Source organism: Pinus tabuliformis, chromosome 4_2, assembly GCF_031772625.1.
Source record: "Pinus tabuliformis cultivar Carrire ecotype Pingquan chromosome 4_2, CPIR1, whole genome shotgun sequence".
Taxonomy (NCBI): Eukaryota; Viridiplantae; Streptophyta; class Pinopsida; order Pinales; family Pinaceae; genus Pinus; species Pinus tabuliformis.
The window spans coordinates 82,895,094-83,471,809 of record NC_142304.1 but is presented as its reverse complement, the minus strand read 5'-3'; the positions used below and the strand labels follow the sequence as shown (position 1 = coordinate 83,471,809).

Here is a 576,716-nt window from a genome sequence, read left to right as displayed (position 1 = left end):
TTGAAACCAGCCATAAAAATGAATGAACTCCAATCCCTGTCTATCTTTTGAAGCTCATCTAAAACCAGTAGTTTAATTAAACCATGATGAAACAAAGAGGTTTCAGAATCCTCTTTCCTCAGCTGTACCTTATCACACATCTTACTCAAACTACGGAAAAGATAAAACGGTAAGTCTATGGAGACCTTCCCGGTGAAATGCAAAAGTAGTTTGAAATGGTAAGAATAAACCTTGTTATACCTTCCTTCACAAGTCAAATATTTCTGTATGCAGGTGAGTAAGAGAGCATAATGTTCTTTGACATAATTCCTGGGCACTCCCCTACTTAAATCTTCATTTACATAATCATCCTTCAAAAACTCCTTGCAAGGATTCATGTCAAATTTGAAATTTTTGAACCATTCCTCTTGTCCTCTTGGGATCTCTGTCACAGCAGATATCACTTCTGGAGAAACCTGCACTTCTAACATGGCTACCTTTGAATTCAAACCAGTGAAGTTAAGTGCAAATTCCTTAGTTACCTGCGCATGTCCTCCTTGTAACTTTTTGCAAAAGTTCCAACACCCAACCTTTTTAAACGCTTTCTTCACCTCTTCATTTCTCAGCGTTATATCCAGGCCTTCGGGCTCAGTCCTTAGAGGTTTGCCGGATCTTTGCTCCTTTTTCTCCATCGATTCTTCCAAATTCTCGCAAGCAATAACTACCAGCTCCGGTTGGAATTGTATTACAGCTTCTCTCTGAATTCAGCCTCGCTTGATTATCAGCCTCGCTTGATTATCAGCCTCACTTGAATTTTAAACTCTTCCATTTAAAACCTTTCAATATACAATCTTGCAGATTTGTCATTCATACAGGACTTACGGCCATCATTACGGTTTATGCACGGTAAAATTTCTTGGGAATAATAACTTGTGCATATTAACAGATCTAGTGGTGGTGATAGTGGCAATGAGTGGTAAAGAGAGGTACATGAGCTGACATGAGAGGACATGGCCTATGACTCACTTAACGGATTTGATATTTCGGGAAAGATTCGCTATGAAAAGTACGAATCCATGATTTCGCAGCGCGGTCAGTTTAAATTTTGATGATGCACTACGAAACTGCCTAATCATGAAGCGCTGTGAAACTGCCTAGTTATGATTGCGCTACGAAATTGGCGAATTGGAATAGCGCTGCGAAATCACGAAAAGGCACGGTGACTCACATAAGACAAGAGGTGACTATAGAATAATGATGGGTAGAGGGGAACCAATGGGAGTTGAGAACAACTTGAGTTAAAAACTCTTTTAAAAACTCCAAATCCTACGGGAATAAAATTAAAAATGAAAATTTGAAATTAAACTAACACAGACCTTTGTCATCGGGCTAGGATAGAAAATTACATGTATCAATTTTTAGTTCTAAGTGATAACAGTGGCTCCACTTGGGATAGTGTGCTCCTGTAGTACACTAAGAACTCGTAGGTCCAGTGCTTTGTCCAATTTATGAAAACATAGATAGAGTTGACAAGCATTCCTTTCTAGCTTTGTGAGCCTTCACCTCGGGCTTGAGCTTCCTGTTCAGCTTGTCATTTATTTGCAACAAAGAAAGACTAATAAAACGGTTATATACAATGCTTGTGAGAAACTTGGCAGAGATTCAATCAATTGTAATGCTTTAGGAACCTGCCATTAACAGGTCCTCCAGCATATGGTGTTCCATCAATCTCTTGTAGAACGTAGGTGTTATTCCCATGGAAAGCAGAAATTTGATATGGCCCTTTCCACAAATTTTCAAATTTACCATGTTTACCTTTCTCTTCAATTCTGGCTTCCCATTTCAAGACTTTATCATGAATCTGGAATGTAACTTCTTTGATCTTTTTGTCAAATGCTCTCTTGATCCTGTTCTGGTTTTGTTGATGACTGTCAAACACCTCATTTCTTTTCTCTTGTAAAGCTATTAGCTGGTTGATCCTTCGTTGTATAGCATTTGGTTCCTCTTCTAGTCCTTGAATCAACTTCATTATTGGTACCCCGAGGGATGTGGGAAATATAGCCTCTGCCCCATATACTAGCTCATATGGTGATGTTCCAATGGACCTCTTTGTGCAAATCCGGTCAGCCCACAAAGCATATTTCAGTTTCAAATGCCAAGCTTTTTTATTTTCTTGCAGCAACTTCTTAATGATTCTCACAAGACTCTTGTTTGATGACTCTGCCAAACCATTTCCCTGTGGATAATAAGCAGTAGAATGTCCAAGGGAGATGTGATACTGATGACAAAAATTAATTAACTTTTTGGACTTGAAAGCTTGAGCATTATCTGTAATGATCTTGATTGGGCAACCAAATCTTGATAATATATTGTTTTCTAAGAAAGAAATAATCACTGAATCATTTGCTTGCCTTGTGGGTATTGCTTCTATCCATTTTGTAAAGTAATCGGTGGCTGTGAGAATCCAGCGATGCTGTCCTGATGAAGGAGGATGGATTTCCCCTATAAAGTCTAGTCCCCACTGCTGGAAAGGCGCTTCAACATAAATAGGAACCAAGGGCATTGGCATAAGCTTTCTCTTTCCCTCAAACACTTGACATTCATGGCATGTGGCTATCCTTTTATAGATATCTCTAAACATAGTTGGCCAAAAATTGCCAGCTCTCAAGACCTTGTTTGCAATGGCCTTCCAATAGTGATGTCCTCCACAATCCCCTTTATGAAACTCATCAATTACCTTATCAGCTTCTTCTTCAATGAGGCAGTTTAACAATATTCCTCCTACATCCTTCCAAAATAAATTTTGGTCATACACAAAATATCTGAGAGATTTCAATTTGGTAAACCGAGCTTTGGATTTTGAAAGATTATCAGGAGCTCTATTATGCTGCAAAACAAATGCTATATCCTTGTACCATTCTGAGATCAAGAATTTTTCATTTATCTGGACCAATTCCTCTTCATTTTCAGAAATTTCTGATATTTCTGTGCTTAAATTAATATCAATACAGTCCAGATTTGACTGGGTCAACAATTTGGCTAGGCCTTGACCCTTTACCAACTTGGTGGGTTTGATCTCAATATCATACTCCAACAGTTTTGCTATCCATTTTCCCCTTTTTCCATCTGGATCAGCTTGTGTAAGAATATCTTTAATAACAGCATTTGGGACGTATGCAACAATGTGAGAGTGCAAAACATAGATTCTGAAATCTTTAATTGCTTTCACCAATGCATAGGCTTGTTTCTCTAAAATATTATATTTCAATTCAGCATTGGCTAATGTCTTGCTAAAGAAAGAAATGGGTTGTTCAGTACCTTGACTTCCTTTTTGCAATAAAACTCCAGCAATTGTGTCTTCAGAAGCGAATGTAAAGATAAGGAACACCTTGGTAAAATCCGGGATGATGAGTACTGGCGCTCGAGTAAGTGCCTTCTTGATTTATTCAAATGATTTCTTTGCTTCAACTATCCATTTAAAATCTGCTCCTTTCTTTAACATCTTTGTTATGTTCTTGACAACTTCAGCAAAATTAGGAATAAATCTTCTAACAAAGTTAACTTTCCCAAGAAAGGATTGAACCTCCTTCTTACTCCTTGGTAAATCCAATTTTTGAATTGCACTAACTCTATTAGGATCAATCCTAATTCCTTCTTCAGAGATAATATGACCAAGCAGTTTGCCAGAAGTTAGAGCAAAAATACTTTTGGTTGGGTTTAGAGAAATACCAAACCTCCTACACTTCAGTAGGACCCTTTCAAGGTGCTTTAAGTGGTCTTCTTCCTTTTTTGAAAAAATTGTGATATCATCAAGATAAACCACCACTGATTTGTCCTTTTCTTCAGCAAAAGCAATATCCATTGCTCTCTGGAAAGTGGCTCCTACGTTCATGAGGCCAAAGGGCATCTTTGCATACATGAATGTTCCCCATGGTGTAGTGAAATCCGTTTTCTCCTGATCATCTGGGTGAACAAGAATCTGATTGTACCCTGAGAAACCATCAAGCATAGACATCCTTTGTGAACCAACAACGTTTTGCAGAATGAAATCCATTTTGGGAAGGGGGTAATTATCTTTCAATGAAGCCTTATTTAAGTTCATGAAGTCTATACAAATTCTGATCTCTCCATTCTTTTTTCTGACTGGTACCAAGTTAGCAAGCCAATTTGAAAATCTGATTGGGACAATAATTTTAGCATCAAAGAGCTTTTTCACTTCTTTTTCAATCAGTGGCATTAGAAGAGGATTAATCCTTCTTAGCTTCTGCTTAAAAGGCTTTTCATTCTGCTTAATAGGAATAGTATGTTGTATGATTGAAGAGTCATATTGTTTCAAGTCAGCATAGCTCCATGCAAAAACATCAATGAATCTTTTCATCATCTCAACATATTTAGTCTTCATATCAGCTGAAAGGAATTTGGAAATCTTGATTATTTTAGGCACAACCGAGTCACCTAAATTGCAGTTTTCTACTTCCTCTTCATTAGCTTGTAGTCTTGGTGCTTTGAACACATCATTTTGATCAAATAATTTTTCAAGGGGAATGAGGCCTTTAGGGATTAAGTTGTTTTGTAACTGTAAGACTTCAGAACTTTCCTTTGACTCTATTAACATATTCTGCTGATCTATCTGATTGTGCTCAAACTCTTCTTTTAATTCAATGAAGTTCCTTACCTGCTAATCATCCTCAAAAACTTGCCAATTTGTGATATTATCCGGTATGACTGGTCTATGGCGAACCTCCACTTCATAGCTTTCAGAAGAATGCTTAGGAATAATAAAGAGACTGGCTGAAACAGCAAGAGAATCTGCAATAGAATTTTGATCTCTAGTTTTGATGCTGAAGGAATAGGATTGAAATTTTTCCAACATTTCCAACACTAAATTTCTGTATGCTCTCATCCTTGCATCCTTAGTTTGATATGTACCTTCTACTTGTTTAATTACCAATTCAGAATCTCCACAAACAGCAATGTTTTTAGCTTTCAACTTTATCAAGGTTTCCAAACCTAAAACCAGAGATTCGTACTCAGCCATGTTGTTGGTACAATCAAAGTTTAATTTGTATGAGAGAAACTTACTTTCTTCAGTTGGACTAGTGATCCAAATCCCAGCTCCTGCCCCTTCTTTTCCTGCTGATCCATCAAAGTATAATGACCAGCAACCCATGATATCTCTTTCATCTTCTTGCTGCCCTTCTTGACACTGATTTTCTGCAGGTTCATCTTGTGATTCCTTTCCAACTGTTTCATTGAAAAGGATAGCTGAAGGCCAGTATCACATGAGTAAATAGGAAAATTCTGAGGCTTGTCTTTGCTGCTTACCATGTAGGCCATCCTTGTTTTACGATATAACCTCCTTTGTTCACCAAACACTGGGATGGTAGCATATGTAAGATCCATCTGCATTGTACCCTTGATTTTTGCTGCCCATGACCTTGAAAGAAGCATCCCAAACTTTGGTGGAATGTCTGCAACAACAATGTCCATAACAGTTGTTTTTGCTGGAATTTGTGTGAGCCCCACAACAACATCTTTTATCAAACCAATGCAATGGACTCTTTTTGAATCAAAGGAAAATAAATCCTTATATGGCCTAGTTACCTCTAACCCCAGCCTTTCCATGATTACCTTAGGCATGAGATTATGTGATGCCCCCGAGTCTAACATGGCATTATGTAGAGTCATATCATGAATGCTAATGCTTATGTAGAAAGGGGGAAACTCATCATTTTGTTCATCCTCTAGTCTTGGACCCAAACAGATAATAGGATTATCTTCTTGTACATTTAGGATATCGTCCACTCCTGGTTGTGAATTAAGCATTTCCACAATTTTGCTTCTGTATTTGTCTACCTTGAGAATTTCATTAAAAGGGACTGATATCTTAATTTTTGCAATCTCATTCTCAAGATTAAAAACAGAAGTAGTCTTTTCAATTTCTTTAGGAGGAGAAGGAATTTGAATATCCTTCTTATCAAGAGGAGAATCATCTTTACCTTCAACCACCTTTGATTTTTCCTTTTTATCTTCAGCTGTCTTTGAGATATTCTTCTTGGGCTGTGCTTTATTTTCTGTAATAGGAACATCTTTGTTTCTAAGATTGTACTGCTTTTGCATCTCAAAGATAGCGTGCTAATAGCCCTTTAAAAAATCTGAAGGCTCTTCTCCTGATTTCATCATGTTGGACTCATCATGTTCCTCCTTAGTCAAGAAAATTCCTGACACTTCTTCATCAAAACAATGAATTGATTCCTCAGGGACTTCAGGTTCATCTTCTTCCTCTTCATCTACCAAATTTTGTTGGAAGGGAGGTCTCACTGGAGGATCTGCCTGCTGATTTATGTTGTCTCTTGGCCTTTACTAATTCTGAGGTCTTCTGAACTGAGGGTTCCTGAATTGAGGTCCCTGTTGTGCTGGAGGGGCAGAAGCATTCCCAAGAGCTAGTCGGTCCATCAATTTCTCCATGGTTTTCATCATTGTTTCAAACTTGTCTTCTTGAGCAGAGGTAGAAGGTTTCTCTTCTTCCTTTAGCTTAGTCTTTGCCATCTTTGATTTCTTAGCAGCAAGCATATTTACCTCCACCTTAATTGCATCATTTTGCATGTCAGCAAGAGAAGCAGACTCCCTTTCTCTGAGTAAAAGAGAGAAATCTGAATCAAATGATTCAGCATATCTCAACTGTGCCAAAGCTCCAGGAGGTTTCAAATGAGCTGGAATTGAATTTTATATTTTATTAAACCTCTTAGAAAAGTTTTGGACAGCTTCCTCTGGAGCTCTCCTAAGATTGTTGTATTCAGTAAGGGCTTGGACAGGGTTGGTTCTGTTTCCCCATTTCCTTAGAAAGCTGTCTTCAAATTCAGCCCAACTATGAATGCTTCCGGCTCTAAGGGCTTTAAACCATTTTCTGACTTCCCCAATGAAATTTTGAGCAAACAACCTTAGTTTTACATCTTCATCATCCACTTCTTCCCTGTCAACAAAATAATTGAACCTATCTACGTGTTCCTCTGCTGTAATATCTTCATCTCCTCCCCATGTTGGAATTCTGGCAGCATATTTGCTAGGAAGATCATGTAAAACAGCAAGGAGAGCTAAAGGAGCATACCTAGCAGGTATAGCCATAATGAATGGAGGAGCAGTAACAACAGGTATTGTATGACCGGTGGAACCAGAACTAGTATGAGATAGCGTCTGAGGACTATTAGGACTAGCAGAGGCAGAAGATAAAGTATTGGTCCGAAAAGGACTATTTGGACTTTGCAAACCACTGACAAAGGAACTCCAATTTGGGAGAGGTAAACCAGTTTTGGACTTGAGCAAAACCTCAAAAGGATCAAGTTCTTTGAGTTGATTCAAATCTTCTTCCTCTAATAATAATTCTGAAGTAACAACCTCCCAAAACTCTTCCTTATCCTTTTGTGACACTAAAGATGAAGTATCAATGCCTCTTTTTTGTAAATCTAAAATAATTCCAATAAGCTCTTCTTCGTTTTCAGACCTCAACAATACCTCATGAATTTTATCATCAACAATTTTATCTTCAGGACTTCTAGAAAATTCAGGGAACAGAGATTTTGATACAGATGAAGTACCTGGTATATCAGGAAATCTTTGCCTGCTCCTTGAGATGGTGTTCGGATTATCCACAGGAGTAGGTGGATTTGGGTCAGGATTACTCCTTGTATATCTTCCTCTCGAAGCCACCTTTTTAACTTTAAGATTGTATGGAGTCACCAAGGTAGAATGCAGCCTCGAAAATCTTCTGAGCTCCTACTACCTTCAGAAGTTCAGCTTCATAATTTCGGGAATGATTAATCTTCAGGCTCCCAGCAGACGCACCAAAATGTTATCTCAAAATCAGACCCTGATAGGCTGCTGGTCAGGTTGACTCTAAGTAACTATTTCAAACCTACTTTAGGCTGAGGCTTAGCCTCCTCAACCTGAGAGGGCTCTCTCTAGATGGGTTAATGATTTTGATTAAGATAAGATGGCTAACTCTTGTGAAACAACTGTAACAAATATGAATGCTGGAAACATATTAAACAACTATCCATTGGGCTTATGGAGTCAACAACACCTCAATATAACAGTGAACTCAACCTTACATAAAAGTCAGGGCACTCAGCATTTAGACATTCAGAACATAACTCATATGGGACCACAGTTTATAAATGCATACAGGAAATCAGAGCACATTCAGTGAGTTCTGAGTGATTATAAATCTATACCACTGTAAAAATTATGGAAAGAACAAGATCACATATTCTGAACAATAGAAATCCCTCATGAATCCTGAGAAGTAAAGTCAAAATTATATTACTGAAATGAGTCTTTACATAAGCCAAATACAAGTTGTATCATAAAATTTTCCAACCTTGATTACCTTGTTGTTTCAGCTATATATAGAACTCTTATTCTAACTGATCGAGATTCCTCCTCCAGCATGAGGGGAACTACGAAAACTACTTCTAATGACACCTATCAACCATTTAACTAACTAATAAATACAACAAAGTGTTGACTGGAGTTTTTTAAGAGTTCTAAATTAACTATGACTCTAACTCCATATTACATGCATGATGGCTTTAATTACAATGATCTTCGTTCTTTGACATCTGCTTCCCTTTAGTTTGGCTGTAACGGATGTTCAAAGCTCCATGTTTGATCTTTAATGACATATCCTTTCCAATACCCTGAAATATATGAAATTGTCCCTGTGTATCGGTCTTTAGTCTGCCTTAATATGTCCGGATCCAATGAAGTATATCCTTTATCTTTAATTACCCCAAAATGGAGCAAACTGCCACGTCTTTGATGTGTTATCCACCGTTTGAATACGTGAAAGCCAAAATTTTTGCAAACTGTAACTGTTTCACATATCTTGAAGTGTGATAAATATGAAATACGCTTCCTTTATAACAAAATCCAAAGTTGGATTCGAATGCATATTATCTCCATGTGTCTTGACCTGATTAACTGTTAGATAGCTTCAGATGATGTCTTGCATACCCTTTATACGTTTCCTTTCAAAATTCCTGCTTATGATTCAAACTACTTGAATTGCGCAAAAATCATCACCTACAGCAGTTTCGTAGCGCGCTACGAAACTGCTGAATTATTTAAACAGCTTGCTTTTTGACCCGAGACCTTTATTAACCGAGTATTTAATTGCCAAAAACTCCCTTAAACTTTCCACATGTCGAACAGGGATTTATATTTCCTCAGGAAGATTAAATCAAGCGAATTTGTCAAAATTTTAAAACAAAATCTTACTTGACATGAAAATTCATTTAGCAGATAGCTGACTTAGCTGTGCCTTCAGATCTTCAATTTGTTTCCTCATAGCCTTATTCCCAACTCTCAGTTGCATATTGAACTTTCTGATGTACTTGGCTTCTTTGATTGCTGGTATTGTCCATGTATGAAACTGTGAGTGGCCATCTACCACTGAATTCAACTGAGCTTCTACAGCTACATTCCCTTCCCATAGGGTTTTATAATATTTTGTATGTATGGCTGCATGTTTTCTAGCGGCTTTCCTCAATTTAGCAATTTCATACTTAGCTGATTCCAACTGTCTCTGTATGGCTGCTATATTATCTTCTTGAGATGCAATGACTGTTTTGCCCGTATCGTTTTGTATCTCTTCCCATGTTTCCTCTGTTCTTGGCAGTGCTTCCTGTACTTGCTAGAATCTCCTTGTCATAGGTCTTCTAGGTTTGAAAACGAACTCTTCAGCTGGCACATCAAATCTAAGCCTTTTTGAGGCCTTGGATTTCTTGGTTCTTTCCTGTTCTGACTGCATCAATTCGATTTGAACTGGTAGAGACTGCTCAATTTCAATAGCCTGCAATAAATCATTTAAACTTGCCTTGGACATTGGACTTTCTTCAACTGCTATAGCTTTACCTTTTTCCTTATTTATTTGACTTCTTGTTCTTACCCTTGAAACTGCTTCAGATGTGCTTGTTTCAGGTACATTATTTTTACCCTGAGCCTTTTCCTTAGTTGATTGCTGAGCTTGATCTTGGATGATGAGTGGCTTCACTGGTTTTCTTACTTGTGATCTTACTTGTGACTTTGTAATTCTTTTAGCTCTTGCTTCTGTTTGAAGCTCAGCTATTGTAAAATCCCTGGCAGGTTGGGGAGTGAGGCCAGTCTGGCTTTTGAAACCAGCCATAAAAATGAATGAACTCCAATCCTTGTCTTTCTTTTGAAGCTCATCTAAAACTAGTAGTTTAATTAAACCATGATGAAACAAAGAGGTTTCAGAATCCTCTTTCCTCAGCTGTACCTTATCACACATCTTACTCAAACTACGGAAAAGATAAAACGGTAAGTCTATGGAGACCTTCCCGGTGAAATGCAAAAGTAGTTTGAAATGGTAAGAATAAACCTTGTTATACCTTCCTTCACAAGTCAAATATTTCTGTATGCAGGTGAGTAAGAGAGCATAATGTTCTTTGACATAATTCCTGGGCACTCCCCTACTTAAATCTTCATTTACATAATCATCCTTCAAAAACTCCTTGCAAGGATTCATGTCAAATTTGAAATTTTTGAACCATTCCTCTTGTCCTCTTGGGATCTCTGTCACAGCAGATATCACTTCTGGAGAAACCTGCACTTCTAACATGGCTACCTTTGAATTCAAACCAGTGAAGTTAAGTGCAAATTCCTTAGTTACCTGCGCATGTCCTCCTTGTAACTTTTTGCAAAAGTTCCAGCACCCAGCCTTTTTAAACACTTTCTTCACCTCTTCATTTCTCAGCGTTATATCCAAGCCTTCAGGCTCAGTCCTTAGAGGTTTGTCGGATCTGTGCTCCTTTTTCTCCATTGATTCTTCCAAATTCTCGCAAGCAATAACTACCAGCTCCGGTTGGAATTGTATTCCATCTTCTCTCTGAATTCAGCCTCGCTTGATTATCAGCCTCACTTGAATTTTAAACATTCGCTTGAATTTTAAACTCTTCCATTTAAAACCTTTCAAGATACAATCTTGCAGATTTGTCATTCATGCAGGACTTACGGCCATCATTATGGTTTATGCACGGTAAAATTTCTTGGGAATAATAACTTGTGCATATTAACAGATCTAGTGGTGGTGATAGTGGCAATGAGTGGTAAAGAGAGGTACATGAGCTGACATGAGAGGACATGGCCTATGACTCACTTAACGGATTTGATATTTCGGGAAAGATTCGCTGTGAAAAGTACGAATCCATGATTTCCCAGCGCGGTCAGTTTAAATTTTGATGATGCGCTGCGAAACTGCCTAATCATGAAGCGCTGCGAAACTGCCTAGTTATGATTGCGCTACGAAATTGGCGAATTGGAATAGCGCTGCGAAATCACGAAAAGGCACGGTGACTCACATAAGACAAGAGGTGACTATAGAATAATGATGGGTAGAGGGGAACCAATGGGAGTTGAGAACAACTTGAGTTAAAAACTCTTTTAAAAACTCCAAATCCTACGGGAATAAAATTAAAAATGGAAATTTGAAATTAAACTAACACAGACCTTTGTCATCGGGCTAGGATAGAAAATTACATGTATCAATTTTTAGTTCTAAGTGATAACATATGCCATACCCATATACTCACTCTCTAAAACACAAAACTTCATAAAAGAAACCCAAACTATTCTTGATCTCTTTGAAGACATCCCTAGACCATAAATGGAGGGGAAGGCATAGGATTTAGACCCAGATTGCAACCGCCTCCAATTTTTCTTAATGAACATCAAAATAAACCTTCTTTTGTTTAAAAAACAGCATTTGGGGTGCCCAAAACTAGCATTGTTGGAGAAGCCTTTGAGCATCAGATCCTAAAGAAGTGATCCATCATTAACCAACCCTTGGTCAAGATTAGACATCATGGAGAATAACCTAGAATGGAGAAAAAGTTCCTAATGGCCCAACTTTTGAGAACTCGCATTGACATTATATAATGTGAAATTACCAACAATGGTGGCTTCCTCCAAATGAAGAAATTTGTTTAACTTCACTTCCTCGCCTAGGATAAATTTGGGTCCTCCATCATTCAATTTACACATTTTGTATGTAATCATGCTAGGCCCATACCAAGTGATGACTTTTGGATATGTTGTAGATAAATAGACTAATATTTATTGAGATTTCCACTAAATAATTCCAAGGATGTGAGCCTTCCAATAAAGCATTTAGATTATGGATATTTTATCCAAGCCAATGAGGGTATGAAAGTAGGTGGGAGGCTAGGATTGGAAATAGAAGGATAAAGAAATTGAATTGTTGAATTACATGGGTGAAAAGGCATAGGCTAAGAGATGGAGGGAGGCTATGAGAGAAAATTGATAGGAGAGGTGGCTTTCATGAAGAAATAAGTGAAATCAAGGTAATTTTCCAGATAGGTTAGAGATCCCATGGTTGGAGATAGGACATAAGACTTTTTAGAGGAATGAATTTTTTGTAGGTCATAGATCACATGAGTCGGGATAGGGCATGGTTGGTTGAAGGGTCAAATGTTTAGATTGGAATCACATCCCATAGATATCATGAGTAATACACTAATTTTTCATCACCCATAGCCACAGGTGTCCATAATAGGGGAGAGGAAGGTTTTGTCACTTTGATATGTAACAATACCTCATATATTACTTGTTGTGTTTATTGCATGTTATTGATAATATATAATATTATCATGAGAATGTGCATCGGTTATTTGATACTCCATTCATAATTTCCATAATAATGCATAATTCTCGATATATCAGAGGTAAAGTACTCGATGATGGTAGGAAACTATCACCTAAAGGTATACAACATTACAAAATAAATATGTATACTAGATATTTGGTAGTATTGCATGCTTTATTATTTGGATTAATAATTTTTTGTGAGTTTTTGTAGCACCCAACTAAACCATAGCTTTGAATCTAATTTTTCTAATGGCCTCAAGTTTTGGGGGGGCTACTCCTCTACCATCACCCCCTACTCCTAATATTTCTTCCTGAAATACTTTGGTTCAAGAGGTTTGTGAGCCCCAAAAGCTAAGCCCACTCGTTTGTCAAGAAACTAGAGGAAATCCAAAAGATCATTGTAACACCCTCCTCCCACATCTACCCAAGTCACCATGCCAACCGGGATAAACATGAGATGAGAGGTTGTTATGATCAGATTCGACCTCCTATGTGACCTTAAGGAAGTTGAATTGATGGAACATCACAAACAGACATCCAACATCATCAACAGCACCCTCAAAATACAAGTCAGCCACTCACACAGCCTATCCTTGGGTCCCACTATTTTCTTGGACCTATTAGGCCATAGTCGCTCTCAAGCTATGGGCAAGGGAGCGGCCAGAGACCTAAAGTCGCTCTCATAAGCCTATCTGCCAGTGAATGTGGACTAAAGTTTCTAGTTCTGTGCTAGCGAAGCCGGGATTTAAGCCATTTTTTCAGGCCCAGAGCCCAAGGCACTGCCCAGAATGGAATGAAAGCTCAGAATCAAGTAAATTACAGGGAAACAATGATATAAAAGCAATAACCTCAACAAGACCTTAACCATACCCCTACTAGCCATGACAAGAATTTTTTCAAACACATCATCGACGTGTAACCTACATGTGTAAACAATAGAATTAAGTGTATGGATCTCATAATTATTTGACAATCGTTATGAACCATTGTTCCCTCATGCCATTTGCTGCATTATCCTCTATTAGGTCATATACACATTATCCATTCATGTACAAGTAAAAACATGTTGAGATTCGTACATAGTTGATGTCATAAATTGTAAATATAACCAACATAATAGGAACATAAATACCATGAACATATCAACCATCAAAATCCATATATACATCAGTACATTTTCACATGAAAATCAAGGGGATGAATTTCTCATTCATTCCACATTCCACCCTACCATAGAATGGTTGAGCCAAATCTCTCTTCAGCCATTCACCCTCGTGCCATATTCCAAGCATGAATGTGGGACTCAAACCAAAATAACTCAACCAAGGCATACCAAGGCTAAACCATCTCACCTTCATAAATAGAAAACAGGCTTTACCGTAATCCATCCCATATCACTAGGCAAACACAATGAACACATCATAATCGGATTTACCCTGATCTCCACTCGATCACTAGGTCAAACAAGCATGTATGCCACCGGATTTCTCCACCTATACTATGAGGAATTTTCCTGTCTCCTATTTTCCCGGGATCTACCACAATCCAAACCTAAATCACTAGGCCCTAAACCAAGACCCACTCTATAGGATTTACCGCATATCCAAAACCCAGGATTAATAGGCCCAACGGAGAGCAAACCACCTTAGACCCCTTAGACCCCTATATATAGAAGGGAGGCCTTGTCATTTGTATCACCCAAGAATTGTTCATTTATGTAATGAAAAGGAGGTTTCCCCCTCGAAGAGGTTGACTCTGAAGTCGTTGATCTATCTTTTCTTCTATTTTGTGAGCTGGTTGCATAACATTTGGTATCAGAGGTTTGGATTCTAGGATTTCGCTGCTCCAAATAGGTCATCATGAAATTTTCATTCTACGAAGTTTCAGAAGCTGGAAAAAAAACCCATTTGAGCTGAAATGTTTCTGAAATTCAACGCCTAATTTCAGATCTTGTCTCTGTATATTGTCAGAGATATGATCCAAGGAAGTTAGTGTTTTTGCAGGATCCTGAATTACATCCCAAACCAATCAGACCTTGGGAAAATCGTCATAACTTTCTCTCTGAGTATCATATTGAAATTTTTTAAGAAGTTACAAAAAGAGTACAGACTTTAGTTTTCTGTATCATTTTCAGGTCCTAAAGTTGAAACAAAGACACATCACACTTCGTACAAGTTCGCTCTACTGAACCAGTCTATAATCAAGTCATCGTGGGAGATTTTTCCTAACTCTTTTTGGAAGACTCCAATCTTCATCAGACCTATGGGGTTGGAAATATGACTCAGAGGACTACCATAGGAAAAAATTTCAAACCTTGGAGATTCAAATGTACAGAGATACAACAGATTCAATATCGAGCTCCTATGAAGCAAAAAAAAGTGTGTAGTCCTTTTAAAAATTTGCATAAGTTTGGTTTGCAAAATTAGTTTGAAGTGATTCAAAGGGCATAGTGAAGCATAATTATTATTAATTGATGCCTTGAAGAAAGAAAATGTAAACACCTAGTAAGCAACCCACAAGCTCCACTATGACACATGAAGAATAGAAAGAAATGCAACATGATATATCAAAATTGCAAGACCAAATGCAACAAATTTCACTCTCGCAAAATTAACAAAAAATGAACTGGAAGCCATGATGAATATTAAGATAGATGGTATAAAAAGGGACATGGTAGTTTTGAATTATGGTTTAAAATCAGACATGGACGCAATGATGAATGTCAAGATAGAAGGATTGAAAGAAGGTTTGGAAAAGTTGCTCGAAGAAAGGTGTCCCAGTGGTGACAAGGCAATCCATGAAAATCATGATGAAGGCAAATGAAATATCAATCATTATTTTAGAGACTCCCATGTGGGGTTTAAGAAGCACCACATTCCAAAAATATATATGAGGAAGTTTGATGGCAAGGATCTGGTAACTTGGATAATACAGATGGAGCAATATTTTGATCTACATGAGGTGCAGCCCTCATAGAAGGTACGCAATGCATCTTTATATTTAAAACCCAATCAGTTTGTATGGTATAGATATATTTGTTCTCGTAAACCACTTGTCACTTGGTCAATTTTTACGAAGGAAATGATATCACATTATGAAGATACAAAGAGAAACACCTTATTCACCCAATTGATAAATCTCAAACAAAAGGGTTCAATGGAGGAGCATGTTGAAGACTTCCAAAAATTGAATATTAGGGTAGTTGATATTCCAGAGGAGCATAGGATCGATGTATTCATAAGGAATTTAAAAGATAACATCCAACATGAGGTTCGCCTTAGGGAACCTAATTCATTGGAGGAGGCATTCAGGGTGGCAAGAAAAGTTGAAAGAAAAATTATGGCAACAAGGAAGTCTACCACTCACAACTATAAAGATGGAAGTGGTTTTGTTCCTAGTCCTCCACAACCTACAAGGTTGACACCACAAAAATTGGAGGAAAAAATATCAAAAGCGATTTGTTAGAATTATGATAGCAAATACACTAAAGGTCATAAGTGTGCTGAGAATAAATTATTCTACATAGATTGTGAAGAAGAAGAAAAGAAACAAGAAACATCAAAGGAGGAGGATATATGATAGGAACCAACCTCAAAGAAAGAAGAAATGAATCTAACCATATATTGTAATGCATTGGCAAGAATTACCACTCCTCAAACTCTCATGATAGATTTTATATCAAGAAGAAAAAGGCCATAGTTTTGATTCATTCAGGTAGTACCCATAATTTTATTTATTGTAATATATCCAAGGAATTGAATTGCTTCCTATATCCAGCACCAGAGTGTCAAGTGATGATTGCAAATGGAGGAACCACAATTTTTTCTCGAAAGTGCCATAATATCAAGCTATCCATAGGAGAATATGTATTGAATAGTTCAATGCTTTCCATTCCAATGGGAGTGCTAATGTTGTACTAGGATTCCAATGGTTACAATCTTTGCATACAATAGCTTTTAATTTTCAAGAACTTTTCTTGAATTCTTTTTGGGAATGAAATGATGTTGAATCAAGAGGTATCACAGGGAAACCAGGAAATATAATCAGCTCTAATAGCATGACCAAGCTTCTAAAGAAAGAACAACGGGGCATAATTTCATAATTATGTTCACTAGAGGTTCAAACAATGAAATCATCTATTTATCCAGATCTCCAAAAAGTCTTGGACAATCATTTCAAGGTATTTGAGACTCCCAAAGGTCTCCCACCTATTCGCGATTATGATCATGCTATTCATTTGATTCGAGGAAGTGTTCCTCCAAACATCAAGCCTTACAAATATCCCTATGCCCAAAAGAGTGAAATTGAACATATGGTTGCAGAAATGCTAGAGGTTGGTATAATTCAACCTAGTCAAAGTTCTTTCTTTGCTCTAGTAGTATTGGTACACAAGAAGAATGGATCATGGTGCATGTTTTAGGATTATAGGGAGCTCAACAAGCTCACTATTAAAGATAAATTTCTCATTCATGTCATTTATGAATTATTGGTTGAATTACATGGAGCAATTTACTTCACCAAGTTGGATCATCGTTCAGGATATCAGACTGAAGAAATTCCGAAAACAACATTTAAAACTCGTGAAGGTCATTATGAATTGTTAGTCATGCCTTTTGGCCTTACCAATGCACCTTCTACATTTCAAGGTTTGATGATTTCCATTTTCAAACCCTTCCTTAAAAATTTGTGTTAGTATTTTTTGATGATATACTAATCTACAGCAAGCCTTGGAAGGATCATGTTCAACATGTTGATAGGGTGCTCAAAATATTAGAGGAAAAACAATTATATGCAAAAACATCCAAATGTTTCTTTGGAGTACATGAGGTGGAATATGTGGGTCATATTGTATCTCATGATGGTGTTAAGGTAGACCCTAACAAAATTAAAGCCATTAAGGAATGGAAAATCCCCACATCCATAAAGTATCTGCGAGGATATCTCGGGTTGACATGGTATTATCGCAAGTTTGTTAATAATTATGGGAGAATAGTTGCACCTCTAACGACATTATTGAAGAAATATGCATTTTCTTGGACTCCGGAAGCAACCAAGGCCTTTGAACATCTTAAAGAGGCAATGTGCCAAGCACCAGTCTTAGCTATGCCAGACTTCACAAAACATTTATTGTGGAGTGTGATGCCTCAAGAAATGGAATTGATGTTGTCTTAATGCAATAAGGAAGACCCATTGCTTTTGAAAGTCGTCCAATTGAAGGAAAATATTCACACAAAGCTATTTATGAGAAGGAAATGTTGGAAATACTACATGCACTTAAGAAATGACGGCCTTAGCTAATAGGAAGACACTTCAAGGTAAAAACAAATCATGATAGTCTTAAATTCTTTTTAGAACAAATAGTATCTTCTTAAGAGCAGCAAAAATGGGTCACAAATATGTTGGGTTATGACTTTGAAATCATCTACGAAAAAGGGAAGCAAAATGTTGTTGCAGATGCACTCTCAAGAAAGGATGAGAATTTTATGCAGAAGCATCCAAAACCACTCAAGCATTGAGGACAACACTTTTTTGAAGGAGAGGGACATGTTAGGTCCCTATAATACTAGTGTGTTCCCTCATTTTTATTATCATTATACCCCCTTATTGTATTTTTGCGCCCCATGTAGTCCCCATATTGTTATTATTGTGCCCCATATTTTTATTTTTGTACCCTTACATTATTATTTTTATGTCAACTCTGATTATATTGTGACCCCTTATAAGCCTATATATAGAAAGGAGGTCTTATCATTTGTATCGTCCAAGAATTGTTCATTTGTGTAATGAAAATGAGGTTTCCCCCTCGAAGAGGTTGATTCTGAAGTCGTTGATCTATCTTTTCTTCTATTTTATCAGTTGGTTGCATAACAGAGAACCCCATCACACCATGGCTATCTGGAAATGCAAGGCTAGGCTAAAAAACATTGTTACGCTTGGAAAAACCCAAGTCGTGATAGAAAATAACCACATGCAATTTCATGCATGCCAAATCTAGCAAGGAAAATACACATGCAAGTCAATACCTACAATGAATTGTGTTGTAGCTGCTTGATCCTGCCTTTCCTCGCTTGATCTTTGCTTCCTCTTGCCTTCTTTGCCTTTCTTGCTCCAATGCCAAAGTGCTCCAAGAAAAACTCTAAGTATCCAAGAGTATGAGAGAGAGAATAATGAAAGAGCTCCAAAGCTAAACTGACCAAAGGTTACCAACTGATCCTTAGAAGCCTTTTAATAAATGAGGCCTCTATTTTCTTCATTTTCCATTATTTTCCTTCATTTCCCTCCTCACATGAAACCTGTGACCTTTCACCTCCTTTTCTCCTAATTTCCATTATTTTCATAAATGATTGTGCCAAAAAAATCCATTTTTCCTTTCCAAAGCCTTAGTAATTGCCTTTTCGAATTTCCTTAGCCATAAACAACCAAATGAACACCCCCTAGGATGTCCTATCCAACATTCAGCTTGGAATAAGTGTCCCATTAATCAGTGGTGGTTGTTTTTAACTTTTATTACATGGAATTTTCACCAAGGTTGTTACAGAATCCTCCCCCTTAGGGGACACCATCCTCGGTGTTCAATAACACATATACCTCAGCAAACCGCTGAAAGAAGACATACTATTCATGGAGATTTATAACATAGCTCGATGCAGTATTTACAATGAAATATTTTCTCAAGAGAAGAACATCATGATAACATACCACATAGTGGAGCTTTATAACACAGCTCATTACGATATTAACAATGATCATATTGTTGAGTACCAACTCATATAACATCATAACATCATGATAACATAACCCAATGATAGCATAATATCATGAAATCCATACTGCATAATGGAGCTTTATTACATATCTTGTTATGGTATTTACATCCATACTCAGGTGTACATATAGCAACATCATCAAAAATATAGATACCATATCCAAATCATATACCAAAACATATGCCAAATCATATGCCAAATCATATACCAAAACATATATCAAAACATATACTAAACACCATGTCTGAGAATATATCAAACCATCATAAACCATATGTCAACCACCATAAAGAAAATACCAAACCATCATAAAGCACATACCAAACCACCACAAAGCAAATACCAAACCACCATGTCAAGCTGCTTTGCCTCAATCGGAAAACAGGGAAGGATACATGGCCCACATCTGATCCTCCATCTCCCATGTAGCTTCATTGAGCCCAAAGTGCTTCCATTGCATTTTAACTTGCTCTATTGCTTGATTCTGGAGCATGAGCACCTTTTTTTGCAATATACATTGGGCTCTGGCTAGAATTCTCCATCTGGTTCCACCTGCAATACAGACCATAGAATCACATGATCAACATCCTTAACATACTTCTTAAGAAAAGATACATGGAAAACATTGTGGACTTTCACTGTCGGAGGTAGTGCAAGTCGATAGGCTACTATCCCAATGCTCTTAATGATACTGAAGGGTCCACAAAACCGTGGTTCCATCTTGGCACATGAGTCAATCCACAATGAGATTTTCTTCAGTTCGATGTGCAAGTACACACGTTCCACAACCTGTAACCCCTTGAACAACCTATTCCTATATGCATAACTCTTTTTCCTATCCTGTGTTGCCTTTAGATTCTTCTTGATCACCTGCATATCTTGTTCCATGTTCGCTAACATATATGGTCCAATCAATACTCTGCTAAACTGATCACTCTAACTAATGGGAGTGTTACAACTCCACCCATACAATGCCTCAAAAAGGACTCATCATCAGTTACTCCTGATAATCATTGTTGTATGTGAACTCTACCAAAGGGAGTTACTCTTCCCACTTCCTTTGTTGGTGCATCACATACATCCTCAACATTTCCTCTAATATCATGTTGACCCTCTTTGTTTGTCCATCTGTCTATAGATGATCAGTTGTGTTGAAGGCCAACTTTGTGCCCAAACATGCAAATAACTCCTTCCAAAACTTGGAAGTGAACTTCGCATCCCTGTCAGATACAATCTTCTTCAGAACACCATGTAGTCTACCCACATCTCTGATGAACACTTGTGCCACATCACTAGTTAAGTATGTAGACTTCACCAGAATGAAGTGTGTAACCTTTGTTAACTTGTCCACAATGACCATTATGGAATCATGTTGCTTAACTGTCTTCAACAAACCTGTGATGAAATCCATGGAAATGACCTCCCATTTCTATTCTAGAATCGCAATCGGCTATAGCAGTTCACCTAGAGTTTAACACTTTGCTTTCATTCACTCACAAACAAAGTATCTAGCCACAAACTCTGCTACATCCCTCTTCAAAATCAACCAATAGTAATATCTCTTTACTGTTGTCAGTGTCTTCTGGTAACCTAGGTGACTTGAATATGGTTTCGCATGAAACTCCCTCAAGATCACCTTCTTGAGGTCACTGTCACCTGTCATATATATTCTATCTCAGAACCTGACCAATCCATTTGTTGCAAGACAATAGTCCAAGTCCTGTGCACCTGCACATGTGCTTGTACCTGTACTATCACCCTGCTGAAACCTGTGCACAATCTCCATATACCTGATGTTAGTGTCAGTCTTTCCAGCCTTCCTCCAGTGATCAAATATGCTCTTACAAAGTGGTCTTAGAGTTTCCAAGTCAAATTTTGTCATTTCAAAGAGTTTTCAAGCAAAATTTGGTCACTAGGCATTAGGTCTAGGGTTTGCCCAAATGTCAGTCCATGTCATCATTCAGCTGAGTCTATCATCATTCATAGGGTTGTCATTATCATGTCAGTGTCTAATGAGTCATTCCACACCTTGTCCATGCTTCAGTTGCCACCCAGGCAAGGTCATTTCCCTCTCCTAGGGTTTTGAAGGCAATTTCTCTTGGATGGTCAAATCACCGGCAAAACTTGTTTCCTGATGTTTATACACCTTCCCCTATCCTTAAAGTACCTTATCAAACACTTCCCATCCCTTAGATCCGCCAAATTCCTCATTTTTCCACAAACCCTAGTTTCTAGCTACAATCTGGCAATTTTCTAGGTTTGGCCTGTGTTTTGCCCTTTTCGACCCCTTCCCCTCACTCAATCTCTGAGATTCCACTTTCCCCTGCTTCCTAACATCCTTCCCCACTCCCAAAAATTTCCCCAAGAATTTAGAAGCCCCCTATCCCCTTCATCTCGCTCCATTTCGACAAAATTCCTTGCTTCACACATCGGGACAAGTCGCACTCAAATGATGTTTCAGAGCAATCAAAGATGAATTTTGTAAAACTGAAAGAGGTTTTTGTCCATAACATGCCAAAGAAGAAAAACCTCCTTCACTTTTTACACAGGTGTCATGGTTTGAGATAAATGTCAAAAATACCGGCGAGAACGAAGGTGTTCCAAGGATGGTTGGCCAAAGTACAAAAACAAAGGAAAACGCCCGATTCACTCCAAATTTTGGTCAAAGCCTCTTTGACTGAGCATGGTACTTGATTGGGGTCTCCCAGCCCAAATTTCAAGAAATTTGGAGAAAATTTTGTCATTTGTGAATTTTTTGTGAAAATTACAGGTTTTTCCCAAGAACTGGTCTCACCCCGGGTGAGACCAGTTTGAAGGGCTGCTCGGAATTTTGCAAACTTGGCATTTTTTGAAAGGGCATTCAAAAAGAAAAATTACCAATACTTGGGAGAAGCCTGATTTTGAGTTTTGAGCCTCCAAAAGCTCAAAATACATCAAAAAAATGACTTTCTGCCCACTTTTTGAGTTGCAGAAAGTGACCTTGGGAGAAATGGTTTTTGAGGGGTCAAATCAACACCAAATTCAGAAATTCCACTTGGGATAGAAATTAGACAGGCCAAGCTTTCCAATGAGCCATCTTGCACCTGATTTGGACCAGTGGAACCCACTCAAAAACAGCTGTGAAGGGGCGCGACCAAAACTTCCAGGGGCGCGACCAGAACTTCCAGATTTGCCAGAATTCACATTTTCGGTCAAAAAACATTGTTTTGACTATGGTTGACTATTTTTACTTGTAGATGAAGGATAAATGTAATATTTTCATGGCACTTTGGTAGATTTTATCTTTCTTTACCCTTCTAGAAGCTTCCATGATGTAAAAAGTGAAAAATTAATGCATGGATGAGTTAGCTAAGTAATAGAGGCAAGTTGTTGGGCTGCCTATTTTCTAGTTCTTAGTTTAGAATTAGTTCAAACTGCTCCTAGGAAGCTGAGCTCGACCCCTAGAGGTGGGGAAAGGAGTTAGATGGTCTAGATGGTCTATATTATGCTCTCTCCTTCTCATTTTCATGGTTGGACTCTTGTGTAAGGAAGCTTTATTGTATATTGTGCATCTATTTCTGCAATTGAAGGCAAGGAAAGCCAGGGTTTTACAGACATCTTTGAGGATTCTTGTGGATCTGATTGTTGATGGTGTGTTCTCTACATGTTCTTGTAAGTTTGTTTATGTGTTTCACATCTCTCTTATGCTTCTAAATTGGACAGATGAAGTGGTAAAGTTTGAACTCATGTTTTGACATGCTCAGCTTTTTAGTTTGTTCAATTTTAATGTTTTCTACTGTCTAGAGAGGATTCGAATTGTGTGTTTGCCCTCTTTAGCTTCTCCTCTATCATCTCTGATCATCCATCTCAAATTAAGGCATCAGCACTCATTCCTACCTTGCCCCTTAGATCCCCCTGTGAAAACTGTGCTCAATCCCCGCACCTTGAATTGCACTTCCACCAATTGCCACCAAAAACCCAAAAAAATCATTAAATCAACCCCCTTATCAATTTACTGGCCTAAAATCTTTATTATTAATTGGTCAGCTTATCATATTGAAAGATCTATCGAATCTAACCCGAGAGAGCCTTCTCATACCTCGTAGGGCTAGCTACGAGGTGAAATGGTTTGATGTTGCCTTGAAGGTTTACCTTCCTCAGCCTAGGGTGAAATCTCAAGCGCTAACACCTGACATACTTCTGACCTACCTACAAGATCCTATCGTGTAATTCTCTCCCATGGGAGCTCATAGTTTCCAAGTGATGTACCTATATTCATCTATTGAGAGCATCTACCACCTTCTTCTCTTTACCTTTGGTGTACCTAATCTCGAAATAAAACTCGTTGATCATGGCTAACCATCTAGCCTGCCTGTCATTCAGATTCGGCTGGTCAAACAAATACCTCAACCCAATGAGATCAGTCATAAGCATAAACCTCCTACCAAGAATATAGTGCCTCCACATCTTCAATGCATGTATAATCGTTGCTAACTCAAGATCATGTGTAAGGTAGTTCTTCTAGTGCTCGTTTAGTTGTCGAGACTTATAACATGCCACCTATCCAGCATGGATAAGAACTCCACCAAGCCCTCTCTTGCAAGCATCTGTGAATACCCAAACTCTTTTTCTGGATCTACAATTTGTAGTACTAGTGCATGCGTCAACAACTGCTTAAGCTGCTCAAAGCTAGCCTCACACTCGTCAATCCATTCAAAATTCTTACCTTTGCTCTGTAAGGATGTAATGGGATAAGAAATATTTGAGAAGTTCTTGATGAAGCTCCTATAATAGCCTGCCATACCCATGAAAGATCTCACCTCATCCACATTCTTAGGAGCTACCCACTCCATGATGGCCCTTATCTTCTCTGGATTTACTGCAATTCCTTCCTTGGAGAAAACATGTCCCAAGTAATGCGCCTTAGTCTAAAAGAAATTACACTTGTTGAGCTTAGCATACAACTGATGCACCCTCAACAACCTCAACATTGTAGCTAAATTCTTGACATGATTTTCCTCATTTTTATAATATACCAGTATATCATTAATGAACATAATAACAAACTTATCAAAATATGGACGCAACACATTATTCATCAAACACATGAATGTAGTTGGAGCATTAGTTAATCCAAATGGAACAACAACAAACTCATAATGCCCATACCTAGTCTTGCACGCAGTCTTGTAAATCTCCTCCTCTTTGATGTGTACCTGATGGTATCTGGATCTCAAGTCAATCTTTGAGAACATTGCAACTCCTTAAGCTGATCGAACAAGTCATCAATCCTCGGCAAAGGGTACCTATTTTTTATGGTAACCTTGTTTACTACCTATAGTCAATGCATAATCTAAGAGTACCATCTCAATCACGATGGCATCGTGGTTTTTACCTTTACAGTCGTGATGATCACAGTTTTTACCTTTACATTCATGATTAAAATAAAAATCTTCATTTTTTGGTCATGCTAAAATCATCACTACTTTTTCTATACAAAGTAGTGATGCCATCGCGGGTTTGCCTATAAAAATTAGTGATAATCGTAGGTTTGGGTATGCAAAGTAGCGATGATCCTTGAATATGAGAATTTTTGAGGTTTCTTCCTAAGAATCCAGTGTGTCTTGGCCCCTAAGGTATTTTCCTATCCTGTATGCTTGGATTTGTCAATGTTTTTATTGATTTTCTTGATTAATTTTCAAAATTTGTCTCATTGGCTTCAAATGAAATCTAACTGAGTTCTAGGGTTTCTGGTCAATTGGTAATCATTTTTGCTTGTTGGTGTCATTGAGATGTTTGTTTTATTGATTGATTGAGTGTTATTTTCTATAGAAATCATTGAAAACATTGTTTTTCATCTATTTTAGCTTATATTTCGAAATTTACTTGTCGTGAAAATGCATTGGATTAGTTGCATTGAGAAGTTATTTTTGACATTCATCATTGAGAATTGATCGCATTTTTCAATGATTGAAAGCTAAAAATTGTATTAGGTGCATCAAATCGTTCAAAGCGAAAATAAAATCATAATTCATATAAATGCATCTTAGTAAAGTCAAAATCATTTTGCTTTCAAAAAGTTGCATTTAGCATAGTGAAAAGTGGATATCATTTTTGCTTTTGGCATTGCATTTGGTGAAATGAAAGATTAGATTTCGTTTTCACATTTTTGCATTTGGAAGACGAAAATGAAAGTTAGTGGAAGGCATTTTGCATGATGCATTTTGTTTGATGCATTTTTTTATTGAAATTTATTCCCTTGATTAGTCTAGCTTTCATAGAAACGAAAGTTTTCCTTTTCTCATATAGTTGCATCATAGGTGTTCAGGTGACATCGTTTTGAGCCTCAAAACCGAAACATAATTGAAGATTAACTTAAAAAATATCTAAATTAATTTAAGGAGTATTTCAAACTTAACATTCATACTTAGTGGTCTAGGCTAGGGACGTGTTCTAACGTCTTTAAATCTTAGCAGTTGTCATTCGCTTCGGCATTAGACAAAGCTAGCATGGACTTTTGCTCCCCGTATCCTCACATATATAAAGGGAGACCCCCATACGTTGCAAACCTTTATCCAAAGGAAGCCGAGCCTTTTTCCCTGTAAACTTGATACATCGAGAACAACATTTGGGGATATTGGCTGCACATACATCAAGTCCTTGGTAAATTTATTTGTTGAGGTGTATATTGCATTTCATGGTTACTTGGTAATCCTTTTTGCCTAGAATTACCTGAGTAGTAATTTCGATCTTTTCTGACTCCTTAAATTTGAAAAGATCGTCGAGAACTTGTCCTCTCAAGCTCGCTAAACCTACGAAAGCGACTAGATTTACCTTTTCATCCTTTTCTTGACTCTTAAAAGATGAAAAGGCAAAATTTTTGTTTCAAATTCTAAAATTAACTGACCGTGGAACAATTTCCTTCCTGTGGAAATACTCCTTAGTATATCTTAGGTTGATACCAATGGAAACATTTCCTGAGTATACGAGTCAAGGTAACCCCTCTGATGGGAATCCTAGTCATTTCCCTTCTTTCAAAAATACTGGTGCTCCCTATATGGCGATGTTGTCCCTTCCTAGATTAACCATTGGTCTGGTAGTTTGGTTATTTTCGACCTCGTTGGTTTCGAGTGTCCAAAGTGCTTTTCAACCAAGTTCTCCACCTGAACAACATCAACCTCATGTTGATCCTAAATTTGGCCCCTTCCCTTCTTCGCCTATTTCTTCACCTTGTTCTTCCTCTTCGCCTGAAGAAAGTATAGATTCTAGTAACCAGGACACTAAGAAGAAGAAGAAGAGGCCAAAGACGAAGAAGCGAAATAAGAAAGGGGGCAACCAAGTAGTCATTGCTACGGATGCAACTGATGTAGAAAAATCTTCCAATCAGCCTCAGAAAGTAAAATTCCCTTGCATGTTATGTAAGGGTGCCACCTTCTTCGGACTTGTCATAGTATTCCCAAGGTCTTAGAAGTGTGGTCCACAGGTTCACATCGACCTTTGTCATCAGCCTCTAGCAATCATGTTGGTGATAAACCTTCAACTAGTAACCATAAAGCTCATGGGAAAAAGGAAAAAGTGAAATTTCCCTATAAGTTGTGTGAAGGTAATCATCCCATTCACCTTTGCTAGTTGATCAAGTGATTGATCAAAAGCCTTCTTTGGTCAACCCCGCTCTCTTTGAAAGTGTATCATGAGTCCGTTCTCGACCAACCATTGGTTGAGAAAACGGTAGACTTGACTCAACCTTCTGTTAACCGTACCTTTCTGGTAGAGAGTGAACCCCATACTGCTCTGGTTCTTCTGGTCTCTTCAGTTTCGAATGAATTGGAGGTAAATCCTCTTGTTCCTGAGGTGCATGAGAGCATCTCCCCTAATCCCATCGAGCAAGAAGTCAAATATTATGTTCCTACGAGTATTTTAGTCACTTCTTTTGATTGGAGTCGACTGATAGGATATCGTCTTCCATCTTATGTGCCTTTCTAGATTGCAGTGCAGGCTTACCATATGGTCACCTAACATAGTCATAGATGAGGGCACATTTGTTATCATCTTGTCCTCAACTTCTTGGCAAGCTTTGGGTTCTCCTCAGCTTGTCCCCGTCACCCCAAATCTGTTAGCTTTTAACAGAGGAACCGATCAATCGTTAGGGATCCTTCCTAAATTACCGATTACTTTGGGAAGAAATATTGTCTATATAGACATGATGGTTGTCCAATTCCCTTTAGATTTTAATCTACTCCTTGGTCGTGACTATGTTTATGTCATGCGAGCTCTTGTTTCTTCCCTCTTTCGAGTGATGTGTTTCCCGCAGAAAGGAAACATTGTGATCATTGATCAACTTACATTCGTTGGTACTGAATCAACTCCCACTCAACCATCATCCCTAAATGTTTCTTATGTGTAAGCAATATCAACTCTGTCGCCGGTTAATTATGTGGCTACCTGTTTCATGCCCACATCTACTAATGATCTAGTAGGTGATGTAGTACACCATGTACTCGGGGCATTGGAACCCGAATTTTCCATTGGATCCCTGGACATGTATCCCTTCCAGAGTATTGTTCTCCCATCTAATAGGAAACTCATGGAAGCCATGGCCTCTTTTGATATGTGAACAAGGGTTGGAGCAGAGTTCCTTGTCTTGTGTCAAGCTCCTTAGAAAGTGAAACAAGGGGTATGGAGAAGATTTCTTGTCTGTTATGACTCAGGCTGCATGGAGTTATATATTATTCATGATTTTACACATTTCTGTACTATATGGATGATTGTGACCATACCGTGGGACTTTATATTTATGATGATCCTTGTTATATGGATGGTTGCGCCCATATCATAGATATTTGCATATAGTCTTCATCATCTGAATGGTTACATCCATGTCATGGATTCATGTCTTGGTCTCAGATATGTATATGTATATGTATATGTGTCCTTGATTTGCAGGTCTCCTGACAGTGCATGTCCTCGTCCTTGCAAGAACTCGTAAAGCATCTCAGCCATCACTCCTTGTTCTGCCTTCATGCTTTAGGGGACATCTGTTACACGGTATTTTTTCACGCCTCCTTCACTTCCTTGTGACATACCCTGAAGTTCCTAAAACATGATCATTATACAGTATACTCATCCATGTATACAGTTTGAATCCATCCTTTAACTTTGCTTGGAAAATGTTTTGAGCTTTCCCTGAAGAAATAGCTCTTAAAACCCTAAAATGAGGGTCATCGCTCTTATGAAGCTCAAAACCACGATGATCACATGTTGCACCGTGTTTGACCCATGATGGCATCACTTTGTTCCCTTGCATACCCACGATGATCCCAAAAAGGTAATTTTCCCAAAGAGGATGAGAAGCTTCGTGATCTAGAAGCTTCCAGAGCGGCGAGCTGGAGGTGGTTTCACATACATGAGGTCGAATCCTCCTAACTTGACCTCTTTGTCTTATCCCTGTGAGCTACCTCCTTGAGATGTGGGACTAATCCTATCTTTGGAGGAGTCCTAACTCCCTCTACTAGCCTATAAATTCCTCCTCTCCCATTCCCAAATGGTTGGTCTATGTGTATTTGCACCCTTAAGCTGATATTGTGCCTAAGGCTATTCATTTGACTTGGATAAGGAGTGCTTGGAGAGTTTCTTGGCTTGGACTTGGATTACTACTCAAGGAGATCCTTTCAACATCAAGTTCCCGGTATTATTTAAATAATATACAACTATTGGTTCATCTTCCTAAAATATATATGTTCATGTATGTATTAGCTTGCCATTCCTTGATCAGCTAAGTAGGTTATTATTGGATTTTCTATTGGTTTTGTCATGCTTTGTTGTCTCTTGATTACTTGTGCAGGTACATAAGCACTGAGAGAAGCAGGAACAAGTCTATGACACATGCAGTTCAAGGATCTCAATAAAGGAAAACAGAATAGCATTAGAAGGAGTTAGGTCATCTCTCTTGTTCTACTTTTCAATTATAATCTAGGAATATGTCTTGTTGATTGTCACTTCAACTGCTAGACCCACTCATTGGGCTAGAGGGATCGTCTCTGTCCGCGGAGAGGATTAACCTTGTCAACAAAATGGTGACTCCATTGGGTACCCTAGGACCCTTTCCTTCCAATCCTTCACCCTAATCTTTTGACTAGTTTGACCAACCGTCGATTTTTCGACTTGTCTGCATCAATCTAGGTGTATACCATCACTAGTTATTGTCTTAGAGTGCTAAGTATAAATTTTTTCTTGGAATATTTTTAGTTTTTTCCCATATACCTCCTGTTAGAGTCGGTCTAGTAGCCCTCCACCAGAGATCAAAACTCTTTGCATTTCATAATTAGGTGTCTCATCAGTGTGATCATGTTGCATCTCGTTAGGCATGCCATAACCCTCGTGGAGAAGCTTATGTCTTTTATTCCCCTCTTGTTTGGCACTGTTGGATCATGTTTTCTTGAGTAAATAAAATCTTCACAAGGTCATTTCCCTGTTTTAAATGTCAAGGTCTTAGGTCTAGGGTTGAGTCAAGCTTTGTCTTGAGATGTCATAAAGGACCAACAGGCCAGAGGGATGTCCTTCATAAAGCATCATTTTAATAACTCTTATCATTGTACAGCTAATTTTTACCTTGTTTTCAAAAACCCTGTTTTTGAAGACAAAGGTCATTATCTCATTTTTGTAAAAAGTTCAAATTATCCGAAAGTTGGCATGCAGCCTTGGTCTTCTTTGCCAAGACATCTCAGAAGCTATCCCTGCAAAATTTTCAAGAGAAATCATCATTTCAACCAATTTATTTTGAAAAAAGGAAACCAGAAGTCAGCAGCAATTAATTCAAAAAAGTGTTATTTCAAAAACATTATAAAGTGGGTTTTGGGCAAATTAAATTCAAAAGTGAGCCTATAAAAGCCCCTCCCTCCTCATCGGTAACTCATTTGCCTCTCAACACTTCAAGAGAATACTTGTCAAGTCAATTTCAAAGTTCATTGGGCGAATTGGGAAATTACAGCGGCGCGCTACGCATCAGAGGAGGCGCGCTACGCATCAGCGCGCATTTTCCAGTGCAAATAAACTTAGGCGCTACGCGTTGGAGGCGCGCTACGCATCAGGCTAGGCGCGCTACGCGTAGGGTTTCTTGCTCAGGAAATCGCCAGCAAGCCACCAAAACTACTTCTCTCTCAAAATCTTTTCAGGTAGGCCTCTAATCCATGGTGATTTTGGTTTGGCTAAGATGAATGAGCAATGAACATGCAAAAAATGCCATGCTAATATGGAGTAAAAACCCTACCTTGCTGTGTCAAAATTTAAAAATGTAAATGTGCTAGGGTTTCATTGAAATTTGCTGCCCAAGGTTACCCATTTTCCATTCCTCTTTCCCCATATTTTCATCACCATTTTCCTTGACATTTTTCCATGCAATCATATAATTTCCCTATTAAAAATCATTAAAATCCCTAAACCCTACTAATTCCTAAAACCCTATGTAAATTTCCTAAACCCTACTTCCCATTAAAATCCCACAAATTATGATTGTATATGTTCCATGTTCCTTTCCTAAAATTTCCTTTCACATTTGTTTTCCCTAATCCCCTCAATGTTCCCTTTTCCCTAACATTTCCCATGTGTGTTTGTCCCCTTGGTAACAGCATTTAAACAAGTCAAAAAAACAGTTCATTGGGTGCACAGTCAGCATTATTTTTCAGTCACTTGCCTCCAAAACCATGTCAGAAACCGAAACAGATTATGAGCAAAGTGATGACCGTGAATCAACACCAGAGGTAGAGGTGCCAAGGAGGCATCACAGGGGTGGTAAAGGTGGTCAGCATGTCAGGGAGGAGCCCACCTCTTTGGCTTATCTACAAGCTTGTCCACTTGCAGTGACATGATTCCGATACCAATCATGTTATGAATATTGCGAGAGAATCTCCCAAAGTCAACACCACAGGGAATTGGTCCGCTTGTTTGTCCTACATTTTCACAATGGGCATGTGAATCTTGCAGGAGTGGACTTCACATTGTCACCCGAGATTGTTGCTCAAGCAACAGGGATACCCAATATTGGAGAAGAGTGGAACAAGCGCCAGCAGTTGGACAGATTTCATTATGATCCATATATCAAACCTGTATATATGAGGCACCTAACTGCTGTTTTTCCCTTCAGATTCTTAAGAGACGAGTATGCACCTTTGATGAGGATCATCATTTGCTATTTCACTTGCGAGGGCAGATTTTCACGTTTATATTCGTACCATATCTGTTTGTTGATGCATTTCACACGGGTACGAATGATGAACATTCCATTCTTCATGTGCCGAAATATAGAGAGGATGGTGCCCTTGGTGCAAAGAAAGAGCCCTATACAGCAACACAAGAGCATCTATCATTATGCACTGATCAAGATTGTGGTCATGCATCAGTTGGCACAACAGGGTATTCCATGGGAGGATTTCATTTCTCATGACTAATTCACAGTGCCACAGCGACCTCCTGAGGTTTTCCGTGATGAGGGAGGGCCTTCACATCAGTTTGACATTCCAGAGCCTGAGCATGTCAGCTCCCCTCCATTTGTTACATATCAGAGAGGCCACAGGGCCTTATTTGCATCTGCACGGCGAGTATTATCTTCACACCAGGTGAAAGGGGTCTCGCCTTCTTCATCAACACAATGAGTGTTATCTCCACCTCATGTGGAAGGGGCCTCGCTTTCGACAGCAGCACAGGTACCGGAGAGAGGCAAGCAGCCCATGATTGAGGAGGGACTGTCAGGTGATCCAGACATTGACATTATTGACCTTGACATCAGTTCTCTTAGCTCGGAGCTAAAGGAGATCATTCAGCAACAAAAGGCTGAAAATCACTTGTTGCAGTAGAAGTTGGAAATGGTAAATTGGACAATCACCTACTTAGAGCAGCACAACAAGCAACTAGAGGATGAGCACACTCTTGATGAGTTGCGGAGGATCCATGAAGAATGCAACTTGGCTCGCAAGAGACCCGGTGATTTGACACCCATTGAGCGAGAGGCTATGCTCATCCAGGTCAATACTCATTTGGAGAAGTTGTTGGCCAAGGAAAACAGGGAAAAGGAAATGCTCCGACACATGAAGAATCACTATTGGGCTCGAATGCATGTGTGTAAAGCAAGAATGAAGGTACTCAAAGGACGATTGGCCAAGGCACTAAAACGGAGAAAAAGGCCTGATCCCCTTCATATTTTGGCTGAGGCTTCCTTGAAGGAGCATGGCACTAAATGACACACCTTCAGCTCAAATTTCAGAGAATTTGGAGCAATTTTGGTCCTTTTTGAATTTTTTTGGTCAAAAAACAGGTTTTTGCCCTCAACGCGTAGCGCGCCGCGCGCTACCCTGAAGATGGGCAAGTCCATTTCTCAAAAACTCAGCATTTTTGGATTTTTCATGAAAAATTACACTTGCTCAGCAATTTCCAAGACATTTCATCAGGTTTTTAGCCCTCAGAAGGTCAAAAAAATGCAAAAAATGACTTTCTGCCACTTTTTGGACACACAGGAAGCAGTCTTGGGAGATTGCAAATTTGGAGGGGAAAATGGACACCAAATTGCGAAATTCCACTTGGGTTGGAAATTAGACATCTAGACCTTTCCAAAAAGCCTACTTTTGCCTCATTTGGATGTCGGGAAGTGCCAAAAAAGTTGGCTCAAAGGCGCGCTACAAGTAGAGAATTGGGGCGCTACGCATCAGGGAAATTTGCCAGATTTTCACCTACAGCTCAGCAAAACGCAGATTTGACTAGTTTTGAATTTTTGGAGTGATTTTTCATCCTCCTTGATGTAATTTATGTAATTTTATGTTGGCATGACACTTTATAACCTATTCTAGAAGATTCATTCATAAAATGGCAAAAAATTAATGAATGAATTGGTTTCCTAGCTTATAGAGGCAAGTTGTTTTGACTGCCTAGATTGTAGTGCTCTGTTTAGAATTGGTTGAAACAGCTCCTAGGATGATGATCTCGACCCCTAGAGGCAAGGAAGTGTGTTAGCTTGCCTATATTATGTACTTTCTTAGTCATTTTCATGGTTGGACTCTTGAGGGATAAGCTTCTATTGTATTACACTTTGTATCTCTGCAATTTTGGTAAAGGAAAGACCAGGGTTTTGCAGCCCTCTTTGGGATTCCTGTGGTTACTTGTGTTGATGGTGTGCTTCTCTTATGTACTTGTAAGTTTTATTATGTGTATCATTTTCTCACTTTTCCTTCTGCAAATTAGGCAAATGAAGTGATAAGGTAGAATTCATGATTGCTATGCTCTGCCTTTAAGTTTGCTTAATATCAATGTTTTCATCTGTTTAAGGAGAACTCATGGTGATTTCTTGCTCTCCTTAGCTCCTCACCAGTCATTCCTATCCACCCAAATCTTTCAAAGGCATCAATATTGTCTCCTACCTTGCCCCAAAAACACCTTTGCAAAAGTTGTGTCCCATCCCCGCACCCAAAATTGCTTTCCCCCTGTTTTCCACCAAAACCCTAAAAATCTAAAATCAAACCTTCTCTATTAGTTTACTAGCCTAAAATCAGTGTTCTTTATTGGTTATCTCTGCCCTTTGAAGATTTTTTCCGAGATAGACCCGGAGAGATCCCTCTCTTGTCCTCGTAGGGCTAGCTACGAGGCTAAGTGGTTTAATGTTGCCTTGGATTTTGCCTTCTTCAGCCTGAGGCCAGATTCGAGCGCTAACACCTCCCAATTGCGGGTTTACCCTTAACAGTCGCGATGGAATCATGGTTTTTACCTTTACAGTTGTGATGATCACGGTTTTTACCTTTAGAGTCGTGATGAAAAAAAAACTTCATTTTTTTGTCGTGCTGAAATCATCACTACTTTTGCTATACAAAGTTGTGATGCCATCGCGGGTTTGCCTATGCAAAGTAGCGACAATCGCGGGTTTGGGTATGTAAATTAGCGATGATTCTTGAATATGAGAATTTTTTAGGCTTCTTCCTAAGAATCCAGTGTGTCTTGGCCCCTAAGGTCTTTTCCTATCCTGTATGATTGGATTTGTCACTATTTTGATTGATTGCCTTGATTAATTTGCAATATTTGTCTCATTGACTTCGAAGTGAAATCTGACTTAGTTCTAGGGTTTCTGGTCAATTGTTCATCGTTTTTGCTTGTTGTTGTCGTTGAGATGTCTGTTTTGTTTATTTATTGAGTGTTATTTTCTGTAGAAATCATTGAAAACATCGTTCTGCATCTGTTTTAGCTTGTATTTCAAAATTTACTTGTCGTGAAAATGCATTAGATTAGTTGCATTAAGAAGTTATTTTTTGAGATTCATCATTGAGAATAGATCGCATTTTTAAATTATTGAAAGCTAAAAATTGTTTTAGGTGCATCAAATCGTTCAAAACTAAAAGAAAATCATAATTCATATAAATGCATCTTAGTAAAGTCAAAATCATTTTGCTTTCGAAAAGTTGCATTTAGGATAGTGAAAAGTGGAAATCATTTTTACTCTTGGAATTGCATTTGGTGAAATGAAAGATTAGATTTAGTTTTTGCATTTTTGCATTTGGAAGACGAAAATGAAAGTTAATGGAAGGCATTTTGCGTGATGCATTTTTTTATTGAAATTTCTTCCCTTGATTAGTCTAGCTTTCATAGAAATGAAAGTTTTCCTTTTCTCATATAGTTTCATCATAGGTGTTCAGGTGACATCATATTGAGCCTAAAAACCGAAACATAATTGAAGATTAACTTAAAATATATCTCAATTAATCTAAGGATCATATGAAACATTCACGCTCATACTTAGTGGTCTAGGCTAGAGATTGTTCCAGTGCCTTTAAAACTTACCACATGTTGTTCACTTCGACATTATACAACGCTAGCACGAACTTGTGCTCCCGTACTGTCACATATATAAAGGGAGACCCCCATAGGTTGCTAAAATTTATCCATAGGAAGCCGAGTCTTCCGCCCTGTAAACGTGATACACCGAACACAACATTTGGGGATATTGCCTGCACATATCTCAAGTCCTTGGTAAATTTATTTGTTGAGGTGTATATTGTAGTTCACGGTTACTTTGTGATCCTTTTTTCCTAGATTTACTTGATTAGCCATTTCGATCTTTTCTGACTCCTTAAATTTGAAAATATAATCGATCACTTGTCCTTCAAGCTTGCTAAACCTACGAAAGTGACTAGAGTCACCTTTTCGTCCTTTTCTCGACTCTTAAAAGATGAGAAGGCAAAGTTTTTGTTTCAAATTCTAAAATTAATTGACCGCAGAACAATGTACTTCCAGTGGAAATACTCCTTAGTAGATCTTAGGTTGAAACCAATGGCAATATTTCCTGAGTATACCAGTGAAGGAAACCCCTTTGATGGGAATCCTAGTCCTTTTCCTTCTTTCGAAAATACCGGTGCTCCCTATATGGAAACTTTGTCCCTTCTTGGATTGACCATTCGTCTGCCAATTTGGTTATTTTAGACCTCGGTGGTTCCGAGTGTCCAAACTGCTTTTCAACCAAGTTCTCCTCCACCTGAACAAAATCAACCTCATGTTGATCCTAAAGTTGACCCCTTCCCTTCTTCTCCTATTCCTTCACCTCGTTCTTCCTCTTCGCTGGGTGAATGTCTAGATTCTAGTAACGAGGATGCTAAGAAGAAGAAGAAGAGTCTGAAGAAGAAGAAGCAAAATAAGCAAGAGGGCAACCAAGTAGTCATTTCTACGGATGAAACTGATGTAGAAAAATCTTCCAATCAGCCTCAAAAAGTAAAATTCCCTTGCATGTTATGTAAGGGTGACCACCTTCTTCAGAATTGTCCTGGTATTCCAAAGGTCTTAGAAGTGTGTTCTACGGGTTCACATCGACCTTTGTCATCAGCCTTTGGCGATCATGTTGGTAATAAACCTTCAACTAGTAACCATAAAGCTCATGGGAAAAAGGGAAAAGTGAAATTTCCATGTAAATTATGTGAAGTAAATCATCCCATTCACCTTTGTCCTCTTCTGGATGAATTTTCCGAAGAGTTGGAAAACCTTACTGCTTCCCAACATCATCTTCCGACTGTGTGTCAAAAGCTTTCCCCTGATCCGTTGCTAGTTGATCAAGTGATTGATCAAAAGCCTTCTTTGCTCAACCCCACTCTCTCTGAAAGTGAGTCTCGTGAGTTCATTCTTGACCAAACATTGGTTGAGAAAACAGTAGAATTGACTGAACCTTCAATTAAACGTACCTTTCTGGTAGAGAGTGAACCCCATAATGCTCAGGTTCTTCTGGTCTCTTCAGTTTCGAATGAACTGAAGGGAAATCCTCCTATTCCCGAGGTGCATGAGAGCATCTCTCCTGTTCCCATCGAGCAAGAAGTCAAACCTCATGTTCCTACGAGTAGTTTAGTCACTTCTTTTGATTGGAGTCGACTGACAAGATATCGTCCTCCATCTTATTTTCCCTTCTATATTGCAGTGCAGGATTATTATATGGCCATACCTAGCACACTCATAGACGAGCGTGCATATGTTAGCATCCTATCCTCAATTGCTCGGAAAGCTTTGGGTTCTCCTCAGCTTGTCCCCGTCACCCAAAATTTGTTATCTTTTAACAGAGGAACCAGTCAACCATTAGGGATCCTTCCTAAGTTACCTTTTTCTTTGGGTGGAAAGACTGTCTATATAGACGTGATGTTTGTCCAAGTCCCTTTAGGTTTTAATCTACTCCTTGGTCGTGACTATGTTTATGTCATGGGAGCTCTTATTTCTTCCCTCTTTCGAGTGATGTGTTTCCCGCATGAAGGAAACATTGTGATCGTTGATCAACTTGCATTCATTGATCTTGAATCATCTCCCACTCAACCATCATCCCTAAATGTTTCTTATGTGCACGTAGTATCACCTTCGTCATAGGTTAATTATGTGGCTACCTGTTCCATGCCCACATCTAGTGATGATCTAGTAGGTGATGTAGTACACCATGTACTGGGGGCATTGGAGCCCGAATTTTCCATTGGATCCCTGGACATGTATCCCTTCCAAAGTGTTGTCCTTCCATCTAATGGGAAACTCTTGGAAGCCATGGCCTCTTTTGATCTGTGAATGAGGGCTAGAGTAGAGTTCCTTGTCTTGTGTCAAGCTCCTTAAATAATGAAACAAGTGGTATGGAGTAGAGTTCCTTGTCTTGTGTCAAGCTCTTTAAAAAATGAAACAAGGGAATGCAGCAGAGTTCCTTGTCTTGTGTCAAGCTCCTTAAAAAATGAAACAAGGGTATGGAGCAAAGTTCCTTGTCTTGTGTCATGCTCTTAAAAAAATGAAACAAGGGTTGTGGAGCAAAGTTCCTTGTCTTGTGTCAATCTCCTTAAAAAATGAAACATGGACCATGGAGCAAAGTTCCTTGTCTTGTGTCAAGATTGTTAAAAAATGAAACAAAGGATTATGAGGATATTTTCTTTTACTATGTCAACCTTTTTAATAAATGCAATAGGTCTCCATGAGAAGAGTTCTTTTACTTATGTCAATCTCGTTAAAAAAATGAAACAAGGTGCCATGAACATGGTTCTTTTCCTGTGTCAAGCTCGTTAAAAAATGAAACAAATCCCCTTCCCATTTCAAGCCTTTGATTAGATCCTGTAAAATCCCAGTCGAGTCTTTCACTTGATCTCATAAGTGAACCTTCTTTCCATCCACTTAGGTGAATGAAATGAAGCTTGCGTAAAAGTGAAACCAAATTCAAGCACAATTTGTTTCCATTTCAATATTGGGTAAAAATGAAGCCAAATCCAAGCATAGTTTGTATCCGTTTCAAGCTAGTGTAAAAATGAAACCATTCCCACTTTACATCTCAAGATTTCCATTTTTATCAGTCGATTTTTTTGCAAGATGAGCCTTGGTTTTTTCCATTCCATCGTCACCATCTCTTTGGTCGATCATATGCTTTCACTTGGTTGTTTTACCCTTGCCTCGAAACATCTGCAATGAGTGGTCTTATTAGCCAGCCTCTTAACCTTATGAGTTTTGAGCATTTCCATCATTACTGGAACCAATTTCTTTCCTTTTATACCACTCGTTCCTCCAGGAGGAGTCCTCTTTCAGCTCTTTTCAAACTCCAAAAATATGAAAATATTGTCGATTACTTGTCTTTTCGAACTCGTTAAATTAAATAAATTGACGTCACCTCAGTATACGTCTACCCCTTTTTCGGGCTGAGATTGACTATTTACGAAAAAGGTACACCTTGATGGACATGGTCAAGAGGTTCTCTCGAATATTGTTTTATACCTTTTCGGATTCGAGGGACAAATTACAAATGGGACATGATGGAGTTTTATTTTTCGTCTCTTTTTCAAACTCTCTAAATATGAAAGATATATCGAGTTATTCTTACATCAGACTCATTAAAACTTAACAACGAAATACTTGTCACCATGACGAGCCCAAGTTTCTTCTTCCCAGGACTCGGAAAACTTACTAGGATGGATTCATCCGAAGGGTGAACTTATATGAAAAGCATATGGTATCCTGTTCAATCTTGTGTAAAAATAAAGAGGTACTTGCTAAAAATAGTGGGGGGAAATGAAGATGAGACATCCTTTGTATAGGCAGCATGTCGCTCTTGAACATGACACTCCTCTGCTCTCGTTTCGGGTTTGGTATATCCTCACTCAAACACTTGTTCTCTCAGGTTTGGGTGATCCATTTTGCCTCTCATTTTGACTATTCCATTTGGTCATCATGACCTTTAGTTCTATGTCGAGTAAAATTCTCCCACACTCGGGAGTTGTATCGCCAATATGTTCAAAAGAAGTCCAATCTATAGTTATTTACCTATACGCTGTTTGAGTCATTATTACAGTCTTGAAAATTATTCCACTTTATTCCTTGTTTAGTGTCGATGATGAGGGAATCATTATAACCCTCCTTCGACGATTCACTTCCTGTCGACTTCAGCTCATTATCCAAGAAGATTACTTAGAAACTCCCTTTCAGTACCTTAGAGCTTGCATGTCTTAATGGAAAGTTCTTCATATCCAATGACAGGTTTTCACTATTGGCCTTCAATCTGGTGATTCCACGAGTGTTCGACTTCAACTTCGTTATCACATTCACGGATTGTATTGTTGTACCTTGAGAGCCATTGTCATTATTGGTGGTTTCTCTCATACCTGTTAGCAGTCCACATCATTGGCCGATAATCAGGTGGTTTTCTAGCATGTTCGACTTCAACACATTTATTCACATGTTAGGATTCATACATTGATTAGGTCGGGATGGAGTGCAAGAGCCTTAGTCTTGTCTATTATGACTCAAGATGCATGGAGTTATATGTTATTCATGATTGCACACATGTTTCTACTATACGGATGGATGTGACCATATCGTGGGACTTTATGATGATCCTTATTATCTGGATGGTTGAGCCCATACCATGGATCTTTTCATATAGTCTTCATCATCTAGATGGCTGCATCCATGCCGTGGATTCATTTCTTGGTCTCAGATATGTATATGTATATGCATCCTTGATTTGCAGGTCTCCTAACAGTGTATATCCTCGTCCTTGCAAGATCTCATAAAGCATCTCAGCCATCACTCCTCGTTGTGCCTTCATGCTTTAGGGGGCATCTGTTACACAATATTTTGTCACGCCTCTTGCACTTCCCTGTGACATACCCTGAAGTTTGTGAAACATGATTATTATACAATATAGTCATCCATGTATACAGTTCAGATCCCTCCTTTAACTTTGCTTGGAAAATTTCTTGAGCTTTCCCTAAAGAAATAGCTCTTAAAACCCTAAAAATGAGGGTCATCACTCTTATGAAGCTCATAACCGTGATGGTCACCTATTGCACTGTGTTTGACCCATGATGGCATCACTTTTTTCCCTTGCATACCTATGATGATCCCAAAAACGTAATTTTCCCAAAGAGGATGAGAAGCTTTGTGTTCTATAAGCTTCCAAAGCGGCGAGCTCGATGTGGTTTCGCATAGATGAGGTCAAATCCTCCTAAATTGACCTCTTTGTCTTATCCCTATGAGCTACCTCCTTGATATGTGGGCCTAATCCTATCTTTGGAGGAGTCCTAACTCCCTCTCCTAGCCTATAAATTCATCCTCTTCCATTCCCAAATGGTTATTCTATGTGCATTTGCACCCTTATGCTGAGATTGTGCATAAGGTTATTCATTTGACTCTGAGAAGGAGTGCTTGGAGAGTTTCTTGGCTTGGAATTGGATTACTACTCAAGGAGAACCTTTCAACACCAAGGCTATGGTTGTAAGCTTCCCTTTATTCTTTAAATAATATACAACTCTTGGTTCATCTTCCCAAAATATATATGTTCATGTATGTATTAGCTCGATATTCCTTGATCATCTAAGTAGGTTATTATTGGATTTGCTATTGGTTTTTGCATGCTTTGTTGTCTCTTGATTATTTGTGCGGGTACATAAGTGTCGAGAGAAGCAGCAAAAGTCCGTGACACAAGCAATTTGAGGATCTCAACGAAGGAAATCGGAATAGCATTAGAAGGAGGTAGGTCATCTCTCTTGTTCTACTTTTCAATTATAATCTAGGATGATGTATAGTTGATTGTCACTTCAGTTGCTAAACCCACTCATTGGGCTAGAGGGATCATCTCTGTCCGCAAAGAGGGTTAACCTTGTCAAAAATTCCTCCTGTAAGGATGACAGCGGTGATGATCATGATGTCTATCAGAACCAGAACTAGACTAATACATGTACCCATCGGCCCTCCTTTCTAAAGTGTCCAACAACTTATCATCTTTCACTGTATCAGATCTATCTGACCCGTGTCTACCAGGAGATCTACTGCCATACCCCATTAGTTTCATCCTCGTGTCCATGGCTGATCTAAAGCGACCCTTGTCGTTGCAAGTCCAACGAACTCTAAAGAAGTATATCATTCACCTCTACATGCTTCTCTTGTGCCTGTATGATCCGATCATCATCCGTCTTACAACTCCTTATCTATTCCTTCAAACTTCTCAATGTAATTTTCGAATCTGAAGAGTTCCCAACACCATACTACTCTTCAGATTCATAGGGAGAGTCTATTTAGTCAACCATATTGCTAGCCATTTGATATTTCTCTTCCTACCATGCATAATATGTCAAATAAATCAAATCACACTAAATAAATGTACCTCAATATAGCTGGGGGAGGATACCTTGTCTGCAAGATCACCAAATCAACGTGATACATGTATAACATAATCATAACAACATATTGACAAACACAAGTAAATGTATCAACACATAGACATCATTCTAACTATGGTTCAGTCATTAATGCAAGGCCATACCAACAATGCATATTATGACCTCATGAATGACAACAACCATTACTCCACTATACACACTTCTACATGCAATGAAAAATATGCATAAGCAATGCCTAGCCAACTACAAATACGCATAAACGCATGTAGTCGAACATAATCGATCAATTCTAGCAATCAACCTACAAGACTGATACATGTAATCAAAATATCCAAAAGGTAACGTAAAATACAAGGATGTAAGTAGGCGACTTAAAATCAACATGTAAGTGAAAAATAACCATATGAAATCAGTCACGTACTTATGAAAAATACGTTCCAAAGATCAACATCAAATTCTCGATGATAACCATACTCCTACCCTAATCCAACACCAAACAATTGCAACAAGTATATAAGTGTAAGAGACACACATGCAACTGACATGCATGCATGACTAACACATTCAACCCATCTAGTTTGAGAGTTGAAGCATGCTCTGATACCACATCTACCCAAGTAACCATGCCAACTGGGGTAAACATGAGACGAGAGGCTACTGCGATCATATTCAACCTCCTAGGTGACCTTAAGAAAGTGGAATCGGTGGAACATCACACATAATCATCCAATATCATCAACAGGACCCTTAGAAGACAAGTCAACCACTCAGATAGCCTGTCCCTGGGTCCCATTGTTGTTCTGGATCTCTTAGGCCATAGTCACTTTCATGCTATGGGCGAGGGAGTGACCAGTGACCTAAAATCTCTCTCATAGACATGTTTGCCAGTGACTGTGGACTAAAGTTGCCAATTTTGTGCCAGTAACCTAGGGATTTAATCCACTTTTTCAGGCCCAGAGTCCAGGCCACTTCCCATAATGTAATAAAAGCTCAGAGTCAAGTAAAGTACAGGGAAACAATGAAGCAAAATAAATAAACTCAACAAGACCTTAATCAAGCCCCTACTAGCCATGACAGGCATTTCGTCAAACATATCATCGACATATAACCTACATGTGTAAACAACATAATCAAGTATAGGGATCTCATACTTATTTGAGAATCACTATGAATCATTTTTCCCTCATGCCATTTTCTGCATTATTCTCTATTAGGTCATAAATACATTATCCATTCATGTACAAGTAAAAACATGTTGAGAGTCGTACATAACTTATGTCATAAAATGTACATATAACCAACATAATAGGAACATAAATACCATGAACATATCAAGCATCAAAATCCATATATACATCAGTAAATTTTCACATGAAAATCAAGGGAATGAATTTCTCATTATTGAAGGAAATAAACCAACCAAAGATGGGACTAGCATGTTCCACCTGACCATAGAATGGCTGAGCCAAACTCTCTTCAGTCATTCACACCCGTTCCATATTCCAAGCATGAATGTGGGACTCAAACCAAAAGAAATCAACCAGGGAATACTAAGGCTAAACCACCTCACCCTCATCAATAGAAACCAAGCTTTACCTTAATCCAACCTGGATCACTAGGCCAACACAATGAACACATCATAATCGACTTTACCGTGATCTCCACTCAATCACTAGGCCAATCAAGCATGGATGCAACTGGATTTATCCACCTACACTGTGAGAAATTTTCCTATCTCCTAGCCTCTCAGGCTTTACCACAATCTAAACCCGGATCACTTGGCCCTAAACTGAGACCCACTTTCCAGGATTTACCGAATGTCACAAACCCGATATTACTAGGCCAAACGTAGAGCAAACCAACTCTAGGCTTTACCACATATCCTACCATTCATCAACAAGGATTCCTAAGCCATCTGAGGTAACACAAAATATGGCTTTACCACAACCCACGGTCTGGTTCAGGGGTTACTAGGCCATGTGTTCTATCATTTTGGAGATCCACCTCACTCATCTTCAAATCCATCTGGCAATCCAGCTCAACCAAACATGAGAACCCCATCACACCATGGCTATCCGGAAATGGAAAGGCTAGGATGAAAAACATTGTCACACCTGGAAAAACCCATGCCATGATAGAAAAGAACCACATGCAATGTCATGAATGCCAAATCTAACAAGGAAAATAACATGCAAGTCAATACCTGCAATGATCTTGTTGTACCTGCTTGATTATGCCTTTCCCCACTTGATCTTTGCTTCCTCTTGCCTTCTTTGCCTTTCTTTCTCCAATGCCAAAGTGATCCAAGAAAAACTCTAAGTATCCAAGAGTATGAGAGAGAGAATAATGAAAGAGCTCCAAACTTAAACTTACAAAAGGTTACCAACTAATCCTCAGAAGACTTTTTTTAAATGATGCCTCTATTTTCTTCATTTTCCATTAGTTTCCTTCATTTTCCTCCTCACATGCAACCTACAACCTTTCACCTCCTTTTCTCCTAATTTCCATTGTTTTCATAAATAATTATGCCAAAAAATGCCATTTTTCCTTTCCAAAGCCTTAGCCATTGCCTTCGCCATTTTTAGCCATAGTAGGATATCCATCAGCTTTCATTCATCCATGGTGGTTATTGTTACAATAACAGCTCATGCCTCTTGTCCTATCTCCAAATCATGGCTTAATAAGGTCTGAATCCTTGGATTCCCTTACAGAATGATCGTTCTTCACCTTAGGTGGATCATGATTTGATCTTCCATAGTGAACCATATTTCAATGGTGGTTATGGTTTGTATCTCCATCAATAAGGTCTTGATTTAACCCTAAGAATGATGTTCCTTAGTTGTCCTATTTTGGGTTATGTTTTCTCGTTTCCTCCTCTATTGTTGGAAAGAAAAAAAAATTTAGAATATAGGAATGCACTTGGAAAATACATTGATTAGGTTGAACCATGTGAATGAATACTTGCATTTGAACAAATATATGTGGAACTAGACTTGGATAAAAGATTTATTGCAACTAATCAACTCTCCTTATATAAATGGTCCTTCATCCATAAGGTGGACAATGATTAACTACCCTTTGAATGGAAATTGTGTAACAAATATGGGAATTTCATTAGGAGTAGGAAGAAGTACAAGGAGTAGAAAAATATGGTTTAAGAAGGAAACTAATGGCAACAATAAAAAGGAAAAATAGGCCCAACTCACCAAAGTCCAACCATAAAAAGGCCAGTAAATAAATGGTTGGGGTTTGAAAGCTCCCCCTTTCCCTAAAAAAATTGCTTCCCTTAAAGAGGCCCAAACCTCCTCCTCAAGCAAAAATAAGGAACCAATCTCATGTATGAAGCTACAGAATAGATGGAAGAAAAGGGGGAAATGCAAGTTTACGTTCAGCAAGAGAGCCCAATGGAAACCCCTCTTATAATCAAGGAAAGAAAAATGAGGATATGTCATTGTTATATGAAAAAGAGCAAGAGATGGAGTTGGAAGAAGAGGAAGTCTTTCTCTACCCTAAAATTCCTAGAACAAATGAGGGACCTTTCTTAATGGGCTCCATATATGAAATGTCTAGAAAAAGAATGATAGAAGGAGCAAGGTCATAACATATCTTAAAAAATAGTTGGAAGGAAAGAAAACATAGATATAATGAGGAACAAGTTGACAAAGATAAAGAATTGGGAGTACAACAAAGAATTGATGTTTTCTTTTTCAAAGGTACGAGGACAACTTGCAAAGGAAGTGGTATCCTCCTTATTCAAGGGGGGCCAAAATCCATTAGTAAATGTTGAAAAAAACTCCTTGAAATGTAGGGGATTAGGTTTAGAGAATAAATTTTAAGAAGTAAAAAGTTTGATAAAAAAGCAAAAGCTCGTTATCCTCCTTCTCCAGGAGACAAAAATGGGGGAACAATAAGTTCCACCGAAATGTAGATCCTTGTGGGGAGATTGTGGGGCAATAACAATTAGTTTGTGGGGTGCCTCTGGGGGTCTTTATAATCTTTGGTTGTCTTCAACCTTCCATCTACTTTCAGCAAATAGTTATCCCCATTGGCTTGTCATTCACTTGTTGCATATGTTGTCCTCTGAGATAATTCTAGATTAAGTAATTATGCCAAAGCATTTAAAATGTTTTGTTGTTTTAAATTTTTTTTTGGATGACCAATGTTATGAGCAGATTAAGGCAGGTTCTTAAACCTTATTAATACTAAATATTTAGAAAGGGTTGATTGTTTACCTCTAAACAATAATTTGATTTAAAAGTGTGTGGAAAGGAAGAGATGTAAGAGGCTATGTTTTCCTAAATATTCAAACTGAATTTTTAGTTAATCATAAGAAACAATGCAAGTAAACAATTTTTACAGCCCAACAAAATATATTTAATCTTATGAACATGATTGACAATTTATAAATGTAGAGGAGGTTATAAAGAGAAATAATCCAATAAACCAATCTCTAAAATATATTATAACTTCAGAGCGGATTCAAGATAGAATGATATTCAGTTTTCTCTTACCCAATCTTCTTCATAAAAACTTCAATACATGTAGAACAACAAAATGAAGTGAAAACATAAGAAACACTCACAAAGTGACAAGTTGTTTGAAGTAAATCCAGAATCCTTTCATTAATGTGAAGCAATTTCAGTTTGATATAATTCTACTTTAGAAAACTCATCCAAGGGTTCAACCCTTAATACATCAAATTGCTACTTATTTATACAAAATATTTGGATTCTAGAAACATCTAACTGATTTACAAAAATAGTACAAAAATGTAGGAATGCTTAAACTGTTGAGGTTGTTGGCACTATATTCAAGGAAATTGTTGATGACTTGGCCCCAAAATGTGTTGTCTTGTTGTATGTCTGTTGGAGATAAAGAAAAAATTACTCGATAGTATCACACAACTTATCCCACCTTTCATCATTGGGTATAGAAAGATTTATTAGCTTTCTATAAACTTCATCTACTTCAGTATATTTCTCGAAAGTTGGCTTGTTGATGAAAATGTGCTTGATTTCATGTTTGATAGTTAAATCAAACTCCAAGGCTTCTATGAAAGCTTTACCTGTGACATGTCCTTTGATACCTACAAACTTGGATTTATATGTTGCAATAGTGTAAATTTTCTCACAATAATCTTCCAAGTTGATTAATGTCATTGGGTGCTACTAACCCTCGCAATCCTCTTTGATTCAACAAATTAAATTTAGTATGAAACCTTTGGACAACATTTTCCAAAGTTTGACACTTAGTCTCCAACTGAGTCATTAAATTCATTTTCTGCAATACCTTCTTGATTTCTAGGATGGTCTCTGTCCTATCTGCAATCTGGATCTGCTCTAACTCTGATCTAGTCTTTGAGTTCAACACTTTGATCATGGATGTAGCCTCAACTGGTTTTTGTCCCAATGTTGTTCTGACTTGTTCAATGGTTGTTTTTTCACATGTCAATTAACTCTTCTTGTTCAAAAATAATCTGAATGGATGGCCACATCTCAATTATGGCATGATCTATATCTAGCCAAATTCTTTCCTTGGCTTGGGCCAAGGTGTGAGCCATTTGTTGTATATGTGAGATGATAATGGTCAATTGATCATGCCAGAGCATCTAAGATATTTTTTTTGGGGTTTTGGGTTTTGGTTTTTATGGAAGACCAATAAATAAAACAAATTAGAAGAATGATGTATTTAACCCTTTTAGATAGTACTAATAAATAACCAAAGGGATGCTATTTAACTTCACACAGTGATTTAAATTGATAAGATGTGCAGAAAGAATAGTAAGGAGATATGATTACTTTAAATTTCAGATAGAAAGATAAATCATCATAAGTGGGAAAACCTTTAACCAATGTTCAAAAGTTAAACAAAATATGCTTAAAATTACATAAGATACTAACAATTTTATGATTTAGAGGGAGCATTTCAGACAGAGAGTCCAATATCTCAACCTCTTTATAATAATAACTTCAAAAGGAATTTTAAGAATAATTGTAACACATTTATTCTCACCTGATATCTCTGTAAAACTTAAACATATGCAGAATTAATAGAATGAATGTAACAAATGAAAGACTTACAGAAGAAAATGATATTGTATGATATCAAATTCGGAATCCTTTGCTTTATTATCAGTGATCTAGAAAAAACTTGTACATCAATGCTTTACAAAATTGCTTATGGAAAGGTACCACCGTTAATAACTCGTAGAAGAGAGTTATTTATACTAGTTTGGATAGTAAACAAAATATCCTAAACTGATTACAAAAAATAGCCTGAAAGAAAATAGGAAAAGAAAATTGATGAATGATGTGTCTCTATTAGATAGGAAGTTGTTGATGAATGTTCCTTCAAAACCTGTTGTGTTGTCTTCTTGTTGGGATAGAAAGTTAATCAATTGTTTTTCACAATTGATCCCACCTCTTCTCACTTGGTATCTCCATATTTACCATACTTCTAAATATCTCATCAACTTTGATATATCTTTCAAAATTGGTTTGGTGAGAAAAAGATGTCCAACTTCATATTTGATTGTGAGGTCAAGACTCAAAGCTTCCAAAAACACTTTGCCAGTAATCTGTCTTTTTATCCATGCAAATTGACTGATGTCTGCTACAATAGTATATAATCTTTCACAATAATCATCCAACTTTACTAGCTGATCATTTGATGACACTAACTCTCGTAAACCTTTCTTATTCAATATGCTGAATTTAGAATGAAACCTTCTAACTGCAATGTTCAAAGCTTCACACATTGTTTTCAGCTGAGTGAGTAGTTTCTTCTTCAATAGGACTTTCTTAATTTCCAAAATATTAGTTGTCCTCTCTAGAATATTTATCTCTTGTAACTGTTGCCTAGTCTTAGAGTTTATTACTGTGATCATCCCTTCTGCTTCTTTGGGTTTTGTGCCCAATGATGCCCTCTAATTATCTATTGATGTCCTGCATCTAGTAATCACTTCTTGCTGCTCAAAAGTAATTTGTATGGATGGCTATACTTCTGTTATGGAGTGTCTAATATCTAACTAGATGTCCTCTTTGGCCTGGGCCAAAGTGTCTACCATTAGAGTCTTACTCTCTAATTGTTTAACCTTGAGTTCTAACCTGTGTGACTTTCACATTTCCTCCACATACAAGGTATCATTCTTTACCTTTTGTAACTCCAGGGTTTGGAACTTCTGGAGTACGTTTTCATTTTATTATTTTTGTGCCTATAAATCTTGTGATAACCTTGTTTTTCAACTGTTGCTGAAGATGAAGCAATGTAAATAGGTGATGAGCTCGGCTCTGTAATTGCTATGGGAATTTTTGTTATTGAGGTCACAGCAAGTTGTGCTGCCCTTTTTTCCTTGAGCAGTTGTTCAATTTGCTCTTCCATTTTCTTGATCTATACGTTTTGCTCAATAATGAGCTTCAACATCTCCTACCTCTGTTGTTCATTTTCTGTCATCTCTTTGGTTTGTGGATCTTCAGTTGAAGGCAGTTTCAACTGTTTCTTCAAAGTTATTATCTCTATATCCTTCTTCTTGAGTATTTCTTCAATTTCTTTATAATCTTGTGGATCACATCCAATTTTAACAATAATATCTTCAAAAAACTTTAACTTGTTATCTTTAGCAAAGGATGACATTTTTTCAATCTTAAGCTGTGACTGCACATTTGACAAGGCAGTTATGAGCTTGGAAAGAGACATGGCAATTGTAGTCATTGTTGAAAATAACATTTCACCTGATTGCCTACGCAAATCCATTTGATCAATAGGATGTATCTAGTTTACATCAAATGAAATTCTGGTCTTCTTGTAATCTGTTATGGATTTGGGAAATGGAATTTGAGCTTGCAAAAATTCCATTTGCATTCTTAATCTTCCATTGTCAAAGGTAGAGATAAGTTTGTGCTAAGAGGTGGATGTTTGTTTCCAAAACTAACTATACATTTGTGACTTCACATTTTCATTCTTTTGTTTAATTTCCAGAAATGTTGACAAGATACTAGTATGTTCTGCTGAGCTGATCTCGGTTGACTGAATAATCTCCATGGGTTCAGTTGAAGGAGGAGTTGAAGAAGCAAAAGGAGGTTTGGGATCAATGATACCTGCTGATGAAACATCTTCTAAATCTCCAAGATAAATTATTTCTGGTGTCTTGCTCCCTGATGATATTTACAATCCAGTGTTAAATTTATTTTGTAGTATAGAATACTCTTTAATTGATTCTGTAGCCAATTGAGTTTCCTCTCTGGCTCTTTTGTGTTGAGTACTCTGAGTGACTGGAGTATTTTCCTGTGGAGTTATTATAATCTGTTCATCTGCTTCTAGAATCCCTTCATACCATTGCTCCCGGTTTATAAACTTCTCCAATTCTGGCCTAGGAGTATGGTTGTAAGGTGTTGCCTTCAACTGAACTCTCAGGGCTGAAATGATACCAAAAGGATCATAAGACTAGGTGAATCTTGGCTGGAGATTCATGCTCTTCAATAATTTGTCTACCTCTGTACCTGCAGACCTAGTATTACAAATGAACATCCCTACCTTAGCTCTGAGTTTGAACTGTGACTTTTTCTTACTTGAAACAAAATGGACTTCATCCATATTTATCATCTGCCTGATGTATTCCAGTGATAATATCCTCTTTGGCACATACTTAGGCAGTTTTTATGGAGCTAACTCACTGCCATATATCCTAATTTTAGTGTAGCTTCGGTACAAATACCAGTCACCAGTCTTGGTCCGTTCAGATAGGTGTAATGTTTTCTTAATTTCTTCTCTAATTCTGGGCTCTACCTAGCTATTGAGTAATTGAAGAACTGGATGTACAAAAGAATCTATAAACTAAGAGAATGTAGACTTTGATGATGTTGTTTTAACTAACTATGTCCAGTGAATCACTGATTGATTCACTCCTTGCTCATCTTGCCTGTTAAGCTGAATGTGCAATGAATCTCCCTGCTGAAACAAAATCAAATGGATTATGACTAAGCTATATCTGAACACTCCTTGTGTGGTAAAATTCATAAATTGTTCATGTATATTATCAGCCAAGAACTCGATATAATTATACACGAAACAGGTTGATATTCCTTACTGAATATGGAAAAGAATCCAAGGATGGATTCATCAACAAGTTGATCATTTTCATAACCTAGGAGGTATGATAGCAGGGAGATGATATGTCTAGTGGCTTAAGGGAACATAGAAGATGAATAAGGTGGGTTTCTCTTGGGTAATTCAACATCTTCTAGCAGAAAAAGTTCAAAAACAAGGGCTCTCTGTGGGAAGGTGAGTTTATTGTAAAGGTCCATGAGAGTTGCTGGTGAGAAATAGTTGAGGGAGTGAGATGAAGGTATCTGTCAACCGGATGAGTCGTTCTTGCGGACAAGACCGACCTCCCTAGTATCTAATGATATCTAGCGACAAACAAACCAATCAACTTCTATCTTTCTCTAAATATGAAGTTTATAAATAAAGGCAAACAAGTGTTTTAGGCCTACCTTAGGTCCAGTGCAAGTTTGTGGAAGCCACGCTCCGTTGATCCAAATGAGCTCCCTTGTAAAGAATCTACAAACACAAAGAAACACAAATTAAATAGCACCTGAAAAGCCATTATAATAAAGCATACTTATCATGATGATCAAGGAATTCATGAAACAAATCACATAAGACAATTTGTTGAGAAAAATGAGTCTGATTGTATTAACTTTAATCAAAGAAGAACTTTACAACCTTCGTGACTTGATGCTGTACAAGCTCCTCCCAGGGTCCAGCAAGAAGTCTCCTCTACATTGACAAGTTTCACTCTCTTCCCAATGAAGCCAAAAGGTATGTGATCTCTCCTCTCAAGCTTAACTAGGAAGTCTCAATTCCAACAGCATTTACCCTAAAAAATGTTCAGCTTCTAACCTCCCTAGCAACCAACCCAATGCCTTAATTTATAGTGCAATGGAGGGAAGTTACTAGGTCCTCCTTCAAAGGGATAAAGCCCTCCTTCAAAGGGATAAGCTCCTCTCATCAAGGGATTAGCTCCTTTAGTTTTGGGATGCATGAACCACCTAGGAGTGAACCATCCACGTCAAGATTCCTTCTAGAATCATCTAGAATTAACCACATGTGAGTTTTAAGAATAAACTTGTGCCTTTTTGCCTTCCACAGGGGTCCGCACCCACTCCTTTAGAGACAGAGCGGGAAGGTCCACAGGTAACATGACCAAGGGGTGCGGGACCGCAGGTAATGGTAAGAGAAAGTGCAAAACCAGAGCTTATTGATTTTCAAGGACTTTATCTCATTTTTAAAGCTTGACATGAAGAGCTGAGGTTTGAGACTTGCAAAGGAGGACAGTATGAGTGATGATAGACCCACACTGACTGCAAATAGTCATGGTGACAATATTTTGTGTAACAGATTGCCCCCTAAAGTGCGAAGTCTATAGTAGATGAGGATTTCATTTATCATCTTAGAAGAGTGAAGTACTTTATCATTTCGAGGATCATCTTGTGGAGAGCCCGGTTGGAACCTGTAAAAAATTCAATGCAAAATATATATATGAGATCATATCATCGCTAAGGTAGGCATTCCCATACTCAGATCAAAACTGACTAGAAAACTAACTACTGCTCTGATATAGGAATGATATTGTAATACATCACAAGTATAGACACATGTAGACACAGTATGGACGCATCCATCTGTTTATGAATAGTCCACTGTATAATGAATACAAAATTCCTCGCAGCCTGGATGGTGGAAACTAGATCCAGGGTCTTGATTTCTACTTCCCGAAATAGTACGATTCTATCCCATGTGAATGAATGTGTCGAAGTCGAACATGGTAGAAACCACTTGATTACGAGTCAATGATGTAAACTATTAAAAAGTGTGAGAGAAACCACCATTAATGTCAATGGCTCTCAAAGTACTCAGTACAATCCATGAGATGTGAATAGATGTGTTGATGTCAAACATGTCACGGAATCCTTTGATCGAAGGTCAATGATGCAACCTGTCGTCGAAGGCGAGAAACCTACCATTGAGGCATGCAGATCCCAAAGTACTGACGATTTCTAGACCATCTTTCTAGATAATGAGCTGAAGTCGATAGAAAGCGATCCGTCGTAGGCAAGCCCACAACACGAAATCATAGATCAAGTTTGAAGAAATTTAGTTGCAAGGACTGACTCAGGGATGGTCAAGATGGATGAAAGATATTTTGTAGATGAATGGTTTATTTGCACCGACCTCTTGAACACATAACGACACAACAGATGGTTTGGTGACAATTGACCCAAAGTTAATACCTAGAAACCGGCTGAAGACTTTCAATATGGTTTAATCAACTGTTAGGCAAAGGATTTCCCAACCCAGGTGAATAAAAAGTGTCGTGTTCAAGAGTGGTTGCAAAGTATGACAAACAGGCTCATTTTTCTCTCTTTTCCCCCACCATTTCTAGCAAGTACCTCTTTATTTTTGACAAGCTTGAGGAGGATAACATTTGCTTGATTATAATCTCATCCTTCGGATGAGTCCAACTTAGTTTAAATTCGAACCCTAAGAAGGAGTGGTCCGTTCCTGTTTATAATTGAACCAGTCCTTTACTGTTAAATTTTAACGAGTCCACTATAGGAGAAACTCGACGTTTTTCAATTTTAGAGAGTCTGAAAAAACTTAAGAAAACTCCATGGTTGTCCTTTTTCGTAAATTTGTGTCTCCCAAGCCCGAAAAAGTATAAAATAATACTTGAGAGAACCGCTTGATCATTGCGACCAAGGAGTAATTTTCATAATTAGTGCCTTTGATCTGAAAAAGTAAAAAAAGCGGCCAATGACACGTCGTTTTATAACCAATATCGAACTTGAAACGACGAAAGTCCAGCAATATTTTCATGTTTATACAGTCAGAAAAGAGCTATAAGTGGACCGTCTTTTTAATTCCATTTTAACGAGTTTAAAAAGAAAAACTCAGCAATCTTTTCATGTTTTAGGAGTCAGAAAAGAGCTTAAAGTGACTCTAAGGTTTCACTTTTTCGTAACTTTAAACGAGTTCGAAAAAATGATAAAAATGTACTCATGGTTTTCATTTTTTCGTAAGTTTTAATGAGTTCGAAAAAATGATAAAAATGTACTCATATGGCCGACTTTCAATTTAATTTACGAGTAGGAAAAGACAGAAAGAACTCGGCATTTTCATTTGCTTTACGAGAATGAAAGATAGCAAAATAATCTCGGGATTTTCATGAGTTTAACGAGTCTTGAAAATAACTGAAATTGACTCGAGATAGGTTTCATTTTTACAAAAGCTTGAAACAGAGAAAAACTATGCTTCAAAGTAGTTTCATTTTTACACAAGCTTGAAACAGAGAGAAAACTGTGCTTGATGACCCCTAAGCGTAACTACTAGAGCGCATGCCCCCCATTGATCATTTTCATAACCTAGGAGTATGATAGCAGGGAGATGATATGTATAGTGGCTTAAGGGAACATAGAAGAGAATAAGGTGGGTTTCTCTTGGGTAATTTAGCATCTTCTAGCAGAAAAAGTTCAAAAGTAAGGGCTCTCTGTGGGAAGGTGAGTTTATTGTAAAGGTCCATGAGGGTTGCTGGTGAGAAATAGTTGAGGGAGTGAGATGAAGGTATCTATCAACCGGATTAGTCGTTCTTGCGGACAAGACCGACCTCCCTAGTATCTAATAATATCTAGCGACAAACAAACCAATCAACTTCTATCTTTCTCTAAATATGTAGTTTATAAATAAAGGCAAACAAGTGTTTTAGGCCTACCTTAGGTCCAGTGCAAGTTTGTGGAAGCCACGCTCCGTTGATCCAAATGAGCTCCCTTGTAAAGAATCTGAAAACAAAAAGAAGCACACAAATTAAATAGCACTTGAAAAGCCATTATAATAAAGCATACTTATCATGATGATCAAGGAATTCAGGAAACAAATCACATAAGACAATTTGTTGAGAAAAATGAATCTGATTGTATTAACTTTAATCAAAGAAGAACTTTACAACCTTGGTGCCTTGATGTTGTACAAGCTCCTCCCAGTTTCTAGCAAGAAGTCTCCTCTACTTTGAAAAGTTTCACTCTCTTCCCAATGAAGCCAAAAGGTATGTGATCTCTCCTCTCAAGATTAACTAGGAAGTCTCAATTCCAACAGCATTTACCCTAAAAATGTTTAGCTTCTAACCTCCCTAGAAACCAACCCAATGCCTTAATTTATAGTGCAATGGAGGGAAGTTACTAGGTCCTCCTTCAAAGGGATAAGCTCCTCTCATCAAGGGATTAGCTCCTTTAGTTTTGGGATGCATGAACCACCTAGGAGCGAACCATCCACGTCAAGATTTCTTCTAGAGTCATCTAGAATTAACCACATGTGAGTTTTTAAGAATAAACTTGCGCCTTTTTTACTTTCACAGGGGTCCGCACCCACTCCTTTAGAGACAGAGCGGGCAGGTCCGCAGGTAACATGACCAAGGGGTGCGGGACCGCAGGTAATGGTAAGAGAAAGTGCGGAACCAGAGATTTATTGATTTTCAAGGACTTCCTCTCATTTTTAAATCTTGACATGAAGAGCTAAGGTTTGAGACATGCAAAGGAGGACAGTATGAGTGATGATAGACCCACACTGACTGCAAATAGGCATGGTGACAATATTTTGTGTAACAGATTGCCCCCTAAAGTGTGAAGTCTGTAGTACATGAGGATTTCATTTATCATCTTAGAAGAGTGAAGTACTTTATCATTTCGAGGATCATCTTGTGGAGAGCCCTATTGGAACCTGTAAAAACATTCAATGAAAAATATATATATGAGATCATATCATCGCTGAGGTAGGCATTCACATACTCAGATCAAAACTGACTAGAAAACTAACTATTGCTCTGATATAGGAATGATCTTGTAAACATCACAAGTATAGAGACATGTAGACACAGTATGGACGCAGCCATCTATTTATGAATAGCCCACTGTAAAATGAATACAAAATTCCTCGCAGCCTGGATGGTGGAAACTAGATCCAGGGTCTTGATTTCTACTTCCCGAAATAGTACGATTCTATCCATGTGAATGAATGTGTCGAAGTCAAACATGGTAGAAACCACTTGATTACCAGTCAATGATGTAAACTGTTAACAAGTGTGAGAGAAACCACCATTAATGTCAATGGCTCTCAAAGTACTCAGTACAATCCATGAGATGTGAATAGATGTTTTGATGTCGAACATGTCACGGAACCCTTTAATTGAAGGTCAATGATGCAACTTGTCGTCGAAGGCGAGAAACCTGCCATTGAGGCATGCAGATCCCAAGGTATTGACGATTTTTAGATCATCTTTCTAGATAATGAGATGAAGTCGATAGAAAGCGATCCGTCGTAGGCAAGCCCACAACACGAAATCATAGATCAAGTTTGAAGAAATTTAGTTGCAAGGACTGACTCATGGATGGTCAAGATGGATGACAAATATTTTGCAGATGAATGGTTTATTTGCACTGACCTCTTGAACACATAACGACACAACAAATGGTTTGGTGACAATTGACCCAAAGTTAATAACCAGAAACCGGCTGAAGACTTTCAATATGGTTTCATCAACTGTTAGGCAAAGGATTTCTCAACCCAGGTGAATAAAAAGTGTCATGTTCAAGAGTGGTTACAAAGTATGACAAACAGACTCATTTTTCTCTCTTTTCCCCCACCATTTCTCGCAAGTACCTCTTTATTTTTGACAAGCTTGAGGAGGATAACATTTGCTTGATTATAAGCTCATCCTTCGGATGAGTCCAACTTAGTTTAAATTCGAACCCTAAGAAGGAGTGGTCTGTTCCTGTTTGTAATTGAACAGGTCCTTTACTGTTAAATTTTAACGAGTCCAGTATAGGAGAAACTCGGCGTTTTTCAATTTTAGAGAGTCTGAAAAAACTTAAGAAAACTCCATGGTTGTCCTTTTTCGTAAATTTGTGTCTCCCAAGCCCGAAAAAGTATAAAATAATACTTGAGAGAACCGCTTGAATATTACAACCAAGGAGTACTTTTCATAATTAGTGCCTCTGATCTAAAAAAGTAAAAAAAGCGGCCAATGACACGTCGTTTTATAACCAATATCGAACTTGAAACGACAAAAGTTCGGCAATATTTTCATGTTTATATGGTAAGAAAAGAGCTATAAGTGGACCGTCTTTTTAATTCCATTTTAACGAGTTTGAAAAGAAAAACTCAGCAATATTTTCATGTTTTAGGAGTCAGAAAAGAGCTTAAAGTGACTCTAAGGTTTCACTTTTTTCGTAACTTTTAACGAGTTCGAAAAAATGATAAAAATGTACTCATGGTTTTCATTTTTTCGTAAGTTTTAATGAGTTCGAAAAATGATAAAAATGTACTCATATGGCCGACTTTCAATTTAATTTACGAGCAGGAAAAGACAGAAAGAACTCGGAATTTTCATTTGTTTTACGAGAATGAAAGATAGCAAAATAATCTCTGGATTTTCATGAGTTTAACGAGTCTTGAAAATAACTGAAATTGACTCGAGATAGGTTTCATTTTTACAAAAGCTTGAAACAGAGAAAAACTATGCTTCAAAGTAGTTTCATTTTTACACAAGCTTGAAACAGAGAGAAAACTGTGCTTGATGCCCCCTAAGCGTAACTGCTAGAGCGCATGCCCCCCATTAATCATTTTCATAACCTATGAGGTATGATAGCAGGGATATGATATGTATAGTGGCTTAAGGTAACATAGAAGATGAATAAGGTGGGTTTCTCTTGGGTAATTCAGCATCTTCTAGCAGAAAAATTTCAAAAATAAGGGCTCTCTGTGGGAAGGTGAGTTTATTGTAAAGGTCCATGAGAGTTGCTGGTGAGAAATAGTTGAGGGAGTGAGATGAAGGTATCTGTCAACCGGATGAGTCGTTCTTGCAAACAAGACCGACCTCCCAAGTATCTAATGATATATAGCGACAAACAAACCAATCAACTTCTATCTTTCTCTAAATATGCAGTTTATAAATAAAGGAAAACAAGTGTTTTAGGCCTACCTTAGGTCCAGTGTAAGTTTGTGGAAGCCATGCTCCGTTGATCCAAATGAGCTCCCTTGTAAAGAATCTACAAACACAAAGAAGCACACAAATTAAATAGCACCTGAAAAGCCATTATAATAAAGCATACTTATCATGATGATCAAGGAATTCATGAAACAAATCACATAAGACAATTTGTTGAGAAAAATGAATCTGACCGTATTAACTTTAATCAAAGAAGAACTTTACAACCTTCGTGCCTTGATGTTGTACAAGCTCCTCCCAGGGTCCAGCAAGAAGTCTCCTCTGCTTTGACAAGTTTCACTCTCTTCCCAATGAAGCCAAAATGTATGTGATCTCTCCTCTCAAGCTTAACTAGGAAGTCTCAATTCCAACAACATTTACCCTAAAAAATGTTCAGCTTCTAACCTCCCTAGCAATCAGCCCAATGCCTTAATTTATAGTGCAATGGAGGGAAGTTACTAGGTCCTCCTTCAAAGGGATAAAGCCCTCCTTCAAAGGGATAAGCTCCTCTCATCAAGGGATTAGATCCTTTAGTTTTGGGATGCATGGACCACCTAGGAGCAAACCATCCACGTCAAGATTCCTTCTAGAATCATCTAGAATTAACCACAAGTGAGTTTTTAAGAAAAAACTTGCGCCTTTTTTACTTTCACAGGGGTCCGCTCCCACTCCTTTAGAGACAGAGTGGGCAGGTCCGCAGGTAACATGACCAAGAGGTGCGGGACTGCAGGTAATGGTAAGAGAAAGTGCGGAACCAAAGCTTTATTGATTTTCAAGGACTTTCTCTCATTTTCAAAGCTTGACATGAAGAGCTGAGGTTTGAGTCTTGCAAAGGAGGACAGTATTAGTGATGATAGACCCACACTGACTGCAAATAGTCATGGTGACAATATTTTGTGTAACAGTATCATTAGCATTTGGTTTATACTATGAGCAGTAATGGTGATCAAGATTATTCCATCCTGAGTCATCATTGTTCTTTGCACATGATCATACTTGGATTGACACCAAGTGATCAAATCGGGGAAATGATGAGTTTTGGGAAAGGAGAACAAGGAAAAAAGTGTCTCCGAGAAACGAATGGGATCTTCTTTATCAGTATATTTATGCCTTAGCCACAAATGCAATTCATGGAAATCGAATTCGCATTCGTAGTCTGTGACTTTGAACAGGGAATCTACAAGGGGAAGGTGATCCAAGTAAAGTAACATTGTAGATGGATTCCCTTGTTCGACAGTTTTCTTTGTTTTAGCTTTGGGAGCCATCTTTCTACAGGGGGAATTGGAAATTGTTTTAACTGAAAGACGGATGACAGGGGAAAATATACGCAGAGCGAATAAGGCTTTCGGTGATAGGATGGAAGGAGAAAAGTGGTAAAGAGTAGAGCCATAGGATATTTATAAGTGAAATTATGCTTAATTTTTCGTTTAAAATCTAACCATAGGAAATTTATTACAGAGGAGCAGGATTAATGTCTAACGGGAGGGTAAACAGTTAAATGACGCTGGAAACGGGATAGGATCATATGGCACAACATCTTTATGACATGGCGGTTTATGAGTGAGTGAGAGATAACAGATTTATGACGTGGCGGCTTCCGTATGGAGAAGGGGATAACGGGTTTGTGATATGGCGCGGGAGCGAGGTCAACGGTTGTAAAGGAGGAAACTGTCGGCGGGATTTCGGGGGGTGCGGGGGGGTGGTGAGGTAGTTTTCGATTTTGCTCTTTGGGGGCCCGAAACACTACGGGAGTGACACGTAGAAAAAGAGGGTGGCCATTACAACTACTTTTCGGATCCCCCCTTGTCGCATTAACGAGAAACGTTTGAAGGGGGGCCGAAATGCTTCCTCCGCCGTTGATCTGAGCGGAGTGAATTGTATCCATTGAAAAGTGACCAGCGGTTGTTTGACACTGATTTGACGTTTTTTCGCTTCCATCCATATGACATAATCATGCGTTATTGACCTTTAACAAGGTGATCAAGTTTATCACAATAATTAAACCATCATTAAGGAGTTTAAGCATTATTTATACTGAACAACAATTTTCAAAGGCGTGTTTGAACTAGCAGCCTTAATTTTTATTTTCTAAAGCAAATATCCTTCTTTTTATTGCTTATCTAACATTTTGTCATTTGCCTTCCTTTTTTAGAGAAACTACCCTATCATTTTTATGATATGGACCTGAAATGATAATAAATTCTAAAAAAAATTATTTTCAATTTTGTTTTTGGTCCATATCCTAACTTATCATTTTTCAATGGCATTTTGATTTTTTGTTAACTAATGACTAACTTATCAAAAACAAAAATGTTACAACATCGACTCCAACTAGGGACTACTTTCTCTTGTAGAATGCAGAGAACTTGCAGATCCATGTGCCTTCTCCTTGGGCTCTAGAGTCTTTGTAGTAAAAAATCATACTAACAGTTGGAAAGGTAAATAAAAACCAGACTTATTACAATGATGGTAGTAAAATCTATTTCAAACTTCTCAATATTGAATATAATGTTTTAGAAATCTTCCATTAATAGGAAATGTGGAATATTGTCCCTCTAGATTTTGCAACACAAAAGTGTTGTTTCCTTTTACTTCAGCAATACTTAGAGGTCCAAACCATAGGTTGTCAAACTTTCCATGTTTTCCTTTGTCTTCTCTTCTGGAATCCCATCTTAGAACTAAATCTCCCTCCTTGAAATCCCTTTCCCTGGCTCTTCTATCAAACAGGCTCTTCATTTTATTTTGATATTTTTTCAATTTATATTGGACTTCATCTCTATTCTCATTTAGTTCAATGATTTGATTTATCCTCCTAGAAAAATCATCAGGCTCTTCAATTGATTCCTACATAAACTTTAAAATAGGGAAAGCCAAGTTGTTAGGGAAAAATGCATCTTTCCCATAAACAAACTGAAAAGTATATTTTCCGGTAGATCTCTTTGGAGTAATCTTGTTTGCCCAGACTGCATAAATTAGATGATTGTCCCGGCTCTTTTTATGATCTGCTAAAGTGTTCTTGATAAAATTTACCATAATTTTATTAGATGATTCTGCGAGACCATTGCCTTGAGGATAATAAGGAGTTGAATGGTGTAGAAAAATGTGATATTTCTGGCAAAACTTAATCATTTTTACACTGGAAAATGATGTGGCATTGTTAGTAACAATCTGTTGTGGGGAACCAAACCTAGATAAAATGTTTTCTTTCAATGAATTTTATCACTACTACATTAGTAAAATTTCTTACTAGAATTGCTTCCAACCATTTAGTAAATTAGTCTGTTGCAGTGAGGATCCATCTATGCGGATTGCTTGAAGTAGGATGAATCTCTCCAATATAATCTAATCCCCATTGGAGAAAAGGTGTTGAGACCAATGTTGGGATGAGTGGAAGAGCTGCTAGTTTTTGCCTACCAACAAACATCTGACAAGGGATACAACTTATGACCTTTGCTCCTACTTGTAAGAACAATGTTGGCCAATAAAATCCTGCCCTTAATGTCTTATGTGTTGTTGCTCTCCAAGCATAATGTCCTCCATAAAATCCTACATGAAACTATTCAATGATCCCTTCAGTCTCTGATTCTGTTAAACATAATAATAAGATATTGAGTGGGTCTTTCCAGTACAGATTTGCATTTATGATATAGTATTTCACTGCTTTCAGTTTGACAGTTTTACATTGACTTTTGGAAAATTGTGCAGGACATTCAAAATGAATCAATAAATTTACAATATCTTGATACCAATTTGATAACAGAAATTTCTCATCAATATGTACATAAATGGTCTGACCTGAAGGTAAAGGTTCTTGTGGATTCTCCCCTTCTGCATAGACAAAAGGTTCTTGTGGATTCTTCTCTTCAGGATGTTGGGAAGGTTCTTGTGGATTCTCCCCTTCTGCATAGGCAGAAGGTTCTTGTGGATTCTTCTCTTCAGGATGTTGGGAAGGTTCTTGTGGATTCTCCCCTTCTGCATAGACAGAAGGTTCTTTTGGATTCTTCTCTTCAGGATGTTGGGAAGGTTCTTATGGATTCTCCCTTGGTATTTCCAAAACAGAGTTGGTTCCTAGAACTTTATAGTTGGACTCAACTAGAAGCTTAGCTAATCCTTGACCCTTTACTAGCTTTGTGGTTTTGATAGTTAGATCATACTCCAAAATTTGGGTGATCCATCTACCTCTCCTCCCATCAATATCTGGTTGAGTGAGAATAGTTTTAACATCATTGTTGGGGACATAAGCTATAATGGTTGAATGTAAAACATACATCCTAAAAGATTTCAAAGACTGGACTAGGGCATAAGCATGCTTCTCAATTATGTCATATTTGAGATTAGCATCTCTCATGACTTTGTTGAAAAAGGTTATAGGTTGGTCATAGGAATCTTCTTTCTTTTGTAGTAAAACAGCAGCAAGGGTTATTTCAGAGGCAAAGGAAAAGATACTAAATGGTTTGGTATAATCATTACTTGCCAAGGTCGAGGCTTCAGAAATAGCTTTCTTGATTTGATCAAATGCATGTCTAGAAGAGACAATCCATTTAACCTCATGACCCTTTTTAAGCATATCAGTTATATCTTTGACAATTTCAGCATAACTGGGTATGAATCTTCTTAAAAGGTTGATTTTACCGAGGAAATCTTGAACTTCCTTTTTATTTATAGGTAATGATAATGTATGAATGGTGATACTCTGTTTTGATTAATGACTACTCCATTTTTAGAAATTATATGGTCGAGCAATTTCCCTTCTATGATAGCAAATAGAGACTTCTTTGGATTCAACGATATTCTGAATTTCCTACATCTTTCAAAAACCTTCATCAAGTGCTTTAAATGTTTTTTATCAGAATTAGAAAAGACTGTAAGATCATCAAGATAAATAACAAGAAATTTATTTACCTAGCCTACAAAATCTATATCCATAGCTCTCTGGAATGTAGCTCCTACATTTGTCAAACCAAAAGGCATCCTAGCATACATAAAAGTACCCCAAGGTGTTGTGAAGGCAGTCTTTTCCCTATCCTCCTTGTCGACCATAATCTGATTATAACCAGAAAAACCATCTAACATAGAAAGTCTGTTAGCTCCATAAACTTGTTGAAGTAATTGATCCATCTTAGGTAATGGATAGTTATCCTTTAATGATGCTTTATTTAAGTTTCTAAAATCAACACAGAGTCTAGTTTCACCATTCTTTTTCCTGACATGTACTAGGCTGGAAATCCAATTAGAATATCTTAGTGGAAGAATAATATGTGCATCTAACATTTTCTTAAGCTCTTTCTCAATAGTTGGTAGAAGAACTGGGTTAATTCTTCTAAGTTTTTGCTGGTATGGTTTAGCTTAGTTTTTAATGAGATCTTATGTTAAATGAGGGATGTGTCATAGGTTTTTAGATCAACATAAGACCAAGCAAAAACATCTTTGTATTTTTTAAGTAACTTAAGATATTCATTTTTAACTTGTGGGGCTAAATATGTAGAGATTTTTATATTTTGCACTTGTTCTTGGGTTCCAATATTGATTTCTTCGATTTCATCTTCAGGAGATATGGATGGAGCGTTTCGAGGGACATCATTATAATCGAATAATTTCTCTAAAGGAATTAACCCTTTAGGAATGAAGTTGTTTGATAGTTGTATGATGTCTTGATCTATAACCTTGGAATTTAATTCTGGATCATCATTAGCTTGAGGATTAATCAGGTCAAGATTATCTTCATCAAATTGCAGAAGAGAAAATTCACCTACAACTTGAAGGAAAGATTTTAGTTGTTCATCGTCCTCAAACACCTGCCAATGCTTTTGGTTATCTAGTATGGATGGCTTGTATTTGACTTGGATTTGGTATAACACTTGTGTTTGATTAGGAATTTTAAATGAGCTTGCAGATACAGCCAAAGAATCTACATGTATGTTTTCATTTATAGGGACATAAGTTATGTTGAAGGAATTAAAGGAATTTTCAATGGAATCCCAAATCTCATTTCGATAGGACCTAAGCCTAGGATGCTTTGTTTGGAAAATATTCCTAACTTGTCTCACAATGAGTTCGGAGTGAGTGAAAACACTCAGGTTGTGTACCTTTAAACTCTTGGCTAACTGTAGTCCTAGAAGGAAAGCCTCGTATTCTGCTACATTGTTGGTTACTTAAAAATCAATTTTACATGATTGTGTAATGTTTTCTTTTTTCTGGTGAGATTAATACTACCCCAGCCCCTGCTCCATCCTTTGTACAAGAGCCATCAAAGAATAGCTTCCACACATTAGTTTGATTTGATATAGGGTTTTCAACTACATCTTCAATTTTTACTTGAGATTCATGTATTTGATTTGAAGAGAGTTGAAAGCAGCTAAAATCTTGATCAATAGCATAGATGGGGTGGTTCTTTGGTTGATCTATTTTGCATACAGTGTGCACAAATCTAACTTCTCTATACAACCTAAGTTGTTCTCCCCCATAAACCAGAATAGTGGCATAAGACATGTCCATCTGAAGAGTTCCCCCTAATTTGGCACAGCAAGACCTTGAAAGGAGCATTCCAAATTTGGGAGGGATATCAGTGACAACTATATCTAATACTATGCTTTTTATTGGGATTTGGGCAAGAGTGACTACTAAATCCTTAATCAATCCTAGACAAGGTACCCTCTTGGAATCAAAGGTGTACAAATCATGATAGGATCTAGTTATATCAAGATTTAAATGATCCATGATGGTTTTTGGCATGAGATTATGTGATGCTCCAGAATCAAGCATACAATTATATAACATGGTGTTATTTGTCTTTAGTGTCACATAGAAAGGGCCTACTATTTCATCTACCATATCTAAGCTAGGACCAAAGATAATTGTTGGTTTTTCATCCTGGAGGCTAATAACATCGCTTTCAGCATCAATAGAGGTGTTTTGAATCCATTTGGAAATTTTATTTTTATATCCATGGTTTTTTGAAAGTTCTGAAAGTGGTATAGGGATCTTAACTCTCTCTAACTCCTTTTCAACATTAAATGTAGTTAAGACATTTTTTTCAATTTGAGTTGTATCAGTTGATTGATTTAATGGACGACTAATAGTTGTCTGAGTTTCAACTGCTTTGGTATGAGGTCCAATTGTTGGAGGTTCCTTAAGACATCTTCTGGGGCTAGGTCTAGGTCTGAGATCATCTCTTTTTTTTAGCTCTGCAGTTATAAAATTAGAGAAGGCATGGTATTTGGAAACCTCTTAAGATTCCTGATCTTCTTGAATTTGTTTATTCTATGAAAGGGGAACATTAGTGGTCTAACCAGAAGAGGTATCCATGTTGTTAATGTCTTCGGCAATAGTCATGGTATTGTCATCAGGTTGTTGATCATCGATCAACAAAGGAGTTGGAACCTGTTGAACATTATTAAGTCTTTGAAGAATTTGTAATTGAGGAGCTCTTTTGTATTGAACTTGATTTTGATTTTGAGGTCGAGTGAAAGTCTGTTGAACTGTTCTGGGTTGAGTTTCAATCTTAGAAATTCCATTAGATAGGTTTCTAAGAAGTGAAGTGATCTCTTCAATTTTGGAATCTTCAGTTTTAGTTTTTGAAGAAGTAGAGGCCTCTTGACTATATTTAAGCTTTTTTTGGGCCTTTTCCTCTTTAGCTTTCAGGGTGGCTGAGGCAGCCCTATTTACTTCCACCTCTATAGCATGGGTCTACATGTCTTCTAGAGTCCTAGAAGTTCTTTCTCTTAACATTACAACAAAATCATCTTCAAAGGCTTTTGAAAACCTAGATTTGGATGTTGCTACAGGGGGTTTGCAATCAGGAGGCATCTTATGGTAAAGTTTGTTGAACCTTTTAATAAAATCAGCTACGGGTTCACCAAATTTTCATTTTAGTTCTTCAAACTTGGTCAAAAAGTAAATAGGGTCTTTCTTCACAGCCCATTGGTTTTTGAATAAATTTTTTAACTCCTCCCATGACCTAATGGAATTTGCAGGTAACTGCCTAAACCAAGTTCTAACATTTCCCTCAAGAGATTGGACAAACAACCTCAGATAAACATTTTCTTGTTCTATGTTCATATTATCTGCAAAATCTAGAAATGATTGAAGATGGCCCTTAGTTGAGGAACCAATTTCTCCATTATACCTACGAGGGTGTTTTAAATATCCAGGAGGGAAAGAATTGAGGTTTTGAGGCAAAACTAAAGCTACATATCTAGCCTGTACAATGGGTTGGAATGCCATAATAGAAGATGGTGTATGAGGTGTTTGGGTAGACGATGAAAAAGAAGAGGAATATGGTGATAGAGAAGGTGTATATCTGTGTGGAGGTGAAGGAGGAGGAGATAAAGAAGGAGGAGATCTCCTAAATGAATTTAAGGGAGTCCTAATAACTAACTTCTGAACCTATGAGTGAATGTCCTCTTTTGTTTCAAAGAGTGGGTTTGAGTATACAAAGAAGGTTTCTTCAAGTTGTTTAGAAGTAGAAGGGAATGAATAAGTAGTGGGGGATATGAAGTCTGTAGGTTTGAATTCAGGTAAATGAACATCCAATTCAGCCTCAGATTTAGGTGATTCTAATGGTAGTGAGGGTACTTGATATGTTTCAAGTGAGTGAATAAGGAAAGTTGATTTAAAATCAACTCCCTTACCTAAAAGTTCTGAAACCCTAGGTGATAAGTGTGTCCAATCTGGATTGGATGGAATGTTCCTAAAGGGATCTGATGATAATATATCTTTAGACTGCAAGGCTGAAGAAGAAGAAGATGGTTGAAGTCTTCTTTTGGAATGGGCCCTTCTCACAAGTTTTTTTGGATCTGGCAGAGGGTTAATTGTGTCAGATTCAGAATGGGATCTAGTGTGCTTAAAAGGTGCCAGTTTTGTACAATGGAGTGGCGAGGTGAAGAATTTTGACCTATCTAGACCTTTAGTCACATTTAAAGGAATAGAATTTATATCGTTGTCTCAGGAAGACTAATCAAATTCGAGTCCCTCGCAACGGCGCCAGATTGATGTTGTACCTTTGAGATGATAATGGTCAATTAATCATGCCAGAGCGTCTAAGATATTTGTTTTGGAGTTTTGGGTTTTGGTTTTTATGGACGACCAATACATAAAACAAATTATAAGAATGATGTATTTAACCCTTTTAGATAGTACTAATAAATAACCAAATGGTTGCTATTTAACTTCACACAGTGATTTAAATGGATAAGATGTGTAGAAAGAATTGTAAGGAGATATGATTACTTTAAATTTCAAATAGAAAGATAAATCATCATAATTGGGAAAACCTTTAACCAATGTTCAAAAGTTAAACAAAATATGCTTAAAATTACATAAGACCCTGACAATTTTATGATTTAGAGGGAGCATTTCAGAGAGACAGTCCAATATCTCAATATCTTTATAATAATAACTTCATAAGGAATTTTAAGAATAAATGTAACACATTTATTCTCACCTGATATCTCTGTAAAACTTAAACATATGCAGAATTAACAGAATGAATGGAACACATGAAAGACTTACAGAAGAAAACGAGACTGTATGATATCAAATTCAGAATCCTTTGCTTTATTATCAGTGATCTAGAAAAAGCTTGTACATCAATGCTTTACAAAATTTCTTATGGAAAGGTACCACCCTTAATAACTCGTAGAAGAGATTTATTTATACTAGTTTGGATAGTAAACAAAATATCCTAAACTGATTACAAAAAATAGCCTAAAAGAAAATAGGAAAAGAAAATTGTTGAATGATGTGTCTCTATTAGATAGGATGTTGTTGATGATTGTTCCTTCAAAACTTGTTGTGTTGTCTTCTTGTTGGGATGGAAAGTTAATCAATTGTTTCACACAATTGATCCCACCTCTTCTCACTTGGTATCTCCAGATTTACCATTCTTCTAAATATCTCATCAACTTTGGTATATCTTTCAAAATTGGGTTTGGTGAGAAAAACATGTCCAGCTTCATATTTGATTGTGAGGTCGGGGCTCAAAGCTTCCAAAAACTCTTTGCCAATAATTTTCCTTTTTATCCCTATAAATTGATTGATGTTTGTTGCAGTAGTATATAATCTTTCACAGTAATCATCCAACTTTACTAGTTGATCATTTGATGACACTAACTCTGGTAAACCTTTCTTATTCAATATGATGAATTTAGAATGAAACATTCTGAATGCAATTTTCAAAGCTTCACGCTTTGTTTTCAGTTGAGTGAGTAGATTCTTCTTCATTAGGAGTTTCTTAATTTCCAAAATAGTAGATGTCCTATCTGGAATATTTATGTTGGTTTGTGTTATATTCTTTCCACGTAGTTAACAGGGGGTTTGAGGGGTACCCGTAACCCCACTTTATGGGGTCCGGGGCAGCGCCCCAGAAAATTTTGATTTTGGACCCTATGTTAGGTTGGGCGGACCCACCTATGGTTTTGTGCATGATTTTTGCACATGTTTTTTGGACACGATGGTTTTTCGGTCCATGGTATTGGACGCGATGGTTTCGTTCTATGGTATTGGATGCGATGGTTTTTAGTCCATGGTATTGGATGCTTCGGCATGTATAAATATGTATTGTAACATTGAAAGGAACATAATGAAAAATCAAGCTTGTAGTCCCAGTTTTGGGATCCAGTGGGAAAATCTTTGTGTATATGTGTTTTATGTGTTATGCTCTCGCATTGTTTATTTTTATGTGTTTTAGAATTCGTATGCAGGTAATTTTTGTACAGGGTTAAAACCTACATTTGGTATCAGAGTAGTTTTTAGCTTCAAGGGGACGCCTTTGTTGCTGAGGGGTTTTGCTCGAACCTGTGGTAGACCTTGTTCAGTGGGAGATCTGCGAGATCGATTCTGGTGGTGAAAGAAGATGGTGAGCGGTCGAAAGATAGAGACGAGAAATTTAAAGGTCAGAGTTTTGAGTTGTGGAAACTCAAGATGGAGGATCTGTTGGTGGATAAAGATCAGTGGATCGCGGTAGATCCAGGTACTAAACCAACGGGAGTGACCGATGATGAATCGAAGACATTGGATCGGAAGTCAAAGAGCACAATACGATTATGTGTCTCAGATTCAGTATTGCTGAATGTATCAGGGGAAGCTACGGCAAAGGCTTTGTGGGACAAGTTAGGGACTTTGTACCAATCTAAGTCTCTAGTGAATAAACTGTTCCTGCGGAAAAAGTTGTATAACCTGAGGATGAAAGATGGAGACTCGATGACAGAGCATTTAATGTGTTTAATACTATGGTAAGTTAGTTAGCATCTGTTGATATTAAAAATTTATATGAAGATAAGTGCATCAGTTTGTTGTGTCCTCTAACAGATTCGTGGGATAGTCTGGTTATTGCAATAGGTAGCAAAGCAACTGCCTTGCATTTTGATGAAATAGTCTCATCCTTGTTGACGGAGGATATGAGATGGAAAGATATGGAGAGCCACAATGGTGATGCCTTGTCTGTACGATGATGGTCCCAGAACAGAAACAAAAATAAGTCATTGAGTGGGAGATCTAAGTCTCCAGGAAAACCTGTAAAGGTGGTGTGCTGGAAATGTGGAAAGGAAGGGCTCTTCAAAAGGGACTGTAAATCTAAAGCTCCTAATAAAGGAAAGGGATCTGATGATGCTCCTTATACAGAGGCGAAAACCACCTCCGATGAAGGTGGGGATGTGTACTTGGCTTCTTCGAGTACACATGTAGAGCATGAGGCATGGTTGATTGACTCAGGTGCATCCTTTCACTTCACTCCCCATAGAGAGTGGTTATGCGAGTATGAGAAATATGATGGTGGTGATGTCTTCATGGGGGATGATAGGAAGGCTAGAATCATTGGTCGTGGAAAAGTAAAGTTGAAGTTGCAAGGTGGAAGGGTTAGAACACTTCCGGGTGATCTACATATTCCTGCATTGGATAGAAATCTTATTTCTGTAAGCAAGTTGGATGATGCAGGTGTAAAAACAGTGTTTGAGAAGGATACCTGCAAGATGGTTCGGGGAGCATTGGTATTGATGCGGGGAGTTTGGACTGGAACTCTGTACAAGCTGCAAGGTAGCACTGTTGTTGATGGGTGCAACAGTTCTGTGGTTCCTGAAAGTGGAGCAGAAAATCTAGTGGTCTCTGGAGAGAAAATCATGTTGTGGCATCAAAGGCTTGGACATATTGGAGAGAAGGGCCTTCGAATACTTCATGGTAAAGGTATGGTAGAAGGCATGAGTAATAGCTCTCTGGATTTTGATTTCTATGAAAATTGTGTATATGGGAAGCAGAATCGGGTGAGTTTCCCCTCTGGAAGTAAGAGGGTGAAACAGATATTAAAGCTTGTGCATAGTGACGTGTTTGGACCTGTGAAGGTTCCATCACTGGGTAAGTCTATGTACTATGTATCATTTATAGATGACTTATCAAGGAATACATGGATAGATTTCCTTAAGAAGAAATCTGAAGTCTTTGACAGGTTTAAAGAATTCAAGGCTCTCGTGGAAAACCAGACAGAGAAGAAGATAAAGGTGCTGAGGACAGATAATGGTGGAGAGTTTTGCAATAATGAATTTGAAGAATTCTGTAAGAAGTGTGGTATATCACGATAGAAGACTACTCCATATACACCTCAGCAAAATGGAGTTGCAGAAAGAATGAACAAGACGTTGATGGAAAGGGCAAGAAGCATGCTCAGTGGTGTTGGGTTAGGAGAAGAATTCTGGGCAGAGGCGATGGAGACCGCATGTTACCTGGTCAACAGATCACCTTCATAAGCGTTGGAGGATAAAACTCCACAACAGGTATGCACTGGAAAGAAACCCTCTCTTTCACATCTGAGGGTATTTGGATGTGATGCATATGTACATGTTCCAAAGGAGAAACGAACCAAGTTGGATAGTAAATCTGAAAAATGCATCTTTATTGGGTATAAGGAAGGTTTGAAGGGTTATAAGCTTTGGAATCCAGTAACAAGGAAGGTTGTGTACAGCCAAGATGTGGGGTTCAGAGAGGTGAAAGATGTTATTAAACATGAAGTCCAACCAAAGGAACCTGAGAATATAGAGTTTGAGCTAAAGGAGGAAGAATCAGACTCTACAGAAAAGGAGGAATCAGAAGATGAAGAGCCACAAACTCTGGGTGTAAGAAGATCAGTTCGAGAAAGAAGGCAACCATAAAGGTATAGTCCATCTACTTTTTGTTCAAATTTTGCTTTATCTATCACTAATGATGATCCCAAAACTGTGAAGGAAGCAGTGGATTCAGAGGATGGAAAACTCTGGAAATAGGCCATGGTTGATGAAATGGCATTTTGCACAAAAATGAGGCTTGGGATCTGGTGGAGTTGTCGGCTGGAAGGAAACCCATTGGCAGCAAATGGGTGTTCAAAAAGAAGACAAATGTAGAAGGAAAAGTGGAGAAATACAAAGCTCGGTTGGTAACAAAAGGTTATTCCCAGGTGCCAGGAATTGATTTTGGTGATATTTTTTCTCCTGTTGCCAAGGTAACTTCTATTAGATTACTTTTATCTGTTGTTGCTACTTTTGATTTTGAGGTAGAACAGATGGATGTGAAGACAACATTTCTTCACAGGGATCTGGAAGAGGAGATATACATGAAACAAACTGAAGGATTTGCGGTGAAGGGTAAGAAAGAACTGGTATGCAAGTTAAAGAAGTCTCTGTAAGGGGTAAAACAGTCACCAAGGATGTGGTATCAGAAATTTGATACATTTATACGGGGACTTGGCTTCACCAGAAGCAAAGCAGATCATTATGTGTATTTTAAATTAATTGGTGATCGTGTTATTTATTTGGTCTTGTATGTGGATGATATGTTGCTGGTTGGAAATGACAAAGAAATTATCCAGGATTTGAAGACCCAATTGTCCTCCAAATTCGGCATGAAAGATCTTGAGCTGCAAACTATATTTTGGGCATGGAAATTAAAAGAGATCAAGAAAAGAGGAAACTCTGGTTAAACCAGAGGAAGTATGTCGAGACAATATTGCAGAGGTTTAATATGCAGGATAGTAAACCGGTGAAGGTTCCTATTCCTGTAGGTGTAAAGTTATCTGTTGAACAGTGTCACAAGACACAAGAAGAGGAAGAGGATATATCCCATGTTCCATATGCAAGTTCATTCGGTAGCCTGATGTATGCAATGGTCTATACTAGACCAGACATTGCACATGCAGTGGCAGTATTGAGAAGGTTTATGTCAAAACCAGGAAAGGAGCATTGGACAGCAGTGAAGCGAGTTTTCAGGTATTTGTGTGGCACTAGTGATTATGGTTTGTGCTACCAAGGAAGACCAGGATTGGACAGAGTGTTGGATATTCGTGGCTTTGTTGATGCAGACTGGGCTGGAGATCTGGATAAAAGAAGATCTACAAGTGGGTATGTGTTTAACCTATTTGGAGGTGCAATCAGTTGGATGAGTAAGAAACAATCTATAGTGGCACTATCAAAAACAGAGGCAGAATACATGGCAGCCACTCATGCAAGCAAGGAAGCAGTTTGGTTGCAGAGATTGTGTTCAAGTATGGGGTTAGTATAGGGAGCTATAAGGATAGACTTTGACAGCCAAAGTGCAATTTTCTTGGCAAAGAACCCTGCTTATCATTCAAAGACAAAGCACATTGATGTTCAGTATCACTTTGTGAGGGATATGATAGAAGACAAAAAGGTGTTGCTGGTAAAGGTGGACACTTTGAAGAATACTACAGATGCATTGAAAAAATTTGTGAGCTTTAAGAAGTTCTCTTGGTGTAGAGAAACAATGGGTGTTTCAGGGCTGGAAAAATGACTAAGCTCTCCTGTGGCCCCCTGTGGAAAGAAAACAACAAGTGGGAGAATGTTCGGTTGTGTTATATTCTTTCCACGTAGTTAACAGGGGGTTTAGGGATACCCATAACCCCACTTTATGGGGTCCGGGTCAGCGCCCCATAAAGTTTTGATTTTGGACCCTATGTTAGGTTGGGCGGACCCACCTGTGGTTTTGTGCATGATTTTTGCACATGTTTTTTGGACACAATGGTTTTTCGGTCCATGGTATTAGACGCGATGGTTTTCGGTCCATGGTATTGGATGCGATGGTTTTCGGTCCATGGTATTGGATGCTTCGACATGTATAAATATGTATTGTAACATTGAAAGGAACATAATGAAAAATTAAGCTAGTAGTCACGGTTTTGGGATCCAGTGGGAAAATCTCTGTGTATATGTGTTTTATGTGTTATCCTCTCGCATTGTTTATTTTTCTGTGTTTTAGAATTCGTATGCAGGTAATTTCTATACGGGGTTAAAACCTACAATTTATCTCTTGTAATTGTTGCATAGTCTTAGAGTTTAGTACTTTGATCATCTCTACTGCTTCTTTGGGTTTTGTGCTCAATGTTGCCCTCTGGTTATCTATTTATGTCCTGCGTCTAGTAATCAATTCTTTTTGCTAAAAAATAATTTGTATGGATGACCATACTTCTGTTATGGAGTGGCTAATATCTAACTAGATGTCCTCTTTGGCCTAGGTGAAAGTGTCTGCCATTAGAGTCTTACTCTCTAATTTTTTAACCTTGAGTTCTAACCTATGTGACCTTTGCATTTCCTCTACATACAAGGTATCATTATTTACCTTTTGTGACTTCGGGGTTTGGAACTTCTGGAGTAACTTTTCATTTTGTTGTTTTCGTGCCTGTAACTCCTATGATAACCTTGTTGTTTCAACTGTTGTTGAAGATGAAGAAATGTTAGTAGGAGAGGAGCTCGGCTCTGTACTTGCTATGGGACTTGTTGTTACTGAGGTCACAACAAGATATGCTGCCTCTTTATCCTTGCGAAGTTGTTCAATTTTCTCTTCCATTTTCTTGATCTGTATGTTTTTCTCAATAATGAGCTTCAACATCTCCTCCCTCTATTGTTCATTTTCTGCCATCTCTTTGGTTTGTGGATCTTCAATTGAAGGCAGTTTCAACTGTTTCTTCAAAGTTGTTATCTCTATATTCTTCTTCTTGAGTATTTCTTCAATTGCTTTATAGTCTTGGGGATCATATCCAATTTTAACAATAATATCTTCAAAAGACTTTAACTTGTTATATTTAGCTAAAGATGATATTTTTCAATCTTAAGTTGTGACTGCAAATTTGACAAGGCAGTTTTGAGCTTGGAAAGAGACATGGCAGTTGTATTCATTGTTGAAAATAACATTTCACCTGATTGCTTATGCAAATCCATTTGATCAATAGGATGCATCCGGTTTACATCAAATGAAAATATGGTATTCTTGTAATTTGTTGTGGATTTGGGAAATGGAATTCAAGCTTACAAAAATGCCATTTGCATTCTTCCTCTTTCATTGTCAAAGGCAGAGAGAAGCCTGCACTGAGAGGTGGATGTCTGTTTCCAAAACTAACTATACATTTGTGACTTAAGATTTTCATTCTTCTGTTTAATTTCCAAAAATGTTGAGAAGATATTAGTATCTTTTGCTGAGATGATCTCAGTTGACTGAATAATCTCCATAGGTTCAGTTGAAGGAGGAGTTGAAGAAGTAGAAGGAGGTTTGGGACCAGTGATCCCTGCTGATGAAATAACTTCTAAATTTCCAAGATCAATTATTTCTGGTGGCTTACTCCCTGATGATATTGACAATCCAGTGTTCAATTTATTTTGTAGTATAGAATACTCTTTAATTGATTCCGTAGCTGACTAATTTTCCTCTCTGGCTCTTTTGTGTTGAGTACTCTGAGTGACTGGAGTATTTTCCTGTGGAGTTTTTATAACCTGTTCATCTAATTCTGAGAGAGTCCCTTCAGACCACTGCTCCTAGTTCATAAACTTCTCTAATTCTGGCCTGGGAGTATGGTTGTAAGTTGTTGCCTTTGTTAGGTCCCTATACTACTAGTGTAACCCCTTATTGTTATTAGTACAACCCCCTTATTATATTGTTGTGCCCATGTAGTCCCCATATTCTTATTATTGTGCCCCATAGAAGCCCACTATTGTTATTATTGTGCCCTTACATTATTATTGTTATGTCAGCTATGATTATATTATGACCCCTTAGACTCCTATGTATAGAAAGGAGGTATTGTCATTTGTATCATCCAAGAATTGTTCATTTGTGTAATGTAAAGGAGGTTGCCCCCTCGAAGAGGCTGAATTATAAGGTGTTGATCTATCTTTTCTATCTTTTTGTGAGCTGGTTTCATAACATTTGCTATCAGAGCTTTGGATTCTAGGGTTTTGATGCTCCAAATAGGTCATCGTGGAATTTTCGCTATAACTTTTTCACTACAAAGTTTAAGAAGCTAAAAAAAAAAACCATTTGAGAAGATATCGGTTTGAACCTCGGATCTGAATTTTAGATCTTGTCTCGCTATATTTTCAGAGATATGATTTGAGGAAGTTAGGGTTTTTGCAAGCTCCATAATTTCATTTCTAACAGGTCATCGTGGAATTTTTGCTATAATATTTTTTCTACAAAGGCTCAGACCCTGAAATTAAAGCCCATTTGAGTCAAAATCTTGGTGAAGCTCAGGTCTGAATCTCATATCTTTTCTCTCTATATTTTAAGAGATGTAATCTAAGTAAGTTAGGGTTTTTGCAAATTCCCAATTACATTCTAAACAAGTGACCTTGGGAAAATCGTCATAACTTTCTCTTTGAGAAACAAATTGAAATTTAATTAGAAGTTACAGAAAGAGGACAGACTGTAGTTTTCTGTGTATATTTTTCAGATCTGAAGGTTGAAACAGTGAGACGTGGCATGTTGTACAAGTTCGCTCTACTGAAACATTATATAATCAGGTCATCTTAGGAGATTGGGCATAACTCTTTCTTGGAGAATCAAATTTTGATCAAACTTGCACGATTAGAAAGAGGACTCAGAGTGCTACTGCAAGACGCAATTTCAAAAATTGGAGATCTGAAATTACCAAGTTACAGTCATTTCAAAATCAAGCTCCTAAAATCAAGAAAAGGCGATATGAGGAAGTTTTATGGCAAGGATCCGATAAATTGGGTACTACAAATGGAGCATTATTTTGATCTACATGAGGTTCAACAATTACAAAAGGTACAATTTGCATCTTTATATTTAGAACCAAATCAATTTTTATGGTATAAATGGCTTTTTTCTCGTAAAGCACCTGTCACTTGGTCAATTTTCATGGAAGAAATGATAGCACATTATGAGGATACAAAGAGTAACACCTTCTTTAGCGAATTGATAAATCTCGAACAAAAGGGTTCAATGGCAGAGCACATTGAGGACTTTTAAAAATTGAATTAGGGGTAAATGATGTTCGAAAGAAGCAAAGGATTGATGTCTTCATAGGGACTTTAAAGGATAACATTCAACATGAGGTTCGTCTTTGGGAACCTAATTCATTGGAGAAGGCATTCAGGTTGGCAAGAAAAATTGAAAGCGAAATTATGGAAACAAGGAATCCCACCACTCACGACTATAATTATGGAAATGTTTTTTCTCCTAGCCTTCCACAACCTACAAGGTTTACATGGTAACAATTGGAAGAAAAAAGAGAAAAAGGACTTTGTTACAATTGTGATAGCAAATACACTAAAGGTCATAAGTGTGTTGAGAAAAAATTATTTTACATAGATTATGAAGAGGAGGAAGAAAATGATCAAGTAACATCAAAGGAAGAGGATATACACCAGGAACCAACCCCAGAGAAAGAAGAAATGAATCCGACCATACCTTGTAAAGCATTGGCAAGAATTACCACTCCTCAAACTCACAAGATAGAAGGACATATCAAGAAGAAAAAGGTTCAAGAAGTGAAAGATCACATCGAGAAAGAAGAAATGAATCCGACCATATCTTGTAATGCATTGGCCGAAATTACTACTCCTCAAACTATCAAGATAGAAGGACATATCAAGAAGTGAAATATCACATCGAGCATCAAGAAATGAATCCAACCATATCTTGTAATGCATTGGAAGAAATTACAACTCCTCAAAATCTCAAGGTAGAAGGACATATCAAGAAGAAAAATATTCAAGCAGTGAAAGATCACATCGAGCATCAACAACATGTTCTCCAACTTTTAAAGGATAACGCCACTTTGGTGCAAAATCGAATGAAACAATGGGCAGATCAACATCGTAGTGAAAGAAGTTTTGATGTAGGAGATTGGGTACTTTTCCGGCTACATCTCAAGCAAGCTATTTGTGAGAAGGAAATGTTGGCAATACTACATGCACTTAAGAAATGGCAACCTTACCTAATGGGGAGACACTTCAAGGTAAAAATGGATCATGATAGTCTTAAATACTTTTTAGAACAAAGATTAGCTTTAGAAGAACAGAAAAAATGGGTCACAAATATGTTGGGTTATGACTTTGAAATCATCTACAAAAAAGGGAAGAAAAATGTTGTTGCAGATGCACTCTCAAGAAAGGATGAGGATGTGGAAGAATTGTTTTGTGTTATTTTTATTATCCAACCAGACTGGATAAATGAAGCAAGGGATGAATGGAAAAATGATGAAGAAGTGTGTCCACTCATTCAAAAGTTGGAGAAGATCCCAATGCAAACAATATTTCCAGAACTTAATGAGGAAGGAAAAATCATATTGGAGCCTGGAGCAGTTACAGAAACAAGAACCCGACAGCGACGAAATCGATCAATTTCAGAGTATCTCATCAAGTGGAAGAACTTACCCGTTGAAGATTCCACATGGGAGGACAAAAATTTTATACAGAAGCATCAAGAACTACTCAAGCGTTGAGGACAACACTTTTGGAAGGAGAGGGGCATGTCAGGTCCCTATACTACTAGTGTAACCCCTTATTGTTATTAGTATAACCCCATTATTATATCGGTGTGCCCATGTAGTCCCCATATTGTTATTATTGTGCCCCATATAAGCCCACTATTATTATTATTGTGCCCTTACATTATTATTGTTATGTCGACTCTGATTATATTATGACCCCTTAGACTCCTATATATAGAAAGGAGGTCTTGTCATTTGTATCATCCAAGAATTGTTCATTTGTGTAATGTAAAGGAGGTTTCCCCCTCGAAGAGGCTAAATTTTAAGGCGTTGATCTATCTTTATTATCTGTTTGTGAGTTGGTTTCCTAACAGCCTTCAACTGAACTCTCAGGGTTGAAATGATACCAAAAGGATCATAAGACCAGGTGAAGCTTGGCCGGAGATTCATGCTCTTCAATAATTTTTCTGCATCTGTACATGTAGACCTAGTATTACACATGAATGTCCTTACCTTGGCTTTCAGTTTGAACTGTGACTTTTTCTTACTTGAGACAAAATGGACTTCATCCATATTTATCATCTGCTTGATGTATTCCAGTGAGAATATCCTCATTGGCACATACTTAGGCAGTTTTTATGGAGCTAAATCAATGCCATATATCCTAATTCCAGTGTAGTTTTGGTACAGATACCAGTCACCAGTCTTGGTATGTTCAGATAGATGCAATGTTTTCTTATTTTCTTCTCCAATTCTAGGCTCTGCCTGGCTATTGAGTAATTGAAGAACTGGATGTACAAAAGAATTTATAAACTGAGAGAATGTAGACTTTGATTATGTTGCTTTAACTAATTATCTCCAGTGAATCACTAATTGATTCACTCCTTTCTCATCTTGCCTATTACGTTGAATGTGCAATGGATCTCCCTGCTGAAAAAAAATCAAATGGATTATCACTGAATTATATCTGAACATTCCTTGTGTGGTAAAATTCATAAATTGTTCATGTATATTATCAGCCAAGAACTAGCTATAATTATACATGAAAGCAAGTTGATATTCCTTATTGAAAATGGAAAAGAATCCATGGATGGATTCATCAACAATTTTATTATTTTCACAACCTAGGAGGTATGATAGCAGGGAGATGATATGTCTAGTGGCTTCAGGGAACATAGCAGATGAATAAGGTGGGTTTATCTTGGGTAATTTAGCATCTTCTGGAAAAAAAGTTCAAAGATAAGGGCTCTTTGTGGGAAGGTGAGTTTATTGTAAAGGTCCATGAGAGCTGCTGGTGAGAAATAACTAAGGGAGTCAGATGAAGGTATCATTAGCATTTGGTTTATACTCTGAGCAGTAATGGTGATCAAGATTTTTCCATCCTGAGTCATCACTGTTCTTTGCATAGGATCATACCTGGCTTGACACCAAGTGATCAAATCAGGGAAATGATGAGTTTTGGGAAAGGAGAACAAGGGAAAAAGTGTCTCCCAGAAATGAATGGGATCTTCTTTATCAGTATATTTTTGCTTTAGCCACAAATGCAATTCATGGAAATCAAATTCGCATTCGTTGTCTGTGAATTTGAACAGGGAGTCTAAAAGGGGAAGGTGATCCAAGTCAAGTAAGGTTGGAGATGGATTCCCTTCTTCGATATTTTTCTGTGTTTTAGCTTTGGGAGCCATCTTTCTGCAAGGGGGGAATTGGAAAGTGTTTTAACTGAAAGACGGATGACAGAGGAAAATATACATAGAGTGAATAAGGCTTTCATTGATAGGATGGAAGGAGAAAGGTGGTAAAGAATAGAGCTATGGGATATTTATAAGTGAAATTAGGCTTAATTGGTCGTTTAAAATATAATCGTAGGCAATTTATTACAGAGGAGTGGGATTAATGTCTAACAGGAGGGTAAATGGTTAAATGAGGCTGGCAATGGGATAGGAGCATATCGCACAACAACTTTGTGATGTGGCAGTTTATGAGTGGGTGAGAGATAATGGATTTATGACTTGGCGGCTTTCGTATGGTGAAGGGGATAACGGGTTGGTGATATGGCACGGGAGCGAGGTCAACTGTTGGAAAGGAGGAAACCACCAGCGGGATTTCGTGGGGGGTGGTAAGGTAGTTTCTGATTTTGCGCTTTGGGGGCCCGAAACTCTACAGGAGTGACACGTAGAAAAAGAGGGCGGCCATTAAAACTAATTTTCGGACCCCCCCCCCCCTCGTCGCGTTAACGGGAAACGGTTGAAGGGGGGCCGAAATGATTCCTCCGTCGTTGATCCGGGTGGAGTTAATTGTATCTGTTGAAAATTTCCCGATGGTTATTTGGTGTTTTGTCGCTTCCATCCATATGACAAAATCATGCATTATTGACTTTTAACGTGGTGATCAAGTTTATCACAATAAGTAAACCCTGATTAAGTATTTTAAGCACTATTTAAACTAAACAACTATTTTCAAAGGCGCCTTTGAATTAGCAGCCTTAATTTTTATTTTCTAAAGCAAATATTATTCTTTTTATTGCTTATCTAACATTTTGTCATTTTCCTTCCTTTTTTAGAGAAACTACCCTATCAATTTTATGACATGGACCTGAAATGATAATAAATCCTAACATTTTTTATTTTCAATTTTGTTTTTGGTCCATATCCTAACTTACCATTTTTCAATGGCATTTTGATTTTTTTTAACTAATGACTAACTTATCAAAAACAAAAATGTTACAACACCATCAATGATTGATTTTTTAATTGATAAATCTTCTTGGCAAGTTGGCAAGATTTCTGCATCTCTTCCACCAAGAGGGTACCATTTTTATCTTTTGTGCTTCTAGACTCTTTAGTTTTTGTTGGAACTTGTCATTTTATTATCTTTGAAGAGACAGGTTCTACATAACTTTGTTCAAATCATCTGGTACTGACGTCGAATCCCCTATTGTCCCTGCAATTGTAATTGGTATGGCTGTTACTGGAGCTATCCTTTATCTGTATATTTTGGTCAATGATCAATTTGAAAATGTCTTCTTTATCACTTTATTCTATCTCTTTTTTTTTTTCGATCCTCTATAGAAAGTAACTTCAATTGTTTCAAGAGCGTTGCTATGTTTGCATTCTTTTTCTTGTGGATCTCCTCTATTGCTTTTACATCAATGGGATCATAACCCAGCTTGATCACCAAATCTTCCAATGTTTTGATTTTAGTGTCCTTTGCTAATGAAGAAATTTTCTCCAATTTTAATTGTTACTTGACACTGGTGAGAGATGTCCTTAACTTTTAAAGTTTTATAGCAGTATTTGTCATGGTGGGGAAAATCATTTCTCCAGACTATCTGTGCATATCGATTTGATCAATGGGATGTATTTTCTTTGCATCAAATGAGAAGATAGTCTTCTTATAGTCTGAAGGAGTTTTTGGAGATGGTACTTGAGTCTGTAAGAATGTCATTTGCATCCTTATTTTCTCACCATGAAATGATGTTAACAACCTATGTTGGGAGGTATAAGTATGCTTCCAAAACTGAGCATAGGTGTCGGCTTCGATTGTTTCATTTTTCTACTTAATTTCCAAAATCTTACTGAAGATGTTGGGATCATCATGTTCACCCAATTTTGTTGACTGTGATTTTTCCAAAGGATTATGTGAAGCTAAGGAGGATGGGGTATCAAGGAAGAGCTCCTCTGACCCTGTGGGAACCTGTAAACCAATCATAACAATAGTTTCTTGTTCTTCCTCATTCTGAATGGTGACATCTTTGAGATGTTTCCTCTGCTTTTTATGTTGAATGATGAATTCTTGGGCACTTAATTTTGTACATGCTGAAGATGAAGGTTCTTCCCTTTTCCTTTTTCCCTGTTTATCTTGAGGTACTGTAGTGTGGAGTGTGGTTGTAGATAGAATATTCTCTTTTACTTCTTGTAGTGTATTTTCCTCCCACAATCTTGATTCATGAACTTGTCGATCTCTAGTCTGGGGCTATGATTATAAGGTGTGGTTTTAAGTTCCACCCTTAAATTAGAAATTATCCTAAATGGATCATATGACTAGGTGAAATTGGGCTAAAAATGGAATTGCTTGAGGATTGAGTCTGCCTAATCTCTTGTTGTTCTAGTATTACATATGAATGGTCCCACTTGGGTCTTGATCTTAAATTGTGGTTTTCATTTACCTGAGACAAAATGGATTTCATCCATATTGATCATATTCCTTATGTATTCCAAAGAGAAAATACTCATTAAACATATTTAGGTAGCTTGTAAGGACCCAGCTCACATCCATATACCCTTATCTCTGTATAATTCTAGTATAGATACCATTCTCCAGTTTTTTTCTGCTCACTCAGGTGCAAAACCCTTTTAATCTCTGAACTGATCCTTGTCTCACTGTGACTGCTAAGAAGCTCTGCAACTGTATGAACAAAATTGTTTATGAAGTTATCCTTGGTTGATGCCTTGATCATTTGTTTGTGTAAAGTTATTGGAAACTTATCTTCTTTCTTAAAAAGAAACATATAAACTAATACAAATGCATATTTAAACATGCCTTTTGTAGTAATATTCATCATTTGTTCATGCATATTATCAGCCAGAAATTGACTAAAATTAAACATGACTATTGGCCTATGTTCATTAGAGAAACTAGATAGGAAGCCTAAAATAGGCTCATTTATCCAATGGTATTATTGATACCCTAAAAGGCAAGAAACTAAAGTAATGATCTGTTTGGCTTTCTTTGGGAACATAGAAGCTGGATAAGGGAGATTTTTCTTGGGAAGCTGAGAATCTTCTGGAAGGAAAATCTCAAAAATTTGGGCTCTGTAAGGAAAGGTGAGTGTAGATACAAATCCATAAGCACAACTACAAAAAAATGGTTGAGGGGGTCATTTTCAGGAATTAACAACTTATGGTTTATGGTTTCAGGTGCAATTGAGATCAGAATGTCTCCATTTTGGGCCACAATGATTCTTTGTAGTGAATTCTATACGGCTTGACACCACATGAAAAGATCAGGGAAATAGTGTGTCTGTGGGACATAAGCATGGGTAACAAGGATTCCCAAAGGTTAATGTCATCTTGCTAGTCTAGGTAGTTTTGCTTCAACCAATGGTGTAATTCGAACAGGTCGAATTCACACTCGGTATCGACAATCTTGTAATACTGGTCTGCCAATGGCATATGGTCAAGGTCCAAGGTAGCAGAGGTTTTAGGGTTATCCTCACTCTTTGATTTGCTACTAGAGGATTGGGCCTTTCCCTTTGGTGCCATGTGAAAAAGGAAAAGATAAAAGAGATCTGGTGTGAACAAGTACTTGGATAAGCGATGAATATCTGTCAATGGTAGTGGACTCTGGATTTGTTGGGATTGATAGGTGCTAGTAATAGTAGGGGTTGCGAGAACTGAAAATCATACCTGCAATTTAAAATAGTAAGAGCGCAGCTAGGAGAATCACATGGGATGAGGCAAGGTGGATTTTATAAGACTTAGGTAAATTATTGTTGCAGTTAGAACCATTACGAAACAAGATGTAGATGATTTAATGGGCAACGGGAAATTTGCAATAGATAAATGTATAACGTGTAGATGACAACGGAAATAGATGGTGAGCAAATGGAGGAATGACAAGTGGAGTGGACTAATTAGTGATAGGTAACTACGGGATGTGACGTGGTGACCGTTGGTGGGAGGACGTGGCGACCGTTGGTAGGTGCGGAGGAGAGATAGGCGGATTTCAAAGGGGGCGGAGTAGTGGTATATGGTTTTCAGTGAGGGGGATGCAAATTTGTGATGAAGCGCCACGTTATGTGGGGTATGGGAAAAGCAATACTGCTTTTCAGACCCCCCGTCCCCCCTGTCATTAACGAGAAATGGGATGAGGGGGTGTGAAGTTGTTTCCCTGTCGTTGATCCGGGTGTGGAAAATCATGGCCGTTGAAAGGTGCCTTTGCAATATCACAAGCCAACAAAAAATCTTGTCGTCTCCCGACCTTATAATCAAACCCCATGCTTAATGCTTATTACAAATTGCTAATCATGTTTAAATGACATGATTAATTCATTATTTAATCGAGATTAATTTATCCAAAGCATGATTAATATATCCTAAGGGCGCATTTGATCTAGCAAACACTCTCTTTTTATCCTAAGGTTACTTCTAACCCTATTCTAGTGCATATAATGCAATTGACCAAGTTTAAATTCTTTGGTTACTTTTTCTCTAATCTATCCTATCTACTAATTTCAACCTAGATTAGACAATTCGGTTGAATTATTTCCTAATCTAAAAACATAAATTTAAATATGTTTGATCATGATTATACTATATGATTCAAACAATAATTATTTATAGTGGCATTTGAGATTGCTCACTTGTACACTTTTTTTCTTTTCGTGGGGTTATTTTCATTATTTTTTTTCATCTTTTCATTCTTCTATTCTATTTTTTTTTATACCCTCTTTTATAAATATCTAACTTATCAAAACCATTTATGTTACAACATCGGCTACAACTACGGACTACTTCCTCCAGCAGGATGCAGAGAACTTGCAGATCGATGTGCCTTCCCCTCGGGCTAATGGGGTCTCTGTAGAAAACAATGATACATTGCTTAAAATAAAAACAATATGTTGATGTACAAATGGTGAATGAATGAAGGAATCTCAATATTGGATATAATGCTTCAAATATTTCCCATTGACAGACAATGTGGAATATTGTCCTTCCAAGTTTTGCAAGGCAAAAGTATTATTGCCTTTAACCTTTGCAATTATAAAAGGTCCAAACCAGAGATATGTTATCAAACTTTCCATGTTTTCCTTTATCTTCCCTTCTTGCATCCTATCTTAATACTAAATCTCCTTCTTTAAAATCTCTTTCTCTAGCCTTTCTGTCAAACAGACTTTTCATTTTGTTCTGATATTTTTGAAGCTTATAATGAACTTCATCTTTGTTTTCATTAAGTTCTATAATATGATTGATTCTCCTAAAAAAATCACCAGGTTCTTCATTTTCTTCTTGTAAAAATCTCATGACATGAAAAGCTAGATGTGAAGCAAAAATGGCTTCTTTACAATAAACAAGTTGAAATGGAGATTTACCTGTTGACCTCTTTGGAGATATTATGTTTTCCCAAACTGCATTTATCTGATGGTTGTCACAAATCATTTTGTGGTCTTCTAGTGTTTTCTTAATGACTTTAACCAGGCTCTTGTTTGAAGACTTTGCCGGTCCATTTCCCTATGGATAGTAGGGGGTAGAATGATGCAACAAAATTTGGTATTTCTGACAAAATTCAATCATTTTGACATTGTTGAATGTTGTTGCATTATCTGTAACTATCTATTGGGGCCCTTGTTGGCTTGAGGGGGCCTAACCCTGGTTCAACGTTAATTAGCCAAACAAATCCCTACACTATTGTCCCTTTCAGCATCAACCCGCAGAGCACGAACCGAAGTCTCACCCGAAGCAGTATGGGGGGATGCTGGAACCAAGTTTCTGCACCCTGATATGGTTGTGATGTCATTTGATTCCCTCTATCCCTGCCTTCACATAGGTTGCTTCACTCTAGGTCTTGCAAGACAAAGCCTGCGTTCCGTTCTTCAATACCTCCGCGAAAGGATACGATCATCCTTCGTGCATCCTGAGCCCGCTGCTCAGGTACATTTGCGCTGCTATGGTAGCGTGCCTTACAAATTCCCCAATTAATCTAAGTGCCTTGCTTACCTTATCAAACAATTATAGTTATCCCCACGTAAACATATATTCGTATATGTGTTCAGTTATTCAATGTAATTGCATTCATTCGCACACCATATAAGCATAATAAAGAAAATCATACATAACATACCAAGATGTATCAACAAAACAAAGACACAGAAATTGTAGAATATCTCTCTTTATTAATATCTTTCACGTGGTTACAACCTCTGTCCACCCTGGGCACACAGTTGCAGGGGTCCGCGCACTCAGCTGCAGACTTCTATCCTAAGCCTCTGCACACTCAGTTGCAAAGCCTTTACCTACACTACAACCCAAGATTTAGACTTCTCACTCTAAAGTTATGATTCCATTACATCATGCATCATTGCCTGTATTTTTTAAATTACTTAGAGCTTAGCTCTTTTTATACAATCCCATGGTCCACGGACCATGGGTAGTTATCTTACAACCGAATTTACTTTTACAGAAACTAATGGTGGACTACCCTTTATGACACATAACACCTTCACGCTTCGCAACCACAAATTTCGGAGTCTTTAAAATAATATTACAAAATTGACTTAAGCCTGGGCTTTTAGCCCAAAACTGCCCTTGGGGGATCCCGCTCCCAACAAGACCCCAACACAAACATCGTGACTCACCCTCGTGCCACTCAGTTGGCACAGAGATATTTGCGCGAAGGTCATCCAGCTTGACCCTGACGACTGCAACTTCGGTTGTGCACTGAGTTGTTGCCTACTTCGCATCGTCAACTGTTTTCTCGGTTATTGCCCTTGCGCTGTCAGCCTGAAGTTGTTGTTGCATCGCTTGTAGAGTCGCAAGCTTGCCTTCAATGTTTCCTGTGACTATGTAAGCTTCCTCCAGCTAGGGCCTAAGTCGCACCTTCAACACTGCTTCTTTATGCAGCGCTGCGTCCACCTATTCCTTTAGTTGCTTAGCTTCCTGCAACTTAGCTAACCTCTGTATCAGCGCGACTGTTCGCGTTGTGCCCTTAACTTCATCATAGCGTTGTTGGAGTTCGTGTGCTTTTGTTTCTAGCCTCTTGATGTTTGTGTCCTCCTACGAGCTAGTCAGGACCTCAAACGATTGTTCGAACAACTGTGTGCAGTCCGCTACTGCACTTTCCACCGCCGCAACTGCTTTAGTGGCAGTGGCCGCCCATTGTTCCTTTACCTTTGGCAATGTCGAAGGTTGGGCCCTCAAATAGAGCTCTGTAATCTGTAGGTTCAACTCCAACTGAACCCACACCATCTCTATTCGAGTGTCGCACACCCCTGTGGCCAATTTGTGGATGCGGACCTCAACTAGATCCTCCTCCGGAATGGCCAACTCTGGAACCATTATCCATGCCTCCTCCACAACCTGTATGATCCTCTTGCTCTAGCTGGTCACTGTAGCCTCAGCGGCGATGGTATCATTCCTCTGTAGGGCCATCTGCTCGTTGTTTATCTTCTGTTCACTGATCACCTGGAGGGCGTGATGCTCACGGGCCCTAAACTCTGCAATTACTCCATCGTACAAGAGGTGGAGTGCTTTGCGTGGAAGCGCTGCCAGGTTCAGTCCCACTCCTTCAAAGCACTGATAGTGGGCCTATCAGCCTTATTTTCCATAGTCAGTGCTCCATTTGGTAGCATTATCGCACTAGAAGCCTTCATGTGCAGCATATCGGCAACCTTTGTCATGCCGATAACCAAGATGGTGGATAGCGAACCAGCTTGCGTCGTGCCGGTCTACAACTCCTACAGTCTGGTTTGGATGGCCCCTAGGATGATCTGTTGTTGCTTCTCAAATTGCTGCAAGGCCTCCGCGGTAACATCTCTGATTATGTCACCGATGTCATATAAGTCACCCTCCGTTAGTGTGATAGGGTCCAATGAGATCTTGGTCGCCTTGGATTTCTTTCTGGACCCTCCCTTTTCCAGCTCTCTCGGGCATTTAATGCGAGCGGACGTCTCCTGAGGGTCCGCATCGTGCTGATCTATGTCTGCTTCTTCGGTCTCAGGTGGAGGCGACCACACACCTTTGTCAGACTCCCGCTCTGTGCCACTTGTCTATTTTCCTGCCTGTTCCGCATGGGTCTTCTCAACGGCCTCCTTTTTCCTCTTTTCGACCAGTTGCGCCATCTTCAGCTTGGCCTCTTCCTTCTTCTTCTGTGTGGCAGACTTGCTTCCACCCACCGCCAAGTCCGTGGTGGTGCGCCACTTCGCTAGCCATTTATCCAACACCGCATCGATGGCATCATCTGTGGCTAGGTACGGCAAATTGTACCACTTCTGCGCAGGGTCCTTTCGCGCCCTGATTGATATCCGATGGAAATCAACTTTAAATTTGGCATAGCTCTGTAGGTTAGCATATACCATGGGCGAAAATCGTGGCTTGCGATTGATGGCCATCTTAATATTCATTTCCATCAAGATCCAGAAGATCTTGCTGTCCCGAACGTGCTCCGCGTCCTTGGTCGCCCACAATGAAGCGTACTTCACTGCTTCAGGAAGGTCTAGTGTGACCGAGGGGAATTGGCTCTCTTCTGGTAACTCCCATGCTATGAGCACGATCGATAGTAAGAGCCACGCATAGTGGAAGGTCTTGCTCTGCTCTTTCACTTCGCGACAGTTTGCCAAGAACTCTCTACGAAGGTAGTCTGACCAGTTAGACTAGACTCCTTCCATGCGCTGTTGTGTGAGCGCGACGACAGGTGCTGGCACCTCATCGGCATGGCACCTCCACATCACCTTCCCTACAAGGATCTGTGTTGCCACCTTCGTAGCGAGGTAGCAGATGTTGAAGATAGCGTACCCACGCAACTTCTTTACCAGTTTGAACTTCTCCTTCATTTATTCTGCAAGCACCTACTCGCCACCCTTGCCGCCAAAGATCATAGCGGGATTTTCACCTGTATACGGCAGATGCGTTATGCGGTGAATCAACATATCAGTGATGGGTATCGACTCCTCCAACCACAAACACCCATCATGCACCAAGCACAACAGCTGCTTGATGACCAACACTATCATGGGGGTGCGGTTATAGTGCAGCACCCAGAGCAAGTTGAGTAAGCCTACCTTCTCTACTCCTTTCAGCCACTTTCGCGGCTCCAATGTAGTCATCCTCATATTTGTATCTATGATGCAGCGCATTAGCTGTTCAGTCGCCAAGTGCAGGAACTTCTCGTGGTCCACCAAGTCTTCGTCTTCAAGCTTCAATGTGGGCACCCATGCCAAACACAGACTGTCAAAAGCGATTTCATCCGGTAGCAGAGGGGTTTACAGGGGAGTCTTACTTTCATCAATGTCCTTTGGGACCTTGGACTTAGGCTTGCACGGAGGGACATACTCTGACAACCGTGTAATAAGGTCCGCACCCTAGGCTTCAACCTCCTCTATTTCCACTCCCACATCCTCGTCGTCCATGGGGATGTCTTCAATATCCTCCTCCTTAGCTTCTAGGTTTATAGTCTTGCCTTCCTCCTAGGCAGTGAGCTTTGGTGGGTTTCGTCTTGGTGATGCACGCACCAGTATGGCTGGCTGCTTGCCCTTCTTGTCTTTCATAGTCTCCTTGGTTGGGGTTGGCTTCGGTCTTGGCATTCTTGGAGATTTAGGTACCTCCGCCAGTACTTCATCCACTTCTAGGGCAACTAATCCGACGCCCATATCAATCACTTGCACATTCTCCTTGGTGGGCACTCATTCGGTGTCCATAGCTCTTGCACGTGTCGACATGACGTTATTCACTAGTGCTTGTGTCTCCTTTGACAATTGTTCAAATGCTGGAATCGCTACTAGATCTTGAAATAATTCACAGTTCATGTGCACTTGAAAGCGCAACAACTCAATTCTCAAAATGCCAAGTGTTTTTCATTGGACAACCAATTGTAATTTATAGGGAATTTTGAATTCAAATCCGATCGTTCCCCCCAAAATCGATTCATTAATGCTAGATTGGCGACATATTTTCAAGGATCTAAGCCATAAATTTCGTCTTAAATGTCGGTCGCCCACTCCCTTTGGCCTCAATTATGTCATCTTTTCATGAACAATGACTTTAATGGTCACTTTCCAATAGACCTGCGTGATTTCTCCTTGGGTAGTGCATCTCCCTCCGCGTTGCCGCAGACCTAGTGGCACATCCTTGCTTCGCGCCATCGTCCAATCGCGCAACTCCCCAACTCAGGTAGTGTAGTTTATAGTCCCGCACCTCCTTTCAGCTGCCTGGAGCGCTAAGACTGTGCTTCTTTCATTTAGTCACATGGCTGGACCATCGGTGTATGGCTTCAAGCGACTGCCATTCACCTTTCCTGGGAAGGGTTCTTCATTTAATTTGACCAACTATACCACTCCTCTGTTGGTAATCTCCTTAATAACTTAAGGCCCTAACCAGTGCATCTTGAATTTCCTTGGAAATTTATAAAACTTACTATCATATAACAAAACCAGGTCACTTACCTTAAATGTGCGTTACTTGATGTGTCAATCATGCCATGCCTTTTTGCGCTGCTTTTGGACCTACTGGTGAAATCCAACCAAAAACCTTTCTTCTTCGAGCTCATCCAGCTACGCGAGCCTCTCCTCCAGGGCTCCGGGATCCGTCATACCTGTGAGCGCTGCTATGCGTAGACTAGGTATGATGTATTCCATAGGCATTACCGTTTCCACGGCAATCACTTCACTGAGTATTGAAAACCTTGGTTAGCACACTGTTGAGAACTTTGTTGAACACCTCCACTATTCTGTTAGCTTGTGAGTGATAAGGTGTGCTCTTCTGGTGATATACCTGAAATTCATCTTTCAGCGCGCTAATCATCTCATTCAGGAATTGTGTACCACTATCACTCATCAAGATCTTCAACCATCCAAATCGTGTGAGTACATGCTCAAATAGGAACTTCATAGTAGTCGCGCCCATGCAATCCTTCACCAGTTGCACTTCTGCCCAATGAGTCAAATACTCCGTCGCAGTGATAATGTATCTTGCTCCTATCTTTCCTTGTGGTTGAATGGGTCCTACAAAATGGATCACCCACTTCTCGAAGGGTTGCAATGTCATTTCTGGATTCAAAGGCATTTCATCCCTCCGCGATGGTATGCCCGTTCTTTGACATACATCACACGCCTTGCAATATGCTTTAGAATCCTGATGAAGGGTTGGCCACCACAACCTTGCGCGTAGAATCTTCTTCGCGGTTGCTCTCCTTGCATAATGTCCTCCTGCGACACCCCCATGAGCGTCCGTGAGGATGCTACTTCTTTCGAACTCAGGTACATATCGTCACAATATCTCATCAGTCCCCATTTTTTACAAGTGCCCGCAATGACAGAGAAATCTGCCGCACGCACCACTAATTCCTTCTTTTGCTAGATAGTGTATCCTTCCGGTGTAGTTCCTGTTGTTAGGAAGTGTATTATATCCTCGAAGTGACCATCCGCAACACGCACTGCAAATAGTTGCACGTCAAGCAATCCTTCTTCCAAGTTAGTAGGTTCCTCCCCCGTTTCGATGCACGACAGATGGTCGGGTCCTGCGTTCAATCGTCCAGGCTTCCTAAAAACTTCAAAATCGTACTCCTTGAACAATAAGATCCATCTGCAGATTCTCCCCCCCCCCCAAACACAGGCTTATTGACCAGGTACTTCAGTGCAGAGTGATCCATATACATCTTAAAATGGCCTCCTAGCAAGTAGTGTCGATACTTCTGGAGCGCATACACCATAGCTAGCCCTTCGCGCTCAGTGGTGGAATAGTTCTTCTATGCTTTGGATAACCTGCGGCTTGCGAACATGATAGGATGGTCCAAGCCTTCTCCACCAGCCTGTGTTAGTACTGCTCCCAGTGATATACATGACGTGTCGACATGTACAATAAACTCTTTCTTCCAGTCCGGGAAGACTAGAATTGGTGCGGTAACCATCTTTTGTTTCAATATGTCCAATCTCTTCTTACAGTCATCATTCCAGCAGAATGTGACATCCTTTTTTAATAATTTCTCCATAGGCACGGTGATTTGGGCATAGTTTTTGATAAACTTTTGGTAATATCCCATATGTCCCAGAGTAGTGCGCGGCTGTTTCACACTCCTTGACGCTTCCAAGTTCAGTATCACCGTGATCTTCGCGGGGTCTACCATCAGTCATTGTCTATAAACCACATGCCCAAATAAGTTTCCAAAAGGAATGCAAAACAGACACTTTTTTAGATTGAGAGCGATCTAGTATCTTCGACAGGAATCCAACATCAAGCGCAAGCTTGCTACATGGTGCTTAACTAGCCTAAATACAGTCCAGTCACCAAAATATACCTCTAGGAACTTATGAATAAATTCCTTGAATGTCGCAACAACCACGTGCGAAAAGATTGTAGGCACATTCTTCAATCCAAACGGCATTATAGCGTACTAAAAACAACCCCACTCAATTGCGAAGGTTGTCTTGCTCCTATCCTCCGACGCAATTTTGATTTGGTGGTATTCATAGAACCCATCAGTGAAGGAATATGCTTCCTGGCCGCCTACATTGTCCAACACTTCATCTATGAACGGAGTTGGGAAAGGATCATGCACATAAGCATCACTAAATTTTCTGAGATCCATTGGGCTTACCAAATCCAATTCTTCCACAGGCTCAATGATGCCTACTGTGAGCATCTTGTCTAGCTCTAAGCGGACCTTCTCCTTATATTTTGGATTGAGACGGTAAGGCCATTGCTTAACTGGATTCGTGTCGGGCTTTAACGTGATCTTCATCATTCCTAGGTACCCTATTATTCCTTTTACATCCGTAAACTTGGTAAGGAATAAGTCCTGGTATTTGTGGAGCAATTCAACGAACTTATCCACCGTTGCGTCATCCCAGTAGTCTCCAATCTTCACGAATTTGGGTTCTGCCTCCATACCAATGTTTACTTGTTTCATTTTCGCGGCGCGGTTATATCAATATTCTCAATCTGCGGCCCTTGAACCTCACGGTGACCTTTTGTTTCTAGAATGTTAATCTTTCGTGGATCCTCGTCCTCTTCTTTAGTAGTTACATTATAGAATTCTAGCATGCGGCTCATCTGAGCAACCCATTCAAATTGAGCCAGATCTAAAGGATCCTGCGGTATCTTAAAGATAACTGCTTTCACCACATGTCGCGCTTCATCAATGCTGTCAAACCCATCCTCAAAACTAAAGGTCATTATGAATCCTTCGTGCAGTACATCCCATTCACTTGTCCCATGGCAGATCTCTGCTTCTATATTCCAATTCATTGATATAGCACCCAGGGTATGACAAAACAGGTGAACCCACTCAGGTTGGGGCTTTTCTCCATAAGCCTGGGTCCACTTGGCCAGATGTGCATGCGGATCATTTTTCCCATCATACTTGTCTGTTAGTCATAACTTAGGCTTCCCAAATTGTGTTCTCATCATCCTCCTACATTCGTGCCAATAATCAAAGCTTCCCTTATGTGTACCCCATCATCTTGTGAGCATAGCGCGCAGTGCCTAGTCTAAGGCCTGGAAGCATTGCTTATCTGGTACCTCCCTTTCAAATGCATCCAAAAGATATCTACCTCATTCAGACAATTGTAAGTAGGAAGATTTCTTATCTCTGATGACACACAGCGTAGTGACTGCATCATCATGTTGCAATTTAGCGTAGTTACTTCATGTAACTAATTTTGCCAACGTTCTATTTCTTCTTCGGAGTCCAAAGTGCAGGAACTCTCGTGATCCCATGTAATCCGTCCATCCACGGTGGGATTCATCAATCTTGGTCTCACACTGTTATCTTATAGATACAGTCCACTTCGTCATCACTCTCATAATCGCAGACAGGTTCAGTGTAGTGCGATCCTTTAGTAGGATCGAGGGGCACTATTACGTGCAGTGATTTCTTCTCAAAGATCATCTTTCACTTCTTCATATTGACTACCCCGTTCATCGCAGTAGCTCAGTTAATTCCCAAGAGCACAGGATAGGGATTGTTGTCATCCACTGTCTCTATTACTTCAAAGACAGCCAGTGCGGTCACTCCCTCAATATCCACGATCACCCCCTATAGCCGCCCCATGGGGATGATCTTCTGTTGATTCGCCATCCTTAGCTGAATTGGAGACCATTGCAATGCAGGTCTCCCCATCCGTTCTCAAGTCTGTTTTGGTAGGACATTCGCATATGACCCGAGGTCCAAAATGACCCGATCCATTTCATACTCTCCTATCTGTGCATATAGTCTCATCTCCTGTCTCGTCCTTGTTTTATGCTTGCCAATCTTTCATACTACGCGAGGCTCACCTGGCGCGGTTCCAACGCATCTATTGATGAGTTGTTGTAATCCTTTTATAGCCTTACTATCGCACATCAACTTCATACAAGTTTCCAAGAAAGTTGTGAGCATATAGGGCTCCATCTCCTCCTCAGGCTTATCCTTGCTTCCTGAGGTGGAGGCCTCAATGAAGCTCTTATTAGCTTCAATGAAGGTTTCATGTGCGCGCTCCAAATCGAACTCAGCCTCCTTCGCCAGAGCTTTGCGAACCCACGCACTGTCTTCTAGATGTTTCCCTTTGTCATCTCCCGTCACAATTCCACTTCTGAGCACTATATTTATGTTTGGATCTTCTTCGTGCGGCTCAGACCTCATCATCTGCGGGTTCTGAGTCGATGGAGGTGGTAGCACCCCTTTGTCATGTATCCTATGTTGGAAATAATACTGAGAGGGGGGGGGGGGTGAATCAGTATTATCACATTAATAAAACTTTTTCATTTCCATAATCAGATTCATATATGCTACTTCCACAACTTCTTATGATTAAGTTAATTGATATTCAATGAGTGCATTAGAACATTATCAACCATATTATCAGTTAACAAATGCAGTAACATAGAATAGATCATCACACATAAGGCACACACATGAACACCATGATATAAGGTGGAAACCCAATGCGGGAGAAAACCACCTGCTGCAAGTCATCTCAATCTTCTTCTTAATAAGAAAATCCTTTTACAATATTTTGTACTGGTGCAGTCTTATACCAGTACGGGAGCTACAACCCCCTTTGCTCTTGTACTAGCCGATCCATTTACTAGTACGCAGGCTACTACCTGCTACAATGCTCCAAAGATTTCCTTTAGCTCTTGTACTAGCTTAGATACTAGTACGTAGGTGCTGACCTACAGTCTTCTCTCCTCCAGGTACCACGTTTCATCAATTTTTAGACTGGATATACTGAATCACAACACATAATCTGAAAGGCCACATTTCATCCAATTTTCATACTGGACCCAACAACAACATTGAAGCTCATAATCAAACAACCTTCTGAATCACCCAATCACCAGTTCAATACATATACAATGAGAGTTATCAATCAGATCTAGTCCACCAGATATTATGAACCTGATCCATTCATCTATCAATACTGAAGCTAATCATAATCATTTAATCAATCACTGTTGTTACCAGAACATAATACCAGAAACCAGACATCACTTCAAAACCCAGAACACAACAATAATCAACAGAGGCGGCTAAATAGATTTCATTAGAAGTACGCAGCTTCACCCATATAACACCTGCGTAGAAGTACGCACTGTTTCCAACTGCGTTCCTGCATACCCACGCACTGTGCCTCACAGACTTCCTACGTACCTGCACTCTGTGTCCAATGAACTGCCTGCGCACCTCCGCATCTGCAGCGCTTTTGGGCCTGCGTATCTGCGCACCTGCAGCGCTTCTACTCCTGCTTATCTCCGCACTTTTCTTTCACTGTACTTGCGTACCTGCAGGTATAGATAATTTCAAGACTTCAAGAATAACCCAAATTGTCAGATCTACAGATCTGAACATGCGCCGAGGAGATATCAACCCATTAGTAGATCCGACTTGTAGTTCTCATGTTTCTCCTTGATTTAGATCTAGCTATCTCTCACAAACCCATCACTAGAATTTCAGATCTAGCTTCTCTCAAGATCTTCTTCTTTCACAAGTGTCTAGCCAAATGATCTCCTTTGCTTTATATAGGCAAGCTCTTCCTAAAATCATGGATTAATACCATAGATAACCAAAGCATGGGGCTCAATAATAATAATAATATAAAACAATACCACGGGCCAAACATAAGAAACCCCACGTGAGCGCGCTTCTCTGCCTTGAAGTGAGTGAACTGGGGGTACGCACCTCATGAACGGGATAACTGCGGGTATGTACGCACTTTATGTAAGACAGGCCTGCGTGTACGCACCTTTTGTACGGTGTACCTGCGTACCCCTTATTTTCTTCAATATTTGAGAGCTGATCATCAATCTCTGCTACTGACCTGAAGTACTGTGATCTATCACCTGTATGGGTTGCCATCAAGGACAATACTTTAGCCATAATGCCAACAATCTCCCCCTTTGGACTTGATGGCAAAGCTTACTAAGAACTTGCCATTTGATTCCTTTGAGTTGTCCTGCATCTATGTATTATGTCACATCTTATATCTATTATGTGGATTCATCTGAATGTATACAAGTGAGATAATATTTTATGAGAGGGTTGCCATCAAGTACAACACATGCATCATAATGCCAACAATCTCCCCCTTTGGACTTGATGGCAACAACACCAAATCACTCTCCCCCTTTGACATCAAGGGCAAAGGGTTTTTCTCCCCCTAAGAACATGCTCCCCTTGACTATAAACCAAATCTGCTGAAGTCTCTGAATGAGCTCCCCCTTTGTATATGCCATGGTGCATCAATCTGATAATGCTCTTTCTGAGAACAAGCTGAAATATCTGCTCTGCTATATAGTGTTGTTCATGCTCAAGCTCCCCCTGACTGTAAGCAAGGTCTACAAAAGAAAGATGTACTATAAGAAGAACATGACTCTATATATCATAAATGACCTTCCTATCACCAAAAGACTCAATACATACATCCATCACCCAACCAAGTGGGGATACATCAGGAACTAAATACATTACATCTTCATCCCAGGCATAGTGGGGAAACCAACATAGGTCGTTACATGACCTGAAGAGATGACTACAATAGATATAGACATACTATTACATCATGAGATGTGATATGACATTTATAACAGAGACCAATCACCTATGATAAACATAAGCAACAACACTGTATGATCTGCTCCATAGTATCTGTCAACAGCAACTAGATCGGCAACTTGCATTAGTGCGTGAATCATCAAGGTATGTCTGCATCAATTCATTCATAGCCATTATGAACCAAGTATCATCAATCTGCATCAATGCAACTTTGAATATTCAACCATGAACCTAGTCAACGATCCTCATCCATATATGTGCCAAGAACAATAAAGACTCCATGCAAGCACCATTAGAGAATCAACCACAAATCTGATCCAAGAACCATGTGAACAACTCATAACCATAGCAAGATGAATCATAAGCATCGTCACCAAGGACCATAATGCCAACAATGCATTAAGAACATATGCTCCCCCTAAACTGGTGCCATCTGTCAGATCTTATCAACAAGAAAAGTCAGCCAATAAATGCCTTAAGACAGATACGCAGTTTCTCATTATATGACCTGCGTGGCTCCGCACTTCATCTTTCTCTCCTCTGCGTATCCCCGCACCTGACTTTCTGTGTTTCTGTGTATTCACGCAGACAGCCTTCTACTACAGTGCGTACCCACGCACATGTGCCATCAATTACGCCGCGTACCTCACGCATCCTTTGCTTCTATCGCGCCGCGTACTTCTATGTACCTCCGCAAGTTATCCTTCTATCGCGCCGCGTACCTCCGATCTTGATCCGCACCTCTTCTTCTGTCTCGCCGCGTCCGTCCGCATGTGCCCTTTTGTTACGCCGTGTACTTACGCACCAGGACCATTGCTGGTGTTATGAAGCCAGCTCGAGAAAAGATAGAAAAGAAAGATCAACGCCTTAGAATTCAGCCTCTTCGAGTGGGCAACCTCCTTTACATTACATAAATGAACAATTCTTGGATGATACAAATGACAAACCTCCTTTCTATATATAGGAGTCTAAGGAGTCACAATATAATCCAGCCGACCTAACAATAATAATATAAAGCCACAAAAATAATAATAGAGGGATTCTATGGGGCACAGAAATAACAATATGTGGGTAATAGGGGCACAACAATATAAATAAGGGGTATAACTACAATAGTAATGGGGTAATCACTAGTATTATAGGGACCCAACATGCCCCTCTCCTTCAAAAAAGTGTTGTCCTCAACGCTTGAGCAGTTCTGGATACTTCTGCATAAAATTCTCATCCTCCCATGTGGAATCTTCAACGGATAAGTTCTTCCACTTGATAAGATACTCTGAAATTGATCGATTTCGTAGCTATCGAGTTCTTGTTTCTATGACTGCTTCCGGTTCCAATATAATTTTTCCTTCCTCGTCAAGTTCTGGCAATATTGTTTGAACTGGGAGCTTGTCGCCTATAACCTTCTTTAAACATGAAACATGGAAAACTGGGTGCAATCGAGAAGCTGCAGGAAGCTCCAATTTGTATGCCATAGTACCAATCTTTTCCAACACCTTGTACGGACCATAATACTTTGGTGATAATTTATTATCCTTCTTAGCTTGCTTTAGGGACATTTGCTTATATGGTTGTAGCCGTAGGAATACCCAATCACCTACATCAAAACTTCTTTCACTGCGATGTTGATCTGCCTGTTGTTTCATTCTAGTTTGTGCCAACACGAGGTTATCCTTTAAGAGTTGGAGGACTTGTTGTTGATGTTCGATGTGATGTTCCACTGCCTGAACCTTAGAATTTTCTCTTAAATATGATTTGATTCATGGTGGTTGGTACCCATAAAGTGCCATAAATGGGGTCATTTTTGTTGTTGTATGGAAGGAAGTGTTATACCACCATTCAGCCAGAGGCAACCATTTGACCCATTGTGTCTGTTTATCAGATACAAAGCAACGAAGATATCCTTCCAAACATTTGTTTACTATCTCAGTTTGCCCATCAGATTGAGGATGATAAGATGAGCTATGAGCTAACTGAGTACCAAGACAAGAAAATAATTCTGTCCAAAAATTTCCAGTGAAAATGGGATCTCTGTCACTTACAATAATCTTTGGGTTTCCATGTAGCTTTTGAACTGTTTCCATAAATGCAGTAGAAACTGTACTGGCTTTAAATGGATGTGATAATGCACAAAAGTGTGCATACTTGGTAAGTCTGTCAACTACCACCATGATGACACTCTTTCCCTCAGACTTGGGTAAACCTGTGATAAAATCCATTGAAACCTCCTCCCAACGTTGGCTTGGAATGGATAAAGGTTGTAATAGACCCGGTGTCTTAATTGTTTCAACTTTATTTTGTTGGCAAACCAAACATTCTGCCACAAACTTTTGAATATCTGATTTAAGGCCATCCCAAAAAAATTCCTTCTTAACCCTGTGGTAAGTTTTTAAAAATCCTGAGTGCCCTCCTAAGGGAGAAGTGTGCAATTCCATAAGAATCTTTTGTTTTAGCTGGGAATTCTTACAGAGGTATAAGCGATCTTTGTACCATAACGAATCATTTTTCCAGCTAAATGTATCAGAAGTACTGGAATCTTGTTGTAGCTTTCGAATAAGTGCCCACACTTCTTCGTCATTCTTCCATTCCTCCTTTGCTTCATTTATCCAATCTGGTTGGATAATAGAAATGGCACACAACAATGCTTCCATATCCTCATCCTTTCTTGAGAGTGCATCTGCCACCACATTTTGCTTCCCTTTTTTGTAGATGATTTCAAAGTCATAACCCAACATCTTTGTGACCCACTTTTGTTGCTCTTCAGAGGATAATCTTTGTTCTAAAAAGTATTTAAGGCTATCATGATCCGTTTTTACCTTGAAGTGTCTTCCCATTAGGTAGGGTCGCCATTTCTTAAGTGCATGGAGTATTGCCAACATTTCCTTCTCATAAATAGCTTTGCTTAAAAACTTTCCCTTGATTGGACGACTTTCAAAAGCAATGGGTCTTTCATCTTGCATTAGAACAGCACCAATTCCATTTCCTGAAGCATCACATTCCACAATAAAGGTTTTTGTGAAGTCCGGTGTAGCTAAGACTGGTGCTTGGCACATTGCCTCTTTAAGATGTTTAAAGGCCTTTGTTGCTTCCGGAGTCCATGAAAATGAATCTTTCTTCAATAATGTTGTTAGAGGTGCTGCTATTCTCCCATAATTCTTAACAAACTTGCGATAATACCCTGTCAACCCAAGAAATCCTCGCAGATGCTTTATGGATGTGGGGATTTTCCATTCCTTAATGGCTTTAATTTTGCTAGGGTCTACCTTAACTCCTTCATGAGATACAATATGACCCAAATATTCCACCTCCTGGACTCCAAAGAAACATTTGGATCTTTTTGCATATAATTGTTTCTCCTCCAATAGTTGTAGCACCTTGTCAACATGTTCAACATGATCCTTCCAAGACTTGTTGTAGATTAGTATATCATCAAAAAATACTAACACAAATTTTCTAAGGAATGGTTTGAAAATTGAATTCATCAAACCTTGAAATGTTGAAGGTGCATTGGTAAGGCCAAAAGGCATGACCAAAAATTCATAATGACCCTCATGAGTTCTAAATGCCGTTTTCGGAATGTCTTCAATCTTCATTCTGATTTGATGATATCCCGAACGAAGATCCAACTTGGTGAAGTAAATTGATCCATGCAATTCATCCAGTAATTCATCAATGACAGGAATGGGGAACTTATCTTTAATAGTGAGCTTGTTGAGCTCCCTATAATCTGGACACATGCGCCATGATCCATCCTTCTTGTGCACCAATACTACTGGAGCTGAGAAAGAACTTTGACTCGGTTGAATTATACCAGCCTCTAGCATTTCTGCAACCATACGTTCAATTTCACTTTTTTGGACATATGGATATCTGTACGGCCTGATGTTTGGAGGAACACTTCCTGGAATCAGATGAATAGCATGATCATGATCACGCATAGGTGGGAGACCTTTGGGAGTCTCAAATACCTTGGAATGATTGTCCAGGACTTTTTGGAGATCTGGAGAAATAGATGATTCCAATGTGGAAACATCTAGCGAACATAATTGTGCAATTACACCTCTTTGCTCCTTTTTTAGAAGCTTTGTCATGCCATTAGAGCTGATTATCTTTCCTGGTTTCCCTGCAATACCCCTTAATTCAACTTCCTTTCCTTCCACAGAAAATTTCATGAAAATTTCTTGAAAATTAAAAGCTATTGTACCCAAGGATTGTAGCCATTGGACTCCTAGTACAACATCAGCACCTCCCATTGGAATGGAAAGCATTGGGCTAGTCAATACATATTCTCCCATGGATAGCTTGATATTATGGCACTTTCCAGAACAATTTATTGTTCCTCCATTTGCAATCATCACTTGACACTCTGGTGCTGGATATAGGAAGCAATTCAATTCTTTTGCTACCCTACAATGAATAAAATTGTGGGTGCTTCCTGAATCAATCAACACTATTACCTTTTTCTTCTTGATTTGTCCTTCTATCTTGATGGTTTGAGGAGTGGTAATTCCCGCCAATGCATTACAAGATATGGTCGGATTTATTTGTTCTTCATCTAGGCTTTGTTCCTGGAATATATCATCTTCTTTTGACCTTTCTTGCTCCTTTTCTTCTTCCTCTTCACAATCTATGTAGAATAATTTCTTCTCAGCACACTTATGACCTTTTGTGTATTTGCTATCACAATTGTAACAAAGCCCTTTTGCTCTTTTTTCTTCCAATTGTTGTGGTGTCAACCTTGTAGGTTGTGGAAGACTATGGGCAACAACACTTCCGTCTTTATAGTTGTGAATGGTATGCTTCCTAGTTGCCATAATTTTGCTTTCCATTTTTCTTGCTAACCTGAATGCCTTTTCTAATGAATCAGGTTCCCAAAGGCGCACATCATGTTGGATATTATCCTTTAAAGACCCTATGAACACATCAATCCTATGCTCCTCTGGAATATCTTTTACCCTTATGTTCAATTTTTGGAACTCCTCAATGTGCTCCATTATTGAACCCTTTTGTTTGAGACTTATCAATTGGCTAAAAAAAGTGTTGCTTTTTGTATCCTCATAATGTGCTATCAATTCTTCCGTAAAAATTGCCCAAGTGATAAATTGTTTACGAGAACAAAGCCATTGATACCATACAAACTGATTTGGTTCCAAATATAAAGTTGCCATACGTACCTTTTGTGTGTTTTGCACATTTTTGAGATCGAAGAATTGCTCCATCTGTAATATCCATGTGGCGGGATCCTTGCCATCAAACTTCCTCATATCGATTTTTGGAACATGGTGAGTCTTCGATCCAACATTAGAGTCTATGGAATCATGATTAACATTTCTTTTGTTCTCATCATGAGTTTCCTTTAGTACTCTTTCACCCTTAGTGACTATTTCTTGTAGCAACTTATCCATCTTATCATCCATGCCATCAATTTTAGCGTCCATGCCATTCACCTTAGCTTCCATGCCATCCATCTTAGCTTCTACACCTTTCTTTAAACCATCCATCTTAGCTTCTACATCTTTCCTTAAACCATCCATTTTAGATTATGTTGCTTTTTGTGCAAGTGACACTCGTTGCACTTGTTCTTGTAATTTTGATATATCATATAGCATTTCTTCTTCTTCTTCATGAGTCATGCTAGAGCTTTCAGGCTCCTTACTAGGTGTTTGCATTTTCTTTCCTTAGGGCATCAGTTACCGATAATAATTCTCTAATATTCCCTTTGAATTCCTTCAAAATAAATTTTCAAACCAAGCTTAAGCAAAAATTAAAGAAAATCTACACACCTTTTTTCACTTTGTAGGAGCTCGATATTTCCTCCGATGTATCTCTGTACTTTCTGATTATCTAGTTCTGAATTTGTGACCTGTAGTAGCCCTCTGTGTCCTCTTTCCAATGCCACAAGTCTGACCCAAATTGGATTCTCCAAGGAAGAGTTATGTGAAATCTCCCACAGTGACTTGATTATAGACTAGTTCAGTAGAGTGAACTTGTACGACATGCCACGTGTCACTGTTTCAACATTTGACTCTGAAAAATATATAAAATAAAACTACAATCCGTCCTCTTTCTATACCTTCTTACGAAATTTCAATCTGATGCTCAGAAAGAAAGTTATGACGATTTTCCCCAGGTCACCTGTTTTGAGTGTAATTCAGGAGTCTGCAAAAAGACCAACTTCCTCAGATCATATCTCCGAAAATATTGCGCGAAAAAAACTCTGAAATTCAGACCCAAGGTTCAGCACGATTTCTTCTCAAATGGGTTTTTTTTTCGACTTCTGAAACGTCACAGAAAAAGTTATAGCGAAAATGCCACGATGACCTGTTTGGAGCAGCGAAACCCTAGAATCCAAAGCTCTGATACCAAATGTTATGAAACCAGCTCGAGAAAAGATAGAAAAGAAAGATCAACGCCTTAGAATTCAGCCTCTTCGAGGGGGAAACCTCCTTTACATTACATAAATGAACAATTCTTGGATGATACAAATGACAAAACCTCCTTTCTATATATAGGAGTCTAAGGAGTCACAATATAATCCAGCCGACCTAACAATAATAATATAAAGCCACAAAAATAATAATAGAGGGATTCTATGGGGCACAAAAATAACAATATGTGGGTAATAGGGGCACAACAATATAAATAAGGGGTCTAACTACAATAGTAATGGAGTAATCACTAGTATTATAGGGACCCAACAGCTGGGCTGCGTACCCTCGCACTTTCACTGTGTATCACCTGCGTACCTCTGATTAGAACCCAATTAACAGTCCTCCTCTGTGCCACTGACAGTCAGATTCTTAGATCTGATCTTGTGCTTGAGAGATCATACTTCATAGCTTCACTTCCAACTTCACTTTCCCTACTGCCTTTCTTCAAACAATCATATACGTGATTGTGCAGTATCCAACTCGCGTATATACGTGACTTCCCTTTATGGAGTTTGCATATGAGATTTAGGGCACTGATGTTTTGTACTTTCAGCTCCCTCTGATTCTAGTATGTCTGTATGTTGTGCTGTGCCACCACTTTTTGACTGAACTTCCTTTTTCTTCCATATCTTCAAGCGTGATGATGTTTTCTCCTTTTGGTGTGATGTATGTGCTTTGTTCTTGCATTCCTTTGCTATATGTCCAAGCTTGTTACATGCATAACATCTTACATGTTTCATATTCTTTTTGTAACAATCAGCAGCTTTGTGACCATACATATTGCAAGCAAAGCAATATCCATTAAAGTACCTTGAATGTGATGATCTTTCTGCATAATGGTCTTGAACCCTTCTTCTTCTACATCTAGCTGCAACATGTCCAAGATTATGACATACATAACATTCAACATTATTCATAGGAGGAGTAAAGAATTTTCTTTGAGGAGTCTCTTTCCTTGGTTGATGATGAGATTTATCTTTCATTTCTTCGTTGATCACTTTAGATTTCTCTTTAGAGTTCCTTGCCTCACCTTGTGAACTAGATTCACCTTCAACAGATTCATGGAAACCAAGACCAGTCTTTATAGCAGGAGAACTTTGACTACTAAGAATATCATCCAAGACTTTAGAACTATCTTGAAATCGTAAAAGCTTATCCTTTTCTTCTAATTTACCTTTCAAGATATTTACCTCAACCTGAAGTTGTTCTTCCTTTTCAATACATTGCTTTTTCAAATCTTCTTCAGCTTTCCTTCCTTCTTCCATTTGTTCCCTTAGTTTGAGAATCTCCTTTTCTTGTTCTTCATTCATATCCTGCTGTATTTGACGAACTCTGAAGGAACATTCCAGCTGGGATTTTAAGTTGATGACTTCGTTGTCTTGTTTTTCAATTGCTTGGTGTAGATCTTCATTCTGCTTCTTTGATTCTTCAAGTTCTTCCTTTAGTGAGAGGATCGTGGCTTCAAGACTTTCATAATAACTGGATCGATCTCTGAGCTCCTTGATTGTTGTGTTCTTTTCAATGACTTCATTTCTTAGAGATGTTGCTTCAGCCTGCAACTTTTGATACTTTTCCTTAAATAGGTTCCTTACCTTGCTTCCTCTCTCTTGATGAGCTTTTAGATCGGCAGTTACCCTTTCAAAAGCACAGTTCCTTTTGTCCAACAGATCTTGCTGAGTTCTAATTTTGTCTGTAAGACTTTTAAATTCTGCCTCAATTTGATATCTTTCTTGCTCACCCATAAGGGCAAATTCAGTAGTCTCACTATCACTTTCATCTTTTCCAAAAGGAAAGATAGCTGGAACATCAGAGGATAGCAAATTCATACCTGATAGTTCATCTTCATTCTGAAATGATTCTGAATCTGAAGAGCTTCTTATACCTAATCCCCAATCGATTCTCCCACTGTCATAGTTCTTCTGAGATGTCTTCTTCTTCTTATGAGCTTTCTTCTTAAGCTTCTTTCCCATTGTTCCACGGATCTCCTTCAAGCGATCAAGCTTCTACCAAAGAACCTGCTCTGATACCAATTGTTGGAAATAATACTGAGAGGGGGGGGGGGTGAATCAGTATTATCACATTAATAAAACTTTTTCATTTCCATAATCAGATTCATATATGCTACTTCCACAACTTCTTATGATTAAGTTAATTGATCTTCAATGAGTGCATTAGAACATTATCAACCATATTATCAGTTAACAAATGCAATAACATAGAATAGATCATCACACATAAGGCACACACATGAACACCATGATATAAGGTGGAAACCCAATGCGGGAGAAAACCACCTGCTGCAAGTCATCTCAATCTTCTTCTTAATAAGAAAATCCTTTTACAATATTTTGTACTGGTGCAGTCTTATACCAGTACGGGAGCTACAACCCCCTTTGCTCTTGTACTAGCCGATCCATTTACTAGTACGCATGCTACTACCTGCTACAATGCTCCAAAGATTTCCTTTAGCTCTTGTACTAGCTTAGATACTAGTACGTAGGTGCTGACCTATAGTCTTCTCTCCTCCAGGTACCACGTTTCATCAATTTTCAGACTGGATATACTGAAGCACAACACAATCTGAAAGGCCACATTTCATCCAATTTTCATACTGGACCCAAAAACAACATTGAAGCTCATAATCAAACAACCTTCTGAATCACCCAATCACCAGTTCAATACATATACAATGAGAGTTATCAATCAGATCTAGTCCACCAAATATTATGAACCTGATCCATTCATCTATCAATACTGAAGCTAATCATAAACATTCAATCAATCACTGTTGTTATCAGAACATAATACCAGAAACCAGACATCACTTCAAAACCCAGAACACAACAATAATCAACAGAGGCAACTAAATAGATTTCATGAGAAGTACGCAGCTTCACCCATATAACACCTGCGTATAAGTACGCATTGTTTCCAACTTCGTTCCTGCGTACCCATGCACTGTGCCTCACAGACTTCCTGCGTACCTGCGCTCTGTGTCCAATGAACTGCCTGCTCACCTCCGCATCTGCAGCGCTTCTGGGCCTACGTATCTGCGCACCTGCAGTGCTTCTGCTCCTGTGTATCTCCGCACTTTTCTTTCACTGTACTTGCGTACCTGCAGGTATAGATAATTTCAAGACTTCAAGAATAACCCAGACTTTTAGATCTACAAATCTGAACATGCACTAAGGAGATATCAACCCATTAGTAGATCTGACTTGTAGTTCTCATGTTTCTCCTTGATTTAGATCTAGCTATCTCTCACAAACCCATCACTAGAATTTCAGATCTAGCTTCTCTTAAGATCTTCTTCTTTCACAAGTGTCTAGCCAAATGATCTCCTTTGCTTTATATAGGCAAGCTCTTCCTAAAATCATGGATCAATACCATAGATAACCAAAACATGGGGCTCAATAATAATAATAATATAAAACAATACCATGGGACAAAACCATAGAATCAAGAACGGCGGGCTAAATACCACGGGACAAACATAAGAAACCCCACGTGAGCGCGCTTCTCTGCCTTGAAGTGAGTGAACTAGGGGTACGCACCTCATGAACGGGATAACTACGGGTATGTACGCACTTTATGTAAGACAGGCCTGTGTGTATGCACCTTCTGTACGGTGTACCTGCGTACCCCTTATTTTCTTCAATATTTGAGAGCTGATCATCAATCTCTGCTACTGACCTAAAGTACTGTGATCTATCACCTATATGGGTTTCCATCAAGGACAATACTTTAGCCATAATGCCAACAATCTCCCCCTTTGGACTTGATGGCAAAGCTTACTAAGAACTTGCCATTTGATTCCTTTGAGCTGTCCTGCATTTATGTATTATGTCACATCTGATATCTCTTCTGTGGATTCATCTGAATGTATACAAGTGAGATAATATTTTATGAAGCGAAGCGCAGACTGAAGTCTCACTTGAAGCAGTATGGGGGGATGTTGGAACCAAGTTTCCGCACCCTGAGATGGTTGTGATGTCGTTTGATTCCCTCTATCCCTGCCTTTGCACAGGTTGCTTCGCTCCAGGTCTTGCAAGACAAACCCTGCGTACTGTTCTTTAATACCTTCGTGAAAGGATACGATAGTCCTTCGTGCAGCCCGAGCCTACCGCTCAGGTACTTTCGCTTTGCTATGACAATGTGTCATACAAATTCCCTAATTAATCTAAGTGCCTTGCTTACCTTATCAAACAGTTATAGCTATCCCCGCGTAAACAAACATTCGTATATGTGTTTAGTTATTCAATGTAATTGCATTCATTCACGCACCATATAAGCATAATAAAGAAAATTCATACATAACATATCAAGATGTATCAACAAAACAAAGACACAGAAATTTCAGAATGTATCTCTTTATTAATATCTTTCAAGTGGTTACAACCTCTGTTCGCCCTGCGCACACAGTTGCAGGGGTCCACGCACTCAGCTACAGACTTCTACCCTAGGCCTCTGCGCACTCAGCTACAGAGCCTTTACCTACGCTATAACCCAAGATTTAGACTTCTCGCTCTAAAGCTATGATTCCATTACATCATTCATCATTGTCTGTCTTTTTTAAATTACTTAGAGCTTAACTCTTTTTATACAATCCCATGGTCCGCAGACCATGGGTAGTTCTCTTACAGCCGACTTTACTTTTACAAAAATATGGGCGGACTACCCTTTATGATAGATAACACCTTCGTGCTCCGCGACCACAAATTGCCGAGTATTTACAATAATATTACAAAAATTCATTTAATCCTGGGGTTTTAGCCCCAAAACTGCCCTTGGGGGATCCCGTTCCCAACAACCATCCAAACCTAGATTATTTTCTTCAATAAACTTAATAACTACAATGTCAATTGCATTCCTAACTAGAATTGCCTCTACCCATTTATGTTGGCTACTTGATGTTGGATGAATTTCTCCAATGAAATTCAATCCCCACTATAGGAAAGGTGCTTGAACTAGTACTGGAACTAAATGAAGTGTTGCTAATCTTTGCTTCCCAACAAACATTTGGCATTGAGTGCAACTTCTAACCTTTGCTCCTACTTGTGCAAACAATGTTGGCCAATAAAATCCTACTCTCAAAATTTTATATGTTGTAGCTCTCCAAGCATAGTGTCCTCCACAAATACGTGCATGAAATTGATCAATAATTCCTTCTGTCTCACTTTCTGTCAAGCAAAGCAAAAGGATATTGAGTGGATCTTTCCAATACAGATTTGCATTGATGATACAATAATTTGTGGCCTTCAACTTGAGTGTCTTGCATTGATTCTTTGTAAATTCATATGGACACTCAAAATCTCTAAGAAAATGTACAATATCAGTGTATCATTCAGATAACAAGAATTTCTCATCAATATGAATAAGATTTAATTGAATTGAAGATGAAGGTTCTTGTGGATTCTTCTCTACTGAAGTTTGAGAAGGTTCTTGTGGATTCTTCTTTGTTGAAATTTCCAAAACATAATTTATCCCCAAAACTTTACAATTTGACTCAACTAAGAGTTTAGCCAAACCCTGACCTTTCACCAACTTTGTAGTTTTGATAATGAGATCAAATTCTAATATCTTAGTAATCCATCTTCCTCTTCTTCCATCGGTATCAAGTTGAGTTAATACAGTTTTAACAACACTATTGGGAACATAGGCAATAATGGAAGAATGAAGGACATAGACTCTAAAAGCTTTTAAGGCTTGAACTAAGGAATAGGCCTGTTTTTCAATAATATCATATTTGAGTTCAACATCTCTCATAACTTTACTAAAAAAGGAAATAGGTTGGTCATCTCCATCCTCATTCTTTTGTAAAAGAACAACAGCTAAGGTGGTTTCAGAGGCAAAGGAAAAAATGCTAAATGGTTCATAATAGTTTGGACTGGCCAATATTGGGGCTTCAGATCTTTTTTGATCTGGTCAAAAGCAAATCTTGTTGGAATTGTCCATTTGACTTCATGATCTTTCCTCAACATATCAATAATATCCTTAACTATTTCAACATAATTAGGTATAAATCTCCTTAAAAAGTTGATTTTTCCAAGAAAAGCCTAAATTCCTTTTTATTCCTTGGTAATGAAAGTGCTTGGATAGCTGAAACTCTTTTGGGATCAATGAACACTCCTTCCTTAGAAATAATATGGCCAAGTAATTTTCCTTCTTTGATTGCAAACAGGGACTTTTTGGGATTGAGTGATATCCCAAACCTCCTACACCTATCAAAGACTTTCCTCAAGTGCTTTAAATTTTTTTTATCGGAATTAGAAAATACAGTCAAATCATCAAGATAAATGACAACAAATTTATTTGTCTTACCCACAAATTCTAAATTCGCAGCTCTTTGAAAGGTATCTCCAGCGTTAGTTAATCTAAAAGGCATCCTTGCATACATAAATGTACCCCAAGGAGTTGCGAATGTTGTATTTTCTCTATCTTCTCAACTCACCATAATCTGATTGTATCCAGAAAAACCATCTAACATAGAAATTCTATTAGCACCTGAAACTTTTTGAAGCAATTGGTCCATCTTGGGTAATGGATAATTATCTTTCAAAGATGATTTATTTAAGTTTCTGAAATATACACAGTCTGATTTCACCATTTTTCTTTCTTAGTGGAGCTAAATTTGCTACCCAATCAGAATACCTCAATGGAACTATGATCTTGGCATCGAGTAGTTTTTTAAGTTCTTTCTCAATGGTAGGAAGAAGGACTCGATTAATTCTCCTTAACTTTTGCTTAAAAGGTTTAGCTTCTGGTTTTAAAGGGATTTTATGTTCAATGAGTGTTGTATCATATGTCTTCAACTCATTATAGGACCAAGAAAAAACATCTTTATAAGCTTTAAGGAGATCTAAATATTTATCTTTCACTTCCATTGGTAAAGATGCAAAGATTTTAATATTTCTGTTTTCTTTTGAAGTTCCAATATTACATTCTTCTGTATCTTCTTCTGATGAATTTGATAATGGATTTGTAGGAACATCTTTGTGGTCAAACAATTTTTCAAGGGGAACTAAGCCCTTAGGAATGAAATTGTTAGATAACTCAATGATGTGATGATCACCAATTCTTGAGTCTAATTATGAAGTTTGATTTTCCTTATTCAACTCATTACTATCCAGTTGTTCTTCTTCAATTTGTAAGGCTGAAATTTCATCAATTACTTTCAAAAAGGATTTCAACTGTTCATCATCGTCAAATATTTGCCAATGTTTAAGATTATCAGGAATTGAAGGCCTGTATTTAACTTGAATTTGATATTGCATGAGCATTTGATCAGGAATTTTAAAAGAACTAGCAGAAATAGCTAAAGGGTTTCCATGAATATTCTCATTCCTTGGAATAATAGTGATGTTAAATGCTTGAAAGAAATTATCCATTGAGTCCCATACCTCATTTCTATAAGATCTAAGTCTAGGATGTTTTGTTTGACAAATATTCCTTACTTGTTTAACAATGAGTTCCGAGTCACTGAATACACTTAGATTTTTCACTTAAAGACTTTCGACTAATTCCAATCCTAAAAGCAAGGCTTCATATTCTGCTACATTATTTGTAACATCAAATTCAAGCTTATAGGATTGAATTATATTCCCTTTGTGTGGTGAAACTAGTACAACACCAACGTTAGTTCCTTCCTTTGAACAAGAACCATCGAAATATAACTTCCAAATATCAGTCTTAATATCCTTTAGTTTGTCTACAATGTTTTCAATGCTAAGCTGAGTGTTTTGTAAGTTATTTGATGATAATTCAAAACATCCAAAATCTTGATCTACTGCATAAATTGGATGATTTCTTGCTTGATCTGATTTGCAAACAGTATTAATGAATCTTACCTCTCTGTATAACCTAAGATGTTCACCCCCATATACATGAATAGTAGCATAAGACATGTCCATTTGAAGACTTCCTCCTAATTTGGCACAACATGATCTCGATAATAGCATGCCAAATTTAGGGGGAATATCAATAACTAGAATGTCTAATGCCACACTCTTAATAGGTATTTGAGCTAAAGTGACCACTACATCCTTTATAAGTCCAAGTCAATGTACTTTCTTAGAATCAAAAGTATATAGATCATGATAATATAGGGTGACCTCTAATCGAAGTTGATCCATAATTACCTTTGGCATCAAATTATGGGAGGCTCCAAAATCTAACATGCAATTGTATAATAAAAAATCATGAACTTTTAAAGTAACATAGAAGGGTGGTACATTTTCATCAATCATATGTGAGTTGGGACCAAAGACTCATGAAGGCTTTTCATCTTATAAGCTTATTACATCTCCTTCAGCATGAACACTTAAAGGTTGGATCAATTTGGAAACTTGATTATTACAACCTTGATTCTTGAAAGTTTAGACAAACGAATAGGTATTTTGACTCCTTTTAATTCCTTTCCAACATTTGAAAGTGGCTAGAACAATTTATCAATTGAAGTTGTTTCATTTGGTTGATTCAATCGTTGGATTGTTGTTGTTTGAGATTCGGTAGATTTGATTTGTGATTCATTTACAATGGGATTTTTGGGAGGTCTACCAGGCCCTGACCTTGGTCTTAAATCATATCTTCTATTCAATTCTGCAATTGAAAAATCAGAAAAGGCTTTATATTTTGAAACTTGTGAGTTTTCTTGATCTTTTTTAGAATATTGATTTAGAGGAAGAGAGACAATAACATTTTGAACAGATGAATGATCAAGATTATTGATATCCTCAGTAATCAAAGGGCTAGTGTCTTCAAGTTGTTGATCATCAATCATTAATGGAGGTTGAATTTGTTGATCAACATTTGGTCTTTGTAAGATTTGGGGTTGGGGAGGTCTCCTATATTGAGTTTGAGGTCTAGCAGCAATTTGTTGAATTGTTCTAGGCTGAGCTTCTATTTTTGAAATCCTATTTGAAAGGTTTCTAAGCAATGAAGTGATTTCATCTATCTTTTGATCTTCATTTTTAGTTTTTGAGGAAGAACCCTCTTCCTTGGCTTTCATTTTCCTTTCAGCTTTTTCTGCCTTAGCTTTAAGTTTAGTTGATGCTGACCTATTGGCTTCAACTTCTATGGAATTTGTTTGCATGTCTTCTAAGGTATGAGATGTTCTTTCCCTAAGCATAACTGCAAAATCATCTTCAAATGCTCTGGAAAATCTGACTTTGGTTGCTGCTACTGGTGGTTTGCAGTCAGGTATCATTTTATGATAAATTTTATTAAATCTCTTTATGAAATGAGCGACTGGCTCACTAGGGTTTCTTTTCAGTTCTTAAAATTCCGTAAGAAAATAGATAGTATCCTTTTTAACCCCCCATTGATTCTTAAATATGGTAGTTAATTCGTTCCAAGATCGAATAGAATTTTGTCTTAGTTGTCTAAACCAAATTCTAACATTCCCTTCAAGTAATTGAAAAAACAATCTCACACACATTTTCAAGTTCAATATTCATGTTATCAGCAAATTCCAAGAAGGAAGCTGAATGGTCTTCAGCAGACAAACCAATTTCTCCATTAAACCTAGGTAGGTGTTAAATACCCATCACGAAAATTATTGAGTATATTAGGAAGTTGTAAAGCAACATACTTGGCTTGAACAATAGGTTGAAAATCCTCCATACTTGAAGATGAAGATGAATCAGTTGAAGATGTGGTAGAGGATGGTGAAGTTGTAGGTGAAGATCGAGGTGTAAAAGTAGGTGGAGGAGAAGAACAAGGTGGAGGATTTTTTGAAGCTTTTAAAGGTGTTCGAATGACTAACTTCTAGACCATTGTTTCAACTTATTCTTTAGTTTCAAACAAAGGATTTGAATATACAGAAAAATTTTCCTCATGTTGGGTAGAAGTAGATGGAAAAGTATAAACAGTCAGAGAGATAGAATCAGTAGGTTTTAATTCAAGTAAATGTGCATCAATTCTTCTTCTGACTTAGGTGATTTTGAAGGTACTTCAGGAATTTGATATGATTCCAGTGAATGGACTAAAAGAGCTTATTGCAGATCAACTCCTTTGGATAGTAGTTCTAATACCCTAGGGGTTAAGTTAGCCAAATCTAAAGGAGATGGAACAAACCTAAAGGGATTAGAGGTTGAAATATCTTCAGGTTGTAGTGGTACAGAAAAAGAGGAATAAGCTTCAAGTCTTCTTCTTAAAGAGGCTTCTCTTACCAATCTCTTTGGATTGGATAATGGAGAAACAATTTCAAAAACATAATGAGATATGGTGTGTCTTGAAGGAGCCAGTTTGGGTTTGTGAAGTCACCGGGTGAAAGATTTAACCTACTGGTCCTTTATTCACCTTAAAGGAAAAAAATTATCGTTTGCCCAAGGAAAACAATTCAATTTTTATTCCCCCACAACGGCGCCAATCTGATGTTGTCCTTTGAGATAATTCTAGGTTAAGTAATTATGCCAAAGCATCTAGAATATTCTGTTGTTTTAAAAAAAAAATTGGATGACCAATGTTATGAGCAGATTAAGGCAGACGCTTAAACCTTATTAATACTAAATATTTAGAAAGGGTTGATTCTTTACCTCTGAACAGTAATTTGATTCAAAAGTGTGTGGAAAGGCAAAGATGTAAGAGGCTATGATTTCCTTCATATTAAAACTGAATTTTTAGTTAATCATAAGAAAGAATGCAAGTACATAATGTTTACATCCCAACAAAATATATTTAATCTTATAAAGATGATTGAAAATTTATAAATGTAGAGGAGCTTATAAAGACAAACAGTCCAATAAACGAATCTCTAAAATAGATTATAAATTCACAGGGGATTTAAGATAGAATGATATTCAGCTTTCTCTTACCTAGTTTTCTTCATAAAAACTTAAATACATGTAGAACAATAAAATGAAGTTAAAACATAACAAAAACTCACAAAGTGACAAGTTGTTTGAAGCAAATCCAGAATCCTTTCATTAATGTGAAGCAATTTCAGTTTGATACAATTCTGCTTTAGAAAACTCATCCAAGGGTTCAACCCTTAATACATCAAATTGTTACTTATTTATACGAAATACTTAGATTCTAGAAACATCTAACTGATTTACAAAAATAGTACAAAAATGTAGGAATGCTTAAATTGTTGAAGTTGTTGGCACTATCTTCGAGGAAATTATTGATGACTTGGCCCCAAAATGTGGTTCTTGTTGTTTGTTTATTGGAGATAAATAAAAAATAAAAAAAATTACTCGATAATATCACACAACTGATCCCACCTTTCATCATTGGGTATAGAAATATTTATTAGCTTTTTATAAATTTCATCTACTTCAGTATATTTCTCGAAAGTTAGCTTCTTGATGAAAATGTGCTTGATTTCATGTTTGATAGTTAAATCAAACTCCAAGGCTTCTATGAAAGCTTTACCTGTGACATGTCCTTTGATACCTGCAAACTTAGTTTTATCTATTGCAATAGTATAAAGTTTCTCACAGTAACCATCCAAGTTGATTAATCTATCATTTGGTGCTATTAACCCTCACAATCCTCTCTGATTCAACAAATTAAATTTGGTATGAAATCTCTAGACAACATTTTTGAGAGTTTGACACTTAGTCTCTAACTGAGTCATTAAATTCCTTTTCTACAATACCTTCTTGATTTTTGGGATGGTCTCTATCCTATCTGCAATCTAGATCTGTTCTAACTCTGATCTAGTCTTCGAGTTCAACACTTTGATCATGGATGTAGCCTCAACTGGTTTTTGTCCCAGTGTTGTTCTGACTTGTTCAATGGTTGTTTCACACCTGTAAATTAACTCTTCTTGTTAAAAAATAATCTGAATGGATGGCCAAATCTCAGTTATGACATGATTTATATCCATCCAAATTCTTTCCTTGGCTTGGGCCAAGGTGTGAGCCATCAGCGATTGATTTTCTAATTGATCAATCTTCTTTGCAAGTTAGTAGATTTCAGCATCTCTTCCACCAAGACGGTATTGTTACACTAAAATTTGTCACCATGACTATTTTCAGTTAGTATGGCTCCATCAACTGTCATACTATCCTCCTTGGCGAGTCGCATACCTCTGCTCTTCATGTCAAACTCCAAAAAAGAGAGAAAGTCTTTAAAAATCTATATAACTCTGGGTACGCAGTTTCTCTTAGCCTTACCTGCGTGTACGCACCCCAAGTTCACAATACCTGCGTACTTGTACGCTTTGTCTTTAAAGGGGTGGGTGCGTACCCCTGTAAAGGTCAAAAGGCGCAAGTTTCACTTCAAAAAAGTTACTTGTGGTCATTTCTAGAGCATTCTAGAAGCTTGTTTGACGTGTATCGAGCGCCTCCAGATGGTTCATGTATCCCTATGAAAGAGGAACTTATCCCATCAAGAGGGGAGCTATCCCATTCAAAGAGGGGCTTATCCCATTGATGGTGGACCTGATTAACTTCCTCTAAAGCACTATTAATACGGGCATTGGGCCAGAGGGAGGGGAGGTTGAAAGCTGAACATTCCTAAGGGTAGATGCTGCTGGAATTAGGACTCCCTTATAGAGCTTGAGAGGAGAGATTCCCATCCTTTCCTAGCCTTATTTGGAAGTGGGTGAGCTGATCAAAGTAAAGGAGAACTCTTGCTGGACCCTAGGAGGGACCTGCACAACACCAAGGCTCAGGTTTTAATGGTTTCTTTTGTTTCCACTTAATACAATTAAGCTCACTTTTCTCAACAGATTGTTATACATGATTTGTTTCATATACTCCTTGGTCTGTATGATGAATATGTTTTATTTTATAATTTATTCAGGTGCTATGTAATCTTTTGGCTTGTTAGTGAATGCAGGTTTCGAAGAGAAGGAGGATCTCATCCGGATCGGCGAGGCTGGACTACTACAAAGCGTTGGACTAAAGGTATGTTACAAACACCTGATTACTTGTATTCTAAATGCATATTTAGAGAAAGGTAGTGTTTACTTGTCTTGTTTGTCACTAGAAAGCCTTAGCTTCTAGGGAGGTCGGTTTTGTCCGCAAAATTGACTCTTTCCGCCGCAGTCCCAGGAACTTTTAGGAGGTTCTTGTGTAGGGTGGCGCGTGCAGTGGTGTCGTATAGAGAGCATCACCAGTGATTGGGTGGTCGCTTTTGTAGACACATGTGACATTTTGGTTTTTTGTACTTATCATTTTAAGACGATATAAAAAACAAAAAAATAGATAATTTAAAGACTTGTGAAAAATGAAGTACCTGTGTCATCCCACTGTTCTCCCGGTGGAAGAATCATGTCCGGATCTCCACGAAAATCAACTCCGGCATAAGGAAAATCCTGTATCGAGAAGATCTGGTTCTCCAACCAGTGAAAATACTCCGGTCTAAATCGGACAACCTCCGTGCCCTCATCAGGATGACGGGCCATCACCGCAACCCATCGCGTCAGCTTAGGCTCTCGGGGAGGCCCAACCTCAACAGTGAGCTGCTGTGGGATCAGCATCGGAACCCTCTCTAGGGCAAAACTCACAACTAAAGGCCCATAACCAAAAGTCTTCAGTTGTCCGTTTTTGGTCCTAGTCAATTGGCCCTTTAAGTTGGCCAACACAGCATCGCACCAGTTGAAAATGGTGCCCCAATAGCAGTCAATCGCCATCCGCATCTGGGATCCAGTGGCAATGTGCAAAGCGGCAGCCCCGCAAAGTCTGGTAACTGTAAAGGCAATTACCATAAGTTCAGGTCGGGATATCTTTTTAATCTCTATCCCCTTATCCTGGTTCTGATTATTGCACCACTCTAGTCGGAGACTAACAATGGACTGGCCACCCGGCCTAGTCCCGGACAGAGTCAATTGTTCGCCCCTCTTGGGAAAACCAGTGAGAAAGTAAATATCTGAGGGCTCTATCTCGAGTTGGTGCTCTCCAATGTAAAAGCATTGATTCTGAACGTTCCACCTTTCAACCAACCACTCTAGAAAGCGCACCTGGGCCCTCATGCCAGGTATGGCCCAGTATTTGTAAAGACCGCATGCCTTCAAAGCATCAATGGAAGGTTGGTGATTAATGGCGGCCAAATCAACATCTTCGTGTTCTCTCTCGCGCCAATCAAGCATGGTGGGCAATCTACACACCATAAAACATCTGTTAGAGTCCATAAAATTAATTTTTTTTTGTTCATTTTGGAGAAATGGGGGTTTAAAAATCCTTTCCGCAGTGTACGCAGCCCGCCTTTAGAGACAGAGCGTGTGTACGCAGGCTCTCTTAAGGCAAGCTGCGTACGCCCGGCATTTTCCCAACTGAGAAAATGTCGGGGTACGCAGGTCACCAATGGAGCACCTGCGTACCCCGAAAAGCGGACCTTGAAACCCCAAGGCCTCCAAAAAATGAAACTAAAGCTTAAAAACAAATTCTAAACGGATGGAAATGAAGAGGAGGATGTTGTAGAATACCTGATGAGACGGCGTTCGGTTTCGACAGTCGGATTCTCCGCAATGTCCACGGGAAGTTTCTTGCCAAAAGCCCTTTTTCTCTCCTCAACAGTAAAATGGTAAAAATGAAATGGTAAAAGCCCTTTTTATAGGTTTTTTGAGTAAATAAATGTTAAATTTGTTTATTTTCCACCATGAAAAGGTATTTTTCAAAGTATTTTTATCTATCTTTAAACAGGTATGAGTAATGTGTTGGTTTTTGTGCAGGATAAAAGGATTTTCAGGGAAAATTGTCATTTTTCACAAACAAAAACATCAGAGTCATCTTTTAAGCCCTTTTCTGACTCCTAAAACATGAAAAGATTGCCGAGCGTTTCTTTTACACTCGTTAAAACGGAATTAAAAGACGGTCCCCTTATAGCTCTTTTATGACCGTAAAAAACAGGAAAAGATTGTCGGATTTTTGTCGTTTCAAATTCGATACTGGAAATAAAACGACGTGTCCTTGATCCCTTTTTACTTTTCAGGTCAAAGACACTAATCATGAAAGTACTCCTTGGTCGCAAGATCAAGCGATTCTCTCAAGTATTATTTTATACTTTTTCGGGCTTGGGAGACACAAATTTACGAAAAAGTTCAACCCTGGAGTCTTCTTAAGTTTTTTCAGACTCTCTAAAATTGAAAAACGCTGAGTTTCTCCTATACTGAACTCGTTAAAATTTCACAGTAAAGGACCTGTTCGATTACAAACAGGAACGGACCACTCCTTCTTAGGGTTCGAATCTAAACTAAGTTGGACTCATCCGAAGGATGAGCTTATAATCAAGCATATGTTATCCTCCTCAAGCTTGTAAAAAATAAAGAGGTACTTGCTAGAAATGGTGGGGGAAAAGAGAGAAAAATGAGCCTATTTGTTATCCTTTGTCTCAGAAGAAGCCTTATCACCACTCTTGAACACGACACTTTTCATTCACCTGGGTTGGGAAATCCTTTGCCTAACAGTTGATCAAACCACATTGAAAGTCTTCAGCCGGGTATTAACTTTGGGTCAAATGTCACCAAGCCATCTGTTGTGTCGTTATGTGTTCAAGAGGTCACTGCAAATAAACCATTCATCTGCAAAATACCCGTCATCCATCTCGACCATCCCTGAGTCAGTCCTTACAGCTATGTTTCTTCAACTTGATCTATGATTTCATGTTGTGGGCTTGCCTGCAACGGGTCGCTTTCTATCGACATCAGCACATTATCTAGAAAGATGACCTAGAAATCGTCAGTACCTTGAAATCTGCATGCATCAATGGTAGGTTTCTCGCCTTTGACGACGGTTTACATCATTGAATTTCGATCGAAGGACTCCGTGAAATGTTCGACATCAACTCATTCATTCACATCTCATGGATTGTACTGGGTAATTTGAGAACCATTGACATCACTGGTGGTCTCTCTCACACTTGTTAACAGTTTACATCATCGACTGGTAATCAAGTGGTTTCTACCATGTTCGACATCAACTCATTTATTCGCATGGATAGAATCGTACCTTTTCGGGAAGTAGAAATGAAGACCCTGGATCTAGTTTCCACCATCCAGGCTGCAAAGAGTTTTGTATTCATTATACAGTAGACTAATCATAAACAGATGGCTGCGTCCATACTATGTCTACAAGAGTCTATGATTATGATGTATTGCGAAATCATTCCTATATCAGAGCAGTAGTTAGTTTGTTAGTTAAAATTTTCAATCTGAGTATGGGAATGCCTATCTCAGCGATGATATGATCTTATATATGTATTTTGTGTTGAATATTTGCAGGTTCCGACTAGGCTCTCCACAAGATAATCCTTGAAATGATAAAGTACTTCACCCTTCCTAGATAATATGAAACCCTAATCTACTACAGGCTTCGCACTTTAGGGGGCAATCTGTTACACTAAAATTTGTCACCATGACTATTTTCAGTTAGTATGGCTCCATCAAATGTCATACTATCCTCCTTGGCAAGTCTCATACCTCTGCTCTTCATGACAAACTCCAAAAAAGAGAGAAAGTCTTTAAAAATATATATAACTCTGGGTACGCAGTTTCTCTTAGCCTTACCTGCGTGTACGCACCCCAATTTCACAATACCTGCGTACTTGTATGCTTTGTCTGTAAAGGGGTGGGTGCGTACTCCTGTAAAGGTCAAAAGGCGCAAGTTTCACTTCAAAAAAGTTACTTGTGGTCATTTCTAGAGCATTCTAGAAGCTTGTTTGACGTGTATTGAGCGCCTCCAAATGGTTCATGTATCCCTATGAAAGAGGAACTTATCCCATCAAGAGGGGAGCTATCCCATTCAAAGAGGGGCTTATCCCATTGATGGTGGACCTGATTAACTTCCTCTAAAGCACTATAAATACAGGCATTGGGCCAGAGGGAGGGGAGGTTGAAAGCTGAACATTCCTAAGGGTAGATGCTGCTGGAATTAGGACTCCCTTATAGAGCTTGAGAGGAGAGATTCCCATCCTTTCCTAGCATTATTTGGAAGTGGGTGCGCTGATCAAAGTAAAGGAGAACTCTTGCTGGACCCTAGGAGGGACCTGCACAACACCAAGGCTCAGGTTGTAATGGTTTCTTTTGTTTCCACTTAATACAATTAAGCTCACTTTTCTCAACAGATTGTTATACATGATTTGTTTCATATACTCCTTGGTCTGTATGATGAATATGTTTTATTTTATAAGTTATTCAGGTGCTATGTAATCTTTTGGCTTGTTAGTGAATGCAGGTTTCGAAGAGAAGGAGGAGCTCATCCGGATCGGCGAGGCTGGACTACTACAAAGCGTTGGACTAAAGGTATGTTATAAACACCTGATTACTTGTATTCTAAATGCATATTTAGAGAAAGGTAGTGTTTACTTGTCTTGTTTGTCACTAGAAAGCCTTAGCTTCTAGGGAGATCGGTTTTGTCCGCAAAATTGACTCTTTTCGCATGACAGGTATCATTTTTTTTATTATCTTTCGTGCTTCTAGATTCTTTAGGTTTTGCTGGATCTTATCATTTTCTTATCTATGAAGAGATAGGTTCTGCATAACTTTGTTCAAATCATCTGGTACTAATGTCGAATCCCTTGTTGTCCCTGCAACTGTAATTGGTATGGTTGTTACTGGAGCTATAGTCAATTGTGAAACCTCTTCTTTTTCCTTAAGTAGCTTCTCTATATGTTCCTCCATTTCCTTTACTTGTATATTTCGCTCAATGATGAATTTGAGCATGTCTTCTTTATGCTGCTCACTTTCTTCTATCTCTTTTGTTCGTGGATCCTCTGTAGAAGGTAACTTCAGTTGTTTCCTGAGTGCTTCTATGTCTACATTATTTTTCTTGAGGGTCTCCTCCACTGCTTTGACATCACTCGGATCATAACCTAACTTGATCACCAAATCTCACAATGTTTTTATTTTAGTATCCTTTGCTAATGAAGAAAATTTCTCCAATTTTAATTGTGATTGGACATTGGTGAGAGATGTCCTTAACTTTGAAAGTGTTATAGCAGTATTTGTTATGGTGGAGAAAATCATTTCTCCAAACTTTCTATTCATTTCCATTTGATCAATGGGATTTATTTTCTTTGCATCAAATGAGAAGATAGTCTTCTTATAGTCTGAAGGGGTTTGCTTCCAAAACTGAGCATAGGTGTTGACTTTGAGTGTTTCATTTTTCTGCTTAATTTTCAAAAAATTACTTAAGATGTTGGGATCATCATGTTCACCCAATTCTGTTGACTGTGATTTTTCTAAAGGATTCTGTGAGGTCGAGGAGGATGGGGTATCAATAAAGAGCTCCTCTAACCCTATGGGAACCTGTAAACCAATCATAACAATAGTTTCTTTTTCTTCCTCATTCATAATGGTGACATCTTTGAGATGTGTCCTCTGATTTTTCTATTGAATGATGAATTATTAGGCACTTACTTTTGTACATGTTGAAGATGAAGGTTCTTCCCTTTGCCTTTTTCCCTGTTTATCTCGAGGTACTGGAATGTGGAGGGTGGCTGTAGATATAATCTGCTCTTATGCTTCTTGTAGTGTATTTTCCTCCCACTGGTCTTGATTCATGAACTTCTCGATCTCTGGTCTGGGGGTATGATTATAAGGTGTGGTTTTGAGTTCCACCCTTAAATTAGAAATTATGTTGAATGGATCATATGACCAGGTGAAACTGGGTTGAAAATTGAATTGCTTGAGGATTGAGTCTGCCTCATCTCCTGTTGTTCTGGTATTACATATGAATGGTCCCACTTGGGTCTTGATCTTAAATTGTGATTTTCTTTTACCTGAGACAAAATGGATTTCATCCATATTGATCATTTGCCTTATGTATTCTAGAGAGAAAATCCTCATTGGAACATATTTAGGTAGCTTGTAGGGAGCCAACTCACATCCATATACCCTTATCTCTGTATAATTCTGGTATAGATACCAGTCTCCAGTTTTTGTCTGCTCACTCAGGTGCAAAACCCTTTTAATCTCTGAACTGATCCTTGGCTCACTCTGACTGCTAAGAAGCCCTACAACTATATGAACAAAATTGTCTATGAAGTCTGCAAATTTAAACTCTATTGAGTTTTTCCTGACTAATGAAGTCCATTGTATCACTGATTGGTTGATGCCTTGATCATCTTGTTTATGTAAAGTTATTGGAAACTTATCTTCTTGCTGAAAAAGAAACATATAGACTAATACAGATGCATATTTAAACATGCCTTTTGTAGTAATCTTCATCATTTTTTCATGCATATTATCAACCAAAAATTGACTAAAATTAAACATGAATGTTGGCTTATGTTCATTAGAGAAAATAGATAGAAAGCCTAGAATAGGCTCATCTACCCACTGGTCTGATTGATACCCTAAAAGGCAAGAAACTAAAGCAATGATCTGTTTGGCTTTCTCTGGGAACATAGAAGCTGGATAAGGGGGATTTTTCTTGGGAAGCTGAGAATCTTCTAGAAGGAAAATCTCAAAAATCTGGGCTCTCTAAGGAAAGGTGAGCTTATGATACAAATCCATAAGGACAACTATAGAAAAATGGTTGAGGGAGTCATTTTCAGGAATTAGCAACATCTGGTTTATGGTTTCAGGTGCAATTGAGATCAGAATGTCTCCATTCTGGGCCACAATGGTTCTTTGCAGTGGATTGTATCTGGCTTGACACCACATGACAAGATCAGGGAAATAGTGTGTTTGTGGGAACATGAACATGGGTAACAAGGATTCCCAAAGGTTAATTTCATCTTGCTGGTCTAGGTAGTTTTTCTTCAACTAGTGGTGTAATTCAAACAGGTCGAATTCACACTCGGTATCGGCAATCTTGTAATATTGGTCTGCCAATGGCATATGGTTGAGGTCAAGGGTAGTAGAGTTTTTAGGGTTATTCTCACTCTTTGATTTATTACTAGAGGATTAGCCCTTTCCTTTGGTGCCATGTCTGAGGAATTTGAAAAAGGAAAAGATAACAGAGATTCGGCGTGAACAGGTACCTGGATAAGCGATGAATATCTGCCAATGGTAGTGGGCTCTAAATTGGTTGGGATTGATAGGTGCTGGCAATAGTAGGGGTTACGAGAACTGAAAATTGTACCTGCAATTAAAAATAGTAAGAGCGCAGCTAGGAGAGTCGTGCAAGATGAGACCAAGTGGATTTTATAAGACTTAGGTCAATTACTGTTGCAATTAGAACCGTTACAAAACGAGATTTAGATGAATTAATGGGCAACGAGAAATTTGCAATGGATAAATGTATAATGGGTAGATGGCAACTGAAATAGGCGGTGAGTAAATGGAGGAATGACAAGTGGCGCGGAGAAATTAGCGATAGGTAAATACGGGATGTGACGTGGTGACCATTGGCAGGAGTAGAGGAGATATAGGCAGATTTCAGGGGGGAGTAGTGGTATATGGTTTTCAGCAAGGGGGATGTGAAGTATTGAGTAAGCGCCACGTTGCATGGGGCCCGAGAAAAGAAATATTGCTTTTCAGAAACCCCCCCACCCTCCTACCCCCCCTATCGTTAATGTGAAATGGGATGAGGGGGTGTGAAGTTGTTTCCCCATCATTGATCCAGATGGGGAAAATCATGGCCATTGAAAGGTGCCTTTGCAATACCACAAGTTGAAAAAACATCTTGTCCTCTCCCGACTTTATAATAAAACCCCATGCTTAATGCTTATTACAGATTGCTAATCATGTTTAAATGATTAATTCAATATTTAACCAAGATTAATCTATCTAAAGCATGATTAATATATCCTAAGGGCGCATTTGATATAGCAAACCCTCTTTTTATTTCCTAAGGTTACTTCTAACCCTATTCTAGTGCATATAATGCAATTGACCAAGTTGAAATGCTTTGTTCACTTTTTCTCTAATCTATCCTATCTACTAATTTCAACCAAGATTAGACAGTTCGGTTGAACTATTTCCTAATCTAAAAGATAAATTTAAATATGTTTGATCATGATTATACTATATGATTCAAACATGAACTATTTATAGTGGCATTTGCGTTTGCTCACTTGTTTTTCTTTTCATGGAGTTCTTTTCATTTTTTTTTTCAATTTTTTTTATATTTTCGTTCTTTTATTCTAGTTTTTTTTAACCTCTTTTATAAATATCTAACTTATCAAAACCATCTATGTTACAAAAATATATACCCAACCAAAAGTTATGCTCAATTATGAATGTTTATATTCATATGGTTTATCATGGAAAAAATTCTTGTTGGTCTTCTTTTCTCAACCTAAAAGATTTAAATTTCAATCATTGTTGATTTTTTGGGGGTGATTTTAATACCACCCTCCAACCCTAGGAAAAAAAGGGAGGATCCCTTGTGAGAGATCCTTTTAGAGAATTGACAGAGGAGTTTATCTCCTCGAATGAATTAATTGGTATTAAGTTTATATATAGAAAATATACAACATAGTTACAGATCAAACGAGAATTTACCGAGTACCCATTTTTTTGAGGTAGTAAAAAATCACTTGATTTTGAAAAGTGGTGATTTAGAATACACTTTTTTTTTGGAGCATATTTTTGGCACTTTAAATATCTTATATATAAAATATGAACATTTTTATTTTAAATGTTAGTGATTTTCATTCCGATTTTAAAAAGTGTTGATGCACCATCAACACATTTTTTTAGAGGGCTTATTTTTGACACTTAAATTTTTTTATGTATCAAATATGAACATTTTTTTTTGTTAGTGATTTTCATCTTGATTTTGAAAAGTGCGGATGCAACATCAACTTTTTTTGTTTAGAGGGTTTATTTTTTACACTTTAAATTTTCTAATGTATTAATTGTGGATTTTTTTTTTAAATGTTGGTGATTTTCATGTTGGTAAAAAACAAAAAACAAAAAAACAAAACAAAAACACAAACAAACAAAACAAAACTTGTAAAAATAACAAATTAAAAAAATAAAAATAAATAATAATAAAAAAGAAAAATATTTAAAAAAAAACATATAATTTTAAGGAAAAATAATAATTAAAAAAAATCTAAAACAATTTTTTTTTAAGTTAAAAATAAAATAAAAACTTCATGATAAAAATAAATAAAATAATTACCAAAAAATTATAATTATAATTATAATTATATATATATATATATATATATAATCTTAAAAAAAAAAAAACAAAAACCCTCCCAAAAAAAATTAAACAAATAAAAAAAACAAAAAACAAAAAATTGCGGGTCAACAGTATGGGGGTGGCCAGGGGTCAATTCTGGGAATCGGCTCCTCGCTACTCCGGGCCAATTGGGCCGCGGGGTGGGCAGGGTGGCAGCGGCGTGCAACTCCTTTCCCGCCCCCCCACGGCCCAACCTCCCGTGGTGGCTAGATGCAGCTCCCTCCCCGTGGCCCAACTAGTCTGTGGTGGCGAGGGGTCGATTCCGGGAATCAGCCCCTGGCCAACCCGGGTCGTTGGGCCCCGGGGTGGGCGAGGATGGATATGTGTGAAACTGCCTCCTCGCCCACCCCGTGGCCTAAACAACCTGGGGTGGCCAAGGGCCCGTTGACCTGCGTTTTTTTTTTTAGGTTTTTTTTTTCTTAATTTAATTTTTATTTTTTCTTTTTAACTTAATTTTTTTCGTCTTTTTTTTTGTTAATTTTTAACTCTTTTTTTTCTTCTTAAATTTTGTGCTTTTTAAAATACTTTACCTTTTTTTTTTTTTTTTTTAATTTTACAAGTTAATTTTGATTTTTTTTTACATTTTTTTAAATAGTTTTTTTGTCATGTTTTTTTTTTTTACTTGTTATTATTTTTTGTGTTATTTTTTTCAATATTAAAATTTTTGTTTTCTTTTGTATCTTTCATTTTTATATATTTGTTTATTATTATTATTATATTTTTTTTAAAGGTCTGTGTCGATGCTCATCTAGCAACCCCAATCCCATTATGTGCAATTTGATATTTGATTTTAAAATTTTCGTTATAATGAATCAAATCTACCCCCAGAATGTGTCAATTTTATGGTTGGTTTTTAAGTTTTCATTACAATGGATTGAGTTCACCTATAGTGCGTATCAATTTGATGGTTGATTTTTGATTTTTTGTTGCAATGTATCAAGTTGTCTTAGCCTAAGATTTTAAAACCGTTATACATTTAGCATTTAAAAATAAATTTCTCTTGCTATAATAACTTTTTCATTCATGTGTTCATTTTTTAAGTTTTTTCAGTCATAAATTTTTTCCATAATGTCATGCTTGAAATATTTTGAAAACTTAAGATTTTTTTGTTGTCATAATCTTTGGTTTTAATTCCATGGTTGAAAAATTGTCGAGATTTTAATGTTTTTCTAAGTCATGATATTTTATTTTTAATGCTATGGTTGAAAACAGTGATAAGTATTTGTTCTTAGCAACATGCCCGAAAATTGTTGGAATTTTAAGGTTTTTCAAAGACGTGATATTTTAAATATAATGTCATGCCTAAAAATTGTTGGAATTTTAAGGCTTTTCAAAGACGTGATAATTTATCTTTAATGTCATGCTTGAAAATCTTGGAAATTTAAATTTTTCAAAGTCATGATATATTATTTTTAACGTCATTATTAAACAATGTTGAAAATTTACCCTAAAAAAAGGGTTATTCCAACATTAAAACTTTTCATTTTCAGGGTGTTTTTTGCACATTTTTTTTGGTTTTTACTATCATTTTTAAAAAATGTTGAAAATGTACCTCTAAAAGGAAAAAAATGTTATTCCAACATCAAACAAATTTCATTTTCAACCTGTTTTTTCAAACACTTCATTTTTCAGTTTTTTTTTGGATTTTGGGCTAGAGTACCCGTTTTGAGGTAATAATTCTCATTTGATCGATAACTATGTTATACTTGAAGTAATAAAAGAGTGTGCAGAGGTCATATTGCTACTCACCTAGATAGATTCTTAGTTAGCAACACCTTCATTGATCAACAGGTTTCCATCTCTTCTCAAATCCTTACCTGGGGTGGTTCAAATCACCATGTTATCTCTTTGTCCATGTGCATATATGTGCATTATGGCTCTCTTTCCTTTTGATTTAATCCATATTGACTTCATAGCAAGAGGTTATGGAGGTGATCTCCCAAGCCTAGACTAAATGGGTCAATTTTTCACCAGACATTATATGGGAACATAAAATTAAAGAACTAAAGGCAACCTAAAGCTTTGGGGTTAAAAACCATCACTTTGATCAGGGCAAAGCAACTAGTTTTCATCAATCTAAATTGGAAGGTGTTCATAAGAAAATAGAAAATGACAACATTTCATTGGAAATTTTGCAAGAGGAAAAGAAGAAGTTTTATCTGTTTCACAAAGCTTTGAAGGTAGAAGAAGAGATGTGGCATTTAAAATTGCAAAGTTTGTGGCTCTAGGTAGGAGATAGGAACATAATTTTTTCCATGATCAAGCTAGAATGAGGTAATGGAGGAATGTTATTAAATCCATCACAGTTAGTGAGGAAAATATCTTAGAGTATTCCAAAATCAAGGAAGTTGTAGCTTAACATTTTCAATCTTTATATAATAATTCTAGGAACTATGACAACCAAGCAACTTGATACATGTTGGAACATATTCCTCGCCAAGTAACTCCAAGGATAATGTTGTTATGATTTAAGCTATTGTAGAAGAGGAAGTGTGGAAAGTTTTGATTACTTTTGGTTTGTATAAAGTTGTTGGGTTGGATGGATTCTCTACACATTTTTCTCAAAAATGTCAGGGAATTATTAAGACTTATATTTGTCGAATGATTGATTATGTTTATAAGCATTCCTATGTGGGAGGGGGAATTAATTCATCTTTTTAGCTCCAACTCCTAAGGAAGTAAACCCCTCATCATTTGATTGTTTCCATCCCATTTACCTTTACAATGTGTCTTATAAGTTGATCTCTAAAATCATAATCCTCAGAATCAAACCTTTCTGCCAGAGTTGATCTTTGAAAATCAAGGTAGATTTATTAGTTACAAACAAATTATGATTATTATCATTCTAGTACAACAAGCAATCCATTCGAATAAATCAAAAGGCGAAAAAGAGATGATTATCAAATTGGATATGGCCAGTGCCTTTGATCGGGTTAATCATTGATTTCTCTTTGGAGCCTTACAAAAGTTTTGCATTAATGAAAAAATGATCAACTGGATTTTTGCTTGTATTAAGAGGGCCTGTATTCCTTCGTTTGTAAATGGCATACTAGCTAGTTTTTTTAAATCCTTTAGATATTTGCAGCAAGGATGCCCCTTGTCTCCAATTCTTTATCTTTTAATTATTGATTCTCTAAACAGGGGATTTGACTTTGAAAGAAGAACTAATTTGCTTCCTCGCCTATGTCATGTTAGAGATACTAAAACATCAATCATTTGAAAATTGTGGAAGATACTTTGTTATTCAGATGAGCCTCCATTATTATAGTGGCCCGCTTCAAGCATGTTTTAGAAGAAAAAAATGTTTCGAACTTAGGAGGTATGGTTAATAAATAAAAGATTCAAATTTATACTTAGAATGTTGGCAAAATAACTCAAGGATATTTGATTTAAACCCTAGGATTTTTGGGTTCTAGATGCTCGAAAAGAATTCAAATACTTGGGCATACCTCTTTGTTTAAAACCCCATCCCCATTTGTCTTGGACTTCCATTTTGTCCAAATCTAATAAGAAATTCGATCAATGGGGCGCTCTTTGATTGAACCCAGTTGAAAGGGTGATTTTAACTAAATATATTTTATGTGTCCTCCCTCTTTTTCAATTCTTTACTTTATTAGCCCCATCAAGAATTTTATCAAGAATATCTTAGGCAATAAAAAAAAATGGCGAAGGAGTAAGTCCAATACAAAAAATTTCATCTAGTCAAGTGGGCATCTATCCATTTTCCCAAATGTTGTGGAGGTTTGGTTATTAGGGATTCTTCCCTCGTGAACATAGCCATATGAGCTAAGTTGGTTTGGAGGCTAATAACTCAAAAAGAGGAATGGTGGAAATATTTGATATATCATAAGTATTTTGCTGGGGATTAGATGACTTGTCTCAACATATCTTTATGTGTCAGAGGAGGCTTTTCCATTTGGAAACTTTTAATAATTGCTTCTCCCTTGATAAGGAACCACCTCACTTAGATAATGAATAATGGAGGACACATTAATATTTGGGGTTGAAGAATCATGGGTCCCCATGGGGGGAAATCGTGCCACTTCTTCCATTATGGGAAGGTTTTGCGAGACATATGCATTTCTCCTTGGAAACCATCTCTCATTAGGTTGTATATTGGAGGTGGATTAGTTGGTATTTTTAGGGAGTCCCTGATCAATTATTGGAAGCAATTCACATCCTAAAGGGACATTTTTGATGATGTGCTCCAAATAATCAAGATGAAGAAGACTCAAGGGGTTAGAAAATGTCTAACTACACTATTAAAGAAGGTTATCATACCTTTCTTTTCAGCCAAGGCTATCCTCCCAAATATCATATTTGGCTGAACATATGATATTTGGATGGATTTTGGGATCTTTTGCTCTCATCTCTTGCATATCACAAAATCCTTATTGCAAAAGATCTCATGAAGTGAGGCATTTGTGAGCCTTATAGGTTCTCACTTTTCTTTCCTTTTAGGGAACCTATTTCTCATTTATTTATTTATTGTCAATTTGTGAAAGAAGTTTGGGACTTTGCCATGTAATCATTTCTATGTGATTAGATTGGCCAAATACTATTCAAAAGTTCTTTGATTATTGGCACAAGTATTATCTTGGATCCTTTAAGGATAATCCTCATTTAAATGAGTTTGGATAATACTCCCTAAATACATTTGTTGAAAGATATGGATTGCAAGCAATAAAGTCATTTTTTAGGGCCAAAATTCTCAGCCTCATGAACTGGCCTCAAGAGCTCTTTAATTGCGAGTAGCACATTAACAACCTAGATCCTCCTCCTCCCTCTTCTTTTAAGGTTTTGATGTTAGAGAAAAGTTTTAGATGTATTATTTTCTTTGTCGCATTCATGACCTCCACCTCTCTCATTTGGAGTTTATTCGATGGATCAATACTCATTCCTATTGTATTGTTTTTTTTAATGGTGCATCAAAGAATAATCTAGGGGTCGCAACAGTGGGGACAGAGGGAAGGGGTATTATGCTTGCCCCGTTGGATCGACATAATTGACTTAATCATGGGGTTTAGGATTGAGATCCAGTAATAAATATGAGGCATATGCTCTCCCCTAGGGTCTATTGTTGGTACATGCTCAAAATCTATCATGCCTCTTAATCATCAAGGATTCAAGAATTATCATACAACACCTGGCCACAAACTCTCTACCAAAGGGTCAACACCTAAAAAATATTATCAAGAGAATATTAAGGAATTTATAGACATGTAAGTTTCATTATATATTAAGATAAAACAATTAGGTTGCAAATATTTTGGCTAATAAAGGTTTCTCTTTGGCAATAGTGACTTTATGGATCAATGATAAAGAATCCTTTTGCTCTATCCCATAATTCATATGACTAAAGTCTTTAAGGTTTACTATATCAAATCATTATGGTGCCAAATGGAAATTTGGTGGAATCGACAACATGCATTGCAGGTTATAAGTGTATAGCGTAATCATGGGGAGGAGTGGTCCATGTTCATGTTTGAGGTACAAAGATCATTGGGTTGTGGTGTGCCTCCTACTATTCCATCCTTTTGTGAAAGTTTAATTATGATCCATCGTATCCATCCCTAATAATTTGAGGTTAGCTTTTCCTTTGTTTTGTTATGGAGGGCTTGTCCTCAGGTTTCTTCGCCTAATCAAAGCATGCAACTCTTAGTTTTCAGTTACTAGAAGCAGGGTGAATTTGGTATGGCGACATGCTTAAGTATCATGTCGTGGATTCGTGAGAATGATCACAATTTTTTTTAATGATGAGTCTTTCATTATGGGCTATGAAACACTCTTTCCCCTGATTTTGCGCAACACTATATTTATAAAAGCTTGGGTGGTGAGGAAATGGCCTGTAGTTGGTCCTCTTAAGCTCGTGCATTGGAAACTTTAGCATGTAGGTATGTTTTAGTTCTCCTGTTTGGTTTATTTTGGTAATTCTCCTCCTCTCCTTTTGGAATTTATGTCTCCCATGCTTTGTGGAAATCGTTGAATATGGCTTGGAATTATTGTATGGGTGTTTTAACCTTTTGGGATATTTTTATCTTATAGGAAGATGGAATTTCCACCCATGTCTAGGGTATAAGAGGTTGGGAAGGTAGGCCACGTGTCACCATCATGGTCTCGTCTTGTGTAGGTAGTTTTTGGTGAATTCATTAGTTTAAAAATAATTGCTAATGGTTGTTGCAATTAGGAATTATGTTTTGGTAACCTTGTTCTCTCTTCAATTTTTATCTAGGTAGATTGATTTTGGAAGCCTCCTTGGTTAGTTGCCATATTTCGAGGCACTGAGTGGAAGTTGATTCTCTCCATTAACATGTTTAGTGATAGTTAGCACATAGCCCTAGGTTATAATAATATTCGATGTTTCATATTTCCTAGCAATATTAGTGTTGACCAGAAGCAACTAATTGAGCATATTAAACTTCTCCAATAAGACATCATCACCTTGCAGATGAAATACAACTAGTTGGTATCAAGTGTGACTTGAAGCATGGAAATGTTGAGAACAACAATCCCCGATGCAAAAAAAACGTGTATGAATCATTGAGCCCGCACCAATAGATTGAAGACTTACAACTTTCACTCAACCAATGTTTTATGGAGCCATCTATATCCAATAATGATGTAAGTGATCCAAAGAATGATCTGCCTGATGTTAATGTCCCAACTCCATCTATGTCAAAGGATTTGATGCAAGGAGATGTAATTCCGCCTTATTTTAATAGTTAGTATACAAAATAAGTTTTGCAGAATTTTGAATGTATTTTGGTGAATTTATACATAAAGACATAATAGTATAGATCTGAGGAAAGATTGGATTTTTACTATGTTGGGAAATCTCATCATCTTATTATGCATTATAATCATTTTGGGAGTTTCTATACTTTGATGTAATTGTTGCACCTATAACACATATTTAGCGAATATAATTTATTGTTCTGATTAAAAAAATGCATATTGCATGCTTTATACAATGACCACTAAAAATAGAAGAAACTTATTCATATAGAAAAAAATAGCATTGCATACCTATGAGGCAAGTGATTGACACACCATCAATACCTTCAATTTCATCAATAACAAATAGTAGAGGAAGACTCTTATTCAAGACTTCATATAGGAGTTTCCATCCATTTTCAATAAGAGGTGCATAATGAGCATCATCAAAGTTATCATCCACAGGTGCATTCTCATCTATTCGAACAAATATGTCCCGGAACAATCATTTTATCCCATCCTTCACACTTATATCAACATCATTTTTCTTCCTTAAGATCAACTTCATCTCCATCCACTCCATTTCCTTCAACTTGATCATCGATATTCTCACTACAATTTGTAGCCTTCGGTAATCCAAGCCTAGGAAATATTATCCTTAAAATTACAAATGATAAAATATTTTAAGCATTTATGAAGACCAATATTTATACTATTAACTTAGATCTATCTTAACTCCAAATCTATCAAATTTGAAACTAATTAAACCCCTCAAGGTTCAAACCTTTTTTAGAGTGTAATTTGAAAAAAAGGTTTGCACTTAAAGGGATTTAATCCCTTTTAGCACTTGATAGGTCTAGAGTTAAGGTGGATCTAGGTTGGATTGTACCAATTCAAAGGCTTTATATTTTGATGACATTATTCTTGATGAACTCCTACATAATTAATAAGGTGGTTTAGGACAACAAATAACATATGAGGTGGTTTTAACACTCTATCCATGCACAATTTATAATCCTATAAATCATCACAACAAAATGGTATTGAGTCCAATTCTTAGGACCTTATTAGATAATTATTGGGTGAAAAATACAATGGTCCTTATGATGTCTCTACCTTTCTAAGGGAATTTCTCCTCATCATAAAAAAAATGTGAAAAAATATTGTACTCTTCCACTATTGAACATGAGTTATTACTATATTGGTATATTTAATAACTAGCCATCATATTTAAAGGGATTATATTTTTCCACCAACCCATGTATTACTAGTTAGAATGCATTATTTTAATAGAAAATTTCGTTGAACTATGAATTCTTAATCCAGATGGAATGAAACTACAAAAATATTAAACAATATTAATCCAATTGGTGCAATCTTATGTGCTTACCTATGTGCATCTTCTATCCATATATTTATTATCAAATAAATGCATCTTTTTAGTGGTTCACCTTTGTAGATTTGTTGAATGGAAATAGGCTAATGAAAATGGTATCACTTGTGGTGAAACGATGTTTGATGCTTTCAACATATAGTAGTCCAATTGTTCTTTGAGGAGGATGTACATTATAAAGACTTATTCTCATTTATATATTGTCTTTTTATTCAATAGTTTGTTTATAAATATTGAAGTCATTTTATTGAATCACTTACAATACAAACTATTGTAGTCATATCTTTGGCTATCATATTTGACAGGCTTAGAACAATAATGATATCAAATGAACCTTGATCTTATTTTCTTATATAGTAATAGCATGGATCCATCTCCATTGATTTTCCAGCTAATGATTCATTTGCTTGGTTGGGATCTTCTTATTCTATTCTAACAACCATCGTATATGAGAATTTGGGATGCCTAATGATCTGATAATCACCTTATGAGTGCCATCAATTAAGAATTATTAAAGAAAAGGTATTACAGACTCATGTGGTGGTGTGTGTTCTGTGTTATTTAAGCAACGGATCGATCAGATTGCCAATACACAGACATTTAAATGGAAAGACAGTAGAGAAATACAGTAAGCGACATAAAGACACAAACAATTTTAATAAGAAGTTCACCCTATGCTCCAGGGCTACGTCTCCGGTCCAGCTTCAGTGGTGGCCTTGTTTTATTGAGTCTTTCAGCAGAGAAATTACAATACAAGGACTGAATATGAGTTCTCCTGAAGCATATGTGCTTGACAGGGTGGTTCTTGGATTCCCCAAGCCACTCGGAGCACACAGACTCTTGTTCTTCCTACCAGCTCTGTGACCCTCAGTCTACAGTGGAAAGAGCCAATTGTGATGCTCAATCTGGACAGATTCCTCTATGGGAAGGCTTGAATCTTCAAGCTCTCTGATGCTCTATGCTGCCTGCGGTCACCTCGGCCCTCTGTCTCCTCTGCTTGGCTTTACTACTCTCTGTGCTCAGTCCTCCTCACAGGGTTTTTTTTTTTTTTGCCTGTATCCCCATTCAACTGTCTCTGTTCATGGCTTTAGCCATTCGATCTCCATGTCCGTTCGGTTCCTCTCCCGCCTACATCGATTCGCATACCGCATGTGTGTTGGAGTTCGTGTTCAGCGTCAACATGAATGCTCGAGAAGTATCCACACGTCCCCATCGGAACAGCGCCAACCTGTTCGTCAATTCATTTCTTTCTCCACCGTGGCGGTCAACGGATTCCAAATCCCCTTAAATCGCGGCTTAATTCTTTGTCGATTCTGCTTCGATCCCTCGAGCGCAATCTCAACCGTCCGATCTGGGCTCCTCAAGATCCGACGTCATTCGCACGCCGAGCGTTGTTGACTTGCTCGACCGATAATGCGTGATCATGACGGTTTTTCTCTCACCTCCGCTGCCGCGCATCAATCGCTGAGTGTGATCGCTTCACTTCCTCCAAAACGTCTTACCATTCAAGGGCGTCCCGAGGAAACTGCTGGTTTTCCAGAGCGCGGGTCCTGCCTTTGTACTTTAGCACCTTTACCTTTTTCCGCTCGCGGTCCTTCGGTCCCTCCATGCGACCGGGTGCTTGGCTTTTCCATTTTAGCCCTTTTCGCCCAGCGATGCGCGATTAGCGCATCGAAAATCAACTCCTTTTCCCATTCCGTGGCTACATCGACCTCCTGCGCAGTCTCCATGGGCCTTGGTTAGCGCGCTTTGACCGAGGTCCTCGTTGTTCCACACCGGCTGCCATGGCCACTAGTTCAGGGTGTTTTCAATTGTTGTTTTGGATTTCATTAGAGATTTGTTCGATCTGATTTAGTCATGGTTCTTTGACAGTCGTTTGTGGATCCGATTCAGATCACGACCTCCCTACTGAAAAGCTTTTGTACCACCAAAAGTTGGTTTTCTTTAAGCATCGATTAAGTGAGGAAACTATTGTCTCACTTGTCCAATCTCAATCCATTTCGCACTGCTCGGATTCGAACCTTTAAGCCCAATCCTGAGGTACTCCACTTGTCCACTGCGTGTCGTCCTTACCTTCCTATCCAGTATTGTATCTTCCTGTAACTCGTTAAGATATTCGGGTAGCAGGTCGTCAATAGAAGGTAATTGACTCTGCTCTTCAGGGTCCTCAACCATTGAAGGTTCAAACAACCTCAAACAATCTGCATTTACGACTGAGTAGATGTGCATGTAAGCTGGTAGATCAAGGCGAAAAACATTTTCACCAATCTTCTCAAGTATCCTGAAGGGTCCATACCTGATAGGTTTTAGCTTCTTACCTTCACCTTGCATCCTGTCCTTGCTGATATACAACCATACTTGGTCTCCAACTTGAAAACTATGCTCCATTTGATGCTTATCATGCCTAGCCTTGTACTTGGCCTGGCTCTTTTCCAACTGTTCCTGTATTGCCTGATGGATCTCCTCGATCTGTTCAATGAACCTAGTTTCCTTGTCCACACCATTGTGTCTATCAACCATGGTATCTTTACCAAAGACAAAATCCAAAGGAGACCTTGGTATGAAACCAAAACAGGTCTCAAAAGGAGATCTCTGTGTAGAGGAGTGTTTGGCTCTATTGTAAGCATGTTGTGTTGGCATTATGATTCAAGTGTTGTCCTTGATGGCAACTCACTCAGAGGTTGGTACAGATGCTCAGAAGTTGGTACAGGAGATGGCAACTTAATCAGAAGACAGATCCTAGTACAGCTTGCCAAGGAAGTTCATACACGCAGGTTTGTTAAGCCCAAGTCGCGTGTACACGCAGGTTGGCTTCAGAAAAAGCGCGTGTATGTGGAAAAGTACCTTTGGTCCATGGCGGTTAGTCCTTGGAAGTTGTGCCTATGGTTTCGGACCATTGTGTCTCGACGGGCGTGTCGATCCCTAGTTTTGAAGTTGATGGTATTGTGTTTCTATGGTTTTGGCTCTTGGTATTGAACAAGGCCTAAGGCTATATAAGGAGAAGATCACTAGGCAAAGTGGTGTGGATGGTGTGTCTGACGCAGTGAGAAGATCTGGTAGTACTGGTTATCTGTTCGGGACGCTTGGCAAGGGTCGGATCTGACAGCGAAGGCAGAAGTAATCATTTCTAGATCTGCACGCGGGTTTCCTTTGGAGAAAGCGCGTATACACGCGGTTTTGGTACAGTGAAGTAGCGTATGCATGATAAGGGTTGATATTTCAGGTTGCTGCTGATTCTGGTGGTTGTTGCAGAGTTCTAGATTCTGGTTTGGGTTCTGTGTTCTTGATGACAGGGTTTCAGTGATTCGGTATTGGGTTGTTTAATGAATTATGATGCAAGTATAAGTTGATGATTGTATTGCGGTAATGTTTTCTTTGTACTCTTGGATCCAGTATGAAAATGTATGAAACGTGGTCCCTGAAGGTTGTAGGGTCAGCACCTACGTACTAGTAAATGGATCAGCTAGTACAAGAGCTGAGGGGGTTGTAGCTCCCTTCCAAAAGTAGTTGGAAAACGAGAGAGGGTTGTAGCCCTCTGCAGGTTGTAGCCTGCGTGCTGGTAAAGGACTGCACCAGTACATTGTAAAAGAAGTTTCTCATTAAAGAAGAAAGAGACAAATTGCAGCAGGTGGTTTTCACCCACATTGGGTTTCCACCTTATATCATGGTGTTCATGTGTGTGGCTTTTGTGTGATGATCTATTCTGTTATACTGCACCTGTTTACTGTTAATATGCTTAATAATATCCTGATGCATTTACTGAAGATAAGATTAACTGAATCATAAGATCTCTGCATATACGCTAGTTTCTTTAGACACAGTCGCGTGTACACGCGGGTTCACTTAACTGAAGTCGCGTATATATTTCTGAGTATGAAATTGAAAAGTTTTATCTGATCTGATAATACTGATTCACCCCCCCCTCTCAGTATTATTTCCAACAGTTGGTATCGGAGCAGGTCCTTCAGAGAAAGCTTGATCGCTTGAAGGAAAAGATCCATCAAATGGCTAATCCAGAAAGAGAGGCACACATCAGGCCACCAGTCTTTGACGGGAACAATTTTACTCACTGGAAGATAAGAACCACTGCATATCTACAGTCGCTTGGAGCAGAATTTTGGGGAATCGTAGAAGGAGGATACAAATTCCCATCAGCAACTCCTACAGATCCAGCAGAGAAAAAGCAATATGAGCTCAATGCCAAAGTAGTTACTGTCCTATTGAGTACTTTGACTCAATCAGAATTTATGAAGATCATGCATCTCAAATCAGCTAAGGAAATATGGGACAAAATCGTTACAAGCTACGAAGGAGATGATCAGGTAAAAATAGCAAAGCTTCAAACTCTCAGAATCCGATATGAAACTCTTAAGATGCGAAGTAATGAAAGCGTAGCTAATTATTTCCTGCGTATGGATGAGATTGTGAATTGTATGAGGGATCTGGGTGAAGAATTTGAGGAAGTTGTCTTAGTTCAAAAGGTTTTGAGATCTCTGTCTACTAAATTTGATTCTAAAGTATCTGCCATAGAAGAAAAGGAGAATGTGCGGAAAATTACCATGTCACAGCTTCACGGGATCTTAACTGCTTTTGAAATGCGACAAGAGGTACCACCAGAGGCCGCATTCGAAGTGTCAGAGGAAGAAGATGAGGTAAATTTTGTCAAGAATCTTGAACGGGGATCTGGACGGTTCAAAGATAAGCTACCTTTCAAATGTTTTCTATGTGGTAGAGTTGGTCACTATGCTGCTAGATGTCCTCATAACAAAGAAAAGATATATGAAGAAGATGGTAGAAGCTATTATACCCATATTAAAAGTTCATTAAATGATAGTGAGGATATTAAAAGTCTCATGGCACATGAAGAGAAGAATGCAGAAACTGAAGAAGTTGCCAAACTAAAAGAACTATTGGAGACAGAAACCAGGGTAAGGGAGAAATTGCAGGATATAGCAAAAGATCAGAGCACAACTATTCAGAGACTTGAATCAAAGATCCTCTCTCTAAAAGAAGATCTTGAAGATCAAGAACATGAAGTGATCAAACTAAAGCGACAAGTGGAAGAAGGGAGAAAAGTTGAAGAAGACCTAAGGAAGCAGTATCTGAAAAAGGAAGAACAACATCAAGTTGAGGTAAATATCTTGAAAGGTAAACTAGAAGAAAAGGATAAGCTTTTACGATTTCAAGATAGTTCTAAAGTCTTGGATGATATTCTTAATAGTCAAAGATCTCCTGCTATCAAGACTGGTCTTGGTTTTCATGAATATGTTGAAGGTGAATCTAGTTCACAAGGTGAGACAAGAAACTCTAATGAGAAATCTGAAATGCTCAAGGAACAACCAAGGAAAGAAATTCCTCAAGGAAGATCCTTTACTCCTAACTATGGACGTGATAGACGATTATTTCCTCCGCTGAATAATGTTGAATGTTATGTATGTCATAAGTCTTGGTCTAGATATTTCATCAGTATGTCATGTATCTCTTTTATGATGTCAAGGTCATGTAACGGCCTATGTTGGTTTCCCCACTATGCCTGGGATGAATGATGAAATGCTCATGTATTATCATGTATCTTCACATGGTTAGGTGGATGAGTCAATATTGGTATATCCCCACTAGGTTGGGTGATGAATGTATGTTGAGTCTTTTGGTGATAGGAAGGTCTTCTATGATGTATAAGTCTTTGTTCTTCTTGAAGAACATCTTTTGCAGATCTTGCCTACAGTCAAGGGGAGCATGAACAGCACAATTCAGCAAGAGCAGGATGGATAGATTGGTACACTTTGGCATACACAAAGGGGGAGCACATTTGGAGATTTCAGCATGTACTCAGGGGGAGTATGGACAGCAGTATGGACAGGAGAGGGTATAATATCTTGGTCCACCCTTTGCCCTTGATGTCAAAGGGGGAGAGTGACTTGGTGTGGTGGTTGCCATCAAGTCCAAAGGGGGAGATTGTTGGCATTATGATTCAAGTGTTGTCCTTGATGGCAACTCACTCAGAGGTTGGTACAGATGCTCAGAAGTTGGTACAGGAGATGGCAACTTAATCAGAAGACAGATCCTAGTACAGCTTGCCAAGGAAGTTCATACACGCAGGTTTGTTAAGACCAAGTCGCGTGTACACGCAGGTTGGCTTCAGAAAAAGCGCGTGTATGTGGAAAAGTACCTTTGGTCCATGGCGGTTAGTCCTTGGAAGTTGTGCCTATGGTTTCGGACCATTGTGTCTCGACGGGCGTGTCGATCCCTAGTTTTGAAGTTGATGGTATTGTGTTTCTATGGTTTTGGCTCTTGGTATTGAACAAGGCCTAAGGCTATATAAGGAGAAGATCACTAGGCAAAGAAGTGGTGTGGGTGTCTGACGCAGTGAGAGGATCTGGTATTGCTGGTTATCTGTTCGGGACGCTTGGCAAGGGTCGGATCTGACAGCAAAGGCAGAAGTAATCATTTCTAGATCTGCACGCGGGTTTCCTTTGGAGAAAGCGCGTATACACGCGGTTTTGGTACAGTGAAGTAGCGTATGCATGATAAGTGTTGATATTTCAGGTTGCTGCTGATTCTGGTGGTTGTTGCAGAGTTCTAGATTCTGGTTTGGGTTCTGTGTTCTTGATGACAGGGTTTCAGTGATTCGGTATTGGGTTGTTTAATGAATTATGATGCAAGTATAAGTTGATGATTGTATTGCGGTAATGTTTGCTTTGTACTCTTGGATCCAGTATGAAAATGTATGAAACGTGGTCCCTGAAGGTTGTAGGGTCAGCACCTACGTACTAGTAAATGGATCAGCTAGTACAAGAGCTGAGGGGGTTGTAGCTCCCTTCCAAAAGTAGTTGGAAAACGAGAGAGGGTTGTAGCCCTCTGCAGGTTGTAGCCTGCGTGCTGGTAAAGGACTGCACCAGTACATTGTAAAAGAAGTTTCTCATTAAAGAAGAAAGAGACAAATTGCAGCAGGTGGTTTTCACCCACATTGGGTTTCCACCTTATATCATGGTGTTCATGTGTGTGGCTTTTGTGTGATGATCTATTCTGTTATACTGCACCTGTTTACTGTTAATATGCTTAATAATATCCTGATGCATTTACTGAAGATAAGATTAACTGAATCATAAGATCTCTGCATACACGCTAGTTTCTTTAGACACAGTCGCGTGTACACGCGGGTTCACTTAACTGAAGTCGCGTATATATTTCTGAGTATGAAATTGAAAAGTTTTATCTGATCTGATAATACTGATTCACCCCCCCCCCCCTCTCAGTATTATTTCCAACATGTTGCACATAGCACAAGTGCTCATCCCAAAGCTTAGGATGTTTGTTGCAATATCCTCTCAGTAACTGGATCACCGTCCTGTTAACTACTTCTGTCTAGCCATCTGTTTGTGGATGAAAAGCTGTGCTTTTCTTCAATTTGGTGTCCATTAGTTCCCACAGACTGGACCAAAACTTCCCCACAAATCGGGTGTCTCGATCAGATACAATAGAAGGGGGTAATCCAAAATGAACCCATACATGTTCAAAGAATAATTTTGCAGTTTGTTCAGCTGTAATCTATTTACTACAAGGTATTAAAATACACAATTTGCTAAACCTATGCACAACAACATATAGATAGTCATGACCTTTCCTAGATTTAGGCAGTACCCCAACAAAATCCATGGAAATGCTTTCCCAAGGGTGAGAAGGAACTGGTAATGGAGTGTACAAGCCTAGTTTTCTGTTACTGGGCTTGCTTTTAGCACACATAGCACATCCCTTTACATATCTAGCAACTGTCTCATTCATTTTCGGCCAATAGCAGAACCTTTGCAGCTGTGCAACCGTTTCACTTACCCCAAAATGACCTGATATAAGAGAAGTGTGTGCTTCCCTAATTATCTTTACTCTCTCAGTTTGTGGAATGCAGAGTTTCCCACAATGATATAAGAGTCGGTCCTTCACATGATAGTCCAATTCTTCTACTCTTTTGCCTTGACTCAAAGTTGCATATACATCTTTAAAGTCCATGTCGTGAGCATACTGTTCTATGTAGCTTTCATGCAACACAAAATTATGCTTAAGTATGGTAGATGCATTTATAATAGGTCTAGATAACATATCTACAACCTTGTTATGTATGCCCTTTTTGTATCTGATGACTAAATGAAACTGTTGTAGAAAACCCATCCATCTGTAATGTCTTGATTGTTGCAACTTAGTTTGGGAGTGTAGATATTGAAGTGGTTGATGATCAATATGTATTACTGTTTCTTTGCCCATTAAGTAATGTTTCCACTTTTTCACACTCTTAACTAATGCATACAATTCTTTATCATATGTAGGATAGTTAACTACTGCAGGATTAAAAGTCTCAGAATGATAACATATGGGTTTACTGTGCTGTGTCAACACTGCTCCCATGGCATAGTCACTGGCATCAGTTTGGATCTCAAATGGTCTTTGTAGATTTGGCAGTGCTAGTATAGGTGCTACACTAATCTTTTCTTTCAAGGTGTCGAAGGCTTTCAGTTGTTTGCCTCCCCACTGAAACACCTTGTTCAATCCTGTCAAAGCATGTAAGGGAGCTGCAATTGAGGAAAAATTTGAAATGAACTTCCTCCAATGTTGTGCTGCTCCTAAGAAGCTTCTCATTTCTGTAGCAGACTTGGGTTTAGGCCAGTTTACAATGGCTGCCACTTTAGAGGGATCTATTTTCAATTCACCTCCCCCTACTATATGACCCAAATAATTTAGAGAGGTTTTGCCAAATTCACATTTGGAGAGTTTAACAGAAAGTTTTTCTCCTTTCAAAACATCTAATGTCTTCTTAACATGCTTTAAATTTTCTTCCCACGTTTTACTAAAAATCAGAATGTCATCCAGATACACAATAACAAAATCATCAAAAAAAGGTCTGAGTACATCATTCATTAATCTCATGAAAGTAGCAGGGGCCTTAGTTAGGCCAAAAGGCATAACTAGCCATTCATACAATCCCTGCTTTGTTTTGAAAGCAGCCTTCCATGCATCTTGTTCTGCAACTCTGACCAGATGGTATCCACTGTGCAAATCCAGCTTGGTGAAATAAACAACTTCCTTCAACTGATCTAAAAGATCATCTATGCGAGGAAGAGGATAACGATTTTTGATTGTTATCTTATTCAGTGCTCGGTAATCAATGCACATTCTCCACGAGCCATCTTTCTTTCTCACCAAAATGATTGGTGACCCACATGGTGATGTGCTAGGCCTGATGAACCCTTTCTCGAGCAACTCCTGCACCTGCTTCTTGATTTCAACATTCTCTAAATCAGACAACCTGTACATCCTAATGTTAGGCAAAGGAACATCTTGCTGCAAAATAATATCAGTGCTATTCCCTTTTTGGGTGGCAGACCTTGTGGTTCTTGAAATAAGACATCATACTCTGAAACAATCTTTTCTATATCAACTTGCTGATCAGCATTACAACCCTCAAATACATTGATTTTATCAGATTTCTTTTCCTTTATAACCATTAGTAAGAACTGTTTGCATGAATTTATCATTCTTTTTGTCTGTCCTGAGTTTATGAGAGTATAATTATTCTTGAGCTTATGAGCTCTTACAAAGTATTTGATTCTATCTTTAACAAGTAGATACTTGTTCTTAGCTCTATAGAAAATAGCTTTCCTATCATACAAGTAGGGACTTCCTAAAGCAATTCCACATATATCTAAAGGAATTACATCTAACTCAACCTCATCTACAAATGTTGACCCAAAAGAAAACTTGAGTTTGCACTGTATAGTCACTTGTAGTTGTGCTTTATCATTCAACCATCCTAATGGGTATGGTTTCTTATGAGGTGTAGTTGTTATCCCAATTTCTTTACAATTGCTTCGGAAATCAGATTTACTTGTGAGCCACTATCAAACAAAGTATCAATCTTTTGATTTTTGGAAATAACTCGAATATGGAAAAGCTCACGTCTTTTTCTCTCATGTTCTTCATCAATAACAGATTGAGCAGAATTACTAGTAGATGCTTAAGAATTCTTACCTTTTATACCTGTGGTTGCAACGATTGTTTCATCTCCCGAGTCTGACCCCAAATTTTTCTGAATAGCTGCAGCAACTTTCTTCTTCTTGCCCTCAGACTTCTTAGGTCTCAACTCTAGATGCAGAATCCAACAATGCTCGTCATCATGCCCCTCCTTTTTACAGTGAGTGCATGAAGCTTTGCCTTTTTGTGTAGTGTTAGCCTTCCTTGCTTTCCACTTCTGCTTTCTTTTCTCCTTGCTCTTGCTTACAGTGGGTTGGGATGGTCCCCCAACTTCTGGATTTCCATTCTTTCCTCTAGCTTCTAGATGAGTAGCTTGTACAGATACCTCATCTATACTAGTGGGATTAAACATGAGGATGGTATGCCTCATGTAGCTATGTAGACCACCAATGTACTTCAAAAGAGTCTTTGGTGAGTCTAATGAGATACCCAACATCAATGCTCTTTTTCTGAACTCTTGAGTATACCCTTGTACACTTTGCCCCTTCAACTGCGAAGAGTTTGCCAACTCATCATGGCTTGTTGCATGTAGGCCAATGGATAGAACCGCTTTTGGATTGCAGTAACAAGTTCAGTCCAAACAGAGATGGTCTTGCCATGCATTTTCATATCAGCTTGGGTTCTGCCTTCCCACCAAACCAAGGCAGTGCCTCATAGGCGTAGGCTTGCCAGTTGAATCTTACTCTTGTCTGAGTCTATGTTCTGTACTCTGCAATACACGTCAATTTGTCTAATCCAATTGTCAAAATTTTCAGCATTTAGCTCTCCATCATATATAGGCAAATCAAATTTAACATCTAGTTTAATCAAAGATGCTTTTTTATTACGCACAAGGCTATTAGGAGGTGTGAGAAAGTTTTCTTCTTTCCCCTTTCCTTTGGAGTGGTCATGGGAATGAGGTTCATCTTCTTCTTTATCTTGTTTAGAGCTTGATGAATCTTCATCCTTATGCTTTCTAAAGTCCCTATACATTTCTTCTACCATAGACTTTATAGCTAGGAAACTTTCTATAAATTGAGGGTCTGGCCCTATAGAACCTTCCCCTGACATTGTCTTTCGAGAATAGACTCTCCCAATTTCAGGATTAGTTTCCACCAACTCTCCTTCTCCTAGTTTGAGCTTTGATCTAGTGAGCATTCACAACTAAACCAACACAAGCTTGTCTAACCTTAGAACCTAGAGCTCTGATATCACTTGATCTGATAATCACCCTATGAGTGCCATCAGTTAAGAATTATTTAAGCAACAGATCGATCAAATTGCCAATACACAGACATTTAAATGGAAAGACAACAGAGAAATACAGTAAGCGACACAAAGACACAAACAATTTTAATAAGGAGTTCACCCTATGCTCTAGGGCCACGTCTTCGGTCCAGCTTCAGTGGTGGCCTTGTTTTATTGTGTCTTTCAGCAGAGAAATTACAATACAGGGACTCAATATGAGTTCTCCTAAAGTAGATGTGCTTGGCAGGGTGGTTCTTGGATTCCCCAAGCCACTCGGAGTACACAGACTCTTGTTCTTCCTACCAGCTCTGTGACCCTCGGTCTACAGTGGAAAGAGCCAACTGTGATGCTCAATCCGGACAGATTCCTCTATGGGAAGGCTTGAATCTTCAAGCTCTCTGGTGCTCGATGCTGCCTATGGTCAGCTCGGCCCTCTGTCTCCTCTGCTTGGCTTTACTGCTCTTTGTGTTCAGTCCTCCTCTCAGGGTTCACTGTTCACTATCTCTCTTCGTTTTTTTTTTTTTGTATCCCCGTTCAACTGTCTCTATTCATGGCTTTAGCCATTCGATCTCCATGCCCATTCAGTTCCTCTCCCACCTACGTCGATTCGCCTATCGCCTGTGTGCTTGGAGTTCCTGTTCGACGTCAGCATGAATGCTCGAGAAGTAGCCACGCGTCCCCATCGGAACAACGCCAGCCTATTCATCGATTCGTTTCTTTCTCGACCATGGCGGTCAACAGATTCCAAATCCCCTTAAATCGCGGTTTAATTCTCTATCGATTCTGCTTCGATCTCTCGGGCGCAATCTCAGCTGTTCGATCTAGGCTCCTCAAGATCCGACGTCATTCGCACACCGAGCGCGGTTGACTTGCTCAACCGATAACGGGAGATCACTTGGTTCTTCTCTCACCTCCACTGCCACGCGTCGATTGCTGAGTGTGATCGCTCCGCTTCCTCCAAAACCTCTTATCGTTCAAGGGCGTCCCGAGGAAACCGTCGGTTTTCTAGAGCGCGGGTCCTGCCTTTGTACTTTAGTGCCTTTACCTTTTTCCGCCCGTGGTCCTTCGGTCCCTCCATGCGACCGGGTGCTCGGATTTTCCATTTTAGCCCTTTTCGCCCAACGATGCACAATTAGCGCTAACCGCGCATCGAAAATCAACTCCTTTTCTCGTTCTGGGGCTCCCAGGGGCTACATCGACCTCCTGCACAGTCTCCATGGGCCTCGGTCAGCGCGCTTTGACAGAGTTCCTCGTCGTTCCACGCCGACTGCCATGGCCACTGGTTCAGGGTGTTTTTGATTGTTGTTTTGGATTTCATTAGAGATTTGTTCGACCTGATTTAGTCATGGTTCTTTGATAGTCGTTTATGGATCCGATTCGGATCACCTAAAGAGTCTTTTCCTCGCTCCACATTTTGTAACTATGTAGCATCGTTTCCAGCATTTGGGCTGGAAGCAAAATGGAATATTCAATGTCGCTCTTATGGTTTACTTGAAATTTGGTGTTGATTGAAATCTATTTCAATCAATTTAATATATCCTTTTTATTTTAAATATGAGAGGGCAACATATTTTTTTTTTAACTCTGTTTTTTTAGGCTAACATATATAAGTGTTACTTATGTATGCATGTATCTGACAATATCTACGTCATATTGGGGCTATAATGTGCCTCGTGATGCAACAATTTGTAGCCTTAAAAAGTTTTAAAATAAGAATGAGACATGTAATGATTATCTTATCAATGAATGATATTAGTTTGCCCCCCTTCAAAGTTACCAAACCCTACATAACTATTTCTAGATGTCAAACCGAAAACTCTTCTATGATTACACCCTTGCAATTCTTACAATGGAAATGACATTTACCATCACGATATTGCTCTAATAATATGGTAGGGTCATTGAAACTATCAACAAGTTCAACCTATGCATTAGTACAACAAGGATATATCAAAAAAATACACATAGAATTCAAAATCTATTTATATATTTTACTTATAAGAATTTGGATTACGTAGAGAATATTTACTAGTAAAAGTAGACCCGCTTAGTAGTACTCTTAATATGTCATCAAATCCAAAATATATAGAGAAAATATGGTCGTTTTCACATGACTACGTTTTAACACACACAAATCTATTACATATATTGAAAGTATAACATAATGATCACAACCTATCATATAATTTAATTATTTTTACAGACACATTTTGACCATTTTTAATCATTTCAACTCTAAAAAACATCACTTGTTCATTAATGTTCTAGTGCTGATATATATGGGTCAAAAGTGAAAAGAAAAGAGTGAATTTAAAATTTTTACCGATGCCAAAATTGATTATTATTATTATTATTAATATTGTACTTTGCACCAAGTGTAGTAATGTTAATATGTAACAACATAAGGATGATTTCATGATGAGTTCCAAATTCTAACAACATAGTTTCTTTCTTCCTTTGAAAGTAGTTTTTTATAATCATTATTCAAATAATATAAACTTCAACACTATGATGATGACAATCATAAATGAATGACACTGGAAACAAAAAGATAAATGATGATGATTAGATGACTCGTTATCCTCTCACCCCAGCATGGTGAAAGCAAAAGACAATAGCACTTACTATTCATCACATCAATGTAACCACTAGAGAGGCAATAAACCCTAATGTTGTACCAATTATCTTGCATCTTGATAGAATGAATTTGTATGCTTTAACCTTTTACTACTTTATGCTTAAAGTTTGATCATATTGAATTTGAGAGCTATGAGATATGATATGATATCAATTTTTGAATGGGAGAAAATGTCATGACAAATTTGATTAGTGGCAATGGAATTCTACCCCTCTCTAAAATAGAGACAAAATAATATAAGAGTTACATGTGTAGTAATTATGTCAATATCACTAATGACGTGAAAGCTAAATATATAAGAAAATGAAAAAACCCTTTAGTAAATTGATCGACCGATTAAGGTGAAAAAATAAGACATTTTAATGGTAAACAATATTATTTTAATTCCAAATAAAATTTGAAGAATCCTTCCTCTTCCCTGAAATATGTGTATAAAAATAAAGAGTATTGAATCATCACCCATCACATTACATTAGCCACTAATGACCCCAAAAGACTATCTCTAATTTAAATATATGAAATGTAACCTCTCCACAACAACTAACTTTAAATGAATAATAATAATATTATTAAAATTACAAATCGTGACCATTATTCCAGTTGTAAAGCTCATTGTTTAAATTTGGTTACTATCAAGAATTTTGTGTGTAATGGTAACCGTCCCTGGAATCTCGTTACTTTTAAACAATGTTATTATTAATAATTAATATTAAATGTTTAAATTTATTTGAAACGACCTCCAAGAGCCCTACTTCTATAGTGAGGCGTAATAATAAGAACTGATGTAAGAATCGAATAGAGGATAACTACTTCGCACGTAGATGGAGTTTCTTAACGAAAACCAAAACGAGCCGGATTCCAATACCCAGGAAGGAAGCAAGGCCGGACGATGAATAACCTTAAAATTTAATGCGTTTAATGGTTTGCATGTAGATGGTGAACATCTGAACTGTTACAACTGCCGCTGCTGATGAGATAAAGATCCAACCTTCCCTCTTTTAATCCATTCTGTTTTGATTGATACGCCATTGCAGGGCGTTTACCCTCGCCCCAGCTGCAGGCAGGATCCATATGCTAATTGTGCAAAAAGCTGAAGTGTAGAACCCTAGGATCATTGTCGTTTCTACTCAAGGATGCGATGAAGTTATTATTTATTTTTGCCAACTGCTCTGTAGCAAGTCCAGGTAGATGAAGTTATTATTTATTTTTTCCAACTCCTCTATAGCAAGTCCAGGTAGATGAAGTTATTATTTATTTGTTCCAACTCCTCTATAGCAAGTCCAGGCGCTACCCCTCTCCCTCCGTATTTTATCCTCCTCCTGTCGTGAACGTGAAAGTGAAGGCGAAGGCTTTCTCAGCTGTGGAGAACAATGTATCGGGAGAGAGGCAGGGGACATGCAGGTGGTGGTATGTTGGCTCTTTTTTCTCTTTTAAATTTGAGTTTTCTGCTTTTGTATTTAGTGTCGTACCACAAATTCAGTACCCGCGGGGTTTAGTAAAAGTGTCTGTGAAAATATGGTGGCGACTGCCTCTCATGCACATTTTGCTTTCTGTGTTCTTACTGAGTTGAAAATGAATTCGACTCTTTTTAAACAGAATAATAGGCAGGGGTGATTGATTTTGAATTTTGGTTTTAGGGTTTAGTAACTAGGGTTATTGAGATTGATGAATATATGTGGAGAAATGGGCTCCCTTTGTTACATTTGTCCTGTAATCCTAAACTTGAGAGAAAACCTTTATGTGTCTATTTATATAACTTTGGGTTTGCTGGAATTGGGAATAATTTTGGGTTTGAAGCGAACAAAATTGGGAATAATTTTGGGTTTGCAGAGAAGGGTATAATTTAACATTGGCATTGAAGGGAGCATAAATGATATAAATTTAATCTCTTTTATGTTGAAATATTTTTTTAAGTTCAGCAAGTATTTTGCTGAAAAATATAATTAAATTATAATTATAAATTTTTGTGTTTTATGAAATTTCTATTTTAAAATGATCCATAGAGTCTAAATAAAAAAAATAAAAAAAATTAAAGTGGAATTTGTCACCGGGCCTCTGTAGCACGTTGCCACCCCCAATACAACACCCACCCTTTCAGGTCTGAAGCCCACAAAAATGAACAACTCCTTGTCTCTCAACAATAGAGTAATTGTTAATTTTAGGATAACAATGATATGTTCTATGCTTAGAGAAATTTAACTTCAATTTTCTTTATTAGCCCAATATCATATCCATTATAGCAATCACATCAACATGATAGTAAGATAGTAAAATGCAGATAGAACATAAATAATCACATCAACATGATAGTGCAGATAGAAACAGTAGAAGACGAGCCAACACAAGAGGGTGAGACCCCCAATACAACACCCTTTTAGGCCCGACGCCCACAAAAACGACCCCTGGTCTCTCAACAATAGGGCAACGATTAATTTTAGGATAACAATGATATGTTCTATGCTTAGAGAAATTTTACTTCAATTTTCTTTATTAGCCCAATATCATATCCAGTATAGCAATCACATCAACATGATAAAATGCAGATAGAACATAAACAATCACATCAACATGATAGTAAAATGCAGATAGAACATAAATAATAACAGTAGAAGACGAGCCAACATAAGAGGACACAAGATATGGCACCAGCGCGGGACAAACCCCAATGTATGGCACCAGCGAGGGACAAACCCCATGTGGAGAAACAATCAATTCTTCTTATAATTGTTCAAAAGTGTAGAGAGAGAGTACAATTTACAATATTCACTTTCAAAACAACAGAAACATAAAGCCCTAACGAGAAAGTCAATGTTGGTCAATAGGGATGAAATTGACCTCCAAAACAGCTTGGTCAACTTGGTCTCCAACAACAAGATAATGCAGCCCCTCCAACAACAAGATAATGCAGCCCAAAATAGTTTGAAAATAACCAGTCAAATCTAGTCAACAAAAGTCAACGCAACAACTTGATTTAGGGCAGTCAACCCTGGTCAACGCAAGGGTCAAACTGCCTCGGTTTTTGTGCCCAGAACAATGGCCTGCCCACACAAAAGTCTCCCTCACAAAACCAAAGTCAAGCAAGGTCAACGTTGGTCAAAGTCATCCTCCTGAAATTTTGGTCAAATCTGGTCAACACAATAGCTAGAAAATACAATCAAATCTGGTCAACGTAGCAACTAGAAAAGACAGTCTTCCTTTTGCATGTGTGGAGAGAGAGAAGGCCAGAAATCTGTACCCAATCAAGATGAGAGAGAGAAAAATGAATGAGATGAGATGCCAAAATGAGGAGGTACCTTGTATTTATATGCAACATTGAAGGCTGGAGGAGGCTAATTTTGATGGATGGCTGACCTTGACAATTTGTCAATAATCAAAATAAATTCATAACTTCATTTGTACATGGTAGAATGGGATGATCTTTAGATCAATTCTACGCCTCTCGGAAAGAGGAATCCAAGAAAAATATCAGCTGCCTCATAAAAGTTGTCCAAAGTGATGTTTGGCCCTAGTTTCCAAATTTAACATTCCCTCTCAACTAGGGAGAACATCACCGGCCAAACTGTCTGACAATCTGTACCATCGCTGTCACTGCACTGCTCTGCTGAACCATGAAGAAAGAAGAAATGATCGAGAATTAATCATACCATTCTCCACTGACCCGAAGTAGTCTCCAACAATAGAGAGTGTGCCATACCACTCTTAACTGGCCCGTAGTCAGTTTCCATTGATCTTAGATCAATATCAACATCCTAACACAGGGAGTACAGTAGTACACGATACATCCATCTGTAATACTATGGTCCCTATCCTCATTTCCTTACTCATTGGCCATATGAGAGGTACTTCCCATGAGTCTTAGACTGCATGGGTAGGATCTGCCTGCAGGAGAAGGTGAACCATTCATCCTGCTCATATGCCATAGGGGAGGGTGAACCACTCAGCCTATGCATATGCCACCATGGGGTATCATAGGGGAAGGTGAACCATTCACCCTGTACACAACACACCACTAGGGGAGGGTGAGTCACCCTATGGTTGCTCATCGCTCCAAGAAGTACCCCAAGCCCCCCGGAGCTCCCAGAGCTCACTATCCATCTCATACAAGACCCTCATAAGAGGGTCTCTCCACAACTCTAAGTCGTTCACGGAAGGTTAAGAATTTGACCTTCCTGAGGGGCTTCGTAAGAATATCGACGACCTGCTCATCGGTCCCAATATGATGGAGCCTTATTGCTCCCCGCTGTACCATATCCAGAATAAAGTGGTACCTGATATCAATATGCTTGGAGCAATCGTGAAACACAAGATTCTAAGAAAGACGAATCCCATTCTGGTTGTCACAGAAGATCACGTGGTATCTAACACATGTCCAAACAACTCACTAAAGAGCTTTCTCAACCAGACAACTTCACAAGAGGCCAAACTAGTAGCAATGTATTCAGCCTCAGTGGTGCTTAAAGCAATCGACTTCTGCTTCCTGCTCATCCATGACATTGAAGCGAAACCTAGAGAGAAGTAACATCCTGATGTGCTTTTGCGATCCACCATACTGCCAGCCCAGTCTGCATCAAGTAACCATGGAGCCTCTCATTCTCGGCAGTGTATTTCAGTCCATAAGTGATTGTGCCCCAGAGATATCTCAAGAGATTCTTGGCAGCAATCCAATGTATATGATGAAGCCCGACCATAAAATGACTCAATGTGTTCACTGCAAAACACATGTCTGGACGGGAGTTCACCAAGAACATCAGGGCCCCTACGAGTTGACGATACTTAGAAGGATTTCCCAAATCGGGTTCGACAACACTTCCGCATAACTTCTTGAAGTTAAGTTCCATCGGAGTAGTCACGGACTTGCAGTCCACCATCCCAAATCTTTCAAGTAGCTTCACAACATATTTTCCTTGAGAAAGGAAAATCTCTCCTGGCTTTTGCCAGACCTCCAACCCTAGGAAGTAATGCATTAGTCCTAGGTCCTTCATATCAAATTCGGAAGCCAACTCTCTCTTACATTGATGAATAAGAGGGTTTGCACCTGTCAGAAAGAGATTGTCCACATAGAGTACCGAGATGAGAGGTTTATCATTCTCAACCTTAAAGTAAAGGTTCAGACCAATTTCACTTCTTGTAAATCCCAACTTCATTAGATAGCTATCAATCCTCTCATACCAAGCCCAGGGTGCTTGCTTCAACCCATAGAGGGCTTTCTTCAACTTGCATACATGTGTTTGACAATCTTGAACTTCAAACCCCTCAGGTTGTTCCACATAGACTTCCTCCTTAAGTGAACCATGCAAGAAGGCAACCTTGACATCCATTTGGTGTAGATTCCATCCTTGCGAGGCAGCAAGGGCTATAATCGAACAGATGGTGGTGTAGCGAGCATCAGTGTTAGGAAACCAACTCACAAAATGATAGAAAAAATAGATCAACGCTTTAGAAATAAACCTCTTCGAGGGGGCAACCTCCTTTACACTACACAAATGAACAATTCTTGGATGATACAAATGACAAGACCTGCTTTCTATATATAGGAGTCTAAGGGGTCATAATATGATCAGAGTCGACATCATAATAATAATGTAAGGGCACACTAATAACAATAGTGGGTTTCTATGGGGCACAATTATAACAATATGGGGACTACATGGGCAGAATAATATAATAAGGGGGTTGTATTAATAACAATAAGGGTTTACACTAGTAGTATAGGGACCTAACATGCCCCTCTCCTTCAAAAGTGTTGTCCTCAATGTTTGAGTAGTTCTTGATGCTTCTGTATAAAATTCTTGTCCTCCCATGTGGAATCTTCAGCGGGTAAGTTCTTCCACTTGATGAGATACTCTGAAATTGATCAATTTTGTAGTTGTTGGGTTCTTGTTTCTGTGACTGCTCCAGGTTGCAATATGATTTTTCCTTCCTTGTCAAATTCTGGCAATATTGTTTGAACTGGGATCTTCTTCAACTTTTCAATGAGTGGCCACACTTCTTTGTCCTTCTTCCATTCATCCCCTGCTTCGTTTATCCAATCTGGTTGTATAATAAAAATAACACAAAACAATTCTTCCACATCCTCATCCTTTCTTGAGAGTGCATCTGCAACAACATTTTTTTTTCCCTTTTTTGTAGATGATTTCAAAGTCATAACCCAACATATTTGTGATCCATTTTTTCTGTTCTTTTAAAGATAATCTTTGTTCTAAAAAGTCTTTAAGACTATCATGATCCATTTTTACCTTGAAGTGTCTTCCCATTAGGTAAGGTCGCCATTTCTTAAGTGCATGTAGTATTGCCAACAATTCCTTCTCATAAATAGCTTGCTTGAGATGTAGCCGTAAAAATACCCAATCGCCTACATTAAAATTTCTTTCACTGCGATGTTGATCTGCCTATTGTTTCATTCGATTTTGCACCAAAGTGGCGTTATCCTTTAAAAGTTGGAGAACTTGTTGTTGATGCTCGATGTGATCTTTCACTGCTCGAATCTTTTTCTTCTTGATATGTCCTTCTATCTTGAGAGTTTGAGGAGTGGTAATTTCTTCCAATGCATTACAAGATATGGTCAGATTCATTTCTTGATGCTCGATGTGATCTTTCACTTCTTGAACATTTTTCTTCTTGATATGTCCTTCTATATTGATAGTTTGAGGAGTGGTAATTCCAGCCAATGCATTACAAGATACGGTCGGATTCATTTCTTTTTTCTCGATGTGATCTTTCACTTCTTGAACCTTTTTCTTCTTGATATGTCCTTCTATCTTGAGATTTTGAGGAATGGTAATTCTTGCCAATGTTTTACAAGACATGGTCGAATTCATTTCTTTCTTTCTCTGGGGTTGGTTCCTGGTGTATATCTTCTTCTTTTGATGTTTCTTGATCCTTGTCTTCTTCCTCTTCATAATCAATGTAAAATAATTTCTTCTCAGCACACTTATGACCTTTAATGTATTTGTTATCATAATTGTAACAAAGTCCTTTTGCTCTTTTTTCTTCCAATTATTGTGGTGTCAACCTTGTAGGTTGTGGAAGGCTAGGAGAAACAACACTTCTATCTTTATAGTTGTGAGGGGTAGACTTCCTTGTTGCCATAATTTTGCTTTCCACTTTTCTTGCCAACTTGAATGCCTTCTCCAATGAATGTTGAATGTTATCCTTTAAAGTCCCCATGGAGGCATCAATCCTTTGCTTTCCATGGAATATCATTTTCCCTTATATTCAATTTTTGAAAGTCCTCAATGTGTTCTTCCATTGAACACTTTTGTTTGAGATTTATCAATTGGCTAAAGAAGGTTTTTCTCTTTGTATCCTCATAATGTGCTATCATTTCCTTTGTGAAAATTGACCACGTAACAAGTGGTTTAGGAGAACAAAGCCCTTTATACCATAAAAATTGATCTGGTTCTAAATATGAAGATGGAATACATACCTTTTGTAACAATTGTACCTCATGTCGATCAAAATGTTGCTCCATCTGTAGTATCCAATTTACCGGATCCTTGCCATCAAACTTCCTCATATCACCTTTTCTTGATTTTAGAAGCTAGATATTGAAACCACTGTAACTCTGTAATTTCGGATCTTCCAGTTCTGAAATCGCGACCTACAGCAGCCCTCTGCGTCCTCTTTCCAATGCCATCAGTCTGATTGAAATTCAATTCTCCAAGAAAGAGTTATGCACAATCTCCCAAGATGACGTGATTATATACCTTTTCAGAAGAGCGAACTTGTATGAAGTGTCATGTGCCACTGTTTTGACCTTCGGATCTGAAAAATATACATAGAAAACTACATTCTGTCCTCTTTTTGTAATTTCTTACGAAATTTCAATTTGATGCTCAGAGAGACAGTTATGACGACTTTCCCCAGGTCCCCTGTTTGGGATGTTATTCGTGAGTCTGCAAAAACCCTAACTTCCTTAGATCATATATCCGAAAATATAGCAATCCAAGATTTGAAATTTGGACCCGACGTTCAGACCGATTTTGTCTCAAATGGGTTTTTTTTTAGCGTCTGAAACTTCGTAGCGAAAACGTTATAACGAACATTCCATGATGACTTGTTTTAGATGAAATTTTGGAGCTTGCAAAAACCCTAACTTCTTTAGATCATATCTTTGAAAATATAGCAAGACAAGATCTGAAATTCGGGCCCTAGATCAACGCGATTTTGTTTCAAATGGGTTTTTTTGTTTCTCTTCTGAAACGTCGCAGAAAAAAGTTATAGCGAAAATGCCACGATGACCTGTTTAAAGCAGCGAAACCCTAGAATCCAAAGCTCTGATACCAAATGTTAGGAAACTAGCTCACAAAAAGATAGAAAAGATATTTCAATGCCTTAGAAATAAGCCTCTTCGAGGGGAGAACCTCCTTTACATTACACAAATGAACAATTCTTGGATGATACAAATGACAAGACCTCCTTTCTATATATAGGAGTCTAAGGGGTCATAATATATTAAGAGCTGACATAATAATAATGTAAGGGCACAATAATAACAATAGTGGACTTCTATGGGGCACAATAATAACAATATGGGGACTACATGGGCACAACAATATATTAAGGGGGTTGTACTAATAACAATAAGGGGTTACACAAGTAGTATAGGGACCTAACAAACGGGTGCAAATATCTCATCATAATCTACACCTTCCTTTTGAGAGAAGCCTCGAGCAACAAGTAGGGCTGTAACACCCCTCCCTTGTATGAAAAACTTTGCTAACCTAAGCTGAGAAATGCTAGGTCTGATGTGTAACAAGAAAAGTAAATATTCATGAAAGAGATAAAATAATTAATCACTTGGAAAAGCGAGACACCGAGAGATGAGAATCTTGCTAAATCCCATTGGTGAATGGGAAGGGATAATTCTTTCATAATAAAACTTCTAGATAAAATTCTACATAAAGCTTAATGGATTGGGAGATAAATATCCATTAGCTTTCTTAGCTGTAAAAGGATGCTAAGTTAACATAAAATCCTTGCAGGAGAGAAAGACAAGCTTTTATGAGGAAAAGCCTCGCGGGAGAGAAAGACAAGCTTTTCTGGTAAAAGCCTAGGCAAATGGATAAAAAAGATCCATAAAAGCGAGACACTACTAATGGAAACCTTATCATGAAAGAGGGTATTAAATGCCCATTGCAGAGATCAATAGGAGGCAGTTGATCCATGGCAAGAACCTTGGCTCAGGGGTGAACTGAAAGAAGATAGTTCTAGGTTGGGTGGCAATGCTTGATATTCCAAGTCACAGTCTTTCTAATTGCTCTTGTCTGAATCACTTGCATGGGATGTATTTTATGTTCCTCCTTACCTTTTATGTGGAATCGCTCAGCACAGGTGTTTAGTTGTATGTGTTTTCTTTATTTATGAGGATGATTGAATTCTTATGAATTTGACCATTAATGGATCCAACCATAGATTTGGTGATGGGAGTATAGTAGGTGATTATTAATACTTGGGTCAAGGAGCTATATGACACATGTGACAAATGATAAAATCTGCATATGCATGAGTAGATCTGCCTACGTTAACTTTATTTATGAGAGGATTTTATACATATGCATGGGATAACTATTGATTCTAAATTTAATCACAATTAAATTCAATGAAGGAACATAGTATGTCTCTAAACTGATGTGATATCTTTGCTTTTTATTGTGGTGAACATTTATGCATAAGACATCGATGCATGCAGAACAATTATGGTTTAAGGGTTCAAATTGTATGGCCTATGGTTCACTACTTTTGATATTGTCAAAATTTTAAGAGTATGTGTATAGTTGCAGGATTAGTATTGTTCAAGAAATGATGAAATAACTATGCATGTGAAGGCTATTGGATCTAATCTTAATTGGTGGAAAGGAAACCTGGTAGGCAATTGCGAAATTAGGGCCAGGGGGTATGTGACAAATGGTATCAGAGCTTAAGTTCAAACGTTTCGGCCTATGGGCCAATTCGCCTTTGTAAGATATGAATAAGTTTCATGTCCTAAATTTGGCCTTACACTACTAAGAAGTTTAATGGAGGGTTCAGGTTATAAGTTCCAAATATGCAAGAATCCATAACGGTGGAAATCAAACCCTAAAATGAGTATGGAAGGGGCATATTGTCGGAATAGCAATATAACATAATGTGCTATATATATTATATTGATTAAGGTCTTGACCAATATTCGACATTTATAACCCTCCATTCAAATAAAGTAAAATATATTAAAACATTGCAAAGGGCATACTTAACAACGTACGGGTTATATGGCCATGACCACATTTATAAAAAAATCCGAGAGCGTTCGATAATTGCCAAATTCTTGGCATTAATTTAGCAACTATTTTAGTCTCATAAATGCATCGAATTATGTAGAGTTAGTCAAAGCAGTCATGAACATAAGGTCTTAAAATTCTAATGGCTGACTATTGCAAAGGCGAAGTCACGTTTATGACGCGCAGGGTTTAAGAGGAGTGATCGAGTGATGATGGTTGGTTCTACAATTATGCTGATGGGGATGATTCTAGTTGGTTTGACGTTGGTGGTTGTGGAAAGTGTTGTAACGTCCATCTACATCTGCTATGCAAAAGATCCTTCGTTGATCAACGATGAATGAGGAATTTTACAACCAGATATTTGAAGCACTGCGTGAACGACTGCAACATAGAGGCTTGCGAGGTAGAGATGTCCTGGCCATCGTTGGAATTCAACGTCAGATATATGTACCCAATTGTGTGTAGTTGATTGACGACGTCAAGACATTCATGCTAATAATTTACATTATTGCAGAAGGTCTTTGCCCTGTTGATTCTTTAGGAACTCTATTTTTAGGATATTGATTTTATTGAGCTTATCAATGAAATTTTATAACAAAGCATCTAGTGTTAGCAGATTTATGTAGATACTCAACTTGTTAGAATATGAAAATCGCGAAGGATAGGATAAAGGATAACCATTGATGAGCAACGTGGGGTTTAAAGTACCCATCATGTGTTAATATTGAATTTCATCCCGAGAAAAAAGAAGAAGCTCCGCTTAATTCATCAAGGCACTGCATGGCAAATCCATCAACACTGCACGGTCATAACGCAGGAGTGACATGTCATGAATTAGTTTCTTGTTTTTTGTTTTTAGTCCGAGCCATTGAGCTTTAAAGCATCCCGTGGATCGAGTCATTCGATCAGGTTCGGTTGGATTGAGCCATACTGCTGCATGGCATAATAAAACGTGACACGTGAATGGATAGGGAATGGATGGTCGTGAAAGACCAAACGTGTTTTTTTTTGCAAAATTAAAACACAACACCTTTAAAAGCAACAACAACACCTTCAATCCACAATGCCACTTTTTCTATTTTCCTTGTTACAGTGATCTGGAGGTGGGTTGGGTGCGGTGAGTTGTCATTTCCAAAACAACTTATGGATGCCAAATTCTCTAGGGACGCATGCAGTGGAATAATGCTTATCCCTACATTTCCGTGGGTAGTGTTTATCCTTGGCATCAAACACTTATCTTATCATGGGTAGTTCTCAATATATAACTAGACAATGTGTCAAGTGAGAAGCAGCACGATCACACTGATAGGCTGGCTTGATTGACTTCAAGCGAAGATCGGTGAAAGTGAGTTGCATGAGGAGGTGGCAAGATCGTTTAAATAACGACGATAGCCATTTTTTGAGAAGGTCCGAGTTATCGATGTTGGCTTTTACCTCCTTTGGTAAGGAAACCATAGAGGATATCTGCTTGTTTAAACAATCGTTCGAATCCTATGCAACAGTAATTGCGTTCCATTGAGACAATGAGAGGGATAGAATGCGCGGATTTGGGTAAGCAAACTTTTCTACTGAAAACTGTGTTATATTTTTAGTGAAAACTCTCCATCTTAATCACGAAATGAAGTTATCTGATTCTGTTAAGAGTTTCCTGCAGGCTACAACATAACAATAGAGGTATGTGAATTGACGATCCCAATTCCCAGTGCTTCAAAAGAATTTCTAATCAATGACAAAAGTACAATTATCGAGACTGCTATTTTTCTGCATTTGGAGGAACCATGTCAAATATTTTGAATATTCGAAATTCTGCGTAAAATATTATACATCGATATCGTTAAAGGCATAGTCGATATGATTTTTGCTTGAGCCTCTCAAAGATGGCTAAGAAACACCAGTTGTTTTGAATTCAATTTATTTTTGCAAGTGTTTTCTCTAAGCTCAAAAAGAAGTTAGCTTGAAGAGGTAATGCATCACAAGCGACACAATTGTGTTGGTAAAATGACCCTCCAAGGGTGAATAACTAAACATGGACACTTCCATTTGACGAAGCCTCTTTCCTTAACTCAAAGATAACCATGACAATTGGTTTATAGAGTTTGGGAACCACAAGTAGCATTCTTACTTTACAAGCTTGCTTTCTTGTAATAAGTATTTAAGATTAAGAGGTGAATCTTTTTAGTTATTATTGCCTTTTACTTTTATGGAATGTTTTGGTAATTCCACATGTTTCCGCCGAACGAGATAGATTTTTTTGAAAAAAATAGGCAATTTTGTTTCCGAAAACTGCCCTCGTGCCTTAGTCACTCCTCGGTGGGTTATTGGAATGAAACCTTGTGGACTCTCATTTATCCTATAAAATGCACTTCTTAGAACCAGACCATCATACCAAAGTGTTCTAAGCTTCTAGTAAGCGACCAACCCACTAGAAAAGACGTCGAACCTTAGACGAAGAGATGATCATCGAGCCGTAAGATGGTGAGGCACTCAACGACATGTTCCATCCATTTGAAGGAAACGATGTGGGAGCAACAGACATGGTATGACTTGGAGGTAGTGGAGTCGGTAAAATCCTTGAGTACCCAAGCATGTGCCTTAATTATCTTTTAAGGGATGTTATGGTCAAATACATATGATTATTAGTCTTTGTTATTGATGCTTCTAAATATGATCTAAACAACTTAAGAATTAATTACTGGTTAATATTTCCATTATAAATAGGTTTGTTGAAATGTTGAATTGGAAGGGATCTATCTTTGTAGGGATAGGTAATATCCTACTTAATAGGGGACAAATTTTTTGTAAATGATTTTACAATAGTCTCTCAAATAAGGCTAAGAAACACCAATTATTTTACTTTCAATTTATTTTTGAAAGTGTTTTCGCTAAGCTCAAATTTTTTTTGGCTTGAAGAGGCGAGGGCATCACAAATGTGTTGGTGAAATAACCTTCCAAGGGTGAACAATTATAACATTTACACTTCTGTTTGACCAAACCTCTTTTTATTTTTTATTTTTAATTTATAACTTAGAGATGACAATTGGTTTGAAGCTAAGTCACTTGACATGAAAATACGAGTATTCGACATGTGACATGACACCCCCCCCGAAACATGACATGGAAGACACATTATATATTATATATTAAAAAAATAATAGATGTTACAAAATATTATAAATTAGTCAATTACATGAAATATGAAAATATATAAATCATTTACATGATGTTAATACGAGTTCAATCATACAACTAATGCATCTAACCAAAATATCACTTAGTGAAATCTATCTTTGAACCAACAAAGAGGCCCTAAGTGGCTGGTAAATTCCAGAAATATTCATGCTACAACAAATAACTAGTACTACATATCATCCAAAATCATTGCCTATATTGGGATCCTCATCATCAATATGACCCTCTAAGCATTCAAATAAGATAGGAAAAGTGTAACATGTCCAATTGAGATTTTGTTTAAGTGATGGGTACATTTTTACTAGGGTTATGTCAGAGGAGTTCAACAATCAATGCCACCAACATCGAGGTACATAGAGGTCTTGGTCCTCTTAATTAAATGCTAGTTCCATACCCTCATACATGACATATTCCAATGGAAATTTTGCAACCCTCCCAATCCTGAAATCATGAATACTATTAAATCTGCTTGGATTTTGTGTGGGATCTAAAATTTTACTTTCTACATGTGAAATCCAATGAGGTTGGAACCACTCTCAAACATCTTGGGTCAACTAATGTTAATGTTAAAATTTTTAGTAAAAGGTGTCACTTTTACTTTAAGAATTAACATTACCATTAATTTCATGTCATTATTAGGGCCTAGACAAATCCACTTACCAACACTTGGAATACCTTCTAACATTGCTTAATCACCCTTAGGTGCATTCCAAAACCTTTGAGAGCTCCAACCCTATGACTGAACTGCATTGAATGAGGCAATAAATTGATTTTAAGATGCTTTTTCATGGGATACATGTCCAAATTTCGGGACACTAGTAGGGCTTGTGTTTGACACGTGTCAAACTTGTGTTTGATACATACCACACACTTGCCATGTCTGACACGTGAAATATGTGACATTGGGGGAAGGGGGTGGAGGACATGTCATGTTATTTAGGTTTGAAGTAGTTGGAAACCACAAATAGCGTGCTTACACAAGTGAAATGAACCTTTAGGGGTAAACAAGTTAACAAGTGCTTTCTTTCACTAAGTTGTTGTGATAAGGGGCTATTGTTTTGTCAAAACTTACACCTGGAGCTAACTGCTTATTCATTCTCTCATAAAGTAATTGAAACTTGGTGGTTATACTAACATGTTATCATCCCCACACTAAATCATGACCAAATGTATTCAATTAAGTGTTATTGGGTTTCTAACTGCTTATTCATTCTCTCATAAAGTAATTGAAACTTGGTGGTTATACTAACATGTTATCATCCCCACACTAAATCATGACCAAATGTATTCAATTAAGTGTTATTGGGTTTCTAATTGGAGTCATCTAGCATTTACCATACAAGGTTTATCATTTGTTATTTCTCCCATATCTTTTTTGCATGTCGTCATTATAATTTTGATTGTTTTCAAATTTGATAACTAATATTTTGGTCTCTTCATTAACAAATAGAATAAAATAATTGATGGGAAGTATTTATTTGCTGTGTCATTCTCACTAAAGTTGGTTGATCTACATTGTTGTGCAAGTTTACCTATAATTGTAACTTAAGTAGTTTGAGTTTTATGGTGTTAACATAAGGGTACACTCTATTTAGAGATCGATCCTTCTTGATCTAAATCATGTGTTTTGCATGTAGCACTTTCCCCATTCCCATACGCTTAATTATTTCAAAGGCTTACATCTATTATAAGTTCTTGTACTAATTATTTGTTGCAGTGTGAATTTTAGTTTCAATTTCCTATGCAGGATAATATATTGTTCTGGAAAGTAGGACAAATACATACCAAGTTAAATAAACAAATTATTTAGGTGGAAAAGTTATTGATGATTACCCTTATGTCTTATTAACACAGATAGAAGTGAAGATCCTAATTTGCATGAGCAATTGAAGATGGAACGTGAAAACATATCCGAATTGAAGCAACATGCTTACAAGAGTGCATTATGGGCATTGAGAATGGATCATCAAAAAATTAATTGGGTATTTATACATTTTTAATATATTTTTTTCTACTTCAAATTCATATAATGTTACTATCATCTAAGATCCATGGTATTTTGTTTTGATTTGATCTTGTAGTCAAATGCATATGTTTGAGGCAAATGTTATTATATAAACATGTGAATTTGTTTCTTGGTTTTTTATTGAAATATGTTCCTACTAAGAGTGCCTTATTTCTTTAGGATGTACACGGTCGTGAACTCTAGGACAAGTGATGTGTCTATATAGAACATGTCAATTGTTGTTAAAAAATATTCATACCAATCTCTCCATTAAGGTCACTTTTATGACAACTTTTAAAAAGTTAGTGTTTGATTTCCATGCCTTTATTTAAAAGCAAATCAAACCAATTATGGTCAGTTGTTAATTTGGGCAGCTAGTTGGTTGAAAATTAGTGATATGTTTGTTTATCAAGTAGAAATAATGATTAGGAAGGTTGAGGGAATTCAGTTCTCTTTGTAAATCGGTTCCTTGGGTTTTCAGGCAATAAACTATAATGCAATGAATGGACGTAATTTCTATTTGTGTATGTCCTCTATCCTAAGTAACCGGATTCGTTCTATAGGGTCCACGAATCTGAATTCGTCGTGTCCGACACGATTCACTCAAAAATTGTGTCCAAAAAACATAACACGTCGTGTCCTATTTTGACACGTCGAATCCCCCAGTGTGTCACAATTTTGGAAATCGTATCCTGTTTTCCAGGACTTGTTAGGCGGAAAAGTGACCTGCGCGGGTATGAAAAGGCCGCATTTGGTCATTACAGCCATGCATATTATCATTTGGCAAGCGTTTTTTGAGCTGTTGGCAAGTGGAGAAGGGTTTGGAGCAAGGAGTTAAGGGAGTAGAGCGTTCGACAAGGAGATTCAAGCACCAACTAAGTGCATTTCAACTCCATTTTTTTGCATTTCTTACAACAGTTTGTATATGATTTTTTGTTTACAAATTTGTGCATGTTTGAGGATTTATGCCTTGAGGCTTGTATACCTATAGTTGTTTTATATTTTCTATTTTTATTTGCCATTGGCATTGCACCAGCACTACCTATGTAACACATTTTGATTTGATGACTTAATGAGAAAACTACAGTTGTCAGTGTGTTTATCTTACTATCTTGTAGTTGTAAGTTGTCTTTCAGTTATGAATTATGAATCATGATTTATGTGACCAATACCACTGACATGTATTTGAATTTTGTATGTACTATGCATGCTATAGATGAACATTGAAGATCTATGTTTGAAATCAATAAATTTGTATCATTAATTAAAATTTGTGTAAGAAATATCTAATTTTTAATATATATATATATATATATATATTTAATAAAATAATATATAACCAATCCTACGTGTCTTGTTCCGGGGGGTCAACGTGTCCGAATCTCACACCACGAATCCCGAATCCTACGAATCCCGGATCACCGTGTCAGGTGACTTAGCCTATCTAATTGTGCAAGTATTCTTTTCCCGAGGAAAAATCATAATTCAATAAAATTGAAAATTACGTGTCGTAGATGCTCAAAGGCATATTAGAAATGACTGTGTTACATACTATAGACGCTTGAAAGCATATCACAAAACTAGAGCCCAAATAGATGTTCAAAAACTAACTAAAAATATATATTTAGGAAAAGAGAATCTTTTGCCTAACCCTTTCTTCCTTTCTTCTTTTCAACTTTTCGCCAGACTCCTTGTGAGGGAGTGACACTGACAATTGCTATTTGATTTATTCTGCCTTCAAAGAAGCTTCTTTTTCTGAATCCGAGCTCTGTGAGGCATGGGATTGTTTCACTCCACCCATCTCCAAATGAGGCGGTGCATCCATCGGCTGTTGCATTGCATTCCCTTCTTTGTTATAAGTTTTCTGGATCTAGATCATTGATCCGCTTACTCTTCCTTGCTGATTTTTGGTGTGCCTTGTTATACCTAGACCTCCCCACTAATTTGATTCACCACAACTTCCTCATTCTCTTCTTCGGAAATCTGCGGAAGTGGAACTTGCCATCCCTTTTGCTTTTTGGGCTATTTCTTTTTTCTATTTGGAAACTTCTTTTGCCTACGGACATGTAGTTTGTAAATGACCAGTCTGAAGGCAAATGCGACTCATGTCCCCATTTTTATTCTTCTTCATAGTACAACCAGGGTGGATTTCCAAGACAGGGGATGTCCAAGTCAATGGAGCAGGTTTATGTCATTAGGGGTCCCGATGGAGTTTTGAGGAGTTTTTATGGGATTTGATGGCATTCGCTTGGCATATTCCATCATCAACACAATTTGCCTTTCGTTCCGTTGCATTCCAACAAATTTAAAAAATCAGCATTATTATTGGGCATAACTTAATTAATTATGCTCGAGGTGGCATTCTGGGGAGATTAATTGATGGAACACCTCAGTGTAATAGCTTGTTGGAATCCGAACGAGAAGATTTACATCATGGGACTTTTCGATGGGAGTTTTAGTGACCTGAGGAGACATGGTGGCCAATTCACCATTTTCCTGCATTAAAAGGCGTATTTTAATTAAAATAAAACATGAGAAAGTGCTCCATGATTAAAATAATAATAAAATAGAAGATTCTAGAGGGGTCCATCAAATCTATAAAAGAGGAGGTGGAGGCCATTGGAGGACATCTTGGATTGAGTATTGTTCCTTGTATGAGAGGTTGAGAACGTGATTCTCTACTCCATTGGTAGCCCCAGGACCAAAACCCTCTGGTGATTTAGAGAGATTGGGCGAGCACCCATCTCCCCTTGGTGGATTTATTTAGAATCCACAGGTGTAGTGATTGTTTTTCTATTTCAGTTTGGAGACCAGAGAGTCATTCCTCGCTATTGTATTGACATCTTTCCATATATAATAAAGTTGGATTTTGGTTGTTGCATTTCTCATTGTTCCTCATGTTGTAATTTTAATGAGATTTTATGCAATTTGTGAGGTTATGGTTTCAGTCAAATTTCTGGTGTTTGGGTTTTACATGGTAATCTTTTGTTAAATGAATAGAAAATTTATATTGGAGTTTGTTCCAAATTTTCTTTGTTTGGGACATTACAGTGGTATCAGAGCCTTGATATTGGCTCAGTCGTGGGTTACTTTGAAAGGCCAAGTCGAGGTTTTTTTTTAATATGCCAAATTCTATTATTGGAGCCAATTTTTGTTGCAACGAAGATCGAGTTTGGGGAGCTTGTGCTGTGAAGGTATATATTTTGCTGAAGGCCGAATTATTAAATTGCATTTTGTGAAGGTGCGAGAATTAATTCATTTTGAAAAGCCATCAATCAAAATTATGAAGGGGCCAATGGGAATTGACATATATTCTCTTTTTAGAAGGCAACCGTCAAAATATTGAAGTAGGGTCGTAAAATATTTGAAGGGGCCGACTATTTAAAAAGGGGATTAATTTTTTATGAAGCCAAAGGTCTTGGCATGGAATATCATTAAAAGACAACGTGAGGGATTTCATTTAAGTTTAAATGATTTGAGGTTGTAGCCAATGATTATCAAAAGGGCCGCATTAAAAATTTCAAGTGCCGAGATTAAAGATTGCACAAAATCGAGAGCATTGTCCAAGCTAGTTCGGGAGAACGAAATTTCATCTGAGAACCGATTCGAGTTTGCTATTAGCTAAGAGCGAAATTTTTTGAATTGGGCGTATATTTTTTCTGTGCGCAATTTTTTTTGGAGGCCGAGATTTGGCAGAAGAGTTTCTTTAATCAAGTTGTGAATGTTGCAATTCTTGGGTAGGTTGTTATTTATATCCATGAGCGTGATCTTCATTGTCTAGAATTGGCAAGCTAAGATTCATCAAAATTGAAATTTTCTCCCAACAACTAGATCGAATATCTAGTTATGTTTTTGGAGGAAATCTCATTGTTAGCCGAGTTTCCCCTTCTTCCTGAGCTGCATGTGACTTGAAAACTGGAGCTTATGGACTGTAACAGGTGAAGTATTATCGCAGGCAGGCCACACTATGTATTTGGGGCATGAAACTAACCCTCGAGAGGCTGTGAACCATTCCTCGGAAGCTATAGGCTAAAGAACAATTGGCCAAAGTCGAAATACACCAATTTTTTTTTGTCCTTAGTCGTATACAGGAGGACGACTTTTGGGTGCAATGCATACTTGTGCGTGGTATGAGGGCTTCTATGTAGCCACTTGCAACTTGGACCATTGTACGAAGTTCTGGGCAATACGATTAGGGATGTACATGCCAACACGAAGGAATCGAGGGGCCGAATTTATTAAGTTGATGGACGTGCCGCATTCTATGATAACCAAGTACTGCTGCTAACAGAAATAAAGATCGAAGGGAAATCACATGAATTGAATATATTTGAAGACGAACATCGTTTAATTCATCTTTGAGCTGCAGACATCTGCTAAGGATAAACTGCTTAGCGGGAGCCTGAACTGTCTTTAGAGGTGATGTATTTCAGAACATTATATCGGTCGCAAAAGTGGTGTTTCAACATGGATGTGGCAACGATCAACAAGCTGTTGCGACTGTGGTAGCACAAATATTAGAATTGGCAAATCAGTGGTCTGCAACGATCTGGCAGAGATTTTCCCAGTAAGTATATCTCTTTTAGCTATGTAGTGTGCGCATGCACTCGTGCGTTGACTGGAGGCCAGGAAGAGTGCTTTGTTGAATACACTGCATGCACTCGTGCGTTGACTGGAGGCCAGGAAGAGTGCTTTGTTGAATACACTGCATGCACTCGTGCATTGACTGGAGGCCAGGAAGAGTGCTTTGTTGAATATGTATTACTGACAAATACGGGGATGTTGGATCAAAAGCAATCAAGGACAGGATTGGTCATGTAGTTGGAACAAAACTTGAAGATGAAGAAGAATTCAACTAATACAAACTTTCGCAGATATGGGTGAAAAATTTCATTCATGGTTGCTTGGAAGGTGGCTGGCGCATTTGTTAATCCAAATGGCATGACCTTGAACTCATAATGCCCTTCATGAGTCCTGAATCCTGTCTTTTCGACGTCTTCTAATCTTACTCGTATTTGGTAGTAGCCTGATCTTAGATCTAATTTGGAAAAGTATTCTGCACCATGTAGTTCATCTAGCATTTCATCAATGAACAAAATCAGAAACTTATGTTTAATAGTGATTTTGTTTAAACCTCTGTAATCTATACATAATCGGAAGGATCCATCCTTCTTCCTAACCAATATTACGGGTGCAGCGTATGGACTTCTACTCTTCGTAATGATTCCATGCTTTAGCAGGTCTTGTATTAAGCGTTCTATTTCTGTCTTGTGGTGATGGGGATAACGATATGGCTTAACATTTACTGGTGTTGAGTCTGGTTTGACTTCGATAATGTGTTCAATTTGCCTCTCAGGGGGTAACTTCATTGGTAGATCTTGGAAAACCTTTTCATATTTCTGAATCAAGGATGAAATCTCTGATGGTTGATGAGTCCCTTCTGTCGATAATAACTCCAACTGTTGACATTGTGCGACAAATGTTGGTGCCCCCTTGTGAATAAGTTTCTTCATCTATTGAGCAAAGATGACTTGAGTTGGTGGTCCATCCCATTTGAATTTAATGAATTGCTTTATGTGATTTGCTGAATATGTGCCTAGTGTTCTTAACCATTGTACACCCAAAACAACATCTACTCCTCCTAGGGGAACCGTATAAAAACTGGACTCCATTGCATAGTCGCTTAATTGCAACTTAACCTTATGGCACTTGCCTACTCCATCTATATGTTTTCCATCTACTACCATAACTTTTAAATCTGCTACCGGGTAAGCAAAGATGTTCAGTCTTTTTGCAACATTGACATCTACAAAGTTGTGCGTACTTCCTGAGTCTACTAGAACGATAACGCTTTGCTTCTTGATGTGACCTTTAAGCTTCAGTGTCTGTGGTTGAGCTATCCTTGTGATGGCTGCTAAGGAAATTCGTGGCATATCTTCTTCTGATTTTGGACTAGGGTTTGCATTTTCTTCATTGTCCTCTTCGTCAAAGCTGTCTTCTGAAGATTCCTCTTCTTGTTCGGCTTCACAGTTGTACAATTTTTGTGTTGCGCACTTGTGTCTTGCGTAATACTTGTCTCCGCACTTCCAGCATTTGCCATCCTTTTTCCTTTCGACATTAGATTGTTGTTTCCCTTCATTTCGCAATGGTGGTGGAATGTACTTGCTAGTATTCTCTGACGAGGGTTTACCTACCTTCCCCTTGGAATAGCTGTTAGTTCTGTCGTTACTGGCATATGGTGCTTTGTGAAGTTTATATTTCCACTCGATAATTATGGTTGCGTGTCTGGCCTCCTCAATGGTTTTGGGTTTATGCAATTTTAATTCTTTGCGAATGTAATCTTTAAGGCCACAACGATACATTTTTAGCAGCTCCTCATCTGAGAACCCTCTCTGCCTTACTGCTAATACTTCCCACTCGTGAGTGTATTCACTCATTGATCCTTTTTGTTTTAGGTGAACGAATCTCTCATAGACGTCATCCTCCAGTTTTCCCAATTGAACGAACAACTCGTACATTTAGACGACCACCACAAAAACCAATCGTATGCTTCTGCTTCTAAGTAGTTGGATGCAGTCATGACTCTTTCTTGCTCGCCGAGTGGAGGGTTTGCTAAAAAAATGGCGTCCATCTTATTTACCCATACGACAACGCCCTTATAGTTCTTACCATCATACTTAGGTAATTCATTTTTGATTTTAAGATGGTTCCTTTCGAAAGATTTAGTATAATATTGGCTTCCTTCAAAGTGAATTTGTGGTATTCGCTGCTTCTCATGCCTCAGGAACTCATGCTTTGGAGAAGTCTCACCTTCCGGAGTCTTGGGACTCTGTGTAGCTGAAGGTGGATCAGTCTCTCCGAAATGTCGGCTCATCAAGTTTTTTAAGTAAGAGATATCGTTGGCCATCTGGTCCTGCTTACTAACTGACTTCTCGATGTTATCTAAGCGTTTATTTAACTTGCTAATGTCCTCTTGAATTTTTTTCATATCGTCATTATTGTTGCTCACAATTTTATTTTGTTTTTTTTCTTGAAGACCATTTTTTTAAATAATTTAATTAATTAAAATGTATGAATTAATTAAATTATAAATACATAATATATACGTTATATAATTATATATATATTATATATATATATATATAACTATAATCCATATATTAAATAAATTAAATTAAATTAAATTAAGGTAATGTCGGTTCGAACAACTACGCTGACCGTTATGCGGAGTCGGAGAGGTGGTTGGACGGTTTTGATAGTCGGGTTGACCAATCGTCTTTTGGTGCCCGATGTGACTGGAGTCGAACACAGGTGGACGGGGATTAGGCAGTGGATGCTGGCAGCAACAGGACATCGACTACTAAGGAGCCATGGAGATGCTGTCTGTTCGCAGAAGGTTGTTCTCCACGGTGGTCGACGGTGCGCTGTCCACAATGCAAACGCTCTGGGGAATTAATCTCGCTCTAGATAAATGACTCCATAGCCGTCGTGGTTCTCCTGTGCCTTTCGTAACCCCAAATATCGCACGTACAGAATGCAGTTGCGGTGTGGACTTGGTCGATGGATACGATGGAGATGTGGAGGGATTGAGTGCGGAAGAACTGGTAGATGTGAGGCCGCCGGGCCTAACGACCAACGGTGAGACGTGGGGGTGTCACCAAAAGCTGGCTTGGCTTTGATACCATTGTTAGAAATAAAATTTCTAATTTCTATTGACTGTTAAAAATTGACCAGATGAGTTCTGAATGTAATATATATATATATTTGATACCACTGTTAGAAATAAAATTTCTAATTTCTATTGATTGTTAAAAATTGACCAGATGAGTTCTGAATGTAATATATATATATATATATATATTTGATACCACTGTTAGAAATAAAATTTCTAATTTCTATTGACTGTTAAAAATTGACCAGATGAGTTCTGAATGTAATATATATATATATATATATATATATGATACCACTGTTAGAAATAAATTTTCTAATTTCTATTGACTGTTAAAAATTGACTAGATGAGTTCTGAATGTAATATATATATATATATATATATATATATATATATATATATATATTGATAAAATTCGAATGATGATTACAAGGCTGAGGCGGTGTTCCTTAAATAGGAGTTGACTGGCCATGCCTAATCAGAGAGACATGTCCCTTGGTGACTAATATCTCTTCATTTAGCTAATTACTTGTTAATTAATTGATTATAATTAATAATTTACTTATTTAAATAATATTTTAATATTTTAATTAATTTTTATGAGTTTAAGTTCATAACACTATTATTTTGAATTGATATTTTGATAGAGGGGCTGCAAATTATACTTTGATCATAAAGATTGTTTAACTATTATATGTTGTAGTTGGGGATCAACCTTTGGAAATATCAATCCTCTTAAACCATTATTTGGGAAACTAAGACTACTAAGGAAAAACCTACAATAGTATATCCATGACATGTTTGACAGAATACCACACAGAAAAATGCATTGAACTCAGGAAAACAGTGGCCCCATTATCCCATATATTCTTATCATCATTGAACTAAACCATGGAGAGGCTCACAACAATCATGAATGACTTGAGAAGATTGAATAACACAGAAATTTGTTCCTTGAACCACCATGCACCCAAGCAAGACAACAGAGCTTTCTTAAGAGGGTTCTATACCATTTTTCATAGAGAACATCCAAAGGATGGGCAGAAGGGGTAGGAAATAGGACACAAGATTTTTGCTCTTGGGACCGATTTGAAGCACATGAAGGTCACATGGAAAATTCTTTTCAAACTTGATGAACTAGATACACTCATTTCCAAAGTGAGCGAGTTAGAAGGAAAGAAACTATTTTGGGCTCTAAAACCAGCGATGCTTGCTCTCGTTCAACATAAGTTCTTGGAGGAACCTTGTGAAGGGGTCAAACTTCCAGTTGCATCATGTCTCAGTAACATTGTGAGGTTGACCGCACCCATACCTCCTTATAATGATGATGTTATGAGGAGAATTTTCAGGTTGATAGTAGAGACTTTTCAGGACTTGGACAACAGTGCGGGTCCTACATTTGGGAAGAAGCTTGAGATTTTAGAAGTTATGGCTGTAACTAGGACTTATGAAGTCATGTTTGATCTAGAGTGTGATGGTTTGATCTTGCAGATGTTCCAATGCTTCTTCAGCATTAGGAAACATCATCCTGACAAAGTCATAACACACATGCAGTCCATCTTGTCCTCATGTATGAGAGGCCGTGATGCCATCTGTTGGGAGTTGCAGTCTCGATTGTTGTCTATTTGGAGGAGAGAGCAGTTGGTCTCACCTGTTGCTTATGGTCTAGCTGAGAGGTTGGTTGAGCAGAACATTGGGCTATTCAGGAGATAGTTGACTAGGGAGGAGCAGCTCAGGTTTGGGGGCTCATGCAGCAAGAATGAGATGAGGAGGAAGGGACTTTGCTTCATCTGCAAAGGACCTTGGGGACTGGACCACTCATGCTTGGGTGACACTGAGGAGGACAACGGTAGAGCAGAGAGATATTATTTATGTCTATCAGGATGAGGACTCAAGGAGCATATGAGTGCCTGATGATTCAACATAAAGAGCACATAAAGGAGCATGAGTCATGGTGAGTCATTGACACAGGCCAAATTCATATGATGAGCAGTCTGTGGGTCCTAGGAGAGACATTCAGGATAATGTGTCACTAGTGATGAGTTAGCATGAGCAGCATTTGATGGAGCGTGAGTCAACTAAGAAGGATGGGATGCATAGTATGCATGATGAGCCTTTTTGGGAGAGCTAGTTGGAGGTTCATATTGAACTCGTGATGATGGAGGATGAGACGCATAGTATGCATGATGAGCCTTTTTGAGAGAGCTAGTTGGAGGTTCATATTGAACTTGTGATGATGGAGGATGAGCAACCACCCTTGGGGTCAGTGGTTGATGACGAGCAGATAGATGTACAGACAACTGGCAGGGCAACGATGTTCACTAACACTTGTCCTTAGGAGATGTTGGAGTATGATAGGAGAGTTTGGCAGGAGATTGGTGGATTGGAAGGGCGTGGAGTTTCCTATCAAGCGAGGGAGATGACAGTGCATCCATCTTTGGGTCTACCCATTGGTGAGGTGCAAACATGTCTAGTGGCAGCTAGCCGAGCTCAACATTTTCAGGCAACAAGCCTCTCTAGGAGTACACAGTTTGGCTACTTGTACCCATTACAGGGAGATAAGCATGAATTTCTCGATGGATATTGCTGACCAACTAGATAGGGCAGCATGAGTTGAGCATGGACCAACATCAACATAGTAGACTTGTTCCTTACACAGGAGTCCATGACTTAGATTGGCGGGAGATCATGAGTTGGTATCCTATTGATGGAGTATCATTCTTAGTCGGGAGTAGTGTACTGCAGGAGCCCTTAGAGGTGGGGGATATTACATGCTCTAGTCGGCAGCAAAATGTGGGTTGGCCACTCATCAGTATCTCAGCGCAGCATCAATATGGTGAGACTGACCTTGGGGTATGCCAAGGATTGGATTGGAGAGAGGTGATGAGCTGGTACACAGTTGGTAGGGCAACATTCACAGCCGGAGCTACAACACAGCAAGAGCCATGTAGCATTAACGCTCCTTCTTGGTGGCATTGGGATCCAAGTGGATTTGCTGGTAGCAGCTTGAGTCAGAGATGGACATGGGATCCAGGCAATGTTTTAAAACTCCGACTCCGACTCCTACTTGGTCGAGGGTTGACTCCGACTCCGACTCCGACTGGGTATTGACTCGGTCGTTGTAAAAAATGCATTATATATATATATATATATATATATAATTTTAAAGATTTTCATTCATGTTTCCAAACACACAACATTAGAATATAGATAGAAGACAACATATGGTCAAAGTAGGCTCATGAATATATCCATTATATCAAAATGGCACCCAATGCACTGTCTAATACATACATGATGATGATATAGAGATCAAAACAAAAACACATAACTAAGTAGGCTAGAAATGGCCTCTACAACAAAAGTAAACTGTGACCAGTACTACTGGCTACTGCTAGAGGAGCCAAGATCATTTGGCTCAACCTCTGGATCAGAGTCAGACAGGCCAGCCCATGGCTCCTCCTCCTCATCATCTCCAACTGCAACTGTAGAAGTGGTAGCTCTAGCAGGTTGTGCAGTAGCTGCAAGCTGAGATAGACAGGATATGCGCTTCTGTCGTGGCTGAGCTGATGAAGCGCCTGCAATTGGAGGACTTGGGGATGGCCTTGAGGCTGGTACAAGTGGATTAGGATCTGCATTCAATTGAACATTATGTTCGAGTGATGCCTCCACCTGTAAATCCAAATCAAGATCCTCATCAGAATCAAACTCTGCTGGATGACTCTCCACTACCCAATCTGATGTTGGATCAATGTCTTCCAACACAATGGGATCTGAATAAGGTCTTTTGTTCAACAATTAGTTGCACTGAGCCAGAGGTTGTATTGGACATAGATTAGATCATTTAACCGTTTTTGATCCAAATGGTTTTTCTTCTTCATGTGAATCCTCTCAAAGACAGATCAATTGCACTCACACCCAGTAGCACTGCAAGTTTGACTCAAAATATGAATTGCAAACTTTTGCAATTCAGGACAATGGCTACCAAAAGCCTCCCACCATTGTGATGAAAAAAACATAGGAGTGTAATGAGTTAGCTCAACAAAATTACAAATTATATCCAACTTTCAAATTATAAACGATTTAACAAAATAAGTATTAAGAATTTGAAATTTGAAATTTTTGTTTACCTCGCTCATCTGCTTCCCTTGCAATCTTTGCTAGGTTCTTCCCAAAGGTCCCTGTGGCTTTGCTGAAGGTTGTGACCTGTCGGTGTATCTCCAACTGATCACACTCCAATGGGAACATGCGATCAATGCAGTCAATCAATCCATCTCTTACCTCCCCCTTCAAAGCTCTTGTCGCCAAAGCTTTATAATGATACCGTGGGTTCAAAAAATACCCAGCTGCATGTATAGGGCGATGGAGTTGATTGTTCCATCTTTCATAAATGATTGCCCAAATGGGCCCATACTTAGCCACTTTATCCTTGTATGCCCTCTTTATTTGCTCCTTTGCTTGATCCATGGCCTCATAAATGAAGCCCATAGCCAATCTTTCCCCATCCACCAACCGCAACACCTTAACCAGTGGCTCAACAAACTTCACAATCACTGTTGCCTTCCTCCAAAATATTTTTTCATTAACTTTCTTTTTCAATTCTCTGCCATCTGTTTGTGAGACCACTGGCTTTGATTCCATTCTTCACTGAAAAATATCTTTTGCAAGTTTCTATGTTGTGAAAGCATATATTGCAATGTCAAAAAATGAGTAGCAAATCTAGTGATGGCAGGCCTAATAATATCCCTGCCCCCTGTGGCTCAAAATCCATGAATGATTGTAGATAAATTTTGTTATGCTTTTGGCATGATCTACAGTGTTTTTTACCCAATCTAATTTGCCAATATCCTCAAGCATGAGGTCTATGCAATGTGCAGCACATGGGGTCCAAAAGATGGTTATGTGTTTTTTCTCTAACAGTTTACCAACAAGAACATAGTTAGAGGCATTATCTGTGATGACTTGAACAACATTAGCCACCCCCACCTCCTCAACAACCTCATCCAATAGCTGAAACAACAATTGTCCATATTTTACCTAATCAGATGCATCAACTGATTTTAGAAACATGGTTCCCTGTGGGCAAAAGATAAGAAAGTTTATGATGGTACAGTTCCTTTGATCAGTCCATCCATCTGACATGATGGTTCATCCTGTTCTTGCCCATGAGTCCTTGAAATCTTTAAAATACTCATTAATGGAGGCAATTTCTTTCTGCAAACGATACCCCCTTAGCTCATGCATAGTAAGGCCTTTGAAGCCTTTTCCAGGAGCATGTATGGCATCAAACATAGGCTCATAATATGGTGAGTGGGAAGCATTGAAGAGGATATCAACATCATACCACCATTTACATATGTAATCACAAGCAGTCTCCCTCAATTCTTTCTTCCAATGGTCATCTAAAGTGGGATTTAAAGTTCTACTAGCTTGAGGACCATGTGCATCTGATGGAGAGGAGGGCATGACAGTGAAATAACTTTTGATATTCATATCAACCTTTTTTTTCATTTTACCCTTACACTTTTCTTAAATAGACTCCAAAGAGAGAGGAACATGTCGGAAGGGGTTGGATGCATCAGTACATGGGATAGAGGAAGAACCCTCAAAATCAAAATGGGGGTTGGTAGCCAACATTTTTTGTATATTCCTCTTCCTCCCAATTTCAGTCTCTAATTCTTTTTGCCTAGCCTTTTCTTCTTTAAACTTCTCAAAGTTGGCTAACAAATCCTTCCTAATCTCCCCAATTTCTGGTGATTCACATGGAATAATTTGGCCTCTAATCCCTGCCAAGTGTTGTTTCAGCCTATTAATGCCCCTAGGACCTTCCTTAATTTTTCTATGGCAAAATTTGCAATGCATTTGACTATCAACCATTTCAACATATGCCCAAGCAACATCTTTCACTCTAGGTGCCATTTTTTCACTTGGAAATCAAAGGAAAAAATCTGAAAATGAAAACAAAAAAATTAACATTGCTTCAATGTTCATTTCTTTCACAAAAAGCACTCTTTTCAATTTCCAGATTTGCATAAAAAAATAAATAAGCAAAAACAGATTTTTACAAGTGAAAAAAAATACCTTTAGGCACAAACTGCCTCCTCAAGGTTGCTCCAACAAAGCAACTCCTCAATGTTGCTCCAATGGCTGCACAAGAAGCTCCTCACTCCTGCTACAATGCTTGCCCAAGACTCCTCACTGCTGCTCCAAAAACAAACTCCACAACTCCTCACAAATTCTCACTCAAATTCTCATTCAAATGCAATGAGATGGCTGTGAGGAAATGAGAAAGGTTGGGTGGGTTTTATAGTGTTTAGGAGAGGGGAATGGACCCCAAAGAACTTAAAGGCAGATTAGAAATGGGTTTGGGGTCCCCAAAAAACAAATTAAAAAAAAAACTGCGCTGTTCTGCTTTTTTCGGGCCAATGTCATCGCGTCGTCCGGGTTATTACCGAGCCAGTCGAGTCGTTAGACAACTCGGCCGGCTCGGTAATAACCTGACTGACCGTTTTGGTTCGAAGGCCGAGTTGACCCAGTGGGGGTATGACTCGGACCGGCTGAGTCGGTTTCGAACCGGCCGTTTTTCAAAACAGAGGATCTAGGTATTGGAGGATCCAGTCATGTTTCAATAGCTTGGAGACGTGACATTGTCTAGTGGTTTGTATGGGATCCGGGCATTAGGTCTCAGTGGCGTTGGGCCACTAGATTGGTCCATAGATTTGGATTGCTTGAGGGCAAGCAATCTTGGGGTGGGAGGACTGTCATGTCCCCATTTTTATTCTTCTTCATAGTACAACCAGGGTGGATTTCTAGGACAAGGGATGGCCAGGTCAGTGGAGCAGGTTTATGTCATCAGGGGTCCCGATGGAGTTTTGAGGAGTTTTTATGGGATTTGATGGCATTCGCTTGGCATATTCCATCATCAGCACAATTTGCCTTTTGTTCCATTGCATTCTGACAACTTTCAAAAATCAACATTATTATTGGGCATAACTTAATTAATTATGCTTGAGGTGGCATTGCGGGGAGATTAATTGATGGACCACCTCAGTGTAATAGCTCGTTGGAACCGGAACGAGAAGATCTACATGATGGGACTTTTGGATGGGAGTTTTAGTGACCTGAGCAGATATGGTGGCAAATTCACCCTTTTCCCGCATTAAAAAGGAATATTTTAATTAAAATAAAACAGGGAAACGTGCTCCATGATTAAAATAATAATAAAATAGAAGATTCTAGAGGGGTCCATTATATCTATAAAAGAGTAGGAGGCCATTGGAGTACATCTTGGATTGAGTATTGTTTCTTGTATGAGAGGTTGAGAATGTGGTTCTTTACTCCATTGGTAGCCCCAGGACGAAAACCCTTGGGTGATTTAGAGAGATTGGGCGAGCACCCATCTCCCCTTGGTGGATTTATTTAGAATCCACATGTGTAGTGATTGTTTTTCTGTTTCAGTTTGGAGACCGGAGAGTCATTCCCAACTATTGTATTGGCATCTTTCCATATATAATAAAGCTGGATTTTGGTTGCTGCATTTCTCATTGTTCCTCATGTTGTGATTTTTAATGAGATTTTATGCAATTTGTGAGTTTATGGTTTCAGTCAAATTTCCGGTGTTTGGGTTTTACATTAGGTCTCAGTGGCGTTGGGCCACTAGATTGGTCCATAGATTTGGATTGCTTGAGGGCAAGCAATCTTGGGGTGGGAGGACTGTCATGTCGCCATTTTTATTCTTCTTCATAGTACAACCAGGGTGGATTTCTAGGACAAAGGATGGCCAGGTCAGTGGAGCAGGTTTATGTCATCAGGGGTCCCGGTGGAGTTTTGAGGAGTTTTTATGGGATTTGATGGCATTCGCTTGGCATATTCCATCATCAGCACAATTTGCCTTTTGTTCCATTGCATTCTGACAACTTTCAAAAATCAACATTATTATTGGGCATAACTTAATTAATTATGCTTGAGGTGGCATTCCGGGGAGATTAATTGATGGAACACCTCAGTGTAATAGCTCGTTGGAACCGGAACGAGAAGATCTACATGATGGGACTTTTGGATGGGAGTTTTAGTGACCTGAGCAGATATGGTGGCAAATTCACCCTTTTCCCGCATTAAAAAGGAATATTTTAATTAAAATAAAACAAGGAAACGTGCTCCATGATTAAAATAATAATAAAATAGAAGATTCTAGAGGGGTCCATTATATCTATAAAAGAGTAGGAGGCCATTGGAGTACATCTTGGATTGAGTATTGTTTCTTGTATGAGAGGTTGAGAATGTGGTTCTTTACTCCATTGGTAGCCCCAGGACGAAAACCCTTGGGTGATTTAGAGAGATTGGGCGAGCACCCATCTCCCCTTGGTGGATTTATTTAGAATCCACATGTGTAGTGATTGTTTTTCTGTTTCAGTTTGGAGACCGGAGAGTCATTCCCAACTATTGTATTGGCATCTTTCCATATATAATAAAGCTGGATTTTGGTTGCTGCATTTCTCATTGTTCCTCATGTTGTGATTTTTAATGAGATTTTATGCAATTTGTGAGTTTATGGTTTCAGTCAAATTTCCGGTGTTTGGGTTTTACATGGCAATCTTCTATTAAATGAATAGAAATTTTATATTGAAAAGTTTGTTCCAAATTTTCTTTGTTTGGGACATTACATGCGACACCTAAATGTTGTGTTCTCAAAGTCTACAGGCTAGGTCCAGTGAGAACTATTATTGAGCAAGTGGATGCGATTAGGTAGTCCTCTACTAAGATCCACCTCTATATAGATTCTGGCAAAGGTAAATTCCTTTATCAGCTCTCTCTAAATCTGTCTTGATAAATTTTCCCAGAGTGTTTCCAATTCCCTCTAACACCTGCTCGTGCTAGAAAGGGAGAGGAAGATTATACATTCTTACCCATATTGACATGTTAGAGAGCATTAAAGTATTGGCATCAAATCCGTCTAATTGTGTAACTATTACAAGTTATTTGTGTTTTTATTCTTTATGAACTAAACCAATCTAGTTAGCATTAGTAAACCAAAGCAATTAACTTAGTTCAATCACAATTAAATTATTGGGTCAATCAACGATAAGAGGGATTTTTTTTTTTTTTTTTCCCAAGGAAAAATCGTAATCTTTCATTAAGAGGAAAAATTACATGTAGTAGATGCCAAAGGCATATGCGATAACTGTAGGTCGAAGACCTTGTAAAAAAAATGTAGCTGTATCAAAATGGATGGCCTTGCCATTTCCTGTACAATGTTCAAACTGTATGTCTATTTATCAACAGAAATATAAATATATACATGTTGTTTTAGCTATAAAATGACAGCAAAATAAATATAGTTATGGCCTTTCCACCCTATGGTACTCCAGGTCTATATATGGCCTGTGATGGTACTGATAGAAATCTGTTCCCTGCTGTTCAGAGATTATCCACATGCCTCGGGGTAGTAGCGAGCCCTCCTTGGAAAGTCTGTCAGCATCTTCATTGTATTCCCTGTATATATGATGACAAGAGGCTATGTTAAACACTGCTTTGAGATTGAAGACTTCATCCAAAATATTTTGAAGTGAAATAGCATGACAATGATTTTTGTTGTTGAACCAATTGATAATGATTTGTGAGTCTCCAAAGATCTGTATGGTAGTGCAGTTATGAGCTAGTGCAAAATGGAGCAAATGTCTGAGAGTGATAAGCTCAACAAAATTGTTTGTTCCCTCCCCTAGTCCCAATTTGACTTTGTAGCAATGCTGTTCCGAGTGGTATAGCAAGAAACCCCCTCCGCAGCCATGAGGTTGGGTAGCCCCATCGAAGAAAGCCCACGACTGTGATTTATCAATCCGTCCAGGGACTGAGATTTTGCGAGTGTGGGGTTTTGCCTCTTCTGGGATGTCATGATAGGCTGCCACAACCTTTGTAATGAGTAGTGGCCAGCGGGCAAATTCGTTCTTGAATATAATACGGTTCCGGGTAAGCCATAAGGTCCAACAGATGATAAGAGGTAGGCATTGTGCCTTCGCCCTCTGTGTGCTGTAATCCAATTGTTCCATGCTTGGAGGATAGAAGAGCCCTGCCATGCATTCTGCATAGAGAGTTGTTGTGTAGCAGCTTGCCAGAAATGAGTGACAGATGGGCAGAGCAAGAACAAGTGCTCGTTTGTTTCAGATGCTTGATTGCATAGAACGCACCAAATCGGGCCGTGTATAGATCTGCGCATAAGGGCTTCACCTGTGGGAGTTTTGTTACTTAAAACACTCCACATGAAGAGGCGTGTCCGAGGGGGAGTTTTCAGTCTCCATATCTGTAGCCACCATGCATTAGTGAGCGTAGGCTTGCGGTCCAATAGAAGATGGTTATAGCCCAGTTTTGGGGTGTATTTCCTGTGCTCAGCTGGGATCCATACTAGAACATCAGGGTCCTGATTGAGAGTCACATGTGCTTCAGACAACGCCACTAGATATGATTCCCAGATAGGCTGCCATTGTACAGGAATATCCAGATCATGTGCTGGTCTCCATTGTTGTCTAAATATGGTACTGTGATCATGATCAACAATCTGCGCAATCGTCGTGATATTCCTGTGATTGAGATAATGTATGAGATCAGGAGGCAATTTATATCTGTTCCCCCCACCTATCCATGGATCGATGCCTAAACGAATAGATGTTCCATTGTTGATGCGCCAAGCCAAGCCTACTCTGATGAAAGGCATCGTTTGTAGGATTGCTTTCCATACTATGGATATGCCCCCACGAGGCCAGTCTTGTAAACGTACCCAGTCCAATGTTTGCTGTGGCCAAATGTATTTATGATATGTCACAGTCGTCCATAGATTCTGTGCAGTGAGAAGGGACCAGCTCATCTTGGCTGCAAGAGCTTGGGCAAAAATAGGCAGATCTTTTAACCCCCACCCCACCCCCCATTTTTTTGGCATAACAATTTTCCTCTCTTTCCTTCAGAATTCTGGCTCTTTGATTTTCCAGCTCGATTAAGTTTAATTTGGCTCTAACACTTAAGAAACCCCTGTTGTTGTCATCCATAAGGTCTGCCAAGGCTGATTCCACTTGATAGTGAGCTTGTCATCCTTTGATGTTTTTCCTTTGCCCACTTGATAGTGAGCTTTTTGAGCTGAAGAAGATTTTGACAAAAACCCTCGGCCCAAGTGAGTCCCTGTGAGGGAGGGTTTTGTGACCAGTAATTGGTAACCATATTTTTGTACGAGGGATCTTGTAGCCAGGATGAGTTGAATTTGAACGGGGCTTTGGGCTTGATAGGCGGACCAGATATTTCCAGGTAGATAGGCGAGTGGTTAGAGATGCCTCCGGATCCAACCCACTGCCTGTAATGAGATAATCGCTGAATCAACGGATTTTTGATGACGAAACGATCCAGTCTTCTGGCGAGGGCTGCCTCCCCAACCCTTCTGTTCCTCCAAGTAGGCAGTGGTCTTGTTCATAGGGATATTTGTGAGGTGAGCTTGTTCGAGGAGATTTTCCATAATATCAGAGAGTGGATCAATCTGTGTCGATGATCCCCAAGACTCACTATATCCAATGGAAAAATTGAGGTCCCCTCCCAAGATGAAGTTGTCTGGTGAGGTCAAGGAGAGATTGAGAAGTTGATTCCAGAAAGCCTCTCGCCCTTGACACGACCCATAAACATTCATGACACGGAGCTCCATGCCCAACTCCGCAGAGAAAAAATCTATACCAATGAACCCCTTCCCTCCCCAAATCGATTTAAGGTTTATAGATCGGGGATTATATCCCAAGGCCAGACCACCAGATCGACCTACAACGTTTAGAGCAATGAATTCCCATCCCGGACATATACTCTGCAGAACTCGAGTGATGTGGTGAGCTTCCCCCAGGGTTTCTTGAAGAAGGATAATATCAACAGGTTCAGCAGTAAAAAGTCTGCGAAGGGCTAGTTTTTTGGGAGAGCTAGCCAAACCCCTGCAGTTAAATGATAGACATTTCATGGGGGAACCATGTCGAGGGTTTTCTTAGCTCTAAGTACCTGATCTAATGAGGTTTGCCTTCCCGATATCACCTCAGCACCCGCTCGAAGAATTGCATGCGAGAGGTATGATTTGCGCCCCCGGAGAGGTTTGATAGATGCTGTGGGGAGGGACAGTCCAAGACCAGAGATTGATTGGTGTGTATCCCCAATGGGAGGTCGAGATCGTAGGTTATATGGATGAGGGGGTGCCGGGGGTGGAGATGATGGGGAAGAGGTGTGTTCTGGATGAGTGATAGGGGAGGTAGTGGAGTAAACCAGATGGTGAGGGAGAAGGGGACAGGAAATGGATGCAGGAGGGGTGGAACGATTCTGTGTCGATGCATTATGCATATGATGTGCAGATAATGCATAAACAGAAGATAGAATAGGGGAAGAGGGAAGAGGAATACCCGATGAACGAGCCGCTTCTGCAGCTGCCTTGGCTCGAGTCAGAGGAGGAGATGGAGGGCTCGAAGGGTTGCCTGAGGAGTGCTGGTCTGGCTTGGATGGAGTCGCCTTCCGAGATGGAGCTGGAGCGGCCGTGGAGTGCTTCCTGGGGATGTCCGGGGTTCCCTTTTCATTGCCTGCTTCTTGTCCCACAGCTACTTCCGGGGGTTTCGAGACCAGAGGGCATTCCTTAAACAGGTGCCCAACCTTGTGGCACCTTCAACATCTAAAAGGCACACCCTCATAATCTAAGATCTGAACCCTGGTGAAATTTCGCCATTGCAGGGTAATTTTTTCTTCCAGTCCTTCCTGGGTGTCCAGATGCACCAGAATGCGGGCTAGGGTTCGATTTTTGGACTGTACGATGGATTTGTCATAGTCCAGGAAGGTGCCAAGGGTATTCCTGATCCTTACAAACACTTCTTCTGACCAGTACTGGAGGGGTAAGCCTGGTAACCGTACCCAAAGTGGTCCAGCTCCTATCTGCTCTCTTTCCGGATCGAAAAGAGGGCTCCATCTTTTGAGTAGTACCAGAGCCATTTCGATATGCCAGTATCGAGCCAGAGCCAAGTTCGTGTATTCTTCAAGTGCGAAGTGGAGCGCAAACCACCCACGAGGCTCCGGGAGCTGTATGAAGATCTGTCCCCATATCTCTTTTACCCATAACCCCAATCGCTCCGCTGTGTATGTTCTTCCACGAACCCTACCCACCAGCACTTTCCCTGCTTTATCAGCAACTTCCCCCATGGTGAGTCCTTCGCCGAACTTGATGGTGTAATCCTTACCAGATGCCTTGACACACTTTGTTTTCTTCTTACCTATTCTCGGCGCAGTAGGGTGATCCTGTAAAGGGTCTGAGGGCCTATTTGATGTTGGATGAGTCTCTGCCGACCTAACTCGGATTACCGAGGTATCGAAGCAACCAGATGGAGGAGCAGTGTCCTGTGTTTTCTCGCCAGATCCAGGGTGATCAGAGGTCTTCTGAGTCTGTGTAGCTGTATCAGGTTCGGGGCCTGGGCAGGAGGATGGATTTCGAGAGAAACAGAGTTCCGTAGGAGGCGCAGGGTCGAACAGAGGGGATGAACAGGAAGCTAGCAGGTTAAGGGTGCCAGGAGACAACGACGGGCAGTCAAGAGCTGGCGAGTCGATGGAGAGGGACCCGATGCGAAGAGAGGAGTCCTTATGCCCGGGGAGGGAGACAACCGGCACCAGAATCGAGCTGGATGGAGCAGAGGAAATGAGAGTTGTTTTAGGGTTAGGGTTGCAAAAAACGGCCTGCTCCAAGTAAGAATTCAACGAGTAATCTACTGCATCAAGCTCCATACCATCCATGGTGACCGTTAACGTCGACAGATGGAAACGCAGGCGAGGAACGACGGGTTGTGACTGTGGAGCAAATGCTACGGTGACTGCTGCTAACCATGGTTAGAGTTGCGGCTAGGGTAAGCGTAGGCAGAGCTGCGGCACGCCATCCTCCTCAGCATATAGTGACTATCGCTTACATTACACATAATGCAATAGTAGTTCCCTGTACATAACTGTTCATAAGGGCTAAAGATCATTTTGATTTAAAACAAACATTTTCATTTTTATATTGAAGCATTGTAAAATTATGTGACTAATGTTGAAAATAGTAGCGAAGAAGGGTTCCTTGATTTGTGCCTTAATCGAAGGGACCATAACGAGTGTCTCCTTAGCATGCTCGAGTTCCCTATAAGTTAGGCAAATTCCTATGATTTAGGATGATTCCCTACAAATTAGGATGAGTGATGAAGTAGTTAACTAATGTGCAAAAGTGGAAGGTTGAGTTTGTTGTCTTCTAGTGCGAGTTAAATTGGGAAAAGGATGAGTGATTGAATCTCAAGTTCTAGAATTGAGATGAGACGAGTTGCATGAGTTATTTCAACTTAGTTAACTTATCAATCACAAAATCATAGTTAACTCATCAATCACAAAATCTATTTCCTAAAATATAATTTGCCAAATTTAGCCATTTGAATTGCTTATAAGGAGTGAAGGCACAATTGTAATCATTATTGTATGCACTAGTTTTGTGTGTGAGCTTGTGAGAGCGAGCCAAGCAAGAGGCTTGTGCGAATTAATAGAGCCTAAATTTGCCTTGGGAATGCACTAGGAAATAGGAGGAATTTCCTAAGAAATAGGAGCTCCTCATGCGCTAGGAAATAGGAGGCTATTTCCAAGATTTGCACAAGATTTCAGAGCTCATTCAGACAAGGCAAGAAGGCAAGTAGATTAGGGGTCTTATAGATTGTTTTAAGCTTAGTTCAAGCAGGGAGATCATTGTATTCACTATTGAAAGAAAGTTGTTTTGTAAGAATCTACTATTCATTTTTCTATCAATAAAATTCTCAAGCAAGTAGACGATTTTTCCAGTTTGGTTTCATAGAAAAATTGTGTTGTTGAATTGTGTATTTATTTCTGTTCCTATTCCATTGCAAAATAAGTGGAGAAACTCTGTCTTTGTGAAAAGAAACTAGTTTTCAGATTGTTCATATTAGCAGTTGCAAAATTTCTTGGATTTTCTACATGGTATTAGAGCAGTGAACAAAATCGATTACCACATAGACCTCAGATTTGGGAGAAATCCAAGGAGGAGAATTCAAGTTTTAGTTGAGATTGTTAATTTGGCAGCTCAGGGACAAATTCTCTCCTTTGGAAAACCTTCTTCATTCAAAGAAGACCCTCTTTGCCTGTGGAAGAATTTAATTTGGTCAAGGAAAAATATTATTTAAAATGGAAAACCCGTAAGTACACAAAAGTTCATGTCAGCTTGGGCAAGCTAATTCGACCACCTAAGAAGCATATAAATACATCATTTGTCACATCACTTTGGAGCATATCATCACACATCTGTTATTCTCTTGGAGGTTCAACTACTTCTAAAAATTCAAGGTCCTTTTCACACGTGCGAAGAGGAGAGTCCTTTTGATTGGGCTGAATTCTACTTCTGTTTTGGACTTTGACCAGCGTTGACTTTTGGAGTTTGGGATTGGTTTGACTTGGGATTTTGCATCTGTTTTGCAAGTCGAATTCTTTGGCAAGGAAAGCGAAGTTTTCTGGGCAAAGTTATTATGTCATTGTAAACCCTTTCTACAAGTTTGTAATGTAAATGATGCTAGTACGATCGTTAAATTATATAACAACCTAGGTAAGCATATGATTTTGGCAACAAATTTCATCTCAGGAGGTTTTTTGTCTCACTGATTTATTTGTGTTTCTAAACACGGATGATCGACAAAGTTTTTCCCTCCAGCCTCAACCCCAAAGCTAGGGTGGAATTTATTGTCAAAGTCTTAGGTGAGCGCTAGTGTTTTAGTAGTCTTTTGTAAAAGTGATTTGGGAATAATTTAAGCTAATTGGCTAAATTATTTTACTACAAGCCACTTGGTTTACTAGATTATATTGTGTCGCAAAATTGGGTAAGTTATTTGAGGGTTTATAACGAACGATTATTCCCCTTTGAGGGTTGAATTATTGTAAAATCTTATGTAAAAAATATTTTAGTGCATGGTCTCTCATACTTAGACACCATGGTTACAATATTTGGGGGTGGGCAAATAATTAATCCCCTCAAGTGTCAATTAATTATTTTTTTCTGGCAAAATAAAATTAAATCTTAGGCCAGAAAATGAATTAGTTAGAATACAAAATTAAAATGTTGGAGAAATTAAATTCTTTAAGTGGAAAAATTCTTAGGTTTTAAAGAAATTAATTTTTGGAGGTCCTCCACCAAGGTAATATTCGAAATTTCAAGAAAAAATTAGACCCTTGGACATTGGTGGTTAAGTCAAAGTCAATTTTTTGAGGAAATTAACTCAAAATAATTATTTTTGAGCTAATAAAAAATGGTTTAATGAGAAATTCGAAAATTCCTCAAAAATAATTATTTCGACGATAAAGATTAAAAGATCATCAATGATTTACCGACGGACGAGATTATTTTGATGGGGATCAAGCGAATTAGCCGTTATTCCACTTGGAGAAATTTCTTTATAAATAGAAGGCTTTTTGCTTCTATTTTCATCTAGATCTTGAGCTATGCTCTGATGTAACTTTCTAAAAGCTGGTGTAAAGCCACTGTCCCGCTGGGAACATTTTGATCATCATAATAGAAGACTTTGGGGTGCAGTTCATGTTGCTTTTGTCTCGTTGATTTGTGGTATGTGTTGGGTACGTGCATTCCTATATTGTGCTTCAAATATTAATTAAATCGTTATTTTATTTGTAGATGATAGGAACATTATATTGTTAAGTTTTGGTTCCAACCTATTAGAATAATGCTATTTAGTGTTTAATGCTCATTCTTATTAGCTGTTTCTATTTTTATCTTTTTAGCAGAAACTGGTTGTTTCCATTTCCTAATAGAAACTTGATGTTTCTATTTCTGTAAATATCTCTGTATTACTTATTGAGCTTCATTTGCTCATGTAAATCAATTCAATTCATTCATTGATTATTTAGCAGTTTCTTAGAAGAAACTGGTTGTTTCCATTTCCTAATAGAAACTTGAAGTTTCTATTTCTGTAAATATCTCTGTATTACTTATTGAGCTTCATTTGCTCATGTAAATCAAATTCAATTCATTCATTGATTATGGTATTAGAGCACGGGTAGTTTTTTTCGAAATAATTTTTCATAGTTTGAAAAATTTAGTACTTCATTTCGAAATTGCTCCTCTGTGGAGAAGTTTTTCTTCAGTTTCCATTTAGGGTCACTATTAGTAAATTGAAAGGTTTTCTGTGTTTGTGGGCTTCTGTAATCTTTTGCAGTTGCATGTCAAGGGTTTTAAACTTGTTACGTGCCTTCATCAGAAGAATGCTTGCTTGGCAGCTTCGTGGATGTCTTGCGTCCATTTGATGATGGAACCTGCTCACTGGTAGATCCGCAGGAAAACCACCTGCTTTGCCACGAATTCCTTGACTTCCTGCTCGCTGATTTTCGATGACTTCACCACAAATGTCACCTGTGTGAAGCCACCTTTTTTTATTGATTGTTGCGGTCGTGGTTCTGGAACTCGTCAAGCGACCTCTTCTCATCTCGCTGCCGGTATCTCGGGCTGGGCGAGACCACGAGTTATTCCACGCCAACTGCTGTTGGAATCATTTCCAGCCGGTGGCGGGACGTCGCGTCTTATTTTTTTCTTTCGCGTGTCGGCATCGGTGGTTCATTTCTTTGGCGTATTTGGCGTTTGACGTCTGGCAGGTCCCGCGTTCAATTCTCAGTGAACCTAATGGCCATGGTGGCTGCCTAATCATTGAGGAAGTGGGGGTAACTTTGGCGGCACCGTGCTTGACATCAAGCCGTCGCTTATCATGTTGCGTTCTGCTGGTTACAAACAAGTGCTGATCAGACGTCGAGGGGCCATTCAGAATGCGCAACGATTGGAGGCGCGTAAAATACTGCAATGGCGTCTTCTTGGTGACGGTAATTTCTGCGTAGATAGCTGGCAGTGAAAACCCCTCAGGTCAGACAAGCTTGCTGCGAAACAACCTCTTTCATCGCGATTCTGTGTTCGTGTTGAGTTATATTCAATCGAAAGCGAAGAGCATCAAGCAGATTAAGCTGCTCTTGGCTTAAGGTGCCACTATTTGCATGAAACGCCCATAACAATTTCTGCTTCTGGATTCTGTATTGCATTGCCCATAGGTGATTGATTGCGGTGCTTTTCTTCATGGGTCCTTCTGATAGGATTTCTTTTAGGAGAAACTAGAGGGCCTATATCATCTATTTTGGGGTGCTCCAAATCCTTTACGCCGTTACAAGTCTTGTCAGTCTCTGAATCTTCTTTTGTACGTCCAGGGGAAATTTCTATAATTAGCCTCAATTTTCTCCTCACATCAAAAATTATGGAGGTATTGGCACCATCTTCTTGTGTGTCTCGAGGCACAATGTTTGCAAGTGGCTTGAATTCTGGTTTAACAGCAGCAACAGGATAGGGCAATATTTTGTGAGTACAGTTTCTGAGTGCAGCATTCAGACAAATTTTTGTCTGCACGGGTTCGAGGAATCTTGAAACTTTCACAAGTTGTTTTGAGTTTCTGAGCAATTTTTAAGTACCTGTCAGATTTTTTCCTATATCTTGGGAAACGTGCAGATGGCCTCCCTTACCAACCTGATGTTGGAAGGCAGTCAGCGCTTTAATGGCACCAATTATAACATCTGGAAATAGAGAATGTTGACCATTTTTGAATATAGGCGTCTTGATCAGCTTGTTTTAGGAAAAGAGCTCAGTCCTGGTACACCTGGTACAGATCAGGATAAGTTTGATGATCGAAATCGAGAGGCTGTTATGCTTCTCAAACTCTTTGTGACTGATGATCAGTTACCGCAGATTCCTTCCGGCAAGACAGTTGCCGAGATTTGGCAACATTTGAAGGAATTGCATGAGACATCTGACAAGAGCAGAGCTTTCTTTCTCAAAAATCAGTTGTTCTCCATCATGATGGACGAACATATGTCTTTAGAGGAACATCTTAACAAGATTAAAGACATTCGAGATCAACTTGAAGCCATTGGTTGGACCATGGAGGAAGAAGATATGGTAGTCATCACTCTGAAAAGTCTACCAAAACCTTATGAGCACTTCATAGAAACAGTCAACATTACCTCCACTAATGTTGATCTGAAGTTTCCGGAGTTATGCACCAAACTCATGCAGCAGGATCGTTGGAAACAACAGTTTGGTAGTGGTGCTTCATCAACCTCCTCAGAGAATGCTTTTGCTGCCAAATATCAGTCCTCTCAGTCCTTCCAATAGAAAGGTTCTTCTCAGCCTTTTGATCCTGATAGGAAGAAAAATGTGCAGTGTAATTATTGTCACAAGTTCGGCCACATGAAGAAAGATTGCCAACAAAGGATTGCTTCTGAATAGAAGAAACAGGGAGGGCCCCATCAGACAGCGAATGTTGCAGAACATTCCGAGCAGACAGAATCTGCCTTTTACGCCTTTATGGCTAAAAGGTCTTCAGATCATGTCCCGTCTTCTGCCTGGTACATTGACTTTGGTGCATCACGCCATTTCTCTCACAGGCGTGACTGGTTTATTGACTTCTCACCTTTCAGTGATTCAGTAGTATTCGGCGGAGGTGAAGAGTACACAGTGGTTGGCAAAGGTACAGTTCAGATCCAGTCTGGTGTGCGCACACTCATCTTCTTGAATGTGTACTATGTTCCTGGTATGGAAATTAATCTACTGTTTGTTAGCCAGATTATGAGGAACTCTCCTCAGCTTGATGTAGTGTTCAGTGCGCACAAGTGCTCCATTATCGACAGGGACACTAGTCTTATGGTTGCTGTTGGCCTAGAGGATCATGGTCTATACAGGCTTCTTGACACTGGAGATTCTCCAGAAGTAGCTCTAGCAGCTCGTGTTTCTCCCATCAGCACTCTATGGCATCAACAATATGGGCATCTAAACATGCAGTATCTCTCTCAGCTCTCTTGGGAGGGACTTGTGTCAGGGTTACCTGATATTCAGACTCAGCAGTTGGGAGTATGCGGCGCCTGTCAAGCTGGCAAGCAACATCGGTCTTCATTCAAGGATGGAGAATCTTGGCACGCATTTTAGGTACTCCAGTTAATTCATGCTGATATTTGTGGTCCTATGCTACATCTTCTATTACTGGTTGCAAATATTTTTTGCTTATTGTAGATGATTTCAATAGAAAGATGTGGGTGTATTTTCTAAAATATAAATCTGATGTATTTAGTATCTTTCAGAAGTTTAAATCCTTAGTTGAAAAAGAGTCTGGCTGTAATATCATAACTCTTAGGACATATAACGGGGGAAATTTTGTTCTTCCGCTTTCTCCAACTTTTGTGATATTCATGGCTTCAAACGTCAGTTAACTACACCCTACACTCAGCAAAACAGTGTTGTCGAACGTCGCAACCGTACGGTTGTTGAAATGGCTCGTTCCATGTTACAACATAGGAATGTTCCGAACAAATTCTGGGCTGAAGCAGTATTTACTGCTGTCTATCTTCTTAACCGATCACCTACTCATGCTGTTAAGGGGAAGACTCCTGAAGAGGTTTGGTCTGGCCGTAAGCCTAAGATTAGTCACCTCAAAGTATTTGGCTCAGTTGCATATGTTTGGATTCCAGCTGCTAAGCGCTCTAAGTTGGATTCCAAAAGCCAGAAACTCATGATCATAGGGTATAGTGATCATCACAAGGCTTATAGGTTGATAGATATAGCCACTGGTCGTCTTAGCTTCAGTTGTGATGTATTATTTGATGAAGATAGAGGATTCTTTCAGTCTCCTCCTTCTGAGCAGTGTTCTGAGGATTAGCCTCACAATGTTCTTCTTCTGGTAGGTCCACCTGATGAGCTCCTTGAAGGTAGAACTTCTAGACATAAGAGCAAACAACAGTCTACAGTAAATTTTGCTCTTATGGCTAACCTGCACAGTTTTTTTGAGCCTATTTAGAGGCTAAAGGTACATGTGCATTCCTATATTGTGCTTCAAATATTAATTAATTCATTATTTTATTTGTAGATGATAGGAACATTATATTGTTAAATTTTGGTTCCAGAATCCAACCACATTATCCAATAAGCCCAAAACTTAGTGACATTACATTGACATGTTCCAGTGCCATGCCTAGTATATATACAATTCGTTGAAGAGATGATCTCAGTGTGAAGAATGTCGAAGAGGGAGAGGAGTCAAGAAGAGGATTGATTAGAGAACGTGTGTCTTGGGCTTGGAGGGGCTAATAGGTCAAGGGTCTTGGTATTCGTCAATTGGAATCTCTATTAGAAGAATTTGTGCGGGTTTTTCTCTCAAAGATTAAGGTTTTAGCCCTAGCTGAGAGCCTACATTCTGTGTCTCTTGTATATTTTATGTTCATGCATTGGTTACTCTTTGATGAAGAGGAACGCTAATAATCTAAGAAGAAGAAGATCCTAATTTAAAGAAGTAAAAATCATTCACAAGAAGTTACTAATCGAAGAGAAATCACCTAATATTAATGCCCTAGATTTCTCAAAATTGCCTAACACAAGGAATTAATTGAACACATTGAGCATTTTGTTTTAAGTTATACAATCTTGATGACTTATAGCATAACAAGTAGAATCAGATCTGATATAACATTGATAAACACATTTTAAGGAGAGATATCATAATTTCATTTCAATCCTTGTCTCTGATATTTGGTTAAGTATATGCTTCTCATTTCACACTTGAAATAGCTCTAGGTTGGAATTTACACACTGCTGTCCTAAAGGGTTTAGTAATTGTTCATTTGAATGTGGTTGGGACGTAAGTAACATGAGAAATTTCCTTGCTCATGCTTTATAGATCATAATTCTTTTGTTTCAAGGTTTTATGAGCAAAGTGCACTAACATATTTGTGGTTGTGAGTTTGATAAATTCTTCATAAGATCACATCTAATATTTTCACTCACTAAAGCTCTCTAATCTTAAAGAAATCATTGGATAATTGTTCTGTCCTCTTTTGGCGTCATTGATTTATGGTTGTTATGAATCCTTGGCATATTGGCATATCTTGAGAAGCTCTTGAATCTAATTACATAAAGGAGACTAATTGTTGAAACAATAATCTTGCTGAGGAATCATCATTTGAATATCTTGAAACTTTTCTAATTGTCTCTAATAATTGTCATTGGCATCTTGCATAAAGGAACATTGGTATTATGTATTTTAATCTAATCAAGCATATCCTGAATGATTGAGTATTATTGGCATTTATCTCTTTGAAGTATCTTGAAAGCTTTTAATTGATAATTTTGTGATAATAATAACTGGTATCTTGTTAAGCATTGATAAAGTTATTCCAAGTATTATCATTGGATAAGTTATTACAGGATTTTGGCACATCCCGTAGAAGTTGAATAATTATATGTTGTGGGCATTGTTGTATCTTATTGGCACATTCTTCCAGTGGTTAAAGGTCTTCTTCTTGATTTTCATTAATAAGTACATTGTCATAATTGAAGGCTAATCATAACTAAATTCTTAAACATTAAGCAATCTTAGCCTAAGAATCACTCATAACCCTTGCATTGCATTCTAAGTCTAGTTGCATTAATAAACTTACCTCCAAGCATAAGCTTGGTTGATAAACAGTTAGGGCCACCCTTTCTCAATTTAGCTTGAGCGATTCAACACCTTTTCAGTGGTTAACATGGGACCTTGCAGTCGTCAGAGCCACAGTCTCTGCAACACCAAAGGTATATGGTGGCTGGAACATAGGGGGAGGTATCGTTAATCAAGCCTTTGCTTGTTTCTCGATGGCTTCCATCCCACAACCTACTCTAAAGACTAGTTCCAAAACAATTAAGAGGAAGGTCATACTTAGAATAAACATATAACTAAAAGTAACCAAGATTCTTTCATCACACCCAGGTCTTAGGATTTGCATAGCGTATAGGATAGTTAAGCATTCAAGCAACGGTTGTCCATCCGATTACTTGGCATCTAATTGGTAATAAGCAAGAAGTTGACTCCATAAGGAACTTGTCTCACATTCAAATTTAATCTAATTCTTAATCTTGCGAAAATCAACTAGGTTGTTAGGCCACTCAATCGTGTCTTTCAGACTTGTTGGTTGCCAACAGGTTTACATCTCTTCACATTTCAATAGGGACTACCCCCCATAGCCTGCTATTGGGAGATAGCTAGAATAAAGAGGTTGGGGATCAGAGTGACAACCCCCAACCTTAGTCGTTGTCATAGTGCCTGTAAAGTCTAAGAGACAGCAGATCCTTCACCAAATTGTTGTGAAGACTACATTTCTTCATGGCATACTACAAAAAGAAGTATTTGTTGAACAACCATTGGGCTTTAATGTACAAGACAAAAAGACTCATGCTTGCAAATTGAAGAATGCATTATATGGTTTGAAACAAGCCCCCAGAGCCTAGTATCCCTATATTGATAGGTACCTCGTGAAGCTCGGATTCATGAGAAGCAATGCAAATCAGAACTTCTACTTCAAAGTGGTCCAAGGAATGTCTCTCATTTTGGTTTTATATGTTGATTTATTATTGACAGGTAGTGAGCCTCTGATGCTCGAGTGTAATAGGGAGTTGGCCTCTGAGTTTGAAATGGAAGTTCTCGGTTTGATGTATTACTCCCTGGGATTAGAAATTTGGAAAAAGCCCAGAGAGATTTTCCTTTCTCAAGGAAAATATGTTGTGAAATTGTTGGAAAGATTTGGAATGGTAGAATGCAAGTCCTTGGCCACACCGATGGAGATGAACTTCAAGAAGTTATGTGGAGATGTTGTTGGACCTGACTTAGCAAATCCCTCTGAGTATCTACAGTTGATTGGGACATTGATGTTCCTAGTTAATACCCGTCCAGACATAGGTTTTGTAGTTAACACTTTAAGTCCGTTCATGACTAAGCCTCTACATGCAGATTGGGTTGCTGCCAAGCATGTGCTAAGATATTTGCATAGGACGATTAGTCTTGGCCTAAGATATATTGCTAGTGATGTGAGACTTCATGGATACACTAATGCTAATTGGGTTGGAAATGTTATTGAGAAGAACAACACATCAGGGTGTTGCTTTAGTTTGGGTTTTGCCATGATATATTGGATGAGCACGAAGCAGAAGTTTGTAGCTTTGAGCACAACTGAGGTAAAGTATGTTGCTGCTAGCATGGCTAGCTGTGAGGCAGTATGGTTGAGGAAGCTCTTTGGAGAGATGTTTGAGTAGGTCCTAGATACAATGGTGATACATTGTGACAACAAGAGTGGCATTTGATTAGCAGAGAATTCCGTGTTTCATGACAAGTCCAAGCATATTGAGATCATGTATCACTATATTCGAGACATGGTGCAAAGAGGAGCTGTGATACTCAATTATCGACTGGCGAGCAGATAGGTGACATACTCACCAAGGCTTTGCTGAAAGGGAAGTTCTTGGTCTTCAGAGAGCAACTTGGATTGATGGATGTGACCCTCCTGAGAAAGGGTCTCGGTTGATCTAGGACACTCAGCTATGCTCTTCCCCATGTTGATCTCCCAGGGAGAGGAATTGAAGCAAAGAGAGTCTCAGGTTGAGGGAACTCTAGACAATAGGATAACTGTGATCCTTCACGGTAAGTAGTATCCTGCCTATTGTCTGTCAATAGGATAGCTATGATCCGTACGTCATGGTAAGTAGTATCTTGACTATTGTCATCTTTGGGACTTGACAAAGTATACCCCAGTTGGCATCCTACCCACAAGCTAGGCTTGTTGGGATTTTCACCCATCTGGCCAATGGCTGAGGACACTTGGGATAACTGTGATCCTTACCATTTATGGTAAGTAGTATCTTGCTCAAGTAAGGGGATGCAGGTGTTCTACCACTGACTGTTGAGGGTCAAGTTGGGAAGATCAACAGGCAATAGGATAAATATGATCCTTACCTCACGGTAAGTAGTATCCTGCCTATTGTTCTTGGATAGAGGGTGGTAGCTTGAGCTCCTCTATGATGCACCTTCTTCTTTAGATTCAAGAGCGTTCAACAGATGAGCAAAGATGAGCAGAGACAAGACATGACTTGATTCAGTGACGGTGATGACGAGATTCTTGAGATGAGATTCATGATGCAGTAAAAAAATTCTCCTTAGCTAGGAGGGAGTCTTAATTTGACACCTTAGGGACAAATTTCCTCCTTTGGACAACCTTCCTCATCCAGAGAAGACCCTCTTTGTCCTCAGAAGAATTTAATTTGCTCAAGGAAAAATACTATTCTAGCTGGAAAACCCACAAGTAAACACAAGTTCAAGTTGGCCTGGGAAAGCTAATTCGACCACCTAAGAAGCATATAAATACATCATTTGTCACATTTGTTGTACATTGGATAAATCAACGCTCCTTGTGTGTTTCGCTACATGGACTAATTGCCTCTCATGGATCCTTATCTCTGGCGATGTGATCATTGACTAACACCCGCGAGTTTTGGTTTAATGGCAATTGTGATTCCGAAAAATTGATATCAGAGCAAGTACCCTGAGTTTCAGCCTAATAGCTGGAAGGTAGATCCTTAGAACACAAATGGAAAAGCCAAGAAAGAAAGCCTCCAATCCTTCTAAACATGTCTCTTTTTCAACCCTAAAAACAGAAGCAAATGAAGCTGGGAAAGCTTCGTTTTTTGATGGGACAAACTACGAGTCATGGACAGAAAGAATGAAATTCTTTTTGATGGCTCAAGGATCTGAAATCTGGGAATCAGTGGTTACGGAAATGGAAGAGGAGCCCAAGGAATATAATGCAAAAGCAATTAAGACAACCTTGAGTACTTTACCATGTAGAAATTATGGTGTAGATTTGAATCTGCTCTTGAAATTTACTAAATCACAATACTCAAACCTACTCTACTGCTTTGCGGAATTCAATTCACAATCTAGAACACAAATCATAAACATGCAATAAGAAATAACACACATGCACAAATATTTATCTAGGGGAAATCAACTGCTCAAAACCCCTCCTATCTGTATTGCATTAATCAAAGAATAGAGATGTAATACATATGCTTGCTCAAGCTTGAGCACAACCTGCAAGTGTATAGTCTATCTATTTGCTTGACTGATTGAATTTGCCCAACACTTAGCCAAATTTCAAGGCCTCCAAGCCCTTATTTCCTTGTGCTATTCCTTGAGGAATTAGCCCCTATTATTTAGGGATTTTTGCCTCAATTGATTGCGCAATCCATAAGGTTGGATCTCTAATTGCATGCACCACCTGTACACATTGGAATAGTCCACAACTGCTTACATTGCCTTGGAATCTCCATCTCAACTGGATAACTCAAATTCTTTGCATGCATTAGCTAATTTGGGCCGATTGATCAGTTAACTGGATGGTCACTAATTTTCACTGAAGTCACACTACTCAACAAACCTTCCACTAGTTCCTTCAAAAGTTAGAACTAGTTTAATTGAACACAACTTAATATAACTAAATTAGATTGCTAGAAATTAGCAACCAATCATGCTGAACTGAACCCAAGCTTCCCCAACTCGAATTAACTGAGTTAACTAACTGACAAGTGCCATGTCACCTCAGTTAACTACCTCTAAGGTTTCTGCTCATGTGAAAATTCGAATTTTCTCTAGTTTGACCAAAGCAAGGTCAAACTGAGATTTTCTTGCTACATTTTCAACACTCCTTCTCAGCAAGAAAGGGATTATCAACCATCTCTTTCCTGCCCTGTGGAACTCGAACGTTTAATGTCCCTTTCTAAATTATTTTGTCACAAGTTTAATCTCCGACAATTTTGGATAGTTTTTGGTGACTTTGGAACCCATCCAATTTTGACTTAAGAACTTAGGAGAGAAAGTGGCCGAATTATTTTGTTAGTGGAATGTGGGGGCCACCCACATGGGAAAAACACACATGGCTAAGTGTGGAATTTGAATGGCCTTGGCGGGGAAAATCGAATGGCAAGGAAGAGGGGCCCACATGGGCAGGAAGGCCCACGCAATTATAAATAGGTGGAGCTCATCTACTCAAGGTGTCTTTTGTTTATCAAACTCATTTTGTTGCTTGAGATGCTTAGCCGAGTTAGTAGTTGTTTAGCATCGATTTTTCCAAGCGGGAATCTCAACCATTCTTCGGGGGACTTCGAGTGCCACCCTAGGAAGCAAATCGTACCCACCTTGGAGGAGAGCCAGAGGAATTTCAGAGCTCATCTTTCTGCCTTTGGCTTAGCTAGTGCGTGTTTCTGGAGGACGCAGGAAGGGAGCAAACAAGGATTGTTTTTGGGATCTTCCAGGGAACATTTGCCAGGAGAATTTTGGTATTAGAGCTTCAATGGAGGATCAACATTTTGGGGGAGATTTAGAGCATGAAATTGCGGCTAGTGGGCAATTTGATTTGTAGCTTCCTGGGCCTGCATAGAGAGCTTTCACTGGGCACACTTGAGAGCTTGAGGGATGAGTTAGAGAGCTGAAGATTGCAGAGAAATAAGGGAAACGTTGGAGGGGAGCATCTCAGCCTTTCAGAGTGATTTGAGGGGCCTTTCCAACGAGCTACAGGCAGGCCATATTTCCCAGCACTTGGAGGAGGACATGGTATTTGGAAGCCAAATTTTGTGGGTTAGAACTAGGCCAAATCCTTTTTGGGTTTTGGTGGGTTTTTGGTTGAGGCGCTTGAGGTTAATTTTGTAGAATTTTTTGAGCGCCGGAGGTGGGTTTTCTAGTAGTTCTTTTTCAGCAGATAATGTAGATTTTTGGGTAGCGCAGAGCATCTTTGGAGCAACAATTGTGTAGCATTTGGGTGGTTGTTTGATCACCTGGGTTTTTTCATGCTTACCATTTAGGCAAGGCCAGTTGCACTTCTTCCACACTGTGGTACTTGCTCCAAGTGATTAGTAAAATGGCTCAGCTGGTTTTACTCATGGTGTTTATATGGGTGTTTGCTGATTGTTTCCATTTACTTGGTGGGTTTTTGGTTGAGGCGCTTGAGGTTAATTTTGCAGAATTTTTTGAGTGCGGAGGTGGGTTTTCCAGTAATGTAGATTTTTGGGTAGCGCAGAGCATCTTTGGAGCAACAATTGTGTAGCATTTGGGTGGTTGTTTGATCACCTGGTTATTTTCATGCTTACCATTTAGGCAAGGCCAGTTGCACTTCTTCCACATTGTTGTACTAAGTGATTAGTAAAATGGCTCCGCTGGTTTTACTCATGGTGTTTATATGGGTGTTTGCTGATTGTTTCCATTTACTGGTGTTGAAATGGTTTTTGCTTTGCATATCACTGTTTTTCCTAGTTAAGAACATTATAGTGGTATGAGAGCCTAGATTTTGGCTCAGCTGTGGGGGATTTTACTATGAGTGAGGAGGACAGGCAGAATATCACCTACAGGAGACAAAGGTACTAGAGCTAGGAGAGGTAGTTAGAGATTACACCCGATACTGAGGAGCGTGGGAAGGCAGTAGTAGTCGAGGATTAACATGCTTTATTTTTGATAAGTTAGTTTTTATTTATAAAAGAGAGTATGAAAAAATAAAGCAAAATGAAAAAATATTGAAAAAAATAGAAAATAAAAAAGAGATAAAATAGAACCCCATCAAAAGAAAATCAAAAGATTTGTATAAGTGTGCTTGTTTAAATGGCAATTCATGAATAAATTCCATTTGTAATAATAAAGGTATGTGTGCAACTCGTTTTTATGCCACCAAATTTTCTTTTGATCTGAATCAAACTGTTTAATCTTCATCTAATCATTTAAATTTTTGTTCTAGATTAGAGAATAAGTTCAACCAAACAGTTTAATCTTGGTTGAACATTAGAATTTAGGATAGATTAGGGTAAATAAAGGCCTAATATGCTTAAAAATTGGCCTAAGTTATATTAGATTAGGCTTAAGTTAGTGAAATAATTAAATAGGGGTTGCTAGTCTAAACATGCCCAAAATAGATTACTTTTTAATTAGTGTTTAATTACCTTGTTTAAAAGGTGATTAATTCTTTGTAAATAAACATGTTTATATGCTTTTGTCAAAGGTCAAATACGACAAAAGGGTTTGTCGGAAAGCGATAAATGTCAATCAAACTCTGACGGTGAATGTTAATCAAACTCCGACGGTGATCTGCCTCCCCAACTAGATCAACAACGAGGAAGCCTCTTCGCACCCCCTCGCCATGAAACGAGATAACGACAGGGGGTGCGAAAAATGGTTTTGCTCGCGCAGGCCCATTGCATACGTGTCGCCTCCTCAACGCTTCGTACCCCCCTCACTCCATATCGCTTACCACTACCCTCCCTCTGAAATCCGCCATCCACACTTCCCGCGCTTCCTGATATCGCGCCAATGGTAACTCCTCCGCATCATCCGCCTCCAATTTCTACATGCCATGTGCCCTCAACTGTTATCACCTTTCCGTTCCTGCGTATCCGTTGCCACCATTAATTGCCACCCATTGCTGATCTTGCCTCCCGTTGATGCATTAAATTCCTAATTAGCCGATCAACAACGACCTCTTGCTGTAATGGTAGCCTTAATCCATGTTAAATAGTCTTTTGCCCCGTTACATCTGCCTTTCTTCTACTTCTCTTGCATCGTTTTCTTTCTCTGTTCAATTCAATATTTCTGTTTACAGATTCTCTGCCGAGCCAAGCCTATAAACAACACGCATACTTTGAACATATCTCTGCTTTTTTCTATCATCCTTCACCATTATAGTTTTGTTATACCATGGCTCCAAAGAAGGATAAGCCTTCTGCCAGCTCCTCTGCAACACAAGAAACCCCAAAGGCCTCTGATGCCTTGGACCTGGACCATATCCCATTAGCCAATCAATACTTTAAAATTGCAGACACTGAATGTGAATTCGACATGTTCGAATTGCACAACTGGCTGAAGCAGACATACTTTGATTCTGAGGATGAAATAAACCTGTGGGAATCCAATCTACCTCTGTATATGTTTCCTCAGACTTATTCCTTTCCTGATTTAGTTATTTGGTGCCAATCCAAGTATAATCCTTTACAGAGAACAATGGTAGCTCAGAATGGAGACATTCTGATAACTATCACTGCAGAAACCATTAACAAAATGCTTATGATACCCGAGAGTGACTCCCTTAGCTTTTTCTCCACTGCAACCTTAATTGACCTATATCACAAACTGACCTTCCCTCAAAGAGCTCAAATCTTTGAGATTTTTCTCCTTGAAGATGCTGAGCTCCCCAAGAAGAATCCTCCTTACCCAACATCTATGTTCCCTGAAAGAGCCAAACATATAATTTCCCTTATTTCTTGTTTGTTAGGCTACCAATTAAACCAATGGGTAGATGAAGCTACTACAGTCAATTTTTGGCTGAAGCTATGCATGAGCAATTGATGAACATCACTACTGAAGGAGTGTTTAAATACTCCTCTGTCCTATTTCATATGTTTATTTTTCAGCAGGGAGACAGGTTGCCTATTATTTTGCACAAGCAGGATGATCAACAAGAGAATCAAGCAGTTATTCATTGGACCTCATTGATTAGAAAGAACTCAACTGAGTTCAGATTTTCAGACTTCATAGACTGTTTCATTCACCCAGTTGCACAGCTTCTCAGTAGTCAGAGTGAACCCAGGATCAACACAAAAATTAAAAGGATCCTGCACCTCAGTGATCAAGTCAGAATAGGAGACTGGTATCTTTACCAGAACTACACAGAGATCAGAGTATATGGCTGCGAATTGGCTCCATATAAGTTGCCAAAATATGTTCCAATGAGAATTTTCTCTCTGGAATATATTAGGAAAATGATGAATATGGATGAGCTTCATTTCATCTCAGGGAAGAGGAGATCATAGTTCAAGATAAAGGCACAGGTAGGATCATTCATTTGTAACACCAGATCAACAGGTTTAGAGGCAGATGCTATACTAAAACAGATGGGTTTCCAACCCAGCTTCACCTGGTCTTATGATCCATTCAACATTATTTCAGACTTAAGGGTGGAACTCAAAACCACTCCTTACAATCATACACCTAGGCCAGAGATTGAGAAGTTCAGAAATCAGGAACAGTGGGAAGAGAATACTCTTCAAGAAGCAGAAGAAAAGGTTTTACCTCCTTCTACTCTTCAGAGTCCTACTTCTCAAACTAAGCATGACAAGAGGCCTAAGGAAGGATCATCATCATCAACAATTGGAGAAAAGCAATTCATCTACTATCAGAAAAAATCAAGGACTTAATCAAAGGGCACTGCAACTACTACTACTACTAGTCAGGGTCAGAAGGAACCTATCATCATCAATTTGGATGATTCACAAGCTTCCGTAGGGATAGAAGAACCTGTAATCACTACTCCTCCTTATTCTACTTCACAGAACTTGTTACAGATCACTCAATCTGCAGGAGAAAGTGAAACAAAGGAGTCAAATGTCTTCACTAACTTCCTTGAAATCAAGCAGAAGAATGAAGCTTTAAAAGCTAATGTTTATGCACAGTTTTGGAAGAAGACTTCTACTTCACAACACTGATTGTTGACTTCGAAAAGGGAAGGATGCAAATGGCTTTTCTGTAGGCTCAAGTGCCTTTTCCTAAGGGTTCTTTTGATTACAAGAAAACTGTATTTAGTTTTGATGCTAATAAGATACACCCAATTGATCAAATGGACATGCATAGGCAGTCTGGTGAGATGTTGTTCTCTACCATGACTAATACTGCTATGGCATTGTCAAAACTTAAAACTGCCCTGTCAAATGTGTAGTCACAATTGAAGATCGAGAAAATATCATCTTTAGCTAAGGATAACAGGTTAAGTCATTGGAGGACTCAGTAATTAACTCAAAAACCAAGGCGAGTTGGAGTAGATTCAAATTCTAGACAGAACATAAACCATCTTGGAAATCAAGAAGGTGTCACAGAAAAAGAACTTGATGACTCAGTTAGAGACTAAGTGCCAAACCTTGAAGACTTCTGTCCAAAGGTTTCATTTTAAATTTAATTTACTGAATCAGAGAGGATTGCCAGGATTAGTGGCCCCAAATGACAAGTTGATTAGTTTGGAAGAAAACTGCCAGAAGCTTTATACCATAGCCATTGATAAATCGAAATTTGCAGGTATAAAGGGGCATATTACAGGGAAACAACATTAAAAATTCAGATTTTGATTTGACTATTAAGCATGAAATTAAACATCTTTTTGTAAATAAGCCCACTTTTGAGAAGTACCTCGAGGTTGATGAAGTTTACAGGAAATTGGTAAATCCTGCCATGCCAAGTGAAGACCGATGGGATCACTTGTGTGAAGTTATTGAGTAACTTTCATCATCAACTAAAGGACAACTGGGCAACACTTTTTGGGGACCGCATCATCAACAGATTCCTAAAGAATACTGCAAACACTTAGCAGTTTTGAAATTCCTATAGTTTTGTACTTTTTTTGTAATTTTGTTTTGAAAATATCTAGTAGAACTTTTTGTATAAATAACTCCTCCTTCGAGTTATTAAGGGTTGAACCCTTGGATGAGCTTTGAGAACAGAATTGTAACTGAGCTGGAGATTTGCCAAGTTAATGAAAGGATTCTAAATTTGCCTTCTATAGTTCTGTCTTCTTGTAAGTTTTCATATGTGCTTATTTCATTATGTGTTGCTTCATATATTTAAGTCTTTATGCAGAGATTTGGGTAAGATCATACTAAGTATCAGTCAGTCTTAAATCCCCTGTGAAGTTATTAGCAATAACTAGGGACTAACTTATAAGACTATCTGTTATTATAAACTCCCCTATATCAATTAATTGTCACACAAATCTGCATTCGTTTGAATATATTTTGTTCTACATGAAACATTGTTTGCCTGTATTCTTTGCTTATAACCAATCAAATATTTTGTCTGAATATTTAGCAAGTTATACTTCAACAATATTCTGCTATTCAGTCACTTTAAATCAATTAACTATATTTAGACAAATAAGAACCATTTCATCTAACTTAGTAACTATTAAGGCTTAAGCACTTGTTTTGAATTATTCATATAATTGGTCATCCATAAAATTTAATACCAACAAAATATTTTAGATGCTCTGGCATGACTAACTGACCTAGAGTCATCTCAGAGGACAATAGATATAGTGTAACCCAGGAGCAAGGAGGAGATGGCCTTTGACAGCCTCTTGAAGGCCCTCAACGATTTGGCGAAGGGGGTAGAAGGAGATGTTGGATGAGATCAAACAACAGAACTGGGACCGGACCATCCTTAGAGAGTTTCTATTTGGGGAGACTCCTGGGACCTCCCAACAGTATGACCAACCTTCACCAACTACTCACCCACCAGCCTCAGGTGGGCCAACTAGGAATTCAAGGCAACTCTATCCTTCAGGGATTGTTGCCAGCTTAAGAAGAATGAGAAGAGAAAAAATTATGGAGGACAGGGCACGTGGAACTATGAGTTGCATCGTACTATTTGGAGGATGTGCTTCCTTACATATGATGGCATTACCAAGTACACAACGTGGGCTTGTGTGGAGAGGCTGGACACTTATTTCCAACTCAACAGGATGATGGAGGTGGAAGCCATGAAGATGGGTACACTACACTTGGGGGGGAGGCACACGATTGGTGGTCATTGCTTGTCTACTCTGGGGCATGCCAACATGACTTCCTATGAGGATTTCACTAGGAGAGTGGTGGACCGTTTTGATCAGAGGGATCCGGAGGCTCACTTTAGGGAGTTGACCCAATTTAGAGAAACGGGTCATCCAGAGCAGTACATATCAAAGTTTCTGAGAGTTTCTTTCATGGCGTCGAATTTATTAGATGCCAAGAGGGTGTACACATTTATAGAGGGGTTGCTCGAGCCACTACGTGGATTGGTCAAGTCATGCAGGCCCTCTACGCTACAGGATGCTGTGACATGTGCTAGAGACCTGCAGGGGGCCATCCCCAAGACCCGAGAAGCTATTCCTACACGCACTCCCTACCATCAGAAGGGAAGTGATACTAGACCACCACCACGGAGAGCAACCCAGGGACATGGGCAACTAGATGAGGAGACTGTGAACATTTGATTACCCGAATCACCACTGCAACAATTGATTAAGTTTCTTCTATTTGTTAATTACTGAACATATTATTTACTGTTTCCTACAGTAAACATCGAAACTAATACCCTGCAGTCTTCACCAATTAAATTATAAGTAGAAACAAGAAACTGAGCAAGAAAGAAATGCATAACACATAACACATTACACCATTATTTTTGGACAAATGTCCTTGGAAAATGCCATTGCGGGAAAACTAGTGTAGCAGCTGAGGGTTTTATTATTAAGCAGTAGTAATTATGAGTACAATTTGTTGGATGCCCAACTGGCTATCCAATACAGAGGGAAACTGGGCAAAACAAATAGTGAGATGATCTCACCCTGTCACTGGAAGAATAGACTTTGATCTCACTGGAAATGAGCCTTTGCGTCTCTTCTGCATCAACCTCTGTGCAGAATTGCGTCAATCCCACGCAGTCTCTGCGTCACCTCTACTGGGCTACGCTGCCCCTCCTTCTGATCCTCTGTTGGTTGGAAACTTTAGTTCTCAGCCTCTCGGTCTCACACCCAGACTCCTGGCATCTGAAACTCAATTTCCTTAGTAGGAATTCTATCTCTCTCTCTCAGGCTATGTGTTGCCACAACGTAGCTCTCCGTGGCCTAGCGTCAGCCTCTCTTGACGTCGTTCTGCCCTCTTTGTCATGTACTCTTTGGCCCAGGAAAACTTTCCTCCGGATACTATCCCTACCCCTCATTGCAAAAGATCACTTTGAATACCTGTTCTGACAATTGCTGTGCTTCAGAAATTCGATCTTCTGATCTCCACTCGATGTGTTTTCCAAATGCCTATCAAGCCTCCTCTTATAATCCTCCAGTTGAGAACCAACAACCTAGATTAGATTCTAATCAATAGCTCAGATCATTTTGGATTGATCCTTGTCTCCTTCTAGAAGTTTCACCCACAGTTTGATTAATACCCTTTAATTATTTTAATTTCCTAAGTTTAGACTTAGGCGCCCATTAAAAATGATTAATTATTTTACTAAACCTTCTTCCGGTGGGATTTCTCAAAACAATTTCTGGGTATTCTGGAATAAATGTGTCCAAGCCTCCCTGCAAATTTTGAGGCTTAGAGCACATCCGATGCTACCAGAAATCAACAGGGACTAGGAGGGACCTCAGGAGGAGGAAACTATGCTTTACTTGTCGAGAGCCTTGGGCACCAAGCCATCGGTGCACAACTAACAAAGCTCATTATAATGAGGTCTTTTTGGATAGTGATCAAGAGGACGATGTGGAGTTGGAGTATGGTGGGGGAGACATTGAGAGTCCGACAGAGAGGGGACCACCACCACCACCACCACCACATGGGGGAGAATCTTTTGCACCATCAGGGGGAGTCTTGCTTCTTTATGCGGGGTCCCCAAATTTCTGACCATGAAGATCAAAGGCACAATGTAGGGGTATAATGTCTTTGTCCTAGTAGACAGTAGGGCTGCCCACAACTTCATTGATGCTTAGATGATTCAGAGGAGGGGCATCACCACGACAGAGTTTGATGGTTTTTCAGTTTTGGTGCTGAGGGACCAGACAATGCAGTGCACTTGGTATGTTTTTGCCTTGACTGTGACCATGGGGAACTACTCGATGATAGACCATTTCTTTGTGGTGGACGTACCAGACACCAACGTAGTGATGGGTGTTCAGTGGCTATACTCCCTTGGTCGGGTCACCACTGATTGGAGGAAGCTAGAGATGGAGTTCACTGGGTTGGATGTTAAGCTGGTGGTCCTTAGAGGCACGCATTCGTATCCTCCACAGAGAGTCTCGACACATCGGATGGAGGCAGATGTGAGGCATGGAGACGTAGCGTGGGAAGTAGAGCTGAGGATTTCAGAGTCTGGGGGACAAGCCCAATCACCACACTCGGACATAGATGCACTACTAGACAGATACTCATTGGTATTTGGGGATATTCCACCAAGGCAACCACTAAACAGGGGATTCGAGCACACCATTGAGGTGGAGCCTGGTTTACCACCCCTTATAGGCACCCCAAGGTCTTTAAGGACGAGATTGAGCGGGCCTTCAAGGAGTTGTTGGCACTGGGCCACATTAGGTCGAGTTTTAGTCCCTTTGCTTCTTCAGTGGTGCTGGTGAAGAAGGATGGAACCTGTCTCATGTGCATCAATTATAGGGTGGTCAACAAGAAGACGTCGAAGAACCGATACCCCATACCACGCATCGATGAGTTGATGGATGAGCTTAGAGGAGCCAAGTACTTCTCTAGGATAGATCTGCGTTCGGGGTACCATCAGATCAGGGTGAGGGATCAGGGCATCCCTAAGATGACCTTCAGATGTCATCATGGGCACTTCGAGTTTTTGGTCATGCCCTTTGGTTTGACCAAAGCACTTGCCACTTTCCAGTCATGTATGAACCATGTGTTCCTGTTGATTTCTGGTAGCATCGGATGTGCTCTAAGCCACAAAATTTGCAAGGAGGCTTGGACACATGTATGCCACAAAATTTGCAAGGAGGCTTGGAGACAATTTTATTAAAATAATTAATTATTTTTAATGGATGCCTAAGTCTAAACTTAGGAAATTAAAATAATTAAAGGGTGTTAATTAAATTGGGGGTGAAACTTCTAGAAGAAGACGCAGATCAAGTCAAAATGATCTGAGCCATTGATTAGAATCTAATTTGGGCTCTTCATTGATCAACGAGTGGATTATAATAAGAGACTTGATGGGCATTTGGAAAGCACATCGAGTAAGAGATCAGAGATCGATTTTCTCAAGAGAGCAGCACAACAGTTGCCGGAGAGGTCATCGAGGAGATTTCTTGCAGTGAGGGGCAGAGATAGTTTTCCAGTTGGAGAGTTTCCTGGTTCGGGGATACATTGCAAAGGAGGCAAAGAGAGATCCAAAAGAGGCAGCGCAAAACCACGCTGAGGCGACGCAAAGCCTGAGAGGATATTCAAAATTTTCTGGAGAGTCGAGTTTTAGAGCTAGAAGCCAGGGTGTGAGACCGGAAGGGCAGAGAGTCGAAGTTCCAGGGGTAAGTCGACCAACAAGAAGGGTGACGCAGAGTTTAGTAGCTGTGATGCTGGACTAGTATCGAATTTCTAGTGATAGTGTGACGTATTTATCACTAATTCTCTGCCAATCATATTTTCTGTATCAGATAGACAGTAAGGCATCCAAAGATTGTATTTATAAAGTACTGCGTAATACTACAAACCCTCAGCTACTGCACCAGTTTTCACCCATTGAGTTTTTCCGGGGACATTTGTCCAAAAACAATGGTGTCAATTGTGTGTGTTATATTTCTTCGTGCTCAGTTCTTGTTTCCGCATATAATTTAATTAGTGAAGGCTGCATTCGTATTTGATTTGATATTTATAGAATAACACAGTAAATAACTTCCATGAATTAACAAGTAGGAGAAATAATATTAGTTTGCTACAGTAGGGGATTTGGGTCTCCAAATTTTCACAGTTCCGGGTGCAGTTGAGGAGATTTGTATTGGTGTTTTTTGATGACATTTTGATCTATAGCAGGACTTGGGAGGAGCACCTACAACACTTGGAGGTGGTACTACGTATTTTGGAGGAACAACAGTTTTATGCCAAACTGTCCAAATGTGTTACATCCCTATACTACTAGTGTAACCCCTTATTGTTATTAGTACAACCCCCTTATTATATTGTTGTGCCCATGTAGTCCCATATTGTTTTTATTGTGCCCCATAGAAGCCCACTAATGTTATTATTGTGCCCTTACATTATTAAAGTTATGTCGACTCTAATTATATTATGATCCCTTAGACTCCTATATATAGAAAGGAGGTCTTGTCATTTGTATCATCCAAGAATTGTTCATTTCTGTAATGTAAAGGAGGTTGCCCCTTCGAAGAGGTTGAATTCTAAGGCATTTATCTTTCTTTTCTACCTTTTTGTGAGCTGGTTTCATAACATTTGGTATCAGAGCTGTGGATTCTAGGTCATCGTGGCATTTTTACTATAACTTTTTTGCTACGAAGTTTCAGAAGCTAAAAAAAAACCCATTTGAGAAGAAATCGGTCTGAATCTCGCGTCCGAATTTCAGATCTTGTCTCACTATATTTTCGGAGATATAATCTGAGACATTTAGGGTTTTTGTAGGCTCCCAAATTACATACTAAACAGGTGACCTAGGGAAAATCGTCATAACTTTCTCTCTGAGCATAAAATTGAAATTTCGTAAGAAGTTGCAAAAATAAGACTTCCTCTAGTTTTCTGTATATCAGTTTCAGGTACTAAGGTTGAAACAGTGAGACGTGGCACGTTGTACAAGTTCGCTGTACTGAACTAGTCTATAATCAGGTCACTGTGGGAGATTTGGCATAACTCTTCCTTGGATAATCAAATTTTGATCAGACTTGTGGAGTTAGAAGAGAACTTAGAGAGCTATTGTAGGAAGATATTTCAGAACTTGGAGATATGAAATTACGGAGTTACAGTCGTTTCAAGATCGAGCTCCTAAAATCAAGAAAAATCGAGATGAGGAAGTTTGATGGCAAGGATCCGGTAAATTGGATACTATAGATGGAGAAATATTTTGATCTACATGGTGTACCACTGTTACAAAAGGTATGTATTGCATCTTCATATTTAGAACAAGATCAATTTTATGGTATAAAGGGCTTTGTTCTCGTAAACCACTTGTTACGTGGTCAATTTTCACAGAGGAAATTATAGCACATTATGAGGATACAAAGAGAAACACCTTCTTTAGAGAAACACCACAACAATTGGAAGAAAAAAGAGAAAAAGGGCTTTGTTACAAAGTGGAAAGAAAAATTATGGCAACAAGGAATTCTACCCCTGATAACTATAAAGATGGAAGTGTTGTTTCTCCTAGCCTTCCACAACCTACAAGGATTACACCACAACAATTGGAAGAAAAAAGAGAAAAAGGGCTTTGTTACAATTGTGATAAAAAATACATTAAAGGTCATAAGTGTGCTTGAGAAGAAATTATTTTACGTTGATTGTGCAAAGGAGGAAGAAAAGGATCAAGAAACGTCAAAAGAAGAGTATATACACCAGGAACCAACCCCGGAGAAAGAAGAAATGAATCCGACCACATCTTGTAAAGCATTGGAAATAATTATTACTCCTCAAACTCTTAAGATAGAAGGACATATCAAGCAGAAAAAGGTTCAATAAGGGAAAGACCACATCAAGAAAGAAGAAATGAATATGACCATATCTTGTAATGCAATGGCCGGAATTACCACTCCTCAAGCTATCAAGATAGAAGGACATATCAAGAAGAAAAATGTTCAAGAAGTGAAAGATCACATAGAGCATTAAGAAATGAATCCGACCATATCTTGTAATGCACTGAAAGAAATTACCACTCCTCAAACTCTAAATATAGAAGGACGTATCAAGAAGAAAATGATTCAAGTAGTGAAAGATCACATCGAGCATCAACAACAAGTTCTCCAACTTTTAAAGGATAACGCCACTTTGGTGCAGAATCGAATGAAACAACAGGCAGATCAACATCGTAATGAAAGAAGTTTTGATGTAGACGATTAGTTATTTTTATGGTTACATACATACAAACAAATGTCCCTCAAGAAAGCTATTTATGAGAAGGAAATGTTGGCAATACTACACGCACTTAAGAAATGGCGACCTTACCTAATGGGAAGACACTTCAAGTTAAAAACGGATCATGATAGTATTAAATACTTTTTAGAACAAAAATTATCCTTTGAAGAGCAACAAAAATGGGTCACAAAGATGTTGGGTTATGACTTTGAAATCATCTACAAAAAATGGAAGCAAAATGTTGTGGCAGATGCACTCTCAAGAAAGGATGAGGATGTGGAAGCATTGTTGTGCGCCATTTCTATTATCCAACCAGATTGGATAAACAAAACAATGTATGAATGGAAGAAGGACGAAGAAGTGTGGCCACTCATTCAAAAGTTGCAAAAGATCCCAGTTCAAACAATATTGCCAGAACTTGACGAGGAAGGAAAAATCATATTGGAGCCTAGAGCAGTCACAGAAACAAGAACTCGACAGCTACGAAATCGATCAATTTTAGAGTATCTCATCAAGTGGAAGAACTTACCAGCTGAAGACTCCACATGAGAGGACAAGAATTTTATACAGGAGAATCAAAAATTACTCAAGTGTTGAGGACAACACTTTTTGAAGGAGAGGGGCATGTTACATCCCTATACTACTAGTGTATCCCCTTATTATTATTAGTACAACCCCCTTATTATATTATTGTGCACATGTAGTCCCCATATTGTTATTATTGTGCCCCATAGAAGCCCACTAATGTTATTATTGTGCCCTTACATTATTATTGTTATGTCGGCTCTAATTATATTATGACCCCTTAGACTCCTATATATAGAAAGGAGGTTTTGTCATTTGTATCATCCAAGAATTGTTCATTTCTGTAATGTAAAGGAGGTTGCCCCCTCGAAGAGGCTGAATTCTAAGGCATTTATCTTTCTTTTCTATCTTTTTGTGAGCTGGTTTCATAACAAAATGTGAGTTTGGGGGGCAAGTCATTGGCGTAGATGGGATGAAGTTGCATGAGGAGAAAATATGAGTGATTCGAGATTGGCCAGTGCCTAGAGATGTGACAACGTTGAGAGGGTTCTTGGGCATCTGCACCTATTACCAGAAGTTTGTCAAGGGATTTTCGCAGTTGGCAGCACGCCTCACGGACTTGACCAAGAAGGGGGATTTTGCATGGACAAATGGAGCACAGTCAACCTTTGATCGCAAGGAGGTGATGAGTAGTTTTCTAGTGTTGGCACTCCTAGATTTTACTCGGCGATTCACCATGGAGTGTGATGCATCAGGAGAGCGGATCGGGGCAGTATTATCCCAGGATGGACATCCCATTGCTTTCGAGCACCCGAAGCTCCTACCCCATGAGAAGGCGTATTCTATATACGACAAAGAGATGCTGGCCATCATGCATGTATTGGCCAAATTTCGACAGTACTTGGTGGGTAACCGATTTCGGGTGAAGACAAATCACTATAGTCTTTACCACTTCATGGGGCAGCAGGGCCTTAATGACAGACAACAGAGATGGGTCAACAAGGTGCAGGCCTATCATTTTGATATCGAGTATGTGCGGCGGAAGCAGAATGTAGTGGCCAATGCATTTTCTAGGAGACCCGCATGCCTCTCACTCACGAGCATTTGCCATGATTGGAAGGCCCAGTTGTTGGTAGAGTATTTTAAAGGCTGATGGGCATGCGAGATCTTGGATGGGACACACGTAGATGAGCGCTACTGGGTGATGGCCGACGTCATATACTAGAAGGGGCACATATTTTTTGTATCGGGCTCGCACTTGAGGGGGAGAGTACTCCATGTAGCACACGACTCGCCATTATCAGGGCATCAGGGGTTCAGGAAGATGTACATGTCAGTCATTGAGTGTTTCACTTGGAAGGGCCTTAAGGGGGACATGTTGAGGTACGTTCAGGAGTGTGAGACATGCTAGAGAAATAAAGGAGACCTGACCCATCCAACGGGATTGTTGCAGCCACTTCCCATTCCTTAGGGGAAATGGGAGAGTATCTCCATGGATTTCATCACGGGGCCTCCCACAGTGCAGGGCAAGGATTGTATCTATGTGGTGGTTGATCGACTAACCAAATATGCGCATTTCTTCGCCATTCCAACCCGATACTCAACATCATAGGTAGCCGAGTTGTTCTTCAGAGAGGTTTTCCATTTGCACGGGCTCCCTAAGAACATAGTGAGCGACAGAGATAGCAGGTTTATGGGAGGATTATGAGGAGATTTTTAGATTAGTGGGCACTGAGCTCACCCCGAGCATCAATGACCACCCTTAGTTGGCTAGATTGAGTGGGTTAACCAGTGGTTGGAGGGGTATCTCAGGAACTACGTGACTAGGCAACAGAGGGCATGGATTCCATGGCTGCACTTGGGCAAATATTGCTACAACACCACCCACCACATGTCCATTGGTATGTCACCTTTCTGTGCTTTGTATGGTTATGATGCATTATCTTTCGCTGGCATTGTTTTTGGAGACAGCCAGGCCCCAAAGGCCAAAGATTGGATCCTGGGGAGCCAAGACATTCTCAAGGCTCTCAAGGACAACTTAGTGACAACAAAAAATCAGCGAAAGATGTATGTTACGACCATAAATTGGATGAAATAAAATAAACATAAATAAATGTAAATAAATGTAAATATTAAATAATCAAGTAATGATTATGTTAAGTAGTCATTAGTTAAGTGAAAAGGCATGTCTAAAAGACATGCTCCGTCACGAAAGGACACCTGCTTAGGTATATATGTAGGTCCTCATTGTAATATTCAACATCACTTGTACATTTTTATATTAATAAATTATTATGACAAATATCCTTGTGTATTTTTACATTCAAGCCAACAAGCTATATGTTTTGTTGCTTCAGTGGTATCAGAGCCATGGCGCACAATATAATCATGCGAGTCTTTGAACGTTGTTTGCCGCACAATATGCCATTACGCTCACGTCTTGAATTCATGGAGCATTTTAGTAAACTTCAAGAAGCATTTCAGCGTTTAGAAAAATCATATGCAGAAGTTAAAGCATGTCGAAAGGAAATCGATAATAAGGAAGATGATAGCGATGGTGAAACAAAACAAAATGAAGCATTAGATGATTATAATGTTGAAGATGAAGATGTCGCAGAAAATGATCTAGATGATGATTTTGATGAAGCTGATACAGATCAAGATGAGGATACAAATGAAGCTGGTCTTGATGTGGATGAGAATGATGTAGATCAAGATGATATTCCCTTGCGTATGAGGTTTCAGGTAAAACAATTGACAAAACCTCCCAGTGAAGGTTCCCATATGCGTGGTGTTGACTCCGAGGATGAGAAGCCTTTAGCGTTAAGACACAAACCAAAATCTCCCAGTGAAAGTTCATCCTATATTTATCGAGCCACGAGAGATTTGTGGCACACTCAATCACATTCCCTTGCAAGGAAGAAAAAAAGAGAAAATGGACTTCCGCATAGGAAGTGGAGAAGGAGAATACAGTTCAGTGATGAACACTAAAAGTGGAACCATGGAAAATGACAACAGGAAAGATTCAGATTATACTGTTGCAGAAATCCAAACCTCAAACCAAGGTGTTGACTTTAAGAGTAAAGTTGTTCATGATGTATGGTCAAGTTCTAAATCCATCAAAACACTTGTCTCTGTGAAACATCCAACACGCATTGCAATGAACATTTTAGTCTGTGGGTGTGGAATCGTTTTCTTTCCGTAACCAGTATGCTTCCCCCACCTCCAATTTCTTTGATATCAAAACACAAAATTGAAATTGCGAATGATGGTGAGCGTGTATATGCACTCATTCCAGGCCTTGTAGCAGAAGAACTTGACCTGTACCATGTGTGGATGCTCGATTAAAGAGAGTTCAACATTCGTTGGAAGAAACTCCTTTCCTTGCCAAGATTGGGATGACATATTTATGCAACCAATTGCAAGGAAGAGAGCTGTGAAAATTTTTAAACAAAAATTCTATTACTGCAGCAACTAATTTATTTTACCTACTTATTTTCCAATAAGTTATTTACAAAATCCCTTCAGTAAATATTAAAATAAATTCTACTGCAGATATCACACCATTACACAGAAACAAATATATGCACAAGAATCAAAAACATCGACACAGTTATTTTGGAGAATTGTCCCTGGAAAAACCCAATGCGGGAAAACCGGTGCAACCGAGGAGGGTTTTATTAATCAACTTTCTTGAGTACAACTAGGGTGCCAACTGGCTTACCCAACAGAGATAACCACACGGAGTAATGCCACAAAAATCGTCTGACGCTTCCCCTAGGCTTAGCGTCAGCCCAGCTAGCCTCGCGCAACTCCCAGACACTTTGCGTTAGCACTCTGCCTCACTGCGTCAACACTTGGCCTATCTGCATCACCCACGCAGGCCCTCCAGTTACTGCACAATCCAATTGTCTCTGCGTCTTTTTGATTGGCTCTACGTCTGCCTTTTTGATCTCTGCACTGGTCCTCAAGCATTATCCCTGCCTCTCCGCTATGTACCCACTGCCTCTCTCTGCAATCTAGACCACTAGTTTGAATTTCTCAGCAAGGCCCGTTCCAGAAATCGAACTGACTGGTCTCCCTCAGTTTATCTCCAATTGACCCTCAAGTCTTCTCTTATACTTTTCCTGTTGATGAATCAACAGTCGATATTACCCATTAATATTTTTATTTTCTTAAGTTGAGACTTAGGAACTCATTAAAAATAAATTATTTTAATAACTCCTCATCTGGATGGAATTTTCCAAAAGGATTTCTGGGTCTTGGAGATCTCATGTGCTTTAGTCTCCACCAATTTTCATTGCTAGAACACATTCGATGCTACCCCAAATCAACACTCTCTCTTAGCGAGGAATGTGCTCTAGTAATGCTCCACCACTGAACATCACCCTGATCATCCTTCACCAGTACCTGTGCTGATGCTTGGCCTGCTGCCCAACATCCTCTGTGCTGCTGTTTCCCATGGCTCTACCACTGCCACTGCTACATCTATATTGCAACTCCCTCTACATCCGTGCTATTGTTGGTCCTTCTTACCAACACTGCATCTGCACTGCAACTCTCTCTCAAATTTTGCATCATGCTGCTAATAGCATTGCAACACCTGATACTTATCCATTTCTGCTACTGAAATGGATTCTTTACCATCCTCATCTTCTCCCTGAAATAAGTGAACTTGGTTCTTCCAAGGGCCTTGGTAAGGATGACTGCCACCTGTTCTCCTGTAGGAGTGTTGCTCAACTGCACAACTGCTCGTTGGACACAATCTCTGACAAAGTGACACCGAATATCAATGTGCTTTGACCGATCATGAAATACTGGATTCTTTGAGAGCTTGATGCAACTATGATTATCACACATGATCCTGGTCGCCTCGATCCTTCTTCTGAATAGGTTTACAAGCAATTTTTTGAGTCATATGGCTTCGCACGAAGCTGTGCTAGTGGCCGTCTATTCTGCTTCGGTTGAGCTCAGAGTTATGGATTTCTGTTTCTTACTGCACCAGGAGGTCATCGCCGATCCAATGTTGAAACAATACCTAGAGGTACTTTTCCGATCTACTGAACTTCCCATCCAATCTGCATCAGTAAACCCACTCAGTCTGATATCATTGCTTCTGGTATATAAGAGTCCATAATCGACTATTCCCTGTATATATCTGAGAACATGTTTGGCTACTGCCTAGTGTGCCCTCTTCGGTTCCACCATGAATTGACTAAGGGTGTTGACAACGTAATAAATGTCTAGCCTGGTATTGACCAGATACATCAGAGACCCTATGAGTTGCCTGTATAAGGTGGGATCAACATCCTTGTCTTCTGATGCATCAATTTTCTTCTAGTTGGTGATCATTGGAGTAGCCATAAGCCTACAATCCTGCATCTTGAATCTCTTCAGAATTTCTGTAGCATATCTCCCTTGTCCAAGGAAGATCTCCCCTTTCTGCTGCCAAACTTTAAACCCTAGGAAATAATGCATCTATCCCAAATACTTCATGTCGAATTATGTGGCTAGATTCTTCTTGCAGTCCTTGATGAGCTTGGATGATCCTGTCAAGAAGAGGTCATCCACATATAATACTAGGATTAGAGGCTCATTCTCTACAACCAGATATTAGAGATTTGGATTTGCGTCACTCTTGACGAACCCCATTTTCTGCAAGTAGCCATCAATTTGACCATACCATGCTCTAGGTGCCTATTTGAGTCCATATAGGGCTTTCTTCAATCTGCATACATGAGATTTCTTTTCATGTGTCTCAAAGCCTCTGGCTGTTCTATGTATACTTCCTTTTCTAACACTTTGTTCAAGAATGCCGTTTTGACATCCATCTGATGAATCTCCCACCCCATCTATGCTATGCTGCAAGAGATATCATGGTTCTAAATTTCTAATAGATGTATACCTGGCTACTAGGGCGAAGGTCTCTTCATAGTCTATTCTTTCCTTCTGAGCATACCCCTTAGCCACAAACTTGACTTTGTATTTTTCCACACTGTCGTCTGCAGCGTATTTGATCTTGTAGATCCATCTCGAACCTACCACTGATCTGTCCTGAGGCCTAGGCACTACTTCCCAGATATCATTCACCATTATAGAGCTGTATTCCTCTATCGTCGCATCCATTCAAACCTGATGTTGAGCTGCCTCCTGAAAACTGGAAGGTTCCCCATCCTGAGCTACTAAGGCCTGATATCTATCCGATTGTCTTCGCTCCCTTTTATTGTTCTTGGGTGCACCGATGAAATCTTCTGCATCCCGCAGAATCTGTCGGAGTTCTCGGCTCGTTCTTCCCCTGGTAGTAGGTGCATCTGTTAGCTCTTCCTCTTCCTGTGATTCTTCCTATTCTGAAGGAGAATTCTTGGTAATGGCTTCCGCTGGTTGAAGTGGTTTGACCAATGACTCATCTTTTGACTTCTCCTCAGAAGGCATTTCTTGAGATTTTTTGAAGGCCCTATCTTCCATGAACTTCACATCTTGTCGAACTACTACCTTCCTGCTCCCTGGAATATAGATTCTATATGCCTTAGCGTTCTCGCTATATCCCACTAGATATATTTTCTCTGTAGTTTGGGCTAACTTTTTCCTCTTCTCTTCGGGTATACGACAGTATGCTAAACTCCCAAATATCCTGAAATGACTAACTTCAGGTGTCTTCCTGGTGAAGACTTCCTCTGGAGTAATCTTGCCCAATGCCCTATGAGGAGTTCTATTCTGGACATAGACTGTCGTGCTGCATGCTTCTGCCCACAAGAATTTTGACATATCTTGATCATACATCATAGCCCTAGCTGCTTCCACGATAGTCTTGTTCTTTCTTTTTGCTAATCCATTCTGCTTCGGATTGTAAGGAGCGGTCCATTCTCTTTTGATGCCCTCCCTAGCGCAAAAATCGGTGAAGTCCTTGTTGACATATTCTCCACCATTGTTTGAGCGCAAGACTCTTATTTTTTTTCCAGTGAGATTCTCCACTAGAGTCTTGAACATCATCCTTGTTTTTCAGAAAAAAATCCAAGTCTTCGTGGAATGTTCATCGATGAAAGTGACAAAGTATTCGACATCACTAAGAGCTTTTTTGGAGATCGGTCCACAGATATTTGAGTGTATCAATCCTAATACACTCTTGGCCCTATTTTTATTTCTAGGAAATGCTGCTTTGGCATACTTGCCTAGAGCACATCCTCTGCATACATCATCTCGTACGGTACTAAGATCTGGAAGTCCTGTCACAGTTTTCCTGAGAATTCTCAGAGCCCCATGGTGCAAATGTCCCATCCTTCTGTGCCATAGTTCATTCAAATCCTTGTCTCCACCTATCAATGCCATTAGCGATTCTAGCTGCAACCTATACAACCTGTTACTTCTGATTCCGATCTGTGCTTTCTTTTTCCAGCTCAGGTGTTTGATGTATACTTTCTCCTTAATGAAGAAAACATCATAGCCCTTGCTTTGAAGTTGTGGTACAAAAAGTAAGTTCATGCCCAGTCCTGGCACATGCAACACATTTGTAGGTTAGAACCGCTCCCCTGTTTCTGTTTGAAAATCTATGGTACCCTTCCCTACTAGAGTACACTTTGCCTTATTCCCCATGGTGACATGAAAATTCGTTCTTTCCTCCTGATAATCTGAGAAACAGTCCCAGATTCATGTCATATGCTAGGAGGCGCCACTGTCTATATACCATACCCCTAATAATGCAGAGCTTGCGTACTTCTTCCAATCTGGAAGCTAGCATAGAGAAATCGAATTTCTATCTCTTGTGCACCTTTCTGAAAATATACACGAGTCTCCTCACGTGGATGCCTCTGCATCACGATCTCGACCCATAATTGATTTTCCCTTCTTGTCTCTGATTCTTTGCTTTGATACCATGTGAAAATTTCTAAACAAAAATTCTATTACTGCAGCAACTGATTTATTTTACCTACTTATTTTCCAATAAGTTATTTACGAAATCCCTTCAGTAAATATTAAAACAAATTCTACTGCAGATATCACACCATTATACAGAAACAAATACATGCACAAGAATCAAACACATCGACACAGTGATTTTGGAAAATTGTCCCTGGAAAAACCTAATGCGGGAAAACCAGTGCAGCAGAGGAGGGTTTGATTAATCAACTTTCTTGAGTAAAACTAGGGTGTCAACTGGCTCACCTAACAGAGAAAACCACACGACAGTAATACCACAAAAATCCTCTGCCGCTTCCCCTAGGCTCTGCATCAGCCCAGCTAGCCTCTGCGCAGCTCCCAGACCCTCTACGTCAGCACTTGGCCTCTCTGTGTCACCCACGCAGGCCCTCAAGTTACTGCGCAATCCAATTGCATCTGCGTCTTTCTGATTGGCTTTGCATCTGCCTTTCCGATCTCTGCGCTCATCCTCAGACTCTCCGCTATGTATGCATTGCCTCTCGCTGCAATCCAGACCACTAGTTCAAATTTCTTAGCAAGCCCCACTCCAGAAATCGAACTGACTGGTCTCCCTCAGTGTATCTCCAATTGACCCTCAAGTCTTCTCTTATACTTTTCCTGTTGATGAATCAATAGCCGAGATTAAGTCCCTAATCAACGACTAAGATTAAAATAGACTTGATCCTTATCTTTTAGAAGCTTCTCATCCTTATCTTTATTAATACCCATTAATATTTTTATTTTCCTAAGTTTAGACTTAGGAACTCATTAAAAATATTAATTATTTTAATAACTCCTCATCCGGATGGAATTTTCCAAAACGATTTCTGGGTCTTGGAGATCTCATGTGCTTTAGCCTCTCCACCAATTTTCATGGCTAGAACACATCCGATGCTACTCCAAATCAACAAGAGCTACATATGGCAGCGAAGGAGTGCAATTTCATCGGAAGCCAATGGAATACAGAAACTCTCGGGAAGTGGAGAAAATAATAGCGGATGGCATTGGCAATATATTAACCTGAATTTTGATACCTCGGATAGGGTTCCATATTATATTCAGATAAGCTTATCAAATAACATTGTTGTGAAGTGTTTATACAGAAGGTTTTCTATTCCTTATCACACGTTACACATTCTCTTTGAAGCTTTCAACCTTATTTACTTTATTCTGGTTGTAAATGGAGCTGGAAGCGATGTGAGTGAATGGAGCTGGAAGCAATGTGAGTGAAAGCCAACACGTGTGTGGGCACTTATATTTCTCAGCACTCGATAGAAGGAATTGTAGCTTGCGAGTGAAGGGAATGCTGGTTTCCATAGTTCTAGCGGAAAAGGGTGTGCAGGCTTTAATGGTTTGAACAACAACGAAGAGCATACAGAGGAAGAGGAAAGCAGAAAAAGACGCCACCAGTCACACGATGAGCCTTCCCAGAAGAGACGACGCCAAGAGTTGAGAAATGTCCCAAATACAGTGCCACCGTTTGGACACTGTCGCCATCATTCCTATCTCCATCGAAAAGTCAACTGTGCAAAAGTGTTCTTGACTGATGCGTAAAATCCTTGCCGGCTGGGGGTCTCCATACGTCACGTCTCATATTTGATCATGATATCCTCCATATTGAAATTAGATGTTAGAAACTATAACTATAACGACACCATCAATTGGCTCGATTCATAACGTGGTCTGTGAACATGCCCCCAAACGACAAGTCTCTACGCGGCGTTTTGGAAGGGATTTCGTGAGCATTGAATTCATATTTTTAACTTTAATTCATATAGTTAAGTTATAAATTATGTTAACATAGTTTAATTAATTAAATTATTTAAAAAAAATAAAAATAAGAAAAAATAAATATTACTCAATATATATATATATATATAACTAATTAAAAAAAAATTATTATAAGAAAAAAAACAGTGTTACCAATGAATTATAGACGCTGAGCTACTAGTGACGACAAGTTTCCATATGCCGAGATGACATCCACAGACAATATAGCTTTGAGGACAAAGCTTTTGAAGGAAGGGGCAATGTTACGAACATAAATTGGATGAAATAAAATAAACATAAATAAATGCAAATAAATGTAAATACTAAATAATCAAGTAATGATTATGTTAAGTAGTCAGTAGTTAAGTGAAAATGCATGTCTAAAGGACATGCTCCGTCACGAAAGGACACCTGCTTAGGTATATATGCAGGTCCTCATTGTAAATGTCAACATCTTGTTCATTTGTTGAAATGTAATCTAGCAACATTATCTGCCTTTGCACACATTCCTATAAATGGTGATACTGAATATCTATATGTTTGGATCGATCATGAAATACAAGATTTTTAGAGAGCTTGATGCAACTCTGATTATCACAGTAGATCACAGTTGGATCCATCATCTGACCAAACATTCCCACAAGTATCTTTCTCATCCAGATTGCTTGACATGCTGCTTGACTTACAACCATGTATACTGCTTTTGTTGAGATGAATGCCACAAATCTTTGCTTCTAGCTATACTAGGAAGTAGTTGCGGACCCTACACTGAAAATTCCACTTGATGTACCCTTTCGGTCTAATGGACTCCCCGCCCAATCGACATCTGTGAAGTCACACAGCTTCACTCTCTCTGTCTGTCTGTACCATATCCAAATTGGGTAGTGCCTCTGAGGTACCGTAGAACATGCTTAGCTGCCTTCCAAAATAATTTGGTTGGCTTAACCATAACTTGGCTCAGCTGGTTGACTGTATAGCACATATCTGATCGATCATGTGTTCACAAGATACATTAGTGAACCCACAAGCTGTCGATAAATGGTAGCCTCTACTTCCTCACCTGAAGTGGTATCCTCTTTCCTCCAACTGGTCACTAGGGGAGTCTCCATGCAGAACTTCTTTAGTATCTCATTTGCCTACTTGCCTAGAGAGACAAACAGTTCCTCATCTCCTTGCCATACTTCCAAACCGAGGAAGTAGTGCATGAGTCCCATGTCCTTCATTTCAAATTCTCTTGCAGGGTCCTCCTTGCAAGATCAACTTCTCATCACCCGTTAAAATCAAATCATGCACTGCTCCTCCTATCATGCTTTCCATGTTGCTCCTTTTTTTCATTTTCATTCAACTCCCTTTGTCATCATGCTTTCCTTCTTTTGACAATGTGGCTCAAGATAGATGCCGATAGTTTGCATCAACCACCCCCCCCTTGCCTGCAAAAAATCCTCTTGCTCTCCTTTTTGCTTGTGGAACCTAGGACAAGAAAGATTGTTGCCTTATGATCAAGTGAAAGGCATCTTCAACAATGGTCCATTGGATGTGTAGTGGGGACAAAGGATCATGTTCTTCAATGGACTTGCTCCCTCAAACAATATGCATGGTTTCCTTTTTGGCAGAATCTCATCATCAAAACTTGAAATATCATATCTATTAAAGATGTACCGATTAGATCAACAACATGAATTGATGTTTTGAGTATTCAAGAGTCAAGACACATTCCACGTGATCTCCTTGTGGTTCAACTTGCTTCCTTCTCCAAACTTGTTTAACCCTCTCTTCAATCTTGGTTGTTATGTTTTTAGCTTGTCTAGGAGCCCAATTCAAGTTACAACCATGAGCCATATGACCAATATTATCACATTTGTAGCATTCAATTTTGTACATAAATGAGGAGGCATAATTTCTTCCTGCAAAGTTGCTTATGGGAGGCTGATGCAGACCATTATATTTGTCCTTCTTGTATGCCCTACAATCATTTACCATGTGCCCAAATTTTTTACAAGAGTATCAATTTGTCCAAGTGCCCTGAAGGATGGAGCTTGCCTTGATGAACTTCTAAAGTCTTTCTGTCTTGAGATTCTTTGATGATATCCATTGTCTCTTGCAGCCTTGACACCTTCTGCATACCTTCTTGGAGTAGTGTTTCCTTTAAGGTTATCTTGATTCATCTTATTGCTTTTGCTGGAATTGGGGGCATCAACATCTCTATCAAGCTTCTCCACATTCTTGTTGTTTGATGCATTAGGGTTTGCATCATTTTTGCTTGAGGGTTCACCTACATAACCAAGACTTGATTTATCAAGGGGGGATCTTTGATGACTTAGGATGTCATCTAGGGTTTGAGAGCTCTTTAGACTCTTATTCAGGAAGTCAACTTCTTTCCTTAGGAGATCAATTTCTTCTTTCATCATCTTGCATTCTTCATCCTTCTTTGCTAGATGGTTCTCCAATTCTTCCTTCTTCCTTGTTGCTTCACATGGTTGGGCCTTGAGAGAGGAGACATCTGATTTCAATCTTAAGATTTCTTCATCTTTTTCTTCTAGTTGGCATGCTATAGCATTTCTGTCCCTTTTTGCTTCATCTACTTGTCCTTCTAGGAGGGCCAAAACTTCCATCACCTTTACAGATCCTTGTAAACTTGTTTCTTTGCTTCTTCCAATTGAGATTTAAGGGAGGAGACCTCTTCCTTGTATTAACCAATTTTTGCTTCAAATTTTTTCAATTCCTCATGTCTTTGTTCAAGATGGTTTGACAAAATGTCTTCCCTTTTCTTTGCTTTATCCAACTGATTTGTCATGGATATGACTTCTTCATGATGCCTTTTCTTGTTTTGATGCAATTCCTCCTTAAGCTTGGTCAACTCCTTATCTCTTTCTTGTACTTGAAGCTTGAAAATGTCAACTTCCTTTCTTGTCTTGTCAAGGCCATGGTCACCATCTTGTGCTTGCTTCTTGAGCTCCTCATTTTCCTTTTTCAACCTGCTTATCTCTTCTAGGGCAGCTACAAGCTTTGTCTTAAGATCTATCTCAACTTCTACTTCAAGAATTTCTTCATCATCTTCCTTTATGAAACTGGTGCCCTCATCTTTATTTTCAATTATCTTATACAGTTCCATCTTTATGTAATTTGTCATCATCTCCTTGATCAGAGGTCACGACCAACAGTCTTTTTGAGTGAAGATTTTCTCGAATCTCTTTTGCTGATGAGCATTTCTCCACTTTGACCTTCATAGGATTTGGTAGCCCACTCAAGAGTGCTTTTATTGCTATGGCATTATGTTCCTTGGACTTTTCTTTTTCCATTATGCTTCTAGTAACCACTGATTCCCAAACTCCAAAACCTTGAGCCATTAAGAAATTCTTCATTCTTGCCTTCCATATTTCAAAGTTTCCATTGAACGATGGAACCTTTCCAATTTGATTATCCACTGAAGAGGTGACACCATTGAAGGGTTTGCAAGCCTTCTTCTTTGACTTCGCCATTTGTGTTGTAAGGATCTACCTTCAAGCTGTTAGGCTGTGAGTGAAGGCACTAGCTCTGAAACCAATCATTGGAAATACTGAGAGGGGGTGCGAATCAATATTTCTTTACAGATGTTATTTTTTACCAGTTAAGATCACTTATAATTAGAACACAGAATGAACATTGATAATAATAATTTTAATAATCATGACGAGGACTTAAATGATCCTTTTACAATAATCAAGTACAACAATAGCTTAGGGCTCCAACCCTGAAGACTCCAATCTTCAAACGACTAGGTTTCAACCTGCAAGGTGCCAAGCTCCAACTCAGACTTCACAAAACTCCAACCCTATCTTCCACAAGGCTCCAACCTTGTCTTTACAAGGCTCCAACCCTCTTCACTAGCACGGGCTCCAATCTGATCTTCTTGAGGATTCCTAACCTCTAGGGCTCCAACCCTCTGCTTCAACTCTTCAAGACAAGTACAATGGTTCTTCAAGGCTTCCTTAATACCTTCTACAACAAGCCTTGACAATCTTCCAATTAGTCTTCAACAAATGCCCTTGCTTAGCTCATCAATCACAACTTTGAAATTCTCAGAAGGTGTCTCCACAGCTCTTGAGTCACCCAAACAATTTTCTTCAAGGTCGCATCATGAAGATTTCATCAACGTATCATGTTCACCAAAGATCTCCAAGAATCTTCAATAAGCTGCTTCAAATCTGATCTTCAAAATGGTCTCCAACATGCTATTTAAGAAGTCTTAAGTCTTCAAGATTGCCTGTTCTAGGGCTGCTCCAAAAACAAGAAAGTATTGTCTCAAGTAAGGCTTCAAAAACTACTTCCTAATCAATAGGTCTGCACACCAAACTTATAATGTCCTTCAATAATGTTATGGACTGGTTTAATAATTCTTTCAAAGTGGTCTTCAAGAAGATGTTCAAACACTGCTACAATTATTGTTCTTTAGAAAGGTCTGGTCCAATGATAGTTCTAGGTCTGCAAAACTCTTCTTTGATTGCTCAAGATCTTCACAACACCTCAATGAATCCTTCAGGGAGTCTTCAAGACAATGCTTCAAAGCAACTGCCCACAATGTCAACCCAAATCTGCTTCTAGGACTGTTTCAAAATGTCAAACAATCTTCAAGAGTGCACCACAAACACCTTCCAGAAAGGCAGCCTTAAAATGCTTTCAAGAACTTATCACTGGTTAGCTTGAGACATTCTCTGTCCACTCGATTGCTTAAGCTAGGTCTGGACAAAGGTCTTCCAAAATGTACTCCAAAAGATCTTCAAATTCCTTTTTTAATTCTGCTCTAACAATGCTTCAAACAAGCCTCAAATAATGCTCCAAGATATTATTTAGTTATCTTCAACACTGCTATCATCTGCTGCTCCAAAAACATTTCATATGTTGCTGTAGAATTACTCAAATATGTCCGTAAGAGAGAGGTTTCAATGGATAAGAGCTGCCCTCACCATTTTCAGATTCTGAAATACATAAAAAAAACTTCTTTGGAATATATGATATCACCAGTCTAGTCTCAAAATAAGAAACACCACCATCATCTCATCCTGCTGATCCCAACCTAAAGACGAAGATTCATGTGACCAATACTTCGGTTCTGAGAGATATTGTTCAAAGATTATGCTTTGGAAGATCGTTTAATCACGTCTGCTCAAGCCTAGAGGCCGAAAATTACAGGTTCAAGGCTTCTTTTGAAGTCTGTCCTAAACAGGGGTGAGTTCTGTTCCAAGAAAGAGTCCGAAAATCACAGAGGACAAGGTCCACTCTAGGTCTGAAAATAGCTGCTAAAGGATAGCTGAAATTCCTGAGCCTCTTCGCTGGTTTCTACAGGTCAAAGTCCACAGAGATCAACAGAAGAGCCGAGTTGTTTCCCAAGAAAGCTATGCCAAGCACCACTTGAAATCTTAGACGCCTTTATCTCCTTCCTTTCGCTCTGTTGTACTTCTTATTTTTTGCTTTACCAAATTGGTGAGCTGGAATGGGGAGAATTTGAGCTATATTTATAGTGGTTTGCCACAATTGAAGAGACGTGACTGTTGGAGCGGCATGTCAGGGTACATAAGTCGGCTTGGCAATTTTTTCTGATTATAACATTTTTCATCTTCAAAAATTAATATCTTCACAACCATAGGGAGTTAGAGGGCATATGTGCACTCGTTGGAAAGCTCTTGACTTCTTCAAATGCCAAAAAATATTTTCTTTTGTGACAGGCTTAGGGTTTTTATGACAGTCCATAGATTTAGGCCTTTAGGTCTTGTTAGGCTAGGATTAAGGCATTATTGCCAAGGTCTTTTAGGGCATCACATAGTGAAGAATTCTTGCATTAGGCCAGGGCATCACATAGTGAAGACTTCTTGCATTAGGCCAGGGCATCATCACATTCAACTAGGGTTTGTCATAAATGCACTTAGATCATTAAGGTATGCACTAGGATTTTCAATCAATGCCCATCGTAGGACTTGCTCATAGGGTTTCATGCATATTGCATTTTGCATTTAGGGTTAGGGTTTTCCCATTTTAAACAATGCGCATATTGACATCAATGAAAACTTTGACCAACAAAGGTCCCCACGAAGCGGTTGTCCCTGTTACTCACTATGGTCTTGGGAAGACCATGCAACCGGAAAACCTCCCCGAAGAACAACTCTGCAACCTGTGAAGCATAGTACTTGGTGGGTATAGCGAAGAAATGGGCATACTTCGCCAGTCTGTCTACGACCACATAGATGTAATCACGACCTTGCACTATAGGAAGGCCTGTGATGAAGTCCATCGAGATGCTCTCCCATTTCCCCTTCAGAATAGGGAGTGGCTGCAACAACCTTGCCGAATGAGTTAAGTCCCTCTTGTTCCTCTGGCAAGCCTCACACTCTTGTACATGCTTCAACACGTACCCCTTGAGGGCTTTCCATGAGAAACGCTCCCTAACTGTCTTGTAAGTCCTCAAGAATCCTTGGTGTCATGACAATGGTGAATCATGGGCTACGTGGAGGATTTTTTTCTTCAACTGAGAACCAGGAATCAAATAGATGCGCCCCTTGCAATAAATAACTCCGCAATCACGTGGTAGCACAATACTCATCCTCATAGGTGCCCTCCAAGATCTTAAACGCCTGACGATCCTTGGAGTACTCCACCAACAACTGTGCTTTCCAATCATGGCAAATGCTCAAGAGGGAAAGTGTTGCGGGCCTCTTGGATAGGGCATCTTCCACCACATTGTTCTTGCCCTTGATATACTCTATATCAAAATCGTAGGCATGGACTTTGCTGACCCACTTTTGCAGCTTGTCATTTAGGTCCTCTTGCCCCAGAAAGTAGCAGAGTCTGTTGTGGTTAGTCTTCATTCTAAACCTCTTGCCTGCTAAGTACTGGCAGAATTTGGCCAAGGCATGCATAATGGTCAACATCTCTTGCCGTAAATGGAATGCAACCTCTCATGCGGAAGGAGTTTCTGACTCTCAAAAGCAATGGGATGGCCATCCTGTGACAGAAATCCCAACGCCTTCACTCGCCTGTGCCCTATCTGTCCATGCGAAGGCTCCCTTAGTCAAATCTGTGAGGGGAGCTGCCAACTATGAGAAGCCCTTTACGAACTTCCTATAATAGATTCATATGCCCACGAAGCCCCTTAACTCGAACATTCCGGGGTACTGGCCAATCCTTGATGGCCCTAATCTTCTCCTCATGCACCCTCATGCCATCCTCCCCAATAATATGCCCAGATAAAGCATCTCTGTCAACCCGAACTCAAACTTGGACAGGTTGGCGTAGAATTGATGGTCATGTAAAATATGCATCACCACCTCCAAATGCTGTAAATACTCCTCCCAGGTCCTGCTAGATTAGAATGTCATCGAAGAATACCATTACAAACTTTCGCAACTACCCACGAAACACATGGTTCATGCAGGACTGGAAAGTGGCCAATGCATTGCGTTGCCCAAAAGGTACAACCAGAAACTTGAAGTGCCCATTGTGACATCTGAAGTCCGTCTTGGGGACGTCCTGATCCCTCACTCTGATTGTTAGTATGCTGAACGCAAGTCTATCTTGGAGAAATACTTGGCTCCTCTTAGCTCATCCATTAGTTCATCTATGTGTGGAATGGGTTAGTGGTTCTTTAGAGTCTTTTTGTTGAGTGCCCGGTAATCTATGCACATGCATAATGTCCCATCCTTCTTCTTGACCAGAACAATTGGTGAAGCAAAAGGGCTAGAGCTAGGCCTAATGTGCCCAAGTGCCAACAACTCCTAAATGGCTCGCGCAATCTCATCCTTGTAGGCCTTGGGATGTTTGTATGGAGTGGTAATAGTTGCTTGTACCCCCGACTCTAGCTCAACCGTGTGCTCAAACCCTCAGTCAGGTTGCTGCCCTGGCGGTATGTCCCCAAACACTGTGGGGTACTTGTCTAGAATGGCCTGTATGTCAAGGTGTGGTGGCTTGGGTTGACCGCTAGGCTCGGAAATCCTCAACTCCACGTCCCTCTCAATGTCACCATGCCTCAGGTCAGCCTTCATCCTGTGTGTTGAAACTGTCTGTGGAGGGTAAGAATGCATGCCCTGAAGAACAACTAATTTGCCATCCGTTGCTGTAAAATCCATCTCCAACTTCCTCCAACTAGTAGTGACTTGACCAAGAGAATAGAGCCACTGGACACCCATCACCCTATTGGTGTCTGGTACATCCACCACGAAAAAATGATTCGTCATTGAATAGTTCCTCATGGTCACTGTCAAAGCGAGAACGTATCGTGGACACTGCATGGTCCTATCCCTTGGCACAAGGATTAAGAACCCCTCGAACTCCTCGGTTGTGATGCCCCACCTATGAACCATCTGTGCATCGATGAAATTGTGGGTGGCTCCACTGTCCACTAAAAATGAGATATGTTGTCCCTGCACTGTGCCTCTGATCCTCAATGTAAAAAATTTGTAACCCCACATAAGGACGCAATGACTCCTCCTGCTGGTGCGAAAGGGGCTCCCTCTGATGGTGGGGGTGGTTGTGGTCGCCTCTCCCCATGTGTCACGCTGTCATCTCTGCCTATCTCCAACTCTACGTCATCCTCGTGGTCGTTGTCAAAGAAAACCTCAATGTAATGGTGATCCAGATTTAAACAGGAACGCAACAAATTACAGAGATAACCATATACACAAAGATGCAACGGAAATAATACGTCCTTTCATTAATGGAAAATACTGAAATATGCTTACAAACAGTAATGGAAATAAACCAGCTAAGGCGATGGTAGCTTATCTCTGAGAAGAGATGTGGTGGCTACATGCCTCTGAACTGTGTTACAATGAGGCTCGAAGGCCTATTTATTGTTGAGAAACAATGGAAAACCTTTCACATCCCGAAACCTAACCCTAGAAGATGAAACGCCAAATTGTGGGCCCCGTTTGGGTAAATTGGTACATCAATTTCCCGGGGTCATAACTTTGGCATACGATCTCCGTTTGATGCGTACAATAGCTCGTTAGAAAGATCTATCCGAGCACTACCACTTTGGGAGGCAACATGGGTCAATGGACCCATGTTGCCCCAGATTTCCCAAAAAACGTCGTTTAGGGCCTCAAAACAGCTCCGGAAGTTCAGGACCGGAAAAACTACTAAAAATAGTAAATTGTGCTACAATTAAGGAAACTGAAAATGCTGAGAGAAACAATGGTGGGGGTCCAGGTGGACTTGGCAGGTGGCCACCAAGATCCACCCGGATCATTCCTCCCCCCTTAGGAAGCAATAGTCCCCGTTGCGTTGAGTTCCTCCATGAGATGAGGAAACTTTTGCTGAACTTGGTCCCTGGTGAGCCACTTGCCCTGGTGAAGGAGTTGGCCTGCTTTGACAACTCGATACAGTTGGATATTCTGTTGGCGAGTGTTCTTGATCTGTGTGTCCATGATCCGATCAGTTGCAGCTTGTTCTATGCAATCTGGATTTAATTCTATGGGTGTGAGTTGTTCTGCAATGTCGGATGTGTCTAGCAATGGTGGAAAGTATGGCCGAAGGCGATCCACATTGAACACTGGGTGCAGGCCAAGGAATGGGGGAATGTTGAGCTCGAATGCATTGTCTCCCACTGCCTTAGTAATGGTGTAGGGACCATATCGGAGTGGTCTCAGTTTCCGATAGGCTCCAGTAAGGCGTTCCTTTTGCAAATGCAACCAGACTTTGTCGCCCACCTGAAACTTGTGTGGCACCCGATGTTGATCATGTCGCTGCTTGTACTTGGCATTTGATTTCTCCAGAATGTCATGGACCTGCTGGCGAATATGTGGGATGTGCTCAACGAAGTTGGTTGCCTTGTCTGTTTCGGACTGGACATGAGCTGAATCTATGTGAGTAGCTGCAAGTGGCATGGCCACATCAATGGGGCATAGTGGCTGGAATCCCAAGTGATCCGGATTTAAACAGGAACGCAACAAATTACAGAGATAACCATATACACAAAGATGCAGCGGAAATAATACTTCATTTCATTAATGGAAAATACTGAAATATGCTTACAACCAGAAATGGAAATAAACCAGCTAGGGCGATGGTAGCTTATCTCTGAGAAGAGATGTGGTGGCTACATGCCTCTGAACTGTGTTACAATGAGGCTCGAAGGCCTATTTATTGTTGAGAAACAATGGAAAACCCTTAACATTCCAAAACCTAACCCTAGGAGATGAAACGCCAAACTGTGGGCCCCGTTTGGGGGTAAATTGGTACACCAACTTCCCGGGGTCGTAACTTTGGCATATGATCTCCGTTTGACGCGTACAATAGCTCATTAGAAAGATCTATCCGAGCACTATCATTGTTGGAACGGGCAACATGGTCCATTCCATGGACCCAGGTTGCCCCTGGATTCCCCAAAAAACGTCGTTTAGGGCCTCAAAACGGCTCCGGAAGTTCAGGACCCGAAAAATTGCTAAAAATAGTAAGTTGTGGTACAATTAAGGAAACTGAAAATGCTGAGTGGTACAATTAAGGAAACTGAAAATGCTGAGAAAGACAATGGTGGGGGTCCAGGTGGACTTGGCAGGTGGCCACCAATATCCACCTGGATCATTCCTCCCCCCTTAGGAAGCAATGGTCCCCATTGCGTTGAGCTCCTCCATGAGATGAGGAAACTTCTGCTGAACTTGTTCCCTGGTGAGCCACTTGCCCTGTTGAAGGAGTTGGCCTGCTTTGACAACTCGATACAGTTGGATATTCTGTTGGCGAGTGTTCTTGATCTGTGTGTCCATGATCCGATCAGTTGCAGCTTGTTCCATGCAATTTGGATTTAATTCTGTGGGTTTGAGCTGTTCTGCAATGTCGGATGTGTCTAGCAATGGTGGAAAGTATGGCCGAAGGCGGTCCACATTGAACACTGGGTGCAGGCCAAGGAATGGGGGAATGCCGAGCTCAAATGCATTGTCTCCCATCGCCTTAGTAATGGTGTAAGGACCATATCGGAGTGGTCTCAATTTCCGATAGGCTCCAGTAAGGCGTTCCTTTTGCAAATGCAACCAGACTTTGTCGCCCACCTGAAACTTGTGTGGCACCCGGTGTTGATCATGTCGCTGCTTGTACTTGGCATTTGATTTCTCAAGAATGTCATGGACCTGCTGGCGAATATGTTGGATGCGCTCAATGAAGCTGGTGGCCTTACCTGTTTCGGACTGGACATGAGCTGAATTCATGTGAGTAGCTGCAAGGGGCATGGCCACATCAATGGGGCTTAGTGGCTGGAATCCCAAACCCACCTGAAAAGGGCTATGGCCAGTGGAGCTGTGAAGAGCTCGGTTGTAGCTGTGCTGAACATAGGGGAGGTTCTCGTCCCATGTGCGTGGATGCTTTGAGTTATACATGCGCAGAATGTGCACAATCATCCTGTTGACAACCTCTCTCTGGCCATCAGTTTGAGGATGGAAGGCTGTGGACTTCATGAGTTTGGTGTCCAGCATTGACCAGAGACTGGACCAAAATGTGCTGAGAAACCGACTGTCCCGATCTGAGATGATAGACTGTGGGATCCCAAAGTGCACCCACACTCGCTCAAAGAAGAGTTTAGCAGTGGCTTCTGCTGTGATATTCTTCTTGCAGGCCATCATAATGGCCATCTTCGAGAACCTGTCGACGACCACAAAAACACAGTCATTTCCATGCTTGGTGGTAGGAAGGCCTGACATATAATCCATGGAGATGGATTCCCAAGGTCGACTAGGGGTAGGCAACGGGGTATAGAGGCCGTGCTTCTTAATGGTCGGTTTGGCAATGGCACAGGCAGTACATGATCGGATGTACTTCCCAACATCCTGTCGAAGATTTGGCCAATAGAAATAATTTTGCAGTACTGCCACTGTTTTCTCGACCCCGAAATGTCCAACAGCCCGACTGTAGTGTGCTTCCCAAATCATCTTGGCACGCTCGCTTGAAGGAACACAAAGGTGACCGAGGTGGCATAATAGGGCATCCTGGAGGTGAAAATCTGCAACATGCCGACCTTCCAAGAGTGTCTGGTATGTGTGGCCGAATTCTGGGTCGCTTTTGTAGAGAAGTGGCCAATCAGCAGTCTCGTGCCCACAAGAGTTGAGCACGGTGGTCAGCGCCATGATCGGTGGACGATTGAGGCAATCTGCAACATTATTGGTGCTGCCCTTTTTATACTTGATATTCAAGTGAAACTGTTGCAGGTATGTAGACCACTTCTGATGGCGATCATTCTGCAATTTCCCTTGGGTCTGTATGAACTGCAGAGGTCGGTGGTCTGTGTGGATGACCGTTTCCTTCCCCAAAATGTAATGCTTCCATTGTTGGCAGGCCTGTACAATGGAATACATCTCTTTATCATAAGCTGAAAGTGTTTCACTGTGATATGCCACTGGATGTCCATGTTGAGTAAGGACTGCCCCAATAGCATAGTCAGAGGCATCTGTCTTGACCTCAAATGGTTGTTGTAAATCTGGTAACGTGAGCACTGGTGCTGTGCAGAGGCAATCCTTCAATTCCCTGAATGCCTTCTGTTGAGATTCAAACCAAAAGAATTTTGCTTTCGCCCCGCCCTTGGTGACTTGACTCAAGGGCCAAGAAATATGAGAAAACCCCAACACAAACCTGCGGTAGAAGTTGGCAAGACCTAGAAAGCTGCGGAGCTCTGTTAGAGTGGTTGGAGAGGGCCAATCCTGAATGACTTGGATCTTGGCTGGATCGACATGCACCCCCTGTTCATCAATGATGTATCCCAGATACTGAACCTGGGTCATGCCAAAAGTGCATTTCTCCAAATTGGCACATAGCTTGTGTTGCCGCAGTGTTTGGAGAACCTGTCGGATGTGGTGGAGGTGCTCTTCCCAACTCTGGCTGAAGATCAGAATGTCATCCAAGTATACTACTACAAAGGAGTTGGTGAATGGCCGCAAGATGTCATCCATTAGCCTCATAAAGGTTGCAGGAGCATTCGTCAATCCGAAAGGCATGACCAACCATTCGAAGAGGCCCTCTTTGGATTTGAAGGCAGTCTTCCACACATCGGAGGGTTCGATTGGTACCTGGTGATATCCTGACTTCAGATCGATCTTGCTGAAATATTTCGCCCCCTTTAGTTGGTCTAGGAGGTCATCAATCCGCGGGATCGGGTACCTATTACGGACAGTGATCTTGTTCAGCGCCCGATAGTCAATACAGAGTCTCCACGTCCCATCCTTCTTCTGTACCAACACGATCGGGCTCCCACAGGGCGATGAACTCGGACGGATGTGACCTTTCTGCAGGAGCTCCTGAATCTGCCTCTTGATTTCATCGTTCTCCAGAACGGAGCGCCGATAAATTGGTCCATTGGGTAGCGGCGCACCTGGGGTCAGATCGATGGAGTGCTTGACTTGACAGTGCAGAGGAACCCCTGCCGGGGAGGTGAAGATGTCCTCGTACTCCTCCACAACCTTGTCCATCTGTAGTTGTCGTGCAGAGGGACCCCGTTTGGAGGCCGCGACCACTGTCTTCTTCTTTCCTTGAGGGCGTATCATCAGGAAAACAAATTTCCTGGTTTTGGAAATGATCTTACTGCATTGTTTTGCAGTAATCAAAGAGAGGGCGGCAGGTGGTGCTACCTCTGGTATCCTGAACAACTTATTTCCCAATGTAATAATAACAATACGGGGCCTTGATTCATACACAGCATGTCGCTTCCACAAGTATGGTTGTCCTAGTAATACATCACAAACTTCAAGGGGAGCAATGTCACACAATACCTCATCCGTGAAGGGCTTGATGTTGTATGGAAGGCGACACTGCTGGCTCACGCGAAGATCTCGTCCTTGGTGAAGCCACCCAATGGTGTATGGTTGTGGATGTGCTGTGGTCGGTAAGCCCAACCGCTTCACGACCTCTGTCGAAATGAGGTTCTTTTGACTCCCGCTATCAACAATGAACTGTATCGGGGAGCCCTTTACCCACATCTGAGAGTGGAAGAGATGCTCCTCCTCCTCTGGATCTTCGGGTTCATTTTTCTGGATCTTTGCGGTAGCAACAGTGGCGCTGGGATCCGCATCAATGATCTGCTTCCCTTTTTCATACCCCTTATCGGGTTCTGACTCAGAGTCGGAACATGCATCTGATTCTGAAACCTTTAGCTCAGCCACCAGTGACTACTTGGCCCGACACTCGCTTGTGTTGTGAGTGGAGCTCTTATGGAACTCACACCATTTTCCAGTGTCCTTTTTCGGCTTCGCGGTGCTGTTCTTTGCTTGCGGCTTCGGCTGGTTGTCTTGGGCTGTCCCGCCTTGGCTTTGTCCTTTGTTCTGTGGTTTAGGGGCACCTTTCCCCTGCTTCGGATTCGCAGATCCAAAGTCTCGCTTCTTTTGTTTAAACTTCTGCTCGACCTTGACGACATATCGGTATGCTGCGCCGAGCGAGGGGATGTTTAGGAATTGTATTTCTTCCTGGACGTACTTGTGCAGGGAGCCACGGTATTTGAGTATCAAATGTTGCTCCGAGTCCTTGATACCCAACTTTGTGCGAAGGGTATGGAAAAAATTGGTGAACTCCGGCACGTCTTGGTCCCTTCCCTACCGCAACGTGGTCCACTTTATGTATTCATCCTCATAGCTTCCGACAGGGTAGTACTGCTCCTTGATGGCATCCCGGAACGAATCCCAGGTGGGTGCGACTGAGAATAGTGAGCCAGTACTTTCATCCTTCTGCTCGCAGTAGGTTTCCCACCAGTCCTTGACGTGGGGGGCTGCTTTGAGAAGAGCAAAAACAATCTTTTCCCGACTCGAAAATTCATGAACAGAAAAATAACCCTCTAGCAGATTTAACCATTTATCTACGACATCTGCGTCTATCTGACCCTCGAATATGGGGATTTCAAAATTAACTTGTACCTTAAATGGTGTGGCGTTTCCAGAGTAGCTGCTGGAAGCCGATGCGTTGCTTCTGGGTAGCCGCTGAAGGATCTGGGCAAAGCTGTCCATCATCGCGTTCCGTTGTCGCTCGAGGGCTTCTTCGAGCAAGATTTTGATGGGATCTCCTGCCCCCTCGTCTTTCTTCTCGTCCGCCATGGGAGGCCGTCGGGATTTGCGAGGCTGGTCTTGCAAAGGTTCAACCAGTTCAAGCCCTAACTCCTTATATCCCGACCTTGTTGGGGACATGCAAAGAAAAACAGAGAAAAAGCAGACCGCTCTGATACCACTGATCCGGATTTAAACAGGAACGCAACAAATTACAAAGATAACCATATACACAAAGATACAGCGGAAATAATACTTCATTTCATTAATGGAAAATACTGAAATATGCTTACAACCAGAAATGGAAATAAACCAGCTAGGGCGATGGTAGTTTATCTCTGAGAAGAGATGTGGTGGCTACATGCCTCTGAACTGTGTTACAATGAGGCTCGAAGGCCTATTTATTGTTGAGAAACAATGGAAAACCCTTAACATTCCAAAACCCAACCCTAGGAGATGAAACGCTACACTGTGGGCCCCGTTTGGGGGTAAATTGGTACACCAACTTCCCGGGTCGTAACTTTGGCATATGATCTCCGTTTGACGCGTACAATAGCTCATTAGAAAGATCTATTCGAGCACTATCATTGTTGGAATGGGCAACATGGGTCCATGGACATGTTGCCCCTGGATTCCCCAAAAAACGTCGTTTAAGGCCTCAAAACGGCTCCGAAAGTTCAGGACCCAAAAAACTGCTAAAAATAATAAGTTGTGCTACAATTAAGGAAACTGAAAATGCTGAGAAAGACAATGGTGGGGGTCCAGGTGGACTTGGCAGGTGGCCACCAATATCCACCTGGATCACCAAGCCCACCTGAAAAGGGCTATGGCCGGTTGAGCTGTGAAGAGCTTGGTTGTAGCTGTGTTGAACATAGGGGAGGCTCTCGTCCCATGTGCGTGGATGCTTTGAGTTATACATGCGAAGAATGTGCACAATCATCCTATTGACAACCTCTGTCTGGCCATCAGTTTGAGGATGGAAGGCTGTGGACTTCGTGAGTTTGGTGTCCAACATTGACCAGAGACTGGACCAAAATGTATTGAGGAACCGACTGTCCCGACCTGAGATGATAGACTGTGGGATCCCAAAGTGCATCCACACTTGTTCAAAGAAGAGTTTAGCAGTGGCTTCTGCTGTGATATTCTTCTTGCAGGCTGCCATAATAGCCATCTTCGAGAACCTGTCGACGACCACAAAAACACAGTCATTTCCATGCTTAGTGGAAGGAAGGCCTGACATGTAATCCATGGAGATGGATTCCCAAGGTCGACTAGGGGTAGGCAGTGGGGCATAGAGGCCTTGCTTCTTGATGGTCGGTTTGGCAATGGCACAGGCAGTACATGATTTGATATACTTCACAACATCCTGTGGAAGATTCGGCCAATAGAAATACTTTTGCAGTACTGCCACCGTTTTCTCGACCCCGAAATGCCCATCAGCCCGACTGTAGTGTGCTTCCCAAATCATCTTGGCACGCTCGCTTGAAGGAACACAAAGGTGACCCAGGAGGCATAACAGGGTATCTTGGAGGTGAAAATCTGGAACATGCCGACCCTCCAAGAGTGTCTGGTATGTGTGGCTGAATTTTGGGTCGCTTTTGTAGAGAAGTGGCCAATCAGAAGTCTCGTGCCCACAAGAATTGAGCATGGTGGTTAACGCCATGATCGGTGGTCGACTGAGGCAATCTGCAACTTTATTGGTGCTGCCCTTCTTATATTTGATATTCAAATTGAACTGTTGTAGGTATGTAGACCACTTCTGATGGCGATCATTTTGCAATTTCCCTTGGGTCTGTATGAACTGCAGGGGTCGGTGGTCTGTGTGGATGACCGTTTCCTTCCCTTAAATGTAATGCTTCCATTGTCGGCAGGCCTGCACAATGGAATACATTTCTTTATCATAAGTGGGATACTTCCAGACTGTGTCTGAAAGTGTTTCACTGTGATATGCCACTGGATGTCCGTGTTGAGTAAGGACTGCCCCAATAGCATAGTCAGAGGCATCTGTCTCAACCTCAAATGGTTGTTGTAAATCTGGTAACGCGAGCACTGGTGCCGTGCAGAGGCGATCTTTCAACTCTATGAATGCCTTCTGTTGAGATTCAGACCAAAAGAATTTTTGCTTTCGCTCCTCCCTTGGTGACTTGACTCAAAGGCCAAGTGATATGAGAAAACCCCAACACGAACCTGCGGTAGAAATTGGCAAGACCTAGAAAGCTGCGGAGCTCTGTCAGAGTGGTTGGAGATGGCCAATCTCGAATGACTTGGATCTTGGCTGGATCCACATGCACCCCCTGTTCATCAATAATGTATCCCAGATATTGAACCTGGGTCATGCCAAAAGTGCATTTCTCCAAATTGGCACATAGCTTGTGTTGCCGCAGTGTTTGTAGAACCTGTCGGATATGGTGGAGGTGCTCTTCCCAACTCTGGCTGAAGATCAGAATGTCATCCAAGTATACCACAACAAATGAGTTGGTGAATGGCCGCAAGATGTCATCCATTAGCCTCATGAAGGTTGCAAGAGCATTCGTCAATCCGAAAGGCATCACCAACCATTCGAAAAGGCCCTCCTTGGCTTTGAAGGCAGTCTTCCACACATCAGAGGGTTCGATTGGTACCTGGTGATATCCTGACTTCAGATCGATCTTGCTGAAATATTTCGCCCCCTTTAGTTGGTCTAGGAGGTCATCAATCTGCGGGATCGGGTACCTATTACGGATAGTGATCTTGTTCAGCGCCCGATAGTCAATACGGAGTCTCAAAGTCCCATCCTTCTTCTGTACCAACACGATCAGGCTCCCACAAGGCGATGAACTTGGACGGATGTGACCTTTCTGTAGGAGCTCCTAAATTTGCCTCTTGATTTCATCGTTCTCCATAATAGAGCGCCGATAAATTGGTCCATTGGGTAGCGGCGCACCTGGGGTCAGATCGATGGAGTGCTTGACCTAACAGTGCAGAGGAACCCCTGCGGGGGAGGTGAAGATGTCCTCGTACTCCTCCACGACCTTGTCCATTTGTAGTTGTCGTGCGGAGGGGCCCTGTCTGGAGGCCGCGGCCACTGTCTTCTTCTTTCCTTGAGGGCGTATCATCAGGAAAACAAATTTCCCGGTTTTGGAAATGAGCTTACTGCATTGTTTTGCAGTAATCAAAGAGATGGCGGTAGGCGGTGCTACCTCTGGTATCCTGTACAACTTATTTCCCATTGTAATAATAATAGCACGGGGCCTTGATTCATACACAGCATGTCGCTTCCACAAGTATGGCTGTCCTAATAATACATCACAAACTTCAAGGGGAGCAATGTCACACAATACCTCATCCGTGAAGGGCTTGATGTTGTATGGAAGGCGACACTGCTGGCTCACGCGAAGATCCCGTCCTTGGTGAAGCCACCCAATGGTATACGGTTGTGGATGCGCTGTGGTCGGTAAGCCCAACCGCTTAACGACCTCTGCCGAAATGAGGTTCTTTTGGCTCCCTCTATCGACAATGAACTGCAATGATCTGCTTCCCTTTGTCATTACTCTTGTCGGGTTCTGACTCAGAGTCAGAACATGCATCTGATTCTGAAACCTTTAGCTCAGCCACCAGTGACTGCTTGGCCCGACACTCACTTGTGTTGTGAGTGGAGCTCTTATGGAACTCACACCATTTTCCCGTGTCCTTTTTCGGCTTCGCGGTGCTGTTCTTCTTGCGCTACCACGCCTTGGCTTTGTCCTTTGTTCTGTGGTTTAGGGGCACCTTTCCCTTTCTTTGGATTTGCAGATCCAAAGTCTCGCTTCTTTTGTTTAAACTTCTGCTCGACCTTGACAACATATCGGTATGCTGCGCCGAGCGAGGAGATGTTTAGGAATTGTATTTCTCCCTAGATCTACTTGTGCAGGCAGCCGTGGTATTTGAGTATCAAATGCTGCTCCGAATCCTTGATACCCAACTTTGTGCAAAGGGTATGGAAAAGATTGGTGAACTCTGGCACGTCTTGGTCCCTTCCCTGTCGCAGCATGGTCCACTTTATGTATTCATCCTCATAGCTTCCGACAGGGTAGTACTGCTCCTTGATGGCATCCCCGAATGAATTCCAGGTGGGTGCGGCTGAAAATAGTGAGCCGATACTTTCATCCTTCTGCTTGCAGTAGGTTTCCCACCAGTCCTTGACGTGGGGGGCTGCTTTGAGAAGAGCGAAAACAATCTTTTCCCGACTCGAAAATTCATAAACAGAAAAATAACCCTCTAGCAGATTTAACCATTTATCTACGGCATCTGCGTCTATCTGACCCTCGAAAATGGGGATTTCAATATTAACTTGTACCTTAAAGGGCGTGGCGTTTCCAGAGTAGTTGCTGGAAGCCGATGCGTCGCTTCTGGGTAGCCGCTGAAGGATCTTGGCAAAGCTGTCCATCATCGCGTTCCGTTGTCGCTTGAGGGCTTCTTTGAGCAATATTTTGATAGGATCTCCTGCCCCCTCGTCTTTCTTCTCATTCGCCATGGGAGGCCGTCGGGATTTGCGGGGCTGGTCTTGCAAAGGTTTGACCAGTTCAAGCCCTAACTCCTTATATCTTTACCTCGTTGGGGACATGCAAAGAAAAACAAAGAAAAACCAAACCGCTCTAATACCACTGATCCGGATTTAAACAGGAACGCAACAAATTACAGAGATAACCATATACACAAAGATGCAACGGAAATAATACGTCCTTTCATTAATGGAAAATACTGAAATATGCTTACAAATAATAATGGAAATAAACCAGCTAAGGCGATGGTAGCTTATCTCTGAGAAGAGATGTGGTGGCTACATGCCTCTGAACTGTATTACAATGAGGCTCGAAGGCCTATTTATTGTTGAGAAACAATGGAAAACCTTTCACAACCCGAAACCTAACCCTAGAAGATGAAATGCCAAATTGTGGGCCCCGTTTGGGTAAATTGGTATATCAATTTCCCAGGGTCATAACTTTGGCATACGATCTCCGTTTGACGCGTACAATAGTTCGTTAGAAAGATCTATCCGAGCACTACCACTTTGGGAGGCAACATGGGTCCATGGACCCATGTTGCCCCAGATTTCCCAAAAAACGTCGTTTAGGGCCTCAAAACGGTTTCGGAAGTTCAGGACCGAAAAAACTGCTAAAAATAGTAAATTATGCTACAATTAAGGAAACTGAAAATGCTGAGAGAAACAATGGTGGGGGTCCAGGTGGACTTGGCAGGTGGCCACCAAGATCCACCCAGATCAAATGGGCCTTGCCTGCTATGCATCTATGACCTAGTGCCTAAGGTTCCTGACAGGTGAAGCATAGCTTCCTCCTTCAGAGGTCTCTCTTGGTCTCCTCATCCAATTGTCCACACCCCTGGTTGGCTCTCGGTGGTGGAGCCCTAGTGTCTCTCCCCCTCTAATGGAACACTTTTCTGGGTGGTATCTATGTTTTGGTCCTGGGTATAGAATCGTTCAAGTCCCAGGCTCTATCAATTGTGTCGTGCAAGGTGGTGGGCTTGTTGGACCTCACCAAACCCCTTAACAACTTTGCTAGCCCCTCCAAGAACATGAAAAACCCTCTTGGTCTCTGATAAATCAAGCACCGTCACTTACAATCTCAAAAACTTCGAGATATAAGCCTTGGAACTCCCCGTCTGCTTGAGCCATGTCAACTCTCCAAAGTGTTCCTCTGGTTCTCTCCTCTCAAAGCGCTCCAACACCCTCCGAGTGGAATCCTCATAGGCGGTAACTCTTGTGTGCCCCATCGTGGCCAACCTATGGAACCGCCAGTCATGGGATTCCCCCTCTAAGCGCAATGTGGCAATTTTATTTGCCTCCACCTCTATCATCTGATTTAGCTGGAAGTAGACATCTAACTTCTTAACCTTCAATTTGGCTAAGCTCTTGGGTGAGCCATGAAAAGTTGGGAGGAATAATCTCCCCATAGTGCGTTGTAAGTTGGTGCCATGCGTGTAGCCTCCTCTACTCTGCCCCTTGCTCCTGTTGTTGCCCTTTAGTTGACAAAAGTAGGTGATGGCCTCTCTGAAATTGGGCCATAGGATTGATACTCCACAAAGTAGTCCCTCATAGGCATCTCCTCCTGCCCTTGCGGCTCTCTAGCTCTGAATGTTAGAAATGTGGGGATAGTGGACCTGGGTGGTGTACTAAAAATAAGCGGTACGTTGTGTGTATTTGCTGCATGGTGGTGTGAAGTACTAGAACCCTCACCCAGATGAGTTTCTCCTTGAATCCCCTTGCCCTTATTACTGCTGCAGTTTTGCTGCCACAACTCCTCAACGCCTTTAGACAGATTGTTGGTGGCCTTCAAGAGGTGTTGGGAAAACTCCTCTTGTTTACTCACCTTGTCTCCCCCGTTATCCCCCATGTCTGGCCTCTCAACTTCTGGTTCAACGGTAACCGGGTCAGGAGTAATCTGTAGCCGCCTCTCTCTGCTTCTGTGCTTGTACACGCCTTGTAAGTGACGTTTTGCTTATCCTCTGGTGTCATAGACTAAAGCTGCCCCCACAGGCTGAGCCAAGACTATGAGCTCTGATAACACTATAATATTCTTAAGGACATTTACAATGATAAACAAAGCATGCATAGTAAAAATACCCGTAAAATTTCCACGAATCCACACAATTTAGACACCACGAAATAAGCCAAAAACTGCGCTGCTCTAAGCCATTTTATTATAAATGTATGGGGTTCAATAGATGTTTGGAAAGTTTGCACCTTGGCTTGCCCAAGGCAATCTAACAAATCCCAAGTGATGAAATCATTTGCCCCAATCGCTGAATGGTTGTCCCCTCTAAGCTCTGCACTGATCCCCAAAAAGCTGAGCTGCTGGCAGTAAAGAATGGCTGATTTGACCCTCCTTTGGTTCTCAGAAAATTCTATAAAATTAGCCCCGGTCTCACCACCAATAACCCACCAAAACCCAGAAAGGGTTTGGCCAAATGCTGACCCCAGAGTTTCAGCCCAATTTCTCCTTACTCCTGTTGGGTATTTCGAGTCTCGACCCACCTGTAGATATCCTTGTTGAAGGCCTCAAAATGGCTGTAATACTCGATAAATTCCTCTCCAAATTTCCCCACAAGCTACCACCCTCAATCCTAGAGTACCACTGCGCAGGCCCACGTAGTCCTTGTCATGAGTTGTATTTGTTTTGCAATCTCCCACAAATTGGGGCCTTGGAAGCACTCCAAAACTTCAACAATTGGTGGCCTTGTGCTGTCTCAAAAATCCCAACAAATTTCCAACTCCACAACCAGCTCCTCCAAAGGCAACATACTTCCCTTTTGCGTCCCACCTGCTCGCCGACTCCACGAATTGACTTAGCAAACTCCCTAGTCAGATCTAAAATGATGCAAGACAACTCCTTGGGCTGGCACTCGAAGGCCACTGAAGGTAGGGTGAGATTCTCGCTTTAAAATCTCATGTGCTCAACATCACATGCAAACTTGGCTCTCAGCTTAAGCGTGCTAGTCAAGGGTGAATGTTCAAATGACCAAAGATGCCCCAAAATGAGTGCTCCCTCCTCTTTTGTCATTGTGCCTCCAATTTCCCCATGTGGGGCCCATCCTTCTATTTTCCCACTCTCTTTCCCTCCAAGAGTGCATACTACCAAGTGGGGTGTGTATTCCTTCCTTGAGGTGGCCCCACCATACATTAACCATTCGATTTACTCTTTTCTACTATGTTGGGCCCTTACTTTAGCTCAAAACTGTTTAGAGGGGTTCCACAACCCAGTTTTCCTAAGTAGGAATCCAAAATTGACAAATTGACAAAAATGATATTTCCCTTAGCAATATTGCTATGTGGGAATATCACAGAGGATTATCCTTGGTGGAGTTCGAGATCATATAGTTCCACATATTACATAAAAGAATACCGCGACATGTGGGATGCCGTTGTGAAGCTATAATCCATTTAAGAATTTTAAAATGATTGTCAAGGAGAAGCTGAGGACCATCAGGATGCTAAAGGGTGAGAATGTAACCTCCTATCTCACCAGGATTCAGGGAGTTTGAGATGAGCTTGCAGTTGTAGGAGAGAAACCGAAAAAAAGTTAGCTGGTGCAGACAACTATAAACGGGTTTTCCAAGGAATGGCGAACTTTTGTTTAGGGAATAACAAGACGAGACAATCTATTAGATTGGGAACGCCTGTGGAGTGATTTAACTAAGTAGGAGCTCAAACTCAGTCTTGTCGAGGGTTCTATCAACAACTGTTGCAAGGGGTCAAAGGTTGAGAATGAAGAAGAAAATTTTGCTCTTGCAGGTAAAACCAAGGGCAAGAAAGGCAAAGGGAAGGGTGAGACCAGTCAAAAGAGTGACAAGAAGAAGGATCTGTGTAAGATTAAGTGCTTCCATTGCCCTGAGTTTGGGCACTACGCTACTAGGTGTCCAAATTGGAAGAAGGTGTTGAATAAAGAGCATGTGGCTGCATCAACTAAGGTAAGATGTGTTTTCTTCTTAGTTTGAGAAAGATTTCTCATTGGTAGCTTGCATGGCAAGCTTAGTAAGCAACGACACGTGGCATATTGTTTAGGTGCATCTTTCCACATGACCGGCAATATGGAGTATTTCTACCAACTAGAGGAGAAGGATATGCAGGTTCATATCGGGCTTGGAGATAATGGCAAGTATGCAACCAAGGGAGTTGGTACTATCAGCTTTGAGTGGGGGTTTGGGAGCTTTCTCCATCTTAAAGATGTTCTCTATGTTCCAAGGCTAAAGAAGAACCTGGTTTTAGCAACAACCCTTGAGGACAAGGGATATGATGTCATCTTTAGTAGAGGTAAGGCACACCTCAAGCATCTTGCATCTAGGACAATGAAGCAGATAGGTGTGAGGATGAGGAACCTTCACTGGTTGTAGGTAGAGACTTGCACAACCTTGAGTAGCAAGGCAAGATGTGAGTAGAGTGGGGATGGTGGAGAGCTTTGGCACATGCGCATGGGACTTGCATCATGGGGCAATGGAAATTTTTCATCAGATTGCCATAGGATTACCAACATGCAGGTTTGACAAGAGTGGAGTGTGTTGAGAAATCTAGGGCATTAATGTTTTAGAGATTTCTCTTCTTGATAATTGCTTGTGATATGCTTTTACTTTTTGTATTAAGATCTTCTCTTCGTTATATTATCCATGTGTTCTTTTCATCAAGACAATTACCAAATAAATAATAGAAGACAAGAGACTCAGTATGTAGGCTTGTCAGCCAGGGCCAAAACCTCTCACTCTTTGAGAGGAAAACCCAATCATAAAATTCTTCTTATAGATCTTCAATTGACGAATACCAAGACCATGACAAAGACCGTTGACTCTAGTGTCCTCCAAAGACCCTTGTCACTAGGCTTGATGCTCTGCCTCTTCCATTTCTCGACTTCTTATAGAACTGCTCTTGGCTTCTTGTAGAGAATCTTGTTCTCTACTCTACCACACTGTTCTTCTCGGTTTCCCCAGAGAATCTCGGTCTCTATTCTTCCACACTGCTTTTCTCGGCTTCCTTCATGCGAGGTCCTATACTCGAACAAAGTCACTTCAATGCAACAATAAGTTATTCGATCTTCTACCTATGCCTTCGGTCCTTTCGCACGTGGGAGAGTATATAACCCTAAATCAGAAATACCAAAAGAATCTCTTCCATCGCTATCCTTTCTTTGTTCTTTGCTCTTTTCTCCAACTCTTCTTTGCACTTTTGCTTATTCTCTGCAGTGAATTGCTTACCTGTAAGTGAGGCCGAGTGTGGCTATATATACACACTGCCTCATGTCCTTTAGGTCGACATGATCACAAGGAGGAGAGCTGACATGATCTTCTAGGTTCTTCATTCGTTGTAGGCCAACTTGGAGAGGGCTAGTGATAAGTTCTTGGAGGAATACTTTACATAGACAAGTGTGACTCTTTACAATGTGTAACATGACTTCATTACATGACAATGACTCTTTTATTCTTTTATGACTAGATGACAAAATTCCTAAAGGCTTTCAACGGGAGCCTTGACTCAAAATAAAATCTCTTGCTGATGAAACCCGTGATGCAAGCATTACAATATTTTATTTTTCATCTTTACATCTCTTTACATAAAATCACAATTACATGTCATTATGAAGACCGAACCTAGTTACACTTTTCAACACTCGCGCTTAACTAGGGAGGTATTAATAATGTTACTCAGTCATTCTCAATATGAAGAATTTCTCATAAGAAGAATCGGATTGGTAACCCATTTGTTTAGCATCATATTAACCTGCATTGTTACATTGGAAGGCCTTGACTAACAACTCTATCTCTCCACGCGATTTGAGCTCAATGCTGGTGAGACCAATGATTTATAGACACTCTCATCATTGTCTCTCTCTGAACATATCCTACCTGGGTACTCAGGATATGTCCCATGAGGACTATTCTTATCTTGGACTCCCCAACCCTCAAAGAATATCGGTCCTCCATGACTACTCTTCTATTGGATGCGCTATCTCATCCTCAAAGAGTATCAGATGCCAAATGATTACCCAATCGTCTCGTTCTGTCTTCCCAAGTGAAGACCAAAATGATGTGTCTATCTCTCTCTGTCAATTAGGGAGGACATATCTAATAAGGAATGTACCTAAGCTTCCTCTTGGCTTAGGAGTTTCCAAGTTTCTTCCAAGTAAGAAACTTTCTAGGCTTCCTCTCAAAATAGGGACCTTCAGTAGCTTCTGAGGTGGAGATGATGGGGCAACTAGCTGCTTGAAGAACTACTTCGATGTCATGAATTTCTTTTTTGTTGTGGAGGCTTCATCTTTTGGGGACTTCTTCATAGGGCACAAACCATCGATCAATTATGTCATCATTCCTTTCATCGAAAAGTGATCCATCAGTCTTCATTTGGCATTGCTTCATGTTATGCTACCGTCGTCTTTCTTTTCCCGGAAAGTTCTTGCATCCTTCTACATGGTTCTCCATTGAAGACATTCACAGTTCTTTCCTTCGGTAGCCCTGCATAAGCCCATCCAGATATTAGTTCATAAAAATACTTAAAACATAATTACCTTGTGATGGTCTTTCATCATGACATCTTCTTGTAGGCATCAACATCCTGCATACATGCGGACACATCTTGTCCAAGATGTATTGTCAAGGGTCTCCATCTTTTTCCAGACTTTTATTAGTCTTCATATCTTTTCGGGAGATATCATAGTCAAATCTTCTTGGTCCTTCGGATGTTGACTTCCTTTACCAGAGTTGCGGGGGAGCGCTCCCCCCCCCCTTCGAACCCGCTTCCAATCCGCGCTCCGAGCGGGAGCGGCTCGGGAGCGCGCTCTCGAAGAAAAAATTTATGCTCCCTGCCAAAATGGGGAGTGAACTCGGGAGCATCGCTCCCAAAGCGAAAATTACAGTTCAGAAGCGATTAGGGAGCGATCGCTCCCAAGCGTTTAATTATCGCTCCGAGAGCGACGCGCGTGACGCCGGGAGCGTTTCAGGCGAAAACAATCCGCGGACGCAGAAAAAATTTCATTTTAATTTTTTTTTTTTTTATTGTTTTAAAACGACTTGGGGGCAAAAAACAAATTCATTGTCACTTGAATGAGTTGAGGAGAAGCTGGAGAGCGAAGGAGATTGAGCAAAGGAGCGAGGAGAAGCGAGGAGCAAGAGCCGAGGAGCAAGCCTGCAAAGAGGTTAGTTACGTTAGTAACTTAGTAATTTAGTATTTTAAACCTTAGGTAGTAATTTAGTATAGTTTAGTTAGTTTAATTTAGTTTAGTTTAATTTATTTAGTAAAAATTCATGAATCTAAATCAAATTAATAAATTAAATTAATTTTCTCATTCATATTCCCATTCCCATTCCCATTAAATTTTGCAGATTCAAAAGCCTACAAATATCAAACATCATGGACCTGGCTATATTTCTTGGCATTTTCCTCTTCTTGGTCCCTTTTATGGTTATTATGGTGCTGGAAAGTAGGAAATGGAGGGGCCAAAATGAAGAGGGGGATGAAGACGCTGGAGAAAGTGGATTTGATGAAAACCCCGGTGAGGAGGAGCTGGAGGAGGGTGAACATGACTCTCAAAAAACTAAACAAGACCAAACCCCATTGTGGAAATATGTTAACAGCCCTGAAGCAGGGAAAGGGGGTGGAACCACTAAATTTCATTGCCCCCATTGCAACAATAATTACACAGGTTCATACACCCGTGCCAGAACACACCTCTATGGGAAAAGGCCATGGGATGGAGATAAACAAATAGGAATCAAAACTTGTGCAACTGTGTCAGCAACAGATAGAGCCAAATTCATAAGGGAAGAGGAGGAAGCCTAATACAAATCCAAAAAATCAAGAGGTTTCTTTGAACCAAGCTCACAATCACAAGCACAAAGAACTCCTTCAGCATCCTCCCAAGGCAGTGGATATGGAGGCACAGGGTCATCAACTTTAAGGCGTAGAACCATATCAGATTTCCTTGATGAGGGGTGTAGGAATGATGTGGATTCAAAGGTTTACAGGTTTCTTTATGCATGTGGGATACCATTCAATGTTCTTCACTCACCTTATTGGCATGAAATGGTTTCTGCCATAAATGATGCCCCTAAAGGATACAAGAGCCCTGGGTATGACAAGGCAAGAACTGTTGGACTTGATCATGAAAAAGCAAAAATATCACGTTCTTTGAATAGAATGACAAGTTCTTGGATTGACCATGGGGTGTCCATTGTATCTGATGGATGGACAAATGTAAAAGGCAAGCCATTGATAAGTGTTCTTGCTTTGTCCGTTAGTGGTGCCATCTTTCTAACTACACATGATTACTCAGACAAGTTCAAGACCGCCATCAACATTGCAGAAGCATTACTTAAAACCAATGTTTTACAACTCGGACTCGGACTCGGACTCGGCCGAGGATCGACTCGGACTCGGACTCGGACTCGGTAATGACTCGACCGGCTCGATTTCAATGACTCGGTCGTTGTAAAAAATACATTAAATATTTATTTTTTTTATAAAAAAACATAATTTTAAATATTTTAAATATAATTTTAAAGATTTTCCTTCAAGTTTCCAAACACACAACATTATAATATACATGGAAGACAACATATGATCAAAGTAGGCTCATGAACCAATCCATTATATCAAAATGGTACGGTGTACCCAATGGCAATAGTAAAACTAAATACATAGTCAACTGTAGTCTGTCATACATGATCAAAGACTCAAGAGTCAAAACAAAATACAAATAACCAAGGAGGCTAGTAGCTATTGCCAGAGGAGCCAAGATCATCTCGACCAATCTCTGGATCATCATCATCAGAGTCAGACAAGGGGCCCCATGGCTCCTCCTCATCATCATCGTCTCCAACTGCAACTGTAGAAGTGGTGCCAGTACCACTAGGCTGTGCAGCAGATGCACGCTGAGATAGAGTACAAATGCGGCTGCGCTTCTGTCGTGGCTGAGCAGAGGAAGGCGAAGCACCTACAACTGGAGTCCTACTAGCTGGTTGTGAGACTGAGGCTGGTGGATCGGGATCTGCATTCAACTGAACAGGCTGCAGTGGATGTTCAACATCAAGTTGATCAATCTCAAGATCCTCATCAGGATCAAACTCTGGTAGACGACTCTCTACTACCCAATCTGATGTTGGATCAATGTCTTCCAACACAATGGGATCTGAATCAGGTCTTTTGTTCAGCAATTGGTTCCGTCTGAGCCGAAGGTTGTATTGGACAAAAACTAGATCATTCAACCGTTTTTGCTCCAAACGGTTTCTCTTCTTTGTGTGAATCCTCTCAAAGACAGACCAATTGCGCTCACACCCAGATGCACTGCAAGTTTGACTCAAAATACAAATTGCAAACCTTTGCAATTCAGGGCACTGGCCACCAAAGGCCTCCCACCATTGTGCTGCAAAAAACATAGGAGTGTAATGAATTATGAGTTAGATGAAGGCTGAAGCTCAACAAAATTACAAATTATATCTAACTTTCAAATTATAAATGATTTAACAAACTTTAATAAAAAAAGTAAAACCATTAAGAAATTGAAAATTGAAATTTTTGTTTACCTGGCTCATCTGCTTCTCTTGCAATCTTTGCTAGGTTCTTCCCAAAGGTACCTGTTGCATTGCTGAAGGATGTGACCTGCTGATGTATCAGCAGCTGATCAGACTCCGATGGGACCATGCGCTCAATGCAATCAACCAGTCCATCTCTGACCTCCCCCCTCAAAGCTCCTGACTCCTTAGCTTTATAATGATACCGTGGGTTCAAAAAATACCCAGCTGCATGTATAGGGCGATGGAGTTGATTGTTCCATCTTTCATCAATGATTGCCCAAATGGGCCCATACTTTGCCACTCTATCCTTGTATGCTGTCTTTATTTGCTCCTTTGCTTGATCCATAGCCTCATAAATGAAGCCCATAGCCAACCTTTCCCCATCCACCAACCGCAACACCTTAACTAGTGGCTCAGCAAGCTTCACAATCTCTGCTGCCTTTCTCCAAAAAGTTTCATCATGGACTTTCCTTTTCAATTCTCTGCCTTCTGGTTTGTTAGACCAACTGCTTTGATTCCAATCATCACTGGAAAACATCTTTTGCAAGTTTCTATGTTGGGAAAGCATAGATTGCAATGTCAAAAAATGTGTAGCAAATCTAGTGATGGCAGGCCTAATAATATCCTTGCCTCCAGTGTGTTTCCTCATGAGACTCAAAACCAGTGTATGATTGTAGATAAATTTTGTTATGCTTTTGGCATTATCTACAGTGTTTCTGACCCAATCTAATTTTCCAATATCCTCAAGCATGAGGTCTATGCAATGTGCAGCGCATGGGGTCCAAAAGATGGTCTTGTGTTTTTCCTCTAACAGTCTACCAGCAAGAACATAGTTAGAGGCATTGTCTGTGATGATTTGAACAACATTAGCCACCCCCACATCCTGAATAACCTCATCCAATAGCTGAAACAACAAGTGGCCATCTTTTACCTTATCAGATGCATCAACTGATTTTAAAAACATGGTTCCCTGTGGGCAGAAGACAAGAAAGTTTATGATGGTACGGTTTCTTTGATCAGTCCATCCATCTGACATGATGGTACACCCTGTTCTTGCCCATGATTCCTTGAAATCTTGCAAATACTCATTAATTGATTTAATTTCTTTCTGCAAACGAAACCCCCTTAGCTCTTGCATAGTAGGGCCTTTGAAGCCTTTTCCAGCAGCATGTATGGCCTCAAACATAGGCTCATAATATGGTGAACGAGCAGCATTAAAGGGGATATCAGCATCATACCACCATCTAGCTATGTAGTCACAAGCAGTCTCCCTCAATTCTTTCTTCCAATGGTCATCTAAAGTGGGCTGAGCAAGACCTTTACTAACTTCAGGACCATGTGCATCTGATGGAGAGGAGCCTGAGTGAGTGAAAAAACTTTTGATAGTCCCATCACCCTTCATTCTACCCTTTCCCTTATCTTGAACAGAAGCAAAAGAGGGAGGAACATAACGGAAAGGGTTTGATGCATCAGTTTGAGGGATAGAGGAAGAACCCTCAAACTCATAGTGGGGGTTGGCAGCCATCATTCTTTGTATCTCCCTCTTCCTCCCAATTTCAGCCTGTATCTCTTTTTGCCTAGTCTTTTCTGCATTAAATTTTTCAAAGCTTTCCAACAAATTCTTTCTAATCTCCCCAATTTCCTCAGATTTACATGCAGTAATATTGCCTTTAATCCCTGCCAAGTGTTGTTTCAGCCTATTAATCCCCCCAGGACCTGACTTAATTTTCCTATGGCAAAACTTGCAACACATCTCATCATCAACCATTTCAACATATGCCCAAGCAGGATCTTTTGCTCTAGGTGCCATTTTTTGACTAGGAAAACAATCTGAAAATGAAAAAAAAATAAAAAAAAATTGATTCAATGTTCATTTATTTGACTAAAAACACTCTCTAAGCTATCTTGATATGCACCTAAAATTTACTAAGTAAAAACAGATTTATAGAGGTGGAAAAAAATACCTCCAGGCACAAACTGCCTCCTCAAGCTTGCTCCAAAAATCAGCTCCTCAATGCTGCTCCAAATGGCTGCCCAAGAAGCTCCTCACTCCAGCTACAATGCTCCTCCAAGACTCCTCACTGCTGCTCCAAAACAAGCTCAAGAACTGCTCACTAACTCTCAAATAAGACTCTCACTCAAATGCATAAGACTGCTGTGAGTGAAATGAGAGCATTTGGCTGTCTTAAATAGAGTTTGGGAGGGGGAAATGGACCCCAAAAGCATTTAACAAATTACAATAACCATTTAGAATCCACAAACCCTAACTAACTTTACCAAAGATCAGCAAAAATTTGATTTTTTTTTTAAAAAAACGCTGCCCAGCCGTCTTGCTATGACTCGGCCGAGTCAATACGGACCCGACCGGGTTGACCGAGTCAGCTATGACTCGGCCGGGTCATTGTGACAGTCATAGCTGACTCGGTCAGCCGAGCCGGGTCAAGGGCCGGGTCAATAAGTTTGGCATTGAAACGGTCAGAAACGGCCGTTTCCGTTTCGGTTCGGCCGTTTCGTAAAACACTGCTTAAAACAATTGACCGTACTGGGCCATACAATGTCATCCAAGTCATCAATGATAATGCTCCTAATTGTAAGGCAACGAGAGCAATTATTGAGGATAAATACCCCAACATATTTTGGTCTGGATGTTTGGTTCACACATTGAACCTTCTGATGCATGATGTTGTCAAGAACAAAAATTCACAATACAAATGGATTGGTGATTTGTATAAGAAAGGCAAACAAATGATAAAATTTATTACAAATCATAGCAATACCCATGGCCTTTTCCGCAGTGACTCGAGATTGGAGTTGTTGAAGATTGCGAAGACCAGATTTGGTAGCTATTACCTCACCTTCAGGCGCCTTTTGAAGGTAAGAGAGTCATTGGCTAACATGGTATCAAGTCCACATTGGCAGGTATTAAAGGAAAGGGCTACAAATGTAGCTGACAGGCGAGGTTTTGAACTGGTGGAGGAGGCCGCTCTTGATGGTCAGTTTTGGACAAGTGTGAAGCAAGTATTGGATTTCACCAAGCCCATTTATCACATGATTCGGTTTGCAGATACAGACAAACCAGTGATTGGCGAGGTGTATGAGCAGATGGATACATTGTTGGGGCAAATAAAAGATACTGTTCATAACAGAGATCCCGACTTGTACAAACTGATTCACGATTGTGTGTGTGAACGGTGGAATAGACTTAATCTTCCACTACATTGCTTGGCGTATATCCTTACGCCAAAATGCTACTCTACATCCTGGTTAGGCCAACCTGCACTAGGGGGTGGGATTAGGACCAAACCCCATTTAGATGCAGAGGTAACTAGTGGATATTTGCAAGCATTAGAAAAGTTGATACCTGATAGGGAGGAATGTGTAGGTGTGTGCCTTGAAATAGGCAAATACTTTAGTGGCATTGGTTTGTTTGGTAACTTCCATGCAATGGAAGACAGAGACAGATTTGATTCTCTGACATGGTGGGAAACATATGGCGGCCAGGAACTTTTGCCAAAATTGGCAAAAAACGTTCTATCACAGGTTGTAAATACTTCTTCTATAGAGAGGTGTTGGAGCACCTACAACTTCATACATAATGTGAAAAGAAACAGACTCAGTGAAAATCGGGCAGAAAGCTTGGTTTATGTGCACTACAACTTGAGGTTGTTGAGTCATTACTGTGATCGGGCTTATGAGGATCCCACATATAAAATTTGGGACAACCACCCAGAGGAAGACAATTTGGAGGATGGCACTATATATCTTCAAGAACTGGAAGAGGAACTTATAAGGGATGAAGATGAAGTAGTTGCAGTAGCCATGCCACCTCCACCATCCATTAGCAGTGCTCGAGTTCCGAGTCTTGTTCCTTTGCTGTCGCCACCTCCATCTACACCCTCACGTGGAGGGCATGTGCTTTCTAGTTCTCGTTGTCGGTCTGTACGGGAGACTCCTAGAAGACCACCACGACTTGCTTATACTCCTGGAGACTCTCGTGGCAAGGGCCACATGTAGATTTACAATTTAATTGTCTTTTCTAGTTTCTATTAGTTTTCATAACTGTTGAGTCTTGAGTCCTTGACTCTTGACTCTCGACTCTTTCATATCATAATGATATTTTTTGTAAACAATATATGACTGTGACAATGAAAATTTGAAGTTTGAAGTTGGCAATTATAACTCATTGGTAATGATTGTGAATTATGAATATGATGCTTCGTGAAAGACTAAAGTTGTTTTATTTCATTTCATTATTCATGTTTCATTTTATAACATTTCATTTCATGTTAACAGTTAGAAGTTAGAACTTAGAAATATCTAAGATATTATTTCTTGTAATGGTTAAACTTAGCTTACAAGTACAACTTTGGTGATCAATGATGATATATGTTAAATATTGAATTTTCAATTTTGAAAGCTTGAAGTTGAAACTTTAAGATTGAATTTGATGAATCATGATTCACGAGACTCAATATGTTGCAATTGTAATATGTATGTTACTAACTTGTGGACATGGTTGATGAAGATTATAACTTCTAGATGATTGATGTGATATGGTTCAATGATCAATCTATGTTTTTTTATGTTTTTTATATCTAATTCATCATTCTACATGTTTTTGTTGACATATATGTATCAAAAATTAAAAAATATAAAAAACATATATATTTTTAAAAAATTGTTCTGGGATTCGCTCCCAAACCGGGAGCTTTTGAAAATGTCGCTCTCGCTCTCGTTTTCGCTCCCGCTCCCAATTAACATGGTCCTTTACCATTGTTGCATAGCTTCGTGATCACTTCCTTCCTTTCTTTACATATTTCATTCCTAAGAGCTTTGGAGTTCCTCAGTTGTAATCAAAACACCTCAGACTTCCATGTGAGGACATATTATGTTGATTTCATCTAATGAATATGTGACTCATGCATTCTAGCATTCCTTTTATGGGAGGAGATTCCTTCTTTGATCATGCTTCATAAGAGCAATGATCCATGTTATCTTGTAACCATATGACATGACTTCCACAATATTAAATTTGAGCATACATGCCTCATCTTTCCTTTGGGCCATTAGTAGCTTCCTTTATATGAAGGAATTTCATTCCCTTGATCTACTTCGCTGTCATGTTATGATACCATCAGTCTATGAATTTCACAAGATTGGAATTCTTGAAGAAACACTTACTTTTCCTCTTGATCGGTGAAATCTTTACATTAAAGATTCCATCAGAGTATCTTGGAGGATCTTGCATCTCCTTATCCCGCCGATGCTATTCTTTTGTATGATAACCCTTTTTCTAGATGACTTCTATAACTATCACTTGAGCTTTCAATGAGGTTTCCAAGAGCTGGACCCCATATAGTTGACTTCCATAGGTTTTGTTCCAGACATTCATCATATGTAATGAGCTCTTACTTCTAATGCTTCTACCATCATGTCATTTTCTACTATAATGCATCCTACTGTTGATTTGGGGTGGCATCGAATGTGCTCTAGCCATGAAAAGTTGTGGAGAGGCTAAAGCACATGTGATCTCCAAGGCCCGGAAATGGTTTGGACAGATTGTACCGGGTTTGGTAGATATTAAAGTAATTAATATTTTTAATGGAGTTCCTTAGTCTAAACTAGGAAAAATAAAATATTAATGGGTATTAATATAAAACTGGGTTAAAAGGTTCCAAAAGTAATGGATCAAGCCAAATTAATCTTAGCCGTTGATTAGAGATGTAATTTGTTGTTGAAGGACCAACAAGAAAAAATAGGAGGCTTGAGGGTTAGTCAGTCATTTTGCTAGAGTGGGGTTGCTAAGCAAAAGTGAATCAATGATCAACAGCGAGGGGCAGTGAGTGCTGGACAGAGAGGCAAAGACAATACTGAGAGACCAACGCAGAAGCAGGGAGAGAAAGAGCAACAGTTAGTTCAGGCCACACAGAGCCCAGTAGAGACAACGTAGAGGCCAGAGGGACTGTGTCATCCATGGAGAGGCTGTTGGAGTGACGTAGAGGGCCCCAGAGGCTGCACAGTGCCTCAAAGGGCTGACGCAGAGGGTCCTGGGGCTGACGCAGAGGCCAAAAGGGCCAGTACTGAGCTTCAGTTGTGCTAGAGAGGGTTTCATGGGACAGGTTTTCTGAATACTTGTTTCCGAATATAGAGGTATTGCTGCCGTGTATTTTTCTCTGTTGGGTGAGCCGGTTAGGCACCTAGTTGTACTCAAGGAAACACTGCATAATAATGAACCCTCTGAATAGCTGCACCGGTTTTTCGGCATTGGGTTTTTCCGGGGACTTTTGTCCAAAAATAGCGGTGTCACTTGTGTGCTTGTTTATTTTCAGTTGATGATCTGTAGATGTTGTGACTGTATTGTGTTTATTTCGGTATTTAAATGTTTTAAATAACTTGTTCATAATTTACAAGTAGAAGAAATAAACCAATAGAATACAGATTAATTTGCTAACGGATAGACTTAGAAAATTCAACACTTACCTTATTTACAATGCTTCCTATCTACAATAGAAGAGTATCTTTTTAGTGAAGGCGATTCTCTCAGTCATAGTAGAGATATTTCACTTCCTCCTTCTTATGCTTTTTTGTCTCAGGCTCTTCTACTTCTTCGGTAATATGGGCTTCTTCCTTGTTTCTCTTGTTGTTGCCCCTTTTAAGCTTAGAACAATTTCTCCAAAAATACCCATATTCTTGACATCCATAGCACTGTACCTTATCCATGTTCTTCTTCTTCTTTTGAGGACCAAAATTTCCAAACTTTCCTTTTCTTCTTGACATAGCACCATAGCCTTGATTCTATTCATTTGATCCTACATCAATCTTTGCTTTCAATCTAGTTTCTTCGATTTTACATAGAGACCATAGGTCTTGGAATGGAGTAGCTTCTTTCTTCCCATAAATACTTTAAGTAAAGTTACCCCATTCTTCTGGTAGTGCATTTAATACCACTGTTGTCATTTCTCTATCGGACATGACTTATCCTAGATCTTGCAGTTGATCTCTTATTTCGGAAATCCTCATAAAGTATGAGGTTGTTCCATCTTCCTCTATCATCTTTAGCATGTAGAGTTCTTGCCTTAATGAGATTACTTCTCCTGCAGTGCTTACAAAAAACAACTTTACCAATTTGTCATATATTACTTTTGAAGTTTCGATTTTAGATACATATGGGATAAGAGAGTCTTTGATGGATTCTATGAGAATCCTTTGGGCCCTCACTTCCCCCTTCATGAATCTAGCATGTGCTTGAGTATCTTCTTTGGCAGGTTGGGTTATTGACCCCTTGATGTGATCCATGACCTCATTCTCAATGAGATTTAGGTTAGTTCTTTTCTTCCATGCAATGAAGTTTGAAACCCCAATCGATTTGTTGCTTTCCTTGCAAAAAGACATTTTGATAGTATCAGATGAAGTCATAAACTTACGTGAGTGGTTGATGTTTGCTTTCTCCTTAATCTTGATGTTGATTGAAGATTACTCCTTGAAGAATTGATTGGAGAGGGCTTGCTTCACGATCCTTCTTGAATGTTCTAGCTTTCTTTCGATGATGATCTTGAGAATGCTTGTAGGGTTTTGATCTTTTCTTCTTGCTTCCTCCTTGAAGATAATTTCAAGACTCTTGCTAGAGTATATTTATTCAATCTAGGGTTTTGGTACGATGAAGATCTTGATCTCTTGTTTGGTGTTCTTTGACTCGCTTTGATCCTTCTTTTAAGCTTGATTCTTGCGTGTCTTCTCGAATGCCCCTTCTTGAATTCAACACCTTAGCTCTGATAGCATGTTGAGAAATCTAAGGCATTAATGATTTAGAGATTTCTCTTCTTGATAATTGCTTGTGATATGCTTTTACTTTTGTATTATGATCTTCTCTTCGTTATATTATCAATGTGTTCTTCCCATCAAGACAATTACCAAATAAACAATAGAAGACAAGAGACACAATATGTAGGCTTGTCAGCCAGGGCCAAAACCTCTCACTCTTTGAGAGGAAAACCCAATCAGAAAATTCTTCTTATAGATCGTCAATTGACGAATACCAAGACCATGACAAATACCTTTGACTCTAGTGTCCTCCCAAGACCCTTGTCACTAGCCTTGATGCTCTGTCTCTTTCCTTTCTCTGCCTTATAGAACTGTTCTCAACTTCTTCTAGAGAATCTTGGTCTCTACTCTACCACACTGTTCTTCTCAGCTTCCCTAGAGAATCTCAGTCTCTATTCTTCCACACTGTTTTTCTCGGCTTCCTTCTGCGTGGTCCTATACCCAAACAAAGTCACTTCAATGTAGCAACAAGTTCTTCGCTCTTCTCTCTATGCCTTTGGTCCTTGTTCTTTTGTACGTGGGAGAGTATATAACCCTAAATCAGAAATCCCAGAAGAGTCTCTCCCTTTGCTATCCTCTCTTTGTTCTACGCTCTTTTCTCCAACTCTTCTTTGCACTTCTGCTTATTCTCTTCATCGATTTGCTTGCCTCTAAGTGAGGCCGAGTGTGGTTATATATACACGTTGCCTCATGTTCTTTAGGCAGACATGATCATAAGGAGGAGAGCCGACATGATGTTCTAGGTTCTTCATTTGTTGTAGGCTGACTTGGAGAGGGCTAGTGACAAGGTATTGCAGGAATACTTTACATAGAAAAGTGTGACTCTTTACAATGTGTAACATGACTTCATTACATGACAATGCCTCTTTTATTCTTTTATGACTAGATGACAAAATTCCTAAAGGCTCTCAATGGGAGCCTTGACTCAAAATAAATTCTCTTGCTCATGAAACCCAAGATGCAAGCATTACAATATTTTATTTTTCTTCTTTACATCTCTTTACATAAAATCACAATTACATGTCATTATGAAGACTGAACTTAGTTACACTTTTCAATAGAGTGTGCAAGGGGTGCACGCTTGGCAAGTATGCCAGGTCTTCCTTCCGGGCTCAAGACAATAGAGTGTAAGGAATTTTGGAGCTGGTGCATTCAAATGTGTGTGGACCCTTCTTTTTTCCATCACTCATGAGACACAAGTATTGTGTTGCTTTCATTTATGATTTTTCTCGTAACACTTGGATTTTCTTTATGAAAAAGAAAGATGTGGTCTTAACCAAGTTCTTGGAGTTAAGGCTTTAGTCTAAAATTAGAGAGGGAAGAAGATCAAGGTAGTGCGAAGTGACAATGGTGGAGAATATGTCTCCAATGCCTTCAGGGAGATGTGTATGAAGGAAGGCATTAGGAGAGAGTTGATAACACCTCATAACCCTCGGCAAAATGGGGTGGCTGAGAGAAAGTACCACAGTATTGTTGGGGCAGCCAAGGCCATGTTGGATGATCATGGATTGCTTATGTTCTTGTGGGCAGAGGCATGTAACGCTGTAGTATTTTTGCAGAACAAGAGTCCACACAGGATTCTTGGATGAGTTACACCAGAGGAGGCTTTCATAGGTAAGAAGCCTGGTGTTTCACATTTCCGGATCTTTGGCGCAAGAGTTTAGTGCCATGTGTCCAAAGACAACAGGAAGAAGCTGGATCCCACAACAAAAAAGGGCATTTTTGTGGGATATAGTGAGACAACTCATGCATATAGGGTGGCATTTTTGTGGGATATAGTGAGACAACTCATGCATATAGGGTGTATTGACCACTACGTGTCAAGTTTCAACTACCCATAGCAGTGCACCCATTTTTTTCGCAAAAGGGATAGCGCTTGATCAATGTGTCCGTGCCATTCGACTATCATCATCAGCCTGATCATGTTATTTTGTAAACCCAGTGTGCATGTGTAAATTGTAAATAATCTTAGCAGATCCGTGTTATGCATGTAATTGCCTAGGTAAACCTAATTTTCTAGTGGTGATCTATATTCCGGAAGGTTTTTTGTCTCACCGATCCATGATCGGCAGAGTTTTCCTTCAGCCTTACCCCAAAGCCGGAATGGATTTTGTCATTAGAATCTTAGGGGAGTCCTAGTGTGTTAGATCGAGTCTATGTAAAAGTGATTTGGGAATAATCCTAACTATTTGGTTAGGTTATTTTATTACAAATTGCTTGATCCACTAGATTATGTTTGTATCGCAGAACTGGGTAGTCTATGTCAAATGGGTTTTCCCCCTTTAGATGTAAACATGTAAAAATCATGATGTAAAATGTCTTGAGGGTTAGAAAAATAATTTATTCCCTCATAAGTCCTAAGTCCTAAGTCCTAGGTCCTAGGTAGTTTTAAATTTTCCAAAGGCTAGGTTCGAGGGTCCTTTAAAAAATTAAATTTTAAGAGGTCCAAGGACTAAGGTTAAATGATTATTTTGCTAAATTTTATGCCCTTGGTCCCTAGGGTTAAGTCAAAGTTAAAATTTTGAGGAAATTAATTCAAAAATTAAATTTTTGAATTAATTAAAATGCATTTAAATGATAATTTCGAATTTTCTCATTATTTTAATTTCGATGGATGAGATTAAAAGATTTTTTGATCCTCATCAACGATCGAGATTACTTTGACAAGGATCACTCGAACTAGCTGTTGGGAAATTTTTCTTTAAATAGGAGGTCAGTGGTCAGTTGAGATCATTCGATCTTGGAGTCATGTGCTAAGGAAAGCTCTCTTGTAATCATTTTTCATGTGCAAATAAAGAAAGACTTTGGGGTTAATCTCTGCTGGTGTTACTCTTCGGAAAAATGCTTTAAGATGTTTTATTTTCTTGCATAGATTTATTTTCAGCCATTTATGTTAGCTTATTGAAGATTGATTTAAACATAGGTATCTTGTTTGATCACTAGGGTTTGAATGATAGTTTAATTTCTGAATATAATGGCAGGTATCTCCATTAGATCTGAATTTCACTGTTGTTTTCTCTCTCTATGTTAATGGTTGAATTAAGCTGTGCAGGAAATCCTTGATTTTGAGATCACCGGGCGTTCGGGGAAGTCTTCAGTTGGACCAACCAACTCTCGGATTGCATTTTCTGAAGAACCCAGCTGGTTTTGATCCCGGGCTTATCATTAGAACCTCCATTGTGAATGCATGAAGGGTTTTCTAAAGCACCTCACCTTAAATTAAAAAAAAAATAAAAATATTTTTGTGGCATAATGATAGATCTGGCTACTTAGAGCCTTTAAACTGTGAATACTGTAATTATTTAGCTGGTTTTTGGGTTTAATCCTTGCATATATTGTTTCTGGGTGTTTGGTTTGTAGGTCGGAAGAAAACATTTTGTCCGAAGCCGGATCTAGGCCCTGGAGGGTAAGATCTGGCCTCAGGATCATTTTTGACAGGAATATTTACTTTAGATCCGGAAATTTTTGTGGGATTTTCTGAGTTCCCGGGTTTTCATTTCGGTCGCTGAGAAGTTTCAAATTTTTCAAGGCAAGCTGTGTTCATTCACGCAGTTTCTCCTTCATGCTAGACCTGCAAACAAATTGTTGTCTTCGAGCTCCATCCCATCCGTTGTCCCTCGCTGCGTCTCTTTCATCTCCCCACGCTGCCAGAGCCTCTGTCTAGCTCTCTTCATCAACACGCATCTCCTTTCTTCCTTACACGAATTTTATTGCTCCATTGTGTCATTGCAACTTTCAAAACGCTCTCCTGCAAATCGTCCCTAAACTTGTGTCTAATCCGTAGCCACGATCTTCCTTCATCGCTGCCACGTCACCCCACACCCCTCATTCCTCTGCCAGCCAGATCTCTCTCAACCCTTAGCTCGCTCTTCCATTTCGCAACTTCCTTCCTCCACGCATTTGCTGCCAAACCTGCATACATACCCCCATTCACAACTCACTGCCATACCTCATGTTGCTTGGGAGCTGGGAGCGGGAGTGACCATTTTCAGAAGCTCCTGGTTTGGGAGTGAACCCGGGAGTGATTTTTTAAATATATATATATATATATATATATTTTATATATTTTTTAATTTTTGATACATATATGTCAACAAAAACATGTAGAATGATCAATTAGACATAAAAAAACATAAAAAAACATAGATTGATCATTGAACCATATCACATCAATCATCTAGAAATTATAATCGTCATCAACCATGTCCACAAGTTAGTAAAATACATATTACAACTGCAACATATTGAGTCTCATGAATCATGATTCATCAAATTCAATCTTAAAGTTTCAACTTCAAGCTTTCAAAATTGAAAATTCAATAACATTTATCATCATTGATCACTAAAGTTGTACTTGTAAGCTAAGTTTAACCATTACAAGAAGTAATATCTAAGATATTTCTAAGTCCTAACTTCTAACTGTTAACATGATATGAAATGTTATAAATTTATAAAATGAAACATGAATAATAGAATTAAATGAAACAACTTTAGTCTTTCACGAAGCATCATATTCATAATTCACAATCATTACCAATGAGTTATAATTGCCAAGGCCCAACTTCAAACTTCAAATTTTCATTGTCACAGTGATATATTGTTTACAAAAATATCATTATGATATGAAAGAGTAAGAGTCAAGAGTCAAGGACTCAAAACTCAACAATTACGAAAAGTAAAGTCTAATAGAAACTAAAAAAGACAAGTAAACTGTAAATCTACATGTGGCCCTTGCCACGAGAGTCTCCAGAGTATAAGCAGGTCGTGGTGGTCTTCTAGGAGCCTCTCGCACAGACCGACGACCAGAACTAGAACCTCCACGTGAGGGTGTAGATGGAGGTGGCGACAGCAAAGGAACAAGACTCGGACCTCGAGCACTTCTACTGGATGGTGGAGGTGGAGGTGGAGGTGGCATGGCTGCGTCATCTTCATCCCTTACAAGTTCCTCTTCTAGTTCTTCAATATGTACAACGCCATCTTCCAAATTGTCATCCTCTGGGTGATTGTCCCAAATTTTATATGTGGGATCCTCATAAGCCCGATCACAGTAATGACTCAACAACTTCAAGTTGTAGTGCACATAAACCAAGCTTTCTGCTCGGTTTTCATTGAGTCTGTTTCTTTTCACATTATGTATGTAGCTGTAGGTGCTCCAACACCTCTTTGCAGAAGAATTATTTACAACCTGTGAAAGAACTTTTTTTGCCAATTTTGGCAAAAGTCCGTGGCCGCCATATGTTTCCCACCATGTGAGAGTATCAAATCTATCTCTGTCGTCCATTGCATGGAAGTTACCATACAAACCAGTGCCATTGAAGTATCTGCCTATTTCAAAGCGCGCAGCGGCACATTCCTCCCTGTCAGGTACCAACCTTTCTAATGCTTCCAAATATCCTTTAGTTACCTCTGGATCTAAATGGGGTTTGGTCTTAACCCCACCCCTGCTGCAGGTTGGCCCAACCAAGATGTAGAGTAGTATTTTGGCGTAAGGGTATACGCCAAGCAATGTAGTGGAAGATTAAGCCTATTCCACTATTCACACACACAATCATGAATCATTTTGTACAAGTTGGGATCTCTATTATGAAAAATATCTTTTATTTCCCCCAACATGGTATCCATTTGCTCATACACCTCGCCAATCACTGGTTTGTCTGTATCTGCAAACGGAATCATGTGATAAATTGGCTTGGTGAAATCCAATACCTGCCTCACACTTGTCCAAAACTGGCCATCAAGAGCGGCCTCCTCCACCATTTCAAAACCTCCCATGTCAGCTACATTTGTAGCCCTTTCCTTTAATACCTGCCAATGTGGACTTGATACCATGCTAGCTAATGCCTCTCTTACCTTCAAAAGGCACTTGAAGGTGAGGTAATAGCTACCAAATCTGGTCTTCGCAATCTTCAACAACTCCAATCTCGAGTCACTGCGGAAAAGGCCATGGGTATTGCTATGATTTGTAATAAATTTTATCATTTGTTTGCCTTTCTTGTACAAATCACCAATCCATTGGTATTGTTCATTTTTGTTCTTGACAATATCATGCAACAGAAGGTTCAATGTGTGAACCAAACATCCAGACCAAAATATGTTGGGGTATTTATCCTCAATAATTGCTCCCGCTGCCTTACAGTTAGGAGCATTGTCAGTGATGACTTAGATGACATTGTATGGGCCAATACGCTCAATTGTTTCAAGTAATGCTTCTGCAATGTTGATGGCGGTCTTGAACTTGTCTGAGTAATCATGTGCAGTTAGAAAGATGGGACCACTAACGGACACAACAAGAACACTTATCAATGGCTTGCCTTTTACATTTGTCCATCCATCAGATATAATGGACACCCCATGGTCAGTCCAAGAACTTGTCATTCTATTCAAAGAATGTGATATTTTTGCTTTTTCATGATCAAGGCCAACGGTTCTTGCCTTGTCATACCCAGGGCTCTTGTATCCTTTAGGGGCATCATTTATGGCAGAAACCATTTCGTGCCAATAAGGTGAGCGAAGAACATTGAATGGTATCCCGCATGCATAGAGAAACCTGTAAACCTTTGAATCCACATCATTCCTACACCCCTCATCAAGGAAATCTGATATGGTTCTACGCCTTAAAGATGATGACCCTGTGCCTCCATATCCACTGCCTTGGGAGGATGCTGAAGGAGTTCTTTGTGATTGTGAGCTTGGTTCAAAGAAACCCCTTGATTTTTTTGATCTGTATCGGGCTTCCTCCTCTTCCCTTATGTATTTGGCTCTATCCGCTGCTGACACCGCTCTACAAGTTTTGATTCCTAATTGTTTGTCTCCATCCCATGGCCTTTTCCCACAGAGGTGTCTTCTAGCACGGGTGTATGAACCTGTGTAGTCAGTGTTGCAATGGGGGCAATGAAATTTAGTGGTTCCACACCCTCTCCCTTTTTCAGCCCTGTTAATATATTTCCACAATGGAGTTTGGTATTGTTTAGTTTTTTGAGGGTCATGTTCACCCTCTTCCAGCTCCTCCTCACCTGGGTTTTCACCAATTTGACTTTCTCCAGCTTCTTCATCCCCCTCTTCAGTTTGGCCCCTCCGTTTCCTACTCTCCAGCACCATAATAACCATAAAAGGGACCAGGAAGAGGAAAATGCCAAGAAATATAACCAGGTTCATGGTGTTTGATGTTTGTAGGGTTTTGATTCTTGAATCTGCAAATTAATTCAATTTATTGGGATTAACTAATTTAATTTATTAATTTAATTTAAATTCATGATTTTTAAACTCAATAAACTAAATTACTCACCTAACTAAATTAAACTAACTAAACTAAGTAAATTACTAAGTTACTTACCTCTGCAAGCTTGCTCCTCGCTCCTCGGCACTTGCTCCTCACTCCTCAGCACTTGCTCCTTGCTCCTTTGCTCTTGCTCTTGCTCCAAGCTCTTGCTCAATGAAGTGATAATGAAATTTTTTTAGGCCATTGGGCTTCTAAAACCAATTTTTTTTTTTTCAAATTCGATTTTTTTTGGCGTCCGCGGAAATTTTTTCGCTCCTTTGCTCTTGCTCTTGCTCCAAGCTCTTGCTCAATGAAGTGATAATGAAATTTTTTTAGGCCATTGGGCTTTTAAAACCAATTTTTTTTTTCAAATTCGATTTTTTTTGGCGTCCGCGGAAATTTTTTCCGTCGAAACGCTCTCGAAGCGATTTTTTAATGCCCGGGTGCGATCCGGAGTGATCGCTCCCGGGCGTTAAAAATCGCTCCAGGAGCGACGGAGCGATCGCTCCCTGCAACGCTCCCGAAATTGGCAGGGAGCGCAAATTTTTTTCGGGAGCGCGCTTCGAGCCGCTCTCGCCCGGAGTGCGATTCGGGAGCGGGTTCGGGGGGGGGGGGGGGGGGCGCTCCCTCGCAACTATGGCCATACCTATGCGACTCCTCCATGCGCTTTTCTTTACACATTGCCCATCCATCGATCCCCTTCAACCTTGTAAGAACTGTGAATAATTTAAACAACTATTCCCTATGAACAGAGTATGAAATAACAGAATATTACAGCCATTGCAGAGACAGTAAATGCTTCTAGAATTACACATCATGATCTTGTGATAAAAATTCCTGAATTTTATAAATTTAATTGACAGAACCAATGAAAGTACTTACCTGTAATCCTACGGTCGATGATGCCTCAAACTACTCCTGCTTCGGTTACCAAAAGACTGAAACCACCCAGCCAAACTGAGCAGAACCTCGCTACTCAGTCCAGTAAACTTCTCAGTTGAAGCAGACTGTTCCCCCGTGCCCAGAAACCTCAGAACAAGTAAGGCCCAACTCTTCCTGATGATAAACAAACTCTGTGTATAAGTTTTTCTCCCCCTGTTTCTCCCCCTGCCTCCAACCGTCCCTTCCTTCTTATAAGTTTCCATTTACCGACATCCTCCATCACCGTGTCTAAATTATGATACGTGTCGATTTTTATAAACAAAATCTGATTTGATTTTATCTGCATATCTTAATTTGAAATAAAGTTTATTTATTTATTTAATGATTTAATTTTAATTTATTTAATTTATAATTTATAACTTAATTAATTTTATTTAATTTCATAAATATTAATTTACTATAAGTGGGTCATTACATACATCCCTCCTTCCAAAAACTTTGTCCCAAAGTTAGGGTTAATAAAATATATTAATGATTATTATGAATATATAGGTCTTTATATTACAAAATTGAATTTGTTTTTTTTATTATTTTTAATATTTTACAACTATAATATCCATGTTCTGTCTCAGCTGGTTTTCAACTATTCTATAATCATCCTATCCTTCCTAATCTCTTCCGCTCCCACCCTATCTGTCCTCTACTGGAGTATGCCATGGCGTCAGTTATACTGACCTAACCGTTCATAAACTCCAAAGATGACAGCGTCGGCTATACCGACCTGATCCTTTGTAGGCATCCAATAGTCACCATCACACCTCTAGGGGAGCGTGATTCGCACAGTCCTCCCATGACTCCAGGGTTTAGAGGATAAACGGTGGGCAACACCTCCACCCATCCCAGTAGAATCAGGGTTAATACCCTATCATGGAATCTCTTTGAGCCTTAATTGTTCTGAACTTTCTGTCATCACGTGGTCATTTTGGTAACAGATATTATCTGCAATCATAAACACTTGCTCCATGCATTTATAAAATGTGCATTAATATATTCAAAGACACATAGTTTATGCATATCTCATATATGTTATCTATAGTATAACATACTTTGCCATAATCTATTCATGTAAGTGGTTTTCATATTAAAATGTAATCACTCTTTGATTTCTATCTCATCAATCATATTGATATGCATAAATAAAACAAAATTATAATATCTTAATTCTCATCAGAAGAAAAATTACTCAAATATGATAACTATAATTTAGTAAGATCAATAACATATTCTGTTTTGATATCCATGTATTAGCGGAATTAACAGATATTATGTCATAAAAGTTCATGTTTATATATATTCATTCAAAAATGGTTCTGAGTCTCTGATTTATAGTAAAGTAAATATATAAAAAACATAGTTTAAAGTTCTTCAAAATTGATCCAGATTGGGGTATTTTTGACATATGTTCTCTGTATCTTCCCAAGTAGCCGATCCAGGATTGTACTTGTCCCACTGGACCTTAACTTGGTCTACCAGACGATTCTTGAGTTGTCGAACCCTACGTTCCAGTATACATAATGGTTCGACCGATATGATTCCTTCGTCTGATACATGCAGTTCCTTCCATTGAAGGTGATGAGATTGATCAACTATATAATGTCTTAATACAGATACATGAAATACATTATGAACTTTATGCAAGTGAAGTGGCAGTGCAAGACGATAAGCGACAGGTCCAAATCTTTCCATGACTTTAAATGGTCCAATAAATCGGGGTGAAAACTTTGTCCCTTTTCCGAATCGAATAGTGCTTTTATTCGGTTTGATGCGGATGAAAACCTGATCCCCTACTTCATACTTCTTATCAATTTTGTGAGCATCAGCATAACTCTTTTGTCTATCCTGTGCTTCTTTTAATTGTTGCCTAATTTGTTTTACCTGCTTCTCCATTTCTTGGATTAATTCTGGTCCTACTACCCCCTGATCTTCTAATTTGTCCCAACTTAATGGTGTTCTGCAAGGTTTGCCATATAATGCTTCAAATGGAGGCATTCCGATTGAGCTGTGATAACTGTTATTGTATGCAAATTCGACTAAGGATAAGTACTTTTCCTAGTGTGATTATTGATCCATAACATACATCCTCAACATATCTTCAAGTACTTGATTTATCCTTTCTGTTTGCCCATCATTTTCAGGATGATAAGCCGTGCTCAAATTTAGTTGAGTTCCTAAGGCTGACTGCATGCAAGTCCAGAATCTTGAAGTGAATCGTGAATCTCTATCTGATATAATCTTCTTAGGTACTCCATGAAATCTGATAATTTCATTTATGAATACTCGAGCTACGTCAGCAACTTCATAAGTATCTCTTACGGGAATGAAATGGGCGCTTTTTGTTAATTTATCCATTACTACCAGAATGGCATTGTGTCTTTGAGAAGTAAGAGGTAGCCCAGTGATAAAATCCATAGAAATAATCTCTCATTTGGTCATAGGAATGTCGCGAGGCTGTCCGCTGGATGACAATGATCTGTTTTTACTTGTTGACATTCCAAACATCTTGCAATGAATCGAACGATATCACGCTTCATGCCCGACTAAAAGAAGAGTTTTTTGGTATCCGCATACATTTTATTTACTCCAGGATGTGCACAATACAATGTTCTGTGGGCTTCTTTAAGGATAGTGTCTCGAAGATCCTTATTATCAAGAATATACATGTTTCCATGGAATCGTAAGATTCCATCATCTTCTAGTTCATATCCTTCAAACTTAGATTCTTTTGGCTTTTTACTCTCAAGACTAGATCTCACCTTTAAATACCAGCTATCTTTTATGAGATATTCTAGTACTCGTTGCCTTAAGTCTACTTTGATAGGTATGAGAGAAAATATCCATGGTTTTCTGCTTAAAGCATCTGCTACTACATTTTCTTTTCCCTTAATATATGATATTCCAAAGTCATATTCATTTAGGAATTCACTCCATCGTCTTTGTCTAGCATTTAAGTCTCTTTGGGTGAACAAATATTGTAGACTTTGATGGTCGCTTTTAAGTGTAAAACTTCGTCCCACTAGATAATGTTTCCAAATCTTTAAAGCTAGTACTACAGTGGCTAACTCTAAATCATGAGTAGCAAAGAGTTTTTCATGAGACTTTAAGTTTCTTGAGACATACGCTATTACTCCTCTATCCTGCGTCAATACTGCACCTAGCCCTTGTTTGGATGTATTAGTACATACCGTAAAATCTTTGTCCATATTAGGGACTCTTAAGATTGGTGCACTGGTCAGTAGTCTTTTGAGTTCAGAGAATGCTTTATTACATTTCTTAGTCCATTCATACTTAACACCTTTACGCTGAAGGGCTGTAATCGGCTTTGCAATTTTGGAGAATCCCTCCACAATTCTTCGGTAGTAACCTGCTAAACCCATAAAGTTTCATACTTCATGTGCATTTTTCGGTATTGGCCATTCCATGATTGCTTTTACCTTCTCAGGGTCTACTGAAATCCCTTCACCTGATATGATATGACCTAAGTAATGAATCTTTTCCTGAGAGAATGAACACTTGGATAATTTTCCATACAACTGATGTTTTCTAAGGCAGGACAACACTATCCTTAAATGATCTTCATGCTCTTTCTCATTCTTGGAATAGATGAGTATATCATCTAAAAAGACTTGTAGAAATTGATCGTGATATTTGCGGAAAACACTGTTCATAAGATTCATGAATATTGTTGGTGCATTTGTTAATCCAAATGATACCACAGTAAATTCATAATGTCCAAAACGTGTTCGGAATGCAGTCTTAGAAATATCGCTTTCAGAAATCCTTAACTGATGATAGCTTGATCGAAGATCAATTTTTGAAAAGACAGCAGCTCCTTTCATTTGATCGAAAAGATCATCAATTCGAGGCATAGGATATCGATTTTTTACTGTAGCTCGATTCAAGTCTCGATAATCTATGCATAATCTTAAGGATCCATCTTTCTTCTTGACAAAAATTACAGGAGCACCCCAAGGTGATATACTGGGTCGAATATGTCCTATATCCAATAGTTCCTTCAATTGAATTTGCAATTCTTGAAGTTTTGGAGCTATCATTCTATAAGGTGTTTTAAAGATTGGTTGAGTACCAGGTTTCAATTCTATTGTGAGATCTAGCTCTCTTTCAGGCGGTAATCCTGGTAGTTCATTTGGAAATACATCCGGAAATTCGGCTAACACCGGATATTGTTCTAAGGATGGCCCTTTTTCTTTACTTACTTCTTGAATTACATATGCTTGACAACCTTTTCTTAAGCAACACTTCATTTTCATTGCTGATATGTAGCGTAAAGATACTTTTATTTTTATTCCTTGAATTTGGATTGCTTCTCCTTCATCATTTATACCTAGAATTCTTTTTCCATAACAGTCTACCCAAGTTTGATGAGTTTCTAGCCAATCCATACCTATGACAAGATCATAAGTTCCTAAGGCTGTGACATAAAATTTTAATTTAGTCGAACAAACCCTTAGGTCAATTTTACATTGATCCACACTTAAGTCTATGGATTGGAGGTCTCCTGAGGCCATTTCTACCTGTCTGAAATCATTTTGTCTGCGAGTTGCCAACCCACATTTGTTTAATGTATAATGACGAAATGAAATTATCTGTGGCACCAGTATTAAATAAGATTTTGAGTTTTATACCATTAATAATACTTGAAGATTCCACTACAGTGGATTGATGTGCCGTTTGATCGTTGTTGACTAATGCATGAATTTTATGATTGTCTTGGTTATTTGATATTGGTTCCTTTCCAGTCCTATGCAATATACTCGATGAAGCTTCTGGACAATCATGTTGAAAATGCGGTCCTCCACATCCCCAACAATTAACCTTTGTTGGTCCTCTTAAATCAGGATGTGAATTTCTAGATAAAGAGTTTCGTCTTCTCATGTTGTTTCCTCTTGAATTTCTTCCTCTATTAGCAGTTCCACGAGGTTTCCATGGACTGGTGTTTGATGATTCAGCGGCTATCGTATTAACTGCCATGGGAGCTCTTGCTCCTACATTTCTTGGGATAAATCTATTACCATAAGGTGGTCTTGAGCTACCTCCTCTGAAGAAATTTCGGGAGTCTTTCTTGAAAATCCTGATTGTAAAGGTTCTGCTGGCCTTAAATCTTTCTTGATTCCTAGATGTTCTTCTGCATAACGGCCACATTCTACCGCCTCAGCTACTAATGATGGTTTCCACATGCTCACCAAGGCCCTGATGCGAGGATTTAACCCAAATATGAAGCATTTAGCCTGACATTCATCAGAATCTAAGTAGTGAATGTATTTTAAAAGCTCCATAAACCTTATCTTGTATTCCTCCACTATTTTATTACCTTGAACTAATGTATGAAAGGTTGTGGCTTGTTGTTGTTGAAAATATGGAGGTAAATACTTCGCGCGGAATCTTTCCTCGAACAATTCCCAAGGGACATTATCCGTTGTGAGGTGTAGTTGTTTTTCCAGATTTCCCCACCAAATCAAAGCACTCTCCTTTAATTGAAATACAACAATTTTGTTTTTGCAGAAGAAGAATATTCTCTTAATTTAAAATATCTGTTCGTTCCTTCTAACCATGCCTTGGCATGTTCTCCTGCTCGGCCTCCTAAAAATTCTGGGAGTTTAATTTTCTGAAGTTCCCTAGAAATATCTTCCTTTGATATTTTATACTCAAAATTCTTTGGTTCCGCTGAATTGGTTGCTAAGGGTTGAATTTCTTCTTGTCTTAGCCATGGTTGACCCTTTTAATGTTTCCAATAAGGCTTCCAAGGAGTTCATTATCACAGTCAACTCCGGTGTTGGAGCGATCGGTATTGATGGTGGTCTCGATGGACGCGATGATGATGATGGTGGCGATGGAGATGGTGATGACGATGGTAGTGGCATTAATGACGGTGATGCTACCCGATCACATCGTCGTCGCTCATATGTCCTTACCATCGTAATGTTTCCTGTAATCCATAATAAAATTTGTAAAAATTTGAGGTATATTTTTGAATTTAACATATAGTTTTGCAATTTCACATTTATAAACGGGTATAGTTTTTTTGCTATTTTTACCTGCTAGGCAGATCTCACTGGTACCGAGGTCAAGGAGGGTGGTCTCGCGACCTCCTTGTCCTAATGCAAGGAATCCTATCTTAATGCGTAATAATACTTTTCTAAAGCATGAGTCTTTATAAATCCTCTTTTAACATTGCAACATAACCTAATTATGTAATATAATCATTTTATTATTAGTGGACTGTGAATATCACTTAATAATATTATCTATATATTTCATCATATATATTTGGCGTTGTTTCATTATGTTACTACTTGTTATCTTTTCATATATTTTTGTTGCATTCCTTTGTTTGCTATACTTCTACTCCACTATTTAATACATTTTTATATCTTGTTAATTATGTGTGTGTATATATATATATATATATATATATCTATTTTTTTTTTTTTGTTGTATTGCTACTATCTTATCTTCCATTAAATATGACGAAAATTGCATTAATATGAATGATTCTTCTAATCCGGGAATAGGGATAAGCGGTTGAATTTAGAAAATATATGAGTCATCAGAGGCCTCTCCAGAAGGGGGATGAGATTACTTATTTGCAAACTATGATTTTTAGTCCTAACTTCATGGTTAGCACGAGTTTGCACGCATTTTCATTTTAAGAAAACTGATCCTTTCGACACTTGCTAGGTCTGTTGTTAATATATATATATATAGTTCAACTTCAAACATAAATACGGAGACCAAAGGCACAAGCAACGTGAATTAAATTTTAGTTTAATGTAAAATGATGTTTAATACCAATCTATATCAAGTTAAAAAAGAAAGCTTTATATTTAATATATTACCAACTAAACTACCCACATACGATAACTCAAATTTAATAATAATTTTTAATTTTTGTTTTGTTTTGTTTTGTTTTTTTTTTTTTTAATTTAACAAAATAATATATATATTTTCCAAAAATTTAACAAAGACTAAACATCAATTTAATAATATTTTTTTTTTTTTAATTTTTGTTTTTTAATTTAACAAAATTATATATATATATATATTCCAAAAATTCAACAAAGACTAAACATCATTTAGTGCAAGATGCTGTTTAATACAAGTCTATATCAAGTTAATAAGGAACGCTCCACATTTTCTAATTTAAAAAAAAAGAATTAACTTATATTTTATTTTATCTAAAAAGAATTTAGCGCACCACAGAAGTTATAAGAGTCAGGAGATTAAATTCGATTAAGCTGTGAATAAATTTTTTATGATTGTCGATACAAACAAAAGAAACGTCGATGTCTGAATATGAAGTTGCCTTTAGTCATGGCTGGCTGGCTCTTGATTTTTGATCGGCTCCAGATCAGAGAAACCAACGTGCCCTGATTAACAATTTACGAGTATACGGGAGGAGAGAAAATATACTTCTTCGTCGAAAAATTTGTCCAAATTCCGACTCGTATATCATGGTAAAGCCAATGATTCTTTTTTTTTTTTTTATAGTGGAGGGGTTCAACACTCGGGCTTCCTTTTGTTACGTTGCATAGCAGACTTGGGAAAAACCTGAACTAAGTTTATTGCATGCACAATGACAGTGATGCATTTTAGACATATTAATTTTTTATATATCGATTAATTGGAAATAACATTGATCATTAATTAATATAAATAGATTTAAAAAAAATACTCCTTTGATGACCACAAGATTTGTGGTGTATATTTATACATATATTAAAACATTATTATCGGTCACTTTTCTATTTTCTTGATTTAGACAGAGCCGAAACGGAGGCACCAATAACATTGGTCATCATTAATATATAAAAATAATATTCTTTCGATGAGTGGAATTTATAAACTGCAGAAAGGCAAATTTAGATAAGTATGAAGTCAACATCGTAAATAAAAATATATATATATATATATATATATATATATATATATATATATATATATATATATATATATATATATATATATATAGTGGGTTGGACATGACGAGGTGGCCATGGTTCCGAAATAAGCGCCCACCTTTTACCTAAACCGTCTTTTCTCCGGTACTCTTTATCTTTCCATAAGCAAAACAATTCTCACAACTAAAAACCGCCTACACTGCCTACAAACACCAAATAATAATAAAAAACCAGTTAACGAAATGAATTGGATTTCTGACACCTGCCACAGACTAAATTTAAGTCAGTTATATATTAATGCGATTTTAAATTATGTATTATAGTTTTTTTTTTGTTTTAACATAAGAGCCCACACGAAGTTTGCATACCCTTACGAGACGCTAAACTATAAAACTCACGCCCTAATCCAACACGCAGTTGATTAACTGAATGGGTGTCAGATATAAGCCTAGCCTGGCATTGGGGCCGCGTTCCTGCCGGGGAGCTTATCATGAAGGATTTGCGGTGAATTTGCCGTCTTTGTGAATGTATTGGATGCGCTGCCTGAATCACATGGGCAAGGCGCGAGGAGGAGCCATGGAGGTCACCCCCGTCAAATTTCTGGCCCTGTTTCTCGTGGTTTCCATCATCGGATGGGTGCTTTTCACGTTTGCTGCTAGACTATTGGCTTAGGTTCTTAGCCGAACAATGGGAGCATCTGTCCAATTTCGTGTTGCAGAATGCAACTGTGCCAGGGATGTATTGGTAAAATTTAAGAAGGTTTGCTTGTTGCACAAGAAAGTCCCTAATTTATGTTGAAGGGGCATTCAACATTCGGACGCCTTGTTTGTTTTCACGACAGGCTCCAAAACGAGCGGGGACGTGGCTGCCGTTACCTCAAATTGAAGATTCGACAGCACGAGTTTATAGTTCTATGACTTCTATAGTACCTACCAAAGTGCTGCAGAGGCGTTTTTCTACCTGTAACACCCTTTTTTTGCTTGTATCACCTTCTCTCTGTTGCAGATCAATCTGGACAGTTTTAGGCAATGGCAGACTCGTTTTGTAATAGAAATCGCAGGCAGCCGCAACAAGAGCAACACTCTAGGGTTTCAAACCCTTCTTTGTCCAATTAGAGCAACTTCAATGCTACTCACTCGGTAGCTCAGAGTAACTAGCGCAGGAGTGGTGTGAATGTGCGGGCTGACATAATAGCTTGTGCCGAGCAAGCGACCATAGATGCATACATGGGCCCTTCTGTCAAAGGGAGAGAGTGTGATTGTTTGGAAACTTACTCAATCGGTCTTCTCCACTCTGAGGATTGCTTCCTTGGAGTTTGTGGGTTTGAGGGTTCATGCTTGTATAGGATCATTCTCTTGGAAGGGAAGCTTTGGTCAGATATATGTAGTTACATGGCTCTGTTTACATCAGATGGGCAAAGCTGTTTTGCACAAAGCTTAAATATACAGTGTCCAGTGAGATTGAGAAGGCCTATGATAAAACAACGACAGGGAGTTCGCTGAGCAACTAATAAAAACTATGAAAGTTCATCTCGCTGAAGTCCTAAACAGACAATAAGTATTGTAAAATTTATTACTGGGTGCATGATTTAAATGGCTTTAGCACAACCTTATTTCAATAAATTTAAATCCTTAACAAACTTAACAGCAAGTCCGAGAGTTTAAACTTGCTCTGATACCAAATGTAAGAACTGTGAATAATTTAAACAACTATTCCCTATGAACAGAGTATGAAATAACAGAATATTACAGCCATTGCAGAGACAATAAGCGCTTCTAGAATTACACATCATGATCCTGTGATAAAAATTTCCGAATTTTATAAATTTAATTGACAGAACCAATGAAAGTACTTACCTGTAATCCTACGGTCGATGATGCCTCAAACTACTCTTGCTTCGATTACCAAAAGACCGAAACCACCCAACCAAACTAAGCAGAACCTCGCTACTCAGTCTAGTAAACTTCTCAGTTGAAGCAGACTGTTCCCCCGTGCCCAAAACCACAGATAAAGTAAGGCATCAACTCTTCCTGATGATAAACAAACTTTGTGTATAAGTTTTTCTCCCCCTTTTTCTCCCCCTACCTCCAACCATCCCTTCCTTCTTATAAGTTTCCATTTACCGACATCCTCCATCACCGTGTCTAAATTATGATACCTGTCGATTTTTATAAACAAAATCTGATTTTATTTTATTTGCATATCTTAATTTGAAATAAAGTTTATTTATTTATTTAATGATTTAATTTTAATTTATTTAATTTATAATTTATAACTTAATTAATTTTATTTAATTTCATAAATATTAATTTACTATAAGTGGGTCATTACAAACCTTCACGCCAAACCTGCATCATAAAGATAGTTTTCTCTCATCTCCCAAACCCAGAGTGCGTTGCCATCGGTCTCCTCGCGTCATCATTTCCATGCCCGAGCTCCTTTCCGTCACTCGTTCGACCTGCAGATACACAATATAACACGATTTCGATTTTTTATTATTATATATATGCGTTATTTCTTTGTATATTAAGTTAGGGTTTGTAGAGTTTATTTTTATGTGTATAACCTGTTAACTTATGACTTCAACGAAAATCAAATTTTGATTTGGTTTATTTTTGTTTTTTCTATTTTATTGACTTTAATTTTTTTATATAAACAAAACATTTAAAAAATTAAAAAAGGATTTTCGATTTTGTTTTCCCTTTTATTTTTCCGATTCTTTGTCTTTTGATTTAAACTTGGGCTCAAAAAATATCAAAGTAACAAAAAATCTAAAAAAATAAAAAATATTTAAAAATCCTAAAAATCATAAAAAAAATTTAAATCCTAGAAATTAAAAAATCTAAAAAAACATTAAAAATAAAAAAGGGCCTAAAAAGTTCATTTTATGTGACTAAAAATTGTTTAAATTTTCACATCTAAAGGTTTTAATTTTTTTTTTGTTGGTTGTTATGTGGCCCATAAAAAAAAATAAAATTATTAATCTTTTTCGATTTATTTTGGTCACATATAGTCTTGCTTAGCCATCGAAAATTTTTCCCAAGATTAATCGAATTCATCAAGGATAAAATCTAAAGGTGAGCTATTCTGGTATTAGTGTTTTGCCATTTCTCTATAGTTAAATGTGTTTAAATTTTTATCTGAAAATTAACTATTTGAAAGTGGTGAATCATTTTTTTTGAAATTAGTAAGCATTTAAATTTTGTGATTGTTTAAAATATTTAAATTTGTGTTTAAATTTTTATCTGAAAATTAACTATTTGAAAGTGGTGAATCATTTTTTTTTGAAATTAGTAAGCATTTAAATTTCGTGATTGTTTAAAATATTTAAATTTAATGCTGGAACATTGTTAATTCATTGTGCAATTGATCGTTTTGCTTGAATTATTTGATGCTCGTCACATGTTAGAAATTTTGCAAATATTTTTCAAGCAATCATTAATTTTTTCATTAGCAACAGTAGCTAATCAATTACTTGGTTTTCATTAACTCCATAAGGCACTGGTATTAATCATTTAAAATTTAATCTAAATTGTCGCTAAGCCTTAATCAAGTATTTGATTGCCTCGCTGTGTCTCTCAAGCCGGTTGATTCCCCGCTGGTTCTCCTTCATCCCGTAGGGTCTACCCCCCTTAGCTTGCTGTAGGGAGACAACTTAAACGAAGAGATTGGGGATCAGGGTGACAGCCCCTGATCTGAGCATTGTCGCGGTGCCTAGACACTCTGTGCGACAACAGGGTGTATCTTTAGGACTCAGGAAGATAGTTCTTAGGCGGGATGTGAGATTCCAGGAGGATTGAGCTCTGAGAGATTCCTTGGAGCATGAGAAAATCGCAATACCTAAGGAGGAGCTACTGGCCAAGCAGGAGCCACAACTAGGAGCATAGAGCAAGTGTCAGCCAGATGAAAATAGGGTTATCGTTTGTTTGGAATATATTTAAAAAAGTGTCATTTTAGATGCATTTTTTAGCCCTATCTCAGGGTTGATGTCTAGGGTTTAAGTGTTGTTTTTTTTTAACAAGAATGGGTACTTTCTTTCATTAAATCCATGCCTGGTCATGGCAAAAACCCGGGAGAATTACATAACAAATTTGCCATTAGCACTTGGAACGCCAAGCTGACACTAGTATCCCAGCCCTAGAAAATATCAAAAGAACCCCAACCTACTGATACTCTTATTTACCTAGCTGTGTACATCCGACAAAATTGATGCAAAAAACATTTACATTTAAAGCTTAACATGACTGAGAAAACAAAAGATTAGTCTTCATAATTAGGGGGCTTGTTAATGTCTATGTTTGTAATATCCCGTTTCAGGGATATTCCCCAAACCCCAGTAAACCCCAACCAAATACGTACAAATGATATAGTAATCGGGAAGCTCAAAGTGATAAAAATAATAGTGGTGCAACATATAATAATGCAAACATGAAATATAAGCAGATAATCAAGAAATGCAGAGGGAAATGCTAAGCCATTTTACTATACTGAGTAATGGAATGAGTACAGGAGGTGATTGGAAAGATGGCACCTCGACTTGCACAAGGCAAGTGAAGAAATACACTCAGAATAGTAAAGGAATGGCCTCTCTCTGAACTATGTCCAAGCTGCTGGAGAACTGCCATGCTGCTGCTGTTGGAAATCAAATGAGGATTTGGGGTTGTTCCCCTCCTCAGAAAATGCTGAAACTCTGGAATCAGACTCTACTCAAGAAACGTAGAAAAACCCAGAAAGCTTTTCTGAAATAGCCGACCCCCGAAAATCACCCCCTTGGGGATCTACACTGTCTCTCAAAGCTCTGCACTGCCACTGAGTATAATCCTCCAAAACTTTGCTCGAAACTTTGCTAATATCCTCCAATATGCAAGGGCTGATCCCTTGCTCAACCTCCCAGCTCAAATCCTCCATAAAACCCCCAATCCGGAAATACCTCCTGAAGAACTGCGTCCCTCTCTCTCAAGACTGCGCAGTCCTCAAATGCTCAGCTCCCCCTCAATGCCAAAGATCAATCCTACTGCAAAATACTGCTGAAAGCAACCTTGCTCGAGTAGGCACTTGGAGTCCCCTGGGGCTAAGGGTGAGATCTTCGAATGGAGACACTCAGTGCACTAAATAGTGCTGCAGACAAGCTAAACAGCCAGCGTGCTCCAAGTCGAAGTGACTAGCTCAAATGCACATAATCGAATGACAAAATGAGGAGGCTCCTCTCCCCTTTATAGCGTTAGCCTCTCTCAACCCAAAGGCCCACCTCCTCCAACGTAGCCCCTTCTCTTGCCATGTGCTCCTCTCCAGCTGCCCAGTCCCTCCAAGTGTCTGCGTGGGCCCCTCGTCTACGTGGTCCTTTGCCCCCCTTGGCTCCCCTTTAAGTTACAACGTTGTGCTACTAGGGAGTGACTTTATTCTAAAAGTGTGTTATGTCCCCCTCTTTCCTCACTTTTTTTATTCATAAAACGTTGCTTGCCCTCAACCAACTGAAGTGATGGATGCTGCAAAATTTTCTCACTTTCCCAAGTGGCATCCTCATCCAGTAAATTCTTCCACCTCACCAAGAATTCCCGTACTGTCCTGTTCCGTAGCTGCCTCTCCCTGGTATCAATAATGGCCTCTGGCTGCAACTCCAAATACCCCTCATCATCCGTGGGTGGTATCTCATCTGTCACTGTCACATGCTGCCCCAATGCCTTCTTTAGGCATGATACATGAAAGACGTTATGAATCTTGCTGCCTTGGGGCAGCTCTAACTCGTACGCGTCTTGTCCAATCCTGCGTATCACCCTGTATGGCCCATAAAAGTGGGGCTTGAGCTTCTCAGATCCCCCATCTGCTTCAGTGACGACTGTCAGTATGGCTGTAATCGTAGGTAGACCAAGTCCCCTACCTCAAACTGTCTCTCCACCCGACCCCTGTCAGCATACAGCTTCTGTTGGTTCTGCGCTGTAGCCATATTATCCTTGAGAGCTCGGAGAATATCTTGACTCTCTTGGATCCAAATCTTGGCTCTCGAAGCCTTGCTAGCACCAAACATCACGTCAGCAAAAGATAAAGGATGATATCCATACAAAGCATAGAATGGTGACATACCAATGGACATGTGATGCGTAGTGTTGTAGCGGTACTCCCCCAGATGCAGCCACTTCAGCCATGCTCGCTGTTGCCCACTGACATAGTTACGCAAGTAGCCCTCTAGCCACTTGTTAACTATCTTTGTCTGCCCGTCCGTCTGTGGGTGATAACTGGTACTCGGTGTCAACTCTGTCCCCACCAACTGGAAAAGCTCCTGCCAAAACCCGCCCATGAAACGACTGTCCCTGTCACTGGTGATGGTCTTGGGAAGACCTTGTAACCTAAAGATCTCCCTGAAGAACAACTCGGCCACTTGTGTTGCTGCGTAGTGTGCGGATATGGCGAAAAAGTGTGAGTACTTTGTCAGTCGATTAACGACGACAAAGATGCAATCCTTGCCCTGTACCATGGGCAAACCTGTGATGAAGTCCATCGAAATACACTCCCATTTCCCCTCTGGAATGGGAAGAGGCAACAATAATCTTGCGGGATGGTTCATCTCCCCCTTGTTCCTCTGGCAAACATCGCACTTCCGGACATGCTGGAGTACGTTCTCCTTGAGGCCCTTCCATGAGAACCTCTCTCTAAAGGCCCTGTAGGTTTTGGTAAACCCCTGATGGCCGACCAATGGTGAATCATGTGATGCCTGAAGTATCTTCTTCTTGAGCTGAGACCCCTCAGTCAAGAAGATCTGGTCCCTGCAGTAGATGATCTCATCGACCACCCTGTATCTGTCATCTGCCACCTGCCCATCTAGAACCTCACATGCAAATCTGTCCTTGGAGTACTCAACTAAGAGTCGAGCCCTCCAGTCTGCGTCCAAGCTCATAAGAGATAACGTGGCTGGTCTACGTGGAAGGGCATCTGCTACCACGTTGTTCTTACCCTTGACATACTCAATGTCAAAGTCATATGCTTGGATCTTACTGATCCACTTGCCTCTCCTGTAGCTGCTTCTGCTCCAAAAAGAACCTGAGGCTGTTGTGATCAGTCCTCACCCTGAACCTGTTACCCACTAAATACTGCCGAAACTTGGCCAATGCATGCGTGATGGCCAACATCTCCTTGTCGTATATAGAATACAACCTCTCGTGCGGAAGGAGCTTCCGGTTCTCAAAGGCTATAGGGTGTCCTCCCTGCATCAATATTGCGCCGATCCCCTCTCCCGATGCATCACACTCCAAAACAAATGGCTGCGAAAAATCCGGCAATGCAAGCACTGGGCAGCTGCTCATAACCTCCTTGAGCCTATCAAAGGCTCGTTGCGCTGTATTTGACCAATAGAATGCCCCCTTCCTCGTCAAATCCGTCAGGGGTGCAGCAAGCTGTGAGAAACTCTTGACGAACTTCCGGTAGTAGGTGCAAATGCCAATGAATCCTCGAAGTTCTGTCACGTTCCTCGGCTCTGGCCAATCTTTGATGGCCCTGATCTTCTCCTCGTGGACCCTCACTCCGTCCACCCTTATGATGTGTCCCAAGTATAACATCTCCATCAACCCAAACTCACACTTGGAGAGCTTGGCATAGAACTGCTGCTCCTCCAAGATGCGCAATACTGTCTCAATGTGCTGGAGATGCTCCTCCCAAGTCCTGCTGTAAATGAGGATATCATCAAAGAACACCAACACAAACTTCCTTAAGTGACTGCGGAAGATGTGATTCATGCAAGACTGGAATGTAGCTGGGGCGTTGGTTAGCCCGAAGGGCATCACCAAAAACTCAAAGTGCCCATAGTGACCCCTGAAGGCGGTCTTGGGAATGTCCTGTTCCCTCACGTGAATCTGATGGTACCCAGATCTCAAATCAATCTTTGAGAAGAACCGTGCTGCTCTCAACTCATCCATCAACTCATCGATCTTGGGTATGGGGTACCTGCTCTTCAGTGTCTTCTTGTTTAGGGCCCTATAGTCAATGCACATTGTGCTGTCCTTCTTCTTCACCAACATCACAGAAGAAGAAAAAGGACTCGTGCTCGGCCAAATGTGCCCAAGAGCCAGCAACTCCTGAATGACCAACTCAATCTCATCCCGATAGGCCTTGGGATGCCTATAAGGGGTAGTAATCACTGCCTGTATGCCCTGCTCAAGCTCGATGGTGTCCTCAAACCCCCGGTTCGATGGCTGCCCGACGGAATCTCCCCAAATACTGTGGCATACCGGTCAAGGATGGACTGTATCTCTGGGTGCACTGTGTGCCCTGTAGTCCCTGCCTCTGATGCACGCAACTCCATTGCCCACTCTACGTCTCCCTTCCGGAAGACTGCCTCCATCCGATGAGCTGAAACAGTCTGAGGCGGGTATGTGTGCTGTCCCCGTATCTTCTCATGCCTCATTGTCTTCTCATCATCCCACTCCATCTCTAGGGCCTTCCAATCTGTCGTGACCTTCCCAAGAGTGATAAGCCACTGGACACCCAGTACTATGTTGGTGTCCAGAATGTTGACCACGAAAAAGTGGTCAGTCAGTGTGTAGGTGCCCATCGTCACTGATAACTTTGGAACATAACAAGCACACACCATGGTTTGATCTCCTGGGACCAAAACTGAAAATCCATCGAAGCTCTCTGTCGGTATACCCCTTCGCTCAACCATCTGTGCATCGATGAAGTTGTGGGTGGCCCCACTGTCAACCAAAACTGATACTTGCTGGCCACGTACTGTCCCCCGTACGCGCAACGTCAAATACTTGGGAACTCCTCGCAATGCTTCAAGGGCTCCTCCGGTAAGTGCAAAAGCTGCACCACCTGCTGCTGGTGGTGGAGGCGGCAAAGGACCCTGCACGACGTGACTATCTCCTGTCTCCACATCATCCTCCTCATCCTCTTCCTCACTGCTCTCGGAGAAGACCTCAATATAATGTTCTTTGCCAGCAGCATATCTATGTCCTGGTGCCCACGGCTCCTGACAGGTATAGCACAACTGCTTCTTCTTCAACTCCCTCTTGGCATCATCATCAATCTGTGCTCGTTTTGGATTCCCCTTCGGAGGCGGAATCCTGACATCGTTCCCCTTAGGCTGGAAAGCCTGTCTCTGTGGGTAGGGCGTCCGGGTCTTGGGTAAGGCATCCTGTAAGTCCCGGGTCCTGCTGATAGCATCCCGGAGTGTGGTTGGTCTATTGGACCTGACTAGACCCCGAAGTGGCTCTGGTAACCCCTCAAAAAACATGTAGATTCTCCATGTCGTGGATAGATCTGACACCATCATTGAAATCCTCAGGAAGTCTGTAATGTAGGTCTCTGGGCTCCCTGTCTGTTTGAGCCTCGTTAGCTCAACAAAGTGTTGTTTTGGATCCCTCTGGTCAAACCTCTCCATCAATCTCCTGGTGAACTCGGCATATGTCATCACTGCGGAGTGTCCGAGTGTAACCATCCCATGGAACCACCAATCCTGGGCCTCACCATCCAAATGTAATGTCGCCACCTTGATGGCCTCTGCCTCCGACATCTGGTTAAGCTGGAAATAGATATCCAACTTCTCCACCCAAGACCTTGCCGAACTGTTTGATGAACCATCAAACGTAGGCAAGTGGAATCTACTAGCTGTGCGGTGGGTGTCTCCATCGTGATAATGCCGGTGTCCTCTGTGATGGTCGCGGGTTCTACTATCCCACTGGAGCTGAACAAAGTCTCTGAAGGAGAGAGCATCCTTGAACTCCTGCCCATAGGCCTAGTACTCTGCAAAATAATCACCCATATTACCGGGCTTTGCCTCTTGCTGGGCTTCGGCCCCCGTGTCTGCTCCTAGGAAAGTGGGCATGGTAAAGCGTGTAGGGGCATGTGAGGCCATCTGCGGAGTAATATCACGCTGAGTGGCACCCTGCTCTGGAAAATGGTGGGATGTACCCGATTCCTCACCAACCTGGAAAACCCGTGGGTTCTCATGCTGTCTAGCTTCCACTGCCGTGAATCTTGGCCCCATCACCTCAATCTGCCTCGATAGATCTTGCACCGATTTGAGGAGCATGTCTGCAAATCTCTTCCCGTCCTCATCTGCCATTGGATCCTCCTGTTCTGCGTCCACCACAGGCTCCTCTTGTTCTGTGTTCACCACAGGCTCCTCCTGTTCTGTGTCCACCACCCGAACACAATCTCCCTCTCCGTAGGTGTTCTCCAACCTACGCCCAGTGTCTCTGTATCTTCTACCTCTGTAACAGATGTAAGGGCTTTTCCCCCGGTGTCATAGATTGCTAGCTCCACAGGCTGAGCCAGATCTATGCTCTGATACCACTGTAATATCCCGTTTCAGGGATATTCCCCAAACCCCAGTAAACCCCATACAAATACATACAAATGATATAGTAACCGGGAAGCTCAAAGTGATAAAAATAACAGTGGTGCAACATATAATAATGAAAACATGAGATATAAGCAGATACTCAAGAATTGCAGAGAGAAATGCTAACCCATTTTATTATACTGAGTAATGGAATGAGTATAGGAGGTGATCGGAAAGATGGCACCTCGACTTGCACAAGGCAAGTGAAGAAATACACTCAGAATAGTAAAGGAATGGCCTCTCTCTGAAGTGCGTCTAAGCTGCTGGAGAACTGCTGTGCTGCTGCTGTTGGAAATCAAATGAGGATTTGGGGCTGTTCCCCTCCTCAGAAAATGCTGAAACTCTGGAATCAGACTCTACTCAAGAAATCCAAAAAAACCCAAAAAGCTTTTCTGAAATAGCCGACCCCCAAAAATCACCCCTTTGGGGATCTACGCTGTCTCTCAAAGCTCTGCGCTGCCATTGAGTATAACCTCCAAAACTCTGCCCGAAACTCTGCCAAAATCCTCCAATATGCAAGGGTTGATCCCTTGCTCAACCTCCCAGCTCAAATCCTCCACAAAACCACCAATCCGGAAATACCTCCTGAAGAACTGCGTCCCTCTCTCTCAAGACTGCGCAGTCTTCAAATGCTCAGCTCCCCCTCAATGCCAAAGATCAATCCTACTGCAAAAGATTGCTGAAAACAACCTTGCCCGAGTAGGCACTCGAAGTCCCCCGGGGCTAAGGGTGAGATCTCCGAATGGAGACACTCAATGCACTAAACAGTCTTGGAGACAGGCTAAACAACCAGCGTTTTCCAAGTCGAAGTGACTAGCTCAAATGCACATAATCGAATGACAAAATGAGGAGGCTCCTCTCCCCTTTATAGCGTTGGCCTCTCTCAACCCCAAGGCCCACCTCCTCCAACGTAGCCCCTTCTCTTGCCACGTGCTCCTCTCCATCTGCGCAGTCCCTCCAAGTGTCTGCGTGGGCCCCTCCTCTACGTGGTCCTTTGGCCCTCTTGGCTCCCTTTAAGTTACAACGTTGTGCTACTAGGGAGTGACTTTATTCTAAAAGTGAGTTATGTCCCCCCCCTTTCCTCACTTTTTTTATTCATAAATAACTATAGAAGGCAAAATTGAGCAAAATCAAATATTCCAATTAGCCATGGCTAATTAAGAATATTACAATGTTAATAGATATCTCTGAAGCAACACTTTCTAAAGGATTCAATTGAAGTTGTAGGTCTCTAATAATGCTGCATAAGGAAACAATCTCATCTTCAAGGTGGGAGACAGTTTGTTGTAGAGCCAAAACTTCGTCAATTCAATCACACTTCACTTGCTGTTGTTGGTACATTCTCACGTTCTGATCATGGATGTCCGCATTGGTCACTTCATGATCCTTTCGGCATTGCCTGTAGTTCGTAGTTTCCAAGGGTGGAGAATTGGCAACGTCTCTGTACATTGCAAATGCTAAAGGATAAAACCTCCACACTACAATGACTGAAGTAATAGTGGTGGACAAAGGAGCCAGACTTGTTGTTACTCGAGTGGGAAAACAATCAACACAGGCACCACACAATTGCCCCAAAACAGAATTCCAAGGAGAATAGGCGAAGAGCGCAAGACCAACTACCAAACTGCTACCCGCTTCTCGGGGAACCTCCCAAGAAGAGACAAGACCGAAGAGGGTTTCAAAAGAATTTTTCTCTTAAACGCATAACTGAGAGAATTACTTGTGAACCTGAGAGACCAAATTGCCACAGAACCCGATTGCAGTGATGCTATGCTCCCACCAGAACTGCCAGTCCAAAGAAAGCCTTTAGACATGCATGAAGCTCATCACATAGCTTCCAAAGAACTCTTTGACCTGTCACCACCCTGTTCACCGGAAAGACCCAAACTGGGTGCCTCTTGTTGCCTCTTGTTGAGATTTGTAGCTTGGGAGGTACTCAAAATCCTAGGCAAGTGGGTTTTGGAGGAATGGGTACACAAATATGTTTGTGGGCTTAGAACCCAATCCTGTGGGATTTTGCACCCAAGCATGTGGGTGTGAATCCATGATGGGAATATGACATGTGAATGATGTAGATGATAGAGGACTTTGAGAGCAACTAGAAGCAGCAAAAATTGTCGAAATCCGAGTTGTAGAAACATAGTTATTAATTTTGAAGTGTGTGGGCATGGTGGAACAAGGTTAAGGTCGTCTTTGTGATTAGAAAACTTATGACAGGTTGTCAAGCTCACCAAGTGCATTCGTTGGAGCCACTTGAGTTAGTATAAAAAGAGCTCATGTGTGGAGACATTTCTCACCAACCAAGTGCACTCATCATCAAAGAAGAACTCTAAAATAGAGTGAGTTTGAGGCAATGGAGAGGAGAAAGCACAACCGAGTTTGGAGAGGAATTCTCTGTGGTTTTGGGGCGTATTTTCTGTGGAACAGGCCGCAACTTTGAGGCAGCCAAAAAGGTGACTTAAGGGCAGATTGTGATGCGTCTTCCTTGCCAGATCAGGCCACAAGAGCAGAGGTAAATTGTAGTGTTTTCTGTGCTTATTGTGTGTGAATTATATTTGTAATAAGCCGCAGAAGGAGGCTTCTACAACAACTCGTTTGGAGGACTTTATGGAGGGCATAAGGGCTTGCAGAAGGTCTTCTCTCTAGGCCGCAGTTACCCAGACTCGTGCACAACCAGAACAGGGATCTCTTCCATGGTTTGGGACTGTTGTATGTTGATGTTAGTACAAATTTGCTGTAAGGTGCATTGAGGAGAAGCCTCAAGCCCTAGATCAAGTGTTTAGGTACCTAGAAGTGGGCAGTGAGGGAGAAAACCTGTGGGAAAAGATTACACAAGTTTGAAGTAGTGGTTAAGGGTTGCTGGTGTGCCATAACCAATCTTCTAGAAGCACATAAATCAAGGTCAAGGAGGCATCAATAGTGAGTTACAGATGGATCCTTGTTGATGAAAAATGCTAAGTGGATGAGGTCCTAGGAGACTACAGTTTGTGAAGTTTGTTAGCAGCCAAGAGGAAGGGTAATTAAAATGATTGGATGCCCTAACTAGTGAGCAGATGCTACAACATTGTATTGGACGCTCGTGGTTTGTTAGAGGACAACATGGGAGTGGATGAAGTGTGGGCCTAGATAAGGTAGAGGTGGAGCAACCTAAAGAACAACTTGGGATGATTGTAGAGGTTTTCTTCAAGCCCAAAGAGACAAGTCTCTTGAAGGACTAAGGGATTGTTAGATGTGGCAGAAGAAGAACTCATAGGTCTGATGCCAGGAGTAGTTTGAGTTGCCCTAGACTTGCCTTGTAGAGAAGGACATCTATAGTAGAAGAAGGACAGTCCTCCTAGCCTGTGTTCATTGTTGGAGAAGGACTTCTAGCAGTGATAGGTGGTAGCCCTTCATGTCCTATGTTAGTCTTCATTAGAGACTAGAGTAGTGTAGGAAGACTATAGTGGGTTGAAGTCCCTAAATAACTGAGGAGAAGCAATGGGCAGTTGAGAGTTGTTCACAAACGGAGTTGTGAACAACTCGACTTTGTCCAGTGCTTCGGCTCCTGATCTGCAACACCTGCCTCTATCAATGCACCAAGTCCATCTGGCCACTAAATCTCAGCTCCATCTACTCTCACCAACCAAGTGCACTCATCTATTCTCATGTTTACTCATAATTTTAGTCCTCATTTTACATTTTGTTATCATCAGCTTTTGGGGATAAATCTGTTGCTGTCATAAACTGTTATATTGCTACAATTTCTAATTTCTCAAGCTAGTTCATAATAGCTAAGTGTAATTTCTTGATTGTGTGTATTTGGGAACCTATCTTGAGCTTCTTTTGGTTGACCCAAGCCTCTAGAAAAGGCATAGGAACCTTTGAACTCAAGTCTTTGAACTACCTAATTGCCTAACTTTACCCTTTGGTGATGTTAGAATCCTTAGGGAGCATTTAACTTCATTGGGTTATTTGACCCCTAAGATCTGCCAGGGAAGCCTCCCATGTGTTGAATTTGTGTCTAGTATTAAAACGAGGGGAGCAGTTTCTGAGGTAACAATGATAACGCTCCCATTGTTGCACATTGTCTAGGTCACCTAGTGAGGCTTTGTGCTTGTGTGCTAGATTTTGCTGTAACAATACTCTATAGAATTCCACATTCACAATATTGCATAGAGTTACATAAAAAGGATAAATACATTTGCTGTTCAAGAAATGTGTAAAGAGGATAGTGATGTCTCATGAGAGAAATGGACTGTTACGGTAACCAACACTATATTTGACCACTACTTCAAAAGTATTATGACATATGAAGTACATTATAATATGAACGTCATATTATGCATACCCCATCACCAAGCTGGCGTAATTTTGTTACTAGAATTATGAATTATGGTTTAAGGTGGTTTGTAATCTTTGTGGTTGAAAGTTATGAACTTTGAGTTTGTAGTACCGTTTTTTACGTGTGGCAGTTATTTTGATGTCATCTAGAACATCTAATATTTTTTTTTGAAATGTGTTTTCAGAAGCTTGAGTTAGCCTTAAGCGAAATAAAAAAGGCACTAAATATCACTCAGGAAGTGCACAATAAGATTGTACAAGAACTTGACAATGAATTCAGGTTATTCCCTTTTACTGCCAACATTGCTTTTTTTTTTATAAATACACCAAAAAATATTTTGTTTTGGACTGTGGATTAGATGCTTATTTCTCTAATGCATGTTGATATTGCTGCTAGATCCTTAACATGGTGTACTTTGAGTCTCAACTTTTGCCATTGATAAGTCGAAATGTGTTATGTTGTATGCTGTTGCTTTAAATGTTTGAGCAATATAAAATTGTGTTTAGTAAGGGTTATTGTACAAAGATTTTATTGTATGTCTAGGAGAAGCCTCTAATATTCACTCAATTTATTTGTTTTCAATAAAACACAAATTCATTGCATGAAAATGTGATCAGTGAGGCTGCAGATGAAGCTAATAGAATTGTGGAGGCTAATAGGAAGGTTGTAGAAGACACGGGAGGTGCTCCTACCACTGAAAATACATCTCCAGAAAAGAATGAAACAAATGTAATACTTTATTTAGATAATTTGTGTTTTGTATGTCTGTTTTTCTCATCTTCAATTTTATGAGTTCGCTGCATCAACATTTATTATGCAAAATACATTTTTAGGCTTTGTGATCATCGCCATAGTTTTATAAACATAGAGCGACAAACCTTATTATTTGAGTGTTTGTATTCATATATTTATAACTATGATTTTGGAAATTTGTTTCAGGAAGATGAAGGTGAAGACCCTAGAGTCTATAATGGAAATATTGTAGGCAAGTCTGCAAGTATAAAATGGGGTGGGGATGGCAAATTTAAAGATGTTGTTGTCATTGATTATGATATGGAAAATGTAAGTTCACATCCCACCTTATGCATTGTTTTAGTTTTCCCAGTTTCTGCTACAATTTTTTCCATTTTTATATGTGACAAAGGATTTGATCATTGGATTTTATACTAAGAGTACCCTATATTCTATATAACTAATCTTTGATCTCACCCTAAGCATTGTTGTAAAGAGTGTGTTATTAGCTAATGAAATGTATTGTTTGGTTTTTGAAGAACCTTCTTTCAGTCGAAAAGTGGAAATGTTTTCCTCTTGAATTGTTGTATGATGTGAAAGTGATTTGTCAGTATGATTACACTGCCAACACTAAGACCACTACGTCATGAAGCTTTCTGCATTCAATGTTGTTTCTTACATAAACTTTTTGTTTATTAAAGATATTGTTGAAATTCAAGTGAAAGCTAGAATTTCTGAACATGGTAAATACTTGTGACTGATATCTGAGTTTTCATTTAGCATTTACTCAGTTCAGTTACGTCATGAAGCAATGATACATTCAAAAAATATGAAGAAAGTAGATATCAAAAGAGACAAGAGACACCAGAGATTAGGTCAGAGGCCAGGCCAAAACCCACAAGGGGAAACCCAGCAATCCTTTCCTTATAGAATCTTCAACTAGAGAAATCCAAGTCATAAACTGACCGGCATAGTAGCTCAGTAGTTCAATCACCAAATGCCAAGTCAATCCTCCAGCATACCTGGATAAGATGCCCTTCAATCTGTCCATAAAGAAGTGTGCAATAAGGTCTGTCATAGGCCTCAATGAGGGCCGAAGATCAGCCACTGTCTGAGCCACAAAGCTCAAATATCATCACAGAAAGTGAGCCTCAGTCAGCTCGCATTCCACAGAAAAAAAGGTGCCACAGATTAGCTCGCCTTCAACCAAAGATTAGTGCCTCAGGTAGCTCGTCTAACCTCAGAAAGTTATGTCTTTAGAAACTTGCATTCCATAGAGAAATAGTACCTCAGATGTCCTAACTTCATCTTCCACAGATACAGTCCGAATTGGTTTTGCAAATGGTGGAGTAATGATGCCAATATATAGTTGCTTCCATCTCTGAAAAGGTACCTCTATAGGCTGAGCCAACTTGTGGGGTAGGAGGGACGGCTTGGCATCTTGGTGAGACAAATGACACTTGACAAATTTCACATGTACTTCTTTTGCAAGGGTCATGAAGAACATGCCTTTTGAGTTTTCTTTTGACAAAAACAAAGCATGAAGAACATGCTAGGAAATAAAATTAAGTTTTCTTCTTTGTGTGTGTGTGTGTGTTTTTAACATAAAATACACATTGTTAGAAGTAAATGATAATTATAAAGACCGAATCTAGTTACAAATTCAACACTCCCTCTAGGGAGGTATTCATAAAGACTCAACAGGATAGTCTCAAGCTGAAATATTCATAGAGGGATGCAGATTGATAAGCATCATTGATGATAACATCATCATAACCAGTGTTGAAAATATCGGTATCGGCAAAATATCGGCGAGGGTCCAGAAAATATCTTATCGGCAATATCGGCGAAAATATCGGCAAAATATCGGCAAATATCGGCAAGCATAAAAAATAATTTTTTCAAATTTTTAAATATAGCCGATATTTTGCCGATATTTTCAAAATATCGCGATATTTTGCCGATATTTGCCGATATTTTGAAAATATCGTGATATTTTCAAAACAGAAAATATCGCGATATTTTCTCGGCGATATATCGTTTTGCCGAAAATATCGCGATATTTCCGAATATCGCCGATATATCGCCGATATTATCAACAGTGATCATAACCAACATTGTCAAATTACCAAGGCCTTGAAAAGTAAGCTCTATCTCTCCACTAGATCAGAGAACAATACTGGGAGGCATTCAATAAGACACAACTCTATCTCTCCACTACATCAGAGCACAATGCTGGGAGGCATTACAAAGACACCATTGCCTCTCCGAGGCACATACTTCACCTAGGATCACCAAAGCATGTCCTCACAGAACCATTTCCTAAACCATTGTCACAATACTTGACAGAAGGAAATATTGGTCTCTTGGACCATTCTTATACCAAATCAATGTACTTGACTTACGGTTGTTAGTCTTGGTCACAATAAACGTCTCAAGAATGTTAAACCATGATGCTTATCCAATCCACCATTCTCGCTATTTGTTTTCATGTACTAGACTTATGGGCCATGGCTGTTAGTCCTGGCCATAGTACATGACACATGGAGAACGAGGTGTCCATCCTTAGTGCCTCTCAACCTGGGAGGAGCAATCCACAAGCTCAAACTTGTCTCGGAAGTACACATACTTCCCTTACATTAGCTACCTGTTCATCCGTGGAGATCCCGTGTAGCTTCTTGGCTTCTATTTGGCATCATAGTGTGCTTCGACCTTCTGCGTTCTTTGACAATCTTCATACAACGTAGATCAATACAAGGTATCATAGTCGAATTCAACATACCTTCAAATAGTCCATCAAATGGAGCCAAACTCACTGCACGATTGTCATATGTTCATCTTTCGCAATGTCTAATACAACACAATTCTGCGTCTTGCTCTCTCAAGGAATCGTAGTCAATCTTAAGAAGAAACTATTAGCACCTTTTTCCTCATCAGTCAACACTACCAGCCCAATCAATACATTAGAGAACCAAACATCTACTAGTACAATGATGAATCAACAATATCATAACTTCCTCAACTTCTGCTAATAGATGTTGCCATAGATCTACAATCCATCGTTCCAAACTTCTAGAGAATCTTGGTCATCTGCTTCCTTTGTTCAAGGAAGATTTCACCAAACTTCAGATCCCAAGTAGTAATGTATTGATCCAAGATCCTTCATGTCAACTTCTGCCTTCAACTTCTTTTGAAGGCAATACCCTTTTGTTTGGCTCATGAGTCTTTTCTTCCATCTGAGGCAAATGTCTTCATCTTGAACTTCTTTCTTTTACTAGGAAAATCCCTCTCATATATTGCTTTCGTGTTTCCATCTAGTAGATGCTAGATCTTGACTCCTTGGTCGTCTTCTTTCTTTGCTACGTTCCTTCAATTTCTTTTCATCTGCTGCTACAAATCTGGTAGCATTCATCATGCACCTGCAATCCTCATTAGGAGGGCTTGAAAGAACAAATATAATTAAGCAAAGTACAAGAGACTATCAAAAGGTAAAGACAATAACAATAGCAATAATAAAGGAGAGAATATATAGAATACTTATCTTTGAGAAGAATTTCGACTCCTTGCCTTTGAACTTCTTGTATCAATTTGCGATAAACTTCATTCATATCATAGCGATGTCATTCCATCCTTGCATGATTTAGGGTTTCTACTTTCAGCAAAAACGGCCAATCCTAGGATTTTGATTACAAATGCTAGAGTTTTCTTATTCAAGCCCTTTTGATTGCTAGGATTTATAAACCCTAGATATTTCAATGTCCAAAAACCATAAAATCTTTATGAAATCCCTTATGGTCATCAATTAGTTAGTGATCATTCTTGACTTTGCCAATATAAGAGCTCAACATTATATCTTAGTCTTTCGGAATGCACTCCATCATTCTTCGACAAAACATCTTATCTTAACACTCAAATACAAGTAATACTTTAGGTATAGTCAACAAATCTGCTGTAGAAGAGATGGTGTAGTATAAGGTTTGCACAATGTCTTGACCTTATTTTGCCATTCTAGCTTCAATGCTCCTTTTAATTCCCTCTGGATCAGAGAGGATAACCAAAAGTATCATAATAAGTACTTCCTTTTTGTAATATTCCTAATGGAAATATTAAGTGATAGCAGTAGAGAAATCATAAACCTGCAATAAAAATTGTACATACATGTAAAAATACTAGATTACACTAGATATAACACCCAAAACGTTGAGCCTTTTTATTATATTAATTAGAGGGAGTACAATGAGTAGGAATAAAAGAACCTGGGCTTGCTACAAGCAGCAAGGAAAGATCACAGGTGAATATGATAGTACCCAAAGGCTGGAAATGGCTCTACTACCAAATCTGCGTCCACTCAGAAAACTGTTGCTGCTGCTGGAAAGGAACTGCTGATTTAGCCCTCCAAAATGCTCCAAAAATTCTGAGAAATTAGCCACAGGCACTGTAAGGATTTAAACCATTAATTTCTACAGAATTTACAATTACAGTAGCCATTAATTTCTACAAAATTTACAATTACAGTCTATGCATAATTCATCAATTTAATTCACATATTGATACATGGTTTCCGAGCTTGACATAGATTCCTTGCTGATGTAGCTCCAATTGCTCCCGATTCCAAATGACTAAATCCTCCCAGCCAAGCTGAGCGCAACCTTGGTACTCAACTCCAAAATACTTCCCAGTTGGAGTATTTTGGTCCCATGTGCCCAAAAGCCTCAAGAATAATTGCTCAATCCTGAAATTTTGGTTCAAATATCCAGCTCTGAATTCAATCTCCGACTCTGATTCTTCTTTCCCAAAAACCCCTTGCCCCTTTTTTGCCTTTGCATGCTCGGATAAGTACTCTTCCTAGGCTGTCACCGCCTTCTTCCACCGCCTTCATTAGATTTTATATGACAGGTATGACTTTATGTGTAATGGGAGATGAGGATACATATTTATCTTGATATGGTTGACGTGTTTAAACTTAAATAATTTTAAGTTTTTATAAAGTTTAATTATAATAATAAAATCAATAGTTATACATATATATCAAATTTTTGTTATATTAATTTAGAACTTTAACTTATATTCTTCCACCGCCTTCATTAGATTTTATATGACAGGTATGCCTTTATGTGTAATGGGAGATGAGGATATGTATTTATCTTGATATGGTTGACGTGTTTAAACTTAAATAATTTTAAGTTTTTATAAAGTTTAATTATAATAATAAAATCAGTAGTTATATATATATATCAAATTTTTGTTATATTAATTTAAAACTTTAACTTTTTTTTTCCCCTGGGAAAATCAGTAACTTTCATTAATATTTTGAAAATTACATAAGCAGATGCCGCGGCATTACTGTCATTGTTCAATACAAAATTCACCTTTTCAGGTGTTTCTCAGTGTCATAAACAAAAAGTTGCTAGTTACATCCATGATCTGTGCTTTACAGCCTATTCACTATTACAAAAAGATTCTATTAATAAATATATCAGCAGTTCATATTGGTCTCCATTCACTGTTAGCTGTTGGGACTATTGTCCCTCTGTATCCTCTGATCTATATATGGCCGGTGGTAAAACTGATGTTCCTCTGACCCATTCTGCTCCACTATTTGTCCATTGCCTCGGGGAAGTGACGAGGCCTCTTTGGATAGTTTGTCAGCCTCGCTATTGTGTTCTCTGTAAATATGCACACAAGTAAAATGATCAAATGCTGCTTTGAGAGTGAGAGTATTGTGAAATAAATTGCTGAGTGTGTGAACATGGCAGTTTGTCACATTATTTATCCAATTTACAACCACCATTGAGTCCCCGAAGATGTTGATCTGTGAAATTTGATGAGATAAAGCAAAGTGAAGTAGATTATATAATGCAGAGAGCTCAGCAAAATTGTTTGATCCAATTCCGAGACCGAATTTAGCAAGATATCTATGTTGATCCGTTTAGAACTTTAACTTATCTATATATATATATATTAACAATAATTAACTTATAAACTTTAACTCTTTAATGATTACTATTTACATTCGAAGGATTGGAATTGTAAATTTTATTTAACAACTTTGTAAGTACAAAATTATTTAATATGTATATTTGAGTGTCTGATGTCTCTTCTCAATAATTTAGGTATTTAGCCCCTATTCATTCATTTAAACATTTTTCCTAATTATTTAATAAGTATACTAGTGCAAGGCATGTTATGTGCGCAAATGTAGCTATCATATGCATGCTAATACTTTTTTGCTTATAGATCGAAATGGGTCATTACAGGCACTACACCAGCTCAACAAAACCCAAAAATATCTTGCGAACCCAAGTGGTGGAAGTGATCCTAGAATAAATTGTGCCCTCTAATAATTTATGTTGCTGACTTCTGAATGCAACTAGGAATTTTGCCCTCAGGAGTGCTTAGAAAATTTTGCTAAATTAATCTTGGCCTCTCCTCAACAAACTTAGAAAAACCTAGAAATGGTTGGGCCTCGTTCGAACCTTCCGAAATTACCCCTAATTTGTGTGAGATCCCTCTCAACTGGGTAATTTGCACTGCTTGAGAAATACCTACCAAAGCCCTCCAAAATTAGCTAAGAGCCTCTCCAAAATTCTCCTTATGTCCCCTTCTGAATCCTTAGCCCCAACTCTGGCTCAAGCCTCTGCGACTAAGGTACTTTTCTAATGATTGCGCAGGCCTAGTCAAACTACTTCTGTGCTGGCCCAAGAAGAAGAAAATTCGACTTGAAGGAAGTCCCCTAAGCCTGGCCACCAAACCACTGCAAAATCACTACTGGACGCTGGGAGAATGTGCCCCTAAATTCTCCAAACCAACTCTATCATGAAGCTCGCTCCCCTGAGATGTGTATGGTCACCTACTGCGCCTAGACTACTCAACAACTCGAATCTCTTGTGAAATCCCTTCATAACAACTCCAAGAATGCGCCAAAGGCTCCCCTAGGGTGGCACTCGAAGTCCACCGAAGTAGGTTTTGAGATCTCCCCTCGGAAATCTCGTGTGCTGAACAAGACTGTGTTGGCCCAGCGAAATAGCTTGAGCAAACAATGGTTTAGGTATCAAATTAGCAAAAAGTCCCCAAAATGAATGCTCCACCCAACAAATTTCATTTTTCCTCCTCCTCTCTCCAAGTTGAGCTCTCCAAGGGGTGCATATTCCCTCATGAAGTGGCTCCCACCTTCCACTAGCTGCACGATTTTCCCTTTTCCTTTAAGTGGGTCCTTGTCTTTACCCAAAAATTAAATCTTCTTTTGATTTATCCACTTTCCTAAGTTTTAATGCCAAAATATCTCCAAATTGCCAAAATTGCAAAAATGGAAATTCTTCTTAACAAAATTAATTAATTGTGGATATTACAGTCCTCCCCATAAAAAATTGCTTGTCCTTAAGCAGTGCCTGAACAAGTACCCTTTTGATCAGTTGACCCAAGCAGTCACTGCAAACAATACTGAGGTCCCAAATGTGCCAATGAGTCATCTCTGATCTCTATATTGTCTTGCCACGGGGAAATCCCTCGATACCAGGATCTCAAGCCATCCTGATCAGCATGAGGCATCCTTCGCTCCACTCGTTGCCCAACCTGGCATGGGCACCAAACGCCCTCTGCATATCACCACTAAGTAGAGCATCATGGTAGAATAAAATCCTGATCATCTCCTCGTGAAATTACTTTACTGAATGGTCCCTCTCGTGCACTTCAGGAGTAGACTCTTGAAGATGCAATCCAATCCCTGTGGGACTGAATCCTCGTTTGTATGACCTTCCCTTGATCTCCTCCTGCTGATCACCCTGCCATACAGGTGTATTCCCCCACACCATCAACGAATCACTCAAATCCAATGGATGATCTGGATGACCTTCCCTTGTAGAAACCAACTCACCTCTATGGGTAGTTGAACTGCTAAGCCCTGCTATGCTAGAATCCCCTGCCCATCGTAGAGTGAACCTATCCTGCTAACATCGTGACACCGCGGTCATGCTCGACTGCTCAACACACTCGTACCAGATCGTCTCCGGTTGTGCTCGACCACTATATTTATCATGATCAACTCTATGCCCAACTTGCAGGGGCAACTCAACAATGCTTGAGTCCATCCATCCATGGCTAGCCTCGATCCTAAGAAATGACCTGCCTCGCCATATGATGAAGGTGTCAGTGATTCCCCATGTGTCAGCCTGGGAAAGAATTGGATCACTCTCCATCGTAACCATGCCCAACGAGTTGTGGAGTGATTCACTCGCCACTCGGATCCCTAGATTCCCCAACCATACTGTTAGCTCACAATTCCCACACCTCATAGGCTGTCGTTACGCTAGAGCCCATTCGACCCTCATCTCTGACCCATATATGTATCCCATAGGTGGTCCCCAAGTATTAAGAATTTATCCCACACATGCCAATTTTCCCTACTCTTTCTAGACCACATGGTGAAAACTGCAATCCCAACTCTTGATGATACCTCCAGACATCACTCGTGGTCTGGACGCCCTCCTGTAGACAAAGTCTACCATCCACTGTCCCTCATGCTCATGGAGCACCTTAGACTGTCACGTCAAAAGTGCATCCGGCAGTCACAACATACAAGGTGAGATAACACCTACAACACTCATGTAGCAGTCCGAACGAGTGCAACAGTTGTTACAACAAGCTTCATATGTTAAAATCCAGCATGTACGAGAAAAATAATCAACACATATTACATAATACTTGTGCTTAGCCATGGAGGCTGTTGAGAACAGTCCACACACAATTCACAAAAGGCACTTCCTTTGACTATCTTTATCATGAAAGGAAGCTTTGGTATACTTCTTTTGGCGCATGAGCTATGCAGTCGCGAGATGCAGGAAATTCTCGTGGTCTGCGAGATCCCGGTCCTCAAACATCACAGGCAGTCGTTCCATGTGTGCTCTTTCAAAAATAATTTCATCAAGGATTAGCGAAGTCTATAGAGAGCTCTTGCTCTCATCTATATCTTTGGGCACCTTTGCTTTACCCTTCCGTGGAGGAACATATGCGGGCAGCCTGGTAAGAGGGTCTGCACCCTGGGTCCCACACATGCCAATTTTCCCTACTCTTTCTAGACCACATGGTGAAAACTGCAATCCCAACTCTTGATGATACCTCCAGACATCACTCGTGGTCTGGACGCCCTCCTGTAGACAAAGTCTACCATCCACTGTCCCTCATGCTCATGGAGCACCTTAGACTGTCACGTCAAAAGTGCATCATGTAGCTCCCTCTCAATCACCTCCCCAAGTGTGAGCCCACGGGTGGAACATATGCTACATCGACAATAAACCATGTCGAAATTTCTAAGTTTATCCATTAGAAATTTAATCTGTATTCTTCTGGTTTATTTGTTCTACTTGTTAAATTCGAACAAGTTATTTAAAACGTATAAATAACGAAATAAACACAATACAGTCTGAACATCTACAGATCATCAGTTGAAAGAAAACAAACACACAAGTGACATCGTTATTTTTGGACAAATGTCCCTGGAAAACCCAATGCGGGAAAACCGGTGCAGCTATTCTGAGGGTTTATTATTATGCAGTATTTCCTTGAGTACAACTAGGTGCCAAACCTGTCCCACGAAACCCTCTCCAACAACTCTGAAGCTCTGCGCTGGCCCTTTCGGCCTCTGCATTAACCCCTAACCCCTCTCCCTTAGCCCTTTGAGGCACTACGCAGCCTCTGGGACCCTCTGTGTCACTCCAACTGCTCTTTGCGTGGATGACGTAACCCCTCTGGCCTCTGCGCTGTCTCTACGTGGCCTACTTTGGCTGATGCTTCTCGCTCTCTGCCTCTGCGCTGTCTCTACGTGGCCTACTTTGGCTGATGCTTCTCGCTCTCTGCCTCTGCGCTAGACTCTTGGCACTGTCTCTGCCTCTCTGTCCAGTACTCACTGCCCTTCGTTGCTGATCACTGATTCGACTTTGCTTAACAATCTCGCTCTAGCAAATCAAATGACTGATCACTTTGTTGTATCTTCCAACTGACCCTCAAGCCTCTTCTTATACTTTTCTCGTTGGTCCTTCAACGGTCGAGATTAAATCTCTAATCAATGACTAAGATTAGATTTGGCTTGATCCATGACTTTTGGAACCTTCTAACCTAGTTTTATATTAATACCCATTAATATTTTATTTTTCCTAAGTTTAGACTTAGGAACTCCATTAAAAATATTAATTATTTTAATATCTCCCAAATTGGTTAGAATCTGCCCAAACCATTTTTGGGTCTTGGAGATCTCATGTGCTTTAGCTTCTCAACCAATTTTCATGGCTAGAGCACATCCGATGCTACCCCAAATCAACACTCCCTCTTAGCGAGGACTGTGCTCTAGTAATACTCCTCATGGGCATCACACTGATTATCGGGCACTGGTTCCTGTGCTGATGCTAGACTTGCCTGCCTAACATCCTCTGCACTGCACTGCTGCCCGTGGCCTTGCCAATGCCACTGTTGCATCCGTACGACAACTCCCTCTGCATTCGTGTTGCTACTGGTCCATCCTCCCAACACTGCATCTACACTGCATCCCCCTCTCATCATGCTGCATCATGCTACTGCATACTGCTACTGCACTGCAATTGAGTTACTTAGAAGTAAGTAACTAATCCACCCAACTTCTGACATACCTGTCAGGCTAGAAACACTCCCGATGCTGAAGCTCTCTTTGCCGCTAACAAGTGCTCCCTCTACTGACCTCTGCGCTGCTGCAACAACTCCCTGCATCTCACACCATTGCACACCTCTCTATGCCATCCTTCACTGGTGCAACACTCTCTGTGCCTCTCACACTGTTGCAGCCTGCTAGCCTGGCACTGCCTGGGGACTCCTGCACTATAGCACTCTTTGTTGCTTCATCCGCATCCATCTCTACCGACATCCTCCAATCCTGGTACTTTCTCTTCGAGGCTTCCGTAACAAGGTATAATCCAAGAGGTTGGGTACCTCAAGGATCTTGCCCCTCATCTCCTGTAGTCCTCCTCTCCTGACTATAGCTCGATGCCTCCCCACCTCTTCTCTAGAAGTACATGAGCACTCATGGCGCAGTTGTCATCCTCCTCAACCTCCTTCTCTGCCTTTGCTGGCACTGCCTTAGATTCAGAAGCCTCTCCCTTGTCCTTCCTCACACACTGGTTTGCATAATGACCCAGTTCCCCACAGTGGAAGCACTTGAACTTGGAGAGGTCCTTCTTCTTTCCCTTCTCCTGCTTTCCTGCAGATGCTAGAGTTGCATCCTCTTCCTCTTCCTTCTTGATCCTGACTCCTTTGCTGCCACTTCCCATCTTGCTCAACCGCTTGATCTCCTCTTGGCGAAGCCCTGTCCACAATTCTTTCCAGTCTGGAAGATTCGCCTCGCCTAGTATGCTTTGGACAAATGTCTCCCACTCCTCGTAGACTGCGTTAAGTGCGGTTCTCACCAACATCTTCTCATCTGGCGCGGCCCCTATGGAAGTTAGCTGGTCTCGGATCTCCTTCAATCGACCGAGGAAGTGATCTATCTGCTCCCCCTTCTACATCTGGTATGACCGCAGCTGATTCTCAAGTAACATCTTTCTTTGCACGGAAGTATGCTGGTACAATTTCTTCAGGGCTTCCCATATTTCATTTCCCGCGTCCTTCTCGGCAACATGTTGGACCACATGATCTTTGACCCCATCAAGGATGATGCACTTTGCTTTGCCCATTGCCTCCTTGTACTTTTCATTGTCATCTGGGTCAACTGGGATCGCCATTGTTCTCAAGGCGAAGGCCTTGATGCAATGTCTGTCTAGAATGGACAGGATCTTGGACTTTCAGACCACAAAGTTGGATGCCCCGTCCAGCCTGTCCTGATCCCTCAGTCCATTCATGGCCATCTCTTTGCTCTTCCTTTCGATTCCTCCGAGTCTCTACTTCTCTCTAAAAGTTCTCTCTTCGATTCCCTCTGAGTCGCTACTTCCCGTCCGGAAGTTCTCTTCTAGACTCCCTCTGAGTCTCGATTTCCCTCCTGGAAATCCTTCTGCCAATCGTCAAGTTGCCCCTCTCTGATTGTCTATGCAACTGCAACACTGATCTGGATTCCTTGGCTAGAAATCCGCCTTGGTAGCAACTCCCTCAACCTTGGTTTTTCCCTATTAGGTACTGTTCTAACCACAGTACCCCACAAGCTTCGCTCTCGCAAACTGCCCACAGCTTCCTATGCCCCAACAACTGAAGGACTGAGCCTCTGCGCAATCCCGACACTGGCAAAACAACTCCCTCAGCCAATTGCGTCAACTCTCCTGGTCTCAGCGTGGCTATGCGTGAGCCTATTTTTGCCCTTCTTAGCTTCTGCGCTGGCCTCTCTCTAGCCCGGAGTGATGACGCAGTACCTCTGCGTCAACTCTTCTTCTGTCGCTCTCTGCAAGGATCAACTTCTGTCACACGGGACAACTAATTCTGCTGCAAATGCTCTGCTTCGTTGATGCCTTCAACTCTCTTGTGATTTGCGACCACCCTCTGATAACATGTTGAAATTTCTAAGTCTATCCGTTAGAAATTTAGTTTGTATTCTTCTGGTTTATTTCTACTTGTTAAATTTGAACAAGTTATTTAAAACATATAAATAACGAAATAAACACAATACAATCTCAACATCTATAGATCATTAGCTGAAAGAAAACAAACACACAAGTGACACTGTTATTTTTGGACAAATGTCCCTGGAAAAACCCAATGCGGGAAAACCGGTGCAGCTATTTTGAGGTTTTGTTATTATGCAGTATTTCCTTGAGTACAACTCAGAAAAATAAATGGCAGCAATACCTCTCTATTCAGAAAACAGGTATTCAGAAAACCTGTCCCACGAAACCCTCTACAACAAATCTAAAGCTCTGCGCTGGCCCTTCTGCGTCAGCCCCAAACCCTTTGTGTCAGCCCTCTGAGGCACTGACCAGCCTCTGGGACCCTCTGCGTCAACCCCAAACCTCTCTGTGTCAACCCTTTGAGGCGCCGCGCAGCCTCTAGGACCCTCTGCGTCACTCCAGTTGCTCTCTGCGTGGATGACACAGTTCCTCTGGCCTCTGCAATGTCTCTGCTGGGCTATGTGTGTTCTGCTCTCACTGATGCTTCTCGCTCTTAGCCTCTGCACTGGTCTCTTGGCACTGTCTCTGCCTCTCTGTTCAGTACTCACTGCGCCGCGCTGCTGATCACTGATTTGACTTTTCTTAGCAACCCCACACTAGCAAAATGAATGACTGATCACTTTGGTGTATCTTCCAACTGACCCTTAAGCCTCTTCTTATACTTTTCTCGTTGGTCCTTCAACGGTCGAGATTAAATCTCTAATCAACGGCTAAGATTAGATTTGGCTTGATCCATGACTTTTGGAACCTTTTAACCCAGTTTTATATTAATACCCATTAATATTTTATTTTTCGTAAGTTTAGACTTAGGAACTCCATTAAAAATATTAATTATTTTAATTTCTCCCAAACCTGTTAGAATCTGCCCAAACCATTTCTGAGACTTGGAGATCTCATGTGCTTTAGCTTCTTCACCAATTTTCATGGCTAGAGCACATTCGATGGTACTGCAAATCAACAAACCACGCCATCCCTAAGCCTGTATCTGTCAGTTCGTGCACCTATCTATGAAGTGTCTCAATTGGAGAGTCTCCTCCTTGCCCATGACACACGATGTCTATCCAACTGCCTAGGGTGAGCTTCCCATGCCTTGTTCCGTGAATGAAGAGCATCAAGGGGCAACAACCAATCGCTGTGCGATTGTAAGCAACACTTGAGGATGATGGGTGGGTAGGTCCCTAAGGGTATGATCAAGACTGTCGGGTTGCTAAAGAGTAATCCTACAGATGTCCCTCTCTCCGCCTTGAACCTGCCGATAACCTAATCGAAGACCTGTCTCCGCTAAACATGGTGTCCCTAGATGCTCAATAACGTCCTCATCGATCCTAGGTGAGCTGCACCCAATGGTACACCTAATGTCCCTGTCCATAAGTCTCCTTGGAGGCAATGCTCCAAGAACCCGTTGTGCTGCATCGTATGCCTCCGCATAGCACGAAGTATCCCTGTACTCCTTGACATGCCACTGTACATTGCGCCTTCCTTTGTACACCGCTGGATACCCCCTGCTACTGCTATCCGATCCTGTTGTTGATTTGGGGTAGCATCGGATGTGCTCTAGCCATGAAAATTGGCAGAGAGGCTAAAGCACATGAGATCTCCAAGACCTATAACTGGTTTGGGCAGATTCTAACCAGTTTGGGAGATATTAAAATAATTAATATTTTTAATGGAGTTCCTAACTCTAAACATAGGAAAAATAAAATATTATTGGGTATTAATATAAAACTAGGTTAGAAGATTCCAAAAGTTATGGATCAAGCCAAATCTTATTTTAGCCGTTTATTAGAGATTTAATCTCGACCGTTGATGGACCAATGAGAAAAGTATAAGAAGAGGCTTGAGGGCCAGTTGGAGAATACACCACAGTGATCAGTCATTCATTTTGCTAGAGCGAGGTTGCTAAGCAAAGTTGAATCAATGATCAACAGCGAGGGGCAGTGACTACGAGGCAAAGAGGCAGGGACAATACTGGGAGACCAACACAGAAGCAGAGAGAGCGAGAGTAGCAGCCAGTCCAGGCTACACAGAGCCCAGCAGAGGCATTGCAAATCCCAGAGAGACTGCGTCATCCATGTAGAGGGCAGAGGGAGCGATGCAGAGGCTCCCAGAGGCTGCGCAATGCCTTAGAGGGTTGACATAGAGGGTACTAGGGCTGATGCAGGTCAGCAGGTGGCTGACACAGAGGCCAGAAGGGCCAACACCGAGCTTCAATTGTGTCGGAGAGGGTTTTGTGGGATATGTTTTCTAAATACCTGTTTCCGAATATAGAGGTATTGCTGCCGTGCATTTTTCTCTGTCGGGTGAGCCGGTTGGGCACCCAGTTGTATTCAGAAAGACTGCATAATATATAAACTTCAGAATAGCTGCACCAGTTTTCCCGCATTGGGTCTTTCCAGGGATGTTTGTCCAAAAATAACGGTGTCACTTGTGTGCTTGTTTTCTTTCAGTTGATGACCTATAGAAGTTGTGATTGTATTGTGTTTATTTTGGTATTTAAATGTTTTAAATAACTTGTTCAGAATTTACAAGTAAAAGAAATAAAGCAGCAGAATACAAATTAATTTTGTAACGGATAGACTTAGAAAATTCAACATGGTATCAAAGAGTTTAGCGTAGATGTTGAGGGAGGTAAAATCAGTCTCACACAGAGGCTAGGAGGGTTGACACAGTTGGATGAGGAAGCTGATTTGCCGGGATTGCGCAGAGCCAAGCGGCTCAATCCTTCAGTTGCTGGGGCATAGGAGGCTGAGGATAGTTTGTGGAGCGAAGCTGGTGGGGTACTGTAGTTAGAACAATACCTAACAAGGCAAGACCAAGGTAGAAGGAGTTGCTGTCGATGCAGATTTCTAGCCAAGGAATTTGGTTCAGTGTTGCAGTTGCACAAACGATCAGTGAGGGGCAACTTAACATTGGCAGAAGGATTTCCAGGAGGGAAATCGGGACTCAGAGGGAGTCCATAAGAGAACTTCTAGACGGGAAGTTGAAAGACTCAGCAGGAGTCGAACATAGGACTTCCAGACGGGAAGTAGAGAGACTCAGCAAGAATCGAACAAAGGACTTCCAAGTTCCAGGAGGGAAGTAGAGAGACTCAGAGGAGTTGACAGAGAAGAGCAGAGAGATGGCCATGAACGGACTGAGGGATCGGGACAGGTTGGATGGGGCATCCAACTTCGTCATCTGGAAGGCCAGGATCCTGTCTGTTATGTGTGCCATGAGTGCTCACGTATCTCTAGAGAAGAGGTGGGGAGACATCGAGCTGTAGTCAGGAGGACTACAGGCAATGAGGGGCAGGATCCTTGAGGTACCCAATCTCTTGGATTATACCTTACTACGGGAGCCCTGAAGAGGAGTGGCAGGACTGACGGATGTTGGTAGAGACGAATGCGGATGAAGTGACAGAGAGTGCTACAGTGCAGGAGTCCCCGGGCAACGTGAGGCTAGCAAGATGCAACAATGCGAGAGGCACAAGAGTGTTGCACCAATGCAGGATGGCATAGAGAGGTGTGCAATGGTGTGAGATGCAGGGAGTTGTTGTAGCAACGCAGAGGTCAGTAGAGGGAGCAGTTGTTAGCAGTAGAGGGAGCTTAAGCATCAGGAGTGTTTGTAGCCTGATAGGGATGTCAGAAGTTAGGTGGATCAATTACTAACTTCTCACTAACTAAGTTGCAGTGTACTAGCATGATGCAGCATGATGAGAGGGGGATGCAGTGCAGATGCAGTGTTGGGAGTATGGACCAGTAGCAACACGGATGTAGAGGGAGCTGCCGTACGGATGCAACAGTGGCAGTGGCAGGGCCATGGGTAGCAGTATAGGATGCAGCAGTGCAGAGGATGTTGGGCGGGGAGGCCTAGCATCAACACAGGGGCCGGTGCTAGATAATCTGTGTGATACTCAGTGTGGAGTATTACTAGAGTAAAATCCTCGCTAAGAGGGAGTGTTGATTTGGGGTAGCATTGGATGTGTTCTAGCCATGAAAATTGGTGGAGAGGCTAAAGCACATGAGATCTCCAAGACCCAGAAATGGTTTGGGCAGGTTCTAACCTGTTTGGGAGATATTAAAATAATTAATATTTTTAATGGAGTTCCTAAGTCTAAACTTAGGAAAAATAAAATATTAATGTGTATTAATATAAAACTAGGTTATAAGGTTCCAAAAGTCATGGATCAAGCCAAATCTAATCTTAGTCGTTGATTAGAGCTTTAATCTCGGCCGTTGATGGACCAACAAGAAAAGTATAAGCAGAGGCTTGAGGGTCAGTTGGAGAATACACCAGAGTGAGCAGTCATTCATTTTGCTAGAGCGGGGTTGCTAAGCAAAGTTGAATCAGTGATCAACAACGAGGGGTAGTGACTACGAGGTAGAGAGGCAGTGACAATACTGGGAGACGAGCACAAAAGCAGAGAGAGCGAGAGCAATAGTCAGTCCAGGCTACACAAAGCCCAACAGAGGCAGTGCAGAGCCCAAAGAGATCGCGTCATCCACGCAGAGGGCAGAGGGAGTGACGCAAAAGCTCCTAGAGGCTATGCATTGCCTCAGAGGGTTGACACTTAGGGTCCTGGGGCTGACGCAAAGGCCATAAGGGCCAGTGCTGAGCTTTAGTTGTGCTGGAGAGGGTTTCATGGGACATGTTTTTCTGAATACCCGTTTTCAAATATAGAGGTATTGCTGCTGTGCATTTTTCTTTATCCAGTGAGCCGGTTAGGCACCTAGAAAGATTGCATAATAATATAACCCTCAGAATAGCTGCACCGGTTTTCCTGCATTGGGTTTTTCCGGGGACATTTGTCCAAAAATAACAGTGTCACTTGTGTGCTTGTTTCTTTTAGTTGATGATCTGTAGATGTTGTGACTGTATTGTGTTTATTTTAGTATTTAAATGGTTTAAATAACTTGTTCAGAATTTACAAGTAAAAGAAATAAACCAGCAGAATACAGATTAATTTTCTAATGGATAGACTTAGAAAATTCAACACTTGTACCATCTCTTGTCCTCCCATTGTCCCTGTACCTGACACTCCCTATGGGTACTCAATGCGGTGAGTCATTACCCCTACTCCATAGTGTAAACTAACTTGCTACAACACACCACCATGTATCTCCATGCTCCTCTGCAGGCCACTGCTACTCGCTGTATAGACTTGCACACCACTGGACGCTATGGCCTAAAATGGGGTCTGTACGCATTAGGCCGCATCCCTGTACATTACACTCAACTTTGTGACGTAACTCTGTGTAGTCTTGTGTACCACTGCCTACTGTCGTACCACCGTGTAACATATGGCATCCCACATGTGCCAAAGTATCTTCCACTCTGCTAGTGAGCCCACCATGACACGCGTCTTATCTCCTCATCTGTCCTAGTAGACCTGAGCGGCCTAACTCCACGCCTGCTAGAGGGGATATCTCTGTTGTGTCGATCCTCAGTGACTCTTGTGCCCAATACCCCAATAGGAGAACATCGTCTCCATACAATGCTCGGTCCGATGGCCTACCCATGCCACCTCCTCCAACCAGCTCCTGCCAGAGAATGTGAGTCATCCTGCGACCCCTTGCGCAACCAACATGCCACAACAACCCATGGATTCTGCTCACAAACAACCTGGCCATTAGCGCCAACTAGAACTCTCCTAAGGAGTGTATGCGCTCAGTTACTGGGTCGACTACCTCATCAATGCCATAGTCATCTTGCATATCTGATATCAGATAGGAAGCCCCACCTAGATCACAATGCTAACCTGGGCCTCTAGTACCCTTGTGTCTGAGAGCTCCCATTGAGCTTCAGTTTGGACTACGACCATCTCCATGAGTCCAACCCACTCCACCAACTTCCAACTCAGAATTTATCACCATCCAACTCCAAGGGCAAGATCGAATGTACGTGTACTTACACACGCAACTACCCCAACATGCGAATGCTCCGCCCTGTGCAACTCAGGTCATCTCATCACTCTGTCCTAGTCAGCACTTGAAATCTAACTAGGTAGCTTGGTCTCTCTCTCTTCAATGGGAAAAAGGTAACCTAATTGCCAGCCCTATCTATGTATGCTTGAAGAGAGATGCTCTGACGCTAGCTGCACTGTTAGGGAATCCAACCGTTCCCCAATGTGAGTTAGTTTGATCGTTGACTCGACACAAACAGCTCTCATTCCGTCCAACTCCTCGTTCCGCTGCAAAATGTCCTCTTCCACTGACGTGGCCTTCCTTTTCAATGCTAGAATGTCGTACTGAAATTGATGAAACTGCTATGGGCGACCATCTGTTGAAATTTCTAAGTCTACCCGTTAGAAATTTAATCTGTATTGTTCTGGTTTATTTCTTCTACTTGTTTAAATTCGAACAAGTTATGTAAAACATATAAATAATGAAATAAACACAATACAGTCTCAACATCTACAGTTCATCAGCTGAAAGAAAACAAACAGACAAGTGACACCATTATTTTTGGACAAATGTCCCCGGAAAAAACCCAATGCGGGAAAACTAGTGTATCTATTCTGAGGGTTTATTATTATGCAGTATTACCTGGAGTACAACTGGGTGCTAAACTGGCTCACCCGACAGAGAAAAATAACTTGTAACCATACCTCTCTATTCGGGAACAGGTATTAAGAAAACTTGTCCCATGAAACCCTCTCCAGCTACTTTGAAGCTCCGCGCTAGCCCTTCTGGCCTCTACGTCAGCCCCAAACCCCTCTGCGTCAGCCCTCTGAGGCACTGTGCAGCCTCTGCGACCCTCTGTGTCACGCCTCTGTGTGGATGACACGGTTCCTTTGGCCTCTGCGCTGTCTCTGTTGGGCTCTGCGTGGCCTGCTTTGGCTGCTGCTTCTTGCTCTCTTCTTTTGCGCTGGTCTCTTGCTACTGTCTTTGCTTCTCTATCCAGTACTCACTGCCCCTCGTTGCTGATCATTGATTCGACTTTGCTTAGCAACCCCGCTCTAGCAAATCGAATGACTGATTAGTTTGGTGTGTTTTCCAACTAACCCTCAAGCCTCTTCTTATACTTTTCCTGTTGGTCCATCAACGACCGAGATTAAATCTCTAATCAATGGCTAAGATTAGGTTTGGCTTGATCCATGACTTTTGGAACCTTCTAACCCAGTTTTATATTGATACTTATTAATATTTAATTTTTCCTAAGTTTAGACTTAGGAACTCCATTAAAAATATTAATTATTTTAATATCTCCCAAACCGGGTATAATCTGTCCAAACCATTTTTGTGTCGTGGATATCTCATGTGCTTTAGCCTCTCCACCAATTTTCATGGCTAGAGCACATCCGATGCTACCCCAAATCAACACTCCCTCTTAGTGAGGACTGTGCTCTAGTAATACCCCACACTGAGCATCACCCGGATTATCCAGCACTGGTCCCTGTGCTGATGCTAGGCCTCCCTGCCCAACATCCTTTGCACTGCTGCATCCTGTACTGCTGCCCATGGCCCTGCCACTACTGCATCCGTATGACAACTTCCACTGCAATCCATGCTGTTGCTGATCCATATTCCCAACACTGCATCTGCATTGCATCCCCCTCTCATCATGCTGCATCGTGCTACTGCATATTTCTACTACACTGCAACTTAGTTACTGAGAAGTAAGTAACTGATCCACCCAACTTCTGACATCCCTGTCAGGCTAGAAACGCACCTGATGCTGAAGCTCCCTTTGCCGCTAACAAGTGCTCCCTCTACTGACCTCTCTGCTACTGAAACAACTCCTTGCATCTCGCACCGTTTCACACCTCTCTGTGCCATCCTGCATCGTTGCAACTCTCCAGTGCCTCTCGCATAGTTGCAACCTGCTAGCCTCATGCTGTCCGGGGACTCCTGCACTATAGCACTCTCTGCTACTTCATCCGCATCCGTCTCTACCGACATCCGTCAGTCCTGCTACTCCTCTTCGAGGCTCCTGTAGCAAGGTATATTCCAAGAGGTTGGGTACCTCAAGGATCCTGCCCCTTATCGCTTGTAGTCCCCCTGACTACAGCTCGATGTTCCCCACATCTTCTCTAGAGGTACATGAGCATTCATGGCACAATCGTCATCCTCCTCGACTTCCTTCTTGGCATTCACTCGTGCTGCCTTAGAGTCAAACACCTCTCCCTTGTTCTTCTTCCTCAGACACTGGTCCGCATAATGACCCAGTTCCCCACAGTGGAAGCACTTGACCTTGGAGAGGTCCTTATTCTTCCTCTTCTCCTGCTTTCCCGCATATGCCAAAGCTACATCCTCTTCTTCTTCTTTCTTGATCCGGACTCTTTTGCTGCTATTTCCCGCCTTGCTCAACCCCCTGATCTCCTCTTGACGAAGAGCTGCCCGCAATTCTTCCCAATCTAGAAGATTTGCCCTGCCTAGTATGTTCTGGACAAATGTCTCCCACTCCTCGAACATTGTGTTAAGTGCGGTCCTTACCATCATCTCTTCGTTCGACGTGGCCCCTATGGAAGTTAGTTGGTCCCGAATCTCCTTCAACCGTCCGAGGAAGATATCTATCTGCTTCCCCTTCTGCATCTGGTATGATCATCGCTGTTTCTCACATAACATCTTCCTCTGCATGGAAGTATGCTGGTACAACGTCTTCAAGGTGTCCCACATTTCCTTTGTCGTCTCCTTCTTGGCAATATGTTGGACCACATGATCTTTGACCCCATCAAGGATGATGCACTTCGCCCTGGCCATTGCCTCCTTGTACTTTTCATTGTCATCCGGGTCAACTGGGATTGCCATTGTTCTCAAGGCGAAGGCCTTGATGCGATGTCTGTCTAGAATGGATAGGATCTTGGCCTTCTAGACCACAAACTTGGACGCCCCATCCAACCTGTCCTAATCCCTCATCCCATTTACGACCATCTCGCTGCTCTTCTATCGACTCCTCCGAGTCTCTCTACTTCCCTCTGGAAGTTCTCCTTTCAAATCCTACTGAGTCTCTCTACTTCCCTCTGAAGTTCTCCTTTCGACTCCTGTTGAGTCTCTCTACTTCTTGCCTGGAAGTTCTCTGTTGGATTCCCTTTGAGTCCTGATTTCCATCTTGGAAATCCTTCTGCTAATCGTCAAGTCACCCCTCTTCGATCGTCTGTGCACCCGCAACACTTATCCGGATTCCTTGGCTAGAAATCCGCCTCGATGGCAACTCCCTCTACCTTGGTTTTGCCTTGTTAGGTACTGTTCTGATCACCATACCCCACAGTTTCGCTCCCGCATACTGCCCATAGCTTCCTATGCCCCAGCAATTGAAAGATTGAGCCTCTAGGCTCTGCGCAATCCCAACACTAGCGAAACAACTCCCTCAGCCAACTGCGTCAACCCTTCTGGTCTCTGCGTGAGCCTTTCTTTGCCCTCCTTAGCCTCTGTGTTGGCCTCTCTCTAGCCCGGACTGATGATGTAGTCCCTCTGCGTCAACGCTTCTTTTGTTGCTTTTGCAAGGATCAACTTTCTGTCTCTCGAGACAGCTGATTCTGCTGCAAATGCTCTGCTTAGCTGATGCCTTCAGCTCTCTTGTGATCTGCAACCACGCTCTGATACCATGTTGAAATTTCTAAGGCTAACTGTTAGAAATTTAATCTGTATTCTTCTGGTTTATTTCTTCTTTTTGTTTAAATTCGAACAAGTTATATAAAACATATAAATAACGAAATAAACACAATATATTCTCAACATCTACAGATCATCAACAAAAAGAAAACAAACACACAAGTGACACCATTATTTTTGGACAAATGTCCCTGGAAAAAACCTAATGCGGGAAAACCAGTACAGCTATTTTGAGGGTTTATTATTATACAATATTTCGTTGAGTACAACTGGGTGCCAAACTGGCTCATTCGACAGAGAAAAATAACTCGCATCCATACCTCTCTATTCGGAAACAGGTATTAAGAAAACCTATCCCACGAAACCCTCTCCGGCGACTCTAAAGCTTTACGCTGGCCCTTCTGGCATCTGCGTCAGCCCCAAACCCCTTTGCGTCAGCGCTCAGAGGCATTGCGCAACCTCTGGGACCCTCTATGTCACTACAGCTGCTCTCTGCGTGGATGACGCAGTTCCTCTGGCCTATGCACTGTCTCTGCTGGGCTCTGTGTGGCCTACTCTGGATAATGCTTCTCTCTCTCTGCTTTTGCGTTGGTCTCTTCGCATTGTCTTTGCCTCTCTGTCCAGTACTCACTGCCCTTCGCTGCTGATCACTGATTCGACTTTGCTTAGCAACCCCACTCTTGCAAATCGAATGACTGATCAGTTTGGTGTGTTTTCCAACTGACCCTCAAGCCTCCTCTTATACTTTTCGCGTTGGTCCATCAATGACCGAGATTAAATCTCTAATCAATGGCTAAGATTAGATTTGGCTTGATCCATGACTTTTGCAACCTTCTAACCCAGTTTTATATTAATAGCCATTAATATTTTATTTTTCGTAAGTTTAGACTTAGGAACTCCATTAAAAATATTAATTATTTTAATATCTCCCAAACCGGGTATAATCTGTCCAAACGATTTCTGGGTCTTGGAGATCTCATGTGCTTTAGCCTCTCCACCAATTTTCATGGCTAGAGCACATTCGATGCTACCCCAAATCAACACCATCATCTATTACCATTGTATCTCTTGGCACCTCATCGATGGTGGATACGTCTCCTGGCACCTCACCCATCTGCACACTACTATCACCCAAAAACTCGGACATAACCCCAGACACCTCTTCAATGAACACCTTAATAACGGATGGCACTATTGGTGTATGGTCTATGCTTCCTACTAAGGTGTCAACAAGAACTATTGAAGGAATCTCCAACAATGGTAACTCTTGTGTCACACTAGGTAGATCTACATGCTCCTCATAGTCCTGCGTGCCTTAATTCTTTCGACTCTACCCACATGGTATATATGGTTGCACCCCCACTGCATGCGCACCTCTAGTGTCTCTGTTGTAAGGAAGAGGATGGATCTGGTCTGTCACTCTCCTCAACTGGGCCAACCTCTCATCGTTTCAACGGATTCCACTCGAGAACCCTTGCATACTGAATCTCGCTTGAGCCATGGGTTTGTCTACAATTTCACTCGTCATTGTGCATACATGCCCAAATCTTCCATGTTCTTGTTGGCTACCCACAGTTGGGCTAAGATCAAGGCTTTGATACCACTATAATATTCCTAACGGAAATATAATGTGACAACAATAGTGAAATCATAAACATGCAATAAAAATTCTACACATGTAGAAATACCAGATTACACTAGAAATAACACCCAAAACGCTGAGCCTTTTTTATTATATTAACAAGAGGGAGTCTAATGAGTAGGAAGAGAAGAACCTGGGCTTGCTACAACAAGCAAGGGATGATCCCAGGTGAATATGATGTTACTGAAATGCTGGAAATGGCTCTACTACCAAATTTGCATCCTATTCAGAAAACCACTGCTCCTGTTGGAAAGGAACTGTTGGTTTATTCCTCGAAAATGCTCCAATTTTTTTTCAGAAATTAGCTATAGGCACTACTCCACCAGCTCAACAAAACCTAGAAATATCTCGCGAACCCAAGTGGTGGAAATGATCCCAGAATGAACTGTGCCCTCTAATAATTTCTGCTGCTGACTGCTGAATGCAACTAGGAATTCTGCCCTCAAGAATGCTCAAAAATTTTACTAAATTATTCTTGGCCTCTCCTCAATAAACCCAAAAAAACCCAGAAAGAGTTGGGCCTCGTTCCAACCTCCGAAATTACTCCCAATTTGTGTGAGCTCCCTCTCTGCTGGGTAATTCATACTACCTGAGAAATAGCTGCCAAAGCCCTCCAAAATTAATTGTGAACCTCTCGAGAATTTTCCTTATGCTCCCTTGTGAATCCTCAGTCCCAACACCGACTCAAGCCTACACAACGAAGGTGCTCCTCTAATGATTGCGCAAGCCTAGTCAAACTGCTTCTGTGCTAGCCCAAGAAGAAGAAAATTCAACTCGAAGGAAGTCCCCTTAGCCTGCCCACCAAATCACTGCAAAAACGTTGCTGGATGCCAAGAGAATGTGCCCCTAAATTCTTGGAATTAACTTTGTCGTGAAGCTCACTCTCCTCAGATGTGCGTGGTCTCGTACTGTGCCCAACTTGCTCCTCCATAGCTTGAATCTCCTGTGAAATCCCTCCAGAACAACTCCAAGAATGCAACAAAGGCTCGCCTAGGGTGGCACTCGAAGTCGACCGTAGTAGGAGTTGAGATCTCCTCTCGAAAATATCTTGTGCTGAACGACACTCTGTTGACCTAGCTAAACAACTTGAGCGAACAATGACCTTGGCAACGAACTAACCGATTTAGGAAGGAATCGACTGGTTTGACCATAAACTGACTAGTTCCATCCTAAACCAACTGTTTTGGGCTGATTTTTGTGGTTTTTTGGAGAAATAGGCCCTTAAATCGGGGTTTTTGTCCAGTTTGACTCGATCACCTAATGAATCGGCTGGTTCGACTTATTTTCAGTTCATGAATCAAATATAACTGAAACAATTTATACGGAGACACTTGTGTGCTAAACAACACTTGCAGACTTGGCTTCAGCTCAAGCGTGCCATGTCAAAGACAAGATTTCTGAATAGATGATTGAATGACCAAAATGAGTGCCTCTTGCTCTATTTATCAAAGAGCCTCCAAGATGCCCATGTGGGCCCAACTCGACTTTCCCCCACCAACTTCGCGCCAAGGAGAGGTACTCCACATGTGGGATGTAATTCTCCATGGGGTTGCCCCCACACTCCACTAGAGCCGCAATATTTCCCTTCCTTCCTAATGTTTGGGTCCCCACTTAATCCCAAAATTCATGTGGGACCTCTAAACCCACATCTCCTAAGTGCAAACATGAAATAAAATAAAATTGGGCAAAATTGATATTTCCATTAGCAATATTGCTAAGCAGTAATATCACAGGGAGGCTCACCTTCAAACATATGATCATGACAGATGGGTGAGGGACCACATGGCTAGCTCAGGTGGCGGAGAAGCGACACAATGAGTTAGTTGGTGGCTGCAAGGGGCCATTGGCTGCCAGTTGAGGACCATGACATTTGATGATGACGAGATATTTGTGATGAGACATATGTTGCAGTCTGTAATTTCTCCCTAGCTGAGAGGGAATGTTAATTTTTGACAGCTAAGGACACATTCCATACTTTGGACAATCTTCCTCATCTAAAAAGACCACTCCTAGCCCTTGGAAGAATTTAATTTGGTTAAGGAAAAATATATTTTAATATGGAAACCCACATGTGCACAAAAACGATAGGTTGGCCTTGTTACGTGCCATTTTGTGGGTGATATCCCTGTGAGATTTTTTTTTCTTTCTCCAAGATGGTCCTCAGTCGGCAGCGAACAAGCCCTTGCAGCCACCAATTAGCTCATTGTGCCACTTTTCCGCCCCTTGAGCGAGCCACGTGGTCCATCACCCATCTTCCATGATCGTATGTTTGAAGGTGGGCCTCCCAAACCTAAAGGTACACCTTGTCATTTGGTAATTGAGTATTGTAGTTTGCTTATCATGGACACTTATGGACGTGGATTATGTTGAAAAGTGTATGCCTTGTCATTTGGTAATTGAGTATTGTAGTTTGCTTATCATGGACACTTATGGGCATGGATTATGTTGAAAAGTATAACTAGGTTCGGTCTTGATAATGACATATAATTATGATTTTATGTAATGAGATGTAAATAAGAAAAAATAAAATAATTATATTGACCTGCTTCATGGGATTCATGAGCAAGGGATTTTGTTTTTGAGTCAAGACTCCCATTGAGAGTCTTTAGGATTTATTTGTCATCTAGTCATAAATTGTTAGTCATTGTCATGTTACAATTTGTAAAAGAGTCAATCTTGTCTATGTAAAGATTCTCCAAAACCTTGTCACTTATCCTCTTCAAGTCGGCCTACAATGATGGAAGAAGCTGCTAGAAGTCGGCCTAACTACAAGTAATCATGTCGGCCTAAAGGACATGAGGAAAAGTGTATATAAAGCCTAATTTGGCCTCACTTGAAGGTAAGAAATTCGACAAGCATTCATAGAAGAAGAAGTGCGAAGAAGAGGGGATCAAGTAAAGTACAAAAATGATAAAAGGAGATTCTTCTGGGCAATACGAAGGAGTTTCTTTTGGGGAGTATGAAGGAAGGGTTTCTTCTGGAAATGCGAAGATAAGGATTCTTTTGGGCAGTGTGAAGATAGGGTAGCGAAGGAGTTTCTCCTGGGGCAGTGCGAAGAAGGTTGCTTCTGGGTTAGTGCGAAGAAGTGTTTATTCTGGGGCAACGAAGGGAAGGATTCTTCTGGGAGGTCGAGATAGAGCCTTAGAGATCGAGATTCTCTAGAGGAAGTCAAGAAAAGGCAGTGTGAAGGATAAAGACCGAGTTTCTCTAGAAGGAACCGAGGAGAGTAGTTCAAGATCAAGAAGGAAGGCGAAGAGAGCATCAAGGTTAGTGACAAGGTTCTTGGGAGGATAATAGAGTCAAGGGTCTGTGTGATGGTCTTCGTATGTTGGAATTTTTAAGTCTATCTGTTAGAAATTCTTCCTATACTATCTGATTTATTTCTTCCTACTTGTTCAGTTACTTAACAAGTTATTTACCATGTCAATACTGAAAATAAATACAAGTACAATATCAACACATACAGATCATCAACTGAAAGAAACAAGCACACAAATGACACCGTTGTTTTTGGACTAATATCCCCGGAAAACCCAATGCGGGAAAACCGATGCAACTATTCAGAGGGTTTTATTATTATGTAGTTTTCAGAATACAACCTGGGTGCCATAAATGACTCACACAATAGAGAATGCCCTCGGCAATAGTACCTCAGTTGGAGACAGATATTCCGGCTAAATCACCGGATGAACGATCCCACAACAACAATGCAGCTTCCGCTGCTCTAAATCACTCTGATAGGGATTGCATCACCATATCCAACTCTCCAGCTCCAATCTGTCCCACGAAAATATCCCAACGCTGCCTCTCGAGGTTGCGTTAGCCTTTCTGGCTCTACATTAGCCTCTTGGGGCTCTGCGTTAGCCTCTCGGGGCTCTCCGTCAGCCTCTCAGGGCTTTGCGTCAGCCTCTGGAGCCTTTGCGTCTCACACGCTGGCCCTCTCTGGCCCTGTGTAGCTCCTGACTGCTGCTACGTGGCCTCTAGCTACCTCTACGTGGCCTCTGGCTGCCTCTGTGTGGCCTCTAGATGGCTCTGCATTAACCTCCCCCGACTTTTGTGCTGATCATCCTTGTACTAACTCTGCCTCTCTGCTATGTATTCATTGCCCCTTAGTTGCAACTCAGATCACTTCACTCAATTTCCTCAGCAAACCTTGCCCTAGAAAATCGAGTTCTTGATCTCTCTTGGTGTGTTTTCCAACTGACCCTCAAGTCTCCTCTTATACTTTTCTCGTTGGTCCATCAATGGCTGAGATTAAATCTCTAATCAACGACTAAGATTAGATATGGCTTGATCCATGACTTTTGGACCATTCTAACCCAGTTTTATATTAATTCACATTAATATTTTATTTTTCGTAAGTTTAGACTTAGGAACTCCATTAAAAATATTAAGTATTTTAATATCTCCCAAACTGGTTAGATTTTGCCCAAACCATTTCTGGGTCTTGGAGATCTCATGTGCTTTAGCCTCTTCACCAATTTTCAAAGCTAGAGCACATTTGATGCTACCCCAAATCAACACTCCCTCTTAGCGAGAACTGTGCTCTAGTAATACTCCTCACTGAGTATAACCCTGATCATCCAGCATCAGTCTTTGTGTTGATGCTAGGCCTCCCCGCCCAACATCCTCTGCACTGCTGCATCATGTACTGCTACCCATGGCCCTGCCATTGCCACTGCTGCATCCATACGACAATTCCCTCTGCATCCGTGCTACTGCCCATGGCCTTGCCACTGCTACTGCTGCATTTGCACTACATCTCTCATCATGCTGGATCGTGCTGCCCATAGCACTGCCACTGCTAACTGGTGCACTGCAACTCAGTTACCGAGAAGTAAGTAACTGATCCTCCCAATTTTGACATCTCTATCAGGCTAGAAACACTCCCGATGTTGAAGCTCTCTCTGTTGCTAACAAGTGCTCCCTCTACTGACCTTTGCGCTGCTGCAACAACTCCATGCATCTCGCACTGATGCAACAACTCCATGCATCTCGCACTGCTGCCTCACGATGTCCCGTGACTCCTGCACTGTAGCACCCTCTATTGCTCCATCCCCATCCGTCTCTTCCGACATTTGTCAGTCCTACTATGCCTCTTCGGGGCTCCCGTAGCAAGGTATAATCCAAGAGGTTGGGTACCTCGAGGATCCTGCCCCTTATCGCCTGTAGTCCGTCTGACTACAACTAGATGTTTCCCCACTTCCTCTCAAGTGGCGCATGAGCACTCATGGCACAGTCGTCATCTGTCTCCACTTCTTTCTCCGCCCTCGTTGGTGTTGCCTTGGTCTCAGAAGCCTCTCCCTTGCTTTTCTTCCTCGGGCACTGGTTCGTATAGTGACCCAGTTCCCCACAGTGGAAGCATTTGACCTTGGACAGGTCATTCTTCTTCCATTTCTCCTGCTTTCTTGCAGATGCTAGGGCAACATCCTCCTCTTACTCCTCCTTGATTTTGACCCCCTTGACGTTGCTTCCCGCCTTGGTCAGCCGTCTGGTCTCTTCTTGATGAAGAGTCGCCCACAGTGCCTCCGAATCCGGAAGTTTTGACCTGCCCAGTAAGCTTTGGACAAATACCTCCCAATCTTTTGAGACTGCGTTCAGTGCGGCCCTCACCAACATCTCCTCATCCGGTGTGGCCCCGGATCTCTGTCAATCTCCCGAGGAAGATATCTATCTACTCGCCCTTATGCATCTGGTATGATTGCAACTGATTTTCTAGAAGCATCTTCCTCTGCACGGAAGTATGCTGATACAAGTTATTCAAGGCATCCCACATCTCATTTGCTGTACCCTTCTCGGCAATATGTGGTACCACATGATTCTTGACCTCGTCAAGAATGATGCACTTAGCCCTGGCTATTGCCTCCTCATACTTCTCATTTTCAGTCGGGTCAATTGGGATCGCTATCGTTTTCAAGGTGAAGTGTTTGATGTGATACCTTTCTAGAATGGACAAGATCCTGGCCTTCCAGACTACGAAGTTCGAAGCTCCGTCCAGTCTATCCTGATCTCTTAGCCCATTCACTGCCATTTCGCTGCTCCTCTTTCGAGTCTCTTTACTTCCCTCCTGGAAGTCCTCTGATCGGCTCCTGTTGAGTCTCTCAACTTCTTGTCTCGAAGTTCTTGGTTTGACTCCCTCTGAGCCTCGATTCCCCTTTTTGAAATCCCTCTGCCAATGTCGAGATGCTCCACTTCGATCGTTTGTGCAGCTGCACCACTGATCTAGATTTCTTGGCTAAAAATCCTCGGCAACAACTCCCTCCTCCTTGGTCTTGCCTTGTTAGGTACTGTTTCGACCACAATTCCCTTCCAACTTCGCTCTACAACTTACCCACAACCTCATATGCCCCAACAATCTGAAGGTTAGAGCCTCTAGGCTCTGCGCAATCCCGGCACCGACACTGGCACAATCTGCATCTCCTGGCCACAACGTCGATCCTTCCTGATTGAGAAAGATGACCGGGCATTACGTAGGTCAGTTTTGCTCCTCTCTGCCTCAGCGCTGATCCTCCACCTGGCTCGAACTACGTCACCCCTTCCTTGCTGCTTTCTGTTAGGAACAACTTCTGTCACTCGGGACAACTGCTTCTGCTGCTGCTGCTCTGCTCGGCTGATGCCTTTAGTTATCCTATGATCTGCAACCACGCTCTGATACCATGTTGGAATTTCTAAGTCTATCTGTTAGAAATTCTTCCTGTACTATCTGATTTATTTCTTCTTACTTGTTTAGTTACTTAACAAGTTATTTACCATGTAAATACTGAAAATAAATACAAGTATAGTATCAACACATACAGATCATCAATTGAAAGAAACAAGCACACAAGTGACACAGTTGTTTTTGGACTAATGTCCCTAGAAAAACCCAATGCGGGAAAACCGGTGCAGCTATTCAGAGGGTTTTATTATTATGCAGTTTTCAGAATACAACGTGGGTTCCAGAAATGGCTCACCCAACAGAGAATGCCCTCGGCAGTAGTACTTCTCAGTCGGATGTAGAAATTTCTGTTTTCCCATCCCGGTTTTCAGTTTCTCCTTATTTCTCCCATGTAGTTAAATGCCCTTTCCCATAACCATACATTTAACAAGCTGAAAAAATAAATATTGTTGAAAACACAAATTCTGGAAATTTTACAGGTGCTGGAAATTGCAGAAATAAAAATCAGCAGTAATAAACAGCCATTAAAACACATGTAAACACTGAGATTTTTGGTCAACTTGACCCTGGAAAAACTCCCTACAACTCTTGGGGAAAACCAGTTTGAGAGCTCTTCTTTATTTCTGAAAATTGCCTTTTTACAGTGAGAAATATTCAACAAAAAATCATCAAACAAATTTACAACTTATCTCTTTTCCCATGCCTCACAGCAAACTAGAAATTACAACAAACATGACAGTAATAAACGCTGTACGGCCTCCTTGATTTTCGTGCCCACTTTCAGCATTAAATGTTGCTGTACGACCAACATTAAATGCGTTGTATGGACTGCAATAAATGCGCTGTACGACCCTCGTTTTGCGTGCAGAAAAATCAGCAAACTGCTCCTCGATTTTTGTGCAAACCACTCCTCGAAAATCGTGCCAAAATCTGCCTTTCACTGTGTGCTGAATCAGCTGTACAAATCTGCTCAACTGCTGCCTTGGAATGTGTGCCAAGCTGCTGTCTCCTTCTCCTCCCTACTCAGAAATCTTTCTTGCTCTCTTTCTCCCAATCTGCTCATGAAAGAATGAATGACCTTTTCCTCCTTTAATCTAACCCCAAGTGACTTTTGGGTGATCCAAGTGACTTTTGGCTGAAATAGATTGAGATCTAAGGCTGAGATTAAATGCTCATTTAAATCTCACTTTTTATTTTTTTAATTAACCCCACTTTAATAAAGACCCACTTTGTCATTTATTTCCAAAGTCACTTTTCCTTTCTAATTTTTCATTGACTTTATAAAAGTCACTTTAAAATTAGACTTAGTAACTTTATCACTTAAAGTCACTTTTAAATTAGATTTAACTTTATAAAAGAAAATTACAAAGTCACTTTAAGAGAAAAAATTAAATTCTTTTGGACACTTTTCCCTAGGCCAAAGATCAAAGCCTAAGGGAACCACCTGTCCTCCGGTACCAAATTTCAACACTCCCTCTTACCGAGGAAGGTGTTCCTCACCACACCCATCTTGTCTTTGAAGTAGACATGCTTGCCCCGTGGTAAGGCTTTGGTAAGAAGATCTGCAACTTGCTCATCAGTGGAAATATACTCAAGCTTCACAGCTCCCTTCTGAACATAGTCTCTGATGAAATGATATCTGATCCTGATATGCTTTGACCTGTCATGAAATACTGGATTCTCCGTGAGTTTAATGCAACTCTGATTATCACAGTAAATCATTGAAGGTCTCAACGACTGACCAAATAAGCCAAACAACATCTTGCGAAGCGAGATAGCCTCACAAATAGCTAGACTGGCTGCCATATACTCTGCTTCCGCTGAACTCAGTGCTATTGACTGCTGCTTCCGGGTGAACCATGACACTACTGCTGAACCCAACCCAAAACAACACCCTGAAGTGCTCTTCCTATCAGAAGCACAACCTGCCCAATCAGAATCAGTGTATCCTGCCAATCTCACTCCATCTCCCTGCCTGTAGTTTAGACCATAATCCACTGTCCCCTGCAAGTACCGCAAAATGCATTTTGCAGCCACCCAGTGAACCTTCCTAGGCTCACACATAAACTGACTCATCGTGTTGACTGCAAAATAGATATCTGGTCTAGTGTTGACCAAATACATCAAGGAACCAATCAGCTGCCTGTACAATGTGGGATCCACCAACTCGAAATCCGAAGCATGAAGCTTCTTCTAGTTGGTGATCATCGGTGTCGACATGGGTCTACAATCCTCCATGTGGAATCTGCTAAGGATGTCCACAATATACTTCCCCTGCCGCAGGAAGAAATGCCCCTCCTCCTGCCACACCTCCAAGCCCAAAAAGTAATGCATCAAGCCGATGTCCTTCATCTCAAACTCCGTCGCAAGATCTCTCTTGCAGTGCTCTATGAGTCTCTCTGCACCTGTAATGACCAAGTCATCCACATACAACACCAGAATGAGAGGTTCCTCACCAATCACAATAAAGTAAAGGTTCGGATCTGCCTCACTCTTTGTGAAACCCATCCCTTGCAAATATGTATCTATCCTGGAGTACCAAGCTCTGGGAGCTTGCTTCAGGCCATAAAGGGCCTTCTTTAGTCTGCACACATGGGACTCCTTCCCATGCACCTCAAAGCCCTGTGGCTGCTCAATGTACACCTCCTCCTGTATGAAGCCATTGAGAAATGCGGTCTTCACATCCATCTGGTGGATCTTCCAACCCATCTCTGCTGTTATCGATATAATGGAGCGGATTGAAGTATATCAAGCCACGGGAGCGAAGGTCTCCTCATAATCAACTCCCTCTACCTGGGAGAACCCTCTAGCCACAAACCTTGCTTTGAATTTCTCAATGCTGCCATCTGCAGCATGCTTTACCTTGTAAAGCCATCTGGAAGTAACCACGGATTTGCCCTCAGGCCTCGGCACCACCTCCCAAACATCATTCTTCATGATAGAAGAATACTCCTCCTACATGGCCTCTCTCCAGACCTGCTGGCTAACTGCCTCCTCATAGCTAGAAGGCTCAGAGTCAAGGATGCTGGTAACCATCGCCATATAGCTACAAAACCTCTTAGGTGGTCTACTCTCTCTGACCGGCCTCTTCGGCTCAGCAACAGATGAGGCATCTCTCAAGGTGTCCTGAAGCCACTTGGGCTTCCTCTTCCCTGAGCGCACTTCTCCCACCGGAGAATGAAACTCCTCCTCATCATCATCAGGAGCCTGAACTCCTGACTGTCTGTCTGCTGTCCTCCTGCTTGCACCTGAACCTGTAGAAGCTGAGGTACCGTGTGAACTGTTCATCAATGGACTCCCTAGTGAACTGCTCTGCATGCCGCCCGGAGCACCACCCCTCTGGCTTGGCGAGCCACTGCTCACTGACGGACCTGACATCCTCATAGATGTACTTCCGGATCCTCCTGATCCCTGCCCACTGGATCTTGCGACTGACTCAACTGCTGCTGAGGGTCTGGCTAATTCAGATACTCAACTCCTGTGACCTCTTAAAGGCCCTGTCCTCCTCGAACTTCACATCCCGTCTGACAACAACTCTCCTCTGTTCAGGAATGTAAATCCGAAAGGCCTTTGAGGTCTCATTGTAGCCCACAAAGATACCCTTCTCTGCGGTGGGCTCTAGTTTGGTCCTCTTCTCCTTGGGTATATAGGAGTATGTAATGCATCCAAAGATATGAAGATGACCAATATCAGGCTTCTTCCCAGAGAAAGCCTCCTCCGGAGTCATGTGCCCCAAGGCACGATGCGGACTCCTGTTCTGCAAGTAAATAGCTGTGTTGCAGGCCTCTGCCCACAAGAACAATGGCAACCCCTGATCATGTAACATGGCTTTGGCAGCCCCTATGATGGATCTGTTCTTCCTCTCTGCAACCCCTTTCTGCTGGGGGTTGTAAGGAACAGTGAACTCCCTCCTAATGCCTGCCTCTGCACAATAGTCAACAAACTCTCTAAGGGTGTACTCTCCTCCATTGTCCGACCTCAGGGACTTGATCTTTCGACCTGTCTGTGTCTCCACAAGAGCTCTGAACTCTTGAAACCGCTTGAAGACCTCACTCTTGGCCTTCAAAAAATAAATCCATGTCCTCCTGGAGTGATCATCAATGAATAAAAAATAGTACTCATATCCGCTCAAGGAAACATGAGACATCCGACCGCTCACATCGGAATGAATCAAATCAAGTATCCCAGTCGCTCTGCTGTCACTGCTGGGAAAAGGGGATTTGGCAAACTTGCCCGTCACATAACTTCTGCAAGTATCAAAGTGATCAGTACTGAAATCTGGCACACCTATAGTGATCTCCCGCAATGTCCTCAAGGCTCCATGATACATATGTCCCATCCTGCGGTGCCAAATCTCACACAGCTCAGAATTGCTAGCTTTTCTATCGGTACTACTGCTCAATGCCAAAAGGGGCTGGAATGAAAACTTGTACACCTTTGCATGGCGTACACCTATCACTCTAGCTGAATCAGCTGGAGTGCCCCTGGGATACATGAACACCTGTCCTCCCCTGAACAGTACCTCATATCCTCTGTCCTCCAAAGCTGAGACGGATATGAGGTTCTTCCTCATCCTTGGCACATAAAGAACATCTGACACTTTCAAGGGAGGTTTGGACTCCCTTTGAAATGTCAGTGTCCCCACCCCGACTGCTCTAACAACTCTGTCATCACCGAGTACTACCTCTATATCAGTGCCACTCTCTGAAAGCTCTGAGAAGTACTCACGGACTCCTGTCATATGACGTGAAGCCCCACTGCCCACATACCAGATACCTGAAGATGCTCCGCTAATCGAGGGAAAAGCATGCTCCCTCTGAACCTATGTGGCAGGTGATCTTGCACTAGAGGACTCACACGTAGTGAACGCAAACTCCCGGTCAAAACGACCTGCAAAGTCCTCAATCTCTGCTGAAGCTGCCACGTCCTGGTTCTTCCCCTTCTTCTTCTTCTTCTCCGGACACACAACTGCATAGTGTCCCATCTTTTGATAATTCCAACACTTCACCTTGGAATATTCCTTCTGTGTGTTCCCTTGTTTACCTTTACCTTTGCCTTTGCCCCCACCACTGCTTGTGGAAGCCTGCTTCTTCCATTTGCCTTTCTTACCTCCTGCCACCAGTGCTACATCCTCATCCTGCTCAACTGGCTTGGCTGCCCCAAGCTGACCTTTCCTGATCTCTGTTTGAATGCAATCATTCCAAAACCTCTCCCATGTGGGAAGGGTCTCACGTGCACAAACCCCATCAGCAAAGTTCAACCATGAACGGGGGAGGCCATTCACTGCAATCCGCACCAACTCAGTGGGTGGAATGGCCTCTTCAATCGCTGCCAACTCATCTCTCACATTAGTAATCTTTGTGAGATATCCAGCTGCACTATCATTACCCATTTTAATGTTCTTCAGCTTCTCCTTTAGGACCATCTTTCGGTTCTCATTGGTACTCTGGTAGAGATTGGACAATGCTGTCCATATCTCATGGGCATTGCTCTTTCCTCTCACATGAGGAATGCAATGGTCTTTGATTCCGTCTAGAATCAGCCTCTTACCCTTGTTGTTCTTTTTATTATAAGCTGTCAACTGAGTAGCATCAGTAGGCACAACAATAGGGTTCTGTGGTATGCACCATGATATCCCAGACATCTGCCTCCTCAAAGATACTCTGCATTCTCTCCTTCCAAACGCTGTAATTTGTATGCCCATCCAGCCTATCCTCCACCCTCAATCCCAATGACATCTTGCTATCTTAAAATTTAAAAATAGCACTGCTATAGAAAGATAAAACTGCTATTTATGAAAAAATCAGCTTGCTGGAATTTTCTGAGTGAAAAATCAGCAGCTGTAATTTTTTCCTTTTGCTGTCCCAAACTGTCCTTCAGCACTCAAGCTCCGATACCATGTAGAAATTTCTGTTTTCCCACCCCGGTTTTCAGTTTCTCCTTATTTCTCCCATGTAGTTAAATGCCCTTTCTCATAACCATACATTTAACAAGCTGAAAAAATAAATATTGCTGAAAACACAAATTCTGGAAATTTTACAGAATGCTGGAAATTGCAGAAATAAAAATCAGCAGTAATAAACAGCCATTAAAACACATTTAAACACTGAGATTTTTGGTCAATTTGACCTTGGAAAAACCCCCTACAACTCTTGGGGAAAACCAGTTTGAGAGCTCTTATTTATTTCTAAAAATTCCCTTTTTACAGTGAGAAATATTCAGCAAAAAATCAGCAAGCAAATTTACAACTTATCTCTTTTCCCATGCCTCACAGCAAACTAGAAATTACAACAAACAAGACAGCAATAAATGCTCTACGGCCTCCTCGATTTTCGTGCCCACTTTCGGCATTAAATGCTACTGTACGACCAACATTATATGCGCTGTACGGACTGCAATAAATGCGATGTACGTCCCTCGTTTTGCGTGCAGAAAAATCAGCAAATTGCTCCTCGATTTTTGTGCAAACCACTCCTCGAAAATCGTGCCAAAATCTGCCTTTCACTGTGTGCTGAATCAGCAGTACAAATCTGCTCAACTACTGCCTTGGAATGTGTGCCAAGCTGCTGTCTCCTGCTCCTCTCTGCTCAAAAATTTCTCTTGTTCTCTTGCTCTCCTTCTCCCAATCTGTTCATGAAAGAATGAATGACCTTTTTTTCCTTTAATCTAACCCCAAGTGACTTTTGGGTGATCCATAAATCCAATGGCTGAAATAGATTGAGATCTAAGGCTGAGATTAAATGCTCATTTAAATCTCACTTTTTATTTTTTTAATTAACCCCACTTTAATAAAGACCCACTTAGTCATTTATTTCTAAAGTCACTTTTCCTTTCTAATTTTTCATTGACTTTATAAAAGTCACTTTAAAATTAGACTTAGTAACTTTATCACTTAAAGTCACTTTTAAATTAGATTTAACTTTATAAAAGAAAATTACAAAGTCACTTTAGGAGAAAAAATTAAATTCTTTTGGACACTTTTCCCTAGGCCAAAGATCAAAGCCTAAGGGAACCACTTGTCCTCCGGTACCAAATTTCAACATCGGAGAAAATATTCTGGGTAAATCACCGGATGAACGATCCCATAGCAACAATGCAGCTTCTGCTGCTCTGTGTCACTCTGATAGGGACTGCGTCACCCTATCCAGCTCTCTAGCTCCAATCTATCCCACGAAAATCTCCTAGCCCTGCCTCTAGGGCCTGCGTCAGCCTACTTGGCCCAGCCTCAGGGCTTTGCGTCAGCCTCTAGAGCCTCCGCGTCTCACACATTGCCCCTCTCTGGCTCTGCGCAACTCCTGGCTAGCTCTGCGAGGCCTCTGGATGCCTTTGTGTGGCTTCTAGATGGATTCGCGTCAACATCTCCAGACTTCTGCGCTGATCCTCCCGATGCTAACTCTGCCTCTCTGCTATGTATTCACTGCCCCTCAGCTGCAACTCTGATCACTTCACTCAATTTCCTCAGCAAACCCTGCCCCAGAAAATCGAGTTCTTGATCTTTCTTGGTGTGTTCTCCAACTGACCCTCAAGCCTGCTCTTATACTTTTCTCGTTGGTCCATCGACGACCGAGATTAAATCTCTAATCAATGGCTAAGATTAGATTTGGTTTGATCCATGACTTTTGGACCATTCTGACCCAGTTTTATATTTATTCACATTAATATTTTACTTTTCCTAAGTTTAGACTTAGGAACTCCATTAAAAATATTAATTATTTTAATATCTCCCAAAGTAGTTAGATTCTGCCCAAACCATTTATGGGTATTGGAAATCTCATGTGCTTTAGCGCCTCCACCAATTTTCAAGGCTAGAGCACATCCGATGCTACCCCAAATCAACATGGTACTTATCAATTGAAGATCTAGAAGAAGAATTTTGATTGGGTTTTCCTCTCAAGAGGTGAGAGGTTTTGGCCATGGCTGAGAAGCTACACATTGTGTCACTTGTCTTTTATTGTGCATATTGGTAATTGTCTTGATGAAGAGAAGACATTAATAAGCTAACAAAGAAAATATTACAAGCTAAGAAGTAAAAGTATCACAAGCCCTAGATTTCTTAACATGGTATCAGGGCTTAGGTGTTGAAGACAAGAAGGGATAGTCAAAGCAAGTGGACACATGAGTATCAAACTTCAAAGAAGGATCAAAGCAAGTTAAAGAACACGAAGCAAGAGATCTAGATCTTCATTAGACCGAAACCCTGGATTGAAGAATGCTCCAAGCAAGAATCTTGAAATTATCTTCAAGAAGGAAGCAGGAAGAAAGACCGAAACCTTAGAAGCACTTCAGAGATCATCATCAAAGGAGTGGAAGCTTTTCAAGAAAGAAGGAAGACTAGAACATTCAAGAAGGATCGTGAATCAAGTTCTCTCTCATCAATCACTCAAGAAGCAAATTCTTTATCAACATCGATATTAAAAAGGAAGTGAGCATCAATCACTCAAGTAAATCTATTACTATATCTGATAGTATCGAAATGTCTTTTTGCAAGGAAAGCAATAAATTGGTTGGGGCTGTAAATTACCTTGCATGGAAGAAAATGACAGACCTGAATCTTATTGAGAATGAGGTCATGGATCACATCAAGGGATCGGTAACCCAACCTCCAAAGGAAGATACTCAAGCACATGCTAGATACATGAAGGGAGAAGTGAGAGCCCAAAGGATTCTTATAGAATCTATAAAAGTCTCTCTAATTCCATATGTATCAAAGTTGGAGACCGCAAAAGCTATATATGACAAATTGGTAGAGTTGTTTTCCATAAGTACTGCAGGAGAAGTAATCTCATTAAGGCAAGAACTCTACAAACTGAAGATATCCAAGGAAGATGGAATAGCGTCATACTTCATGAGGATATCAGAAATTCGAGATCATCTACAATAACTATGAGAAGTCATGCCTTATAGAGAGATGACCACAGTGGTACTGAATGCACTACTGGAAGATTGGGGTAACTTCACTTCAAGTTTATATGGGAAGAAAGAGACTACTCCATTTCAAGATCTATGGTCACTCTGTAAGATCGAAGAAATCAGACTGAAGGCAAAGATTGATGTTGGACCAAATGAGCAGAATCACACATTAGCTGCTGTGACAAGAACAAAGGGGAAATTTGGAAAGTTCAGTCCTCAAAAGAAATAGAGGAACATGGATAAAGTAAGATGCTATGGATGTCAAGAACTTGGGCGCTATAGAAGAGATTGTCCTAAACGTAGTAAGGACAATAGGAATAGGGAAGAAGCCCACATTACTGAAGAAGTGAAAGAGCCTGAGTCAAAGAAACTTAAGAATGAAGAAGTAAAAGATCTCTAATATGACTGAGATGATCTTCTTCATTAGAAGGTACCTTTCACTTGTAAATTATAGACAGGTAGCAGTGTAAATAAGGTAGGATGCATCAAATTAGAAAGTAGCATCATGATAGAAGGGATTATGATATTATTTGTTTGTCCAAAGGGCCGAATTTTACCACTCAAATCTGAGGCTGAAAATTGAAGTTCTAGGAGGCCGAATAGCCTAGTATCAAGGAGTTGAATTGCAAGTCGAGAGGTTGAGTTATGGTGGCCATTCTCTTAGTGTAGAGGATCAATCTACTAAAGATTATTCTCGCATCTTTCCTTTACACCAGGTTAACATTTAAGATGAGATTGATCTCTGGAGATTTCATCATAATAAATTGAAAATTGCATTCTTTCGAAGGGCCTAATACTTCAGCCAGGAAGGATGGAATTTTTGAAGGTTGTCATTCATTTCTTGAAGGCCGAAGTCTTGTCCAAGCCACCAGATCTGTTGGAGAAGGAGCCTTCCTTTATGTCTCTTAATTTGCAGAAGATCTTTTAGCCAAATTCATTTTATCAGTGGGCCGAATTTCTAAAGATTAATCAGTTGTATGGGGCTAGATTTTGTTCTTCATTTCTCATCATACCAGTCACTGTGGTAGGCTGAATTCATCAAGCACCAGTAGCAATCTCTGCAGGGGTCGAGTTGTCTAATTCTCAGGCAAAATTCTCTAAGGAAATTCCTATTGTTTAGGAGGACGAGCTAACCCAGTGAGGTGCTGAAGCAATATTTTCTAGGCATTGTAATATCAATAATCTAATTTATTTGCCCTCTCTTTAGTTGGAGTGAGTCTCAAGTTCAACACTGAACTTTTACTTGTAATCTAATAAAGATCATTCTCATAATGAGTTTGTTTTTTCCTCAGATATCTATTTTTGGCATTTCTCTTATTTTTCCTATGAAATGTTTGACAAAATGCTGAAGTATTTTGCTGTAGATGTTTGACAAAAGTTTGCACAGCTATTTGTAAACGGCTATTGAAGAAAAAACTTGAAAATTGTGAAGAAATTGACAAATTAGCTTGGGTGCATTACAAAGTAACATGTTGTAATCTACATATTGATGGTTGAATGTGTCTTGGTCAACTCTTAGGTCTAATATTTCTTATTTGCTAAAGCTTGTTACACCTTAGTTGTCTCATAGGGTCCACCCCTTTGGCTTCGTTAGGAGAGCCTAGAATTGAGTGATAGCTGCTCAACTCAACGCCCCCAAGGCCATGCCAAGTGGATTTAAAGATTTTATCCATGTTAGCCCAGGTGTGGATTTAGGTGGCAACAATGCACACATGTTCATGTTGATATAACCATTTAGTGGCTAAGTGACCTTACTTTTACTACATGGAGGCAGTGCTCTAGGTTTTTGGCTTGGTTTCACATTTGTATCAATGGTATTTGATGGTGGATGATGATCTTGCGTAGAGGTGCTCAGCTAGATTGGTACATATGTTGAGGCACCCTCTTATTATATTAGTATTTTATTGCTTAGATGTGGTCATCCCCATCTTTTGGGAGTTGATTGAGCTCAGATTGACCTGGTACATGAATTATTAATTTATTATATTATTTTATTAGCTGATTGGCTTGTCATCGCCTAGGAGTTTCTACATGCCATGATGGAGGTGGTTATTAGCAGACATGCTAAGGAGGCCCCCTATTAGTCTCTTTTGGCCTCACAGGTGGGAACTTTCTTCTGGTTGAAGACACTTCTTTTGGGAGTATTTTATTGATTTATTGGAGATTTCTAGGGGAGCACTCCAAGTTCGACACATTCAACTCTTATGTTTGAGGAGGATGGAGCTTTGACTCACTCTTTTACAGTACTTAGGAGGATGCACTACCTTATTTTCTCTCATGTTTGGAGATTTTTATATTGCACGACCATATCCATTTTACTAATTGTTTGACTTGTCTTATGAATTTAGTTGAGTCATAATGCTATTTTATGTTTTCCTAGAAAAGATCTAGGCTTTTCATAGAGATATTAATATTTTAGAGGAGGTTTTTTAGTTAAAAAAACTACGAGTAAGGCTCCTATTTTAATGATTGTTGAAAAATTGTGGAGACATTAGATGATTGTTTAAGATATTATTGTAGCTTGAGTATTTACTATTGTGTGCTTTGAACTAATTTGCTAAATACAAAGCTGGAATTCTGATCTCTCCATGTTTGTCAATGGGAGCATAATCTGTGTACTGTTGCTCCTAGTTTAAGTGAATCCATGAATGGTTAATTTCTTCCTGAAAAGTATGTGTTATTCTTTGGTTGAAAAATTGAATTAAAGTGAAATTTCTTGTTTAGAGTTCCCTGGAATTTACCTTCATTCTGTCGTAAACACCCTCCCCTTGGATATTTGTTTTGTGTTCCCTTATTAGGACTTTTGATCTGAATTCTGAATTAGTAAACAGTAAGTAGTAGTTTTCTGTAGCATGCGTATTTTCACTGTAATTAGCACCATTCACTGGAGAATGAAGCTCATACAAACTTGCCTCATAGACCCCTTAAACCCAATGATGTATAGGCACTAATATTGCTTTCCAACCACTTAAAAAACTTCAAAATTTATCCTTTTATTTTCTGTTTTATAAATCTGGGAATTACATTTAAATATCATAATTTAGATTTGAAATAAGTCTAAGAAAATTATCTCAAATGCATGATTTCTATTTGACTTATCTTTTTCATATAGTTCTGGAAATTCATTCAAGATTTTCAGATATAAAAAACCACTTCTAACCTAAGTCACATGACACGAGGACAAGAGACACAGATGACTCAATATGAGTATTAGACACAATGGCCCCGAAAACAGGACACGAGGGACATGTTTTATATATATATATATATATATATATATATATATAATATACTGAAATATAGTTCTTGATCCATATTAAGTTACTGATCCATATTAAGTTACCGAAACAATGAAATATAGGATTAGTTTATTAATTTACTACATCAATGATGTTCAATGGTTCATTGTTCAAAGTTCAATGTTCATTCTTGAATCTTCATGTTAAAACTTATTAACTTATTTAACAATTGTACAAGGCTACAAACACATAAGAAACTACTAACTAGAAATTTAGAAGAACTTAGATATTAAAATGATAAAATGCAGATTTTCCGTTAAGTCATCAAAATCAAAATGTATTACATAGATACTGAGGGAATGCATCTGGAAAATACAAAAGAGTAGATACAAAATAAGTAGGAATATCATAGCTCGTCACTGTCATCAATGGGACTGGGCATGACTCACTAGCCACGATTTCACGACGTATCACTCTATCAATAGTCCATGTCCTCCTCCATGTCATAATCACCATCACTGCCACTGCCATTTGACTCTACTCCATCATATATATATATATATATATATATATATATATATAATATACTGAAATATAGTTCTTGATCCATATTAAGTTACTGATCCATATTAAGTTACCGAAACAATGAAATATAGGATTAGTTTATTAATTTACTACATCAATGATGTTCAATGGTTCATTGTTCAAAGTTCAATGTTCATTCTTGAATCTTCATGTTAAAACTTATTAACTTATTTAACAATTGTACAAGGCTACAAACACATAAGAAACTACTAACTAGAAATTTAGAAGAACTTAGATATTAAAATGATAAAATGCAGATTTTCCGTTAAGTCATCAAAATCAAAATGTATTACATAGATACTGAGGGAATGCATCTGGAAAATACAAAAGAGTAGATACAAAATAAGTAGGAATATCATAGCTCGTCACTGTCATCAATGGGACTGGGCATGACTCACTAGCCACGATTTCACGACGTATCACTCTATCAATAGTCCATGTCCTCCTCCATGTCATAATCACCATCACTGCCACTGCCATTTGACTCTACTCCATCATCCTCCTCTATGCCCAATCCAAGATTTTTCATGGGACACGGGTCCTAAGAGAAACAATGCTAGGGCATGTTTTCGCCATGTCGAACATGCGTGTCTCTATTGGAGGACACGATCAAAACCGTGTTGGACACGTTTTAGGTTGTATTTCGTGTCCGGCACGTGAAATACGGGCCATGTGACCTTGGGGGACGTGTCCTGTGACTTAGCTTCTAACCTTAGTAACCATTTCACTTCTAATCTTTTGTAACCTTTCAATTAGAGAAGAGCAAACCTTGAGAATTAGGGCTTTGACACCTTGTGTAAGGGTTTGAGCAGTAAGAGGCTCTAAGTTGCTGTGTTTGCTCACTTCTATACAATTTGTCGATAAGCAATACCCAAGAATCATTTTTTGTATTTTGTCTTCAATTACAATGATTTCTTCCTTCAGGCTTGATTTTAATTGTTCCAACTTTGTCTATGGACTCTAGAGTATGTTGAAGTAAAAACACATCTATACATCCACTGATCTTGAAGATTGTTTTGGTGAACCTTATCCATTCTAATGCTCTTCAGTCTTCACCATGTAAGTGGTTTATAAAATTTTTATAAACAAAAATCATAGAAATCAATTTCATTTACTTGATATATGTATCATAAATAAACTATAAGCTTTATTTTTGATCCATGTAGGGAAATTGAATTGTCATTATCCTTCTCTTTGTTAAAAGCGTGCATGGTAGGATCAGTGTTCCAAACATCAGCAAAAAATCACGAAGAATCCTCAAAATCACGATTTTTTCCAGCTGCTGGAAAATAGCTGGGTAAAAATCACGATTTTTCCTGATTTTTCCTGATTTTTGCTGGTTTTTGTGATTTTTCCCGATTTTGAAAAAATGAATATAGCTGATTTTTGCTGATTTTTTCAACACTCGATAGGATAATGTGAAATAGTGGTAGAAAATTATTAAAATTCACTTAAAGAGTTAGCATCTGTAGAATCTTCCAATCTGATACAAACACACAATTCTATTTAATATGTGGTTATCATACCTAAATGTGTTAATCGATGCATAGCTCGAATCCAGTACTTTATTGAAACCTAGCGAACATACACTAAGATAAATATGATGTGTCCATTGTGAATGCAGTTGTTCCTACCACAGAGTTACTCAAGCTTATTTTCTTTCTTATTTTGATTTGGTCACCTTTTTTAGTTTTTAGATTTCATTATTTTGGTATTCTTCAATGTCATGAGAGACAATTAAATCTTTAATAATATCTAAGTGCAGTATAGATTTTTGATTGTAACCTGTTATTTACCAGGGGAAGCATTTTCTTTACCACGTCAGTGAGAAGCTATATGAATGGCTTGATTTGAATGAGGTACTTCCTTCAATAAGCTACAAAGTTTGGTGTATAAATCTGTAGATTTTTTACTACATTAATCTCTCTTCTTCTCAATCATTTTGTTTATCCAGATGCTTTCTGAAGATATCCGATGGCCTCAGTCAAGAGGATCTGGTCGAGGAGTTCGGGGACGGGGAACTGGTCGAGGAGGAAGAGGATCTGGTCGAGGAGGCCGAGGATTCAATCAAGGTATTGGAGAATCAAGTCGGGCAACTTCCCAAAGAGATGGTCACAATGATGGTGTAATTGAACTCTATGACATTGAGCAATTGAGTAAAATGGTATGTATCCTTCTAAGATTAAGCAACTTGAACTCTGTTACCATTTTGTTCATTCTAAGTTTTTCGGTTCTTGATTGCGTCATAGCCCTTCTCACTATTTTATTTCTAAGATTACAACCTTTTTACTTGTGAAAAGCAAATCTTGTTCTTGATACACGAAAAATCATAAAACTCATGATACTTAATCTAAGAATCTTTTGGAATAAATCAAGGGTGATTCCAAACATATATATTGGGTTTTTGGCAAAGCATCATCCTGAAATTTTTTAACAAGTTTGAGCAAATATGATATTTTGTTTGCATTTAAAACTAATAGGCTATGTCAAGATATTTAATCATGTTTAGTTTATTATATTATCAAGGAGTGATTCTTGTTAAATTTACCTATTCATGAACATTGCCAAGGGCCAAACCAAATTCATCCTTTAAGATGAAGGAAAAGAATTTTACCTAACAAAAACATAGATACAATACTAAGTTATTTTCCAAAAAATTATAAGAAGTGGATGTTTTTATTTTTTGACAAAACCCTCAAAAATTAGACTAAGTTGAAGAAACATCTTTATCTGAACAAAAAATAGACAACTCTCAAGATTATTTATGAAAATAATTCAACGTTTGGATATTATCTTCTTTGTGAAACTCCCCAGAAATAAATTGGGCATGTTCTTCACTTTTTTAATAAACTTCTATAATCAATATTCAATTATTTCTAATGAGTTTTAAAGCATCCATGGTGTTAGCACTTGAAATTTCACCTCAGGCTGAAAAGGCAAATCTCAAAGCTACATCAAACCATTCAGCCTCGTAGCTAGCCCTACGGGGCAGGGGAAGGCTCTCTTCGGTCAATCTCTGTAGAATCTTCAATGGATGAGATGACCAATACAGTGACACTGATATTAGGCTAGTAAACTGATTTAAAAAGGTTGATTTGGGGTTTTTTGGGTTTTTGGTGGCAAATTGAGGAAAGTGTCAGGCCAGGGTAACTCCTCATTGAACGAGAGAAAACACTGATTGATTTTTATTCATTAGCTAGCACTTTATTTATACAAATACAAAACGGATCAGTTCATCTTCTAGATGACTGTCCGGCTTCACCTCATCCGTTTCGGATTAGGTGTCAACATTCCCCCCCTTAATCTGAAGGGATGTTGGTGAGTCCAAGCATCATTCTGAATCTTTCAAGCTTTTCTCTTCCAAGCGCTTTGGTGAAGATGTCTGCAATTTGCTCATTTGTGGAACAATGACGGAGATGGATTGTTTTGGCCTCAACATGATGTCGGATCAGATGATATTTAGTATTGATGTGCTTAGTACGATCATGGAACTTTGGGTTCTTGGCCAACTTTATTGCAGATGTGTTATCAATCATGAGTGGAGTTGATTGTATTTGTTTTACCTGCAAATCTTCAAGAATTTTCCTGAGCCACACAATTTCTTTCGTTGCTTCAGCTGCTGCCACATATTCTGCTTCTGTTGTGGAATCTGCTGGTACTGATTGTTTGCGTGATCTCCAGGAGACAGCTCCTGATCCAAGACTCATAATATATCCTGAAGTAGATACCCCTGTTTCTTTGTCTCCATCGAAGTCTGAATCAGAGTATCCAATCAAGTTGAAGTCATCCACCTGTGTATACTTGATTCCAAGGTCTTGAGTTCCCTTCAAGTACCTTAGAACTCTTTTTGCAGCAGACCAATGTCCCTCACAAGGCTTTTGCATAAACCTGGAGAGGATTCCAACAGCAAATGAAATGTCTGGTCTGGTAGTAGTGAGGTAGATGAGACTTCCTACAAGCTGTCTATACTTTGTTGCATCCTCAAATTCTTTTCCTTCAATAGATGTGAGCTTCAAGTTTTGTTCCATTGGAGTAGAAAGGGGATTGCACTCTGTCATGCCAAATCTGTTTAACAAATCTCCAATGTATTTCTTTTGAGAAAGAAATATGGACTTTGGATGTTGGGTTACTTCAATGCCAAGATAGTAATGAACATAGCCCAAATCAGTCATTTCAAAATTTTTTCCATAATTCTTTCTTAATGGATGCAATATAGCTTTCATTGTTCCCTGTCATTAAAAGATCATCTACATATACCACAAGATATACAACTGTTTTGCCAACTTTCTTGACAAATAAAGTTGCATCATCAAGATCAAAATGTTTGAAGTTGAGTTTCAGAAGATGCTCAGTTAGTTTTTCATACCAGGCTCGTGGTGATTGTTTGAGGCCATACAAGGACTTCACAAGTTTGCATACTTTGTGTTCATGTCCTTTCACAGCAAATCCTTCAGGCTGGGACATAAAAACATTCTCTTTTAGATCTCCATTCAAGAATGCAGTTTTTACATCCATTTGATGGACTTTCCAACCGTTCTGAGCAGCTAGTGCAAAGAGTGTCCGGATGGTGGCCCATTTTGCTGTGGGAGCAAAAGTTTCCTCATAATCGACCCCTTCCTTCTGTGCAAAACCTTTTGCCACAAGCCTAGCTTTGTGCTTGTCAAGTGAGCCATCAGCTTTGTACTTGTTCTTGTAGACCCACTTGCAGCCAATTGGTTTGGTTCCAAATGGAGGATCAACCAGCTTCCAAGTGCCATTCTTTATGAGGGCATCATACTCCTTCTGCATCGCTTCTTTCCATTCATCATGAGAAGCAGCTTCTTTGAAGGAAGTTGGTTCAAAATCTGTAGACAAGTTCAATTCACAATCATAAGTAACATCCATATCAACAGGTGAATTAGAGTTATCTACATCACCTCCATCTTGTTGGTTTGAATTTCTGGTTCCTGTTTTTCCAATTTCATCAGGATGAACACTTTCAAGTGTCTTTGTCAGCCACTTTGGGGGACCTTTCTGAGATGGTCCAGGCTGTTCTGTTGATTGAGTTGGGTCTGAATCAAGATTGAGTCTCCCAATTCTATCAATTACATCACTTAAAGCATCATCCGTTGTTGGAGTGTCATGCAGGGGAGATTGTTCTTCAGAAGAAGATTCCACATGTTGATCTAGTATAGGAATCCCCCCTTCAAGATGTGGAATCTGATTATCAAACTCTTGAAATGATTTCGGTTTTGTGAATCTATCCAAGCGATCAAGTTGCCGCTCAACAACACTGTCAGATTTTGATGATTCAAGAAAAATGACATCTCTAGATAAAACAAACTTTTTATTTACTTCATCATAAAGGCGGTATGCTTTAGATGTGTTTGAATACCCCAGGAAGATACACTTACGACTTCTAGCACCAAGTTTGTTTCTATGTACCTTTGGTATTAAAGCATAACAGGTGGAACCAAATATCCTGAGATGTTTTACCGAAGGAACATGTCCATACCACAATTCATAAGGATTCTTGTTTCTTATAGCACTAGATGGACATCTATTCTTTATATATGCAGCACATAGAACAACATCAGCCCAAAACATTGTCTTTACATTTTTGAAGAAAAGCATGGATCGTACCATATTCAGAATTGTTCTGTTCATTCTTTCAGCTACACCATTCTGTTGAGGATTATAAGGCACAATTATTTGATGTTTAATCCCATGTTGGCGAAGATAGTGTTCAAATTCATTTGATGTATATTCTTTTCCATTATCAGTGCGAATAGACCCAATATGAGATTGTGCATCATTTTCAATCCACTTATGAAAATTCTTGAATGTTTGAAAAGCATCAGATTTGTTCTTCAATAAGTAAACCCAACACATTCTGGTGTAATCATCAATAAATGTCATGATATATTTATTTCCATTTGCAGAAGGAACAGGCATTGGACCACATAAATCTGAATGAATAAGTTCAAGCTTCCTATGTGCTCTTGAATGTGAATCATGAAAAGACTGTTTGCTATGCTTTCCTAGAATGCAAGCATCACATTGTTTATGTTTTCTAGGAATTGTAGGCAAACCAGCAACACCATTTTTCTTCAACAAGCGGAGACTATCATAGTTTAAATGTCCAAATCTAGCATGCCATAATAAACTTGATGGAAGTGCAACTTCTTCATGATGAGAAATATATGAGAAATGTTGTGCATGAGCAGAGGTTCCTTGCAGTTTAAGGAGTCTTTCTTCTTCTATACCCCTCATGACAAGTGAGTGGTCAGATGCCTTTCTTACCTCAAGCTTGCCATCAAACATGTGAATGGAGTGACCTTGCTGGCGGATGTGGACCAGGGACAACAAGTTTCTCTTCAGCTGTGGGAGATATAGAACATGATCCAGAAGAAAGTCTGGAAGACCAGGCAGTTTAAGCCTGATTGTGCCAAGCCCTGATGGCTTGATTTTTGACTGATCTGCAAAGTATACTGCTCCATCAACATTGTCAGTGAAATCTTCAAAGAAATCTTTCCTATGAGTCATATGACAGGTTGCTCCTGAATCAAGCAACCAGTCATTTTTTGAAGAAGCAAGTGAAGCATTAAACAAATCTTCATTTACTCCAATGTTACATTGTGCCTCAATATAGTGAGCGGATTCAGGTGCTTTACCTTTGTCTGTGTCATCAGTTTTACCTTTCTGCTGGTTTCTTCTCTGCTCAACCTTGTCCCATGGTAGCTTGCATGTAGAAGCATCATGTGATCCATTTCGTTTGCAGCGAATGCAATGCAGATCTGAATTTTCTGCTTGAGAATGTCTGCCCCCCCTGCCTCTGAAGTATCTTCCTCTTCCCCTTCGTCCACCTCTTCCTCTTGCAGAATCTGGAGCAGGATGCTTTTCTTTGTGAGCAAGGAAAACAGTCTCTTCAGAAGATTCAGGGACTGTTTTCTTTCCAAAGGCTTTCTCTCTTTCAGCAAACTTTTTCACAAGAGAGTCAAAGGTTATATCTTTAAGGTTTCCATTTTCTTGTAAAGACTCAAGATAATTAGAGTAGGTAGGATAGAGTGCTTTGAGAAAGGCAATAAGAGAGATATCCAGCTCACCTTAGTGGATTTTATATCATGCATTATAGACTTTATTTCAGATGCAAGAGCAAGAGGATCATTATTTTTCAGTTCAAGAGTGAAGAGTTTAATCGTGAGCTGAACAACTTCAAGTGCAGAATGTGTATCATAGAGTTCTTTCAGCTTTTGTAAAGCTTCAAAGGCAGTGGAATAACATGAAATATGACGACTTACTTCCTCATTTACAGATGCTGCGATCAATGCAAAGGCTTTGCTGTTCTTGTTTTCCCAAATGGCGAGTTCTTTGTCTGATGTGGGCTGCACAGGGTCTTTGTCTTCTTCTCCGACACACACTCCTTTCCACAGCTCATTGTAGATAAGGGTATGTTTTACCATCCGGGACCATTCAGAATAGTTCTCCTTGCCAGTGAGAACTATTCCGACCATAGAAATGATTGAATGCATTCTGAAAAAAAAAATATCTCTGCCAAAAAAAAACTTCTGTTGAGAGAAAAAAAATCCTTATATGATAGCCTTATGCATTATTTTTCTTCTAACATTTCATCAGCATATCATGAGCATTTCTTATATCACCATCACTTCCATAATATTATGTTTTAAGAAAAAAACGAGGGCGCTCAAATATATATCACTGCTCAACATATATCACTGTTCAACATATACCACTACTCAACATATATCACTGTTTTGAAAAAAGAGGGCGCTCAAATATATATCACTACTCAATCATATATCACTGTTCAACATATACCACTGCTCAACATATATCACTGTTTTGAAAAAAGAGGGCGCTCAAATATATATCACTTCAATATATATATTAATGCAAAAACTTGTTCAAGAGGACAGCGTAATAAAACTCTGAGATGGTCCAGGCATTTGTATTTGTTTAACAAAAACTCTGCTCCAAGTATACTATAAACTCTGCTGCCATGTCAGGCCAAATCTCATGGCCAAAGTTTGGGTTCTGAAGTGGGAAACGCAGTCTATACCATGCGCTTCTATAGTCAGACTTCAAATAAAAAACGCAGTCTATAGTACTGAAGTGGGAAACGTAGTCCACAACATTTAAATGTATATACCCACAGCTTCAAATAAAATAGGCAGTCCACAGCATTTAAATGTATATACCCACAGCTAAAAATACGCAGACCACAGCATGTATATACCCACAGCTTCAAATAAAAAACGCAGTCACAACATTTAAATGTATATCCACAGCTAAAAATACGCAGACCACAGCGTGTATATACCAACAGCTTCAAATAAAAAATGCAGTCACAAAAAAAACACAGTCGGCTTGGAACTTCGGCTTGGAACTTCACATACGAACAGTTGTCAGTGGTGTATTCTCAGATCACAGCATTCCAGGTCGTGGGCCTACGCACAAAGGCTTTGATACTATAAGCAGTGTTTTTTTCTTAGCGGATGAAGGACTCCGCACCATTAAAAAACCGATACCACAGTTCTTTACAAAAAACACAGCGCAGACTTCAATATGACGCAACGTAATTTCAACATAGTCATAAAAAACACAGTCACCAGCGTAATTTTGGAGTGAGATAGGTTTTACCTAACAGTGGAAACGCATCAACATATACCATTTTGCTGGAATGAGGTAGGTTTTAGCAGAAACGCATCAACGTACAGTTCCACGGACAGAGGGCGCAGTCTCATGAGAGGGCAGTGTCAGGCCAGAGGCGTTCAGGACAGAACAGACCAGGAGTTACAACCAATTTTGGGACCTGTGCTCTGATACCATGTCAGGCCAGGGTAACTCCTCATTGAACGAGAGAAAACACTGATTGACTTTTATTCATTAGCTAGCACTTTATTTATTCAAATACAAAACGGATCAGGTCATCTTCTAGATGACTGTCCGGCTTCACCTCATTCGTTTCGGATTAGGTGTCAACAGAAAGGGCAATTTTGGGTGCGGGGATTGGACACAGTTTCTGCAGGGGGGTCTTTGGGGCAAGGTAGGAACCTGTATTGATGTCTTTAGCTGAAAGGGATGATTAAGAAGAAAGATGAGAGGGCTAAAGAGAGCAAACAATGGATTTGAATTCTCTTTAGACAGCAGAAAACATGGAAATCAAACAAATTTAAAAGCAGAGCATGGCTAGCATGAATTCTAACTTTATCACTTCGTTTGTTTAATATGCAGCAGTATAGAAAGGAAATGAAAACAAAGCTTACAATAACATGTAGAAACACACCATCAACACATGATTCCACAAGAATCCCAAAGATGACTGCAAAACCCTGGTCTTCCTTAGCCAAAAATTGCAGAGATACAAGTGAAATATACAATGATAGCTCCTCCCTCAAGAGTCCAACCATGAAAATGAGCAAAAGAGTGCATAATATAGATGATCTAACCTCTTTCCCCACCTCTAGGGGTCGAGCTCATCCTTCTAGGAGCTGTTTCAACTAATTCTAAACTGAGCACTAAAATCTAGGCAGTCAAAACAACTTGCCTCTATAAACTTGGAAATCAGTTCATACATTCAATTTTTACATTTTACATGAAAGAAACTTCTAGAAGAGTTAAACAAGAGTAAAAGTATCCAAAAAGTGCCACAAGTACAGTCAAGAGGATCACCATCCACCTCAGAAAGTCAAACTGGAGCTAAACTGCGTTTTCTGGGCTGAACTGGTCAAATCTGACAAAGTTCCCTCAACGGGTCGCGCACATCCTCCTCAACGGGTCGCGCACTTTGGAGCCCTGTTTGGAGGCCTTCCCGGTGTCAGAATGAGGTGCAGGATAGCTCGTTGGAAAGGTCTCTGAGTCTACTTTCCAACCCAACCGGAATTTTTGGATTTGGAGGTCATTTGCCCAGTAAAAAGTCAATTCTCCCAAGACTACTTCTGCAGCTCAAAAAAGGGGCAGAAAGTCAAAATTTGGCTGTATTTTGACCTTTTGGAGGCCCAAAACTCCATGAAAACTCAAGGTAATGCATGGGCATATGTAACTTTGCATGACAAATCCAAAAATGCTGAGTTTTTGCAAAACGGAGCTACGATGACAAAGGGTCTCACCGGGGGTGAGACCCGTTGAGAAGCCAAAACCTGTAAATTGCCCAAAAATGCCAAAAATGAGCCAAAACTTCCAAAATTTTTTGTGCTTGGTGTTGTGAAGACGCTAGTGAGTGTCATGATGAGTGAGACAAGCCTCGGCCAAGATGCGGAGGGGGTTGGTCTTCTTCTTCCTCTTAAGAGCCTCGGTCAACCTTCTTTGGAACATTTTCATCTTTGCTTTACAAATGTGCATCCTAGCCCAATAATGGTTTTTCATGTTCCTTAGCAGTCTCTTGTCTTGGTTGGCCTTAGCCAACAGCCTCTCTAAGTGTGCATTCACCTGGATGAGCATCGACTCTCGTTCCGCAAGCAATAGGTCACCGGGCCTCCTTCTTTTCAAGATTCGGTCTCCTCGAATTCTCCATAGCTCATCAAGGACTTTCTCATATCTCTAATTGCTTGTTGCGCTGCTCAAGATAGTTGATAGTCCATTGAGCCATGTCAAGCTTCTGCTGCAACAAGCGGTTCTCCGCCTCTCTCTGCCTGATAATCTCATGAAGATCTGAATGTATATATGCAGGGATATGGGAAATAAGGGAAATAAGGGAAATACATGCGTGGACGAAGGGAAAATCATGGGGATTGTTTTGGGAAGTTTGTCCACAATGTCCTTTGCAATTTCATCAACTTTTCTTGTTTACAATATGCTTATAGTGAGGCCAGCTACGGTTTACAGTTTTGCTGTTTTAGGAGGGGGTAGGGTTTTTGATTTTTGGTGACTAGGGACAAGGGATGGCCTGCACTTTTATTTTCAACATGGCATGGGAAAATAAGGGCAAATGAACATGTAAGTGATAAGGGAAGGGAAAAACAATGTGCAAAGGGAAGTTTCTTGAAACCACATAAAACCCTAGCAAATTTCAAACATCAACAAGCAGCCACTGAATGATTTTTTCACTTGCATCTTTGGAGGCTTTAAAACAAGTATGGAGGTCAATCATTCATCATCAACCAACAAAACAATTTGTAGAGAGCCTACCTCAACCCAATTTGCAAATTTGAAGAAGATTTGAGTGAGTTTGAAGTGAATTTGTAGCTTACAGCTCAACGGGTCGCGCCAGTTCAAAATTTGAACTGCAGAAGGGTTCTCAACGGGTCGCGCACCTCTCAACGGGTCGCGCACCTTGCAGGAGGCTTTTGGAGACCTTCCCGGTGTCGGAATCGGGCGCAGGATGGCTCGTTGGAAAGGTCTTTGAGTCTACTTTCCAACCCAAGTGGAATTTTTCAATTTGGAGTTGATTTGACCTGTCAAAAATCAAATCTCCCAAGACTGGTCAAAAAGTGCCAAATGAGGCTGCCTGAAAGAAGAGTACTGTTGCAGTCAACTTTTGAATGCCTTCCTCAACCCCAAATTGAGCTCATGATAGCTCATTGGAAAGCTCTTTGTGTCTAGTTATCATTTTAACGATCAAGAAAATCATTTGGCCGACCAAGCGAGGAGAAAACTTGATTTTCCCAAGGTCACTTCAGAGGTGCCTTTGATTCTCTTGAGGCAACGGAATTCTTGACATTTCTCTCAAACCTTGAAACCTGTGTAAAAAGTGAAGGAGGTTTTTCTTCCTTGGCATGTTGTGGACAATAACCTCTCTCAGTTTTCCAAAATTCATCTTTTATTGCTCAGAAACAGCTTTTGAGTGAAACTTATCCCGATGTGTGAAACAAGGAATTTTGTCGAAATGGAGCGAAATGAAGGGGATAGGGGGCTTCTAAATTCTTGGGGAAATTTTTGGAAGTAGGGAGGGATGTTAGGAAGTAGGGGAAAGTGGAATCTCAGAGATTGAGTGAGGGGAAGGGGTCCAAAAGGGCAAAACACAGACCAAACCTAGAAAATTGCTAGGTTGTAGCTAGAAACTAGGGTTTGTGCAAAAATGAGGATTTTGGGGGATCTGAGTGTTGGGAAGTGCTTGATAAGGTACATTAAGGATAGGGGAAGGTGTATGAACATCAGGATATGAGTTTTGCCGATTATTTAGCCGCCCAAGAGAAATTGCCTTCAAAACCCTAGGAGAGGGAAATGACCTTGCCTAGGCACAACTGAAGCATGAATAAGGTGTAAAATGACTCATTCGACACTGACATGATAATGACAACCCTTTGAATGATGATAGGCTCAGCTGAATGATGACATGGACTGACATTTGGGCAAACCCTAGACCTGATGCCTAGTGACCAAATTTTGCTTGAAAACTCACTGAAATGACAAAATTTGACCTTGACACTCTGAGACCACTTTGTAAGAGCATATTTGATCACTGTAGGAAGGCTGGAAAGACTGACACTAACACATGGAACATCTCTATATTGATAGAAACTCATAATTTTGGAAAATGATGTTTTGTTGTTCAATCAAATTATCGTTCAAACTTTATGGTGTTTGATTGAAGTAGATTGGTTTGAAGTCAAATCAAAGAGAGCAAATTCTGGTAAATTTGGTTTGATTACTTCTTTGTTGTTGTTATACATGGTTTTCACATGTTAATGGAAGCATTGTTAGGGAGAATGAGTTGTTCATGCTCCCTATTGATTTTGTTTAACAAAAATGTTTGAGTCAGTAAGGCGAAATTGTGTTACGCCCATTTATATGGTGAAGGGTGTTAAAATATAACAAGAAAACATTTGTGAGTGTAATTGTTTGTGACATGTGACCAATGAAATAGTAAAATTTGAGGTTATTGATTAGGTAGTTAAAACACAGGTAGAAGTAAGTGTTAGAAAATATGTACTGAGGTTTGATTAGAATTTAGCATAAGTGAGTTGTACTTGTATGTTGGGTAACCTTGGGATATTGTAGTTGCGTTTGCTACAATATCATTAATATATGTGACATGTATTGTTCTCTCTAAATATGCTTGTTTTAAATTTTAATTGTGTTATGTTTGCACCTGTATGAAGTCCTACAAAGTGATGGAATCATATGCGAGACACTAAGTATAGGCTATGTTCTATAGTGATTTGCTATGATTTTAAGGTGTTGACTACTCAATGAAGCTTCGATGGGAAGTCTGGTTATAACATGTCCTTTTAGGCTAGGATTTCCCATTGTACAAAATATTGGACTTAAATCATCATATAGTATTGTTTTCGTTGCGAAAAACACCCCACAAAATTTTGCCTATACTTGAATTTTGGACCCTACTGAGGATCTTGGGATCGGTCGTTCCGTAGTCACATCTTGGTCGGTTGATACTTTGTTGAGTCTTTGAGCTCCATGCTTGAATTGTAAGTGTAGAAGTCACCTGCTCACACATGCTAGATCGTAATGAATTCATGAGCGCATTCCTTATGCAAGCTTGAACAGGCCTATCACAGTCCACCAAGACTATGCTTGTGTAATGCTCAATTCATGTCGATAGTCGGTGCGTGTTGTCATTGATAGTGTCTCTCTTATGGTTGCATCTGTACTTCTATTTTTTGTGAGTTTTCCAAACTGTCGCTTTTGTGCACCTTCGCTTTCATGAGTGTCACTTTCATGTTTTCGACTGTCGCTTTTGCTTTCTTTCACTTTAATTAGTGTTGTTTTCATGTTAACTTCACTCTGACATGTGTTGCTTTCATCCCCGTTTGCATATCACAAGTGTCATTTGCACTTTTCTCTTCATATGGCAAATGTCGTCTTTTGGTATGGGAAGTGTCGCTTATTGTGTAAAGTGGGTTTTGGTTTGCTTCAAAGGGTAACTTTGGTGTTGATGAGTACCTCTAGTGATGTAAACATGTTTTACACTCATTCCCAAAGTTTTATGCACTGTCTCGCAAGTGTTGTCACAAAGTGTACCTTTAGTGTCGCATTGGGGGAAAGCCATCACAATGTTGTTGCATTGAGGGAAGTATGTTGTTCATGTATTTTGAATGATCAACTGTTGTTCATGTGTTTTGTGTGTTCAACTGTTCTAAGTGTGTGATCATGCTCAAGTTTTGTCCTTGTTCACTTTGGTCTCATTGATTCCACACTTAGCCTCGTTCGGAAAATTTCACTCCTAGGCAACTTTACCTCACTTAGCCTTCCTAAACTACGCATTGTGTAGTCTTAACGCTCAAGCCTTGACCTTTCCTCGTGGAACTACCCATTGCGCAGACATAGTGCCCAACCTTGACCCTTGAGCTCTAGAATTGAGCAATTTTTGTCTTGTAGTCAGCCTTAATTGCGCATTGCGCAGTGTCAACCCTCAAGATTCTAGTCTGACACCTTGAGTTGCGTAACTGCATAATCCTCGAGTTTGATCTCCCTCCGGAACTACGCATTGGGCAACTTCAAGCCTCAAGCCTCAACCATGAGCCCTTGAACATCACAATTGCATAATCTCCCGACTTTTTCTCGTCTGAACTACGCATTGGACAACTTCAAGACTCAAGCTTGACCTCCCGAGTTCGCCAATTGCGTAGTCACTTAGCCGAGGTCCTCAGAATTGCGCATTGTGTAGTCTCAAGCCTTAAGCCTCTAGTTTGAGCCCTTGAGTCCCACAACCGTGCAATCATATGACCCTGGCCATCTTGAAATACACATTGCAGAGTATCAAGCCTCAGTCCCGGACGTTAGCCTCTGGAACTGTGCAATCCTTGAGTCAGTCACTCAACCAGTCACCAGTTCTAGCCCTGACAAGTGATTTGATGAAGCATCTTAGGCTAGGCGTTTATCAAACTCATGTCGTCTTGTCATGAGTGGATTGCAGTCACAGGTATTCTATTATGTCATGACAAGATGATGATGAAGGAGATGGAGAAGGAGACCATGCTAGAAGACACTTAAGGAGCTGAGGAAATAAGATGATCATCAGGCAAGAAGACAAAGGAACACTAGATTACAACAAAAGATCAAAGCTCAAGATTGCATGAAGACTTCATCTGATTCACAACCCTTTGGAGGGTTGTTAAGTTATGGTATGTTCTATGCTTATAACAGTTTACTTCTTTTTCTTATTATATTCCATAGATTAGCAATCACATGTACATAAAGTAAAGTGCAGATAGAACATTAAACGATCGACAGAAAACAAGCCAAGACAAGAGACACAAGATGTGGCGGCTAGCCAGGGACAAACCCCACAATGTGTGGGGAAACCCTTTGATCAAATCTTCTTTTATCTTCAATAATTCAGTAGAGAGATATGGTACAATAAATTTGATTCATATCAGCAGTACAAACCCTAGATCAGCAGCATCAGCATTAGCGGCTTCATTATCAAACTAGGGCAAACGATATCTCACAAACTGACCGTCGGATTGACTTCATTCCACCACCAAAAGTTGCGGCTTCCGGAGGAGGTTTAGATGAACCTACAACGCAGTTCCAAAGAGGAGATCTTCTAGGCCACGCAGGTCATTCTTTACTTCTGCAGTTGCAGCTTCAGTTTCAGCAGTTTCCGGCTTCAAACTAGGGCAGTCGATATCTTGCAAACCATTCGTCGGATTGACTTCATTCCACCACCAAAAGTTGCGTCTTTCAGAGGAGGTTCAGATGAACCTACAACGCAGTTCAGATGAGGAGATCTTCTAGGCCACGCAAGTCAATCTTTACTTCTGCAGTTGCAGCTTCAGTTTCAGCAGTTTCCGGCTTCAAACTAGGGCAGTTGATATCTTGCAAACCGTTCGTCGGATTGACTTCATTCCACCACCAAAAGTTGCAGCTTTTAGAGGAGGTTCAGATGAACCTACAACGCAGTTCAGATGAGGAGATCTTCTAGGGCACGCAAGTCAATCTTTACTTCTGCAGTTACAACTTCAAATTCAACAGCTTCCGGCTTCACATGTGTGAGAGAGAGACCCATTTCAGCGCAGTAGAGAAGAGACTCATTTCTGCGCAGTAGAGAGAGAGAGATGCGATGAGATGAATGAGTCCAAATGAGGAAAAGTCCTCTTATATTTATACACAACGTTGGTGGGTGAATAGATGCGACTGTTGGGCTTCTGAGCCTACATGAGTTGTAGGTTGGCTTGATAATAATTCCATAATCAAAATAAATTCATATCTCCATGAATACTTATCGGAGTCAGATGATCTTTATATCAATTCTACACCTCTCGACGAGAGGAATCTAATAAAAATATTATCAGCCATGAATAAGATGACCCACATGAAGTTTTGCCCTGGTTGCCAATTTTAACAAGGGTGGATATGAAGAACAAAACATATTTCTTATGAAGATGAAGTATTGGATACATCTCTTATTGAGGATAGAAAGAAAGAAGCAGCAGGGACAACTTGGCATCGCTGCATCATCAAGTAATCCATGTGATCAGTGTCATGTCATGAGTCATTATTTGCCACATCATTTGTGGATTATGTAAATTCAATATCATACAAATGTAATGTAAAGTGGAAGTCCAGGAGTTATCCATGTAATATGAAAGGTAATGTAGGAAGTTGAAAGTTCATTGGGAAGTCAACCATTCATGAGGGTAGTCCAAGAGTCACAAGGGATGTGAATGATCACCCCATTTATTATATATACGCCTTCGTTACTCATGTAGAGGACTTTTCACCTTGGCTCCTCCTACCAGGCATTAGAGAGGAAGATAATTGTTTTGGAGGAGCAAGTGACTGCTTTAATGCTCCACTATTAGGGCTAGTGGTGTTCGTTGTCTTGATGTATCTTGGAGCTTTTACTTAATTCAAAAGCCCGTTGAGCCCGACACACTTTCATGCATATGTCGTGAATATTTTAAGACTATTCTTTGAATGTTTGCGATGTTGTTGTTTTCATCTACACTAAGGAAATTGAACTATTTCGGTGGCTTTAGTACTTATCTTGTTGAAGGTGTGTTGTATTTGCTTTAACAATCATTGCTTCCTTGTGAACTATTTCGTTGGTTGATCAATGGTTCATTCTTATGTATGTGCTCGTGCGCACTTTCTAGTTTAGTGCTATTACTTTCCGCGGTTGGGCGTTTCACAAGGCATACTCACTTGTTGATCTGAAGATACCTATGTATTGCTCTCTTGCATTGAACTTTGTAGCCAACACAAATCTACAACAATACATGGTAGCTGGGCCGATACTTTGGATGAGGCTCATACTCCAAACAGTGTGAGGTCTAATTGGGACTTCATATCAGGGAGACCCCCTTGGTTGATGGATTTCCCGCACCGTCAATAGAATGACATTAGGAGGGTTGGATGACAAGTTGCGTCCGTTGAGTCCGTTTTGAATCTCTTATCTTAAATGGCCCATCCTAAAATCATACTCCCGGGGTGTTTTTCTAACCTATCCCCTAGTAAACTTTCAATCCCTTATGAGTCTCTTTATCACTTGTCCCAATTGAAGTTTGATGGTGAGGATGGAACGTCCATAGCCGAGCACATTTATGATTTTTTTGAATTTTGTGAATATTACGAAATTGATAATGAAGATTTTGCATGCGCGACTTTCTTCCTCACCCTTGAAGGTCTTGTTAATTGATGGTGTCATACCTTACCATTTGCTTCCACCCATTCTTTTCGTCATTTCCTTTAGGACCTTTATCAAGCCTTCGATAGGTATGATTACCAGGATGTTCTTAAAATAATTAATCAGTTAAGAATGAAGCCTAGTGAATTGGTTGAGGATTTCTTTGATCGATTCCTTCACCTTTGTTGTGAATTTCTGAAAGAAGATATAGACTGGGATTTCTTGAAACAAAAGTTTTAGCGTTTGGTTCATATCACTTTGCATGATGAACTTGAACCCCTTGATATTTCTACTTCCCCAACTCTTGTAAATCATGAGACACCTCTAATTTTAGAGGAGGAATTTACCACTCTTTTGGTTCCTCGTCCTCCTCATTTTTCAGTTCTGATTTATGGTATGTTATATGCTTAGAGCAGTTTACTTCAAATCTTTTTATTAGCCATTGTTTAGCAATCACATAAACCTAAAGTAAAGTGTAGATAGAACATTAAACGATCGACAGAAAACAAGCCAAGACAAGAGTGCGAGTCTTTGTCTACTACTGCAACAAGTCAACAACAAAAGTGACGAGCACACTTTAGGTACACATTGTAATTTTAATTTGTATTTATTCATTATTATGCACTTATATGTGTTTTGCAGGTAGATGTAAGATGAAGGGTATTTTGTTTTGTTTTGGGAATGGTTTCGCTGGACAAATTTTGCATGCAGGTAGAAGAAGATTCAAGTACAACTTCAAGCAAGAATTCAAGAGTAGAAGTATCAAATCAAAGGAATCATTGCAGTGGGACATCCTTTGAAGACATGACAACCATCCGTATATTGTGAAGAAGTGTCAAGGCCAAGAGTCATCATTGTAAAGTTTTAAAAGAGTCATTTGTAGAAGTGTCATCATTGGAAGAGTCATTATTGTAAAAGAGACAATCTGCCTAGAGTCGAAAAGGCATTATTAGGAGGTATAGGAGTCTCTGTTGGGATGATGTCATGGTTGGGTTGCAGGTCATAGTGTGATTGGGTGTTCGGTCAAAATCATTGTAAATCATATTGTATCGTGGATCATTGTCCTTGGTACGAGAATCCACACTCTTGTCTCATTTCAGTCATTATAGGGTGGCAGGGAGGTGCTAGGCTGGTGCATGAAGTCGCCTATAGGTTGGAGCCTGTGAACACTTCAGGGTGGTAGGTTGGTCTAGGATGTTGGGGCATCCATTCAATTGACTATTGAAGAAACCAGGGCATTGGGGCGTCCTTCCAGTGGGAGCTAGAGAAGAATGCTTTTCTAGAATTCTAGGAAGTTGTTGCTTTCATTTTAGTTGGGGCTGAAGATTAAATAATTTATTAGAAAAACGTTTGGTGGTTTTTGACCCGGAGGGGGTTTTCCACCTAAAATTCTTGTGTCTATTGTGTTCTTTTATTTACTGTTATTACTGCATAAACATTAATAATAATTGAAGATTAACTAATGCTCTAAAAAGATTTAAAAGTGTGAATTGCTAAGGAATACTCATTCACCCCCCTCTCAGTATTTCCAACATCTTTGTGAATGCAGGTCGGGAGAAGCTACACTGGTTACATTGGAAATTTCATTATATGTAACCTTGACCTCCTAGCCAATAAGTTTATGAGTAGGTCTAGCTGCATATTAGTTTACTTGCATGTTCATCGTGCATTCTTTTTTCTGTAGTCTGTTTTGAGTTTTCTAATGTTTGTCTCGCACTCTGTTTTCGATCTAACCTCCTTTTGATTTGTCCTTTTGGTGTTGTTCTCTTGTTATGTCTTGTCTTTTCGTTCATGTTTTGTTAAATAAGACTTTGCATGAAAGATGTTCCCTTTGGCTCAAAGGGCAATGTGGCTAAATAGAAAAGGCTTTGTGACATTGCAACGTTTGGCTAGCCATCAATCCTTTTTCTCTGTCTTGGTTATCCTTTGGTCGATGATGTTATGACAGAAAATATGATTTTTGTGTCAGGAAAGCTCTGTGTCGAACCATGATATGTGTGTCTATTCTAGAAACCTCATCCCTACGATTGGTTCTTTACGTTTCGATGTTTTTCAAGCAAACCAATATCAGAGGTCTTACATATGCTTCTGTGAAGGAACAACCTCTTCTGCTCTCAGTAAGTTGGGGTCCCTCTTTCGCCCATGAAATGATTAAGTGTCGATGCATAGTCCTATATAAAATAAATAAATAAGGGTGAAAGGAGAGAAAGGCTTCCTGCGCAAGGAGGTAAAACAAGCGACTCTGTTGGGGTACTGCATAGGCTTGTTGGCAGTAGAATAATATTTGTGTTCCTGATGTGACTCCGTCGGGTACTTTCTAGGCTTGCTGGCAGTGGAGCAACAACAAAGATGAAAAACTATACTTTGAAAATCTAAAGCTCACGTGCTACATTACGCTTCCCTTGTCTTGAAACGTTGTGATATCGTTGGTCATATGCTTGTGTTAAACCGAGAAGGAATGAAGGGGACTATGTTTACATACGGAGTAAGTGGGGAGGCTGTAGTGATCTGAATGATGAATCAATACTCCCTTAAGAAGTAGACCTTGCACAAAGAATGTATCAATGCAAAGAAGCTAGAGTTCTACTAGTGTGTCGCCAAGTGTTGTTGCTACGACAAACACCCTCCAAAATTTTGCTTATACATGAATTTTGGAGTGTACTGTGGATCTTTCATCTCTCGTTCCATAGTCACTTCTTGGTCGGTTCCCTGCTTGGATTGTAAGTGTCGAAGTTATTTGCTCATACATGCCCATGCCGTAATGAATTCATGAACGCATTCCTTCACGTAAGCTTGAGCAGGTCTAGCATAGTCCACTGAGACCGTGCTTATGTAATGTTCAATTCATGTCGACAGTTAGTACGCGTTGTCGTTGACAATTTCTCACTTCTGGCTGCGTTTGTACTTATATTTTCAGTGAGTTTTCCAAACTGTCGCTTTTGCGCACCTTCGCTTCCACGAGTGTCACTTTCATGTTTTCAACTATCGCTTTTGCTTGCTTTCACTTTAATTAGTGTCGTTTTCATGTTAACTTCGCTCTGGCATGTGTCACTTTCATCGTCGTTCGCATATCGCAAGTGTCGTTTGCACTTTTCTCTTCATATGGCAAATGTTGTCTTTTGACATGGGAAGTGTTGCTTATCGTGTAAAATGGAGTTTTGGTTTGTTTCAAACGGTTGCTTTGGTGTTGATGAGTCCCTCTAGTAATGTAGACACATTTTACACTCATTCCCAAAGTTTTATGCATTGTCGCACAAGTGCCGTGACTGTTTTAGTGTCACACTTGGAGAAAGCCGTTGCAATGTCGTCACATTGAGGGAAGTATGTTGTTCATGTATTTTGGGTGATCAATGTTGCGTCTTCAACTGTTCCAAGTGTGTGATTATGCTCAAGTTTTGTCCTTGTTCACTTTGGTCTCATTGATTCCACACTTAGCCTCGTTCGAAAAATTTCACTCCGGGGCAACTTGACCTCACTCAGCTTTCCTGAACTGCGCATTGCGCAGTCTTAACCCTCAAGCCCTGACCTTGCCTCTTGGAACTACGCATTGCATAGTCATAGTGCCCAACCTTGACCCTTGAGCTCTAGAATTACGTAATTTTTGCCTCCTAGTTAGCCTTAACTATGCACTGCGCAGTGTCAATCCTCATGCTTGCAGCCTGATAACTTGAGCTACGCAATCCTTGAGACTGATCTCCCTCCAAAGCTACGCATTGGGCAACTTCAAGCCTCAAGCCTCAACCTTGAGCTCTTGAGCCCCTCAATTGCATAATCTCCTAGCTTGTTCTCTTGTCTGAACTGCGCATTGGGCAACTTCAAGCCTCAAGCTTGACCTCCTGAGTCCCCCAACTGCGTAGTTACTTATAAGAGGCCCTCAGAACTGCACACTACACTGTCTCAAGCCTCAAGGCTCTAGCTTGTGCCTTTGAGTCCCTCAACTGCGCAGTCCTTTGACCCTGGCCATCCTGAACTGCACATTGCGTAGTCTTAAGCCTCAGTCCTCGACCTTGGCCTCTTGAACTTTGTAATCCCTAAGTCTGTCTATCAATCAGTTACTAGTTCCAACCTTGACAAGTGATTTCATGACGCATCTTAGGCTAGGGGTTTATTGGACTGATGTCGTCTTGTCATGAATGGATTGCAGTTGTAGGTATTCTATTATGTCATGAGAGGATGATGATGAAGGAGAAGGAGAAGGATATGATGCTAGAAGACACCTAGGGAGCAGAGGAAATAAGATGATCATCAGGCAAGAAGATGAAGGAACAATGGATTACAACAAAATACAGAAGATTAGGACCACATGAAGACTCCATCTGATTCACAACCCTTTGGAGGGTGGATATAAAGAACAAAACATATCTCTTATGAAGATGAAGTATTGGATACATCTCTTATTGAAGACAGAAATAAAGAAGCAACAAGGAGGACAACTTGGCAACAAGGGGGACAACTTGGCACTGCCACATCTTCATCATGCCGTCCATGTCATCAGTGTCATGTCATGTCCTGTCACGAGTAATTATTTGCCACGTCATTTGTGGATTATGTAAATTCAATATCGGACAAATGTAATGTAAAGTGGAAGTTCAGGAGTCATCCATGTAATATGAAAAGTCATATAGGAAATTGAAAGGTCATTGAGAAGTCAAACAATCATGAGTGTAGTCGAAGAGTCACAAGGGATGTGAATGATCACCCCATTTGTTATATATACGTCCTCATTACTCATGTAAAGAACTTTTCACCTTGGCTCCTTCCTACCAAGCTTTAGAGAGGAAAATAGTTGTTTTCGAGGAACAAGTGACTGCTCTAATGCTCCACTCTTGGGGCTAGTGGTGTTCGTTGTCTTGATGTATCTTGGAACTTTACTTTATTCAGAAGCCTTGTTGAGCCAACACACTTTCATGCATATGTCGTGAATATTGTAACACTGTTTTTGAATGTTTGCGATGTATGTTGTTTTCATCTATACTAAGGAAATTAAACTATTTCAGTGGCTTTGGTACTTATCTTGTTGAAGGTGTGTTGTATTTTCTTTAACAATCATTGCTTCCTTGTGAACTATTTCACTGGTTGATTAATGATTCATTCTTATGTATGTACTCGTGTGCCCTTTCTAGATTAGTACTATTACTTGTCTTTAAAGGACCTACTTTTCTCTCCCCTTTCAGTAGAAAGACCTTGATACTTCCGCAGCTGAACATTTTACAAGGCATACTCACTTGCTGATCTGAAGATACCTATGTTTTACTCTCTTGTGCTGAACTTTGTAGCCAAGGCAAATCTACAACAATACATGGCAATCGAGCCGATACTCGAGATGGGGCTCCTACTCCAAACGATGTGAAGTCTAACTGGGACTTCACATTGGGGAGACCTCCTTGGTTAACGGATTCCCAACACCGTCAGCAAGTCCCCATGTCCCAAGTAGAATTTGATTATATTTATATAATAATCTGTTTTTCCTTCATGAGTTTGACACTCTCTGTCCATCTCAAATTAGAGTTTCTCTAAATTCCATGCTATAGTCATCTTGATTGGTTGTAGATTCTTCTTTTGACATCACACATTAGTTGTTCATTTTCTGCACTAGAATAGGTACTTTTTATCATTGAACCACCAACAAACTCTTTTTTTGTACAAGCTTTACTCACAATCAACAAGAAGGTTGGTTCAAACTTTAATGGACAGATTATATTGCATTGCTACTCCAAAAGAAAGATGTCCTTCCCCTTCTCTCTTGCCCATGAATTTGCAAGTATGATATTCTTGTTAATTTTGGTAGTTCAGTGACAAATTCCAACCATTGGATTAGATTTGTCTTTTCGAGAGGACCAATTTTGACTATTGAAGCACTCAAATTGGATAAGGGAAAGTGAACTTATGAAGAAAAACCCACATATGCACTTTTCTATAGGTCGGTCCTAACAAGAAATTTGTCACCCTTGGAAGCCTATAAATACAAGTGATTTCAAGCTCATTTGGACATCACCGAGCATCTTCTGCTTCTCTTCTTCATTGATTGGTTCGCACAGGTCTGAGGCTGGATCAAGGAAATTGTTTTGCACAGGTTTGAGATTATAGAGTTCGAAGCTCGCGCGTGATTCTAGGGTTTTGGGTCACAGTTGTAGGCTTGTAAGAGGGAATTTCTGATTGTAATCACAAGCTTGCAGGTTCAAGTTAGCGACTGGAAGCTCTTAGTCGCACACATGTCTCTTCTTCCATGCGATTGGAAACTAATGAAAAATTGACATTTGATTGCGGTTGACTGTCGTTGGCTGCAGACAAGAAAGATTGTCTCTGATGTATATTGATGTTGGGAACATATTTATGAATGTTATTGGGTTAATTTTGTTGGATAATTTTGTATGGGGCTCATTAACATGGAATTAGAGCTAAGGTGAAGGACAAGCCCAAAAGGAGACAAGCATTGAAGCAATCATCTTTGAAATATTGGAGCCTATCTAATCAAAGTCAAGATGTCTTCCTCTTTCTTCAAGGAACATGAGAAGTCAGGTGACTCATCTAACTTTGTTGCTTGGAAGATCAGGTTGGAGATCATAGCTGATAACAATGATGTTTTGGAATACATTCAAGGAAATGTACCCGAGCCTCCAAAGAATGTTTCCACTGCTGCCAAAACAAAGTATAAGAAAGGGGAGTTAAAAGCAAAGCAAATTATAGCTGAAGGTTTACAAGAAAATATACTTGCATATGTTGGAAATTTGAGGAAGTCTAAGGACATGTATGATAAGATCACTTGCATGTATGAAGTCAGCAATTTGAATGAAATCATCTCCTTGAAATATCGACTCAAAGACACGAAGATGAACAAGGGAGAGTCTGTGCAATCCTACCTTATGAGGATATCTCATTTTAGAGATTAATTGCAAAGAGTTGGGGAAAGTGTGCCTCACAGGGAATTGGTGGTTGTGACTCTTAGAGGTGTCCCTCCTATTTGGGAAACCTTCATTGCTACCATAAACAACAACAATGCCTTCCCGTCATTTGATGAGATTGTTGGAAAGCTCACTCAAGAAGAATCAAGGGTGATATCAAGATGAAGTATTAAAAAACATGAAGAGGGAGAGCTCCATTCGTCACTCAAAACAAGAAGAAGAAAGGAAAAGGAGGTCAATCAAATTCAAGAAAGTCTCCACCTCGAGATGCAAAGAGAAGGAATGATAGAACGTCATCTCACATTGAGTGCTACAATTGTCACAAGAAGGGTCATTTTGCTCGAGATTGCCCTGAGAAGAACAATGGTCTGCACTACAACACGAGAAGCAACAACAACAAGTTTGATGATCAAAAAAGAAGAGATGACTGAAGAAATGAACACAATGGAAGAGATGAAAGAAGAAAGGGAGATGCTCCAAGTGACCATGAAGAGCATCATCGTCCTCAAAAGAAGTTAAGATACTCCAGGTATGAAAGTAATGTTAGCAAACAATCTGAATATTTTGTTATTTTTGCCCTTAATAGTTCCCCTGCTCTGGATTTGTGGGATAGTTGGTTGGTTGATAGTGGGGCTACTCATCATGTCTTTGGGTATAAAAAAGTTCTCTCTAATTTGGTAGAGAGGGAGTCAAATTTGAAAATTATTCCTAGAGACAACTCCACTCGTCCCGTGAAAGGCTATCGGTCTGTCAAATTTCATTTGGAGTCTGGGGAATCTGTTGGGCTCCATGATGTTGTATGTGCCAGGATTGAAAAAGAATATGGTTTCAATATCTGCTTTGGAAGACAAAGGGATGAGGGTTGCCTTCATTAGGGGAAAGATTCTTACATGGCGCTTTGGATGACATTGGGGTTGAGATTTTAAGGACTCTATAGGGTTATTGGAAGATCTCTTCTAGTATTGGTACATGATACAAATCATCTAAGCGAACTATGGCACTGAAGATTGGCCCATCTACATTATGATGCTCTTCCAAAATTGAAGAAATTGGTCTCTGGTATTCCCGATGTTCAAGCCCAACATGGAGTATGTCCAGGTTCTGCCAATGGGAAGAAGACAAGTGGACCATTCCCCTCTAGTGAGAACAAGACAAATGACATCCTCCATCTTATTCATTCCGACTTATGTGGACGGAAGCCTGTACATTTGATTGGTGGTCATCTCTATTACATCACCTTCATTGATGACTTCTCAAGAAAGATGTTGATATATTATTTGAAGCACAAGGATGAAGCCTTTGATACATTCAAGGAATTCAAAGCTTTGTTTGAAAATTAAACAGGGAAGAAAATCAAGAGTTTTAGGGTTGACAATGGTTGAGAGTACACTTCGAATGAGTTCATTGATTTTTGCAAGAAGGAAGGTATTAAGGAGGAGACGATTGTGCCCTATACTCCCGAACAAAATGGAGTAGATGAAAGAAAGAACATGTCTTTTCTAGAAGCCGCTCTTGCCATGCTCCATGATCAAAAGTTGCCAAAGTTCCTTTGAGGAGAAGCAATGAATACTACTGTATATGTTCAAAATAAGGTGCCTCTTCAAGCATTGGACAACAAGACCCCCGAAGAAGTGTTCACAGGTGTCAAACCCAATGTTAGCCATCTCCGTATCTTTGGCTACTTCGTATATTTCCATATACTGAAGGACAAAAGAAACAAGTTGGAAGCCAGAAGAAGAAAATGTACATTTGTTGGATACTGTGAAAATTCTAAGGCATTTAGAATATATATTCCTGGTCAAAGGAAGGTTGAAATTAGTATTGATGTAAGATTCAATGAAGATGCTTCCCTTGGAAAAGCAAGGGACTGAGTGTCTCTATGCACATTGGGTTGCTGCCAAACACATTCTGAGATATTTGTATGGGACGATCACCCTTGGTTTGAGATATATTGCTGGAGATGTTCGACTTCATGAATATATTGATGCTGACTAGGCAGAAAATGGTATCGACAAGAAGAGTACGTTTGGATGTTGTTTTAGTCTTGAATCTGCCATGATATCTTGGATGAGTAGGAAGAAAAATTCCGTAGCATTGAATACCGCTGAGGTAGAGTATATTTAGCATGGCTAGCTGCAAAGCAGTTTGGTTGAGGAAGCTCTTTGGGGAGCTATTTGAGTAGGTGTTAAAATTGGCAACCAAGGCAAAACTTCATGTGGGTCATCTTATTCATGGCTAATAATATTTTTATTAGATTCCTCTCATCGAGAGGTGTAGGATTGATATAAAGGTCATCGAATTCCGATAAGTATTCATGGAGATATGAATTTATTTTGTTTATGGAATTATTATCAAGCCGACCTACAACTCATGTAGGCTCAGAAGCCCAACAGTCGCATCTATTCACCCACCAACGTTGTGTATAAATATAAGAGGACTTTTCCTCATTTGGACTCACTCATCTCATCACATCTCTCTCTCTCTACTGCGCAGATATGAGTCTCTTCTCTACTGCGCTGAAATGGGTCTCTCTCTCTCACACATGTGAAGCCGGAAGCTGTTGAATTTGAAGCTGCAACTGCAGAAGTAAAGATTGACTTGCGTGGCCTAGAAGATCTCCTCTTTGGAACTGCGCTGTAGGTTCATCTGAACCTCCTTTGAAAGCCGCAACTTTTGGTGGTGGAATGAAGTCAATCCGACGAACGGTTTGCAAGATATCAACTGCCCTAGTTTGAAGCCGGAAACTGCTGAAACTGAAGCTGCAACTGCAGAAGTAAAGATTGACTTGCGTGGCCTAGAAGATCTCCTCTTTGGAATTGTGCTGTAGGTTCATCTAAACCTCCTTTGAAAGCCACAACTTTTGGTGGTGGAATGAAGTCAATCCGACGAACGGTTTGCAAGATATCGACTGCCCTAGTTTGAAGCCGGAAACTGCTGAAACTGAAGCTGCAACTGCAGAAGTAAAGATTGACTTGCGTGGCCTAGAAGATCTCCTCATCTGAACTGCGCTGTAGGTTCATCTGAACCTCCTCTGGAAGCCGAAACTTTTGGTGGTGGAATGAAGTTAATCCGACTGTCGGTTTGTGAGATATGGTCTGCCCTAGTTTGATAATGAAGCCGCTAATGCTGATGCTACTAATCTAGGGTTTGCTACTGCTGATATGAATCAGATTTATTGTACTATTTCTCTCTGCTGAATTATTGAAGATAAAAGAAGATTTGATCAAAGGGTTTCCCCACACATTGTGGGGTTTGTCCCTGGCTAGCCGCCACATCTTGTGTCTCTTGTCTTGGCTTGTTTTTTGTCGATCGTCTAATGTTCTATCTGCACTTTACTTTATGTACATATGATTGCTAATCGGTGGAATATAATAAGAAAAATAAGTAAACTGTTATAAGCATAGAACATACCATAACTTAACATGGTATCAGAGCTGAGGTGAAGACAAAGCTCGAGCAAGAGCAAGAGCAATCATCGAAGAGAATATTGGCAAGGCTATCCTAAAAGAACTATGGGGTCCTCAACACTCTTTCCTGCTGAAGACAAGTTCCGTGAGAAAGTTGACTATCACGGATGGAAGATGTCTATCGATCTAACCCTTGAGAATCAAGGAGTGTTGGATCATGTGAGAGGCAATATTATTGAGCCTTCATCAAATGCATCTGCTGCTGCCTGGAACAAATGGAAAAATGGAGAAGTCAAAACAAAGAAGATCATCCGGGACTCTATCGACAAGCGCTTGGTGGCCTACATCTCTGATCTAGACACCTCCAAGGAAATCTACGACAGACTGGTGAGTTTATTTAAAGTTAATGATGCAAATCAAGTTTTGTTTCTTAGAAATAAGTTGAGGGTAATCAAGAAGGGTAAGGATGAAAGTATGCAAGCATACTTCTTAAGAATCACCGAGATCAAGAACGATCTCCTATCTATTGGGGAAACTATTACTGACAGAGAAATGGCACTCACAACTCTTGGAGGATTACCATCCGAATGGTACGTGTTCAAGACTACTCTTCTGAACTATAATGTAATTCCTGGTTTCGAGGAATTAATGGCTAGATGCATTCAAGAAGAAACAAGGGAAGAAGTGCAAGAAATGCCCATGCCTAAAGGTCCTCCTATTGCCTTTTCGGACTCACACTGGGACGATGATCAAAGTCCCTCTGATGGCAAATCAAAGGAATGACAAATTCAACAGCAAAGGTAAGAGGAGAGCTGGAGATCAAGGAAGAGGACAACCATTCAAGAAGGCTAGAAAGTCCAGGATGTACTAAATGCACCTGAACTCCAAAGGAACCTAGTGTCCATCTTGGCAATGGAAGACAGAGGCTACAAGGTAACCTTCAGCAATGGCAAGGTATGTATATGGCAAAATAATATTAAAGATGCCTTTACTCTTGGGTTTAGTGTTGATTCGTTATATCAGGTCGATGGAAGTCCGCTAGGTGTCATGTCTTGTGACACAACTCTTTAGTCCGAACTTTGGCATCGGAGGTTTTCCCACCTTCATTACAAAGCTCTACCCAATGTAAGACAGATGGTAACAGGGATGCCCGAATTCCAAGTAGAGAAAGAAGGTGTATGTCCGGGATGTGCCAAAGGAAAGCTCAAAAGGGGACCATTCCCCTCAAGCCAAAGCAAGACCTCCGATATATTACAATTGGTTTACTCAGGCATACCTGAGGTTGGCATTAAGAGGGAGACTACTACACCACATACTCCTGAGCAGAATGGTGTGGTGGGAAGGAAGAACCACACGATGATGGAAGCTGTCCAAGCCATGCTACATGATCAAAGACTTCTGAAGTTTCTATGGGCTGAAACTACAATCACTGCCGTATATGTACAAAATCGATGCCCTCATCAAGCATTGGGTTCCTAAACTCCTGAAGAAATGTTCACCACCAGTCAAAGGGAATTCGTGATTAGTCATGATGTCACCTTTGACAAAGATATGGCTCTCAGCGAGGTGAACAATCTGCTGACTTTGAGTAGCTCTCAAGAAGTCGACACCAGGGAACCGAAAGAAAAGGATGATGAATCAATGCCTGATGTAGAACCACCCATGGATCCGATTGATCCACATGAGCCTTCCTCTTCTAGGAAGAGGCCTTCATGGCTTAGGGGGATACTTGATGATGCTGAAGGACATGCTGCACCCTGAGGAACCTTCCATCAAAGTAAGAAACTTAACAGGTATCAAGGATACCTGACCATCATGAGAACGATCATAGAAAATGAACCTTCATCATTCTCAGATGTCATCAAGCATTAACTATGGAAGGATGCTATGACCATAGAATATGAGTCTATTATGGAGAATGATGTCTGGGAAGTAGTTCCAGACCCTGGACAAGACAATTGTTACTTCAAAATGGCTTTACAAGATAAAGCATGCAACAAATGGAAGTATGGAAAAGTATAAGGTTCATTTTGTTGCTCGTGGTTTATCCCAGAAGGGAGGTATAGACTATGATATTTGCACCAGTTGCCAGATATACGACCATCCGCTTGATCATAGCTCTTGTGGCTTCACAAGGATGGAACCTACATCAGATGGATGTTAAGACCGCGTTCTTGCATGGTTCTATCAAAGAAGAGGTCTATGTGGAGCAACCTGAAGGATTTGAGATTTATGATTGAAAATCTCATGTATGCAGGTTGAAGAAGGCTCTCTATGGGCTGAAGCAAGCACCCCGAGCATGGTATGAGAGGATCCATAACTACTTGATGAAGCTGGGGTTCACTAGGAGTGAAGCTGATCCTAACCTTTACTTTAAGGTTGAAGATGACAAGCCTCTCATACTGGTGTTGTATGTGGATGACCTCTTTCTAACAGGTGCAAACCCTCTCATTCACAAATGTAAGAGGGAGATGGCTTCTGAATTTGAAATGAAGGACCAAGGACTTGAAGTGTGGCAGAAGCCAAAGGAAATTTTCCTATCTCAAGGAAAATATGTGGTAAATATATTGGAAAGATTTGGTATGATGGACTGCAAGCCTGTGACTGCCTCGAGGATCTTAACTTTTAGAAGTTATATGGTAGTGATGTCGGACCAGACTTGGGAAATGCCTCTGAGTTTCAAAAACTCATTCGCATTGATGTTCTTGGTGAACCTTCGTCCGAACATATGTTTTGCAGTTATCATTGTGAGCTCATATTTGGTTGAGCCTCACTGGATTGATGCCAGGAATCTTCTGAGATGTCTTCAGGACACAATCTCTCATGGATTAAGATACACTGCCGGAGATGTGAGACTACTTGGATATACTGATGTTGATTGGGCAGGCAGTGTGGTGGACCGTAAGAGCACTCCCGGGCACTGTTTCACTTTGGGATCTGCTTCGATATCCTGGATGAGCACGAATCAGAAGTCGGTGGCTTTGAGCACCGCCGAAGCAGGATATATTGTTGCTTGCATAACCTCGTGTGAGGCAGTCTGGTTGCGAAAGCTCTTCAGTGAGCTATTTGGATTTACATTGGATACCACTGTGATTCTCTGTAACAACCAGAGGTGGGATTCGATTATTGAGGAATCCCGTATTCGTCAATTGCTCCAGCAGATAGACATCATCTGGGATATGGTAAGTCGATGAGCAAGGAAGCTCCATCACATTAAGATGGTGTACAGGTTGATACACCTTGTCAAAGCCCCGAGGAAAGATCTAATCTGTGATTTTCCCAAACGACTTGGAGTCGGAAAGAAACCCTTGTACAAGGTTCCTGCATGTTGCATACATCGAGCTCTGGGAGCTCTGAGGGCTTGCGGTTCCCACTGGAGCAACATATGACCACAGGGTGACTCACCCTCCCTTGGTGGTGCACACTGGAACAAGATGATTCGCTCTCTTGTGGGACAAGATGATTCGCTCTCTTGTGGAACAGGATGATTCGCTCTCCTGTGTAGCAAGATGACTAGTTCTCCTGTGAGGATAGGATTGATTAGTTCCCCTGTCGAGGCATCCTACCCATGCAGTCTGGGACTCATGGGAAGTACCTCTCATCTGATCAATGAGCAGGGAAATGAAGTTAGGGACCATAGTATTACCGATGAACGCATCGTTGTAACTACCGTACTCCCTACGCTAGGATGACCTCCATTGATCTGGGATCAATGATACTGGTCTAGGACTAGTGGTAGGAGTTGTACCATACTATGACGCTGACTTCGGGTCGGTTGAGACTGGTCTGGGATCAGTGGTACATACTCTGAGACTGACTTTGAGTCAGTGGAGGATGATATTGGTTTGGGACCTGTTAGCGCTTGAAATTTCACCTCAGGCTGAAAAGGCAAATCTCAAGGCAACATCAAACCATTCAGCCCCGTAGCTAGCCCTACGGGGCAGGAGAAGGCTCTCTCCGGTCTATCTCGGCAAATTTTCAATGAGATGAGATGACCAACAGAAGTAACACTGATATTAGGCTAGTAAACTGATTAAAAAGGTTGATTTGGGGTTTTTTGGGGTTTTTGGTGGCAAATTGAGGAGCTGCAATTTAGGGTGCGGGGATTTGACACAGTTTCTGCAGGGGGGTCTTTGGGGCAAGGTAGGAGCTTGTGTAGATGTCTTTAGCTGAAGTGGATGATCAGGGAGAGAGATAAGAAGGCTAAAGAGAGCAAACAATGGATTTGAATTCTCTTTAGACAGTAGAAAACATAGAAATTAAACAAATTTGAAAGCAGAGCATGGCAAGCATGAATTCTAACTTTATCACTTCATTTGTTTAATATGCAGCAGTATAGAAAGGAAATGAATCACATAACAAAGCTTACAGTAACATGAAGAGACACACCATCAACACAATGAGTCCACAAGAATCCCAATGATGACTGCAAAACCCTGGTCTTCCTTAGCCAAAAATTGTAGAGATACAAGTCAATAATACAATGATAGTTCCTTCCTCAAGAGTCCAACCTTCCAACCCCTGAAAATGACTAAGAGAAATCATAATATAGGCAAGCCAACCTCTTCCCTTGCCTCTAGGGGTCGAGCTCATCCTTCTAGGAGCTGTTTCAACTAATTCTAAATTGAGCACTAAAATCTAGGCAGTCAAAACAACTTGCCTCTATAAGCTAGGAAACCAATCCATTCATTAAATATTTACCCTTTTCATGAATGAATGTTCTAGAAGTGTTAAACAAGAGTAAAAGTGTCTTAGAGTTACAATAATTACATCAAAGATAATCATCTTCCACCCCAAAAAGTCAAACTGTGTCAAAACTGCGTTTTCTGAGCTGTACAGTGCAATCTGGCAAAGTCTGCTCAACGGGTCGCGCACATTGGGAGCTCTGTTTGAGGCACTTGCAGGTGTCAGAATTGGGTGCAGGATAGCTCGTTGGAAAGGTCTATGAGTCTACTTTCCAAACCAACTGGAATTTTTCAATTTGGAGTTCATTTGCCCTGTCAAAAATCAATTCTCCCAAGACAGATTTCTGCAACTCAAAAAAGGGGCAGAAAGTCAAATTTTGCATGTATTTTGACCTTCGGGAGGCCCAAAACTCCATAAAAACACAATTCCATCCATAGGAATATGTAGCTTTGCATGAAAAATCTAGAAACGCTGAGTTTTTGCAAAAAGGAGCTGCCATGACAAAGGGTCTCACCGGGGGTGAGACCCGTTGAGGAGCCAAAACCTGTAAATTTCCAAAAATTGCCAAAATTACCCAAAATTCTCAAATTTTTTTGGGATTTGAGCTGTGGCTAGGCTATTGAGTGCCATGATCCTTGAGTGAAGCCTCAGCCAAGATATGGAGTGGATCGGGCCTCTTTCTCCTTTTTTGTGCCTTGGCCAACCGCCTTGGATCCGGCGATTGTAATTTTGACATTTCTCTAAAACCATGACACCTGTGCAAAAAGTGAAGGAGGTTTTTCTTCTTTGGCATGTTGTGGACAAAAACCTCTCTCAGTTTTCCAAAATTCATCTTTTATTGCTCTGAAACATCATTTGAGTGCAACTTGTCCCGACGTGTGAAACAAGGGATTTTGTCGAAATGGAGCGAAATGAAGGGGATAGGGGGCTTCTAAATTCTTGGGGAAATTTTTGGGAGTGGGGAGGGATGTTAGGAAGCAGGGGAAAGTGGAATCTCAGAGATTGAGTGAGGGGAAGGGGTCGAAAAGGGAAAAACACAGGCCAAACCTAGAAAATTGCCAGGTTGTAGCTAGAAACTAGGGTTTGTGCAAAAATTAGGAATTTGGCGGATCTAAGGGATGGGAAGAATTTGATAAGGTATTTTAAGGATAGGGGAAGGTATATGAACATCAGGAAACAAGTTTTTCCGGTGATTTGACCATCCAAGAGAAATTGGTTTTCAAAACCCTAGGAGAGGGAAATGACCTTACCTAGGCACAACTGAAGCATGAATAAGGTGTAAAATGACTCATTCGACACTGACATGATAATGACAACCCTCTGAATGATGATAGGCTCAGCTGAATGATGACATGGACTGACATTTGGGCAAACCCTAGACCTAATGCCTAGTGACCAAATTTTGCTTGAAGACTCACTGAAATGACAAAATTTGACCTTGACACTCTGAGACCACTTTGTAAGAGCATATTTGATCACTGTAGGAAGGCTGGAAAGACTGACACTAACATTGGCTCTAATGGGGATGGTAGCTCCTTGGAGGTGCCAAGAACCTCAGACCTCTGGGAGAGCAGACCAGTGCTTGCAACCATTGGGCGATGGAGTCATTATTTCGGCAAACGACACAAGAATTTGACTCATTTATTGAATGAAAACTTGACTGAAACTTAACTGAAGCTTGACTCAAACCGACTCGATGACAAACTGAAATAACTTGAAAAAACTCACACAACAGACCAAACAGAAATGACTCATGACCGACTTAAAACAGAACTTTACAAAGCTTTTGGAAAAACGGCAGCAATCCATCAAGATTTGGAATCATGATGACAACCACCTGCATACTAATGAAATATGTACAATCATGTATAATGAGCTTTCCAATGTAACCAATCCAGCAGATGGCTACATACCAAATTTCTGCTCTCGCTTATCTCGAGCAGGCGAAACGATGAACCTGTAGGCAACTCAAAATAACCACTGAAACCAAAGCTTATGATAATGAACCAGGCAACATTTATCTTTTCTAATGCTTGCAGAAGAATGCCAAAGGGATCTTGATAATCTTGAAGCACTACCTTGTTTGGAGATCCAGCTGCAAAAATATAAGTACTCACTTCATTCTGATCTGAAAAAATAGTGGGTTGCTGATTGATAGGAAGGTACAGAGAGGTATAAGCTTCTGCCATATGAGTGTTGGCTGTAAATTCCTTGACCGTGAGAAATTTTGACATATTGTCTCTCTCAAGGTTATTTTTCTCAATTTCATGGTCTAAGTCATTCTTAAACAGAAAACAATCCTCAAGATCATCAAACATGACAGCCTCATCATCTTCATGAAAGAAAATATTATCTGTTTGCTAATCTATAAAACTAATTACAACACTGTCATCATTTTCAAAAGAGGAAGAAGTTTCACCAACACTTTCGTGACCATGTGCACACTGCCGATTTGCTTTAGCTTGGGTTGTAGCATGACCTTTCAAAAGCTGATCTATCTCCTCTTCAGACAAAGGAGATAAGACTTTCTGTTTCCCTTTGCTCAAACAAGTCTTGTCTTCTTGAAATAACATTTCAAAACATGAAAAATCTGAATGACAGTCCTGATCTTCTGAAACTTGGAAACATTGTTGATCATCTTCATATGACATGGCAATCAAACTATCCAAATTATGATTGAAAGAAGAGTTTTCACTTACTTGAACAAAGATCTCATCTTGATGTTCATGAGCTGGCTGAATTACCTCCTCATTCAGGCTCTATTCTGATGGTATAAGGACATTTGGATCAAGAACTTTGTCTATGATCTCAACAACAAAACTCTTCTTTTCAGGATTCGGCACAAGGTATTCTTGGTCACCATGATCTGAATTTTGATCTGAAATAGCTGAGTTGACTGCATTACATTCTAAACTTGAATCTTGGTTATCTTGCACGCTGTCTTCTTCTATAGGCAGATCTGAAACAAGCTCTTCTCTTTCATCAATTACAGCGATATGGCCATCTTCAACCTGCTGATCTTGACAAGTATCCTCTAAGATTTCTATGTGCTGCTGAAATGGAATCTCATACAGAGCCTCCATGATCTCTTCATCCATGAAATTATCATCTTCATAATATTTCTCAAGGCTTTCAATAAAAGTATAAGCATGCTGGCAACAGTCTTGAACTAAATTTAATGATGGATAAGAGTCCTTATATCTTTCAATGAACATAGCATGAAAATCCTTTAAACAATAAATACAAGCAGGCGGCAAACCTTCATACCATGATTGGGCTTCACCTTCCAGAGTGGCCAAGAATATCTTCATCAAGCAATCTTCAGGAAAATCGACCTTGAATTTGCGAATATGCATGTGAAATCTAACCAGATGTAGAGCAGCATCCTTCTTACCATCATCATTAAATGTAGGCAGATTCCTTGACCAATCTACCTTCGGAATTTTATTTGGAAAACCAGGGATGTGATCTCGGCTCAAGGGAGCATATCTTCTTGCAATCCGATCCATCTTGGAAAGCTCAAAGCTATTGATCTCTCTGCAGTGAAGTCACCATGAAGCATTGATCGCTGGAGTTTTCAGTGAAGGAGTCGCCAGTGAATGATTTCAGCCTGTCAGTGTCTGATCGTTGTCCACCATCAACAATCAGATCTGAACTTGATATATGTATTGGGGTAAAATGCAAATGAAGTGTTGTATTCACAAGCTCACGGAGATTGACTGAAGCAGCGTTTATCTACTTCCGCTAATGCAAAGCAAAAGCGTTTCGAAGGCTACCTGGCATAACTTCAGGCTCCGTCTAAGACTTATGAAACAAACACATCAAACAGCAAAGGTTTGGATGTTCTCCCCAGTATGGTCGCCAGTATGTTAGCCCTTGAAATTTCACCTCAGACTGAAAAGGCAAATCTCAAGGCAACATCAAACCATTCAGCCCCGTAGCTAGCCCTACGGGGCAGGAGAAGGCTCTCTCCGGTCTATCTCGGCAAATTTTCAATGAGATGAGATGACCAACAGAAGTAACACTGATATTAGGCTAGTAAACTGATTAAAAAGGTTGATTTGGGGTTTTTTGGGGTTTTTGGTGGCAAATTGAGGAGCTGCAATTTAGGGTGCGGGGATTTGACACAGTTTCTGCAGGGGGGTCTTTGGGGCAAGGTAGGAGCTTGTGTAGATGTCTTTAGCTGAAGTGGATGATCAGGAAGAGAGATAAGAAGGCTAAAGAGAGCAAACAATGGATTTGAATTCTCTTTAGACAGTAGAAAACATAGAAATTAAACAAATTTGAAAGCCGAGCATGGCAAGCATGAATTCTAACTTTATCACTTCATTTGTTTAATATGCAGCAGTATAGAAAGGAAATGAATCACATAACAAAGCTTACAATAACATGAAGAGACACACCATCAACACAATGAGTCCACAAGAATCCCAATGATGACTGCAAAACCCTGGTCTTCCTTAGCCAAAAATTGTAGAGATACAAGTCAATAATACAATGATAGTTCCTTCCTCAAGAGTCCAACCTTCCAACCCCTGAAAATGACTAAGAGAAATCATAATATAGGCAAGCCAACCTCTTCCCTTGCCTCTAGGGGTCGAGCTCATCCTTCTAGGAGCTGTTTCAACTAATTCTAAACTGAGCACTAAAATCTAGGCAGTCAAAACAACTTGCCTCTATAAGCTAGGAAACCAATCCATTCATTAAATATTTACCCTTTTCATGAATGAATGTTCTAGAAGTGTTAAACAAGAGTAAAAGTGTCTTAGAGTTACAATAATTACATCAAAGATAATCATCTTCCACCCCAAAAAGTCAAACTGGGTCAAAACTGCGTTTTCTGAGTTGTACAGTGCAATCTGGCAAAGTCTGCTCAACGGGTCGCGCACATTGGGAGCTCTGTTTGAGGCACTTGCAGGTGTCAGAATTGGGTGCAGGATAGCTCGTTGGAAAGGTCTATGAGTCTACTTTCCAAACCAACTGGAATTTTTCAATTTGGAGTTCATTTGCCCTGTCAAAAATCAATTCTCCCAAGACAGCTTTCTGCAACTCAAAAAAGGGACAGAAAGTCAAATTTTGCATGTATTTTGACCTTCGGGAGGCCCAAAACTCCGTAAAAACTCAATTCCATCCATAGGAATATGTAACTTTGCATGAAAAATCTAGAAATGCTGAGTTTTTGCAAAAAGGAGCTGCCATGACCTGTAAATTTCCAAAAATTGCCAAAATTACCCAAAATTCTCAAAATTTTTTGGGATTTGAGCTGTGGCTAGGCTATTGAGTGCCATGATCCTTGAGTGAAGCCTCAGCCAAGATATGGAGTGGATCGGGCCTCTTTCTCCTTTTTTGTGCCTTGGCCAACCGCTTGGATCCAACGATTGTAATTTTGACATTTCTCTAAAACCATGACACCTGTGCAAAAAGTGAAGGAGGTTTTTCTTCTTTGGCATGTTGTGGACAAAAACCTCTCTCAGTTTTCCAAAATTCATCTTTTATTGCTCTGAAACATCATTTGAGTGCAACTTGTCCGACGTGTGAAACAAGGGATTTTGTCGAAATGGAGCGAAATGAAGGGGATAGGGGGCTTCTAAATTCTTGGGGAAATTTTTGGGAGTGGGGAGGGATGTTAGGAAGCAGGGGAAAGTGGAATCTCAGAGATTGAGTGAGGGGAAGGGGTCGAAAATGGCAAAACACAGGCCAAACCTAGAAAATTGCCAGGTTGTAGCTAGAAACTAGGGTTTGTGCAAAATTGAGGAATTTGGCGGATCTAAGGGATGGGAAGTGTTTGATAAGGTATTTTAAGGATAGGGGAAGGTGTATGAACATCAGGAAACAAGTTTTTTCGGTGATTTGACCATCCAAGAGAAATTGGCTTTCAAAACCCTAGGAGAGGGAAATGACCCTACCTAGGCACAACTGAAGCATGAATAAGGTGTAAAATGACTCATTCGACACTGACATGATAATGACAACCCTCTGAATGATGATAGGCTCAGCTGAATGATGACATGGACTGACATTTGGGCAAACCCTAGACCTAATGCCTAGTGACCAAATTTTGCTTGAAGACTCACTGAAATGACAAAATTTGACCTTGACACTTTGAGACCACTTTGTAAGAGCATATTTGATCACTGTAGGAAGGCTGGAAAGACTGACACTAACAGGACCATTGGAGTTGTACTCACTATGACGCTGAATTTGGGTTGGTTGAGACTGGTTTGGTGGTACATACTCTGAGACTGACTTTGAGTCAGTATGATACATCCTCGATCATTTCTTCTTCTTCATAATTTGGACAAAAGCAGAGCAGAACAGAACAATGCAAGAGCAGAGCAGAACAGAGCAAAACAGTACAGATCAGTGCAGGGCAGAACAAGACAAAGCAGAACAGGCAGAATAGAGCAGAGCAGGGCAAGGGTCAGGCTGTACAGGGTAGTGCATTTGATGGATGAATAGTAACGACTGATAGACAAATTGCAGATGAAGTTCTCCATGGTTGAGAGGGAGTGTTAAAATTGGCAACTAGGGCAAAACTTCATGTGAGTCATCTTATTCATGGCTAATAATATTTTTATTAGATTCCTCTCGTCGAGAGGTGTAGGATTGATATAAAGATCATCCAATTCCGATAAGTATTCATGGAGATATGAATTTATTTTGATTATGGAATTATTATCAAGCCGACCTACAACTCATGTAGGCTTAGAAGCCCAACAGTCGCATCTATTCACCCACCAACGTTGTGTATAAATATAAGAGGACTTTTCCTCATTTGGAGTCACTCATCTCATCACATCTCTCTCTCTCTACTGCGCAGATATGAGTGTCTTCTCTACTGCGCTGAAATGGGTCTCTCTCTCTCACACATGTGAAGCCGGAAGCTGTTGAATTTGAAGCTGCAACTGCAGAAGTAAAGATTGACTTGCGTGGCCTAGAAGATCTCCTCTTTGGAACTGCGTTGTAGGTTCATCTGAACCTCCTTTGAAAGCCACAACTTTTGGTGGTGGAATGAAGTCAATCCGACGAACGGTTTGCAAGATATCGACTGCCCTAGTTTGAAGCTGGAAACTGCTGAAACTGAAGCTGCAACTGCAGAAGTAAAGATTGACTTGCGTGGCCTAGAAGATCTCCTCATCTGAACTGCGCTGTAGGTTCATCTGAACCTCCTTTGGAAGCCGCAACTTTTGGTGGTGGAATGAAGTCAATCCGACTGTCGGTTTGTGAGATATGGTCTGCCCTAGTTTGATAGTGAAGCCGCTAATGCTGATGCTACTGATCTAGGGTTTGCTACTGCTGATATGAATAAGATTTATTGTACTATTTCTCTCTGCTAAATTATTGAAGATAAAAGAAGATTTGATCAAAGGGTTTCCCCACACATTGTGGGGTTTGTCCCTGGCTAGCCGCCACATCTTGTGTCTCTTGTCTTGGCTTGTTTTCTGTCGATCGTCTAATGTTCTATCTGCACTTTACTTTATGTACATGTGATTGCTAATCGGTGGAATATAAGAAGAAAAAGAAGTAAACTGTTATAAGCGTAGAACATACCATAACTTAACATTAGGTCTTAGACACTACAGTGATATATTTCCACAACAAGAGTGGGATTCATCTGGCAGAGAATCCCGTATTTCATGAGAAGTCCAAGCATATTGAGATTCAATATCATTACATTCGAGGCGTGGTGTAGAGAGGAGCTGTTAAACTCCATCTATCGACAGATGAGCAGATTGCAGATATTCTTACCAAGGCTTTGCCGAAAGGGAAGTTCTTGGTCTTTAGATAGCAACTTGGATTGATGGATATAACCCCTCCTGATAAAGGGCATCACTGATCGAGAACATTGAGCCAACTCTTCCCCCTTGTCTTAGCTCCCACAGTGAAGAATTGATATAAAAGGGCTTCTGGGGTTGAGGGATCTTTGGACAATAGGGTCGTAGAGGTTGCTCCCCTATCTGTTACCCATAGGGTTGGAGATGTTGCTCCACTATCTTCATCTTTGTAGAGTATACCCTAGTTGGCATCATACCCACATGCCAGGCTTGTTGGGATTACCGCTCCTGGTTTGACCAACAGGGCGAGAATGTACTTGGGGGTGTACAACCCAAGCTGACTATGATGCAGGTGTTCTACTACATGACCCTTGAAGGTCATTGTTGGGAAGATCAGTGGGCAATAGGATGGGTTGAGATGTGCTCCCCTATATCACCTATTGCTCTATATGGGGTTGTAGCTGTTCAACTCCCCCATGGGATTTTGGGTTGAGATGTGCTCTCCGACGTTATAGAGGGTGGAAGCTAATGCTCCTGGATTCTTCTTCTTTAGATTCGAGAATGTTTCAACAAATAGAGTTGAGCAGAGATGGGACATGATATGTCAATAGGATACACATGCATGTGTAGTTGGAATTTCTCCCTAGCTGAGAAGGAGTGTTAATTTTGGTAGCTCAATGACAAATTCCAACCATGGGATTAGATTCCTCTTTTTGAGAGGACAAGTTTTGACTATTAAAGCATTGAAATCTGATAAGGGAAAGTGAACTTATCAAGAAAATCCCACATATGCACATTTGGACAGGTCGACCCTAACATGTAATATGTCACCCTTGGAAGCCTATAAATACATGTAATCTCATTCTCATTTGAACATCACCAACCATCTTCTTCTTCTCTTCTTCATTGATTGGTTCGCATAGGTCTGAGGCTGGATCGAGGAAATTGTTTCCCATAGGTCCGAGATTGCAGGGTCCGAAGCTCGCACGTGTTTCTAAGGTTTTGGGTCACAGTCGTAGGCTTGTCAATTTTCGACTGTAATCGGAGGCTCATAGGTTCAAGGTAGCGACTAGAAGCTCTCAGTCGCATGCATGTCTCTTCTTCCATGCGACTGGAAACTAGGGCAAAAGTTTGACATTAGACTGTAGCTAATCGCAGTTGACTGCATACAAGAAAAATTGTCTTTGATATATATTGATGTTGGGAACATATTTCTGAACGTTATTGGGTTAATTTTGTTGGATAATTTTGTATTGGGCTCATTGTGCTCTCTGTTGAACATTTTATGACAATCTAATAGAAGAAGATTTTTCAAAGGGTTTTCCCCCTTGTGGGGGTTTTCTATGTTGTTTGACCAAGCTTGGTGTCTTTTGTTGATGTGTTGATTATCTCCTTTATCATTGCATTTACTGTTCTATCTTCAACTACTGTTGATGATTGGAAAGATTAATTGCTGTTGAAAAGATTGCTAATTAAAGTATTGAAATGGGCTAAAAGTAATTGAAACAAGCATAGAGTAGTGTGAAAATTAACAAATCACCCAATATGAAGTGGCACTTGTTTGCCTTTAGTCTCAAGTAGAAGGTATTATCTTTTACGAGGCACTTGTAGTCACTAATTAACTTTTGAAGTTTTTTACTTTCACAAGCAAATTCTGTTAAAATCCCTATTCCAATAACCTAGGTAAATGAATTCGTTATGATTTCCTAATTGAAACATTAATTTAGATTGAATTCTTCAGCTCATAGAATAAAATAAACTAGCAGGAATATTAACTGGGAAAATAAAATTAGTGGAAGCTACAGGAAACCAATATCCATAAAATACACAGAAATTTCCGCCCTTCAAATATTAGCATTTCATTAAAATTACTCCAAGTTTATGAGAGCTTCCAAACTGGGAAAATAACTCACTGACAAACCAAGAAAAAATTACAACAATACCTCGTTGTTTTGGTGCATAGTACAACTTGTGTGTCTCTATGAAAATATTAGGGGAATATTGAGGCAAGAAATGGGCCTCATAATGAAAAATATACTAACAAAATTATTTAAAAAAACCAATAAGATTCAAGATGATGATGTTAGCTCCAAGGGAATATTTTTGGAGGGTTTTTTTTTTTTTTTCATTTTAACATATCTTATATGTTTATTTAAATTTGAAGTGTGGGCAGTAATCAGATGTGGAATTAGAATTAAATTTCATATCCAACAAATACCCACTTTGCATATTTTTTAGTAGACCCTGTTGGATCAAATTCTAGTAGGTCATGTAGACGGGTAATCTAGCAGGTCATGTAGAGGGGTGCTCTACAAGGCAAGCACTAGATTAAGTGACAACAATGGGGTGTGGCTGTAATATCCCTTACCAGGAATATTCTTCAAACACAAGCAAACTCCAACTAGAGATGGACTGGGAGGGCATTACCCAAATATGTCGCCTCTGAAAAGAAGATGAGATCCGGAGGCTACCTGGCCCTTACCAGACTCTGTCTAAGAGTATACGAGAACACACAAGTGGTATAATAGCCGAGAATGCATCAAGAGATACAAATAACAATGATGCAACATATAATAATATAACCATAAGCAAATACTCAAGAAATGCAGAGAGAATGCTGAGCCTTTTTATTATACTGAGTAATAGAATGAGTACAGGAGGTGATCAGGAAGATGGCACCTCGACTTGAACCAGGCAAGTGAAGCAATACACTCAGAATAGCAAGGAATGGCCCCTCTCTGAACTGCGTCCAAGCTACCGGAGAACTGTCGTGCTGTTGCTGCTGCTAGAAATCAAATGAGGATTTGGGGCTGCTCCCCTCCTCAGAAAAGGTTGAAACTCTAGAATCGGACTCTACTCAAGAAACCCAAAAAAGCCCAGAAAGCTTTTCTGAAATGTCCGACCCCCAATAATCACCCCCTTGGGGTTCTGCGCAGTCCCTCAATGCTTTGCGCTGCCACTGAATGAAACCCTCAAAGAAACTACCTGAAACTCCTGCCAAAACTCTGCAGTATGTAAGAGTTGATCCCCTGCTCTACCTCTCAGCACAAATCCTCCTGCAAACCCTCAACCCAGACTCCTGCCAGAAAGAACTGCGTCCTCCTCTCAGTGCTGCGCAGTCCTCCAAAACGCTGATGAAACTGCTGCTGAAACGTTGATGAAACTACTGCTGGAATGCCAATGGAAATACCTTGCCCGAGTAGGCACTCGAAGTCCCCCGGGGCTAAGGGTGAGATCTCTGAACGGAGACACTCAATGCACTAAACAGTGCTACAGACTAGCTAAACAACCAGCGTGCTCTAAGTCGAAATGACTATCACAAATGCTCATAACAACTAGTCTTTCTTCTCCCCGTACGGATGGTTGAGCCTTAAAGCGTAATGACATATATAATAGCAGCGATAATGAATGAATGGAAGGCATGGCAGAGGTTCGCGAGATCGATCTAATTGCTTTACAGCCAGAACTGATGAGATCAGATCAGATTATGATAAGGGGGTAAACATTTATAACCTTTACTAGGAACCCCCTTTACCTTCCCTTCCTTTATGAAGCAGGTTGTGTTGTGCCAGGGGCATCGAAGAGTAAAAAGAAGGATTGAATGCTAGGCGAGGCCTCATATTGAAATGATCAAAATGAGAGGGCTCCTCTCTCTTTTATAGCCTTTGCCTCTCTCAATCCCAAGGCTCACATCCTCCACGTGTTTCTTCCCTCCTGTGTAGTTCCTCCATGTGTCTGCGTGGGCTCCATTTCTGCGTCCCCCTTTGGCCCCCTTGGCTCCCCTTTAAGTCACAACGTTGTGCTACTAGGAAGTGACTTTTTATTTCTAAAAGTGAGTTATGTCCCCCTTCCTCACTTTTTATTTACAAATAACTATAGAAGGCAAAAATTGAACAAAATCGAATATTCCAATTAGCCATGGCTAATTAACAATATTATAGTCTCCCCCGACAAAATGTTGCTTGTCCTCAAGCAACTGAAGTGATGGATGCTGCAAGATCTTCTCACTCTCCCAAGTGGCATCCTCATCCGGCAAATTCTTCCACCTCACCAAGAATTCCCAGATCGTCCTGCTCCGCAGCTGCCTCTCTCTGGTATCAATGATAGCCTCCGGCTGCAATACCAAATGCCCCTCATCATCCATGGGTGGTAGCTCATCTGTCACTGTCACCTGCTGCCCTAATGCCTTCTTCAAGCATGATACATGAAAAATGTTATGAATCTTGCTGCCTTGGGGCAGCTCCAACTCATATGCGACCCTGTCCTTGGAGTACTCTACTAAGAGTCGAGCCCTCTAATCTGTATTCAAGCTCATAAGAGACAATGTGGCTGGTCTACGTGAAAGGGCATCTGCTACCACGTTTTTCTTACCCTTGACATACTGAATGTCAAAGTCATATGCTTGGATCTTACTGATCCACTTCTTCTGCCTCTCCTGTAGTTGCTTCTGCTCCAAAAAGAACTTGAGGCTATTGTGATCTGTCCTCACCCTGAACCTGTACCCACCAAATACTGCCGGTACTTAGCCAATGCATGCATGATGGCCAACATCTCCTTGTCGTATATAGAATGCAACCTCTCGTGCGGAAGGAGCTTCCGGCTCTCAAAGGCTATAGGGTGACCTCCCTGCATCAATACTGTGCTGATCCCCTCTCCTGATGCATCACACTCCAAAACAAACGGCTGTGTGAAATCAGGCAATGCAAGAACTGGGCAGTTTCTCATAACCTCCTTGAGCCTGTCAAAGGCTCGCTGCGCTGTATCCGACCAACTGAAAGCCCCCTTCCTCGTCAAATCTGTTAGGGGTGTAGCAAGCTGTGAGAAACTCTTGACGAACTTCCGGTAGTAAGTACAAATGCCAATGAATCCTCAAAGTTCCGTCACATTTCTCGGCTCCGGCCATTCTCTGATGGCCCTGATCTTCTCCTCGTGGACCCTCACTCCGTCCACCCCTATGATGTGTCCCAGATACAACATCTCCGTCAACCCAAACTCACACTTGGAGAGTTTGGCATAGAACTGTTGCTCCTGTAAGATACGCAATACTGTCTCAATGTGCTGGAGATGCTCCTCCCAAGTCTTGTTGTAAATGAGAATATCATCGAAGAATACCATATTACCAACACAAACTTCCTCAAGTGACTACGGAAGATGTGATTCATGCAGGATTGAAATGTAGCTGGGGCGTTGGTTAGCCCAAAAGGCATCACCAAGAACTCAAAGTGCCCATAGTGACACCTGAAGGCGGTCTTGGGAATGTCCTGCTCCCTCACGCGAATCTGATGGTACCCAGATCTCAAATCAATCTTTGAGAAGAAACGTGCCCCTCTCAACTCGTCCATCAACTCATCGATCCTGGGTATGGGGTACCTGTTCTTTAGGGTCTTCTTGTTCAGGGCCCAATAGTCAATGCACATCCCCAATGTACCGTCCTTCTTCTTCACCAACACCACAGAAGAAGCAAAAGGACTCGTGCTCGATCGGATATGCCCAAGAGCTAGCAACTCTTGGATAGCTCGCTGAATCTCATCCCGATAGGCCTTGGGGTGCCTATAGGGGGTGGTAATCACGGCTTGTATGCCCTGCACAAACTCGATGGTGTGCTCAAACCCCCGATTCGGTGGCTGTCCTGGTGGAATCTCCCCAAACACTATGGCATATCGATCAAGGATAGATTGTATCTCTGGATGTACCGTCTGCCCTGTAGTCCCTGCCTCTGATGCACGCAGCTCCACTGCCCACTCTATGTCTCCCTTTCGGAAGACTGCCTCCATCCGATGAGCCGAAACAGTTTGAGGCGGATATGTGTGCTGTCCCCGTATCTTCTCATGCCTCCTTGTCTTCTCATCATCCCACTCCATCTCTAGGGTCTTCTAATTTGTCATGACCTTCCCTAGAGTGATAAGCCACTGAACACCCAGTATCATGTTGGTGTCTGGAATATCGACCACGAAAAAGTGGTCAGTCAATGTGTAGGTGCCCATCGTCACTGAAAGCTCTGGAACATAACGAGCACACGTCATGGTCTGATCTCCTGGGACCAAGACTGAAAACCCATCGAAGCTCTCTGTCTGTATACCTCTCCGCTCAACCATCTGTGCATCGATGAAGTTGTGGGTCGCCCCATTGTCAACCAAACTGATACTCGTTGGCCACGTACTGTCCCTCATACGCGTAGCGTCAGATACTTGGGAACTCCTCGCAATGCTGCAAGCGCCCCTCCGGTGGGTGCAAAAGATGCACCACCTGCTGCTGGCGATGGAGGTGGCAAAGGACCCTGTACGACATGGCTATCTCCTACCTCCACATCATCCTCGTCATCCTCTTCTCCATTGCTCTCGGAGAAGACCTCAATAAAATGTGCTTTACCAGCAACACATCTATGTGTCGGTGCCCACGACTCCTGACATGTGAAGCACAACCGCTTCTTCTTCAGCGTCCTCCTGACATCGTCATCAATCTGTACTCGTCCTGGATTCCCCTTTGGGGGTGGAATCCTCACGTCCTTCCCCTTAGACTGGAAAGTCTATCTCTGGGGGTAAGGTGTCCTGGTCCGGGGTAAGACATCCTGTAAGTCCCGGGTCCTGATAGCGTCCTGGAGTGTGGCTGGTCTAGTGGATCGGACTAGACCCCGAAGTGGCTCTGTTAATCCCTCAACATACATATAGACCCTCCGTGCCGTGGATAGGTCTGGCACCATCACGGAGACCCTCAAGAAATCTGCAATGTAGGTCTCTGGGCTCCCTGTTTGTTTGAGCCTTGTCAACTCAACAAAAAGCTGCTCTGGATCCCTCCAATCAAATCGCTCCATCAATCTCCTAGTAAACTCAGCATATGTTGTCACTGTGGAGTGCCCGAGTGTAACCATCCCATGAAACCACCAATCCTGGGCCTCACCATCCAAGTGCAATGTTGCCACCTTGATGGCCTTTCTCTCCGACATCTGGTTAAGCTGAAAATAAATGTCCAACTGATCCACCCAAGACTTTGCCGAACTGTTTGATGACCCATCAAACGTAGGCAAGTGGAATCTACTCACTGCATGGTGGGTGTCACCATCATGGTAATGCCGATACCCTCTGTGATGGTTGCGGGGTCTACTATCCTGCTGGAGCTGAACAAAATCTCTGAATGAGAGGGCTTCCCTGAACTCCTGCCCATAGGCCTGGTATTCTGCAAAATAATCGCCCATATGTCCGGGCTCTGCCTCCTGCTGGGCTACGGCCCCCATGTCTGCTCCTAAGAAAGTGGGCATGGTAGAGCGTGTAGGGGCATGTGAGGCCACCTGCTGCGTAGTATCACGCTGCTTTGGCAAATGGTGGGATGCACCCGATCCCTCACCAACCTGGAAAACCCGTGGGCTCTCACGTTGTCTGGCCTCTACTGCCGTGAATCTCTGCCCCATCACCTCAATCTGCCTCGACAGATCCTGTACTAATTTGAGGAGCATATCCGCAAATCTCTTCTTGTCATCATCTGTCATCTGAGCCTCCCACTCTGCATCCACCACAGGCTCCCTCTGTTTTGCTTCTACCACAGGCTCCTCCTATTCTACATCCACCATCGGAACACAGTCTCCCTCTCTGTAAGTGTTCTCCAACCTACGCCCAATGTCTCTGTACCTCTGACCTCTGTAACAGATATAGGGTTTTTCCCTCGGTGTCAGATTGCTAGCTCCATAGGCTGAGCCAGATCTATGCTTTGATACCATTGTAATATCCCTTACCAGGAATATTCCTCAAACACAAGCAAACTCCAACCAGGGATGGACTGGGAGGGCATTTACCAGATATATAGCCTCTGAAAAGAAGACAAGATCCGGAGGCTACCTGGCCCTTTCTAGACTCTGTCTAAGAGTATACAAGAACACACAAGTGGTATAATAGCCGAGAATGCATCAAGAGATACAAATAACAATGATGCAACATATAATAATATAACCTTAAGAAAATACTCAATAAATGCAGAGAGAATGCTGAGCCATTTTATTATACTGAGTAATAGAATGAGTACAGGAGGTGATCAGGAAGATGGCACCTCGACTTGCACCAGGGAAGTGAAGAAATACACTCAGAATAGCAAGGAATGGCCCCTCTCTGAACTGCGTCCAAGCTGTTGGAGAACTGCTGTGCTGTTGCTGCTGCTAGAAATCAAATGTGGATTTGGGGCTGCTCCCCTCCTCAGAAAAGGTTGAAACTCTGGAATCAGACTCTACTCAAGAAACCCAGAAAAGCCAGAAAGCTTTTCTGAAATGGTCGACCCTCGAAAATCACCCCCTTGGGGTTCTGCGCAGCCCTCAATGCTCTGCACTGCCACTGAATGAAACCCTCAAAGAAACTGCCTGAAACTCCTGCCAAAACTCTCCCGTATGCAAGAGCTGATCCCCTGCTCTACCTCTCAACACAAATCCTCCTGCAAACCCTCAACCCAGACTCCTGCCAGAAAGAACTGCGTCCTCTTCTCAGTGCTCGCAGTCCTCCAAAACGTTGATGAAACTGCTGTTGAAATGCTGATGAAACTACTGCTGGAATGCCAATGGAAATACCTTGCCCGAGCAGGCACTCGAAGTCCCCTGGAGCTAACGGTGAGATCTCCGAACGGAGACACTCAATGCACTAAACAGTGTTGCAGAGTAGTTAAACAACTAGTGTGCTCTAAGTCGAAATGACTATCACAAATGCTCATAACAGGAATGATCAAAATGAGAGGGCTCCGCTCTCTTTTATAGCCTTTGCCTCTCTCAATCCCAAGGCTCACCTCCTCCTGCGTGATTCCCCTCTTGCCACATGTTTCTTCCCTCCTGCGCAGTTCCTCCATGTGTCTGTGTGGGCTCCATTTCTGCATCCCCCTTTGGCCCCCTTGGCTCCCCTTTAAGTCAAAACATTGTGCTACTAGGAAGTGACTTTTTATTCTAAAAGTGAGTTATGTCCCCCTTCCTCACTTTTTATTTACAAATAACTATAGAAGGCAAAAATTGAACAAAATCGAATATTCCAATTAGCCATGGCTAATTAGGAATATTACAGTGGCCCACTATCACCACAACCACTATCCCATGCTCTTTATGGACTTTATCCAATGGGAGGCTTATCGTTATATATTTTACCTACGAGAAATATTCTGGGCTCAAGGGTTAATCCTTTAAGGTGACACTAGAAGGTACTAGAGGATGGCTCTTCTTAAGTGCAAGAATCAACTAAGGGAAATAAGTCCAATTCACATCCTCTAGAGAGGCCAAATTTGGGCACACTAGACCTAGAGGAAAGGCAAGCAAAATGGAATATCTTTGTTGAGAAATCTAGGGCATCAAGATTAGGTGATTTCTCTTCTTCTAGTGATATCTGCTTGTGAATGCGTTTTACTTTTTTAGAATAGAATCTTCTCTTTACCTAGATTATTATTATGTTCTTCTTCATCAAACAACTACCAATGCATAAACAATAAAGAGACAAGAGAAACAAAATGTAGGCGATCAGACAGGGCCAAAACCTCTCTAACTTGAGAGGAAAACCCAAACAAATTGTTTTTCTTATAGAGACTTCAATTGACGAATATCGAGACCAAGACGCTTGACCTATTTCACTTCTCCAAGACCAAGTCACAATGTTTCCTTGATGAGTTCCTTCTTCCTTGAGTCAATGAAAGTCAAATTCCTTGCTTCTTCTTCCTCCTCCTTTGCTCTCCTTCAAAATTTCGGTCCCTTGGAACAAATATGCAGTTTTTGGCCTGCTTCACATACCCTAACATATGTGATGACTAACTTTCAACCTTGAATTTTCTGCGCTTAAGGTGGAGACTTCTTCCTTTCAAACTCGGCTTGAGTTTCACCTTGACTTCGTCCTTGATTTGACCTTCAAGTATGACTATGATACTTCAACACTTTCTGCAATTCAGACTACATAGATTCTTCGCACATGGAGGATTTCAATCCTAAAACAGACCCAAACCCCTTCGCTGTTCTCTTCCTTCTCCTGTTGGCTATAAGGTTATCTTCCTTGACCTTTTCACACTTCTTTTAGCTTCAGGTTTGCTTGACCGAAAAATCTGCCTCATAAGTGAAGGTTGAGCTACCTTATATAGTGGTTTGTCGATGAGAAATAAGCTGACTTGATTGAGTTATAAGCCGACATGTCCTTTCTAGATCCCTCCTTAGTCCGAATTGAAGGAGGTGCTTGAACTTGGTCTTGGAGGGTTTCTTAATGACTCATTTACATATGTAACATGCCCAATAAGGTTCTCAAACTTTTGACATTTAGTTAATGAACTTTATGACTTGATGATTAACCCTAAAGGCTCACAACATGAGTCTTAACTAAAAATAAAATTCCTTTCTCATGAAACCCATGAGACAAGCATTACAAAAGCAATTTTATTTTTCTTCTTTACATCAATTACATAAAACCATAATTACACGTCATTATGACGACCAAACCTAGTTACACTTTTGAACACTCCCTCTTAACTAGGGAGGTATTCATAATCCATACAAGGTACTTACATTCTTAATTTGAAGAATTCTCATAAGAAGAGTCGGATTAGTAACCCATTTGTATAGCATCATATCATCTAACATTGTCACATAGGAGGGCCTTGACTAACCGCTCTATCTCTCCACAAGATCGGAGCACAATGCTGACAAGACTAGTGATGTATAGACATCGTCATCATTGTCTCTCTCAGAACATACCCCACCCAGGTTTTCTCAGAGTATGTTCCACCTAGACTATTGTTATCTTGGATTCCCTGTCCTCAAAGAATATCGGTCTTCTACGACTACCCTTATCTTGGATGCCCTAACCCATCCTCAAAGGGCATCGAATCCCAGATGTTTACCCAATCCTCCATTCTGTCTTCCCAAGTGAAGACAAGAATGATGTGTCTATCTCTCCCTCTTAATTAGGGAGGATATATCTATTCCTGAAGGAATGTACCTAAGCTCCCTCTTGGCTTAGGAATTTGCTTCCAAGTTTCTACCAAGTTAGAAACTTGTTTCCAGGTTCCCTCTTAATTAGAGACCTACAACAGCTCTTTAGGTGGAGATAATGGGACAACCAATTGCTTGAAGAACTCCTCCTCACGATGTCATGAACTTCTTTTCTTTATTCAAGAGTCTTCATGGTTTTGGGACTTCTTCGTAGGGCACAGACCATCCATCACTTTCATCCATGTGTTAGTGATGTCATTATTCCTTTCATTGGAAAGTGATCCATCAGTTCATATCTGGCCTTCTTTCATGCCATGCTGCCTTCTTCATGCCATGTTTCCTTAAGGATCTTTCGTCCTACTACATGGACATTAGTGGTGGAAGATATCCATAGATCTTCCCTTCGTAGCCCTGCACAAGCCCATTTAGATATCGTTCAAAAATAATGAATGAACATTAAATCAAAATTACCTTTGTGATGGTCTTTCATCATGACATCTTCCAGTTTGCATCGACATCCTGCATACACATTGACACATCTCCACAAGATATGTATTGTCAAGGGTCTCTTACTTTTTCAGACTTCATCAGAAGATATCTTTCATGGAGATATCCTAGTCAAATGTCTTAGTCCTCGGATGTTGATTGCCTTTTCCATAGTTGCATATCTTATGATCTCTTCCTTTCTTTTTTCACACATTTCCTTCTAGGAATTTCCAGTCATAGTTCCTCTAATTTTTCAACCACATCATATTCCATATTAGGACATTATGTTGATTTCATTGTGTGACCCATGCCGTCTGGCATCCCTTCAAAGGAGGAGATCCTCTCTTTTGATCATGTTCTCGAGATAGAGCAATTATTCATGTTACCTACAACCTTATGACATGACTCTACAATATTGAATACAAGCATACATACCTCATTTTTTTCATCCAAACTTTCTTTAGCAGCTTCCTTGATTGAAAGGACTTCAATCTCTAGATTTGCTTCACCTCTTTTGTTAGCATACCATCATCTGATGAATTCCACATGTTGGAATTCTTGATGAAACCCTTGCTTCCTTTTGATTGGTGAATCTTTCGACGAAGATTCCAATAGAGGATTTTGAGTGTCCTCATCCAAAAAATGTTTCGTTTTGACTGATGTATGATGAACTTTGTACTAGATGACCTTTTCTTCCGTTTTCCATAAGTACCACTTATATTTCTAATGAGGTTTCTAATAGCCATATCCTTCCATGGGTGACTTCCATAGATTTCAACTATCTTTCATGCTTCATTATGGTGATGTCACGAGCTCCTGCTTTTAATGCTTTTATGATGCCATGATGCATCCTATCGTAGCCATATCTTAGAAAACTTGAAAACAAGAACTTGAAAAGAACTAGGTGAGGAAGACTATCTCAATTATAATAGAGATCTCTTACTTCCTCTTTCTTGGACTTTTTCTTTTCATCTTCCTCCACTTCTTCGGTGATATGGGCTTCTTCTCTACCTCTTTTGTTGTTGTCCTTCTTGAGCTTAGGATAATCTCTTTTGTAATGCCTATATTCTTGACATCCATTGCATTGAACCTTAGCCAGGTTCTTCTTCTTTTTTTGAGGACCAAATTTCCCAAACTTTCCTCTTCTCTTAGCCATAGTAGCATATGCTTGATTTTGCTCACTGGATCCTACATTAGTTTTTGCCTTCAGCCTGGTTTCTTCAATTTTGCATAATGACCATAGGTCCTGGAATGGAGTAGCTTCTTTCTTCCCACAAATGCTTGAAGTAAAGTTACCCCACTCCTCTGGTAGTACATTTAGTACTATGGTGGTCATCTCCTTGTCAGACATTATTTCTCCCAGATCTTGAAGTTGATCCCTTATCTCAGATATCCTCATAAAGTATGAGGCTATTCCTTCTTCTTTCAATATCCTTAGCTTGTAGAGTTCTTGTCTTCTAGAGATAACTCCTCATGCAGTGCTTACAGAAAAAACTCTACCAATTTGTCATGTATTTCTTTTGATGTGTCGAGTTTAGATAGATATGGAATGAAGGGATCCTTGATGGATTCTATGAGAATCCTTTGAGCCCTCACTTCCCCTTTCATAAACTTTGCAAGTGCTTGAGCATTGTCTTTTGTTGGTTTGGTGATAGATTCTTTGACATGATCCATAGCCTCATTTTCAATGAGATTTAGATTTGTCCTCTTCTTCCATGCAAGATAGGGTCAAGCCCCAACCAGTGTGTTGCTTTCCTTGCAAAAGGACATTTTGACAGATTCAGGCATAAATATACTTACTTGTGAAGACGCTTCTTCGACTTGCTATTCCTTCTTCTTTCGATATCCTTAGCTTGTAGAGTTCTTGTCTTCTAGAGATAACTCCTCATGCAGTGCTTACAGAAAACAACTCTACCAATTTGTCATATATTTTTTTTGATGTGTCGAGTTTAGATAGATATGGAATGAAGGGATCCTTGATGGATTCCATGAGAATCCTTTGAGCCGTCACTTCCCCTTTCATAAACTTTGCAAGTGCTTGAGCATTGTATTTTGTTGGTTTGGTGATAGATCCTTTGACATGATCCATAGCCTCATTTTCAATGAGATTTAGATTTGTCCTCTTCTTCCATGCAAGATAGGGTCAAGCCCCAACCAGTTTGTTGCTTTCCTTGCAAAAGGACATTTTGACAGATTCAGGCATAAATATACTTACTTGTGAAGACCCTTCTTCGACTCGCTGCATCCTTTAATTTGATGATAATATATATAGAGAACTTCCTCTTGATGAAGATAGATCTCTTCAAGAGTGATCCTTGACTTCACAAAGAAGGAGATCACTTTAGGTCCTTTGATGGGATGATTAATGATGACTTCTTGATGCTTCTTGAATGATCTTCTACAATGGTAAGGTCCTTGCTTCAACGAGAGGAAACTGCCTTAGAACTTCTGAGATGATGACAATGTCCTTGATCTTGCTTCTCTAGTAAGAAAATTGATTTATAAGCCCTTCCACTTGAGTAGGGTCTTTGTAGTCTCTTGAGATGACTTGAGGATTCCAAGACTTCTTGCTGGTGTAGACTTTCTTCTCCGATCTAGGGTTTTGACACTTCTTGACTTCACTTTGATATCCTTCGAGATTTGATCCATCCTTGATTGCTTGAGTGTCTCTTGATGATGTGCCCTTCCTTTACTTTGTCACCTTAGCTCTGATACCATGTCGAGAAATCTAGGGCATCAAGATTAGGTGATTTCTCATCTTCTAGTGATAACTGCTTGTGAATGCTTTTTTACTTATTTAGATTGGGTTCTTCTCTTTACATAGATTATTATTATGCTCTTCTTCATCAAACAACTACTAATGCATAAATAATAAAGAGATAAGAGACATAGAATATAGGTGGTCAGCGAGGGCCAAAACCTCTCCAACTTGAGAGGAAAACCAAAACGAATTCTTCTTATAGAGACTTCAATTGACGAATATAAAGACCAAGACGCTTGACCTATTTCACCTCTCCAAGCCCAAGTCACAAGGTTTCCTTGATGAGTTCCTTCTTCCTTGAGTCAACGAAAATCATACTCCTTGCTTCTTCCTCCTTCTTGGTTCTCCTTTAGAATTTTGGTCCCTTGGAACAGATCTGCAACTTTCGGCCTGCTTCAGAAACCCTAGCACGTGTGGTTGACTAACTTTCAACCTGGAATTTTCTGGTCTTTAGGTGGAGACTTCTTCCTTTCAAACTCGGCTTGAGTTTCATCTTGAGTTCCTCCTTGATTTGACCTTCAAGTATGACTATGATACTTCAACACTTCCTGCAGTTCGGACAACATAGATTCTTCACATATGTGGAGGATTTCAGCCCTAAAACAAACCTAAACCCCTTCGCTCTTCCCTTCCTTCTCTGCTAATTTGTGGTAGCATGAGATGAGCTCTAGCCATGAAAATTGGTGGAGAGGCTAAGGCACATAAGATCTCCAAGACCCAGAAATGGTTTGGGGAAATTCCACCCGGTTGGAGAGGTAATAAAATAATTAATATTTTTAATGGGGTTACTAAGTCTAAACTTAGGAAAATTAAAATATTAATGGGTATTAATATAAAACGGGGTGAGAATATTCTAAATGACATGGATCAAGCCAAATTTAATCTTAGCCATTGATTAGAGACTTAATCTCTGTCGTTGAAGACTCAACAAGAAAAGTATAAGAGGAGGCTTGAGGGTCAGTTGGAGATACACCAAATTGATCAGTCAGTTTGATTTTCTGGAGCGGGGTTTTGCTGAGAAAATCGAGCCAATGCTCTGTTGCAGCGAGGGGCAGTTCGGCACGAGGCCGCGAATACATAGCAGAGAGGCAGAGATAGTGCCATAGAGATAGCGTAGAGCCTGGAGAGGCTGACGCAAAGGCAACTGGGTGCTACACAGAGGTAGTTGGGAGCTACATAGAGGCTGAAGAGGCCAACGTGGGTGACGCAGAGGGTCTGAGAGTTGACGCAAAGGCTTCAGTAGCTGCGTAGAGGCTAGCAGAGCTGACACAGGACCAAGAGGCAATGCCAGAAGAATTTTTGTGGGGCAGACTGAGTGCTGGTGAGCCGGGAAGGGTGATGCAAAGCAGTGGAAGCTGCCATAGTCAATGTGGGATCGTTCATCTGGTGATTGATCAACCAGAATCTTTGTCTCTGAGGAGAGGTACTACTGCCGAGGGCATTCTCTGTTCGGTGAGCCATTTCTGGCACCCTAGTTGTATTCAAAGACTGCATAATAATAAAACCCTCATATCTGCTACACCAGTTTTCACGCATTGGGTTTTTTCTCGGATGATTCTCCATAATGGTGTCCCTTGTGTGTTTGTCTTAGTTATTTCAGTTGTTGATCTCTATATGAGTTAAGGCTGCATTTGTGTTTATTTCCGTATTTATATTTATAAATAACTTGTTAATGGAATAAGCAAGTAGGAGAAATTAAACTAGATAATGTAGTAGGGATTTCTAACGTGCCAGACTTAGAAATTTCAACATTCTCCTCGCTGGTTTTCAAGCTATCTTCCTTGACCTTTTTGCACTTCTTTTAGCTTCAGATTTGCTTGACTGAAAAATCTGCCTCATAAGTGAAGGTTGAGCTGCCTATATTTGGTGGTTTGCCCATGAGAAATAAGCTGACTTGACTGAGTTATAGGCTGACATGTCCTTTCTAGAATCCTCCTTAGGCCGATTTTCATTCACATTTCATACATGAGTAATGCATACAATGATAATATCTAGCTTCTATACAATTGATCTTCAATAATAAATAGTGCAATAGAAAAACCCCAAATAATCAATGCATTCCATATATTAGATATAAGATAAAAAATTTATCAAGAACAAGCTTCACTTACAAGATAAATGCATGTATAGTCCATTATTGATCCAAGATATCTTCTCCAATGTCAAGAACATAGCTCCAATAGACAAAATTCTCCATAGATCATATCTCTCCAAGATAGAAGAGGGCCAAAAATCTCCAAAGGGGGCTGAAAAAGTCACAAGTTATGATTATTATAAATGAATGATCCTCTGTTCCATTTATATGAGGACAAGATCTATTTAGCCTAAAATCCATTAGAAAACAAGTTTGATTACAACACAACCTTGGGTTACAAGTCAACCCACTAGCTTAATAAATGCCCTCACTAGCTTAGACTTGTGAGCTGCTAGCACTCTAGGGTTGACGTCATGCATGAAAGAAGATTCAAATGACATGTTTGTTGTGAGGTGTCCAAGATGATGTATAAGCATGTAAAAATCAAGATTTGAGGGTTGGCCCTCAAATTCACCTCAATGGTTCCTGTATGGTCCCAAGATCCAACTTGGGCAACACAAAGTGGTTTCCATGGGTCTCCAACTATTTAAAGTGACCTCCTCTGCATTAGTGTTAAGGGCTTCTTAGGTGCAACTAGCCCTCCCTAGTATTTGAATGTGAGACCATCCTCATCTAGGCCCTGAATCAACTGCTAACCATCAATTGATGTCATGGCCAACATGGGGGCATGCTGGGTTTGGGTGTGTCATCTTGAGGAATCATCAAATTTGGTGCAAAGTGATCTAACATACTGGGTGTAGTAGGTGCTTTGGATTGTGTGTCATTTGTTGCTACTGCTAGGAGGGCTAAGAATCTCAATGCTTCACCTGTTTGTGCCACTATACTTCTCTAATGGCCTAGATACCTATGGAGAAGGTGCGCAAGACATATGCTATTGAACCACCTGACAATAATGTTGGTTGACGTAGCTCTCACTGGTGTTCTAGCCTCAAGTGGTATCAGTGAGGCTAGGAACAGAAGCAAAAAATATCTCCAAGGCCAAGTTATTCTTTTGAATGGAAATATCTAAATTAAATTAATTAATCCATTATAATTATTTTCCTAAGTTTTAACTTAAGGGAAATAGATTAATTAATTAGTAATAATTGAGACATGATCGATTTTTCTTTAGACTACTAGAAAAGTTTCTAAGTGATCTTAGCCATCAATTAGATCATTGCAGATCTAGATCGTGGTCGTTGCTTTCTCAACAAGAGCTTATAAAGGGAATCGATGGACAACCTTGGAGGTCATGATCATGGTTATTGTGATTGACACCAGAGAAGGTTTGAACAACAGTTGAAGTGGTGAAATTTTTTCTAGGGTTTTTTCATTAGTATTCCTCCAGTTTCCAAGATCCCAAGGAGGAATTCTCCTAGAGTTTTTCTGCAAATAGTGAGGCCGAGTTATTTTAGGTTGTCAGGATGCCAGGGTGGCTGTGTTTTCTTTAAGAGAGGCCATGATTCCTTCTGGAGGCCATATTTGCTAGGAGGAGGTCACACGAGATTTCCATGTGGGTTGTACGAGTTGCCAAATGAGCTGAGAGGTTGGTTTTGTCTAGGTCGTGAGGGTCAAAGGGTCCAAGAGCCGCACACGTCTTTCCATACAGGATGTATTTGCCAAGTTGAGGCTCTGTCAGGTTGCAAAGGGAGGCTGTGAGCCTTCCAGGGCTTAGATCGACTTGTGGAGGGGAAGAAATATTTTGCTGTAGCTTTGCTGGGGTTTGGCAAGTAGTATTGTAATATTTATGAATTGCAAAATTTGTTGAAGATTAATTAATCTCTCAGATCTGAAGAACTGGTTTTCCCTTCGGGGTTTTCGAGGGATGTTGTCAAAAATATTGTGTGCATTTTGTGATTGACCTTTATAAGAGTTTCCAGAGTTTATTATTTGGTGAATATTGCAATCACAGTTTTATTCAGTATTTGTAGTATAATAATTTTGCTCAGAATTAAATACATTGGATAATTACCAGTTCATTGTAGTAAACGATATTTTTACCGATTTTTCACATGGTATCTGAGCAGATTTACTGGTGTAGATCATCGCAGGGCTTTGGAAGAGAAAGCCAAGGGTTTAATACCTAGGTCGATTTCTTCACTTTGTTCTAGATTTACTTGGAGGAATTTTACCAATGTTATTTTTTGTAGAAGAGGTCGAGATGAAAGTTTCAGAAGGGCCATGTTTCCTAGATCTAGTTGCACGTGTGGAGGTATTGAGGTTGTGTTGAGGGCCGGAATACCCTAGAAGGGTTGGGCAACACAAAATGGTTTCCATGGGTCTCCAACTATTTAAAGTGACCTCCTCTGCACTAGTGTTAAGGGCTTCTTAGGCGCAACTAGCCCTCCCTAGTATTTGAATGTGAGACATCCTCATCTAGGCCCTGATTCAGCTGCTGCTATCCATCAATTGGTGTCATGGCCAACATGGGGCCACGCTGGGTTTGGGTGTGTCATCTTGAGGAACCATCAAATCCGGTGCAAATTGATCTAACATACTGGGTGTAGTAGGTGCTTCGGATTGTGTGTCATTTGCTGCTACTGCTAGGAGGGTTAAGAATCTCAATGCTTCACCTGTTTGTGCCACTATACTTCCCTAATGGTCTAGGTACCTATGGAGAAGGTGCACAAGACATAGGCTATTAAACCACCTGACAATAATGTTGGTCAACGTAGCTCTGATTGGTGTTCTAGCCTCAAGTGGTACCAATGAAGCTAGGAACACAAGCAAAAAATATCTCCAAGGCCAAGTTATTCTTTTGAATGGAAATCTCTTAATTAAATTAATTAATCCATTATAATTATTTTCCTAAGTTTTAACTTAAGGAAAATAGATTAATTAATTAGTAATAATTGAGACATGATGGATTTTTCTTTAGACTGCTAGAAAAGTTTCTATGTGATCTTAGCCATCAATTAGATCATTGTAGATCTAGATCGTGGCCGTTGTTTTCTCAACAAGAGATTATAAAGGGAATCGGTGGACAACCTTGGATGTCATGATCATGGTTATTGTGATTGACACCAGAGAAGGTTTGAACAACAGTTGAAGTGGTGAAATGTTTTCTACGGTTTTTTCATTAGTATTCCTCCAATTTCCAAGATCCCGAGGAGGAATTCTCCCAGAGCTTTTTTGCAAATAGTGAGGCTGAGTTATTTTAGGTTGTCAGGATCCCAGGGTGGCTGTGTTTTCTTTAAGAGAGGCCAAGATTCCTTGTGGAGGCCATATTTGCTAGGAGGAGGTCATACGAGATTTCCATGAAGGTTGTACGAGTTGCCAAATGAGCTGAGAGGTTGGTTTTGTCTAGGTCGTGAGGGTCAAAGGGTCCAAGAGCCGCACGCGTCTGTTCGTACAGGATGTATTTGCCAAGTTGAGGCTCTGTCAGGTTGCAAAGCGAGGCTGTGAGCCTTCCAGGGCTTAGATTGACTTGTGGAGGGGAAGAAATATTTTGCTGTAGCTTTGTCGGGGTTTGGCATGCAGTATTGTAATATTTATGAATTGTAGAATTTGTTGAAGATTAATTAATCTCTCAGATTTGAAGAACTGGTTTTCGCTTTGGGGTTTTTCGAGGGATGTTTTGTTCAAAAATATTGTGTCCATTTTGTGATTGGCCTTTATAAGAGTTTCCAGAGTTTATTATTTGGTGAATATTTAAATCACGGTTTTATTCAGTATTTGTAGTATAATAATTTTGCTCAGAATTAAATACATTGGATAATTACCAGTTAATTGCAACAAACGATATTTTTATCAATTTTTCACATGGTATCTGAGCAAATTCGAAGCGCTGAGATTTACTGGTGTAGATCATCGCAGGGCTTTGGAAGAGAAAGCCAAGGGTTTAATAACTAGGTCAATTTCTTCAGTTTGTTCTAGATTTATTTGGAGGAATTTTACCAATTTTAATTTTTGTAGAAGAGGTCAAGATGAAAGATTTGGAAGGGTCGTGTTGCCTAGATCTAGTTGCACATGTGGAGGTATTGAGGTTGTGTCGAGGGCTGAAATACTCTAGAAGGGTTGGGTAACACAAAGTGGTTTGCATGGGTATCCATCTATTTAAAATGACCTCCTCTGCACTAGTGTTAAGGGCTTCTAAGGTGCAACCATCCCTCCCTAGTATTTGAATGTGAGACCATCCTCATCCCTAAATCAACTGCTGTTATCCATCAATTGGTGTCATGGCCAACATGGGGGCATGCTGGGTTTGGGTGTATCATCTTGAGGAATCAATCCGGTGCAAAGTGATCTAAATACTGGGTGTAGTAGGTGCTTTGGATTGTGTGTCATTTGATGCTACTACTCGGAGGGCTAAGAATCTCAATGCTTCACCTGTTTGTGCCACTATACTTCTCTATTGGCCTAGGTACCTATGGAGAAGGTGCGCAAGACATAGGCTGTTGAACCACTTGACAATAATGTTGGTTGACGTAGCTCTGACTGGTGGTCTAGCCTCAAGTGGTATCAACGAGGCTAGGAACACAAGCAAAAAATATCTCCAAGGCCAAGTTATTCTTTTGAATGGAAATCTCTTAATAAAATTAATTACTCCATTATAATTATTTTCCTAAGTTTTAACTTAAGGGAAATAGATTAATTAATTAGTAATAATTGAGAGATGATGGATTTTTCTTTAGAGACTGCTAGAAAAGTTTCTAAGTGATCTTAGCCATCAATTATATCATTGCAGATCTAGATTGTGGCCGTTGTTTTCTCAACAAGAGATTATAAAGGGAATCGATGGACAACCTTGGAGGTCATGATCATGGTTATTGTGATTGATACCAGAGAAGGTTTGAACAATAGTTGAAGTGGTGAAATTTTTTCTAGGTTTTTTTTCATTAGTATTCCTCCATTTCCAAGATCCCAAGGACGAATTCTCCGAGAGTTTTTCTACAAATAGTGGGGCCGAGTTATTTTAGGTTGTCAGGATCCCAGGGTGGCTGTGTTTTCTTTAAGAGAGGCCAAGATTCCTTGTGGAGGCCATATTTACTAGGAGGTCATATGAGATTTGCATGAGGGTTGTACGAGTTGCTAGATGTGCTGAGAGGTTGGTTTTGTCCAGGTCGTGAGGGTCAAAGGGTCCAAGAGCCACACATGTCTTTCTGTACAGGATGTATTTTCCAAGTTGAGGCTTTGTTAGGTTGCAAAGGGAGGTTGTGAGCGTTCCAGGGCTTATATCGACTTGTGGAGGGGAAGAAATATTTTGATGTAGCTTTGTCGGGGTTTGGCAAGCAGTATTGTAATATTTATGAATTGTAGAATTTGTTGAAGATTAATTAATCTCTCAGATTTGAAGAACTGGTTTTCCCTGCGGGGTTTTTCGAGGGATTTTTTGTTCAATAATATTGTGTCCATTTTGTGATTGGCCTTTATAAGAGTTTCCAGAGTTTATTATTTGGTGAATATTGCTATCACGTTTTTATTCAGTATTTGAAGTATAATCAGTTTGGTCAAAATTAATTATATTTGATAATTACCAGTTAATTGCAGTAAACGATATTTTTATCGATTTTTCACATGGTATCTGAGCAAATTTGAAGCGTTGAGATTTACTGGTGTAGATCATCTCACGAATTTGGAAGAGAAAGCCAAGGGTTTAATAACTAGGTTGATTTCTTCAGTTTGTTCTAGATTTACTTGGAGGAATTTTACCAATGTTATTTTTTGTAGAAGTGGTCGAGATGAAAGTTTCGGAAGGGCCGTGTTGCCTAGATCTAGTTGCACGTGTGGAGGTATTGAGGTTGTGTTGAGGGTCAAAATACTCTAGAAGGGTTGGGCAACACAAAGTGGTTTCCATGGGTCTCCAACTATTTAAAGTGACCTCCTCTGCACTAGTGTTAAGGGCTTCTTAGGTGCAACTAGCCCTCCCTAGTATTTGAATGTGAGACCACCCTCATCTAGGCCTTGAATCAACTGCTGCTATCCGTCAATTGGTGTCATGGCCAACATGGGGGCATGCTGGGTTTGGGTGTGTCATCTTGAGGAATCATCAAATCCAGTGCAAAGTGATCTAACATACTGGGTGTAGTAGGTGCTTTGGATTGTGTGTCATTTGCTGCTACTGCTAGGAGGGCTAAGTATCTCAATGCTTCACCTGCTTGTGCCACCATACTTCTCTAATTGCCTAGGTACCTATGGAGAAGGTGCGCAAGACATAAGCTGTTGAACCACCTGACAATAATGTTGGTTGACGTAGCTCTGACTAGTGGTCTAGCCTCAAGTGGTATCAATGAGGCTAGGAACACAAGCAAAAAATATCTCGAAGGCCAAGTTATTCTTTTGAATGGAAGTCTCTTAATTAAATTAATTAATCCATTATAATTATTTTCCTAAGTTCTAACTTAAGGGAAATAGATTAATTAATTAGTAATAATTGAGACATGATGGATTTTTCTTTAGAGACTGCTAGAAAAGTTTCTAAGTGATCTTAGGCATCAATTAGATTATTGCAGATCTAGATCGTGGCCATTGATTTCTCAGCAAGAGATTATAAAGGGAATCAATGGACAACCTTGGAGGTCATGATCATGGTTATTGTGATTGACACCAGAGAAGGTTTGAAAAACAGTTGAAGTGGTGAAATGTTTTGTAGGTTTTTTTTCATTAGTATTCCTCCAATTTCCAAGATGCCAAGGAGGAATTCTCCCAGAGTTTTTCTGCAAATAGTGAGGCCGAGTTATTTTAGGTTGTCAGGATGCCAGGGTGGTTGTGTTTTCTTTAAGAGAGGCCAAGATTCCTTGTGGAGGCCATATTTGCTAGGAGGAGGTCATATGAGATTTCCATGTGGGTTGTACGAGTTGCTAAATGAGCCGCGAGGTTGGTTTTGTCTAGGTCGTGAGGGTCAAAGGGTCCAAGAGCCGCACGCGTCTTTTCGTACATGATGTATTTTCCAAGTTGAGGCTCTGTCAGGTTGCAAAGGGAGGCTGTGAGCCTTCCAGGGCTTAGATCGACTTGTGAAGGGGAAGAAATATTTTTTTGTAGCTTTGCCGGGATTTGGCAAGAAGTATTGTAATATTTATGAATCGCAAAATTTGTTGAAGACTAATTAACCTCCCAAATCTGATGAACTGGTTTTCCCTATGTTTTGTTCAAAAATATTGTGTCCATTTTGTGATTGGCCTTTATAAGAGTTTCCAAAGTTTATTAATTGGTGAATATTGCAATCACGTTTTTATTCAATATTTGTAGTATAATAATTTTGCTCAGAATTAAATACATTGGATAATTACCAGTTAATTGTAGTAAATGATTTTTTTGTCGATTTTTCACATGGTATCTGAGCAAATTCAAAGCGCTTAGATTTATTGGTGTAGATCATCGCAAGGCTTTGGAAGAGAAAGTCAAGGGTTTAATACCTAGGTCGATTTCTTTAGTTTGTTCTAGATTTACTGGGAGGAATTTTACCAATGTTATTTTTTGTAGAAGAGTTCGAGATGAAAGTTTCAGAAGGGCCGTGTTGCCTAGATCTAGTTGCATGTGTGAAGGTATTGAGGTTGTGTTGAGGGCTGAAATACTCTAGAAGGGTTGGGCAACACAAAGTGGTTTCCATGGGTCTCCAACTATTTAAAGTGACCTCCTTTGCACTAGTGTTAAGGGCTTCTTAGGTGCAACTAGCCGTCCCTAGTGTTTGAATGTGAGACCATCCTCATCTAGGCCCTGAATCAATTGCTGCTATCCATCAATTGGTGTCATGGCCAACATGGGGGCATACTGGGTTTGGGTGTGTCATATTGAGGAATCATCACATTCGGTGCAAAGTGATCTAACATACTGGGTATTGTAGGTGCTTTGGATTGTGTGTCATTTGCTGCTACTGCTAGTAGGGCTAATAATTTCAATGCTTCCCCTGTTTGTGCCACGATACTTTTCTAATGGCCTAGGTACCTATGGAGAAGGTGTGCAAGACATAGGCTCTTGAACCACCTGACAATAATGTTGGTTGACGTAGCTCTGGCTGGTGTTCTAGCCTCAAGTGGTATCAATGAGGCTAGGAACACAAGCAAAAAATATCTCCAAGGCCAAGTTATTCTTTTGAATGGAAATCTCTTAATTAAATTAATTAATCCATTATAATTATTTTCCTAAGTTTTAACTTAAGGGAAATAGATTAATTAATTCGTAATAATCGAGACATGTTCGATTTTTCTTTAGAGACTACTAGAAAAGTTTCTATGTGATATTAGACATCAATTAGATCATTGCAAATCTAGATCGTGGCCTTTGATTTCTCAACAAGAGTTTATAAAGGGAATCAATGGACAACCTTGGAGGTCATGATCATGGTTATTGTGATTACACAAGAGAAGGTTTGAAAAACAGTTGAAGTGGTGAAATTTTCTCTAGGTTTGTTTTCTTTAGTATTCCTCCAATTTCCAAGATCCCAAGGAGGAATTCTCCTATAGTTTTTCTGCAAATAGTGGGGCCGAGTTATTTTAGGTTGTCAGGATCCTAGGGTGGTTGTGTTTTCTTTAAGAGAGGCCAAGATTCCTTGTGGAGGCCATATTTGCTAGGAGGTCATACGAGATTTCCATGAGGGTTGTACGAGTTGATAGATGACCTGAGAGGTTGGTTGTCCAGGTTGTGATTATCAAAGGGTCCAACAGCGGCACATGTCTTTCCATACAAGATGTATTTGCCAAGTTGAGGCTTTGTCACGTTGCAAAGGTAGGATGTGAGCCTTCCAGGGCTTAGATCGACTTGTGGAGGGGAGGAAATATTTTGTTGTAGCTTTGTTGGGGTTTGGCAAGCAGTATTGTAATAGTTATGAATTGCAAAATTTGTTCAAGATTAATTAATCTCTCAGATCTGAAGAACTGGTTTTCCCTTCGGGGTTTTTCGAGGGATGTTTTGTTCAAAAATATTGTGTCCATTTTGTGATTAGTCTTTATAAGAGTTTCCAGAGTTTATTATTTGGTGAATATTGCAATCACGTTTTTATTCAGTGTTTGCAGTATAATAATTTCGCTCCGAATTAAATACATTGGATAATTCCCAGTTAATTGCAGCAAACGATATTTTTATCGATTTTTCACATGGTATCTGAGAAAATTCGAAGTGCTGAGATTTATTGGTGTAGATCATCGTAGGGCTTTGGAAGAGGAAGCCAAGGGTTTAATACCTAGGTCGATTTCTTTAGTTTGTTCTAGATTTACTTGGAGGAATTTTACCAATGTTATTTTTTGTAGAAGAGGTCAAGATGAAAGTTTCGGAAGGGCCGTGTTGCCTAGATCTAGTTGCATGTGTTGAGGTATTGAGGTTGTTGAGGGCCAAAATACTCTAGAAGGGTTGGGCAATACAAAGTGGTTTCCATGGGTCTCCAACTATTTAAAGTGACCTCCTCTGTACTAGTGTTAAGGGCTTCTTAAGTGCAATTATCCCTCCCTATTATTTGAATGTGAGACCATCCTCATCTACGACCTGAATCAACTGCTGCTATCCATCAATTGGTGTCATGGCCAACATGGGGGCATGCTGGGTTTGGGTGTGTCATCTTGAGGAATCATCAAATCCGGTGCAAAGTGATCTAACATACTGGGTGTAGTAGGTGCTTTGGATTGTGTGTCATCTGTTGCTACTGCTAGGAGGGCTAAGAATCTCAATGCTTCACTAGTTTGTGCCACTATACTTCTCTAATGGCCTAGGTACCTGCTGTCGCACAGATTGTCACGATAACGCTCAGATCGGGGGCTGTCACCCTGATTCCCGATCTCTCCGTTTAAGCCGTCTCCTGCGGCTAAGGGGGGTAGACCCTATGGGGCAATGGATGACCAACTGTGGACCAGCTGGGTTGGGAGATACAACAAGGGGAAACAAGCACTTGATTGATTTTATAAGTTAATGTGCCAGTGCCTTATGGAGTTAATGACTGAATAATTGTTTATCAAACACTGCAGAAATATGAACTCATTAACAATCATTTACCATCAAATAACCCAAACAAAGATTAATTTTACCAAATGTGAGATAATCAATAAATGCTCAATGGCTTAACAATATTCCAGCCATTAAAATTCGAAAGATTAAATGCTTTAAATAACCACAATTTTAAATGCTAACTAGTTATCACTTTCATATAGCTAATCTTCAAATGAGCATTTAAGCATGTTTAACCACATAAAAATGATAAATATTAATCCCACATCAAAATTTTAGCCTCAGCAGAAAAGATATATCGCAAACATGACAAATCCTTGAACCAAGACTGAATCTAGCAAAATATTTCCAAAGAATTTTTTGTATTTTTATATTTTCAAATAAAACGAAAATAAGCTAAGCAAAAACTAGAGTCTATGTAAATGTAACTTAAATCTAAACAATTTAAACTATTGAACAAAATAAAAAGGCTAAAGATTATTTTTTATGCTTTTTGGGATTTTATATCTTTTTATATTTTTTGATCAAATTTTAAACAATATTAAACTAAATTTAAATAAATCTAAAAAAAATGAAAACAAAACAATAAAACTTAAACGTTTTTATGATTTTTTTTTGTTTGTGAAATTTAATTTCTAAACTATAGAAAAAGTAAAATCAAATCTAAATCTAATTAAAATCAAAATGAAACTGAACTTTAACAAAAATTGTTAAATTCTAAACTATAAGAAAAATGAAATCAATTCTAATTAAAATTCAAATGGAAAACGAATGCTAACCCTAACTAAAGCATGCATAGGAAACCCAAAGGGAAATCGTTTTTTTTTTAGTTATATTATTTTTTGAAATAAAAAATTAAACAAAATAAAACTAAATTTAAATAAAATCTAGAATCTAAAAAATTTTAATCCAAAATTTTAATTATTTTTATTATTTTCTGATTTGCTTTAAAATCAAATGATATAAAACTAAACTAAACTAGCTAGAACTAAAATTTTAATTCTAATTGAAACAAAACTAAAGGAAAATATGCTACCCTACATATACATAAAACCACGAATCGTTTGGGTGACTGTTGCGTGCAGGTAATTGACGGCAAGAGCGAACAGTGAAGCGAATGAGGAGCTCGGGCTTGAAGGACGTGGAGTTGGGAAGCGTGGGGATGGAGGGATAAACCTTCTTGCAAGGCAGTGGAGAAGGAAATCGCGTGGATGGGAGGCTCGACGGCAAGCAGAGATGGCGGAAGAATGGAGCCGCGGGGATATGGACAGTGCAGAGAGTGAGGCAATGAGCAGGCAGAGGTGGGATGCCAGAGAGATGGGCTAGACGCGGAATGAGGGATGGATACAACATCGCGTGAAGGAGAAATGCACGTAGGGAGGGACACTAGAGTTGAGACTGCGTAGAGATGCAGGTAACAACGAATGCATAGAGGTGATAGACGTAGGTCAGAAGGACAGTATTGATGAGGAGTGAGTCGATGAGTGCAGAGAGAAAAAATCGGCTGCAGAATGGATGTTGCGTGGGCAATGTGTGGCTGCGAATTGACAGCAATGGACAGGCAGCTTGATGGGAGGGTTCAAAACTAATAAGAAGCCGTAGAAATGAATAGCTGCTGTGTGAGGGAAAAATAATCGACATCAGATGAGGTTGGATCTGTTCGCAGGAGCTGAAGGAGATGAAAGTTGCGGGTATAGAGAAGACAACGGAGTGAAGGAATAGGGAGGCAATGCGTGAAAATTTGATGGGGAGCCTGTTGCAGGCCCATGGCACTGTACACCTTTTAAATTTCTTTTCGAAAACTTTCCTGCAAAATTGAAACCCTGGGCAACAGTAAACAACCTGAAAAGAACTGAAATCTCTTTAGATAAACCTTGCAAGAACTGATCCTAAGGCCAGATCTTGCCCTCCAGGGCCTAGATCTGGCTTCAAACAAAAATTTCTTCTCAGACCTGCAACCTGCAATGGCAAAACAAACACCCAGAGATGATATATGCAAGGATTAAAACTAAATCCCTACAAACTATTCAAAAAATTACAATATCTACAGATTTATGGCTCTACAACAGCTAGATTTGTCAGTAATCCTCAGTAATATTTTCAGAATTTCAGATTTACTATGAGATACTTAAGAAATCTCTCATGCAATTCAAAAATAAATTTAAATGATAGACCCATAATCGGAACTAGTTGGGCTCTTCAAGAAAATGTTTTCCGGGAGTTGGCTGGTTCAGCCGAGAACTTCCCCAAACGCCCGTTGATCTTCACAATATAGATTTCCTGCACAGCTCACTTCAACTATCAATAAAGAGGGAAAAACAGTACTAAAACCCAAATCCAATGGAGATACCTGCCATTACTTTCAGAAATTCTATTACCATTCAAACCCTAGTAAGTGAACAAGATACTTGTGTTCAACGTCACTCTACATCAAGCTATTACCAATAGCTGAAAATAGAATTATGCAGAAAATGAAATAGCTTACAACATTTCAGGAGAGTAACACCAACAAGATTTCAACCCCAAAGTCTTTCTTTATTGCACAAGAAAAAGTTTACAAGAGAGTTTTCTTCAGCACAAGACTCACAGATCGAATGATCTCAAATGACCCCTAGCACCCTATTTAAAGGAAAAATTTCCAACGGCTAGTTCGAGTGATCCATGTCAAACTAATCTCGACCGTCGATGAGGATCAAGATTTTTTTTAATTTCATCCGTTGAATTTTTAAATGGATTTTAATATATTAAAAAATTAAAATTCTGCATTTATTTACTCAAAAATTTGACTTATTATTTTATTTTATTTTAAATATTTATTTATTTTATTTTTATTTTTTATTTTATTTTTTAATTTTTATTATTATTATTATTATTTATTTTTAATTTCTTTAATTTTTTTTTCTATTTTTTGGGTCCTCGAACTTAGCCTTTGAAAAATTACCTAGGACCTAGGACTTAGGACTTATGAGGGGATTAAAACATTTTCTAACCCTCAAGACACTTTACATCATGACTTTTACAATTTTACATCTTAAAGGGGAAAACCCATTTGACATAGACCTTCATAGAGCACTCAGTTCTGCGACCAAATATAATCTAGCAGATGAACACATTAGGATTCCCCTAAGATTCTAATGACAAAATTCATTCCGCCTTTGGGGTTAGGTTGAAGGAAAACTTTGCCGATCATGGATCGGTGAGACAAAAAACCTCCCGGAATGTAGATTATCACTAGAAAATATGGTCCACCTAGGCAATTTACATACATGACTCAACTCTGCTAAGATTATTTACAATTTACACATGCATAGTGGGTTTACAACATAACACGATCAGGTTGGCGATGGAAGTCGAATGGCACGGATACATCGCTCAAGCGCTATCCCTTTTGCGAAAAAGGGGGCGTACTGCTATGGGTAGTTGACACGTAGTGGTCAACAGTACCTATGGAGAAGGTGCGCAAGACATGCGCCGTTGAACCACTTGACAATAATATTGGTTGACGTAGCTCTGACTGGTGTTCTAGCCTCAAGTGGTACCAATGAGGCTAGGAACACAAGAAAAAAATATCTCCAAGGCCAAGTTATTCTTTTGAATGGAAATCTCTTAATTAAATTAATTAATCCATTATAATTATTTTCCTAAGTTTTAACTTAAGGGAAATAGATTAATTAATTAGTAATAATGGAGACGTGATGGATTTTTCTTTAGAGACTGCTAGAAAAGTTTCTAAGTGATCTTAGCCATCAATTAGATCATTGCAGATCTAGGGAATCGATGGACAACCTTGGAGGTCATGATCATGGTTATTGTGATTGACACCAAAGAAGGTTTGAACAACAGTTGAAGTGGTGAAATTTTTTCTAGGTTTTTTTCATTGGTATTCCTCCAATTTCTAAGATCCCAAGGAGGAATTCTCAAAGTGTTTTTCTGCAAATAGTGAGGCCAAGTTATTTTAGGTTGTCAGGATGCCAGGGTTGCTGTGTTTTCTTTAAGAGAGGCCAAGATTCCTTGTGGAGGCCATATTTGCTAGGACGAGGTCATATGAGATTTCCATGAGGGTTGTATGAGTTGCCAAATGAGCTGAGAGGTTGGTTTTGTCCAGGTGGTGAGGGTCAAAGGGTCCAAGAGCCGCACACGTCTTTCCGTACATGATGTATTTGCCAAGTTGAGACTCTGTCAGGTTGCAAAGTGGGGCTGTGAGCCTTCCAGGGCTTAGATCGACTTGTGGAGGGGAAGAACTATTTTGTTGTAGCTCTGCCGGGGTTTGGCAAGGAGTATTGTAATATCTATGAATTGCAAAATTTGTTGAAGATTAATTAATCTCTCAGATCTGAAGAACTGGTTTTCCCTTTGGGGTTTTTCGAGGGATGCTTTCTTCAAAAATATTGTGTCCATTTGTGATTGGCCTTTATAAGAGTTTCCATAGTTTATTATTTGGTGAATATTGCAATCACGTTTTTATTTAGTATTTGGAGTATAATAGTTTTGCTCAAAATTAAATACATTGGATAAATACCAGTTAATTGTAGTAAACGATATTTTTATCGAATTTTCACATGGTATCTGAGCAAATTCGAAGCGCTGAGATTTACTGGTGTAGATCGTTGCAGGGCTTTGGAAGAGAAAGCCAAGGGTTTAATACCTGGGTCGATTTCTTTAATTTGTTGTAGATTTACTTTGGAGGAATTTTACCAATGTTATTTTTTGTAGAAGAGGTCGAGATGAAAGTTTCGGAAGGGTCGTGTTGCCTAGATCTAGTTGCACGTGTGGAGGTATTGAGGTTGTGTTGACGGCCGAAATACTCTAGAAGGGTCGAGAAGGTGAGGTGGAGTCCTTTTGTGGTGGTTGAGACTTCTAGAGTCTACACTTTGAGGCTAGTTCGCTAGCCAAAGGCCACATGTGTAGGCCGCATTGATTTTTATGAGAGCTGAAAATTATCAGAGAAGTTGAGATCACTTGCAGATGAGACCATGAGGTTTTCCAGATACATTTGTTAGCTGGTAGAAGAGATATTATTTTTATTTTCTCTTGACAACTTCATTAATGTCTTCAACAGGATTGAGGGATCAAGATAGGTTGGACGATGCAAGTAACTTTGGTGTTTTTAAATTCTGGTGGCTTCTTAGTTTGGAAGGGCATGGGCTAAAGGAGTTTGCTACGACACACATTGTTGTACCAATAGATCCTATCATGTCGCATGAGTACCGAAAAGAGGATGCCAAGGTCGGGTGTATTATTCTAGATGGGGTCAAGGACCACATTGTTCCACAATTGGGTTAAGAAAATACGACCAAGAAGATGTGGGTTGCCATCAACAAGTTTTTCCAGCATAAAAATATGAATCGGAAAATGATCCTAAGAGAGAAGCTTAGAAGAACCAAACAAAATAAGGGAGAGAACATTGTCAGTTATCTCACCTATATTAGGACAATTAGAGATGAGCTAGCAACCATTAGAGACAAGGTCGATGATGAAGAGCTTGTGAGAACAACCTCGAATGGGTTTTAGAAGTAGTAGGGTGTTTTCGTGCAAGTGGTCGGTGGAAGATCTAATTTTCCTACTTGGGACCGTTTGCGGAACAACTTCACATAGGAGGATTTTCGACTGAGCCTTGTGAAGGAAACAGTGGTACTAGCAACAATTCAAAGCACAAGGGGATAGCGAGAATGTTTCTCTCATGAGCAGGGGCAAAGCGAAGAAGGGATCTAGTAAAGGGTCTAAATCGAAGGAGGAAAATAAGGACATGTTGAAGATCAAGTGTTGTTATGGCTGTCACAAGTTTGGCCATTGCTGTAGCAAGTGCCTGCACAGGAAGAAAGATGACAAGAAGGGCAAGAATCAGACAACAACAATGGCAGATGAGTTTTCTAGGCTGATAGAGGATGAGTTTGCACTCATCGCTGGCAGTAGTAGTCCAAGAGAGTTGTGGCATAGTGAAATGGGCCTTGGGGTACTCAAGGTGATAGTGAGCATGATGATGTTGAATGTAGAACACCTTCCTCGCTAAGAGGAAGTGTTGGTTGATGTAGCTCGGACAATTGTTATAGCCTTAGGTGGTATCATTGAGGCTAGGAACACAAGAGCATAAAATATCTCCAAGCCCAAGTTATTCTTTTGAGTGGAAATGTCTTAATTAAATAATTAATCAATTTTATTTATTTTCCTAAGTTTTAACTTAGGGAAATAGATTAATTAATTATTAATAATTAAGACATGATTGATTTACCTTTAGAGACTTCTAGAAAAGTTTCTAAGTGATCTTTGCTGTTGATTAGATCATTTCAGGTCTAGATCTCAGTCATTGATTTCTCAACGAGAGATTATAAAGGGAATCGATGGGCAGCCTTGGAGATCATGATCATGGTTATTGTGATTCAGACCAACAAGGCTTTTAGTAGCAGTCGAAACAGTGAATATTTTTCGGGATTTTCTTTCATCAGTATTCCTCTAGTTTCCGAGACTCAGAGGAGGAATTCTCCAAAAGTTTTTCTTTAGACGGGGAGGTCGAGATATTGAGGCCGTGAGGGTTCCAGCAAGACCATGTTTTCTTTGAGAGTCTGAGATTCCTTGTGGAGGTCATATTTGCCGAGAGGAAGCCTAACGAGATTGCCAGGAGGGTCATGCGAGTTGGTAGAGGAATTGAGATGCTGATTCCGTCCAGGTTGTTGTTGATTTGGGGTAGCATTGGATGTGCTCTAGCCATGAAAATTGGTGGAGAGGCTAAAGCACATGAGATCTCCAAGACCAATAAATGGTTTGGGCAGATTCGACCCGGTTTGGGAGATATTAAAATAATGAATATTTTTAATGGAGTTCCTAAGTTTAAACTTCGGAAAAATAAAATATTAATGGGTATTAATATAAAACTGGGTTAGAAGGTTCGAAAAGACATCGATCAAGCCAAATCTAATCTTAGCCGTTGATTAGAGATGTAAGCTCAGTCGTTGAAGGACCAACAAGAAAAGTATAAGAGGAGGTTGGAGATTCAGTTGGAGAACACACCAGAGTGATCAATCATTCAATTTACTAGAGCAGGGTTTGCTAAGTAAAGTCGAATCAGTGATAAGTTTGCAGTGAGGGGCAGTGAGTACTGGACAGAGAGTCAGAGATTGTGCCGAGAGACCAGGGCAGAGGTAGAGAGACAGATGCAGAAGCCAGAGTCGGCCACGCAGAGGCCATCAGAGACAACACAGAGCCATATGGGCCTGCGTCATCCATGCAGAGGGCAATATGAGTGATGCAAAAGGGCATAGAGGCTGCCTAATGCCTGAGAGGGCTGACACAGAGGGGTTTGAGGTTGACGTAGAGGCCAGGAGGGTTGGCGTAGTGCTTCAGTTGTGCTGGAGAGGGTTTCGTGGGGCAAATTTTCTGAATATCTGCTTTCGAATAGAGAGGTATTACTGCCAAATTATTTTCTCTGTCAGGTGAGCTAGTTTGGCACCCAGTTGTACTCAAGGATATGCGTCATAATAAATAAACCCTCAAAATTGTTGCACCGGTTCTCCCAAGTTGGGGTGTTTTTTTTTTTTTTTTTTTATTAATTCTGGGGACGAGTTGTCCAAAAATAGCGGTGTCACTTGTGTGTTTGCTATTTCTTTTAGTTGTTGATCTGTAGATGGTTGAGACTATATTGTGTTTATTTCGATGTTTATATGTTTAAATAACTTGTTTGTAATTAACAAGTAGGAGGAATAAATCAGAAGAATACAAATGAAATTTCTAACAGATAGACTTGGAAATTTCAACAGCTGTGAGCATTAGAGGGTCCTGGAGCTGCATGTGTGGGTCTATGCAGTCTGTATTTGCTAGGTTGGGGGCGTGTTAGGTTGCAAAGGGAGGTTGTGAGCCTTCTAGGGGTTAGATCAACTTGTGGAGGTGAAGAAATATTTTTCTAGAGCATTGTGTGTGTTTGGCAAGTAGTATTATAATATTCATCAATTGCAGAATTTGTTGAAGATTAATAAAACTCTCAGATCTGAAGAGTTGATTCTCCCTTTGGTGTTTTTCCAGGGATGTTTGTCCAAAAGTATTGCGTCCATTGTGTGATTGGCTTTTATCAAAGTTTTTGTAGTTTATTTTTTGATGAATGTTGCAATAGTGTTTTTATTTAGTATTTTGCAATATAATAGTTTTGCTCAGAATTAAATGCATCAGATAATTATCGATTGATTGCAATAAGTGATATTTTAATTGATTTTTCTCAAATCACAACATAGATTTTAGTGAAAGCAATCACTCATTAGGGACAAAGATCACTATAGCATCTAAGTTAACCAAGCTTCATTGTCATCGAGTATTTAATACTTCAAATAAGGATCCATTCTAAAATTAGGACCTTGAACTTGCAATGGTGTTTTCTCGTTAGGTAGGAGTGGCTAAATGACAACCCTGTTAGGTGTTTTTAACCCCTGAGGGGAAGTAACATTTCTTCAGTCCACGCTTCAATTGGTAAGTGTTTGTGGATAATAATGATGGTAGCAAAGGGGACAAGACTTCATGGCCAAGTGCCATGGTCAAAGGAACAAACGGATAGGGGTGTCCACGTCCTAAGTCTATAGTTGTGAGGAGGGAGCATTTGTGGATGCATGAGTTAACAACTCGACCTTTGTTTTTGCACCCCTCTTGTGTGCCTTCTACTTTTACTTTTTATTTTTCTTTGTATCATTACTCATATCTCAAGGGGTTAGAGCATGCACTGAATGATGTGGTTGTTGTATTACCCGTTAATGTGAATTATTTCATTGGTCATCGAGGTTGGGACATGCAATGGTTCCTTCTTTTGATGTAATGGAGCAACATGTGCTCAAGAACTGGGTGATGACTGTAGTGAGTGAGGTAGAGCTCATGCTAGGCTTTTGTCCTCGTGCTAATCCTTAAGTCCTTGGCCATATTTTGCATTTTGATTTTCTTTCCTTTTGTTTTGTTGGGGCCATGATATGCTTTTTTTGTTTCTTTTAGCTGCATCGGCCTCCTAGGGCAAAGTTTCCAAGCCCTACCTAGGTATGCAGACATCTGAGTGCCAAATCACAAAGAATTGGTAATATCTCTAAGCAAAATTAACAATAAATATGCAAAGCTGTTAAAATTGGCAACTAGGGCCAAACTCCATGTGGGTCATCTTATTAATGGCAATGGGTATTTTTCTTGGATCCCTCTCATCGAGAGGTGTAGGATTGATCTAAAGATCATCCGATTCCGATAAGTATTCATGGAGATATGAATTTATTAGTGTTATGGGACAATTCGTCAAGGTTGGCCAGCAACCAAATAACCCACACATGTGCTCAATGTTTTAGTATAAAAGGAGATGACTTGAGAGTCATTTCACACAAACTTCACTCTTGATTTCTCTCCACTTGTTTTGGGTTTTAGTGTGAGAGAAATCTAGGAGGAAGTAGCCCTAAGACGCAGGAGGAAAGGAGGGTTACAATCTGCCCTAGCCGTAGTCCTAGCACAGCCCTAGCCGCAGTCAAGAAGAAGATATACGCTGTCCTAACCTAGAGGACGCAGTCATGAAGAGATGCCCTAATCCTCCACGCTGTCTCAAGGGTAACCTAGCCGCAGTCAAGAAGAGGATATACGCTGTCCTAAATATAAGTATGATGCCCTAACCGCAGTCTAGACTAGGAGGTGAAACTGCTGTCCAAGCCATGCACTTATCCGCAATCAAAGAAGGGCTAACACTGCCCTAAACGAAGTCTTACAAGAAGGGTTATAACCGCAGCTTTTGGAGGAACCATAGCTGGAGTAAAACATGCCCTAGCCGCAGAGAATAGAAGGTATAATGCAGCCCTTAGACACAGCTAACAGCAAGGCAGTTTAAGGACCGTTCTAGGGCTCATTGAAGGATATCCAAACTATGGTTAGAAGGCTGAAGTGTTAAGGGCTAAACGTTGTTGTGTTGAGCATAACCAAAAGCCAATTGCTGTTGTGCTAGGCCTCAGGCCATAGCACCACAGCTGGGCTTGCGTTGAGCTGTTAAGAGCTGTCATATACCCTATGGCAGCAACCTAGCAAGGAAGGAGTTCACCTTCAGCAAGCCACAGTCTTTCAAGGTTTGTTTGGGGCAGATTGGAGAACATTAAGGTTACTGCAATATGCACTAACAAACAGGGTTGGAGCAGCATGCCAAAGTGTGAAGACTGTTGATGATAAAGGCTGCCCAGAATACATGGAATAGTATGACAGCAGTATGGCAAACATGGAATAGCAATGACAGTGGGACAGCAGCAATGGCATAGTGCAATGATGGCACAACGGGACAGCAGCAACAACAAAGTGACCCATGAAGTTTGAATGCATACTAATGTGATAGTACAACAAGATGCATGGGCAGCATAATAGCACCGATGACATGTGGCAGCAAAAGCACATTGGGACAGTTGTAGCAATGCTAAACAGTGGGACAACAACATGGTAAGTGGTACAGCAGGACATGGTGCTTGTTGGAGCTTGGTACACATGGCACAACAATGTTAAACGATGGGACAACAAGGACATGGTGCTTGCATAGGACAGCAAGCAATCATGGTGCAACAGTATGATGCATGCAGCATGGTAATGAGGTCCAGCGTAGTGATGATGGGTGCAGCACGATCCAGTACAATGAGGTACAGCCTGATGAAGGTGCAACACTATGATGGGTGATGGAGTCACCTGGGAGAATCAGTTGAAGCAGCTTGTCTTCAACTGAGTTCAACTACCTCATGTATCATCTACTTAGAGATGATCTATGCTCTTATTTAAGATAAGTCAAAGTGTTGACTTTTGTTGTAATGTACTATCTCTCTCTCTCTCTCTCTCTCTCTCTCTCTCTGTGTGTTGAACTATTGAAGAACGTATAAGAAGAATTGATCAAGGGTTTCCCCACATCGGGTTTGTCCCTGGCTAGCGCCACATCTTGTGTCCTCTTGTCTTAGATTGTCTTCTGCGATTTATGTTTATGTTCTATCTACAGTTTATTTTAATGTTGATGTGGTTGCTAATCTGGAAAAGATAATGAGCTAACTGTGAAAATTGAAATAAATTGTTCTAAGCATAGAACATACCTAAAATTAACAAAAGCAAACATAGACAAAATCACCATAAACAGTGAACACACAATCAGACCATCAAATTGCACCAAAAACTGCGTTGCTTAGCCCTTTTTATTAATAAAGGTGGGTATATAATAAGGCGCTGGAAGGAATGCACCTGGGCTTGCTCAAGGAAAGCTAACAAAGCCCTGATTGACAAATAAGACATCCTCCACCAAAATGCTGCTATGTTGCTCAAGCTCCGCGCTAAAGATGCCCAAAAATACATTACTGGTTGAATAGATCTTTTGCTAGGGCCTTCTCCGGTGCTCATAAAATTTCGTGACTTTAACCTCGGGCTCTCCACCGGAAATCCACAAAAACCCATGAAGGAATTGGCCAAATGTTGATCTTGGAATTTCGGCCCAAATTTCCCTTAGCTCCTTTAGCCGCTCGCTGGATTGGGACCCTTGTTTTCCCCCCAAAACTGCCCAGAAAATTCTACCAAATTATTAGTGAGGTCCTTATCAAAAACCCAAAAAAAACCTAGAAAGGCCCTCCAAAATTGACCCCAAATGCTTGGCCCCTCCTCCACGAGCAGAAGATGTAACCTGCAACAGATTCAGCATTTGCTGCTCCTCCAAAGTGCTTGAAAATTCCCCAAAATAGTTGCAAACTCCAAGAAAGGGCTCTCCAGGACTCCTCAAATCTTAGGCCCAACTCCCTTCACTCACACTCCCACTGCTGGAACAATCGAAACTGGATGAAACTCCCTCCTTGGGATGGCACTCGAAGTCCATCGAAGCAAGGGTTGAGATCTCCACTCGTAGACATTCGTGTGCTAAACAACATTGCAAACTTGGCTTCAGCTCAAGCGTGCTATGTCAAAGACACAATTTTTGAATAGATGATTGAATGACCAAAATGAGTGCCTCTTGCTCTATTTATAATTTTTGAATAGATGAGTGAAGGGTTGAGATCTCCGCCCGAAGACATTTGTGTGCTAAACAAAATTGCAAACTTGGATTCAACGCAAGCGTGCTATGTCAAAGACACAATTTTTGAATAGATGAGTGAATGACCAAAATGAGTTCCTCTTGCTCTATTTATAATTTTTGAATAGATGAGTGAATGACCAAAATGAGTGCCTCTTGCTCTATTTATAATTTTTGAATAGATGCGTGAATGACCAAAATGAGTGCCTCTTGCTCTATTTATAATTTGTGGCCCCTTCTCTCCTCGTGGTCCCCATTCTCTCTCTCTCTCTTAATTCACATTCCCTTTTCTTTCCTCTCTCCTCTAAGAGTGTGAGTTCCCTACTTGGGTCGAATTCTCTTTCTTGCGGTCCCTTTTTCCATTAGAGCCGCTATATTCCCTTTTCCTCCTAAGTCCCAATGTTGTAATTGCTTCCTCTCCCCAAACTCATCTCTAATGCTGAAAATCAAAATTAGCGATATTATAGTTCTCCCCGCCAAAAATTGCTTGTCCTCCAGCAATGCCTGAACAAGTGCCTCCTCTATCTGTTGATCACCCCTATAACCATCAGTAATACCAGGGTCCCAAACGTGCGATTGAGTCATCCCACGTCTCTGCACTGTCCAGACATGAAGGAATCCCTCGATACTCGGATCCCAAGCCAGTCCGATCATTGTGGAGCACCCCTTGCTCCCCTCACTGTCCAACAAGGTATAGGTACCAGAAGCCCTCTACATACTATAAATAAGTAAGACATCATGATAATGTATGACTCTGTCCAACTCCTTATGAAATTGCCCTACCAAGTAGTCCGCCCCCTGCACTCCAAGAGTAAACTCCTAAAGATACAATCCAATACCTGTGGGGATGAAGTCTCTCTTGCATGGGCTTCCCCTGATATCCTCCTGCTGGCTAACTTGCCATGTTGATGAAGTCGCCCATGTCATCAGCGAGTCACCAAATCCCAGTGGAAGACCTGGATGATATTCCCCTGTAGAAATCAGCTCATCCCCAAGGGTCGCTGTACTGCCAAGTCCTATGATGCCAGGATGCCATGCTAGTCTAAAAAGGGTGCCACTATGTTGTCGCTACACAACTCTGATAACGATAGTCTGCCCCTTATGCCCAAGTTGTATCCACCTCTATTAACTTGCTATGTTGGTGAAGTCGCCCATGCCATCAGTGAGTCACCAAATCCCAATGGAAGACCTGAATGATATTCCCCTGTAGAAATCAGCTCATCCCCAAGGGTCACTTTACTGCCAAGTCCTATGATGCCAGGATCCCATGCTAGTCTAAAAAGGGTGCCACTATGTTGTCGCTACACAACTCTGATAACGATAGTCCGCCCCTTATGCCCAAGTTGTATCCACCTCTCTTGGGACCTAATGGCAAGACATCTATGGAGTCCCAATGCATCTGGACCAAGCACCTCCATGATGTCACCTCCTACCCATCCAACACTCACCTAGATCCGTAGCGATAACAAGGAAAACCAACCTTGCCATGCGATCAAGGCCTCAATGATCCCCCATATGAATGATCTTCAAAGGAAGATTCTGTCTTGTGTGGCCAACATTGTCTTCTTTGGTCAAGTCTTTTCTACTGTTGTCATAAATATCAGTTTTGTATATTTGTACTATCTCTCTGTGCTGAACTATTGAAGAATATAAGAAGAATTGATCAAGGGTTTCCCCACATTGGGATTTGTCCCTGGCTGGTGCCACATCTTGTGTCCTCTTGTCTTGGCTTGTCTTCTACTGTTTATGTTTATGTTCCATTTGCATTTTACTATCACGCTGATGTGATTGCTAATCTGGAAATTGATATTGGGCTAATAAGAAATTTGAAGTAATTTTCTCTTAAGCATAGAACATATAAAAATTAACATGGTATCAGAGGTGAGGTGAAGACAAAGCCCAAGCAAGAGTGAAAAAGTGATCACCGAAGACAGTTGGACAAGGTCAAAGGCTCAATGGGTTCCTCATCCCACTTCCCGGCTGAAGACAAGCTTCCCTGAAAAGTCTGACTATCATGGACGGATGGAAGATGTCTCTTGATATGACATTGGAAGAACAAGAAGTGTTGGATTATGTGAAGGGTTAAATCCCTATGCCTCCATCAAATGCATAGGCTGCTACAAAGAACAAGTAAACCAAGGGTGAAGTCAAAGTGAAGAAGATTAAAAGAGATTTCATTGACAAGCGTCTGGTGGTCTACATCTCCGATTTGAACACCTCCAAGGAAATCTATGACAGATTGGTAAACATGTTCAAGGTTAGTGATGCAAATCAAATTTTGTTCCTCAAAAATATGTTGTAGGATATTAAGACGGGCAAGGATGAGGATATTCAATCCTACTTCTTAAGGATCATTTAGATCAAGAATGATCTTCTATCGATTGGAGAAGTCATTCTTGACAGGGAACTTACTATCACTATTCTTGGAGGGCTCCCACCCGAGTGGTATATATTTAGAACCACTATTCTCAATAATGATCGAATTCCGGGATTTGAAGAATTGATGTCAAGATGCATTCAAGAAGAAACAAGAATGGTGGAGCAAGAAATGCCTTCTAATAGAGGCAACCCCACTGCTTTCTCCCGTCATGCCAAAAGGAGAAATAATGCAGGGTCTAAAGGTCATTTCAATGGAAAGCCCGGATCCTAGGGTGGAAGGAAGGGCAGGTGCTTTGTTTGCAATAAGTTTGGCCACTATGTGAGGGAATGTTCAAATAGAAGGGACACATCTCATGATGACGGTCACAATCATTCTAGGGGCAACTTCAACAACAATGATTGAAGGAATGACAGGTAAAATGGCAAAGGAAAAAGGAATGTAGGACATCAAGGAAATGGTCGACCCTCCACGAAAGCAAGGAACTCCAGGTATGAAGAACTGAATGTTGTTTCTGATAAGCAAAAGGAGTATTATCTTATGTCGACCTTCTCCACCACCTTTCCTTCGGACACTTTGGGAAATTGGCTTATTGATAGTGGTGCTTCAAGGCACTTCACCGGATACAACGAAGTTTTCTCTAATCTGATAGAGAAGGAAACAAACTTGGAGATTATTCTTGGAGACGATGCCACCTATCCCATAAAGGGTGTAGGGAATGTTACCCTTTAATTGAATCAGGGTAACACGATTCATTTACGAGAAGTTCCATATGTACTTGATCTCAGGAAGAACCTAGTGTCCATGGAAGACAAAGGTTACAAGGTAGCATTCATTGATGGAAAGGTACGTGTTTGGAAAAAGAACTTTAAAGATGCTTTTACTCTTGGGTTCAGGGTTGGCACTTTGTATCAAGTTGTAGGAAGTCCATTGGGGACATGTCTTGCGACACATCTCTTTAATCTGAACTATGGCACTGGAGGTTTGCCCATTTTCATTGTAAGGCCCACCCAATGTGAGACAGATGGTGACAGGGATGCCTGAGTTCAAAGAAGAGCGTGAAGGTATATGTTCGGGATGTATTGAGGGAAAAGTTACAAGTAATAGCAAGACCACAGATGTGGAACAACCCGAGGGGATTGAGATTCATGATTGGGAATCTCTTATTTACAGGTTGAAGAAAGCTCTCTATGGTTTGAAGTAAGCACCTAGGCTTGGTGTGAGAGGATTTACAACTATCTGGTGAAGCGTTGATTCACTAGGAGTGAAGCCAATCCAAACCTTTGCTTTAAGGTTGTGGATGATAGACCTCCCATATTGGTGCTTTATATGGATGACCTTTTTATGACAGGTGCAGACCCTCTCATTTAGAAACGTAAGAGGGAGTTGGGTTTTGAGTTTGGAATGGTGGACTGCGAGCCCGTGACTACCCCAATGGAGCTTAACTTTAAGAAGTCATGTGGTAGTGCTGCTAGACCTGAATTGGGAAATGTCTCTGAGTATCGTCAACTCATAAGAGCATTGATGTTCTTAGTGAACTCCTGTTCAGATATATGTTTTGCAGTTAGCATGTTGAGCCTATATATGGTTGAGCATCATCACTCACATTGGATTGGTGCCAAAGATCTTCTGAGATATCTTCGAGGCACAATCACTCTTGGACTGAGATACATTGCCAGAGCTGTGAGGTTGCATGGTTATTCTGATGCTGATTGGGCAGGCAGTATGGTAGCTTGCAAGAACACTTCTGAGTGCTGCTTCTCTTTGGGTTTTGCTTCGATATCCTGGATGAGTAGGAAGTAGAAGTTGGTTGCTTTGAGCACCACTAAGGCCGAATATATAGTTGTGGGTATGGCCTCGTGTGAAGCTGTATGGTTGAGAGAGCTCTTCAGTGAGCTGTTTGGACACGTGTTGGATACCACCGTGATGCTCTGTGACAACTAGAGTGGGATCCGATTATCATAGAATCCCATATGTCATGATCGCTCCAAGCACATAGACATCAAGTACCACCTTATTCGGGATATGGTACAACGAGGTGCAATAAGGCTCCGTCACATTGGGACTGATGAGTAGGTCACCGATATTCTAAAAAGCCCTTGGGAAAGGTCAAATTCTTGACTTTCCGAGAACGAGTGGGAGTCATGGAGGGACCCTCTCTTGAGGGTCCTGTATGATATGGATATTGAGCTCTGGGAGCTCTGGGGGCATGGGGTACTTGGAGCGATGAGCAACCATAGGGTGAGTGGTTCAGCCTTCCCTTAGTGGTTTGCTATGTTGGCAGGATGAGTGGTTCATCCTTCTCTTGCTGAGATACAGTCATAGGGTGAGTGGTTCAGCCTTCCCCTAGTGATTTGTTGTGTACATGTGGAGTGGTTCAACCTTCCCCTAGGATACCCTATGTCGACATGTAGGCAGGATGAGTGGCTCATCCTTCTCTTGTTGAGACATCCTACCCATGCAGTCTGGGACTCATGGGAAGTACCTCTCATCTGGCCAATGAGTAGGGAAATGAGGATAGGGACCATAGTACTACCGATGGACGCATCGTGTACTACCGTACTCCTTATGCTAGGATGATATTGATCTAGGATCAATTGGAACTGACTTCGGGTCAGTAAGAGTGGTATGAGACACTCTTTATTTGGGACTGATTTCAAATCAGTAAGAGTGGTATGAGACACTCTCTTTATTTGGGACTGATTTCGGATAAGTAAGAGTGGTATGAGACACTCTATTTGGGATTGACTTCGGGTCAGTGGAGAATGGTATGATACATTCTCGATCACTTCTTCTTCTTCTTCATAGTTCAGTAGAGCAGAGCAGAGTAGTGCAGGGCACTGCATTGACTGCAGAGATAGTACAGACTGGCAAATGGATTAGTAGATGGAGTTCTCCCTAGTTGAGAGGGAGTGTTAAAATTGGAAACTAGGGCCCAACTCCATGTGGGTCATCTTATTTATGGCAACTGATATTTTTCTTGGATTCCTCTCTTCGAGAGGTGTAGGATTGATCTAAAGATCATCTGATTTCGACATGTATTTATGGAGATGAGTTTATTTATATTATTTGACAATTTGTCAAGGTTGGCCAACAACCAAATAACCCCCAGCTCAACCTCAACGTTGCATTTAAATAGAGGAGGCCTCAAGTCATTTGAGAAACAATCACATCTCTGTTGATCTCTCCTCTCCACTCGTTTGGGTTTGTCCTCTCACAAGGAGGACGTAGTGGAAAGGGTTATCTAAGATATCTAGACGCAGTCACCTACAGAAGCCCTAGCAGCAATCTTGTCAGGAGATCTGGCCTCAGTTAAGAGGAGACCTATATGCAGTCTAAAGAGGCTCCAATACGCTGTCAAGAAGAGGCCTAATATGCAACTCAAAGAGGAAACCTAGCCGCTGTCATAATTGAGCCCTAGCCGCAGTTTGTGAATCCCTAATTCCACAACAAAGGCTACCCTAATACGCAATTGATGGAGGGTCCTAGCAGCTGTTAATATTGGCCGCAGTCAAGGGAGACATCTAGCCGCAATCTTGAAGAAGATCTGGCTGCAGTCAAGGAGGCATCATACACAGCAAAAGGGAAGGCCTAATCCGCATCAAGGGAAGGCTCATATTCGTAGCAAGAGGGAGGCCCTAACCGCAACAAGAGTATGCCCTAGCCGCAACAAGGAGTATTCAACGTGGAGAAATAAGGCTATTTTGAAGCCATTTCAAGAAGACCGTGAGGCTATTTGGGAGGGTCGAGTTAGGGGAGCTTAGGATCAAGTCTGTTGGGGTATCATTGGAGGGTCAAGGATAATTTTCATGCTGCCTGGAAGCTATAGGAAGACTGTGTGTTAGGCCGCAGGCCATAACACCATAGTCAAGGATTGTGTATGGGTGTTTGAGGACTTGTATATATGCCCAAATCAACAACATATCCAAGTTGTCCTACGTTGTTTTGATGAATGTTACAATAGTGCTTGGTGCCCTAACCAGTGATCATGATGACAACAACAAATCTATTATTGACTATGTCCTATTTCATGAAGCAGTGACAACTAGTGCAACAAGAAGATGTAATGTTCCCAAGTATGGATCTAAGTGATATTCTAAACAAATAAACAATGCAACAACATAAAATTAAAAGCATGCATTAAACACCCATAAAACACTGTAAATATAGAACTACTGAACCATATATTATAAAATCTGAAAGCATAGGTACAATATAAATGAATTGGTGCACTTGGGCTTGTCTCAAGGACAAGCTGGACTAAGCCCAGGTGATGGAATCGCTGAGATGATGGTTGTTCAGTTGCTGCACCACTTTGCACTGCGTTGTCCTAGTAAAACCACTGATCTGTTGACTTCAACCTGTTGGAATGTGCCCAAAAACCACCCAGAAAATTCTATCCTTTCAGCCTTAGACTTCTTGGACAAAACCCAAAAAACCAAGAAGGGAATTTCCCTAATTTTTTACTTTGGATTTTCGGTTATTGCCAAATTCAATTTGCAGGAAACAACATGCAAATCCACCTGGAAACACCCCTCAAATGCTGGTTTTACCTGTGATAACTGATTTCTTGCTTCTCGGATGATCCTTGGCCCGGATGGCTACTCTCCTAAGCCCCACAAATTTGCTGCCAAAGGCCTCTGCGCAGTCCCTCTGCCCAGAAATGCGTACTGCTGTAATCACTGACTGGCTGGCTGCAAAACTCAGAGAAAATGTCCTCAGCCCACTACCTTTCCTGCTCCCAGAACTCCTAGCAAGCTAGGGACCTCCCGACTGGCTCAATCCTCTTCTGCGTGTTTTTGGTTACCCAGAAAGTATGTAGTCTCCTCCTCTACGTGGCTGGATGGACTGTATGTCGATGTTGGAACTCCTGCAATCTTTGTGGAACAACCTCCCTAGGGTGGGCACGGATAGTCCCCCAAAGTAGAGGTTGAATCTTCCCTGCGGAAGACTCGTGGCTAAACAACCGGTAGACTCGCTAAGCAGCAGAGCGTACAAAGGTAAGTTTGTTTGTCAAATGATCAGAATGCCGCAAAATGAGAGCTCCTTCCTCTTTTATCACTTTGGGTCCCCTTAGCCTCTTGTGGGCCCCTCCTTCCACTAATTCGATTCCCTCCAACACATTCCTTGGCCAAGTTTGAATTATTCATGTGGGTGGCCCCCACATTCCACTAGCTGCCATAAATGAAGTCGAATTGCCTATAGTTCCTAAGTTTTGTGTGTGTGGGGTCCTCCTTCTAAGCCCAAAATGATGCCAAAATTGTGTAGCTGCACTCGTGACTAATACATTTGAGAAGGGACATGACAATCTTCCCCTCCCAAATGTTGTTTGCCCTCAAGCAACCTCAAAGCCGGGTGCTCCAGTATGTGCTCACCCTCCCAGGTGGCATCCTCATCTGACAAGTTCTTCCAACATACCAAGAACTTCTTGATGGTTCTGCTCCTCCGTCTCCTCTCCCTACTCTCCAGTATGGCCTCTAGTTCCAACACCAGATGGCGGGCGTCATCCAATGGGGGTAGATTAGCTGCTGCGGTAACTTCTTGTCCCAAGAACTTCTTCAGGCTTGAGACATGAAATACGTTATGGATTCTACTCCCTGGAGGCAGCTCTAGCTCATAAGCCACATCCCCAACCCACCTAGTCACCTGGTAGGGCCCATAGAGGTGTGGCTGCAGCTTCTCGGCCCCCTTTTGTTTCAGCGTAGACTGTTTGCAAGGCTGCCACTGGAGGTATACTAGGCCCCCTCCTCAAAGTGCCTCTCTATCATGTGCCGATCTGCATACAGTTTTTGCTGATTCTGGGCTGTCACTAGATTATCCTTGAGAGCTTTGAGGATATTTTGGTTCTCTTGGACCCAGTGTTTGGCCTTTCGGGCCCGATTGTCTCCGATAATAACATCAGCAAAAGTTAGAGCATCATAACCATAGAGGGCACAGAAAGGAGTCATACTGATAGACATTTGGTGCGTGGTGTTGTAGTAGAACTCGCTCAAGTGCAACCACCGAAGCCACGTCCTCTGCTGGCCTGTCACATAATTCTTTAGGTACCCCTCCAACCATTGGTTGATCCTCTCCGTCTGGCCGTCCGTTTGAGGGTGATAACTGGTGCTAGGAGTGAGCTCCATCCCAACCAACCTGAAGATCTCTTGCCAAAAGCCACCCATAAATCTGTTGTCTTTGTCACTCACAATGTTCTTGGGGAGTCCATGTAGTTTGAAAACCTCCTGGAAGAACAACTCGACAACCTGGGCAGTCGTGTATCTAGTGGGTATGGCGAAGAAGTGGGCAAATTTGGTCATTTTGTCGACCACTACATATATGCAATCCTTCCCCTGTAGCGTGGGGAGCCCAGTGATGAAATCCATCGAGATACTTTCCCATTTCCCCTATGCAATGGGAAGTGGCTGTAGTAGCTCTGCAGGGTGAGTCAACTCCCCCTTGTTTTGCTGGCAGGCCTCACACTCTCTTACGTATTGCAACACGTCCTCCTTGAGGCGTTTCCACGTGAACCTCTCCCGAACAACCATGTAAGTCTTCTGGAACCCCTGGTGTCCGGACAGTGGTGAATCGTGAGCTGCGTGGAGTACCCTCTCCCTCAACTACAAGTTGAGCACCAAGTAAATGTGCCCCTTGTAATAGATGACCTCATCCATCACACAGTAATGCTCATGTGCATGTGTGCCCTAACCTCGCAGGCCTTTGTATCCTTGGAGTACTCTACCAACAACTGAGCCTTCCAATCCTCGCAGATGCTCATGAGAGATAACCTAGCCGGTCTCCTGGCTCTAGCATCGACCACCACATTGTGCTTGGCCCGCACATACTCATTGTCAAAGTTGTAGGCCTGTACCTTGCTGAACCATCTCTGCTGCCTGTCATTGAGGCCCTGATGCCCCATGAAATGTCGAAGACTGTTGTGATGAGTCTTCACTCGGAATCGGTTGCCCACCAAGTACTGGCGGAACTTGGCCAATGCATGCATAATGGCCAGGCCGCAAACATCTCCTTGTCATATATGGAATATGACAGCTCATGCGGTAGGAACATCCAACTCTTGAAAGCTATGGGGCGCCCCTCCTGTGACAATACGGTTCCAACTCCTACCCTTGATGCATCACACTCCACCGTGAATGGTTGGGAAAAATTCAGGAGTGTTAGAACATGACAACTGCTCATCACCTCCTTCAGGCGATCGAAGGCGCCTTGTGCTCCCTCAGTCCATGCAAAGGCCCCTTTCTTGGTAAAGTCAGTCAAGGGTGCTACTAGCTGTGAGAACCCTTTAACAAACTTCCTGTAGTAGGTGCAAATGCCCAAGAAGCCTTTCATCGTAGTCACATCTCGGGGTACTAGCCAATCCCGAATGGCTCGGATCTTCTCCTCATGAATCTTGACCCTGTCTGCTCCAATGATATGCCCGAGATAAAACATCTATGTCAATCCAAACTCGCACTTGGAGAGCTTGCCATAAAATTGTTGCTGCTCCAAAATGCGCAGTACAGAGCACTGGCCAATCCCGGATGGCCCAGATCTTCTCCTCATGAATCTTGACCTCGTCTGCTCCAATGATATGCCTGAGATAAAGCATCTTTGTCAATCCAAACTCACACTTGGAGAGCTTGGCATAAAACTGGTGCTCCTCCAAAATGAGAAATACCTCTTCGAAGTGTCTCCTCTCACATCCGGCTATAGGTCAGGATGTCATCAAAAAATACTAGCACGAACCTCCTCAGCTGCCCCCGAAAGATATGGTTCATGCAAGATTGAAATGTGGCGGGAGCGTTGGTTAGCCCAAATGGCATGACCAGAAACTCAAAGTGCCCATAGTGGCACCAGAATGTTGTCTTTGGGATGTCTTGATCCCGAACTCTGATCTGGTGGTACCCTGAACGTAGATCGATCTTAGAGAAGTACTTGGCTCCTCTAAGCTCATCCATCAGCTCATCAATGCGGGGAATGGGGTACCGGTTCTTGAGGGTCTTCCTGTTAAGGGCTCTGTAGTCGATACACATCCTAAGGGTCCCATCCTTCTTCTTCACCAACACTACGGAAGAAGCGAAAGGACTGGAACTAGGCCTGATGTGGCTCAACACAAGCAACTCTTGAATAGCCTTCTCTATCTCGTCCTTATAGGCTTTGGGGTGCTTGTAAGGAGTAGTGATGACTGCCTGTATACCTGGCTCCAACTCAATGGTGTGCTCAAACCCTCTATCTGGTGGCTTCCCTGGTGGAATGTCCCCAAACACTACTATGTACCTGTCCAGTAGAGCCTGCATTTCTGCTAGTAGTTTCCCATAACTATTGTCAAGGAGGGCACATATCTGGTACACTGGATGGTAAGGTCACCTGGCACTAGGACAAAGAACCCCTCAAACGCTGCTGTGGTGAGGTCCTTCCTCTAAACTAGCTGTGCATTTATGAAGTTGTGGGTAGCCCCACTGTCCACCAGTACCGACACCCTTTGTCCCTGTATCGTACCTCTGATCTTGAGTGTCAAAAACTTAGGAATCCCGCATAGAGAAGCAAGGACTCCCCCTGATGAGGCAAGAGATGCACCTCCCTGTGGAGGTGGTGGCCCTTTGTCCCCTGAACTCTCTCCATTTGTCCCACCACAATCCTGCTCCACCTCGTCCTCTTGGTCATTGTCAGAAAAGACCTCAATGTAATGTGCTCTACCCGCTATGCACCTATGGCTTGGTGCCCAGGGCTCTTTGCATGTGAAGCATAGCTTCCTCCTCCTGAGGTCCTTTCGTGTCTCCTCATCTCGTTGCCCCCTCCCCTGTGTGGTCCTTGGTGGTGGGGGTCTAGTCTCATGCCCCTTCTGTGGGAAAGGGGTCCGTGCAGGAAATGGCGCTCTGGTCTTGGGGATGCCCCCCTGCAAATCTCTGGCGCACACCATTGCTTCCTGCAACGTAGAGGGTCTGCGTGACTTCACTAGTCCACGTAGAGGCTCAAGCAAGCATTCAATTAAGATGTATACCCTCCTAGCCTCGGACAAATTCGAGACCATCACCGAATGTTAATTTTAGGTATGTTCTATGCTAGAGCAATTTATTTCAATTTATTTTTCACATTAGCAATCACATCAGCATAAAGTAAACTGCAGATAGAACATAGATATAAATTGCAGAAGACAAGCCAAGACAAGAGGACACAAGATCTGGCGCTAGCCAGGGACAAACCCCACAATGTGGGGAAACCCTTGATCAATTCTTCTTTTATGTTCTTCAAAGTTCAATAGAGAAAGTGAGAGAGATAATACATTGACAATAGAAATCAATCACTTTGAATTTTGATATCGACATGTGACAGTTGAAGACATATTGCTTCAACTGATTCTCTAAGGTGACTCGTTCACCTATCATAGTGCTGCATCTTGTCTATTTGTTGCACATTACCGTGTGACACCTTGCTGTACTGTCACATGTGTTTAACCTTGATGACTGAGCTGCTCTCATCCTCATGCTGCTCATCACGCTGCATCTTCCATGGTCTTATTCATCATCAAGCTACCCATGCTCATGATCTCATTCATCATTATGCTGCCCATGCTCATATCGTCATGCATCATTATGCTGCCCATGTTCATATCATCATGCTGCTTATTATGCTGCCCATGATCTCATACATCATGATGCCCATACTCATATCATCATGAATCATTATGCTGCCCATGCTCATATCATCATGCTACTTATTATGCTGCCCATGATCTCATACATCATGCTGCCTTACTTCGAAGACAGATGCTCCGACTGTGTCGGCAATTCTCGATAGTTTCGGCTTTTTCGACAGTTTCGGCAGTTCCGGCTTTTCTGGCTTTTGCGGCAGTTCCGGCTTTTCCGACTTTTTCGGCAGTTCCAACCTTTCCGGTAGTTTCGGCTTTTTCGGCTTTTCTGGCTTTTCCAGCAGTTCTAGCTTTTTCGGTTATTCCAACTTTTTTAGCTTTTTCGGTTTTTTTGCAATTTTGGGGTTTTTGGCTTTTCCGACTTTTCCGGCAGTTCCACTTTTCCAGCTTTTTCGGCTATGCTGGCTTTTCCTGCAGTTCTGGCTTTTCTGTCTTTTCCAATAGTTCTGGCTTTTCTGGTTTTTTCGGCTTTTCCTTAGGATCTCTCCTCCTTCTAAAACCCAAAGACAAGTAGAGAGAGGAAGAGATCCAGGTGTGTGTAGAAATGACTTGGAGTCCTCTTCTATTTATACTAAAACGTAGAGGTTGAATAGACATGATTGTTGGGCTTCTGACCCTACATAAGTTGTTAGCCGACTTAACAATTTGTCCATAACATAAATAAATTCATAACTTCATAAATACTTATCGGAATCGGATGATCTTTAGATCAATCCTACACCTCTCAATGAGAGGGATCCAATAAAAATATCAGCTGCCATAAATAATATGACCCACATGGAGTTTGGCCTTAGTTGCCACTTTTAACACTCCCTCTCAACTAGGGAGAACTCCATCCGCTGATCCATATGTCCAATTGTACTATCTTTGCCATCAGTGTCGTGCACTGCTCTGCTCAGCTCTGCGCAGCTCTGCTAGCTCTACTCAGCTTTGCTGGCTCTGCTCTGTTCTGCTCAGCTCTATTGGCTCTGCTCAGCTCTGCTGGTTCTACTCAGCTCTGCTGGCTCTACTCTGCTCAACTTAGCTCTGTTGAACCATGAAGAAGAAGAATTGGTTGAGAATGTGTCATACCATTCTCCACTGACCCGAAGTCAGTCTCAGAGTGTGTACCACTGGTCCTAGACCAGTCCTCAACTGACCCGAAGTCAGTGTCATAGTAGGTACAACTCCTACCACTAGTCCTAGACCAGTACTCTACTGACTCTAAGTCAGTCTCAGAGTATGTACCACTGTTCCCAGACCAGTTCTCAACCGACCCGAAATCAGTGTCATAGTGGGTACAACTCCTACCACTGATCCCAGACCAATACTCTACTGACTCGAAGTCAATCTCAAAGTATGTACGACTGGTCCTAGACCAGTCCTTAATCGACCCGAAGTCAGTGTCATAGTGGGTACAACTCCTACCACTGGTCCCAGACCAATATCATTGATCCCAAATCAATGAAGGTCATCCTAGCATAGGGAGTACAGTAGATACAACGATGCGTCCATCGGTACTACTATGGTCCCTATTCTCATTTCCCTGCTCATTGATCAGATGAGAGGTACTTCCCATGAGTCCCAGACTGCATGGGTAGGATGCCTCGACAAGAGAACTTAATCAATCCTGTCCTCACAGGAGAACTAATCATCCTGCTACACAATCGCCATGGAGAACACATCATCCAGGCCTCACAGGAGAACTAATCATCTTGCTACACAATCGCCATGGAGAACACATCATCCAGGCCTCACAGGAGAACTAATCATCCTGCTACATGATCGTCATGGAGAACACATCATCTAATCATCTTGCTACACAATCGCCATGGATAACACATCATCTAGGCCTCACAGGAGAACTAATCATCCTGCTACACAATCGTCATGGAGAACACATCATCTAGACCTCACAGGAGAACTAATCATCCTGCTACACAATCGTCATGGAGAACACATCATCCAGACCTCACAGGAGAATTAATCATCCTGCTACACAATCGTCAAGTGGAACACATCATCCAAACCTCACAGGAGAATTAATCATCCTGCTACACAATCGTCATGGAGAACACATCATCCAGACGTCGCAGGAGAATTAATCATCCTGCTACACAGGAGAGCGAATCATCCTGTCCCACAAGAGAGCGAATCATCTTGTCCCACAAGAGAGCGAATCATCCTGTCCACAGGAGAGCGAATCATCCTGTCCCAGTGCGCACCACCAGGGGAGGGTGAGTCACCCTATGGTGATATGTTGCTCTAGTAAGAACCGCAAGCCCCCAGAGCTCCCAAAGCTCAATGTATGTAGGACCCTTTTACAAGGGTCTCTCGACGACTCCAGGTCGTTTGGGAAAATCACAAATTTGATCTTTCCTCGGGGCTCTGACAAAGTGTAGCGACCTGTACATCATCTCAGTGTGGAGCCTCCTTGCTCATCGAATTACCATATCCCAGATAAGGTAGTATCTAATGTCTATCTGTTGGAGCAATCATTGAATACGAGATTCCTCAATAATCGAATCCCACCTCTGGTTGTCATAGAGAATCACTGTGGTATTCATCATGTGTACTCACTAAAGAGTTTCCACAACCAGGCAACTTCATACGAGGTCATACTCGTAGTTATGTATCCGATCTCGGCGGTACTTATAACAACCGATTTCTACTTCTTGGTCATCCATGATATCGAAGCAGAATCCAAAGAGAACCAGCACTGAGAAGTGTTCTAGTGATCCTCCACACTGCCTGCGTAGTCAGCATTTGAATAATCGTGCAGTTTTCATATTTTTGGCAGTGTATCTCAATCCTTGAGAGGTTCTGCCTCGAAGATATCTTAGAGGATTCTTGGTACCAATCCAATGAGGCTCAACCAAATATGAGCTCACCATGCTAACTGCAAAACCTATGTTTGGACGCAAGTTCACCAAGAACATCAACATGATTGAGTTTATGAAACTCAGAGGCATTTTCCAAATCTGGTCCAACATCATTATCGTATAACTTCTGAAAGTTAATATCCTCGAGGTAGTCACAGGTTTGCAGTTTATCATTCCATATTCGGAATACAACTCCCTCTTACTTCTATAAATGAGAGGGTCTGCACCTGTCCGAAATAGGTCGTCCTTATGAGGTGCTAGTATGAGAGGTTTATCATCCACAACCTTCAGGTAATGGTTTGGATCGGTTTCACTCCTAGTGAATCTCAGCTTCATCAAACAGCTATCAATCCTCTCCTACTACGCATGGGGTGTTTTGCTTCAAGCCATAGAGGGCTTTCTTCCACTTGTATACATGAGATTCCCGTTCGTGAATCTCAAACTCCACGGGTTGTTCCAAACCTGTGGACTTGCTACATGAGGGGAATGGTCTCCTTGTAAGATTATACTTCGGTACATCTCAGACATGTACCTTCATGCTCTTTTTGAATTCAGGCATCCCGGTCACCATCTGACTCACAAACCTCCGGTGCTGAGTCAATGGACATTGTCCCTAGTGGACTTGATACAACCCTGAACTCTAAAACATCTTTGAAAAATCTATTTTCAAACACGTACCTTTCCATCGATGAGTGCCACCCTGAAACCTTAAACTTCCATTTCCGAGATGGACACTAGGTTCTTCTTGCGATCGGGTATGTAAAAGAGATTCTGGGGTTCCTTGCTTTCTTTGAAGATTCGACCATTTCCTTGATGACCTGCATTACTTATCATTTCTCTGATCATTGAAGATGTCCCTGGAATGATTGTTATCTTCATCAAGAGATGTGTCTCTGCTATTCGGACACTCCTTTGCATGATGGCCGAACTTATTGCAACTAAGGCATCTACCTTTCCTTCCACACTTAGATTTGAACTTCCCAATGAAGTGATCTTCCGCCGTGCCATTCCGATAATATTCTCTGCTGCCACTTCACCCTTAGCGAACTTAGAAGAGAGATGTGGAACTCATTGATCCTTTTGTCTTGTCCCTATTGTCTTTGGTGATTGCTCTTTCAATTTTGCTTGGGCATTGTCTTCACCTCAGCTCCGATAGCATGTTAATTTTAGGTATGTTCTATGCTAGAGAAATTTATTTCAATTTCTTTTCCACATTAGCAATCACATCAGCATAAAGTAAATTGCAGATAGAACATAAATATAAATCGCAGAAGACAAGCCAAGACAAGAGGACACAAGATGTGGCGCTAGCCAGGGACAAACCCCACAATGTGGGGAAACCCTTGATCAATTCTTCTTTTATGTTCTTCAAAGTACAACAGAGAAAGTGAGAGAGATAGTACATTTACAATAGAAGTCAATCACTTTGACTTTTGATATCTACATGAGATCAGTTGAAGACATATTGCTTCAACTGATTCTCTAAGGTGACTCGTTCACCTATCATAGTGCTACATCTCGTCTATTTGTTGCACATTACTGTGTGACACCTTGTTGTACTGTCACATGTGTTGAACCTTGATGACTGAGCTGCTCTCATCTTCATGCTGCTCATCCTGCTGCATCTTCCATGGTCTTATTCATCATCAAGCTGCCAATGCTCACGATCTCATTCATCATTATGCTGCCCATGCTCATTATCATGCATCATTATGCTGCACATGCTCATATCATCATGCTGCTTATTACGCTGCCCATGATCTCATACATCATGCTGCCCATACTCATATCATCATGCATCATTATGTTGCCCATGATCTCATACATCATGCTGCCTTCCTTCAGAGATAAATGCTCTGGCTGTTTCGGCAGTTCTCGGTAGTTTTGGCTTTTCCGGTAGTTCCGGCTTTTCTGGCAATTCCGACATTTCAGACTTTTCTAGCTTTTCCAGTATTTCCGACTTTTCCGGTGTTTCAGGCAGTTCCGACGGTTCAGGCTTTTCCGGCAGTTCTAGCTTTTCCAGTAGTTCCGGCTTTTCTGGCTTTTTCGGCAGTTCTGGCTTTTTCGGCTTTTCCAGCAGTTCCAACTTTTTCGGCTTTTCCGGAAATTCCGACTTTTCTGGCTATTCCAGCAGTTCCGACTTTTTCGGCTTTGCCGGCTTTTCCAGTTTTTCCGGCTTTTTCTTAGGATCTCTCGTCCTACTAAAACCCAAAGATAAGTAGAGAGAGGAAGAGATTCAAGTGTGTGTAGAAATGACTTGAAGTTCTCTTCTATTTATACTAAAACGTAGAGGTTGAATAGACATCACTGTTGGGCTTCTGAGCCTACATAAGTTGTTGGCCGACTTAACAATTTGTCCATAACATAAATAAATTCATAGCTTCATAAATACTTATCGGAATTGGATGATCTTTAGATCAATCCTACACCTCTCAATGAGAGGGATCCAATAAAAATATCAGCTGCCATAAATAATATGACCCACATGGAGTTGGCCCTAGTTGCCAATTTTAACACCAACACACACAGAAAATCGGGAAAGTACTGGTCTGGGTTGCTTGTCTGGCGCAGTTGTGTCAGCTCCTTGAAAGATGCCTCCGAATCCCTCTCATCAAATCACTCCACCACCCTCCTGGTGAAGTCCTCATAAGAAACTATTGGGCATGCCCCAAAGTGGTTAGGCTGTGAAACCACTAGTCATGGGCTTCCCCCTCCAAGTGTAGCGCTGCCATCTTAATCGCTTCCTACTCCGTCATCTGGTTGAGTTGAAAGTATGTGTCCATCTTTTCAACCCAAGTCCTAGCTGTGCACTTGGTAGTGCCATCAAATGTAGGGTTGTACATCCTCCCTATAGTTCTCTGCAGCTCATAGTTTTTGGTCCCCTGTCCTTTATACCCCTTGTTCCTCTCACTACTTGAGCTTGCAGTAATCTATGAAGGAGAGCGCTTCTTTGAAATCTTCGTCCATCGCCTGCCACTCTGAAGTAGTCCCCCATCTGGGGTGTGCCTTCCTCCCTTGCTGGTTCGATTTGTGCTATTGGCATGAAAGAGAGTAGTGTAGTCCTAGTGGGCACACTCACTGAAGGGCGCTGCGTTGCTGGTGAGGGGTGATCGAAAGGCTAAGAAGCCCCGAAAGTTTCTCCACACAAAACCCCTCTAGGTGTGGCTTTGTCTTGGTTCTCTTATTTGATCTCCTCCAACATGTCTTTTTGCCCCTTGGCCAAGTCACTCAAAGCTCTCAAGAGGCTATCGAAAACCATCTCCTCCCTGCTCTTGGGCTCTGTCATTTTCTCCTCTGCGGCCACTGCGTTCCCTTTTTCGTCCGTGTTTGGTGTAATTTCTAGCTCCCTTTCTCTGCTCCTATACCTCTGCCCCTAGTAAGTGACGTTCTCCTGGTCTTTTCCTCTCATAGGAAACCAACCCCATAGCTAAGCCAAGAACTAGGGTCTGATACCACTGTAATGTTCCCAAGTAGAGGATTTAAGTGATATTCTAAACAAATAAACAGTGCAACAATATAAAATTAAAAACATGTATTAAACACCCCTAAAACACTGTAAATCTGGAATTGCTGAGCCATATATTATAAAATCTGAGAGCATATGTATAATATAAATGAAGTGGTGCACCTAGGCTTGTCTCAAAGACAAGATGGACTAAACCCAGCTGATCGAATAACTGGGATGATGGTTGTTTAGTTGATGCCCACTCTGCACGGCGTTGTCCTAGTAAAATCGCTGATCTACTGGCTTCAACTTGTCGGAATGTGCCCAAAAACTGCCCAGAAAATTCTGTCCTTTCAGCCTTAGAGTCCTTGGACAAAACCCAGAAAAACCCAGAAGGGAATTTCTCTGATTTTGACTTTGGATTTTCGGCCTCCTTGGAGCCCCTCTCCGACTGCTACTGCCAAATTCGATTTGCAAGAAACAATCGGCAAATCCACCTAGAAACACCCCTCAAATGTTGGTTTCACCTGTGATAAGTGAGATCCCTTCTTGGTCACGTTACAAATGTATACAAGTCTATAGAATTGTTATGAAGCCCTCCAAAGACAAGCACTAGTTCTCCTCTTCAAGTCGGCTTCAAGATGAAGAAGATGACACATGCCGGCTCACCTAATTAGAGACATAACCCTTCGTTGAGGTCATGTTGGCTTATATCCATGGGCAGACCACTATATATATGAGCGTAGGATCCTCACATTAGAGACAGTCATCAAGCTCAGATTTCTCTGAATTTTGGATCACAGAAAGGAGACAAGTTCGAATCACAGAAAGGAGACAAGTTCGGATGGAACTCGGAGAACTGATGAAGGGACAACGAAGATTTGTTTAGCGCTGATCACAGTCATCAAGTTTGGATCTCTGAAATTAGGGTGACAAAACACAGAGACAGAAGTTCAGATCTCTCTGAATTCGAATGGATAGTTACAATCAAGTTTGGATATCATTACAGTAAAAAACTTCAGACTTCTGTGAGAAAGTCTCGGTGCTATGAAGAAGCCACAGTTTGATAATGGAGACCACAGTTTCAATTCTATATCATAATGATTCGGTGACATTACAGTGATGTGTTTTTGCTGTCATCTCAAGTGTATCTACAGTTCGTTACTATGCTCAGATAGGAGATGATCTCTGTTTGTGTTAATGCTATGTCTTGGAGCTAAGAAGGTCAAAGCGGAAGAGGAGTCAAGAAGAAGAAAAGAGCAGAGGACAGTCAAGAAAACTAGTGTCTTGGTCTTGGAGTGGCTAATAGGTCAAGAGTCTTGGTCTTGGTATTCGTCAATTGGAATCTCTATAAGAAGAATTTGTGTGGGTTTTCCTCTCAAAGAGTGAGAGGTTTTGGCCTTGGCTCATAGCTTACATTCTGTGTCTCTTGTCTATTTATGTTCATGCATTGGTAGTTGTTTGATGAAGAAGAACATTAATAACTTAAGTAAAGAAGATCCTAATCTAAAGTTGGAAAAAGCATTGACATGTAGTTACAAAGGAAAAGAATCACCTAATTATTGATGCCCTAGATTTCTCAACACTTTAGACCTTCAGCCTTCTTGAATTAGGTCTGCAATCCTTGTCTTTAATTCAGAACCTTTTTGACTGGCCCTTCTTCCACTTCGCCCCCCTAGGAGGATTGCACTTCTCCTTGGCTTTCACTACTACAACAGACCTCTCCTCGACCTTCACTGCTGCAACAAACTTCTCTTCGTTCTTCACTGCTGCAATAGACGGTTCCTCGTCCTTCATTGCCACAACAGACTTCTAGCATGTATAGAGTTTTTCTGCCCTTAAAACAGTCCCAAAAAGTATCCTAAGAACCTCACTCTTCTTTCTTCTTTACTTCGCAGGTTGAGAGGCTTCTCCTTTTACCCTTTTCACACTTCTATTTCAGATCACCGTTCCACTGAAATTGTGTCTCAGAAGTGATGTCGAGCAGCGCTATTTATAGTTGTTTCCTCCTTAAATAAGCAGACTTGAAGAGGGTGATTTGACATGTCTATTGGAGGAGATAATCAATTCCACTTTGAAGCCGACTTGAGGTTAAATGCTTGTGCTTGGTCTTGGAGGGCTACTTGACATTTCCATTAACTCATATACATGACAAATCCTAAAGGCTCACAATGGCAGCCATCACTAAAATAAATTTCCTTGCTCATGAAACCCATGAGACAAGCATTAATAATAATTTTATTTTTCTTCTTTTTATCAATTACATAAAATCATATTGCCACATGTCCTTATGAACACTGAATCTAGTTACATTTTTCAACAAATCAGACCACCCTGGTTAGAAAGAACCACAAATTGACTCAAATTGACTTGTATGACTAGATGACATAGACTCAAATTGACTTGTATGACTAGATGACAAATCCTAAAGGCTCACAATGGGAGCCATCACTAAAATAAATTTCCTATCATGAAACCCATGAGACAAGCATTAATAATAATTTTATTTTTCTTCTTTTCATCAATTACATAAAATCATATTTCCACATGTCCTTATGAAGACTAAACCTAGTTACATGTTTCCACAAATCAGACCACCCTGGTTAGAAATAACCACAAATATACAAGAATATCTATGTATATGTTTTTCATAGTTTTCATGTAATGTTTTTCTATTTACTGTTGAGCCACGAGGAGTGGGTATTTGTGTGGTTGTTGAAGGTACACCTGAGTGTGCATAGAGATGAAACCTTTATATTTTTTACCACACATGTATATTTATACCCATGTACATGTAAATATTGAATTTTGTATTGATATTTTTGGATGTGGAGAGGAAGATTTTGTATTAGTCACTGCAAAGTTAAAACATTTATTAAGAGAGCAACTTAGTAGCTTGCCCTTGATTTGGGTTGTGGAGAGGAGGATTTTGTATTAGTCATTGCAAAGTTCAAACATGTATTAAGAGAGCAACTTAGTAGGTTGCCCTTGATTTGGGCTTGATATTAAGTATTATCTTAAGGATTTTTTCTTATAAGTATGGGAAACCCTGGAGACTTCACCATCATTGATGGGTGGTATTCTGAAGCGAATAAAGTTCCTTCTAAGAATTAATTACTCCAGAAGACTTGAAATATCAAATTATCCATTAAAGATATAATTATTATATTAAATAAAATGTATGAATAAGAATGATAATGAATTACAAATGAGAACGAGAGGCTTGCTTATATACCAAGCAAGTGTCTCTTCATGAAGAGTCATGTCCTATTAGACATGCCTCTTCAACCTAATTACTAGCTTACCTAACTATTATTTATGATTATTATCTTTTACATTATATTTATATTATTTATATATTTTATTCGTCACATTGCCTCCTTCCTCAAAAAGCTTTGTCCTCAAAGCTTGTCGATGAAAAAAAGCTTGATCTCTTTTTCGGCTTTGAAAGTCTTTCTCTCTTGGAACAGTGATCTTCGTCGATACAAGCTAATATGATCTTAGTGACAAACAAAATTGTCGCATTGAGAAGGGATCAAACCATCCTATATTAATCTTCTATATAGCATTCTGATCACTAAAACTTTGCAACAACTTGTCCTCGTAGCACTGGGTTGAGGTTACATTACTCTTTTTTGGAACATTAGTTTGTTGTTTCGGTTCTGACTGGTTCAAATATGTAGTATGGTTGATTTGTCTCTTCTCATGATTTGGATGCCGATATGGAACTTTTTTTGTTTGATTTTTTCTTACTAGGCATGTGCCAATTTTTATATTTTCTTTTGGCAAATATGTTGTTGAGTTGGTTATGAAACATTCACTGGGGATGTTCATTATTTGCACTGCAACATCCAAGCGTGTTTTCTTCAACTTGCTCGTCTTCTTCCTGAGTTGTGACCAAGGATAATTTTAGGGGCGAATGTTCGCCCTTTGGTGAAATTAAGGGGTTTTAAATTTTTAGTGGGCGAATATTTTGTATCATAATACATTTTTACAAATCACCTCAAATAGCCCACCTTATTTTAAGGGAGAGGGTAAAAAATGTAAATTTAGCCCTTGAAATTATGACTTACAACCTTCCATTCGCCAATTTTCAAGAATAGGTTTTATTTAAGTGAATCCATTCGTCCATTTTCAAGAATAGGTTTTATTTAAGTGAATCCTATGGGCCAACTACCATATTTATAAAAGATGTATGGTAAATTAATAAAAATATAAATAAATGAGAGATATGGTAAATAAATAAAACATTTTTTATATTTACTCCATAAGTCACCTTATATACATGTAAGGGTGTAAACAAATAAAAATATAAGTAAAGTGGAGGTATGGTAAATAAATAAAACGTCTTTTTATACTTACTCAAAAGGTATGGTAAATAAATAAAAATATAAATAAACTAGACGTATCATAAATAAATAAAAACTCTTTTTATATTTTTATATTTAGTCCATAATCCTCATTCTATTTATGAAGGCTCAAGAAAGAGGTTTTATTTAAGTGAATCCTATGGGCCAAATACCATATTTGTAAAAGAGGTATGGTAAATTAATAAAAATATAAATAAACGAGAGATATGGTAAACAAATAAAACATTTTTTTATATTTACTTCATAAGTCATCTTATATTTACGAACACTCAAAAAATGGGTTATATTTAGGTGAAACCTATGGCCAAAATACTATGGGACAAATACCATGGACTATATTGTTATTAATACCATGCAAAAAACCATTATTAACCCTAATATTAGAATTAATAAAAATAAAAATGGCACATGGTATTGACCCATGGTATTCACCAAAATGGCACATGGTATTGACCCATAAAAATATAAATAAACGAGAGGTATGGTAAACAAATAAAACATTTTTTTATATTTACTTCATAAGTCATCTTATATTTACGAACACTCAAAAAATGGGTTATATTTAAGTGAAACCTATGGCCAAAATACTATGGGACAAATACCATGGACTAGATTGTTATTAATACCATGCAAAAAACCATTATTTTCCCTAATATTAGAATTAATAAAAATAAAAATGGCACATGGTATTGACCCATAGTATTCACCTGGAATGTAGCCTATTTAAATGGGGGAATTAAACCAGCATGTAGCCTATGCTAAGATTCACTAGGACTTTACAAAGTATTATTATTTAGTGAAAGACTCGCCAAGATCTTACAAGATTTTATAATTGAGTAAAATATTCGCCATGCCTGGTGAGAGATTCGCCAAAAATTTATATATACATATTATATTATTGATAAAATCGCCTTCCATTTTTCCTATATACCATGGAGATTCGCCCATTTATTATATTTATAAATTTAGGGGGGGTTCTTAAAATTTTCCTTGGTTGTGACATTCACTGAATCGATATTTGTTGTTTTGTCATCAACTTGAATTCCTACATTTGATGCTTCCTTCTTGATAAGTTGTTGGACCTGGCTTTCTAATGACTTCTTATCCTTCTTAAGTTTCTTAATTTGTGTCAGCAATTTTTTGCTATGGTTTTTAAATCGAGAAACTTTTTCATTTTTGTCAACATTGATTTTGTCAATTTCTTTTTGCATATTTTGTAATAGCTCTTTACCTTCTTGAGACATTATTTTTGAAATATCTGAGATATCTTCTGGTGTTACTGAATTTGGTTTTAGTGTAAAATCTTGGAGCGTTATTATCTTCTTCTTGTAAGAAAATGTTAAAAACTTCTTCTTTGTATTTAGAAGAAAGGAACCTAGAGTTTCGATCCAAGGTAACCCCAAAACAATGTCACTATCAAAAAAACATAAGGTTTTCGCGGTGAATTTTGAGGTAAAAGTATAATCTTCAATATTTAGGTGTAAATTGCTTATGTCATATTGTTTTTCATATTCGCCAAAAGTATTCTTTTCAACTATATTTGATTCAGGAATCACCAATTGGTTAGCACATTTAGGACTAACAATTGGTTAGCACATTTAGGACCTAACATAATTACCTTTTTTCAGCAGGACTGATAGTGATTATGATATTATTATGATATCTCATGATATTATGATATCTTGGTATTTCATGATATTATGATATCTCATGATATCTTCCAAGGTAACCCCAAAACAATGTCACTATAAAAAAACATAAGGTTTTCACGGTGAATTTTGAGGTAAAAGTATAATCTCCAATATTTAGGTGTAAATTGTTTATGTCATATTGTTTTTCATATTCGCCAAAAGTATTCTTTTCAACTATATTTGATTTAGGAATCACCAATTGGTTAGCACATTTAGGACCTAACATAATTACTTTTTTTTCAGCAGAGCAGGACTGATAGTGATTATGATATCTCATGATATTATGATATCTTGATATCTCATGATATTATGATATCTCTATGATATCTCATGATATTATGATATCTTGATATCTCATGATATTATGATATCTCTTCCTGCGAGCGATCCTTTGATTTTAAATAATGTATCAACACTTTTATTAAAGGTTTTAGGAAACCTTTCATTACTAGTCTCCATTTTACTCTTTAAATATTAAATACCTTTTTAAATCACTCTTTTTTTTATAATAGTTTTTTTACATAAAACCTTTTTTTTTTTTTTTATTTTATATATTCTCTTAATTTGTAAAATATATTTCCACTTCTCTCTCATAAAAATCTAATATATATATATATTTCAAATATTCTCTTCTTCTTTTTTTCACTCTTAATAATTTTTTTTTATATAATAATAATTTTTTTTTTTAATTATAAATTATATATATTATATAATTTTAATTTATATGTATTATAAAATTATAATTATATAAAATTTAATATATATATTTCAAATATTCTCTTCTTCTTCTTTTTTTTCACTCTTAATAAATTTTTTTTATATAAAAATAATTTTTTTTTTAATTATAAATTATATATATTATATAATTTTAATTTATATGTATTATAAAATTATAATTATATAAAATTTATATATACTTTTTTGAGACCCACTTTTCCTTTATAATTATAATAATATTTTTTTTTTCGAAAATTTGGATGAGTCGTGACTAATTTGGAGTCGTGACTATTTGGAGTCGTGACTAATTTGGATGGATGAGATGTGACTCACAGGAGTTGTGACTAATTTGGAGTCGTGACTATTTGGAGTCGTGACTAATTTGGATGGATGAGATGTGACTCACAGGAGTTGTGACTAATTTGGACTAATTTGGATGGATGAGATGTGACTCACAATACAATCTTTAGATTTGAACGATTAAAATTATTTAGATCACACCTTTTTTCCTCCAATGTTATCAAAATATCTTTTACTTTTAAAATACCATGGGCTATTACCATGGGTTGTTTTTAAAATTTCTTGTAAGGAGTCGTGACTATTTGGAGTCGTGACTAATTTGGATGGATGAGATGTGACTCTCACAATTTGGATTCGCCAAAAGTATTCTTTTCAACTATATTTGATTTAGGAATCACCAATTGGTTAGCACATTTAGGACCTAACATAATTACTTTTTTTTCAGCAGAGCAGGATTGATAGTGATTATGATATCTCATGATATTATGATATCTTGATATCTCATCATATTATGATATCTCATGATATTATGATATCTTGATATCTCATGATATTATGATATCTCTATGATATCTCATGATATTATGATATCTTGATATCTCATGATATTATGATAATTATGATATCTCATGATATTATGATATCTTGATATCTCATCATATTATGATATCTCATGATATTATGATATCTTGATATCTCATGATATTATGATATCTCTATGATATCTCATGATATTATGATATCTTGATATCTCATGATATTATGATATCTCTTCCTGCGAGCGATCCTTTGATTTTAAATAATGTATTAACACTTTTATTAAAGGTTTTAGGAAACCTTTCATTACTAGTCTCCATTTTACTCTTTAAATATTAAATACCTTTTTAAATCACTCTTTTTTTTATAATAGTTTTTTTATATAAAACCTTTTTTTTTTTTTTTATTTTATATATTCTCTTAATTTGTAAAATATATTTCCACTTCTCTCTTATAAAAATCTAATATATATATATATTTCAAATATTCTCTTCTTCTTTTTTTTTCACTCTTAATAATTTTTTTTTATATAATAATAATTTTTTTTTAATTATAAATTATATATATTATATAATTTTAATTTATATGTATTATAAAATTATAATTATATAAAATTTAATATATATATTTCAAATATTCTCTTCTTCTTTTTTTCACTCTTAATAATTTTTTTTATATAAAAATAATTTTTTTTTTAATTATAAATTATATATATTATATAATTTTAATTTATATGTATTATAAAATTATAATTATATAAAATTTATATATACTTTTTTGAGACCCACTTTTCCTTTATAATTATAATAATATTTTTTTTTTTCGAAAATTTGGATGAGTGTGACTAATTTGGAGTCGTGATTTGGAGTCGTGACTATTTGGAGTCGTGACTATTTTGGATGGATGAGATGTGACTCACAGGAGTCGTGACTATTTGGAGTCGTGACTAATTTGGACTAATTTGGATGGATGAGATGTGACTCACAGGAGTCGTGACTATTTGGAGTCGTGACTAATTTGGATGGATGAGATGTGACTCACAATACAATCTTTAGATTTGAACGATGACTATTTGGAGTCGTGACTAATTTGGATGGATGAGATGTGACTCACAATACAATCTTTAGATTTGAACGATTAAAAACGATTAAAATTATTTAGATCACACATTTTTTCTCCAATGTTATCAAAATATCTTTTACTTTTAAAATACCATGGGCTATTACCATGGGTTGTTTTTAAAATTTCTTGTAAGGAGTCGTGACTATTTGGAGTCGTGACTAATTTGGATGGATGAGATGTGACTCTCACAATTTGGATGGATAATTTGGATGGATGAGATGTGACTCTCACAATACAATCTTTAGATTTGAACGATTATGACTATTTGGAGTCGTGACTAATTTGGATGGATAATTTGGATGGATGAGATGTGACTCTCACAATTTGGATGGATAATTTGGATGGATGAGATGTGACTCTCACAATACAATCTTTAGATTTGAACGATTAAAATTATTTAGATCACACCTTTTTTCTCCAATGTTATCAAAATATCTTTTACTTTTAAAATACCATGGGTTGTTTTTAAAATTTCTTGTAAAAAGTAATATTTACTTTTTAGACCACACATTTTTTCTCCAATGTTATCAAAATATCTTTTACTTTTAAAATACCATGGGCTATTACCATGGGTTGTTTTTAAAATTTCTTGTAAAAAGTAATATTTACGTCACGTAAGAGCTTTTGTATCTTTGTTTTTTCTTTAACTTTTAAAATAACATAGGCTATTACCGTACACCTTTTTTCTCCAATGTTATCAAAATATCTTTTACTTTTAAAATACCATGGGTTGTTTTTAAAATTTCTTGTAAAAAGTAATATCTTTGTTTTTTCTTCAACTTTTAAAATACCATAGGCTATTACCGTACACCTTTTTTTCTCCAATGTTATCAAAATATCTTTTACTTTTAAAATACCATGGGTTGTTTTTAAAATTTCTTGTAAAAAGTAATATCTTTGTTTTTTCTTTAACTTTTAAAATACCATAGGCTATTACCGTACACCTTTTTTCTCCAATGTTATCAAAATATCTTTACTTTTAAAATACCATGGGTTGTTTTTAAAATTTCTTGTAAAAAGTAATATTTTTCTCCAATGTTATCAAAATATCTTTTACTTTTAAAATACCATGGGTTGTTTTTAAAATTTCTTGTAAAAAGTAATATTTACGTTTTAGATCACTCATTTTTTCTCCAATGTTATCAAAATATCTTTTACTTTTAAAATATCATGGGCTATTACCATGGGTTGTTTTTGTTTTTTCTTTAACTTTTAAAATACCATAGGCTATTACCATCACACATTTTTTCTCCAATGTTATCAAAATATCTTTTACTTTTAAAATACCATGGGCTATTACCATGAGTTGTTTTTAAAATTTCTTGTAAAAAGTAATATTTACGTCACGTAAGAGCTTTTGTATCTTTTTTTTCTCTTTAACTTTTAAAATACCATAGGCTATTACCATGGGTTGTTTTTAAAACCTCTGTTAAAATGTTCTCCATAAAACGTATTCTTTTTGTTTTTTGTGTTTCTTTCTTTTTCTTTGAACTTTATAAAATACCATGGGCAATTACCATGGGTTGTTTTTAAAACCGCGGTTTTACTTGAAAAGATTCCCGCTTATCTTTATTATGGACTTTTATCAATAATGTAAAACCCTTATATATATATTATATATGTATATATATTTTTTTTCATTTTTTTTTTCTTCGGAATATATTATTTCCTTTCCTCTTTTTTTTATATACCCTTCTTTATTTTTTATTAATTTTTTTTAAATAATGGCCAAAGACCTAAAAAATGGAGAATCTCCCAATATGTAGTGAAACACTTCAATTATGACAGCAACGAAGTTGATGATAGGTTGATAGCCAAAGGCCTGGTGATCAGCGAATGTGGCTCTGATACCACATGAAGCGAACAAAGTTCCTTCTATCCTTCTAAGAATTAATTACTCCAGAAGACTTGGAATATCAAATTATCCATTAAGAATATAATTATTATATTAAATAAAATGTATGAATAAGAATGATAATGAATTACAAATGAGAACGAAAGGCTTGCTTATATACCAAGCAAGTGTCTCTTCCTGAAGAGTCATGTCCTATTAGACATGCCTCTTCAACTTAATTACTAGCTTAACTAACTATTATTTATGATTATTATCTTTTACATTATATTTATATTATTTATATATTTTATTCGTTACATATTCAAGGTAAACATCAATGCCTAAGTTTCAAACACCTTACACAAGGAATCAAAAGAGTCGAATCCATAACCTTCCAAACTAGGGGAAGGAGATCTCATATTCGACTCGTGCACTTGAACTAACCCTCCAGACTAACTAACTATCTATTAGTAATTATTCTAAACTTCTTTTCACATGATAGTTGTAATTTTCAAAACAAGTAACTACATCTCACCTGTTTTTCTCAAATTGATTTACCTTTTCCCTTTTTTTTGAAGTCTATGCCATATATTATACGCTTACGGTCATGGAAAAACAGTTTGCCATTCCAGACTCTACCGCTAAAAATGCTTATCTGTTGGTCCCGCCACAAAATAGGACCATAAATTGGTTCCAAACCAACCAGAGAAGCTTTTATACACCAAAATCCACCTCAGTTGAAATGCATATTAGTGTAACTCATAAACAATGAATTGAGGGAAATTACAATTTTGTAATTCAGAAGTACCGCAAGTATCTTTAAATCATAAATTGACTTTGACAGTGGATTTGATTTGATTATCACAATTGCTTGAATCTTTCTAACCACATGATCGATGAAGAAATTTGGAAATGGATTGGAAGTTTTCGAAGATCCAATTCTTTGTATTTGTTAGTTTCTCATGAGAGGTGTTTAGACAAAGTTTAGATGAAAATGGAGTTAAAGCAAGGCCTGAAATTGTTTTAATTTTGGATAATAGTCTCTTTAACATAGTTTCTTATATTGGGCAAATACATCTATGGGTCTTCATCACGAGAAAGTGATATTTGTTGCTTCATCTTAAACGTTTCTGGTTGTTTTCACGGATAAAAGTAGCCTTCGATGTTAGGATGCAATGCACTTACGCATATTGTTCTTCAAGTGACCAACAATCTACATGTAAGATAACATCATTAGAGATCAATTACATCCTCAGTTATCATGAGCATCACTGTCAACTTAATTTTGCATTGGCCATGCATGTAAATATTTTGTGGTATGGCTTGAACCTAATTTTTGTTACACGTATTTAATTGTTTATTAACAACTGTTATTATAACAGAAAAGCATTAGAATGGTTTCGTAGATTAAGTTCTTTTGATAGTTTTTTTTTCCTGTTGAATGATGGCGTGGATTTTTTTTTTCTGGTTCAAATCCTTAAGTAGGATCAGATTGTTATTGAGACGTTCTCTTTCGTTTTTCTATATTTATGTTTAAATCAATTTTGTAAGTAGTAAGCTTTATTAATCTTGTTATGTCTTCATTTAGTGAGGTCTGAGGTTCTAGGGTTTTGGTGTAAACTGGGATTTCTTTTGAAATCTTATAATTATTGTTGCCTCGTAAGAGAATTCCTGTATGATTCAGGCTGTTTTGTGACTACGAAATGTTGGTCTTCAAACAGGTCATGAAAGTGTTAGAGACACCCACTCCAGATCTTCTGAAAGAAGCTGAAAAGCACTTAGAAGTAAATATTATGCATTCTTTATGGTTTCATAATTTAGATCTATATGTTCTCTTTACTGTATAGTAGTAGGCTTACTTATCCTGAAGCAATTTTTTATAATAAGAACTAGCATGCCTTACCTGCTAACAATTTGTGTGATTATCTTTTTTAAAGAAACAAAAGCGTTATCTCAATCTAAGTCTGCAGGCAGTTTCTAGAAAGAGAGAAACATTTGAAGGTATGTTTACAGAACTTTGTGCAAGACGATCTCTTTTCATGTTCCTTTCGTATACTAAACAATAATGAAAATGCTTATGAAATGGAACCTCTGCAGCTGAAGGGCCTGCTCAGAATCCTTCTGTTCCACACGGTCATGGTGGCCAAGGTGGTGATATCCACGTTGGTGGAGAGTATGAAAACAAAAGTAGCGATGGAAGAAACACAAATATTGAAGATGATAAACGTGGTAGCATTGACAGCGGCAGAAGCAGTAGTACTGCAAGTGGTAGTAAGAGAATTGGAAGCGGCAGAAGCGGTAGCAGTAGCGATGGCAGCCGCAGCAGTGGCGATGGTATTGGAAATAACAGTGAAGCTGGAAGTGGTGATGATTCTGATGATTAATAACACAGTTTCATGTAGTGTATTCAATTGATGATTCGAACTTTTTTTTTAATCTTTCCAGTAGAGAGTTTTATTGAATGCCCTCTGAAATGTATGGCGGATGGGATGCTGGTACTCTGATATCAGCATCTTCAAATAATCTTTCCAGTAGAGAGTTTTATTGAATGCCCTCTGAAATGTATGGCGGATGGGATGCTGGTACTCTGATATCAGCATCTTTAATATTCATATTTTCTTCATTGTCCATATGGCGGATGGGATGCTGGTACTCTGATATCAGCATCTTTAATATTCATATTTTCTTCATTGTCCAAACCTTGCACGCTTTGTTTCAGTCATATTTTTTGATAGGTTCGTTGGCTTATATTCAAAGATTTTAGGCTAGAAGCCTATGTAGTGTTTTAGTATGTAGGTATATGATTTATGTCACTTTGGATGGTCTGAAGAAGATATTTTTGGGATGCGAATATATTTTCGTAGGTATGCAAAAAAAAAATTCACCAATTTTAAAGTAGAATTTTGACAAAAACAAACACATCATTAAGAAATTATGAAATGAAATGATATTGGCTCACGACACTAAAAATAGTCTATGAGATCATTAGTTCTTTGTTTTTCACTCTTTGCAATTCAGTCTTTTTCCGATCCAAATTGATGATGAGCTGACCCTACTTTCCAACAATCCCCTCGCTAAAAAGACAATGCTAAGAAACTGATGCTAACATGTTCTCATAACCTTTTCTAATGTCTTTGAATGCATCACATTCCAAAATGAAATGTTTTTCCGATTCCACAGCCCCAGAATTCCACCATCTTGTTTCACATTGAAGTTGATGTGAGTTGGTCCTTAATTGCACAATAAGAACCTTTGCCCTCCACGAAATGCTAACTCCAATAAACTCTTTTTGTTGTAAATCACATGTAGGGTTAAATTCCTCAATGTAATATTTCTTCTTTCTACCAACCTCTTTTCCCCATACCTTGTACGAAACTTCTCCATAACAAAATCCTTTAGCGCCTTGCTATGGTCTGAAGAAGACAATATTCTTTTGAGATACAAATATATTTTCTTAGGTATGCAAAAAATTCACCAATTTAAAAATAGAATTTTGACAAAAACAAACACGTCAATAAGAAATTATTAACATTACTGAATAAAGCATTCTTCAATGTAATATTTCTTCTTTCTACTCAACTCCTATTATTAACATTACTGAATAAAGCATTCTTCAATGTAATATTTCTTCTTTCTACTCAACTCCTTTCTCCATAAGCATTCCTCAATGTAATATTTCTTCTTTCTACCCAACTCTTTTCGCCATACTTTTTTACGAAACTTTTCCATAACAAAATCCTTTAGCTCCTTGCTATAGTTTGAAGAAGATATATTTTTGAGATACAAATATATTTTCTAAGTGCAAAAAATTCACCAATTTTAAAATAGAATTTTAACAAAAACAAACAAATTAATAAAAAAAATTTAACATCACTAAATAAAATTAACATCTTAATCTATTTTGACGAAAACAAACACATCAATAAGAAATTAATTCCTTTACAGGGCTAAATAAGATTATTATCTTATTCTTTTTAAACAAACACATCAATAAGAAATATAAGATTATTCAGAAATTAATTCCTTTAGACGGCTAAATAAGATTATTATCTTATTCGTTTTAAATGTAATCTTAGTATATTTTCACAAAAACAAACACATCAATAAGAATTAATTTACATTGCTAAATAAGATTATTATCTTATTCTTCTTAAAAGTAAGATAACATATATATCTCCACGGTTTTTTTTTTTAACTTGATTAGTATAAATAGGATTTTTTAAAATTAATATAAAAGCACTTTTAAAATTTAATATAACTTTAGCATTGTTCATTTACATGTTATTTTTATTTTTTTTCAAATGCCTTTAGTGTTAAAAAATACTTGCTGCTAAATTTGGCATATGATTTTTTTTAATTATTAGTATAAATAGAAAAGAAACACATCAACCAGAATTAATTTACATTACTAAATAAGATTATTATCTTATTATTTTTTTCCAAATACCTTTAGTGTTAAAAAATACTTGCTGCTAAATTTGGCATATGATTTTTTTTAATTATTAGTATAAATAGAAAAGAAACACATCAACAAGAATTAATTTACATTACTAAATAAGATTATTATCTTATTCTTCGTAAAAGTAAGATTGACATATATATCTCCACGGTTTTTTTTTTACTTGATTAGTATAAATAGGATTTTTTTTTTTTTAAATTAATATAAAAAGGACTTTCAAAGTTTAATATAACTTTAGTACTGTTCATCTACATGTCACTTATTTTTTTTTCAAATCCCGTTTAGTGTTAAAAATTACTTAGTACTAAATTTGGCATATGAATTATTAGTATAAATAGTGGTATTAATATTGATATATTTGTTTGCTTGATGTTTTGCAATGGAAACTTTTTTTTTTTAAAGATTAAATTATTAAATTTTGCTAAAAATTAAAATGGATTTTTTTATAAAAAAATATTTATTAATTTTTTTTATATTAAAATATATTATTATCAAAATATATAAATATGTATTTCATTGCTTTAATTTTTGTTTTTTTTATGAGTTTGCTTTCTACTAGCTATTAGATTTGTGAATTAAAGATTACATTCAAGATTTGTGAATTTTTACCAAAATATTATATCGGATTTGTGAATTTTTACCAAAATATTAAATCTTTACCAAAATATTATATCGGATTTGTGAATTTCTATTAGCATTTGTGAATTTTTACGGGGCTTCTCAACAAATTTATACAATATTACATCAAATACGAGGCTTTTTAATAAATTCATACAAACCTGAATTTCTTTTCAATAAATTCTTACAAACGCGAGCCTCAATAAATTCATACAAAATATTATATCAAATTTGTGAATTTCTACTATTCATACAAAATATTATATCAAATTTGCGAATTTCTACTAGCCATCATATTTGTAATAATTTCATACAAAATATTATATCAAATTTGCGAATTTCTACTAGCCATCAGATTTGTGATTTCTTAGTAAAAAGTATTATATCAAATTTGTGAATTTCTACTAGCCATCAGATTTGTGAATTAAAGATTCTGAATAAAGTTTCTGAATAAATTCATACAGAATATTATATCAAATTTGCGAATTTCTATTAGCCATCAGATTAAATATTATATCAAATTTGCGAATTTCAAAGTTTCTGAATAAATTCATACAGAATATTATATCAAATTTGCGAATTTCTATTAGCCATCAGATTAAATATTATATCAAATTTGCGAATTTCTACTAGCCATCAGATTTGTGAATTAAAGATTCTGAATAAATTCATTTAGAATATTATATCAAATTTGCGAATTTGCGAATTTCTACTAGCCATCAGATTTGTGAATTAAAGATTCTGAATAATTTCATACAAAATATTATATCAAATTTGCGAATTTCTACTAGCCATCAGATTTGTGATTTCTTAGTAAAAAATATTATATCAAATTTGCGAATTTCTGATTTGTGAATTAAAGATTCTGAATAAATTCATTTAGAATATTATATCAAATTTGCGAATTTGCGAATTTCTACTAGCCATCAGATTTGTGAATTAAAGATTCTGAATAATTTCATACAAAATATTATATCAAATTTGCGAATTTCTACTAGCCATCAAATTTGTGATTTCTTAGTAAAAAATATTATATCAAATTTGCGAATTTCTACTAGCCATCAGATTTGTGAATTAAAGATTCTGAATAAATTCATACATAATATTATATCAAATTTGCGAATTTCTACTAGCCATCAGATTTGTGAATTAAAGATTCTGAATAAATTCATTTAGAATATTATATCAAATTTGCGAATTTGCGAATTTCTACTAGCCATCAGATTTGTGAATTAAAGATTCTGAATAATTTCATACAAAATATTATATCAAATTTGCGAATTTCTACTAGCCATCAGATTTGTGATTTCTTAGTAAAAAATATTATATCAAATTTGCGAATTTCTACTAGCCATCAGATTTGTGAATTAAAGATTCTGAATAAATTCATACATAATATTATATCAAATTTGCGAATTTCTACTAGCCATCAGATTAAATATTATATCAAATTTGTGAATTTCTACTAGCCATCAGATTCTGAATAAATTCATTTAGAATATTATATCAAATTTGCGAATTTATATTATATTAAATTTGCGAATTTCTACTAACCATCAGATTTGTGAATAGCCATAGGCATGACAAGCAAATCAGATTTCTTAGTAAAAAGAGCTTGGTAACAAGATTTAAGATCAGTTAACTACTTCTGTCCAAATTAGATTTCTTAGTAAAAAGAGCTTGGTAACAAGATTTGTGAATTAAAGATTTGAATAAATTCATACAAAATATTATATCAAATTTGTGAATTTCTACTAGATAAATTCATGCAAAATATTATATCAAATTTGCGAAAGATTTGTGAATAGCCATAGGCATGACAAGCAAATCAGATTTCTTAGTAAAAAGAGCTTGGTAACAAGATTTAAGATCAGTTAACTACTTCTGTCCAAATTAGATTTCTTAGTAAAAAGAGCTTGGTAACAAGATTTGTGAATTAAAGATTTTGAATAAATTCATACAAAATATTATATCAAATTTGTGAATTTCTACTAGATAAATTCATGCAAAATATTATATCAAATTTGCGAATTTCTACTAGCCATCAGATTTGTGAATTAAAGATTCTGAATAAATTCATACAAAATATTATATCAAATTTGCGAATTTCGACTAGCCATTAGATTTGTGAATTAAAGATTCTGAATAAATTCATACAAAATATTATATCAAATTTGCGAATTTCGACTAGCCATTAGATTTGTGAATTAAAAATTCTGAATAAATTCATACAAAATATTATATCAAATTTGCGAATTTCTACTAACCATCAGATTTGTGAATAGCCATACGCATGACAAGCAAATGACAAGCAAATCAGATTTCTTAGTAAAAAGAGCTTGGTAACAAGATTTAAGATCAGTTAACTACTTCTACGCATGACAAGCAAATCAGATTTCTTAGTAAAAAGAGCTTGGTAACAAGATTCTACGCATGACAAGCAAATCAGATTTCTTAGTAAAAAGAGCTTGGTAACAAGATTCTACGCATGACAAGCAAATCAGATTTCTTAGTAAAATGAGCTTGGTAACAAGATTTAAGATCAGTTAACTAATAGCCATAAGATTTGTGAATAGCCATACGCATGACAAGCAAATTAGTTTTCTTAATAAAAAGAGCTTGGTAATAAATTCATACAAAATATTATATCAAATTTGCGAATTTCGACTAGCCATTAGATTTGTGAATTAAAAATTCTGAATAAATTCATACAAAATATTATATCAAATTTGCGAATTTCTACTAGCCATCAGATTTGTGAATAGCCATACGCATGACAAGCAAATCAGATTTCTAGATTTGTGAATTAAAAATTCTGAATAAATTCATACAAAATATTATATCAAATTTGCGAATTTCTACTAGCCATCAGATTTGTGAATAGCCATACGCATGACAAGCAAATCAGATTTCTTAGTAAAAAGAGCTTGGTAACAAGATTTAAGATCAGTTAACAACTTCTACGCATGACAAGCAAATCAGATTTCTTAGTAAAAAGAGCTTGGTAACAAGATTTAAGATCAGTTAACTACTAGCCATAAGATTTGTGAATAGCCATACGCATGAACTACTTCTACGCATGACAAGCAAATCAGATTTCTTAGTAAAAAGAGCTTGGTAACAAGATTTAAGATCTATCCAAATCAGATTTCTTAGTAAAAAGAGCTTGGTAACAAGATTTGTGAATTAAAGATTCTGAATAAATTCATACAAAATATTATATCAAATTTGCGAATTTTTCTTAGTAAAAAGAGCTTGGTAACAAGATTTGTGAATTAAAGATTCTGAATAAATTCATACAAAATATTATATCAAATTTGCGAATTTCTACTAGCCATCAGATTTGTGAATAGCCATCTAGCCATCAGATTTGTGAATAAAATTTTTTGAATAAATTCATACAAAATATTATATCAAATTTGCGAATTTTTCTTAGTAAAAAGAGTTTGGTAACAAGATTTGTGAATTAAAGATTCTGAATAAATTCATACAAAATATTATATCAAATTTGCGAATTTCTACTAGCCATCAGATTTGTGAATAGCCATCTAGCCATCAGATTTGTGAATAAATTTTTTTGAATAAATTCATACAAAATATTATATCAAATTTGCGAATTTCTACTAGCCATCAGATTTGTGAATAGCCATACGCATGACAAGCAAATCAGATTTCTTAGTAAAAAGAGCTTGGTAACAAGATTTAAGATCAGTTAACTACTTCTACGCATGACAAGCAAATCAGATTTCTTAGTAAAAAGAGCTTGGTAATGACAAGCAAATCAGATTTCTTAGTAAAAAGAGCTTGGTAACAAGATTTAAGATCAGTTAACTACTTCTGTCCAAATCAAATTTCTTAGTAAAAAGAGCTTGGACACAAGATTTGTGAATTAAAGATTCTGAATAAATTCATACAAAATATTATATCAAATTTGCGAATTTCTACGAGCCATCAGATTTGTGAATAGCCATACGCATGACAAGCAAATCAAATTTCTTAATAAAAAGAGCTTGGTAACAAGATTTAAGATCAACTACTGTCCAAATCAGATTTCTTAGTAAAAAGAGCTTGGTAACAAGATTTAAGATCAGTTAACTACTTCTGTCCAAATCATATTTCTTAGTAAAAAGAGCTTGGTAACAAGATTTAAGATCAGTTAACTACTTCTGTCCAAATCAGATTTCTTAGTAAAAAGAGCTTGGTAACAAGATTTAAGATCAATTAACTACTTCTGTCCATTAGATCTCCAGATATAGTGGATCCGATTGGTCCATTTGTATAGAAATATGATAATAGGACCGAACAGGTTCACCAATCGGAGTTGTTTGAGTAAAGAATGTACCGACGTAGAACGATTAAATTTTTGTTCTTGTTCCCATTAAGGGGAGGATTTCAGATAGAGTGGATCTGATTGGTCCATTTGTATAGAAATATGATAATAGGATCGAACAGGTTCACTAATCGGAGTTGTTTGAGTAAAGAATGTACCAACGTAGAACGATTAAATTTTTGTTCCCATTAAGGGGAGGATTTTTTCGAACGTGTTTACTTTGTATATAGTTTGTTTCATATATTAATCCATTTATATTGATTATAAGCCTTATAGATTATATGGATTAATATCACATCTATAGATGTGATATATAATGACTTATAGGCTCTTACGCAGTCTATTCTCTCACCGTGATAAGAATTATTCTCTCACCGTGATAAGAATTCATATGCCCAATAAAATGGAATCTTTATTTTGAATATTATGAAGAATAAATCTTTTTATGATGAAATATTTGTGAATTAAAGATTCTGAATAAATTCATACAAAATATTATATCAAATTTGCGAATTTCCAATTAAAAATTTGTGAATTAAAGATTACATCAGATTTTTTACGGCGAATTTCTACTCTACTAGCCATCAAATTTGTGAATTAAAGATTCTGAATAAATTCATACAAAATATTATATCAAATTTGAGAATTTATACTAGCCATTGTGAATTTCTACTCTACTAGCCATCAAATTTGTGAATTTTTCTACTCTACTAGCCATCAAATTTGTGAATTAAAGATTCTGAATAAATTCATACAAAATATTATATCAAATTTGAGAATTTCTACTAGCCATTGTGAATTTCTACTCTACTAGCCATCAAATTTGTGAATTAAAGATTCTGAATAAATTCATACAAAATATTATATCAAATTTGTGAATACAAAATATTATATCAAATTTGTGAAATTTGTGAATTAAAGATTACATCAGATTTGTGAATTAAAGATTTATTTGTGAATTAAAGATTACATCAGATTTGTGAATTAAATATTTATTTGTGAATTAAAGATTTGTGAATTTTTATGGGGCCTCTGAATAAATTCATACAAAATATTATATCAAATTTGTGAATTTCTAATAGCCAAAGTTTTTTTTTCAGAAAGAAAAAACTGAATTAAAGATTTGTGAATTTTTACGGGGCCTCTGAATAAATTCATACAAAATATTATATCAAATTTGTGAATTTCTAATAGCCATCAAATTTGTGAATTTTACGGGGCCTGTGAATAAATTCATACAAAATATTATATCAAATTTGTGAATTTCTAATAGCCATCAAATTTGTGAATTAAAGATTACATCAGATTTTTTTTACGGGGCTTCTCAATAAATTCATACAAAAATCTTATATCAGATTTGCGAATTTCTACTCTACTAGCCATCAAATTTGTAAATTAAAGATTTTGAATAAATTCATAAAATATTATATCAGATTTGTGAATTTCTACTCGAATTTCTACTCTACTAGCCATCAGATTTGTGAATTAAAGATTCTGAATAAATTCATACAAAATATTATATTTGCGAATTTCTACTATACTACTTAAAGATTACATCAGATTTTTTTACGGGGCTTCTCAATAAATTCATACAAAATCTTATATCAGATTTGCGAATTTCTACTCTACTAGCCATCAAATTTGTAAATTAAAGATTTTGAATAAATTCATAAAATATTATATCAGATTTGTGAATTTCTACTCGAATTTCTACTCTACTAGCCATCAGATTTGTGAATTAAAGATTCTGAATAAATTCATACAAAATATTATATTTGCGAATTTCTACTATACTACTTAAAGATTACATCAGATTTTTTAACGGGGCTTCTCATTAAATTCATACAAAATCTTATATCAGATTTGCGAATTTCTACTCTACTAGCCATCAAATTTGTGAATTAAAGATTCTGAATAAATTCATAAAATATTATATCAAATTTGCGAATTTCTACTAGCCATCAGATTTGTGAATTTCTACTAGAATTTCTACTCTATATCAAATTTGCGAATTTCTACTAGCCATCAGATTTGTGAATTTCTACTAGAATTTCTACTCTACTAGCCATCAGATTTTGTGAATTTCTACTAGAATTTCTACTCTACTAGCCATCAGATTTGTGAATTAAAGATTCTGAATAAATTCATACAAAATAATATCAAATTTGCGAATTTCTACTCTACTATTTGTGAATTAAAGATTCTGAATAAATTCATACAAAATATTATATCAAATTTGCGAATTTCTACTAGCCATCAAATTTGTAATAAATTCATACAAAATAATATCAAATTTGCGAATTTCTACTCTACTATTTGTGAATTAAAGATTCTGAATAAATTCATACAAAATATTATATCAAATTTGCGAATTTCTACTAGCCATCAAATTTGTGAATTAAAGATTACATTAGATTTGTTAATTTTTTACGGGGCTTCTCAATAAATTCATACAAATGTGAATTTCTACTCTACTAGCCATCAATGAATTTTTATGGGGCTTTTCAATAAATTCATATTAACTTAAAGATTACATTAGAATTGTGATTTCAATAAATTCGTATTCAATAGCAAAATATTACGTCAGATTCTTTGTGAATTAAAGATTATATTAGATTTGTGAAAGTACACCGAATTTTTACGGGGCTTCTCAATAAATTCATATTAACTTAAAGATTACATTAGAATTGTGATTTCAATAAATTCATATTTCAACATCTCAATAAATTCATATTAACTTAAAGATTACATTAGAATTGTGATTTCAATAAATTCATATTTCAACATCAAAATATTACGGCCAGATTCTTTGTGAATTAAAGATTATATTAGATTTGTGATTTCAATAAATTCATATTTCAACAACAAAATAGATTCTTTGTGAATTAAAGATTATATCAGATTTGTGAATTAAAGATTAAAGATTATATTCATATTTCAACAACAAAATAGATTCTTTGTGAATTAAAGATTATATTAGATTATTAAAGAAAGATTAAAGATTATATCAGATTCGTGAATTTTGTGAATTTTTACGGGGCTTCTCAATAAAATATTACGTTGGATTTGCGAATTTCTACTAGCCATAAAATTTGTGAATTATAGATTCTTTGTGAATTAAAGATTATATCAGATTTGTGAATTTTGTGAATTTTTACGGGGCTTCTCAATACAGATAAAGTATTACGTTGGATTTGTGAATTTCTACTAGCCATAAGATTTGTGAATTAAAGATAATACTGTCAGAGATTCCATCATTATATTTGTGAATTAAAGATTATATTGGATTTGCGAATTTCTACTAGCCATAAGATTTGTGAATTAAAGATAATACTGTCAGAGATTCCATCATTATATTTGTGAATTAAAGATTATATTGGATTTGTTGTGAATTTTTACGGGGCTTCTCAATAAAATATTACGATTTGTGAATTTCTACTAGCCATCAGATTTGTGAATTAGATTTTACATTGGATTTGTGAATTTCTACTAGCCATCAGATTTGTGAATTAGATTTGTGAATTTTTACGGGGCTTCTCAATAAAATATTACGTTGGATTTGTGAATTTCTATGTGAATTTCTACTAGCTATCAGATTTGTGAATGTGAATTATAGATTATATCGGATTTGTGAATTTTTTACGTGGCTTCTCAATAAAATATTATGTTGGATTTGTGAATTTTGTGAATTTTTGTGAATTTTTACGCGGCTTCTCAATAAAATATTACGTTGGATTTGTGAATTTCTACTAGCCATCAGATTTGTGAATTAGATTTGTGAATTTTTACGGGGCTTCTCAATAAAATATTACGTTGGATTTGTGAATTTCTACTAGCTATCAGATTTGTGAATTATAGATTTGTGAATTTTTACGGGGCTTCTCAATTCAATAAAATATTACGTTGGATTTGTGAATTTCTATGTGAATTTCTACTAGCTATCAGATTTGTGAATTATAGATTATATCGGATTTGTGAATTTTTGTGAATTTTTACGTGGCTTCTCAATAAAATATTATGTTGGATTTGTGAATTTTGTGAATTTTTGTGAATTTTTACGAGGCTTCTTGATGCAGAGCATCCAACTAAGGGCAGAATGTAGGGACTTGTTTCTTTTTAATTTCAGTATTAGTTAGAACATTCTAGTTAGTTTCTTTTTAATTTCAGTATTAGTTAGAACAATCTAGTTAGTTAGGGTCACTATCACAATTGTCTGTCTTTTAGTGAATGATTGTTTTATAATTATTTATTTCATTTAAAAAAAGAAAAGAAAAGATAATCATGTCAAATGTAAAAACTTGCAGTGCAAGCAGAACCGAATGCATTAATAGTTATGTAACTAATAAAGAAACAACTGAAGCGTAACTATGCACAGGTAACTATGGGCAAATAATACAAATACGAAATGTAAATGCATTAATAGTTATGTAACTAATAAAGAAACAACTGAAGCGTAACTATGCACAGGTAACTATGGGCAAATAATACAAATACGAAATGTAAATCATTGAGGAACAGTAATATAAATAGCTTAAGACATTGTTAAACAAAATTCTGAATCTTAATCCATCTGTACAAGCAATTTTTCCTTTTCATATTATGATTGTTTTATAATTATTTATTTCATTTAAAAAAAGAAAAGAAAAGATAATTATGTCAAATGTAAAAACTTGCAGTGCAATCAGAACCGAATGCATTAATAGTTATGTAACTAATAAAGAAACAACTGAAGCGTAACTATGCACAGTTCAGGTAACTATGGGCAAATAATACAAATACGAAATGTAAATCATTGAGGGTGGTTCGATGACTAGAGAGGAACAGTAATATAAATAGCTTAAGACATTGTTAAACAAAATTCTGAATCTTAATCCATCTATACAAGCAATTTTTCCTTTTTATATTATTTCTATTAAGTGCTGAGTGTAATAAATCAAACAACGAGATAAATTCTTGTGTTTCCTAGTTGACTTCTCTTAACAGGCCGAGACAAGATTGCTCACATTGGAATGACAAACACAAAGAAGAGTGTGCTAAAGAACGAGATAACAGAACCAGAAATCAACACAAATTCCAGTATTACGACGCATACAACCACAAAACAAAGAGCCACAGAATACGAACTTCGTGGAGATTTTCCACGACAAAGGTAATTATTATAACAAATAATTCTTCATTTCTATTATACAAAAATAATGAAATGTTGGTGCATTGCAACGACGACTGACACTCCTCAAGATAACAAGACAACAAACAGAGGACATAACACCTTCCTCAGTAACAAGTAGCAAGACTAGGGTTCGAAACCCTACAACACTAAAGTATCGCCAAGAAACACAACAAGAGTAAACACAAACTACAGCCGAAGCCATTGAATGCAAACTAGTAGTCAAAGGAGCCAACCCTCGCATTTGCTAACCTAATTGGCTGACTACATTTAAAGAACTGAACTAGTAGTCAAAGGAGCCAACCCTCGCATTTGCTAACCTAATTGGCTGACTACATTTAAAGAACCGAGAGGAAAGACTATAGTCAGGGCATTCATAACAGAGAACGAGCCTACCCGGTCCATTGACGAAGTCTGGGCCACGAAGCTCTCCATAACCAAAACCCCAACCTGCCATAGTAGCAATGGAAGCTGGTTAATGAACCTTTCACTAGAAAACGAGGGCATAAAACAATAGATTACAGTGGAAACAGAAGTATAGTTTGACTTACCAAGGGATAGTGAGCGCCAGTGGCTCAGGTTCGAACCTGGGTCACGAATACAACAGAAACCCTGCTCACAAGGAGCAGCAAACGTTAGTATTACTGAAGAAATTGAGCATATAAGTATAACAAGGAGAAGAGAGCTCACCTGGTTGAGAAATCGGTCGAAATCAAGCCCAGGATCTGTCGTGAACGCGACCTCAAAACAGTAACATCGAACAACAAGTTAAATCCGGAAAGCAACCACAATGAACCAGTATAAAAACAGTTGAAAGAAACGACAGAGACAACAACGTCCATAGAGCAAAGTATTAACTTTCCAGCAGAAATTACAACTGGAGGTGGACAAGGCAACATCCTACAAAAAAACTTCGTTGCACACAAACCCTCTGTGCAGACCAAACCCTCACTGTAATCACCATGCAGAGCGAGAAACAAAAGTGACCGAATGCCGAATGCCAAGGGTTTTGCCAAATTCAATGAACGGTAAACAAGAGTCGAGGTGAGTACAACTAAGCCGTCACATTAAGGGTTGCCATAAATGTTCCTAGATAACGTCAAGAAATATCGGTCGATTAACGTTTGATTAGTGTTTAACCAGACCAGAGGTGACTTTTTCTTGAAGGCAAGTCATAAGGCAAGCAAGCATAATTACTTCTCTAATGAGATCTTTGAATAAGATTCATAAACCAAAGTACGGGTTGGCCCCATCATAGTGGTATCAGAGCAGGATTTAGTGTTTTCTTGAGGAATGGAAGTTGGCAGACGAGAACGTGGAAGAGGTGCTCGGAGAGCAGCAGATGAAGGATTGAGAGAGGAGATCAGGATCCTTACTGCCCGTTTGGAGGCAGTTGAAGCAGGAAGGAGAAGGGATCCAAAGGTAGGAGATGACAACAAAGAAGAAGCTATAGTGACAATAGATGGATCGGATGAAGAAGGGCCAGAAATGAGACTATTGAGGTCAGTCCCATTGGTGAGTAGCAAGCCTAAACCAGAAATCCTGAATTATGATGGTAGATTATCCACAGAGGTTCTGTTGGACTGGATCATCGAACTAGATAAATATTTTGAGTGTGAAGAGGTCAGTGAAGACCGTAGAATCAAGTTCACTATGACAAAGTTGAAGGGACACGTAGCCCTGTGGTGGGATAGTGTCCAAACAGAGAGAAGGAGGTTGAACAAGTTGCTAATCAAGAAATGGTCCAGGATGGTGGCCAAGTTGAAAGGCGGATTTCTACCTAAGGATTACCAGATTGCATTACATTGGCAAGTGTAGAATCTGAAGCAGAAAGGGATGATAGTAAGAGAGTACACTAAAGAATTCTACCGGTTGAATTTAAGAGCCGGTTATACGGAGGACACCCCGGAGAAAACAACCAGGTATGTTAATGGTTTAAGGTTAGAAATATTAGATGTAATCAACATTCTTTCCCGGAAAAACATAGAAGAAGCATATCAAAGTGCTATGAAGGCAGAGAAGAATATCACTAGAAAACAAAATGCCAGGAGAGGACGGGGAACTGGCAAAGGAAGAGGATAGTCTTATGGCAGAGGGCGAACTGCCAGTAGTAATGAAGAAGGCAACATTTCCAAAGCTTCTGGGACAGTAGAAAAAGGTGATAGCACGAGAGGCGGTAGGCCATATCAGCGAGGCAGGGGAAATGGCCGAGGCAGAGGAGCTAGTTATCAATGTTACAGGTGCCACAAGTGGGGGCACAGATCTTTTGAGTGTCCTGAGGTGGAACAAGCTGGACAGAGGGGTGCGTATGTCGCACAGCCAGAAGAAGTAGAGGCACCTCCCCAAGAAGCAGAAAATGTGCTGGAAACAAGGGAAGCCTTAGTTTTTAACAAGGTGTTGCTGAAACCAGCCAAGGAAACCGCTGAACAAACAAAAAGGAAAGCTTTGTTTCGGACAGTTTGTAAGTCACACGGTAAGTGTTGTAAGCTAATTATCGATAGTGGGAGTACAGATAACTTGGTTGCCACGAAGATGGTGGAAAAGTTGGGGTTGAAGCGGTTGAAACACCCCACTCCTTACAAGGTATCATGGCTGCAAAAAGGCCATTAGTTGTTGGTAGATGAGCAATGCGAAGTGGAGTTCCATATTGGCAGATATAAGGATAAGGTCATTTGTGACATAATGCCAATGGATGTATGTCACATACTGCTAGGCAGGCCATGGCAGTATGACAGGAAGGTAGTACATGATGGGAAGACAAACTATTATAAGTTTGTCAAAGATGGGATCAAGCACACATTTGTGCCCATCAAGGAGGAAGAGATAGCGAGAACTAGTGAGATGAGAGTGTTGTTAATGGGCGGAAAGCAGTTTTTGAAACAGATTGAAGACAGTGAAGTGAGCTACGCTGTTGTAAGAAGAGCAAAGATGGTGTTGCTACACACAAAGGTGTCAGATTTTCCCACATAAATTCAGCAGATGTTGCAGGAGTTTAGCGATATAGGGGTGGATGACTTGTCAGATAAACTGCCCCTAAAAGAAGTATAAGTCATCATATTGACTTTATACTCGGAGCAAATTTGCTGAATAAGGCAGTATATCAGATGAGCCCCAAAGACAATGAGGAGATTACAAAATAGGTGCAGGAATTGCTAGATAAAGCTCTAATATGGGAGAGTTTGAGCCCTTGCGCAGTTCCAACAATTCTCGCTCCCAAGAAAGGAAGAGAATGGCGAATGTGCACAGATTTGAGGGCCATCGACAAGATCACCATCCGGTACAGATTTCCACTGCCACGGATGGACGACATGATGGACTGTCTGAGCGGGGTAGCATATTTTTCCAAGATTGATTTAAAGAGTGGGTATCATCAGATTCGAATCTGAGAAGGGGATGAGTGGAAGACAACCTTCAAGACTAATGAGGGACTGTATGAGTGGCTGGTAATTCCATTCAGACTGAGCAATGCACTCAGTACCTTTATGCGATTAATGAATGAAATGCTAAAAGAACATTGGGAAGTTTGTAATAGTGTACCTGGACGATATATTAATTTTCAACAAGACAAGGGAGGAACACTTTCGACATGTTAGAAAAGTGTTGGAAAAATTGCAGCAGAATAAGCTACTGATAAATCTGAAAAAGTGTACTTTTCTGCAAAAAGAATTGGTTTATCTGGGTTTTGTGATTGCAGAAAACGAGTTGAAGATGGACCCAGAGAAGATTGCAACAATTGTTAATTGGCCATCCCCGAAAAGCCTATTCGAGGTATGTAGTTTTCATGGGCTGGCGAGTTTTTACCGAAAATTTATAAGAAATTTCAGTGAAATCTGCGCACCTATGTTGGATACTATTAAGAAGGCAAGTCAGCCTTTTCGTTGGACTGAGGCAGCAGAGAGGAGTTTTCAGCTACTGAAGAATAAAATCATAGAGAGACCGAACCTGAGATTGCCAGATTTCAAAAAGCTTTTTCAAGTTCACTGTGATGCAAACGGTATGGCCATTGGAGCTATACTTAGCCAAGAAGACAAACCCATTGCATTTTTCAGCGAAAAGTTGAATGAAAGCAGGCAAAAATATTCATCCTACGACAAGGAATTCTATGCTGTCGTCCAAGCACTGAAGCATTGGAGACACTATTTGCTGGGGAATGAGTTTGTTTTATTCTCGGATAATTCTGCACTACAGTATGTGATGCAACAACACAAGCCGAATCACAAACATGATAAGTGAGTTGAACATTTGCAGAGTTTCACCTTTGTGTTGAAACACATCAGCGGGCAGGCCAACAAGGTGACAGATGCGTTGAGTAGGAGAGCCTTACTCTTACAGGAGAGTACTATACAAGTGCTGAGCTTTGAGCACTTGAAAGACTTGTATCATACTGACTTGGATTTCAAGGAGGCTTATGAAGCGTGTCAGAATCCTTTGGTAAGAGACAATAATCCATGGTTGGACTATAATTTGCAGGAGAAGTTATTGTTTAGAGGAGGACAGTTATGCATTCCTTACTGCTCAATGAGAGATAATATCATTCAGGAGAAGCACAGTGGAGGTCTAGCCGAACATTTCGGCATAGACAAGACATTAGAGCAGCTCAGTCATTTTTATTATTGGCCAAAAATGCGAAGGGATGTGCAGAGATTTGTGAACAGATGTAAAGTGTGTTAGTTGGCAAAAGGACACAGTCAAAATACGGGACTTTACACACCATTGCCCATTCCAAGTAGACCGTGGGACTTAGTCAGCTTGGACTTCGTCTTGGGTCTACCAAGGACACAACAGGGTTATGATTCGGTGATGGTAGTAGTGGACCGGTTTTTGAAGATGGCGCATTTCATCCCTTGCAGAAAGACCAGCGATGCCACTCACGTGGCCCACTTGTTCTTTACAGAGATTTTCAAGCTACATGGTCTACCTAAGTCCATTCTCTCTGACAGGGACATGGAGTTTAAAGGGCACTTTTGGCGCACCTTGTGGAAGAAGATGGACACACAGTTGAGTTATAGTTTTGCTTATCACCCGCAGAGTGACGGGCAAACAGAGGTGGTAAACAAGAGTCTGGGGAACCTGCTACGAAGTTTGATTGGTGAAAATTTGCGGATGTGGGATTGAGTACTTGCCCAGGTAGATTTCGCCTACAACGACTCACCTAATCACAGCACGAGTTGCAGTCCTTTTCAGATCTTGTATGGCATGCATCCTCGTAGAGTGCATGAGTTGCAAGATCTAGGAAAGCAGGAGAGACGGAGTGCTGATGGGGAAGATTTCGCTAACACGATGAAAGATTTGCACGAGCAGGTGAAAGTAAAATTGCAGGACAATAGTAAAAAATATAAGCAGCAAGAAGATTTGAAACGGAGAGAAGTGCAGTTTAATGTGGGGGATGAAGTCCTAAAGCATTTGCGCAAGGATCATTTCCCTAGAGGCGCGTATAACAAACTAAAATACAAGAAGATAGGCCCCTGCAAAGTCCTTCAGAAATTTTTAGCGAATGCCTACGAAATATAGCTGCCACCAGGAATAGGCATTTCACCCATCTTTAATGTAGCAGACCTGTTTCCATACACTGTTGGTTCAGAGGAAGATAGTACCACACGGCCTACATGGGACACCCAAGACAGAAGTGAAACTTGGATGAGACAAATGCCTTACGTTCAGCCTCCCGAGATCGAGAGGATCCTCGACACTCAGGTGGCCAAGCGAACTTGGCGGAAAGAGTATCTACAATATCTGGTCAAGTGGAAGAACCGTCCTATTGAGGATAGTTCGTGGCTTGATGCCAGGCAGATAGAGCAGGCGGGTTATTCAGTCGAGAAGCTCATGGACCGGAGTCATGATTTCTTTTTACCCCGGGAGCCTGATGCAAGAGCATCCAGCTAAGGGCACCATGACCAGGTGTTGGTTTCCTCCAAGGTGGAAATTTTATCAACGTTTGGTTTCTTTATGTTTAATTAGTCAAAGCAGAATGTAGGGACTTGTTTATTTTTAATTTCAACATTAGTTAGGAACAATCTAGTTAGTTAGGGTCACTGTCACAATTGTCTGTCTTTTAGTGAATAATTGTTTTATAATTGTTTCTTTCATTTAAAAAAGAAAAGAAAAGACAATCATGTCAAATGTAAAATCTTGTAGTGCAAGCAGAACCAAATGCATTAACAATTATGTAACTAATAAAGAAACAACTGAAGCGTCATTGTGCACAATTCAGGTAACTGTGGGAAAATAATACAAATACGAAATGTAAATCATTGAGGAGGGTTCGGTGACCAAAGAGGAATAGTAATATAAATAGCTGAAGACATTGTTAAACAAAATTCTGAATCTGAATCCATCTGTACAAGCAATTTTTCCTTTTCATATTATTTCTATTAAGTGCCGAGTGTAATAAATCAAACAACGAGATACATTCCTGTGTTTCTTAGCAGACTTCTCTTAACAGGTTGAGACAAGATTTCTCACATTGGAACGACGAACACAAAGTAGGGTGTGCTAAAGAACGAGATAACAAAACCAAAAATCAACACAAATTCCAGTATTACGGCGCATACAACCACAAAAAAAAGAGCCACAGAATACAAACTCCGTGGAGATTTTCCACGATAGAGGTAATTATTATAACAGATAATTTTTCATTTCTATTATAAGACAACAAACATAGGACATAACACCTTCCTCAATAACAAGTAGCCAAACCAAGGTTCGAAACCCTACAACGCTAAAGTATAGCTGAGAAACACAACAAGAGTAAACACAAGCTACAACCGAAGCCATTGAATGCAAACTAGCAGTCAGAGGAGCCAACCCTCACATTTTCTAACCTAATTGGCTGACTACATTTAAAGAACGGAGAGGAAACACTACAGTCAGGACATTCATAACAGAGAACGAGCCTACCCAGTCCATTGACGGAGTCTGGGCCATGAAGTGCTTTATAACCAAAACCCCAACCTGCCATAGTAGCAATGGAAGTCGGTCAATGAACCTTTCACTAGAAAACGAGGGCATAAAATAATAGATTACAGTGGAAACATAAGTATAGTTTGACTTACCAAGGGATAGTGAGTGCCAATGGCTCAGGTTCGAACCTCGGTCGTGAATACAACAGAAACCCTGCTCACAAGGAGCAACAAACGTTAGTATTACTGAAGAAATTGAGCATATAAGTATAGCGAGGAGAAGAGAGCTCGCCTGGTTGAGAAATTAGTCGAAATCAAGCCCAGGATCTGTCGTGAACACGACCTGGAAACAATAACGTCGAACAACAAGTTAAATCCAGAAAGAAACCACAATGAACTAGTATAAAAACAGTTGAAAGAAATGACAGAGACAACAATGTCCATAGAGCAAAGTATTAACCAGGTAGAAGAAATTACAACCGGAGGCGGACAAGGCGCCATCCTACAGCAAAACTTCGTTGCACACAAACCCTTTGCGCAGACCAAACCCTCACTGTAATCACCATGCAGAGCGAGAAACAAAGGTGACCGAATGCCGAATGCCAGGGTTTTTCCAAGTTCAATGAGCGGGAAACAAGAGTCGAGGTGAGTACAGCTAACCGTCACATTAAGGTCTGCCATAAATGTTCCCAGCTAATGTCGAGAAATATCAGTTGATTAACGTTTGATTAGTGTTTAATCATAAGTCGAATGATCATGCATTATTGTTAATAAGGCAAGGGCTAACCAGCCATATATTGTGTATTAAATGTTGGCCCATCTATGTATGTCAAGCAAGTCATGGGGGGCGCATACATATCCATGGAACGGGACTCCGGCGGCCACCTTGCGTTTCCGGTGACGACCGCGGGCCCTTGCCGTCCGTCCAGCTACACTTCGTGCCTCATAATAAGCCGATATGAGACTGAAAAGAAATGGTACGTCATGGTACGTCATGGTACATCTACACTTGATTGATACAACTACCGCATTCCTCCCGCGTGTAATTTTAAAATTTGGGCATTCCTCCTCCCGCCTGTAATTTTTTGAATTTTTAAAAATTTCAAGAACTTGCTCTGGGCTTCTTCCTCCCGCGTCGAACTTTTGAATTTTTTTAAATTTGTGAATTCTTTGGCCCCCGGGTAGCATAGTTATCTCAGTGGTTAGGAGGGAGATCTCACGAGATAGAGATGGTCTTTCTATTCAACAGGTATGAGAACTTTTCATTTATGCAATTCCTCCATATTTTCATAAAACGGTGGTGCTAGTAATTCGCTCTGGATGTTATTAACGCCCCACGTAGTAATATAGGCTCTTTATGAATATGCAACTAATATCTGAATCAAGAGATTTATCCCACAGGGAGTATGGTATTTCATATTGGATATTTCAGGCTCAAAACGAATAGCTGCGTCATGGTTTGCTTCCTCTTCCGTCGAAGGATGAAATTTGTTGGGAGAGTCGTTTCATTAAAGAAGAAAATTTTCTTATCAATATCGCATTATTAGATTTCAAACTCTTTTTTCGTGATGATTTCATAAGAATACATACTTCATTGATTTGCTGTATTTGTTTCTTGCGAGGCGCAACGATTTAAGCGGTAGCACTTAAATAGTTAAAGAGTTGAAGATTTTCTGGATTGGTTGTGAGACTGAGGCGTTGGGAGTATATCATTCGTATGGACCGATGCGCTGTGATTCCAATATGTGTTGCAAGGTTTAGTTTTCTTAAACTGATACACGTTTATGTGTTGTGAAGGTGCTCAAGAAGAGACGATTGGGAAGGAGTTGATCTGCTCATGTTGTGTTGGTGTTTAGACTGATACATGAATGTGTTTGGAGCAAGGGCCAACTTTTTTGGATGATCCAAGGAGCCAAAACGTCCGTTTAATAGGAAATTTTCTGCTTATCAAATTTGAAACTTTTTAGAGAGCCCAATCGGCTTTTATATTTTGAAGTGCTAGATTTTGTAATTTCGTAACAATGTTGGGTAATGGTTCTGTGCTATATTTCATGATATGAATAAATCTCACTATATTTTATGAGATTTTCATTTTGATCCGGGTAAAGTTATTTTAATGAAATAAATTTTTGGTTATTTATTTGGTTATTAATTTTATTTTTTTTCCATTTTAATTTGTAATTAATATTTGTGACAAGTGATTTTCGCTTTTTTCAAATTATATTATCAAACATGTGTTTAGATATAAATTTAAAATACATGAAAATATGTTTTCCATCATCATCCTATGGGGGGAATTAGTTACGAATGTGGGTAGTTGTAGTAAAATATATTTACACAGGAAAATATGTTTTCCATCATCAACCTTTGTCCAGAATAAGTAAGGAAAGTGTATAGTTATAAATTTAACTTATTTTATTCAAAATAAATTTTTAAAATATAATTACAAATAGTGTTATATAAAAACGCTTATAATTTATTGATTTTGTTATTTTAATGTATATAGTTTAAACAATTTAATAATGATTTAATTTAATAATAATTTTGTTATTTTAATGTATATAGTTTAACTGGCTTAATAATCAAGAATATTTATTTTTTAATCAAGAATATTTATTTTTTAAAATTATACATTAAATATGCATGTTTTTTTAAATTTTAATATTCAAATATTTATATAAAAATAAAAAATTATAATAATTTTATTACATTAAAAATGAAATAGTGATAATAATAATATTTTTTTATTATTTAAATATAATTTGATCTATTTTAAAATAATATAATGATAATAATTTATTATTACTTAAATATGATTTAATCTATTTTAAAATAGTAATAATAATAATATTTTTTTATTATTTAAATATGATTTAGTGTATTTTAATTTGTTATATCATTTTAAGTTATTTTAATTAATTTTCAAATTTTCATAATTTGAAAACTAAGGTGGAATAAAAATTATAATATTTATTTAATATATAATTATATATTTTATGAATATTAATACTTTGTTGTATTTAACTCAAATATGTATTATTTATTATTTAAATATTTGAATATGTATTATTTATTATTTAAATATTTGAATTTGTTATTGGTGTGTTTTTGAAAAAAATAATATAATAAATAAATAATATTTTATAAATTAAAAAGTAATAGAATATGATATTAAAATATTTACTGTATTAAGATGAAGATTTCAAATTTAATTTTTTAAAACTAAAATAGTTAAATATGTTTGTATATAAAAATTGAAATAGAAATAATATATTTATATTTAATTCAAAATATTTATCTAATTTTGACTTATCAATTTTAATAATTTTATACCTTAAAATTTGTAATTTATTTAATTAATATATAAAATATTGGGCATTACTTCATAAGTTCTAAAATATAAATGGTAAGAAATTTTTAATTCAAATTATTTTAAAAGGAAAAAGAAAAACAATCCAAAAAGAATTTGATTTTAACATGTTTTCAATATATTATTTATTTATTGGGTAATACTTTTTCATTTAAATATAATGATTATTTTGGATTTTCAATCTTTATGCATATTTAAGAATTGTCTAAAATTTGAGTATGATTGCTAATATTCACAAAATGAAAATCATGAAAATTAAATTTAAAAGAATAATATAATACTTAGGTATATAACAACTAACAATATTTTGAGGAATTTCAAATATATTTTGGAATTCATAACACAAATTCAACTAGAATTATGGCATTTTGAATAGGATTATTAGAGTTTGGAAAGTTTATTATGGATATCAAGGAAGTTTTGAAAAAAGATATAGCATATTCAAACAAATTAAATTTCCAAATTAAAGGAAACATCTTATTCTACTGTTTTTAGGGAAGCAAATCATTTCCTTATTTAGAGCATGGCTATGACTTTGTATCTACTGTATAATAAAAGGTTAAACCACATGGACAACATTGACTTTCTAAAATAGCTTCAAAGTCTAGCCACAACCACTTTTGAATCAAGTGGGATGGTATAAGGAGGCATTATCTTGGTTAGACCATGGAGGGATAATGGAAGAGATCATTTTGCACACTAAAAGATAATATTAGAAATTATGGTGCCATAAGGAGTTAGAGATATATACATTCTTAAAATAAGAACAAATTTTCATGAGCTTAATTCTCAAAACCTTTGAGTAAATCCAATTTTGAAAATATTTGTCATGCTTTCAACCTTTTTAACTTTTTAATTATGCAAAACTAAGTTGATGTTGAAATTTTTTTCTTGATGTATTTAAAGCATAGATAAAAACTTGTAAATAATTTCAAGTAATATTTTACTTACATTAAATCTAAAGTTCAAAACAATTGTTGCACTTTCAATTTCTTGACCTTTTTATTCAACAACACTATGACTATCTTGAAACACTTTTGCTTAAAGTTTTTGAAGTATAGAAACAAACTTCTAAAGAATTTCAAGTAAAAATTTATCTTCTTAAAGTTCCATAAAACATTTTTGGTCTCAATGCATATTAATCATACTTGCCATCATATATATTAGATTCATCTTAACTTGGATCTTTCAAACAGTGTGAAGAATATAACTTTTTAATCTAGAATCATTTAATTTTATGTTGCTTATTAAGAAATTTGACTAGTCTTTGTACTAGATAGATCAAGGTCTTGGTTAAATAGATTTAGGGTAATCTTTAATTATATTAAATGTTGTTACATATATTTTTAAAATAACGGGAAATCCTATCAGAATGCAGTTGTCAAACCAACAATGGGGACAACCATCACTGGCTACTATCCACAAATGCAAGTTGACTCATTATTGTTGTTCAAGGAAAACCATGCCACCTGTATTAGCCTATTGGTGGTCCGTAAGGTGGCATGGTTTCACTCCTTTCAGATGCCTCTCAGTCTTGGGCATATGTGTTTTCTTTTTCTTTTTTCCTTTCGGTTTCAAGAGTTATTTGAAACTTGTGGTCGTTGGGCACCATGTGGCTTTTTTTATAGTTAAGGGTGTCGGGATGTAAGGTTTATGTGGCAGGGTTCTCCACGTCTAAATTACTTTGGAATTCTTCTTGTTTTGATGGTTTTTGTTATGAGTGTTGGTGATGATGTTGTGGGATGGTGTTTTAAGTCTGGGGGAGACTATTTTTTGTGTTGTTTTTTGTTTCTTTATAGGTAGAGGAAGATTTAGTAGCTTCCACAGGTGCACTCCCTCTATTGCTACCATGCTTCCCACGCAGCTTATGCATTGTCTCCGGGGGGAGGTAGTAGTCTGCAGGGATATCAGAGGGTGAGGCTCTTCGCTCAATATTTTTCTACTACATATATGTAGTGCCACCAGAAGCAAGAAGAGAAATACGTAAGTTGGACATTGAAACTGGGTTGGAGAGGAAATCCTATTTTGATTCTGAAATCATGGACGAAGTGTCTACTTAGATTTCATACCCTAAACAGACTAGGGGAAGACAACAGTATTTGAACTCAGTGGCTTTACAAATGCATATGAAAACTCTGCTGGGGCACAATGTCTTCACCACCTTGGAAGAAATTAAGAGAATGTTGAGGAACAAATGGTTCACCATGGATAAATTGGATGCAACGCTCGCCCATGTGGATGGACACTTCTATAGTGAATCTGATAATGATGAACCTCCAAGATCAAGTGTTAGAGCTCTAGCTACTATCTCATCTTTAGATTCTGGTGACTCGTTCTGTCTGTCATTTCTTTTAGTTTTTTTGTTATGTATATCTAGTTTTTTTTTTGGATAGCCAAATAATATATCTTTTAGTATTCTCTATTTTTATTTGGATTTAGTTATAATTTTGAGTTTTGGGGCCATGGATTATGTTAGGAAATAATTTTGTTGGTATCTGGAATCCATGTGTTATAGTTGCTACAACAACGTAATTATGATTTTTTTATAATACAAAGTATTAGCTTACAAAAAAAAAATCTATATGGATCTACTCAAAAGTATATACAATGGGCACCCATTGGATACATAATTTAACTATACATCCAAATAGTTCCAACACTTGAAATTTAAGTAAATGTATAAGAAAATAAGACAAAAATACCACACACAAAAAATTATTTGTCTTCCTTTAAAAACACATAACTCTTATTTTATAATATTTACTATTACTTTATTATATTCTTTAGGAAGTCCATTTTATACCTCAAAGTTAATATAATAGGCAGCTCAATATGGAAGATACCTCGATAGAGATCAATGGATATTTGGATACTACATCGATGGGGATGTCGATGAAACACTGGACTAAGTTGGATCAGAGGGTGAAGAGCACAATGTAGTTATGTCTCCCAAATTAAGTATCACTAATTTTTTCAGGAGAAGATACAATGAAAGAATTGTGGAATAAGTTAGGGGCTTTGCATTAGTTTGTGTTCCTATTGAATAATTTTTTCTCAGAAAATACATTTTATTCCGTGAGAATGAAGGATGAAGATTTAATGATAGACCATTTGAACATCTTCAATATTGTAATAAGACAACTATTATCTATTGATATTAATATTTTAAATAAAAATAAGTGTATAGATTTGTTGTGTTCTTTGCTAGACTAGTTGGATATTTTAGTTGTTGTCATAGGTAGTAATGCAACTATTTTAAACTTTGATGAAATAGTCTCATCCTTCATATTTGAAAAGGTGAAATGGAAAAACATAGAAAGTCAGAATGCACATGCCTTATATAGAAGAGGACACTCCAAGGATATGAATAAAAATAATTCCTTATGTAGGAGATCGAAATCTAGAGGAAGACCTATATCTATTGGAAAATTTGTAGATGTGGGTTGGAGATGTGGAAAAGAGGGCATTACAAGAAACATTATAGATCAAAAATTGTTTAGAAAGGGAAGGGCACTGATGATACTCCTATAAAAGTAAAAACCTCTTTAGATCAAGTAGAGGATGTGTACTTGGATTCTTAAACCACGCATGTAAATCATAAGACATGGCTAGTCAACTTAGGTGCATCTTTCCATGTGACTATTCATAGGGAGTGATTTTGGGGCAATAAAAAGTATGATGGCAGTGATGTTTTCCTAGGATATTACTCAACAACCAAAATCATAAGGCGAAGAAAAGTCAAGTTGAATCTCATGTATGGAAGGATTAGAACACTCCTTAGTATTTTTCACAACCCATAATTAATCAAGAATTTGATTTATGTAAGAAAGATGAATGATGTAGGTGTAAAAATGGGGTTTGAAAAGGAAACCTATAGGATGGTTCGAGGAAAAATGTTGTGGGTGAGGAAAGTTTAGATTGGAACTCTATATGAGATGCTAGGAAACGTTATTAGTGATTGGTGCAATAGTTTCATTGATCCTGACAATGAGTTTGTAGAAGGAAAAACTAGGAAATATCATAGAGAAAGGCCCTTGAGTACTCAATGGTAAAGGTATGGTTAAAGATATGCCTAAATGCTCTCTGCATTTTTATTTATGTTAACAACACTATATAGGATGTTGAATCATGTAAGATTATAATGTGGTGCTATGAGGGAAAAATAATATTATATTTGGTATAAAATGACATGTTTGGACCTATTTCAGTTCCATCATTGAGTAAATCTATATATTATATCTCACTTATAGATGATTTTTTTAGAAATACAGGGATTCATTTCATTAGGAAGAAATATAAACTATTTGACAAATTTAAAGAGTTTGAGGCTTTTGTGTATAATCAGGCAAAGAAGATAACAGAGTTGTTGAGGAATGATACTTGAAGATTATTTTGAAGGATTAATTTGAGGAATTATATAATAAGTGCAATATACAAAAGAAGAAAGCTACTCCATACGCACCTCAACAAAATGGAGTTGTAGAAAGGATGAATAGGACATTGATCGAAAAAATGAGCATTAGGAGAAGAATTTTGGGTAGAGGCAATGGATATTGCATGTTATCTAGTAAGCTGATCACTCTCACCAACATTGGATGACAAAAATCCATGTGATATATGAATTGGAAAGAAACCAGCCCTTAAACAACACAAGGTATTTGGCTATGATGCTTATGTATACATTCCAAAGAAAAATAGGAATAAGCTTAATAATAAAGGTGAGAAGTGTAGCTCTATTGGATATAAATATGGTTTGAAAGGTTATAACCTTTAGATCCTAAAAACTAATAATGTTGTGTATAGCTGAGATGTTACATTTAACACTAAGATTTTACCATGGAAATCCATAAACAAAAAAGAAAATACTTAAAGATTTTTCGATGTGTTATTTATATACAATGTTACTATGCAATATGTATATCAATAGATTTTAGATTTTTGTGGTGTGTATACTTCGCAACATCCATAAACCCCCAATCTATTAATCCTATATTAAAATAAAATTGTAGTTCCTTAATTGTAATTGCAAAACAATGGGATGAAACACTATGCATTACAAAAATTCTAAAAGCCAAAACCGTGTGTTGAAAACCATTAAAACCGAATGCAAAAAATTACCCAAAAAAATTATTGGAAGTAGATAGGGAAGGTTATTTTACTCCCTGTGAGTCTCATACTGCATCCAATACATATGAGTTGTGTGTGGGATTATAACTTATAATATTAATATTAAAATCAATACACCTTATCCTACCCACCTCATAAAAATGAGCTTCTCCCCCACTAAGTGCATGACCATGGTTAGGTACTTAATGTAGAAGAACAAAATAAACAAAATGCATGACAAGGGGCTTCTTAAAATCACTTTCGAATAAACATTGATGGCTAACGCGAGGATGGCATCAAGACATCTAGTCTTGGTTTAATCAATGGGGATTGAGGAAACTATCATCATACAAGATACAAGAGATATTAATAATATTATTACATCTAAATTTAAATAGAATGAAGAGTTACAAAAGGAGAAAAAATTAAAATATACTACAAAGAGGTGGTCAACTATAATCTAAAATATTAAAAGTGTCTTTTAGTACTCACCAACACAAAGAGGAAAATCAACACTAAGAGGAAAATCAACACTAATAAAATATGAAGTAACTCTAATGAGCTACATACAAAATTTTGGAAAACACCATGTGATCGAAGAACCTCTTATCTTTGTGACACTAAGAGTGTTGGAGGTGAAAGACATTTCCTCTTAAAATGCCCTACATACACCCATATTAGAAATCAATTTAAAATATCTATTATGCCACTGACCCTCTCAATATTTAAAATGTTATGGTAATCTAAGTAAGTTTTACCTTTTTTAAAATCAAATGCACCAATTTTAATTTTAATCAACAATAATTATCATTATTACCAATTTAATTATGAAATATATGTGAAAAGTTATGTGTCATAACATTAATTCAAAAATTATATAAATGGAAAATCATATTTGTATTAAAATTTAATGCTAAGAAATTATATTTTATATATACATATATATAACATAAATTATATATTTATCATCATTATCAATTTAATTATGAAAAATATGTGAAAAGTTATGTTCCATAACATTAATTCAAAAATTATATAAAGGGAAAATCATATTTGTATTAAAATTTAGTGCTAAAAAAAATTGTATTTCATTTTTTTTAATTTATAATATAAATTATATATTTTGAATGTAGAGAGAAATCAAAATAATAATAATAGTTTCTTCATAAAAAAGTTATATTTTTATTAAATTAAAAGATATTGCATTAAGAGTGGTGAGGCGTTTTATATTTTATTATAGGGTATATGTTGTACCATAAATTTTTATTGAAAATATTTTAAAATTAAATATAAATTAAATAAAAAATAAATAAATCACTACAGATGTAACAACATTATAGCCTGGATCATGCCCTAAATTTTCCTTTTCTTGGCTAAGAGCTTGTCTTCCTTGAATATAAGGAAACATGTTACAAACCCAAGACCTAGAGGCATTTAGGAGTGAAACCATGCCCCCTTACCATACAAGTGACATGCTTTTCCTTGAATAACAATGATGAGCCAACTTACATTTGTGGATAACAGCCAATAATAGTTGTCCCCAATGTTGGTTTGACAATTGAGTTCTCATAGGTTTTCCCACTATTTTAAAAATGTATGTAACAATATTTAAAATAATTAAAGATTACCCTAAATCTATTTAACTAAGAATCTATTAAATATTGAGGCTAGAGAAATTTCTTAATAAGCAACATAAAATTAAATGATTCTCGATTAAAAATTTATATTCTTCACAATGTTTGACAGATCCAAGTTAAGATGAATCTAATATATATATGATGGAAAGTATGATTAAGACCAAAAATGGTTTAGGTAAATTTTTACTTGAAATTCTTTAGAATTTTGTTTCTATGCTTCAAAAACTTTAAGCAAAAGTGTTTCAAGATCGTTATAGTGTTGGTTGAATTAAAAGGTAAAAAAATTGAAAGTGCGGCAATTAGGTTTAAATTTAATCAAGTAAAATATTACTTGAAATTATTTACAATTTTGTATCTATTCTTGAAATACATCACGAAAATCATTTCAACATCACCTTAGTTTTGCATAATTAAAACCTTAAAAAGGTTAAAAGCATAACAAAAATTTTCAAATTTGGATTTACTCAAAGGTTTTGAGAATTAAGCTCATGAAAATTTGTTTTTAATTTTAACAATGTGAATATCTCTAACTCCTCATGGCACCATAATTTCTAATATTATTTTTAAACGTGCAAATGATCTCTTCCTTTACACCTCCATGGTCTAACCAAGATAATGCCTCCTTATACCATCCCACTTGATTTAAAAGTCGTTGTGGCTAGACTTTGAGGCTATTTTAGAAAGCCTCTTGTTGTCCATGTGGTTTTACCTTTTAATAGTCATGCTCTCAATGAGGAAATTATTTGTTTCCATAAAGAGAGTAGAATAAAATGTTTCCTTTAATTTGGATTTTTTTTTTTTAAATCTACTATATCCTTTTTCAAAACTTCCTCGATATCTATAATAAACTTTCCAAACTCTAATAATCTTATTCCCCATGCCATAATTCTAGTTGAACTTGTGTTATGAATTCCAAAATAGATTTGAAATTCCTCAAAATATTGTTGGTTGTTATATACCTAAATATTATAAATGATCCTTTTTAATTTAATTTTCATGATTTTCATTTTGTGAATATTAACAATCATACTCAAATCTTAGAAAATTCTTAAATGTGTATAAAGATTGAATATTTTCCTCAATTTAAACGGAAAAAATAGTCATTATATTTTAATGAAAAAGTATTATCAAATAAATAAATAAATAATAATTTGAAAATGTATTAAAATCATATTGGTTAATTGTTTTTCCTTTCTCTTTTAAAATAATTTGAATTAAAATTTATATTTCAAAAATTCGATGAAGTAATGCCCAATATTTTATATTTTAAAATTAAATTACAATTTTAAAAGTATAAAATTATTAAAATTGGTATGTAAAAATTTGACAAATATTTTAAATGAAATATAATTATATTATTATTGTTATTGTTAGTTTTTTTAACTTATATTTACAAAATATTTAACTATTTTAAATTAAAAGATTTAAAGTTGAAATCTTCATCTTAATACAATAAATATCTTAATATCATATCCCATTACTTTTTAATTTATATATCATTAATAAAAAATAATTTTTTTATTATATTTTTTAAACACCCCATAACAAACACAGATATTTAAAAAATAATAATTAAATAATAGATGTTTGAGTTAAAGATACAACATACTAATATTTATAAAATATATTACTATATATTAAATAAATATTATAAAAGTAAACTGATGTAAATAACAATTGTTTTTATTTCACATTAGTTTTTAGTTTTTAAATAGTGTGAAATTGAAAAATAATTAAAATAACTCCACATGATATAACAAATTAAAATATACTAAATCATATTTAAATGTTAATAAATTATTATTATTATTATTTAATTTTTATGTACCTATTTAAATCTATAACGTGTATGTATGTATATATATATATATATATATATATATATATAATTAAACCGTTTAAATTATATACATTAAGATAACAAATCAATAAGTTATAAGCATTTTTATATATTAATTATATTTTATGATTTTATGTTGAATAATATGTTCAAATTACTACACATATTTAAATTTATAACTTACAAAAATAATTATTTTTTATTATTAATCTGTTTAAATTATATACATTAAAATAACAAAATCAACCGATTATAAATATTTTTATATATTAATTATATTTTAATATTTTATTTAAAATAACCTCATTGATTCCCGACCAAAAATAATGATGGAAAATATATTTTCATTTATAAATATATTTTACTATATTTTAAATTTATAACTAAACACATCCTTCACGAATTTTTGGCAGAAGATTTTGATAGAAAAATATTATTAAATAAATATTGAGATAAACTTTAATGATATGGTGTGAAAAAGCCAAAATATCCTGTCACAAATATTAACTTGATATTTAAATGGAAAAAGCGATTAATTCATTAATTCTTTGGAAAAGAGTAAGTAAAAAATCTATAAGGCAGAAAATCCACGTAAGCGGATGCAGTTTAACTGAAGCGAATAAACCATCAAAAATTTCGATTATTTCCATAGAACCATTACCACACGTTATCATGAAATTACAGAATTTGTGTCTAAGACGAAGCAGAGCACTTCAAAATCTAAAGACTATTAAGGCTCATGCTCTCTAAAAAAAAATCTCACCAGAAGATTTCTTATTAAACCTGACATTTTGGCTCCTTAGATCATCCAAAAAAATATTTCCTATTAACCCTGACATTTTAGCTCCTTAGATAATCCAAAAAAGATGGCCCTTGTTCAAACACATGACTGTATCAGTCTAAACACCAACCCAACATGAACATATCAACGCCTTTCCAATTTTCTCTTTTTTGAGCACCTGCACAACACATAAACGCGTATCAATTTAAGCAAACTAAACCCTGCAACACATATTGGAATTTGTAATTCATTAATTCATACAAATGCTATGCTTCCAATACCTCATTCGCACAACTAATCCAGAAAATCTTCAACTCTTTTACTCTTTAAGTGCTACCCACTTAAATCGCTGCGCCTCGCGAGCAACAAATAGACCAAATCAATGAAGTACGCTTTATTATGAAATCATCGTGAAAAAAGAGTTTGAAATCTAATAATGCAATATTGATAAGAAGATTTCCTACTTTAATGAAACGATTCTCTGAACAAATTTTGTTTTACGAATTTCATCCTTCGACAGAAGAGAAAGCAAACCAGAACGCAACTATTCATTTCGAGCCTGAAATATCATACTCCCTGCAGGATAAATCTCCTGATTCAGATATTAGTTGCCCAACCATATTCATAAAGAGTCTATATTACGATGGGGGTGTTAAATACCATCCAAGTCTATATTAAGATGGGGGTGTTAAATACCATCCAGAGTGAGTTACTAGCACCATCGTTTTATGTAAATAGGGAGGAATTGTATAAATTAAGAGTTCTCAAACCTGTTGAATAGAAGGACCATCTCCATCTTTTGAGATCTCCTGGCCACTAAGATAACTATGCTAACAGGGATGCCAAAGAAAACGCAGAGCAGGTTCACCAAATTTTTAAAAAATAAAAGATTAGACGCGGGAGGAAGAAGCCCAGAGCAAGTTATGGAAATTTTTAAAAATTCAAAAAATTACAGGCGGGAGGAGGAATGCTCAAATTTTAAAATTACACGCGGGAGGAATGTGGTAGTTGTATCAATCAAGTGTAGATGTACCATGACATACCATTTCTTTTCAGTCTCATATCGGCTTATTATGAGGCACGAAGTGTAGCTGGACTGACGGCAAGGGCCCGCGGTTGGTGGGTCCCCGTCACCGGAAACACAAGGGGATATGTATGCGCCCTCCATGACTTGCTTGACATACATAGATGAACCAACATTTAATACACAATATATAACTGGTTAGCGCTTGCCTGTTAATAACACATTGTTAATCATAACAACAGACTGATATCAATAAAATTCATAAATCAAAGTACAGGTTGGTCCCATCACTTCTCAATAAAATATTAAGTTGGATTTGCGAATTTCTACTAGCCATCAGAGTCCATCAATTAAAGATAATACCGTCAGATTCCATCATCAGATTTGTGAATTAAAGATTATACCGGGCTTCTCAATAAAATATTACGTTGGATTTGTTGATTTGTGAATTTTGTGAGTTTTTACGCGGTACTAGATTTGTGAATTTTGTGAAGTTGGATTTGTGAATTTTGAATTTTTAGGTGGTACCGGATTTATGAATTTTGTTAATTTTTGTGAATTTTTACGTGGCTTCTCAATAAATTTTGTGAAGTTGGATTTGTGAATTTTTACGCGGTACCAGATTTATGAATTTTGTTAATTTTTGTGAATTTTTATGTGGCTTCTCAATAAAATATCACGTTGGATTTGTGAATGTTGTGAATTTTTATGCGGCTCTCAATAAAATATTACGTTGCAAGTGTGAATTTTGTGAATTTTTACGCAGATTCTCAATAAAATATTACGTTGGATTTGCGATAATTATCAAAGTTGATTTCTGAATTAAAGATTATATCATATTTGTGAATTTTTACACTTCCATTATTAGATTGATTTGTGAATTAAAGATTATATCAGATTATTTCTGAATTAAAGATTATATCATATTTGTGAATTTTTACACTTTCATTATTAGATTGATTTGTGAATTAAAGATTATATCAAATTTGTGAATTTTTACGGGGCTTTTTAATAAAATATTAGATTTGTTAATTAAAGATGATACGGTTAGATCTCATCATCAGATTTGATTTGTGAACTAAAGATTATATCATATTTGTGAATTTTTTGATTTTTTACGGGGCTTCTCAATTTAAAATGAATTTTTTATTATTATATATATATATATATATATTTCTATTTAATATATAAAATATATATCAAAATATATAATTATGTATTTTATTGTTTTAATTTTTGTTTTATTTGCGAATTTCTATATCAGAGGGCTTCTCAATAAATTCATACACATATTTGCGAATTCTACTAGCCATCAGATTTGTGAATTAAAGATTCAATAAATTCATATTGAATTAATCTACTAGTCATCAGATTTGTGAATTAAAGATTCAATAAATTCATATTGAATTAAAGATTACATCAGATTTGTGATCTCAATATATTCATATTTCATTTCATTCAAAGATTACTACTAGGCATCAGATTTGTGAATAAGATTACATTAGATTACGGGTTTCTCAATAAATTCATATTGAATTAAAGATTACATCAGACTTGTGATCTTAATAAATTCATATTTCATTCAAGGATTACATCTGATTTGCAATCAATAAATTCATGTCATTCAAAGATTACATCAGATTTGTGAATTTTTACAGGTTTATCAATACATTCATATTGAATTAAAGATTACATCATATTTGTGATCTCAATAAATTCATATTTCATTCAAAGATTACATCAGATTTGCGATCAACAAATTCATATTTCATCCAAAGATTACATCAGATTTGTGAATTACAGATTATATCAGGTTTGTGATTTTTTACAGGGCTTCTCAATAAAGTATTATGTCACAGCCTTGTGAATTAAAGATTATATCAGATTTGTGAATTTACTGGGCCTCTCAATTTAAAATGGAATTTATTTTTATTTTTATTTTTATTTTTTATTATATATATATATATATATATATATATATATATATATAGCAAATATTACATTAGATTTGCAAATTTCTACTGCCCATCAGATTTATGAATTTTTATGGGGCTTCTCAATAAAATCATATTGAATTAAAGATTACATCAGATTTGTGATCTCAATAAATTCATATTTCATTCACAGCAAAATATTACGTCACGGGGCTTCTCAATAAATTCATATTCTTCAATAAATTTATATTTCATTCACAACAACAAAATATTATGTTGGATTTGCGAATTTCTAGTAGCCATCATATTTTGGAATTAAAGATTACATCACACACACACACACACACATATATATATATATATATATATATATATATATTTATTTATTTTTTTAGAACGAAAAAGCTGAATATTATTATATGAGAGATATAAAGGTTCAAATATTACATCTGAAAAAACCCCATTTGAAACTAGTCAAAATATTACATCTGAAAAACCCCATTTGAAAGTAGTCAAAATGGAATCAGCATGGAAGCATTCCAGCTATCAGCTAAGGTAAAACAAGCTGTGACAAAATGTTCTGGGGGATCTCCAATAACAAAAAAACATGTGATCATAGAGAAACAGGAACCATAAGCATGATCAGTAGCATCATATACACCACCCATATACACAAGATAAACAAAAGCAGCCGCATAATGATCAAAAGACGCGTCCACCCTGTGAAGAAACAAAAATGATTTTCATTCACAACGGAAAAATATTACAATAGATTTGTGAATTTCTACTAGCCATTAGATTTCGGAATTAAAAGAATACAACAGATTTGTGAATTTTTACGGGGCTTCTCAATAAATTCATATTGAATTAAAGATTACATCAGATTTGTGATCTCAATAAATTCATATTTCATTCAAAGCAACAAAATATATTACATCAAATTTGCGAATTTCTAATAGCTAGCCAAATATATTACATCAAATTTGCAAATTTCTACTAGTCAACAAAATATATTATGTCATATTTAAATTCATATTTCATTCACAATAGCAAAAATTTGCGAATATCTATTAGCCACCAAAATATATCACATCAAATTTGTGAATTTCTACTAGCAAGGAAAATATATTACTTCAGATTTAAATTCATATTTCATTCACCAAAATATATTACATCAAATTTGCGAAATTTTACTAGCCAACAAAATATATTACTTCAAATTTGCAAATTTCTACTAGCCAGCAGATTTGCGAATTTCTACTAGCCTATCAGATTTGCAAATTTTTACTAGCCAGCAAAATATATTATGTCTTTGTGAATTTCTACTAGCCATTAGATTTTTGAATTTTTACAGGGCTTCTCAATACAATATCGTCAGATTTGCAAATTTCTAATGCGATTCTACTAGCCATCAGATTTGTGAATTTTTACGGGGCTTCTCAATAAAATATCGTCAAATTTGCGAATTTCTACTAGCCAACAAAATATTATGTCAGATTTGTGAAATTCTAATTTCTACTAGCCATCAGATTTGTGAATTTGTGAATTTTTACAAGGCTTCTCAATAAAATATGGTCGACTTTCTACTAGCCCACAAAATATATTACGTCAAATTTGTGAATTTCTACTAGCCAAGATTTCTGAATTTTTACAGGGCTTTTCAATAAAATATTACATATTTCTTCTGAATTTCTACTCGCCATCAGATTTGTGAATTAAAGATATCAAATTTGTGAATTTTTATGGGGCTTCTCAATAAAATATTACATCTTATTTCCGAATTTCTACTAGCCATCAGATTTGTGAATTAAAGAGATATGTGAATTAAAGAGTACATCAAATTTGTGAATTTTTATGGGGCTTCTCATTAAAATATTACATCAGATTTCCGAATTTCTACTCGCCATCAGATTTGTGAATTACATCAGATTTGTGAATTTTTATGAAGCTTCTCATTAAAATATTACATTTCCGAATTTCTACTAGAATTTCTACTAGCCATCAAATTTTTGAATTTCACTAGCCATCAGATTTGTGAATTATTTGTGAATTTTTACAGGGCATCTCATTAAAATATTACGTCAGATTTCCAAATTTCTCTACTAGCCATCAGATATTTGTGAATTAAAGATTACATCAGATTTGTGAATTTTTAAGAGGCTTCTCAATAAATTCATACGTTCGGGAATACTAGCTACATTTGTGAATTAAAGATTACATTAGATTTGTGAATTTTTACGGGGCTTCTTATTAAAATATTTCCGAATTTCTATTAGCTATTAGATTTTTGAATTAAAGGTTACATCACTTATTAAAATATTTCCGAATTTCTACTAGCTATTAGATTTGTGAATTAAAGATTACATCAGATTTGTGAATTTTTAAGGGGCTTCTCAATAAATTCATAGAATACTAGCTAGATTTGTGAATTAAAGATTACATTAGATTTGTGAATTTTTACGGGGCTTCTCATTAAAATATTACGTCAGATTTCCGAATTTCTACTAGCCATCATTTCTACTAGCCATCAAATTTGTGAATTAAAGATTACACCAAATTTGTGAATTTTTACGGGGCTTCTCAATAAATTATTGATTTGTGAATTTTTACTAGCCATCAGATTTGTGAATTAAAGATTTTCTACTAGCCATCACAAGATTACATCAAGTTTGCTTCTCAATGCCAACAGATTTGCAATTTCAATTTCTACTAGCCATCTACCTGCAATGGAATGTGTGGTACCTGCTTGATGGTGTAGCGCATCTCCTCCAACCATACATAGAACAAAACGTTTTTTTTTTCAAAAGAAAAAAACCAGGATAGATTTATATTAAGAAAATATAAAAAGTCTTTTGTACATAAAACAGATGAAAGAGCTAAACCCCCCACAAATTGTTGAGTAACAATAGACAGATAGTTCACAACACCTGTGACTGAAAACATAGAAAAACATAAGACTGATGAAAGAGCTTTATGAAAAAGCCCCCCACTATTGCTTGTTAACAAAAGACAGATAGATCTATCAACCAGTGACCCCACCAGGAAAAAGCCATGAAGCACAACTATATAGCCCGCTTGTCCAAAATTGGCACAAATAACAAAACTGGAAGAACTGAACCAGGAAAATAAACCATGAACCACATCTTTTTAGCCCGCTTGTCCAATGATGCCACAGATAACAAAACTGGAAAGAGACAGCCCTCGGCAGAACCATCGATGTCGGAAGATATGCAACCGCAGAGTCAAGGAGCATGAATATTTTGCGAGAGGACGGATTGGTGAGAAGATTCTTGGAAAGCCAGAATCTTATGAAGAACAGCATGTAGAGGATCCTTTGAATCTTGGAAGATATGTGCATTTCGCCAGATCCACAAAAACCAACAGGTTATAATAAACAGCGACCTCCAGGATGGGGACTGCCTACTCCACCATAAAAAAGCATCCTGAACAGAAGAAAAAATCATGTAAGGAAACCCGAACTGTAATGACAAATCATACCAGATTTTAAGGGTCGAGGCGCATTGAAAGAACATATGCAGATTTGATTCCACATCGTTGAGGCACATGGGACACCTGCTCGGCCCCTGCCAATTCTTTCTCTGAAGGACTTCCCAAGAAAGATTTTTATTCCAATATAACAGCCAGGAAAAGATGATCATTTTGAGAGGACATGAAGCCTTCCAGAAGCGGGAAGGGAACAGCGGAAAAGAACCCCCACCAGTGACAGAGATCAGATCGGCGTATATGAGCTTCACGCTTGCAGGCTGATTGGATCTACTAATACACCAAACGAGAAGGTCTTTTGTGCCCGATCGCTTGATACCAAGGTTGCTGAGACTAGCTTTAGCCGAATTCCATAGTGGGACCATCGGAGGAGGCAGATGCAATTCCTCCCCTTCTTTCCACACCGGAAAAGATCCAGACCACTCCTTTATCAGTCTATCCCATGTAAAATATCCCATCCTGTGAAGATAGAGGACCAGCGGCAGAGGAAAAGAGAAATTCCGAGCACATGAACAGGAATCATAACCAATGAACATACAAGAGCCTGAGAAGAGATTCCAGCTTAAATACTCCATAAATAAATGCTGAACTTTCCTGAGGCTCTGCCAAATCGAGGATCCACTCCTAATACCAATGGACTTCCTCCTGTACCAGTATTCGATGCCCCTTCCTCTTAGATATTTACCTTTTATGATTCTGCTCCACGGCCCATCACCGAACAAGCCACGATGGAGAGACTTACATAGGAGAGCATTACCAAAGATGCGCAGGTTGAGAAGACCCCATCCACCAGCAGATTTCGGTTTTGATATAGCCGCTAACTTAACCAGATGCAATTTGTTCTGAACTGCGCATCCACCCCAAAGAAAATTTGCAATCAGCCTGTTCATGTGATTAATGGTGCTTGAAGGGAGATAAAAGATATGCGCCCAATAAACAGAGAGCTGAGACAGAACAACCTGGACAAGAACAAATCTGCCAGCCAAAGAAAGAAGTTTATACTCCCATCTTGAGATCCTTTTATAGAATCGATCCAAGAGCCATAACCAGTCAGATTTTGCGTTTCCTTTAGCCTTTAAAGAAAATCCCAAGTATTTGAAGCCTTGCGATATAGAAACAGGAACAATACTCAGCAGCTCAGCTATCCAAAGAACTAAGTCCATATTTGAATCATTATGATATAAGAAGGACTTTCCCCTGTTTATAAACAGACCAGTGGCTTTCTGAAAATTTATAAGAATATCATTAATGCATAACCAAGAAGCCTTGCAGAGCATAGCCAAGATAAGGACATCATCCACGAAGAGATTATGTGAAAGGGAGACCTGCTTGCAAATCTTAACCGGGCGGCATCGCTTCTCCGCTACTGCTTTATTCAACTGCAAGCTAAGACAATTCATGACCAGAATAAAGAGTAATGGGGACAGGGGACAACCCTGTCGAAGACCTCTCTCTGCCTGAAAAAAAGGAGAGGGGATTCCATTAACAATCACTGAGTATTTAACATTTTCAACACAGCTCATAACCCAGTTAATACTTGGGGACTTTAGTCCAGTTTTCGCCAGCAGGATTCTTAAAAAACCCCAATCCACGCAATCATATGCTTTTTGCAAATCAATCTTGAGGATGGCCGCGTCCGTATTCTTAGACTGCATTGAGAATAAAGCTTCTTGTGTCATGGCGACCGCATCCAAGATAAATCGGCCCTTTAAGAAGGCATGTTGATCCCTCGAGATAAAGGCATTTAGAGCAGGCTTCAATCTTTCTGCGATGATTTTAGAGGATAATTTAAACAAGATGTTGCAGAGCGAGATAGGCCTGAAATCATGGAAAGTTTCAGCCCTGTACTTCTTTGGAATCAGAGCAATAAAAGTTGAAGAGGTGGCAGAATGTATGCTTCCCGACATCCTAGAGGCGTCAATCATCCGTAACAAGTCCATTTTAATAAGATCAAAGAAATGGGAGAAGAATTCGATTGGCCACCCGTCCGGTCCCGGACTTTTATCCTTTTTAAAAGACTTGATGGCGCTCAAGAGCTCTTCCTCGGATATTGGCTTTATAAACTCATCATTTGCAGCATCATCAAACATTTCCGGAACCAGTTCTATACCCCACATGGCGTCTTGAAAGAGGACCTCCCTTCTTTTAAACTGGGTTTGAAAAAATCTCACGGCCTCCCTTGTGATCTCCTCCTGAGATATGAGTATATTTCCCATTTCGTCTTTTATGCTCCAGATCGTGTTCATTTCTCTCCTTGCATTTGCAAACTTATGGAAGAATCTCGTATTCCTGTCTCCTTCTTTGAGCCAAATGGCTCTGCTCTTGAGACGCCAAGTTGCCTCCTCCTTTTGCAAGATCAATTGTTTCTTTTTCTCCAAATTCCTTATCATAATTTTCCTTTCAAAAGTTTGACTGTTGGGATCGGCTGAAAGTGAAAGAGATTCCAGCTCCCTTCGTGTAATTTCCAGCTCATATTTATCCAGTCTCCTCCTATGATTTTGCCAATCTTTCGTCACGACCCGCAGACTATCCATCTTTACACGGAAAGGCATATAAGGCGCCATTGCGGATTCCTGGATGGAATTCCATTTGCTGGAAATTAATTCATTAAAGGATGGATCAGCCAAATGTATCCTATTAAATTTAAAGGGATATCCGAGCCTGATGACATTTTCGCGCCATTTTAAGAGAATGGGTCTATGATCTGAAGTGTGATCACTTCCAATTGATAAGACTGGCATTCCCATATTCCCAATAATGCCGACATGCAGAATGACTCTATCAATTCTCTTAGCTATGTACGCCTGCCCGGTCCTGCTATTGTCCCATGTTGGACTCATTTTTTCCGGAACGATGTCAACCAGATCCCTGTTCAACAATTCTTTTCTGATTCTGTCAGCCATTGAATCAATTTTCCTGCAATTACCCCAACAGTCGTCAGAGCTCAGAGCTAGATTGAAATCGCCAGCCATCAGGAGAGAGTCAATCTCAAGAATATGAGAATCAAAAAGCCTTTCCCAGAAAGAAAGTCTGTTTTTATAAGGAGCGTAGACATTCAGCATGTTAAAAACAAAAGCTCGACCCCTGAGAGATGCTGTTATTAGTATTCCTGCACTGCATTTATAAGCTACTGCCCTTATCCAGGCTGGATCCCACATAACAACAAGACCGCCAGACTGACCATTTGCATCAGTGGAAACCATATACCATTTCGAAAACATTCTCCTAAAATATGCAATCGACACATAGCTGGGATGCATGGTTTCTTGGATAAAAATGACCTTTGGATGTGCTCTGGTGAAAATATCTTTTAGCGCATTAAATTTTGGGGCTGCGCCTAAGCCCCTGATATTCATTGAGATAAGAAAGGTCATTTTGATGAGTCTCCAGCCATGTATGCTCTAAGAGGCTGAAACTCAGATGACTCCAAGACAGGAACTTCCACTAATGATAGATTCCTCACTCCTTGCGATGTGACTACAGATCTTCCCCTAAAATGGCGGCTGCCCCCTTTAGACTTCTTCCTGACTGTTATATTTTTGGCGGAATTTGGGCTGATGGTAGGAATGGGCGAGCTGATAGGTTTATGAATGGTCAGAGGTTCAAGATCCAGAGATGTCCTTTTAAGGAGGAAATCAATGTCACTATCAGGATTATTGACAGGGGATTCAGAGAGCGTATCTTCCAAACAGGGCATGTGACTGTGATCAATTCCATGTGATTGAATTGGCTTCTTCCCTTTTATGTCAGCAGGGTGAGCTTTGACCGGAGACGGAGAGGAGGAGGATATCGGTATAGGGAGAGAGCCAATAACAAAATCCCTCTGATTCATATCTGGGGGAGATGGGACAGGGATATCCTCACGGGGCTCCGGAATATGAGCAGTTATATGAGGCGAAGAGATAACATCAGCTCGACCAGGAGGATCTTGTAAGGAACAACAGAGATCAGGCTGAGGTTGAGGATCATGGTCAGAGAGATTAAGGTTCTTATTTGAAGCATTTCGATCCTTTCGTAGAGAAGACAACCGTACCTCCAAGGACTCCCGAGAAGGCTCAGATTCTGATATCCTGTCTCGATTAAAAGATGATTTCTTGTTCCTTCTGGAGAAACGATGACTGCAATTTTTGATCAAGTGTCCCGTTTTATGACAACCGGAGCACCTGAAAGGAATGCCCCAAAAGTCTAACCTTTGATGGATATTAGAGCTACCCCATAGTATCTCCAAATGATCCGGATATCCACCTTTAAACGGCTTCTCTATTAAGATCCAGGCTATTCGCTTGTCTTTCTCCCCTCTGCACCAGGGATCTACATACACAAACTTACCAATCGAATTACCTATCATAGAAAGGGTTTCCTCTGACCATAGTTCCAGCGGCAGGTTCGGGAGTTTCACCCATATCAAGCTGTTTGATGGGGTGTTCTTTAATGGGTCGAAACCAGTGTACCAGCGAGAGAGAGCCAGGAAACTTCTTCCAGAAACCCAGGGGTTATTAAGAACCAGCTCAAGGTCGGCTGCTTTTAGGAAATGGAATGAATACCATTCCTTCATGAGCCGAGAGATAATAGGAGTATACCCTAGCAAGGGAGACCATTTGTCCGACAACCATTTTCTCATATCCAGATCGTCCATTTCGGGAAATTGCCACTTTCCCACCAGAGCAAGATTCTTCAGGCTGTCGATTCTTTCAGATAGGGTGGCACCGTCTACAGAGACAACTTTCGGAGGAGGGGCTGTCTTAACAGGATGCTTGGATTTGTTGAATAGACGAGAGGGGGAGCCAACTTTTCTGAAGGAGTTCTTATTAGACCGGTGCGATTCGATACAGGTTGGATTAATTATCATTTCTTCCACCATTGCTTGCCAGCCTGTAAGGGAAGAGGCTTTTTCCCGCGCCTCCTCAGCTTGGATGGCAGCCTGTACAAGTGCCCTCGTGGCAGATGAGTCAGACTCATCCACCATCATAAAGTATGATATGACTCAGCCTGACCAAACGACGGCGCTATGGGATCACCCACCCCAGCACCAGTACAGGCGCAATCCTATCCGATATCTTTCAGAACAGACCCCCAAAAAGAGTAAAGCCCAGAGAAATAAGGAAATTAAATGATCCCGATCAAGTCCGTGGATCCGATCCAGAGAAAAGTACACAGAAAGATAGGAGGACTTAATGAGGATCGACGAGATGTGGCGCAATTTGCAAGTAAGAAAACTCCAGAAAGGAAAATGGGGGCGGTTCAACTGTCAGTCTAGGGAGAATAACCTTAAGAAATGACAGTACAGGACAGAAAAACCATACCATATTCAATGAGGACAGGTATACTTATCAGGAAAAAAAGTACCAGAGCAAGCTGTGATAGACAGAGACTGAAATCTGTCCGAGAAATTTGAATTTTTCAGGTCATCGGAAAAGATAGGAGACTCTAATCCAGAGAGGTTTTCCGACCATTAGATTTAAACCAGCTCTTGACAGAGGAAACGAAGATTGAAACTCTATGCCAAAGGATAGTTTTGGCAGTCAATACAACAGCAGATGAGTTGAAAAACACACCACCAGTTCCCTATTCTAATGCGAAAATCAGAGCAGGGACTGTAAAAAACTATGGAATTCTTTATCTTACTAAAAATTGACTTCAACATTTCTAAATCAAGATCACTAAAAGGCCTATTTCAGCTCCATATATATGAACCAGCATTCAGAACCAGAGCCTGAATACGCAATACCATATAAATGTTAACCTAAAACCGGATATTACATTAAGCAAGAGAAGAGAAAAGAAAAACTGACCTCACTGGAGCAATTACCGGAGCAGCAGGAGAGAGCGACCTTGATCATTCCAGAGAGAAAACTTATCGAAGAATAGGAGAAACCCATAAAAAGCAACCCAGATTTACAGAAACCAGAGATAACAGATCCCAGAAGCAGTCCAGGTTGAAACAACCAAAAGCCGCAAGGCCCCGGATGTGAAGAAAACACGGGACGATGTACCAAAGGAATATTTATGTGCTCAGGGAGCAACGTAAAACCATCTAACCCCGCTCCAGGTGTCCATGCATGTATTGAAAACTTGTAGGAGACTATAGATAGGTGTTTGAAAGCTGACACCCACCCAAAACTCTTAAGCCAATCATCTGTAAGATTAACTGAAAGTGCATGCAGGAAAAACACAAGGTGGCTAACGCTTGTGAGAAGTCTTGCGAGCCATGTCAAGCTCCCGCCAGATGCCTAGCCATAACGAGTGTCCAGCTGCCTAAAGGCTACTGTAAATGCATGCACAGAACCTCGTCGAAAACAAAAGGTGGCGGAAGCTTGTAGACAGTCTTATGGCCATAAAATTGACCGCATAAACTCTCGACAGAAGTGATGAGCCCCAAAAATGGATAATTATTTGGGCTCATTCAACCTCCTAATTCGACTTAATCCACCATTCTCATTAGTTTATTGCATGTTTTTTATTATATTTATGCTAATAGAGTGAATTGGGTTAGTCATTATGCCAACAAGTCTAATGTGTGCTTTGTGTAGCCTTTTTGGTCAATTTGGAGACAAAATTGAAGGTCTTAATGAGCACTTGGCAGCCAAATTCGTGGGAGAACAAGGGAGAGGATTTGTAGGAAGGTGTCCCCTTCATTTATGGGCCCTTACTTCGAATTCTCCACCAATAGCTTGGAGTTCAAGGGCCACCAAATCAATTAGGACAAGGGCAGCCAAGCAAGTCAAGTAGGACTGCTGTTAACTACAAGTTTTGGGCAGCCGAGTCCCTAAAGTTTAGGAGGACTTTTGGGGTCCTCAATTTGTATAAATAAGAAGACTTAGGGCCTCATTTTGGTTAGCTAGTAGTTGGCCAATGGTTAGTCATTTTGTAGGCAGAAGTTAGCTAGTTTGTATTTCGATTTTTAGGCAATAGATTAGCTTTGCTTTCAGCTCATTTTCAAGTTCTCCTTGTGGACAGTTTTGATGTAACTCTTCTTTTCTTGCTCAATAAAGATGAATCCTGCTTTGCACCAGCTCTAAATCTCTCTTAGGAGGCTGTAGCTCTTGGGGTTGGGCCCATCTCAAGCGCCCAATACCTCCTTTGTTTATCTTTATGTGTTTTTGCTGCATTCTTAGAATAAAATCTGCTATTTAGATCTAAATCTTGTTTTGTTATTTAGTTTGTTTTTTGATGAGTAAAATAGCTTTTCATGCTCAGATTTAGTTGATAGATTGTTAACAGAAAAAGCTTCAAGGAAAGGGCCAACAAACATCAGTGGTTTCACCTCTCCCTCAGTGGGATCAGGAGCTGTGACTAGGCTGACTTTGCTGCCCACAAAAACACTGACTTTGCTTTGCCATGCAATCATTAGTGTTTGGTTTTCATTTGCAGAAGTTGGTTCCATGTTCAGATCTTTGAATGCTTCATTGCATAGTTAATATACATGGTTTCCTTGCAAATAAAGCTGTTGTCCATTCTTGTTACTGTTAGCTAGATCATATTAGGGTAGCATAACTAGATCTTTGTTTTCTTGCATGTCTTTGTTGGTTCAGTTGGAAACACAAATTGCAGAGCACTTATACCACTTCTCTATCTACCCAGACTCCCTCAAACCCATCTTCTCCATCTCCTAACTTGGTTTCTTGCCTCACCTTGCCACATTGCCCTCATAACCCTACCTTTTGTGCAGCATTATTCCAGCCTTCTTGGAACAAGTACAGCCATCTACACCTTCTCCTCAACTCCATCCTCCAAGTCTTGAACTCCCCTACACTCCTATTTCACCTCCATACTCATTCCTCCACCTTTTTCCCTCCATCCATGCTCCAAAATTCCATTACTAAACATCCTGTAGAAAAATTACAGAACATCCTGTAGAAATCTCAGAACATCCTGTAGAACCCCTGCAGACTTCCTGTAGAAGCTCATAAACGCGGTTTCTTGGCAGCCAAACTTTGTGAAACTCTCTGGAAGGGTGTTAGGGACTCCTTAGACCCTCTATGAACCTCCCCAATCTTTCCCAAGCATTTCTCCCCTTGATCTACCCCTGCACAGTAAAAAGCCAGTTAGAAGCACATGCATGATAATTCCAACAACTTAATAAAAAATACAAAAAAATGTTTTCTTCAGATAGAGGTAGTCTAGACACATGTATTTTACATTCATAGAAGTAATGGCATCTCTTTCAGTAGTTTGCATGCTCTCCTTTGCGTCAGTAGGACTAGCTGGTAGAATTAGGGTTTGCTAGGGTTTGCGTTTCTTTTTGGCTTTCAGTTTCTTTTTGCAATTAGATTAGCTTCCTTCGAGTTAGCTTCCATCCATCAATTAAAAAGCTTCTTCTAAGAGCTCATAGAAGTTGGCTTAAGATCCTAGCGGACTTGTGCCAGCTGACCAAGTGACAGCTGCGACAAGAGCTAGTACTTGTGCATACAACACCGTCGCTTCCAAGTTTGTTATGAACTACCGGGTTGATAAAATTAAAGAAGGGAGTTCCAGGAGTTGTAGCATTATTGCTACAATACTGGAGCCCACCATCTTTTTGGCGCCGTTGCCGGGGAAGCGTCAGAGTATTGGTGATTGCCGCTTTTCTTCTATTTTCCACTACAATCTTCTGCTAAGTAGTTTATTTCATTTCCATTATGCAATTTCGTTTATGTAAAAGTAGATTAGCATTTCTCGCTTTCATAGATTAGAATTTCAATTCCACAATTTCATTTCTGCAAGCGTAGATTAGCATTTAAATTCTGTAAGCGTAGACTAGCATTTCATTCCTGCAATTTCATTTGAACAAAATAGATTAGTCCTTTCCTGCTTTCATTTCAATTCCGCATTTTCATTTTAGAAAGATAGTTAGTTGCAGTTCAATCTATTTCAGTTTTGCAGGTAGAAGTAGAAAAAAGAAAAAATCAATCAAAAAGATTTCATTTCATGCCTTGTAGGAGTAGAGATAAGTTAGAAAAATGATTGCACAACGCCCCCACTGCTTCACACAACCAACATTCTCTCTTCTTCGATGGCTGTGATTAAAGAACCCTTAGGTGGACAGCAAGACATATTTGAAGAACCTCAAGGGAAGAAGAAGAAGAAACCATTCCTCTGGAGCAAATGGCTATAAGAAGAAATGTTGGGAGCAGCACCTTGTCCAAAGATGAATTTGAAAATCAGATCGAAGATTTCAAGAGTGATATGAGGCAGTTTCTTGCCATGCAACTGGATACCTTGCGGATCCAAAAGAAGCAAGAAGAAGCCAAGAGGGCTTTGGCCATTTTTTGTCCTAGGTGCACTAGAAAGCATCTTAGGAACGAACGTCCATTGTACTCCATAGAAGTGTGTTTTGTATGTGAAGAATACCATCCTACAGATCAGTGCCCTTCCTTGCTCGGAATTAAAGCTGCATATCAGAGAGCCAAAGGAGCCACTGAACCACTCTATTATATGAACCAAAGGAGGCCGCATGGACCTAGATCTTACCAGCAGGAACTGCAAGGGACACACGAGACCTATTATGACCCCTATCAAGCCACTTTCATGCCTTCTTGGGGTCCCCCCGCTCATCCTTCCTGGTTCACACCTCCTCCTTGTTCCATCACAGATCCATATTATGCCCAACCAGTTGCTCATTCGTTTCACTCTTATGCTCAGCCACAACCTCAGTGGAATGCACCTCATCAGGGGTGGAGGCCCCAGTACAACACTCCTCCCACTTCTTTTCCTCCACCACCTGCTCAACCGCAACCATCACCTCCTCCTCCACCAAGGCAACCCCAAATGCCTACCCAACCACAACCCCATCCGCATCCTTCTCAAATACACACCTCCACTCAACTACCCGTACCACCATTTCCAAAACCATACCATGGAGCAACTCAACCCAATTTCAAAGCTGAGGCACAACATGTCCAAACAACTGCTCTTGAGCTCAATGATCTTCACCATAGCTCAGGAAGAGTATTGCAAAAAAGAGACTATATTCAAAGCATTGAAGGACCACATCAGGCAAAAGAAGATTTAGAAGAGGAAATCAAAGAACCATGGGCTTTACTTGATGAAGAGAAGACATCAGAAGCAGAGATGAAGAAAGATCCTTCATGGTTACCATCAAATCTTCCATGTATTCAAGAGAAAGATCAGCAAAAAGAGGAAGATGAGGAAGTCATGTTAGAAGGTGACATGAAACATGATCTAGATCAGCAAAAGAACCAAGGATATCAGAGCTATATTGAAATATGGTTTTAGACGGTCACCAAGTTGCAGCAATACTCTCTTCCTCAGCTATGTTTGATCCCTTCAAAGTCAAATCATTTGGTCTCTGAAATCTGGATAGCTGTAAAAGCATGCATTTCGAGCCTTCACATAATCTTGTTTCTAATCTCGATGTGCACATGGCTCCATTGGAAGTATTCTTACACTTGAAAATGATTTTGTTTTTCAAGTAGGGTAGGGTAGAGAAAAAAAAAAAAAAAGAGAAAAAAAATATGAAAATAAGAAGAGAATAAAAATCTAAGGTGAAAACCTCCTCGGAGGCGCCTTAGATTGGCTCATTGATGGAAAACCTCCATGAGGCGGTCAATGGGTTGGGAAAAATGAGAAAAGAGAATAAGATCTCTGGGTGAAAACCTCCCTTGGAGGTGCCCAGGGCAGGCAATTAGGGTGAAAACCTCCATGAGGCGCCCTAGTTGTTTTAAAAAAAAAAAAAAAAAAAAAAAAGAAAAAGAAAAAGAAATCTAATTTCCATTGAATAATTTCAGGTTTCAGCAATGACATTGCAGGTCAGGAGGATCACTCAAAACAAAGACAAAGGAGTTTTTGTGCCTTCTAGAGGAAGTTCTATATTTCTACAGGAAACATCATGTAGAACCTTCAAGCGAGCCAGATTCGATTTTGGAAGGGGATCTAAAGCTTGGAATCCATTGGTTATGCCTGCAAGCATCCAAGTTCCCATTCCTCACCCTTTTCCATCATCTTTTCCACCTCGTTGTGCTTCTTCATTGTGCTTCTACAGGAAGTTCCTGTAGAAATTGTAGGAAGCTAGAAATGGATTTCAAAAAGGTGGTTTGGCGAACATGGTAGCTTCCTCAAGGGTTCAAAAGTCCTCCTGCACTTTTCAAACTCCTCCTCCATCATCTCCATACCTGCATCACAACCCAAGTTCATTTCTCTTACCATGCAACAAAACTGCAGAATGCCTTGAAGCAAAAATACCTAGAACAAAATTTGTTTTTGCCCTAACTTGAAAACCATGCATCCATTTGAAAAACCATTTTACGGGGAATCATACACGGGTGATGACAACATGCTTGAGCAGTTTCAGCCAATTCCGGTGCACGGTTTCCAAGAAATCAGCCTCCATCACCATCAGCCATTTTTGCATTTTCTCCATATCCATGCATCCATTTTAAAACCTGTTTCATGGGGAGATGCACATAGGTGATAGTAACCTACCCAAACAGTTTCAGCTGATTCCGATGCACGGTTTTCGAGAAATTGATCTCTGAAATATTCAACCATTTTCTATTTTTCTCGAAATCTGTGCATCCATTGATCACGATTTTGCTATGGAGGTGCATCATGATGATAGGAACATGCTCAATTTTTTTTAGATCAATCCGGTTTACCGTTTGGGAGCAATGGCGAAAACAAGTTCTGGTCCTGTGAAAATTCAGCAGCAGCAGCTTGAAGGTGCAGATCTGAACGTGGAAATGAACTCCTGCAGCTGGGATCCGGCCAGAGGACACTTGCACAAGAAAAAAACAACCATGAATCATCACCCAAGCCACCATGCAACCACATAAACAAATGCATGCAGCAACTGAAAGATCTCAACACTTCACAGCAACCACGCACGACTTGCAGGTACGTGACTAAACTTGTTCCTCTGTTTGCATGAATGTAATTCGTAAACAGCATGAGCAATGAGATGGTTGGGATTAAAGAATTGGTGGCCAGTTAGCTGGCCACCCTCGTTCAGTTCAAATAGTGCTCGGTGGGTGCAATCGACACGTGTGCTCAGCCATCTCAGGAAGAAAATTGAGAACAGGTAGTGGTGGTTGTTTAAAATCCAACGTAATTGATGGGAGTAATTACAGGCAGAGAACTATAGTTCATAATAACACTGCAGTGGGGACCAACGGTCTGCATGGGGCCAACGTGCACTTGGCCAGCTCACCCTCCATCAGTGGACGTATCCATGAACAACCAATTGAACTCATATTTGAAATGCTCTCACCACCATTGTTTCCATTTTATCATCATCCCTGCAGCTGCAACAAGCTCCATAGCAGCAACCCAAGCTTTCTTGGCCATTTTCTCCTTCGAACCATAGAGGTTTCATGACAGCTATGCTGCTATTGTGGGTGTTTGCAGGGTATGCATTGTCACGTCTATATAAGATGTTCAAGGGCACAGAATAGAGGAGGAACACGCTGAAGACAACATTCTTGTTTCCAGGCATTGCCTTTTGCATTTTCTTTATTCTCAATGCACTGTTATGGGAAAAAAATCATCTGGTGCAGTTCCTTTCGGGACTATGTTTGCCTTGGTCCTTTTATGGTTTGAAATTTCTGTGCCATTGGTCTTTGTGGGCAGTTACTTTGGCTACAAGAAACCTGCAATTGAAGATCCAGTGAAGACCAATAAAATCCCCAGGCAGATTCCAGAGCAATCTTGGTATATGCAACCCATTTTCTCAACACCAATTGGAGGCATGTTGCCTTTTGGAGCTGTATTCATTGAACTGTTCTTCATATTAACTTCAATATGGCTGCATCAGTTCTACTATATATTTGGGTTCCTGTTCAGTGTCTCTGTGATCCTCATTGTTACATGTGCAGAGATCACCATTGTCCTGTGCTACTTCGAATTGTGCAGTGAAGATTACAACTGGTGGTGGAGATCTTAGTTGATTGCAGGCTCCTCAGCATTTTACTTGTTTCTCTATGCCACATTCTATTTCTTCACCAAGCCGGAGATGACAAAGCTTGTTTATGGAATTTTATATTTTGGCTACATGCCCATCATGTCATACTCATTTTTTGTTCTAACTGGTACAATAGGTTTCTATGCATGCCTTTGGTTTGTGCGGACAATATACTCATCAGTGAGAATTGACTGAGGCTCTGCATGCAGCTGCCATTTTTCAGAGGGGCCGTTTAAGTTTTGGTTTAGGGGAATGGTGCTTGCTCCTTTTATGTTGTTTTAGAGGTTTTTGGGTAACATTACAGGAGACACCAATGTCAATGTGCTGCTGTGGGAGTTAACGCTGAAGATGTTGCAGGAACACAATGCCGAAAGGGGGCCTCCCAACACAAGCAGAAGGGTCCCTACCAAGTTCCCAGGAATCCTCACATTCATCCCCTCCATGAACACTCATTTTTTTCAGAGCTCAGACACAATTTAGTCATGGTTCAACCTTCTACAGGAAGCTACAGGACTTTCTACAGGAAGTTCTGTATTTTTACCAGAAACATCCTGTAGAAGCCTTTGGGCAAGCCATAATCAATTATGAAGACGGATTTGAAGCTTGAAGTTTGTTGAGGAGGCATGCAACCACTCTTTTCTTCCATCCTCCACTGATTTCATCTCCTTTCACCACCATTGCCACCATCATATTGAATATACTTGCACAATCATACCAAAGTTGAGAATTCTCTAGGAAAAGAAGCATAGGCAGTGGGAAGAAGCAAAGAGAAAAGCATGGTTTCATGACAGAGAAGAGGAAATCACTTCAGAAGCTTGGCATGACAAGGAGGCCACCAAGGCCATCAAAGATGAGGAGATAAATTGGTTGCTCAGAGGATGAGCAACACTTTCAGTAGGGGGGTGATGATGAGCCCCAAAAATGGATAATTATTTGGGCTCATTCAACCTCCTAATTCGACTTAATCCACCATTCTCATTAGTTTATTGCATATTTTTTATTATATTTATGCTAATAGAGTGAATTGGGTTAGTCATTATGCCAACAAGTCTAATGTGTGCTTTGTGTAGCCTTTTTGGTCAATTTGGAGACAAAATTGAAGGTCTTAATGAACACTTGGCAGCCAAATTCGTGGGAGAACAAGGGAGAGGATTTGTAGGAAGGTGTCCCCTTCATTTATGGGCCCTTACTTCGAATTCTCCACCAACAGCTCGGAGTTCAAGGGCCACCAAATCAATTAGCACAAGGGTAGCCAAGCAAGTCAAGTAGGACTGCTGTTAACTACAAGTTTTGGGCAATCGAGTCCCTAAAGTTTAGGAGGACTGTTGGGGTCCTCAATTTGTATAAATAAGAAGGCTTAGGGCCTCATTTTGGTTAGCTAGTAGTTGGCCAATGGTTAGTCATTTTGTAGGCAGAAGTTAGCTAGTTTGTATTTCGATTTTTAGGCAATAGATTAGCTTTGGTTTCAGCTCATTTTCAAGTTCTCCTTGTGGACAGTTTTGATGTAACTCTTCTTTTCTTGCTCAATAAAGATGAATCCAGCTTTGCACCAGCTCTAAATCTCTCTTATGAGGTTGTAGCTCTTGGGGTTGGGCCCATCTCAAGCGCCCAGTACCTCCTTTGTTTATCTTTATGTGTTTTTGCTGCATTCTTAGAATAAAATATGCTATTTAGATCTAAATCTTGTTTTGTTATTTAGTTTGTTTTTTGATGAGTAAAATAACTTTTCATGCTCAGATTTAGTTGATAGGTTGTTAACAGAAAAAGCTTCAAGAAAAGGGCCAACAAACATCAGTGGTTTCACCTCTCCCTCAGTGGGATCAGGAGCTGTGACTAGGCTGACTTTGCCGCCCACAAAAACACTGACTTTGCTTTGCCATGCAATCATTAGTGTTTGGTTTTCATTTGCAGAAGTTGGTTCCATGTTCAGATCTTTGAATGCTTCATTGCATAGTTAATATACATGGTTTCCTTGCAAATAAAGCTGTTGTCCATTCTTATTACAGTTAGCTAGATCATATTAGGGTAGCATAACTAGATCTTTGTTTTCTTGCATGCCTTTGTTGGTTCAGTTGGAAACACAAATTGCAGAGCACTTATACCACTTCTTTATCTACCCAGACTCCCTCAAACTCATCTTCTCCATCTCCTAACTTGGTTTCTTGCCTCACGTTGCCACATTGCCCTCATAACCCTACCTTTTGTGCAGCATTATTCCAGCCTTCTTGGAACAAGTACAGCCATCTACACCTTCTCCTCAACTCCATCCTCCAAGTCTTGAACTCCCCTACACTCCTATTTCACCTCCATACTCATTCCTCCACCTTTTTCCCTCCATCCATGCTCCAAAATTCCATTACTAAACATCCTGTAGAAAAATTACAGAACATCCTGTAGAAATCTCAGAACATCCTGTAGAACCCCTGTAGACTTCCTGTAGAAGCTCATAAACGCGGTTTCTTGGCAGCCAAACTTTGTGAAACTCTCTGGAAGGGTGTTAGGGACTCCTTAGACCCTCTCTGAACCTCCCCAATCTTTCCCAAGCATTTCTCCCCTTGATCTACCCCTGCACAGTAAAAAGCCAGTTAGAAGCACATGCATGATAATTCCAACAACTTAATCAAAAATACAAAAAGATGTTTTCTTCAGATAGAGGTAGTCTAGACACATGTATTTTACCTTCATAGAAGTAATGGCATCTCTTTCAGTAGTTTGCATGCTCTCCTTTGCGTCAGTAGGACTAGCTGGTAGAATTAGGGTTTGCTAGGGTTTGCGTTTCTTTTTGGCTTTCAGTTTCTTTTTGCAATTAGATTAGCTTCCTTCGAGTTAGCTTCTATCCATCAATTAAAAAGCTTCTTCTAAGAGCTCATAGAAGTTGGCTTAAGCTCCTAGCGGACTTGTGCCAGCTGACCAAGTGACAGCTGCGGCAATAGCTAGTACTTATGTATACAGCACCGTCGCTTCCAAGTTTGTTACGAACTACCGGGTTGATAAAATTAAAGAAGGGAGTTCCAATAGTTGTAGCATTATTGCTACAATACTGGAGCCCACCAAGAAGCCCAACCACGACGAGTGTCCAAGCACCTGAAAGGGACTGTGTACAGGTGTCTAAATCTCTCTGGAAAGACGCATGCTCTCCCGCGCTCCGGCTGCTCAACTTTACATTAGCTTCTTTTTTAGATGCTTTAAAGGTTTCGTTAATCCCTCACTGTGTTTTCTTATTTGTGTTGTGCTAGAATCCTCCATATCTCGGTGTGACAAACTTCGGCCTTTTTGGTGTTGGAAACATCTAGCACTTTGGTCAATGCCGCGCGTCCAGAGCAATCAAAATTCATAACCAGAGCTATAATGAAACTTTGAATTCTTGGTCTGTTTCTCAATGCTAACAGATTTGCGAATTTCAATTTCTACTAGCCATCAGATTTGTGAATTAATGATTACATCAGATTTGCTTCTCAATAAATTCTACTAGGCAACAGATTTGCGAATTTCTACTAGCCATCAGATTTGTGAGTTGAAGATTACATCAGTTTGTGAGTTGAAGATTACATCAGATTTGCGAATTTCTACCAGCCATCAGATTTGTGAATTAAAGATTACGTCAGATTTGCGAATTTCTATTAGCCATCAGATTTGTGAATTAAAGATTCCATCAGATTTGTGAATTTTTATTTGTGTGAAAGATTATATCAGATTTGTGAATTAAAGATTACATTAGATTTGCGAATTTCTACTAGCCATCAGATTTGTGAATTAAAGATTACAACAGATTTGCGAATTAAAGATTACAACAGATTTGCGAATTTCTACTAGCCATCAGATTTGTGAATTAAAGATTACATCAGATTTGTGAATTTTTACGCGGTTTACATCAGATTTGTGTGAATGATTACATTAGATTTGTGAATTTTTTGGGCGCTTCATGATTACATTAGATTTGTGAATTAAAGATTACATCAAATTTGTGAATTTTTACGCGGCTTACATCAGATTTGTGTGAATGATTACATTAGATTTGTGAATTTTTACGGGATTACATCAGATTTTTGAATTTTTAGGGGACATCAGATTTGTGATTTTTATGGGGCTTCTCAAGAAATACATCAAATTGTGGTTTTCTTTCCAAATTTCTACTAGCCATCAGATTTGTGAATTAAAGATTACATCTACATCAGATTTGTGAATTAAAGATTACATCAGTTTTGTAAAGATTACATCAGATTTGTGAATTAAAGATTACATCTACATGATTTGTGAATTTTTACCTGCGAATTTCTGAATTTCTACTAGCCATCAGATTTGTGAATTAAAGATTACATCAATTTTGTAAAGATTACATCAGATTTGTGAATTTTTATGGGGGCCTTTCCAATAAATACATCAGATTTGCGAATTTCTACTAACCATCAGATTTGTGAATTACATCATATTTGTGAATTAATTACATCATATTTGTGAATTTTTACAAGGCTTCTCAATAAATACATCATATTTGTGAATTAAAGATTACATTAGATTTGTGATTTTTTAGGATTTGTGAATTAGGAATTAAAGATTACAACATCAAAATTGTGAATTAAAGATTACATTGGAAATTGTGAATTAAAGATTACATTGGATTTGTGAATTTTTACGGGGCTTCTCAATAAATTCATACATTAGATTTGCGAATTTCTACTAGTCATCGGATTTGTGAATTTTTATGGCGCTTCTATTAGGAAGTAAAGATTACAACATCAAAATTCTGAATTAAAGATTACATTGGATTTGTGAATTTTTATGGGGGCTTCTATTAGGAATTAAAGATTACAACATCAAAATTGTGAATTAAAGAATACATTGGATTTGTGAATTTTTACGGGGCTTTTCAATAAATTCATACATTAGATTTGTGAATTTCTACTAGTCATCGGATTTGTGAATTTTTATGGGGCTTCTCAATAAATTCATGAGATTTGAATTTTTATGGGGCTTTTCAATAAATTCATCAGATTTGCGAATTTCTACCTAGCCATCAGATTTGTGAATTAAAGTTTACATCATATTTATATTTGTGAATTTTTACGGGGCTTCTCAATAAATTCATATTTCATTCACAGCAAAATATTACGTTAGATTTGCAAATTTCTACTATCCATTAGATTTTTTATGGGGCTTCTCAATAAATTCATACATCAAATTTGCAACTACTATCCATTAGATTTTTTATGGGGCTTCTCAATAAATTCATACATCAAATTTGCAACTAGCCATCAAATTTGCCAATTTCTAGAATTTTTCTAGAACTTTTACGGGGCTTCTCAATAAATTCATACATTTCTACTAGCCATCAAATTTGTGAATTAAAGTTTACATCATATTTGTATTTGTGAATTTTTATGGCGCTTCTCAATAAATTCATACATTTCTACTAGCCATCAAATTTGTGAATTAAAGTTTACATCATATTTGTATTTGTGAATTTTTAGGGCGCTTCTCAATAAATTCATATTTCATTCACAGCAAATATTACGTTAGATTTGCAAATTTCTAGAATTTTTAAGGGGCTTCTCAATAAATTCATACATTTCTACTAGCCACGAGATTTGTGAATTAAAGATTACATCACATTTGTGAATTTTTACAGGGCTTCTCAATAATCAATAAATGCTTCTCATTTGCGAAGAAGATTTTTTTACGGGGCTTCTCAATAAATTCATACATCAGATTTGCAAATTTCTACTAGCCATAAGATTTGTGAATTTTTTTTGAGCTTCTCAATAAATTCATACATTAGATTTTTTTTTTTTTTTTTTTTTATTTTTTTTTTTTTTTTGGGATTCAACTGCGTTAAGTAAGTCATTCAAACGTATGACCATTTCCATGAGAGGTAGTCGTAACTGACTAATTTCTCATGATTTTTGAATAGTTCACTTAGCACTCATTGCATCGGGTGATGCTCACAGGGGTGAAGAAGTGGGATTGAAACTAGTGAAATGTGGAGAACGAATCACATAGCATCAATCATCACTTCCGGGGCTTGCACCCGGTAACCAGGACTTCCCAGGAGGTCACCCATCCCAGAACTCCTCTGGCTCAAGCGCGCTTAACTGTGGAGTTTTTCCCCACAATCAAGCCCACTTAGCTTGCTACCCCATTTGCAAAACCTTAGCAAGTATTGTGCCTCATGAACCATTCAAGTAGAGATCCCTTGACTCTTTTTGAATTTAAGTATGGGGGATTTACGCAGTGCATTATATTAGATATTTTTTTTTTTTTTTTTTTTTTTTTTTTTTTTTTTGGGATTCAACTGCGTTAAGTAAGTCATTCAAACGTATGACCATTTCCATGAGAGGTAGTCGTAACTGACTAATTTCTCATGATTTTTGAATAGTTCACTTAGCACTCATTGCATCGGGTGATGCTCACAGGGGTGAAGAAGTGGGATTGAAACTAGTGAAATGTGGAGAACGAATCACATAGCATCAATCATCACTTCCGGGGCTTGCACCCGGTAACCAGGACTTCCCAGGAGGTCACCCATCCCAGAACTCCTCTGGCTCAAGCGCGCTTAACTGTGGAGTTTTTCCCCACAATCAAGCCCACTTAGCTTGCTACCCCATTTGCAAAACCTTAGCAAGTATTGTGCCTCATGAACCATTCAAGTAGAGATCCCTTGACTCTTTTTGAATTTAAGTATGGGGGATTTACGCAGTGCATTATATTAGATATTTTTTTTTTTTTTTTTTTTTTTTTTTTTTTTTTGGGATTCAACTGCGTTAAGTAAGTCATTCAAACGTATGACCATTTCCATGAGAGGTAGTCGTAACTGACTAATTTCTCATGATTTTTGAATAGTTCACTTAGCACTCATTGCATCGGGTGATGCTCACAGGGGTGAAGAAGTGGGATTGAAACTAGTGAAATGTGGAGAACGAATCACATAGCATCAATCATCACTTCCGGGGCTTGCACCCGGTAACCAGGACTTCCCAGGAGGTCACCCATCCCAGAACTCCTCTGGCTCAAGCGCGCTTAACTGTGGAGTTTTTCCCCACAATCAAGCCCACTTAGCTTGCTACCCCATTTGCAAAACCTTAGCAAGTATTGTGCCTCATGAACCATTCAAGTAGAGATCCCTTGACTCTTTTTGAATTTAAGTATGGGGGATTTACGCAGTGCATTATATTAGATATTTTTTTTTTTTTTTTTTTTTTTTTTTTGGGATTCAACTGCGTTAAGTAAGTCATTCAAACGTATGACCATTTCCATGAGAGGTAGTCGTAACTGACTAATTTCTCATGATTTTTGAATAGTTCACTTAGCACTCATTGCATCGGGTGATGCTCACAGGGGTGAAGAAGTGGGATTGAAACTAGTGAAATGTGGAGAACGAATCACATAGCATCAATCATCACTTCCGGGGCTTGCACCCGGTAACCAGGACTTCCCAGGAGGTCACCCATCCCAGAACTCCTCTGGCTCAAGCGCGCTTAACTGTGGAGTTTTTCCCCACAATCTTTTACTGGGCTTCTCAATAAATTCATACATTTCTACTATCCATCAGATTTGTGAATTAAAGATTACATCACATTTGTGATTTTTTACAGGACTTCTCAATAAATTCATACATTTCTACTAGCCACGAGATTTGTGAATTAAATATTACATCACATTTGTGAATTTTTACGGGGCTTCTCAATAATCAATAAATGCTTCTCAAGGGCTTCTCAATAAATTCATACATCAGATTTGCAAATTTCTACTAGCCATAAGATTTGTGAATTTTTACTGGGCTTCTCAATAAATTCATACATTTCTACTATCCATCAGATTTGTTAATTAAAGATTACATCACATTTGTGAAATTTTACGGGGCTTCTCAATAAATTCATACTTTTCTACTATCCATCATTTGTGAATTTTTACGGGGCTTCTCAATGTGCGAATTTCTACTAGCCATTAGATTTGTGAATTAAAGATTACATCACATTTCTACTATCCATCACATTTGTGAATTTTATTACATCACATTTGTGAATTTTTACGAGGCTTCTCAATAATCAATAAATACTTTTCAATAATCAATAAATTCATACATCAGATGTGCGAATTTCTACTAGCCATGCGAATTTCTACTAGCCATCAGATTTGTGAACTAAAGATTACATCAGATTTGTGAATTTTTACGTGCTCCTCAATAAATTCATAAAAATATTACGTGAGATTTACAAATTTCAACTAGCCATCATATTTGATTTGCTAATTTCTATTAGCCATTAGATTTTTATGAATTAAAACGAGAGATTTGTGAATTGTGTATTTTTAGAATTGTGAATTTTTACGAGATTTTCAATAAATGATTTTGTGAATTGCCATCAGATTTGTGAATTAAAAATTACATCAGATTTGCGAATTTCTACTAGCCATCAGATTTGTGAATTAAAGATTATGTCAGATTTGTGAATTGTGAATTTTTACAGCTTCTCAATAATTTTTTGAGTTATGACTAGCCATCGGATTTGTGAATTTTTAAGGGGTTTCTCAATAAATTCATATTTCATTTGGAGTAGCAAGTGAATTAATTACTTCACATTTGTGAATTGTGAATTTTTACTAGGCTTCTCAATAAATGATTTTGTGAATTGTGACTAGCCATCAAATTTGTGAATTAATGAATTGTGAATTTTTACGGGGCTTTTCAATAAATGATTCTATGAATTGTGGCTTCTCAATTTCATTGGCAGTAAGTGAATTAAAGATTATGTCAGATTTGTGAATTGTGAATTTTTATCGGGCTTCTCAATAAATGATTTTGTGAATTGTGAATTTTTACCGGGCTTCTCAATAAATGGTTTTGTTTCTATTGGACATAGAGAAACAAATTATTTATTTTGATTTAAGATTTTATCCTTATGCTCAAAAAGCTTGGAGAGAAGCCTCGAGAGCTCACTATAATTTTGACATTGTAAAGTGAATTTTTACCTGGCTTCTCAATAAATGATTTTGTTTCTATCGGACCTAAAGAAACAAATTATTTATTTTGGTTTAAGATTTTATCCCTATGCTCAAAAAGCTGAATTTGTTTCTATCTGACCTAAAGAAACAAATTATTTATTTTGATTTAAGATTTTATCCCTATGCTCAAAATGAGCTCACTATAATTTTGACATTGTAAAAGGCTAGAAAGGTCAGTATTGTAACGAAGATTGTGAAACTCAGACCTAATGTGGTTGTATGGGGGTTTTCATCCTCGATGTTCTCAGACCTAATGTGGTTGTATGGGGGTTTTCATCCTCGATGTTCTCAGACCTAATGTGGTTGTATGGGGGTTTTCATCCTCGATGTTCCTATTCTCACATATATGGCAGATCCTTTCCATCCATGGTGTTTTAGGAACTCACCTGTTTTACTATGGAGCTCAAGAGAATTCGTTCTAATTTTTGCTATATTAATTTTATTCTTTGAGTTACTTAAAATAGAGAGATACTTTTGATCTTCTAGGGTGGGTTTGATGACCTTCTTATAATAACTTAATTTTCTTTTAGGCGCTAAATCTTTCTCACACCACATTTTTTCTTTGAACTTAGAAGGAACAATATCTTTAATGTTATTAATGTTTTGCAATGCATCATTCTCGTTGATCTCTCAATAGTGAATTGTGACTAGCCATCTAATTTGCGAATCATCATATTTGTGGATTTTTACGGGGCTTTTCAATAAATCATCAGATCTGTGGATTTTTACGTGGCTTCTCAATGAATTCATATTTCATTCACAACAATTTCTACTAGCGATTTGTGGATTTTTACGGGGCTTCTCAATAAATTCATATTTCATTCACAACAATTTCTACTAACTAGCCATAGGGATTTGTGGATTTTTACGGGGCTTCTCATTAAATTCATATTTCATTCACATCAATTTCTACTAGCTAGCCATCATATTAGTGAATTAAAAAGAAGAGATTACCGAATTAAAGAGAAGATATTACCTCAGATTTGTGAATTGTGAATTTTTACTGGGCTTTTCAATAAATGATTTTGTGAATTGCGAATTTTTATTGGGCTTCTCAATAAATGAATTAGTGAATTAAAGAGAAGAGATTACCTCAGATTTGTGAATTGTGAATTTTTACGGGGCTTCTCAATAAATGATTTTGTGAATTGCAAATATTTACTTGGCTTCTCAATAAATGAATTAAAGATTACCTCATATTTGTGAATTGTGAATTTTTACCGAGCTTCTCAATAAATTATTTTGTGAATTGTGAATTTTTATCTTTCATTCACAACAATTTCTACTAGCTAGATTAGTGAATTAAAGAGGAGATGAATTGTGAATTTTTACTAAATGATTTTGTGAATTGCGAATTTTACCGGGCTTCTCAATAAATGATTTTGTGAATTGTGAATTTTTACAGGGCTTCTCAATAAATGATTTGCGAATTTCTATCCATGAGATTTGTGAATTAAAGATTACCTTAGATTTGTGAGTGAATTTTTAGGGGTTTCTCAATAAATTCATATTTTTGTCAATTGTGAATGTTACCAGGCTTCTCAATAAGTGATTTGCGAATTTTTAGGGGTTTCTCAATAAATTCATATTTTTGTCAATTGTGAATTTTATCGGGCTTCTCAATAAATGATTTGCGAATTTTTAGGGGTCTTTTTTAGGGGTCTTTTTTAGTGGTCTTCTCAATAAATTCATATTTTTGTCAATTGTGAATTTTACAGGGCTTCTCAATGAATGATTTGCAAATTTCTGCTAGCTTTGTGAATTAAAGATTACATCAGATTTGTGATTTTTTACGGGTATTCTCAATAAATTCATATTTTATTAAAGTGAATTAAAATGAATTGTCAATTTTTACTGGGCTTCTCAATAAATGATTTTGTGAAGGGGGCTTCTCAATAAATTCATATTTCTTTTTTTCAGAAGAAAAAAAAACATCATAGCTTTATATTAAGGATATATAAAGGTCTTGGATACATAAACTCAGAAAGACTGATACGGCTTGGATGCCCAGACCTCATTCATATTGATGCATGACAATTCCATACCGGCAAACTAATGCCTACCATCATTTTCAGAAAGACCCGGATCAGGAGAGCGACATAAGAGCATATGAGAAGAGACTAAAACTTCTCCCGGATTAATAGAGTTGTGACCCAAAACTTTACAAACTATACCAAAAAAGAAAATCCATCAAGTACAATAGGATGAGAGCAGTTGCGCCCAGCCTACTGTAAGAGGAACCATGTTCAAAAAGAGCAAGTGACATTCAGGGACAGAGTCCGCTTGCAGATCAAAAATCACGACATCAAAAGAGAAACATATTTTTGCAGAAAGTTGTTAATGGTAGGACTCATGACAGGCCAGAATACGCTGGAAGATAGCCTGGATAGGCTCCTTAGAGTCTTGGAAAGTGTGCGCATTCCTCCAGTTCCATAGATGCCAGCAGGTGATTATGAACAGCGATCTCCTAGAGGGGGGTTGCCCACTCCACCAAAGAAAGCCTTCCTGAACAGAAGAGAAACAGATGTGAGGGAAAACAAAATATGTAGACAAATCATACCAGATTATAAGGGACGATGGGCACTGGAAGAACATGTGTAGGTTTGTTTCCGAAGCTTTCAGGCACATCGAGCATCTGCTTGGACCCTGCCAACATCTCCTTTGCAATGTCTCCCATGTAAGGTTTTTGTTCCAAAATAACAACCAGGAGAAGATAACCATCTTCATCGGACAAGCAGCTTTCCAAAAACACGTAGGAAAAAATGGATGTGGATTCCCAGAAACAACAGAAATCATGTCTTCATATATGTTCTTAACGCTGACCGGCTTATGGATGGACCATACCAAGCTATCATGAGTGCCTGTCCTGGAGACCCCCAAGCATGTAAGTCTCTCCTTTGCCGACAGCCATAAAGGAAGCATCTGTCGAGGCAGATGAAGCTCTTCCCCGTCCTTCCAGATCGGTGAGGCACCTGACCATCCCTTGATCAGCTTGTCCCACGTAAAGATCCCCAGCCTATGAAATTCATGAAGCAGCGGATGAGGGATTGAGAAACCCTTGCCAGATAAAATGGAGTCGAAGGCAATAAAAATATTAGATCCAGAATATAGAGTCCAGCTAAATTTTCCCATGAAAAAAGGTTGAACTTTTCGTAAGCTTTTCCATATCAACGAGCCATTTCTGGTTCCCAAGGTCCGCTTTCTGTACCAAAATTCTACAGATTTTCCTTTGAGATATTTTGTCTTTATGAGATTACTCCACGGCCCGTCCCCAAATATGCCTCTGTGGAGAGATTTGCAGAGCAGTGCGTTTCCAAAGGAGCGAATGTTTTTCAGGCCCCATCCACCCCTACATTTTGGAGCAGCGATGGACGCTATCTTAACAAGATGGATTTTACTCTGATATGCATGACCTCCCCAAAGAAAGTTAGCAATCAACCTGTTCATCTGCTTAATAATACTGCTGGGAAGATAGAAAATGTGAGCCCAGTAGACTGACAATTGACAGAGGACTGACTGTGCTAATATAAGCCTGCCAGCAAGTGAGAGGAATTTGAATTCCCATTGAGCAATCTTCTTGTAGAATCTGTCCAGTAGCCATTGCCAGTCCCTGATAGTATGTCCTTTAGCCTTTAATGAGAATCCCAGGTATTTGATTCCGTGTTGTAGTGAATATGGAGCTATACCCAACAGGTCCGAAATCCATTTGACAGTATCCAACTTCACATCATTATGGAAAAGGAAGGATTTTTCCTTGTTAATGATCAGGCCGGTGGCCCTCTGAAATCTTGAGAGAATGTCATTTATGCAGGTCCAGGAAGCCCTACAGAGCATAGCAAGGATGAGAATATCATCAACGAAAAGACTATGAGAGATGGAGATGTTCTTGCAGATTTTAACTGGAAGGCATCTCTTCTCCGCAACAGCTTTGTTGATCTGACTACTAAGAGAATTCATCACCAGAATGAACAGCAGTGGAGAAAGGGGACATCCCTGGCGAAGACCCCTCTCAGCTTGAAAAAATACAGAAGGAATGCCATTCACAATCACCGAGTATTTAACATTCTCCACACAAGACATGACCCAATTAACCCCTTGGGATTTAAGTCCAATTTTTGCTAACAGGATTCTCATAAAACCCCAATCGACACAATCATAAGCCTTTTGCAAGTCGATTTTGAGGATTGCAGCGTCCATATTCTTCGATATTATTTTAAAGAGGCTTTCTTGGGTCATGGCAACCGCATCCAAGATTAATCTGCCCTTTAAAAAGGCGTGTTGATCTCTAGAAATATAGGAGGATAGAAGAGGCTTCATACGATCTGCAACAATTTTAGATATGATTTTGAACATGATATTACATAATGAGATAGGCCGAAAGTCCTGAAAGGTATCAGCCCTATGTTTCTTTGGAATAAGCGCTATGAATGTAGATGTAGTTGCAGAGTGTATATTCCCAGCCATCCGGGAAGCATCCACCATACCCAGCAAATCCCGTTTGAAGAGATCAAAATAATGAAGGAAGAATTCTATTGGCCAGCCATCAGGCCCCGGGCTTTTATCCTTCTTGAAGGATTTCATGGCCTTTAGAAGTTCATCTTCAGAGATGGGCCTTATGAAGTCTTCATATGCAGCATCGTTAAACATATCTGGCATATGCTCAACACCCCACAAGGCGTCCTGGAAAGCAATCTCCCTTCTTCTGTACTGGTTTTGGAAGAATCGAACTGCCTCCGCCGTGATTTGGTCCTGTGATAAGAGATTGTTCCCCCGATCATCTCTAATTCTCCAGATAGAGTTTTTTTCTCTTCTTGCATTGGCAAATTTGTGAAAAAAATTTGTGTTCCTGTCACCTGCTTTGAGCCAGATGGCTCTGCTCTTGAGGCGCCATGATTCCTCCTCTTTTAGGAGGATCATATTTTTCCTTTTTTCCAGCTTTCTAATCTTGTTTTTCATGTCAAAAGAGAGGCGGTTGGGGTCGGCCTGCTCCCAAAGGCCATCCAGTTCCCTGCGTATGCATATGAGTTCCTCTTTATCCGATCTTTGCTTATTTTTTTGCCACTCTTTCGAAACTTCTTTCAACCTCTTTAGCTTTTCACGGAAAGGCATGAAAGGAGCCAAATCAGATTCCTGTATGAGCTTCCAATTCTCTGTTATGATTTCGTTGAAGGATTGATCCTCCAAGAATATCCTGTTGAATTTAAAGGAGTATCCCGCTCTGTACTTGTTCCCATGCCAGGTTAGGGAGATAGGCCTGTGATCGGAAGAGTGGTCTTTTCCGACTGTTACAACAGGCATACCCATAAATCCAATAACACTGGCATGTATAATAACTCTGTCAATCCTCTTAGCTGCATATGCTTGCCCGGTTCTACAATTGTCCCAAGTCGGAAACATTCTGTCAGGAGCAATATCCGATAAGTCCCTGTAGAGAAGCTCTTTCTTTATTCTCTCTGCCAGAGGGTCGAAATTCCTGCAGTTCCCCCAGCATTCATTAGAATTGAGAGTCAAGTTAAAATCGCCAGCTATTAGCAGCGATTCAATCTCTAGAATGTGTGAGTCAAAAAGTTTTTCCCAAAAGGCCAATCTGTTTTTATATGGAGCATAGATGTTCAGCAAGTTGAGAGAGCAAGTTTGTCCTTTGATTGAAGCGTGTATTAAGATTCCAGCAATGCATTTATATGCTTTAGCCTTGATCCAGACTGGATCCCACAGAACCACCAGGCCACCCGACTGACCATTTGCTTCTGTGGCCACCATATGCCACGCAGGGAACATTTTTCTAAAATATACTTGATCCGGATCTTGGGAGGAGGCCCCCAAGATCTAAAAGATTGAAATGGATCTTGGGAGGAGAGACCCCCAAGATATGAAAACTTGCAATGCCAAAAGAAAAAAAATAGGAGAATGCCCAATAAACAAAACCACAAAGAAACTTTTTATTAAAACCGATAATAACTGTAAAGGTTACATTGTGGCGGACAATCTGTCCTTTTACAAAATGTGACTTGTTACTTATAGTATTTTTCAGTTACAATACCACGGGCAGATGCCATTTACAATACCATGGGTGAATGAATACCATGGGTGGATTTTACAATACCACAGGCAGATGCCATTTACAATACCATGGGTAAATTCCATGGGTCGATGAATAATATGGGTGGATGAGTACCATGGGTTGATGCCATTTTCCATTCGGATCATTCCTCCCTCCTTAAGAAGCAATGGTCCCCATTGCGTAAAGTTCCCTCCTACGAAGCCTTTGTTGAATATGATAAGCCACTAAAGATAAGGGTTTTATGTGGTTAACCCATAACCATAATGAACGAAGATCCGAGGATAGAGATACCCTGTAATGCTTGTGACCAACTGTGATTCTAACAGTGTGCGGCCTAGCAAATGGACTTCGATAAAGTGTGGGTTTGTGGATGACCCATAACCATGTCGAACGAAGATCCAAGGATAGAGATACCCTGTAATGCTTGTGACCAACTGTGATACTGACAGTGTGCGGCCTAGCAAATGGACTTCGATGAAGTGTGGGTTTGTGGATGACCCATAACCGTGATGTTGGTTGCTGATGAAGTAGCAGGTGCCTACATAGCCTGGGGTGGGAGGGCACGTCTCAAAATAACCCAAGCCAAATGTTGCTATGTTGAAACTGATGAATGTGAAGCAGGTTCCTACTAAAGTGGGGTGGGAAGGCACGTCTCCAATGGGAACCCACTTCGAATGCTACTCCAGAATTAAAATGGACATAACTCAGTCAATATAACTCAGAATATTTATTATAACCTATTTTTAGAAGCAGAATGACCATTTTGCATCTTCCCATGTGATGGAAATCCTTATCGGGGCGCTCTGAGATCTCAGATTCGCGCTGCAACAGTTCCGCCGTCACAAATTTTTTGATAAAATAGCTGATTTTAAATCAGCGATATCTCCCATATCCGAACTCCGATTCGACCCATTTTTTTTTTCAAATTGGGTGATTTTTCGAGAGGAATCCAGATCTGGTATTTGATTTTGTAAATTTTGTACCAAATGTTTCAGATCTGATCTGCAAAGTCGCCGCCCAAAAAAATCCTGCAAAAAAATGAGAAAAGAAAAATTCTTCCTGCTTGACCCAAGAAAGTGCTCTGTGGAGGTTGTAGCACATGCCTGAAGTTTGTTGAATATTGCTGCAAAATTTGAAACTAAAACATGCATCAAACCCTCGTTCCCATGGAATCATAACCTGCTCCGATACCACTGATCCGGATCTTGGGAGGAGGCCCCCAAGATCTAAAAGATTGAAATGGATCTTGGGAGGAGAGACCCCCAAGATATGAAAACTTGCAATGCCAAAAGAAAAAAAAGAGGAGAATGCCCAATAAACAAAACCACAAAGAAACTTTTTATTAAAACCGATAATAACTGTAAAGGTTACATTGTGGCGGACAATCTGTCCTTTTACAAAATGTGACTTGTTACTTATAGTATTTTTCAGTTACAATACCACGGGCAGATGCCATTTACAATACCATGGGTGAATGAATACCATGGGTGGATTTTACAATACCACAGGCAGATGCCATTTACAATACCATGGGTAAATTCCATGGGTCGATGAATAATATGGGTGGATGAGTACCATGGGTTGATGCCATTTTCCATTCGGATCAATACTATAGATGCAAAGCTGGGATGCATGGTCTCCTGGATGAAAATGATCTTCGGATGGGCCGAGTAGAACACATCCTTTAGCGCGTTAAATTTAGGGGCTGCGCCCAATCCCCTTATGTTCATTGAGATAAGGAAAGTCATTTTGATGCTTCACCGGCCTCGTATGCTCTAAGGGGCCGAAATTCAGGTGAATCCAGAACCGGAACTTCCACTAGAGAAAAATTTCTCACATCTTGTTCAGAAGCTACAGTCCTCCCTCTAAAATGGCGAGTACCCCCCTTGGATTTCTTCCTGACAGTGATGTTTTTAGCGGATTGAGGACTGATGAACGGATTGGGCGAGCTGGACGGCTTGTGAATGGTAAGCGGTTCAAGTTCCAGTGAATTTCTGTTAAGGAGGCAGTCAATATCACTGTCAAAATTATTAGCCAGAGAATCTGGGGATGCATTACCCGAGGAGCGGGCATGACGTGGGTCAAAATCATGGGGCCGGATAGGTTCCTTTCCCTTCGAATCACCATGACAAAGTTTAACCGGAGACGGAGAGGAGGATGAAATCTGTATAGGGAGAGAACCTACGACAAAGTCATTTTTATTCATATCAGGTGGAGGAGGAACTGGAGTGTCCTCACGTGGTTCAGGAATTTGAGAGCATAAAGGTGGCGAGGTGATTGAATCTATGCGGACTTGTGATTCTCTATAGGAGCAGAGAGGATCAGGTGCAGAAGGAGGATCTGAAAGCTGGGACTTTTTTCCCATGTTTTGTGCTTGAAGCGACTGTTGTTGCATTCCAGAGACCCAAATACCAGCTTCCTGGGAAAACTCAGACTCAGAATGTCTGACCCGCCTGATATTTGATTTCCTGTTCTTATGAAGTAATCGGCGGCTACATTTCCTGATCAAGTGGCCCGTCTTATGACATAAGGAGCATCTAAAGGGGATACCCCAAAAATCTAGTCTTTGTAGGATTTTGCTATCTCCCCATGCGATCTCTAAGTGATCTGGATAACCGCCTTTGTATGGCTTTTCGATTAGGACCCAGGCAACTCTCTTATCAGTCTCTCCTCTACACCAGGGATCAACATAGACAAACCTGCCTATCGAGTTCCCTATTTTTGAAAGAGATTCTTCCGTCCATAGCTCCAAGGGCAGATTTGGAAGCTTCACCCAGATCAGGCAGTTTGAAGGAGTGTTCTTTAAGGGGTCAAAGCCTATATACCAGCGTGATAGAGCTAAGAAACTTCTTCCATAGACCCAAGGATTTTTGAAAATGATCTCCACGTCAGACTCTTTCAGGAAATGGAAGGAATACCATTCCTTCATTAGACGGGAGATGATTGGGGTATACCCAATGAGGGGAGCCCACTTGACCGATAACCGTTTACGCATGTCCTAATCCTCCATCTCGGGAAATTGCCACTTCCCAACCAGCGACAGTTTCTTCAGGCTATCAATCCTTTCTGTAAGGGTGGTACCATCTACACATATGGCTTTCGGAGAAGGACTGGTCTTGACAAGATTCCTATCCTTGGTAAAGAAGGAAGAAGGGGATTCAGCTATTTTGGAAGAGACCATTTTTGGCTTTTGTGATCCTCTGCAAGCTGGCTTAATGATCATGTCCTCCACTGTAGCTTGCCAGCCTGTAGAGGTTGAATGATTGTACCGATCCTCCTCAGCTTGTATAGCTACCTGTACAAGCGCTCGCGTGGCTGAAGAGTCCGAGTCATCCATTGCAGTTAATGGGATTGGGTGGGTACTCATTTGGCAGTGTTGACGCTATCATCCACTTGTGCCATAAACGGTGATCATACTCCTAATGACTTCCTTCCTTATACTATCCCCATTTTTAATAAGACCTGGAGGGGACGGCCGTAGCAGAAAGGACTGTTCTTGATAGAAAAAACAGAGAGAAGACAGACCCGAAGTGAAAGCTTTTAATAGAGAATGCCAGGGAAGTCAGTATCAAAGATTACAATTCAGACACAAGGATGTCTCGGGATATGGAGAAATAAAGGATTCAGAGTGATATGGACACAGGATCAATACGGATGAAGACTCCAGAATAGGGGAAAGGTGGCGGAAATCAGCATAAGGAAAAATCTACTAGATGATAAGACATAAAAGGACTTCTCCTTCCCCAAGACTACTTTACATCCTTAAATGGAAGAGATCATACGTACTATGCCATTTAAGGATGGATTGTGAGAATGAGAGATAGAATAAAGGCAATAAAAGTTGGGAAGGACCCTAGAAAATTCAAAATTTTCAGGTGACCGGAGAGATGAGGAAAAAACAGGATTTTCACTGGTTTTCTGGCAGCCCTAGAAACTACCTTTCAGGTGGGGGAAAGCGGTTTTGTAGGGGAATGGTCATGACAATCTACACAGCAGCAAACGAGCTGGAAGACACACCACCACCTCCCAATTCTGATACGAATATCAGTACACGGACTATAGAAGACGAAAGAGTTCTTTATCTTTAAGAATATAGATTTCAGCATTTTATAAACATGATCAGAACTATCAGATTGCCTAAAAGAGAAACCAGAAGCTTAAAACAAAAAACTACTGTAAATCGTCGTCGATGATATTTGCCTTACAAAACTAAGAAACAGATAAGGGGAGGTTGATAAAACTGACCTTTTCATGCGTTGCCGGAACAAGCGGGAGAGAGAGCGTCTTTTACCATAACCATCTTCATCAAAGCATCAAACCGGGCCAAGAACAGTTCAGCTTAGAAATTTATAGAAATCCACAACCACCACCCCAGAAAAAACAGACAGAGAATGAAACCATTCAATATCGTTGATTTACGCAACCTAGACCCCAGAAAAAGCATTCGCCTGATAGGAAGCAATTATGGCCTCCTTCTCGGAACAAATGAAACAGAGAGAGAGCAGTCATGTAAAAAACTCAAGGCCTGACGCGTATGGTGGAAGAGAAAACCACAGCTAAACTATCAGAGTATTATTTATAACTAGAGACTGTGAAGCAAAGATAAACCCAGATGTCCTTCTGCATGGGGTGAGCATCCTATCTGCACTACGTGTCCAGGGAGATAAATGTGCATGCGGTGAACCGCCCTTTCCAGCCGGGTGTCGCTGTAGGGAAAGCGACTTTTCCTGTAGTAGACCGACCAGAGGATACTCCCCGCCTTCCTAAGTTCAGAAACCAAAAGCCTAATGGAGCAATATGCATTGTCTGTCTCCGGAGATGGCGAATGGCTGTAATCTATTGGACTCTGTCGACGCCTGTTCTGACTCCGATTCTCTCCCGTGTTCCGGCATCGCCCCCCCCTAATTAGAATTCAATAAATTCATATTTCATTCACAACAAAACTTCAAATTTGTGAATTTCTACTAGCTAGCCATCATATTAGTGAATTAAAGATTACCTTAAAGATTAGGTTAGATTTGTGAATTGTAATGATTTTGTGAATTGTGAATTTTTACTGGGCTTCTTAATAAATGATTTTGTGAATTAAAGATTATATCAGATTTGTGAATTTTTAGGGGGCTTCTCAATAAATTCATATTTCATTCACAACAAAACTTCAAATTTGTGAATTTCTACTAACTAGCCATCATATTAGTGAATTAAAGATTACGTTAAAGATTAAGTTAGATTTGTGAATTGTGAATTTTTACCAGGCTTCTCAATAAATGATTGTGTGAATTGTGAATTTTTACCAATTTTCTCAATAAATGATTTGAATTACGTCATGAGATTTGTGAATTAAAGATTACCTTAGATTTGTGAATTTTTACCAAGCTTCTTTACACGGCTTCTCAATAAATAATTTTACATTTGCGAATTTCTACTAGCCATCTGATGAATAAGATTACATCAGATTTGTGAATTGTGAAATTTTACAGCTTCTCAATAAATGATTTTGTGAATTGTGAATTTTTACCGGGCTTCTCTACTAGCCATGAGATTTGTAAATTAAAGATTAAGTATTGTCAATGCTTAGATTTGCAAATTTCTACCAGCCATCACATTTGTTAATTAAAGATTAAGTCACATTTGTGAATTGTGAATTTTTAGGTTTCTCAATAAATGATTTTGTGAAATGTGAATTGAATTTTTATATGATTTTCTACTGGCCATCAGATTTGTATATTAAAGATTACGTCACATTTGTGAATTGTGAAATTTTACCCAGTTTCTCAATAAATGGTTTACTGGGCTTAGATTTGTGAATTTCTACTAGCCATCACATTTGTGAATTAAAGATTAAGTCACATTTGTGAATTGTGAGTTTTTAGGCTTTTCAATGAATGATTTTGTGAAACGTGAATTGAATTTTTATCGGGCTTCTCAATAAATGATTGATTTTCTATTTTCTACTAGCCATCAGATTTGTAAATTAGAGATTACGTCACATTTGTGAATTGTGAAATTTTACGGGGCTTCTCAATAAATGGTTTTGCGAATTGTGAATTTTTACTGGGTTTTTCAATAAATGATTTTGTGAATTGTGATTAAAGATTAAAGTAATGGTTTTGTGAATTGTGAATTTTTACTAGGCTTATTTTTACTAGCCATTAGTTTTGTGAATTAAAAATTACGTCACATTTGTGAATTGTGAATTTTTACCGGGTTTTAATAAATAGTTTTGTGAATTTTTACCCGGTTTTAATAAATAGTTTTGTGAATTTTTACCAGGCTTTTCAATAAATGGTTTTGTGAATTGTAATTTTTTATTTATTTATTTTTGTATTATATGGAGGAAATATAATAGAACCAGATAATTACAGAAAAACAGCTCTTTGAAGTTGGAGGATCATGATCGTGATAGAGGCAGTCTATTATGGAACCACCTGGGCTATTCGAGAAAAACCAAGAAATAGAGCAAATGATAACATATACCCGATATATGTGCAGCGCATACATCATCTATGAGAAAACTGAAAGAACTAGATTCATGGTAGTTTGACATCCAAAACGCCAAAACATATACAAGTATTAAAAACAAAAGGGAGAGACTAAAGAAAAGAAGGACAATCATAAACCGGGAATAGAGAAGTCCTGGATAAAGCATGAGAAATCTCGATATATAACTTTCATGGACCAAGCGTCAGGTTCAAGTAGTAGGCCCTCCTTTGATAGTCTATCCGCTTGCTGATTCTGAGCACGGAAACTGGAGCAATCCCTCAAGAGACCCCAAAAGAACTTAATTCTGTCCACCCAACCTGCAAGATGAGGGACCATTATATTGCAGGATCCTTTGACATTATCAATCATTGGAGTCGCCAAAGATCGAAATAGACTAAATATCACAAAAGATGCAGAAAGCAAGGAAGCCCGCTAAAGCCCTTGCTTCAGCCAAACTGTTTGTGCCCTTTTCACTGTGAATTGTGAATTTTTACTGGGCTTCTCAATAAATGATTTGCAAATTTCTACTAACCACCAGATTTGTGAATTAAAAATTACATCAAATTTGTGAATTGTGAATTTTTACTGGGCTTCTCAATAAATGATTGGCGAATTTCTACTAGCCATGAGATTTGTGAATTAAAAATTACGTCAAATTTGTAAATATTTACTCAGCTTCTGAAAATATTAGGTACGTGAGATTTGTGAATTGTGAATTTTTACCGGGCTTCTCTTTTTGTGAATTGTGAATTTTCACCTGGTTTCTCAATAAATGATTTGTGAATTTTTACTAGTCATGAGATTTGTGAATTAAATATTTCGTTAGATTTGTGAATTTTATGGGGCTTCTCAAAATATTATGTCTAGCTATCATTCTCAAAATATTATGTACCTGAGATTTGTGAATTGTGAATTTTTACCGGGCTTCTCTTTTTGTGAATTGTGAATTTTCACCTGGTTTCTCAATAAATGATTTGTGAATTTTTACTAGCCATGAGATTTGTGAATTAAATATTATGTTAGATTTGTGGATTTTTTCGGGCTTCTCAAAATATTATGTCAAATTTGCGAATTTCTACTAGCTATCATTAAAGATTACCAGATTTGTTAATTGTTAATTTTTACAGGGTTATTGGGCTTCTCAAATCAAAATATTATGTCAAATTTGCGAATTTCTACTAGCTATCATTAAAGATTACCAGATTTGTTAATTGTTAATTTTTACCGGGTTATTGGGCTTCTCAAAATATTATGTCAGATTTGCGAATTTCTACTAGCTATCATTAAAGATTACCAGATTTGTTAATTGTGAATTTTTACCAGGCTTCTCAATAAATGATTTTGTGAATTATGAATTTTTACTGGGTTTCTCAATAAATGATTGTGAATTTTTACTAGCCATCAGATTTGTGAATTAAAGATTACTTAGATTTGTGAATTTTTACCGGACTTCTCAATGAATTTCTACTAGCCATCAGATTTGTGAATTAAAGATTACTTAGATTTATGAATTTTTACCAGACTTCTCAATAAAGATTACGTCAGATTTGTGAATTTTTAAGGGCTTTTTAGTAAAGATTAAGTCAGATTTGTGAATTAAAGATTACTTAGATTTGTGAATTTTTACCAGACTTCTCACGATTTGCCAATTTCTACGATTTGCCAATTTCTATCTACGATTTGCCAATTTCTACTTACCGAGCTTTTCAATAAATTCATATTTCAGATTTTCCATTTCTACTACTTACCTAGCTTTTCAATAAATTCATATTTCAGATTTTCCATTTCTACTAGCCATCACAAAGCTTTTCAATAAATTCATATTTCAGATTTTCCATTTCTACTAGCCATCAGATTTTTATATTGCGAATTTCTACTAGCCATCACATTGTGAATTAAGAATTTCTACTAGCTATCAGATTCAGATTTTTGAATTAGCGAATTTCTATTAGCCATTAGATTTGTGAATTAAAGATTACATTAAATTTGTGAATTTTTACCGGCTTCTCAACAGATCAGATTTGTGAATCATATTTGTGAATTAAAGATTTGTGAATTTTTACACGTTCTCAATAAATTCATATTCCAGATTTGCCAATTTCTACTAGCCATCATATTTGTTAAAGATTTCAGATTTGTGAATTTTTATCGGGCTTCTCAATAAATTTCATATTTCAGATTTGTACGTCCAATTTGTGAATCATCAGATCTGCGCAAATTTACATGGGCCTGTTTATATGTGATTTTTCAGAAATTTCAATCAGCCACTGGCCTGACCATTAATAAAGGGAAATCTGTGCTATATCATAATGAAACTAATCTTGTAATAGCACAATGGATAGCAGATCGTTTTGGTATAAATCTCGCGCTGTTAAGGGATGGTTTCACATATTTGGGGTTCCGCTTAAAAGCAAAAGGGTACTGCATTCCAGACTGGAATTGGCTAATCGACCGCTTCTACAGCAAAATTTCATGCTGGGAAATGCGTTTTCTTTCTCTGGCAGGTAGATTTATTTTGGTTCAGGCAGTGCTTTCCCAGCTAGCGGTTTATTGGAGTCACCTTTTTCTTCTGCTGGCGTCCGTCTCCAAAAAAATGAAGTCCTTGGCTGCAAACTTCATGTGGGGCGGTCGCACTTATCAGTCTAAGTTCCACCTTGTGAAGATGGATTCCATCACAAGACCGAGGAAGACCGGCGGTTGGGGCCTTCTGCACATGAAGTATTTTGGTAAAGCGCTCCTTTTCAAATCTCTCCTCAGAGGCATATATGGCAAAAATCCATGGAGCACCTTCATCAATCAGAAATATCTCAAAGGTCGGAATATATCATACTGGTACAGGAGGTCAACTTTAGGCATCAGATCTGGTTCCACAATTTGGCTGTGTTTCAGGAAGTTAAGTGTTTTTTCATGGAGAATTTGAGATGGTCAATCTTTTCTGGCGAAGGCGTTCTCATTGGCATCGACCCCACTCAGCGTAAGCTTGAATCCATGATTCCCCCAGCTTTACTTTCCTTCTTCCACTCAAAGGGCCTTTTCACCTGGAATAAACTTATAGATTCGTGGTCCTCGCAGAAGCCAATATGGAAAAACGAATTACAATTAGCTTTACCCCCTCCCCTCTACCCCTTATGGCTTTCTGCTACCAACAGTTTCTCAAACAAAGGAATCGTTCAATCTGGTACAAAGGACGAACTGATTTGGTATTTTGAGAAACCCTCCCTACCTGTTACCGTCCGAAACCTCTATTCTCTCCTCTCATCCGACCTTCCGCTATCTTCCCCTACCTTTCCCACCAAACTCTCGAAAGCTCCCTGCCCTCTTAAGTCGATCCTCTTCTCATGGCTACTCTTCTCTAACAAGAACCTCACCTGGGAGGTTCTTCAAAAAAAAGGATGGCAGGGCCCTGGCAGGTGTCAATTGTGCTTATCTGAAGCTGAATCAAACACTCATATGTTCTTCGAGTGTGCTGCTGCCTCCTCAATCTGGTACGAGCTTTCTCTGATTTATGGTTTTTCTCACCGGTTTTTTCCCTCTATATAGGATGCTTTCTTCTGGTGGAGTGCCCAGCGCCCCTCCTGGCGTGCTCTTTTCATCCTCACTTGCTGGTACATCTGGAAATGGAGGAACGGACGCATCTTCCAGAATATCTGTCAGCCCCTTGACTCCATTTTGATCTCTATTTCGGGGTCCATGCCTTCCTTGGACTAGCTGGATACGTTTTTGGGCAGCATTGTCTCACTGATAGACCAATCAGAACATGTTTGATCCATAGCTTGTCTTGCGGCCCTCCACGGTCCATTTCTTGTGATATTCTAAGTCTTATGTTATAGACCACCTGCATCTTTTTGAGGGTTACATCTGATCTCATTCTGCACTTTTGGGGAACTTTGTGTTTTTTCCCTATCTATATGATCCTTTATTTCGACAGAGATTCCTGTAACTTCCATGTATATTGATCTTTATATCATCTTAATATAATCTATGTTGCTTTTTTCTCTGAAAAAAAAGAATTAAAGATTACGTCAAATTTGTGAATTTTTACCGGGCTTTTCAATAAATTTCATATTTCAGATTTGCTAAAGATTACGTCTGATTTGTGAATCATCAGATTTGTGAATTAATCATTAGATTTGTGAATTAAAGATTACGTCAGAGTTGTGAATTTTTACTGAGATTCTCAATAAATTCATATTTCAGATTTCCCGCTTCCCAATAAATTTTTGATCTGCGAAAGATTATTTGTGAATCACAGATTTGTGAATTTTTACCTGGCTTCTCAATAAATTCATATTTCAGATTTGTGAATTTCTAGAGATTACACCATGTTTGTGAATTTTTATGGGGCTTTGTGAATCACAGATTTGTGAATTTTTACCGAGTAAATTCATATTTCAGATTTGCGAATTTCTAGAGATTACATCATGTTTGTGAATTTTTACGGGACTTCAAAATAAATTTGTCAGATTTGTGAATTTTCCCTGGGCTTCTCAATAAATTCCACATTTCAGATTTGCGAATTTCTACTAGCCATTAGATTTGTGAATTAAAGATTAAGTCAAATTTGTGAATTTTTACACTCATATTTCAGATTTGCGAATTTTTACTAACCATCAAATTTGTAAATTAAAGGTTACCTTTGAATTTTTCTGCGAATTTGTACTAGCCACCATCAGATGTGTGAATTAAAGATTACTTCAAATTTGTAATTTTTTTTGCTATTTCTCAATAAATTCATATTTTGCGAATTTCTAATAACCATCAGATTTGTAAATTAAACAATTCATCAAATATGTGAATTTTTACGGGGCTTAACCTTTTCGTAGACGATATTTTGATTTTTGCCTCTCTCTGCAAAACCACATGGGCATGCTTATATGTGATTCTACAGAAGTTCCACTTGGGCACGGGCTTGGCCATCAATAAATCAAAGACTGTGCTTTATCACAATGGAACTAATCTCCAAATTGCACAATGGGTCGCTGACCGTTTTGGTATTAATCTAGCGATGCTGATCGAAGGTTTCACTTATCTTGGCTTTCGCTTAAAACCTAAGGGGTATCGTGTCCGTGACTGGAACTGGATTATCGACCGCTTCTACAACAAAATATCCACCTGGGAACTGCGCTTTCTATCCCTTGCAGGTAGGTTTATCTTGGTACAAGCTGTGCTCTCACAACTAGCTGTTTTTTGGAGTCATCTCTTTCTTCTGCCCACGTCTGTGACAAACAAATTGAAGTCTCTTGCTGCAAATTATATGTGGGGTGGACGCTCATACCAAACAAAGCTCCACCTCGCCAACATGGATTCTATCATGAGACCAAGGAAAGCTGGAGGCGGGGGCTTACTTCACATAAGAGCTTTTGGAAAAGCGCTTCTCTGCAAATCCCTTCACCGAGGCATCTTTGGCAACAATCCTTGGAGCTCATTCATCAGACAGAAATACCTCAAAGGGAGGAATTTATCCTACTGGCACAGGCGCTCCTCCATTGGCATCAGAAAAGGCTCCACAATCTGGTTGAACTTCAGGAAGATACAATCTTTCTTCTTACAGAATTTAAGTTGGTCCATTGTTACTGGCGAGAATGTCCTCATATGCATCGACCCAACTCAGCACAGGCTAGAATCCTTCATTCCCCCAGCTCTTCTTGCCTTTTTCCACACAAAGGGCCTTTTCACCTGGAACAAGCTAATTGACTCATGGCCCTCTCAACAGCCTATCTGGAAAAACGAACACCAGCTTGCTTTGCCCCCTCCCCTCCTTCCCCTTTGGCGCTCTGCTATAAACAGTTTTTCCCACATTGGTATCACTCAATCAGGCACCAAGGATGAGCTGGTTTGGTCCTTTCAGAAGCCTTCCCTCCCCCTCACCGTCAAAAACATCTACTCTCTCCTAACATCCTCCCTCCCGCCTCCTCTCCCCATCTTTCCCACAAAACTCTGGAAAGCCCCCTGCCCCTTAAAAGCAATCCTCTTCTCTTGGCTTCTTTTCTCCAACAAGAACCTCACCTGGGAGGTTTTACAAAAAAAGGGATGGTATGGTCCGAGCAGGTGTCTTCTCTGTTCAGTACATCATGAATCAAACTATCATATGTTCTTTGGATGTGCTGCTGCTTCTTCTATCTGGTATGAGCTCTCACTCATTTACGGTTTTCCTCACCAATCCTTTACATCTGTTATGGACGGGTTCCTCTGGTGGAGCTCTCAGCGCCCCTCCTGGCGAGCTCTCTTCATCCTTACATGCTGGTACATCTGGAATTGGAGGAATCATCGCCTCTTCCAGGATTCCTACAAACCTCTGCACTCTATTTTGGTTTCTATTACGGGATCTATGCCCTCCTTGGCATAAGCTCTTTTTGTTCTATTAGGCAGATCTGCTTCGTTTCTTCTCATCCTATTTTCCTGTGTCTATTTGCGGCCTACACACATATCTACATTATCTGCTTATATGGCTTTCAATTGGTTCTCAGATATGCCAACTGTTTAGTAGTATCTGGTTGTTATTATGCGGCCTCCGGGGCCAAATTATATGATTTATCCATCTATCATCATCAGCAACATGCTCTCTTATTAGCAAAATGTCTCCTCTGAGACAACTGTAATGACGATCATTATATCACCTTAATATAATACATTTTGATTTTTTCCACTGAAAAAAAAAAAAAAAAAAAAAAAAAAAAAAAGATTACATCAGATTTGTGAATTTTTACGAGGCTTTTTAATAAATTCATGTTTCACATTTGCAATTTCTACTATGTATCAGATTTGTGAATTAAAGATTAAAGATTCTTCTCAATAAATTCATATTTCAGATTTGCAATTTCTACTAGCCATCAGATTTGTGAATTAAAGATTAAAGATTCTTCTCAATCAATTTCTACTAGCTAATCATTTGCAATTTGTACTAGCCATCAGATTTGTGAATTAAAAACTAAAGGTTCTTCTCAATAAATTCATATTTCAGATTTGCAATTTCTACTAGCCATCAGATTTGTGAATTAAAGATTAAAGATTCTTCTCAATCAATTTCTACTAGCTATCATTTGCAATTCTTCTCAATCAATTTCTACTAGCTATCATTTGCAATTTCTACTAGCTATCAAATTTGTGAATTAAAGATTAAATATTCTTCTCAATAAATTCATATTTTAGATTTGCAATTTGTACTAGCCATCAGATTTGTGAATTTTTACCGGGCTTCTCATTAAATTCATATTTCAAATTTGCAATTTCTACTAGCCATCAGATTTGTGAAATAAATATTACTATAAATTTGTAAATTTTTACTGGGCTTAATAAATTTGCAATTTTTACTAGCCATCAGAGTTGTGAATCAAAGATTACATCAGATTTGTGAATTTTTACCAGGCTTCTCAATAAATTCATATTTGTCAGATTTGTGAAGTTTTACTGGACTTCTCAATAAATTCATATTCACATTTGCAATTTCTACTAGTTTCATATTTCAGATTTGCAATTTTCACTAAATTCATCTTTCAGATTTGTAATTTCTACTGGCCAGGGGATTTGTGAAGCAATTTCTACTAGCGAGGGGATTTGTAAATTAAAGGTTAGGTCAGATTTGTGAATTTTTACTGGGCTTCTCTATTAAATTATATTTCAGATTTGCAATTTCTATTAGCCATCAGATTTGTGAATTAAATATTATGTTAGATTTGTGAAATTTACGGGGCTGCTCAATAAATTCATATTTCATTGAATTAAAGCTTTTTTTTTTTCAGAGGGAAAAAACATAATAGATTATATTAAGTGAATATAATGGTCGATACATTTGTGGGCTGCTACCGAGCCAAGCATGAACATAGCAAGCCAAACGCCATTGATCAGAGCATATTTAGATGATACAAAAACGTATGATCAGTGCATGATGTGTGAGAAATATATTGTTGAAGCATTGATCCGCGGCAACTGTCGAATCCAAAACTCTAAAAAAAAAACAGTTCCGCAGAATCGTAATAAGAAGTGAGAGGGCAACAGCAAAAACTCGATGACGATAATAAAAAAGAAACTGATCCCATAGCGCTGATGGAGATGATATAGCAGGTAGCGAAGATTGCAGCCAGCCAATTTAAATCGGTGGAGCCAAAGAGCCCAGAATAGAAGGAAGTATGGAGGCAAGCGGCAGCCCGCAATCTTGAAAAATGCGACTGTTCCTCCACTTCCAAGTGTACCAGCATGTGAAGATGAAGAGAGCCTGCCAGTTGGGGCGTTGAGAGCCCCACCAAACGAAGGCTTCCTGAACCGAAGAGAAATGCATGTGAGGAAAGCCGTAGAGTAGGGATAGATCATACCAGATGGCCGAGGAGGCCGAGCAGCAAAAGAACATGTGGAAGTTCGTCTCCAGCTCCGTGAGACAAAGTTGACACCTGCCCGGACCAGTCCACCCCTTCTTTTGCAGTACATCCCATGCAAGGTTCCTGTTGTTGAAGAGGAGCCAGGAAAAAAGAATGGTTTTGAGAGGACAGGGTGCCTTCCAGAATTTGATTGGGAAGGTAGAGGGTAGAGGAGGCTGTGAAGCAATAACGGCAGAGTAGATGGTCCGGACAGAAATGGAACGGATGGTGTTATCAATAGACCATATGAGATTGTCTTTGGTGCCTAGTTGGAGGATCCCTCGGCCTGTGAATCTGGCGGTGAAGGAGAGCCATAGGGGGCGGAGGGCAGGGGGGATGGCTAATTGAAGATCAGATTTCCAGAGGGGTTCGAGGGAGGACCAAGATTCGATAAGAGTATTCCAGGTGAAAAGGCCTCTGGAGTGAAAAAAGGAGAGAAGTGGAGGAGGGATGAGGGATTCTAGGTTGTATAAAGTGGGGTCAATGCCAATGAGGACGCTGGAACCTGAGAAAAAAGTCCATTTGAGGTTCTTCAGGAAGAAGGGTTGGATTTTTTTAAAGCTGAGCCAGATAGGGGATCCGAGCCTAATTCCAATAGAAGACCTTCTGTGCCAATAAACAAGATTCCTGCCTTTGAGGTACTTTTGCTTGATTAAAGAACTCCACGGGCTGTTCCCGTATATACCCCTGTGTAGAGACTTGCAGATGAGAGCTTTTCCAAATTGTATCATGTTGAGAAGACCCCAGCCACCTTTTTCTTTTGGTCTGGAGATGTGGTCCAGCTTTACAAGATGTATTTTGGACTGAAAGGATCGGCCACCCCACAAAAAGTTTGCTGCAATGGACATCATCTTCTTGTGAACAGAAACCGGGAGAAGATAGAGGTGTCCCCAGTATACCACGAGCTGGGACAGAACCGCTTGCACCAAAGTATATCTGCCGCCGAGGGACAATGTGCGCGATTCCCAGGTAGATATCTTGTGGTAAAAACGATCAACGAGCCAGTCCCAGTCCCTGCCACGATAACCCTTTGGTTTGAGACGAAACCCCAAATAGGTGAACCCCTCCTTAATCTGGGCGAGACTGATCTCGAAACGGTCAGCAATCCACTGTGCCAAAGCCGAGTTAGTTTCGTTGTGGTAGAGCACTGATTTCCCGCAGTTGATTGAGAGGCCGGTGGCATCTTGAAACTTGTTGATTAATAGAAAGAGGCAGATCCAAGAGGGCTTACATAGCATGGCGAAAATAAGGACATCGTCCACGAAGAGATTGTGGGAGAGCTGTATGTCTCTACAGATCCTGACGGGCTTAACTCTGCCATCAGCCACCGCAAGGTTGATGTGCGTACTGAGGCAGTTCATAACCAATATGAAGAGGAGGGGAGAGAGAGGGCATCCCTGTCGGAGCCCTCTCTCTGCATTGAAGAAAGTGGAGGGGATGCCATTTATAATAACAGAGAAATGGACAGATTCGACGCATGCCATGATCCAGCTGATTGCCATGGGCCTGAGGCCAATTTTTGCCAGGAGGAATCTGAGGAAGCACCAGTCCACGCAGTCGAAAGCCTTTTTAAGATCGATTTTTAAGGCAGCAGCATCGGTTTTCTTAGAGATGATGGAGAAGAGGCATTCCTGTGCCATAGCCACTGCGTCCATGATAAGCCTGTCCTTTAGAAAAGCATGCTGGTCTTTTGTTATATGGGAGTGTAGAGCCTTCTTCAATCTTTCAGCTATGATTTTAGAAATGATCTTATAAAGCGTGTTGCACAAGGCAATCGGCCTGTAGTCCCCCAGTGAAGTGGATTTTTCTCGCTTTGGAATTAATGCGATGAAGGTGGCGGATAGAGCCGTGTTTATGCTTCCAGAGTGGCGGGAGGCGTCTACCATGCACAAAAGATCTTTTTTGAAAAGCTCATAAAAATGGGAGAAAAATTCGATCGGCCAGCCGTCTGGTCCGGGGCTCTTGTCTTTTTTAAGGCTCCTTAGAGTTTCAGATAGCTCGTCCTCCGTGACGGGCCTGTAGAATGCCTCGTTTGCTGCGTCGTCGAACATGAGCGGCACAGGTTCTATCGCCCAAAGAATATTGTTTACATCGCTGTGGTGCCTTTTGTATTGCTCCCTAAAAAAATCTGGTTATGTCAGTTTTGTGAAATTTTATTGGGCTTCTCAATAAAGATTATGTCAGATTTGTGAATTTTTACCGCGCTTCTGGATAAATTCATATTTCATTGAATTAAAGATTATGTCAGATTTGTGAATTTTTACGGGACTTCTCAATAAATATGCCTCGTTTGCTGCGTCGTCGAACATGAGCGGCACAGGTTCTATTGCCCAAAGAATATTGTTTACATCGCTGTGGCGCCTTTTGTATTGCTCCCTAAAAAAATCTGGTTATGTTAGTTATGGACACTCTCAGCACGCAGATCAACCACGCCGTGGCTGAGCATCGATGTGCTCCGCTAAAAATCTGCAAGAATATCTATCTTTCCCACAATTTGTTTGTCGATGACATTCTAATTTTTGCTATGCTTTGTAAATCCAGCTGGTTGTGTATTTCAGGTATCTTCCAGAAGCTCCAGTCCGCCGTGGGCTTGGTCATAAACACCTCCAAATCCACTCTGTACCACAATGACACAAATGTTGATCTGGCACAATGGATTGCCGATCTTTTCGGGGTCCAAATGGCATCTATCCAAGGCGGCTTCAAATACCTGGGTTTCTTCCTCAAGCCAAAAGCATACAGCATCCAGGATTGGGCGTGGCTGGTTGACAGATTTTACCAAAAAATCTCAAGATGGGAGCTACGCTTTCTCTCCCTTGCTGGCAGACTCATCCTTGTCCAATCCGTCCTCTCCCAGCTGGCGGTCTACTGGGCGCACCTCTTCTTCCTGCCTGCTGCCATTATTCGAAAATTGTCTGCTCTATCTGCAAACTTCTTATGGGGAGGGCGTTCCCATCATTCAAAACTACACTTGGCAAATTTGGATTTAATCTCCAAACCGAGAAAATCAGGTGGCTGGGGTCTTCTGCATCAGCGGTCTTTTGGCAGAGCCCTTCTCTGTGTCTCCCTTCACAGAGGCGTTTTCGGCATCAGCAAATGGAGTGACATTATAAAACAGAAATATATGAGGGGACGCTCTATAGTTTACTGGTTCAGGAATCACTCTTTTGGATCAAAAAAGGGGTCTGCTATCTGGCTTGGGTTCAGGAAGATAAAGGCTTTCTTTTTTACCTTTCTCAGATGGCGTTTCTCCTCCGGATCAAACATCCTCATCGGCATTGATCCTACTGTACAGGGCATGGAAAAATCCCTTTCCCCCGATTTGCTTGCTTTTCTTCACTCCCGGGGCCTGTTCACTTGGGACAAACTGATCTCGTCTTGGTCTTCTTCCATGCCAATCTGGAAGGACGCTGATTCCCTTGGCATGCCTCATGCACTTCGACAGAATTGGGAACTGGCAACTAAGCACTATTCTGACATCGGAATCAAGAAGACAGGTACTCGTGATGAACTGATATGGTCTAAACAGAACTCATCTACTCCCATAAGAGTCAAGGACCTTTATGAAGCCGCTCAATCATCTCTTCAGGTACAACCCTCTCCAACCTTCCCTTACAATTTCTGGAAAGTATCTTGCCCGTTAAAGGCAATCCTTTTCTCCTGGCTGGTCTTCTTCAACCGGAACCTTACCTGGGACGTCCTCCAAAGAAAGGGTTGGTCTGGACCGAGCAGATGCGTTATGTGTGGGCATGCATCTGAATCAAATACCCACATTTTTTTCCAGTGCCCTGTATCTGCTCTCATCTGGCACGATCTATCTACAGCCCACGGGTTTCCTCCACAGGTTTTCCTTTCTGTTCAAGAGGCTTTTCGGTGGTGGGGTGCTCAGCGTCCTCTTTGGCGATCTTTATTTATTTCCACATGTTGGTGCCTCTGGAAATGGCGAAACGCCTGTATTTTTCAGGACTCCAAGGTCCCTATAAGCTCCACTATGATGCATATCTCTGCTATGCTCGAATCTGCCTGTCAATGATGGCTCTTATCCCCTCTTTTTGCCTCTTTGACAGATGAAGAAATTTCCAATTTTCAACCCTGCTTTCCATATCAGCTCTTTTTAATTAAAGTCTGACCGTGCTGGGGAGATGGCCGCTCTGATCGGCGTAGCTAGGATGATATGCATCTGACAGGTTTGTGAAAATGACTCGAGGAGAATGGGCGATGCCGGCGAGGATATTTTGGTTGGTCGAATCAACTTGAAAGGAGGAATCGATCAGCATTTTGGAACTGCTGTTTGTATTCTCCAATCACAGTACTACCCTGTTTCTGGTATGCTTTTATTAGTTCTTCACATCTTATCTTGGAACGCTTTGCCTCCTCACAACAGAGAACAATTTTTCTTGGAAGCATAGCCTCCTCATAACAGAGATGTCTTTTGCTCTTTTGACGACATGCTGAAGGTTTTTTTAGGTCTTTGATTCGATCTTTGGTCGGTTTTTTCCTGTATAAAGCTTGGATAGGCACTGCTTATTGTTTCTGGCAGCTGCTATACATTTGGTCCATCTGTAATGCCCATTATATTTGCTCAATATAATACCATGCTGATTTTTTCGTCTGAAAAAAAGTTTTGTGAAATTTTATTGGGCTTCTCAATAAAGATTATGTCAGATTTGTGAATTTTTACCGCGCTTTAGGATAAATTCATATTTCATTGAATTAAAGATTATGTCAGATTTGTGAATTTTTACGGGACTTCTCAATAAATTCATATTTCGTTGAATTAAAGATTATGTCAGATTTGTGAATTTTTACTGGGCTTCTCAATAAATTCATATTTAATTCACACTAGCTAGATTTGCAAATTTCTATTAGGTAGCCATCAGATTTGTAAATTAAAGAGTACGTCAAAAGATTTGTGAATTTTTATTGGGCTTTTGAATAAATTCATATTTCATTCACACCAGCGAGATTTGTGAATTTCTACTAGCCGAGATTGTGAATTAACGTCATATTTGTGAATTTTTACGGGGCTTCTCAATAAATGATTTGCCATTTCTACTAGCCATCACATTTGTGAATTAAAGATTATGTCAGATTTGTGAGTGAATTTTTACTGGTTATTGGGCTTCTCACTAAATTATTTGCGAATTTCTACTGATTTGTGAATTAACGTCATATTTGTGAATTTTCATTGGGCTTCTCAATAAATGATTTGCCAATTTCTACTCGCCATCACATTTGCGAATTAAAGATTATGTTAGATTTGTGAATTTTTACTGGGCTTCTCAATAAAGGATTTGCAAATTTCTATTAGCCATCACATTTGTCAATTAAAGATTAATTTAGTGAATTTTTACTGGGCTTCTGAATAAATTCATATTTCATTCAAAATTTGTAAATTATGTCATATTTGTGAATTTTTTCTGGGCTTCTCAATAAAGGATTTGCGAATTTCTACTATCAATCACATTTGTGAATTAAAGATTACGTCATATTTGTGATTTTTTAAGGGGCTTCTCAATAATTCATATTTCAGATCTGCGATCTGCTAGCCAACATATTTCTAGCCATCATATTTGTGAATTAAAGATTACGTTAGATTTGTGAATTTTCTACTAGCCATTATATTTGTGAATTAAATATTACGTCAGATTTGTGAATGAAAGATTTTATTGGGCTTCTCGATAAATTCATAGCCCATCAGAATTGTGAATTAAAGATTTTATTGGGCTTCTCAATAAATTCATAGCCCATCATAATTGTGAATTAAAGATTTTATTGGGCTTCTCAATAAATTCATAGCCATTTGAGACAGATATGGGCCTCGGTGACCCAGAACTTATCAAATAAAGGCATCCAGCGCATGGGCAACAAAGACAAATTGGTATGGGCCATATCAAAATCATCTCAGCCGGTTAGGGTGAAGGACATCTACTCTGTCATGGTTGAAGGCCTTCCTGGGGCTGCGGATTCAAAATTTCCGATGCCACTTGTGGAATGTGTCTTGCTCACTCAAATGCACTCTTTTTTCATGGCTGGTGTTCTCCAACAGGAACCTCTCCTGGGAGGTACTTCAAAAGAAGGGGTAGAATGGGCCGGGATGATGCTTCACATGTTCTTCCAATGTGCTCAGACACTGAAAATCTGGTATGAATTGTCTATATCTTTTTGTTTTCCTTATCACTTTTTTGCTTCTGTACAAGAGGGCTACAGGTGGTGGAGTGAGCAATGCTTGTCCCTACGCTCTATGTTTGTCATGGTCATCTGGCTTTTATGGAAGTGGAGAAATAATTGTACTTTTCAAGACCTCAGAACTCCTATTGCTTCTATTCTGCTGCGGATTACAGATTCATCTGTCTCCCCTGATATGTAGGGATCTCTATTCCAACTGTTTCTTGAGGTCGTCATTGCTGCTGCGCATCAATGTTTACTTTGGAATAGAACTGTTACTTGAGGTAGTCATTGCTGCTGCTCATCAATGTTTTATTTGGAACAAAATTGTTACTTGTGGTCGTCATTGCTGCTGCGCATCAATGTTTTTTTTTTTTGGATTTGTCTGATTATGGAGCTCTCGCTCTATCTGGTGCTGTTGGTTACACATGGTCCATATGGAGATTTCTTAGTTTATTGGTCTCTTTCTGCTGTGAGACTAACTACTCCACCTATCTGATCATCTGTAAACCTTGCACATTTCTCTCATACATGGTTTTTATCTGTTTTTGCCCTGGGTCTCCAGGTAATTCGGTTATGCTGTATTCATGGACATTATATTTCCCTTAATATAATATATATGGTTTTTTTTTCTTCTGAAAAAAAATTAAAGATTATGTCACATTTGTGAATTAAAGATTTTAGTGGGCTTCTAAATAAATTCATAGCCATTAGAATTGTGAATTAAAGATTTTAGGGGGCAATAAATTTACAATTGTGAATTAAAGATTATGTCAGATTTGTGAATTTTTATGGGGTTTCTGAATAAATTCATATTTCATATTATAAATTGTGAATTAAAAATTATTCCAAATTTCTCAATAAATTCAATTGTAAATTAAAGATTATGTCAGGTTTGTGAATTTTTACGGGTCTTCTCAAAAAATTCATATTTCATATTATGAATGTGAATTAAAGATTATCTCAGATTTGTGAATTTTTACTGGGCTTCTCAATAAATTCAATTGTGAATTAAATATTACGTTACATTTGTGAATTTTTACCGGGCTTTTCAATAAATTCATATTTCATATTCGAGAATTTATCTACTAGCCATCAGATTTTAATTCAATTGTGAATTAAAGATTACGTTCAATTGTGAATTAAAGATGACGTGAGATTTGTGAATTTTTATGGAGATTCTCAATAAATAAATAAATATATATATATATATATATATATAATTATAATGTTTTATTACGAGGATTCTCAATAAATTCATATTTCATATTTGCGAATTTCTCTACGAACTATCAGATTTGTGTATTTGCGAATATTTCTACTAGCCAGCAGATTTGTGAATTAAAGTGAATTAAAGATGAGATCAGATTTGTGGCTTCTCAATAAATTCATATTTTTAGGTTAGATTTGTGAATTTTTAGCAGGCTTTTCAATAAATTTATATTTTTAAGTCAGATTTGTGAATTTTTATCGGAATATTTTTATATCAGATTTATGAATTTTTACGGCTTTTCAATAAATTCATATTTTTAAATCAGATTTGTGAATTTTCACAGGCTTCTCAATAAATTCATATTTTTACGTCATATTTGTGAATTTTTACTGGGTTTCTCAATAAATTCATAGCCATCAGAATTGTGAATTAAAAATTACGTCAAATTTGTGAATTTCTTCTCCATAAATTAAATTGTGAATTAAAAAATACTTCAATTAAAAATTATGTCAAGTTTGTGAATTTCTTCTCCATAAATTCAATTGTGAATTAAAGAATACGCAGATTTGTGAATTTTTGCCGGGCTTCTCAATAAATTCATATTTCAATTTCTCTACTAGCCATCACATTTGTGAATTTCACTGGGCTTCTCGATAAATTCATATTTTTAGGTCAGACTTGTGAATTTTATGGGGCTTTTCAATAAATTCATAGCCATCACATTTTTGAATTGTGAATTAAAGATCATGTCAGATTTATGAATTTTTACTGGATTTCAGATTTATGAATTTTTACTGGATTTTTCAATAAATTCAATTGTGAATTAAAGATTATGTCAGATTTGTGAATTTTTACAGGGCTTCTCAATAAATTCATATTTGAGATTTGTGAATTTCTCCACTTGCCATCATATTTGTGAATTTAAAGATTACAGATTTGTGAATTTTTACCTGGCTTCTTAATAAATTCATATTTCAGATTTATGAATTTCTAATAGCCATCAGATTGCTTCTCAATAAATTCATAGCCATCAGATTTGTGAATTAAAGATTTTTTTTTTCTAGAAAGAAAATCATGATATTATATTGAGGATATATAAACAAAATGTTCAGATAGTTTTGAAAGAGTTTGATGAACTCCTGTATAGTACCGATAAACAGCATCTCAAACCTAGTTGAGCAGATTACCATCATGTAATATGAACATGTTCACAACATTTTCAGAAAGAAACAAAATCCATTGCACCATTCAGCTGATTGGAAGATAAAGAGCAATGATGGAAGATAGAACAAATTTGGCAGATAAAGAAGAGTCCTCAAAAATTTTTAGATTCCGCCACCTCCAAAGTGACCATATGGTGATGGGAAGAATGGGCTGGAGAGTCTTTTGGCGCCCCCACCAGGCAAACGCTGCATCCACAGAGATGAAGTTAAGATGTTGAAAAGAAAAAAACTGTGCAAGGTCATACCAGATTTGTTGAGAGACAGAGCATTTGAAGAAGAGGTGGTAGTTTGTCTCCTCCTCCATATTGCAGAGAGCACATCTACTGGGGCCGTGCCATGATCGCCTCCTCAAGGAGTCCCAAGTTAAATTCTTGTTGAAAAGCACCAACCAGGAGAATAAGATAACCTTGAGGGGGCATCCAAGCTTCCACCAGAAGACTGGAAAGCGCTGTTTGGAGGAAATGTTTGTAGAAATGAGATCAGAGTAAATATCCTTTACATTTGCATGTGAGACAGAGAATGGAAGGGACCAGATCAGGTGGTCATCATTTGAGGATCGCTGAATGCCTCCCTGCTGGAGAGAGGAAGATAGATCGGTCCAAAGAGGGAGCAGGTCTATTGGAAGACCAATATCATCAGCATCCCGAAGCATGGGCGAAGGGCCACACCAATCCTTTATGATACGGTCCCATGTGAAGTAGCCAGATCTGCGGAGGAAAAATAGAAGTGGGGGAGGAAACTGTAACGTTCCCCTGAATCCAGCGAAGGAGTCCAGGCCTATGAAAATCTTTCTGCCTGTGAAGATTTTCCATTTTAGATTGCTGAGAAAATATCGCTGGACCCTTCTAAAACTGAGCCATATGGCGGAGCCCTGTTTGATGCCAATAGAATGAAATCTGAACCAGAATTCAATGCCCCTGCCTCTTTGATATTTCTGACGAATGATGTCGCTCCACGGATTGGTACCAAAAATACCCCTCCAAAGGGATTTACAGATAAGAGCAGCCCCAAAGGTTTTAATGTTCAGAATGCCCCATCCATCAGAATTTTTTGGTAATGAGAGAAGGTCCAGCTTTGCGAGATGAATTTTGCTACGCTCGGCCTTGGCTCCCCATATAAAGCTTGATATAATCCTGTTGATAGCTTGGATAATGCAAGTCGGGAGGAGGAAGAGGTGACCCCAGAAGACTGAAAGCTGGGATAGGACCGATTTGACGAGAACAACCCTGCCTCCTAAAGAGAGGGTGCGGAAACTCCAGAGAGCGAGCTTATTGAGAAAGCGATCTACGAGCCAGCGCCAGTCCGACGACTTGTAGGAACGACCTTTTAATCTGAACCCAAGATACTTGATTCCATCTGAAAGTGGCTTATATTGAATGTCGAAAAGTTGGGCTATCCAGCAAATGAGGTGTTCATCAACTCCATTATGGTAGAGAATTGTTTTTGCTTTGTTCATGGCAAGCCCCGAAGCTTTGTGAAAGCGATCCAGGATGGATTTTATGCATAGCCAAGAAGCCTTTGAGAGCATAGCAAATATGAGCACATCGTCAACAAAGAGGTTGTGTGACATATTGATGTTCTTGCAGATCCTTATCGGTAAGAATTCTTTCAGTGCCACAACACGATTGATATGAAGACTCATGGCATCGATAGCAAGGATAAAGAGGAGGGGGGACAGAGGGCATCCTTGCCGGAGGCCCCTCTCAGCCTTGAAGAAAGGGGAAGGCCGTCCATTCACCAGTATTGCATAGTTAACATTTTCAATGCACCCCATAATCCAGCGGATGACAGCAGGAGATAATCCTATTTTGGCAAGGAGGCATTGAAGATATCCCCAATCGATAACATCGAAAGCCCGCTGCAAGTCAATCTTCAGGATGGCTGCTTTGGTGTTATTGACGGCAATGGAATGGAGGCATTCCTGAGTGGAGGCGACAACATCATGGATGTTTCGACCCTTAAGGAAAGCATGCTGGTTTGGAGAAAGATACCGGGCCAGTGTTCCCTTTATTCTAAGTGCAATGATTTTTGTGATGATCTTGAAAGAGATGTTGCAAAGGGAGATAGGGCGGAAATCGAAGAAAGATTCAGGCTCATCTTTTTTGGGAATGAGGGCAATGAGAGTGGAAGAGGTTAGGCTGTGGATTTGACCAGATAGTCTGGAGGCCTGTACCATGCTTAGCAAATCTTTTTTAAAGAGGTCAAAGAAGTGAGTAAGGAAACCAATAGTCCAGCCGTCCGGTCCGGGGGCTTTGTCCTTTTTGAATGATTTCATTGCATTGAGGAGTTCATTCTCATCAACAGGACGGAAAATTTCCTCATTCATATCGTGATCAAACATCACAGGCATTGGGTCAATCCCCCATCGGATATCACTGAAAGCAATATCGTTTGTTCTGCTATACTGTTTATTGAAAAAACTTACCGCGAGCCGAGTGATGTCCTCCTGCGAGACAGCCTCATTCCCCTGTTCATCCTTGATTTTCCAAATGAAGTTCCTCTCTCTTCTAGCATTGGCAAACTTGTGGAAGAATTTTGTGTTTTTGTCACCTAATTCAAGCCAAGTGGCGCGACTTTTGAGCCTCCATTTTTCTTCGTCCTGTTTTAATAAGCAGAATCTTCTCTTCTCCAGAGCTCTGATGCAGGCTTTCCTCTCAAGAGAGCAGGAGGAAAAATCAGTGGATTCCATAATGGACTGCAATTCCTGTTGAACCCGATTTAGGTCCGCCCTGTCTTCCTGGTGTCTTTGGAATTGCCACTTTTTCACCAGGTCCCTGAGCTCGGATAGTTTTTCCCTGAAAGTGGAAAAAATGAATTTTGTTTTCTCGCGGTCCTTTATTTCTTTCCATGCTGTCTGAACAAAAAGATTAAAGGTTGGGTTCAGGAGGAGACTGTTATCAAACTTGAAAGAGTAGCCTCTTCTGAAGATCTTGTTCGGCCATGATAAGAGAATGGGGAGGTGATCAGAGATCATGACATTCTCCACAGACAGCTTTGGTAGGCCTAATTTGTCGATGAGGCTGAAATGGATGAACACCCTGTCCAATCGTTTGGCAATGTAGGCTTCACCAACTCTACCATTGGACCATGTCGGCCTGTTCCTGACAGGAGTGATGTCAACCATGTTCCTGTTTATCAATTCGGAGTTGATGAGGTCCGCCAAGGCATTGTTTATCTTGCCCTTCCCCCAAACCTCGTTTGAATATAAAACAGAATTTGAATCTCCCGCGATAATTAGGTTGTTCATAGCCATGAGATTTGTGAATTAATTAAAGATTATGTCAGATTCGTGAATTTTTACGGATCTTCTCAATTCATATTTCAGATTTGCGAATTTCTACTACTAGCCATCAAATTTGTGAATTAAAGATTAAGATTACATTAGATTTGTGAATTTACGGGGCTACTCAATAAATTCATAGCCATCAAATATGTGAATTTATTAAAGATTATGTTAGATTTGTGAATTTTTACAGGTCTTTTCAATTCATATTTCAGATTTGCGAATTTCTACTACTAGCCACCAGACTTGTGAATTAAAGATTAACTCAATTCATATTTTAGATTTTCCAATTTCTACGACTACTAGTCATCAGATTTGTGAATTTTTTAGCGGGTTTCTCAATGAATTCATATTTCAGAATATCTACTAGCCATCAGATTTGTGAATTAAAGATTACCCGATATGTGTGAAGTTTTACCGAGAAATTCATAGCCATAAGATTTTTTTTTTTTTCCTAGAAAGAAAATCTTTATATTATATTGAGGAGATATAGCCATAAGATTTGTGAATTAAAGATTACGTCAAATTTGTGAATTTTAACTAGGCTTCTCAATAAATTCAATTCATATTTCAGATTTGCAAACTTCTCAATATCTATTATTCATAGCCATCAGATTTGTGAATTAAAGATTACGTGAGATTTGTGAATTAAAGATTAGGTTTACGTGAGATTGGTGAATTTTTACTGGGCTTCTCAATAAATTCAATTCATATTTTAGATTTGTGAATTTTTTACTGCGCTTCTCAATAAATTCAATTCATATTTTGCGAGCTTCTCAATATCTACTATTCATAGCTATCAGATTTGTGAATTAAAGATTACCTCAGATATGTGAATTTTTACTGGGCTTCTCAATAAATACAATTCAAGATTTGTGAATTTTTACTGGGCTTCTCAATAACTTCAATTCATATTTCAGATTTGCGAGCTTCTCAATATCTACTATTCATAGCTATCAGATTTGTGAATTAGATTTTCACTAGGCTTCTCAATAAATTCAATTCATATTTAAGATTTTCTCAATATTTACTAGCCATTATGCCAGATTTGTGAATTAAAGATTATGGGAGATCTGTGAATTTTTACCGGGAAATTCATAATCATCAGATTTGTGAATTAAAGATGTCATCAGATTTGTGAATTAAAGATGTCATATTTGTGAATTTTTACGGGGCTTTTCAATAAATTCAATTCATATTTCAGATTCTCAATAAATTCATATTTCAGATTTGCGAATTTCTACTACCATCAGATTTGTGATTTAAAAATTACTTCATATTTGTGAATTTTTACCGGGCTTCTCAATAAATTCATATTTAAATATTACTTCATATTGTAATTTTTTTGGCAGGTTTCTCAATAAATTCATATTCCAGATTTGCGACTTTTTACTAGCCATTAGATTTGTGAATTAAAAATTACTTCAGATTTGTGAATTTTTACCCGGCTTCTCAATAAATTCATATTTCAGATTTGTGAATTTCTATTAGCCATCATGCGAATTTCTAATAACCATCAGATTTGTGAATTTTTATTGAGCTTCTCAATAAATTCATATTTCATTCACAACAACAAAATATTAGATAATATGACATATTACATCAGATTTGGGAATTTCTACTAGCCATCAAATTTGTGAATTTTTACTGGGCTTTTCAATAAACTCATATGCACCAAAATATTACATCAGATTTGCAAATTTCTACTAGCCTTCTCTTCTCAATAGATTCATTGGTGGGTTTATAGCTTACCAAAATATGCTAAGAAAACCTAAAAACCATCCTATTCAAATCATTGTAGGAAACCATCTAGGAGTTAGAATTTTTTACATTCATTCCCATGGAGGTTGATTATGTTTTAATTTGATATTTTTTTATATTGTCAATTATGTGTTTGTGGTCTAAGATATTGTGGCTTAGAGTTATTTAAATAGCCAATTATTTGGGCATCGCCTTTCATCTTGGCCACACCAACCTTTATGGTTGGATTTTTTTTTTGTCTCTCTCCTACTGAGTTTCAAACCTTGGCCATATAGTTTACCAAAATATGTTAACAAAACCCAAAAAACAGCATATTCAAATCATTGTAGGAAACCAACTAGGAGTTATAATTTTCTAGAGTTTCAAACCTTGGTCATATAGTTTACCAAAATATGCTAACAAAACCCAAAAACCAACATATTCAAACCATTGTAGGAAACCATCTAGGAGTTAGAATTTTCTACATTCATTCATCCCCATCGAGGTTGATTATGTCTTAATTTGATTTTTTATTTATTTATTGTCAATTATGTTTGTGTGTGGTCCAGGAGATTGTGGCTTAGGGTTATTTAAATAGTCAATTATTTGGGCATGACATTTGATGTTGGCCATACCAAGATTTATGGTTGGATTTTTTTGTCTCCTATTGAGAGTTTCAAACCTTGGCACCTTAACAAAACGAAACCCTCAAGATTCAATCACACTAGGAGTTTCAAACCTTGGCCATATAGTTTATCAAAATATGCTAATAAAACCCAAAAACGAGCATATTCAAATCCTTGTAGGAAATCATCTAGGAGTTAGAATTTTCTACATTCATTCATCCTCATCGAGGTTGATTATGTCTTAATTTGATTTTTTTTATTATTGCCAATTATGTTTGTGTGTGGTCTAGGAGATTGTGGCTTAGGGTTATTTAAATAGTTAATTATTTGGGCATCACATTTGATGTTGGCCACACCAAGCTTTATGGTTGGATTTTTTTTGTCTCCTATTGAGAGTTTCAAACCTTGGCCACCTTAACAAAACGAAACCCTCAAGGTTCAATCACACTACTGGATTTTGACATTGTAAATTATATTATTTTGCTAGATATTTTGGAATTTAATTACATGCAAAAAGAGTAATTTCATGGGAACCCATCCTAAGATTGAGCAAATGAAATTGTAATTTTTAAATTTATGAGAAGTTAGTAAAACACATCGATGTAGCCTAACTATATCCTTATATTCCAAAAAAATAAACATGGATATAACTTGTCCTCAAGACTAAGAAAATGAGATTGTCACATTCAAATTATGATGAGACATTAAAACACATCAATCTCACTCGAGTATATAGACTTTATCCCATTTCGACCTTTTCCTAGAACTTTACAAAATTGCTTCTACATATTAGTAAACATCATGAGTCAAACTAGTTCTCTTATTAGAAACATAAATAATACTAGGCATTAAAACAACATCCCGGATTAGAAATAAGACTCAATTGCTTGAAATTCAAGGCCCTTATTATAACTTGTAGAAAGCAAAGAAACCTTCCACAAGAAGCAATGCCTCTTTCAAAGGCTTATATCCCTTTTTGGTTTAATTCCTTCTACACATACTTGAAAGGAGTCCAGTAATTTTGGATGTGATTTTTTTTTAATAGGATGGCTTACCTTTAAAACAACCCTAGGACCCACTAAAACCTATTTAAAGACACCCCCTCCTATTTGGTGCCTTGTATTTTCCTATTGGGATGATGTGCGTTATTGCCTATGCTTGTTGTATTTGGGTTTATTGATATCTTGCTGAGTGGGATGGATAAGTAGGAAAATTTCTCGCTCTAAGCTCTCAATGGTAGCTACCATGATATAGCAAATACATATTTTATCAATGTTAGTAAAGATAGGATGTGCATTATAAACACTACAATCTCTCTCTCTCTCTCTCACACACACACACACACACACACACACACACACATATATGCATCCAAAGCAAAATTATTGGCTCTTTCAAATAGTTTCTTTGGTAAGTTTCTTAATTAAGTTGCATTGTGAATGGGTGCATTTTTAGAATTTTACACCCTCCATTTGTCGATATAAGTGATTGATAATTGAAACCCCAAACATGAGCCTCAAGCTTGAGCTAAAGCTAGAGTTGTAGCTAGAGTGAAAGCCCCAAGCATGATTCAATTTGCGGTCACCTTCAAACCCACATAAATTTGTGTTCATATTTAAATAGCCATTTGCGATCACATCTAGATAAAATAAGACATCAAGATAAAATAAGAGATCAACTTCTAGCTAAATCGGGAAATGGTCTTGGAACTATTGAGCCTTAGAGCCAAGTTCCAACAATCTACGATTGACATCAATTTGTGAGCACTTCTAATCAGTAGAAGATATCAACTTCTAGCCAAAGTTGGAAATGTCTTAGGAATTGTTGAGCATTAGAGCCAGGTCCCACATTTGCGTTCATCTTTAAATAGAAATTTGCGATCACATCTAGATAAAATAAGACATCAACTTCTAGCTAGATCGAGAAATGGTCTTGGAACTGTTAAGCCTTAGAGCCAAGTTACAACAATTTACGATCATCCATTTGTGAGCACTTCTAATTAGTAGAAGATATCAACTTCTAGCCAAAGTTGGAAATGTCTTAGGAATTGCTGAGCATTAGATCCCACATTTCATGGTTAGCCTTAAACCACTATTTAATAGAAGACTTTGGCTTCTGCCACCCATTTGGTTTGTGATCTTCCTTAAATAACTAGATTCAAAAAGCGCATTTTGTTAATCAATGTTGTCATTGATGTCAATATGGCATTGGCTGAGATGGAAAATATTCTTGATATGCATAATGAATATCACGAAACCCTAGAATGAGATGATAAGGTTGAAGACAATTGATGCAACCATATGGCTACCACAATCAAAATACCTTATCGGGACTCTTAACCCTCATAAAACTTTTATTACTTTGGCTATACCCAGACATAACCCACAATTCCATATTATCGCGCTTTTCTATTATAAACTTGGACCACACAACTTTACCGAAATTACACGGAAACCATAGAAAACCCCGCTCCGAACGCTTTATCCGGATCTCAAATATTATACACTCGCATCTATAAACTTCATCGGGTCCGCCCTTATTACTTTTCCACAACGTGACACTCCGATCTCCGATCACCAATCAAATCAGGACGGTTGATCCTGGCTTCGATCCAATGGTTGTACTTCTTCCCGATCAACAGACTTGCTTGATAGTCCTCCACCATAGATCTGCACTTAACGGATCCGATGGTCTACAACGATTTCGGGTGGACAAGTAGCACGGAGAATACCTGCCCAATAAGGCGGTTTTCTCACTCCTTCTGAGTGCTACGTGTTGCTTGGTTAGTGGAATCGGGTGCTCACCTCGAATTACCACTTACCACTTCTACCTCGCCCAAAATACCACTTTTGTGTATAAATCCACCTTTCTTTATCAAAGTTCGCCGATGCGATGGTTATGTTATGCTCCATAGCGATTCCATCTGGGCTGTTGATCTTCCAGATCTAATGGTTACTGTGTATTACTCTATCGGTTCTCCCTTTGGCTTGGTTTCAATTGCCTTTTAATGGATTCTGCGTTAAAAAACGTTTCCTTGCCATACTCAGTTAAACACACACACTCTATATACATAAAAATCATACATTTACTCAATGGATCGCCATCGATCCTACAGTGATCGATGGTCGATCAACATGCCTACAGATGGAATTTTAGTCATCTACGCAAATAAATATAACAGAACTCGAAAATGCACAATACACAGTTCCACACTCAAAATCAACTCTCTGTATATAAACATACAAACACGTAATTACATCTTGAGGCTCTCCATCCCTCTATGGCCTGATTCTTCTAGTTAGAGCCTCTGTTTCTAATCTGCCCGTGGGATTACAATTCCATCATGAATCCCCTCGAATCCTCTCTCTCTTCCTCCACAGAAAAGAAAGGGAAATACATATATGTCCTATCTAACAATCTCCTTCACAATTGAAGGGATAGACTACATATTTAGAAATCAAATCCTATCCTAATCTGAACAATTCTAACTTCTTGGCTTGATCTCCATGCAGGGAAGATCAACTTGCCACCTATTCTCTCTTTTCCTTAGTATTTGGCAACAATATAACTACTTACATACTTTTCAGTTTATATAAATTAAGTAACTAATTCTTCTTCCAAACTCTTGTTAGCCACAACATGTGACCACACCATTACATTGCTGGTTAGGCGTAGATGCTCCTGCATCAGACTCCCAAGGTTAAAAATAATCATGATCTCTTGATCATGTGCTTCTGATTTGTGTCCTCCTGGATCCCATATTTTGTTTGGTAGTCTGTCCTTGGTTACTCCTGTTGTTGGTTGTCGTTCTCCAGGTCTCCATACTTTATGCTGTATTGCCTCATTAACTATGCTCTCACTGTCTGCTGTTGTATTTTTCATATAACTTACTTCTTTTTTCTCATGATCACAATTTATGCTAGGCTTCCACACCTTAATTTGCAAGTTACCATTACCTTCACCTGTACCATTCTTTCGAGCTAATATTCCTTTCTCCTTTTGTCCTCTATTTATTCTATTGGAATTTTGTTGTATGAGTCTCTGCAACTCATCAATTTCTTTGTCCACTTTGCTTCCCAGATGATGAATACTATTCTCCTGCAACTCAATGTGTTTTTGCATAAGAACATCATAATCCCTGTGCCAATGCCTTCTCCATTGATCCCCTGCAATAATTCCAGTTCCTTCTTCTGGTTTCTCATTCATGGCTTCACAACTTCTTACTTCAATTTCCAGTATACCTGCAATTCCACAAATTTCCTGAAAACTAAGAATTCTTCCTGCTTTGTTAGGTATTTGGAATACCTCTTCTTCCAGTAACTTAATTTCTTCACCCTTAAGGATCATGGAATCATATTTGTCTGCTTCTGAAATGTCAGCTTCAACGTCTTCTTCATCAATAACTCCCTGTTGCACAATAGTAATCCTATTACTATCATCTCTTGAACTCATCTCTAGTTCAACAATTCCATACTGTAAATTCAACATCATTCCATCTTTCTGAGACATTCTGATCTCACCCTTCCTTACTTCGATCTGATCTTTAGAATCAACTCCTTGTTTCAAATTCACTTCACATTCTCTTGTTCCTGCATATAAATCTTCACCAGAATCAATAAATTCATTAAACACAAATGCTTTACCCTGTTTCTTCATTATGCCAACATTTCTGACAACTTCATTCTCATTTAGTTCTGGTTGTGTAGTCTGATCACTTATTCTTTGGTTTTCTTGCCTCTTCTCCAAAATATTTGACTTATTCCACAAATCTATCATCTCATTTGGAATTTCTCCCAAGAGATCTGCACGATCTTGACTAACTTCATTGTCTGCAACATCTGTCTTTAGTCCTTTGCTACTCTGGCTTTCTTCAAGGTCAATAATATTCAATAACCGTTTAACATCTACAAAGTCTTCTATATCAACCTTCAGTAGCTACTCACCTTTCGCTTTAGTCCTCAATAGTTGTCCAATATCTTCATAATTCACTATAGCTATGTTTAAAAACTACTCTTTCCTCTGCATCACAAGATTATGTGAATTTCCTTCTTCTAACTTCTAAAAAATCATATCTTTTCTTTTCCTTTCCCTTATGACAACATTAAACAATTGCCTTACTTCAGTGTATCCTGCATTTACACACAAAATATTAGTTTCAAAACTATGAGACACCAAGGTCTCCTTAAATAATTTCATCATCAATTCTTCCGGTTGACTCCCACTTCCTGAATACACCATAAGATTCTCCATTTGGTTTGTATTAGCTTCATCAGTTTTCCTGAGAAAACTCTTTGTTCTATGTTCATATGAATGGATCTCTTCCTTTCCAAACACTTCTTTGATCTCAATAATTCCTTTGCCATCCTCCTTTTGACTTATCCTTTGGATGTCATCTGACTGGACATCTTCCTTCACTTGACTGTAACTTTTCTCCTTATTCTTCATATGACTGTGGGTAGTCATCTTTCCACTTGTTGTTATGACAATTTCCAATAACTGCTTGTTTTCCCTCAAGTTTCATAACCTGCAAACACACAACAATTTTTAGTTTTTAAAATACAAGATCCTTCATCCTCTTTTTATGCTTCAAGCACCAATATTTCATCATAGATCTTCTGGATTTCAATAGCTTCTTGTTGTGACTCCATTCCTTTGAGTCTCTTCTTCTCTAACAAGTCAGTATGAATTTGTTCAAGTTCCCTAAACTCGTTTATCAGCTTGCCATTCCACCTCTGTTGCAATAGCTTCCACTTGACCTATTTCTTCATTCTCCATCTGTATCTTTGGTCTTCATCTATATTCCTTTGTAGGCCCTCTGTTATTATATTCACTTCTGCTCTCATTACTGCCAGACTAATCTCCTGTTCTTCATTCTGCTGCCAGTTGCTATACTCCTGCAATCTAATGCCTTCCTCAAATTCACTCTCATGTATCTGATCATCTCTTTTAAATTTCTGGTTTCTTCCATATTTATCCTGCTGGATTAATACTTCTATTTCCTTCATGTCCTTAAGGACATAAATTCCGTGTTGCCCCTGATCTTTCATCTCACCTTCAAATAATCTTTGCTCAATTTCTCTGATTTCAACATCATACTTATTAATGTTGTCCTCTGTACCTACAATCACATCATTAACTGAAGAGTCTAAACATTTACTTAACTCTATAAATGTTTGAGACATTTCATACTTATCATGCATGGTAACCATAATCTCTTCTTTATTAGGTTCTAAAAGCTTCGTTTCTCCTTCAGATTCCTTGCGCAATCTTCCCAAGAACTCTATTTCCATGTGAAATCTCTCCAACAGTTCATCACAACTTTCATTCTTAGCTTCATTCTTTTCCTGGCAATCCTCCTGAGTTCTCCTGTTTTCTTCACTATCATATTGCAAAGTTCTTTCATCAATTCCATCAGACAAATTCATTTGTTTACCTTCATGGAATACTACTATGGCATTTTCATTAGACTTCTGGTCCATATCAACTTCATCTGACTATCTTACACCAAACAAAAATTTATCTATGAACTCTTTTTGCTGCAATAAATCAAAACCTTCTTCCTCTAAAAGGAATTCTCCATCATACTTCACCTCAAGAGTTTCATTCCTGTTTGTGATAGTTTCACCAGACTGTCCATCATCCTCTACATATCCTACAAACATACACAAACTATGAGAACTAAAATCACAAGGCTTCATTGCCTCATCTGCTTCCCTTGTCATCATATCTTCTAATTGTTATGAACTATGCAAATAGTCCATGAGATCTTCAACTGATCTCCCATTATCCTCTTCACCCAACATTTCACCCTATTCTAGTCTACAAATGGAAACTTCCATTTCTGCCTCTACTTCTCTGAGGTTTTCCATCAACCACTTTACCTGTTCTTGTTGCAGCCTTCTCTGCAACTTAGACCACTTCACTAGCTTCCTCTTCAAAACCCAACCTTGTCTTTGGTTCTCCTCTAGCAGCATTACTAATGCATCGAGTTCTTCCCTTATCTTAGCCATTTCCTTGTCAAGCTCTTCTTGACTCATCCATTTCCTACGGATTGTTTGAGCACCCTTCTCCTTCATCTTGTAGCCTTCTTCTGAACCTTCCATATGACTTTCCATAGCCATCTTCTCTTCTGTGTGAGCTCTACACCTGCAACCAATCAACTTCCTTCTAAGTTGATCTTCTCACCAAGCTTCTCCTCTGCCTGGTCTCCAAGTCCTCTTTCCTTTGAACTTGCACTGAGCACTCTTGCTCTCTCTCTGGTTGCTACACTCACTACTCTTAAGGACTCCTTTGTCCCTATCTATTCCAAGCCTCAACTAGAATGAGGTTCTACTACAATCTCTAAGAACTTCTCAAAAGGTCTTCCTACAGTCTTACTGCTGTAGTCTGGTGCCAAAATTTGTATTTCATTCAACTTTTGCTACTGTCATACCTTTGTAATCATAACTTCTTAAGCAAGACAACCTTGCTTTGATACCAAATGATGCAACCATATGGCCGCCACAATCAAAATACCTTATCATGACTCTCAACCCTCATAAAAATTTTACTACTTTGGCTATACCCAGACTTAACCCACATTTCCATATTATCATGCTTTTCTATTATAAATTTGGACCACACAACTTTACCGAAATTACACGGAAGCCATAGAAAACCCCACTCCGAACGATTTATCCAGACCTCAAATATTATACACTCGCATCTATAAACTTCATCGGGTCTGCCCTTATTACTTTTCCACAGCGTGGCACTCTGATATCTGAAACCTCCGATCTCTCATCACCGATCAAATCAGGACCGTCGATCCTGGCTCTGATCCGACGAATTTAATTCTTCCCGATCAATATACTTTCTTGATAGTCCTCCACCGTAGATCTGAACTTAACGGATCCGATGGTATACAACAATTTCAGGTGGAAAAGTAGCATGGAGAATACCTGCCCGATAAGGCGGTTTTCTCACTCCTTCTGAGTGCTACGTGTCGCTTGGTTAGTGGAATCGGGTGCTCACCCCGAATTACCACTTACCACTTCTACCTCTCCTGAAATACCACTTTTGTGTATAAATCCGCCTTTCTTCATCAAATTTCATCGATGCGATGCTTATGTTCTACTCCACAGCGATTCCATCTGGGTCGTTGATCTTCCAGATCTTATAGTTACTGTGTATTACTTCTTCAGTTATCCCTTTGGCTTGGTTTCATTTTCATTTTAATGGATTCTATGTTAAAACATGTTCCCTTGCCATACTCAGTTAAACACGCACACTCCATATACATAACAATCATACATTTACTCAATGGATCGCCATCGATCCTATAGTGATCGATGGTCAATCAACATGCCTATAGATGGAATTTTAGTCATCTACGCAAATAAATATAACAGAACTCGAAAATGCACAATACACAGTTCCACACTCAGAATCAACTCGCTGTATATAAACATACAAACATGTAATTACATCTTGAGGCTCTCTGTCCCTCTTTGGCCTAATTCTTCTAGTTAGAGCCTCTGTTTCTAATCTGCCCGTGGGCTTACAATTCCATCGTGAATCCCCTCGAATCCTCTCTCTCTTCCTCCACAGAAAAGAAAGGGAAATACATATAATTCCTATCTAACAATCTCCTTCACAATTGAAGGGATAGACTACATATTTAGAAATCAAATCCTACCCTAATATGAACAATTCTGACTTCTTGGCTTGATCTCCATGCGGGGAAGATCAACTTGCCACCTATTCTCCCTTTTCCTTAGTGTTTGGCAACAATATAACTACTTACATACTTTGCAATTTATAGAAATTAAGTAACCAATTCTTCTTCCAAACTCTCGTTAGCCACAACATGTGACCACACCATCACATTGCTGGCTAGGCCTAGATGCTCCTGCATCAACAGTAGATGCTTGGTTCCATATGATGATATCATAACTCTTGTTTGATAAGAATGTCATCAATTAATATGTCAAGTCACTAATGAAGAAGTCTTAATAAGTGCCAAGTTCCAAGTATTTAGAAGCCCTTGATGACATATGGAGGACTACATTTGATGATGTCATATTCTTGATGAATGACCACAAATGATGAATGTCGAAGTTGCACTAGTTGTCGTGGTCGAAGCTATCGTAGTTGTCGTGGTCGAAGCTACCGTAGTTGTCATGGTCGAAGCTGTCATAGTTTCTGTGGTCGAAGTACCGTAGTTGCCATGGTTGAAGTTTTCACATTTGTCATGGTCAAAGTGTTGATTTACTGGGATTGGACAAATAGAACTTGTTGAAGTCTCCTCTTGAGAACAGCATAGGGCAGAGTTGGATAACTTTGTGAAGCAACATATTGAAGATTTGTGGAGATCGTTGAAGACCATGATGTATTGAAGCCATCATGAGGTGACCTTGAAGAAATTTTGTTTGAGTAACATGAAGAGCAGTGGTGACACCTTCATGTGAAGAACAAGGTTGTCATTGATGATGTGACATGGAGACTAAGTGAAGGCGTAGATGAATATTGATAGGGCTTGTTGAAGAAGACATTGGGAGCCGTGAAGTATAACCAAACATATCTTGATGAAGTAAAGCTAAGGGTTGGAGCCTCAAAGAGACAAGGTTGGTGCCTTGGAAGATAGGGTTGGAACCCTAGAGGATAGGAGTCCTCAAGAAACCAGGTTGGGGCCTGTACCAGAGAAGGGTTGGTGCCCTAGAGGTTGGAGCCTCTGAACGCAAGGTCAGTCGCTTAAGAAGATAGTGTCAGTGCCCTAGAGGTCGGAGCCTCACAAAATACCAAGTTGGTGCTTGGAAAATATAGGTTGGAGCTTGGGAGATTGAATATTGGTGTCTTCATCTAGGGTTGGAGCACTGCACAAACATTGTACTTGATTTATTGAGATTAATAAAAGTATTTATTCTTATTGTTCATTTTGTGTTCTAATTATAAGTGATATAACTGGTAAAATTAACAATTGAAATGGAATACTGGTTCACCCCCCCCCCCCATTGCTTCCAAAAATTGGTATCAGATCCAGTACCTTCACTCAAAGCCTAACAACTTGAAGGTTGATCATTATAACAAAAATGACGAACCCAAGGAAGGAAGTCTCCAATCCTCCTAAAAATGTGTCTCCCTTAACCACTGAAATTGAAGTCAATCAATTTGTGAAGGCTCCATTGTTCAATGGAAACTTTTATATATGGGAAGCAAGAATGAGGAATTTCTTAAAGACTCAAGGCATTGAAGTCTATAAATTGGTGATTGATGATATCGTGATGGATGGATAATCTAAGGAACATAATACAAGAGAAATGAAATCAATCTTGAATGGGCTACCTGATTCTATGAAGGAGAATTTTGGAAAATGTTCGTTAGCAAAAGGCATATGGAATAAACTTCATTATCTTCACTCAAAAAGAGCATTGACAATGATCTCTAGTCAAGAAAATGATGGAAAACAAGAAGGAAATCTATCCCATCAAGGAAGCTGAAGATAAGAGTGATAACATCAAGGCTAAAGAAGATCTAGAAGATGAATAAAATGAAGAATATTTTGAAGAAAATATCCTCACTAAACTTATGGCTGCCATAGAAGAGATTAACAATTTGAAAAATGAAAATGAGGAACTTAAGAAGAAAGTGCAAGTTGGTGACCAGGACAAGACAAGGAAGGAAGTTGACCTTGTCAAGCTTCAAGTACAAGAAAGAGATGAGGAGCTCGCCAAGATTAAGGAAGAATTTCATCAAAACAAGAGAAAGCATCATGAAGAAGTCATATCTATGAAAAATCAATTGAATAAGGAAAAGAAATAGGAAGATACCTTGTCAAGCCACCTTGAACAAAGGCACACGAGCTTGAACAAAATTGAAGCAAAGATTGGTCAATACAAGGAAGAGGTATCCTCCTTTAGATCTCAATTAGAAGAAGCAAGGAAACAAGCACAAGGAGCTGAGAAAGTGATGGAAGCTTTGAAATTCATAGAAGGACAAGTTGATGAAGCAGAAAAAGAGAGAAACACCATGATGTGCCAACTAGAAGAAAAGGATGATGACATCACCAAGTTAAAATCAGAAATCAGTTCGCTTAAGGCCTAATCATGTGAAGCAACGAAGATGGAGGAAGACATGGAGATCATTCTATCAAAGAAGGATGAAGAATGCAAGAAAATGAAGGAAGAATTTGTCTTTCTTAAAAAGGAAGTTGACTTGCTGAATAAGAACTTGAAAAGTTCTCAAACCCTAGATGACATCCTAAGTCATCAAAGGTCTCCCCTTGATAAATCAAGTCTTGGCTATGCAGGGGAATCCTCAAGCAAGAATGATAATGCTTCAAAAAACAAGGATGTGAGGAAGCCTGGAAGAAATGTTGATGTCCTCAACAAAGGCAAGAGTCAAATTGACATTGGAAGAAATCCTACTCTAAGAAGAAATGCAGACGGTGTCAAGGATGTAAGAAGCAATGGTTTCACCAAAGGATTTCAAGGCAGAAAGAATTCAGAAGTACATCAAGGAAATCTCCATATCCCAGGTACCGAAGTATATTTCTTGTTTATTGTTATGCTTGTACAAATTTTGGACACATGGAAAAATATTTTCGGGAATATAATGGTCCCGGTTGATCTCCGAGATGCATTTTTGCAAGAAGAAGTCATGAATTCTTATTCATGAACAACATTGAGTGCTTCAAGTGTCATAACATTGGACATATGTAACGTGATTTTAACATGACTTGGACCCCTACACAAGGAAGAACCATGCTAGAGAAGAAAATTATACAAGTCTAGAGAAGGAAGAAAATTGAATCTAGAAGTCCCTTGAACACTCTAGCCAACAACACACATTGTTGACTTGATGAAGTCATCCTTGATATTCCAAGTATTTGATGGGGAGACTCTGCCAAAAGGAAGACCATGCATATAGTTATGGGGAGCTCATGATGATTAAGTATTCTTGCAAAAGCTATCCATGAATGGGTCTTATGAAATCCTTGATGAGTTATATGGACAATCATTCTTTGATAGATCATCTCTCAGGAACACTCCTTGAAGAATATAATCCTTATTCATCTATTGGATTATTATTGAAGATGTCTTCCACTTGATCAATAGCAGGTAAACTTTCATGAGGGGTAGTTGGTTCATCACATGAAGGAACTTAAGCACATCTATCATGGACCACATTGCCATAAGGAAGAGCACCATGATAGGGGGAGTAACATAGCTATGAAGAACTACTATTTATATGAAAAAAATGATGAAAAGAAGTAGCTTGATAGGGGAAGTACTTGGGCACCCTGTTTTCCATTGATGTCAAAGGGGGAGAGAATGTTGGAAGGGAAAAAATATTTCCATCAATGAAAAAGGGGGAGATCGTTAATCAATGTTGTCATTGATGTCAATATGGAATTGGCCGAGATGGAAAATATTCTTGATATGCCTAATGAATATCATGAAACCCTAGAATGAGATGATAAGGTTGAAGACAATAAATGCCTGGTTCCATATGATGATGTCGTATCTCTTGTTTGATAAGAATGTCATCAATTAATATGTCAAGCTACTAATGAAGAAGTCTTAAGAAGTGCCAAGTGCCAAGTATTTAGAAGCCCTTGATGACATATGGAGGAATGCATTTGATGATGTCATATTCTTGATGAATGACCACAATTGATGATGGCACTTGATGAGGTCTTGATAACATGTTTGGAAGATTATTTTGGAGTTCTCCTAATGATGTTGCACTATGACTGCACTAGTATACGATGACATTGTTCATGCCTCATGCCACATGGATGTTGCACTCCTACATAATGACTCTATGATCTTATGATGACATTGATAACAATGAAGAAGCCACGCTGTCCCAAACATTCCTCACGCTATCTCAGGCTTTTTATGCATAAAATTTAAGGATAGTAAAAAATAAAAATTATTTTGGACACCTTGGAGGAATCCTTTCAAAATGGATCATATACCATGTTAAAGAGAACTTTTTCCTCTTTCTAACAAGCCTTTATTTGCCCCGAAACTCCCAATAGTTTGTGAGATATTGAATTTTTAAGTTAAGGAAATTATTCCTAGCGGTGAGCCGATCTACACTCAGTCATACAAGTCGGCCTCACTTCGAATAGACGTGTCCCTTCAGTTATAAACAAAATCTATATAAATAGACATCTAAACACTTCATTTTGATCAGCAATTTGGGCAAGAATTCAGAGATATGAAGTACATAAGAAGACAAAATATTTTTAGTATAGAAGAAGATAAAAGGTCGAGGAGAATAAGGAGACTATTGTTTAGGACGAAAAAAAAGGATAATTCTATTTGGGCATAAAATCTTGGTCGAAGTTGCCGTAGTTTCCGTGGTCAAAGCTATCATAGTTGTCATGGTCGAAGTTATCATGGTCGAAGTTGCCGTGGTCAAAGATGTTGTAGTTGCCATGGTTGAAGATGTTGTGGTCGAAGTGTTGATTTATTGGGATTGGAAAAATAGAGCTTGTTGAAGTCTTCTCTTGAGAACAGAATAGGGCAGAGTAGGAGAACTTTGTGAAGCAACATAGTGAAGATTTGTGGAGATCATTGAAGACCATGATGAATTGAAGCCATCATGAGGTGACCTTGAAGAAGTTTTGTTTGGGTAACATGAAGAGCAATGGTGACACCTTCATGTGAAGAACAAGGTTGTCATTGATGATGTGATGTGGAGACTAAGTGAAAGCCTAGTTGAAGATTGATAGGGCTTATTAAACAAGACATTGGGAGCCGTGAAGTATAACCAAACATATCTTGATGAAGTAAAGCTAAGGGTTGGAGCCCAAGAGGTTGGAACCTCAAAGAGACAAGGTTGGTGCCTTGAAAGATTGGGTTGGAGCCTCAAAGAGACAAGGTTGGTGCCTTAGAAGATAAGGTTGAAGCCCTAAAGGATAGGAGTCCTCAAGAAACCAGGTCGGACCCTGTACCAGAGAAGGGTTGGTGCCCTAGAGGTTAGAGCCTCAAAATGCAAGGTTGGTGCCTTGAGAAGATAGGGTCGGTGCCCTAGAGGTTAGAGCCTCACAAAATACCAAGTTGGTGCTTGGAAAATATAGGTTGGAGCCTCTGAGATTGAAGATTGGTGTCTTCATCTTGGGTTGGAGCCCTACACAAACATTGTACTTGATTTATTGAGATTAATAAAATTATTTATTTTTATAGCTCATTTTGTGTTCTAATTATAAGTGATCTAACTGGTAAAAGTAACAATTGAAAAGGAATACTGATTCACCACCCCCCCAGTATTTCCAACACATTCAACCATTAAAAATAGTCCTCATTTCTCTACTTAGACTCATGAGTTCAAGAGACCTTTGAATTTGAATCCAATAGTCATAAGGAATTGCATTTATATGTACATATGTATTTATATGCACATCTGCCTAATTAAATGCATTCTCTTATTTTTTCATCTTTAGTTTGCAAAGACATCAAGATAAAATAAGACATCAAATTCTATCTAAATCAGGAAATGGTCTTGGAACTGTTGATCTTAGAGCCAAGTTCCAACAATTTACGATCATCAATATGTGAGCACTTCCAATCAATAGAAGATATCAACTTCTAGTCAAAGTTGGAAAAGTGTCTTAGGAATTGTTGAGCATTAGGGCCAAGTCCCACAAGTCCCACAGTTCATGGTTAGCCTTAAACCACTATTTAATAGAATACTTTAGCTTCTTCCACCGATTTGGTTTGTGATCTTCCTTAAATAACTAGATTCAGAAAGCACATTCAACCATTAACAATGGTCCTCATTTCTCTACCTAGACTCATGAGTTCAAGAGACCTTTGAATTTGAATCCAATAGTCATGAGGAATTGCATTTATATGTACGTATGTTTTTATATGCACATCTGTCTAATTAAATGCATTCTCTTAGTTTTTCATCTTTAGTTTGTAGGTCAATAAAATGTTTCTCAAGGAAGGCATCTATTCTTCTTCTATTTTTCTCTAAAAAAAAGTTATTCAATTTTATAGAAATTAAAAAACTAAAGGATTTTGTAGGTCAATTTTTATTTCTTGTTGGAAAACTTGACATGGTCCTTACAAACAAGAATGATCTAGCATGGGTTCATTTTCGTTTTGATGAAGATGGGTAAAAATGTCCCTGATGCTTTGTCTAATTGAAACTTACCTAGAAGAGAAGCACAAGACCAAGAAAGTTAAAAAAGGTCACGAACAAAAGCAAAAGTGATCATGTTCTTTCCAGTGAGATTTAACTTGAAAGGCAACATATGTATACTTGAATTGTCAATTTTTCCTACTAGAATTGGAGATGAACATGCTTTTGGGCCTAGTTCATTAAGTTTGAGGAGGGCACACAAAGGGATTGATTCTTTCTTCATACCTTATATTGTTAAAATATCCTAAAATTAGCAATCTAAGCAAACATATCCATTCTAATGACTTACTGGCAATATTAACTTTTGCATCCGGTGGAAAAAAAAAAAAAAAAAAAAAAAAAAAATCACACAATGCACAAATATTTCCGCACTTCTAGATTAGTTAAACATTTAAAATTATCTTCAAAACTTACAAGAGCTCCCTTACTAGGGAAAATGGCTTTGAGAATTAATCAAACAAACAACAACTTGAAAATTACAATTTGCACAGAAATCAAGGCAACTTTCCCTCAAATTTTTGTGGCTATGTGGAATCCATATGGATGGTGGTACACCTTGCTCTACTTGGTTGTATGGTTACTCTTTTACTTGTTGCTAACTGGTTGTATGTCTTTGCTAAAGATGTGTTGCGTTTTCATCGTTGAAAAACTGTTGAAATCCTTGCTAATCACCGAAAATAGATCTCTAATTTTTACCTTCACTCACGTGGTTTGTGAAATGAATGTTGTGTGTCTTTGTTCTTTTCCCTCTCTTTTATAACTTTGACATGAGCCAAAAACCTAATATTAAACGGTTGAGATCTAACTGTAAGATTGATGGCTCTCTTTTAGTTAAATTATTAAGTGACCCACTTTAGTCACTTTAGTAATTAAAAATCATTTTAGAAAAAAAAATTCTCACTTAATTTTTTAATTAATAAAGTGAACTTTTGAAAAATCATATACTTTTAATGACGATTTCCATAAGTAGACAACATCATGGAAATTTTTTTCTGAGCTATAAGCACTAACACTCCCTCTTAGTAATGAAGATATTCAACACCACTCTAAGCTTTTCTCAACACTAGACAAACTTGCACTTCATGAGAAAATTTGTGTCGATTGCTCCTTTGTAGAAATATATTGGAACTTGATTGTTCCCCTTAGCACCATGTCTCTAATGAAGTGGTACTTGATCTCAATGTTCTTTGACATGTCGTCAAACACTAGATTCTTTAAGGTTTTGATGCAACTCTGGTTATTGCAATGGATCACTAACGGTGCAATATTCTGACCATAGTCCTGTGAGTAGCTTGTGAAGCCAAATGGATTCACAACTAGCTAGATTGGATGCCATGTGCTCTACCTCAGTTAAACTTAGTGTTATTGAGGTATGTTTATGTTGTAGCCACTACAACATTATCCAAATTTTGGCCTATATTCAAACTTTGGAGGTTCCTTTACCCATGTGAATTGTCCTTTCTAGTTATTAAGGACACTCCATACTTGTTCTCTAAGTTCCCAATTCCCTTTGTAGAGAAATTCCAAGTGTCGTCTTTTGTTAAAGGAAGTGTTGTTCTTTGCAAACGAGAGTTATAGAACAATTTTAAGAGGTAGCTTTGGTGTTTTCTCTTGTACTAATGGGTCTTATTTGTCATAAATATATGTATTAGACTCATTCCCAAAGTACTGTGCACTTTCCTGTTGTAGTCAACACTAGTGTCACATAGTGCATGATAAGTGTCGCACTTGGAGGAAAGTGTCATTTTGTTGTCGTTTCAATGGATATCTGTTGATTTTGGGTGCTAAGTGTTTCATTGTCATGTGGTTTATTGTTTGTGTGTGAGAATCTTCAAGTCCTGTTACATGTTCTAGTCTCATTTTTCATTGCACTGATTTCACACTTAGCCAATTTATGAAGTGAAATTGTCTACACAACTTGCCTGGCCAACCACTCCTTATCTTGCCTTCTTGAATTGCACACTACACAGTCTCAGACCCCAGTCAACCATCCTTTCCTCTTGCAATTGTGCATTGCATAGACTCTACTTCCTAGAACTGTGCATTGCGCAATCCTGGTGCTCAGTCTCTGCCTCTTGCACTTTCACATTGAGCAATAACTACACAGTCAGGCTTCCACTATGCACTGCACACTCTTAGTCAGCAGTTATGCCTTGTCTCAGTCCCTATTTTTCTCAACTACACAATCCACTATCTAAGTCCTCCTAGAACTGTGCACTGTGTAATTACAATGAACAATCTTGCCTCATTGCATAATTAACTCCCTCAACTGCACAATCCTTCCTTATTGACCCTCAACTATTGCACACTGTGCAATTCGTAGTGACTAGACCCTCATTACTACCTCCTAGAACTGTGCACTGCACAATCCTTGAGCCGCCTCCTCAATCCTATGCACTTTCCTGGCTCAATCAACATGTTGCATAAGGAACAAGACATACTAGGAGATTTCCAGATTAATGTGTTGTCATGAGTGAATTCCATCTACAGGTGTTGATATCTTGACATGACAAGATGATGCTCAAAGAGGATGTCAAGGAGATCATAGGAGAAACCAGTTGTGAAGTTGAAGATGTTAAGAGATCATTAAGAAAAGAGATGAAGGAACATTAGATTGTGACAAAAAAAAAGATCAAGATCACATCGAAAGCTCCACATTATCTCAACATCTTGGAGGATGAAGATGAAGCACATGGAAGAATTATCATGAAGATACAAAGATGGAAACAAGAAAGAAGCTTGGCATAGGCACTCTACATGAAGTACCATGTCATCATTGCTAAGTCATGGATTGTCCAAGTGTCACCTCAAGATTCATATGTGTCATTGTATTTTGCTACATCATTGGTAGATGTAATTATGTATTTTCAAAATGAGAAATGTAAAATGGGTGGAAGCCCCAAGGGTTACACATAGAATGTGAAGAGTCATGTAAAATCTAAATGGTCTCATAGGATTTCAAAAAGTCACATAGGAGCTCAAGGGTCACGAGGGAAGTTCAAGAGTTACAAGGGAGGTGGAGAGTCACCTCATTTTTTATATACTCATAGCTCAAGAAAAAGACTTTAAACCTTTGATTATCAAGTTAGGCATAAGAGAAGATTAATCTTTTGAGAAGCAAGTAGTTGTGTAACATTCCATTATTGTAACTAGTGTTGTATCATAGTAATGGTGTATCTTGGGACTTTCACTATATATTTCAGAGTTGTTGGAGCCAACACACTTTTCATGCATATATCATGAATGATTGTAAGACTATTCTTTCATTTTTTGCGGTGTATGTCTATGTTAACACATAATAATGAAAATGAACTATTTTGTTGGCTTTAGTATGAATTTTGTAATAGTGTGTTTTCTGCTTTCATGATCATTATTTCTTTGTGAACTATTTTGCAAGATTATAACAATTCTCTAAGACATATGTGTGTCTTTATTGGGATAGGTCTATTACGTTTCTCTTAAAGACTCACTCTCTTCCTTTTGGTGAAAGAACCATTATACACTTTGCAATTGAATACATTACAAAGCTAATTGTTTATCTCGAAATTACATGCATTTCTCTTTTGTCATTTATTGCAACCAAGGCTAATATGTAAGATTATGGTATCCAAAATTAACTTATGTTTGGCGCTCCTACTCCAAATGGTGGGAGGTCTAATTGAGACTTCATATCGGGGAGACACTTTGTCTATTGGTGACATCTAGCATCGTAAACAATTCTAGCACTAGAAGGAGGGCAATTTTTCTATGGCTGACAATTCACCACATTCATACATAGAACCTTTTGTGCAAGGTAGTAAATGTTTGAGTCCAACTCAAACTCATATTTATGAGAAAGAAGAGTCACTTCACCGAGGTCTGGAGCGTGCATATGACGTTAATTACAATCAAGTTAGGACAGTTTGGCCTATTTCTCATCTATTTGCTAGAGCTCTTGGATTACTTCTTGTCATATTTTTTCTTCCTCATAAGAAATCAACGAAAGAGGCCAACCATCGTGGTGTTTTAGTCTCTTCGGTGGAAGAATTGGTCACTACTACCCTTAACGATTTAGTTGTTTCCCATGAATATTACATCTAGCAAGGAGACCTTCTACCACCTATTGGGGAAGACCAGGACAAACACGGGGAAAATTTTCATTTTTTTGACGAAGAACAACAGAAGGAAGACAAACAACCGAATAATAACGAGGATTTGAATGGTGAAGGAGAATAGTATTTAGAATTAGCAAGTGAGGAGGAGAACAAAGGCATGTCCAATGAACAATTGGATTGGATGGCCCAAGTACCTCTTACTCTTCCGAGAAATCTCCATCGCTTACCAAAGCACTTGGAAAATCTTCTTACAAAGTATGATCCTGATAATAAAGCGAAGACCGAAGACCACATTGATGATTTCTACTTGCATATAGGATGTTAGAGGTACGCTTTGATGATGTTTCTTATAGATTATTTACGTACACTCCACAAGGAGAGCATCAATTTGGTACCATATCCTTTTGCTGAATTCATTCCATGATTGGAGGGAATTTAAGTAGTTTTTCTTAGAAAAGTTTGTTGACGATAAAACTCCATCCATGTTACTTAAAGAACTCATAAACATTAAGATGAGGGATAAGGAAAAGGTTAAGGATTTCAATCAAAGGTTTACTCATATTTTGAACAAATTCCCCACTGGTGTATAATTGAATTATTCAATTACTAAAGATAAGTATATTGTTGCCTTACCCACTAACATTTCTATCTTTTTCAAGTGCACTGCAAAAGACACTTTGGCTCTCAACTTTTCAGAATAAATTGTCATTGAAAATGACTTAAGGTCTATCGAGGGTCATTTTCGATTAGGAAGATGCAAAGGACTCCAAAGACACTACTAAAATATCCCAAGCCTCTTTTCCAAAGCTAAAGAGAAAGATCCTTTTGGCATGGAAAGCTTGACTAAATCTTTCAAGTTAACTGTTACATAGTAATTTGTCACCATTGGTCACCGTCCCTGTTACCCCTTTCCTGCACTTTGGAGGACTCATTTCGGGACCTGTGAGAAGTGACATGGCTTGAAAAAACTTGCATTATGTTCCCCTAAGTATGGACTTCATATGCCTTGAAGACATCTCTTGCAGAATATCCTTAAAAAGTCCCCTTTTTCCATTAGCGCAGATCCACAGTGTATCACCCGCGCCAATGGGGGAAATTCTCCAAAGAGGGTGCGCCCATTGGCGCTCTGTCTCAGAATCTTACCCGCGCCAACCAATTTTGGGAAAGCTTTTTAACCAACGCACGCCCGAGAGTTTTTTCCTTTCGACTCATGAGGCTTTTCAAGGATAATGCCAATCTCATGGATGTCGAGATTCATCGTATCTCTATCCATAATAGCTTTTCGAGGATAATGCTTATCCCATGGATGTCTGGATTCATTGTATCTCTTCCTCCTCCTCCATCTATAAAAGCTTGTTCTGGTGCATTTGACAAGCTAGTTTTTGAGCATAGGGAGAATGATACTATCAGAAGTCTGAGAGATTGTTGTTGAGTCTTCTTTGCATTCATAATCAAAGAGAGAGAGAGGCTTGTTCCTGATCTCGACAAGCTTTGAAAGACATATGTAGCTGATCACCCAACCAAAGGAGGATTTGACGTCAGAACTTCGACTGTATACTCCTTTGTTGATTATCAATAATAGATGATTATCATTATGGTTCCATTCTTGCTGTTCATTATGATGATGTTTGGATTATATCTTTTCTGACCGATATATAATTGCATCTATTGGATTTTATGCTTGTATTTGTGTCATTCTTTGAATGTGCAGGTGTCCATTCATGGAGATCGTGAGGATCGTGACCGGCTGGAGCAAAGGAACGGGAGTGTCAACTCTTCTACAACACTAGCGTTGGAATCCAAGTAGGTTCTCATAATCCACCTTTAATTTGCAATTAAGAACTTGCGTGATAGCATTGTTTGATTGTTGTTAGACACATTTTGGGCTAGTGGGATCGCCTCTGTCCACAGAGGGGATTTACCTCTCCAACATTAACTAATGAAGTATTAGAACTCAAGAGGAAGTCAAGTGAGAATTCTACTAACAACACATATTTTAAGACATTTCTCAAAAAGAATTTCAAACAACCGACTAAGTCTGCATAAATTTCTAATGTTGTATCCAATGTTGAGAACTTGGGCATTGATAACTACTATACCTTTCATTAAGAAGCGCGTTCAGAGAAAAAATGCCCTCAATGGAAACACAACATGAATGATGTGGTTGCTAATGTTATAGAAAGTTTGTCAACAAAAGAGAATGTTGAGGAGACTCAAGAGACTGAGGAAAAAATGAATGCAGGTGATTCAATTTTCACATCTGATATTATATTCAACAATGATCGACAAGTTTTTGGTGAGTCCCCAGAGGATGATGCTCGTCCTCGAAAAATTGTTAAGCAATATAATTTGGGCAAAGGATCAGTGCCTGAGTAAGATGCGAGAAACCAATTGTTAAGAAAGATTGTACCTCCTAGCAATCATACTAAGGGCAGTCAAAACAAATCCAAGAGTACACAATCCCATAAATATTCTTCTATAAATAATAAGAACAAGTCTGTCACCCCTAAGGCATCGAAAAAATTCACACCACGTACCACTACATTACACCCTGCTTAAGATGAAGATATTGATTACACTATTCTTGAAGACATGAAGAACGCTCGCACAAATACTTCCATATTTCAACTAGCTAAGTCAACAAGGCAACACGAATTGACCATTCAAGCATTTGCATCTTAGGCTTTGTCGGGTAGAAAAGTTCTTGCTTCTCAAGTCTCGTCCAATAAGTCTCCTACCACTCTCAAATCGTTCTTAATGCAACTAACATAAATGCTAAGTCTACTTACCCCCATTTTCTTTTAACTTTTGAAAGCTTTAATTATAATAGTCCATGATTGCCTAGTATTCAAGTGCATCTGCAAATGTCATGCCTCTATCGGTTGCAAAGTAAATAAATGTTAAATGGGAAAATATTGATGCCATAATCATATAATTGGATAGATCTTTAGTACAGACAATTGGTGAGGTTAATAATGTTTAATTTGTTTATCATCAGACCATATAGTTCACCAATGTATTGACATTGTCATTGTGGAAATTCTGGAAGCTTATGGCTTGCGTTTGAGTAGAGATTGGTCTAACAAGTTGGAGGGATACTTTGTTATAGAATGGTCGCATTTTTGGCTTCTATATAAGGGCAAAAATAATTAGATTTGAGTAGATAGTGAACCATTCATGAAACATATCGTCACGACGCTTGAAGCTCCTAATGAGCACATAAGTTATGTGCAAGAAATCTTCTGAAATTGTTTCTTAGAAGTGGATCATGGATGTTATCTTGTGTAGCCATCCCCTATACCACTAAATACATAGTTAGAGCTCCTTCCTTGCAGTCCAACTGGTGCAAATGATTTTTGTATTATAAATGTAAATAATTTAGTGTAGGAACTAACTTGTTGCTGCTAATATTTGAACTTTGTATTTTTACAATGTGAAACACAAGAGGGATCAATAGTTGGTTGTATTTTAATTGACCCGAGGACGAACAAATATATGATCTCATGTCATTTGGAATTTGAGTGCACAAACAATGTTGTTTAATATGAAGAACTCATTATGGGTTTAAAGAAAGCCATATACCTCAAGGTGGTAGCACTTAAGGTAATAGGTGACTTCAAAATTGTTACACGACAGGTACAAAATACTATTCATTTCGTGTCACCTAAACTTAGGAGCTACTAGTAAGAGGTATGACGTCTGATTTCAGTTTTTCAAGCTTTTAATATTAATTTTGTTCCTAGAGTTCATAATGCAACAACTGACACACTAGCTAATGCTACTTCTAGGTTATCACCATTAAGAGATTGTTTTTCAAATTGAGATTATGTATAAGCCATATGTGCTTGATAATCTTACTAATTTTCATTTTTCAATGATGACCAACAACTCCCCGATTTTATGGAAAATGTTGATGTGTTTAAGGACATGACAATTGGTGAAGATGAACATGAAAAGGCTTTACAAGAATCAACTTAGGAAAATAAAGGGAATCTCATGGGCAAGGGTGTGGTATCTCTGGAAAAGCGATATGGCCTACAAAATTGTTTTATGGAAAAAACCAATGCTAAGACCCACAATTCTACATTGTTACACGAATAAGTAAATTTGGGTATGAAAGAAGGTCTGAAGTATGTGAATCTCAGTACTTGTTGTTCTCCCCAAAAGCGACAAGCCATTGTTCGTCTTTTCAAGCAGTACTGAAATGTGTTCGCGTGGACATATGATGACTTGAAAACTTATGATACACGAATTATCCAACATGCGATACAAATTAAGGAAGGGGTAAATATATTTTAGTAAAAATTAAGAAAATTTAATCGTATTCTTGAAGTCCTCATTCAGAAAGAACTAAGTAAATTTCCGGATGCTTGGATCATTTTTAAAGTTCATCATTCTTCCTGGGTCTCTAATTTGGTTCCCATAAGAAATAAGTCCATAGAGATACACTTATCTGTTGATTTCCACAGCTTGAACAGAGCTTCAGATAAAGTTAACTATCCCGTGTCATCTATGGAGTAGATTCTTCAGACAATATCTGAGTCAGAAATGTTCTCACCATTAGATGGATTTTCTAGATACAACCAAGTTCCTGTTTCAACGTATTTCTTTTGGAGTCATCAATGCGAGTGCTACCTTTTAGCCGGCTATGGACATCGTGTTCCATGGTTTTATTGCACATAGTGTTGTGGTGTACTTGAATGACATTACAATATTTTATAAGAAGAGATCTGATCACTCCATCATCTAAGGAAAATTTTTGAGTAGTGTCAAAGATATGGAATATCTTTAAATCCAAGGAAGAGCATCTTCAAAATGTCCAAGGGAAACTTCTTGGGACACATTGTAGCTAAGTGCGGGATTAAAGTAGACTCAGAGCAGATCAATACTATGCTCAAATTCTCTTTCTCGTGAATAATAAAGCCATGCAATCCTTCTTGGGAAAGACGAGCTTTCTTCGAAAGTTCATCTCATATTATACACAGATCGTCAAGCCATTACAAGATATGATCAAGAAGTATGGATTCTATAAGTGGCATCAAAGGGAGAAAGATTCATTCGCTTGGATTAAACAAGAAATTTTCAAAGACCCAACATTGTATAGTCGAGATTTTGGCAAAGATTTATTGTTATATAGTTTTTCGTTTGATACATCTCTTGCAGTCATTCTCACTCATAAGGAAGATCAAGGAAATGAGTGGCCTATATAATTTATGAGTGTTGGCTTACAAGGATCCAAATTGAACTATCCCGCTACTGATAAACAATCATGTTTAGTATACAAGGCGGTGAAGCGTCTTAGGCCTTACCTCTTGAAAAGTCATGTTATCATCTTTGTGCCTCACTCAATGGTTATATCACTTTTTATGAAACAAGAGTTGGGTGTGAGGAGGGTAATTTGGATGACAAGCCTTCAGGAGTACGATCTAGAATTGAAGCTAGTTCATACGATAAAAGGCAATGGCTATTGGCTTATAGCATAAGCGTTTAATTCACTAGATGAGGGAACAAGAAATCGAAATGTACAATATCAAGAAAGCTACCCTACAAACACAAACACATCTTAATACACTGATATGCGATAATATCTAGAGCATGATACCTTTCCCTCACATTTATCAACAAAACAGAAGAGGTCTATCCAACTTAAAGCTTTATCTTATCATCTTGTACATGGTGTGCTTTTTCGAAAGCACCACAATGGTGTCATGCTCATATGTCTAGAAACATAGGATTCAAACAAGGCGTTGAGAGACCTTCACGACAAGCCAACTAGTGGACATTACATAGATGATACTACTGTGGAGGATAAGGTCATGTAGGTTGGTTATTATTTGCTCACATTATTTAAGAATGCACATGCATATGCCCGTAAGTGTTCAATTTTTCAAAGATGTGTTGGTCGCGATAGAAATTAAGTATTCCAATTACAAACTTTTACATTTGAAGAACCTTTTCAACAGCTAGGATTGGATGTTATTGGCAAGATTTTTCCACATTCATCAAAGAAGCACCAATATATCCTAACTGCCACAAATTATTTTACTCAGTGGCCTGAAGCAGTTCCATTGAAACAAGTGAATGAGTAGGAAGTGATCAACTTCCTTAAGCAAAATATCATTACCAGGTTTGGTGTTCCTGCGTCACTTGTACTAGTAAAAAATGGCTAATTAGTTACTAAACAAATGACTAAAATTTGCATACGACCATTTTTCAGTCACCAATAGTAGCTAATTTACATTATCTTATAATGTGACCAACTTTTGGTTGTTTTTAGCTTAACCATTAATTGGTTGTCTTAATTTTATCATCTATTAGTATATTTAGTCATAGATTTGGTTATTAATTTAGTCATTAATTGCCGCAATTGATGACCAACTATACAACAAAATATATTACTACATGATTACTTGAGAAAACCAATTAATGACCAAAATGTTGGACGTGTTATAAGATACTGTAAATTAGCTACTAATAGTCATATATATGCAAATTTTAGTCATCGTTTGAAACCAATTAATGACCAAAGAAATATGATTAAATTTCGGTCGTGAGAACTGGTCTAGAGATACCCTTAGAGCGAATATCTTGCATAAGACACACACACAGAGATAGATGATTAGGTATTTGGAGTTGGTAAATTCACTTGCAATACCTTGACAAGATACTAATAGTGTTTTGAAGTGAGAAAACAATATTTCATGTGTAAATTGTATTCTAACCAATATTAAGTTGGAAACTCATATTGTAATACTTGACATTTTACATAATAAAATTTATGTGGTTGAAATTATTTATATTTGCACTTAATATTATTTAGTATTGTAATTAGCATATTTAACTTTACGTTTTCATATTAGATGAACATGCACATTATATGAAATTTTTTATAGTAACAAAATCATACTAATTAATTTATGTTGATTAATAATAAACACAAAATCAATCTAAAACTACTAAATTAGTAGTCTATATTGATTAATGATGAACACAAATAAAATGAATATATGACTAAATTAGTCGTTTATAATGATTATTAATGAAAATAAATGAAATGAATAGAAACTACTAAATCGTTTATATAATGAATATGAAACTACCAAAAAAAGATAAATGACTACTGCAAATGATAAATTTGTGATTATAAATGGCAACTAAATTTTGCATATATATGACTATTAGTAGCTAATTTATAGTATCATATAACACATCCAACATTTTGGTCATTAATTGATTTTCTCAGGTAATCATATAGTAGTATATTTTGTTATATATTTGGTTATTAATTGTGGCAATTAATGACTAAATTAATAACCAAATTTATGACTGAATGTACTAATAGACGATAAAATTGAGACAGCCAATTGATGGTTAAGCTAAAAACAACTAAAAGTTGGTCATGTTATAAGACATTGTAAATTAGCTACTATTGGTGACTGAAAAATGGTCGTTTATATGCAAATTTAAGTCATTTCTTTAGTAACTAAATAGAAATTTTGTACTAGTGTCTCTTATCTCTCTCCTTTTGCATTTTTTGCTCCAGTGTAATTGTTCTCCTCTTTCTTCAATTCTTGCTTCTTACCATCGATACCAAGTTCCTCTTTTGGAAACGAAAGAAGATGCAATGCAGAGAATAAGACATGAAAGACGATGAATACTTGAATATAAACTAAAGTAAACTATAAAATATTTATACGACATATGCCTCAACATCAACAATGTGATTTCTATTTCCCCTCATAAATCAAGAAACTCGAACAATTTTTCTTCAGTTGGGCAATAATGGCCACTATGTGGCCAGATGACATGTATAAACAAAACAAATAAAACATCACCATAGAAAAGAACACCTTAGTAACTTAGTATTCAACCTTCAGAGAAAGCTTAGGCACAATCATGCCAACTAAGTTACATGCTAAAAATATTAAGCTGTAGATAACTTGTTAAAACAAATAATCTTAGGTGTGATGTCTAATCCTTATCGTTTTACTCGAAACAACATTTCATTCTCTAACGCATGAACGTGCTTAAGTATATAGACAACCTGTGCTCAAATAAAAACATGAAAGTAAAATTTTTTAATAGCCATGAAAATGTTTAACAAAAAACAACTAAAAGGATTTCACTTAGTATCGTGTAATTCTAATTTCATCTTTAACCTTTGGATGTTTATTAAATGGACATGATACAAAGTATTTTCAATTTCAAGGTTAAAAGACAAACCAAAATAAAAGGAAACGGTCAAAATACTATCAGAAAATAAAGAGAGGATACCATGGAATGAACATTGCAATTATAAAAGAATTGTTACCTATCCGCCAATGTCTTGACTAACATTCCTAAAACATTTGCTTGTCCAAAATAACCACGAGGTGAAATAATCACAACATTAAAAACCATAAGAATCCCTACTAAAAACATTTCCAAAGTCGATGGCTCAAGTGCCCGAAGGATTTTGAACAACAGATGAATCATATCCAAAACATGTTATGCATTCTCCCCATCCTTTTTCCAATGCCATTTCTTGTAACCTGCCTACCCCAAAGTCAAGTAACAATCAAACGAAGGAATTGACAATTTTTATATCCTTTATATCTATAAATTTTGAATCTGATTTGTTTAAGGAACATATTAATTCATATTTAAAGCCTTCATGTCATGAGAAGGTATCAATCAAGTAAGACATCAAAAATATTGACCTTAATCAGGTCCTCAAACAATTCCTACAATATCAATATTTTTTCTTGTTGTGATATCTTGGGTAGAAAAAATAACATATCTGCAAAAGAAAAATCCATATATTACTTGTGTTCAAACTCTGTATATGGTGTATTCTTGGGCAAATTTTTAAGATGTTCCTCTGCCTTTACCAAAGCAAACAATAGCTGGGTTAAACTCTGTATCCTTTCATTCAACATCAATTTTTGCAAGACAAATGTCATACATCTTCCCCATTTCTTAACATGCTACAATTGATAAATTTAAAGTCACAAAAAACTAAGAGAAAACCCTTTTTCTAACCAAAACAAACAAATGAATAATGCCTCTAATAAAACTTCACACCTCAGAAATTACTCTGCCATGTTCTTATGCTAAAGTTGAGATTCTTTGAACCATATTTAGGTCATACTTAATGGGATATTCATATGTTTACCGTGATGTCAATTTTGTGTTAAAAGCAACATATAAATCCAAGTTATTACAAGTGAAATTCAAGTATAGTTCATAAAAAGATAACAACATTGCAAGCTAGTGGACAGAAGCCATCACATATCCTTTTTAAAAGAAATAAGAAATAATAGAGAGAGGATCAAATAGATCCTTCCCTCATGCTAATACTAGTCCAAGGATGCTAGAATAAGATCGACATAGAAATAGAAGCAGAGGGAAGAAATAAGGATGGATTGATGACACACACCCAAATGTTACATAAACTTCTGAAAATGAGGGAAAAGAAGGCCGCAGGATTAGAGAGATCACTAAAAACAAGGGCCTAGAAAGCATGCCCAAAAAAATAAAAGTAACATATCAGGTAAGCACAAGACTGGTTAGTTGATCACATTAAACTTCAACTAACCACACAAATTAAATTTCAGTGACAAAGCCCACATCGAGCCACATTCTAATAGCATCCTTACCATGTCATTATGATGAAATAAATTTCCATATTATAATATTAGTAAGTTGCATAAATCCAAATAATCCACAACTATTATGTCAAACACAATATTTTCTATAGTTCCCAAAATCCCCTGTATCGACTTCACTCCAGCACTAGAGCAAGACACAATTATCATCATTACCCTCTCCAGTAATGTAATAATGGCCTAAATGTCCATTGGAGTTAAGTTTATAGATGTATTGTGGTTAATTAGTGTAAAGTGGCCTAGTCAAAGCTCGTTCTGCCTCATGTGGCAAACTTATACTTGATTGTTTAGTGAAAACAAGTTAACAACTCACTGGTCCAACTCAAATGGGCACTAGTAGAAGGTAATTTTGACCTGTTGAATAGGCTACAACCAATACTCTCATTAAGAAGGATTAATAAGGTTCAAAAAGGTAGCTAAGAAGCCTTACCCGTACTAATGAAGAAGACAATCCATATGGTTGTGCCTGTAAAGGGAATAATGAGATTGAACTCATAGAAGACGGATTCCTAAGTGAGGATTATGTGCATATGATAATTCACTGTATGTGAATTTTAGGATTCTATGTAAATGAACCCTAGTAGAATTTAGGTTTACATCTGATTGTGGAATGCATCAAATGATGATGGTATTCATATTATTGATGTTGGAAATGTGGATAATTTTGAATTAAAATTAACAAATCATTTCCTATATGAATCTAGTGCAATAATAAGCCATGGTATGTAACAACACCACAAAAACCCCACAACAAATAGTGTGTCATCTCTCTAAGATGTGAGGAACAAATTCCTATTGTCCCTTAAAACCCTTGTATACCAATTTCAAGGTATCTTTCTTGTCCCTCCTTCCAAAGGGAGTATAAAAATATTATATATTGTAAACTTATAATCTATAGTGTATAAAATTGTTATAATTTTAGCATTATAGAGAGATTTATAGTCCCCTTTAAGGGGGTCATTGAATCCATATTATACCTAAATTTTAACATTGTAGACAGATTTAGATACCCCCTTAAAGGGGTCCCTAAATTTTAACACTGTAGATGAAATCAGAGACCTATGAATCCATTTGCAGTGTTAAAATTTAGTGAAATGTAAAAATTCAATATCAAAATTGTAATTTTCCATTGTTTAAGAGACACAATTAAAAATGAAGAGCATAAATGACTAATTCATATACTTGTACTTGTTAGTTGGTCATATTTTGATTCTTGGACTATAGTAGTCGTTTACGTTCATCCTTTTTATTTTTTTCACTTATTATCTAGTGATATATTTTAGTCTTGGACTAAATTAGTTATTTATGTGAGTCGATTTTAGTTGGGTCACTTATTATCTAGTCATATATTTTATCCCTAGACTAAGTTAGTCGTTTAATTTAGACATTTTTAGTTCGTTCATTGAAAATTTCTCAAATCTAGTAGTAATTCACTAATCTCCCATTTTGTACTAGTGTTAATAAAAGCCTACTATGGTGATTAATAAATAAAAATCACTATGTTCATTACGTAAGGTCCATTAATGGTGGATTAGTGCGACGATAGCTAGAGTGGTCATAACTAGGGATGGAGTAGTCATGTAATCAAGGAATGTTTATCTATCATGCTTTGGCACTCGTATTGGAGGTCATCCCCTTTGAAGTGGTTTCGAGAGCTGTCCCTCACTTGATTAGTGTGGATATTAGAAATCCTTTGATGTCCAATTGTATGTTCCTTCTATTCTTGTTATTATTATGAATTATCAATCTTAACAAGTAGTATCAAAGCAACAATTTGGGTCATGTGAAATCATTTTGTTTTGTATTTTGTAGATTATCTTGTGGTGACATTTATGCTTGCTTGGAAGCCATATTGCAGTCACACCAAATTCCCATAAGAAGTGAAGTTGTGTCACCATTTTTGAAATGGGTTATAATTGCAATTCTGAGCCACACTAAGGAAGTTATAATCATTTTAAGTTGCGGCCTCAAAACCATAGCCACAAAAATGAGATCAATTGATTATTATATTGTGGCATGACTTTAGTATTTCTTTTTGTTTAGGAGCCTTATTTCAATCACACCAATGTCATCCAAAGAAAAGTTTTGATGTCATTTCAGATTGGGGTCATAATAGCAATTTTAGGTAATATTGAGGAAGATAATACCCTTAAAAAGTAAACTTTTCAGCTCTACAAGTTCTAGCTGTCAAAACTGGAAACTTTTCTTGTGGCTTTATTTTCTCTCTACTTGTGAATCAAATTGAGGTCACGCAAATGCCACTTGAATCAAAGCATTAATACCATTTCTAATCTGGGTTCATCGCAGTTATTCCAAGAAATATGAAAAGAGTTGCAACCATTTTATGTTGTTCCATTCAACCACAAAATCCTAGTGGAAAAAAGAGATTCATTGAATATCAATATATTATGACCCCTCATTGACGAATATTTGGATTTATGGGAAACCTACATGGAAGGAGCCCCTGAAGAAATCTTCTACAGCCTATGAAGAGTGTAATCAAAAGTGATTAATAAAACTTTAAGAAATGGTGAAGGAGAACCATGATCACCCAAGGATTGAAGTCATTCAAACTGAAAAGCTACTTGCCATTCACCCCATTACGCAAAGTACGTAAAGCATGTATTCTAAAATTTAGTGTTTGTGAGACAAAAAATTTGAACTTTAGAAGTTAAGTTCAATAAAGGAATGTCATGAGAAAACACTACTTCCAATTCCACCTGTTATCATTTGAATCTTTTGAAAAATAGAATTGGATAACATCCTTGTTGACATGAGCCTGAAAACCACTTTCCATGGTCAAAGCCCTCTTCAACAACATTATGGTTACAATGGAATCAATAAATAACCTTTATCGAGGAGCGCTCAAGCTATAAGGAGGCCAAATTCACTTTGAAAAAATAAAGTTGTGTGTTTTACTTAGTGACTAAGTAATAGGACACCTCCAAATAGGCTTCATGTCTTGTATCCTAGCGCCAGATACCATTACATGAGGATACATGTCTGACACATTTGGCACATGTCATATTCACAGGACACCTACCAAACACATTTCCGACACATGCCCTAAGAAGTAAGGAACAAACTGAAAAAGATAAGATAGATAGTCATGGGAAAGAAGGAAATCACTTCATATCCTTTGGTGAGATTCTTGAGATTCCCAAGAAAAAAAATCATAGAGTTAGAAAGGTCAATAGAAACCTCCTCAAATATTATCAACCTCAATACTATATTGGAGTCTCCCAATTACTCTAGAATGAGCAACAACTGCCCTAATTTCTCAGCTACAGACAAAGAAGTTGGGTGGGTGCATTCTGACGTATCATAATGCAAATAGAAGACTAAAAAATTGGAGGAAACTAATAAAATGTTATCTAGGTTAGTGGGGTAACTGAAGGAGAAGGTGAGGGAAGTAGAAATCATGCATAATATTAACCTTTAGCCTTAAGGTGAGTAGCAGTAAAATAAGATAGCTTCAACAAAGGATAAATTGAGCTATTGAGGAGTTGAATCAATCCCTAATAGACCAGATTAGCGAGATCAAAGAGGGTCATGATAACCCCCCACATAATAGAGAGAGAAAAGTGAGTAGCATATGGAAAATCTACCAACCAAGAAATCATGATTTCTAATCATCAAACAAAGAAATAAGTTAGTCATTTCTCACATCTAAGTTGTTTTCTATGTTAGTAAATTTTGGGATTTTGTATAAGGCTCTGCCATAAGTTTGTCTATGTCTTCATCTACAGGAATGATAGTCAAGCAGAAATGGGTTATGATTCCATCTTGTAGTTCAAAGTAAGAACTACAGTAAGAAACACAGTAAGTTGTAGGCATGAGGAATCTCTATTACAAACAGAGATAGCAAATGAATTCATTTAGGAATTCAAGAAGGGGGTTTTATGTATAGAATTACCTTGGTATAATGAGAGTAGAACTCATAAATTGATGGTACTAGTATCACAGAGTAAAAGGTAATGAAAGGGTTTAGGTGAATCTCATAACCATTTTGAACCAGTTGAAATCTTCATGTACATGAAATGGGCACAAGAGCCTGAAGCGAAGACTTAATGTGGAGAAGGCCATGATTTCATAGCTAGGAATTATGAGTCAAAATACTACCGTACAGAAATAGAAACCTCTATATTAGAAGGCTGAGAGGAAAACATTTAAAGGATGCCTAGTGTTCTAATTATACATATGGATCTTGGAAAGGTGATATGGACTCAGAGAGGATAGTCGATTTGTGATATCTGCGATAAATTTTCAAGTATAGAACTTGAATTTCATGAATTATAATTTCCCCGTGAGTTGTGTTGGAGATATTTTGGTTTGAGCATTGAAGAGCTTTTGCTTCTGATCTTTGTTGATCATAACAATAGATATGCAAAAATGATCATCCAATAGATGTGTGTTGGATGGAAATTCACCTTGTATATAATTTAATGCCAGGAAGGAGATTGATGTTGAAAATTCGTTGAATGGGTTGAGAACCATTGCAAAATATGTATAGGAATGTATTGACATTTTGCAATTCTAGTATTAAATTGATTTTCTGGAAAGTGTCGCATCTTGTGCTCTCGCTGGACATTTCGGCTAATGATTTTGATAACTGCAATTGTTGTTGGAATTCTAAAATAAAAAATGTGCGAAAAGACTCAGAACCTTATTATTTGTGAATTGTGCAAAGGTTATGTTGAGTTCCACAAGAGAGGGCATAATTCCTTTTTGGAAATGAGTATGGTATGGGAATTACCTCTAGATATAAAGATTTCTCAGGTAAGATGAATTAATATTTTATTTCCTTAGTTCAAATTGGAGTACATTGGTTTGTATGAAGACATGGACTTCACGATGTGCCCATAAGGTGGTATTCTAGATAAATACACCGCGGAAAAGGAACAAAATTGTAGCAACATGGTTTCATTGGGAATGAGTGAAAGAGCATATCTGTGTGAGATGTCAAAACACCCATTTTGAGTGTATTGGAGGGAAAAAAGTGCAAGTGGAATGTCAAGGAAGGTAAACATGTATAAATGATTGAATGTTAGCAGTGTGAAAAGCTTGCGAGCATTTTGGGTGGCATCATGATGACATCACTTCCTCTTGTATTTGAGTTGAAAACTCTCATGTTGGTACCAAAAACAAGTATTGTGGCTCATTTGAATGTTGTTACAATTGCGCCAGAGATGAATAAATGTAGGTAAAATATAATCTATTTTTTCCCAGAACATATTTTGGAAATGACTACTATGTCAAAATTTTGCATAGCAATGGGCCATGATTGTGCCTGTATTGGAGTGGGGAAGGAGAATCTTGCATTTTGTAGCTAAAATATCCAACATTTGAAACAATATCAGAAAGTTTTTCTCACAAATTAGACTGCATACTCTAAATGAAATCCCATCAATAATTCTATAAAAAAACATCACAAAATTGAACATATCAGTAATAAAGAAGAAGCATTTCCAATGCACATGGTTTCATGTTGAAGAAACCTATGACAAAAGCATTTGGATTCTTCACAATATATATGGTTGGCCCAAAAATATTGGCAGTCATTAACCCATCCTGTGACTTGAAAACCACCCTTAGAGATTAATCGCCCAGTAAATAGGTCCCAACTACATGAAGGCCAAGCAAGAGAGCAAGGACCAATGTTTCTATTGTATAATAGTAGAACCTACAACATATGCTCCTCTCTGGAGAAAATATCATACCTGCAACAAGTACAAGGGATAACAAACAAGTGATTTTGGCACTAAACACATCATGGATTGTAACTTGTTATCCTAGTTAACAAGTAATTGGGATGTCAATCACATAAAAACAAAGCTGCTAATAATAATTGCAGAAACCAAGATAAATAATATTGTAACTCAGGTATAGGAGAGAAGAGACACAATTAACCTACAAATTTCTTAGATGCAATCGAAAGCATGAGAAAGTAGACAATATTACCTCTCGAAGAATCTATGATGGAAATCCAGTTTGGTTAAATGTCATAAAAGGAGTAGGAACATTATCGCCCTGAGCACAACCTACCCATTTATAAAAATTCAAATGATAAATGTTTGCAAGAAAAATCCATATAGCAATGTCACAATACCATACATAGTGACAAACCCTCCTCTAACAATCTAGTCTACATTCCCACTATTAGTACAACCACAACAATTTTAGAAAATTTGCAAGAGAATATGAAAATTGAATGTGAAAACATACTCAAATAGTGAGAAATTCTTTGAGAAAATATCCAATTCATCACCCAAAACATTGGAAATTCTTATAAGAACAAAATCATGTATTTCATTTGATAAAATTAGTCAAGCTACCTCCCCAAAAAAATGTATGAAAGTAGATACATTGAAACCAAAGCTATGAAATCATCTTATAAATGAAAAGGATACCTGGGATGAAACCTCATGCTACCTTTGATAGGCCTCAACTACTATGGAATTAGGAATTTCAACATTTCCTTGCATCCTTGGAATCGATTTTGACATTGGGATTTGTTAGAAAAATATTATATATGACAGAGAAATGAAAGACATATAATACATAGAAAAACACAAACACATAAAACCATAGAGACATAGATATACGTGGTTCACCCAGTTTGGGCTACGTCCACCCCGAACAACCAGTCCTTCCTTTCTATTATCCAGCAAAATGAAGAGACAAAACCGACAACAGATTCACTGTAATATCCTCTGTTTTTCCTCACAGTCTCGCCTCTCTATTTCCCGCTTTGAGAATACACATCTATTGCATAGCCTCAATACAATGCCCTCATACAAAGAGAGGGGTTTCCTTCTAGGGCAAAAAAACCCTAAAATAAACATAAGTTCTACCGTCAGATCATCTGCCTAATGTACGACCCAAATTGACTAGAAATTACTATACTTTTATAAGGCAATTTTACATCTGTTTTTAGCTTCGGGGGCGTTGCCCCGGAAACCCCCACCAGGGAACTGCTAGCTCTGGGACCCCCCCAGCCGGGGGGGATCGCCCCACCCGAACCCCCGCAAGGGGGACAAGTCCCCCTTGCAACCCCCCCGCATGGAGGGGTGTAAAATCTTCCTAGGGTATGCATCTGGCTGAAACAAAGACCTCTAAATAATCATGCTCCACGCCCAACAATCTCCCACTTGGAGAATGATTGTAGCAACTACACCGCAGCTTCATTTGCTGGACAATGACTCCTCTTTGTACCTAGATATTTCTCATCTTCATCATCATCCTTGAAGACCAATTGAAACTGAGCATATTCTCAGTTTCTCCTTGGTTACAACTTTTGTTAGCATATCTGCAGGATTCTAGCTAGTGTGTGTCTTTTCCAGCTTCAAATCTCGATCTTCCAACACTGATCATATGAAATGGTACTTGAGATGTATGTGTTTAGTTTTGGGATGAAATGCTGAGTTCTTTGCAATATGAATGGCACTTTGGCTATCACTGTATAACGTGCCCATATCATGCTTCTTACCCAATTCACCAATAAACCTTTGTAACCAAATCATTTCTTTACTAGCCTCTGTAGCAGCAACATACTCTGCTTCTGTTGTTAAAAGTGCAACAACACTTTGGATTTTTTAAACCCAACTGACAGTTGTTCCACCTATAGTAAATACATATCTTGTAGTGCTCCTCTTTTTATCTTTGTCACCTGCCATATCTCCATCAACATATCCCTGTAGAGAAATGCTTGAACCACCAAAGCATAATGCTTGATTTGTGGTACCTTTCAAATATATGAGAATCCATTTCACTGCCATCCAATGTTATTTTCTTGGATTGTTCGTGTACCTGCTTACAACTCCCACTTCATGTGCAATATCAGGCCTTGTGCAGACCATTGCATACATTAAGCTTCCAACTACTAATGCATATGGAACTTTAGACATATAATCCATGTTTTCTTGGGTCTTTGGGCACATTTCCTTACTAAGTTTGAAATGGCTAGCAAAAGGTGTTCTAACTGGTTTTGCATTGTGCATATTAAATCTTTTCAACACCTTTCGTATGTACTCATTCTGAGACAATGTTAATTTGCGATTTTTCCTGTCTCTAGTTATTCTCATAACAAGGATTTGTTTTGTAGCTCCCAAATGCTTCATTGCAAATGAATTTGCCAATTTTCTTTTGAGCCCATTTATTTCCTGCATGTTAGACCCTGCAACAAGCATGTCATCTACATACAATAACAATATAATATAGCTTCCATCATTTTGTTTTTTCAGATAAACAAAATGATTAGAGTGACATCTAGTATAACCTTGTTCAGACATAAACTTGCCAAATTTTAGATACCACTGCCTTGGAGCCTATTTTAAGCCATACAAGCTCTTCTTCAACCTGCACACTAGTTTCTCCTTCCCTTTCACCTCATATCCTTGTGGCTGCTGCATATATATCTCTTCCTCCAAATCCCCATGGAGAAAGGTTGTCTTTACATCTAATTGCTCAAGATGCAAATCTTCAACTGCTACTAGACTTAAAATAGTTCTGATTGAAGTCATTTTAACATTAGGAGAAAATATTTCATCAAAATAAATACATTTCTTCTGTGCAAACCCCTTCACCACAAGTCTAGCTTTGTACCTCTGTTTTCCTCCATCTTCTTCCTTCAGACTGTAAACGCATTTATTTTGCAATGTAGTTTTACCTTCAGTTAACCTGACTAAGTCCCAACTCTGGTTATGCATTAAGGAGTCATCTCTTCTTCCATGGCTAGCTCCCACTTCTTCCCGCTTTCAACCTGCATTTCTTCTTTATAACATTCGGGTTCACCAGAATCAGTAAACTATAAATAATATAATGAAGGAGAGTATCGTTCAGGGGTATTCTTATCCTGGTAGATTTTCTAACACCATTTTCAGGTGTTTGGGGTGCCTGTTGCTGTTGTGGTGGTTGTTGTTGTTGTGATTATTGATTATTGTTATTTTGAGGCACCTTTACTTTTTTAGTGATTCCATCAAGAACGGTGTATTCCTTGTTTTATTTTTCCTGTTTCTTTTCCTGCAACTGATTCTTATACAAGACCTTTTCATTGAATATTACATCTCTGCTCCTAATGATTTTGTGATTTTCATAATCATATAAGCGATAACCAAAATCATTAACACCATATCCAATAAAGGTACATTTCTTTGATTTTTCCTCAAGCTTTGTTCTATTTTCTTTATTAATATGAACAAAGGCCTCACAACCAAAAGGCTTTAAAAAAGAGTAGTTTACCTTTCTACCTATCCATGCTTCCTCTAGAACTCCACCATCCAAGAAACTTGAAGGCCCTCTGTTTATTAGATAAACAAAATTATCTACAGCATCTGCCCAAAATTGTAAAGGAAATCTTGCATGCAATCTCATGCACCTTGCTCACTCCATGATTGTTTTGTTCATCCTTTCCGACACACCATTTTCTTGTGGTGTTCTTGGAACTGTCTTCTCTCTACGAATTCCATGCTTTGAATAGTACCTATCAAACTCTTTGCTGCAATATTCACCTCCATTGTCTGATCTGAGACACTTCAATTTCTTTCCTGTCTTAATCTCAACCAGAGCTTTCCATTTCTTGAAAGTATCAAATACATTAGATTTATTCTGAATACAATAAATCCAAGTTTTTCTAGTTGCATCATCAATAAAAGTAACATAATAATGAGAGCCACAGAGATATGATACCTGAGCAGGTCCCCATACATCTGTATGCACAAGCTCTAATTTTTCGCTCTTATTTTCTTTCCCAACTCTGAGAAATCTGACTCTCTTCTATTTTCCATAAATGCAATTCTCACAGAAGTCCAAATCAACATCCTTCAAACCTGGCAACAAATTTCTTGAGTGAAGAATCTTCATCCCCTTCTCACTCATGTCTCTGAGACTATGATGCCATAATGCTACATTTGCTCCTTTGGAAGTTAAAGTATTAATAGAGTTAGAATACCATTGCATAAATACAATATACCAACCTTTTCGCCTTTGTCTATTACCAGGGCTCCTTTGGTGACCTTCCAAGCTTTATCTGTGAAAGTTGTCACACAACCTTCACTGCCTAACTGCCCTGTTGAAATCAGATTTTTCTTCAGATCTGGAACATGCCTTACCTCCTTTAGTAGCCATTGGTTTCCATTCTGCTGTTTTACAAGAGCCTTACCCATTCCAAGAATTTTACAAGGTCTATCATCACCCAAACAGACTTGTCCAAAATCTCCTTGAACATAGTCATGAAAATATTTCTTATCAGGTGTGGTATGGAATGAGGCCCCTGAATCTACCACCCAGGAATCAATAATATTTTTGAAAGAAAGAATCAAAGCATCTTGTAACACCTCACCTGTCACATTTGCTTCATGATTGTTTTCTTACTGTGCATCTCCTTCTTTTCCCTTCCGAGATCTATAGTCTTTCTTTAGGTGTCCTTTCTTTCCGCATTTCTAGCACACTATCCTTGATCTAGACTTGGATCTCTCTTTCCTTGATTTACTTCGATATCCTGAGCTCTTTCCTCTTTACATTTTTCTTCCCCTAGACTCTGCACTTAAAGCATTACCCAATGTCTCACCAGAGCTTTTCCGTCGCATTTCTTCTCTAAGGGTAGCACCAAAAACATCATCAAACTTTAAAGTACTAGATTCAGAAACAAAGTTACTAATGGCCATTACTAAACCATTCCAAATTTCTGACAATGAACACAAGAATAATAGAGCTCTAACTTCATCATCAAATTTTACACCTACAAAAATTAACTAACTTGTAACTGTATTAAAATAATTTAAATGGTCTGCAACAGATCCACCTTCCGACATCTTCATATTAAATAACCGTTTCATAAGAAATACCTTGTTTGAGGCCGAGGGTTTTTCATATAGTTTCGCCAACGCTTGAATCAAACCCTCTGTCGTTGTTTCCTTCGAAATGTTGAAGGCGACCGTGTTATAGGCATTTTTGGGCACTGCAACCCCAATCATAAATGTCCATAAACCAAGGGCTCCTAAGTCCCTAAAAGTGTTGTTCCAACCCCTAAAAGAACAAGGTCAGCTGATTACAACATCTCCCAGAAGTTCTCCATGAAACACTACTTAGAATTGGTCAAAATTGGACCATCTCACCTGCTCCATGGTCAAAGTGCACTGCATCCCACCTAAATGCACACAGGAGGTGTGATGCATACTGAAAAGCCCTTCTATGGGGTGCGATGGGTGAGAGTGGACAAATGGTAGGGTCAATCTGTGAGGCGGAAGATCATGGAATCTTCCAGAAACTTCTCCTGTGACACTTGCCTCTCTGCATTCGCCCAGGGATGAGTAAGAGATCATCAATCTCCAAGTGGAATCAAGAACTGTCAGAGAGAGGACACTAATCAAATCTCAAAAGCTGACTCAGCCCCCTTGCAAACATCTATATATGGATCCCTCATCCCAGAGATCAGAGGTTGGAATTTTGTATCTTGTAAGGAAGTGCTGCTGGTTTCTTGGTGTAACATCATAGTGTTGGGTGATCTAAGCTTTTCATGAGGTGAATAAGGGCTTTCTTGCTGAGAGGATGACGCTGGGCCAGAACAATTGGTTGTAATCCTCTTTGCTATTCTTGATTATTAATAAAGCTATTCAAGTTTTCCTCCACATTCTTGTATGATTGATGATATATGCATTTGTGTGGTCAATATATATCTGGTCCTATATTGTTTATGATAGTAGATCTATGTTCTTGGATAGTGTTATGCTGATTTGATTCTACAGGTGCTCTTTGAAGCTGGGTAGCCGAGGAAGCGAGTGGAAAAGATCTATTAGAAGGGAGAGGAATCAAGAAAGGATCCAAGCGCAAGGCAGAGGTTGGTCTCCTTTGTTCTCCCTCTTATCTACTTCTCATAAAGGAAAACAAAAGTGGTTTTATTTTGTTTGTTTCTAAGGTAGCTACCAGCCTTAGTGGGACTAGCAGCTCTGCATAGACACTAGATTTCCCGATAA

At 39.0% G+C, this 576,716-nt stretch overlaps 1 protein-coding gene across 8 annotated transcripts; it reads left to right on the top strand.

The window, feature by feature from the left end:
- The first annotated feature begins 147,225 nt into the window (after window positions 1-147,225).
- On the top strand, window positions 147,226-440,906 carry LOC149168311 (protein EMSY-LIKE 1-like). 8 transcript variants are annotated; one of them, XM_089428252.1, is made up of 11 exons: window positions 147,226-147,411; window positions 147,510-147,882; window positions 161,778-161,905; window positions 287,121-287,215; window positions 287,554-287,665; window positions 287,876-287,998; window positions 332,646-332,705; window positions 332,801-333,010; window positions 439,878-439,940; window positions 440,094-440,157; window positions 440,254-440,906. In XM_089428252.1, exons 2-11 carry the CDS (start codon window positions 147,846-147,848, stop codon window positions 440,538-440,540), a joined length of 1,179 nt encoding a protein of 392 aa, XP_089284378.1. In that variant the 5' UTR covers window positions 147,226-147,411; window positions 147,510-147,845; the 3' UTR covers window positions 440,541-440,906. The 8 variants fall into 8 exon arrangements, with proteins under 8 accessions (XP_089284378.1, XP_089284377.1, XP_089284381.1 ...); XM_089428251.1 differs by having other exon boundaries at window positions 147,227-147,659; window positions 147,751-147,882; XM_089428255.1 differs by having other exon boundaries at window positions 147,227-147,876.
- Window positions 440,907-576,716: the final 135,810 nt, after the last annotated feature.

Bases quoted from the DNA above. Each gene is read 5' to 3' on its own strand.
- LOC149168311 (XM_089428252.1), top strand. From the start codon at position 147,846: ATGTATCGGGAGAGAGGCAGGGGACATGCAGGTGGTG. The intron at 333,011-439,877 runs GTATGTATCCTT...GTCTTCAAACAG, and splicing joins TTGAGCAATTGAGTAAAATG to GTCATGAAAGTGTTAGAGAC. The intron at 439,941-440,093 runs GTAAATATTATG...TCTTTTTTAAAG, and splicing joins AAGCTGAAAAGCACTTAGAA to AAACAAAAGCGTTATCTCAA.